Here is a 543,719-nt window from a genome sequence, read left to right as displayed (position 1 = left end):
TCTCTCTGCCCTCAAGGCTTTTATGTGCCCTTGGCACCTCATCAGGCTTCACCAGGGATGAAAACCCCTCACCCCACCCCTGCCTCACCCCCCACCTCACTCCCCACAGCCCGCAGCAGAGGCCCTGTCGGCTGGTTCTGGCACGAGTCCCCAGATGCCCCCTCTTAGCGAAGGCCCGTTCAGAAACCCCTGCCCCTGGCCATCCACCCCTGCTTGTCCCTGCCTTACTCAGGACGGGGTCTCCGTTGCCCTGTTGCAACGTCCAACTCTCAATTCACCTCAGGTCACGATCTCGCGGTCAGTGGTATGGAGCCCCGCGTCGGCCTCTGCGCATCGGCCCCTGTGGAGCCTACTTGGGATTCTCTCTCTCTTTCTGTCTCTCTGCCCCCCCACCCTTCATGCTGTCTCTTGGTCTCCCTCAAAATGAATACATAAACAGTAAAAGTTTTTAAAGAAGACGTTTACGACCACATTATGGGGAAAAGACCCAACAGACCCTCAAGTTTTAACATCCTTTTCATTTTTTTTAATCTTTAAGTAGGCTCCACGCCCAACGTGGGGATCGAACTCAGGCCCCTGAGGTTAAGAGTCGCACCCCCCACCGATTGAGCCAACCGGGGGCCCCGAGATCCTTAATTTTTGAAGGTCTTCTAGCAAACAGCGTCCTTCTGCCGTGTCGGCTCGAGACCCGCACCCGTCTCGTTTCTGGCCTCGCTCGGAATCCCCTGCGCCGCCTGGGGGGGTGTCTCCTCTGGCAGCCCGGTGCCTCTTTGTCAGAGTTCTGGCCTTCTTCTCCTCATTCAGAGATTTTCAGCCAGATGCGTCAACACTTTGTTGTTCACAGTTGGCGCAAGCCGTTTTGTGTGCTTTTTGAAAGGACTGGCCTACGCCGGCCAACTCCATCTTGTTCTGTGTCCTTCACCTTGACCACGCCTCCTCCCCTTGAGTAACCTCCAGCTCACCTGCCTCACAGGACTCGGACCCTTCCCCAGCCAATCGGCTGAGGCCACAGCCATTACCTCACCAGCTGCTCCTAGGCCCCAGTAAAACCTTTGTCCTTTTGAAACTCGCTCTCTCTCCCCGGTATCTCACCGCTGCGTCGGTGCAGGTAGGGGATAGAGCTCGAGCTAGCTCGAATAAAGGCTCTTTGCTTTTACATCGGACTCGGCTCCCTGGCAGTCTTTGGGGATTACGAATTCTGGGCATAACATTTGGGGGCTTGGCCCGGGGTCTCCAAGACCCCCGAGGACCCCTGACCCAGAGAGCCTGACTGGCCACGGTTAGTGTCTGTTCATTCCGTCTTTTCTGTGTGAGCTCATTTCTGGAATTCTGGTAGTGCCCGACGCGGTCTAAGTGGACGCACTGGAGGACCACGGGCCGGGAGTTTTGGAAGACGTTCCGATCCTCCCTTCTGGAGGGACGTGGAATCCCCTCAAAGGTCTAAGCTAGCTTTCAGTTTTGCTTCCATGAAGTTGGAAGACTTTCTAAGGGCCCTCTGTTTGTCTGTTTCTGTGTTTCTCTGTTTTGTTCTGTGGACTTACTGGGCAGACGTTATGGGACAGACTCAGACTACCCCTCTACCCACCCTCTTGGCTTAAGCCCTTCCTGGCCCCACTCCCTCCGCAGCCAAAACCCATTCTTGCTTTGCAGGGGGGGACTGAAGAATTAATTTTCCTCCCCCGTATAACCCCTCTAGGATGCCGGAAGAACACCATCCTTTCCATCCGGGGAGGCAGATGCTGTTCCAAGAGCGGGAGGCGGAAACGCTCCAGTGGGAAGCCCACCCCTTACCAGACAAAGGGCTCAGAGGGAACAATCCGCCTCTGCCGCCGACTCCACTATTCTGCCCCTGCAAGCCACCGGACCCCCAGATGCGGAGGGGAATCGGCCGCATCACTATTGGCCTTTCGCCACTAGTGACCTCTACAATTGGAAAGCTCAGAATCCTAACTTTTCCGAGAAACCGGCAGGGCTTATTGATTTATTAGACTCGATTCTTTTTACCCATCAGCTCACGTGGGACGATTGCCAGCAGCTTTTGCAGGTCCTGTTCATGACTGAAGAAAGAGAAACAATCCTCAATGAGGCCCGAAAAGAAGTTCCGGGCGCAGATGGGAATCCCACCACAAACCAGGCTCAGATATATGCCTCCTTCCCCCCCTTAACTCGGCCCCAGTGGGATTTCAACATGGCAGAAGGTAAGGAGAGGCTCCGGGTCTACTGCCAGACTCTAACGGGGGGTCTCCGAATGGCTGCTAGAAAGCCAACCAATTTGGACAAGGTAGGACTTGTACAACAAGGAAAAGATGAATCTCCGGCTGCCGTTTTAGAACGGATCATGGAGGTATTCCGTGCCTACACCCCCATGGATCCAGAGACTCCGGAAAGCAAGGCAGCTGTTATCATGGCCTTTGTAAACCAATCGGCCATAGACATTAGGAGAAAATTACAGAAAATAGATAGACTAGGAGAAAAAGTCTGCAGGGCTTACTGGTTGTAGCTGAAAAGGTACATAATAACCAGGAGCCTCCTGAGGATAAGCAGGCTCGTGCCACGGCGGCGGCCAGCAGTAAGCAGACTCGAGACCTGGCCAGAATACTACTAGCTACCAATGCTGACTTCCCTGAGGAACGAGACCGCCGTCTCCGGCAGCTGGCAGATGACGCAAGAAAAGGTAAAGGAACCACCAAGGGGGGTGGGGAGAAGCAGATGCTACAGAAGGATCAGTGCGCATACTGCAAGAAGATAGGGCATTAGGCCCAAGATTGTCCGAAAAGGGCCGGCGGGAAGGGAGGCAAGACTGCTCGAGTAAACGTCCTAGAGCTAGATGAACTGAGTGATTAGGGGAGTCGGGGTTCGGACCCTCTCCCCAAACCCAGGGTAAGTCTTAAAAAGGAGGGGACCCCTGCTGACTTCCTTGTCAACACCGGAGCACAACATTCAGTCCTCTGCACCCCACAAGGAAAACTAGCCAGCAAGAAGTCCTGGGTCCAAGGGGCAACTGGTATGAGCCAGTATTCATGGACTACCCAAAGAACGGTAGATTTGGGGCCGGGCCAGGTATCCCACTCCTTTATGGTAATACCAGAATGCCCCTACCCGCTGTTAGGACGGGACTACTGACCAAGATTGGAGCTCAGATAACTTTCAGACAAGGGGGCCTCAGGTCACTGATGGCAAGGACCACCCCATCCAGGTCCTGACCATGACACTGGAGGATGAATACTGCCTCCACCAGGAGGCGCTCCCGAGAGAGGATAATATAGACAGATGGCTTCAAGAATTCCCCTCGGTTTGGGCAGAGACGGGGGAGGGCGGGGCGGGGATAGGACTAGCTGCTCACAGGACCCCGGTCCCGGTAGAGCTCAAGCCAGGAGAGAGTCCGGTAAGGATCAAACAATACCCCATGTCTCAGGAGGCCCAGAAGGGGCTCCAGCCACACATCCGGAGACTATGAAGCCTACGGGTACTAGTTCCTTGCCAGTCTGCCTGGAACACCCCCCTACTGCCGGTCAAAAAGCCTCACACAAATGACTACCGACCGATACAAGACCTCTGGGAAGTAAATAAGAGGGTCAGGGACATACACCCAACTGTTCCCAACCCATATACTCTCTTGAGCTCCTTGGCGCCCTCCAGGGTCTGAAATACGGTACTAGATTTAAAGGACGCCTTCTTCAGTCTGCTGCTGGCACCCCAGAGCCAACCCTTGTTGGCCTTCGAGTGGCATGATCCGGAGGAGGGCCACAGTGGGCGACTCACCTGGACACGGCTACCTCAGGGATTCAAACATTTGCCCACCGTCTTCGACGAGGCACTACACGAGGACCTGGGTGAGTACAGAAGGGAGCACCCTGGCCTCGCCCTCCTACAGTACGTAGATGACATCCTGATTGCTGCCGACATGGCCAAAGACTGTGAGCGAGGGACCCAGGACCTGCTGGCTACCCTGGGGGCCTTAGGGTACCGGGCATCCGCGAAGAAGGCTCACATACGCAGCGAGAGGGTTTTGCTGAGATCGCCAGGCCCCTATATGAAGCTACCAAACAGGGGAAAACATTGAAATGGGATGAAAAAGAAGAAACTGCCTTTAATCAGTTAAAAAAGGCCCTCCTAAGTGCCCCAGCCCTGGGCCTACCAGACATTACGAAGCCCTTCCACCTCTTTGTAGACGAACATCAGGGAATAGCAAAAGGGGTTCTAACTCAAGCCTTAGGCCCTTGGAATCGCCCAGTGGCTTACCTGTCCAAGAAACTCGACCCAGTGGCTGCCGGCTGGCCGCCATGCCTAAGAATTATTGCGGCGACAGCACTCCTAGTCAAGGACGCAGACAAACTGACCCTAGGACACGAGATCTGGATCACGACCCCACACGTCATTGAAGGGGTCCTGAAACAGCCTCCTGATAGATGGATGAGCAACACACGTGTGACTCATTACCAGAGCCTGCTACTCAACCCTCCACGAGTGCGGTTCCACCCCAGTGCAGCCCTCAATCCTGCAACCCTGCTGCCCGACCCTGACCTAGGTGCTCCACTACATGACTGTGCGGGAATCCTGGAACGAGTACATGGATTCCGGACGGACCTGACCGACCGGCCCCTCCCCGAAGCCGAGGCTACTTGGTTCACTGATGGCAGCAGCTTTGTGCGAGACGGACACAGGTATGTGGGTGCAGCGGTGGTCACCGAAACGGACACCGTATGGGCGGAGGCTCTACCCTCCAGAACGTCAGCCCAGCGAGCAGAGCTCGTCGCCCTCACCGAGGTGCTAACGGGAGCTGGACAACGGCTCGACAACTATCGGACTGGGGAGACCCAGTTTTACCAGACCTGCCCAAATACTCCCAGGAGGAGTTACAGCGGATCAAGAAACCCCCCATGGCCCAGGAGATAAAGGGACGGTGGTATACACCTAACAAGGAGCTCGTGCTGCCAGACCGGCTCGGAGTCTCAATATTAGAGCACATGCATCGGTCTACTCACATGGGGGCCCGAAAATTAAAAGACTTAATCCGACATGCCAGAATCAAGATTCACCAACAGGACACCAGAATAGAGCAAGTTGTATCTGCCTGCAAGACCTGCCAACTCACCAACGCGAGGGCCACATCAAATAAAAAAGGAACCAGGCTCAGAGGCACCAGACCAGGAGCCCAATGGGAGTTCGACTTCACTGAAGTCAAACCAGGAAATTACGGTTATAAATATCTTTTCGCATTTACGGACACCTTCTCTGGCTGGGTGGAGGCATACCCAACCAAGCATGAAACGGCTCAGACGGTGGCTAAGAAGTGACTAGAAGACATCTTACCCGGGTCTGGTTTTCCTGCCATGGTAGGATCAGACAGTGGACCAGCTTTTATCTCGCAGGTAACACAGGCAGTAGCCAACGCAGTGGGGGCAAACTGGAAATTACATTGTGCTTATAGGCCCCAGAGCTCAGGACAGGTAGAAAGAATGAATCGAACGCTAAAAGAGACCCTTACCAAATTAACCATGGAGACTGGCAGGGACTGGGTGACTCTCCTACCGTACGCCCTTTACCGGGTTAGGAACACTCCTTACACTGGGTTTTACTCCCTACGAGATCATGTTTAGCAGGCCACCCCCTATTATTCCCAACCTTTAGTTTAAAGATCAAGAACTTTTTCTTTCCTTGAGAGGGCTCCAAAGGGCGCACGAGGACATTTGGCCGCGCCTCCGTGCCATCTACGAAGCTGGCCCGACCCCGACACCTCATCAGTACAGGCCAGGAGACTGGGTCTACATTAAGAGGCACCACCGAGAGACCTCGAGCAGCTCTGGAAAGGACCCTACATCGTGGTGCTGACAACCCCCACCGCTCTCAAAGTAGATGGCATCGTGACCTGGGTCCATCATACCCACGTTCGGCCAGTGGACCCCTCCTCGATCCGGAAGGACTTTGTCACGTGATGAGCCATCAATCAGGACCACCACGACCCGCTAAAGCTCACCCATCGAATATTCGTAACTCTATTAACTCTGCATGTCATTGCTCCTGCTGCCGGGAGTCCCCACGCCCCCAAAACATCACCTGGCAGATCATAGACACCGGCTCGGGGACAGTACTTAATCAGACCTCCCAGAGCCACCCCAGGGACACTTGGTTCCCAGAACTTTGCGTAAACCTCCAAACTCTGTTGCCCTTGTCACCATAAATGCAGCCGGTCCCATGTTTGGGTCCAAAAGCTACATGACAAGGGAGGAATGAAAGGGCCTATGCCGGGCAACTGCATCTTGTTCTGTGTCCTTCACCTTGACCACGCCTCCTCCCCTTGAGTAACCTCCGGCTCACCTGCCTCACAGGACTCGGACCCTTCCCCAGCCAATCGGCTGAGGCCACAGCCATTACCTCACCAACGGCCCCTAGGCCCCAGTAAAATCTTTGTCCTTTTGAAACTCGCTCTCTCTCCCTGGTATCTCACCGCTGCGTCCGTGCAGGTAGGGGATTGAGCTCGAGCTAGCTCGAATAAAGGCTCTTTGCTTTTGCATCGGACTCGGCTCCCTGGTGGTCTTTGGGGATCACGAATTCTGGGCATAACATTTTTGCAGCCGGAGGTGTTTGTGCCTGTAGACTGAAGATTTCTCAGTTGTTCACACACGTGCGCTCTACTCCTTCTAGAACTGACCTCACATCGAGGGGGGCTGTGGAAGAACCGAGGCGGGACCTTCCCCTGGTGAGTGTCGAGCCCTCAGGGAAGGGGCCCAGCGAGGGTAGGGGCCAGAGGGGCATCGGGAGACCGGGCCCCGGTTCTGCCCATCAGACCCCGTTGGCTGCCATGTGACGTGAGACCTCGGCACAGGGGGGCAGGGAGGCCACACCTTCCTCTTAACCTGGAAGTTATTTTCATGACAAGTGTAGTACGCACCCCCTGGAAACTCTTGGCGGATATGGACGTGTCAAGGTAAAAAAAAGAAACAACCACGAAATCCGTCCTCCTTCCACCTTCCCTCATCCCACCCAGGAGCTGTCACTGTCCGTTGTTGGGGTGATGAGTTCTAGAACTTTCTGAGGCCTGAGTAGGCCTCGGGCCGGATGAGGTGTGGAGGGAGGCGCGTCTCGCAAAGAAAGACAAGGAAAGGCTCTGAGGGGACAGGGTGAGGGTGGAAAGATGGGACTAGGCTCCTTCACGCCCAGAGCTTCAGATCAGAGATGAATCGCACCTCGGGCGGCCAGGGGTGGGGGTTCTCGTGTGCCTGGAAACCAAACCCACACAGCCGAGACCAGGAAAGGTCAGGGCCGAGGGCAGCCAGAGATGAGTCAGCGGCTAGTGTGGGCGTGGGGGCAAGGAGGAGGGTTCCCCCTGCGGAGGCCACCACGTGGGCCCACGTGACCCATGTCCCCTGGGCAACCAGAGGCCCCAGCAGGCTGGGAGGGCATCCCTGGGCCAGAGAAGGAAGGAACCTAGGGACAGGACCCCCCTCCCTGTGCCTCAGTTTGCTCTCCTGTCAAATAGGTGGCAGAAACGGCACCGTGTCCAGAGACATTGGGGGGGGCACAGATGACCCTCCGAGTTTCTGTCTCAAGCCGGGGCCGGGTGCAGACAAGTCCAGCCCCCTCCCAGAGCCCCTAATCAGCTCTGTCATCAGGCCCTGGCCACACGGCGGACAGTTAGGAAGCGCCTGCTCTGAGCTGGGCAGCTGGGGGCTGTGCCCATCTGATCTGCGGTGAAGACCACGGGACCCCGAGCGGGCACGGGGGTAGGGACGTGGGCAGCGTGGGCAGGCACAGACGCCTGTCACGAGGGCCTGTCTCCTGGCTCACTCTGGGCCTCGAGCTGGGACCCTCCGGGGCGGCCCCGAAGACCCGACTCCTGGAGGACAGAGGAGACGAGTCAGTGTGCCCCCCGGGAACCGGGGAGGGCTTCCTGGAGGTGGGGGACACCCATCCCGACCCCTGTCCAGGTGACGAGTAAAACAAACGTGGGTTTACAGACAGGCCACCCGGGGCCGCCCTGGTCCTGCTGTGGCCTGTGTGGCCCAGAGCCGGCCACTTAGTCCACGGGACAGGATCCACGGGGCACAAATGGTGGGGACAGCCATAGCTGCAGGTGCCCAGAAGGAGCAGGTGGGGCCTGCCACGGAGCCTGCCCCTCAGCTCCTCCCTCCTCCCACCTCCCTCTTCCCACCTGCACAACAGGTGAATGGGCCCTCCCTGCCCCACCCTGGCCCGGCACATGGGCTCAGGGCACCTCCTAACCCTGCAGCGCACACACATCATGGCCCTGGGGCACCGTGGTCTCCAGCCCCTCACCCGGCTGCCTACCGGGCATTTCTCTCCGCCTGCTGCCCAGCACCTGGAGCTCATACCCAACCAGGAGCTCCCAACCTGGAGCTCATACCCAACTCCCCCTGGGGAGCCAGCGAAGACCCTCACCTGAAGGTACCCAGATGGGCAAGCACGTCCCTAAAGGGGAGGACAAATTGGCATCATATCCAGGTCACTTTTGCGTGGCAACTGGTTAATTCCCAGAAGAGACCTTGCCTTACGAGAGAAGTAGGATGGACAGATGGATGGTTGGAAAGATGGGGCATGGAAGGAGGAATGGATGCAAGGTTGGAACCACGTGGTGGCCTCTGGTGCAGGACAGAGCTGGCGGCTGTGGCCGCAGAGTGGAGCCAACCCTGAGATCCTCACTCTCCCTTGCCAAGCCTGGTAGGACACCAGCCCCAGCGCGGCCCCCTGTACCTCGGGGCTGGCCGACACGCTCCCACGGAGAGCCCACTCCACAGAGACTGACCGCACTCTGGTCATTCCTCAAGCTCTTTAATTTGACAGACAGCACAGCGAGGAACCCTGGGGCCCAGGGACTTCCTGCCCGCCCCCTGGCATCTTCGTACTCCTTCCCCCAGCAGTCAGGGAAGTCCCGGACACTGAGGAGGCCAGAAGGAAGGCGGAGCCCAGGGACGGGGTCGCAGAAGCTAAAGCAGCAGGCTCTGGGGGGAGGAAGGCGTCGCTCCTCCGGGACCAGCCGGGCAGACGGCCAGCAGGCCCTGGTCAGAGGCCCCTCCCGATTTGCTGCGTGATCCAGGGCACGTACGTCTGGACGCGAGCATAGACCCCGGGACGGTTTCTCACGGCACAGCTGTCGCCCCAGCTGACCACTCCCACCAAGTGCCAAGCACCCGTCGTGTTGCAGACCAGAGGGCCTCCGGAGTCGCCCTGAGGAAGGAGAGAGAGCACTGAGCCCCGGCTGGCCTCCAGCGCGGGGTGGGGGCCGGGATGGGCTGGGGCTCACCTGGCAGGAGTCCCGGCCCTCGGTCCCCGCACACAGCATGTCGTCCTGGATGATCTTCCTGCCCGCCAAGCGGTGGCTGGTCGCGGTGTGGTACTGCTGGTCACAGACGGCGTTCTCCACCATGCTCACCGACACCTGCTGCAGACGGTAGGGCGGAGGCAGCAACTCTGGGGGAGAGACATGACCGGAGGCTGGAGCGTGGCCCCCGCTGTCGGCCGCGAGCCTGCGTTCCCGCCCGGATCGCTCCCGTGGGGACCCCAGGGTGCAGGGTTCGCATCTCCCTCTAAATCCCTAAGACCCGGAAGGTGGATTCTGCCTTTAGTTGGAAAGACCGGAAAGAAAATGCGGGGGGAATGGGGAGGGTTTCTGCCCGCCCCCCCAATATCTTCCTATAAGTTGGAAAAATCTAAGAATATGAATTTCCTCGTCACAGTGTTGGGTCCCGAGCTCAGTTGTGCTTCAGGGACCCTCCAGCCTCTGGGGTCGGATCTCCCGATTGGGGCGCACACGGGGTGGGTGGGGGATGGTGTCGGAAGGCGATTCCTTTCCAGAACCTGCAGCCGCCCACCCGCCAGGACTTCTCCGTGTGGCAAGGTCGGGAAATGCCTCACGGGGCCCCGAACCCCTCCCAACCCCACCCCGTACACACGGTGCACCATGACGGTGCCCCAGCCGGTCACCCAGCACTCGTCCTCTGGGGTGACTTCAAGCAGGGTCGACGGGAGCTTGACAGGCCTGACGTTAGCCGTGTATTTCACAGAGTGTGACAGCTGGAGCAGGGCCACGTCCGCACCCAGGTGGGCGTTGATGTAGTCCGGGTGGACGATGACGCGGGTCACATTCAGCAGCGTCCTCCCGCCGTAGAGGTACACGTCCCCGGCATGGATGCGGTAGGCTGCCGGGTCGGCGTCCTTCCTGGGGTCGCAAAGAAGCCATGGAGGCGGGTCCTTCGAGGGTGGCCCCCTCCGCCCCGCCTGGAGCCCGGATTCCCACACCTCCTGATTCACCCAGAGGTGGATGGCAGCGAGCGGGACTCACCAGACAATGCAGTGGGCGGCGGTCAGCACCCACTGGGGGTGGATGAGGGAGCCCCCGCAGATGTGCACCCAGGAGGCCCAGTTATAATTGTAGACTTTCAGGCTGACCTGCCACGGCCACTTCCCCTGGGGGGCACTGTGGCCCCCGACGATGCCCACCAGCTCGTTTCCAGGGAGGGAGGCTGGGAAGCAACATGAGGGGGGAGGGAGGCTGGGAAGCAACATGAGGGGGGAGGGAGGCCAGGCCTTGGGGCCCGGGGCCGAGCCCCGTCCCTACCTAGGCCTCCCCCGAGGGCAGAGACAAGCAGCTCCAAGGCCCCCAAGCGACTGGAACGGGAGACAAGGTTAGAGGAGCCTCTGGGAAGGGAGGACTCCCGTGGGGTCAGGACTCACCTGGGCTCCCCACGACGCAGGTCCCTGAGAAGAAGGGGGTCAGAAGCAACAGCCACAGCATCTGCGAAGAGAGAGGGCACGGAGGGACAGCTCAGGGCCGGAGGGGGCCAGGGGCCTCTGCAGCTGTGTGAGAGGGGATAGCGCCCCTACCTTGCCAGGCTCCACGGGTCTCTGCTCTGGGGGCCCCCGAGGTCCTTTATGTTTTGGCCACTGGAAGTGGGCGGGCGACTTGGGCAATGCTCCATTTGGGGGGGGGGGGGTGGAGGTTGGGGAAGAAAGGCAGCCGGGTGTCAGGCTGAGGCCGGGGGTGGCTGCCACCTGGATACGCCGTCAGGGGCTCGGCCGCCCTCAGCCACGTGGACAGGCCCCCGCCAGTGTCTCCAGCAGAGGAAGATCCCCGCACGCCCCAAGGCAGGTTCCTACACTCCCGGAGTCCGGGGAGGCACCCCTCCTCACCCCCAGCTCAGAGCACGGGTCCCCAGGCCTCAGGCATGTTGCGACACAGCGGGCAGATCTTCTCCCCCAAGGGCGGGCGGACTCCCAGGGCCCAGGACGCCCCTGCCCCGGCCACCGTTCCTACTCGGGCGCTTCCTGAAGGAGGGAGGCCTTTGCTCCTCTGAGAAGGCCGCCGAGCATCAGCAGAGTGTGTTCAGGGGGGTGGGGAGCCGGTTCCCCATCACACACCCTGGAGGCCAGACTCCCACCCTGGCCGCCCACCCCTGGCTGAATGCGCTTCTCACGACACGTCTGAGCAGCAGAGGCCGCAGAGCCCATGGCAGGCCCAGCACTGTGCATGGTCCACCCACCCTGCCCTGCTTCCGGCCAGTGCAGTCACGTCGCTTCCCTCACGTTGGCCTGGCCATCAGGGTCATGGACGGACCCCTGCACGTGGCACAGGGTCCCCATCCCCTGGCCTCCGCCCCATCCTGAGTCGACAAACCCGGCTTCACAGCCCACCTTCCCAGCTGCCACCAATAGCAGCCATCCAGGTGGCCTCCAAGGGGGCAAATGATGCAATTTTTGTGGCGAGTCACATGGGCTCCCCTAAAGCTCCCGCTGATACCGTATTGAGGCATGGGGAGGGCAGAGGTCCATGGTCTGAGATAGGTTCCTTTGACACCACCCAGGAGAGTTGGGTGTAAGCATACGGCTCCTTCTACATCAGCGAATCCAATCTACATCAGGGACCCTGAACCCTGTGAGCCCCTTTTTCCTTCCAGCTTAGGGAAGCAGCCAGCCCTCCAGCAGCTTTGGGGTCCTGGCTGGGCCACCAAGGGTAAATGTCTGGCTGTCCACATGCTGCCAGCCTTGCTTTAGCAAATGTCAATATGAGCAGCTGCTGTATGGGGGATTCTCCTCCATTGTGATCAGGGCCTGGGACAAAACATGACGAGCAAGAGAGAGACAGGAGTGCCCTGTGCTCCTGGACAGGGCTGCATGCACAGAGCAGATAGCCTGAAGCCTGGGGAGAGGTGGACAAAGAGACAGGTAAGGAGAGAGAAACTGGATGAGTGATAGGGGATTGGGGCAAGACCGAGAGAGTGAAAGGAAGAAACACAGAGAGGTGTAGTTAGAGAGAAACAGAGACAAAGAGGAAGTACAAGGTGAAAAGTGGAGACCTGGTCCAGTTATGTGGACGGGGCGAGTTGGGCCAGGGGAGAGGGGATGTGTGAAGTGGCTCTGAGTGTTGGGGCAGGAAGGGCTGGTATCATGGGCATCATAGTTTCATGACTCTAAGACTCCAACATCCCTGGGGCCAAGCTCTGCAGAGGCCATTGCAATTGAAAAGATGGGCATCTGTCAGTTCTCCTGGAATTGCGGGGCTCAGCATTATGTTCTGTCATGGAGAAGGATGACTTCAGGGAGAGTGTGCTGCTCTTTGGCAGGTAAGCTCCAGAGCCCGCCCTGTGGGGAGGTGTCCCGGGGTCATCTGCCTCACTGCCCCAGGCCCTGTGGGATTTCCCCCCTCCCGCCACCAGCTGGCGTTCCTCATGTTCTGAACCCAGGCACGAGGCATCGTGTTGCCCCCAGGTCCGGCAGTCTGGACCTGGCAGAGTTGAACTGCTGATATTGATAAAAAGTGTATGATAAGAATGTCCATATTCTCCCTCTGGAACGAGCGGTGTGCATCCAAATCGTGGGTTGCTAGCCTCCTGTCCACAACCAATCTGAGGATTCTAGAAGGTAGGTGAACCCTTTAAAACACCATAGTCTTCTCTTACGTCCTTCAAAGACAATTCCTTTTCCCAGCTTTCTTTTCATTTTGAAGAGATGGCAATTCCTAATTGAAGGCATGATGGTCCTGTAGAAAATTGACCCACATGACTGATGGACATGATTTCATCCATCCGTATCCCTAAAGCACATTTCATTGGAAATATAAGCCACGGATGCATGTCGTAAATTCACAACAGATGTGAAGCTCCCTGTAAGTTGCATGCTGACCTTGTCACATATGTGTCATCAGATATTATTAGTGACTTTTCAGATAAGCTCTAAACATCAAGATGGTCATGTTAGAGAATCTGGTATAGATGGAATTTCACAGATTCTAAATTAGGAATGACTTTTAATTTTTAATGTTTCTTTTTTTTCCTTTTATGAGAGAGCCCGAGCTGGGGTATGGGGGAGAGAGTGGGAGATACTGAATGTGAGGCAGGCTCCAGGCTCTGAGCTGTCAGGACAGAGCCTGACGCGGGGCTCAAACTGATGGGCTGCAAGATCATGACCTGAGTGGAAGGCGGACGCTTAACCAAGTAAGCCACCCAAGCGCCCCAGGAATGAGAGCTTATTGGCAAAGAAAGAGAAATTAAAGATAGCATAAAGGATGTCGACTTTTAATTGAAATATTCTTCACACATTTGTTGTATTCGTATTAGGCATACATTGTAGTCCTTCCATATGTCTATAAATTATGTTGTACTTAAGCACAAGTGTAGCTATCCTGTGAAAGCTTGCAACAGTATTATTACAGGATTGACTCTCTTCCATTGGCTGTCCCTTGTATCCCTAGGCTCATTCTTTCCATAGCTGGAAGCCGGTATCTCTCTCTCAAAGGTGTCCATTCTTTATCTAACCTAAACACTTAGGTGGTCAACACCATTACCTCTTGTTCAGCATGTATAATTTGGCGGTCTATTTTTCTGGGAACATTGCTTAAAGCATTACAAATGATGTCATTACGTTAATAAATTCGGTTTCATTCTTCACTCACAAGAAAGGAGAAGGAAAAGATTTCTTTGTGTCCCAGGCGCTGTCACTAAGACCCTTCCCAATGTGGAGAACAGGCTGGGTTGCCCAGGGCACCTTCGGTCCCTCAGCTGAGCCCCCAGGGCCTTCAACATTGCAGGAATTCCCATGATGACCAGCAGAGAGAGCTCGAGCACCACAGACCCGGAGGGGCGGGCTCCTCTGCCTGGGCAGTGATGGCCAGCAGAGGGCGCACCATCGGCTTTTCTGACCCAGGACACCTCAGAGCAGGAAGGGTCGCTGTTGCTCCCAGAGGACTCAGGGCCTCTGCCGCTGCCTCAGGACAGAGAGCAGAGCTGCCTTTCCAGCGCGTTCTGTCTCCCACCCCAGGGGAGACCTTGGGAGCTTTGCAGCAACTTGGCATCTCCTGAGTCGCCACAGAGGAGCTGCCTTGTTGTACTGAGTGCTGAGGAGGGGGCGCTGGGTGGCTTCCCTGGGCAAGCTGGTTGCTGGGCAACACAGGCCCTTGCATTTTCTGGGCTGTTCCCGTGTTTCATTCCTCCCCTTCCCGGACAGTATTTGAACAAGACATATTTTACTGAAGGACTCGTGGATTGCGGGGTCCCACGACATCACCTCATCGATGCAGTCGATGGTTTGTTCCAGATTCAGGCTCGTTTCCAGGAAGAAACCCTGACAGAAGTTGAGAAGCACGGGAGCTGCATTCCGTTAGGACGTGAACACATGAAATGCTCGTCTCAGGACCTTCTAGAAGAATGAGCTGGGACCCAGTTTCTGCATCCTGCTGGAACCAGAGACAGAGGTAAGGGCACAACTGTCCCCCACATCATACATGCTTTTTTAAAAATTTCATGGTTATTTTTCCAACCTAGTGAAGTGATTGAAAACTACAGAAAACCTGGTTCGTACCTGTCATTCACCTTAGGTTAACTTTTAATTTAAATTCCAGTGAGTGAAGACCCAGTGGAATAGTTTCAGGTGTGCAATATAGAGTAACCCTTGCACGGGTCACCTGGTGCTCATCCCAGGTGCACTTCTTAATCCCCAGCAGCTGTTTCACCCATTCGCCACCTCGCTGTGGAAGCCCTCAGTTTGTTTCCCAGTGAAGAGTCTGTTTGTTTGTCACAGTGTCCTTAACCCCCCCCCCTTGTTTTGTTTTATTTCCACGTGTTAGTAAAATCACCTGGTATTTGACTTTCTCTGACAGGCATTTTTCACCCAGCATAACATTCTGTCGCTCCTCCACCTCGTGGCAAATGACAAGATTTCCTGTTTTCACGGCTAAATAATATTACATTCCATATACTACATCTCAATTCATTTATCAGTTGATGGATGCTCGGGAAGTTTCCATAATTTGACTGTTGTAGAAAATGCTGCTGTAAACATCAGGGTGCATGTATCCCTTTGAAGGATTATTTTTATATTCTTTGTGGAAATACCTCGTGGTGAAATTGCTGGATCGTAAGGTAGTTCCATTTGCATTTTTTTTTTTTGATGAATCTCCGTGATGTTTTCCAGTGTGGCTGCACCAGTTTGCGTTCCTACCCACAGTGCAAGAGGGTTTCTCTTTCCTCACATCCTTGGCAACACCTGCTGTTTCAACCTTCATTGATTTTAGTCATTCTGACGGATGTGATGTGTTATCTCGTTGTACTTTTGAATTGTATTGTCCTGAAGATCAGTATTGTTGAGCATCTTTTCACATGGCTTTGGCCATGTGTATGTCTTCCTTGGGAAAATGTCCATTCGTGTCTTCTGCCCATTTTTAATCTGATTTCTCCCTTTTTGGGTGCTGTATGACTTTATTTGTTTTGGACACTAACCCTTAATCAGATGTCATTTGCAAATAGTATCCTGTAGGTGTCTTAGTTTTGTTGATTATTTCCTTGGTGACAGAAGCTTTTTATTTTTACGAAGTCCCATTATTTTTGCTTGTGTTTCCCTCCACTCAGGAGATCTATCTACAAAGATGTTTGTACGGCCAATGTCAACTAAGATACTGCCTGTGTTAATCCTCTGGGATTTTTCTGGTTTCAGGTTTCACACATAGGTCTGTATCCATGTTGGATTTACTTTTGTGTATGTTGTAAGAAGGTGGTCCGTTGTTGGTCTTGTTTTGTTTTGCAGGTTGCTGTCTAGTTTTTCCAAAACCATATGTTGAGGAGATTTTCTTTAAGTTTATGTATTTATTTTTGAGAGACAGAGAGAATGCAGAAAAGGGGCCGAGAGAAATGGGACTGAGAATCCCACACATGCTCTGCACTGCCCTGAGATCATGACCTGAGCTGAACCCACAATCACACGCTTTGCAGCCACCCACGTGTCCCCAGACTATCTTTTTTTTTTTCCATTGGATATGCTTTCCTGCTGTGTTGAGAATTAATTGACCAAAAAGGTGTGTGAGTTCATTTCTGCGTTTCCGTTCTATTGATCTCTGTGCCTGTGTTGTTGTTGTTGTTGTTGTTGTTGTTTTTTCCAGGACCATACTCTTCTGTTCAGTACAGCTTTTTAATACAAACTGAAGTCTGGAATTGTGATGCCTCCAGCTTTAGTTTTCTTCTTCAATTTTGTTTTTGCTGTTTGGGGTCTTTGTCGTCCCATACAAATTTTGGGATTATTTGTTGTAGTTCTGTGACAAATGTTTCTGTTAGTGTGATAGGGATTTCATTACATATGCAGATTGTTTTGAGGAGTGTAGACATTCTAACAGTATTTTCTGCTTCCCATCCATGAGGGTGAAATCTTTTTCCTTTTCTTTGTGTCCTCTTCCTTTTCTTTCATCAGTGTTTCACAGCCTTTAGAGTACAGATCTTTCACCTCTTTGGTTAGGTTCATTCTAGGTATCTTGGGGTATTTGGTGCACCTGTCAATGGGATGGATCCCTTACTTTCTCTTTCTGTTAATTCATTATTCGTCTACAGAAATGCAATAGAATTCTGTACATTGATTTCTGTATATTGTGATTTGTCGAATTCGTATATCAATCCCAGCAATTTTCATTGCAGTCTTTCCTGTTTTTTATAGAGAGCATCATGTCAGTTCCAAACAGCGAAAGTTCTGCTTCTTCCTGGCCAATTTGGATGCCTCGTTTCTCTTTTTGTCTGATTGCTGTGGCTAGGACTTCCTGTACTATGTGGAAAAATAGTGGTGAGAGGGGTCATCCCTGTCTTGTCCCTGACCTTGGAGGAAACACTTTCAGTTTTTCCCCATTGAGGATGAGACGAGTTGTGGGTTTTTCCTAGATGACCTTTATGACTTGCAGGTAGGTTGAGTCTCAATGTACTTTGCTGAGGGTTTTGATCATGAATGGAGGTGACATTTTGTCAGATGGTTTTCCTGCGTCTGTTGAAAGCATCATATTGTTCTTATCCTTTCTTCTATTACTGTGGTGCATCATGTGGATTGATCTGTGAATGTGGAACCACCCTTGCAGCCTGGGAATATATCCCACTTGATTATGGTAAACGATTCTATTCATGTATTGTTGTCTTTAATTTGCAGGTATCTTAATGAGAATTTGTGCATACATACTCATCAGGCTGTTGGTCGGCAGTTTTATTTAAAATTTTTTAACATATTTTTAAATGTTTCTTTCTTTCCTTAGATAGAGTACATAAAAGTGGGGGAGGGGCAGAGAGACGGGGAGAGAGAGAATCCTGGCCATGCCCCACACTGTCAATGCACGGTCCAATGTGGGACTCGAACCCACGCACCGCAAGATAATGTCCTAATCCAAAATGAAGAGTTGGACAGTAAACCTACCGAGCCACACAGGAGCCCCGGAAGTTTTCGGTTTTGGTGGAGGCTTTATCTGGTGTTGGTATCAGGGTGATGATGGCCTCATAAGATGAATTTGTAAGTTTTCCTTCTTTTTTACTTTTTGTAATAATTCGAGGAGAATACATATTACCTCTTCCTTAAATGGATGGTAGAATTCATCAGGGAAGCCCTCTGGCCCTGAACTCTTGTGTTGGGGGAGATTTTTTTTTTTCTTACTGCTTTGATTTCTTTCTGTTTTCAGATTTTATGTATCTTCCTGTTTCAGTTTTGGTAGTTTTTGTGTTTCTAGGAATTTGTCCATTTTTCTCAGAGTGTCCAATTTGTTGCATATAGGTCATAATATTATCTTCTAACTGTATTTTTGTAGTGTTGACTGTTGTTTCTCCTTTCTTATTTGTGATTTTATTTATTTGAGTCCTTTCTCTCTTCTTTGTGAAAACTCTGCCTAGGAGGTTTTCATGTTGATTACTGTTTTCAAGGAACCAGCCCCTGGTTTCATTGATTTGGTCTAGTGTCTTTTTGGTGTGTATATCCCTTATTTCTGCCTTAATGTCTATTATTTCCAACCACACTCAGATATCGCCTCGCGCCAGTCAGAGTGGCCAAAATGAACAAATCAGACTATAGATGCTGGCGAGGATGTGGAGAAACGGGAACCCTCTTGCACAGTTGTTGGCAATGCAAACTGGTGCAGCCCCTCTGGAAAACAGTGTGGAGGTTCCTCAAAAAATGAAAAATAGACCTACCCTATGACCCAGCAATAGCACTGCTAGGAATCTACCCAAGGGATACAGGAGTACTGATGCATAGCGGCACTAGTACCCCAATGTTTACAGCAGCACTCTCAACAATAGCCAAATGATGGAAAGAGCCTAAATGTCCATCAACCGATGAATGGATAAAGAAATTGTGGTTTATTTACACAGTGGAGTACCACGTGACAATGAGAAAGAATGAAATATGGCCCTTTGTAGCAACATGGATGGAACTGGAGAGTGTTATGCTAAGTGAAATAAGCCATACAGAGAAAGACAGATACCATATGTTTTCCCTCTTATGTGGATCCTGAGAAACTTAACAGAAACCCATGGGGGAGGGAAAGGGAAAAAAAAAGAGGTTAGACGGGAAGAGAGCCAAAGCATAAGAGACTCTTAAAAACTGAGAACAAACTGAGGGTTGATGGTGGGTGGGAAGGAGAGGAGGGTGGGTGATGGGTATTGAGGAGGGCACCTTTTGGGATGAGTACTGAGTGTTGTATGGAAACCAGTTTGAAAATAAACTTCATATATTGGAGAAAAAAAAAAAAAAACTAACCTCCAGAAAGCGTTATAAAGCATTACCTCTGAGAGTCTGAAACTGAAGGGATGATTAAAAAAAAAAAAAGTAAAAAAAAAAAAAACTCTATTATTTCCTTCCTTCTGCTGTTCTTCTCATTCCTTTAGTTGTAAGTTAGGAGTGTTTGAGATTTTTCTTGCTCTTTAAGGTAGGCTTGTATTGCTATATACTTCCATCTCAGATTGCTTTTTCCGCATTCCAAAGGTTTTTACCAGCGTATTTTCATTTTGATTTGTTTCAGTGTATTTTGTCATTGATTTCCTGTTTGACCCATTCATTTCGTAGCATGTTATTTAACCTCCCTTTTTGTGGCCTTTCCCCCTTTGTGTGTGTGTGTGTGTGTGTGTGTGTGTGTGTGTGTGTGTGTGGTTAACTTCAAGTTTCTTAGCTTTGTGGTCAGAAAAGATGCTTGGTCTGAGCTCTGTCTTTGGGTACATGTTGAGGTCTGATTTGTGACCTAGAATGTGATCATTTCTGGAGAATCCCCCATGGGCGCTTGAAAAGAATATGTACTCTGCCATTTTAGTATGGAGTGTTCTGAATATATCTGTTAAACGTATCTGTTCCAGTGTGTCATTCAAAGCCATTGTTTCCTTGTTGATTTTCTGTTTACAGGTTCTGTCCATTGATGTGACTGATGTGTTAAAGTCCTCTATTTTCGTTATATTATTATACATTCCTTTATGGTTTTGTTAAGTGTTTATATATTGGTGATTGCATAGTGGGCGCATCAAAATTTACAAGCATTGGATCTTCTTGTTTGGCTGTCCCCTTGAGCATGAGATAGTGTCTGTCTTCATCTCTTGTTACAGCTTTAGTTATTTTTTTAATATAAGTCTTAGTTGACATATAGTGTATTCTCGGTTTCGGGAGTCGAATCCAGTGATTCATCCCTTACATACGACACCCAGTACTCATGACAACAAGTGCTCTCCTCAATACTCGTCGGCCATCTAGCCCAGGGCCAACACATCTCCCTCTATCAACCCTCACTCTTCTTCTCTACGGTTAAGAGACTCATGTGGTTTGTCACCACTCTTCTCTTTTCCTGCCCCCTTCCCATGTTTTCATCTGTTTTGTTTGTTAAATTCCACACGATTGAAATCATATATGTGTCTTTCACTGATTGACATATTTCACTTGGCATAATACATTCTAGGTCCATCCACATCGTGGCAAGTGGCAGGATTTCAAACTTTTTGAAGCTTAGTTACATTTCATTGTATATACGTATGTATATATGTATGTATATATGAGCATACACGTGAGTACATATGCGTATACATGCACACACACACACACACACACCCCACAAGTTCCCTATACCTTCATCAGTTGATGGACACTTGGGCTTTCTCCATAGTTTTGCTGCTGTTGATAATACTGCTATAAATATTGGGTGCATGCAATTTTACTACTAGGTATTGACCCAAAGGGTTCCAAACTACACTCTCGGTGTTAAAGTTTATTTTGCCTAATACTAGTCTTGCTACTGGCTTTCTTTTCACACTGTTGTCATGATAAATGTTTTTTCATTCCCTCCTTTTAAATGTGCAGGTGACATATGTCCAAATAAGCTTGGTAGGCAGCATCTAGATAGGCCTTGTGTCTTTTTGTTTTTGTTTCTTTATTTATTTTTTTGTTTGTTTGTCCATTCTGAACCCTATCCTTGTCTTTTGATTGGAGCATGTAGTCGGTTTACATTCAGAGTAATTATTGATAGGTATATATTTACTGACATTCTACTAGTTGTTTTGCCATTGTTTCTTGATGTTTTCTCTGATCCTTTCTTGTCTGTAACACTTTTGGTCTTTCATTTCCACTCCAAGAGTCTGGTTTAAATATTCTTTTCTTTTGACTGGTAGTACATTTCTTTACTTATTTCTATACTTCTTCTTTGTTAAAATTTAAGCCCAAGTTAGTTACCTTGTAGTGGAATACAGTTTCAGGATTAGAATTTAGTGATCCATCCATTACAAAATATATCCAGTACTCATCCCAAGTGCCCCCCCACCCCGAGTGCCCATCACCTATTTAGCCCATACCCCTCTTCAGAAACCTTCCTGGAGTCCTGAGCTTCTTCCCTCTATTTAACAGTCTCTTATCATTTGACTCCCTCCCTGTTTGTATCTTATTTTTGCTCTCCTTTCACTATATTCATCAGTGTATTAAATTCCACACATGAGAGAAATCATATGATGTGTGTCTTTCTCTGACCTATTCTGGTTAGCATAATAAAGTCTGGTTCCATCCACCGTGTTGCAAATAGCAAGATTCCACTCTTTTTGATCGCCGAGTAATAGTCCACTGTATGAATATACCACATCTTCTTTATCCATTCATCTCCCAGTGGTCATTTGGGCTCTTTGCATAATTTAGCTATTGTTGATAATGCTGCTAGAAACATTGGAATGCATGTGCCTCTTCGACTCAGTGTTAGTGTATCCTTTGGATAAATGCCTCTTAGTGCAATTGCTGGGTCGTAGTGTAGTTCTCTTACTGTTTTTTGTAACGAATCTCCATACTCTTTTCCAGAATGGCTACACCACTTTGCATTTCCACCAGCATTGCAAAAGCGTTCCCTTTCTCTGCATCCTTGCCAACACCTGTCATTTCCCGAGATGTTAATTTTAGCCATTCTGATAGGTGTGAGGGGATATCTCATTGTGGTTTTGATTTGTATTTCACTTATGACGAATGAGGTTGAGCATCTTTTCATGTATGACCAATCTGGATGTCATCTTTGTTAAAGTGTCTCTTCATGTCTTTTGCCCATTTCTTCACGGGGTTATTTGGTTTTTGGGTGTTGAGTGTGATATGTTCTTTATAGATTTTGGATAGTAACCCTTTATCTGATAGGTCACCTGCAAATATCTTCTCTCATTCCATTCAGTTTCCTTTTGGTTTTGTTGATTGTGTCCTCTGCTGTGCAGAAGCTTTTTATCTTGAGGTCTCAATAGTTCATTTTTGTTTTTATTGCCCTTGTTTCTGGAGTCTTGACAAGCAGTATGTTGCTGCAGTCAGGATCAAAGAGGTAGGTTGCCCTTTTTCTCCTCTGGGATTTTGATGGTCTCCTGTCTTACACTTAGATCTTTCATCCCTTTTGAGGTGTGTGTGTGAGAGAGACAGAGAGTCAGAGGGAGAGAGAGAAAGACAGAGAGAGACCCCGAGGTTTAAGAACATAGTCCAGGTTCATTGTTCTCACTGTCCATTTTCCCCAGTACCATGTGCTGAAGAGACTCTATTTTTCCTTTGGATATTCTTTCCTGTTTGGTCAAAGATGACTCAGCCATAATTTTGAGGGTCCATTTCTGGGTTCCCTATTCTGTTCCTTTGATCGATGTGTCTGTTTTTGTGCCCATCCCATACTGTCTTGATGATTGTGGCTTTCTGATGCACCGTAAAGTCCAGAATTGTAATGTCTCCAGTTTTGTTTTTTTCTTTTTCAACATTACTTTGGCTCTTTGGGGTCTTTTCAGGTTCCATACAGATTTTAGGATTGTTTGTTCTAGCTCTGGAAGAATGCTGGTGTAATTTTGATAGGAATTACATTGAATTTGTCCATTGCTTTGGGTAGTATTGACATTTTCACCATATTTGTTCTTCTAATATATGAGCATGGGATGTTTTTCTATTTCTTTGTGTCTTCTTCACCTTCTTCCATAGATGTTGTATGGTTTGTTCTTTTAATTTTTTTAATGTTTATTTATTTTCAAGAGAGTGAGCGAGCGAGCAAGAGCCCATGAGCAGGGGAGAGGCAGAGAGAGGGAGACACGGAATCTGAAGCAGGCTCCAGGCTCCGAGCTGTCAGCACAGAGCCCGTCACAGGACTCAAACCCACAAATGCGGGATCATGTCCTGAACCAAAGTCGGCACTTAACCGACTGAGCCACTCAGGCGCCCCTCTATTGTTTTAATGTACTGATCTTTTACCTCTTTGGTTAGATTTATCCCTGGGTATTTTATGCTTTTCAGTGCAGTTGTAAATGAGATCAACTCCTTAATTTTCTTTCTGTTGATTCATTACTGGTGTATAGAAATGCAATCAACTTCTGCATATTGATTTTATATTCTGAGACTTTCCTGAATTCCTGTATCAGTCCTAGAAGTTTTTTGGTGGAGTCGTTTGGATTTTCCACGGAGAGCATCATATCTGTGAGGGGGGAAGCTTGACCCCTCCTTGCCAACTTGGACAGTGTGTATTTCTTTTTGTCGTCTGCTGAGGCTGGGACTTCCAACAGAATGGTGAATAACAGTGCTGAGAATAGACATCCCTGTCGTGTTCCTGACCTTAGGGGGAAAGCTCTCACGTTTTCCCCATTGAAGATGTTATTAGCTGTGGGACTTTCGTATCTGGACATTCTCATATTGAGGCACGAACCTTCTATCCCTCCTTTCATGAGGGTTTTTTTTTTCATCAAGAAAGGATGCTGCTGCATTTTGTCAAATGTTTATTTTGCATCTATGGAGAGACTCGTGTGGTTGTTATCCTTTCTTTTATCAACGTGATATATCACATCAGTTGATTTGTGGATATTGAATCGGTTGTGCATCCCAGGAATAAAATCCACCTCATTGTGCTGAATAATTCTTTTTCTGTATTGTCGGATCCAGTTTGCCAATTTTGTTGAGATTTTTTGTATCCATGGTCATCAGGGAAATTGGTCTGTAGTTTTCCTTTTTAGTGGGTCTTTGTCCAGCTTGGACTCAAGGCCATGCTGGCCTCATAGAATGAGTTTGGAAGTGTTCCCTCCATTTCTCTGCCCATGACCTTATCTTGTTCTTTCATTTGGGGTGCCTTCCTCTTGTCTTGGAATTTTGGTTGAGTGTGTGCCATCTCTGTGTTACCAAAGCTCATTGTGTTACCTGCCTGTGAGTTGAATGGTTTTATGAAGAGGAGGTCATCCAATGTCCAGGGCCTGACACTTCACGGAGTGTCTGTGGCATGTGTTGCGTGCCCTATTTTGTGTTCTGGCTGCACTATCCTTCAGGGCAGTTGTATGAGAAAGGTAGGGTCCTTGGCCACAATGTGGTGAGTCTGATCTAGGTCTGCTCTGATCTGCTTGTTAAATGAGACTTGAAACGGCTGCTCCTAGAAGTGAAGGCCTGCACAACTCTTTGGTCAAGAGAGGTGGTGTGGTCATGGGGTTCACCTGGTCTTCTGGGGAAGGGGCCAGCTCCATTGGGACTGAGGCAACCTTGAATGACCTAGAAGGCCAGTCTCGCCAGAGCACAGGAAGGTGGGGTTGGTGTAAGCAGCTTAGGCAGCCAGTGTGGGAACTGCCTTGTTTCCAGCAGACGGCTCTGTGTTTATGCTGGGGGGCAGGGGGCAGGGGGCAGAGCAGGGAAATGGCACCACGCAGTTCCTCTGTCCTAGCTCTTTGTCCCCTCGTTGTGAACACTGCCTCTCAGGGATGGTCTCCACGATGAGTGTATAATCTCCCCACTGTGTGCACCAGGCTTTGTCCAGATCACTGTTTCCTTGCCATCTGCCTGCAGGTTGATGGCTGCCTTCTCTTCAGGAGTAGGCCAGTGCCCTCAGGGCTGTGTCCCAGCCAAGGCTTCTAAGCTTTGAAACTCCACATTCTCGGGGTGCCTGGATGGCTTGTTAAGTGTCTGACCTTTGATCCTGGATCAGATCATGACCTCTCGGTCGTGGGATTGTCTCTTTCCCTCTTGTCCTGCCCCTCCCTTGTGTGTGCTCTCTTTCTCTCTCTGTCAAAATTAATATACTTAAAAAAATTAGGGGCATGGAATACCTTATTTAGGCAAGACTGCCTCTCTGAGGGGAATGGCAAGGATCTATGAGATGTACTTCCAGCACTGGCTAGGAAATTCTTTGCTGACTGGTTAAAGGTTACATTCCTACAGGAATGAAATTAGGTTTAGTGACATGGGACCTTAGCATAAGTAACTCCATGGTGGGCCTGTGATTTTTCTTAACATTCCAAAGCCAAATTTTATGTATGCATTTTTTATTACATGTGTAGCCCTAAATAATATTTTTGCCATCTACTGCCGGCCCGATGATCGTATCCTGTGACACTGTAACTATCTCCTAATCATAGAGGAAGATCAACTCTGTGGCTCTAAGATCTTTGTGGCTCTAAGTTACTTTGATCTATGTTACTAAGATCTTTGTGAGTCTAGGTTACTGTTGGCCTTTCGAGGTCTTTCACCCAGGGACCGACCCCCAGCGAGGTTGCTGAGCCATCATTTAGGCACAGAAGCACCCTTTCCAAGTCACCTCTCCCTAAAGCGTTGTCTTTCCCTCTGGTACTTCCGGGACCTACCCTTTGGCAGGTCACATACCCTCATGCAAACCTGTCAAAGTGGACCAGAAAAAGCTGCTTGCCTGTGACTGCCACTTCATGGTCACATCTTATCCTTCTGAAACCCCTCGAATTCCCTATTGTTCTTCCAGTCTTTGAATATCTCTTTGATTTGGAAACATTTGATTCTCTTGTATTCCTGATAAAAAATATGTGTGAAAATATTCAACCAAGGATTCCTTACAATCAGTGAGCCAGTCACAATGATTCCTCTGGCCGTGTGTACATTTTTAGTTTTGACAGTGTTCAGGCATGAAGTGAAGTATATCCTGTAAAATCTGAGTATCATTCATTATCCAGGATAACCACCTTTATGGAAAGCCTTTCAATGACATGCTCGTTGAAGATCAGAAAAACACTTAATTTACATACCACATAATAGAGTGGTATATACATACGTTATTATCTTAAACCATGTAAAGTAGATGTTTCTATGAAGTGTTTGTCATGCATTCAGTTTTCTCTACCGTGAATGCTATTATTTCAATTAAACAATAGTAAGAACAACAAGAATAGGTACATGGCCATCACTAGTAACTAATATTAGAACTAGTCATATAATATCATGTGTTGCAAGCATAAAACCATGATTACTAATAATCTTTTCATTCGTGATGGGTTTCTAGCTACCAGAAAAATGGGGAAGATATTATTGAGTCTCTACATACAACAGACTGTTTTCTGACTATGGATGTCATACGAGTTGGTACATGATCGCAATCAGTATCCCGAAGAGATATGGTAGTATTAACTAAAGTTTATATTTGTGTTCAGATTGCTTCGGTTTGAACCTCTTCTGTCCCAGACTCATCCCAGCTGGCACATTAGAGTCATCCTGTCTCCTTAGGCTCCACTTGGCCATGACGATTTTTAGATTTTTCCATATTTTACATAATCTGCAAAGTGTTGAGGGTACGTTTGTAGGATGTATTTTGTAGAATGATCCCTGGTTGGGATATATCTAACGTTTGTTCAAATGCTTAGGCCAGAGTTACCGTGTTGTGGAGCAGAAGATCCAGAGGCATAACGCCATCCATAATTACCACTTCCCATAAAGGTTGTTCACTCTGAAGATTGGGGTCTTTTGTGGTTCCATACACATTTTAGGACTGTTCTAGTTCTGTGAAAACTGTTGTTGGTATTTTGATGGAAATTGCATTAATTGTGTCCATTGCTTTGGGAAGTATAGACATTTTCACTATGTTTGTACTTCCGACGCATGAGTATGGAATGTCCTTCCATGTCTTTGTGTCACCTTGAATTTCATCACTGTTTTATACTTTTCAGAGTATAGGTCACTCACCACTTTGGTTACACTTATTCATAGACATCTTATTATTTGGTGTACAAGTGTAAATAGGACTGTTTTCTTAATTTCTATTTCTATTGCTTCAGTATTGTTTTCTCCATTTACAACAGATTTCTCTACAGTGATTTGTATCCTGTGACATTGCTGAATTCATTTATCAGTTCTAGCAGTTATTGGGTGGACTCTTTAGGGTTTTCTATATACAGTGTCATGTAATCTGCAAAGTGTGAAAGTTTCACTTCCTCCAGATTTGGAGTTGTGTTTGATTTTACTTTATTTTATTTTATTTATTTATTTTATTGGTTTATTTTATTTTATTTATTTTATTTTATTTATTTATTTATTTATTTATTTATTTATTTTTATTTTATTTTATTTTATTTTATTCATTTCTTTATTTTTATTTTATTTTATTTTATTTATTTATTTTATTTTATTTGTTTTATTTAATTTATTTATTTATTTATTTATTTATTTTATTTTATTTTATTTTATTTCAGTTTAGTTCCATTTCGTTTGTCTGCTGGCTGTGTCTAGGACTTCCAGTAATTTATTAAAAGTGGTAAGAGTAAACATCCTTGTCTTCTTCCTGCCTTACAGGAAAACCTCTCAGATTTTCCCCATTGAGGTGGATTATAACTGCAGGGTTTTCATAGATAACCTTTATTAAGTTGATGTATGTTTCCTGTAAACCTAGTTTAGGGGGTTATAATCCTGAGTGGATGTTGTACTTTGTCAAATGCTCCTTTCTGCGTGTATTGAAATGACCGCATGGTTCTTTTCTTTTCAAGTTTATTAATCTTGAGAGAGACAGTGCGTAAGCAGGGGAGGGGCAGCGAGAGAGGGAGACCCAGAATTCGAAGGAGGCTCTTGGCTCTGAGCCTTCAGCACAGAGTCTGACACGCGACTTGAACTCACGAATTATGAAGTCATGACCTGAGCTGTTGTCAGACTGTTAAAGGATTGAGCCACCAAGGTGCCCCGATCTTGTGGTCCTTATCCTTTCTCCTGTTGATGTATTGTGTCACGTTGGTTGATATGCAAATATTGAACCACCTTTGCAGCTTGGGAATAAATCCCACCCAATTGTGGGATGCGTTTACACTTGTTATATCTTCTTTTTGGATTGTACCCTTTACTGTTATATAGTGTCCTCCTCTGTCTCTTGTTACGTACTTTTTTTAAGTGTATTTTTTTCCGATACAAGTGTTGCTACTCCAGGTTTCATTTGACATTAATGTGTGCAATGTTTCTCTATCCTCTCACTATCATTCTTGAGGTGTAAAGTGGGTCACTTATAGGCATACAAATCGGTTTTGTTTTTTCATCCGTTCTTACACCGTACGTCTCTAGATTGGAGCATTCACTCCATTTACCTTCAAAGTAATGATCGATACGTACGTACGTATTGCCATTTTACTGCCTGTTTGGCTGTGGTTTCTAATGATTTTCTCTGATCCTTTCTTGACTTTCTTTCATGTTTTGCTTATTTTCTTTAGTGATATAGTTTGATTTCCTTATCTCTATTCTTAGCATATTTATGATTGGTTTATCATATGGTCACTGTCAGGTGTTTATATAACCTCTTCTGTATTTGGCAGTTCTGATTAAGTTGATGGTCATTTACCTTCACACCCATTATTTTCTCCTCCCTAGGTTTTTGGTAGAGGTTATTACAATTCAAATCCATTTCTCTGAGTTCCTTAACTGATTTTTTTTTTGCAGACATATTCATTTTTTACTTGATTTGTGTCTTCTGTCTCTAAACCGTCACTGTTGGTCTCTCCTTTCCACTCGAAGAATCCCTCTTAACATTTCTTGCAGGACGGGTTTAGTGGTACAAACTCCTTTAGTTTTTGTTTGGGAAAGTCTGTGTCTCCTTCCATTCTGAAGGATAGCCTTGCTGGATAGAATAGTGTTGGCTGCTGATTTTTCCATGCAGCACTTTGAATATGTGATGTCACTAGCTTCTGGCTTGTCGAGTTTCTGTTCAGAAATCGGGTAGCTCGCCTTTTGGGTCTTCCCTTCTGAGTTAAGGTCTTTTGTCTTGCTGCTTGTAAGAGTTTTTCTTTACTGTCACTGTAATTTGCAAGTTTGGTTACAATATGTTTGTGTGTTGGCCTGATTTTGTTGATGTTGATGGGAGTTCTCTAGTCTCCTGGATGTGGATGTTTGTTTCCCTCGCCCAATTGTTGCATCCACACGACTCCTGAAACAGAATGCTACGGGCACCAGTGACAGTTGCAACAAAGTTTATTACAACGAGAGGCAAGGCTGACCGATCGGGACCAACACTCTTCACAAGAGTGTGGCCAACCGATCGGGACCAACACTCTTGTTAAGAGTGTGGCCGACTGATCGGGACCAACACTCTTGTTGAGAGTGTGGCCGACAGATCAGGACCAACACTCTTGTCAAGAGCGTGGCCCCGAACAGCCGGAATACAGAGTTTTTAAAGCCGATCACATCATTTTATCGTTATCTGGGAACAGAACAGAGAAACAGTTCCCAGATGAGTTAGAAACAGTTGCCAGATGAGTCAGAAACAGTTATCGAATGAGTTGATTATTTTAGACTTTCTGCCACTAAGTTTCAACCAGTGGATCTCCTTGACCTTGTCTCTGATGCTCTTTTTGAGGTTTTGTTTCCTTCATTGGTAAAGCCTGATTCACAAGAGTATGAAGTATGATTTACAAGAGTAAAAGCAAGGTTGTTGTCTTTTGACCTTCAGGGTCAGAACAAAGTTGTTATCTTTCAAGCTAAGCGTTAGCCCTACAGTACAATTTAACCCTTACACAATTAGGGACGTTTTCAGCTATTATTTCCTCAAATAAATTGTCGGCCCCAAATTCTCTTCCTTCTGGGAGTCCTACAATATGAATATTATTATCTTTCCTGTAGTCACTGAGTTCCCTTAGGCTCATCTCACGTTGCAGAATCCTGTGCTCTCCTTGGTTCAGTGTGACTCATTTCCAACACTCAGTCTTTGAGGTCACTGGTTTCTTCGGCTGCTTCTTCCATCCCTCTGTTCATTCCAGCTAGCGTGTTTCTCCTCTATCGTGTCCTCGATGTGTACTGTGTTATTTCTTATCTCTATGTCAGGGGTCTCACTCTTCTACTTATTTCACAACTCCAGTGAGTATCCTTATGATCATTGCTTTCAATTCCGTATCAGGTATGTTACTTCATCTCTTTGGCTTAGATCTCTCGCTGTGACGTTGACTAGGTCTTTCCTTGTGGATAAATATCTCTGTGTGTCCATTTTGTGTGTCTCTCTGGGTCTGTTTCTCTGTGTTAAGAAAGTCAGCTGTGCCTTCTGATCTTGAAAGCAAACAAAAGGACCTGAGCACAGTTGCAGACAACCCTGAGCCATATATACAAGTGTTCCAAAACCTAACCCAGGGTGTTTGGGAGACAAAAAGACACAGGCCATCCCTAACAAAGGGGAATCTAACACCCTTTTACTGTTTTTCCTAATACATTCCGGTTACTGTAACTGTATGGGGGAGGTACTCCCTCGTTCGTTTCCTGGGTCAATGATTATGGTGATTAGAGCCGGCGGTCTCTTGTTGGTCTCCCTCAGAATGGAGGCTTTCAGGAATATTCCCAAGCCGCTGCCAAAACTCCTTTTAATCAGTGGAAGTTCTCTGTCTTCTCTGTCCTCACATGGACTGTCTAATTCCACTTGTTGCTGGAAAAAAACCTGGCGTCTGCTCAACTGTTCAAGTTGACAGACTTTAGGACCAGGAGACCTCTCTCTTTCTGCCCTCAAGGCTTTTATGTGCCCTTGACACCTCATCAGCCTCCACCTGGGATGAAAACCCCTCACCCCACCCCCGCCTCACCCCCCACCTCACTCCCCACAGCCCGCAGCAGAGGCCCTGTGGGCTGGTTCCGGCACGAGTCCACAGATACCCCCTCTTAGCGAAGGCCCATTCAGAAACCCCTGCCCCTGGCCATACACCCCTGCTTGTCCCTGCCTTACTCAGGACGGGGTCTCCGTTGCCCTGTTGCAACGTCCAACTCTCGATTCAGCTTGGGTCACGGTCTCGCGGTTAGTGGGACGGAGCCCCGCGTCGTCCTCTGCGCGTCGGCCCCTGCGGAGCCTGCTTGGGATTCTCTCTCTCTTTCTGTCTCTCTGCCCCCCCCCCACCCTTCATGCTGTCTCTTTGTCTCCCTCAAAATGAATACATAAGCAGTAAAAGTTTTTAAAGAAGACGTAATACAACCACGTTATGGGGAAAAGACCCAACAGACCCTCAAGTTTTAACGTCCTTTTCATTTTTTTTTAATCTTTAAGTAGGCTCCACGCCCAACGTGGGGCTCCAACTCAGGCCCCTGAGGTTAAGAGTTGCACCCCCCACCGATTGAGCCAGCCGGGGGCCCCGAGATCCTTAATTTTTGAAGGTCTTCTAGCAAACAGCGTCCTTCTGCCGTGTCGCCTCGAGACCCGCACCAGTCTCCTTTCTGGCTGAGCTCGGAACCCCCTGAGCCGCCCGGGGGCTGTCTCCTCTGGCGGCCCGGTGCCACTTCGTCAGAGTTCTGGCCTTCTTCTCCTCATTGGGAGATTTTCCGCCAGATGCATCAACACTTTGTTGTTCACAGTTGCCGCAAGCGGTTTTGTGTGCTTTTTGAAAGGACGGGCTTACGCCGGCCGACTCCATCTTGTTCTGTGTCCTTGACCACGCCTCCTCCCCTTGAGTAACCACCACCCCCCCTCCCCTGCCTAACAGGACTCGGACCCTTCCCCAGCCAATCGGCTGAGGCCACAGCCATTACCTCACCAACTGCCCCTAGGCCTCAGTAAAACCTTTGTCCTTTTGAAACTCGCTCTCTCTCCCCGGTATCTCACCGCTGTGTCGCGGCAGGTAGGGGATTGACCTCGAGCTAGCTCGAATAAAGGCTCTTTTGCTTTTACATTGGACTCAGCTCCCTGGTGGTCTTTGGGGATCATGAATTCTGGGCATAACATTTGGGGGCTCGTCCGGGATCCCCAAGACCCCCGAGGGACCCCTGACCCAGAGAGCCTGACTGGCCACGGTTAGTGTCTGTTTGTTCCGTCTTTTCTGTGTGAGCTCATTTCTGGAATTCTGGTAGTGCCCGTCACGGTCTAAGTGGATGCACTGGAGGACCATGGGCCAGGAGTTTCAGAAGACGTTCTGATTCTCCCTTCTGGAGGGACGTGGAATCCCCTCATCTGTTTTGGGGGGACGTGCAATCCCCTCAAAGGTCTGAGATGAGGCGGGTCTCTCCCGCTGGTCGGCGTGAGGCCGTCGTCTAGCTCTCGGTTTTGGAGGGACGTGGAGTCCCCTCAAAGGTCTAAGCTAGCTTTCAGTTTTGCTTCCATGGGGTTGGAAGACTTTCTAAGGGCCCTCTGTTTGTCTGCTTCTGTGTTTCTCTGTTTTGTTCTGTGGACATACTGGACGGACCTTATGGGACAGACTCAGACCACCCCTCTACCCACCCTCTTGGCTTAAGCCCTTCCTAGCCCCACATGGGACGATTGCCAGCAGCTTTTGCAGGTCCTGTTCACGACTGAAGAAAGAGAAAGAATCCTCAATGAGGCCCAAAAACTAGTTCCGGACACAGACAGGAATCCCACCACCAACTAGGCTCAGATAGATGCCTCCTTCCCCCCCTTAACTCGGCCCCAGTGGGATTTCAACACGGCAGAAGGTAAGGAGAGACTCCGGGTCTACCGCCAGACTCTAATGGGGGGTCTCCGAATGGCTGCTAGAAAGCCAACCAATTTGGCCAAATTAGGAAATGTGCAACAGGGAAAAGATGAATCTCCGGCTGCCGTTTTAGAACGGATCATGGAGGCATTCCGTACCTATACCCCCATGGATCCAGAGGCTCCGGAAAGCAAGACAGCTGTTATCATGGCCTTTGTAAACCAATCGACCATAGACATTAGGAGAAAATTACAGAAAATAGATAGACTAGGAGAAAAAGTCCGCAGGACTTACTGGTGGTAGCCGAAAAGGTATATAACAACCAGGAGCCTCCTGAGGACAAGCAGGCTTGCGCCATGGCGGCTGCCAGCAGTAAGCAGAGTCAAGACCTGGCCAGAATACTACTAGCTACCACTGCTGACTCCCCCAAGGAACGAGACTGCCGTCTCCGGCAGCTGGCAGACGACGCAAGAAAAGGTAAAGGAACCACCAAGGGGGGTAAGCAGAGGCTGCAGAAGGATCAGTGCGCATACTGCAAGGAGATAGGACATTGGGCCTGAGATTGTCCGAAAACAGCCGGCGGGAAGGGAGGCAAGACTGATCGAGTAAACGTCCTAGAGCTAGATGAACTGAGTGATTAGGGGAGTCGGGGTTCGGACCCTCTCCCCAAACCCAGGGTAACTCTTAAAGTGAAGGGGACCCCTGTTGACCTCCTTATCGACACCGGAGCACACATTCGGTCCTCCGCACCCCACAAGGAAAACTAGCCAGCAAGAAGTCCTGGGTCCAAGGGGCAACTGGTATGAGCCAGTATTCATGGACTACACGAAGAACGGTAGATTTGGGGCCGAGCCGGGTATCCCACTCCTTTATGGTAATACCAGAATGCCCCTACCCGCTGTTAGGATGGGACTACTGACCAAGATTGGAGCTCAGATAACTTTCAGACAAGGGGGGCCTCAGGTCACCGATGGCAAGGGCCACCCCATCCACGTCCTGACCATGAAACTGGAGGATGAATACCGCCTCCACCAGGAGGCGCTCCTGAGAGAGGATAATATAGACAGATGGCTTCAAGAATTCCCCTTGGTTTGGGCAGAGATGGGGGTGGGGGGGATAGGACTAGCCACTCCCAGGACTCCGGTCCTGGTAGAGCTCAAGGCAGGAGAGAGTCCGGTAAGGATCAAACAACACCCCATGTCTCAGGAGGCCCAGAAGGGGCTCCAGCCACACATCCGGAGACTACGAAGCCTAGGGGTACTAGTTCCTTGCCAGTCTGCCTGGAACACCCCCCTACTGCCGGTCAAAAAGCCTCACACAAATGACTACCGACTGGTACAAGACCTCCGGGAAGTAAATAAGAGGGTCAGGGACATACACCCAACTGTTCCCAACCCATATACTCTCTTGAGCTCCTTGGCGCCCTCCAGGGTCTGGTATACGGTACTAGATTTAAAGGACGCCTTCTTCAGTCTGCCTCTGGCACCCCAGAGCCAACCCTTGTTGGCCTTCGAGTGGCATGATCCGGAGGAGGGCCACAGTGGGCGACTCACCTGGACACGGCTACCTCAGGGATTCAAAAATTCGCCCACCGTCTTCGACGAGGCACTACCCGAGGACCTGGGTGAGTACAGAAGGGAGCACCCTGGTGCTACACGAGGACCTGGGTGAATACAGCGAGGGACCCAGGACCTGCTGGCTACCCTGGGGGCCTTAGGGTACCGGGCATCCGCGAAGAAGGCTCACATACGCAGCGAGAGGGTTTTGCTGAGATCGCCAGGCCCCTATATGAAGCTACCAAACAGGGGAAAACATTTAAATGGGCTGAAAAACAAGAAACTGCCTTTAATCAGTTAAAAAAGGCCCTCCTAAGTGCCCCAGCCCTGGGCCTACCAGACATTACGAAGCCCTTCCACCTCTTTGTAGACGAACATCAGAGAATAGCAAAAGGGGTTCTAACTCAAGCCTTAGGCCTTGGAATCGCCCGGTGGCTTACCTGTCCAAGAAACTCGACCCAGTGGCTGCCGGCTAGCCGCCATGCCTAAGAATTATTGCGGCAACAGCACTCCTAGTCAAGGACGCAAACTGACCCTAGGACACGAGATCTGGATCACGACCCCACACGCCATTGAAGGGGTCCTGAAACAGCCTCCTGATAGATGGATGAGCAACACACGTGTGACTCATTACCAGAGCCTCCTACTCAACCCTCCACGAGTGCGATTCCACCCCAGTGCAGCCCTCAATCCTGCAACCCTGCTGCCCGACCCTGACCTAGGTGCTCCACTACATGACTGTGCGGGAATCCTGGAACGAGTACATGGATTCCGGACGGACCTGACCGACCGGCCCCTCCCCGAAGCCGAGGCTACTTGGTTCACTGATGGCAGCAGCTTTGTGCGAGACGGACACAGGTATGCGGGTGCAGCGGTGGTCACCGAAACGGACACCGTATGGGCGGAGGCTCTACCCTCCAGAACGTCAGCCCAGCGAGCAGAGCTCCTCGCCCTCACCGAGGTGCTAACGGGAGCTGGACAACGGCTCAACAACTACCGTACTGGGGAGACCCAGTTTTACCAGACCAGCCCAAATACTCCCAGGAGGAGTTACAGCGGATCAAGAAACCCCCCATGGCCCAGGAGATAAAGGGACGGTGGTATACACCTAACAAGGAGCTCGTGCTGCCAGACCAGTTCAGAGTCTCAATATTAGAGCACATGCATCGGTCTACTCACATGGGGGCCCGAAAATTAAAAGACTTAATCTGACATGCCGGAATCAAGATTCACCAACAGGACACCAGAATAGAGCAAGTTGTATCTGCCTACAAGACCTGCCAACTCACCAACGCGAGAGCCACATCAAATAAAAAAGGAACCAGGCTCAGAGGCACCAGACCGGGAGTCCAATGGGAGGTCGACTTCACTGAAGTCAAACCAGGAAAGTACGGTTATAAATATCTTTTTGTATTTACGGACACCTTCTCTGGCTGGGTGGAGGCATACCCAACCAAGCATGAAACGGCTCAGACGGTGGCTAAGAAGCGACTAGAAGACATCTTACCCGGGTCTGGTTTTCCTGCCATGGTAGGATCAGACAATGGACCAGCTTTTATCTCGCAGGTAACACAGGCAGTAGCCAAAGCGGTGGGGACAAACTGGAAATGACATTCTGCTTATAGGCCCCAGAGCTTGGGACAGGTAGAAAGAATGAATGGAACCCTAAAAGAGACCCTTACCAAATTAACCATGGAGACTGGTGGGGACTGGGTGACTCTCCTACCGTACGCCCTTTACCGGGTTAGGAACACTCCTTACACTTGGTTTTACTCCCTACGAGATCATATTTAGCAGGCCACCCCCTATTATTCCCAACCTTTAGTTTAAAGATCAAGAACTTTTTCTTTCCTTGAGAGGGCTCTAAAGGGCGCACGAGGACATTTGGCCGCGCCTCCGTGCCATCTACGAGGCTGGCCCGACCCCGACAACTCATCAGTACAGGCCAGGAGACTGGGTCTACATTAAGAGGCACCACCGAGAGACCTCGAGCCGCGCTGGAAAGGACCCTACATCGTGGTGCTGACAATCCCCACCGCTCTCAAAGTAGACGGCATCGCGACCTGGGTCCATCACACCCACGTTCGGCCAGTGGACCCCTCCTCGATCCGGAAGGACTTTGTCACGCGATGAGCCGTCAATCGGGACCAACACGACCCGCTCAAGCTCACCCACCAAATATTCGTAACTCTATTAACTCTGCATGTCATTGCTCATGCTGCTGGGAGTCCCCACGCCCCCAAAACATCACCTGGCAGATCATAGACACCGGCTCGGGGACAATACTTAATCAGACCTCCCAGAGCCACCCCAGGGACACTTGGTTCCCAGAACTTTGCATAAACCTCCAAACTCTGTTGCCCTTGTCACCATAAATGCAGCCGGTCCCATGATTGGGTCTGTAAGCTACATGACAAGGGAGGAATGAAAGGGCCTACGGCGACCAACTCCATCTTGTTCTGTGTCCTTCACCTTGACCACGCCTCCTCCCCTTGAGTAACCTCCAGCTCACCTGCCTCACAGGACCCGGACCCTTCCCCAACCAATCGGCTGAGGCCACAGCCATTACCTCACCAACTGCCCCTAGGCCCCAGTAAAACCTTTGTCCTTTTGAAACTCGCTCTCTCTCCCTGGTATCTCACTGCTGCGTCCGTGCAGGTAGGGGACTGAGCTCGAGCTAGCTCGAATAAAGGCTCTTTGCTTTTGCATCGGACTCGGCTCCCTGGTGGTCTTTGGGGATCACGAATTCTGGGCATAACATTTTTGCAGCCGGAGGTGTTTGTGCGTGTAGACTGAAGATTTCTCGGTTGTTCACACACGTGCGCTCTACTCCTTCTAGAACTGACCTCACATCGAGGGGGGCTGTGGAAGAACCGAAGCGGGACCTTCCCCTGGTGCGTGTCGAGCACTCAGGGAAGGGGCCCAGCGAGGGCGAGGGCCAGAGGGGCATCGGGAGACCGGGCCCCGGTTCTGCCCATCAGACCCCCTCGGCCGCCATGTGACATGAGACCTCGGCACAGGGGGGCAGGGAGGCCGCACCTTCTTCTTAACCCGGAAGTTATTTTTATGACAAGTGTAGTACGTGCCCCCTTGAAACTCTTGGCGGATATTGACGTGTTAAGATAAAAAAAAGAAACAACCAAGAAATCCGTCCTCCCTCCACCTTCCCTCATCCCACCCAGGAGTTGTCACTGTCCGTTGTTGGGGTGATGAGTTCTAGAACTTTCTGAGGCCTGAGTAGGCCTCGAGCCAGATGAGGTGTGGAGGGAGGCGCGTCTTGCAAGGAAAGGCAAGGAAAGGCTCCGAGGGGTCAGGGTGAGGGTGGAAAGACGGGACTAGGCTCCTTCATGCCCAGAGCTGCAGATCAGAGATGAATCGCACCTCGGGCGGGGCAGGGGTGAGGGGTTCCCGTGTGCCTGGAAACCAAACCCACACAGCCGAGACCAGGAAAGGTCAGGGCTGAGGGCAGCCAGAGACGAGTCAGTGGTAGTGTGGGTGTGGGGGCAAGGAGGAGGGTTCCCCCTGCGGAGGCCACCACGTGGGCCCACGTGACCCATGTCCCCTGGGCAACCAGAGGCCCCAGCAGGCTGGGAGGGCATCCCCGGGGCCAGAGAAGGAAGGCACCTAGGGACAGGACCCCCCTCCCTGTGCCTCAGTTTGCTCTCCTGTCAAATAGGGGGCAGAAACGGCACCGTGTCCAGAGACATTGGTGGGGGGGCACAGATGGCCCTCCGAGTTTCTGTCTCAAGCCGGGGCCGGGTGCAGACAAGTCCAGCCCCCTCCCAGGGCCCCTAATCAGCTCTGTCATCAGGCCCTGGCCACACGGCAGACACTTAGGAAGTGCCTGCTCTGAGCTGGGCAGCTGGGGGCTGTGCCCATCTGATCTGCGGTGAAGACCACGGGACCCCAAGCGGGCATGGGGGCAGGGACGTGGGCGGCGTGGGCAGGCACAGACGCCTGTCACGAGGGCCTGACTGTCTCCTGGCTCACTCTGGGCCTCGAGCTGGGACCCTCCGGGGCGGCCCCGAAGACCCGACTCCTGGAGGACAGAGGAGACGAGCCAGTGTGCCCCCCGGGAACCGGGGAGGGCTTCCTGGAGGTGGGGGACACCCATCCCCACCCCTGTCGGGTGACGAGGAAAAACAAACGTGGGTTTACAGACAGGCCACCTGGGGCCGCCCTGGTCCTGCTGTGGCCTGTGCGGCCCAGAGCCGGCCACTTAGTCCATGGGGCAGGATCCACGGGGCACAAATGGTGGGGACAGCCATAGCTGCAGGTACCCAGAAGGAGCAGGTGGGGCCTGCCACGGAGCCTGCCCCTCAGCTCCTCCCTCCTCCCACCTCCCTCCTCCCTCCTGCACAGCAGGTGAATGGGCCCTCCCTGCCCCACCCTGGCCAGGCACATGGGCTCAGGGCACCCCTAACCCTGCAGCACACACACATCATGGCCCTGGGGCACCGTGGCCTCTAGCCCCTCACCTGACTGCCTACGGGGCATTTCTCTCTGGGTGCTGCCAAGCACCTGGAGCTCATACCCAACCAGGGACTCCCAACCTGGAGCTCATACCCAATTCCCCCTGGGGAGCCAGCGAAGACCCTCATCTGAAGGTACCCAGATGGGCAAGCACGTCCCTAAAGGGGAGGACAAATTGGCATCATATCCAGGTCACTTTTGTGTGGCAACTGGTTAATTCCCAGAAGAGACCTTGCCTTACAAGAGAAGTGGGATGGACAGATGGATGGTTGGAAGGATGGGGGGATGGAAGGAGGGAAGGATGCAAGGTTGGAACCACGTGGTGGCCTCCGGTGCAGGACAGAGCTGGCGGCTGTGGCCGCAGAGTGGAGCCAACCCTGAGAACCTCACTCTCCCTTGGCAAGCCTGGTAAGACACCAGCCCCAGCACGGCCCCCTGTACCTCGGGGCTGGCCGACAGGCTCCCACGGAGAGCCCACTCCACAGAGACTGACCGCACTCTGGTCATTCCTCAAGCTCTTTAATTTGACAGGCAGCACAGCGAGGCACCCTGGGCCCCAGGGACTTCCCGCCCGCCCCCTGGCATCTTCGTACTCCTTCCCCCAGCAGTCAGGGAAGTCCCGGACACTGAGGAGGCAGAAGCGAAGGCGGAGCCCAGGCCAGGGACGGGGGCGCAGAGGCTGAAGCAGCAGGCTCTGGGGGGAGGAAGGCGTCGCTCCTCCGGGCCCAGCCAGGCAGACGGCCAGCAGGCCCTGGTCAGAGGCCCCTCCCGATTTGCCGCGTGATCCAGGGCACGTACGTCTGGACGCGAGCGTAGACGCCGGGACGGTTTCTCAGGGCACAGCTTTCGCCCCAGCTGACCACTCCCACCAAGTGCCAAGCACCCGTCATCTTGCACACCAGAGGGCCTCCGGAGTCGCCCTGAGGAAGGAGAGAGAGCACTGAGCCCCGGCTGGCCTCCAGCGCGGGGTGGGGGCCGGGATGGGCTGGGACTCACCTGGCAGGAGTCCCGGCCCTCGGTCCCCGCACACAGCATGTCGTCCTGGATGATCTTCCTGCCCGCCAAGCGGTGGCTGGTCGCGGTGTGGTACTGCTGGTCACAGACGGCGTTCTCCACCACGCTCACCGCCACCTGCTGCAGACGGTAGGGCGGAGGCAGCACCTCTGGGGGAGAGACGTGACCGGAGGCTGGAGCGTGGCCCCCGCTGTCGGCCGCGAGCCTGCGTTCCCGCCCGGATCGCTCCCGTGGGGACCCCAGGGTGCAGGGTTCCCATCTCCCTCTAAATCCCTAAGACCCGGAAGGTGGATTCTGCCTTTAGTTGGAAAGACCGGAAAGAAAATGCGGGGGGAATGGGGAGGGTTTCTGCCCGCCCCCCCAATATCTTCCTATAAGTTGGAAAAAAAACTAAGAATATGAATTTCCTCGTCACAGTGTTGGGTCCCGAGCTCAGTTGTGCTTCAGGGACCCTCTAGCCTCTGGGGTCGGATCTCCCGATTGGGGCGCACACGGGGTGGGTGGGGGATGGTGTCGGAAGGCGATTCCTTTCCAGAACCTGCAGACGCCCACCCGCCAGGACTTCTCCGTGTGGCCAGGTCAGGAAATGCCTCGCGCGGCCCTGAACCCCTCCCAACCCCCACCCCATACACACGGTGCACCATGACGGTGCCCCAGCCGGTCACCCAGCACTCGTCCTCTGGGGTGACTTCAAGCAGGGCCGACGGGAGCTTGACAGGCCTGACGTTAGCCGTGCATCTCATAGAGTGTGACAGCTGGAGCAGAGCCACGTCTGCACCCAGTTGGGCGTTGATGTAGTCGGGGTGGACGATGACGCGGGTCACATTCAGCAGCGTCCTCCCCCCGTAGAGGTACACGTCCCCGGCATGGATGCGGTAGGCTGCCGGGTCGGCGTCCTTCCTGGGGTTGCAAAGAAGCCACGGAGGCAGGTCCTTCCAGGGCGGCCCCCTCCGCCCCGCCTGGAGCCCGGATTCCCACACCTCCTGATTCACCCAGAGGTGGATGGCAGCGAGCGGAACTCACCGGTCGATGCAGTGGGCAGCGGTCAGCACCCACTGGGGGTGGATGAGGGAGCCCCCGCAGATGTGCACCCAGGAGGCCCAGTCATAATCGTAGATTTTCAGGCTGACCTGCCACGGCCACTCCCCCTGGGGGGCATTGTGGCCCCCGACGATGCCCACCAGCTCGTTTCCAGGGAAGGAGGCTGGGAAGCAACATGAGGGGGGAGGGAGGCCGGGCCTCGGGGCCCGGGGCCGAGCCCCGTCCCTACCTAGGCCTCCCCCGAGGGCACGGACAGGCAGCCCCAAGACCCCCCAGCGACTGGAACTGGAGACAAGGTTACAGGAGCCTCTGGGAAGGGAGGACCCCCGTGGGGTCAGGACTCACCTGGGCTCCCCACGACGCAGGTCCCCGAGAAGAAGGGGGTCAGAAGCAACAGCCACAGCATCTGCGAAGAGAGAGGGCACGGAGGGACAGCTCAGGGCCAGAGGGGGCCAGGGGCCTCTGCAGCTGTGTGAGTGGGGACAGCGCCCCTACCTTGCCAGGCTCCACGGATCTCTGCTCTGGGGGGCCCCCGAGGTCCTTTATCTTTTGGCCACAGGAAGTGGGCGGGCGACTTGGGCAGTGCTCCATTTGGGGGCGGGGGTGGAGGTTGGGGAAGAAAGGCAGCCGGGTGTCAGGCTGAGGCTGGGGGCGGCTGCCACCTGGATACGCCGTCCCCGGCCCACGCCCCACCTGAGACTCGGCCGCCCTCAGCCACGCAGACTGGCCCCCACCAGTGTCTCCAAAAGAGGAAGATCCCCGCACGCCCCAAGGCAGGCTCCTGCCTCCCCGGAGGCCGGGGAGGCACCCCTCGTCACACCCAGCTCGGAGCACGGGTCCCCAGGCCTCAGGCATGTGGTGACGCAGCGGGCAGACCTTCTCCCCCAGGGCGGGCGGACTCCCAGGGCCCAGGACGCCCCGCCCTGGCCACCGTTCCTACTTTGGGCACTTCCAGAAGGAGGGAGGCCTTTGCTCCTCTGAGAAGGCCGCCGAGCATCAGCAGAGTGTGTTCAGGGGGGTGGGGAGCCGGTTCCCCATCACACACCCGGGAGGCCAGACTCCCACCCTGGCCGCCCACACCCAGCTGACTGTGCTTCTCACGACACGTCTGAGCACCAGAGGCCTCAGAGCCCGTGGCAGGCCTGGCCCGGGGCGCTGTCCACCCACCCTGCCCCGCTTCCGGCCAGTGCAGTCACATCTCTTCCCCCACGTTGGCCCGGCCATCAGGGCCACTGAGGGACCCCTGCACGTGGCGCAGTGCCCCTGTCCCCTGGCTTCCGCCCCATCTTGAGTGGACAAACCCGGCTTCACAGCCCCTGCCCCTCGGCCCCCCTTCCTCATCGGGAGTAAGCCGTGTCTCTCCTTCCTCAGCCCTTGTCAGAGCTCCTGGACCCTGAGCTCCAAGCTCAGAAGAGCCTCTATGGTCGGTGGTGACGGTGATTCGTGCCCCAGGAACCTTGGGGTGGTGACCAGGAAGGTGGCACACCTTGACCTGGAGCCACCTCCAAGTGGGGACAGAAGGTAAGAGGTCCACGATAGCAGCCCTGAGCCGGGGGGCCCAGCCCAGACCTGCTTGTCCAGGGCACGTGGGCACAGGGCAACGGAGTGCACACAGTGAGCCCAGGGGACCCCAGGAGGCATGCTGAGGTGGGGAAGTCTGGGTCCGCCATCCTGGACAGCCCCACACTAAGCACGGCTGGATGTGAGCGAACAGGAGTCCGAGCAGCCCAGCCCCCGAGGCCGGCCACCCAGAGCCCGTCGGAGAAAGCGTGGCCTCTAGCGTCTGGGCAGAGGAGAGGGAGAACATGGGTCCCAGAGGGAAATCGGCCGGCAAGGGAGGCCTGGAAGGAGGGTGCTCTCGAGGGGACAGGACTGCCCCTCCTCACACCCTCCTGCCTCTGGCCCAGTGCCCACCCCGGGGACACCCACCACAGCATGAGGGGTGACCCCCGGGCCGCGAACGAGCGCCAACCGTGTGGCTTTCTGCGCCAGTCGTGAGGACCGGGCCCCTCATCTCCAGGAGACGGGCCTCAGCCCACTGTCCCTTGGCCATCCTGGCTCCGGCAGCTAAGCGACCAGGCCGTGGGGGTGGGACACCTGGTCTCTTTGATACGGTCGGGACCAGACCACCAAGAGAAGGCTCAGCGATGGAAGCAGAGGAAGGATGGGGGGCTGCGCGGCCAGGGGCCGCATAACCATCAACACCGAGGCCACAAGGTCGAGTCCAGGACCGTGGACAAGACGCCTGGTTCAGGGATATCGTGGGGTAAAGGATGTGGCTGCCCAGACTGATTGCAAAAGCCCCTCGTTGGGCAAAAGACCGGGCAGAGGGTCCTGGCATGGGCACCGGCGTCTCAGAGAGAACCTGGAGGGGGAAGGCCCTTCAGCGCCACGTTTCTTCCGCGGCCCCGCTGGCAGGCCGGTGCTTGGGCACAAACTGGTGGAGAGTAGCAATGAACACGAGTGACCCGGCTTTGGTGAGACCTGGAGGCCCTCGCGCCTGTTCCGGGAGCCCTCACTGAGAGTGTCGCTTCGGGGGATCAAATCCGGCCTCACGCAGCGAAGCCCGGCGTCCCTCGTGACGAGGACCCTGCCCTTCCAGGATGGGAAGACGGTTGCCCAGGGCCATTTTGATGGACCCCTCGACATGCCACCAGCTATAGGAGCCTAAAACCCACTTTGACGTGGCTTCTAAAGACAAGGAAGCTTCATTTTCCTCCAACGTGAGAGTACCTTTGTTTTTAATTACGAAAATAATGTAAAAGACGCAGGCTACAAAAAATCATCAGAAAGTAGACAGCCTGGCTGACCTCCTGCTCACAGTGGCCACTGTGGCCGCCCACGCGCCCACGGTCACTCCCACACACGGGCGCGTGTCGGCCAGAGGGGCCACCAGGATCCCGCTGGGCAGGCGTCCCCTTCAGCCCCGCCCATCTGGAGACAAAGACATCATTTTTCATGATCCGCCACCCTTGGCTGTGTGGGTCTAGGGTAACTTACGGAAACAATTCTCCGTGGACAGACATTTAGGTGGCTTCCAATCGTTTGCTGTGACAACAATGACGAGTTGGCGAGTGCCAGCTCTTGTCCGGAGTCTCCAGTGACTGCGGCCCCAACCCTCCCCCCGCGCGTGTGCTGTCGTGTCCCCAAGTCTGTCACCGCCGGGCATCTTTATGTGGCCATGTGGCCCTCCTTGCTGCATTTCAAGTCCTTGCTGCACATCTACCCCCCTCCGGACCCCAAGGTGGAGGAAGGCAAGGTCGGTTCCCCTGTAACCCCGGGCGGTGCCCCCCCCCCCCCCGACATTGCTGGGATGAATGAATGAGATCCCAAGGATGATTCCGCCCTCTGCAGACTCGCAAACACCCTCCTTTAGGACGGAGTGCGCTGCGGACAGGATGGCACAGGGGATGGCCGCCCGGGGTTGGGGGAGAGTCTCGGACCCCCATCCTCCGCCTGCCCGAGCCCCCGCCAGCACTCTGGGATCCCAGACAGGACGGCCGGGCCCCCCAGCTCTACAGCCACACCCACCTCAAAGACCACTCGACCACCAGCCTGTTTACCAAGACGGTTTAATGAGACAAGCACACCAGCCCCGTCGGGGCCTCCACCCTGCCCGTCCCCACTGGTGGGGAAGGATGGGGCCGAGGGAGGGGCAGGAGAGGGGAGGGCTGAAGCCGCAGGGAGGGGAGGGGAGTGGCGCGGAAGGCTCGCTCTGGGGAGGTGATGCGGCGGAAGAAGCGCCGTCCTGCGTCGACCTGCAGCCTGGGCTCACCGGCGCCTCCGCAGCTGCTGTCGGATCCAGTCCACGTGGCTCTGGACGTTTGTGAAGACGGCGGGCAGCTCGTACATGGAGCAGCCGATGCCCCAGCTGACCACGCCCACCTGGACCCACGTGCCTTTCTTCTTGCAGACCAGGGGGCCCCCGGAGTCCCCCTGCGAGGAGAGGGGGCGGTCACGAGGCACGTCGTGGGGGCGGGGGGGAGGTGAGGCCGGGAGGAGACCCGCGGCCTGAGGGCCTCACCATGCAGGGACCGCGGCCCTGAGTGCCGGCACACAGCATGTCCTCCGGGATGACCTTGCCATTGGCTCTGGTGTGCAGGAACCTCCGGTAACCTTGCTCACAGGCCCCCTCCTCTTCCAGTGGGATTTGCACCTGCTGCAGGCGGTAGGGGGGGCTCAGCGGCTCTGGGGTGGAAAGGAGGAGTCGGGAAATGGAGGCGCGGAGGCGGCTGTCCCCTCTTCCCCCACCCCCCACCCTCCCCGTCATTGCCACAGGCCAGTCGGCGCTGCCCACACCGCCAGGGCTGGACGCAGAGAGGAGCCCCAGACTGTGGGCCCGGGCCACTTCTGCCGACTCCTCCCGCTGTCACGAATGGGCTCAGATTCCATAAACACACAGTAGGTTGAAGAGTGTCCCCCAAAAACTCACGCTCACCCCGACCTTCAGAATTTGACCTTACGTGGGAATAGTCTTTGCGGACGTAATCAAGCGGAAATGAGGTCGCACTGGATGCAGGGTGGGCCCTAAGTCCAGTGGCTGGCGTCCCCACGCAAGGACAGGCAGGGGGATTTGAGCCTCAGAGAAGGCGGGTGAAGAGACCAGAGGGGGGTGGGCACAGCTGAGGATGAGCCGGAAGCAGGGGGAGGCAAGGAGGGCTCCCCTGCTAAGGCTTCTGGAAGGAACCATCCCTGCCAACAGTTCCATTTTGGACTCTGGCCCCCAGACTGTGAGAAAATAAATTTCTGTCATTTGAAGTCCCCCTGTGTGCGGTCCTTTATACAGTGGCCCCGGGACACCAATACGCCAGGCACCCGGGTCCTTCGTTATCGCGGACCCACACCTCCAACGTCATTCCGCTGTCTGAAAACCACGGGAGTCTGAGAGGAGCAGGTTTGGGTCCGGGCGCCCTGGGCTCACTGTTGCATCCGGCAGATTCTTTGACCATCAGGCCCGGTTCCTTCACACAAAACCAAAGTCACAGGGCCCACGTGGCCACATGCCCACCCGCACCTGGGAGACAGGTGGCTGGAAAGGGAGTTTCCTTCTTCCCCGTGTATTCCTGACTCCTGAACCTTCCCCCCCACCCGCAGCCCAACCCAGACCCAGACGGCAGGAAAGATCTGGAACTTGCCGGCTCCCCTCCCCCCAGGCATTCTCACCGAAGTAGAAGCCCCTGCCCCAGCCTGTCAGCCAACACTCGTCCTCTGGGCTGAAATCCAGGCTCTGCAGGGGCAGGGTGACCGGCCGAGTCCTGCTGGACATTCTCACGGGGGTGGCCAGCTTCAGCAGGGCCAGGTCAAACCCCAGAAAGGCAGTGATGTAGTCGGGGTGGACGATGACGCGGCTCACGTTCAACAGCGTCCTGCCCCCGTACAGATACACGTTGCCGGCGTGGATCCGGTAGGCTGACGGGTCGGCGTCTTTCCTGGGGCAGGCGGACACCAGGCCCCGCTTGGTCAGGGGCACGACCCCGAGGGAGCCCCAGTCTCTGCGTCGGCCCCCTTCCCCCGCCCCCCATCCAGTGTGGGGGGGTTGGGCCCGCAGCGGGACTCACCGGTCGATGCAGTGGGCCGCGGTCAGCACCCACTGGGGGTGGACGAGGGAGCCCCCGCAGATGTGCACCCAGGAGGCCCAGCGGTAAACATAGACTCTCAGGCTGACCTGCCACGGCCACTTCCCCTGGGGGGCACTGTGACCCCCCACGATGCCCACCAACTCCCTCTCGGGGGCAGGCGCTGGGGGAACAATGGGCAGGGGTCGGGGATGCGGCTGCGCGGTCCCACAGACCCCAGGTGACTTCTGGGCCGTCTTCACATAGGTCAGAGGGTTGGCGGGCTGGGGCGCAGGGCTGGGGGCCGGGGCGGGGAGGGCACTGTGCCGGGTTAGGACTCACCTGGGATTTCGGGCACAGAGGCCCCCAGGCAGGGGAGGGACAGGAACAGCAGCCAGAGCATCTGCAGGGGAAGGAGGGGAGGGCCCGCGTGAGATGACCAGGGCCAGCCCCCAGGGTCTGGAAAGCCAGCCCGGAGTGTCCGACCTCAGCCTCCTCACCTGGATGGATGGTCGCAAAGCCCTCCTCCCCAGCCCTCCCTGGGAGTCCCTTTATCTTCCTTTGGAAGGAAGTGGGTGGGGTCTGGTCAGACACACCCCACCACCTCAGGTGGTAGGCGGGGCCCCATCCCCACCTCTCGCCCCCTGCATCCCCCCCGCTGGGCCTGCGCAGCTCCTGGGAGAGACCAACTGGGCGACTGCCATGCCTGCACGTCTCAACCGGGCCGTTGCACGAGTCTGGTGACATTTTTAGGTGTCAGACTACGGGGCTTTTCCGGCGCGGAGGCCCAGACCCCACGACGCCCCCCGAGGCGCAGGGCCATCAGCCCTCGTGCCCCGTGTCCAGGTGGATGTGGCCGTGGCCCAGGCTCGGCCATGCTGGTGGCCAGTCCCGGAGGCCTGGCACTCAGGTGTCCTCGGCGGGCGCAGAAGCGGCGGCCCAGCGGCCATCACAGCAGCTCAGGGCCCAGCCGGGTCACCCACCGGAAAACAGTCCTACCCCAGGGCCAGGAACCCCTTCTCGCTGTCCACCAAACTGCGGCTTCAGGCAGGGAGAGTGGGAATGGCGGTGGGATCGCAGACAGCTGGGGACTGCATCTCCCGAAGACAGACCCCACCGCCCGTGTCCTCCTTACTGCCCAGCCACACCTGGGGTTCAGGTCGCCGCAGGGAGGGAGGCTAGGACATCTCTCTGGAACAGGAGTCTTACTTTCCATGGGGATTGTAGTGTGTGTGTGTGTGTGTGTGTGTGTGTGTGCGGGCCTGTATGTGTATGTGTGTGAGCATGTGTGTGTGTTAACGTGTGTGAGCACGCGTGCGCGCATGTGTGAGCGTGCGTGCATGTGAGCGCGCGTGCATGTGAGCGCGTGCGCGCGTGCCTGCGCGCTCGCACGGACGTGCGCGCGCGCGTGTGAGCGTGCCTGCGTGCGCGAGCGTGCGTGTGTTTGTGTGCGCGCATGCGTGCAGGAGCGTGTGCTAACATGCGTGTGTGTGAGCCTCTCCCTGAGGAGCGGGTCTCCCTGGGAAGCCCCGGCGGTGCTCCCCGCAGATCCTCCCGCGGGCACAGGGTCCCGTGGGGGAGGAGGCAGGCAGGGAGGCTGGACCCGCGGCTACAGGAGCCCCTGTGCCCCGACGAGAGAAACCTCAGGGGGGCACACGGGGAAAACAGGCCTGGAGGCTTGGTTCTCACAGACCCCTGGGGCCGTGGCCACAGGAGGAGGCGGTGCGGAGCGTGCAGTGTTATCAGGCTGGGGCGCAGAACGTGCCCTGAGACTCCGGACCAGACCTGCTGCCCTCCGGGAAGGCGCGGCAGCAGCCAATCAGGATAAAGGCCACGCGTGTGCAGAGAGCAAGATGCGGGGACACGGTCCACCGGGAGCGGCCATGGGCTATGGTCACCAGACACGGGGCCTGTGGCCTCCTGGATGCCTGGGACTCCCGGACACCTGGGCACCTGGAAGCCCGGAAGCCTGGACGCCTGGGCACCTGGACGCCTGGACGCCTGGGACGGCAGGAGGAGCCCCGGGTGCAGGTGAGTTCCGGGAAGGGGTGGCCTGAGCTGGTCCTGTGCAGAGGCTGTGATATTGGTCCTCACGGGATGGGAGAAGCCTAGATCCGTCTTTTGTCTTTGCTCTGTGCCTACCTGGAGTCGGGGCGAGGTCTGAGGAAATTGGGCATTTTCACCCAGACCGGGCTGGGGAAGTTGGCCAGCTCAGCGTCCTGGCCAGAAGGGCTCCCACAGGAAGTACGACTGGAGGAGAAAGAGAAATAAACCTGGGGCCACGTGGCAGGATGGTGGGTTGAATAGTGTTCACATCCTAACCCTGGGTACCTGTGAACGTGACCTCACTGGAAGCTGAGTCTTTGCAGACGTAACTGAACTGAGGATCTTGAGGTGAGATCATCTTGGATTCAGGGTGGACCCTACATCCTGTGACCGACGGCCGGAAAGGACAAGGGAGGGGGGAGGTTTGGGACAGGGGGCGCGGGAGAGGAGGTGTCCGGCGACAGTGGAGACAGGGCTGGAGGGTGGCGGCCACGAGCCCCAGATGCCCAGGAGGGAGCCTTCCTGCCACGCTCGGGGCAGTTCCACTTCTGGCCCCAGACCTCCAGAGGGTCACCTGCCACGTGAGCGCGCTCTGAGCTGCGGCCCCGGGAAAGTGGCACAGGCTCTGAGGCCAACGCCAGCAACGCTTCCTGTTTGTTCACATTAAGTGTGTGCGGCCAGCAGGTGCGCTCCCCACCGAAAATGAATTTCCAGCCGGAAGGGACCCTGGAACTGGGCGGGGGGCAGGGGGCTGCGGGCGAGGTGAGGCGCCCACACGTCTCCTGCCGGGAGGGACCTCGAGTTAACGGTCGACGGTTGTGGGCGTGCGTCCTGCTGGTGCCCGTGAAAGGGTGGCCACCGCCTGTCTCCCTCATCCTCCCGGACCCATCGCCAGGGCACAGAGGGGCAGAGACGGCGAGGCGGGCGGCGGGCGGCGCGTTCCCCCAGCGAGCCCCTCGGAACCACGGAAGCCAGGGACACGGCTGGATCTGGGCGGCGGGAGGCTCCTCGCCCCCTCCCCTGTCCTCGGAATGTGGGTTCCACTTGCCTCGTCACTCCCAGGGGCTGCTCCGAGGTAGTGATGTGATACTTTAAACACCTGCACAGGGTACACGGCTGAGCCCGACATCAGCCTTTAAGCTCTGGCGGGCGGGTGCCGCAGCCCAGGACACGTCTTGTAGGTAAGGCCCGTTTGCTTGTTGACCCCGCCACCCGCCCAGCTGGAGTGGCCTGCCTCCTCCTTCAGTCTCTCCCTGCCCTCTGCACGTGGGGCCCAGTTGCAGGTGACCCCCGGATGCTCCCAAGGAGCCCACGCACCCGCAGCGATGGTTATTACCGCTGGCGAGATTCCCCCTTATCGGATGGACAGAGTCCCCCTTGGCCCAAGTTTGGTAAGAGTTTTATCACGAAGGGTGGTTGAATTTCTCAACCAAGAGAATCATACGCGTTTTCCTTATCTGTAGCGTTGACAAGGCCGTTCATCTATCTCTACTCGGTTAATGTGGTAAAATTGCGCCGGTAGATTTTTCAGGTGTTAAACCATCCGGGTTCAGATGCTCATCGGTTTTATTGCAGTTTTTAAAATACACCGTTGGCATCAGATGATGATGTTCTATTTTGGATTTTGAATCGATGTTCATAATTGAACTTGGCCCGGAAATCTCCTTTATTCTATGTACCCAGCTCTGTTCTTTCCTCCTTCTTCTGTTCCCTGGAAGGGTGTGTTCAGTGGGGACCATCTGGTCCTACAAGATTTAGTGTAATTCTCTCGAGAAACCATGCAAGGCTGGTGTTTTAATTTGTACTTTGTGTCTGGGTCGATTTTCAACTGCCCACGTGAAATGCTTCAACGATTACAGTTCTGTTCAGGCTCTCTCTCTCTCTCTCTTTTTTTTTTTTTTTTTTTTTTTTTTAGTTTTTATTTATTTTTACGAGAGAGAAAGAGCAGGGGAGGAACAGAGAGAGAGGGAGACACAGAATTCAAAGCAGGCTCCAGGTTCTGAGCTGTTGGCACAGAGCCTGATGCAGGGCTCGAACCCACGAACTGTGAGATCACGAGCGGAGCTGAAGTCAGACGCTTAACAGACTGAGCCCCCCCCCCCAGAAGCCCCTCTTTTACTTATTCTGAATCACTTCTTTTAGTTACATTGTCCTTTATTGTATCGTTTATGTTTTCTTTGGGCTACGTCAGCTGTTGTTTTACTTCCTCACGTGAACGTGGCATTCTGGATTGTCCCGTTTTCCCCAAACTCGGGGCTGGCCCGCTCTTGTCCCGCAGACACGCTCCGAGTCTATCCCCGTGACATCGGCAGGCGGCATTTTCCTCTTGTTGGTCCTGAACAGCTTGTACTCTCCGTTCGGACATTTCTTTGACCCGAGAGCTCTTTGGAAGTGTATTTTTAAATTTCCAATTGTGTCTGTCCCTTGATATAAGGACAAACGCGTCTAAGATGACAACCCGGTCCGTTCCTGTTTTCTAACATAAGGCGAGGGAAATGAGCTCAGAGAGCAGAACCCAAGCTCGGCGTTTCCCGAGGGCGCTGACGGAGGCCTGGGGCCCTCCCCGGCCTGGCACCCCAGGGACACGCACGTGCGGAGGGCGGTCCTGGGAGGCCCCTGGGGCAGGGACACCAGCCTCCTGTCCCCGGCCCTGTCCTGAAGCCAGGGGGAGCACCTGAAGGTTTCTTCTCTGGAAACTGAACGAGACATTGGGAGGTGCCCCCCCGGACAGGCGGCTCGGCCCTCCCACTGCTGGGCAGCCCGTTCCACACGAAGCCCCAGGTGCCCACCAGGCTGATGCCAGCGAGCACAGGCACTTGCCAGTCACGGCTGCGAACCTGGTGGAGGCGCCCGGGGCTCCAGGAAGAGGAACAGTGCAGGCTACGGAGCGGGCAGGGGGGGAGACACGGCCGAGGGGCCCAAAGGCAGCTGGGCTGCGGGCAGTGACGGTCACAGTAGAGCCCCGCACAGGCCCGGGGTCACAGGCCGGCACCTCGATGCCCAGGGCAGAGGGCTGGGTGACAGGACAGTAGTAAGCGGACAGCACTGGTGGCCTTCCCCACGCCCCCGGCAGCCTCTTGGCTCCGCTCCAGGTCCCAGGTGGGCTCAGGCACCCATCCCACGCTGCGGTGCCAAACCCCCCCATGCCCCCTGGCAGGCAGCCCGAGAGGGGTCACACTCCAGGATCGTCCTCACAAGTCAGGGTGGGGACCAGGGAGGCGTAGTCACATGCACCTGACAAGGCTCTCGGGGTCACTTTGAAATGGCGTTCGGGTGAAAATACATCCACAAATAGGCTCCACCAAAATTCCTGGCATTTCTTTCTCAGCACCTACTTTCCCTCAACCCACGTGCCTCACGGATGCTGCCTCAAGCTGACGCCCCAGGTGCGCACCTGCCGGTGACCCGGACCGGTCCCTGCCCTCCTGCGTTTGCCTGAGGGAGCCTTCCTTACCGTGTCCACCAAGGGACACCCTTCCTGTCCTTGGAGAGCCAGTCAAGCATCTCCTCCTTGTTGTTCCACAAGCAACACCTGCGGAAGGCTTGCTCAGGTTCTCCTTAGCATGGCCACCATATCTTCCTCTGGGGTGTCACTTATATGCAGCACCCTGTACTCATTATTTGCTTAAAAGGTGGTCTCCTGCCAGACTCAAAGACTGAGGAAGGTAGATGTCATGTTCTATTCATATCTGGATTTTCCATATCCAGTCCAGGATCTGCCATATAGCATTCCAGGATGGATAAGTGAGTGGGTGGGTGGATGGGCGGATGGATAGATGGATGCATGGATAGATGGATGCATGGATGAGTGGATGGATGGATGGATGGATGGATGGATGAGTGAGTGGGTGGGTAGATGAGTGGGTGGATTGATGAGTGGATGCAAGGATGAGTGGATGGAAGGATGGATGGATGGTTGAATGGATAGATGAGTGGATAGATGAGTGGATGGATAAGAGGATGGAAGGATGGATGAGTGGGTGGATGGATGGATGGATGGATGAGTGGATAGATGAGTGGATGGAAGGATGGTTGGATGAATGGATGAGTGGATAGATGAGTGGATGGATGAGAGGATGGAAGGATGGATGAGTGGGTGGATGGATGGATGGATGGATGAGTGGATGGAAGGATGGTTGGATGAATGGATGAGTGGATAGATGAGTGGATGGATGAGAGGATGGAAGGATGGATGAGTGGGTGGATGGATGGATGGATGGATGGATGGATGAGTGGATAGATGAGTGGATGGAAGGATGGTTGGATGAATGGATGAGTAGATAGATGAGTGGATGGATGAGAGGATGGAAGGATGGATGAGTGGGTAGGTGGATGGATGATAGATGGTTGGAATTTTGAGATGAGGCTGGCCTTCTAGCAGAGGGTGGGCTGAGAACAGCGGCCCAAGAGTGGAGTATCGCTGAGAACATCCTCCCTCCCTCTTGCCAGTCCATCCATCCTTCTACCCTCACTACCCCCACCACCCCACCACTTTTTGGCATGGAGCAACAACCTCTCCAACCCAAGCCCCAGAGCAGATGGAGCCATCAGGAAGTCCCAGGGCCACTGGGCCGCCCCAGCCGTACCCACACCCAAGAAGTCATTGGTCACGTTCTGTCTTGCTTTGCTAACAGTTTAACGAAACAAAACTGAGACTTGGCCCCGGACCCTTCTGTTCCTAACCACACCCTCACTCAGAGAAGTTTCCATTTCTCTTCTTCTTAGTGTAAGGGAGGAAGAAGCAGCACCCACCAGGGTGGAAGCGACTGAGGACCCTGTGGGGGTGGGGGGAGCAGAGGAGTCAGATGTTGGAAGGAGGACAGAGCAGAGAGACTGGGACAGGGAAGGAGCTGCACTGTCAGGAACCGGGCAGGAACCCAGCCAGAGAGGTGAGCTCTCGTCCCGCCTCCACCTATGGATCCTGTTGGCCACAGTCAACTTTCTGAAATTCGAACAGCATTGATCACTGGAACTTTCCACAACAATGGACTGTGTCTCTGTGCCCACTATGACATAGTGAGACTGAGGATGTGAGTTTTCACGTAATTCACTCTTAGTGATGCGTACGTGGCCCCACATGGCCGGCGGGCTCCCGGGCCCCACACTGGCAGACAGGGTGCAATCCCCACTGTTGTAGGGAAGGACAGATGCCGGCGTAGGACCACCTCTCACTTTTCTTGGTGTCTGGCCCCCAGGGGAGGCTGGGTTCGATGGTGCAGTTAGGGAACATGAGGTAATGCAGGGGAAGGAGTGCCGGGAGGGGACATTGGTCTCATCCCTGAGGATTGGGGGGACGAGGCTGGGGAGGGAGGCCGAGCCGCGGGAGGGGTCTAGAATGTGGCCTCCTGGAAACAGACCCCACCCAGGGCACGGCAGTAACCACGGGGCCTCCCCGGCTCAGCCACTTGCCCTGCCAGCAGATACAATTGGTCCAGGTTGTTCCTGAAGCTTTCAGAGCCTTGGAACTTCCACCAGGAAGTACCCCCTCCCCACCACGGTCAAGTACATGCAGAAATCCTGGAGGCTGCTTTGCACACAGTTTAATAGGACAGCAGACAGGGGGGAGGAGGGAGGTCCCTGACGCTTCTTACCCAACATGCCCGCTGTCAAGGAGACACCAGCTTCCCAGCCCCTCCTCTGCCTCTTGGGCCCCAAAGTCAGAGAAGGACAGGGCACCGAGGGGACAGGGCACCTGGGAGACGGTGGTGCCGAATGGGGGAGGTGGCAGGGGTGGCTGGCTCCTCGGCCACACAGGCCCATCAAGGCCACAGGGGGACGTGCTGGTAGATCCAGGATGAGTAGGTCATCACGCGGGTGTAGACCGCAGGATAGTCGATGTGCCCGGAGGCCATGCCCCAGCTCAGCACTCCCACTTGGATCCACATGTCCAGCCAGAAACAGACCAGGGGGCCCCCCGCATCACCCTGTAAGGGGGGCTCACAGGTCAGTCGGCCGCAGGGCGCCCCACTGCAACACCCAGAAGCCCTGAAACGGAGGGCAGGGGCGGGCCCGAGTCTCACCTGGCGGGAACCCCTTCCCCTCCTCCCTGCACACAGCATGTCCTTCTTGATGACACTGCCGTGGCCTCCAGCAGGTGACCCCTGGCGGTAGATCTTCTCGCAGACCTGGTTCTCCACGATGGGGACCTCCGCCTCCTGCAGGCGGTGGGCTGGGGATGGCAGGGCTGCGGGAGGGGCTGGGTGAGAGAGGGCGGCTCCAGGGGCTCACGCCCCCCCCCCGGGGTGCCAGGCCACGCTCCCCTGGGTCCCTCCTCTCGGAGTCACGCGTCACACCATCGCTTTGATGGAAAAAAGGACGGGAATCATGGCCAATTCGTTGTCGTGTATCCAAAAGCCGCTCCATGAAATCAGAGGCCAGGCTTGGGTACATGAGAGAAAGGCCTTGCAGAAACCAACGAGCCACACTGAGGTCCCTGTCCCGACTGGCGGTCACACGGTGGGGGTTTTGAAGACTTTGCTACTTTACTCACAACCAAGAGGCCAAGCCTCGACATTCTGGCGCGTCAACAGAGCGGGGCCACGCCAGGGGCTGGGGGCCCAGAAAGTTCGCTCACACCCAGACCCCAGAAAGAGCTGGGTTTTGAGGGATCTTTGGGGTCCGGGAGCCACGCGGTTCCCTGGCGTGTTTGCTGGTCGCCGAGCGGGGTGGTGCCGGAGGAAGCCACACCCTCACTCTCAGCCTGCGGTTCCCACCCCCCCCCCCCGCAGCAGGCCAGTGACACGAGCCAGGGTGGGGAGGGAGCCCCTCCCAGGACCATCATGTGATCCTGAGCCCGGGGCCTCCTTCACCCCGGCCTCAGTTTCCCCGTCTTAACCTCCCGTGTGCAAACAGCCTGGGGAAACGGGCAGGGAGGGAAGCAAGGGAAGGTGGTCTCCCCGGGAAGCACAGCAGTGAACCCCTCCCAGTAGGACGAGTCCCGAGTCCCTGGGTTCCCAGCTGCAGGAGCAGTGACCCCTCGCCCGTAGGCTGTTGTCCAAGTTTAAACAAGGACGTTCTCAGATGCCTCCTGAGGCCGGGCCGGGGGTGGGTGGCCAGTAGTCCGGCCGGCCCATCTGTGCCGGGCATGTCCCCCCACCGACCAAGGCCGTGGGCCATGCGGTCCCCACCTCACCCCCGTGTCCTCTGCCTTGTCCCTCCTCTGAGCAGCCCCCCCCCCCCGGTCTTACCGTGGGCCCCAAAGGTGCCCCAGCCGGTCACCCAGCACTTTGTTCCGGGGCTGAGCACCAGTGAGTCAGGAGCAAGGCTGACGGGGTTCACGTGCTGGGAAAGCGTCACGGGTGCCTCCAGTCTCAGCAGGGCGATGTCCGCGCCCCCCCAGGCAGACAGGCTCACGTTGAACTTGGGGTGGCAGATGATCTCGGTCACGTTGTGCAGCTGGTCGTGGTCATAGAGTCTCAGCTGCCCCATTTGGACCCTGTATTTCTGTGGCTCCCTGGGAGAGAGACCAGGAGCTTCTCCAGGAAGCCGGGTGGGGGCGGGGACCTGGTCACCCCCCCCCCAGCAGGACTGTCTCCAGGGGCTCAGAGCCTGAAGGCTCCCCCTGACGCCCCCAGAGCCACCCAGACCCAGAGTCTCCTGGCCCAGGACACTGTCCCCTCACACCGCCCCGGCCCTCTGCCTGCTCCCCTCCCGCCCCCTCCCCTGCCAAGGGGGCGGCCAGAGTCACCCACAGTCCAACGCAGTGGGCCGCGGTCAGCACCCACTGGGGGTGGACGAGGGAGCCGCCACATTCGTGCTGCCACCGGTCACACTCTTCGTTGAAGACCCTCAGGCTGACCTGCCATGGCCACTTCCCGGCAGGGATGTCATGGTCCCCGTCGGTGCCCACCAGCTCGGGCCCCAGGCCAGGCCCTGGGGAAGCGCAGTGGGGAGCCGTCAGGGGCCCAGAGGCTGCTGCCGCCTGGGGCTAAGCACAGCCTCCCACACTTAGTGTCTCCCAAAGGTCACCACCCTGTCCCACTCCAGGTCAGTGCAGGCCCGAGGTCACCGATGGGTTCCAGGATGACGGGAGCACTGCATGGGGTAGGCACTCACCAGGGGTCACGGGCACAGAGCCCCCCAGGCAGGGGAGGGTCACGAACAGCAGCCACAGCATCTGTGGGGGGAGAGGGGACGGCTGGAGTCAGGACACCAGGGCCAGGTTCCCCACGTCTGGGATAGAGAGGGCAGGGGTCTGGGCTATGTCCTCACCCTTCTGAGTCCTCTCCCTTCTGCCCCTGGGGCCTCAGAGCCCCTTTATCCTGCAAGCCCAGGAAGTGGGTGGGCCAAGAGCGGGGAACCTGGGGGCAGGGCCCCCCCCCCCCAACTAGTGGTCAGGGTACCAGCACCTGCAGAGAACCCACTGTTGCTGGCCCAGGGCCAGGCGCTGGGAACCCAGCAGCCAGAGTGGACACAGGCCCATCTGGGGGTGAATCGGGCCTCCTGGGGTGATAGTAGGTGCCCAGGGTCAAGAAAGGCCCGTCCTGGGGACACAGATCCGAAGGGTAAGGGTGGAGCCTCGTTCTGCAGGCCCAGGCCCTGGGTCCACACCTGCCCTCCCACCCCTCGCGGGACCACCAGCTCCCCAGGCAGCCCCACAGGAGGTCCTGTAACCTGGCCCCAGCCGGCGAGGGCCATGGGTGCAGCGACCTCCATGGGGACCTGGTACGACCTTCGTGGAGGCCTCCTCCCTCTTCCCAGGACTGGACACACGCTGGGCCAGCACAGGACAAGGCTCCCCAGTCTCAGCACCGGGGTCTGGCGGAGGTTTGCGGGACAAGGGTGCCGTGGCTGGGGGAGGGTCCAGTCATCTGGAGCCTGGTGGGTCCCTGCTGGGCCCTGAAACCTGGGCTTAGGGGGCAGGGTGGGACGCTTGGGCATGAGGGGCTGCCCCCCGACCCTGTCACCGCAGCCGACCTCTCACCCACGCCCTCGTCCACCCTCAGCCTCCCTGCTGCCGACACAGCTGGGTCCCTGCCATGTTTCCACCCGGTCACATGGCCGAACCACGATGAGGGGATGGGGAAGCACCCACCGGGACCCCTAAGAAGGGACCCCCGAACTCAGGAAGGGCTGGACGCTGGGCCCCCATCTGATGGATGATCCCAGAACGGTCCTACTACACACCCGGTGGCTGTCCCTTTTAAGACCCCCGTGTCCCCAGTGCAGGGAAGGGTGCCTGGGAGACCCCAACTCGTTTATGGACACCGATGTCTGGGTGGCTTCTCCAGGCACTCGTGTCCTGGTTTGTCAGCTACGAATTAGTCAGAAAATGAAAGCTCTGAGCTCTTTAAAAATTTTTCAGTTCCATGTTTATTTGGTGTTTTATGTTTGTTTGTTTGTTTGTTTGTTTTTTAAGGCAGCTGGGGTTGGCAGGGAGGGACAGAGCTGAGGTTTCTGGAGCGGAGCAGTGCAGAACAGGACGGGGCACAGCCTGGGGGGCCCCTGATGCGGGACTTCCTTGCTGTAGGTCCGAGCATTCAGGACCCTGACGGGACAGGTGTGTGGGGCGGGGAACAGCTGTCCCATCACCATCACAGCCAGAAAATCCAGAGGCGCCAAAGGAGACCCCCGTTTTCCTGGTGAAGCTGTCCTCGCGGGGCAACCTGGGGGCCTGATGTCATCCCCGCAGGGAGGACCTTAGGGGACCGAGGCTTTCGGGACACATTATCAGAATGAAAGAAAGAGACGTTTTGATTTGTCAGATGGGACATTGAAAATCCAGGAAAGAATCTGGTGCCAGAAAGGGAGGAAATGGTCTGTAGAACGGGCCTGACACCGTCCAGGAGTGCAGGGCGTTCTGAAGGAGCAGAGGGGCGGAGGAGGACCCCCCAGGGCCTCCCGCTGGATCCCGAGCCTCGTGCCAGCGGAGGGAGGGAGGAGGGAGGAAGAGAGATCTAGGACCGAAGCCCCCGGCACCGAAAGCAGCACATCATCCCCTGACATTCTTTCGGGGCCCCCGGGAGCCACCCCTCTCCTCTCTGCCTGGCCTGCAGATGCCAGCGCCAGGGACCCCAACAGGCAGGCCTGGCCATCGCCCCCCCCCCCCCCCCCCCCCCCCCCCGCCGCTCCGAGCCGCAGACGCACCACAGTCAAGCACAGACGCGGCCTTGGGCGGTTCTCCCAGAGCGTTTAATGAGACTCCAATCGCAAGCAGTCCCCTGTGATTCCTGGGCTTGTTCCCACGCTGGACTCCCCTCGAGGAGCCGCTCCCCTGCTCCCCCCAACCCCGCAGGGAAACGTGGTGCCGAGACAAGGGACTTCGGGGGTCTGTCCCTTCTAGGGTGCGGGGGACAGAGGGACGTGCCGGCAGATCCAGGGCACGAAGCTCGTCACTCGCGTGTACACCCCGGGGAAGTCGCGATGGCCGCACTGGTGGTCCCAGCTCACGATCCCCACCTGGAGCCAGGTGCAGTTCCAGCGGCACACCAGGGGGCCCCCGGAGTCCAGCTGCGGGGAGACAAGGCCCTCAGCCCGGGCTCCCCGCGTCCCCACGGCCTAGGGACCGGCGGGGCCCACGGCCCTGGGCGGGAAGGGGACAGAGGAAGAGGCCAGGGCAGCCGGGAGCCTCACCTGGCAGGAGTCCCGGCCCTCACTCCCCGCACATAGCATGTCGGCCTTGATGACCGGATCGCTGCTCTCCGAAGCGTTCTGATAGTGGCGGTTACACTCCTCGTTCCCCACCACGGGGATCTCCACCTCCTGCAGGTGGTAGGGGGGCGGCAGAGGTGCTGCGGGGAGGTGCCGCGTCAGAACCGGGCTCGCCTTCTTCCCTGCCGCGCGCACACCCCGCTGTGTGCTGGGCCGCCCCCCACTGCCAGGCCTGACCCCGGGGCCCAGCACCAGCCCCCGCGGGTACAGCCCACGCCCTCTGTGCCCGGGCATCTGTCCAGATGCCCATGCAGCTCCAGGACGCAGGACTCCCTCGCCGGAGTCTGGGCCCCTGAACCCGAGGACAGGCCCCAGGAGAGCCCTCCAGCGTCCGCGGGACTCACAGCTCCTGCGGGGAAACTCCACCTCAGCGACAGAGGAGCCCCGCACCTCGTGGGTCACCCAAACTCAGCGAGCCTGAGTTCGTCCCCCGTGACGTGACCGCCCCCGCGCGCCCTCCGACTGTGGTGGCCGGAGTCCAGCTCGGATACGGCAGGGGCCGGAGTCAAACACAGTACCGCCTGCCCCGGGGCGAGTGTCCAGTTCCTGACGTCTGTTCCAGAAACTTCCTGCCCAGAACCCTGGCATCCACCTGACCCTGGGGATCCCAAAAGGCCCGTGCAGTGAGCCACTCTCTTTAAAGGCCCAGCCACCCCATCCCCCCATCCTTCCCCAGCTAGTCTCCCCAATACCTACAGTTGTCCGCAATGTCACCCCAGCCGGTCACCCAGCACATCTTCCTTGCGGGGACCCGTAGGGAGGCAGGCGGGAGGGAGACCAGGTTGACATGCTCAGAGAGCATCACGGGCGCCTCCAGTCTCAGCAGGGCGATGTCCGCGCCCCCCCAGGCGGACAGGCTCGCGTTGAACTTGGGGTGGCGGATGATCTCGGCCACCTTGTGCAGCTGGTCGTGGTCATAGAGTCTCAGCTGCCCGACTTGGACCCTGAAGGCACAAGCCTCCAAGTCCTCCCTGGGGGAGAAGGGGCCCAGGGCTTCTCAGGGGGGGCAGAGGGCACGCAGAGCTGGGAGGGGGCCCCAGGAAGCCCGCCCAAAGCAGCAGGACCCTGCACATGGCACACCCCCCACCCAGCTTGCACCCAGCCACGGGGATGGTGACGCACGACTCACGGCTCAACGCAGTGGGCAGCAGTCAGCACCCACTGGGGGTGGATGAGGGAGCCCCCGCATTCGTGCTGCCACAGGCCAAGCCTCATGTCGTAGAACCTCAGGCTGACCTGCCACGGATACCTCCAGCCTGAGACATCGCAGCCCCCCACGATGCCCACCGACTCTCGTCCCGGGCTGGGGGCTGCGGAACAAGTTGAGGGGCTATCAGGGGCCCAGACAATGACCTTCTCAGAGTTCAGGAAGGGACAAGGGAAGCTTTTCCCAAAGGGACAGTCCCCACAACCCCTGGGCTACTTCTGGGAGCCCTGAGCACATTGGAGGGGATCTGAACTCACCAGGGGTCACGGGCACAGAGCCCCCCGGGAAGGGGAGAGTCAGAAACAGTAGCCACAGCATCTGCAGGGGACCCGAGGGGAAGAGCTCAGATGCAGCTTTCTCCACGGCGGCCCCTTCCCTGGGCGTCCCTCCCTGGCCCCCATTTATCCTAACAACACAGGAAGTGACCAGAGTGGGTCAGCCCTCCCCCGGGGGGGGGGGACACTCTGTGGCCAAACAGGGCACAGCCTTGCCACCTTCTGCCAGCCAGGCAGAGCAGGCAGGGGAGGAAACCCCCTGGGCCACACCGTGAGGGCAGGTCCCATCGTGAAGGACACAGTCACAAATGTGGTGTCTGAAGAGAGTGAGACCTTCCGTGAAGAGACGGCCCGTCCCGGCTGCTGTCTCAGAAAGGTGATTTGAGGCTGAGACAGAGATGAACTTGAAGCCATCTGCCCTCAGCCTCGGTGTCACCCCTTAGGCCGCGGTCCTGCTCCCCTGGGCCCCGGTCCTCCAGCCCCCAGGAGGGAGAAAAAACACATAAGGCTGCCCCATGAGTGGGCGTGGGGGGGCTTTGCTCCGAGCTGTGCCGCTGGGCTGGGACATCTCAGGACCAGTTCGGTCGTGCTCCTGTGGGGATCCCTTCGCTCTATCTACGATTCACGGACGGTGCCCCAGCCGGGCTTATACTTCCCAACAACTCGGTCTCTCTTCCGTGGAGCGTCTGGGCCTCCCTGCTCACCCAGGCAAGGGGAAGTGAGGGGCGTCGGGGCCCGGGTCCCCAGGCCACCGGGAAACTTGTGTTGGAGACCCTCCAGGAGGCCCACGCTCCGCTGACCTCAGCCACTCCCCGAGGCCCCCAGAGTCGATGAAGCAGTGACCCCGGGCCCCGGGCCCAGCCCAGGCTGCGTCACAGCTGAGCTACAGAGACGGGGAGGTGCTGAGAGGCCCACGCAGCCCCGAAGAAGGGGTGAGGAACCCCAGTCCCAACCGCAGGGCAGGAGACGGCGGCCTGGTCCTTTTCTGCTCAGGCTGACTGTAGACAGGCAGGGCCGGAGCATGGTGTGGGGCACCGGGGAGCCCCGGGGCAGGTCAGGGAGGGCACGGGGGCGAGGTGCCCACTCTCGTCATCTGTCGGGCCCTGGCTCTCGGCTCCCTTCAGCAGGGCCACCCAGAAGAGGCAGGAGACCCCAGAAAAGGCCTTGGGCCTGGAGCCTGCAGGTGCCCAGGGGGACCAGCCACAGGTGCGGCCGGACACGGAGCCTAGAAACACAAGCAGGGTCTTCCCTGCGGATGAAGGTGTCTTATGAGGAGACCCTCCCGCCTGGATAGTTCCACTTTGAGCCCCAGGGGACACATCTGATGATTTCCGTGTGAAAATGTGACTCAGGCAGCCCTGGAGGAAGCCGTGGGTGATGGTGGGCACCTCTGTGTGCTCCTGCCCACTCCGACCACGAGGCGGGGGCCAGGCCAGAGACACACGCACGCACTCGCCATTCTGCGTGTCATTAAAGGCAAGGAAAAAAAAAATCATTTAGAACCGAGCAAACTGCCCTTCAAGGGCAACCTAAGGATATCCTCGATAACGCAGCATCTCAAACCTTTGATACTCTCTGCGACAGTTGAGATAAGACTCGTAAAGGAAAATGTTGCAAGAGATATATTCAGCGAAAGAAATCAAATATCGTGATAAAGGTTACCGCCATCCTTTTCAAAAAGATAGTGTCGAAGACCGAGAGAAGCCGTATCCACAGTAACCCAGAATCAACAGTTCAGATATCAACACAACGGAATCAGGAAAGTGAGAGCCGGAGATACGAGGTGCAGACGGCGCGGACACGATCTCATCTTCCCGCATACGTCTGTTCTAGAAGACAGGGAAGGGAGGGAGAAGAAGGAACAAACACGGGGCTAGTGGACCAATATAAAATATAATACGTTCACGTGGTAGAAATCAGTCTGAGCACATCAGTGATCGTAATAAACACAGAGGGACAGAACTTAGTGGCCAAAAGTCCAGTTCTGAAGGTGGATTGGCTATCAAAACACACACATCCAGGTGTTACACTGTTTGCAAGACAGAAGCAAAAGTCAACGGGAAAAGGGTGGAAAAAGGTATTACAGGCAGATAAATGCTAGACCACCTGTAGCGTGATTCGTTGAAAAGCGTTTTTGGCAAGTTGGGCCCACTCATCAAAACACACTCAAAGAGGGGTGCCTGGGTGCCTCAGTCGGTTGAGCCTCTGACTCTCCATTTCGGCTCAGGTCACGATCCCAGGGTCTTGGGATCGAGCCCCGTGTCGGGCTCTGGGCCGAGTGTGGAGTCTGCTTGGGATTCGCTCTCTCCCTCTCTGCCCCTCCCCTGCTCGTGTGAGCTCTGTCACTGTAAGTAGATAAGTAGGTAAGTAAATAAATAAAATCTTAAAAAGTAATTCTAAAAAGGTACATCATAGTAAATTATTAGGATTTTTCTCTAAGTGTTTGTCACGATAAAATACACATAACGTAAAATTCACCTTAAACGTTTTGAGCACGCTGTTCCGTGGCACTAAATATATTCACAGCATACACCCGTCCCCACCATCCACGTCCGGAACTTCCTCATCTCACAAAACTGACGCGCTGGCTCCTGCCATCTGCTTCCCGTGCTTGTGATGTGATGGCTCCAGGGACCTGTGTCCCCCGGTGTGTGCCTGGTGCATGTCGATATGGTCCTCGGGGTTTATCTGTGTTGGAGCGAGCGTCACTATCCCCCCTTCTCGAGGCTGAATCACAGTCCCCTGCACAGACCACACGGCGTTTACTCATTCGCTGGGCGCTCCGTTTGGAACACGTGTGAGCTCTTCGGATGTACTTCTGGAAAGCCCCGAACCGGTAGAGACATGAGCCGCGGCCTTGGAGAGAAGGGCGACGTGTCATGGAGGCCTTAACACCTGTAGATTCAACGTGATTCCCGTGTAAATCTCAAATGGGCCTTTTCAGGGCCTCTGATGAGATTTTCCAAAAGTACCCCAGGACAACACAGGGCCAACGGTACCGGGCCCTACCGGGGAGGGAAGGCGGGGAGGGACGCCCTTGCTACAGATCAGGACTGTGGTGGGCCCGTGCGTCCTCCCAAGTGGCTCCGTCAGACTGACTCTGGCCGGTGTCCACACTGGGCTAAGCATCACTGGGGCTAGTTGGGTTCTGAGTCAGCACCGCGGCCCTCGATGCCTCTGCGCGCCGGTTCCCCATCTGCAGCTTGACCACCTCCCGGGGTAAAGCTGGTGGAGGACAGTGCGTGTCTCCCCTTCCCCTTCCTGGGACCAGTGCTAACGATTGGTCTTCCAGTCACTCAACAAACATTTGCTGAGCCCGGCGCCGTGCCAGTCACAGGGCCGTGAGAACACAATGCATAAAACGGGCAGAGGGTCTGCCCTGGTCTGGGCTGCAGAATAGGGTCATTGGAGGTGGCGAGAAACACAGTGAAGAAACAAAGCAGGGACCGACCAGGGACCCGGGGACGTGTGCAGACTAGGCTTCTGTTGGGGGTCATCAGTTGTCCTCAGGACAAAAGGACACCCTTGGGGACGGCAGGCTTGCAGGTGGGGATGAGGACATCTGTCTTCTCCCACCCAAGGCCCCGAGGCGGCCCTGCTGTGCCCAATGAAGGATGGAGGGAACCCGTCCTGGTGGGGGGAGGGGATGGAGAGAAAGGCTCACGGTACTGGTTGGGAACTGGGTGTGTCAGAGCAGGGGGGCGGAGGGCAGGCTCCCTGGGCACCCCCAGTGCTCCACCCTGCCTGGGGCTCCTTCACAGGGCCCTACGTACGCATGACGGCCCCTGAGAACCCTGAGATTGGGTTCTCAGCCATCTCACAGTCCACTTCTATGTGACGTGTAAGACAGTCGTGTGACACGTGTGACCCATCAGAGGGAAGGTAGGTGGGTATTCACAGCCTCCTGTCACCGAGATCCCCCCTGAAGCCTTCAGATGGGAGATCCCCAGACCCGGTGCCGGGTCCCTTGCAGAGACCGCCCTCCCCCGGACACGGCGTTCAAACAGGCTAATCAGACCCGGGGCAGCCCTGAGCCTCACCCAACCTGAGCCTGGCCCCAGGCCCCTGGCATCACAGCCACCAAGGAGCCATATGGGCTCAGGGCAGCCTGAGAGCCCACGAGAGAAGCCAGTGCCCCGCTCAGGACGGGGAGTGACCGTTCGTTCTCCTTGCCGTGGGGTTTGCAGTAGCCTCCCCCAGCCCGAAGGTGGGGGGTCTGGGGTCACAGACCAGGCGGGAACAGCCCGGATGGGGTGCAGACACCACTAGCCCCTCCCCCTGCCCCCACATCCGCCGCAGGCTGGCCGGGCTCGCTGCTTCTCGTCCCCAGGGTCACCCCCCTCCGGTCGAATGCCTGTAAGGGGCCAACAGGACATGTTGTCTGGCCGGCAGTCATGACTCACCCCTGAAATCTTTGCTCAGCGCAGCGCTCTGGGTGACCCGTTTAAGGCCCAGGGACACGCCTGCTGATTTCACTGAGAAAAGGACACAACAGCCACGGAGGTGGAGCCGAGGGCCGAGGAGGCCGCGAGCACCCTGCCGCTGGCCAGGCCGGGTCCCCCCTCTCTGGCCTCAGACCCCCCGGGAAGTTGGGGGGGCGTGGGGGCATCCAGACCCGGTGGCTCATCCCAGCTCACAAACCCCAGTTGTCAGTTTTCAGGAATTTGGTGACTCAGCGGTTATACACAGGCATGAATAAAATTAAATCATACGAATTTATAATTTAGAACATGAGGGTCACCTGGCTGGCTCAGGCAGTGGAGCATATGACCCTTGATCTCGGAGTCGTGAGTTCAATCCCCACGTTGGGTGTAGAGATGACTTAAAAATAAAATCTTGGAGCGCCTGGGTGGCTCAGTCGGTTAAGCGTCCCACTTCGGCTCAGGTCATGATCTCGCGGTCCGTGAGTTCGAGCCCCGCGTCGGGCTCTGTGCTGACAGCTCAGAGCCTGGAGCCTGTTTCAGATTCTGTGTCTCCCTCTCTCTGTGACCCTCCCCCGTTCATGCTCTGTCTCTCTCTGTCTCAAAAATAAACAAACGTTAAAAAAATTTTTTTTTAATAAAATAAAATAAAATCTTAAAAATAAACAAACATGATACTGGAAACAGGTGGAAAATACATCCAAAAATCACAGACAAACCTCACAGCAGAAACCACTGACAAAGGAAAGATTGGGGAAAAGGACAGGAGTCCATTGGAATGAGCTCGTCTGGGGAAGAGAGGTTTATCTTCTAAATGAATGTAGCCTCTGGCCCTTTTACTTAATTGGTTTTTATTTCTCTACTGAGATTTCTTACTTTTTCATTAATTGTGGGTTTTTCTTTACACGGCGGAGCACAGTTTTAACAGCCGCCTTAGATGCTTTGCCCCTGATTCCAGCATCTGCAAGATTGGGCCGCCTCCGTCCAGCCCTTGTACCGCCTGCGACACTGGCCACGGTCCTGGCCAAGTCCCAAACCCAGGTGTCCCAGCTGCAGCCCATGCAGACTCATGCCCCGCAGGAGGGAGGTGCTGGTCCGGCCCACGGGGAGCAAGAAACCCCAGTGGCAGCCTCAGGGGGACCTAGACAGCCTTCTTCATTTCCTCTCAAGCCGGTTCTTCAAATAGCGCCCCAAGGACCCCAGAATTCTGGGCAGGAAGCACCCAAAAAGGTCCTGGGCCCACAGGTGCCCAAAGGGACCTATCACAGGTGCCTAGGTGTGCAAGTAGGGTGTCCCTCAGAACCAAGGAGCGAAGGCGTCATTGGGGAGGAGACCCCACCTGTTCTGGAACTATCCAGGGGACACATTGGATGATTCAGTGCGAAAATGTTTTTAAAAAGTGCAAGCCCTCAAAGAGGCCATGGGTTACACGTGATCACCCACGGGGCCCCTGAGCCCCGCACCCGTGTGGCCCTGCCACCCACCTGCCCCTCTCTTCAAGTTTGACAGAAGTAAGGACGTATATGCCAACAAGCGTGCCCACGCATACACACATGTACGTGCACGTGCACGTACACACGTACGCACGTACAGACCTGTTCATAGGCACAGGCGCACCTTGACGCGCACGCACGTACACACCCGCACACACAGCCTCGCCCAGATGTTTAGAAGGATCCTGAAAGGTCAGCACTCCGGCTGAGCCGCTTGGCCCAGGCTGGAGTCCACGGGGGTGTCCCCGTCCAGCGCTGGCAGGAGGGGGCGGGGCGGGGCCCACGTGGCCCCTGTTCTGCCAGCGACCCGACCCCGCCCCTTTCCCGGGGAGCACGTGGCTGCCCTCGCGTGGGCGCCGGCGGCACTGCAGGTCACGTGACGTCGCGGAAGGCGGCTCCGGGGTCCGCGGCGAGTGCGCTCTGCACTCCCGGAGCGGGAGCGGGCGCGGGCGCTGGGATGGCCGAGGCGGCCCCCGCTGTCCCTTGTCGGCAAGCCGGTCCCACCCGGGCCTCCTCCTCCCCCCAACCCCGCCCGGGAAGACCGCCACGAGGGCTGTGGGGGGTGGGGGCCCGGCCTCAGGGCGCCTCTTCCCTCTGGGCAGCCGCAGGTCTCTGCGGGCCGCAGCCGCCCCACGGTGGAGGTCTGCACCCACCGACCGGGCGCCTCTGGGGTTCAGGTCCTCCACAGTGTAATGGGGTCTTTGCCTGTAATTCCAAGGCGCCCCCGAGGGCCTTCGGGGTCAGCAGGGTCTTCCTCTGTGGCCTGTTTGGGGACTGCTCGGCGAGGCAGGGAATAAGGGCACAGACCGCAGGAACATCACCGTGGCCAGAGCTCACCAACCCCCCACCCCCGCCGCTCACAACCCAGGGCCGTAGATCCCCACCACACGGTGTCTCCTGCCCTGAGCCTCAGGCACCTTGTCCCTGGGGCCAGATTCTGAGGGGGCTTCCTGCTCCCGGGACCCAGGTCCTGGACAGAGGGGTGGGGAAGGGAGGGAGTGGACCTCATCCCCTGGAGCCGGCGCTCTCCCGGAGCCGCAACTTGTAGATAGACGCTCCCGAAGGGGGCGGGGCAAGCGAGGTCCCCAGGCTCCTCCAGGTCCCAGGTGGGACTGGCCTTCCCGGGACTGAGTCCTCAGCCTCAGGGAGGGAGAAATCCAGCAGTTTAAGGGACTGCATTGGGGATGGCCCACCCTGGGTGGGGTTGGAGGCCCCCTCACCCTCCTGCGGTCCACTCGGTTCCCCACGTCCTCTATCCCAGGATCTGGCCATACGACTAAAAGTTCAGGCGCCCATCCAGCTCCAGGACGCAGGACTCCCTTGCTGGAGTCTGGGCCCCCAAGCCTGAGGGTCCGGAGAGCCCCCCAGTGTCCGCGGGAGTCACAGCTCCCGCCTCAGCAACAGAGGAGCCCAGCACCTTGTGGGTCACCCAGACTCAGCGAGCCTGAGTTCTTCCCCCACGATGTGACCACCCCCATGTGCCCTCCGACTGTAGTGGCCAGAGTCCAGCTGGGATGTGGCACGGGTCTGAGTCAAACACAGAACCGCCTGCCTGATGGAAGGATCCAGTTTCTGATGTCTGTTCCAGAAACTTCCCATCCCGCCTGACCCTGGGGATCCCAAAAGGCCGTGAGCTACTCCCTGTAAAGGTCCAGCCACCCCATCCCCCCCATCCTTCCCCAGCTAGTCTCCCCAGTACCTATAATTGTCTGTGATGTCACCCCAGCCGGCGGAGATGGGGTCAGCCCAGCTCAAGACAATGACCAGAGGGGACCACGTCCCGGCCGGTGCACAACCTGGCCTCCCTCCAGCCGCCCCTGTCTCCGGGTACCCGGATCTGTGGCCTTCCACACACGGGGAGACCCCGAGCCCAGCTGACGTCCCACTATATCTGCCCCGTCTCCCCGACTCACTCCTTCTCATCACCTGGAGGGCTACCAAGCGGGGGGGGCCACCGGCTTGAGAAGCGCCAGCTGGGCTCACCTTGTCCTCGCCGTGACAGGTGGGGGTGGCGGCCGAAGTCCTCACCCCTGGCACACGTGAATGGGAGCTTTACTGGAAACACGTGGTGCATGGTGCAGCCGCTCTGGAAAACAGGGTGGAGGTTCCTCAAAAAATGAAAAACAGACCTACCCTATGACCCAGCAGTAGCACTGCTAGGAATTGACCCAAGGGATACAGGAGTGCTGATGCATAGGGGCACTTGTACCCCAATGTTTCTAGCAGCACTTTCAACAATAGCCAAATTATGGAAAGAGCCTAAATGTCCATCAACTGACGAATGGATGAAGAAGTTGTGGTTTATGTATACAATGGAATACTACTTGGCAATGAGAGAGAATGAAATCTGGCCATTTGTAGCAATGTGGATGGAACTGGAGAGTGTTCTGCTAAGTGCAATAAGTCATACAGAGAAAGGCAGATACCGTATGTTTCACTCTTACGTGGATCCTGAGAAACTTAACAGAAGACCATGGGGGAGGGGAAGGGGAAAAAAAAAAAAGGTTAGAGAGGGAGGGAGCCAAAACATAAGAGACTCTTAAAAACTGAGAACAAACTGAGGGTTGATGGGGGGTGGGTGATGGGCATTGAGGAGGGCACCTGTTGGGATGAGCACTGGGTCTTGCATGGACAATAAATTTGACAATAAATGTCAAAAAAAAAAAAAAAAAAAGGAAACACGTGTCGCAGATGTGATCAAGTTTGGATGAGGTCATGGGCGTGGGCCCCGATCCCGTATGACTTTGTCCTCACAGGAAGAGGAGGAAGCCCTGGACGCGGGCACAGGATGACCGTGTGATGGCAGAGCTTGGAATCCAGCTCTGAAAGCCAGACAGAAGCCGGGAGAGGCCTGGAACAGAGTTCCCTCTGAGCCTCCCAGAAGGAGCCAGCCCGCTGACACCTGGCTTCTGCCTTCCGGCCTCCACAACGCCAAGAATAAAGCTCTGTTGCCCTACGCACCCCAGTCTATGGCAGTTTGTGCAGTGGCCACAAGACACTGACACATGCTGCCAGGACGGGCGGATGGGGTCTCTGCTTCTTGCCGGTCGGCGCCTTGGTACAGGAGCCCGAGGAGACGAGGCGCAGCTGTAGCTGCCCAGCAGGACTCTTGACGTGTCCTCTGGGACCAGGCGCGGGGACGGGAAACCCGGGTTCCCGCCTGGATCACGGCAGATCCGGCAGCCTGGGCCGTCCCTGCTCTCAGATCCATTGATCCAGCTTGTGGGCACACGGCCCATAGGAAGGTCATTGATGAGGACATGCCCTGTGTCCTGGAGGGGGCCGTCGTCCTCACACGGAGTGTCCTCTGTGCCACGGACATACTGCCCTCGTTCCCACAGGCCCAGGAACCCACGTGGGTTGGCGCCAAGCGCCGGCTCTGTCTGTTCTCGTTTTGGAGAGCAGCCAAATGACTGTAGGCGGGACCATGGGCCTGGTGCCACCGGCAAGCCTGTCGGGGGACAGCGTCTCTCACCGGCCGCCCGGCAGGCAGAGGAGAGCCCCACGCTGTGTCTCACGATGCCAGGGCCCAGCACAAACCCCAGGGCTTTGGTGAACCGTGTGTCCCCCGAGCCCCCCTGTGGACCACGGGCTCTGCTGAGTTTCTAGCACCGTCTCCTGGGCCCTCGCATCCCGGGGTAGATAACCCCGGGGTCTGAACCCGCAGAGGGTGTGGGCTGGGCGACAGGGGGCCACTCTGCAGTCGGTCACCTGCCCAGATGTCACGTCCCATGTGCAGGACCTGCCTCGGCCAGCGGCTGTGCCCAAGGGGGTGCCCGCTCTGCTGGAGCCCGCTTCCTTCGCCCCCCTGGGCACCGAGCGCCACCTGCCGTCACGGCCAGCCGCGATCGCCGGTTAATCACCCTCAGCTTTTCGTTGTCTTTTCCTAGAGCCTCCACGGGCTTAGTGATGGTGCCACGCACCTTGGCCCCACAGTCCCTGTCCTCCCCGATCTCTCGAACAGCTGACGTCTCGTGGCCACGGCTGCACACCGGCCGGCTCCCCGGGTACCGCTGGGCCACTGCACGTGCCCTTTGTCAGTGCTGGGGGCCCCGGGGCCGCTGCAGGTGCCGCCGGGCTTGGGGAAGCCCGCTCCCAGGGGGAGTCGGCACGCAGGAAGTGCCTGGGAGCCAGTGCCGGATGGGGAGGGTGGGGAGGCAGGATCCAGCAGGGGAGGCCACGGGCGGCCACAGTCACAGGGAAGGGGCTCGGCCAAGGCCAGCTGTCCCTGGAGACTGAAGGAAAGGGCTGGCCAGCGGGCAGAGGACATGTTGGAGGCCTGCCAGCCCCCGCGTGCCCTCCCTCCAGAAGTTGCCGCTGACAGGCTCATCCCGCGGCTGCAGGAAGGTAAGCGGGAGCTGCCTCTGAAAGCTTCCGTTCCCAGGCCACGGGCCTTACTTCCGTTCCTCCCTGTGGCCTGGACAGGCCTTGTGGCCGAGCCTGCTTTCCACAGGGTGGGGGTGCATGACTCGTTTGGGGGGGGACGCCACAGGGGCACGGTGGACTCGCATGTCTCCCCACCCGCCAGCAAAGAAAGGCATTGTGGGCTTGGGGGGAGGACCCCGCGATGGAGAAGGCCCCGCCCTGCGCCCCTGAGCCCACGGTGGCCTCTGGGATGGTGACTAGTCACGACAGGAGGCCTGGGCCAAATGCACACAGCCGGGCCGCTGCTGGTACCTGTCGCCTCCCCCGGGCCCCTGGAGAAGAGAGAGCGAGGAAGGGAAACCAGTCCGCCGGCCCACATTTGTGCCTTCTGTCTGCTGGCCTTCCCCTGGTGGCCAGCCTCCGGATGCCCCAGAGAGGGAGGGGACATGGGTGCATCCCTCCATCTGTGGGGCCGTTAGCATCCCCAGGACCTGTCACTGTCCAGGTGTCCCTGCTGAAATCTGTCCCCGTGTCCCAACACTCCACAGCCCACCTGCAGGCACAGCTCTGGGCTGAGGCCCCAGTGCCCTGGGAGGGGTCCCCACTGGCTCCCTGCTGAGCCCGGCCCAGGGGCAGCTGCACTGCTGTCCCTCCGGGAGCCCTCGGAGGGCACGGCCGCGTCCCCGGTTCGTCTCTGGACCCCCGGGGGCGTGGGCGGAGGCGCCCGGTGCAGAGGGGGCAGTCCTTTGGCGCCCCCAAACCTGAACAGCAGACCAGCCCAAGTGAGGGCGCGGCCCGCAGGGGGCGGCAGAGAGCGGGACAGCTGGTCCTGTAGGGCCTGACCCAGCGCCCCACACCCTCCCCCGCCCCATTCCTGCCTCCACGTGGTCTCTTTCAATCTGATCAGGTGTTTCGTTAAGACCTGGGGTTGTTAACACTTATCTTCCAGAAATGGGAAGCCAGCATCCTGTCTCATAGACAGAAAAGTACAGACAACGGAGACAGTGATGTACCGCGGTTTGGGTGACGCGGGGGCTAGCCCCCCACCCCCAACCAGACCCCTGGCGCTGTGTCCAGAGGGGAGGGGAAGAGGGAAGAGAAGTCCAGGCAGGAAGCCTCTTCCACTCCGGGCCTCCAGCCTCCTGGCCGCACGTGCACTCAGTCGAGGAGGCTGTTAGGGGTGCAGGCAGGCAGGTCCCGGGAGAGGCGCTCGCCCAGCCTCAGAAACTAGTGCCGTGGGACCCGGAGCAAATCTCCAACCTCTCTGAGCCTGGGCTTTCCTCCGTGGTGGGAGATCTAGTGACATGCACAGGTCCTGCCTGGCGGGGACCACGAGGGGGACCCTGGACAGGAAAGGCTTGGGAGCCCTAGAGCAGGTGGAGGTGTTGGGAGAGCCTCACACGGGCCCCAGGGTTCAGCAGGGCGGGGTCCATGGGCTCAAAACAGACAGCCTGATGTTGAACTTGGGGTGCCGGCTGGTGTGGGTCACCTTTGTCAGCTGGCCGTGGTCATAGTCTCAGCCACCTGACACGGACCTCGTATTTTGGAGACCCCGTCCCCCAGGAGGTGATGTGCTACTGGGAGAATAGACAAATAGAGCACACGGATGAGTCCATGACGAGAGGGACAGGAGACAAGCACCGACCTGGTGTCCTCCTCGCCCTGCTTGGGTCTGGAGCCCAGGGCCTGGAATGGGAGGCTGAGGTCCCCCATGGACCGAATTGGCCCCAAGGGCCCTCTCCGCCCACACAGCCCCGAGGCTGGAGGTGAGGAGGGGACAGACGGTCAGGGACACTGGACCCTGAGTGGGGCCCGCACAGGTCTCCCCACCCCCACCCAAGGTTCACACGGACTCGGAAACACCTCACCTTGGGGACGTCTGGTTGGAGTCCCCCAATCCTGACTTCTGCTTTTCTTTATAGTTTTATTCCCCACAGAGCCCCCCGAACAGCACACTTTGCTTTTGGCTTCGTGCAGCTGCATACGCCTTTCTGACTTGCGTCTTTGCATTTGCTGGATATGGGCAAGTCCCCGTCCCTGACACTGAGCAGCCGTGGGTGCCGCCTCCCTGTTCTGCGTCCCCGGTCCGGTCCAGCACTGATGCTCCCCCGCTGCTGCTGGGCCTTGCCCGTCTCCTGGGGGGACCGGGGCGAGAGCGTCTCCACCCAGGGCTGCGCCTCCCCGGGTTTACTGGGTGACGTGTCCCCAGGCGGCCGCCCCACCGCGAGACCCCGCTGAGCCAGCCTCGACTGAACTTGGCACGCTTGGGCTTTTCGTTTTTGCCAGTCTGCTTTCTAGATGATAGGATCTCGGTGTGGCTTTAATCTGCTTTTCTCCCCAGGTACTTTGTTGTTGTTGTTGCTGTTACTTTAATGTTTATTTACTTTTGAGTGAGAGACAGAGACACGGAGTATGGGTGGGGGAGGGGCACAGAGAGAGGGAGACACAGAATCCGAAGCCGGTTCCAGGCTCTGAGCTGTGGGCCCAGAGCCTCACGCGGGGCTCGAACTCACGAGCTGTAAGATCATGACCTGAGCCGAAGTTGGACCCTTAAGTGACTGAGCCGCCCAGGAGCCCCTCCAGCTTTTTGTTCTACTAGAGACAAAAAAACGAAACTGCTGTTGCAAGTTGCAGGTGCCATTGGTATACAAAGTGGGAGGAGGGCCTGGAAGGGGACCTTCTGTACAGGACGGTCTGCGTGCAGCCATCCCTGAGGGCTGCCGGGGCCGGACGGGAGCCCGCGTGCTGGGGAATGTCACTGGAAGGTGGGGTGTGGTGCTAGACGCGTCCCTTCGACGTTGTCAGGGCCCCCGGGTGCACAGCGCTGTGCGCCCGGTAAGATGATCTCCACGGTGTCCACGGGCAGTAATAATCGTAGCACTCTAATGACAGACGTCATTAGAAGTGAGGACATCTGTGCCTGTGGCAACTGGACCTCCCGTGCACAGTATTCCTACGGACCTCACGATGCCCTAAGAAGTAAATCGACGTTAATTTTCAAAAATCTCTTAGAAGAAGAAGGAGGTCTGAGATGGGCTCAAGGCAAGAGGGAGGAGGCCAGGCGGCCGGAGCTGGCGGCGGTGACGCGGTGGCCTCTCGGAGTCGTCACAGGGAGAAGGTGGCAGGAGCGGGCCTCCGCGTCCGGCCCACGTGAGAGCGTGACCGTGCGGGGTCTGCCCTGCCCTCCCCCACCCCGGGGAGTAGAAGGAAGGGGAGGACAGTCTGGCATCCAGGAGGACACCCAGCACGTCCCCGGGACACATCCACGGCTGCGACTAATGCTGCAGGTGTGGGGCACAGGGGAGGAATGGGAGCCTGTGATGCCCTGACCGCACAGCCGGGGGCCCCGGCCCGCAGGAAGAGGCGTGGATGCAGGCGTCCAGGGGTCTCATGGCTCCCACGTGGGTGTTCTGTACCCGCTGGGAGGCGGCACCAATGCCGGACCCTCGGCCATCCCACACCCTGCTTGCTGTGTGCCATCCCACATCACGCCCGTCCCCGTGGGCTCGGCCCGGGCCTGGGTCAGTGACACTCTGGGCCGACTCCAGCCACCTGAAGCAGAAAGGAGACTTCAGGAAAGGATACTGGTGGTGCGGCCTCCTCCTGCTGGGAAACAGGTGCACAGGGGCTCCCCGGTCCCGTTCCCGGACACACAGGGTTTGGAATGGTGTCCTCTCCAAATCATGTCCACTCGGAAGCTCGAAATGCGGTCCTATTCAAAAACCAGGGTCTTTGCAGACGTCACTAGGTCAAGGTCAGACTGGAGGAGGGTGGGCCCTGACTGCATGACTGGTGTCCCTAGGAGAGAGGAGGAGACAGAGGCACAGGAGTGATGTGTCCGCAGGCCAGGGAGCGCGGGGGCCTCCAGAAGGGGGGGGAGCCTGCGAAGGACTCTCCCTGGGAGCGCCAGGACCACGAAAAAGTAAATTTCTGTTGTTCTAGGCCACCCAGCTGTGGTGCTTGGCCACAGCAGTCAGGGAAAGTAAGACAGCCTAACCTGGGGACAGCCCAGGAGCAAGAGAGCCTGTCCTGCGGAGGCTGGGGGGCTCCCTGGTGACAGAGCCACAGGCGGAAGGCAGGAGCCCCGCCCCTCGGACGTTTACACTCGAAAAGACTGAATCACACCTCGCTAAAGTTTGAAAAAGAGAAAAGCTACAAAGTGACTGAAATAAAGGCGGCAGAGCCCTGGGGCCCGTGAGGGCTGCGATCCCTCCATGTGTGTCCCCAGGGCGTGTCTGCGTGTAGGGCCCAGCGCATCATCCAGACCCTTAGTCACGCAGTTTGCTGCGATGTAACTCCCAGAGAGGAGGAAGCAGACGTGCCTTTGTGGGGCACCGTTCAAACCGTGTGCTGGGCACCAGCAGGGGTGGAAAACCACTTAGCCATGCGTGGTGCGGTCAGGCGGACCTGTGCCCCGGCCCCGGTGTTGGCTCCCAGGGGCAGATAACCCAGAGAAGATTCTTGCACAGAGATCAAGAGCCTGGCTCATGGAAACCGGAGAAGAGGAAGCAACGAGGCAGGTGTTCAGAGCAGGTAGCCAGGCCCCAAAGGCGGCGTGTTCCGAGAGAGGAGGAATCTTCGGAAGCCGAATGCCCACGACTGGAGCTCTGCTCGGAGGGCACTTGATCCAAGACGAGGAGTCACAGCAAACACCTAGGTCAGGACAGGTTGGGGGGGGGCAGGCGGAGGGGGGCAGGCCGCAAGACCCCCGGCCCCAGCACCTGTTGTAGCAGAGTCCCACGGGGGGCGCAGCGAAGGAAGGTGGGGATGTCTGGGCGCATTTAACACCACTCAGAAACACGAAGTCGGGACTTAAAACCCAGCGCGAGGAGCAGGGACCTTTGGTGTTTTCCTCTGGGCCCTGATTCACCCCCCTTCCTGGCAGGGGGGAATCCTGCAATGCCAGAGGCCACGTGCGGCTGTCCCAGCAGCAAACCTCGAGACCGCGGGTTTCTGGAGGAACCGGGTGCAAAGGTGGGGCTCTGCAACCTACCTCGTTTCCCACTTCGTGTCCCCGGGTGGTTGACTCCGCCGGCTCGGTGCAGACGTTTCAGCGAATGGGCTGCCGGGCGCTGTCCCCGGCATTGGGAGTATGCAGCGAGCAAACGACAGATGCCCCCGGTCTCCCGAGTGTGGGGACTGAAACCTAACAGACGGAGAGGGCGCGGCCTCCGCCACCCGCACCCCCAAACGCCTCTCTGGGGGTGGGCACACCTGCACACCAACGTGAGCGATTTCTGTAGCGCCTCAGGCTCCACGGGGAAGCTGGAGTTGGCGACGGCAGAATCCAGCCCCTGGGGGCGCAGCGCCCAGGTGTCCGGGGATCGGGTCCCGCCGGCGGCCGCGCTGACCACGCCCCTCCGCCCCGGGGCGCGCGGCCCCTACGCCCCCGTGTGGCCGTAAGGAGGTACTGCAGGCCCGTCATGTTAAGTCGGAACAACTCAGGGAGCCCGGGTCAGGTGCGCAGCTTAGCGCACCAAGGTCACGCAGCGGAGGTCAGGGCGTGGAGGTGAAGGTGCGCAGGTCAGGGAGCAGAGGTCAGGGCGACGAGGTCAGAGCGTGGAGGTCAGGGTATGCAGGTCAGGGAGCAGAGGTCAGGGCGCACAGGTTGGGACACTGCGATCAGGGTGTGGAGGTCAGGATGAAACAGGTCAGGGTGCTGAGGTCAGGGCACGGACGTTAGGCGGTCCTCGCGGAAGCTTGTCGCCGTGTCCCAACACTCCACAGCCCACCTGCAGGCACAGCTCTGGGCTGAGGCCCCGGTGCCCTGGGAGGGGTCCCCACTGGCTCCCCGCTGAGCCCGGCCCAGGGGCAGCTGCACTGCTGTCCCCCCGGGGAGCCCTCGGAGGGCACGGCCGCGTCCCCGGTTCGTCTCTGGACCCCCGGGGGCGTGGGCGGAGGCGCCCGGTGCAGAGGGGGCAGTCCGTTGGCGCCCCCAAACCTGAACAGCAGACCGGCCCAAGTGAGGGCGCGGCCCGCAGGGGGCGGCAGAGAGCGGGACAGCTGGTCCTGTAGGGCCTGACCCAGCGCCCCACACCCTCCCCCGCCCTCCACGCGGTCTCTTTCAATCTGATCAGGTGTTTCGGTAAGACCTGGGCCAGAAACAAAAGCTGTAAATCGGCAGCAGAAACGGAAGCCCAGGGTCACTTGTTGTCAATAGAAACACAACACGGAAATTAACTCGGTGAAGACCAAGTGTTGTTGCCAGGCGCTGACCGTGTACTGCTGTGTATCAGGGTCAGCCGGTGACCGAGGCCGCCTCCATCCAGGACCCGGAAGGAGGAGAGACCCGCGAGCCTCGTTTTCCCAGAGGAAGCTCTCCAGTGCATGCCGGGACCATCACGGTGGGAAAGGCCTAGTAGAAACCCTTAGAAATGCCCTCAGCTCCCCTCCGAGTCTATGAATCAGAGGCAACGGGCTGTCCCAGGGGAATGGCAAAGGCTTCGATGATACGGGGAGGCGGCCCCCTCCTGTCCCCGCTGAACTCACCAGCACAGTCCCTGCAAAAACCACACGGGTCCTGGTGGATATTCGGCAACTTCAACGGCAGATGCTGTGCCGGCATCTTCGCGAGGACAGATCAACAGCCCTGGGCCCCGGGCGCGTGGCTGTCGATCTGGTGAATGTGTTCTTTCCGAGTAGCATCAGGAGCGAAGCAGGCGGCACTCACAGGGAAGGACGTGCACCCGGGGGTCGCCCGTGGTCACCTAGCCATCCTGCACGGCATCCCGCCGGTCCTGCACACTGATGACATCGCGGTCATCGGCCAGAAGGCGCAAGTACCTGGTAAGACACACACGCCTGCCAGGGGCGTGACTCACTGGGGAGGCGTTTAGGGTGTGGTGCTTTGGAGGCGCTGAGACATCCCTTCCAAGATGAAGGACAACTTACACGTTGTGCCTCCTGCCACCAAAAAAGAGGCATGTTTGGAGGCCGTATCCGCCCCACCAGGAGGAGATTCTGCTCCGACCCAGTTATCGAGCAACAGTGCATCTGTCACCGGCCAGTTTCGAGGGGAGCCCAGAGTAAGAAAGGGATCTGCAGCAGACTCCAGCACGAGTGACCTCGGGGCCTCTGCGAAGGTCATGATCATGACCTTCCCAGGGAGTCACAGCCAGTCAAGGGAGCCGAGCCGTGGCTCTAGAACTCTGCCCTATGCCTTGTGGTCTACCCAGACCCCCAGAACGTGAGGCAGCGGCCGGGTTTCCCCCCCCCAACACACACACACACACACACACATCCCCACTCCAACCAGGACATCTGTCCCAAGCCATTCAGGGGTCTCCCACGCCCGGCTCGCAGCCTCAGTCATCTAGCTTTCACAGAACCATCTGCTTCCTGGTTCGTCCCGCCTGGCCCTGGGAGCCTGCTCCACGGGTAACACATCCGCTGGGCTCCCTAAGCTCTGAGCCCCTCAGGTAGCCCCCTCCTTCCTGAAAACCTGTCACTATTCATTCATGCATTCATTCATTCATACGGCAGGCCTGTCCTAAGTCTCTGGCCGTTTACTAAGCACCCAAACTGTGGACCTCAATAAAACTCTGCCCTGCCCCTGCCCCGGGGGGTGGGGGGGAGTCCCCTGCAGGCTCCTCCCCCCCACCCACCCCAGGGCAGGCACCCAGCCCCCTCGCTCTGCCACCACAGGCTGGGCTGGACGCAGGCAGGCGCGCAAACGGAGTCCCAGACGGCCTGGCCTGCCGTCACAACAAAAACCCGCAGCCTGGGGCTTGAGCAATCGCCAGTCATTCCTCACAGTTCCCCGGGGCGAGAAGTCTGAGCTCAGGGTGCGTTTCAGTGTTCGCAGGGAGGAAAGAGACAGTGATCTCTCTCCTCTTATCAGGATCAGGGTCCCACCTCTCTTAACCTTAATTACCTCCTCCAAACACACTCACACGTGGGGGGGGGGGGGGCTCCGGGATTGAACATGGGGACTGGGGGGACACAATTCAGTCCCGCCACAGATGCTGTGAAATCCCAGGGGGGCCACGCGCCCTGACCGATGGCAGAGTCCGAGCACCATCTCCCCCTGGGCAGGAGAGCGCCTCAGGGGCCGCGGGGTTAGGATCTGCTCCCCAAACCCTTGGGTCACACACCCCCGCCCTGCGTGACCCCGATAGGGAAGCGCATCCCCCGCCCCTTGGCCCCTGGGCCCTGCCCTGTCTCCCCACGCCCACACTCTCTATCTTACCCTGGGTGGGCCTCAGTTTCCCCTCTGTTTATCCCTGATCTCAGTCCCTCTTCCGTGAGTCACTGGTCTCTGGCCTTCCTTGGCCAACCAGCTTTACAGGTTTCCGTGTTTTTCTAATTGGTGTTGGTGACTGCTTTATTTACTAAGGTTACTTACCTTTCCTTGAGTCACGCTTACTGATAATATTTTCTTTTCCCATTTAGAAAAAAATGTGTGTTTTTAAAAATTTTTTTTAAGTGTTTATTTATTTTTGAGAGAGAGAGACAGAGACAGAGCATGAGCAGGGGAGGAACAGAGAGAGAGGGAGACCCAGAATCTGAAGCAGGCTCCACGCTCTGAGCTGTCGGCACAGAGCCCGACGCGGGGCTGGTTTACTCAAGTCACAGGTAATGGTTGTGAGCAACCATTCTGGCCAGGCTTTGGGGCTTTTGTACCGTTTTTATTGTCGTAAAAGTACGTGACGTTAAAACCCGCCTTTGTAACCAATTCCGTGGCCTTTGCACGTGTGCCTCACTCTGCTCCTCCATCCCGGGGGCTGCAGATACACCTCCAGCGGCGTCTCGTGGCACCCAGGACCCAACGGGCCCCAAACTGGACCCCCAGCTGCCCCTGACCCCCAGACCCGCCCTGCAGACCCCAGCATCCACAGTGGGCACCCCCAGCTGCCAGCCGCCCAGCCTCAAGGCTGGGGTATCACCCTCGACTCTCTGTTCTTCCTGCTCCTAGATCCAGTCCTAGATCCCCCCGGCCCCCGTCACCCTCCCTCCTCCTTCCTGTCCACACCGCTGAATCCCTCCCCATCCCACCCCGATTTCACCAAGAGTCAGCTGGCTGGTCTCCCTGTTGGTCCTGCCCTCTCCAAACCATTGTGTGCACCCTTTGATCTACCTAGCACGCCAGGCCACCCGTGTCACTAAGATACTTCCCATCCCCCTCTCCCACAGGACACAGGAGGCCTTGCTGGGCCCCTCCCCTGTCCTCCTACCCTGGCCCTTCTGAATCACTCCTGGCCCTGCCCTCTCCGGCCACATCCCTTGCCATCACCTTCCGGACCCTCCCAGCACCTGCTTGGACGTGGCCTCCTCCAGGAAGGCCTCCCTGACCTGTGGGAAAGCACCGAGGCCCTTCCTCCCCCGCCCACTTATGTGAATCTCATTGCGTGCCCCCTTTGCTGAGCCATCTCCCCTCTGGACTGTCAGCTCTGGAGACATGGGGACGGTCCTCGCTTGTGGCCCCTTGTGGCCCATTCCCAGCTGTGCTCCAGCACGGGAAGCGTCTGCTGTGTCAAAGGGGCCAGAGAGTATATGTGGGTGGAGGCACAAAGGGCTTTGGGCTCATTCCTCCAGAGAAGACACAGCAGGGCGTGAGTCAGTGATGTGGCACGCCATGTGGGAGCTGGCGGGCCCCGTGGACGGGGAAGACGGCAATGCTGGCCTGTGGCAGGGAGTCGGGGGCGAGGCTGAGCTGCCCTCTCTGCCTCAGGTCCGGCCTGCGCCTCGTGTCCCTCCTCGGGGATGGGCCACCAGCGACCAGGACCCGGCTCAGCCGTGGGGACACACATCCTTGGTCCGGAGAATCTCTAGGACCTGGAGTCTGGGGTGTGGGGACCAAGCAGCGGGGGGGGGGGGACACGGCCCGCTGGCCGTGGAGCACATGGTGTTCTCCTGTGGCACAGTCGGGGCAGAGCAGTATGTCCACAGACGGTTCTCAGGGGCTCAAGGAGCTTGTGTGAAATACCAGAGACCTAGAGGACGAAGGAGGCATTCTGGTTCCCAGTAAAATCCTGCTGACTGAAACAAGAGAAGGGCCCCCCTTGGGGGCCCTCGTGGTTACGGTCACGGCTCTCCAAGCTCTGACAGCCCCCCACCCGCGCCCCGCTCCCACCCCCAACAAGAAAGAAGCTGTGGACACAGAATCTTGGCAGGTGACTCTATCTGGCTGCAGTCAAGGAGCGTGGCTGGGTCTGTGCCGCGTTTATGGGGGCGCAAGGCCCAGGGGCTGTGATAGAAAGTCCCTGTTTAACACACGCTTATTGACCTGGATCAGTGAGCAAACACAGGAACAGCCAGGTCAGAGGGCTCCTGTGGCTCCGTGTGGGGCAGGGTCAGACCTGCCTTGCCCGCCACGGCCACCAGGGCAGGGACTTGGGGGCGCCTGGGCCACGAGACACGGAGACTCATGGGAGTAGCCCCAGCCAGGTGAGTATGCTGTTCCTGTCTTCCACGCACCCCCCCCCCCCCGCATATTTTGAACTCCTCCCCCACCTGGTGCAGGTGGGGAGGCAGACCCCCACACAGGGTTATAGCGCAATGGGGAGGGCCTTCTGGGATGCTGGGTTCAGAGCAGGGAGGAGGGGAGGTGGGAGCCATCAGGCTGCAGGGTCTGGAGGCAGGAAGCGGTGGGCTGCGGCCAAGGCCTTGGCCCGGGGTCCTAGTGTCCCTGTTTGAGGCAGGGCCGGCTGTACCACAGGACACAGAGGTACAGACCTGACCGGCCCAGCCTAGCGGGGGTGAGGACCCACTCCGGCAGTGGCTCTGGGGTCCTCAGAGCCCCTCCCCACCCCCGTCATTTAGACCGGGGACGGTGGAGTGGGGGAGGCTCAGGCTGAGAGAGGCCTCTGGAAACGTGTGCCTGCAGGGCGTGTGGAGCCCGGTCCCCCCACGGTGTGTCCAGCTCTCTCCCTCGGCATCCTGGGCGGCAAGCATGTCTCCCATCTTAAAATGAACACGAGGCAACCCACTTCTCCTTGGCCCCACGTTCCATACACAGGGAAGAGTTGAACGCCTGCGCGACCAGGCGGGCAGGCCCCGGGGGAGAAGAGGCACCCTCCCCCTGCCCCGTGCACCCCGCTCCACGGCCTCTTCCGTGGGTTGGAAGGCTGGGGACCAAACTCTGCTGGTGACAGGCTCGTGCTGCCCAGTCGTGGGGGACGCCCCAGCCCCACCAACCCACCCTCGTATCCCCTACTCACCACGGCGCTGGAGGCGATCGGGTATTTCCTACACGAGTCGCGGAGCTCGCCGCTGGCCGGGTCAGAGCGGACACTGTGCCCCGTCACGGTCCCCACCACCCAGCGGCTGGGAGGGACACACAGCAGGAGGTCTGCCCACCGCCAAGCCTGGGCTCAGCCTCTCCCCCAGGTGACAGTGGTTTGCAGCGATGGGCATCCAATGACCATCTGCCTTTCTCGTTTGGGGCGGAAAGAAGCAGTCAAACCCACAGGTCACGGCACAGAGAGAAGGTCCCGGACTTGACTCCTTCTAATCTAACATACAAACCATCTGGGGGACAGGGATGAGCAGGCTTGGGGACCACTGACCCGATGGGGAGGGATCATTATGCCTTCACGCGGCCCCAGGATCCCAGATGGGGATGTCTGGAAGGTGCCCTCTGTGTCCTGTGGGGCCAGGCTAAGGGCTGAGGAGCCTGGGGGCAGGGGGTGCGGTTCCGAGGGATGCCCTGGCCCTTTGAGGAACTTGCAAAGGGAGCCCCTGGCCATCTGCATGTGTCCCCCAGAGCTGGAAGAAGGCTCCTTGTCCTCCTGGAATGGCCCCCAGAGCTCGAGAAGGCAGGTCCAGCCCCAGGCCTTGCTCCTTCCAGAGAATATCTTCTCCCGTAGTTTCCTTCGATGGGCAAAAGTTTTCAACATTGATGAAGCCCGATTTATCTATTTTCTCTTTACTGGCCTGTGGTTCTGGTGTTTTCCCCAAGAAATGATGGCCAGACCCAGTGTTGTGAAGGTTTTCTCCTGTGTTTCCTTTTAGTTTTGTATGTGGTGTGAGGTAAGGGGTCCAACCTCACTCTTTTGTGTGTGGATCTGTTTTCTTTTCAACCCAGCCCCTGGAGCAGCGGTCCTCCGTGCCCACAGCGGTCCTGTCCGTGCCCTCCGTGTCTGACAGACACCCAGGGGAGCAGGGATCCTGTCCCCACTGCAGGCAGCTCCCAGCCACACCGCCCCCTCCTCGTGGGGTGGGCGTATGGCCTGGCATGGCCGGCCAGCATTCTTCCCCCTCGGGGTTCTACATTCACTGATTCTGCACAAAGGCCTCCTCCCCTCCAAGACTCAGTTTCTCCTTTGTACCCGGGAGCTGGACCCAACCAAATCCCGTCTCTCCTGCTGGAACTGCTACACGTTGAACACACAGCAAAGTCCCCAGCACCCTGGAAATGTCATGTACAGTCCAGCCCAACTACCTGTTCCATCCTGTCCCCATGCCAGCCTCCCCTGCTGGTGCTGCCCCAGCCACACGGGTCTCTCCCTGCTCAGCCTGCTTCCCATTCCCTCTGCCAGGAAGTATCGTCCCCCAGCGTCCCCACAGCCGAGTCCTGCTCCTCCTTCAGGATTTGGTTTGGATGTCCCCTCCTCAGAGACCCCCGTGACCACCCTATCTAAGCCAGGTGTGTGTCCCTTAGCTGCATGACAGCTCGCTGCATGCTTAGTGGCTTTAAACAAGGCACTCTTCTTACGTCAGTTTCCCACGAGAATGCCCTCATCCGAGGCGCTTTCTTGCTGGCTGTCGCGGGGGCCATTCTCAGGTCCTAGAGGCCGCCCCACTCTTCCCTGCCACGCGGCCAGTCTACACCACGCCAGCGTGCTTCTTCAAGGTCAAAGTCAGTGCTCTGGGTAAGTGTGTGAGCTGACTGATGAAAGGACAGCCGGGGGGGGGGCCGTCACCGAGCATGTGTGTGCCAGAGTGTGAGCTCAAGGAGGCTTTGCGTTGACGATACCCAATCGGAGGGAGCCTTCTGCCCTCCCTCCCCCTGCCCTCCTCCAACCTGTCCTCCAGCTAAATGCCCCTTCCTTCTCCACCAATCTTGACTCTCCTCCCAGCAGGAGAGCCACTCTCCACCAGGGGGACAGTTCTTACTACTGGTTCATAACTTGTCCACCAGGGCCAAGGGGCCACATCTCCCCATCTCCAGGTATCCCCTCAGCACACATAGAGACAGGACCTAGTCTTAACGTTTCCTGCTCCACAACCTTCCATGGCTCCCCGTGGCCCACAGGGTCCGGCCCAGGACACACACCACGTTGGTCACCTCCCCTAACTGCACCCCTCATTACCCCGCTAGGCCACCCCCATGTGGCCAGCCCCGCTCTCCCTGCCCTCATGTGTGCTGAGGGCACAGGAGCCCCTGGTTCTCCTCTCTCCTCCAACAGCCACCACCTTTTAGCGGCTATGCTATTTGTTGGGTGCCTTCCTAGCGCGACCCTGTGTGAACTTCCCGGCAGAGAAAGACAGAACCGAAGCCCGAGCTCCTCCCCAGGAAGACAGTTTATGGAAGTGTAGTGAGTAGCCACGTGCCCAGGCTCAGCTGCGGCTCTAGTTAAAACACACACTCCTAGGACCACTCAGAACTTCCGATCCAGGGTTGGGCCCCAGAGAACAGGTGTCTCCGGGGAGCCCCTGAGGATCCTGGCACCCAAGGTGGAGACCTGCGGCTGCCTGGGTGGAGGGGCAGAGGGGAGCAGCATCCCCAGGCCAGGCCCGTGCTGGGTCACTGAGGGGATCCAGGAGTGGGCAGCCCCTTTGGAATTCAGAGTCTGGGAGAGACCTGGAATTCTCACATTCTGCTTAGGGAGCCAGGCCCTCTGGCCTTTATCACCTGGGACCTGGTCACCGTAGCCAGGCCCTACGGGCCATTACTGATGGGGAGGTAACCTAGGCACAACCCGTCCCCAACCCAGCCATGCCCAGCCACCACACCGAGGGGACACCGCCCTCCCCCTGCCATCTGAAGGCTTGTGAGACGCCCTCATTTTACTCCCCAAGTAACAGGACGTCTGGAACCACATGCACTGAGCATCCGGTGGGCACAGGACCTGTGGTCCCAGGTCCCGGGGGAAGCTGGCAGCCTCGGCACAGGGCCAACTAGGGGGTTCTGAGGGAAGGAGAGGGGAAGGGAGGGAAAGCAGGAGTGAATGAATGCAAGTCGCTTCCGCTGTCCAGCGCCCCCCACCCCATGCCGGGCAGCCTGGCCCAGGTGCCCTCCACCGGCCGCTGTCCAGGGTGGGGACCCGAGACACCTCCGGCTCCCTGACCCCAAAGCGCCCACGGGCGGAGCGGGCTGACCTTGGAAGGCACCCGCTCCCCACCGTGAGCTTGGGGTTTGGGCAGCGAGGCGCGCCCGACGGGGAGGTGCCCGGCGAGACCGGGAGGGGCCGGCGTTCGCTGCGGGCCGCCCGCCCCTCCCCCACCCGCAGGCAGCCCCGGCGCCCCGCCCCCCGCCCCCCCCCCCCCCCCCCAGCCAGTCCCCGGGTTAGGGAGTATCCGCACTACTCCTCCCGTCGGTCGGGCCGGCACTCGGCCTCCTGTACCGGGTCAACTCATTGGGCGGCTTCGACGGACGCCCCGCCCAGGGCCCGGAACTGACCAATTGCAAGGGGTTTCACAGGGCGCCGTGCTTGGGGGACCGTCACCGTGCTGCGACGCTTCAGGGGATCCTTAGGCCTCGGTGATCTTTTCCGCCCGGCCCCTGGTCCCAGCCCCAAGGAGACCTCCGGGACCCGTGCCCGGAGAGCTGCCCGCACGGCATCCGGGGAGCCCTTGGAGATCTCGGCCTCCCCCTGGCCCCGCTGCCCGCCGGCGTGTCCTCGAGTGGACACACGCATCGCGAGGGGGAGTTTGTAGACGCTCCCTCCGTTCGGGGACGCGGCTCCTTTAAGGGCGCAGGTGTCCGCGGCGCCGCCTGACTGGAAAGCCGCACTCGGATCCCGCTCCCGGGCAGGGCCCGGGGCGCGAGCGCGCGACAGCAGGGCGCGGGCGGCGGGCGGCGCGCGGCGGCGCGGGCGACGCGGGGCGCGGGGCGGCGGCGGGGGCGCGTGGGGCAGGCGCGCGGCGGGCAGGCTCCGCAGGCCCCGCCCCGCCCCGCCCGCCGGGGTCCTCGGAGCGCTCGGGCTGCGCGCGGAGCGGGCTCGGGAGGGAAGTCCCGAGACAAAGGGAGCGCCGCCGCCGCCGCCGCCGCCGCTTCCTCCTCCTCCTCGTCCGCCTCGCTCGCCGGGCCGCGGCCGCCCGAGGTGAGCGCGGGGGCGCGGGCGGGCGGCGGGAGGCGCGGGCGGGGGCCGGGCTCTGGGCCTCCGCCGCCGTCGGGCCCGGGCCGAGCGGGCGCCTCTTCACCCCCGGCCCTGCCCCGCGCCCCCGCCCCGGGCAGGCCCCGCTCCCCGGAACCGGTCCTCCTCGGAGCTACGGGCGTGCGGCCTCGGCCCCGGGCCTGGGGTCGCGTCGGGCCGGCCCCTCGGCCCCCCGCCGCGCGCCCCGTTCGGGAGCGGAGAGAACGGCCCCCTGGCGCGTGCTCGGCGGCGTCCCCGAGGTGCTGCTGGCAGCGGCCGCTGTTGACAGGGACGCGAGCCTGGGCCGCCCCGCCGCCGGGGCTCTTCTCCGCCCCAGGGAAATTCGTTTCCGGGGTCACGGTCTGCACACAGACCTGTGGCGCCTGGCAGCTGGGGCGAGCGTGCACGGCAGAAAGAGTTGAAAGTGGGGGATTGCAACATCGCCGGCTCGTTTGGCGGGGGTCGAGAAACCAAAACAGTCTGAGTTTTCTTGTGCCTCTGAAGAGCTCCGCTTGCAGTTGGTGGGATCCCTCCCTGACGTTAGCGCTGCGCTCGAGGGAGAGTTTTCGTACGCGGTTGCTTTGTAGCCATCGAACGGAGGTCGGAACTGGTAGTTAACGTGAGTAGGAGGAAGCGAAGGGGATGGTTAGCCGGGCTCCTGATCGTGGCCTGCAGCTGCCCCGAAATCGGTACCACTTGGTTCGGCTGGTGTAGTTTGAAAATGTACTCGGTTCCTCGGTTTGTGAAGTTGTCCTTTTGTTTGTTTTGGAAGTCTGTAGTCCTAAGTGTTTCTCGCTCTTAAGGAAACACTTAAAAGGTGGCTTTTGGGTAGAGCGTCAGCTTCACCGAAAAGGAAGACGGATCCTGAATTTGTCTCGCTTTGCTCTGGTCTTTGGCAGCGGGGGAGGTTAGGGATGAGTTCTTCTTGCTGTTGGACCTTTGTCCGGTGAGTCCTGGCATTAGGGACCTTGCTTCGGGAACAGCCTGGGGTCCTGGGAGCTGTGTTGGGAGACAGCAGGGAAGCGCAGCCTCCGCAGGCACCTGTGTCAGGTGCGCCGAGTTTCCCGCCCCACCCCACCCCCAGGGCGTGGGAAAAGGTGGTCCACAGCTTCCCATCCGTAATCTGCTTCCTCCTGGGCCAGCCTGTGGGCTCCTAGTGCCTTCCCCCATTTTGTTGGGAAAGTTGAGGATGGAGGTGCTCAGCTCTGTGCCCTCCGGTAGCAGATCGGGATCTGAGAAGAGCACATTCCGGTGCAGCCCACAGTGGGAGCCCTGGAGGCAGGTGGCAGGCTGGCCTCTGGTCCCTCAGGCTGTGACTAGTAGTGCCAGGTTGTGCTTCCCCCCGGCTCCTGCCTGCTGCTCTGAGGCGCTCTCCTGATGCCTAAAGCTGCGGAAAAGGCTCTCTTAGCTTGGCGGGTGGATTTGGGACTCTGAAATGAGCGGATCCGCGCTGCGGTTAAAATGTAACAAACTGGCTGCTTTGTCCTGGCGGCAGGAGGCCAGTGGGAGTGGAAGCACCAGGTCTCTGCCTGGGACAGTGCAGGTGGGCACCTGACGCTCTGCGACCCGATGGCACAAACCGAGTTTGGTGCCCGGTCCGGGTCCACCAGCCACCCCCGAGGAGGGGACTGCAGGGACCTTGGTGGGCCCAGCCCTCTTTACCTTCCACAAACCGGGACAAGCACATGCAGCCGGGCCCTAGGACTAGGTGACTCTGGCTGCTCTTCAGGGCAGAAGAGGTGGCCCGTGGCAGGGTTGTGACCCGCGGTGAGCCAGCAGACGGCACTCAGGGTCGCCCCCCTGGCCCAGCCCCATCGCAGCCCCTCCAGAGTGCCCAGATTGTCGGTGTCCATGGCTCCTCGCTGTGGGGAGCCCTGACCTGTGGTTTCACAGACCTGTTTTGTTGCCTGGCTGAGCTCAGACTCACTGGGGACCTCGCATGCCTTCGGTCACCGAAGCTCTGTGTGGGTTAATTCTGCAGAAGCGTCCTGCCTACTTGTGCTGTCCTCCCGGGGGGGGGGGGGGGGGTGCTGCCACAGTGATCACTCCGAGGACGGTGGGGGGCATGGGGCCGCGGGCACTTGATTGAGAGTCCAGAGTGTCCCGTGCCCTCAGGGCTTCTGCAGAGAAGGGCATTTCCACTGACCCAGCTTGGTGCTGGGTCAGGTTCCATACAAAAGAGCCCGTTGAGGTGAAGGGTTTGAGAAACTTGGGGAAGTGAAGATTTTCAGGTGTCAGGGTCCCTGCCGGCCTCTGGCCAGAGAGCACCTTAAAGACAGACTGGGCTGTGCTCCCCTGTGCCCTGGCTCCCTGAGGGTACTCCGTCCACCTCATGCAAGCCCAGGTCCTCGTCTTCAGGATCATTGCCCCCGCCTTGTCGTGCTCCCTGGGCCTCCGCCTCTGTCCCAAACAAATATTCCAGACAGGTGTGCTGTCCAGTGAAGGAGGTCCCCCAGGTGTTGCCCTTCGAGGTCCCAAACCCCCATAGCACCGTGCTCCTGGCAGTCAGGTCTGCACAGGGACGGGGAAGGAAGAGGGCAGGCCGGAGCCCTGGGACGGAGCGGTGACAGAGAGGAGTTCTGGTTGGGGTCCCAGCATGGTGCTGTCTATTTTGGACTTAATTTTGCAGTCAGGGAAGGTTGGAGCCCATTTACAAGGTGTTCTGGGGTCAGTGCCACAGCCTGAGGTGGTGGCCGGGGTTCAGCCCGTTGGTCACGTCATGCTGACAGTTTCCTGAGTGGAGGACTTTGCTTTTTGACTTTTGCTTTTTCTTACGATAACAGAAATAAACTTTCTTAGTACCGGACCCCATCTGATTGGTCTGGTGGTGTGTCTGTCACACCTCAGCCGGCTTCCTGAGACCCGGGCCCATGGATGACCCCGGAGGCTGCGGTGCTGATGCCCAGGCCCCTCCTGCCCCTTTCCTGGGAACACAGTTGTCCAAGAGCCTCCCGAACCTGTAGTGCTGGGCCCCACCCAGAGTTCCCGGCTCATGGCCACGGGGCCTGGGGACGTTTGTTTCTGACACGCACCCAGGTGACACCACCACCCGGGCCTGCCTCTGCTGAGCTGGTGGCCTAACCGCTCCCGCGCGCCGGCGGGGTGGCGGGGGTGAAGGGTGTGATTTGGATTGGGTTGCTGAGGCGGGTGAGGGTCAGCCTGAGCCGGGCGGGGGGGTTTGCACAGGCGTAGCCGACGGGTGGGTGGCGGCAGCAGCCGAGAGGAGGCCGTCCCCCGGAAGGCAGAGGGGGACGTGAGCCGGGTTCGAGTTGAGGCTCCATGCTTAACAGGCACGTTACCTTCTGGATCTTCACTTCTGGTCGTCCCGAGTCTGTGTCGAGCCCCGGGAGCGGTGGGTGAGCCTGAGCCGGGAGGCAGGGCTGGTTTCACGCGTTGTCATGCATTGTCGTGGCTGGAAGGTGGTTCTGAACCCGGTGGAGGGCGCCCCTGTTGTCCTCAGGAATGTGAGGTGTGGTCCTTTCACCCACAAGAGCAGAGAGGAGACGCTCTCCTTGGAAGGCTGAGGGGCTGAGGGTCGGGACAGGCCAGGGGACTCCCTTTTTGTCTCGTTAAAGCCTTGTTTATGTTTCCGTGGACTTTGAAGACAGACTTAAGGCCAAATTCTCTAGCAAGGTTAGTGACCTCTGAGGGTAGAGGGAAGTTGGGGCTCCGGCCTCTTAGGCTGTGCGGGATGAGCAGCAGCCTGGAGACCCTGAGAGGCAGCTCTCCCCGCAGGGAGCGTGAGCCAAGCGGATGGCAGGGGTAGGGGGGGCTCTGGGCCACTAGTGGGGACCCTGAAGGCACCAGGCCTTGGGGGTCTGTGGTCTGGAGGTGCTGGGGGACCTGACACCCAGAAGCGGGACTCTGAGCAACCCACTCCCACAGCACTCCTGGGACTGGCGGGCCCAGCGGGCAGACTGCCTACCTCTGGGCCTGCCCGGGCGTCTTCTCCCCAGGGGTTCCTGGGTCCTGCTGGCCACCCCCCACCCCCGCTGACTTTCCCGAAGTAAATGGGAGAAGAGCCCTGATCTCTCTGATGTTCGTGGAGTGCCAGTGGATGGGGAGGTGCGGTGGGGTGAGAAAGCAGGGGGGATGGAGGAGGGTCGGGTGCTGTGGGCCAGTTGCAGTCTAGGGACTTGTGCACAACGCGGTGGGCTTGCTGTCTGACCTGGGGCACCTTTCTACTCGGTTGGTTTCAAGAATAAGAGTTACTCTCTTGGCCAGACCTGAATCTAAATTGTGAGCCCCTGATTCTACACCGGGGGCGTGATGCCCCCCACCCCCAATCTCTGCATTGGCAGAGGGGAGTGGTCTGCCACTGCCCTGGCCCCGCCCCCCGGTCCTCAGGCAGTGCTCTGGACATCCCCACCGAGTCCTTGCCTTTCCTGTGGAGACTGACGGTGGGAACCCTGTCGCTGCAGCCCTCTGCAGTGTGACAAGAGGGCAGGACAGGTGTGCGGGCGTCTGCTGGGAATGCTGGTGAACCCTTCCTGCACCGCACATACCTAGGCCTGTGCCGTGGCCCCTGGGGGTGGGATGTTCACAGGGAAGGGGCCCCATGTGGAGGTGTTCTGGGTCTCCGGAGCATCCTGGCTCCCTCTTTCCTGGAGAGCCGCCTGTGGGAGGAGGCCGGGGTCGGCCCTTGGGGACGTGGTGCCCAGGGCAGACTCCAGGCTGGGCGGTTTGCTGGGAGCCCGGTCTGTGTCAAGCTGGGTGAGCGAGGGGAGGGGCGGACGGCTCCTGCACTCTGCCTGTCCTAACCGCGTGCTCTGCCTGGTTTCTTGCAGGGACTTTGAACATGTCGGGGATCGCCCTCAGCAGACTGGCCCAGGAGAGGAAAGCCTGGAGAAAGGACCACCCGTTTGTAAGGAAAGCTTTATTTCTGTGCGTAGCGGGGGGGGGGCGGTTTCCCCCGGTGGAACCCGGGAACCCCATCACGCCTGCTCTGTTACACACTCTGCGCAGGGTGCCCTTGGGAGTCTCAGGACTGTTGTGCAAGCAGGAGGAATGAGATGCCGGGGCGTTGATGTGCCTGTGTGGTTGTTTTCTCTCAGGGCTTTGTGGCTGTCCCAACAAAAAACCCCGATGGCACGATGAACCTCATGAACTGGGAGTGCGCCATTCCCGGGAAGAAAGGGGTAAGGGGCGCCACTCTGCTGACCTGCTTCTCCGGGGGAGGGGACAGGGTTGGGGTGACAGGTGATTCCCCTCCTCCCCCACCAGTCAGCTTTAATTCAGAAAGAAGGAGCTGTGTTGCAGGAGGGGCTGGGTGTGGTACCCCCACCGAGCCCGGGGGCCAGACCCTGCTGCGTGTTCAGGGAAGAGGAGCCTTGGGACACGCTGGAGAAGGGCCCAGACGGAAGGAAGGGCCTTCCCGTTTGTCCTTCAAACCCGCTGCAGCTGAAGTAGCCAGGATATAGTGACGCTCGACCTGGCGGTCTTTGAGCCTGGGGCAGGTAGCGGGGGGTCCAGTCAGGGCTAGCGTATTTGAAGCATTTGGGAGTCAGGGTCTCCAGCAGCCCCACATCCGGCTCTTTCTGGGTGACCCCAAAGCCGAGAGGAGACCTCTGAGGTGTCCTGGTTACGCCCAGGTCTTATCGCCTTATTGCCACCACGTCCCTCCACCCATGGCGTGGCGTTTGCGTGAGCTCAGCCTGGTGCTTCCTGACAGCCTCCTCGCCCGATGCTAAGCTGGCAGGATTAGGACTCGGCTTTGTCCGCGGACGATGTGGTTTGCATTCTCCGTTTGTCACGGCTCCGTGGAGGGCGGGGCCCGCACCTCTGCCTTTGCTAAGCCCGTTCTCGGCCCATCGTCTGAGGCCGAGGCAGGTGCGCCGTGGCCTTGTCCCTCCCAGAGGAGGCTGGGGAGGGCTGTGCTGGTGGAGCTGGCGACAGGGGCCGCTCAGGTGGAGATCCTGACCCCCGATCCTGGGTCACGGGGGGGTGGCCTACCGGCCCCCGCCTGTCTTCCCAGAAGCCTAGCTCCCGCCACGCTCCTCTACGGGGATGGCTCTTTCCGGCCCCCTCAGGGCCCGTGGCAGCCCCCGCGGTCCCGTCGTGGGGACAGCCGGTCGGTTTGTGGGGCGGTGCTGGGGGCATGCGGCAGAGGCCCGTTCCTCCTGGGCTCAGCCCGCGGCGGAGGCCGGCGGCACGCCTGACTGCACGTTCGTTTCCCCGCAGACCCCGTGGGAAGGAGGCTTGTTTAAACTGCGCATGCTTTTCAAGGACGACTACCCATCCTCACCCCCAAAATGTAAGTAGAGCGAAGCCCTCGCGACTCCGTCTGCTTCCCCACGTTCGCCGTGCGGCGGCCCCGGGGGCTCTGACCCCTGGAGGCCACGGACTGGAGCCAGGTGCACGTGGCGGACGTAGTCTCGGGTGCCGGCTGTGATCCACCGGGAGGCTCCTGGCCCTCAGTCCCTGTCGGGGATAAGGTGCCACCACTGTCTGCCCTCGCTAGGGAGGGGCGTCACAAGGACCACAGTCCGGAACCCCACCTCTCGGAGGGTTTCCTTCCCTGACCCGTTGTCACCGTGCCCGTTTGTTAACACTCCACATCCAACTTGTTGGCCGCGTGCCGCCTGGATGGATAAGTCTCCGGAGAAGGCCGTGGGAAGAAAAGGCCAAGGCTGTCTTTAACGTCGTGCTACGGTTATGTCATCGAAGTGCACTTTCGTGAGACTCAGGACGGGAGGAGCACCAAATTCCTCCCCGCTTGCAGCTGGAAACCACCAAAGCTGGTCCGTGGTTGGTTAATTAAGTGAGTTAAGGCGTGCCTCATTGTGTGGAGAAGTGTCCCGCACAGCACGTGGCCACCGGGAACGGCTATACGTAAACATCTACGCTTGGGTTAGTAACTCGAAAAGGTAGAACGTTTTCCGTCATAACGGCATCTAGCAGAAAAGTTTTAAACATGGATAATTAGCAGGGTGACCACTGGGATGGAGACTTTTCATTTGGCTGGTTCTTTGCTGTTTGAATTGTTTCTGCCGCGTGGAGGTATTGCGTTGAATAGTAGCTCTGATTAAGAAACGAGACCGGTCACGGCTGGTTTCGTCACTTGTGTTCAGCTTGATACCTGAATTCCAAGCGGACTTGACAAGGCAAGAACAAAAATCCCAGCCGAAGAGCAGGAAGGGAAGACGGGCTGCAGATGGTCTCGCCTTTCTTTTTAGATCTTTTTGGTAAGGTTGTGCAATAAAGGATTAACCTGCAAAAACCTATTTTCAATGTAATTGCAACAAACGGAAGTGTTTGACCCCGACCGTTTACAATAGTATCAAATCCAAGTGTGGAAGTTTTTGTGGAAATTGTCACACAGATTCTAGAAGTCAGGAGCACGGAGAGTAGCCGCGGCCCTTAGAGTGCCCGGGGGTGGTCGGGGAGGCCGGGGCTGAGGCGCGTCGGTCCATGGGCACCCACACCCGTCAGCGGGATGGGCAAGATGTAAACCGGACAGACCTGCTACGGGGACTCGGTGAGTGGGACGCAGGCCTGCCGGGCAGAGGCCACACGTGCCACGTGTTTGTGACACGGGCGCAAGGCTAGTCCGGCGAATGGACCGGGCCCACAGAGTATCCCTGCGGAGGAGACAGGAATCCCCCCCCCCTCCCGCCAGGTAGCCTTCCAGATGAATCTTGACGTCCAGTGGAAAGAAGGAACAGTGCGGCTTCTAGAAGAAGATTGGTAGATTTCAGCAGCGAGGCACAGACAGTGCTTTGGCCCCGTAGGCAGAACATTGCTAACGGGGCTACGTCACACTGAGCACCACGTGTTCACCAGGAGAAGCCAGTGAGGGAGAGACATGGGAGCACACCCCCCCCCCCCCCCCCCCCCCGCCAGCAGTGACCCTGAAGCGCAAAGGGCGTCGGCACATCAGTAAGGAAACCGCAGGCGCTGTCGGGCCACACGGGAGGCTGTCCCCTCTTGTGCCCGCAGCGTGGGAAGAGGTGCCGACGTCCTCCCCTACAGAGGGGCGGAGCAGCGGGGCCCTCAGACCCCACCGCAGGTGCGGATTTGCACCGCTTCCCCTGGAGAGCTGTCCCCTGAGTCTGCGGAAGCTGAACTTGGGTCTCTCCAGGACCCGGCTGCTCTGCTCAAGTGAGCGTTCAGCAGACGCGCACGCGCATTCACCGCAGGTGGGGACCAGCTTGGTCACGGCAGCCCCATCTGTAGTGGCCAGAAGCTGGAGGCAGCCAAGTGTCCCCGATCCAAAGATGGGCGGGGGCACCCCGGGGACCCAGTCAGTTAAGCTCCGATCTTGATTTCTGCTGGGATTGCATCGACAGCATGGAGTCTGCTTCTCCTCTCTCTGCCCCTCCCTCTGCTCGCTCACTCTGTCAAACTTTAACGCTTATTTTTGACAGAGAGAGATGGAGCACGAGCAGGGGAGGGGCAGAGAGAGGGGGAGACACGGAATCCAAAACAGGCTCCAGGCTCTGAGCTGCCGGCACAGAGCCCGACGCAGGGCTCAAACCCACGAACCACAAGATCGTGACCTGAGCCGAAGTCAGACATTTACCCACCTGAACCACCCAGGCAGCCCTCATTTCTCCGACATTAAAAAAAATCCAAAAAAGAAGAATGGGTAAACATTGGGGGACAGTCTACAGCAGCTGGAGGGGAGGGCCTGCAAGTACCTGACACGGGGCGTCTCCCAACGTGATGCGGAAGAGCAGAGCCGCACAGGAAGTCACCGGCCGGCCCTGCGGCGGAGGGGGTCTCGGCAGGGGCTTCTCTGACTGGAGGAAGCCAGCGGTGAGCAGAAGTCGGGGACAGGGGCTTGGGCGAGGCCGTGCCCGCCACGGCTGTGCTTTCCTAGGTGAGAAAAGAGATTGACCGCCCAGATGAAATTAAAATCAGGGACTTGTGCTGAGGAAGAAGCTGAATTCAAAGAGCAGAAAGGCGTGCTCGGGGCGGGAGCAGGTTCCCGAGAGCCCTTCCTGCGGGGGCTCGAGCCAGAAGGTGTGCAGCACGCCCACAAGTCCGGAGACAGACGGGATTAACGGGCGGGAGACGTGGCCGGGAGTTTCTCCAAGAAGCGGCCGGTGCGTCACAGTGAGTGAAGGTGCTCGCCGTCCGGAGTCCCCGGGGACGGCTGACCTCCGTGAGGCTGCCGGGGGTCTGGGATCGTGAAGCAGTGGGAGCTGGCGGTGGGCAGCACCTCCTCGGGGCCGGATGGACTGGCGGCGTCACGTGGACATCTGCGCGTGTGACCCGCGAGCGCAGGGCCGGGAGGGCGCAGGCTGGACCCTGGTGGCCCGGGGGGAGTCTCTGGGAGACTCCGGGCGGTGGTGGTGGTTCGGGAGTTCCGTCGAGCTGCGTGAGACCCATCGTACTTTTCGGGGCGTAATTAACGTTTTTAAGTGAAGAGAAGAAGAGGGGTCGGTGCCCGGATAAGCAGAGAGGAACGCCCTACCCTGTCAGCTGTGGTGAACGGTCCCCGGGGAGCTTGAGGCAGTTTTCTTGCTCTTCTCTGTTGTAGGATTTCCTACGTGTGTTCGTTTTTTAGAAAGAAGGAACTTTTGTTTTTTAAAAGAAAGAATGTGGGATCCTAAGAGCCTCTCTTTTTGGAGCAGAATGATGTGCTTTGAAAATGGCCAGTTGTTTGGAAGGGCCTCTGAGTTTCTGCCCTTAGCCGTCCCCCCAGGACCGTCCTCACCTGCTGTGCTGACTTGGGGAGGGACGTGAGGGGTGGGGATGCCCAGGACTCGGCTCCATCCGCCCACTGTCGGGAGGCAGGGTCCGGGCGAGCACATGGCTTCGCCTCCCAGTCCGGGAAAGGTGCACGCCTGCCCCCGCCCCCCACCTACTGCCACCTCACGGCCACCGTCCTTCGCCAAATGCCTGGTGGCAGCAGGTCGCCCTGGTGCAGGGAGATTGCATCATCTTGCCAGACGACCGCTGCCGCCAGAAACACGTTTCCTTCTTCCCTGTGGTCCAGGCAAATTTGAACCACCGCTGTTTCACCCGAACGTGTACCCTTCGGGCACAGTGTGCCTGTCCATCCTCGAGGAGGACAAGGACTGGAGGCCGGCCATCACGATCAAGCAGGTACGGCATGCAGGGTGCTGGCCTCAGCCTTCCTGTGGGGCCAGAGGCCTGTGGTCTTTATCTGAGGCCGAGGCCGATGTCCCAGAAAAGCTTGCCTTTCAAACCGCTGACCCCTGTGTTCTCTTGTCTCTCACACAGATCTTGTTAGGAATACAGGAACTTCTAAATGAACCAAATATCCAGGACCCAGCTCAAGCAGAGGCCTACACGATTTACTGGTTAGTAGCGGTCTGGCGCTGCTTGGTGTGGCCACTCGCTGGCCTGCATGCGTTTCCCCGGAAGTCTGGTCCGGGCAGCCCGTAAGAAGGGGGAGCCGCAGGCTGGCTGTGGGTGGGAGAACAGTTCCTGCCACTCCCGGCAACCTTCTCGAAAGGCAGTGAGACACCAGCTGTAACGGGGAGACCGAGTGAGGCCGCCAGGGAAGCGTCTGAGGCCAGGAAGCAACCAGGACAGGCCCTGTAGGCAGCAGGAGCTGCAGGTGCAAAGGGCCTGTGGTGGGCAAGAATGGGTGAGCGAAGGCTGGCGTGGCCACGGTATTGTTGGGCGGGGTGGGGCGTGGCAGGAGGTGAAGGTCAGGTGACATGGGCCTCTGCTGGCCACTTTGTGCCTGAGAAGCTGTGGCTGGGCAGACCATGCGTTTGGTGAATCTCAGTCCGGCGCAGAGGAAAGGGCCCCCAGGTGCGGTTGCCAAAGGAGGCGTTTCCAGTAGCGCAGCTCCCCAGGCCCCAGATCTCGCGTCACGGCTCTCCTGTGGCCCTCCCTGTTTCCCACACCCTCCTGGGCCTGCGTGTGGGCCATCGGGGAGTAGCCCTTCCCTGTGTGGCACTGTGGTGGCCGGTGAGTCCCGTGGGCCAGTGTCTACCACCTGTGCCGAGGGAGAAAGGCCAGGTGTGTCTTAGGGTGGGCGACAAGTTGAAAGCTGGTGCTGTGAGCCTGGCTGGATTGTTAGCAGGGCAGAGGCCTCCTGCTTGTGGGGTCCGGCATCCCCTGGCCCTGCCAGCCAGCTACCCCGCTGGTCTGGGAGGTGGGGCTTAGGCCTGGAGCGGGGCTCTGGGACCTGCAGGGCTAGCATACGGGGTAGAGGTCAGGCAGGGACGTGTTCCTTCCAGGGGACATTTCTGGAAGCCGTGGGTGCAGAGGGTGAAAGCCGAGGGCAGGACCGTTCTCTGGCCGCCCCGAGCAGCAGGCTAGACGTCCGATGCCTGCCTGCGGGCAGGAGCTTGCAGTTGATGGCTCAGGTCCCTAGGCCCAGGCGGGGCGAGGCCCGCATCCCCAGGGGCGTGTTCCTGCCGTGGCTCGGCTGGAGGTCACGTGGTCCCTTGGCAGCTGTGTGCCAGTGGCTCATGAGATGCGTCCCCTTGCTCTCCGCCCCCGGCCGGGCGCTGTGCGAGGTCACCACGACCTCTGTCTGCCTCGGCCCGCTGGCCCAGGCCTCTGTGAGGCCACTCATGACAGTACACGCAGAGTTCTCACGACAGACCAAATGGTCTGCAAAGCCAAGGTCTCTGTGGCCTTCAAAGAACTTGCTGCCGGTCCTGGCGTGCGCCTCGTTGCAGGGGTGATGTTTGCTGTGGCCGGTGGTGGCCACGGGCGCCATGGTGCCACTTGTGAGAGGCGGCCTTTCTGTGCCTGTGTCCATAGCTGCCGGGGCAGCAGCAGGCGCTGCAGGGTGGGCGGCCGCTCGCCTGGGGCCGCTGAGGGTCGTCCCCGCGGGGCCCAGGCTCCTGGCTGCCCGTCACGCCACCCCTCGTCTTCTACGATTTCTCCCGCCAGCGGCGTGCGCTGGAGCACTTCAGAGCTGACTTGACTGCCTTCTAGCTCCTTCCAGAGCCCCCTAGGCAGCTGCCTCCATCCGGGGGGCCCCGGGGCCAGGCCAGGCTATTGGCTGGGGTGGGAGCTCACGTGGCGTGGCCCAGCAACAGAGGCTTGTCCTGTGGCCTCGACTCCTCGGCTCTCATGGCCCTTTGTCCCTCCACCCTGGGAGCCCCCGCACACCCCGGGGCCTGGGCCACAGGCGACCCAGAGCAGCGCCCTGAGAGGCACGCTTGTGGAGAGCACGGCTTGGAGGGACCCCTCTCTTCCGGAGAGCACTGCACACTCCCAGGTGCGTCCCCGCTGGACGCGTGCTGTGCCTCTGCTCCTTGGGGCGGGGGGGGGGGGGGTCCCAGACCAGCCCTGGAGGTCATGGCGGTCCCCTGGAGCCCCGTGGGGAAACTGGCACCAAGTCCTGTCCGCCTGGCCAGCAGAATGGTGCCCGGCAGTCTGGGTTCTCTCTCCAGAACCGTCGCTATGGTTTCAAACCGAGAGGTGCCGGTGGCCGGTCAGACTCGTAAACTTCGCTGCCTCCCCCCACCCCCACCCCGCCCCAGGCCTTCCTGACCGCGAGCCGCCCTCCGAGCCCGCCCGGCCCTGGGCCCCCGAGGGGGCTGCACCTGCTGACGTGTCTCTCTCTTGACCTTCTCAGCCAAAACAGAGTGGAGTATGAGAAGAGGGTTCGAGCACAGGCCAAGAAGTTTGCACCTTCATAAGCGGCGACCGCGTGGCAGCGTAAGAAGGAAGGGATTGGTCTGGCAAGAACTTGTTTACAACATTTTTGCAAACCTAACGTTGCTCTGTTCAATTACTAGTCGCCTGGGGAGGGTTGGGCGGGCGCCACTTTCCATTTCCGCCACCGGTACACAGTCCTCGACTCGCTGAATTGCCCGGTTTTTCATACAGGGTCTCTTCCTTCAGTCTTTTGTATTTTTGATTGTTATGTAAAACTTGCTTTTATTTTAATATTGATGTCAGTATTTCAACTGCTGTAAAATTATAAACTTTTATACTTCGATGAGCCCCGAGGAGCTAGTTTCCTAGTTTCCTTTGCTCGCGGATGCAGGCATGCTTCCCACAGTGTAGAGCTACGCCCGGCCTCAGCTGGCCTCCCTCCCGCCTCGGTCTCCGCGCACCCTGGGTTGTGTTGCTTACGAGCCTCAGATCCAAAGTCAGCCGGCGTCTCGTTCCCGCATCACTTCCTTTGTGTCTATATGGCGTTTTGTCTGTGTTGCTGTTTAGAGTAAATAAACTGTTTATATAAAGGTTTTCGTGGCATTATCGTCATTAAGAGCGTGAGGAGGCGGCCTCGCGGGGCCCGGCCCCCCACGCGGCTGCAGGTCGCCGGCGCCCAGCTCGCTGCCGTGCTCGGCTGCGCCTGGACCCGCGCGGCGCTCGGCCCGGGCCCTGTGAGGAGCGCCGTGTACGAGGAGGTGTGTGCCCGGGGGTTGTCTCCCGACCCCGGGTCTTTGCGCTCCTCAGAGGGCGGGTCTGGTCAGGGCGGAACTGGCGTCCGGAGCCTCCCGGAGCTGGCACTGGCCGGTCCGAGGTCCTCCGGGCCCCAGGGAGGACCGTGCGCGGGCACTGGCCGGAACCCTGCCTGGGGGGGTCCTGGGCGTCAGGATGCCCCGGAGGCAGGTCCGAGGCCACTGTGCGCGGGCGCTTCCTTTTTCCTGAAGGGCTGTTCTCAGAAAGCACCCCAGAAGCTGAGCCTGCCGCGCAGCTTCCAGAGCTGGCCACCTGCTCACTTGGGCCCACCCGGGAGGTGCCGCGGAGCAGAGGGGGACAGGCCCAGTACCCCGGGGCCTGGTGCCAGCAAGGCGGGGCCTTGGCCTCCTGGTCCCAGGGAGCACGGTGCGGAGTAGACGGGAGGCCCGGAGCCTGCCCTGCGCCGGCTGGCCTCGCCTTCCCGGCCGGCTCACCTGTGTGGCTCCGGTGCAGGGACCCGGCCGGGCCAGACGGGTCCCCGAAGGGGCGGGAGCTGGTCGCCAGGGCCCTCGGTCAGGAAGGGCACCTCGACTCGCCAGGCAGCAGGATGGCAGTGGGTTGGGGGGGGGGGCCGCGTGAGGCCCCCGTCCACAGCGCCTGCGTGGCCCCGCGGTCCCAGTGCCTTGCTCGCTTGCTCGGCTGGACATGTAGCTGAGCTCGACGCTTGCTGTTGGCGATGTATTTTTCTAATGCGGAGGGCCCCCCGGGGGACCCAGCCGGGTCGTGTGTGTGCGAAGCCTCTCCCAGAATGTCTTATTTTGTAATGACTCAACTACACTTAGTAATAGCCACACGTGTATATGGTTAATATATATGGAAATTCAATATATTTTCTAGTTAAAGCATTCTGAAGTAATCGATGTTTCTAGCAAATTGTCATGACTTCGACTAATGAAATGTCCTCTTGTGCCACAGTCCTTGGCTTAACGAAGATGTAACTCTTGTAACGGGGGAAGGAGGGACTGTGCCCGTCCTGTTTCTGCTGTGAGGGAAGAGCCTGTTCCCGGCATGAGGCGCCTGATACTTAGTAAGGAATTGTGGGCAATACGTTAACCACTGTATCTGAGAATCCTCTAATTAAAACATTTCCACAAGTGCTGCCTGCAGGCTGTGTCCTTTCCTGCCCTGTGCCACGCGGGCTGCCCCACCGCTGGCCTCGAGTCAGACCCTCGGTGGTTCGCGCGGGGGGGGCGTGGGGGTGGTGGGTGCTGGTCCCCTCTGTCGTCCCCGCTGGGACCAGGCGTGGGCAGCGAAGGCAGGGAACACATCCCGTGCTGACCCTTGGCGCCGGAGGAGGGTGTCCCTCCTGGGGACCCCGGGCCGGGCCTCCACAGGAAAGGGCGTCGAAGTCCTCAGGTGCCCAGACCCTGACCGCGTGTCAGCCCCACCTTGGGGCTCCCGGGACAAGCCGGCCACCGGAAGACGGGCTGTGGGTCCCCGAGAGTCCCCCTGGCCTCCCTGGACTGTCCCGCCCAGGCCACTGCCGCGCGCTCACACCTGTCTACCGAGCAGCGCCACCTCATTCCCTAACTGGGCCGCCCCAAACCCTCCTGGTTCGCATCAGCTCGAGTTGGGCTCTGTGGACGGGCGGCCTCCATTTTGAGGTTGCCATGACGACGAGTTGCCAGGTTGGAGGGCCAGGCTGAGCGCTGACTTGGGCTGGCTCGAACCAGTCTGAGCCTGCTCCAGCAGGGAGGGGCTGGCCCTGGTGCTGAGACAGAAGGGGGGGGGGGGGGGTTCTGCAAGGTGGCCTGTGAGGCTCGTCCAGAGACCTCCGGACCCTGTGACCCCACCTGCAGAGGCCCTGACCCTGGCCCAGGAGGCTGGCTTAGGACCACGGGGTGGACAGGGGCTGGAGCACCTGGCCCCGTCTGCTGTCCGGACCCCAGGAAGTTGGCAGGGCCCGGGCCTAGGTCCTCCCTTCCTGGTCTCTGCCTTCCCAGGTGACCTGCCACCACGCTCCTGAACGCTGCCCCTCCCACTCCTGGAGCCCCAGAACCTGGGCCCCCATCGTGCAGAGTGATGCTGGGTATTCAACTCCCCCAGCTTTGCCTTCTGATGTCACACACGACCTTCGCCCCCTCCGGGGTGGGCCGGCACACCTGCCCCTGGGCCAGAAGCTGACGCTCGGGCTCAGTGGACAGACACTGGACAGTGGGCTGCAGCCAGGTCGCCCTCCCTCACAGAGACCCGCAAAGCCCCGTGTGGGCCTGCTCCCCTTCCACTGCCAGGCCTGGCACCCAGGACCACCCTGGTCCTGCACAGGCGTCGCCTGTGCGGGTGCTGGCAACTGGGCCCCAGGAGCCAGCATTTCAGGTGAGGGGCCAGACCCCCTCCCACCTGGAGCCACCTCTTCTGCTGGCAGAAGCACCCAGGATGGCACGGGTGATGGGACAGGTTCCCGCAGTCAGCGCCGTGGCCAAGTCCCTGGGTGAGCCCCCACAATTCTCCTAGGCTGCCCCACTCCCACCCCCACTCCTGCAGGCCTCTGACAGGTGCCTCAGTGCCAGTGGGAGCGGTGGGAGGAGCCTTACTGCCAGAAGGCTATGCCTGCAATTCCAAGGTCTGCCACCAGAGGGCATCAGGTCAAGCATGTATTTTTTTTTTTTAAGATTTTATTTTACTTGATTTTATTTTTACATTTTTAATGTTTGTATATTTTTGATTGAGAGAGAGAGAGCACGAGCAGGAGAGAGGCAGAGAGAGAGGGAGACACAGAATCCGAAGCAGGCTCCAGGCTCCGAGCTGTCAGCACAGAGCCCAACGTGGGGCTTGAACCCACAAACCGTGAGATCGTGACCTGAGCTGAAGTTGGATGCTTCACCAGCTGAGGCCCCCCAGGCACCCCAAGATTTTGTTTTTTAACTAATATCTACATGCGACGTGAGTCTCCAACCTACAACCTGAGATCACTAGTCGCACGCTCCACTGACCGAGCCAGCCAGGCGCCGCAAGGGTGAGGTGGCCTTACAGAGACACCCCCTCACCTCCTGTGCTGCCTTTCTCCCTGCTCTCCAGCGGCCATCCATCTGGAGCCTGGGGGTTTTCCCCTGGCCCCATGGAGGAAACCACTCCCCTGCCTGCCCAAAGCCCAGAAGGTGTGAGCCCCTGGGTCAGTCCCAGCCGCCTGACCCTCTAGGTGAAGTGTTTTGTGCCCAACTCCTGCTGTGACAAGTGCATGTCCCACATTGCCTGCTCCCGGCCTCTCTCCCCACTGTGGAGTCACCCCCAACCTACGGAGGCGGGAACTGAGTCCCTGGAGGGCCAGCCTGCTGTGACCATGGTCAAGTACTAGCTTCTCACTGAGAACCCCCCTCACTGACAGGTGCATACTATGTCCATTTTACAAAAAAGGGAAACTGAGGCCCAGAGCTGGGCTATGAACCCAGCCGGTTGCTGTGTGGCCCTGAAAAAGCTCTTTCCCTCTCTGGGCTTCAGTTTCCTTATCTGTAAAGGACGGTCGTAAGGTCTCCTCCACCCCAGCAGGCCGCAGTGTTAGGCCTGAAACCTCGGCGGTGCTGGCCTCCAGTCCCTTGCTCCCCAAAGGGCATTGGATGGGGGTGAGGGCAGGGGACCCTCCCCTGGCAGCTGCCCTTCCTAACTTCCTGTTTACAGCAGCCGCAGAATCTCTTCACCCCAAAGCCACGATGATCACCATGGCAACCAGGCCTGTGTTTGTTCCAACAGGTTGGCAGAATCTGACGAAAGACTGCAGGAGGGGAGGGCATCAGCACCGAGATCCTGGCTCAGGACCCGCCAGTCCCCGGGGAAGAATGGTAACTGTCCCCTCCCGGATTCCTGCCTCGGCGTCTCGTGCAGAAGGAAGCCGAGGGGTGGCTGGTCTCTCGCTCCCCTGCACCCTTCTGCCCCCATTTGCCTGGCTGTGCTGGGTCAGGATGGAGGCAGGGCCTGGAGACAGAGCTTCCAGAAGGAGAATCCGCCCTGTGGTGCTGCCCCCGCACCCCCCCCCCCCCCAGCCATAGTTCGGTGTCTCCTCCAGTACAGATGTGCAGAGGGCAGCTTGCACGTGTGTGGGTCTGAACCCAGGAGCTGAGACAGGAGGTGGCCCATCAGAACAGTGTCCACTCCGGCTTGGGGTGATAGAGGAAGCACCTGGTTCCCCCACCCCGGGCTTCCCACACTCCCGCACCCACCCACCCGCACCACGAAATAAAAGGCACAGGTGTTCACAGGCGGACGGGCTGCCTCCCTGTGTGCAGCTGTTGGAAACCTGTTCCTCCAGCCTCTGGCCCTTCCTTCAGCTCGGCTGACCCCTGGCCTCCCCCGAGCAAACTGTCCTCCCCTCTGGGCCTTTCTGTGTCCCACACTGCCTGGGGTCCCACATTAGCGATGAGGTCCTCTGAGTTAAAAACATCTCCAAATCTGTCGATCCTCTAAATACAAGGTACCCTGATGATCCAACAAGATCAGCCAGAGGCAAGGCGGGGATCGGGGGACCCGGCGCCCCTCAGACAGCTCCAGAACCTCCACGTTCCTTCCAGGACCTCTAGCACCAGCGGGAACTTGTTAGAAACGCAGATGAGGGCACCTGGGTGGCTCAGTTTTCACTCAGTTTTCAGCTCAGGTCACGATCTCGCCGTTTGGTGAGTTGGAGGCTGGCGTTGGGCTCTGCACTGACAGGGTGGATCCTGCTTGGGATTCTCGGTTTCCCTCTCGAGCTACCCCACCCTCCCCCCAAATAAATAAACTTAAAAAGAAATGCAGACGGGTCACCCCTACCTAGCCCAGACTTTTGGCATCAGCAGGTCTGGGGCTGGCGCAACAATCTGTTTTAACGAGCTCTGCAGGCCAACACAGTGTGGTGCTGGCTCAAATTTCAGAGGGAGTGCAGGGTGGGCTAGGAAGGGTGCGCGCGGGGCATCCCGCCCAGGCCTGAGGTTGCAGGTGGCGCCAGAGCCCTCACCTGCGCCACCGGGAGGATCACCCAAGTGGTGATCGGGGTGGTTGTGGCGCGTCCCGGGTTGGTGCCTGCAGCACCCCTGCACCCCGCAGGCTGGCGGTGGGGTCAGCGCTTGGGCTGGGAGGGCGACTCGAGATGGCTGCGCAGCCCTTCCAGAAAAGTCCTCGCTGCGGCCCGGGCTTGTCTGATGCGGTTTCGGTGATTCTGGCTTCCCGAGGGTCCCCAGGGGACGGGGTCCTGACACGGCAGAACCTGCTCCCCGCTCTGCGCCTACCGGTGGCTTGGCTGACCGCCCCGCCCCCCCAGGGGAGGGGGCTTCGTGGCCCGACCCGCTGGGCGGCCTGGGTGCGGAGGGGATCGCGCGCGCGGCGGGAGCGGCGGGGGCGTGGCGGGCGGGAGCGGCGGGGGCGGGGCTGGGGCGGGCCCCGCCGCCAGGCCCCGCCCCCGCAGCGCTCAGGGTTCGGCGCGGCTGCTAGCGCGCGCTGTGCCTGGCGTCTCTGGAGCGGGTGCGGAGCGCGGCATCTCCGGAGCCCCCGACCGCGCGCCCCCGGCCCGGCCCACGGTGAGTGCGCGGCCTCTGGACGGCCTTGGGGCGCCCCCTCCTGCGGCCGGCGCCCGGTCCGGCTCCTGCGTTTGCGGACCCCGAGGGGGCGCGGGGAGGCCCCCCGAGGAGGAGGGCGGCAGGAGGTCGCGAAGACGCTCCCTCGGCTCCGGGGAAATTGAAGCCGGCGCGTGCTCGGAGGGACGGTCTCGGGCCCTTCTCTGGGCCCGCGTCCCCAAGAACGCCGGAGCGGGCGGGGATCGAGGAGGCGGGCAGCAGGAGCCCCCCCCCCCCACCACCACCACCCAACGACGCCGTGGCCCCCATCCCCGCCAGGCGCAGGCCGCCGGTGGGTTGCGGCCAGGGACTTCAGAGACCCTCCGCGGGGTTTCCCAGGCAACCCGCCGGGGGCCGGGGCGGGGGGAGATGCCCCCAGTGCCCAGTCCCCGCCACCCTGCCGCCAGTCCCCGTAGGACCCTTAGTCTCCACAAAATCCCTCCACGGGTCGGAATGGTGTAAAACAACACGCACCTACCAGGCTTCTGACCTGCCCGCGACCACCCGCTCATCAGGGAGGGAAGGACCTCGACGGATCTGGGGGCCCCCACCCCCGAGGCTCCCGCGGGGAGCACCGAGAGGAGGGGGACGGGAGGGGAGGGAGGGGGGACATCACGGTGGAGACCGGTGAGTAAAGAGCGGGGGAGGGAGCCTCGGAGGAAGAACGGACAGAGAATTTCATTTTTCATGCGTTCATTCTAGAAGCATCTAGGTAGCCCCTGACAGTTGATCTCAGATTTCCTAGGGCTTCAGGTCCAGCTGCGGAGCTCGCTTAAAATCATTCCCAGGCATCTCCCCAGGGGTTGGGTTGGGATTAGATCTCAGAGAGCAGCATTTGTGATGGACACGGCTGCTGAGCTGTGTGCAGGGGAGCACTGTCTAGGGAGTCACAGGACAGTGAGAAATCCAGTAAAAAAAAAAAAAATGTGAAGGGAGTGGCTGGCTGGGAAGAGAAGGCTGAGAGGGTGACACAGAGACCAGAATGTGGGGCCAGACATCCTGCCACTGCCCGTACACACCCAGGGTAGCATCAACGGACCCCTGCCCTCGCTTCACCAGCGACCAGATTTTGGTAAGAAGGGACCTAGTGTTCTGAGTGTTTATTATCAAGGTGTTTATTCATCGTGAGGGTGGCCAGGTGGCCACGGGGGACACTAACTAGGGAGATACATCCGGCTCTGCTCAGGTGCCCCTAGACTCACCCGCTTTGGTGCCACCTAAGCCCACAGGTGGGCTTACAGGAGACGGGTGTGGCTTACAGCCCTCGCTTTGAGTCCTGGCTCCAGGCGGGTCAGCCCAGCCCCGGGCTGCGAAACGGGACGGTGATACCAACTTTGCAGAATTGTCTTTCCCCATTCACCCTGGGTCTTGAAGACGGCCAGGGGACAAGGTGGTACTTTCGGCTTGGCCCCAGTGCCAGTGTGGCATTCAGCTCCTTGGCCAGCCTCACTTTGTCCGTCGGGCAGTCGCTCTGGCCCTGGTGGCCGGGCACAAGTGGAGGCTACAGACACATTTTGCTGTGTGCTGCTGCCCGGGGCCAGAAGGGACAGAGACAAGGAGAGCTCAAGGAGGGGCTCTGTCGGGGGCTGGCAGAGGGTCCCTGCAGCCAGCAAGTGCTTCCTGGGGGTCAGCCACGCACCCACCGCTGGTGCGGCTCTGAGTGAGGTGCTGGCTGGCTCCCGGGGCCCAGGCCATTTGGTGCAGAAACGTCATCAGTGCCCCAGCAGCCAGGGGTTTCCAGGGCAACTGGAGGAGTGTCTGGGCACCCAGGGATGAGCCATCTCTCCCAGACACCGGTGCCCAGACGCCACTTTTGCCCCCATCCGGCCCGTGGGCTGAGGGAGGGAGCCCCACGGAGGGGGAGCCAGCCTGTCTGGACCCCCAGAAGTCGGGTGTGCCGGGAGCTTAGAGCTTGAGCACCACAGAGTGGAGTTCATCCCCGGCCACTTGCTGGCTCTGTGGCCTTGAGTAAGCACCTAACCCCGGGGCCTCAGCTTGGGGCCTTTTGGGGGCTGTGATTATGAGGTGAGGTGGCTCCCCCTCTACCCTGAACGTTTTATTGCCACAAAGACACCCCGTCTCTGCGGCTCAGGCCGCTTGGTTCCTGCGTCACGTTTGTCTCTGGGACCGTGAGCCCCTGTAGCCCCTGTCACACGCAGACGCAATTGGCGGTTGCCCTGGCAACGGCTCAAGCAGTGGCTGCTCCCTTGCTTTGGGGGGCCGGGGCGGGGGGGTAGCAGCCTCTTCCCCACAGCTAGAGAGGAGGGGGGTGCCCTGATGCCCGTCCCCTTAGGACCTCGTTGCTGGCGGTAGGGGCGACAGCTTCCAGAACCACATGCCCCAGCCGCTGAGCCCCGTCCACACATCCTCCCGATCTTTGAAGGGAGGCTCCCGGGGGAGGCAGTAAGAAGTACGAGGAAGGTGGGGGCCTCGTTTCAGGGCCATGGGCCAGTTGTCCTTTCTGTCCCCAGCTCTCGGGTCTGATCAGATGAGACCCTCTGAGCCCAGCATTCCCCGGGGCTCCGTAGAACCAGGGCTGGGGCACCAGGGGGTAGGAGGATGTGCCATCTGCAGTGGTGGCCTGAGCAGGGACGGCAGCGCAGGGACCAGTGAGAGGCAGACAGACACAGCTGGGAGCAGGCATCCGGTTTGTTCAACAAAATCTGTAGGACTCATGAGGTGCCGTCTGCCCTGGCCCCAGCGCTCCCAACAGGGCACAGGATTCTAAGGAGGAGGGAGCAGACTTTTAAGTAGAGATGTGCAGGAACACGGGCACGATCCGCAAACGGCGGGCACAGCCTGGGGAGCTGGCCTGGGCACACAGGGCACAGTTGGGTCTAACCTGGCTGTCCCACCGCTAACTGCCCATGAGATCGGGGGCAGGTATAGTTGGAGCCGGCTGAGTCCCCATTTCCTGTTTTGTCCAGTGAAAACGACAGTGCTTCTCTGCACGGCTGTGCCTGGGCTGGAGGGGCCCTCAGTGAGTGGACAAGTGGGCACCACCAGGGAAGGGGACCAGGGCAGTGGGTGCAAAGGCCCTGTGGTACCCTGAAGGGAGCATGATATGTCCTGTGCGGAGGCACAGGCTGACATCCTGGGGCAGGGAAGTCCGAAAGGTGGGCACCGAGGGGCAGATTCAGCCTAGCGGGGTGGGGGGTCAGCACTTTCCTCTGCTAGTTTTCAGCAGGGGTGCACGAAGACCACCCTGGGGTTTGGGGAGGCACAGGCGGGTCCCTGGCGGGACCAGGGAAGGGGTCGGGTGCCTGGGCTGGTCAGGGCTGAGCAGGAGCAGGGCTCGAGGGCCCACGGCTGCTTAGTGGTCCTCCTGCCCTTCCTCCGGGGTCTGCAGGGGACACTGTGGCCCCAGGGGGAGGTGTGCAAGTGCGCCCACAGGGAGAGGATGGGGCGCTGTCCCTGGCTGTGCTGGGCGGGTGAGGACTTCGCCAGCGGCCCCTCCTGCGCATGCTGGCCACTCGGGGTGAGGGGGTCTCGAGGAAGGCCCCAGGCACGGTGGCCTCTTCTTGCCCAAGCTCCTCTGCAGGATGAGGACTTTGGGAGTCCTGGGGAGGGGTTGCCTCCTGCAGGACCTTTGCCTGCCCTGGCCCCAGACTGGACCATTACAGGCCACCCCTCCCCGACAACTCCGTCCCGTTCGCAAAGCGCCCAGGAGATACAGGCACTTGCTGCTGAGCGGTCCTAGGACCCCCGGGACACAGCCAGGGGTCCCAGCCCTAGATGGGCGGCGGGAGCGTGGCAGTAGGGGCCCTCTGCGGTGAAGTCCAGCAGCAACCGGTGACAAGCCCGGACCGTGCCAGCCTGACCACCACCTGGCAGCCTCCTCCCGTCCCCGGCGCGGCCCCGCAGGGATGTCTTGCAGATGGGACACGAAGGCTGAGGGAGCCCGAGGGAGCGGCCCCCGGTGGCCCCTGGGTGCCCAGCGCGGTGCAGCACGGGAGCCGAGTCGCAGGGCCTCAGGCTCCCGTTGCCCCGCGGAGGCCAGGAGGCTGCGCCGTCAGGAACGCGGCTCGTGTGCGCTTCTGGCGGATCCGTCCGCCGCTCGATGTGCACCCGGTGCGGTTTCTGGGGCCGGCGCGGCGGTGCTGCTGGGACGTGCAGGGGCCGCAGCCGTGCGCTCTGCCCGCAGACCGCCGGCCATGACGACCCTGCTGGAGATCAAGAGCAGCGTGCTGCGGCAGGTGCAGGCGTGCCCCACCTTCCGCCGGAGGGCCGAGGGAGAGCCGGCCGCCACCAGCGCTGACCCCCCGGAGCCGGCCGCAGGGGCTTGGTGGGTGCTCCGCGCCCAAGCCTGCACCGTCGCGCGTCCCCGGGGGAGCTGGGAGAGCGGGGCGCGCCGTGGACGCCGCGCTGGGTCCCCGGATGTGTGGACACGGGGAATCCCCTCGAGGCGCACGGCCGGCAGCTGGTCCTGGGCAGGGGGCGGGTGTGTGCCGGGGGGCCCGGGTCTCAGGCCTGGCCTCTCCCTGCAGGAAGCCCGGGGACGGCGTGGAGTTCTTCGCGCACATGCGCCTCATTCTGAAGAAGGGGGAGGGCAGACAGGGCCTGCCGTGCCCCGAGGTGAGGATGGCCCAGAGCTGCTGCCCGGTGTGGGCCTCCCCGCCAGCCCCCTCTGCAGCGGGCCCCCACCCCTCAAACCGACTCCCGCCGTCCCTGGGGCCCTCCCCCCTCTAGACCCTCACCCCAGTGCTCCTCACAGGTCCTCTTGCGCAGCGGTTCGCCAGCCCCTGCTGAGCCCGTGGACCCCAGCCGTGGCCTGAGAGCCCTGACCCAGGAGGAGGTAAGGGGGAGGGGGCGTGGCCCCAGGGAGGGTCTGGGAGCACCTAAGATGGGCCTGGCCCAGGATCTGGGGACAGGGTGGACACCAGAGGTGGCAAGGGTGAGTGGGCCGGGACTTCCCATGCAAGCCAGTAGGAAGCAGAGCTCAGGGGGCCAGTGCAGGGCCCAGCAGGTGCAAAGGTCTTGATGCTGGGACTGCGGTCTGCCAGTGGGGGGAGCTCCTGAGGACTGCCCCCCCCCCCCCGCCCCTCCCAGGCATACAGGGGGTGGAACCAAGGAGCCCCGGCCCCCAGTGGCCAGGGCTCAGGGCCTGGGGCTGAAGGATACGGGGATGGGGCGGCTGGGACTCAGGGTGTGCGCCCCGCCCCACCCACAGGTGGAGATGCTCTATGAGGAGGCCTTGTACACAGTCCTCTACCGTGCAGGGACCATGGGCCCTGACCAGGTGGATGACCAGGAGACCCTACTGGGCTACCTTCAGCAGGTGAGCCCCACCGGCCCCACCCTCCCTGCTGGCCTGGCCGTGCCTTGTCAGGGGAGCCCTTTCCTCTGCCTGGAGGCATCATCATCAGCCATGTAACACACACAGATTCGCCCCACGTATGGAACACACACATACCCACACGTGCATGTGCAGACACATGTATGCGCTGGTAGGCGTGCCCGGGAGGATGGAGGGATGGGGACACACACACACACACACACACACACACACAAAGAAGGGTAGAAAGCACAAACCGACAGAGGAACGGACCCAGAGGATGGACCGACAGATAAACAGATCTTTCCTCCTCCTCTGTGTGTGTGTGTGTTTCCTCTGCCCCGGGAGGCCCCCAGGACAATGGCCAGGTTTGCCTCGGGGGTACCTGGGCCCTCACACCGGCCCACCCTCTACAGGTGTTTGGTACCAGCCCTGAGGAGCACGCTGAGGCCATTGAGCGTGTGAAGAAGGCCAAGGTGAGGCTGCCACCCACGTGGGCAGACACTGGCCAGCCGCGGTGCTAGGGCTCGGGGTGGGGAGGACACAGAGCAGGGCCTTGTCGCGGTCACACCGAGCCTTCTGCAAGAGGCCGGTCAGCACCCTCTGCCCACAGGCCCCCACGTATGCCCTGAAAGTCTCTGTCATGCGTGCCAAGAACCTGCTGGCCAAAGACCCCAATGGTGAGTGGGGACCAGCCTGGACCTCGGCTGTGCCCGGGTCTGGTGGCCACGGAGGGACGGAGGGCCCAGGGCTGGCGGCTGAGGCGCCCGATGTGTCTCAGGCTTCAGCGACCCGTACTGCATGCTGGGTATCCTGCCGGCCTCGGGTGCCCCCCGGGAGCCAGGGCCGCGCACGGAGCAGCGCTTCAGCTTCCGCAAAGGCAGCAAGCGTGGGGGTCCGCTCCCGGCCAAGTGCATCCAGGTCACCGAGGTCAAGAGCAGCACCCTGAACCCTGTCTGGAAGGAGAACTTCGTCTTGTAAGGGCCCTGGCCCAGCTGGGCGGCAGGGCGGTCGGGCAAGGGGGGCTGCCTGCTGGGCCAGAGCATGTCCTGAGGACACAGGCCGGTGGCTGCCACACTGTGCCTGCCCCAGGGACCCGAGCGGGGGCTGTTCACGTGACCACTGTCCAGAGGAGGAAATCGCCTCAGAGAGAGGTGCCATGCCCCGGGGGCCTCACAGTCAGGATCCAAATCCGGGCGGCCTGTCCTGAGAGCTCGAGCTCGTGGACCCCTGCCCGCAGCTCCTGAAATTGTCCCTGCCCTAGCCCTGGGCAGGGGATGGTCCTCCACCCTCTGGGCTTCTCTCCGTTTTCCTTACAGTGAGATCGAGGATGTCAGCACAGACCAGCTGCACCTGGATATCTGGTAGATGTCCCTGGTCCCTGCAGGGCAGCCGGTGTGGGTGCACCTGCTCGGGGGGGGGGGGGTGGGGTGGGGGTTGAGAGAGGACACTCAGGGCCCAGCCAGTCTCCAGACAAGCCAGGTTTCCGTGCCCCGCCCCTAGGGACCATGACGATGATGTGTCTCTGGTGGAAGCATGCAGGAAGCTGAATGAAGTCATCGGCCTGAAGGGCATGAGCAGGTATGACAGGTGGGACCCTCGTGCCCCCCAGACACTGGGGCTGCAGCTTGGCCACGTTGGCCAGCAGAGAGTAGCTCCCCAGGGACTAAGGTGGGGCCGCCCCCCCCCCCCCCGGCTTTGCCTAGGTATTTTAAACAGATTGTCAAGTCGGCCCGTGCAAATGGGACAGCAGGGCCCGCGGAGGACCACACAGATGATTTCCTGGGGTGTCTCAACATACCCGTCCGGGTGAGTGGGGGCCGGGGCTTCGCTCACGGACCGCCTGTTTGTGGGGTCTCATCCTCCGGGGATACTGCTGGTGGGTCTGCCCTGCGACTCCCCCAAGCATCTCCTGGCCTTCTTGGGCTGGTGGGGCCTTGAGCTGCAGGGGAGGGGGAAGGAACAGCTTCCTGGGGGTCCGGGCACCCCTGAGGGCTCACTCGGTGCTGACCACCCGTCTCCGGGGCCAGCAGAGCTGTGTGTTCTCCTCTTGGTCCCACAGAGAGTCCGTGGGAGGGAGCTGGAGGGGGGATGGCGGGTGTGAACCCTTTCCTTTCAGGAAGTGCCCGTGGCCGGTGAAGACCGCTGGTTCAAGCTGGAACCACGCTCCAGCGCCTCCCGCGTTCAAGGAGACTGCCAGCTGGTCCTCAAGCTGATCACCACACAGGTGGGGAGCCGTGGGGGTCCCCCGCCCTGCGTCTTGGCCTTGCACCCCTGCCCACGGGCTTGGGCAGGGCATGTGACGGGCGGCTCCTGCATTCCAGAGGGACACGGGCATGAGCCAGCGCGGGCGGGCGGGCTTCCTGTCCTACATGCTGCTGCTCAGTCGTCTCCTGCAGTTCGAGCACCGATCCGAGGAGGTAGCCTCGCCCTCCGGACGGGGCTGACCGGGCGCCTGGGGAGGCAGAGCAGGGGAGCCTGGGCACCGGGGGGAGGAGGGGATGGCGGCCCCTGCCTGCATCCACGCCTGCCCCCAACTCCCCCAGCCCAAGGCGAGCTGCTGGCGGGGAGAGCTCAGCGGGCCCGCGGCCACGATCCTCTGCCTGCACGGCGCGCAAAACAACCTGTCGGCGCTGCAGCTGGCTGTGCTGTGAGTGGGCGGGGCCTCCGGGGGCGGGGCACAGGGAGGCCGGCGGCGGGTGGGCGGGCCTCGGGGCGGGGCGAGCGAGGGAAGGAGTCCTCTGAGTGGGAAGGCATGAAAGGGGGCGGTGCCATGGGGGAGTTGGGGGCGTGTAAGGGGCAAGTAGGAGGGGCACGGGCGCGGTGGTCTCATCGGGGTCTCCGTGCCCATGGGCGGGGCTCCCCCCGACTTGCAGGCACTGGCAGGTCAGCAGCCGCCACCATCAGACCCGGACCCTGGACTACGGCTACCTGCTGGGGCTGCTGGAGGACATGCAGGCGCATTGGGAGGAGGCGTCTTCGCTGCCCCAAGGGCAGGTGAGCTGTTCCTGGGGGGTGTGCTGTGGGGCCGCTGGCGCTGGGGCAGACAGGGCGGAGTGCTACCCACATGGGGTGCTGGGCTCACAGGGCCCTGTGGGGCTGAAAACAAACTTCATGACCCAGGATAGAGCGGGTACTGTGCAATGCGGAGACAGGGGATGTGTCCGAGTCCCAGGGGAGGGAGGTCGTGCCCTCCATCTGGGCGAGGGACGGAGGGAGTGGGTGCTCGAAGCTGGGTAGGGGGAACGGGGGGCGCCAAGGCCCTGAGGCCGTGGGGACTGTGGTGGCTGAGTTTGGAGAAACCAGGCCCACGGATGGCCCGAGGAGGCCCTTGCAGACTGGCTGCCCCTACCCGCCCCGTGGGGAGGGCAGTGGGGGTCAGCTCCGACGGGCCGGTGCCCCCAGGAGGAGAGCCTGGCTGACAGCTTCAATGCCTTCTCGGAGTTTGGGCTGCGGCTGCTGCGTCAGCTTCGGGACTTCTTCCCCGCCACCAACAGCACTGCCGTCTATCGTCTGGAGCTGCTGCTCAAGTGGGTGTAGCCCAGGTCCTGGCCGGGGGTGGGGGCGTGGGGGGTCGGTGGGGGTGGGTAGGGAGCTGGGCGGGGCAGCGCACAGTCAGCGGGCGGCCCCTCCAGGTGTCTCAGCAAGATGCAGATCTTCCAGCCTTCCTTTGAGGTGTGCTCCTTCCGGACAGAACTAAATGCGGACATCTCTGCTGCTCTGAAGGTGTGTCTGGTAGCGAATCTGTGCCCGGTGCCCGCCCCTCGCGGCCCACACGGGGGGTGCCCAGCCGCGCCCACCCCCGGCTCCCGGCCTGCTCCGCCACGCTCCAGGGCCCTTTTAACCTCCCCCCCAACCCACCACCCCGTGTTGGTGGCTTGTCTTGCAGAGAGGCAACCGTGAGTGGTATGACAGGCTCCTGAACACCAAGAGTCCTCGAGAGCAGGTGCCGCGGGGGAGGGGAGCGGAAGGGGGGGGGGGCGGCAAGTAGGTGCGGGCCAGAAGGTCAGTGTGAACCGGGCTTCCTCGCAGTCGGGGCCGCAGCGCCTCGCCGGGCTGGTCGAGCTGGCGGACGCCGTCTACGAGGATCTGCAGTCCTGCTACGGCATCTACGCCAGCCTCTTCCACAGGTGGGGCCCCGGGCTCTGCCCGCCGTCCCCGCCCCCGGCCCCTCAGGGATGCCGCCAGGCCGGTGGCGGGGCAAGCAGGCGTGTGACATTTGTTCCCTGCAGCATCACCGACATCGACTTCTTCACACTCACTTTCCGGCAGCTGGAGCGACTGGTGAGGAAGGGCTGTGGGGAGAAGCCCCCGGGCTGGGAAGGGGCCCGCTTTCCCTGTTGCTGGTGGCCTGAATGCGTCCTCCTGAGTAGGTGGCCGAGGAGGCATGGGTGCTGACGGAGGAGCTGAGCCCCAAGATGACCCTCGAGGTGGCCTCAGGGCTCTTCGAACTGTACGTGACCCTGGCGGACATCCAGCGTTTCTGGAGCAGCATCCCCGGCCGGTGGGTGCCCTGCCCCAACCTATCTCCTTCCCCCCACCTCCCCTGTCTGTCTCCTCCCACTGTTGGCCTCCCAGACCTGCACCCCCTCCCACCTGTCCCGCAGCCTCCTCTAGGAGGCCTCTGGGACAGCCCGAGGGACCTTGGAGGCAGGCTCTCCCGGGTGTCCCCTTGGGCCGGGACCCTGGGACGTGCTGGCTCAAGGTGTCGGAGTCCGGGCGAGCTCCCACTGGCCTCCTGCCACAGCGACAGCCGCTCCCTCGCCCTGGCTGGCATCCATGGCCCGTTCCTGCCCGCTGTGAAGCTTTGGCTGCAGGTGCTGCGGGACCAGGTCAGGTGGAGGCTGCAGGGAGCCGTGGATGTGGACACGGTGAGTAAGCGCCCGGGCCTGAGGGTGCTGGGCTCAGCCAGGGCCCCCCCCCTTGCCACCCAGGCCTCCTCCTGCCTTCCTAGCTGGAGCCCATGGACGCCTCCTCCAAGCACAGCAGTTCTGCGGCCTCGGCTAGTCTCTGCTTCAGTCACATCCAGGAGCTGTGGGCCCGCCTGGCATGGCCTGACCCTGCCCAGGCCGAGGCCCTGGGCACCCAGCTCAGCCAGGTGTGTTGGCTGTGCGTTGGGGAGCGTGGTCTGGGAGGAGACGAGTCTGGGAGGGCCGCGGGCCCAGGGGACACAGCCCGCAGCTCCTGAGCCCTCGTCTCCCACCGTAGGACCTGTGTGCGGCCACCCTCTTCTACACTGAGCTGCTGCGGAAGAAGGTGGACGCTCAGCCGGGGGCCGCGGGCGAGGCAGTGAGCGAGCCAGTGAGCGGCCTGGCGGGCAGGGGGCGGGGCCGGGGGCGGGGCGGGGCCACCACCGGGCTGCCGACCCCTCCCCCCCGACGTGGGCCGCCTCCCCAGCTCTGTGTGGTTCTCAACAACGTGGAGCTCCTGCGCAAGGCTGCCGGGCAGACGCTGCGGGGTCTGGCGTGGCCGGAGGTGACCTCCGGGCCCGAGGGGGTGCTCCCGCGCCCTCTGCTCGGCTGTGCACAGGCCCTGGACGAAGATCTGCAGCAGGAGGTCCACACCGTGACGGCGCACCTGACCTCCAAGGTGGGCGGGCGGGCGGGCGGGCGGAGGACCCGGCCGCCCCCTCACTGCCACTTGGTGCTGAGCTCTGCCGTCCCTCAGATGGTGGCTGACATCAGGAAGTACGTGCAGCACATCAGCCTGTCGCCCGACTCCATCCAGAACGATGAAGTGAGGGCCTGGGCACCGAGGGGAGCGTGCGCGGGGTGGGGCCCGGGCAGTGTGGCACTGAGGATGCTGCCCGCAGGCCGTGGCCCCGCTCATGAAGTACTTGGATGAGAAGCTGGCCCTGCTGAATACCTCCCTGGTGAAGGAGAACCTTAGCAGGTACAGCTTGGGGCGGTTGGGCCGGGGCGGGGCCTGGGGTCCCTTCACGGGCACGGGCACGGGCACGGAGTGTCCCTGCAGGGTGCTGGAGGCCCTCTGGGAGCTGCTCCTGCAGGCCATCCTTCGGGCACTGGGGGCAAACCTCGACGTCTCTGCTGATTTCTACGGCCGCTTCCACTTTACGCTGGAGGTAGGTGGAGGGGCCTCCCTGCTGGGGCTCCCAGGCCCTTGTCCCGGGCACCCGGCCATGTGCCCTCGGCCGGGAGGCCTGGCCTTCCCAGCCCGGACCGCTCCCCTGGGACTCCCACCAGACCAGTGCCTCCTCCCTGCCGGCCGTCTGTGTGAGCAGCACCTGGGCCACCTGCCAAGACCGTTGTCGGGCCCCAGGCACTGGCATTCCCTCCCCCCCCCCCCCCCGTTTGCGCTAGGTGTGACAAGTGGCTCTGCCCCAGGGCTCCCAGGCGCCCTGGTGCTGCTCAGGGCTCCGCCTGGCCCGGCCGCTAGCCCCAGCACGAGCAGTGCCCCACATCCCTCCCACTTCGCCCTGCCCCCAGGCCCTGGTGAGTTTTTTCCACGCAGAGGGCCAGGGTCTGCCCCTGGAGAGCCTGAAAGACGGAAGCTACAAGGTGAGTCTGGCCCCGGGACCTCGGGCGGCGGGAGAGGGGGGCGCGGCGCCGGGGGCGGGGGGGGGGGGGCCCACGATCAGCAGCCCCTCGGCTCCCCAGAGGCTGGAGGAGGAGCTGCGCCTGCATCAGTGCTCCACCCGCGAGTGCATCGAGCAGTACTACCTGGACAAGCTCAAGCAGGTAGCGAGGCCCCGTGTGCGCACGCGCAGTGTGGGCACGCGGCCCCGCCCCCGAACCCCTGCGCCGCGGTCACTGGCGCAAGCCCTTCCGCAGAGGTCCCTGGAGCAGAAGCGGTTCGGACGCCTGAGCGTGCGCTGTCACTACGAGGCAGCCGAGCAGCGGCTGGTGGTGGAGGTGCTGCACGCCGCGGACCTGCCCCCGCTGGACGCCAACGGTGAGGGGCGGGGCCGGGGCCAGCGGAGGGGGGGGGAGGGGGCGGGGCCGCCGCTCAGGGTCCGCACGCGGCTGTGCCCCCCCAGGCCTGAGTGACCCGTTTGTGATCGTGGAGCTGGGCCCGCCACACCTCTTCCCGCTGGTCCGCAGCCAGAGGACCCAGGTGAAGAACCGGACGCTGCACCCCGTGTACGACGAGCTCTTCTACTTGTGAGTGTCCCCCCACCCCCGCGAACCCCGCCCCCTCCCGGACAGGGGGCAGGGCTCCAGGGACTGCCCTTCGCCCGCAGCTCTGTGCCCGCAGAGGCGTGCCGCCGCCGCGGTGCCTGCGTGCTGTTCACCGTCATGGACCACGACTGGCTGTCCACCAACGACTTCGCGGGGGAGGCAGCCCTCGGCCTGGGCAGCGTCGGTGGCATAGCACGACCTCAGGTGGGAGGGAGCGCGAGGGCCAGGCAGCCCGTCACCTTGCATCTGCGCCGGCCCAGGGCCCAGGGTGAGTGAGGGTCCGGGGGTGGCGGGTTCGACGGCCGCCGCGGTCTCATGCCGGCCCCACCCTCCCGCCTGTAGTGAAGTCGGCACTGAGGATGCTGGAGGGCCGCACCAACAAGGAGGCGCAGGAATTTGTCAAGAGACTCAAGGAGCTGGAGAAGTGCATGGAAGCGGACCCCTGAGCCCGGCCCGCCCCCCCCCCCCTCCCCAGTCCTGCCCCGCATCAGCTTTGTGCAGCGGGGCTCATGCTCCCCCGTGTGGCGTGCGTGCTGCCCCGGCCGTGTCTGTGTGGTGTGTACCGTGAACCCCTTGCGTCCAGCGAGCAGCCCCCCACCCTGGATCTGGGGGTAACTCGCGGGGCCTGGCCACCCGGCAAGCTTCTCTATCTGCAACCTTAGCTTGTGCAGCCCGCGCAGGGTTCCCGGAGGGGTGGCTCTGCTCCCCAGGAGACATCAGGCTACGTCTGGAGGCGTTTTCGGTGCTCACGACTACTACTGAAGGAGGTGCCACGGCACCCATGGCGAGACTAAGGACGCTGCTGGAAGTCCTGCGGTAAATGTGACAGCGCCCTCCGCCCAGCAAGGAACAGCCTGCCCCAAACGTTACCAGTGCCACAGCCCTTCTCAGAGGAAGCATGGTCTTCGCTTTGTGGGGTGGGGCGTGTGGCAGGGCCTCGCAGGCCAACAGGAGGGATGGCCCAGGTTTGAGTCTGGACAACTCCAGCTGTGGTGGGAAACCGCTCCCAGGTGTCCTGGTGGAGGGACAAAGTGAGCGTCTGGGACCCTTCACCCTCACCCGAGGGCACACACAGAGGTTTGCTAAGCAGCGCCCGGGTCTCCAATCCCCACCTGGCTCCTAGGCCTGGGGGAGGGTGCCCCCACGTCACTGTGAGGCCGGGACCTCGTGCAAGGTCGATCGGTCAGGGTGAGGGGCCCCATGTCGGCCACTCAGCTGTGCAGTTACTGTCCCTCCGTGTGCGCACACGCGTGCCCACGCAAGATGGGCCCCAAGCCCGGCACCCCACCGTCCAGCGGCCCAGACCCTTCCCGTCCGACCCTTCCCGTCCCACTCGGCCTCACTGGAGACTGAGAGTCCCCTCCCCCCCATCCCCAGGGCAAGTGCAAAGAAACAGGCTCACACCGGGGTCTCCTGGCTTGCAGCTTCACTGGGAGGGCTCGAAGGCCCCAGAGCACAGCTGTGTCAGAACCGTGGGGACACAGTCCAGGGCCACTCGGTGTTGAGAGGGCTGAGGCTGCCAGCCTGTCTGTATCCCCACAGACCCTGCCGCTCTCTCTCGAGTTTCTTATTGCTCCGCCTCAAAAAATATACGTGTCTGCAACCTTTAGTCTCTCTGCCGTTTCTTGATTCCTTTCCAAACCTGGGCGGGGGCCCTGGCCTCTGCCTCCCACTTCTGAGAACCCTCTTCAGGGCAGCCGCCGCTGTCTCCTCCGTCCTCGGCATCAGGCCCACGCTCCACAGGCTCGTCCTCGCTGTCGCTGTCACTGCTGTCTGTAAGCAGCCTGGAAGGGAGAGGTGCGTTCACTAAAGGCACCATTCCCGGCACGCTCACTCACAGAAGCCCAGCTGAGAACGGAGTCTCCTATTCCCCGTGTTCTCGATACCAGCACCTCTCCAATGGGGTGGCCACGGTCCTTGACCACAGTCACAAAATCATCGTGCTGTTGTTTGGGGATCCACCCCCCCCCCCCCCCGCAATCCACAGGAGGGGCCGAGGCCAGAGGACAGCCCTGGGTCTGACCTGTCCCCATACTGGGAAGCCCAAGGACCTACCGGGTGCCAGCCAGCGGCCTGTTGGGGTTTGCAAACTCTCGCCCAGAATCCACATCGAAAGGATCTGAACAGAGGAAGCAAGTAAGAAAAACACCCACACCTGACCTCAGAGCGCACACAAGCCTCCCACAAGCTGGGGCAGGATGCGCCTCCCCCCCCCCCCCCCCCGCCCCCCAGCTTCTCAAAAAGAGGCTGCATGCCTGGAGGAGGATTAGCATTAGCGTCCTGGCACCCAGCCAGGGGGCTTGTGTCCATGCCAGGCCTCACCGATTTCCTCCTCCCCGGGGTGCTCCTTGGCGCAGGCCAGGAACTCCTGCTCCGCCTGCAGCACCTCCTCTGGGCCGCTGCAGGCCGCGTACTTGTCCAGGAGCTGGCGGTTCAGGTCTAGGAAGCCCTTGCCCCATTTGAACTTCCGCAGCAAGATGACAGCAAGGTCGGAGAAGCCTGACAGTGAGGACACAGAAAACGCAAGGATGTTGACCATCCCTCTCCCATCCCGAGTGTGCTCCCAGCACCCTCAAGGCTGTCCCAAGATCTGACACTCCGTCCCGCGGTCCAGACGGCCTGCTCACCCGCCTCCGCCATCCACTAAGGCCCTCTTCCCACGTCTCGTGGGGCCGCCTGTCTGAGCCTCTACCGGGACCATAAATTCTCTGAGGACAAGTGGAGGGGTGACAAAGGTGGGATTGAAATCCTAGCCTGTCCACCTTGACCACCCCACGGGCCCTCCCGTCCCTCCCGGGACGTGCCAGCAGAAAACACACTGCTGGGAGCCTAGCCAGACTTCCAGGCTGGCGGGCTCGGGCGCTCACCGAGGATGCAGAAGGTGGCGGCAAAAGCCTCCACGCAAGACAGTTTGCAGGGTCGGCCGTAGTTCACGGGGTTGGCTGCTACCAGGTGGGGCAGCAGCCGCAAGTGGCCCCCCCGCATCTTCCCAAACGGTGTCTCATCCAGTCGGGCCCAGGAGCAGTCGATGACCGCGACCCCACACCGTGCCACCAGCTGTCTGTCAGAAGCAGAGGAGGGCTAGGTTCTGGGGGCCCGCACCACGGTGGAGTCCTGAAAACTGACTTCACTAGAGATACAAGAACATCATTCCCCGGCCCCCAAACAGCCCCGACGGTGTGTGTTCCCGGGGTAGGCTCCTTTATTCACTCCACAAACGTTTACTGAGGTCCTACTATGTCCTGCGTTAGGGATGGGGGCGGGGGGCACAAACTAGGCAGGTAGAAAAGCTCAGAAAGGAATGATGCGCCAGGGCCGGGGGCTTACTGAGACTCCCGCCCACGCCCCTGACCCCCCCGCTCCTACCTGTCCGCGGGGGACACGTACTGGGAGCCCACGGGGCTGAGCACCAGGCCGCCGAACCTGTGGCCCAGGCGCAGGCAGCGCACCAGGCCCAGGCGGGCCAGCTTGCGGCCCGTGCAGCGCCGGGGGTCGCAGTGGCCCAGCTCCCACATGGCCAGCGGGCACGGCAGCCGCGCCGGCCCCGAAATGCCCTCGTCCTCGGCCGCCTCTGGCTCCACGGACGCTGCACCGGAGCAGAGAAGGGTACCGAGCCTCAGGCGCAGCTCCGAGGGCCCGCCCCGGGCCTGCGACCCCCGGCCCATTCCCCGATCGCGCCCCACTCACCGCGCAGCGCGGCGCCCACCTCCTCCGCGAAGGCCTCCAGGGAGCGGCCAGCGGGGCGCCGAGCGCGGCCGCCTTCGGCCACCGGCCCGCGCGCCGCCCTCCTGCGGCCCATGGCAGGGAGCAGCCTGGGGTCCCCGACACTCGGGGCGCACGCCTCCTCCGCGGCCCACCTGCGCAGGCGCCGGGCGCCACTTCCGGCCCGGCGGCGCCCACGTGACCTAACGGCGCCCACGTGACGGCGCGCGCGGCCGGCGATGGCGGCGAGGCCGGGGGGCTTCCTGCTGCTGCTGCTGCTGGGGCTCGCGGCGCGCGGTTAGTGTCCCTGCGCCCCGGGGCCCCTCCCGTGCGTCCCCCGCCGGCGCCGCCCGGCCGCCTCCTCACCGCCCCGTTCCCCGCAGGGCCCGCTGCCGCCGCTGCCGCCAAGATGAAGGTGGTGGAGGAGCCCAACTCGTTCGGGTGAGCGGCCCCGCGGGGCGCGGCGGGGCGCGGCGGGGCCGCCCGGAGCCCGGTGCCCCCTGACCCTGCCGCTCCCCGTAGGCTCAACAACCCGTTCCTGCCCCAGACCAGTCGCCTGCAGCCCAAGAGGGATCCTTCCCCGCTGTCTGGTGAGTGCCGGACCCTGGATGCGGGGGCGGCGGGGCAGGGAGCCGGGAGCCGGCGTGGGTTCCCGACCCCGGGGCAGAGGGGCAGCCTGGGAGGCCCGTGCCTTGGTTTGTCAGCCTTTCAGAGCTTGAGGGCGCGATGCAATTCCAGAACGTTCTAGGACAAGTTAAGTCGCTACCCCTTTAGTCCTTTTTAATTCCGTCTGTGGAGGTGATCTCCGTGAACAGTTGGGTACAGACGTGTTTCATGCTTACGTTCATGAGCACACAAGTAAAAACGTGCACTAATTTGCTTTCGTGAATTTTTTCTCTTTTTTTAAGATTTATTTTTCTGTCTTTTTCTGTTAAAGTAATAACGACACAGGTTTGCTCATTTGCTGTTGTCGCTCACTGTGTGTCTTGGAACTTTTTAAGAGGGTGAACATAGGTCTTCACCCTTTTCTCTTGATACTTAGTGGTTTATAGGATGGCTCTGCGTGTCTTTGTTGCCAGGTGTTTGGTTTGTTGGCCATTAGAAACTTTCCTCCTGCGGATCGCCTCTTCCTACCCTGTGTGAGTGGTTTCCTAAGGTCCCATACCACAACTGGAGTTGCTGGCTCGTTCAGTGAGAAATACAAGCAGGAAACATCTAGTTTTTTTTGTTGTTTTTTTGTTTTTTAACTGCACAGTACTATGTGTTAGGGTCTGTGCTGGGAACGCAGCAATGAGCAAAAAACACAGCTTGTCCTCCTGGAGTCGACGGTCTAACGGGCTGTGCGCGCGCCAGTAAGCTACGAAGTAGGTGAAGTGTAGAGTGGTTGATGGTGGGAAATGCTCCAGAGGTGTGAAAGCAGGGAAGAGCTTGCAAGCAAGCAAGCAGGCAGGCAGGCAGGCGCGCGTGCGTGCCTGTGTGTGTGTGTGCGCGCGCGCGCGTCTGGGGCAAGGGTGGTCTTGAGGGTCGCCGTTTTAATTGTTGTTATGTAAATTCTACACCCAGCGCGGGGCACAGAGGGGATCCTGAGTTGGAGAGTACTGCTCTATGGACTGAGCCCCCAGCCCGGCGCCCTTGGGGATTCCCCTTTTAAATAGGGGGCCAGGAAAAGGCTGAGAAGCGACATTTGGTCGGAGGCTGAAGGCGAAAAGGAAAGGGTGGGGATATCTGGGGAGGAGGGGGCAGCAAAAGGAGTGGCCAGGTAGAGGCCTTGAGCGCGAGGCCAGAGGGATGGGGGGGATGAGATCCGAGAGGGACAGATGTGAGCTTTCACCCTAAACAAATGTATCCTGTTTGTTATGAAAAGTGTGGAAAAGAGAAACGGGGCGGCGAACACCACGTCTCAGCGTGGCAGTAAGCGTTTGCCTCGCCTTTCCTTGTTTTCCTGTGGCCATTCTGAAGAAAGGGAACTTGCGTTTTGTCGCACCATTTGAAACTATCAGGACACCTTATCCCTGGGTAGTTCCAGTCTGGATCGGACCTCCCACCCCCCACAATTAGCGGTAATTCCATAACTGCTGTGTCCAGTGGTTTCACCGTCTACCTTGAGGGAGGAGGGTGTGCACCCATTTTCTGCCTCTCTCCTGTCCCTGCCTCTGCCAGCCGATGGCACCTGATAAAGAGGGGCGTTCCTTTTCCCCCCTTTGCTTGTTTCTCTTTTCTTTTTGAGTATCATCGTTGGCTCAGATTTAAACCGTATTTCTGGAGCTATAGTTGACACATTCACTTTGATGAAGTGGGACAACTGACCACATCCATGCCATCACAGCCCCAGACGAGGTAGAGAACAGTTCTCTCCAGCAGAAGATTCCTGTGAGTTTCTTTCCAAAATCTCCTCCCCATCGCTTTCTGGTTTCCGTCCCTGTAGAGGAGGGTCATCTGGGCTTGTACTCCAGCTGAGTGGAGTTCTGGAGCACATGCTCGCCTGTCTCGTGTCTTTCCGGACTCATGTTTCTGGGATTCCTCTGGTTGTTGTGCCATCACTGTTTTCTTTTTGGTGAGTATATACAGACACTGAGATTCGGGGCGCCTGGGTGGCTCAGTCCGTTGAGCATCCCACTTTTGGTTCTGGTTCAGGTCATGATCTCACAGGTCTTGAATGTCACGGGGGATTCAAGCCTCACATGGGCTCTGTGCTGACAACACATAGCCCGCTTGGGATTCTCTCTTCCTCCCTCTGCCCCTCCCCTACTTGAGTGCACACACGCGCACTCTTTTTCAAAATAAATAAATGTAAAAAAAAAAAAAAAAACTAATTACTCATAGACTGATTGATAAGGTGTTTGGTTTTTTTTAACTTTTTAAAATCTTATTTTTGAGAGAGAGAGTGAGATGGAGCATGAGTGGGGAGGGACAGAGAGAGGGGGAGACACAGAATCCGAAGCAGGCTCCAGTCTCTGAGCTGTCAGCACGGAGCCTGATGCGGGGCTTGAACGCACAGACTGTGAGCTCATGACCTAAGCCGAAGTCGGATGCTTAGCCGACTGAGCCACCAAGGTGCCCCGCTGAGGGGTCCCTTCTGTTTTGAAATTGTATCTTAAATGGAAGACTTATGGCCTATGGAGCCATATGCTTATATAAAACTCCCAGAGAATATTTGACGCGTTGGGATTATACAGTTCAAATAGTTTGTTAGAAAATATTTTAGAGCCTAGCTTTGTGTAATCAGGACAAAACTCTCCATTTTTACCACTTATCCCCACCGAAATGTGCGTCTTTTACTCTGATGCAAGCAGGCTTCCCAGAATGAGGTGTCCAGAGATGCTGCTTTATGGAAGGGGAGTGAAGGGTTCGGGGCGTCACAGATACGGACACCCGCCCCGAGCAGCATGGGGAGAGCACCCAGCTGTCTCAGCAAGAGCTAATTCTGCTAATTAAGCTTCCTTTTGAAAAACCACTAGTGTTACTACCAAAACCTTTAATGTGAGACCCTTGAATTTTTTTTTTAAAGCTTATTTAGTTATTTTGAGAGAGAGCGCACGTGTGTGAGGGGTGGGGGCAGAGAGCAAGCGGGGGAGACAAAATCCCACGCAGGCTCTGCACTGTCCGCGCAGAGCCCGACACGGGGCTTGAACCCACAGACCGGTGAGATCATGCCCCGAGCCGACATGAAGAGCCGGACGCCCAGCCGACTGAGCCACCCAGGAGCCTCAGTCGGAATGTTTTTTAAATAACGTAGCGCGATGATTTTCCTTAAGCAGATGAAAACCAGAATTCAGGAGGTTAGCGATCTGGAGGAGAGCAAGGGGCCTCCGGTAGAGATGGGCCCTTTCGTCAAGTCTGGCGTGCAGGCTAGAAAGCGAGAGTAAACAGGATCACAGCAGTTACCCCGCACTTTAAGTCGCTCGCTGAGTTGTTAAAAACCAGAGCTCTGAGCACATATGATGTATATAAACGAAAATGGTTCCAGTGAAGCACACGGCAAATAAAGTTGAAAAAATTCAGTGAAAAACTGTCCATTCAGCCTGACAATAGTAAATTTCTTTCAGCACTTAAATATTTTTTTTAAAGTTTATTTATTTTGAGGCAAAAGAGAGTGTGTGAGTGAGGGAGAGAATTCCAAGCAGGTTCCATGCTGTCAGTGAAGAGCCTGATGTGGGGCTTGATCCCATGAACTGTGTGATCCTGACCTGAGCCAAAATCAAGAGTCAGATGCTCAACTGACTGAGCCACCTAGGGCCCTTTAAGTTTCTTTTTTTTTTTAATGTTTATTTATTTTTGAGACAGAGACAAAGCATGAACGGGGGGAGGGCCAGAGAGAGAGGGAGACACAGAATCTGAAACAGGCTCCAGGCTCCGAGCTGTCAGCACAGAGCCCGACATGGGGCTCGAACTCATGGAGCGTGAGATCATGACCTGAGCCGAAGTCGGACGCCCAACTGACTGAGCCACCCAGACGCCCTTTAAGTTTCATTTTTTTTTTTGTAACGTTTGTTTATTTTTGAGACAGAGACAGAGCATGAACAGGGGGAGGGCCAGAGAGAGAGGGAGACACAGAATCCAAAGCAGGCTCCAGGCTCTGAGCCATCAGCCCAGAGCCCGACACGGGGCTTGAACTCAAGAACCACGAGATCGTGGCCCGAGCCGAAGTCGGACGCTCAACCGACTGAGTCACCCAGGCGCCAGTTAAGTTTTGTTTTTAAAACGAAGTAGATGAGAGGACCCCTTAATTTAAGTTTTCCATATAGAGGAATATTCCTAACTTGATTTTTAAAGCCCATGCTGTTATGTTTTGTTGTGTTTTTCCCCCAAAAGCCACGTGTGGGCTTGACTGCTTCCCCGCCACTGACGCCTACAGTCCGGGGAGTTGGAAGGTCAGGGTGGTCTTGTCCACAGTTGTCTAGTTGCAAACCAGAGCAGAGCCTTCACGTTTCCGTGACTTCCCGGCCGTGTTGCGCTCGTCAGCAGCTCAGATGCAGGCTCCGCTCAGGAGAAGATGGCACCAGTGAGCCCCTCCCTGGTTCTTCTCGCTTAGTTTTGTCAAGCGCATGGGTTTTCTTCGGGTGTCGGGAGTTGAAGGGCTGAGCCTAAAGCACTTAGCATAGAGGTCACACCGGCCACCGGCCACCCGTCCTAAGTGGGGGCGCCCGTCCCTGTGGGCACGCGGCCCTCTCGGTGAAGCAGCTCCGGGCTTCTCCTCCGCCTATGGCTGCTGGGTCATCCCCTGCCGTCAGGGAGACTGGGGAGGGCCTGCCCGGGCTCGGCCACCACAGTGGTGCCACTGGGCCCGCCCCGAGGCAGAAGCTGCACGATCACGTGCGCCCCACGCCCGCTTCTGAGTGCTCCCCAAAGCCTTCCGGAGCCACTGAGGGCTCGGTGTCGCCCAGAGTTCCCGCTCTGTCCTATGGCACACCTAGGACGGTGTCAGAAGTGTCACGTGGGGTTATTACTGTGGGCTCAGGAAACCTCATGTTCTTAAACGAGCGGTTCTTCCTGAGCTGGCCCTCCCGGTTGCACACAGTTGGGTTCATCTGGTTTTAGCTGCAGGGACGTAGGTCATCCTTGTAACTTTGCACGTGCAGACGTTCACATGGCTCACGTGCAGCCCGCCTCGTCCTCTTACCTTGTGCTCCCTGGGGGAGGGGGGGCATTCGTTGGTCCTTTTTAAGTGGAGGTGTAATAGGTGTGCAACACGGTAGTAGTTCCGGGCGCACAGGACGGGAGTTGGTATTTGTACCCAGTGCAGAGTGATCGCCGTAGCAAGTGTAATTAACAACCGTCACCTGTCGTAGCTGCGCGTCGCTTTTTCTTGTGATGTGCTCTCTTGGTGTCTACTCTCTCAGCAGTTTTCAGAGAGAAAACGTGGTCGGGTTCCAGTCCCCGAGCCTTGCTTACACTGGAAGTGGGTTCCGTTTGACGCCCTCACCCATTCGGTCCTCTGGCGGCCACCGGTCTGTTCTCTGGATCTTATGTCTGGTGGCTTATTTTTTAGATTCCACGTGTGACATCCAGTATCTGTGTTTCTCTGATGTCACTTAGCATAGTGCTCTCAAGGTCCACGCACGTCGCGGATGGCAGGATTCCCTCGTCCGTGGCTGAGTGCTGTTCGGCTGTGTGTGCACACCGCCTCTTTATTCGTCCACCGGGCACGGTCGCCTAGGTGCTTCCGTGTCTCGGCCGCTGAACTCAGGCTGCAGTGAGCACAGGGCTGCAGGCGTCTCCTTGAGATGGTGAGATGGTTTTCTTTTCGCTGTTGAGTCGCAGGAGCTCTTTGCATTTTGGGTTTTGAAGCCCTCATCAGAGAGGTGGTCTGCAGATACGTTTGCCCGTCCAGGAGCTTGCCTTTTCATCTTGTTGGTCTCTCTGTGCGGAAACTTTCCAGTTTTACGTAGTCCCACTTGTCAGTGTTTGCTTTTGTGGCCAGATCCAAAAGTTCATCGCCAAGGCCGCTGTCGGGAGCTTCCCGCCCGTTCTCCTCCAGGAGCTTCATGGTTTCAGGTCTCACATTCACGTCTTTAATACTTTTTGAGTTAATCTGTGCGTGTGGCCTAAGGTAGTGGTCCGGTGTCCCCCGCCATTTATTGAACAGACTGTCCTGTCCCCACTGTAGATTCTTGGCTCCTTCTCTTGAGTTAATTGCCCGTATGTGCGTGTTTATTTCTGGGCTCTCTGTTCCATTCATCTCCGTGTCTGTTCTTATGTTCTTATGTTACTATACTGGGTTTTTTTCTTTTCAGGTTTATTCATTTATTTTTAAGTTATCTGTACACCCATCATGGGGCTTGAACTTACAACCCTGAGATCAAGAGTCGCCTACTCTTCTGACTCAGCCAGCTGGGCGCCCTTAGACCGTTTGGATTCTGTTTATGATTCTGCATTCTGATACTTCTTTTTCATTGTGGCAAAACATACATAAAATTTCCTATTTTAACCAGTCCCTACAGTGCAGGGACATGAAGCACATTCACGTTGTTGTGCGCACCACCATCTGTCTCCAGAAACGTCTCCTCTTCTGGAACTGAAACTAATTAAAGGCCACGCTCCTGTTCCCCTGCCCCAGCCCCAACACCACCTTCTACGTCTGTCTGAATTTGCTCTAGATAGCTGCTGTGGTCTGGCTGTGTCCCCCCCCCCCACATTTGTACGTTGATGCCTGAACCCCCAAACTGATGGTATTAAGAGGTGCTTGCGTCACAAGGGTGGAGCCCTCGACAGTGGGACCTGCACCCTCTTCCCTTCCCAAGGGAGGCGCCAGACCTTTCCAGCCGCTTCCACCATGTGGGGGACGTAAGAGGTGCCTCCCCCTGTCCCCGTGAACCAGAACTTGACCGTGCTGGTGCCCTATTTGTACTTCCAGCCTCCTGAACTGTGAAAAATTAGTTTAGAACTCACCCCGGGTGTGGCCTTTTGTCAGAGCCAGTCACACAGACTAAGGACCTCACGTAAGTGGAGTCCTGTGTTGGCCTTTTTGTGACCGGCATAGCTCACTTAGCGTAGGTCTCCAAGGTTCATCTCTGTTTTAACAGGTGTCAGGATGAACTTGTAAAGGCTGAATGATACTCCATCGTACGTATAGATTTTATTTTTTTAATTTTCATTTCTTAATGTTTATTTTTGAGAGAGACAGAGACAGAATGCAAGTGGGTTAGGGGGAGAGGGAGACACAGAAGCAGAAGCAGGCTCCAGGCTCCGAGCTGTCAGCACAGAGCCCGACGTGGGGCTCGAACTCACGAGCTGTGAGATCATGACCCGAGCCAAAGTCGGACGCTCAACCGACTGAGCCACCCAGGCGCCCTTTAATGTTTATTTTTAATGTTGGTTTATTTTTGAGATAGAGTACGTGTGCGAGAGGGGCAGAGAGAGAATCCCAGGAAGGGTCCATGCTGTCAGCACAAACCCTGATCGATCCCACAAACCATGAGATTGTGACCTGAGCTGAAATCGAGAGTCAGATGCTCAACAGGCTGCCCCCCCGCCAGGTGCCCCGAGTTATTTTTGCGTACTGTGTAGAGTAAGGGTCCAGCGTCATCCTTGTGTGCATGCAAGTTTCCCAGCACCACTTATGGAGAAGACTGTCTTTTCCCTGCTGAATGGTCTTGGCACCCACGTCATATCATATGGATGTATGTTCAAGACTTTATTTATGAGGTATCTTCTGTCCTCTCGCTGCACCTGTCTGTCTTTAAGCCAGGGTCGCACTGTTCTAATGTGTAGTCTTGCAGTAAGTTTTGAAATAAGGAATTTTTTCAACTGTTCTTTTTCTTTTTTTTTTCAACGTTTTTTTTTTTTTTTTATTTATTTTTGGGACAGAGAGAGACAGAGCATGAACGGGGGAGGGGCAGAGAGAGAGGGAGACACAGAATCAGAAACAGGCTCCAGGCTCCGAGCCATCAGCCCAGAGCCTGACACGGGGCTCGAACTCACGGACCGCGAGATCGTGACCTGGCTGAAGTCGGACGCTTAACCGACTGCGCCACCCAGGCGCCCCTCAACTGTTCTTTTTCAAGATAGTTTTGGCTGTTTGGGGTTCTTTGAGATTCTGTTTTAATTTTAGGAAGGGTTTTACTATTTCTGTAAAAAAAAAAAAAAAAAAAAAGTTCCTGGGATTTTGGTATGGATTGCCCTGAATTAGGTCATTTAGGAGAGTATTCACATTTTAATATTAAATCGTCCTATCCACGAACACAGGGTCTCTCTCCATTTATTTCATTTATTTACATGCTTAATTCTTTAGGTGCTATCTCGTAGTTTTCTCTGTGCAAGTATTTTGCCTCTTCGGTTTATTCCAAAATACATGTATTTTTTGGTACCGTTATAAATGGAATCGTCTTAAATTTCCTTTTTGGGTTGTTGTCAGTGTAGAAAAACACACATCGTTCTTCAGTGTCAACTTTGTATCTTGCCCCTTTGCTCACAGATTTTTGTGGACCCTAGGGTTTGCTTTTCTTTCTTTTCCCTTTTTGTTTATTTTGGGGAGGAAGGAGGCGTGCAGTGTGTCCCAAGCAGGTTCCTTGCTGTCAGCACAAAGCCTGATGCGGGGCTCGGTCCCACAAACCGTGAGATCGTGACCTGAGCTGAAATCAAGGGTCAGACACTGATCCGACTGAGCTGCCCAGGAGTCCCCACTAGGGTTTTCTACATACGCGATCATGTCGTCTGCTAACGTGGCCACGTAGTTCTTTCTTCCTTTCCAGTTTGGATGCCTTTTCTTTCTTGCCTGATCGCTGTGGTAGAACTTGAGTGCGGCGTCGACGGCGAAGAGCGCCCAACGGGAGGAGGGACGCGCTGGGTGTTGCCCACGTTCCGTCTGAGGTCAGCCGTGGGGTCTGCCCATACGGCTTCTGCGTTGGTGGCAGTTTCCTTCGTTTCCTTGGTTGTGGAGGCTTTGTGTCATGAAAGAGGGTTGAATTTTGTCAGGTGCTTTTTCTGCAACAGTCGCGTGGCCGTGGGGTCCCCCCTCGGTCTGGTAGTGGATCGTGTTGTTACCGTGATTGTTGTATTTTGAACCATTCTCACATTCCAGGAATCAACCCCACTTGGTGACGACGTAGGAACCTTTCAATGCGTTGTTGCAATCAGTCTGCTAGTGTTTCGTGGAGGTTTTTTTGCACTCCTGTTCGGAGTGGATATTGGACCGTGGTTTCCTTGTGACTTGTTGACTTTGGGTTCGGGGTGACGCTGGCCCCACACCGTGAAGCAGCATGTGGTCCGCTCTTCCGTGGCTTGGGGACCCTTGAGAAGGAGTGATAAATGGTGCGTTCCTAGGAACTGCCCGTTTCGCATAGGTGACCGATCCGTTGGCAGCCGGCTCGTTCAGTATTCCGGTAGCCGTCTTTGAGCCAAACTGGCAGCGTCCCCACATTCCTGCCTGGTTTTAGGGGTTTCAGCGCTCGTGTGTGTGTTTTAGTCAGTCTAGCGAAACACTTAGGATCTTGGGGAGCTTCTTAAAGAAGCAGTGTTGGGTTTTACTGCTTTTCGTTTTCTTTCTTCTGCTAGCTTTGTGTCTCGTGTGCTCGTTTTAGTGCTGAGAGTGTGAGAGCTAGGTCACGGGCGTGAGCGCGTACTTGAACGTGCCGGAGACGCCCGGCTCCCTCTCAGCACCTGGGCTCTGAGCCTCCTGCTCTCCTTGTCTCGAGTATTTTCTGATTTCCCTTGAGTGTTAGTACTCTGGATCTGTGCATTTCCTGCTCCTGCTGTTGATTTCTGGTTTCCGTTGTGATCAGAAAGTGGCGTTTTAGTCCTTTTAGGTTTATTCAGAACAGAACACCCGTTGTCTCTCCTGACTGTGGCATACGGTCGCTCTGGTGGCGGTGTGGCCGCCCCGGCCGTCTTTCTCCTGACTCTCACAGCCAACGGGAGCCTCTCTGAGGGGTCTCCTTCCCTTGGCTGGCCTGTGGCTTTCGACTGGATGGATAGTTAATCCTTCACTTGGACGTGTTGATAAGGAAGGACTCCCAGGAAACAGAGTGTGTATTTCGTCCCTCGTTTCCTCCCTTGTGACGCTTCTTTCCCTCTGTGTCACTCTGGGGGTTCATAACATCAGGTTATTCAGATCTGATTGCAGTTTCTTGTCAGTTTGAGTCACGAACAAAATCAGTGTGTCGTCCCCCCCCCCCCCCCCCCAGCTCTGCTGTCCGTCTCACGCTCACCTCCTCAGACGCCGGGGACCCACCAGCAAAGACGTGTGATGGTTTTGTGATGCACCTTCCACATTCGGTACACTGACAAGGTCGGGACGGCAAGCATCCCGGCTCTGTGCCGCAGCCGTGACTTCGCCTTCGCCGTTCCAAGGGGAGGGCACCCTGCGGGGACCGGGTCCCCTCCGCCATCCCCCGTCCGCCTGGCGGGTGGGTTGACGGCCGCGTCCTTCACTGCGCCGCCTTCCAGGCTGCAGGCTGGGTCCCTCGACGGGCCTCCGTTCTCGTCGCCCTTGGGTGTCTGCCGAGGGTCTGGGCCTGTCCTCCTTGGAGTTCCCCTCTTCTGTCACATTGGGGACTTTCTGCTGGTCCTCCCAGACGCTCGGCCCATCCGAGCCCTCCCGCGGGGGCCCCCATGCTGCGACCCCGCCCCACGGCCCGGCTCTTCCGTCTGCCGGAGTGGCACCGAGCCCTGGTCTCCGCCGTCTGCTCCAGCCTTCCTTCCCGCTGTCCCCTGTTCTTGTGTCGGCCTGTGTCCCAGTTCTTCTAGCACACCTCAGGTGGTTTAGAAGCCTTTACTCCCAGAGAGGCGTCTGGGCTTCTGCTGGGACCGCTCTGTCACCGCTCCCCTAGATGAGGCCCTGTGTCCCCGGGTAGGGATTTGTTGCGACCCGGGCTCCGTGCCTCCTCGTCGACGACCCGTGAGCGCGCGGCTGCTTTCGCCCGTCTTTCCTTCCCACGCTTCTTGGGGCCCCGTTGTCCCCCGGCCGCCTCCCGCCCCCGGCTCCAGGAAGTCTCAGCGCCCCCCTTTCCGCCCGAGCGCGGAGGCCAGCCCGCCAGCTGCAGGGTGCCCGCTGTCGCCCTCGGAGGTCGCTTCAGTGGGCCCCGGTGCTCCCGTCCCGAGTCCCAGCCGCGGACGCCCCCGCCGGACTCGGCTGTCGCGCTCTCTTCCAGGGCCCGCGCACCTCTTCAGGCTCTCCGGCAAGTGCTTCAGCCTGGTGGAGTCCACGTGAGTGTGGGGCGCTGCCGGCGGGGACGGGCGCCAGGACCCCCCTGACGCCGCTGTGCCCGCAGGTACAAGTACGAGCTGTGCCCCTTCCACAACGTGACGCAGCACGAGCAGACCTTCCGCTGGAACGCTTACAGCGGGATCCTGGGGTGAGAGGGGCCGCCGGCTGCTCGCGGGGACCCCCCCCCGCCCCCCACAGGCACCCCTGGCCCGCCTCACGCGCTCGTTCCCCCCCAGCATCTGGCACGAGTGGGAGATCTCTAACAACACCTTCAGGGGCATGTGGATGAGGGACGGCGACTCCTGCCGCTCCCGGAGCCGGCAGAGCAAGGTGGGCCTGCGTCGGGGGGACCCTGGGGGGAGGGGGCAGGCTCCTCGCCCCCCACCTGCCCACCAAGGCTCTCCCACAGGTGGAGCTTACCTGTGGGAAAAGCAACCGCCTGGCACACGTGTCTGAGCCCAGCACCTGCGTCTACGCGCTGACCTTTGAGACGCCTCTGGTCTGCCACCCGCACTCCCTGTTAGGTGGGCCCCGGGGCGGCTGCCCCGGGGGGGGGGGGGGGGGGGCAGAGGTGCTCAGCTAAGCCCCCGTCTGCTGGGTCGCTTGCAGTGTACCCGGCCCTGCCGGCGGCCCTGCAGCACAGGTGGGACCAGGTGGAACAGGACCTGGCTGACGAGCTGATCACGTCCCAGGTGAGGCGCCAGGCGGGCACCCCCTTGCCCGGGCACAGGGCGGCCAGGAGCTGGGGGTTCCCTCTTCCACGACCCTCAGGGCTACGAGAAGTTGCTCAGGGCGCTCTTTGAGGAGGCCGGCTACTTGAAGACCCCGGAGGACGGTGACTCCTTGAGGGAAGGAGGTGCCAAGGCCCTGGCGTTCCAGACCCTGGAGAACTGCAGTGAGGTACAGACGGGGAAGGGCGCCCCAGCCCTGGGCTGGCCTCCCGCCGCGGGGCCACGGCGCTGCCCTTTTACCTGCTCTGTTCCAGGCACACAGGGAGCTGTGGAAGGAGGTCAGGAGACTCCGGAGCGTGCTGACACAGCATGGCATCCCCTACACGCAGGCCGCGGGTGAGTCGCGGGGGTGTGGGGGCTCAGCCCACCCGCGGGACCTGCGCTGACCTCCTGCCACTCGCTGTTCTGGCAGAAACGCCCCCCTCTGAGCACGGGGGCCCCAGGACACCCACAGACGGGACAGCGGAACAGCTCCGAGGCGACCCGGGACTGCGAGGGAACACCTTGTGACCTGAGACAGGCCTCAGGGGCAGAGCCAGGCTGGTGGGAGGGGAGCAGCATCGGGGGGGGGGGGGGGGGGGCGTCCTCTGCCTTCGGGGCCAGCCAGCCGTCAGCATCGGCTCAAAGAGGCAGACAGAATAAAGATTCAAAGTTTTAATTACTTTCCATACTGATAAAAATAATTCCATGAATTCTGTAAACCATTGCATAAATGCTATAGTGTAAAAAAATTTAAACAAGTGTTACCTTGGAACGGTTCACTACAAGTAAACGATTATGCTTTATAAATACTACCTTCTGGGTTAAGAAAATTCATTCCAGTAACGACCTCCTCTAAATACTCAGAACAAACAGAGATTGAGGCTTCCATAAATTAATCCACATGAAGCGTCCACACTGAGCTGAGGTCTTCTGCTGACCCCAGTTCCAAACAGCCGGAGGCCACAACGTGCCCCGTGATCGCTAACACCGCACCCAGTGCTCCCGTCACCCGTGCGAGGGCGGTGGCCCAGCCCGTGAGGCCTGCGGGGTAGGGACGCCTCCTGCAGGAGAGCAGGGCCGCCACAGCCAAGACCCCGAGCAGAAAGGACCGGCTCAGGCGGGGCCGAGGGGCCCCGCGACGCTGCAGCCCTGCCTGGTCCGCCTGCTGTGCGGAGCCCGCCCGAGCCGCCTACGGGGAGCACGCGGGCTGTTCCCAGTTTGTCATCTGACGATGCCGAGGCTGGGGACCCACAATAAAAACGTTGTTCTGTTTCCCATAAAAGACCAAAGGTCTGAAATGTGAAACAAGTGCATAAATATTAATAAAAATAAAGAATTTTAAACGGTGATAACAGTAGCACAAAATATACGTCATTTCTAAGAGCTAATAAATCATCATCACTGTCATTAAAAACAAAGTCGATTCGCTAAAACCAAGTCGATGGTCGCCTGCAGTAATGGACTCGCTGCAGCCCGCCACGGGCCCCCCTTAAAGGACAGAACTATCGCTTTGTCTTACGTTAAAAATGTTTTAAACCTCTTACTAAATATTTGGTCACTGATAATTGTTACCGAGCCATTCTGCGCTTTAAAAAATGCTATTAAAAGTCTTTGGCAAAGCCACAGTGGGCCGAGAGGCACCGGCGCTCACTTCCAGGCCAGAGGGGCCGTGACCTGCTCCCACCCCAGCGGCAGGTTTGGGAAAGATCTTGCAGCCATCTAGATGTGCCTCGGGGAGAGCAAAGTCTGGGTAGACCACTCACCTCTTTTGCTTCTCCCCAGATTGCTAGGAAAAATGACCCGGTGCAGACCAGAGAAGATTCTGGTCCTCACCAAAACCAGACCGGTTCTCGGGAGTGTTTTTGCCACGGCAGGGCAGCCAGGTTCTCTCTGCAACCCTGGGGTCCCCCGAGTGACCCTGGTAATACCTGGGTTACACCGCGGCCTGTGAGCCTCTCCTTTGCAGGCAGGGGTCCCGGGCAGGCGTCTGTCTGGTCGCAGGGAGGGGCATGAGCGAGTCTCTGGCCTCAGGCTGCCCACGAAGGAGCCGGGACGCCCTCCAGCAGGTTCCAGAGGCTACGGGTGCCGAGGCACAGCTTTGTAAAACTAACGCGGAAGCCTCCACCAACGGGCCCCCCCGCCGTGCTGCTCACTAGAGGAGAGAATGGACCCGCGCAAAGGGCCTCCTTCGCTCCTTTTGCAAGGCTCAGGCACTTAGAAAAAGTGGCCACGGGTCATGGGGCAAATCAGGCGCAACGCCATTTCACGGGCCTGGAATACAAACCTCCAATTAATGTGCGCGTGCATGCCATCGAGAGCGTCCCTTTCACAAAACTAAAACCCTAGATGTGTCTTTCAGTCTCACTGCTATAAATACTATGTCTGCACTTAATTTGGAAACTATTAACAAGTCCTAGGTGTTTCTCACTACTAGATAAACGCTCATCTCAGAAGTACTAATTTCAGAAGAGGAAATCAAAGGTCTTTACCATACCGTGAATTAACAAGAAACTGACAGGAAATGTCCTCAGCTCACAGTACACGTACAAAGCTTCATGTTACCGCGTAGTAAAAAAAATCACGAACCTAGGAAGCAGCTTACAGCGACTTAGAACGTCTAAATCCCCCGGTTTACAAAGTGCTGGTCAGGGTCCCGGTGCGTCAGGTCCGCGAGCCCCCGTCGTTCCAGAGCCCGGGGGCGCCCGAGGGGCCGGTGAGGACGCGGCGGTCACCATGGGAGCGGTGGGCCCTCGCAGCAGGCGCAGGGCTGCAGGGTGCCGCCGCGGGCCCGCTCCCGGCACACGGCGCACTGCTTGGCCCGAAGCTGGAGGATCACCTGCGGGGCGAGACCCAGGTGACCCACCGGCAGGACCGGGGACGCCCCGGAACAAAGTGGGGGGGGGGGGGAGAGATCCTTCACGAGGACCAGGGAGCTGAACTGCCGCACCAACGTGGGAAGGGGTGGCCACCTCGATGGGCTGGGCCCGGATGGAGGCCCACACCTGTGCCTTGTGGCCAGCAGCCGGGCTCACGGGACTGGGCTCATCAGACCCCTGACCCGGGACCAAGCCCACCGGCCAAGAGGGCAGGCAGAGCTGGAGCGGGGGTGGGGAAGCTGCTCTGGAACCTTCAGATGCTCCAGGTTCTAACACAAAGCCCTGGCCTGGAAGGGGTTTGTAGCTGAGTGCAGAGAACAAGCATGGAACAGGCCGAGATGCCACGGTGACTCTGGAGGGTGACTCCGGACCGCGCGGGGCAGGGCCGGAGGGCAGGGCCGGCAGGCGGGGAAGGAAGAGGGTTGTGGCCCCTGGACTCACCCCGTCCACGGCTTCCAGATCCAGGCGCAGCCGAGTCTGCAGCGAGTGCAGCTTGGGGAGGGGGGTGGCTCCGAGGTCGGCACAGCGCGGCAGCCCCGGGAGCGCAGCGCCCGGCCCTCGGCCCTCCAGCTCCTCCCGCAGCCTCCGGAACTGGGCTTCCACCTCCTCCTTCTTCTGCAGCGCCAGCTGCCGCGCGCTGTCGGCCGCCAGCGCCCGCTCCTTGGCCTCCTTGGCCTCCCGCTGCCACGCGTCACAGGCCTGAAACCCAGGGGGCTGCGCTGTAGCGGCCGGTGCAGGGGGAGCCCCCACGCGCCTGCGCCTGTCCCGCCGGCCCTGCGCCCCGGCCCCTCCCGGCTCACCTGCTTCACCTGCTGCCAGGACTCCTCCCACTGCCGGATCTTCCTCTTGGCCTCGTCCAGCTGCCGCCTGACCCGGGCCAGCTCCGCTCCGCTCGGGCTGGCGCTTGAGGCGGGGGCAGGGCCGGCGTTCAGGATGGGGGACGGGCTGGGAGAGAAGCTGCCGGAAACAAAGTCCCAGATGCTCCCGGGGACGCCGTTCAAGCCTGAGTGTGGACGAGACGGGAGAGGTCACCCGCGGGAGCGCCTCCCCGGCAGCCTTTGGGGCTTGGTGGACAAGGACGTGTGCCCCAGATCTTTCTACCCGGCCCCTGTCCGGCTGCCTGTGGGGCTTGAGGCAGAGAAGGGAGTGAATTTGCAAGTGTCGCATCGTGTGCCGCAGCGGCATCAAACTCTGGTCCCTGAAACCCGTTCCGCCTCCAAATCGTGAGGACCCCACAGGGCCTGGGGTGACACCTACTGATCTGTGTTCGTGACATAAGAAATTAAAACGGTACTTAAAAATACTCCTTTAAAACGTAGCAAATCATGTGAAAGAACGTTTTCCAGGGAAGAAGCACCGTCCACGGTTTCTGCCCGTCTGTGCTGCGCTGGGTCTCCAGTGACGTCCCCAGCCTGAGGCCCTGCACCGCACGCGAGTGACAGCGGGGCCACCGTGTGTTGTCACAACAGTGTCTCAGGGTCCTGGCCACACACAGGTCGGGGCTTCGTGCCCTGAGGCACCACCAGCGAACCCGCAGACTGGCCAGGGGACCCCCTGGGACGAGCGCACCCCACCGTCCCCGCCAGCGCCCGGCTCACCTAAGGAGCTGTAGGACGCAGCCGAGGAGCCCAGCGCCCCGGGCTCCGACGTGAGGGCCGGCGGCTGCTGGGGGGGCGTCATGGCCGAAGAGACGAGGGGCCCCGACAGAGACTGGGAGAGCGAGCTGAGTGGGGAGGCAGACACTGAGGGGGACGACAGCAGGGACGGGGAGCGGGGCAGGCGGCCGGGGATGGTGACGGGTGCCGAGCCCCCCGGCGACCGCGGACCTGCAAGGATCGGAGGGGCCGAGTTAGCGGGAGGCGCTGACCACCAGACACGATGCCTGGCCTCCAAGCTGGGGGGTGACCCCGGGGGGGTGGGGCACACGGAGGCCAGGGGGGCAGCCACCGTGTGGGCGCGCCCTCCCGGCGCGGTGAGCTCACGGGCGAGGGGTTCGGCGGGGGCTCCGCGGAGGCCAGACACCTGCCCGGCCCTGCCCAGCTGACCCACCCGCCAGCATGCTGGTCCTGGGACACCCGGGGAACCCAAGAACGGTTCATTTTCACAGCAGATGAGGCACACGTTTGGGGACACAGTGTCCCAGGGTACGTGTGCCCATAGCAGCTGCAAAGACGGTGGGAGGCTGACTGCGCACCGGCGTGCTGGGAGCACCCCCTCCAAGAACCACTGAAGGGCTCTCCAAAGAAAGGGCCCAGCCGCCCAAGCACAGCCCTGAAAAGAGCAGGGGGCCAGCACTCCTACCTGCCGGTCCCAGGTCGCCCAGGTCATGCTCCTCCAGCTCCTTATCTAGGGGTGCGAGGCTGACATCGCCGGGATGAAGATCCACAGCGGGGCCTGTTAACAAAACACGGTGTAACCACGGGACGACCCCAGAGCCTCAGCAGAGAGAGCCCACGGCACTAGGACAGTTTCTGGGGCCCGCGTGTGAAAGAGCAGAGGAATGGAACAACGTGGGGCCCCCTGGAGCCCCCCGACTTCCGAAGATTTCCTCGTAAACCCTCTCCTGCAAGCAGGGTCTTCTCCCTTCACCCCGGCCCCACGTGACATGGCCCCGGCTCCGAGCTGCTGAGGTCAGGCCCACCGGCCCCCAAAGCTTCCAAGTTCCAGCAGCCAAGCGGCCAGAGGACCTGGACAGCGCACAGGCCGTCCAGTGAGGGCCGGGAAGGCCTGCTGATTCCTGCTCCCGGGACACTCGCTGGGTCCACAGAAGACCCGGCGGCGCTAAAGGCACAAGTTCACCTGCACCAGCACCCGTCCCAGAAGTAGGTGGGCCTTTCCTGTGTGGCTGAGCCCTGTCCCCGGACAGCCTGCCTGCTCTGGGTCCGTGAGCCGGGCTCCTGGAGCCTTCTGCCTTTTTCCTGCCCCCAGCCTCCTAGTGCAGTGTCAAAAGCGCCCTGAACCCCGTGTGACAGATGACACCAAGTCAGAACCACCAGAGAGAGACGCCATTGCTCATCTCTGACCACGTCCAGCCCTCGGCTGGGCCCACACTCCTGACCACATCACAGAAGCAGCCGTGCCAGAGACGTGCCAGGAAGCAGCAGGCAGGCCAGGCCTGTTTCAAATGACCACCTTACAACCCGGGAGCGAAGGCTGAACCCGCCAGTGACTTCGGGGAAGCCACCACCTTTCAAATGAGAGGCATTTACCATGATTACCAGAGACACGGGGGAGGGGGGAAGAGAGACAGGACTTGCGGAGAACGTCCCAGGGGCAGGCAGGTTCCCGAGGAGCCGGCTGCGGGACGCGTGCGGACTTCGGGTCCGGCCCCAGTGGGCGACCCCAGCTGCGCCGTCCCTTCCCTGTCTCTAGGGCTGCTGGGCACCACTCAGCCCGAGGGGCCCACTGAGCTGGCCGCAGGGACAGCCCTTCACCCGACACGGGTACTTAGCGGCCCCCTGCTGCCTAAGTTCACAGAGCGCGGCAAGCACATCTGCCGTCCGCGAGCCACTGGCTCTGGCCTCTGCGGCGCATGAAGGGGACACATGGGGACCCAGTGTCTGGGCAGGAGAGCACTGCGCTGCCTGGCGAGGTCTGTCTGTCTCGTCACCACTGCCGCACCCACTCCACAGCCACGGCCAGGAGCACGAACCCCAGCCCGCCTCGGGCCTGCCCACTCCAAAGGAAATACTCTTCCAACAGAGATTTTAAGGACTCGCGAGGGACTCATCCCAAAAGGAGGCGAACGTGAAGGCTGGCGGCTGGTCCGGGCACCCCCATGCGCCGGAACCCCCAAATCCCCCAATCACTCTGAAGAGCAAAGAGGCCAAGGCCGGGAGACCCAGGGAGCCCACTGCGGCACCAAGGCCCCCCCCTCTGCAGCCCTCGCACTCGGGGAGACACCGCCCGCCCACCTGTGGGGCCCGGCCCCCACGGGGGGCTCCCAACGCTCGATCCTCCGGCCTTCCTTTATAGCAGGTGCCTGCAGCCGGCTCGTTCTTCCTGACGCCCAGGAGCACAGGGGCATCTGCGTCCAGGAGCCGCCCCAACCGAGCACCGACTCATGCGTTCTCACGGTTGGGCGCCGGAAGTCCAGACCAACGTGCGCACGGCTGGGCTCCCTCCAATGGCGCAGTCTAGCTGCTTGGGGCTGGCGGATGCACCACCCCACCTTCCGCCTCCCGTGTGGGCTCCAAAGTACCTTCTTATTCAGACCCAAGTCACGCTGGATCAGGGCCCAGCCCGATGACCTCACTCTACCTTGACTGCACCTGGAGAGCCTGCATCCAAGCAGTCGTGTTCACAGATTGGGGGGGGGAGGGGGGTCAGAACAGAGACGTATTTTCTGGGGGCACGTAATTTACCCCACAATAATGGGGGCCATGGACACCCCCGGCAACCATCGTCTCCAGGTACCAGGCACCTTCCGCAGGCCCAGGACCCAGAACTGCTGGGTGCCGCCCCCCACCGCCCCAGGCAGACCCGTCTCCCCTTGCCGTGAACGGCCCGAAGGGCCCACTTGCTCTCAGGCCCACCCCTTGCTGACCAATGCCCACTTTCTTGACCTCCTACTTCCCCCTCACTACAAACCACTGCCAAGCCGTGCCAGCTGGCACCCATGCCCCCGGGGCCCGGGTCAAAGGCAGCCCACCCTCACACCCGGTCCCTCACCCTCCTCCACTAGGGCCGACTTCTCAGCCCTGGAGGCCTGGCCCCGTCCCGTCCCGTCCCTGCTCCATGAGCGTGCACACACACGCATGCATACACACACACACGCCTGGCTTCGGCAGCCCTAACCCTCAGACACCGACATCTCCCAGCAAGGGCACCTCGCCATCTCCTACCAGGGAGAGGGCCTAATGCCTCACCATCAGCTTCTCAAACTCCGGGGACACGAGGGCCCAGACACCGAGCAGAAGCCAGGAGCCCTCAGCCCCTCCATCCTCCCTGAACCCTCGCCGGCGAGGGCCCCAAGCTCCAGCCATCTCTGTAGGCTGCCCCTCGTCCCCCACCTGCACTGTCCCAAGAGTGACCTTTCTAGGAGGCCAGTCCCGCAGGTCGAGTCCTACTGCCCACAAAGAACATGTCCCTGGCGTGCTAGTGGACACTTGTGGCCAGGCTCCTCCCACCCCAGCCTCTCCTCTACCCTTCAGCTGATGCAGGCTGCAGCCAGGTGCAGCCTCCAGGGGCCCCGGGGGTCCTGGGAGACTGCCTGCTGGGCCTCCAAAACTCGCGGGGCTGTCCCCACTCCATGCAGCACCAGCATCAGGTGCAGGGCGCCCTGCCCTCCCCGTCCCCCCAGCACTACACCCCTTGCTCTACCCCCACCTGTCCACCACCTGCTCTGCCCCACCCTGGCCCTGGCCCCTCGTGCCCCCTCGGCCTCCGGCCCGGATTTGCAGGCCGGCCAGGCCTGACGACACGGATCTAGCTTTCAGCACCTGGGGTCTCAGGAGGGGCTGACAGGTGGTGTGCTTTAACGCCAACAAAGTTCCAGAACCACTTTCTGAATAACAAAACCAGAAATGAAGAGACGGACAAGGAAAACAGGCTGAAGCAAGAGCTTTTCCTCACCTTGAAAAGACCCGGCTTATCACACTCCCCGACCCCCGCCCCATGACTCAGCACAAAGAAGCCCCCTGGCCCAGAGCGACACGGAGGAGCCAGCCCCCACCGGACAGCGGCCGCGGCCAGGGTGCCCTGGCTGCTTGGGTGTCTGCGGTGGTCCCGCTCCTACTGCACCTCTCGGCTCTCTGACTCAGACCCAGGTCTTCTGGGATGTCCTCTTCGAGGAAGAGCTGACTTTCAAAGAGGCTTTAACACTCAAGATCCAGATGAACCGAATTACGTAAGCTCTGCCTCTGACCCAAAACCCGCCTTGCCCAACTGCCAGGAACCGCCCAGATGTTAATGAGAAATCGCGGGAGAACTGCTGAGTAACGGCCCTGGCAAAACCCCGACCCTGACATGACACAGCACATCCGAGAGGCGACGCGGTCCTTCGGGGTCAAGGGACGCGCAGGGACAATGCACACAGGACAGAACGGGGAAGCCCCGACGCCGGGCGCGCTCCTAACACGCGCGCCCGCCCCGGCCGGGACGCCCTCACCCCGCAGGCCGACCTGCCCTGACCGCAGGGTGAAGCGCCTGACAGACCCACCCACCCACCCACCGGCCTCAATTTCCGACGGTGCAGCCGACGGTTCTCGGCAGGACAAGGCAGGAACCCGGTCCTCGCCGCGAAGCAAAAGACCCACCTCGGCTAGGTAACGCGGGCCACCCCCCCCCCCAGAAGCCCTGCGGCGCGCCCACGCAGGGGACCAAAGGGCGCCTCTGCCGAGCAGTGCCCAGAAAGGGGACGTTCGCCTTCGCCTCCTCGCAGAGCCTGCGCGGAACCCGGTGCTGACCCCGGCGGTCACTCTCGGCCCCGGGGGCGGGCGACCGGAGCCGGTCCGAGGAGCACCTGGGGAGGAGGGGGGAGGGCGAGGGGTGGCGCGCTTGGGGAGGAGGCCCCCGGGGGAGCGGGAAGGAGCAAGGGGGGGGGTGGGAGACGCACTCCACCTGGGGGGGTTGGCACGTGGGGGAGCGGCGCACCTGGGGAGGGGCGGTTCGCGGGCCTCGCGGGGAGGCGCGTCGAGAGAGGGGGTTGGCTCTCACCTCGCCGGGGGTGCACAGCCAGTTCCGCATAACGACGACCCGCACCCTGGCGGCGCGGGGCTGACGATGCTGACTCACCGTCTACCGCGCCGCCGCCGCCGATTCAAACGCAGCCCGCTCCCCGCCCTCCCTGCGCCGCCCCGCCCCCGGGTGACGTAACCCTCAGGTCCGTCCCGCCCCCGGTGACGTAAGCCTTACACCCGCCCCCGCCGGGCCGCCCCGGGTGACGCAACCCTCCGGCCAACCCGCCCACTCCGCCGGCCCCGCCCCCGCCGCACCTGTCGGGGTGCGCGCCAGCCAGCAGGTGTGCGTGGGCGGCCCCGCCGCTCGGAGTCCTGGGCTGGAGGGGGGGCGGCCCCACCCCCTGGCCCCCCGTGTGGCCCCCGGCCGGGCGCGCAGCCCCCCCCCCCCCCCCCCGCCGTCACCGGCCCCGGCCCCTCCCGGCGCCGAGCCCAAAGCCCGGGTCCAGGTGCTCGCGGGGGGCCTCGCCCGGCAGGGCCGCTTTCCTTCAGGTAAGGAAGCATCTTGGCTCCAGGCGGACCCGCTCAGGTGAAAACGCACACGAGGCAGCGGTCAGGGCGAACAAGCCATGACCTCTGCCCTCGGAGGTCACGGAGAGTCAGCTGCCCACAGCCCCGCGGCCACCCCAGGCCACCAGCTCCGCAGGGGACTATTTTCACCGGCAGCCTGCTCATAGAGACAAAGGAAATGGCCTCTTGTCAAGTGGCCCTGAAATGACTCCACTAAACCACCGAATACACAATTAGTCTGCAAACAGCACCTATTTATTTTAGAATCTACTCGTTCTTTGTAGTCACTGCATTAGTAACGATATAGCCTGAACCAGACTACGAGCAGAAAAGGACCCGGTCTACACCCGCTAGGCCCTAGGTAGGTAGAGCAGGATCTTTGATCCAGGCGCCCCTGAGCCCTGGGGTCCTCGGCAGCAGAAGGACAGCCCGGACGGGCCCTCCGGGGACCAGAGGGCAGCTGTGAGGAGTGTGTTACTTCTCCCAGCTGGGGCCCCTGTTAACTGGCACATGATTTGGGGATCTCAAGAGCGTGTTCAGAGAAAGGAGGCCCCTACTGCGGCAGCAGCTCAGGATTTAGCAGCAGCAGTTTTCTGTGAACAGACCGTGTTGGTCCTGAACAGGAATTAATCTCCTCGCCTCTGGGCACTTGGTTCAGGAAACACTTATGTCAATGAAAGAATGAACTGCAAGATGGTGACGCGTGGAACCAGGCAGAGGCCCCCGTGGGTCACCACACAACCCCAGGGGGCACAGGTGCATCTAGTGCTCTCGCCCGCTCAGGTGAGCAGAGCTGAGGACGGCCTCTCCTGATTGGTGGCAGGGACTTCATTCTCCTAATTACTTTCCCGCGATGCTCACACTTGACTGTTACTACCCTTAAACTGGAGACAATAAGCCTTATTTTTAAAAACCGTGTTTTTTACACATAAAACACAAAACAACAAAATGAAGCATGCCATTTATACCAATGGCTTTCAGGCTCATTTCCAGGGAGTAACCAAGGACTCCTGTGCGCAGGCGCCCCACGCGCCACCAGACGGTCCCCCACCGCGTGTGAGTCAGCCAGGCGCCTCGAGGCTAACGCGCTCTGGAGGAGCCCTTCAGACCCACACAGTTCCGATCTCCGTTCTGTGACAACGAACTGTTCGGCTCCCTCGAGTGGGCAGAGAACCTGCTCAGAGGCCAGGCTGGCTCCGGCTGCCCTCCTGCTGTGTTTTGGCCCCAAGTTCAGACAAGGGCAGAGTGACCTCAAGCCTCCGCCCTGGCCTCTGCTCTCTGCCGGTGCGCATGAGTCTGAGGGCTGAGTTCTCAAGCCCACCGGCCAGGCCCAGTGCACGCAAGCCCAGCACGCAAGCCCAGAGGCCTCTGGGGTTCGGGAAGGACACCTCACTCTACCCCAATTCCACGTCAACATAAAATAACACACACGTGCCTGTTTTTGCTTAAAAGAGAACCCACACGGACGCACCCTATGAAGTATGTGAGGACTTGAACTCCCCTAGTCTAAGGCAGAGCCCGGGCAAGAGTCGGTTTAGTCTTCACTCCTATGTGGACAGGATTTCCACAAAAGACCAGCACAGGGAAGCTGGTGGGGCGGGGTCGGGGGGGGGGGGGAGGCACAAGAGTGTGCAGGGCAAGGAACCGAGGTCAGGGCTCAGAAACACCAGCAGGGGGAGGGGTGGTTTCATCGAGGACACCCTGTCCTCAGAGGGCTGGGCAGGCTGGACTCTAGAGGGTTCTTTGGCAGTCGGACAGCTCCACCGTGGAGCCCGTGCAGGAACACTGGGGCTGTGCAGGAAGACGTGCCTGGCCACACAAGGCCCCGGGGTTCCAGAATAAGGCGGCCCTTTGCAGCTCAGAATGAGCACAGGGGTGGTAGCCTCGAGCGCCACATGGGTAGAAGTGCCCCAGGAGGCAGCCGCGACACGGGTAGCAAGGTCAAGCACGCCTGCCCGGCATCCCTCACATCAGCACAAGGGACACCGGGTGCTCTGATGGCCCGAGCCCAAGATTTGCCATCTAAATGGCCACTGAAAGGACACCTCTCCTCCCTTGCCTTGGCTGCCGTCGTCCCCACCTGCGTCTCAGCCACGACCCCACGGCCAGTGGCGTGACTGGCGTCCACAGGTGCTGAGGCATGGAAAACAACGTGCGTGCCATCCTGGGCTGTAGGCAACGGACAGTTCTCTCCGGGCGGGAAATACCACCCTGGGCCCGACCACGTGGCCAGCTCTGGCATCGACTTGGTGCCCTGACGGGGGAACGTGGGCGGAGCCGGCACCCGCCCTGCACCAGGAAGGAGGTGGACAGGACGCGTGTACCCCAGGGCAGACCGCTCCGCAGCGGCCTCCCCGGCCTGCCCGCGGCCACACCTGCCCAGCCTGCCCTGGCGCAGAGGACATGGAAACGCCACGAGCAGAGCCCTTGCCGGGTCTCCCTTGGCCGGGACAGAAATGCAGGTTTTGGGGAGCTCAGCGACACAAGTGTCCACAGGTGCAGCCAGACGTGGCCTGAGGGGCTGGGGGCCGGGTCTCCCCCCAGCTCCGTGCCCGCCCCTCTTCCCGGCTCTCAGGACAGCCCCTCCCCTCATCGGTCCGCAAACCCTCTAGGACTCCCAGGGGCTAAGGGCCCCTCAGCCGTGCCGCTGCCCTCGGCTGCATCCCAAACCCCTCCCACCCTGGTCTTGGTGACCAGGGGCCACAGCCTTGGCCCAAGGGTCCTGGTCCCCTCTGCAGCCTGTGACTCCCAGGGACGCAGGGGGCGGGGGTTTCTAGGTCATGGGCAGTACAGCCAAGTGACAGGTGACCGAAACACGCGTGCAGCGGGTCCTGAAAAGACACAACGTAAGCGCAAAGAAAAGTCGGGGAGCCGCGAGGGAAGTTTTAGACCTACCTGGGGCGGGCTCAGGCGGGTGGGTGCGGGGAGCCGAGGGCAGGGCGGCCGGGGAGGAGCTGCCAGAGCCGGCGCTGGATGCCACGCTGGAACCCAGGCTGGGGGCGAGCGGATGAGCCCCTGTGGACACCGGCAGGTGGTTCTGTGCAAAGACACACGAGGTGAGCAGGTGTGCACACACAACGGCCGCCGTGAGGGCGCAGTGACGGCGGACCCGGGGGAGAGCAGAAGGGCGCAGGGTCACGGACAGGACGGTTGTCCGACTTCTATCCCCAAAGCAAAATAGAAGTTCGACTCTTCCAAATGCTCTAGGGGGGGCTTTAAAGGCCGAGTTGGTTGCGATCAGCAAGACAGCTGCAATCAAGATTGGCTGGCTAATCAGGGACTGAACACATCCATCTAGAAAGTGTCTGATCCAAGGAGCTTTTCTGCAGAAATGGCTGCCAACAGCTGATCTAGGACAGCAAAACACAATCCACCCAAAGACCTAACCAGAGGGGAGCCTGGGGGGGGGGGCTCAGTGGGTTAAACGTCCAACTCTTGATTTCAGTTCAGGTCACGATCTCCATTCGTGGGATCCAGCCCCGTGTCAGGCTCCCCAAGCTGACAGCGTGGAGCCTGCTTGGGATTTTCTCTCCCCCTCTCTCTCTCTCTCTGCCCCTCCCGGGCTGGCTCGCTCTCTCTCAAAATAAGCAAACATTAAAAAAGAGTTTACTTAAAAAAAAAAAAAAAAGACGTAAGTAGGGAGCCCACACGGCCTCCAAAAGCAAAAACGGCCGTACGATCTCAGGTTTTTACCTCTCGGTACTCAGGCAATAGCCTGGGCGCCGCACGTTATCCGAGTTGCGGAGAGCAGCCCAGAAGAGCCCAGGAGAGCCAGCCGGGTCTGGGCGGCACCTCACCGTCCCAAGCAAACGGCACAGAGCCGCAGGCCGGGGCTGCTCGACACACGGCAGCTGCGTCCGCAGCCCACCCGAGGTCGCTGTGACACCGGGGCCCAGAAGCCACACCAAAGGGAAGCGTGTGGCGTCTGGGTTTCGCTTCAAAATGCGCCAGCAGAAGTTCATTCGGGGGGGCGAGCTCCACCACCACAAGGGGGGAGGATTTCACTAGTTTGTCGGCTTAAGTGAAATTTTACCCACACATGAACATAGGTTTTGCGCGGGGAGCGGCGGGGAGAGAGGAACACACACAGCAAAGCCCCTCTGAGTGTTTCCCGGCCGGCTAGCCTTGCTCACGAGGGGCCCTCGGTGACCGACCCTGCGACGGCCGGTCACCGCGCGTATGAGGCTGTCGTAAAATTAACACGAACTACATCAGTCCGGACGCCAAAGTCCCTGGTGCTCCCGGGGCTCAGGCCCAGGGGCGGGCCGTCTCCTCAGCACGGGGAGGGGTGCCTCCCGCCCGCCCCAGCAGCCCCGGGCGAGGCAGGAAGGGTGGCAGCAACAAGGACGCTCCGAGACACCTCACAGCCAAGCCCAAACGCTGAGCCGGGGGCCCGAGGCGCTGCTGTGACTTCACCCGCCCACAAAGTCATAGTGCAGGAACTGTGTCTCTCAAAGACGTCAGGGGACGCTTTATCCCGAAAACCGAGAATGACGCTCTCAAGGCTGGGGGGGCTGGGGCGTCCCCCCGCCGGGGCAGACTGGGGCCCACAGGCGAGGGAGGGGTCCCCAGAGGGCCGGCCTCTGGCCACGTGGCCTTTCAAATGGAGGGTCCCAGGGAAACGCCAGGAGCCCCTCCGCTGGCCTTCCAGTCCTCCCACCGGGCACTCGAGGTCCCCGGAGCCCGGCTTTGGGTGGGACGGAGGGCGTCTCCGGGCGCAGGTGGGAGGGGACCTGTAGATGAGCCACGCGGGCTCCTCGGGCTGCCAGCATGTGAGGACGCATCAGGCAGTGGCAGCACCACGTCCCGAGGCCCCCGTGTGTTGGCTCCGTGGCCGCTAACGTTTCCTGCTTCGGATTCGCAACGAACATCTTACCCACTTTACTCTCCAAAACGCTGCCAGATAACAAAGTTCCAGTTTACCCTCAACTCCCCCTCTGCGGATCTCAAAGCTCCCGAGGCCACGAAGAATGTCGGGGTCACTCTGGAGAGTCCCGAGGGGGTGGCCTCAGGTGAGCGCCAAGCAAACCGGGGCAGAGAGGGACCGGGCGTGTCGCCCGCATAGGAATAGAGAAGGAAGACGACAGGGGCCAGTGACAAGTAGCAATGTGTTGGGCCTGGGGGGGCCGGGGCCCCTGCTGCCCTCCTGCACCACACCCCAGGCCTCCCAGAGGCTCAGGCCCTCTTGTCTTATGGGGACGGGGACGGACGGCAGTGGTGGCCAGAACGAAAGTGTTGCTTAAAACGGGCAAGCGGGTCCAAAGAGCCTTCGGGAACTGCGCCACCGAACCGAGGTCAGGCTCAGGGAAGCCTCAGGTGAGGCCATGGCAGCCTCACCGGAGGGGACACGTGGAGAACACTCACGGCGGGAGCCTGTGATTACCTCAGGTGTGCACGTGTCCCCGAGCCGTGACACGGGAGCAGGGAGTCTCTACAGCAGCCCCCAGAGACACTGGCCCAGATGCAGCCTGGATGCAGTCATGGGCCGCCCTGTGTCCCCGGAAGCTCATTCGCGGGGTCCTGACCCCCAAAACACCAGAGCGTGACCTGACCCGGAGACGGGGTCTTTACCAGGGAAATCAAGTTCACATGAGGCCGTCCTAATCAATGACCGGGGTCCTTATGAAAAGGGGGAAATCTGGAGACAGACCCAGACCCGGGGCCAGGGGGCTGGGGGGGTGCGAGCAGGACGAGACAGGGAGTCATCGGCTGCGTACGGGCCCAGGGCAGAGGCAGCTCCCGCAAAGCCTCGGAGGTGCCGACCCCACTGGCCCCGACACGAGGACTCCCAGCTCCGGACGGTGAGTGGTTGGGGCTGCCCCGTCCGCGGGGCTTTGTTAGGGCAGCCCCCGGACACACACGGACCACCAGGGGCGGCTGCGAAGGGCGCCCCGTACTCCCCGTGGGGAAAACGTCAGGAGGTTTTGGTTTTGTTGTGTCCAAAGTACAACACAAACACGTTTTGAACGTTGAGACGAAAGACGTGTGGAATAGGCCAGTTTAAGAATTAAGTGAAAACATAATTACGTCCCGAACGGACAAGCACAGGGCTCTGGGTCAAGAGGGAACGTGCGAGAGTCCCAGCACACAGGGCGGCCCCGCTGCGGACAGCGGGAGCCCCCCGGGCGGTACCTGCTTGCTGTCCTGCTCAGCGGCCTTGTGGCTGCCCTCGGCAGGTGACTCTCTCCGCTTCGCCTACAACAGGAAAGCACCAAGGTTGGAAGAGAGCAGCACGGTTTACAAACAGACACCTCCGCTTCACGCACCGGAGAGAAAACGCTGAGCCCGGGGATCTCAGAGAACAGAAAAGGCGTTCCAGTTACCACCCTCTGTCCGTTCTCCCAAGTCTGTCTCTTACACCTGCACGCTGACCTCTAACCTCCGGGCCGGTCCATGTGAAGGAGGGGGTGAGCTCTGTGCCCCCTGCGACCGGAGGTCGTGAGACCCGAGCCCGGAGAGCCGGGCAAGTCTTGGGGAGACCTATCCCGAAGCAAAGGATTATTCTACCGACAATGCTGAAAGCGGGGTGTCAGCTGGCCCTTGAGAAGGCACCCCCTCGCCTCTCCCGCACCGGGAAGAGGACGACCCTCAGCCACCAGACACTCCCAACTACGTCCACGTAACCCTGATCCGACATCGCTTTCCCCCACACATTTACCGTCCCACAATTTACCTCCCCAGAAGCAGAAACTCCTTTTGTCTGGCCCCTTCTCCACGATCTACTGCTCTTTGTTAAAGAGTATATGAGCCGCCAGGTCTGCTTAGACCCAAAGGGGTCTTTACTTCCTCGCCACCAAACCTTCTGTACGGATAAGCAATAAGGCTTCTGTCCTGTTTATCTTTTATCAGTTTAATTTGCAGAGGCCCCGTACCGAACGTGAAAGGGTAGAGGGAAACATTTGTCCCTCTCCGACACATACAGAAATCTTGACTGACGAGCCACCTGCCAGGAAAACCGGGCCCAATGATGGCTTTGCTCACAGAGCTCAGGACCAGGGCTCCCCCAGGTCAAACATCAACACAAAGGCCACAGACCCAGATGTCCTTCAGATCAAAGGACAAAATCAGATTCTGATTTTTATGACTACTTTTACGGTAAGTTAACCTGTAGTGGTATTTCAGGTCCTTCTGGCCTTTCTTCCTTTATTTTTTGGTTTCTGGATTTGTAGAAGGACCCAGAGTGATCACCAGGGGCAGAGGAAGAAAAGGTGTCCACGCAGGCCCTGCCCGGGGCCCCTTCCTTCTACGCAGTACTTGGCCTCGGGCTCAACCCGGAGGTCATGCTGGTATTTCCGAGTTCCCTGAACCTCTGTTGTCCAGAGTGACCCCACCTGCAGGGTGGGGTGAGGGCCTCCGAAGTCACTGACCACAGACCTGAACATACCTCCAGGCCAAGCACGCGTTTCCTGAAGCTGTTCTGTTTGCCTTTGCAACCCAGGGCTCCCTGTGGGGACCTCGCCCCTTCGTCCAGGCCCCTCTCCAGCCACCCCTGCCCCAGGCTCCCTGCTGCTGGGCCACACCCTCTGCCTGGGATCGGCCCCTGAAGATGGCAACCCCCCACCCCACCCTGTCACCTGTGCTTCTGACCGACTGGCTCCGAATCAAGATTCCCACCTCTCTCTCCTCAGGTTTGGCCGATTTCTAGAACCGCTCCCAGGGCTCAGGGAAGCACTTACGTTTACCGGATTATTACATGATATAATAAACACTACGGCAAAGACTACAGACACTCAGATAGAGACATGTCAGGTGTGGTCTGCGAGGGCCCCGAGTGCGGGCACTACTGTCCCTGTGCAGCTGGGGACCTCCACCTGCCAGCATGGAGATGTCGCCAGTGCAGACGCTCTCCACACCCCACACTTCAGCGATTTTCACGGGGCTCACCCCCTTAATTCCACCTGCAGCCCCTTCCTGCCCCGGATCATGTCGGGTGGTGCAGAAAGTCCCAAGCTTCTAACCATGGCTTGGCCTTTCCGGTGACCAGCCCCCATCCAGGAGCTACGAGGAGCCCACCCAGAGTCAGCTCTGCAAAACAAAAGAGGGTTTTGGTGGTTTTTTTTAATCTTTTTTTTTTTTTTAAGTTTATTTATTTTGAGAGAGAGCACGCAAGCAGGGAAGGGCAGAGAAAGGGAGAGGGAGAATCCTAAGCAGGCTCCACGATGTCGGCACAGAGCCCGATGTGGCGCTTGAACCCACCAATCGTGAGATCGTGACCTCAGCCCCCCAGGCACCCTGAAACACAAGGTATTTTTATCCCCTTGGGAAGCTTTAAGGGTTTCAGGAGCTCTGGGTCAGGAACTGGGATCAGAGAGCGATATACGTGTTTTCGGTTGTCTTGCGACGTGACCCCGTTGAGGAACTCGGCATACCACGTGCTCTCCACGCTGCTCTCGTCTCCACCCGCGGGGAACCCCCTGCAGCCTGGCACCCGCCACCCATCGTGTCCTAGCAGGTTGACTTATTCCCCATCCCCCTTTTTTAGGGAGGCCCCCGTGCTGGGCGTGAGCCACGGGGCTTGAACTCACAACCCTGAGATCAAGACCAGAGCTGAGATCAAGAGTCAGATGGTTAAGTGACTGAGCCACCCAGGCGCCCTTAGCAAGTAGGGTTTTTAAACTGCAAAATAATTAAAAGAACATAAAAGACGCCCTCACTAGACCACGCCTGCAGGGGTGGGCACTGTTCTGCTGCCATCCAAGGCACAGGGTCACCCACTGCACCCGGGCTGTGGCCTCCGAGGCACAACCCCCGCCCCCCAAGGCTCCATTCACCCTAGGCCCTCAGGGGGGTCAAGCCGGTGGCCCTGTGCTCACCACCTAAGCCCACGACCAGCATGGTCCCCTGGGAGCCACTAAGATGGGGGGGGGGAAGGGGGGCAGAGCTTCCTGCCACACCCAGAGCCTGGCTATGCTCCTGGGGGTCCAAAGCTCTGCTCTGCTCGGTTCCCCCAGAGGACGCCAGCTGGGCTTGCAGAGGGACAAAGGCCCAGCGTGAGTGTGAAGGGGCAGCCCGGTCCTCCTTGTGGACGGGCCCGTGACAAGGCTGCAGGGTGAGGGGAGCCCAAATGCTGTCAGCACCGGGGGGAGGAGGGGTCACGCCAGACCCTGCAGGGCTGCAGCGGGCGAGCTGTCTGTCTGGTCTTCAGGCTCCATGGACTCGGGATCAGATCGAACCCCCGCGTGCCGGGGCGTGGGGGGACACTGGGTGCTGACCCACTGGGAACGCAGGATGGCCGTGTCACCGCCTGGCACGGAGATGCGGGAGACGCGGAACAGACCGCGAGCTGGCAGATCACTGCCCGGCTCCTTGTAAGTAAATTCCACCCAGGTTTTCCTCACCTTTCCTGTTTTCCTCTTTTCTAAAAAAAGCGCAAAGTGGGGGCAGGAGCGCCTGGGGGGCTCAGTAGGTTGAGCACCTGACCCTTGACGTCGGCTCAGGTCACGATCTCACGGTTTGTGGGTTCGAGCCCCGTGTCCGGCTCTGCACTGACAGCAGGGAGCCCACCTGGGATGGTCTCTCCCTCCGTGCCCTTCCCTGCCCATGCGCACGCTCACTCTTTCTCTCTCTCAATAAATAAGTTAATTAAACAAAAAAATGTACCCAAATAAAAAGTTAAAAAAGCAAAAGCACGAAGTGGGAAGAAAGGCAGCGGGGAAACGCCTGAGGCTCCAGTCTCCTCGCCGAGGGGCCGCTTTCTCAGCAGATCCGACACGCAGATGCAAACACCCTCCCGTCACCCTCTCGAAAGCTCAGAGCGAGAGCAGACGGGGAGCCCGCTACGACGCCAGGGTGAAGGGCAGGGCACGAGGCCTGAGGCCCCCCGTGTCCTCCACGGCACAGACATGAAGTCCAACCGGGTCAGGACCATCCTCTCCCCGAGGTGCCCCCCACATCTCTCAATGCCTGAAGGAGGCCTGCAGGGCCAGACCCAGGACCCAGAGCCCCGGCCACCGTCGGGGGCCTGCCCCGCCCGGACGCCCCCCTTGGCGCCACGGCCACCCACCTGCGAGGAGACCCACCCGGACACAGGGCCCCTTCCCCACGCTCGCTGGAGACCACGTTTCACGTGCTGCCGACATGTCTGGGGGCAGCAGGCCCAGGCCAGAGCTCGGCTGGGCTGTCCCAGGCTTCTAGAAGGAGGCGTCCCCCACCCCCCACAGGCAGACCGTGCAGCCGAGTCACCCAGAGACCACACCCATCCGTGTCCCTAGCCATTCACAAATGGCACCCTCGGCACCCTCCCCAGGACGCCGTCCACTTACGTGCACGGGCTGGCCGCTGCTGGCCGCGGAGCTGCGGGCGGTCGCGGGGCAGCCCCAGCCGTTGGCCGTTCCGAGGCTCTCTGTCAACAGAGGGAGGTGGCGCGCCATGAGCGACTGCTGGCTGCAAACAGAGCTGCGTGCAGGGCGACCTGGGGTCCAGGGGTCCCCAGACCGGGGAGGGGGGCCTGGGGAGGCCACTCGTCCCGCGCGACAGGGGACGGCGGCCACAGCGCCACAGAAAGACGTGCGAGTCCAGCAGGGACTGGCCGCCCTCCCCACAGGAGGGCCAACCGGAGTTGGTGGCTGCCCCCAGGGAAGCGCAGGGCCGGCCACAAGGTAGGGAGGTCTCCGGGGGGGGGGGGGGGGGGCGGCCTGAAGTGACCCCAAAAGGCATGCGGGGTGCTCCCGGCCCCCCTCCGGGTCCAGGCGCGCGGGCAGTCTGGCGTCACACACTTACTTTCCACGTGTGCGAAGGCGCAGAAGGGGCCCCGGGGGCAGTAACCGGTTTGGCGCATGTCGTTGCACTTTGTAGACTTGTAGATCTGGGCGGCAAAGAGAAAATGAAACAAATAAAATCTACAAGTAAAACGAAGGGGCTGGGCTGGGAACGGGTTTCCACGGGAAGCCCAGAGGACCCAGCTCCAAACCACAACGCGTCTCCTGAGAAGGCGGTGTGGATGTGACCCCCGCCCTGTATGCCGTGGCCCCAGAATCCCCCGCTCTCCGCAGAGCAGGCCTGACTGTCCTTGAAATAACACACAGGGGTGCGTGGATGGCCCAGTCCGTTGGGCTCAGGTCAGGATCTAACGGTTTGCGAGATCCAGCCGTGCATGGCTTCCGGCTTTGCAATAAAAGCACACAACCTGCTCGGGATTCTCTCTCAAAATGAGTGAATAAAGTTACAAAAAAAAAAAAAAAAAAGGAAATCTCACACAAAGTCAATTTCACCACTTGGCATTTTCTGAAAGAGACGCTCCATTCAGTGCTCCCAGTATACAGCAGGCACTGCACAAATGCCTGTGTCACGACCACATGCGTGAGCTCCATGGTCAGCCCCGATTCCCTTCACGGGGGTCAAAGATACTCTCACGACGCCAACGACACTCGGTTCTGGCCCTACAGCACACCAAGCGGGGCAGGCCCCAGGGCGCTCCTGCCAGACCCCAAATCCACACCCTCCGGAAGCCTTCCTTTACTACGTTTCTGAGTTTTAGAAACAGAACGAATGAGTCAGTAGCCAATGAGTCAGCAAAGGAAGCAGAAGACAAAAATCCCGAGTCGAGAGGGGCAATCGTAGGGCCTGAGACACAGGCAGGCGGCAGAGGCCAGGCTCGGAGTTCACGACCCAGCCCAGGCGGGCCACGCCCAGCGCCAATCAGGTGGCACCAGGGGCAGCCATGGGCCAGAACAGGGCGCCTCCTGCTCCCGACCGGCCCGCATGGCCCATCCCCTGACCGGGCACTGACCCCTCCCTCATTCCTGCTCTCTGCCTCGACCGCTCCATCCCTGCCCCCTGCAGGCCCCTCGAGGCACCCCTCCTGCAAGCGAGCCGCACACCCCACCCTCCTGGACTGCCCCCCACCCGTCCTGGTCCCCACACTCTCAAAACCCTGAAGAGGGCTGGTTTGCTGTGGTTTTTTTAGTGTTTATTTTTGAGAGAAAGACACAGCACGAGCAGGGGAGGGGCAGAGAGAGAAGCGGGGAGAGAGAGAATCCCAAGCAGGCTCCATGCTGTCAGCACAGAGCCTGATGCGGGGCTCAAACTCACGAAATCATGAGATCCAGACCTGAGCTGAAACCACGACTCAGATACTTAACCAACTGAGCCGCCCAAGCATCCCTGCTGATCAGCAATCTTTTTTTTTTTTAATTTTTTTTTAATGTTTATTCATTTTTTGAGAGACACATAGCACGAGCACGGGAGGGGCAGGGAGAGAGACACACACAAAATCGGAAGCAGGCTCCAGGCTCCGAACTGTCAGCACAGAGCCCAACGCGGGGCTCGAACTCACGAAGCATGAGATCATGACCTGAGCCCAAGTCGGAGGCTCAACCGACTGAGCCGCCCAGGAGCCCCTTGCTGGTCTGTTTTCACCACAAACCGAAGCGTGCTCTGGTTAGCTCTGCGAACTTCAACCGTCCGTGCCCTGCCGGTGCCAAAGGAAGGTCCGGCCTTGACCGGCTCCCGGAGGGCGGGGTGTCCTGCCTGGTAAGTGTCTCTGTTTACCTGCTCCGAGGCTACCCCGGATAGTCACAACGTGATTTCTGGTAGGGGCTCTGGGCCCGGTCGTGTGGGCTCAGCCTCTGGGGGGACTGGAGATGGAGGTCAGCACGTCTATGTGACCCCTAGTGAAAACCCCAGACACCGAGGCCCACACGCCTGTCCACAGACACGGTCCACGTGACTCCCTGCAGGACAGCCCTGGAAGCTCAGGCCCGGTGGGTCGGGGACCCAGCCCCAGGAGGGACCCCCCCGCCCCCGCCCGTGGCTGACCTCAGCCCCTATCCTGTCACCAACGAATCACGGCTGTGGGCACAACAGCGTTGCTGGCATCTGCAAATCCTCCCGGCGAATCACAGGACCAGAGGGTGGTCCCAGGGACCCGGAGTCAAAGGGGGGAGACCTCCCCCTACCCCGGGCTGTGCGCCGACGCGGGTGCCTCGTACCTCGGGGTGGAACTGCTGCTCCGCGCGGGAATGGCAGTACTGACAGCTGTCCCCACTGTCACACCTCGCGGGCTCACCCCACTCGTCACCGTGCTTCACGCTGGGACACGGCGTGGACCTGGGGGGACGAGGGGGGGGGGGTGGTCAGTGTGCCCAGCCGGTATTGGCACGTGGGCGGGCGCACACAACCCCTGGGAGCGTGCCTCAGAGTGAGGGCCGCCTGAAGCCAGACGGGGCTCGGCCGCCTCCGCGGCGGGTGCGGCTCAGAGCCGCCCGGATGGCGTGCCATGCGAGCGTTGGACAGGCAGCGGGCACCCTCCCTCCTTCCCTCCCGAGCTGAGTCCCACACCAAGCCCCCAACAAGTGATCCCACAGCAGGAAAACCCAGCCCTGATGCTCATTTTTCACGTACTGTCGGACAGCCTTATCAAAATCTCTTTGGACTCCCAGAAAAAACGAGCCGCCGTGGGGAGTAAGGTTTTATTATTTTTCGGCACATTTTCCGTCCCTTCCATCTACGTGAATTCATCTTATCCTCTCAGGCTGCGCTCTGGTGACTACCAGTGGCAGGATGCGCAGGGGTGGCTCTCGGCCCCTGGGCCCTGAAACGGCGGAGACGGAGGGAAGGAAGCACGACCGTCGCTGACCCGCTCGGCCCCTGGGCGCGCGCGGCGGCGTCTGGCCTTTTGTGCGCGCGCACGTGCACGCGGCAGAGCGCTGGCTCGCGGGGGGGAGGGGGGAGGCAGGTCCACGCAGGGGCTCACCTGTACTGGAACCTTCGCGGGCTCCGCCGCCGGTCCCTGCTGTTGTGGTAGTGCGGACACGCATAGCCCTGGCGACACAGACGCGGTGGCTTCGGACACGGCTCTGTCTTATAGCTGCCCAGCACGAAACTGGCGTCTGAAAACACAGGGGTCCACATGGGAGCATGTGCACGTGTGCTCAGCGGGCCAAAGGACACGGCGTGTCCACCCCACCGCCACGATCGGGAGCGAGACGCTGACACCCGCCACAACCTGGACGAGCCTGGAGAACGTGACGCTCGGTGAGAGGCCAGACCCGGAAGTCTACCTGTCGCGTGACTCGACTCCAGGAGCCGTGGGATGGGGCAGATCCCGGACGGGAAGGACACGGGTGCTGCCAGGGGTTGACGGCGGGGGCTCTAAACTAGCTCACCTGACGGCCAAACAACCCCTGAAACGCACACTTTAAAACGGTGCATTTTAACCCTGATATCAACAGTGGATTTGGGGTGATAAGGACCTGTGATGTCGGCTGATGGGCAGGGACAAATGTCCTGCTGTGGTGGGGACAGTGCACACACGGAGTCACAGGGCATATGAGAATTCCATCTTTTCCTTTCAGTGGAATCCCAAATTGCTCTAAAAGTAGATTTTCAATTTTATTTAAAAAATTTTTTTAATGTTTATTTTTGAGAGAGAAACAGAGCATGAGCAGGGAAGGGGCAGAGAGAGAGGCAGACACAGAATCCCAAGCAGGCCCCAGGCTCTGAGCTGTCAGCACAGAGCCCCACGCGGGCCTCGAACCCACGAACCATGAGATCATGACCCGAGCTGAAGTCAGACGCTTAAGTGACTGAGCCCAGGTGCCGGAGCCCCTTGTATATCTTTTAAGTAGTTAATTTCATGTTTTCTGAATTTCATCTGAGAGCAAAAACAAACAAAAAGCCACCTGGGGTCATCTGAAAGCAAGAACTGATGAGAGAAAATCCTAAAAATCATATCCACTGGCAGCCTGGTTCGTGATCGACACGGCACCTGTAGACGCTACTGTTCCCGCTGCCGTTCCCAGCAGGGCTGAGCTTCACGCTAAGGGATGGGAGAGCGGCAGGGGGAGGGGAGGGGCGGGCCCCAGCAGCCAAGACAACGCGACCCGGCCCTCAGGAAATGTCTGCAGGTCGAAGTTTAACGTCACTGCGTTGTCCAGCCACACCAAATACAATTTCTAACTCGTTAAATGACACACAGAGGGACACAGAAAGAACAAAAAGGGTCTGAGAAACAAAAAAGCCCATTTTAAGAAAACAAATTAGGGATGCCTGGGTGGCTCAGTCAGTTAAGCAGCCAACTCTTGGTTTCAGCTCGGGTCACGATCTCAGGGTTCGGGAGTTCAAGCCCCACATGGGGCTCTGTGTTGACAGTGCACAGCCGGCTTGGGATTCTCTTTTTCCCTTTCTCTGCCCCTCCCCTGTTCTCTCTTGCTCAAAATAAATCAACTTTATATTAAAAAAGGAAAACAGAACCTAGAACACTTATACACAAGTACGGAGCGAGTGCCTCGTACAGATACAGTCCGACGCAACCGAGAGATGATGACGTGAGCCAAACTCGGATGCGTGACCGACCGAGCCACCCAGGCGCCCCCAACCATGGGACATTCTGAAAAAGGCAAAACCACGGCAACGCAACAGTTGCGTAAAGGATCAGTGGTGGCCAGGGGTCAGGCCGAGAGCAGACCTTGACACGGCTTTGGCCAAGCCCAGAGCGTGAGCCCTAATGGAAACTGTGGACGTTAGTGAACGTGTCCGTGTCGGTTCCTTGCCTGTAACAAAAGTGTCACGTCGGGGCAAGGCGTTCACGAGGGGAAGGTGGGAGGGGGTACACAGGACCCTGTACCACCCGCGACACCTCTGGACATCTAAAAAGCAGCAAATAAAATCTGCTAGTTAAAAGCCGAACCGCCACACAGAGATGGAAAATGAAGGCGCGGAAACACCAGTCTGGAGCAGCGCATCTGACCGCGAGTGTCGGCGCCACAGGCTCCGTCTGAGACGCTCAGTAACCGAAGCCAGAGCGCCTAACTGGACCTTCCTGACTCGGACCCGGGTGCAGGAGCTGAGGGCCGCCCCCAGGGCGAAGCCACAGGCCTCACCGCCACCTCCCTGCTCTCCCTCCTCAGGCCCAGCCTGGCTGGCGGCGTGCCCCCGCCACGAACCGGAGCTCACACAGGCGGAAGCGGGCATCCCAGACGGGGAGACGACAGGCTGGAATGTGGGAGACAGGAGGTTCTCACGGGCGTTTTCCGGAAAGACAGAAACACCGGGCAAAGCACGTGTCCTCAGGTGCTGGAAGCCGGAAGCTGCGGGCACACAGCTCCCGCTGAGGCGGCCCTTCCCCAAGCAGTGACAGCACCACAGGGGGACGAGCGCGCAGCACACGTGGGTGCCCCGAAACCCAGAGGGGACCCTGGGGCATTCTTCACGCGGCCCAGCCAAGAGGCCAGCCGGCAGGTGCCATCGTGGGGTGGGCGCCGGGCACTTGGTCTCAAGGAGGGGTTGGCGGTGGCGGTGGGGGTGGGGGGGATAGTAGACATGGGAGGAGAATCTGGATCAGCCTCGCATGACCTTTGCTGACTGATCCAGTACCCTGGGCCCTGGCGTGGACTTCCCGAGAGCAGGCAAAGACATTTGCGAGGAGAAAATTTGTTGCTCAGTAACAACGGCGTGAAAGCACTGTTTACACGGGTGCTGTCAGCCGAGCAAGTCCAAGGAGCCCCATCAAGACTTAGAGGACTTTTCTTAAAACCGCACCGCCCTTATCAGCTACCCAGAACAGACAAACACACAGAGAGAAGGCAAACTAGTGAGTGCCGGGGCAGGGGGGTGCTGCTTAATGGGGACAGGGTTCCGTGCACGTTACAGAAACGTTCCAAATTAGTGCTGATGCTTGCACAACACCGTGAGTGTACCAAACGACACAAACTGTTCACTTGAAAACAGCTGAAACAGTAAATTAACTACGTTACGGGTACTTACAATAATACCCCCCCAAATTTCACTGCCCACAGCCATCACTTGTGAAGCCTGCGAGGAGCGCGGGTCCCGCAGCTCCGAGGGACGCATCCAGGAGCTGCAGGGACTGAGCCGAGGGCCCCGGGAGACCCGCAGGGCAGGGCCAAGGCGGAAGCACGGACGTCCCAAGAGCAGGTGTGCGGCGAACATCAACCCAGCTCTGGGACGGGGTGCCCGGAAGGAGCCGTGCCTGCCACATACTCCCCTCCCCTCCCCAGGCGGCAGCCGCTGGCTGACCTCGGCAAGAAGACGCCGGGGTAAACATCCAGAGCAACCTTGGGGCCTGGACGCCGGGGCTCAGATCCCACTCAGCCACCACTACCTGAGGCATTGGGGGTGATATACTCCACCGGAGACTCAGTTTCCCCATGTGGTCTACAAACGAAGGCGGCGAGGTCCACCATGTGGTCACTTTACAGATGGAGAGGACCTCCCCCCCCCCCCACCCTCCATGGTGGCCTCAGGGTTACCTTGCCACCGGGGGTCCTCGCCCAGGATCTTCTCGATCATGGCCTGGCTGGCCAAGGCCCCGGGCTGCAAATCAGGGACGCCGTCCCCAGCGCAAAGCTGGCCGCTTTGCAAGGATTCCTGGGCCTGCAGCTCCCTGCGAGCAAATGTCACACTGGTTACAGCGCTGCCTCGCGTCTGTCCCAAGCCCTCCCGCAAGGTGACGGAATCATTCGGTGCCGTCGCTCTGCGGAGCAACCTAGAAGGTTCGGGACGGGCGGCCCTCGGGCCTCGGGCACAGCCCTGTCCTGGGACGGATCCAACACCTTCAGAGCCGAGACGCGTTTAGTGAGGACTCGTCTGTCCCCCCCGGGGGGGTCCCACAGGTGCACGAGCTCAGCCTCGTGAACTCCCATGGGCACACGGGGCAGCGGGACGGAAACCCTCTCGTCAGAGTCAAAGCCAGAGAGAGAGCCGCTCAGGCCAGCATCCCAGAGAGGTGAGCTGGCCGGCCGGCCGCCCCGCGCGGACGCCCCACACACCTGATGTCACACACGGGCGGCCGCAGGTCCAGCGGGCCGTGCGCAAAGGCGCAGTGCAGCCCGTTCTTGACGCAGTGGCCACGGGCGTCCGTCTCGTGGATGCACGTCCCGGTCTTGTAGTAGCGCAGGTGGTACTTGCGCTCCGTGTCCCCGGTCGTCCGGTGCAGGTACGGGCACCTGGGAAGCAGAGGGGCAGACACAGGCCATCTGAGGCCTCGGGGACAGCAGCGCGGACCCGCCCCACTCCTCGTCGGCACCTGGCCAACGCCCTGCTCTCGCGGTCTCCCTCCGCACACTTATCTGTTCTGATCGCAGGCCTGAGGTCCCGGGCGGAGCACCTGTCCCCTGGACCCGTCCCCCAGACACTCAGATGCCCCACAGATCCCGCAACTACATCTGGTGGAAAAACACAGAAGCAAATTTCCCTGGAAATCCTCCTGCATCATCTTCTGATTATGGAAAAATGAAGTTCGTGCCTGGGATGCAGCAGCGCCCCTCATTTTTCCCGACGGGCATTATCAGAGGAGGACTTGCGGTCACTCCCATCCATCCAGGTGCTTCAGGGGGCCCCTCGAGGGAAGGAGCCTGGGGAGAAACCCAGACGCGGCTGGAGGAGGAGGCTGGTGGGAGCCGGCCAGGAGAGCGGGGGATGGGGGGGGGGGGCGTGGGCGGTACCACGTGCCCCAGATGGAGGGGGCGGGCTGTGCCACTTGCAGGTGCCAAGCCACACACTCCCAGGGAGAGTCCCCCTGCGGTCCCCAGGCAGCAGGGGGCTGGCTCCACACGGGAAGCTGGGCACTGAGCCCACATGGAGGTCAGCCCCTCTAGACGAGAGGCACAGAAGGGGGGAGGAATACTGAAAGGAGCCTGAGCCGGGGACACCTGGGTGGCTCAGTCTTAAGTGTCTGACACCTGGCTTCGGCTCAGGTCACAATCTCACCGTTCCTGAGTTCAAGCCCCACCTCGGACTCTGGTGTCAGTGGAGAGTCTGCTTCAGATCCTCTGTCTCCCTCTCTCTCTCCGCCCCTCCCTGCTCTCTCTCAAAAATAAACGTTTAAAAAAAAAAGACTAGTTTTAAAATAAACTTAAAAAAAAAAAAAAAACGCACAGAGCCTGAGCCAGCAACTCCCTGTGAGCCGCCTGAGGGGTGAGGCAGGGGCCTGGTGTCCCCCTCCAGAGGGGACGGTTGAGGACGACCGTGTCAGGGCCCAGTCCCACCTCAGTGCCCAGCAAACCGTGGACCCGGCTGCTGGGAGCACCGGCGGGATGGCTCCCCACACACGAAGCAGGGACAAAACCCGGAAGTAAGGAACTGGGGGGGCCACTCACTCTCAACCCCTCTCTCGGCCTTCAGACAGCGCACCCCAGAGCTTCCTGAGCACCTGGGGTGTGCAGGGCATGAGGGGAGAGGGCGCTGTGGCCGCGAGGCCGGGTCCCTGGGAAGCAACGAAGCAAAAGCCAAAGGAGAAGCCAGCTCGGGGTCCGGCACTTCCGCTGCCAGATGCACGCCCCAGAAACGCTGCGACACCCTGCTGTCGTCCGGGGGAGAGTTCTCTGCACCCGGGTCACAGCACGTGACCCACAAGAGCTGAAAGCTGCGAACGACCCCAGCGCCCATCAGATGACACACGGGGGAGCAACATGGAGCCCGTGCAGACCAGGACGCTCCTCGGCCTCAAAGGGAACAGAACTCGGACACGTTGGACAGCGCGGATAAACCGTGAGGACGCTGCGCTCAGCGAGAGAAGCCACACGCAAAGCCCACGTGCTGTGTGATTCCACTCTACGAGGTCCCACGACTCAGAGTCACGTCCCCGGGAGGTGGGGAGTGGATGCGAGGGGCGTCAGTGCTGAGCGGGGACAGAGCTTCAGGTTGGGACGAAGAAAAGGACTGGGGAACAGGCAGCGGGGACGGTTATATACGACACTACGGGAGTCGTCCGTGTCGCTAAACCGTGCACTGAAAATGGTTACATCTGTTTTCCTACATTACAAATGTTCTATCGTAGTCGTAAACAGAGCCCGCTGGAGACGGAAGAGAGAGATGTTACGTATTTGCACAGACAAGCGTGCGTCACGTCTGGCCCTCTGCGGGATTTTCACAGGCGGACACGCGACGTCACAGCACGCGTGCCGGGAGGACAGAGCGCGGCCATCACCCCGGGGCCCCTCAGACAGGCCCGCGGTGAGGACACGCACTCCCTCAGCGACGGCAGAAACTGGCAACGGGGCAGATGTGCCACAGGGCACGAAGGCCCCGACGAAGCCTTCCACGGAACGCCACCACCCGTCGCAGACAATCCCCGCACACCCCTGAGGCACGGGCGAGGTGGCAAACGGACAAGACGACCTGGTGGCACTTTCTGAAAACAAGCATGGCCACACCACTAGACACACACCTGGAAAAGGAGACAGGACGCACGGCCCACGAGCCAGAGCGAGGACGGCGGGTGGAGCGGCTACAGCGAGGACTGGGCACCCGCCCCGCGCCCCTCTCTATGCAGCCGTGTCCCCCGCCGGCCTGCGAGCACATCGCCCCGGCCCGGGACGGGTCTCTGGGTACCCGAGGCATGGAAGCTGTCACGGGGAGCCCGCGACTACAGAGGAAGGCCGCTCAGCGACAACACGGCCCCAGGGAGGGGGGCGCTGGGCCCGCCTGACTGCCCCGTGTCACATCGTAGCCCTCGCTCATTCCCTAGCGGCCCCTCAGCTCGGCGCTAAGCATCATCTCCTCTCTGGTGCCATCGCCAAGGCAACCAGGGTGCGGCTGAGGCCCCTGCCCGGCCCTGAGCAGCCTCGACTATTTCACTCGGGGCAGGACCCCGAGATACTGGAGGGCTCTTAACGACGCACAGTGGCTCCGCGTGCAGAAGGTCTAGGCGGTCAGGACTTCAGAGACAACATAGTGGCAAAGCCAGAAAACCCTCCTTCGGGCGGGAAAGACCCAGGGCTCCGCCCAACACCGCAGGCAGATTCTTCCCGCAGGAGTCCGCTAATCCACCTGCCCCTCCCCCTGGGCCACTGCCAGCCCACCGCACCGGTGATGTGCCCCACAGTGACCGGATTCAGGTGGGGGCCTTGGTTCTCAAGCTACCTGCCACAGTTAGGGACCCAAACCGTGTAATTAAAACAGGGCTCCAGGCACACCTGGGTGTCTCACAGGTTGAGTGTTCAACTCTTGATCTAGGCTCAGGTCATGATCCCAGGGTGGTGGGTTCGAGCTCTGCACCGAGTGTGGAGCCTGCCTGGTATTCTCCCTCTCTCTCTGCCCCTCTCCCCTGCTCACGTGCACACATGTGCGCACTCTCGCTCACTCTAAAAGAAAATCCAGATCTCCATCGATGCCATGATGGAACAGCACGAGCCGGACAAGGGCACAGTCACGATGCTCTGGAACCCACGCGCCAGGATGCAAGGAGGACGAGACCAGGGGTTCACGGCCGCCCCTCCGTGTCCAGCAGGCTGTCCCCCTCCCTCTGGCAGCCCTTGCCTGAAACAAAAATAGAACCACCAAGGCCAGTCTGCAGTGGGTGACAGAGGTGGCCCACGCAGCTCACATCCACCGTGCGTTAGCACCAGCCAGGAGCACACTGGACCAGGCGTCAGAACCCCTGGAGGGCTTGCCAACCCCAGAAGGTGTGGTCCCCGAGTCGAGTCCAGGTAGGTTCCTTGGGTCCCAACTGCTGGTCCGGGGGCCGCGACAGGGGCTACCGCTGGGCGTTCGGGGACACTCAAGTACAACCTGACTCCCTGCCAGTGCCCAAGGCGCTCAAACAAGGGTGGGGAGACAGAGGTGCAAACCAGAACAAGTCGAGCAACGCCACGCAGTCACGGAACGTGGGGAACAGCAAATGTGGGCAAAGACGTTGCGCTGCAGACAAAGGGGAGCAGGAGGGGCTTCTGGGGAAACCTCGAGGGTCAGCTCACATCCGCCCCCTTCTCTTAGACACCAGGGATGGGGGGCTGACAGCTAACCCCATGTTGGCCACGCCCATCCACTCAGCCCTGCACCCCCTGGTTTCCAAGGGCGGCCCGGACTCCCGAGCCGGGGAAGCGGCCCCTCCTCAGTGCCTAACGTGGGCCATCAGCACCGACAACAGGTCCACACCTTCCTCTGCGCCCCCACAGCTGCCACCCTCCCTGGAAGACAAAAGCCTCCACTGGCCGTCTCTCCACTGGCCTCCGAGGGGGCCTCCCTCCCGGTCACCTCCTGCAACTTCAGTCACTCGGCTGGCTAACATGTAACCGAAAAGCGCGTGTCCTGCAGACGGTCAGCAACTCCCCGGCTCCGGACTGTTAGGCTGTGACCTTCCGGACCTGCCCTGGCTCTCACCCCACCCTACAAGCCCAAGCAGAGTTCCCTTGTAAGGTCAGTTTGGAGCAAGTCCACAGCTACGCGGGGGTGAAGTTCACCCAGGGCTCAGGGCCCCAGACGCTTGGGTTCTTACAACTAAACAGGCGAGCGCCTTTCCCTAGAAAGGGCAGGCTGAAGGCAGTGCGGTGCGGCAGGCATGCCACACCTCGGACACTTAGGACGTCTCTCTGAGCCAACAAGCTCCCACAAGCACGCTCGGATTCACGAGCGGGAAGCCCCTGGTCCACCTGACCCCGGGCCTGTGTCCCAGATACCCCAAGTGCAGTGAGGTGGGGGGGGGGGGGGGTTGTGGGAGAAGAGCCAGGCCAGCCAGGGGAGCCCTGAAAGAATAAGGCCACAGTAACGGGACGGGCCCACTTCCTGGTAAGCAAGAGAATCTACAAGTGGGGGGGTCTGGAGGGTTGACTCCCCAGGAACATCCTGTGTACCACAGGAGGAGGGTTAACCGAGGAAAGAGAGTGGTTACTTTGCACACGAGACAGTTGGGGGCTGCTTGATTTCCCCCAATGAAGATGTCCCCCGAGGGCCGCAGAGGCCGCTGGGAAGGCGCCTAATCATCCCCAGGAGCCCCGCACCTGCTCGTCTCAACAGGAGGCGCCAATCACACCTGGATTCCGGGTGTGATTCCTGTGCGAACACCCAGGCCGGCCCTGACGGCGGAGGGCCTGGCGTGGGGAGCAGGGCCAGCTGGGGGCCTGGGCTGTCCACACCCGATGCCCCTCCGCAGCTTTCAGGATGAGGGTGGGCCAGCGAACACCTCCGACAGGAGTCGCTCTCCTTGAAGCCCAGCCTAAGAAATACCTGAGATGCACCCTCACAAGTGGGAACACAGATTCGATGGAGCTGGGCCAGACCTCAGGCTCGGAAGCGGCGCAGCCAGACCTCAGGCTCGGAAGCGGCTTTCTGCGCCGCCGACTCTCTCGACTCTTACTCGAGGATTGTCAAACGCGCACACCGCCCAGCTGACCCTGGCGTTCCAGCGCGGGCGGGCTTGTAGCCGCCGGGGCGGGGCGGGAACACGTGACCGCACGACCAATCGCAGCCGGCCCCAGGGAAGGGGCGTGTCCGCCAGAGCAGAGGGCCCTGAGAGGGCGAGCAGGGGACGCGAGGGCAGCGGGACCTCCCTGGCTAATGGGGGGGCCCGCCCGCGGAGAAGAGGGGGTGACAGCCGAGGTGCCCATGGGGAGGGGGAGATGACACCGGGAGGTCTATCCAGAGGTGACACTGGAAGCGCCACGGAGGTGTGGGGGGCCCTGGCGGAAGGGGCCATGGGAGGAGGCGTGACAGTGAGGGGAGAAGGTGAGCGCCATCCTAGGGAAGGCCGTGAGAGCAGAGGTGCCAATCCCCCTGGAGTCCCCATCCGGTCCTGCCACACAGCTCGGGCCGCGAGCTGCTGCCAGCCAGCTCCAAGAACAGTCCTGGATGCTTAGGTCACCCGACAAGGGCTTAAGGGTCTTTGCTCTTTGATAGGATCCATGTTCTAAACTAACGGGTTGGGGGGGGCGCCTGGGAGGCTCAGCCGGTTAAGCCTCTGACTTCAGCTCTGGTCACCATCTCACCGTTTGTGGTTTCCAGCTTCATGTCTGACTCTGTGCAGACAGCGTGGAGCCTGCTTGGGATTCTTTCTTTCTTTCTTTTCTTTTTTTTTTTGTTTTCTCCCCCCCCCTCCCCACTCTGCCACTCCCTCTCCCTCTGCCACTCCCCCCCTCAAAAATAAACATTAAAAAAAAATTAACAGGTTGGTAGTACACATGCCCAAAACAGTTTTCGAGAACCCATAAACTGAAATAAAAGGAAGGTTCTGTCCTTACTCTGGAAGGTAGTATCTACTTAGGAATTCCACGGTGATGCTTTGTGAACCAGAATATGTAGTCAAACAGGACAAACGCTGTGCTGTTCCACTCGTGGGGGGTGACAAAGTCCCTCCCCCATGGAACTGAGCAGTAATTACTAAGGAGAGACCCCCAGGGGAGACATCTGCTCTCTGCCAAACACTTCCTGAAGTTCAGGCTGAACCTCGATACAAGTGACACAATCTTTACTAAGATATGTGTGACTTTCTTACTACATGGAGGGTCACAGGATGCACCCCAAACAGAAAATGTCAAACAGGCACCTAACTGCCACTCATCTGGCTCTCAGTGATGACCTCCGTGTCATGTAGATCACACGTTAATATTTCTGTAATAAATGATTGCCTGGGGGGCACCTGGGGGGCTCAGTCGGTTGAGCATCCGACTTCCGCTCGAGTCATGATCCCACAGCTGGTGAGTTCAAGCCCCGCATCGGGCTCTATGCTGAGAGCTCAGAGCCTGCAGCCTGCTTCGGATTCTGTGTCTCCCTCTCTCTCTGCCCCTCCCCCCTCGTGCTTGCGCGCATGCGCTCTCAAAAATAAACATATAAAAATAAAAAGAAACCAACTGCCTGTTATTTAATTACTATTGAGCCCAGCTGAAATGATCGCCCACAGACGCTTCATCCTGGAAGAACTGGACGTCAGGTGATGTCTAACAGTGGGGCCAAATCAATACCAGGACATCCAGACTCTGGAACCCCAAACAGCTGTTCAAACTTGCTTTGTCTACATGTACCAAAAGCATCAGTGAATACTGTCAGTCCTTCATAAAGGGCTCTGGGGTGAGGTCATACACGCCGGGTGACGGGACTGCTGCACCAGGGTCAAGCAGCACTGCCTCCCCCCTTGGGGAACTCAGGACCCAAGGCCAGAGAGGTGACTGACATCACCAAGAGAAATGAGGGACCTGATTCCAGACCTCAGCCAGAGAAACATATTTCTTCTGAAGACACGTGTGCAGGAAAGATCAGTTCAAGAAGCAATTATATAAGGCACTTTTAAAACTTCACAGAAGCGTAACACCATCTTAACCAAGGAAGGGCTGGGCGCGTTATTCCAGCAAGCGTCAAGCTGCCTTAATAACAAACTTATTGAACTCTCTGGTGCTCAACTAAAAATATTTCAGTAAGTATATAAAGCTTATGATATCACCATGAACGGAAAGTTTACTCCCTGGCCTAAACATCTTTGGAAAATGAAGGACACACATCACTCTGATGTCTGAGTGCAGCACAGTGAAAGCTGTCTTCAGAAGGGAGCATTTCACGGGGCTTCTGGGAGGCTCAGTCAGTCACGTGTCTGACTTTAGCTCAGATCATCTCGTGGTTCACGAGTTCGAGCCCCGTGTCGGGCTATATGCTGACAGCTTGGAGCCTGCTTCAGATTCTGTGTCTCCCTTTCTCTGCCCCTCCCCTCACTATCTCTCTCTCTTTCAAAAATAAACATTAAAAGAAAATTTTCTTTCAAAAGGGAGCATTCCTGGAGACGCAACTCCTTTCAAGGGATCAGGGGACTGAGCCCAAAGGACCTCCCCCAGATCAGGCCTGGATCCAAAGAGAAGTTGAACAAGCAGTTCAGAAGTTGAACAAGTTATTCAGAGGGCCCGGAGCTCAGTGATGCTATCTGACCTCCAGGCAAAGGCGGACCAGCCCTCCTCCTTCCTCAAACAGCCCAGGAAAAAAAAGCAAAACCTCCCGTTACTGGGTTCTGTCCGTTACAAGCCTATACGCTCTGCCTGCACGTGCCCTGTTTTCCCATTCTACACATTGCTAAATAAATACATCTGTTCATAACACCATCAAGAAACTTGTAAGAAAAAAGCCAACCCAAACAAAACCTTGGTTTCTTAAACTTTAAAAGTGCTACATAAGCGACAGTCTGCAAATGAAATAACTTCCCTATCATTTTTTTTTTTTAAAAGACGTTAGATATGTATGCTGCAAGGAAGTAAACATTCCAGGTATAACTTGCACAGGGTGAGCAAACATTTTAACACGCTCTCTGAACCAGAAAACATGGGGCAACTACAAAACGGTCCTAAGCCTAACAGGTGCACCTCATAAGGGTGGTCTCTAATACGGAAAATCTGGGGAACTGGGTCCCAGATGGGAAGTGAAGTCAAGTCGGTTGGCAGCGCCCAAAGGGTGTCCCGGAGACACAGTCCTGGAGGTAGAGAAAAGTCCGCCCACCACCACTGGTCACCGTTAACGCCTGAGAACAAAGACCAGACCCCCTCTACAGGTGGCGGGTGCTGGAAAGAGCGGCCAGAGCTGGCCCCGCCCCACACTCACTCGTCGCCGTCGGGGCACACGCCGCTGGCCTCGTCGTACTTGGAGCAGTACACGTCCGGGCTGTAGTTGAAGGTGCCGTCGCGCCTGCGGAGCGGTCTGCGCCGACGCTGATTTAGGAAATGCCAATGGAAACAGGTAAATGGCCTGTGCTGGGCGCACTTGTGCTGCACAAACAGGGCGCACTGCTCTGTCCTAAATTCCTTTAGATACCTAAAAAGACAAACAGCGTTGCGGGTCGCTTCCGCCGCCACCGCCGCCGGCGGGCGGCCTCGAGGACTCGTGAGCGGGGACCGGACCCCGCAAGCCAGGGTGCCCCAACCTCAAGAGCAGCCCCCTCTCTGAAGGCAGGCGGCCCCAAACGGCCGCCCCCCCCCCCCCAATTCCCAGCGCGTTCCTCCGATCCCAGGCACGGTCCCGGACCCCAGGCACAGCCCTCGATTCCCGGCCCCAGGCGCGACCCCCGTCCCCACTCCGAGTCCAGAGGGCCACCCCCCCACCCAGCCCAGGCGCGAGTCCCCAGACCCCGCCCGCAGCGTCGCCCATCCCGGCCACGGACGAGACCCCCCAACTTCAGCCGCGACACAGCGACCCCAGGCACGCCCCGACCCGGGGCAGAGACAGCCCGAGTCCAGATGGCTGCCCATTCCCGACCCTAGGTCCGACCCCGGACTCCAGACGGCCGCCCCCTCACCCAGCCCAGGCGTGACTCCCCAGACCCCGTCCGCAGCATTCCCCATCCCGGCCACGGACGCGACGCCCAACTTCAGGCGCGATACGGCAACCCCAGGCACGCCCGACCCCCCAAGCCGTGGTGCCATCCCTGATCCCAGGCGGGGGCCGCCCGAGCGCAGAGGACCGCCCTCCTCCCCCCCCCCCTCGCCCCCAGGCGCATCCGCCCCGGCCCCCGACCCTCCCCCGCAGAGGCGCGTGGACCCCCCAGCCTCCCGGCGCGCTCCCCAGCCCCCGCCCCCAGGTGCCGCCCCAGACCCTGGGCGCCGCCTTTCGACCTCAGGCGGCGGCAGCCCGCGTCGGACGGCGGTCCACCGCCCCGAGCCCGGACGCGACGCGGAGGCCCGGGCGCGGGGCGGGGGGCGGCGCGGGGCCCCAGGCCGCACCGGAGGCGGCACCCAGGCCCAGGGGCGCGGGGCGCGAGCCGGGGGCGCGCGGGGCCGCCCCCCACCCCGTCCCCCGGCCCCGCCGCGGCCGGCCCTGCCACTGACCTGTAGTGGGTCGGCTTCTCCGTCTGCGGGGGGGACCCGCTCAGCGCCGCCGCCGCCGCTTTCGAAACCGACGGCATTTTCAGTCAAAACAATGCAGCGCGCATGCGCCAGGCGGGCCCGCCCCCGCCCCTCCGGATCTCCCCCCGTGCCGAGCCCCCCGCGCCCCCGCCGGCCGGCCCCGCCCCCGCCCCGCCCCCGCCGGCGCCCCGCGGACCCCAGACCCGCCGGGCGACCTGGCGCCGCGCCCCCATCGGCGGGCACACGCCCCGAGCGCGCCGCCCCGCCCCCGCGGGCTCCCCTCGTCCGCGTCCACCCCAGTCCGCGCTCTGGCGGACCCCGGCCCACCGCGCAGCGCCCTGCGCCACCCGCAGCGGGTCCCCCCGCACGGAGGCCGCGGGCTGGCTGGTCACTCTGGCTCTCCACTCGTCCATCGACTCTGACCCCCCGGGGCTGGGTGCTGAGCTGCAAAGAATGGAGCCGGTTGCTTGGGGCTGGGTGTGTGAGAGATGGGGGGCAATGGGGTGCGACTGCCGTGGCTACCCAGCTTTCTTATAGGGGTTAGGAACGTGTCCCAAAGTTAGATTGTGGCGATGGCTGCCCCAAGTGAATATAGCGAACATTTTCATTGTATGCTTTAAGTGGGTGAAGTGAACACCATGTGAGTTATATACCATTAAAGCTGATTTTCAAGGAAGAATCCAGGACAGTTGGGTGGCTCGGTTATTGAGGGTCGGACTCTTGTTTCTGGCCCAGGTGATGATCTCATGTTTGGGGAGTTCCCCGGGGGCCTCCAGCTCCGGGCTATCAGCGAAGAGCCTGCTTGCGATTCTCTCTCTGCCCCTCCCCCCCAAATAATTTTTTAAAAGTAAACATTTTTTTAAACACCAGGCTAAGGGGCGCCTGGGTTGCTCAGTTGGTTGAGCGGAGTTCAGCTCAGGTCATGATATTGGGGTTCACGAGTTCAGCCCCGCATCCGGCTCTGTGCTGACAGCTCAGAGCTCAGAACCTGCCTCAGATTCCCTTTCCCTCTGCCCCTCCCCCACTCGCGCTCCATGTCTCTCTCTCTCTCTCTCTCTCTCTCTCAAAAATAAATACTTAAAAAAAATTTTTTTTTTAATTTTTTTTTTTTTTCAACGTTTTTTATTTTATTTTTGGGACAGAGAGAGACAGAGCATGAACGGGGGAGGGGCAGAGAGAGAGGGAGACACAGAATCGGAAACAGGCTCCAGGCTCCGAGCCATCAGCCCAGAGCCTGACGCGGGGCTCGAACTCACGGACCGCGAGATCGTGACCTGGCTGAAGCTGGACGCTTAACCGACTGCGCCACCCAGGCGCCCCAACTTAAAAAAAAAAAATTTTAAGCAAATTAAAACAACGAAGAGCCCATGGAGTAAGCAGACATTTTTTTGTTGGGAACAGAGCGCCGCGCCGCTGGTGGCCTGCATCGAAACAAGCCCCTGAAGACGCATGGCCCGGCAAGAGGAGCCCAGGACAGGATGAATAATGAAAGGACTGAAGTCGCGTCTCACCTCTCCACCTGTCTGCTGCCACCCCTCGGCCAAGACCCGGTGTGGGGAGGGCCTGCTCGCACGGTCACTCGCTGGCCTCAGGTCTTCCTTTTGCTCAGGACAAAGCCCACCCGGGTCTGGGGTGCAAAGTCAGGAACCAGAAAACCCGTCACTGTCAGCCACCCAGGAGATACTCAGGATTTATTCCCTTGTGGTATGATGTGCCATCAAAAACCGTAATACCCACCGTCGTGTTTTGAAAAGGTGTGAATTTCTATAGACAGAAAGATACCTCGTTTTCACAGTGGTTGTCCCACCGTGGCATCGTTAGTGTTTCTGATTCTCTTCCTTTTGCTTATGACAGCGTCTAACTTTTCCTGATAGATCACATTGCTTTTGCCATATGAGAGTAACTTTCAATTACAACAAATTCTTTTCATTAGGTTTTTTTATTTCCTACAAAAGGTGGGAAGGGAAGAGTTAAGGGTTCTGGTTTGAATGACTGGGTAGCTCACAATTAAAAGTAACAACCGTGCCAGGATGGAGAAAGGACGGAATCGTTCTTTGTTCCCTCCCAGATACCAATCTTCCCAAACCTTGATCTACCTCCAAAAAATGAACATACTTGGGGGCTCCTGGTGGGCTCGGTCAGTAAAGCATGGGATTTTTGATCCCAGGGTCACGAGTTCCAGCCCACTGGGTACCGAGCTTACTTAAAAAAAATAAAAATAATTAACCTATAAATCCATAAACATCCTTCTATCAATCCCACCTGCCACACAAGCGTAATTTCCCCAGGGCAGGCCCGACATTGAAACCCCTGCAGCAGAGAGCCTTCGGGAAGCTGGTGCACTGCCATGCAGCCACCAGTCTGCAAACACCCGGATGGAAGAGACCTCCAGTTAACTTCAGCACCACAGACATGCCAAAATAAAACCTTCCACTAGAAACGTAGTGAATAAACTTTCTCTTGTTTCCCTCATATTTAATTCAAAATTAAGCAGTTTCTTAGTAAGTAGTGTTTGAAAAGCATATCATTTCGATACCCAAAAATCCTGCCTGTAATTTGTCAAAAGAAATACCTAGCAGGGCGCCTGGGGGGCTCAGTCGGTTAACCCTCCGACTTCAGCTCAGGTCATGATCTTATGGTTCCTGAGCTCCAGCCCCACATGAGAGCTCGCTGCTGTCACCACTGAGCCCTGTCCCCACCACCCCCCTCTGCCCTCCCCCCAGCACAAACACGGGCTTTTTCTCAAAAACAAAACGTTTAAAAAAACGAAAAATGCTGCCCAGTTTTATTTTACTCAGAAAGTTGTTGCCTTGCTAAAAATAAGACTTTGTAAAGCCGAGAAAGTTCATTATTTCCGGTATCTTTTGTAAATCCCACAATTCACATTTAGGTTTCTTTCCTCACTTCCTATTCTGGAAAAACAGAAAAACAAAGGAACTGGAGAGGACTAAAAGGCACCCGCCCCCCCCCCCCCGCCTTTTTTTTTTTTTTTAATGAGATGCAAAAAAGGGAGGGGGTTGGCTTAATTCCACATCACCAAATTAAAATTTATTGTCAGTTTGTCAAACCAACATCTATTTCTACACAGCACGGTACGTTAAAAAACAAAAAGTTTCACTCTTCTCCCAGTTACTCTGTCTCGGAAAGCAAACGACCTGCAGACTGGGTTACGCTGGATTGCCAGTGTCACCAGAATTGCTTTGGAAACATGATCGCGTTGGAGAAAGACACATCCCAAATCCAACGGTACATAGTGCAACCAAAACCCTTTCCACGGGTCGGAAAGAGAAACGTCTCGGGGGCGTATCCGTTGGGCATCAAGTATCAGGCGAAGAGCCGGTTCCGTTCTGTGGACACTCTGCTCTGCCTTCACGCGGGTCGGTGTGGCCAGCTGTGCCAAGTCCTTCACTCTGGGGACGGCATAACCAAGGCAGAAACGGCCCAACGCGATGTCAAAAGCCCAAGGGCGGCTGCCTGTCTCCTCGCTGCTAGCCCCCGCCGGCACCCCGCTACGTTCTCGCCTGGTGGACGGTCGGAGCTCCAGGCTCCTGAGAACGATCGCCGGGCTCCGGCTCCTCTTCTCCGAACACCTGTTTCAACCACCGGTCCGTGCTGGTCTCCTGCCTGAAGAAGCACCAGGCCACCAGAGCCATGAGCGAGAGGCTGAAGGGCAGCACCCTCCACCAGGGCCGTTGCTGCTCCCCTCCCAGGGAGTGCTGCACTTTCCAGCGGGATGGGCTGGCTTTGCTGGAGGAAAACTGAATGGGACGGTCAGGGTCGTCCTCTTCCTCGGCCTCGGCCGCGGGCTGGCCCTGAGCCCGGACACCCGGCGGCGGCTGCAGGTGTCGGGGAGCCCCGCGCACGAACCTCAGCGCCCGGACAGCCCTGGAAAAGAGACAGCCGTGAGCGCGCCCGCCCGCCGCGCCCGCCCTCGGCCCCTCCGAGGCCGCGCGCAGCTCACCCGGGGGCCGGCGCACGCCAGACACGGCTCATCGCGACCCTGACTCTGCGCTCGGCGGGGCGGCGCGGCCCGTTTGCGTCACTTCCGGAGCGCGAAACCGGAAACCGGTAGCCGTTGGAGCCTCCGCTCACGACTACAGAACGTGGGCCCGCTCGCGCAACGGAAGTGACCCGCCTTCTCCGGCGGCCTTTTCCGTCGCAGCCGGCTTACGCAGGCCAGGCCGCAGGGGCATGCCGGGAAATGTAGTTCTCCCCCAGCCAGAAGAGGAAAGAGCTGTCCGGTACCTGGGCGTCGGCGGGGCTGGGGCGAGATCGTCGCTCTCGGCCTCCTGGCGATGGTCCCTCAGCCGCAGGGCACGACCCCGGCGCTCACCGCGCGGCCGGTCTCCGCGCTCCGGGCCAGGGCCGCTGTCGGGGACCGAGGCTTCGGCGGACTCCCGCGGCACCTTCCTGTCCTTCGGGCTGTCCCGGGGCTCCCTGCCCCACGCGGTTCCCCCACCTGGCTTCATAGCGAAGCCACGGTAGCTTTTGTCCTCCAGGCAGACTGGCCTTGGTGTTGTGAGAAGACTACATGGAGTGTCCAGGCATCATCTTGTGGGGACGTGGGGGGGGGGGGGGAGGGGTCTTGGTGACAGTATCAGATCGTGAGGCCACCTTGTGAGCTGTGATGTGCTATCTGCCTCATTCAGCTTCTTCCCCTCTGGAGCGTCCCTCTCCTGCACCTGCTTCCTGGAGAAACACCAGACTCTGGGACCAGTGCCCCCGCTCCCCGCCCCACCAGGCACTCTCCAGACATTAGGGCGAGAGTGGCAGGCTGGAGGTGTTCCCAGCTCAAACATCTGGGAGTCCTCCCCACCCGGGGAAGCTCAGCTCCGATGCCCCGCGGCAGCTCAGGGCCCAGGCTAGACTGTTGAGAGGTGCCTGTGTCAACAGAGGCACCTGTGTGCCCGGGTCCTCCTCGCTGGGCCCCACCCCACCTGTTCCACCCTGCCCATGCGAATTCACCAGAGAGAACACTCTAGTATAAATAGAAAACAGAGAGTTTTATTCCAACCCAAGTTAGGACAGCTGCCCAGGAAATGTGATCTTCACGGGGAAGAGAGTGTTCTGGAGAATGAATTGTTTTTAGACTTTGTTTTTACATCTTGTGAAAGCTCAGAAGATTATAGATCAGCATATAGGCAGCAACATGAATTTTATCATCAAGCGGCGTTGATGGTATCTCAAGGACAAGATGTTTTCCTTTAGGCCGCCGTTCACAAGATGGGTGTAGGATGCACGCATGGGGGACTGTAAATGAGGCTTTTGGTCTAAGCAAAGTGCATCTACGGTCATGCCGATTTAGAAATCTAGCATGGGGGTGCCTGGGGGGCTCAGTCGGTTGAGCATCTGATCCTTGATTTAGGCTCAGGTCATGATCTCATGGTTCGGGAGTTCGAGCCCAGCATCGGGCTCTGTGCTGACAGTGTGGAGCCTGCTTGGGATTCTGTCTCTTCCTCTGTCTCTGCCTTTCTCTCAAGAAAATTTTTTTCTAAATAAATAAATAAATAAATAAATAAATAAATAAATAAATAAAAGAAATCTAAAGTGGCTTCCCTTCTAGATCATGACTTTAGACAGCTTTTCCTCTGGCCAACCACAGGACCCCACCCCAAATCGCTGCCAAACTAACTCACCCCCACGGACCCCCAGGAGTCTGCTGTGGTCCACAGGATGGGCCAGAATCACCCTCGTGTGCCGCCTGGAGGTCTTCCTGGCGGAGGCGGAGATCAAGGAGCTCTTAGGTTAGGGGTGGAGCTGCTGACTGAGGCTGATGCAGCCACCTGTTGGGGACGCCGAGGGCACTGGGCACAAGCTAGCCTGGGACAGCAGAGTGAGCGCAGAGCTGAGAGAGGGGGGTAGGGGCTGCGGCGTCACTCCGGGTCAAGGCAGCCTCCAAGGGGCCACGAATCCCATCTCAGTCTCGGTGACTGCCCTGGATGGGTGACAAAACAAGACAGCTTGGACAGGTGACCTCAGCGCTCGAGCCTCACTTGTAAAACGGGTGTCACGTGCCCTTCTCGGGCCGCTGTGAGGACTGGTCCCGTGCCTGGGGAGTCTGTGGCTGGTCTTGGGACAGCTACGATTGATAAGGGGGTGGCCTGGAAACACCCTTCCATCCTGCGGCCCTGAGGCAGTGGGGTCACCCTTACTGCCACCGGGTTCTGAGGGGCATTCGAGGCTGGGGTCTGGGGGCGGGGGAGTGCCTGCTCACAATGAAGAATGAGCAAATCAGAGTGTCCAGACGACCCCTCCTCTTTCTCCTCTTCCTACTGCCACTCGGTGTCCATTGTAGGTGAAAGCACTATGCAAAAGACATAGTTCCTGTAGAGTCTTTCTTTGTTTTAATGTTTATTTATTTTTGAGAGAGCAAGAGCGTGAGTGGGGGCGGGGCAGAGAGAGAGGGAGACACAGAATCCGAAACAGGCTCCGGGCTCCGAGCTGTCAGCACAGAGCCCGACGCGGGGCTGGAACTCACAGGTCAGGAGCTGAAGTCAAATGCTTAACCGACGGAGCCACCCGGGCGCCCCAAGCCTTAAGAGGACAGAAGCCCCTGATCTCGGGGAGCTGGCCTTGTGCTCACAGGGCGGGTCTCCTGGTGGACATAAGCAATTTCAGGGGATAACACTGGCTCCGGTCACTCCAGAACCACGATGACTCACGACAAAACAGGACCCTTCCGCAATCACATCTGGACACTCAAACACGTCCCCCTGTCCCGGCGGGTGGGTCGGACCCTGTCCTTTTCCGGCTGTGGCTGGGCCTCAGCTGCCTCCTTCTAGGGAAGATGTATTAGGTTGCCCTCCTGGGCTGAACCACGTCCCCCCAAATTCACATCCACCTGATCTCCAGCAAGGATTTTATTTGGAAATGGGGTCTTTGCAGATATAGTTAAGATGACATCATCTTAGGGGGGGCCTACGTCCAAGGACCGGTGTCCCCCTGAGGAAAGGAGAAAAGACACAGAGAAACACGAGGGAGGCCATGCAAAGAGGCAGGCAGAGACTGGAGCGACGCGGCCCCAAGCCAACGAGCACCGAGGGTCGCCAGCAACGCCAGAAGCTGAGAGAGAGGCCTGGGACTGACTCTCCCCGGGGCCCGTCCGAGGGGCCGGCCCTGCCGACACCTTCCCTTCAGACTCTGGCCTCCAGACTGCGAGAGGAGGGGTTTCTGTGTCTTGGGCCACCCCGTTTGTGGCGCTCTGTGGGGCGGCCCCCGGGAGACAGCGCGGTCACTGTCACCCTGCTTCCGGACCCAGAGCAGAGCCCCTCGGCCCACACAGCCCCTGCCAACGTGTTCCTACCGAGACACCACGTCCCGCGGTGGGCCTGACTCCCGCTTACGCCCGCCTTGTTCAACAACCCGTGTGCCCCGGTGGCCTGTGGCTGGAGGGCAGCGACGGCCGCAGATGCTGCGATCTCCTTGACCCTCCGACGCGGTGGAGCCACAACCGGATGGGTCTGGGGGGCCCCTGTGTGTCTGGAGCCCTCTCCTCCACGACCCCGACATGCCAGGCCGGGTGCCGGCGCTGCCTGCTCGGGTTCGAGCCCCCCCTCCCCTGTCAGAGCGTAAACCAACACCTGGGCCTTCATTATCTCAAAGCACACAGAGAAACCTCTCCGGGGCCTAATGTCCCGCTAATGGGCGGGGAGGCCCAGCCCTCGTGGGCCTGAGGACAAGACTGGTTCACCGGAGGCCGCCTGCGAGCTGACATATTGGGGTTATTGATTTTCGCCAGGACGATCTATATGAGGCGCGTGGGGGCAGGCAGACCCACGCCTTAGGAAGAGCGGGGCCTTTCCCCCGGGGACCGAGGCCTGACCACGGGGGCAGCGGGGGCACAGAGGTCCGTAAGGCCTGACGCTGCCCACAGCGGGGCCGGCGGGGAGCAGGTGCTGGGACACGTGCTGGGGTCCAAGCCCGGCAGCCTGAGCGCATCAGTCCCCGGCCCCACTCCAGGGGTCCCAGTGGGCAGCCGGGGGCTTGCGACCCCCCATGCCACTCGGCCTGGCCCTGGCCACCCAACACCAGGGTAGACATGTGTGGGCAGTGATTCTGGGAAAGTGTGTCCACTGACCCAGGCCAGGGTCCCCCCAGACTGTCGCGCCCCAACCCAGCCTTGCCAGTAACAAAAGCTGGAGTTCAGCCTCCACTCGCGGACTCCTGGGTTCATCTTGAACGTGGCTCAGACTCGGGAGCAGCAAGGGTCTGGCTAATTCACGGACACCCCTACTAAGACCTCAGATCTGCTTCTTAAACCCCTCACGCCTGTCCCACACCTTCACCCCCTCAGGCTGTGCTTTGTGGGGCCCTGTCATTGATTGCTGGGACTAGCGCAGCTGCGCCCTCCCTGCACTCCAGCCTCCGGCCCAGATGCCCGCCCCGTGCTGTGCTGCCCAGGTTCCTCGTCCCAAACCTTTAACTGCTCCGGTGTCTCCCCTGCTCTAAAATTCTCCCTCTTAGGCTAGGGGTCCTCCGTGGTCTCTGGTCAGGCAGAAATAGAGCATTGAGATAATGCCAGCAGAGAAAGACAGGGCTGGCTGATTGTGGACTGTCTTCCACGGCTGCCATTAGTGGACATCCCCTCGCCAGGCCCCCTGCAGGACCCGAAGCCTCCGTCAAAGCCCCAGCTCCACTGACCAGGGGCCTGCGCCAGAGGCCAGGATGCAGAAGTAGGCCTGTGGGGTGGAGGGAAACAGGGCCATCAGGAAGGAGTGGGCCCTGGGTGGCGGGGGGGGGGGGGGGGGGTGGCGGTGGTGACCCTCATGGGCCCATCCGCACATTGAGATTTGTTCCGGCCACAGAGGGCATGGCTGAGGGCCCAGGCGGCCTGGGCCTCCTGTGGCCGGGAGGAAGGGCCCAGCTCCCCTGCCCGCCAGGAGGCCCTGCACAACACCCAACCCCACTTTCCAGCCCATGCTTCCGGCCGTGAGCGTCCCGTGGTTGCTGAGCCCAGGCAGAGGGGCTCAGAACAGCGCTGGTGACTAGCGTGCTGTCCTGGGGGCCGCAAGTCCAAAACGGCCCCCGATCCAGGTGCCTGCAGGGGAGAGCCGTTTGCTTGCGTTTCCCGGATTTGAGGCCCCTACGTTCCACCTTCAAAGCCGGCAGTGACCCTGCTTCTGTGGTCACGTCTCCCCTTCCAGCCCTGAGCTTCCTCTCTTATAGGGCCCCCGCGATGACCCTGGACCCACAGGATCATCCACAATCACGTCAGCAGGGTCTCTTTGCCATGTGGAGTGACATGCCCACAGTAGCCCGGGGATGACGGCAGGGCTGTCCGTGGGGCCAGCCAGCCATGGGAGTGCCAGCTCCCTGTGGCCTGGGCCTTTCCAGGCTGTCCTCTCTGCTGGATCCCCTGTGCTTCCCATGGCCGAGTGAGCTGTGGTCCCATCGTTGCCAAGCAATTGGCCTCCTTCGTGAAGCCTGGGCTGGTCACAAGGGCTGGGACTTCCTCGAGGGCAGGGCCCCGCCTCACCTTGCTCAGAGCCTGGGGCAGGGCGCCCATGAGGACTGGAGGCTCCACCCAGACGGCACTCCCCTCGGGTCCCCGCGGCCCACCTTGGTCAACTGAGGGCGGTGGGCGCCGGCACCAGCTGACCCCCTTCCAGGGCCCGGGCCCCAGTCCTTCCCGACGAGCTACAGGGGACACTGCGGCTCCAGTCTGGACACCTGGTGAGCCCCTCCCTGGGGTCCTGGGCTCTCCCAGAGGGCTGCTGCTGGACTGTGCTGGGCCACCCCACAGCAGACTGAGGTCCAAACGTAGACTGGACTCACGACACAGACCGCCCGGGGCCTGGCTTCAACCCCGTCAGTGAACACAGGCCGTAGGGAGGCCTGCGGCCTTCCCCTGGCACGCGTAGGGGCCCTGCCTCCGGTGAACCACCTGCTTGCGGGATGCTGGCAGCTCCGTAGGTCTGCCCCTTACAAGTCACCGGCCTGGCCCGGGGGGATGGCTTCATTTCCCTGAGTCCCCCAGAGCTGGGGGTTCTGACCAGGGGCTCCTGCACTGGGCCCTCCAGGTGCTCTAGAGATGACCGGCAGCAATCACCCACGGCCCCCACTTGCAGGAAAGGCCTGGGTCTGTGCCCACACCCCGTGTGTAACGGGGTGCCACTGGGTGGGACGGGGGCTGTCCCCTGCCTGAAGGGAACGGAGCCAGGAGCGGAGGCCAAGGGCCCGGGGAGGACGGGAGGGCATCGTGACCCTCCCAGGGAGCTGGAAGGGACATCAGGGGCCGGGTGCACGCCGGGGTGGGAGGGGGCCGCTGTCCTGTGCTCAGAACCTGGCTGGCCCACAAGCAGTGGTGGCTTTGAGCCGTGGCGGACGGGACCCTGGAGTCCTCCCAGCAGGCAGTGTGGGGGGTGCTCCAGGGGAGCAAAGCACCCGGCAGAGGCTGCATCTGGCCCACCGGAACCTCGGAAGGGAACCTGACGTGGAAATAGGGTCTTTGCAGATGTTACGAATATGAGGTCAGACTGCAGCCCAGTGGCCCCCGAATCCAACGATGGGCGTCCTTGTGAGAGAGGAACTGGGACGTGGCCCTGTGTGGATGGCGGCAGAGGCTGCCGGGACTCAGTCACCACCAAGGAGCGCCGCAGCAGACGGTGGGGGAGAAGTGTGGCACGGGTTCCCACCTGGACAACACCTGCAGTTTGGGTGACTGACTACGGGGGGGCCCCCGGACACTTGGGGAGCACCACACGCAGTCCCCCTGGGGGCCTGCTGATGGTGTAACCCGAGGGGAGGAGCACGCTCCACGGTGGGGGTGCAGTGGGGTGGGCGCCAAGCCCCCCAGAAAAAAGCTTAGCACCAGGGAAAGAGTGGTCATCTCAGCTTGGACCCTGGGGGTGAAGCCCTGTGTCGGGGGTGGGGCAGGGACACGCCTGCAGCTGTGGGACATAGGAGCCGGGGGAGGGGGCCGGGATGTGGGGCCCCCGGGGGTCCTGCTGGGGGAGGGTTGAGACTGTTCACAGGGCCAGCAAGGCCTGGCGGTTAGAGGGGGCTGAGTGGGGGTTCCAGGGGGCCCCCGCTTGAGGCCACCACGGGGGCTGGTGGTCCCGCAGCTTCCTCTGCTGGCCTGCAGCACCGTTTACCCAGAGAACTGCCCGGGCAGGATGTGCGCTGGAGAAGGGCTACTCCAGAAGTCAAAATAGCATGAAATTTAATTTTCCGCCTATTTGACAAAGCTTGGTCCGGGTCCCAGTCGGTGGCGGAGATAAGGGCCCTCGGCCCGGGTGTGAGCCAGCTGGGCCTGCGGCAAACACTCCACGGTCCCCGGGCAGGTTGAGGCTCCCCCCGCGGGGCCCTGGTTGCCGGGCGCTAAAGCAAACGGGCTCTATTTGCCCAGTCTGCGATGACAATGCAGTCGCCAAATATTTGCCAGCCCGGCCGGCCTCGGAGCGCAGCTATAAATGTTGGAGCCCAGGTGGAGGCGGGCCCGCCCCGCGGGAGCTGCAGGCCTCCAGGTAGGAGCCCCACCGGGTGGCGGGCGGGATGTGGCCTCCCCCCCCTCCCCGGGAAGGCTGCGGGCCCTTCCCGCCAAGTGGGCTGTGGGGACCACCCACCAGGGGCCATGGAGGTCGGTTGGGGGGGGGGGGAGGGCGGCGCTGAGGCACAGGGGTGCGGCTGAAGGAGGAGGAGCCCAAGGAGCCCAAGCTGGGGCCACGGGACCCCTGGCAGGGAGGAGCCACAGCACAGCATGGCCCCTGCCCTCCCCAGGCTGGCCTGACCCTGAGTGACACCCAGCCTCCCTGGGGTGAGGGTTCTGACCACCTGGGGACCCCCTTCTCCCTCTCCCCACGTCACCCTCCCTTTCTGTGCTTTGCCAGGAGGCAAAAGGACTCACCACCTGCCTGCCCGCTGTGAGGGCACCACCCCCCGGGGGGTGACCGCTCCAAAGCTCAGAGTCAACCCCCTTTGGCATCAGGCCAGGGAGGGCCAGCACCTCCCCCCCCCCCACCTCCTCAAACTCCCACCCCACACCTTCCCTGCCTCCTGCTGACCTGCTGACCCTGCCAAACCCCAGGTGCCCGGGCAGGGACCAGACAGATGAAAACCTGGGACCCATCAGACAGCATGGGAGAAACAGCGCCCAGCTCTGAGCCTCCCCTAAGCCCCCGAGGCCCCCCGAAACCATAAGGGCTCTGGGCCCTGGACCCAGCAGGCTGGTCGAGGCCGTCAGGCCCAGCTCCCGGGCTCAGTGTGGGCATCTTGGGGGCCCCCCTGTCAGCACCTGGGTAGATGCCACCTCGGCGGGCCTGTCCCATCAAGAGCCAGGGCGATTCCATGCTGGGACCAGGGCTCTGCTCCCCTGGGCTGGCACTCCCCTCGCCTGCCACCTGCCCCATCTCCACGGTCCCAGCAGAGCCACCTCTACATCCCTTAGCTTCCTGTTCCCCACCCCTGCGATGCCCACCGCCCACAGTGCCCACGGTCCCAGGCTCTCTGTGAACCTCACCAGCTTCTGAGCATGACACCCTCTGTAAGCACCAGTGTGGCTGCAAGGCCTGGGGACCTGATGGTTGACCTGTGCTCTCTCCGCCTCTCTCCCCAGCTGCACCTGCTGCCCCAGAGGCCCCAGAAGCTCGGGCCTTGAGGAGATGGCCGCAGGAGTGATCCGGCCTCTTTGCGACTTCCGGCTGCCCCTGCCCACCCACGGGCCCTTCCTGCCCTCAGACCCGGAGCCCCAAGAGACTTCTGAGGAGGAGGAGGAGGAGGGGGAGGAGGGGGAGGAGGAGCTGGAGGGGGCGGGGCCAGAGGGCCGCAGCCCAGCCCCCCAGGCCTCAGACTGGGCCCCAGAAGCAGCCCCCCGGGGTCCCAGCAGCCCCGAGAACCCCCTGCAGCTGCTGCGCTTCTCCGAGCTCATCAGTGGCGACATCCAGCGGTACTTTGGCCGCAAGGACAGGGGGCAGGACCTGGACACCCGTGACATCCGTGAGGACGACAGCTCAGCCCAGGGCCTCCGCTGTGCTGACCTGGTGAACCGGGCTCCGGGTGGGCCCCCCGGTGGCGAGGAGGCTATGGAGCCCGGTGTCCTCTCCCCGAGGGGTCCCGAGGGGCAGGCACGCGGGCTGGGGCCCCTGGCCGAGCTCTTTGACTACGGGCTGCGGCAGTACTCAGGGCCCGGGGCCCCGGCCGGCCGCCGGCTACGGCTGGAGCGCAAGTACGGCCACATCGTCCCCATGACCCAGAGGAAGCTGCCGGTCTCCTTCTGGGAGGAGCCGGCGCCCGGCCCCCTGGGCCTGCTCCGCCCCGGCACGCCCGACTTCAGCGACCTGCTGGCCAGCTGGTCTGCGGAGACCGGCCCCGAACTGCCCGGCGGAGGCCCCCAGACCCTGGATGGGGTGCAGCTGGCCGAGGCCTAGCGAGTGGGCCGGGGTCGGGGGTGGGGGGCGGGCCGGAGCAGCAGGCGTCTGGACTGTCACTGCTCTCTCGGAGGAGCCCCTGGGGCCCCCCAACCATGGTGGCAGCCAGCAGAACGAGCCAGCTCAGGTCGGGACTTGGCAGGCCCAGGGAGTCGGCCCCCAGCAGAGGCCCCCCGGGCAGGAGCCGCAGCCCCTCAGAGGTCATGTGCTCAGGGGGTCTACACACTGTGCCTGGCTCTGGGCGAGGCTGTTCGCCACCCAGACATCCCTGAGGCCCCAGGTGGGCAACAAAGGGCAGCTGTTCCCACCACCTGCCCACCCACCCGGCCCTGGGGCTGCCCCTCCTTGAGGCCCCGAGGCAGGTGGCAGGGCCAGCCACGTGGGAAGAGCGAGGGCCTCCTTGGAGGCGGGAAGAAAGGGCGCTCCCCGAGCGAGGGAGCAAACGCGACATTCGCTCCCCAGATCGGGGCAGGGGGAGCTGCTTCTTGTGCTGGCCACCGCGCGGGCGTGACCCAGGGGACCCCAGACCCGGGCCAGCTGGCCCTCAAGGAGGCCTGCAGTGAGTGACTGGGGCCCCGGGACGCCACGGCCGTCGGCAGGAAGGCCCAGGAAAGCCCTGGGTGGAGGGCTCACTGGGCTCGCACTCCTGGGGGAGGGGACTCTGGACTCCGACAGCAACAGGAGCTGGCACATTTATTTCCGGGAAAGGGACGCGGAAGTGAGCGTGCAGACGGGCTCCTGGCAGAGGGACCTCTCCGAGACCGCGCTCGCCCTCCGCTGCGCCACCCGGCTCACGAGGACCTCCTTCCACTGCAGCCACCTGCCGGGAGACGCGGCTCACGCCTGCTGACCTCGGGGCCTCCCCGGCACCACCCTGACCTGGAGGGGTCTCCAGAGGGCGGCTTCCCTGCCCACCTCACGGCCTGATACAAGCCCCAGCAGTTCATGGGGACCGCCTCTCCGGGGGCCGCGTCCTTGATGAAAAACCGCTGCCTCACCAGGGACCTGAGGACCCTCCTGCTGCCCAGCGTCAGCGCCCACGGGCCCTCCTCACTCCACAGCCGCACGAAGCTCTCACGCAGGCTGGCCAACTCCTCCGCGCGCTGTGGACAAGGGCACCGTGAGGAGGGGCCAGTGCGGGAATGCAGGAATCTGGCCACAGGGGGCCCGACAGCAGACGGGATTTATCTCCCTCTGGACAAACCAGGGTCTTATCTACCGGGAAACCCCGCTCAGGCCAGACACGCAGATGGACAGACATGGGGAAGGCCACAAAGCCAGAGGTTGTGCCGGGGAGGGGGGAGGGGGGCAGGGTCCACGGAGGGGCCACCTCTCTCACCAGCTTGGTTTCTGTATTAAACTTGAGGTTCTGGATGGTCTTGTTGTCTTGGATGCTGTTCTCCAGTTTCATTATTTGGTTCTGAAACTAAACACGGCCCTCGTCTGTTGGGCGGGGCGAACCCTCGGGCCTGAGGCTGGCCCCTACCCCTGTCCCCCCGTCACTCAGGCAGGAGCTGGCCCGTGACATGTGGGATCTGGGGCGCGTCACTCAGTCCAGGGTTCAGCCGGCGCCTGTCACCGTGATTGCTGGCAGCCCAGCGTCTGGGGACTCTGGACAGGTGTCCCCGCTCAGGGTGTCTTGGTTCTGGGGCCTCCCTGGGGGCCCCTCTGCCGAGTGTGATGGGCACAGGGGCTCAGGGGTACCGTGACCAGTTTGCCCTGGATCTCCGCGATCTTACGCCCGGGGTTGCCCTCCCTGAGCAGCTGAACAGAGGACAGCAGAGAGGCCAGCTCCTGCCGCACGGCCCCGACCTCGAACTCCCTGTAGGAACAGGAGGCTCTGGGCGGGGGTCCCAGGCCCAGGGCGTGAGGGGGCGCCCAGCTTTGCCACCCCTCCAGCGGGAACTGGGGGGACCCCAGTGGGTGACAGAAGGCCCAGTGGAGGATGTGTGTGGGCTGCACCCGGTGGGGCCAAGCGCAGAGCTGGGGAGGTGCGAGGGGCTGTGGGAGTAGGAGACTTGTGGAGGCAGCAGGGCCGTTCTGAGGCCAGGAGCTGGGGCCTCACCTGGCCTTGCCCTCGGCCGAGATCTTGAGGTCTGAGTCGCTCTTGTGGAGGACGCACTTGTCGGACACGGCCTCTATCTGCAGCAGAGGCAAGGTAGGCGGGCAGCCGGGGCGGCACAGCAGGGTGGGGGGAGGGGGGAGGCGGGGCACCCGGTCTTCACCCACCTGCCGTGGCAGGCTGTCCACTCGCTCCCGCACCTCCCTCAGGTGCTCCTCAGCCTCCTTCTGACAGCGGACCAGGCCCTCCAGGGATTTCTGCTCTGAGCCTTCCCACTCTCTCTTTGCCTAGGACACAGCGGGGACAGGGAGGGGGGACAGATGGATGGACGGGGCCCACTGGAGCCAGAGTTGAACCCAGGCAGCAGAGAGCTCCGGAGGGGGCCGACTCTGAGTTCGTCCACCCGGTCTGCACACAGCCACTCTCCAGGGACCCGGGGACCCCGGGCAGGGCCCCCAGGCTGGGCAGAGCCATATCCGGAAGAAGGAGGCCTGGCTTGGCCCCGAGCCCACCAGGAGTCAGTCAGCAAGGGCACAACGGGCAGCCTGCCCACACCTGCAGGGGAGGGGTCTCGGGAGGGCTGGGGGGCCCCGCCCCATAGCAGAAGGGTGGACATGTGGCCTTGGGAGGCTTGGGGGGCCCCGCCCCATAGTGGAAGGGTGGACGTGTATTCACAGCAGCGCCTTCCGTGGCCAGACCAGGGGGCGGTGCGGCGTCCATCAGCGGAAGAAAAGATAAGCCGGTCACACACTGTATGGAAGCATTTATAGGAAACGTCCAGAACAAGCAAATCCGCAGAGGCGGGCGTCAGATCAGCGGTCGCCAGGGGCCTCGGGGTAGGGAGTGACCACTAGCCACACCAGGGCTTCCTCTGTGGTGACAGGAAGGATCTACGAGTTACGTGGTGGTTGTCCAACCCTGAATACGTGAGCAGCCGCGATCCCCACCCTTTCCAAGGGTGGACTCTAGGGCGTGGGAATTAAAGGTCAACGACACTGTGACTAGAAAGAGGAAAAAACCCAAGGGCCAGGCCACCTTGCCGGCCCCTCTGGAATCCGCTTTGTGGTCGGGGCCGCCATGGGCCTCGTGGACAGCAGCTGGGCAGGGGCGGGAGGTTGGGACCGCCTGTCAGGCCTGCTTTCTCAGGCACTGGGGATGGCTGGGGCTGGGGGTGGGGTGCAGGTGACCCCCCACAGCTCCGCGCGCACCTCGCTCAGCCGAAGGCTCAGTGTCTGCTCCTGCAGGTCCAGTCTCCAGCTCAGAGCCAGGAAGTGGTCACTCAGGTCCTTCACCTGCGTCTCCAGCTCGGCCAGCGACACCTCCAGGGCCTGGCTCTTCTCTCGTTGCTGCGGGGCGCTGGGCTGAGTGCGGGCACCTGGGGAGGCGGGGGCCCCACCGGGAGACCGACCCGGGCCCCGCGGCCCTCACCAGCTCCAGCGCGCTGCGCACCTCCCGCTGGGCCAGCTCCCCGGCCAGCTGCACGGCTGTCAGGTTCTCCCGCAGGCAGGTGGCCAGCTCCCCGGCCCGGGTCTCCTCCAGGTGCCCCTTGACGTCCCTGGGGGTCGGTGCCCAGACAGACCGCCCCTCAGCCGAGGCCGCCTGCCCGCCGAGGCGCTGGGTCAAGGCGGGGGCCTGGCGGCGGGCTCCAGAACCATCCGGGAGACCCGGGGAGCAGAGAAGGGTCACAGGGCCCACCAGGACGGGGGCTGTGTACACTGGGGCACGCTGAGTCCTCCGTGGCGGGACGGGAGCCCCCATCAGCGGGGGCGGGGGGGAGGAAGGGGCTGGGACACCCACCGGGCCTTCTGCTCGGCCAGGAGGATGCGGCTCAGGGACACCTGGTTCTGCCGTACGAACTTGGTCAGCTGGACCACGGCCCTGTCCAGGCCCCGGCACTGCTCCAGGAGGCGGCGTGCTTCCTGCTGCTGTGCACAAGTGGCCCTGAGCCCAGGCGCGGCCGGCCCGGCCCGGCCACCCCCAGCCCCTGCCCCCCTACTGCGCACCTCGTGCTGCCCCTGCAGGGCCTGGACGCGCTCCTCGGCCAGCTCCTGCAGCCCCCGCCACCTGCTGTCCAGCTCCTCCCGCAGGCCGCCCTCCGCCTTGAGCCGGGCGCTCTCCGAGACCTTCATCCTCTGTGGGGAGACCCGCCCCCGCCCGCCGTGAGTGGGGCTGTGGGGGGCCCGGCCCGGCCGCAGGCCCGCGGGCTCCCACCTTCTCCAGGGCCAGGAAGCTCTTCTGCAGGAAGCCGCACAGCTTGGCCTCTCTCTTGAGGAAGCGGAGGCTCATCTCCTCCCCGAGCTTGGTCACCTGGGCCTGCGGGGGGTCAGCGCGGCCGCCATGGGGTCGGACCTCCCTCCTCGCCACGTCCGCCCCCGGCCCCCCTGCCATCTCGGACTTCTTGGCTTTCTTGCCCAACCGGGCCCATCACAGAGGGGGGTCTGGGTCCTGTGTCCCCCACTGCCCCCGAGCCTCGCAGAGCTGGGCCTACCGCACCCTCCCGAGGAAGGCCGGTGGGGCGGGTGGGGGCCACGTGTTCCCCCCAGAGCGCCAGGCACCAGGGCTGTGAAGGGTCTACAGGGTCCGGAACACACTTGGTGCTCGTGGTGACCACCAGACGCCACACCCAGGGAATCGCACCCTGAGCCGGGAGCCTCCGTGCGGGAAGCCGAGTAAGTATGACAGCCCTCCACGTTCGCACACATCCACACGCGTGTGCGCACACAGGGACGTGTGTGCATAGACCGCACACGCACTTCGCCCTTGAGCTCCAGGCTCCTGCCCCCTCCTCCCTGCAGGCAGCTGTGCCCTGGGCCCCGCCAGCCTTGCCCCTGCACACGGGGCGCTCTGGAGCAGGTCAGCACACGGTCTCTGTGAGAGGCCAAGGGTCTGTGCCTCAGTCTGTCCGCTCTGTGGTTACAGCGCAAAAGCAGAAGCGAATGACAGTAAATGAGTGGGCTTTGCAGAAGCAGGCGGAGGCCACAGTTTGCTGACCGGGCACCCGAGAGCGCTTGGGGAAGACGCGGGCGCTTGGAGCCCGCCTGGCACGTCAGGAATCCGAGGGCCAGTGAGTGCCTCTCGGAGCTCCCGGCCGCAGCGGTGGGCAGGGTCTCGATGCGGCCAAGACGCCGCCTTCCCGAAGGGCAGAGGAAGGGAGGCCACCGAAGCTGGGCAGCCGAGCTATGTGGGCAGCAGCTGGGAGCACTTGGCCCGCGCAGGCCCCGGTCTCTGTTTGCAGAGCTGAAGAGGCTGGGTCTGGAGACGTGCCTCCCGTGCCCTGCCCTGCCTCCCAGGGTCTCATGCAGCGGGGGCACCTGACCAGCCCAGGGCTGGGACCACGCCGGGAGATGGCCGAGGAAGGGGCTTCAGGGCTACGACGTCCTATGTCCCGATTCGGGTGCTGGTCACAGGAGGGGGGTGAGGGGCGGGGGCGAAGACAGGGCCACTGAGGTGTCATGTGTGCAGAAGGATGAGCTCGGTCTCAGCGCTTCCCATATCGGCAGCCGTGGGCCACGTGCGGCTACTGGGCATCTGGAACGTGGCTCACGTGACCGAGGGACCTAAAGTGTTAGCTCATTTCCACGGAAGAAGCCACCTGTGGCTGGTGGCCACCTACCGGACGGGGCGGGACCGTGGGGGGACCACGTGGGCCCAGTCACGTGGGCGGGGAGGACACGGGCTACAGGTGCAGCGGTCTCTTCTGACGGACCCTCCTGGTGGCGGCCCGCCTGGCTGCCCGGGCCCGGCCTCCCTCCTGGTACCTGCACCTTGGCCACCTCAAGGTCTGCCCTCTGGCTCGCCTCCTCCTGGCTCTTCTGCAGACCGCTGCAGGCCGCTTCCCGGGACAGTTCCTCCTGCTCCAGCCTCCCGGCCAGCTCGGCCAACCTAGGGCAACGGCGAGGGTCACGGCAGCCCGGCCGGCCAGAGGGCCTGGCTGTGGGGCTACCGTGAACTTTTCGGGGCCTCCGGACACTGAGAGTCCCTCTCGAGGCCAGGCCTGCGTCCGGGGGGCCCAGGCTGACCTACAGGCCACCTGGGCAAACACAGACAAGGATAAGCCGCTGACTTCCGCGTACCCATGCGGGGACGTGACAGCGGCTTGGATGAGTGTGACTGATGGGGAAGAGAGCGGTAGGGATTCTGGACCTAACTCTCTTTTCCCCACAGAGGGTCCAGGGGGGCCCGAGCCCCCCACCCCGTCGACCAGCAGCGTGGCACCAAGGGCCAGGGGTCGCCTTCCCTGCCTCGGTGCCTCCTACCCACGTGACCACACGTGGGAAGTTCAGAGCCGGCCCCCAAGGAGGGAGGCAGGCGGGGCCCACCTGAGGCTGGCCTCCTGCTCGGTGTCCTTCCGCTCAGAGTCCTGGAGCGCCTGCTTCCTCCGGACCTGTGTCAGGGCTTCCCGGACCTCCACCAGCCTGGCACGCAAGAGCCACTTCTGCCTGGGGCCTTCCTGGCCCGCCCTCCTGGCCGCCTTTGGGGTTCAGGTCCCGGCCCAGGGGCCCCGGCAACGGGTCTCCCGCCCTTCTCTCTGCAGGTGCCACGGCCCACGCAAACCCAGACTTCTCGGGCTGGGCCGTGGATACACGCTGCTTACCAGAGCGAGGCGACCAGGACCCCAGGTTCCCGCCCCAGCCACCGCTTTCCCAAAGCCCCTGACCTCCCCGCTGGGGCCCAGGCCATCGGTGTGGGGTACCTCCTGTCCAGGGCCTGCATCTGGGTCTGGTTCTGGGGGCTAGGGAACTGGAAGGAGGAAGGGCAGGCTGAGCCTCACAGCACGGCCGGCACCCACAGGGGCCGGGGAGCCCCGCCCGTGGGTGCGGACGGCGGGCAGCTGACCTCGAGGGCCTCCTTCTCGGGGGCCCGGGCCACCCGCCGTAGGTCCTGCTGAAGCTTCTTCAGCTCGGAGTCCTGCAGTTTCACGCAGGCCCGCAGCCGGAGCACTTCCCGGAGCAGGCTCAGCATGGCCGGCTCACAGCGGTCCCTGTGTTCCCGCAGGGACACCACCTCGGCCTGCAGGTCGGCCACCCTGGCCAGGGCGAGGAGCAGGCTGAGTCGGGCCGCGTGTGCCAGGGGGTGGGGGCGGTAGGCAGCGTGGCTCTCCCTCCCCGGCTCCACACGGGCTCACCACTGCTCCAGCTGCTTCCAGGGCTTAGGGGGATCCTGCTCGGGGACAGACGTGGCAGACGCCAGGTGGCTGGACTCATACCTCTCGGAGATCTCCTCCAGACTCAAGAGCCCGGGGCTGGCCAGCTCCTCCTCCAGGGAGAGCCCCAGGTCCCCCAGGGTGATGGTGCTCGCCTGAGAGGGGGGCGAAGCCCCGGATAAGGGGTGGCTAGCGGCCAGCTCTGTAAGAAGGCGACCTCTGGGCCGGCGAAGGCCCCCAGGTGGAGCTCAGGATAACAGGGCCTCAAATCCCTGTCCGCTGAGCTCAGTGTCCACTGCGCTCACCTCCACCCGTCCAGCTGAGTCACCCAGCGCAGCCCCGGCTGGGCTCGGCTCGCGCTGCCCCCGAGAGACCGGAGCCTGAGGACACACGGCACTAGGCAGCGGAAACAACAGGGCAGTGCTCTGCCTGCCCAGTTCCAGAGGGAGCCCCCGGGCAGCGAGCCGACCTGAGGGGTCAAGGAATTGGTGCCGTCCTGGGTGGCCCACACTCCTGCCCTCCTGGCTCGGCCCCGTTGGTACCAGGCTCACCCGACACGGCTTCACCGGCAACCACCGTCCGTGGCCTCAGCCGCTGCCCAGAGGCCCCGGGCCTCGCACCAGGGCGGCTGGACGGAGGCAGGGAAGGCCTCGGGGGGCACCCACCCTCGCGTCTCTCCTTCCGATCCAACAGCAAGGTAGACAAGAGCCACACGGCAGCAGGGCCTCTCCCGGAACCGTCTTTTCGTCACCAGAACCTTCGCACGTCACGGCCCAACTGCCAGTGGAACCCGGGCCCTCGACTCTCCCGGCAAGGCCTTCCCAACTGCCTGTTCCCAGAAAGACCCGAGAGGGCACCATTCAGCCGGCCAGGGCCAGGGCAGGGAGTGGCTGCTGGCCTGTGGGTCAGGAGCAGGGACCCCAGCGGGCCCCGGGTGGGAGGGACAGGCGGGGGCATTCTCCGGCCAGCCGGTCAGAGAAGGGGTTGTCCGGGACAGATAGAACAGGCAGAGGCACGCGGCCGGAGCAGGAGAGGGTGCGGGCCACAGGCGCGGCCTGCGCGCGGGCTCCAGGATGCTCGCGACCACAGTAAGAAAGCAAACAGAGGCGGCTGCAGCGTTTCCATGGTGCATTTTATTTAATCCCACGTGACGAACGTGCGGCCGGTTCATGTCGTCAACGCAAACCACGACATGCACACACTCCCACGCCAGGTGCTCCAAGCCCAGTTCTGTGCTCCCCCTGCCCAGTCGTCCACACTCTCCCACGCCAGGTCCTCCCAGCCCGGCGCGGTGCTCCCCCTGCCCGGTCGTCCACACTCTCCCACGCCAGGTCCTCCCGGCCCGGCGCGGTGCTCCCCCTGCCCGGTCGTCCACACTCTCCCACGCCAGGTCCTCCCGGCCCGGCGCGGTGCTCCCCCTGCCCGGTCGCCCAAGCCCACCCACAGAGGGCACAAAGTGGACACTCCGAAGTCAACCCGTGGTCCGGGGGCCTTTCAAGGCCCTGCCTGTGGCCACATCACCCCCCTCGTGGCCCAGAGCAGCATCCAGACCAAGGGCCCAGGGGCAGCAAACCGCCCAGACTGGCCCTGAAGCTGTCTGGCAGCTGGTGCCAGCACATCCCATGGGCGTGTGTCGGCCATGACTGCTTCCTCACCCGTGGGTTTCTGTGTCTCTTGCCTTCCCCGCCTCCCTGTGGGGTCCCCACATGCGCATCCAAGACGCCCCGTCCCAGACACACCCACCCTCAGCGGTCCTGCAAATCCCCCACTGCTAGACTGTGGCTGGTGCTGAGCAGGAACAAGGGAGCCAAGCTGCAAGTGTGAGGGTACGATTCCTTTATTTCTCCCTTTCAAAGCCCCCGCTCCTCTCACCGCGTCCCCCAGGGGGGGTCCCACCAAGAAGGGACCAGCGTTTTGAGGACCCACTTCCTTTAAGGGGCCAGAACCAAGGCGAACCGTCCCCCACCCCACCCCCAGCTGCTACAATGGCACCCACATCACCTAGTCTCAGAAGTAGGCCAGGGAATCACCTCCAGAAAAGGTTCCCTAGGGCTCTGGGGACACAGGACACCGGATCCAGGCCCATCTAGCCTAACAGAGGCACAGCATTCTTGCTCTGGGCTCACCAGCCCATCCCAGAGCCCACCTGCCCCAGGACTGGAACAGGAGCTGTCCTGGAACACGGCCCCGGACCAAGGGTCCTCAGAGGCCAGTGGGAGCCCCCACGTGCTTAGATAGCAGCTCTCTCGGTGCCGTGCACTCTGGCGACAGCTGTGGGTCTGGTCTGGACCACAGCTCGGGGTGACGGAGGTGTTCACCCCATCGATGTTTTCGGCTTTCTCTCTGGCCAAGACCCCCGAGAGGCCATGTGGTGAGTCTGGCAAAAGAGCCGAACTCCCTACAGAGCTGGCTGCAGAGGCCGCTCCCCAGGGCCCCGCCTCCAGGTGTCCAGCTGGAGCCTTTGCCGGGCAGGGTCCAGTGCCCAGGCCCATCACCTCACGGCCACAGAATGAGCCAAAGGGACAAGGCCACGATCTCTGCAGCAGCTGTGCGTCACCCGGGCCCCAGCTGGTGATGCACAGTCAGTGTGGTCCTTCCAGGCCGGCCCGCGGGGGGACAGACGGCACACAAGCAGCAGAGGGCCCTGCCTGCGGGCTGGCACCACTGGGACCCACGGGGTGCCGCTCGCTCACGGTCTCACAGGCGCACAAACATAGACACACACGTCCCGAGGAGTAGGGGATGCTGGATCCAGTGCTGATCCAGGGAGTAGGGGGGACCCCAGAGAAGGGCTGAGGCCTCACGTCTGGGCCAGGGAGAGCTCTTCAAGGCCCCCTTTCCCGAGCCGGTACCTGGCTAGGTCTTTCCTGGTCACCAGTCCGACCACCTGTGGAGGCAAAGCCAACTCAGTGACGCTGGCAACCCCCTGCCCCTGTGGAAGCCGCTGCCCCACGTGCCAAGGGGCAGCACAGTTTGGGGAACCCCAGGACTGAGCAGGTGGCCAGTCTGGATACCAAACCTTGAGTCCCCCACAGGAGCCGAGAGCGAGTACCCACCAGCGACCAGGGCAGTCAGCTCAGGAGGCAAAGGGCGAGGCTGGCACCCGGGCCCTGCCCCAGGGCTCCCTCGGGCACGTCCTCCCCACCACTCACCTGGTTGCAGTTGTCCACCACCACCAGGTGCCTGAGGCCCAGCGCCCGGAACAGCTTGAACACCCGAGGGAGGGACGCCTCCTGCAAAGGGAGGGGACGGGGCCTCAGCTGACCTGCCGGCCCCGCTAGTGTGGGAAGAGGTTGGCTGGCGGTCCCCCCTGCACCTCCCCCCTCCGCACAAAGATGCGTCCCGGAGACGCCTGGGGGGCTCAGTTGGTTAAACGCCCGACTCCCGATTTCAGCTCAGGCCACAGTCTCACAGTTCGTGGGTTTGAGCCCCGCGTGGGGCTCTGCGATGACAGTGCAGGGCCTGCTTGGGATTCTCGCTCTCTTTCTGCGCCCCTCCCCCACTCTCCCTCCCTCTCTGCCCTTCCCCCACTTGTGTGCGCCCCATCACGCTGTCTCAAATTGAAAACATGTAAAAAAGAGAAAAACAAAGGACGTGTTCGGAGCGGCTCCTGCCCTGGCCACAGCCTCTCGGGCAGGCACCTGGGGCACCGTGTAGGGGGAGGGGTTCATGAACTCTGACAGGTCCATGGTGCACTCCCGCTCATCCTGGGACACATGGATGGACTGGATCGGGGGGAAGCGTGGGTAGGCGTCCCGGAAGTCCTTCAGCCGAAGCCGCCGCCGCACCAGGCCCATGTTGGAGCGCTCCACAAACACCTGCAGGCGGTGGTGTGTCAGGACTCGGGCGCCCGGCTGTGTCTCCTGCCCCCCCCCCCCACCCCCCCAGGCGCCCGGCAGCTACCTTGTGCTTCAGGAGGACGATCAGCTGGGAGCGCAGGATCAAGCCCTGAAGCCGGGCCGGCTGCAGAAAAGAGACCCGTCTGTGGTCTGTGGGTGAAGCCCAAACCCGAGGCCCTTCCTGTCATGCTCAGTGGCCCCGCGGCGACCTTCGAGGCAGACACCGGCCCTGCCGCAGGCATCTCGCGCACTCCCGGCAGCGGCAACGGGACGTGACCGCGGGAACGAGGCCACGAGAAGCCGGGGTGAGACGCACACCGCGGCCCTGACATCCCAGGCAGCTCCCGACGGGTGTCCCCCGCCCCCCCCACAGCTCCTCAGCTGACAGGGCAGGAGCCCAAGACACGTGGATGGCTGGCCACCCCCGGCGGGCCGCCTCTGCCCGGCCTCCTGATTCCGTTCCTTCCCAGCAAGCGGGGCGGAGCCCCAACTGCGCGTGCAGGGTCTCCATATCCGCAGCACGGCCGCACAGGCCACGCGTGCAGCCGGGAACTTGGCCTCCGCCAGCCGTCCCGGGGCCGCGTGGGCGCGGGTGGGCCGCCCCGGGTACCTGGCTGTCATCGGCCAGCTCCACCACAGGGAACCCGTTGTGATTGGAGGCCGTGTTGCTGAGAACGTCCACGATGACGCCCACCTTCTCCCTCCTCCGCAGGCAGACGACCGGCGTGCTCATCACCTCCCTGCGGAAGAGCCCCCGCTGTGGCCTTGCCGTGACCAGCCACGGGACCAAGGGGAGCTTCCCGCTCTGCTCACACGGGAGTGGACGCGCGATACAGGTGCAGCCCCCGTAGGCGGGAAAACCGGGGACGGGGAGCCAGGAGCCCGCAGACCCCCAGGGGCTTCCCCGGCCGGCCGCCCACACGGCGCTTCCCCAGACCCTCAGACACGGGCCCTCCCAAACCGCCGGAAGCCGCCACGGTGCCACCGTACCTGGCGGTGAGCGAATGTGAGGTGACGGGGGCCTCCCAGTGCAGGAAGGGCACGCTCTGCAGCTGGATGTGCATGTCGTACAGGCCCTGAGGACGTGCGGGCTGTTGGCGCGGGGGCTCTGTCGGTCCCTCCCTCCACCTCTGCCGCACACCCCCAGCCCCCAGGCTCAGGCTCCCCCAGGCTCAGGCCAGGGGCATGGAGGGCCCACAAAGCAAGGCACAAGAAGGATTGGCAGGCCTCTTCCCACAAGCCACACCTCGATGAAGATGTCCCCCACGATCTTGGCGGTCATCAGGACCAGCATGATGGGGAAGCCGTAGGTCACGTTGCTGGTGGCCTCCATCATGATGACGGTCAGGCTGAGCGTCATCCTCACGATCCCACCTGTCCAGGGGTGGGGGGGTGGGGGGGTGGAGTCAGGGGTAGCGTCCAGCCTCTGTGGGCCACAAGGACTCTCCTACTTCCCCTGACCATCTGTGTTCTCTGTGCACACCTGCGTGCCCCCCGACCCCACCGTTTAGCCTCGTGGTCTGCCCGGGCAGGCCGCACTGGGTGGGGACAGTGACCCTGAACACTGACACGGGGTCAACTCCTGCCTTCACTCCTCCAAGGGGAAGACGCCCCCACCTAACCTTGGGACCCCACGGGGAGGCCAGGACTCACCCAGCTGGGCGGCCGCTCCCATCAGGGCGTATTTGCCAGGATCCGCCCAGATCTGTGGGGATGACAGAGGAGGGTCAGGGGCTGGCAGCCCCCTACTCAAACCCAAAGAGATGCATGACGCCCCAGGGGCCACTGGGCCCAGCAATTCCAGCCCTAGAAGGACACCCTATGGTTTACACACACGTGAGCAAAGTGGTCTGTGGCAGCATCCAGGGTGACAGAAACCTGGAAGTACCCTAGGTGCGCCCCACTCAGGATGCCCCAAATGACCTATGCCACCTGCACGCACCGGACGACTCAGCAGCTAAGGCAAGAAGCACCTTCTGTGCGCCGAGGAAAGACGGTGGCGCCCACGCGCACGCAGCGGGCACCATCTGTGCAGAAATGACTGCACCGCGAGGGAGCAGGGAACCCAGCACGTGCACAGCACGGACAGCCGCGGGCGACGCCTCACAGCGTGGGGTTCCGCTCAGGAAATGCCCAGAACGGGTGCGTGTGCAGAGACGGGGTGTGGCAGCGGCTGCCAGGGGTGCAGGCTTCCTGGGGTGAGGGATGTCAAGCATGGCGCTCGACAGCGGAGACTCGTACACGAGTCTGCGAACACGCTAAGGAACGCCGAACTACGTGCTTCGGCGGAGGGGGAGGCCTTACGGCGCACAAACCGCTTCCGGATTGAAAGACCACCACCCAGAGACCACGTCTGGAAGGAAACCTGACAAAACACACAACCAGAGCCTGGAAAAGCGAGCAGATGGGGGGACGGGAGACTCTGCCTGTGCCTTCTCACAGGTTTTAAAATCTTGACTAAAATAAGAATAAAAACACAAAAAATGGAAACCAAGTTCCCAGAGGCCGGGCACATGCGCCTCGGTCACATGCTCCCAGGGCCCGTCCTGTAACGAGAAACACCAAGCCTCCCCGACGAGCGTCTGTGGAGCACAGACAGGCGGCTGGGCCAACAGGACGCGTCAAACACCAGCGTCCGGGAAACTCAAGGCCGAGCACAAGCGCCGTCCCCGTGCGCTGGGAGCCCACACTCACCGCGGCCCCGGTGACGTAGGACAGGGAGATCCCAAAGAGCCGGCCCCAGGCAGCCCCGATGAGCAGGGACGGGATGAAGACGCCAGCGGACACCGTGAGCCCGTAGGTCCAGCAGGCCAGGAAGAAGTAGACCAGGGTGAAGAGACCTAGCGTCACGGGGTTGTAGGAGCCTAGGGGAGAGGGGGCTGGCCAGGGCCTGCCGCGTGGACCCACCCGCGTGGACCCAGGCCAGCAGCCGCCCTCCAGGAAGAGAAGGGTCCCGGCCGAACCCCTGCGCACCAGCGTGCCCACCACTGCGGCAAGGGCGGTGACCCCTGCCCTCAGGGCACAGCTGGCCAGAAGGCGACACCCGGGCCCTGGGCCCAGTGACCGCGGGTCGGTCAGAGAGCACGTGGGGACACGCGGCTGGCACCAGAGAGCCTGGGCACTCACCTGGTGGGTCGTGGAAAAGGCTGACCACACTCTTCTCGGGGGTGTTGAAGAAGGCCGCGGCCATGGAGTTGTACTCACCGTCCGCACAGAAAAGCTGCAAGGGTGGAAGAGGGGACAGGCCGCTGGGGCCAGGGGCCAACCACGTGATGGGTGGGGCAGGTCAAGGCCTAGCAGGGGCCAGCAAAGAGCCAGGCCCAGGAACGGCCAGAGCGTCAGAGGTCCAGCCTGCAGGGCCCAGCCCACGGAACAATGGGGCACACGAGGACTCCGGGAGGCACCCCTGAGCCCACCCCCGGGGCTCAACAGGCGGCCACCTGAGCGCTGGTGCGCAGGGGTCCGGCCCTCCCAGGCGAGCACAGCTGTGGTTCCTGGATGCCTAACCCACAGAGGGGGCCGGCTTGGGGGCCAGTCGGCTGGGGGAAGCCCAGACCCACACCCGTGACACCGGTTTCCATCCACCCATCAGTGGTCACTCCCTGGTGCGTCCCCCAGCCCCTGGCCACCACGAATCTGCTCTGCCTCTGTGGACCCGTCTGTTCTGGATGTTTCACATAATGTCACACACCATACGGGACTTTGTGTCTGGCTTCTCTCCACAGTGTTTTCGAGATCCCTCCACGCTGTATTGTGTGTCAGGGCTTCACCCCTTTTCACAACCAAATAAACCCATTTACAGGCAAACCCTGTCATGTTTATCCATGTGCCAACCGCCAGAGCACGTGCGTGCGTGTGGCTGCGCTTCTCAGGCCCACACCCACAACAACCCGCTTTGGAAGTCCTCGTGTGGCCCTGGGCAGGCCAGTGCTCTGGAGGGAGGACGGGGGAGACCCTGTCTGACATAATGCCTCTCCCTGACGCCCGGTGGCCCTGGGAAGCACCTCCATCCCGGAGTTCAGCTGTGCCAGCCTCCTTCCTGCTGGGCGCGGGCTGGCGGACCCTTCCCCCTGACCCTGGACCCCCTACCTGGAGGGGATAGGACACGGAGCTCCCCTGCAGGGGCTGGCAGTCCCGCGATGAGTAAATCAGCACAAAGGCGACCGTGGCCGTGACGGCAGCCACCAGCATAGCCTCAATCACCTGGAGGCAGGGCCGGTGGATGTACCTAGAGCAGACAGCAGGATGGACAAGGCCTTGGGACGGCTGGACGCCTGGGCCACTGCCATGACAATGGAGACCATGGCTCCAAGGAAAGCCCGTCAGAGGACACAATGGGGTGACAGTGCACAGGCACCAGGTCATCTGGATGCTCCCCGGCAGCACTTTCAGTCCGGGCCAGACGACAAGAAGGAAGGTGTGTGTCCTTGAGCCCAGGACCCGCCCGAAGGTTAAGGAAACTCACGAGCTCCCACGCTGATCTGCAGGTCTGCAGGCCCGACTATACCCCGGGTCGAGACGCCCGGATGGACCAGGCCGAGGCTGGACAGAGAAGCTGGGAGGACCCCAACCCCAGGGCCCCTTTCCAGGCCTCCAGCCAAACCCAGCCTCACCCAGCCCCTGGCCAGCGCTGGCCTGTCGCCTCCTGTACAACCCATCACAGAAGGACACACGTTGGCACACAGCCTTCCGCCGTGTGTGGGCACAGGGCCCACAATACATCCGTTTTCAAAGGCCCCAGGAGCCACACTGGTCCGTTTGGTCCACAAAGTGGAGGTTTCTCACCTGATTCGAAACATCGTCAGCCAGTAATTCAAGGCATTGAACACGGCCCCAAGAATACCACCTACGACCGGGAAGGGGGAGCATGTAAGGGACACGGGGGAGGAAGAAGGTGGCCTCCCAGGCAGCAGAGGCGTGGGAAGGGAGCAGTGTATGTCTGCGTCACTGCACCCTGACAGACGCCCTGGCTTGTCTCAGAGGCTTTGCTTTCCTTCCAGGAAAAAAGGTTTCTCACAGTAGAAAGCACCATCCACAGCTCATTCTATTTCTCTGTGGACCCCCTGCCTCCCCCCCCCCCCCCCCCCCCAACAGCAGCTTCTCCGGTGGAGAGGTAAAGCTCTGGTCTTCGGGCTGTGGGCTCCCTCCCGGGGGTGTGTGCACAGGGCAGGACACGGGAGGACGCGGGGTGCGGGGGCTGTTTTCCTCTCCGGCCACCTCACAGCTGGGCCAGGCTGGGCTCTGGCAGGCCCTGACCCCACTGGAAGGGACCCGCGGCCGTCTGGGGGAGTGACAGGAAGCACGGACCGGCCCTTACCCACCACGCCCATGGCGATGAAGATGGGGATCTCGTGGATCGTGTACACCATCGTCTGCACAGGGGAGAGAACGAGCAGCCCGTGAGCTGTCTCCACACAGACCCTGGTACAGACACGGCCCACAGTCTGCCCGTGCACACGGCGCCCCCAGCACTTGCACGCAGAACCGTGGGGGTCCCACGCGACAGAAGTGCCGGGCGTTCTGAGCAGATCACGCTCCCTGTAAGGCTTTCACCTGCTCCTGGTCTGCGTCTCCGTCCAGCTGAAGGCGGGGACGGCCCAAGCTTCTGCCAAATGGCAGTCAGCGGGGCACAAGTGAGGAAGAGCCCCGGGAACACGTCTCGTGACCCTCTGAGCCACTCAGGGCTCCTCTGTGTCCGCATGCGCGGCCCCTCACGGGAGTGGGATCTAAGCACCTTTGTCCAACAGTCAGCGGACTGCCAAGATACCCCCCGGAATGTCCGATGGGTGTCAGACATCCTAACCTGACGGGCAGTTCCGAGGTGTGCTTTCTTCTTATCTCCGGCCCCGGGCACTCAGCTCAATCATGCAGCTAAAACCAACTATTTCTCTACAGTCCACATTCTCAGAATGAACCGGAATCATCCCGGGATGATCTTGGCCCCACACTAAGAAAGAACCGGGAAGAACGCGGGAGCACATTATATTACCTCTGTGTCAAATCTTCCAAAGTTGATCAGTCCTGGGCTCGACAGGTCCCATATGTTTCCATGATAAATGCTCAGGACAAAATTGAGGGTGAACGTGGAAATCATGGAAGCAAAGAACTGTAGGCAGAGAGAACGAGCGCCATCAGAACCAAGCCCATTGGGCCAAAGTCCCAGAGCCAGGAGGCTGGGTGGGGGCCTTCCCCTGTCACTTAGGAGGTGTCTGGAGACCCTCCCGAGGCTGGCCCCTCGCGGCTGGACGAGTGGGTCACTGCCTTGTGTGGATGAGCGTTGGGCCAAGCCAGTGATGGAGCTGAGGGACGAGCTGTGCGGGGTCTGGGGTCCTGATAAGCAGGAGAGCAGGTGGCAAACAAGGCCCGCGGCCGACGGGGGACGGGCAGCGGCTCAGGTCAAGTGATGGGCAGGGCTTGCCATGACAGACCCACAGGGTGCACGGCTCCCAGCACGTCAGGGGACGTCTCCCCAGGGGCAGGGGCCCGCCAGACAGCAGAGGCCAGGGACTGGCAGTGCCTGACTCCAGCGAGGGAGCGGCCCTCCACAGACTTACTATTCTCCACGTCAGGAACTGGTTCCAGAAGGAGGCGCCCTCCTCCAAGCTGAACAGCACCCCACCTAGAACGGCAAGCAGCCCGGCACTGCCGCACTGACCCAGGCCGCGGGGGACCCCGCATCTACCGCAGCCCCTGCCCCACGAGACCCCAGGGCCCCAAGACCGTCAAGGGCGGCCACAGGGCCTCTCGGGGGCACGTGCCCATCCTCACCCCGAGCTCAAAGTCTGCCAACACCAAGAACTCTCCTCCACACAGTGGGCACGGAGACCTCCCCGGCACAGGCCGCCCTCCTCACCCACAGGGGCTCCAAATGCAGCGGACACTCCGGCCGCAGCTCCCGCTGAGACGAAGTCCCGCTTCTCCGTGTCTCTGCGGAAGTACTCGAAGATCTACAACAGGAAGAAACGGGGAGAGTGGGGCTCAGCCAGCCTCCCCGAGGGCACTTCACTGAGAAAGGGCCGAGGTCAGCCAGAGGCCATGGAGACAGGGCCCGAAGGCAGAGGGGGGCAGGGAGGAGGGGACATGAAGGCGTCTCGGGACAGCCATCGACTTGCATTCACAAAGACCAGAGAGCTGACGAGGCGACACACGCTGAACGCACCCTTGCACGCCAACAACCGAGAGAGGGAACCGAAGACACCCATTCACAACAACGAGGACACATCACAGTCTGCCTAAGAGACACGTTAGAAACTCAAAACCCCACCGCCAACTGCGAACAGATGAGCTGAAAACACGTTTTTGATTGAAAAACCTAAGACTCTGCTTATAAAAACAACGAACGTGTGCATTCCCACATCAACTCAGCACACTAGCCATCAAAATGTGGTGGCTTTTAGGGGAAACGTGACAAAACTGCTCTGGAACAGATCCCGAAACTAAGCCTCTTCAATGTGTCCACGAGTCACTCTTGCCTCCTCGTTCTGCGTGCCTTGGGGACGGTCACGGGAGAGGCCAAGGTCCCGGTGGAGCCTCCCAGGGATGCGTGGTCGTCCGTGTCGGCAGGAGAGAACTCACCTTGAAATCTCGCTTCAGCGACGTTGACCTCCCTTGGGAAATCCCGGCGGCGATCACAGAGCCCGAGTGAATCATCGGCCCCTCCTAGAAGCACAGGACAGCCGCCCTCAGACAAGCGTGGCTCCAAGAGAACACAGTGGCCTCGCGTCGCAGGCAGAGTGCGGGGGACTCACGCTAGGACAGCACCACATGCACTCCGTTACCTTTCCCACTGCCAGTCCGCCCACCACAGACAGGATCACTCCAGACACTTTGATCACGAGGGTCTAGAATACAAGGGAAAACACATCGAGTCTCTGATTGAAGGCCACACGGTCTGGGAACCTGTAGCAAAGCTGTAAACGTGAAGCAATCCTGACTGCGTGTCCAGCCCCAGCCCCACGAGACAAGGCAGGGGGGGGAGGGCCCACGCGTCTACCGCAGGTATCCTCGGAGCTGGACTCCCGGCTGATTCTTTCCTGATTTCCTTCATCTTCCCATTTTCTGCCCTGAGTACTCGTGTGTCCCAGGGAGCAGAAAGCAGCAGGAGGTACGGCTCCTCTGGGCCCCCAGCTGCATTTCTCTGCCGACCACCTGCCAGGGTCGCTGCCCACCGCCGCCTGGCTACCAGTGTGGTAGCAACGGGGCAGACGCTGCTCCTGGCGGCTCCGAGGTGAGTCCTGCCCTTTGCAGCAGGGCACGGGGCCTCCCCCGGGCTGTCACCCCCAGTGCACAGCTGCCGGCCCCCAGGAGCACCCCCTCTCCCCAGACGGGGTGAGAAGCCTCTGGCTGAGGCATGCCTACCCAACACCGGAAATGACCATGGAGGGACCACACTCCTGACCCCCCAACCTCCTCAGAAACAGGGTGTCAAAGACAGTAAGTGTAACGAACATCGAGGACAATTTTAAGAGCAAGGAAAGCGTCACGGCAAGCGTACCCACCACTCTAACAGAGCGGTTCTCGTTTGGAAACATTAACCACCACGCAGAACTTAGGTTCCACACCGCCGTGATCCTAACAGATACCCCATTTCAGCATTCGTGCAGGACTTAAAGCGCGTAAGAGAAAACCTCACCACCTTCCAAAGCGAGATTACGCAAAATCCACGCACGTGCTCACGGGCAGCACACAGAGTCCGTCCGGGCTGGTCCCCACGTGCAGGCGGGCAAACCAGGAGCTCCCGACCCCGCGAGAACCCCACGCGGAGCGCCTGCTGCCAGCCACGCGCCCCCTCCGGGCCTCACCTTGAGCCGGACCACATGCGGGATCTTCACCCCGTTGAGGAAGCACTTGATCTGAGGGATCCCGCTGCCGGCAGCGACCGGCTGGAAGGAGGCAGAGGCCAGCACTGAGCCGGGTCAGGTAGCGAGGGGCCACAGCCACCACCCGGCCCAGGAGGACACAGCCACGCGGGGGCCCACACGGGGAACAGCTGCCCACGGAGGGATTCTCGCTTCACCCCACAGGCAGTGACCACCGGGGTCGGCAGACCACGGGAGGGGTGGGGAAAGGAGAGGAAAGGAAGCCCGGTGTCCCCAAGAGGGCACGAGGGGCAGGGGACGCTACAAGACAGACAGGAGGCACATGTCACACACTGGCCGAGGGGCCGGCGGGGAGGGCACCGCACAGCACCCCACACAGAAGCTTCTGGATGCTATACCCACGACAAGAGACAGGCAAAGGGGCAGGCGAAGGAAGACAGGCTTCTGAGAGACACGGGGGGTCCCTTCCACCTGGGCCGGCCCCACAGTCCTCGCTGAGCGGGGCAGGAGCCGGGCGCCCTGGGGTCGGGGGTGACTGGACGTTTAACACCTGCGCCAGAGGCCCCAGCAGTGTAGCCACGCCCACCCGGCCAGCACGGTGTCAGGGCTCCCACCCACGCAGGCGCCCCTGCCTCGACCTCCTGGTGGCCCTACCTCCACAAACGCGACGATGGCGGAGCCGACGAGCACGAATGCGGAATTGAGGGTGGCCCACAGCAGAAGGGAGAAGGACAGCCCGCCCCTCTCCGTGAACTTGTCGATGTCGAGGGCTCGTCAAGGATGAAAACTTTCCTGGTCTCTCCTGCGGCCCGGCCTCCCGAGCCCCAAGCGCCAGGAGCTGCGCACTGACCGGACCGTCACCTCCCGGCCGTGACAGACACGGGCACGCAGCCACACCTCCCCGCCCTTGATAACACACACGCGGGGCTCAGAGGCTTCGCTCCCGGTGGACCCTCCTGTGCTGGGGACCACAAAGGATACTGTCCTTGACGACCTTGTACTTCAGGCCAGCCACGTTCTCCACCACGATGTCGATGAAGCAGGCCACGAGGCCCGTGAGGATCCCGATCATGGCACAGATGACCCAGCGCTTCATCTCCACCGTTCGGAAGGCCTGTTGGCGGGGGGGGGGGGGGGGGGGGGGGTGCCCATCAGAAGCGGGTGCGGGGGGAGGCCCCCACCGGGAACGGCACGCTACACACGGACCCCGCATCACGGAGAGGCGGCCTCTGGTCATCTCAGAGGCAGTGGGCCTTCCCAACCGATTTGCCATCAGAAGCCGCCACCTCGGGCGCCTGGGAGGAGGCGGCCTCCGCCACCCACAGGACACAGCCGCTGTCACACGGGGCCCTACGCTGGTGTCTCTTGCAGAAGGGATGGAGGTGCGAGGACCACGGAGGGGGAGGGAGATGGCGCCAGGGCAGCGCGGGGCAGCGGCGTGGGCGGCCCGCGCAGACTCACCGTGTGGTTGATCCGCCGCTCCTCCTCCAGGAAGAGCTGGTTCTCGCTGTTGTCGTAGTCCAAGCTCTGCGGGCAGCAGACACAACGCCACGCCTGACCCCACGCTCCAGCTTCACGTGGGGCGGGGGCGGGGGACAGGTGCCCAGGGGCTGCTTGGGGTGGGGCCCAGAGGAAGGAGGCCCACCTCGTACTTGAGGGACAGGAGCTTCTCGTTGTGCGGGATCTCCTTGGGGAAAGGGTGAGGGGGTTCCAAGTCCTGTAGGAGAAAGAGTAGAGCCACATACTTGACGAGCCAGCACATTTAAGAAGAAACCACAGGGGGGCACCTGCGGCGCTCAGTCGGGTAAGCACCCGACTTCGACTCAGGTCACGATCTCACGGTTTGTGGGTTTGAGCCCCACGTCGGGCTCTGTCCTGACAGCTCAGAGCCTGGAGCCTGCTTCGAATTCTGTCTCCCTGTCTGCCCCTCCCCTGCTCGTTCTCTCTCAAAAATAAACACGCATTATTTTTAAAAAAATTTTTTTTTAATTTTTTTTAACGTTTTTATTTATTTTTGAGACAGAGAGAGACAGAGCATGAACGGGGGAGGGTCAGAGAAAAAAAGGGAGACACAGAATCCGAAGCAGGCTCCAGGCTCTGAGCCGTCAGCACAGAGCCCGACGCGGGGCTCGAACCCACGAACCGTGAGATCGTGACCTGAGCCGAAGTCTGACGCTTAACCGACTGAGCCACCCAGGCGCCCCCCCAAAAAAAATTTTTTTTAAGAGCAAGCACAAACGAGAAGGGGAGGGGACATGTGTCCATCTGTTCTATGAAGCCAGTAGTCTATGGACCCTAGAGCCAGACGAAGGTGCCACAAGACAGGAGGGCACAGGCACACCCCCTTAGGAATGCAGACACTAAGTCCTGGACGAGGAACCAGCGCATCGGATCCCTCGGCACCATGACCAAGGCAGGTTTATCTCAGGGACGTGAGGCTGGCTTAACGTCCGAAAATCAAGCAATGTCATGTTTATGGAACCATGGGAAATACATTGTTGGTCTGTCCCAGGGGCCGGCACCCGGCTCCGAAATCCCATGGCCTTTCTGCAGGGTGAGTTTTCTGTGCGCTGGAGAGACAGAGAGGCTGCTGCCAGAATGACCAAGGCTGGTAAGAGGGTGGGAGCTCCCAGCTCCACTCCCAGAACTCTGACCTCTGGCGGCGGGTGGGGGGAGGGCGGCTGGAGACGGAGCTGGTCACCCAGGACCTGATCAAGCTCACCTGTGTCACGGGGCCTCCAGAAAAACCCCAAAGGAAGGGGCTGGGGAGCCTCCGGGCAGGTGAACGCACACACAGAGGGGCCGGGAGGGTGCCCCCCCCCCCCCGCAGGGCCGGGAGGCTCCCAGCCCCCTCCCCACCCCTTGCCCTATGTGTCTCTCCCATCCCTGTTCCCGAGAGTTCTATCCTTGACGATGGACCAGTAAACGTGAGTGAGGGTTTCCCTGAGTTCTGTGAGCCGTTCTAGCAAATTATGGAGGCCGAGAAGGGGAGGTGGGCATGAGAACCCCAACTCAGAGCCGGTGGATCAGAAGCACAGGTGACAGCCTGGATTTGTGACTGGCATCGGAAGCGGGGGTGGTCTCGTGGGACTGGGCCCTCAGCCCGGGGGTCTGCATAATGCCGGATAAGAGTGTCAGAATTGAGTTAAGTTGTAGGACACCTGGTCGACGTCTGCAGAGAACTGCTTGGCGAGGAAAACCCACACACTTGGTGTCCGAAGTGTGGTTGAGTAAAAACAGTTCAATACGGTTTCAAAAGAATAAAGGACAAAATCCACACCATCATCTCAGTAAGTTCAGAAAAAGTGTCTGATAAAAATTCGACATTCCTTCATGACAAAAATATGTCACAAAGTAAGAAAAGAACCACGTCAACCTGGTCGAGGCGTCAGTCATCACCCTCGATGGCGAAGGACCGACGCTTCTCCCGGAAGACCAGGAACGAGACGAGGATGGGCACTTCCACTCGACCTCATCCTGGAGGCTCCGCCAGGCCCGTCAGGCGACAAGAGAGAAAAGGCATCCAGGGTGGAAAGGAAGAAACAAAACTCTCTATTTGCAGGTGACATGATCTTGTATACACAAAATCTCAAAAAACATACTAAAAAATTAAAACTATAACACATTCAGTAAGATTGAAGGATATGCGATCAGCGCGCAAATATCAAACACATCTCTAAATGCCTGCAATGAACAACCAAAAATGAAATTAAGAGAACCCTACTTACGTTAGCGCCAAAAGTACAATATATGAAATGATACTTACTCCTAAAATACATTTACCAAAGGAAGCGTAAGACGTGTGTGCTGAAAACCACAACGCACCGCTGAGAGAACCTAGAGATGTGAATATGTGGACAGACACACTGTGCTCACAGGTCAGAGGACTAAGCACTAAGAAGCAGCGGCGAGTCCCGGGCCGCCCCAGCCGGCGTCCCCAAAGAAATTGGCATGCTTAAAAACCACACAGAAACACAAGGGGTCTCCAGCAGCCAATACGAGCTTGAAAAAGGAGAACAAAGTTGGAGGACACTCACTTCCTAGTTTCAAGACTCACATGAAAGCTCCGGTCCCCCGGACAGTGTGGCCCTGGCTCCAGGACAGACACAGGGAACGGTGGAGACAAGGGGGACCCAGAGCCTCACGTGGATGGCTGACTTTTGAACATGGTGCCAACACAACTCAGTGTGGAAAGAAGTGTTTTTCTGAGAAACGGCGCTAGGGAACTGGACATCCACATCCAAAAGAGTGAAGCTCTACCGTCACCTTCCATCAGACAAAATCAGTGACAGATTCAAGACCCAAAATGATAGAACTCTCAAGGCGTCTGGGTGGCTCAGTCGGTTGAGCATAGATCTCGGGTCAGGTCATGATCCCAGGGTTGTGGGATCGCACCCCAAGTCGGGCTCCGTGCGGGCAGCACAGGGCCTGCTTGGGATTCTCTCTCTCTCTGCCCCTCCTCCACTCATATGCCTGTGCATATGGGCATTCTCTCTCTCTCCCCCAAAACAAACAAAATCTTTAAAATCAAAGACGTCTCAGAAGAAAACACAGGAGAAAATCTTCATGACCTTGGACTAGGCAGTGGCTTCTTACATAAGACAGCAAAGGTACAGTGACGACAGAAAGAAATAGTTAACTGGAGTTCATCAAAATTAAAGAGTTCTTGGGAACGCAAGCTGATGCAGCCACTCTGGAAAACAGTATGGAGGCTCCTCAAAAAATTAAAGGTAGAACTACCCTACGACCCAGCAATGGCACTGCTAGGCATTTATCCAAGGGATACAGGTGTGCTGTTTCGAAGAGACACATGCACCCCCATGTTTATAGCAGCATGGCTGCTATACAAGAGCCAAAGTATGGAAAGAGCCCAAATGTCCAGCGATGGATGAATGGAAAAGAAGATGTGGAATATACACACGATGGAGTATTACTCAGCAATCAAAAAGAATGAAATCTTGCCATTTGCAACTACGTGGATGGAACTGGAAGGTATTATGCTAAGTGAAATTAGTCAGTCAGAGAAAGACAGATATCATAGGACTTCACTCCTATGAGGACTTTAAGAGACAGAACAGATGAGGGGCTCCTGGGTGGCTCAGTCGGTTGAGCGTCTGACTTCGGCTCAGGTCACGATCTCACGGCTCGTGGGTTCGAGCCCTGCGTCGGGCCCTGTGCTGACAGCTCGGAGCCTGGAGCCTGCTTCCGATTCTGTGTCTCCCTCTCTCTCTGCCCCTCCCCCACTCAGGCTCTGTCTCTCTCTCTCTCTCTCTCAAAAATAAACATTCAAAAAAAAATTTAAGAGACAAAACATGAACCTAAGGGAAAGGCAACAAAAATAATATCAAAACAGGGAGGGGGACAAAAGAGAAGAGACTCATAAATATGGAGAACAAACGGAGGGTTGCTGCAGGGGGTGTGGGAGGGGGGATGGGCTAAATGGGGAAGGGGCACTAAGGAATCTACTCCCGAAATCATTGTTGCACTACATGCTAATTTGAATATAAATTTAAAAGTAAGTAAATAAAATCTTAAAAAAAGATAAAGAATTCTTACAACCCAGTAACGAAAACACAAATAACCTGATAAAAACGGCACAGAATGGGAACAGACATTTCTGCAAAGAACACGTACGGAGGGCTGCCACCAGCCATCACAGAAATGCAGGTCCGAACCACGAGGCACGGAGGAGGAAATCAAATGCAAGTCAGGGGACCCGGGCGGGCTCAGGAAGCACTCGCCGGCAGCTGCCGGACAGCTCGGCACGGGGCAGGGCAAGAGGGCGTCACGCTGTCCAAAGGTCCCTCACCCCTGAGGTCCTTGTCCCCAGAGTCCCCCTCCGGCCCACTCGAGGCCCCTCTCCCCCGGGTGGTGCCTGTTCCCCTGGCCTTTCCCCAGCTGTCTCGTGCTCCCACATGACGCTCTCGCTCAGTGTTCCCTCCCGGCTCGCGCTGCCCCATCTCTGCTCACGTGGCTCAGCCTCAGGGCAAGCAGACCCTCGGTCGCCCAGGCTCTGGGGTCCCCGCGAGACAGCTGGTCATTTTGTCCCTGAGCTCTGCACGACCCACGGCTGCCCCCCTGCTCTGCCCGGCCCTGCCCGCCGTCCACCACCTTCGTGTCCGGCGCTCCCCGTCCGCCCCCTGCCGGGCGGCACCCCCACAGGAGGAAGGGGTGGGTGGTGAGAGGCGAAGGGTAGGGGATGAGTCTAGCACTCACGGGGTCGAGCAGCTCGTCATCCAGATCCACGTTGCTCATCTGTCCGATCCGGAAAAACGCTGAGCGTGGTGACTGGAAGCGTGAGAGAAATCACAGGGCGCTCAGCCACAGGCGGTGCTGACTCATCTGGGGCCCCCCACCCTACCGCATGGCCGGCGGGGGGCCCGGGACGAGTCGAGCCCCTGAACGGGAAGCCCAGGCCTTCCTGGCCCCAGAGGCCGGGCCCTCCTCCGCTCTACCGAGACTGCAGACAGCTGCCAGCCCCGGGGACAAGGGCTGCAAGACGCCCATGCGAGCGTCCTCCAGGCTCCCCCCACCCCACCCATCCTCCTGTGTCTCCTCGTCGGGAGACCGGGAGGCTCCGGCAGGCGGGGACCTGTCACAGGTCTCCACGCAGCCCCTCCAGACATGTGGTCAGGGCGCCCGCACCTCCAGGGTGCCTCTGAAGCGGGGCCGGGCTCCTGGGCCCGGGGGCGGGTCAGCCACAGAGGACAGACACCCAGGCGCATGGTTCTTCCTACACCCACTGCCCGGTCACGTCGGGGGACTGGCCAACGTTTGCACTTCAGAGAAACATCATGTTGCAGCGTTAAGTATGTCCCAAGTACTGCATGGAACATACTGGCACCGAAACGTGACTCGCGGTTTCTCTGAGGAGGGCACATGCAGCTGGGCGCCTTGCGCTGGGGGTCAGCCCAGACGCAGCCGACAGGACGCAGCACGAGAACAAATCAGACGCCAGCCCCCCGGCCACGGTTCCCGCCGCGTGGTCAGCAGGCAGATGACCCTCCTCCTGATGGGCGGTCACAAGGTCAGCAGCCACCTGGCGCCACATCACAAGGCGCCAGCCGCCTCCCCCCACCTCGTCACGTGGGCATTCTGCCACCTGGCATCCTCAAAGGAGCGAGGGCGCGTGCACGACAACAGTACGACGCCTGGAGAGGGAGACCGCATTCGCGTACCTTCTGGGACGGGACGTCGTCACGACTGTCCTATTTCGTTATCAGTCACTGCTGTCGACCTCTCACTTCGTCCTGTCTGCGGGCTCAGGCATCCATGGGGCCCACGCTCACCCCACAGAGCTGCGTGTTCCCGTGAGGACCCGTGCCCCGTGTGCAGCTGGGCACTTCTGTCCACACACATGCAGCAAGTTCTGGTAAAGCGGGGTTACTGACAGAAACATCTGGTTCTCTTTTAAAAACGATCAGGAACGGCCCCAAACTGCTGAATCTGAGCAGAAAGGCAGGACGGGGCTCCCCGGCTTCACGCCCTGGGCAGGAGGGCCAGCCCCGCTGACGTCTGCACTCGGCCGGCAAGAGGTCCCAGTTCTCGAGGGAACCGCAGCCAGGAGGCCGCCTGGACCTGGAACAGCCTCCGCTCTGCAGACAGGACGCGTGGACCCGGAGGGGTCCTGGGCCACCGCCCCCGGCCGCAAGCCTGAGTGCGGCCAACACCGAGTGCACTTCCTTGGGCGCACATCCACACATGCTGACCGGCCAGCGGACGGGGCGCAAGCGTGGACAACCCAGCTGAACAACACCTGGGCGGAACTGAGCGCTGAAGTGAGGGGCATCTGGAGACGGTGGTCTGTGCTTCGACCCGGCAGACGGAGCCACTTATTCTCCGGTGATCACGAAAGGAGCTCGAGTACACCAGGCAATCACTCCTCCGCAAAAAGGGTGCCCAAAGTCGGGACCCGCAAAGTGCTTCCTCCGACGTCTAAACGGTTTGCAGGGGCCAGGCCGCCGCACATGCATCACCTCCGGAGAGGTGCGGCAAGAAGGGTCCAGTGGGCACGGTCCCCCGTGCTCAGGTGACACAGAGGCTGCCAGGTGTGGAGGGTGGACCGCACCCCAGCAGAGCACGCTGGACCCGGACCGCGTGATGGCAGTGGAGGTAAAGCACCCCCCCCCCCCCCCCCAGCTTCTCCACGTCTTTTCTGGGCTTCGAGGCATCTTCCGGGAAACATCTTTCATGGTGAGAAAAACCATTTACTTGAAGTTCAGTGATTTATTTCATGTCGTGTCTGTTTCTCTCTCTTAAACACGGGTGAGGTGACATAAGAGCTCCTCAAACTACTGATATGCACAACAGCCGGGACGGAATCTCTAGGGTGGGAAGATCCCAGAGATTACACACTGTGCAGCTGCACAGACCTGACTCTCTGGAAATGTCGGGTCTGGGGGACGAGAACGGATCGGGGTGCGGGAGGGGTGACCACAAGAGGCAGGACGAGGGAGCCTCGTGCCGACCCACACGGTCTGCACGTTGACTGCGGTGGCGCTCACACGGAGGCACCTGCGTGACGTAGGACGGAGAACCGCCCGCGTGCCAACATCAGTGTCCCGGTTTCAGCGCTGTGCTGTCACTACGGGGACTGACGCAGTGAAGGAAATGGGGGCAAGGCGCTCGGGCCCGCTCTGTATGGCCTTGTCAACTTCCTGTAAATCCATAGTTATTTTTAAAATTAAAATTAAAAGTACGTGCAAATGGGACCTGCCAAAAACCCCCGTGCATCAGAAGACACAACAGAGGGGAAGGCAGCCTGCAGAGAGGGAGAACGTGCTGTGAATCGCACTTCTGAAAGGAGTCAACCACCTTAACCCTGAAGAACTCCCACAAATCAACCACAAAAAGAAGCCAATCACAAAAGTGGGCAGAGGCCCCGAGTACACGTCTCCGAAGGCGAGATGCATACGGCCGGTGAGCCCAGGACAATGTGCTCGACGTCACCAGAGCCATGCACATCCCAACCACGAGATGCCACCTCACACCTGTCGGAACGGCCACCACCAAAGCCCGGAGTCGTGAATGCGGCAGGGGTGCCCAGGAGCCCGAGCCCTGTGTGCCGGGGTCGGGGGCGTGATGGTGCGGCGGCCGCGGCACACAGCCTGGTGGCTCCTCGGACAATTCAGCACAAGATGACCACGTGACCCAGCAACCCCACCTTGGGGGTGCACTGTAGAGCTGGAAGCAGGGACCTGAAGAGACCCTTGCACACCCCACTCACGAAAGCATGATCGGGCCACGGGGCGGGGGGCTGGGGGGGAACCCAAATGTCTCTTGACGGATGAACGGATAAATCCACTGGGGTCCACATGTGCAAAAGACGACGGTCTGGCCTCGAAAAGGAAGTAGATTCTGCAATCTGCTACGACGCAGAGGAACCTTAGGGATGTTATGCTGAAAGACGGCAGCTGGCCACGGCAAGACAGACGTTGTGACTGCACATACACCACAGCACGGTTCCTACTCGGGTCTACAAAGACGGGAAGTAGCAAAGTGGGCACCAGGCTGGGGAGGGGCTGGGGCGCCAGTGTTTCAGTTGTGCAAGGCGGACGAGTTCCCTGACGGGCAGTGGGGACAATTGCACAACATGAATGCATCTGACACCACTGAACCGTACCCTAAAGACTGGTTAAGGTGCCAAGTTCTGTCGTACGTTTTTACTCAAACGTAAAGCAAAAGTTTAGAAGCAACTTATTGGGGCGCCTGGGTGGCTCAGTCAGTTAAGTGTCCGACTTCGGCCCAGGTCGTGACCTTGCGGTTTGTGAGTTCGAGCCCCGCCATCAGGCTCTGTACTGACAGCTCGGAGCCTGCAGCTGCTTCGGATTCTGTGTCTCCCTCTCTCTCTGCCCCTCCCCCACTCATGCTCTGTCTCCGTCTCTCTCAAAAATATGCAAACATTCAAAAAAATTTTTTTAATTAAAAAAAATAAAAACTTACAAGCTGTCTCTTGTTCTATTCGACCGTGCCGCCGCATTCTGACGGCCGCCAAGGTCCATGCTCCACACTGAGGACAGGGCCACAGCGGCCAGGGGCACACAGGCAAGCAGACAGGCGCCTGTAAACCGAGTGCAAGCCCGAGGGAGCCTGTGAGAACCTGGCACGCTGGGTCAGGTGGGCGAGGAGGCCGGCAGGCTGAGCCCCATCGAGGAGGAGTGAGCCGTGCAGAGGGGGAAAGGGACGGCAGGTGGAATCGTCTGGGCCTCTGCCCGGGAGGCTTCCCCGGACGTTCTGTCTAGGCCTGGGCCTGGTCTTGGTCCTCAGCTCTCAAGCCTGCCTCCTTGCTGACGACAGGGGTCTGTCCCACCCACACGGACCCTGCCTGAGTGGTACTAAAGACAGGAGGGACATCCATCTGGGGAGCCCTCACGGAGGGCAGTGGGGCAACCAGCCTGGACCCTCCAAGGTGGGGCTGGGCAGACAGAAAGGGAGGACAGGACATAGACGCCAAGGCACAGGAACTTCCAGGATGGAATGATGAGGTGCTAGAAACCACCGAGGAGAAAGACGGGGGGCTCGCTTATGTCCAGCACTCAAGGGGCTGGTGAGGACGACGGATGAGCCGCCCGGGCAGGTTCCCCGAACACCCCGCCCTGGCCCTTGGCACTCCCCGACTGTGGTCTGCGGCTCCAAGGTCACCAGGGAAGACACGGAGGTAACCCAGCTTCCAGAGAAGATCCCTGGAATCGTTTCTAAACACTAACCTGACAGTGCTACCCGCCTCCTGACCCTAAGGTGTCCCAGGCAGATCTTCCCAAAGCTGAGGTCCCTGGAAATGTCCTGCATTTACAAACCCTGCAGACACCCCACCCCCCACCGCTGAAGCATCTGCTTCTGCCTCAGATTTCCCCCAGAAGTTCTCCAAATGCTCCGCTCCCCGCTACCCACATATGTGACCATGACTGGCTGACCACACCCTCTTCTTGTCCCAGCAGCACAACGGCAGTGACTCGCTGATAACTCACCATCACCCCACACTCCGGCCCCACGGGCCCAGGGGCCTGCCCAAGGGGACAGCATCCCACAGGTGGCTCAGAGCAGCCTGCTTCCTTCCGGGCAGGCGGCTGAGCTCAGGAGGGTCGCCAGTCCACCCTGCCCACCGTGCTTGTTCCCCACGGGGCACTCAGCAGCCTGGCAGGGAGGGTGCCCGGCAGGCACTGCCCAGAACAGCTTCTTCAGGAGCGGAGCAGGCTATGCCCACGCCGCGGTGGCACCACCACCACCACCACCACGCGACTCTGGACACAATGCAACAAACCCCAGAGGGCCAGTAGGTGGCCAAGACAAGCTCCCGCGTCTGATTCACTAGAACATTCCTGCAGGGGGTTGCTGGCCTGGGATGTCATTTTAGTCCAAACGGCCCCAGGACTGAGAGCAGCACCAGGGCGCCCCCGAGCCTAAAGCTGAGCTCGGCCTGCGGGCCCAGAGCAGACCCTCCCAGCAAAAGGCCAGCGTCGAGGAATCCCGTCAGCCTCCAGCGGAGTCACCCCATGAACGACAACCCAAGGACAGTCACGTTCGTGCTGCCGTTCCCAACGCGAAGACTACAAACAGCGGCTACCGCTGGCCGGCTGGGACGGGCACAGCGCTGAGCGCAGCACGCACACGGACCTTTCTGCGGGCAGGGACGCTGAGGCAGAGGAGGCTGCGGGGCTCACCTCCCGGGGTGCGGAACGATACTTCCAGCTCAAACGCCTATGGTCTCCCGCGTGCCAGTCTGCACACAGCGGGCTACGATGCTTTCAGGCTGCAACGGCCAGCTTCCTGCAGCGCTCTCCGCAAGATACAGCCAAATTCAAAGCCAGCAGCTGTCCCCTGCAGGTCCCACCTGCCTCTCTCCCCACTCCCACCTACTTTCCAAACTTGCACAGGATCCCAAACACACCCTTCATCCTTTCCCAGCCATCGGCCTGCCTGAGGGTCTCGCACTCTTCAAGAATGGAACCAGGGGCGCCTGGGTGGCTCAGTCGGTTGAGCGGCCGACTTCGGCTCAGGTCATGATCTCGCGGTCCGTGAGTTTGAGCCCCACATCAGGCTCTGTGCTGACAGCTCAGAGCCTGGAGCCTGTTTCAGATTCTGTGTCTCCCTCTCTCTAACCCTCTCCCGTTCATGCTCTGTCTCTCCCTGTCTCAAAAATAAATAAATGTCAAAAAAAAATTTTTCAAAAGAATGGAACCAATTGTGACCTCTTCTGTCTCTGGGGCCCCTCACGGTCTTCCTGGAGCAGGAGGCCTGTCTCCGTGAGCCTGCAGCCGGTCGGAAGGAAGCTGCTTCGTGCGCTTCGGTGTCCCAGGCACAATGCACACAGCCGGACACTGAGTACGTGCAGGACAAACTTTTTTCTTAATTGTTTAAGAAAGGCTAGTCTGTTACTACCTAACACAGATGAACAAAGAGCTTTGCATTTTTTAAGGGAATACATTTTTTTTTAAGAAAAGATTTCAAAGAGCTCTTAAAAAAAGAAAATGAAACAAAACAAAAACCATAAGAACCAACTCCTGTGTCTATTTGCAAAGAGAAACGAGGAACCCCAGGGCGCCTGGGTGGCTCAGTCAGTTAAGCATTTGACTTGGGCTCAGGTCATGATCTCACGGTTCCTGGGTTCTAGCCCCACGTCGGGCTCTGGGCTGACAGCTAGGAGCCTGGAGCCTGCTTTGGATTCTGTGTCTCCCTCCCTCTCTGCCCCTCCCCCACCCGTGCTCTGTCTCTCTCTGTCTCTCACTAATAAATAGAAACGTTAAAAAAAAGAGAGAGAGAAGTGGGAAACCCCAGCATGTTCACTCTCGAGATAAACCCAAATTCCACCCCAAAGTTTCCAATTTCTTTAATTAAAGCCAGTTTTACGCTTCCATTTTGTAGGCCTCGGGTTACTTTCTTTTAGAAGAGGAAAAAATAACGTTCCAAGAAGAAAATGACAAAGCACCCTTATGCGTCCCCCCCCCCCCGCCCCCCAAATGAGCCACTTCAGATCACTTCTCATATAGACACAGAAAGCATTTCAACGTTAAGATTTCACTCAAAGAGCAGACGTGGGCTTTGGCTGTCCGATGCCTCTCGGGGGGCGGTACAAAGATAAGCCCTAGAGGCTTGGGTCCTCTCTCATCTTTAAACACTGTCCAAACGTTTAAAGGACAGATCTAGGCCAGGAGAAGAAAAACTGAAAAATAAACGCAAAAACAGTCAGAGCAAGCAATGGATAAAAAGCTTCCAAGCACTCAAAATCAACACCACACGCAATTCATTCAACACCTCCACTGCATCGCCGATGTGCTGACCACCCCGCAACCACCCTGACTCGCTCCCAGCGTCGGTGTGGACGCCCCAGTTTCAATTAATTGCTAAGGGCACCTGGGTGGAAATACTCGTCCTTCCTAAGATCGCCCCGTACTGGTGCCTGCAGAAAAGGGGGGCCGGCAGAGCTCCCCACCGCCAGAGAACACTGTGCAAGCGGAAGCTCGTGGAGCCGGGCCGGCCCCTCGAACCCCACTAGTCACCCGGCCCAGAGCTTCCCCCCCCAAGACTCCAGAACCCAGGGCCCAGGTTCCAGCCAGCGCTGCCATTTGCCAAAGCGGCCCCGGGGCACGTTCCGGAACTAGTCGCGCCTCAGCTGCCTCCTCTTCGGCAGGGGGATGGTCAGAGTACCGATGCGCCCGCCAGCACCCGCCGGGCACGGGGCCACCGCCGACCCGGCGACCCCTCGCCCGCCAGAGCCGCTGAACCGCGAGACGGAGCGGCCGGGAAGGCGTAGCCCAAGGCCGCCCGGGGCGCACCCGCCCGGATCCCGGCTCCCGGCTCCCGGCGGCGGGGGGCCTGAGGCGCGGGCCCGGGGCTCTCCCGGCGGAGGGGACTCACCTGACGGGCGGCCGCGGGCCCGGCCCCGTTCAGCAGCGGCGTGCCCTCGCCGGCTGGCGCCCCGGGCCGCGCCGTCCTCCGCAGCAGGGGCGCCGCCTCGTCGTCGTCCAGGTCGCGGCCGGACCACGACACCTTCTTGGACACGTTGGCCATGGCCAGCAGCGGCCGAACCGGCCCGGAAAGCGCGGCGGCCGAGTGTTTGTTCTCGTGACCCGCGCCGCGGCCACGTGACCGGCGAGGCCAACCCCACGTGACGCGCGACGGCGGCCGCGCAGGGGCGCGCGCGCGGGGCCTTCTGGGAGTTGTAGTCCCGCGCCCGCCACCGTCCTGGGGGGTGGGGGCTCCGCGGCAGCTGGGGTGGGCGAGAGGGGCGCCGCCCGCTCGGGCGCTTGGGTGACCGACCGGAGTCCGGCTTCCGAGAACGGGTCACGGCAGGAATGGAGGCGAGGGCCGGCGTCCGCGCGGACGAGACCGGAGGAAGGGGGAAGAGGGCAGGTGGCCGCCGACCAGTAGCGCGGAAGGACTGGTGGACACGTGGCCGCCGGGTTGCCGGGGAGTGAGCGGTCGCCGGCGCCCGTGAGACACGTGGCCCCTGTGGCATTGCTGCAGAATCACGGTGGGGAATCACGCACACGCAGACTGGGGGACATCTGCTAAACTGCTGGGCAGCTCTGTTCCACAAAGGGCTGGGACCGCCCTGTGTGACACGGGATGGACGCCACTGGGCCGACTGAGGCTCCCGATGGCCCCTGCACTGGGTGGTAGGATAGTCTGGTTCAGCGCTCAAGGCTGAGCATTGTCTTGGAGTCACCGCAGGGAAGGTCCTTGTTCTCGAGACACACGACCTATACAGGTGGATGGCCTGGTCATCATAATGACAGGTGGCCACCGACAGGGAGGACAAAATGTGACAGAATGTTGACTCAGTCAGTCTAGGCCAAGCACTTATGATGGTGCAATGTATTCCTCTTACAACTTTTGTATTTTAGGTTTGAAACTTTTCAAAAGAAAAAGATGTAACAAGTAATTGTGTTAGAGGGGCGCCTGGGTAGCTCAGTCAGTTAAGCGACTGAAGTCGGTTCAGGTCATGATCTCATGGTTCATGAGTTCGAGCCCCATATTGGTTCTGTGCTCGGAGCCTGGAGCCTGCTTAGGATTCTGGGTCTCCCTCTCTCTCTGCCCCTTCCCTGCTCGCGCACTCTCTCTCAAAAATAAATACACATTAAAAAAACAAACAAACAACTTTAAAAAGTGTGTTAGAGGCTCTGAGGCTGAGAAGGTAACAGAGCCCCTCCCCTGAATAACTCAAAATCAAAACTAAAACCAAACTAACAGGAAAGAAATCCCCAACAGGGTTTTAAATTTTCCCCACAGTTACTGTGCAATGCTCTTCTGGAAATTCTAAGAATAACGTTCTTTCGAAAGAGGTGTTTTGTCATTAGTGTCTTAGGGCTTTGCCCTTTCTGGTGGTGGACAAGAGCGGCATGGTGGCCTCCAGTTTGTGGCCCAGCGCACGGAGGCTGGCACACACCGGCCCAGGGGAGCAGGCAGGGTTGGGCTGGGTGCATTTGACCGAGTGGAGTGGATGATGGGGTCCAGGCCAGCAGAAGTGCTGAGCTGAGTGATAGGGAGGTGAGAACCGATGGGGAATGAAGGGATCCTGCTGGAAGTGGGGGGCATCCCTGTCGCCAAGCAGGGCCAGGCTGGTCCTAAAGGCCAACACTGTCAGACGAAGGGCCTGGACTTGTGCTTCTGCGGGACCAGTGGCCCTTGTAGAGGATAGATGGCCAGGTGGGGAAGAGAGAAACCAGCCCCAGCTTCCTATCAGGCCCCGGCCCCCGCAACATAAGGAGGACACCTGGGTCGTCTTGTCCTCTTTACCCAGAAACACGGCAGACTCAGGTCATAGCTGGGATTTGACAGATCATGCTTCAAAATGCACAGGGGACTTTGTCACTGGCCCCATGGGGATGGCCCCATTCAGACTGCCTTGCTCCAAACCCTGGATGGCTTCCCTTGTCTCAAATTCTCACTTACCAGAACCCCCCCCCCCCCCCCCCCCCGCCGCTGAGTCAGCCCTGACTGCAAGCCCTTCCCCAGGTCGCTGCGCCCTCTTGGGATCCCCTCTCCCACGAACTTTCCTGAATGTGGATGTGAGAGCCCACAGCGATGTTGTCTTTGCCAAATCCCTGTGGTCAGGGTTTATGGACTCGTAGGGGTGCCGCTGTGAGCTACCTGGGCCCCTGGGTGTTATAAGCACCCAAAGTGGGGGGGACACTCAGAAGTAACACCCTGAGTGGTCTTTTTATGCAGGGGGCCCAGCTGTCTCTGAAGAAGTACTGCTCAGATTACCAGTCTTCCCTAAAGAAAGATGTTCTCTCTCCTTCCTTAACAGCACAGTGGGACTAAGCAAGAGCTCCAGAAAGAGCCTGAGGCGCCTGGGAAGGAAGAGGAGAAGGCGCAGCTCTCCCTGAAGGTGTCGTGCCCTGGGGAAATTCCAGAGGAAGCAGAGCCCAGTGATTCAGGGGGCATTCACGTGGCCACCCGGTGGGGGGGGGGGTTCAGTTCCAGAACCCCTCCTCAGACCTTGACTCATGGACAGGTGGTGTAGGGGGAGGTGCCTGGCTGAGTCTGAGCGGATTGCTGGGGCCCAGCTGGGCCCAATCTGGGCTGGGGCCCAGATTGCTGGGGCCACAGCTCTGCAGAGAGCGAGGGAGTCACCTGTCCCACGGGGCAGCTGCAGGGCTGAAACCAGGGTCCCTTGAGGCTGGGCTGGTGCGGGCTTGGGGGCCTCTCCAGTTCGCTTTCTCATTTTTATTTAAATTTCGTTAATGTTTATTCATTTTTGAGAAAGAGAGACAGAGACAGAGTGAGAGTGGGGGAGGGGCAGAGAGAGAGAGGGAGACACAATCCGAAGCAGGCTCCAGGCTCTGAGCGGTCAGCACAGAGCCCGATGCCGGGCTCGAACTCACGAACGGATCACAACCTGAGCCGAAGTTGGATGCTTAACCACTGAGCCACCAGGAGCCCCTTCTCACTTTTAAAGTGGGGCAGTTCTCAGGATGCCTGGGTGTGCAACTCTTGACCTCAGGGTTGTGAGTTTGAGCCCCATGTTGGGTGTGGACATTACTTAAAAATAAAATCTTTAGGGGTGCCTGGGTGGCTCAGTCAGTTGAGCGTCCGACTTCGGCTCAGGTTATGATGTCACGCTCCCTGAGTTCGAGCCCCAATGCGGGCTCTGTGCTGACAGCTCAGAGCCTGGAGCTGCTTCGGATTCTGTGTCTCCCTCTCTCTCTGCCCCCCCCCCCCCCCACGCTCTGTCTCTCACTAATAAATAAATGTAAAAGAAAAAATTTTAAAAATAAAATCTTTAAAAAATAAATAAAACTCAATAGGGGGAGTGCTGAGAACCCAGCCCGTTTCCAAACTCCGTGATTCCACACCTCTCCCACGTGGGGCGGGGCGGGGTGGGGGAGGGGGCGACTGCCCTGTTCTGTCTACACTGACTGCTTCCTGATTCTGTGAGCCTGGGTTTGGCTCCTCCTCGGTTTGGGCATCTCCACTCCCGGACGAGTTAATGTCCATCACCCTACAATGTCAACACAGTAAACCCCGCCCCACCATGTGGCCCCAAAAACCTCCTCCCGGGTGCCCACTCGAGGGAACGGGAGCGCGTGTCTGCACAGGGACTCACGTGACAATGCCCGGAGCAGCTTTATTCGCTGAAGCCGAAGCCTGGACACAACCCCAGTGCCCATCAGCTGGTGGGGGCGGGCACAGCAGAGGACGGGTGCCTGACGTGCTGCCTCGTGGGCGAGGCCGGGGGGCTCAGCGGCAGAGGCAGACACGGAGTGGGATTCCATCACGAGAGATGTCCGACGTCCAGGCAGGTCGGCCGAGACGGGGAGCCGCTCTGTGGTCGCGGCGGCTGGGGCGGCAGGAGCGACCACGTACAGGCATGGTTTGCGGGTGAGGGGCCGTGGAAACCCCCTCAAAGTGGAACGCAGTAATGGTTGCCCAGCTCGGTAAACTCGCTGATCATCTTTGAACTGCGCCCGTGACACGGGTGAACTTGGTGACACGCGCTCCGGTGAGGGTCTGGCGAGGCTGCCGTTCGTTCCTGAATAGCCTGCTCCCTTTGTGGGTCCCCTGTCCCAACGGCTCTGGCAGCCTCACCAGCCACCACAGCACCTTAAGGGAACCCCCAGGGTACCCGGCATAGGGCAGTGGAGCCCTGGGGCAGGAAATGGATCCCTGGTCCTCTCCACGAGGGACACGGGAGCAAGGACAGCCCAGAAGGACTCTTTCATAAGCCGCCTTAGAGAGGCCCACGGTAGTTCAAATGCACCCACACTATTTCCAGGAAAACGGGGTTCTCCACTGGCAGCCCCCGCCCAGAGAGTCTCCGCTGGAGTCCTGCGCTCCCTGCTGGCAGGTGGGGCCCGGCTGGCATGGTGTCACAGCCCATTCTGTCCCTGCCTGCCATCCTCCCAGAGCCCCGCTCTGCCCGGTGGTCCGCCCCCCCCTCCCTCCACGCTGCCCTGTCCCCTCCCCAGTCCGGGAGGGGGCCCTCTACGGGGGGGGGAGGGTGCTGGGGCCGGGGGACAAGTGGCTGGTGCTGCTCAGGCTGTCCCCGTCCAGCCCGAGAACAAAGCCTCAGGGGCAGAGCGCCAGGCAGCTGCAGTTCACCCTCTGCACGAATCCGCCCACCCGGTGGGCGTCGTCCAGCGTGAGGATAGCGCCCGGAGGGAGCCCCCGCCCCGTGGCGAGGCTTGCCACCTCCCCGGGGACCAGCGCCCGGTCCCATATGGCCAGGCCCGCCACGCTCCCCACGAAGGCCTCGGAGCTGTCGAACCCACCCCCCACGCTGTCTTGCTCCTGGCCCAGCACAAGGGACCCCCCTGGAGGGATCTCGTAGCCCTCCCTGAAGCGGGAGCCGGTGGCCACTAGCCTGCGGTCTACGTGGAGCCGGTACCTGCCCAGCGTGGACGTCCAGATGACACACACGTGGTGCCACCGGCCGTCCAGCAGTGGCTGCAGGGGCAGCTCCCTGAAGGCCGGGTCTCCGATCACGAAGTGGACAGAGCCAGGGACCAGGGAGTCCCTGCCGTGCAGCACGAGCTTGTTGTCATTCTCCTCGGTGGCGTAGGAGAGCAGGGTGCCCAGGTGGCCCGAGGCCACGCGGACCCAGCTGCAGACAGACAGGGCCCGCAGGCCTGCGGGGAAGCCGGGGCTCAGGAAGGCGACGTTCTGGGTGGAGGCGTTGGGGAAGACGAGCACGGGGCCCACGTTGCAGGCTGGGGACAGAGGGGAGAGTCAGCCCGGGCACCAGGGGGCCGCAGAAGCGCTCACGACCGCGGGCACTGCCCTTGCTGTGGGGCACAGGCCACAGACCCCGTGGCCGACCTGCCTCAAGCAGTAACCGCGAGGGTGGCTGTGCACGGCCCTGTTGGTCCTTGCGGCCGAACCACCAGCCCGTCTCACAGCCGGGGACACCGGGAGCTGGGGCAGTCACACCACTGGGCAGAACTGAGCCCCCCGGGGCTGCTGTAAGGGAGCCCCACAACTTAGAGCCTCAAAACCACACAAATTCAGTGTCTTCCGGGTCTGCGGGTTGGAGGTCAAAAGCCAGACACGGGTCTCTCCCCCGGACTCAACTCACGGCGTGGGCAGCCGTGGTTCCTTTGCTGCCCTTCCAGTCTAGCGATGCCCCCACTCCGTGGCTCACGGCCCCTCCTGTACATCCGTCTAAACTTTGCCCCTGGGGTCACGCCTCCTTCTCCGATCCCGACCTTCCTGCCTCCCCTAGAAGGGACAATCCCGGATCCCCTCCCATCTCAGGATGCGTCATCGCAGACGGAAGTTCCCCTTGCTGTGTGAGGTGACGCATCCACAGGGCCCGGGGATCAGGACTTGAACATCTTTGGGGTCCTTGCCCTTCAGGTCTGCCTGACCAAGGGTCCATGGGTGGGGGGGCAGGCCCACCATGGGTAGGGGGGCAGGGGTGGGCCTGGGGCAGCTGTACCTGCTCCGAGGTCCCGATTGGCAGGCTGCGGACCTACATCTCTAACTCGCTGGCCCACCGGACTCACGGATGAAGGGGCGTTTACCCCGGGCAGCACCCCAGTCCTGTGTGCCCATCTGTCCCTAATGCCCAGGCTGCGGGGGATCCGCAGACAGACCATCCCCTGCGCGGCCCCCTCCTTCTCGCCAGCAGGTGCCACTGTGAGGCCAGTGTCCTCTCCTCACAGCTCTGGGGAGAAGGCTGTTCAGAGGGGACCGGAGGCCCAAGGAGGCACCAGCGGGGGAAGGGCGGGCCATAGTACTTACTCTCTCCTGGTCTCTCGGGCGGCCGTGTCCGCTGGCTGCCTGGGCCTTGTGGCTCCCGCGTCCCCTGGAGACCGCTGGCGAAGTCCTGAGGTGGGTCCCCGGGCTCAGGCAGAGCTCTGAGCGCCTGCCCGCCCCTCTGCAGCTTCGGGGAGCCTGGGCTTGGCAGCCCCAGCTGGGGCAGGGGCAGGGGCGGGGGCAGGGGCGGGGGCAGGGCCGGAGTCGGCCCCGGGGCCACGGCGCCAGGACCGGCCACCTGCAGCCGTCCCTCGAGAGCAGCCAGCCTGGCGCCCTGGCTCTGCACCAGGTGCGTGAGGCCGGCCACCGTGTCCTGTAGGGCCCGCAGGGCCAGGCCAAGGCTGGCGAGGCCATCCCCCTGTGCCTCCCGCTCCTTCCCCGCCTGGGCCAGCTGTCTGTCCCTGTCACTCAGGACGGAGTCCAAGGCCAGCAGCCTGGAGTCTAGCTTCCGGCTCCTGCGCTGTGACTTCTGCATCCAGGTCTTGAGGCGGCTCAGGTCGCCCTGCACGGCGGCCTGTGACCGGTTCACGGCCAGGGCCACGGCCTGGGTCTCCAGGGCCAGGCTCTGGAACCGAGTGTCAATGTCGTAGGACAGGTTGTAGTTGCTGGCAAGGCCCCGCAGGTGTGTGAGGGTCACCTCTTGGAGCCTCCGAAACTAGAGAGAGGACACACAGCCATCACAAGGGCCGAGGGCGGGGGAGGACGCGGCACATGACTTCCCGCTCATGCGTCTGGGCGCCTACCAAGCCCTGGCCGTGCTCCACACTGATGTGATCCCCAGGCCGCTGCTGAGGGGTGGGCCGATTACCGCGGCCCCGGGGTGGCCGAGCTCAGAGATGTGGGTGACCAACCCGAGGGCCCCGGGCTGCACTAGGTGGGGCGAGGGCTTCGGGCTCCCATGCCCCCTCTGCCCCACATCCCCCGGCCCTGTGAACCTCAGGGTCCTGCCCTCCCGTGACCCTGCGCCCCTCCAGCTGCACTCCCCAGGGCTCCCCGTGCCCCCTCCCAGCCCGACGCCCACCCAGTCCCGTGGTCACTTGGCTTATCTTCATAACAGAGCCTAAGAAACCTTCTGTGCTGCTTTCCAACCACAGGTGACAATAGCATCGGCTGAAGGGAAGAACCAAGGACTCCACGTTTGGGTCCCCAGAGCGCCGACAACTTCCCACTCTGTTTCTGGGACACCATCAACTGCCCCGCGTAACTGGGCACCCTTACCTGCTCTTCTAGTCTGCGGAGCCTCTCGAAAAATGGTTTTCTTTGCGCTGCAGGGCCGGCTTCCCGCGACAGAACCCCATGCAGATACACAGGCACAAAAATAAGGAAGACAGACAGGGTCGTCCGCGGGCCACCCATCCCGAGGACGCGCACAGGGCGAGGCCGTCTGCTGTGTGCTCCTTCGCCACCCACAGCCCTGCTCGAGTGCCAGGGGAGCGAGCTTCCTCCCTTCACCACCTTCGTGCAAAGCATCTGTCCGCCAGCCGGCGAGCTCTGGGGACATGGTCACGTGTCCCAAGGACACGAGCTTAAAAACAGAGGCAAACAGTTTCTCCGGAAAGTAATTCTTCTGGGTGAGAGCCCTGGCCTGGCTGGCTCAGAGGCAGACGGAAGTGATGGCTTTAGCAGGGACGCACGGACTCGTGTTCCCGCCAAAGAGAAGTGGAAACAGGACAGGGTCCAGCCAGGGCCAGGGAGCCCCCGGGGCCAGGTCTGCGGTGGGGCCCAGCGTGCTAGTCCCATGAGGCCCATCTCTCTCCTCTGGATAAGGCAGAGGACGGGGTTGGGAGACGTCTTAACTTATTGTGGGGTGTAGGTTGTGTGGTGGGCTGCATGGTGGTGCCCGAAATGGTAGGTCTGAGTCCTAACTCTGTGAATTGCCTTGTGCCTGTGAATGGGAGTCTGTACGGAAAAAAGACCCTTGCGGGTGTCATTAAGGATCCGGCGATGGGCCCGTGCTGAATTAGGGTGTCCTTAGAAGAGACAGAAGAGGGGAATACACGGGGGGGGGGGGGGCATGGGAAGACGGAGGCAGAGACTGGGGTGACGTGGCCACCAGGAGAGCCAGGGGCCGGATGAGGCAGGAAGGGTCCTCCCCCTGGAGCCTTAGGGACCTTGACCTTGGACCTCCATTGGTTACTGGCCATAGGCTGCTGCCCAGGACGCTGCCGCACTTCTGGCCCTCTGGGGCTCCCCCTTCTCCACCCTCCACCTATCACTCTCCCAGGCCACGTTGGATCCTTGCTCCTGCTGCTGTCTCTGTCCCTTGTGTTCTCCTGGCCCTGGGCTCCTTCACCTTTGTCATTTTGCTGCCATCGAAGGGGCACCTGGGGGGCAGAGGACCCATGCATGTCTGTGCACAGCCGCGTGTTGAACTGACCATGCTTTTATCCTGCTTCCTCCCTGCATCTCGGTCCCTACAGCTGGCCCTGGGGTGAGGTCCCCACCTGCCCCATTTACTTAGGCCGATGGCTGTGCTAGTGTAACCAGTGACCGCCACAAGGGAGCTTAAAACAACAGAAGTTTATTCTCTTGTAGTTCTAGAGACCAGCGTCCCAGGGCCCTTCTCCTTCCTCCCCAAGGCTTCAGGGAAGGACCCTCCTGCCTGGTCCAGCCCCTGGCTCCCCTAGTGGCCACGTCACCCCACTCTCTTCCTCTGCCTTCCCACGGCCTTCTCCCCTGTGTCTCTGTCCTTCTGTCTCTTGTAAGTTACGCTGCTCCCTGGATTCGGGCCCACTTGCATAATCCATTACGATCTTGGGGTCTGTAACTTGATTATATCCACCAAGACTCTTTCTCTGAATAAGCTTGCATTCATGAACTTGGATCTACTTTTTGGGAACCACCATGCAGCTTGTGACAGGGAGGTTTGGGAGGCTAGGGGTGTCCAGGGATGGTGGGGAGGCTGGGACACGGCACAGGCTTCAGTGAAGAGACTCGCGTGAATCTGGACACAGAGCTGCCGGGTCCCCAGTGCCTGCTCGACCTCCTGTAGCTGGCGACTCCTCTGCACGTCAGCTCTGCCGCGGGATGTGGTCAGGTGGCTCTCTGGAGCCTAGCCGTCTGACCCCGGAGCAACCCTCCCCCCTTTCCTGCCATGTGACTGGTCGGAATTGCACTGCACCACGGGTGTAATGAAACCCACACTGGATTACGGGACTTCATACGAGAAAAGAACGTGAAAGATCTCACTAAGCATCGTACGTTACATGTGCCATTGAAGTGGTAATATTCTGGATCGACTGGGTTAAACAAAATATGTTCTTGGGGCACTTGGCTGGCTCAGTCAGTAGAACACGCGACTCTTGATCTCAGGGTGATGAGTTCAAGCCCCGTGTTGAGTGTGAAGCCCACTTTAAGACGTATGTATATATATATTCGTATTGTGTATGCAGCGCGTATGTTAAAACTAAAATGATCTTCACCTGACCTTTTTACCGTTTTAGTACAGCTAACAGAAAACTGAGCGTTACATATGGGGCTCACAACCTATTGTGATGGGACAGCATTGCCCGGGGAAAGACTGGATATGCAGCTGTGTGCAGGCATGTAAGCACGTGTAGGTGTGCAAGTCTGCAGTGTGCAAGCGTGTGCGGGCGTGCAAGTGCGTGCAGGTGACTTTCAATCTCCTTCATCGTCAGTTAAAAAAAAAAAACAATCGGGGCGCCTGGGTGGCGCAGTCGGTTAAGCGTCCGACTTCAGCCAGGTCACGATCTCGCGGTCCGTGAGTTCGAGCCCCGCGTCAGGCTCTGGGCTGATGGCTCGGAGCCTGGAGCCTGTTTCCGATTCTGTGTCTCCCTCTCTCTCTGCTCCTCCCCCGTTCATGCTCTGTCTCTCTCTGTCCCAAAAATAAATAAAAAAAAAAAAAAAAAAAAAAAAAAAACGTTGGAAAAAAAAAAAAAAAAACAACAATCGGCTCAGGTCACGATCTCGCGGTCCGTGAGTTCGAGCCCCGCGTCGGGCTCTGTGCTGACAGCTCAGAGCCTGGAGCCTGTTTCAGATTCTGTGTCTTCCTCTCTCTGACCCTCCCCTGTTCGTGCTCTGTCTCTCCCTGTCTCAAAAATAAATAAAACGTTAAAAAAAATTAAAAAAAATAATTTTAATGGAAATTATACACAAAATTCACTTATTGTAAGGCTAATGCTGAAAGCGAGTAATTGAAATAAATGTCTACATATTGGCTTGTGGAACTCTGAGGTTCCGCTAGCTTCCAGAAAGCAGCAACCAAAGCCAGGCACCTGCCCCCAGGTAGGTAGGGGGAGGATGGGAGCTATTTGAAAAAAATTCTCTTAGATTTTTTTTAAGTTTTTATTTCACTCTAGTTAATCAACACACAGGGCAATATTGGTCTCAGGAGTAGAATCCAGCGACAAAAGGGCGGGAGTTTCTCGGGCCTGGGGGAACTTGCATTTACCAACAAAAAGCACCTCCCTTCCCCCATCTATCAAAACGAATTCCCCTCGTCCACACACAGAGCTTTCCGCCCTTCACTGTCTCATGTTTCATGTGACGGCTCAGCTAAGGGTCACTGGACACAGAGCTGCTGACAGAAATCTGCCCGGGCGGAACAATGCCAAGAGCCAAGGAAAAGCTCAAAAACATCTTAATCACTATCGCGGGAGAGGGAAGAAAAGCTTCGTGTCTGCAAGGCCAAAAAAAAAAAAAAAAAAAAAATGGATCTTATGAGAAAAGGAATAATCAAGAGGAAGAAGTTGCTCTTGGAAATGAAAACTAGGATTTTCCAAATAAGTAAGTAAATCCGCAAAGCTGAAAGACAAGGTTTGAGTGATTGCCCAGAAAGTAGGGCAAAAAGATGAAGAGATGGGGAAGAAAAGGGAAAAAAAACAGCCTTTGAGGTCAACCCGATAAAACACGAGTGTAGAGAGTGGGACTCAAGGAAGCGGGGAGATAATCCAGGAAGGTGTCACAGCCAAAAGCATCCACCATCCCCAAGGCCGCACGCCAGAGGGGGCCAGGTCTCTCCTCCAGGGTCAGGACCCCACGGAGGATGCAGAAGATGCTGAAAGTGTCCGCAGAGGAAACACCTGGTCACGTGGGAAAGACTGAGACCTTCCTCCGAGAACTGAATGCTGGCTGGCAAAGGTACACGAGCACACCTTAGCATTTCTGAGTAAAAGTTATTTTCAGTGTTTATTTATTTTTGACAGAAAGTCTGAGTGGGGAAGGGGCAGAGAGAGAGGGAGACCGAGGGTCTCAAGCACTGACAGCAGAGAGCCCCACGTCACCAAGCATGAGATCATGATCTGAGCCGAGGTCGGACGCTTCACCCATGGAGCCACCCAGGCGCCCCCAAATTAGTTTCATTTAAAATTGTTCATCTCGCTCATGGGGCGCCTGGGTGGCTGCGTCGGCGAAGCGTCTGACTTCGGCTCAGGTCATGATCTGGTGGTTTGTGGCTTTGAGCCCCGCATCTGGCTCTGTGCTGACGGCTCGGAGGCTGCAGCCTGCTTCGGATTCTGCGTCTCTCTCTCTCTCTGCCCTTCCCCCACTCGCTCTTTCTCTCTCTCTCTCAAAAATAAATGTTAAAAAATTAAAAAAAAAATTTCATCTCGCTCAAATGTAAACTGGCCCAAAGGCATTTTTCAAATACATATAGGCTTAAGTTTATCTTCTGCGCACCTATGGGCCGCATAGGCTTGGGGAAAACACGGGGATGGAAGTTGAATGAAGTTGCTGTAGGAACCCGAGAGTGAGGCTCTAATCCAGAAGCGGACTGGGAGGAATTCCCCGAGTCCCAGGAAGACCTCGTCCTGGACTCCTCGCACCTGTCACAGCCCACACCCACTCCATCGGCTCCGCTCCTGCGGAAGCATCCCAGGCCAGCCGTCCTCACCGCCAGGCCCATACCTGCGCAGCACGAGCCTCGCACCTGCGACCCTGCGACCACCGCTGCCCCCTACCGGCCGTTCTCCTGCCTGCACCCAGGGCGAACCTTCCAAAAGGAGACTCCTTCTCAGCCTGCTTAAACTTTCTTATCTCTCTTTGCTGAGGGACATTATCGCTCCTGTATCTCACTGGGCTCCCGATTTGTTTTTAACTTAAAAAAAAAAAAGTTTATTTATTTTTGAGGGAGAGAGAGAGAGAGAGAGAGAGCGCGCTCAGGGTGGGGGCAGAGAGAGGAGGACAGAGGATCCAAAAGCGGGCTTTGCATTGACAGGCTGACAGCAGCAAGCCGGACGCGGGGCTCGAACTCACGGACCGGGAGATCATGCCCTGAGCCCAAGTCGACGCTCAACCGACGGAACCACCCAGGCGCCCCAGCTTGTGCCCGTGATTTGTGAGCGGGCACTTTATTTTCTTCATTCTCTGTCCTGGAAGAGTGCTTGCTGTACGCAGTAGGCATTTAATTTGTGCATGCTGAATGAATACACCCTTCCCGGGCTCCCTCGCAAGGGCAGTCGAGGCTGAAGCGGCGCCTCCCCTGTGAGGTCTTTCCAGATCGCCCACGGCACTGCCCACCGCCCGTTCGTCAGGACGGAGAGCCGCCCTTGGAACGTGACCACCGAGGAAGTGGCTTTCGGCCAATTTACAGGGCCACCTGCGGCTGGCGGCCCCCGCGCGGAACCGTGCGGCGCCCACCCCTGTTGGGCCGCCCATCGGGACCCGAAACCACTCGAGCCCTCGCTGCTTTCAGCCGGCGGCCGCGGCTCAGGGACCCGGAGTTGGCCGGGAGCGCGCTCGGCGCTCAGCGGGTGTCTGCGGAGGCGCGCGCGCTCGCCCCCGCCCACCAGGGCCCCGCCCCGCCCGGCGCAGGCGCAGAAGCGGCCGCTCGCCCACGCTTCTTCCGGCTTCCCCAGCCTCGCGGCGGATTCGTCGCGATCGGCCCGCGGGACCGGCCTCGCAGGCTCGAAAAATTCAGCAGCAGCTCTGCCAGCGCGCGGGGAGCTCGTGCTCCGCGCTCTCAGTCTCTAGTCCGCGAACCGCTTGCGGAACTGGGCCTCGGCGACCGTGGGGAATCGGCGCGGGGCGGCAGCGGCGGGGCGGGCCTTGAGCACACCCTGGAGACTCCGAGATCGAGCGGGTGCGCGCTTCCCCGAGACACCCTCCCGCCCCGGAGACCCGTGCGCTCCCCGAGACCCGGGCCCACCCTGAGACCCCCCCCGTCCGTCCCCAGGCCCGTGCGCGCCCCGACAGCCCGTCTACCCTTAAGACCCTCGCCCACCCCGAGATCCCCTCCCGCCCCGGAGACCCATGCGCTCCCCGAGACTCGCCCCCCCACCTCCCCGCTTCGGGGACCCCTGCCCGCCGCGCCGTGACTTGGGCGCCGTGACGTGGGCTCCCGACACAGCTGTGAAGGGGGGTGTGGTACTGGCGGGTCGCTGGCGTGTTAGCTGGCCACCGGAGCCCGCTTAGACCCGGCTGGGTGAGGAGGCCCTAGGCTGTTGGAGACCCTCCTTGGTCCCCTGAGGCAGGCTTATCTAGGGCTGGGTCACTGGTGATGGACAGGTGCCTGCGTAACGGCACTCAATGCTGCAGGGGCGCCTGACCCGAAATACTACCTACAGATGGGATGGTTTCTGGGAAAGAAGGGGGTTTGGCAGACGGACAGTCTGTTAGTCGGACGGTCAGGCAGTTAGAAATGCTGCAACGCAGCTAGCCCCGGGTCTCAAGCTCAGCACTGTTAGCATTTGGGTTTGGATCACCCTCTGTCGTGGGTGCTGTCCTGCACACGTGGGCTGTGTAACCAGCATCCCCGGCCTCTGCCACCCGCTCACGAGATGCCAACAGCACCCCCACTTGTGGCCCTGGGGCACAGTGACCCTACTGTAGAGGGCATCATGGAGGCCCCAGCTATGAAACAGACTCTTGGTAGGAATGGTGACGGTGACGGATGCCGGAGGGGAGGATACTGCTGGGTGACAGCAGGGGTGAGGAGAGATGGGGTCCCCAGAAGCTTAACGAGAGGGGCCAGAGGGTCTGAGCGTATGTGAGATGTGACTGGCGCAGATGCCAGGGGCTCCTCGGCCTTCTCATGTGCTTCTCTGCGCCCCAGGATGGACCCAGCGCTCTCTGCAGTCCGGCTGACCGTGCGGGAAGCGATTCACACCCTTTCCTCTTGTGAGGATGGCGGCCGCGTCCTTTCCACCTTGGGGTCCCTGAGGCGGTATCTCAGCGGAGCGGAGAACCCAGCCCTTCCCGGGGAGCGGGAGGAGTTCGCCAGGGTGCACTTTTCCGCCCTCCTCAGGTGTCTAGTGGGCAGGCTGAGCCCAGGCTGGCTGGGGCTTCTGCCCGACGGCCAGGTGGAGGAGCTGTGGGCCAGCTTCTTCCTGGAGGGCCCGGCCGACCAGGCCTTCCTGGTGCTGATGGAGTCCGTCGAGGGTGCCGCCGGGTGAGTGGGGCAGGGGGGGGGCCCGATTCCGGGGCACTTGTAACGTCTGAGGCAGGGGCATGGCCGGAAGGGTTGCGAACCAGCAGGTTCTGTGAGAATTTGGTGTCCTGAAAGGTGCGGGAGGAGCAGAGCACCTGGACACCGAAAGCCGTTTGTTAACCTCCCTTGCGACGACGAGGCTCTTGCACTAGTAGGTCCCGCCGTGTTGGTGAAGGGAGGGGGCAGGAGCGTCCCCATCCCGGTGGCCTCGCCAGCGTCCGCGGGCCCTTGGCCTCACTTGTGGCTGTCAGCTCTGCAGCGAGGCCCCCGGGTGCTCCGGCAAACTCCGTGGGGAGGGGGGGGGGGGGGGCGGGACTCGCTCAAGGCGGTTCCCAGACTCAGGTGTCCGAGCACGGGACGGGCCTGTGGGGACGCGGCCTTCGTGCGGTGGCGAAGCTGGGTTTGAGCGGTTCCGGAGATAAGCGGCAAGCGCCCTGTGGCGCGGAGCGGGAGAGGAGGTGGCGTCGGTGACTCCATGGGGCCCGGCGGGCGCTCACGCCGCACCACTGGCTGGCTATTTGGCAGTGGGATATAGACCTTTTGTTTTCTTTTAATGTTTATTTAGCTCGAGAGAAAGAGAGCATGAGCAGGGGAGGGGCAGAGAGAGAGAGAATCCCAAGCGGGCCCCAGGCTGTCAGCACGGAGCCTGACGCGAGGCTCGATCCCACAAACCCTGGGATCATGACCTGAACGGAAATCAAGAGCCACCCAGGCGCCCCAGCGGCGGGATTTAAATGCTCGTTTTTTTAAGCGCTGATGACGCCATGGGACTACTGGCTTAGTGACGGCTGTGGCTCCCCCTCCGGGCGGGGGGCGCCGAGGGTGGGGGGCTCGCCGCTCCGCCCGCCCGTCACACCTGCTCTTGCCGCAGCCCGAGCTTCCGTCTGACGAAGGTGGCGCAGCTCCTGGCCAGGTTCCTGCGCGCGGGCAGGATGGCCGCTGTGATGGAGGGCCAGTGTCGCCAGGTGACGGAGCCGGCGTCCCCGCTGCTCCGGGAGACGCTCCTCGCCGAGGTGGTGGGCTTGCCCGAGCGCCTGGGCAACCGTCTGCAGCGGGAGAACCTGGACGCGTTCCTCCCCCAGAATTACTTCCCTCTGCTCGGCGAGGAGATGATGCGGGTGCTGCAGGCAGTGGTGGACTCCCTCCGAGGTGCGGGCCCCTCCGCGCCGTCCTTCCGGCCGGCTTCTCTGGCCACCGTCCCTTCCCTCCCCACCGCCCCCCCCCCCCCCCCCCGCCGTCCTTCCGGCCGGCTTCTCTGGCCACCGTCCCTTCCCTCCCCACCGCCGCCCCCCCCCCCCCCCCCGGCTTCTCACGGCCTCTGGGGACTCGGGATTCTCGGGGTGATGCCGTTGGCAGGTCAGATGTTGCCTCCTGTGTGGGGAGGTAGCGACCTGTACCCTGAGCTTCACCCACTCTTGGCTGTTGACCTCGGAGCTGGAGCTGACCTTGAATCCTTTAGCTCCCGGTTGGCCTGCCGGTGGAGCCGTCCGGATGGGGCTGCTCTCCGCGGGCCCTGGTGTCCACACCACCCTCTGCTCTCCCGCCACGGGGCAGCTCAGGGTCTCACCCCTGCACGTCCAGCATCCCACCGGCCAAGGCCGTGGAGTGGGTGCCACGCTCGGGCGCCACTAGAGGCCCTTCACGCGTGTGCTCACGTGGTCCCTGTGCCCGCCCCACAAGGGAGCCTCCGCCCCTGTAGATCGGGAGGGAGCCCACGGGTTCCATTGGGGCCCCTGCCAGGCCGTCCCTGCTCTGTGCTGGGGGGGAGTCGCCAGCGTGTCCTGAACGTGTGCAGAGCGACTGCGGGCCACGTCCGCTTCTCGGCTGGGTGGCTGCGTCCAGTTCGCCTTTTAGGGTCTCAGCCGCTCCCTTCAGGTGGCAGAGACCGCATTTGCGTCTGAGCGCGTCGTGACCGTCTCAGGGTGGCCACTTCCGGCGGGGCTGGGGCGCCATCCTCCCCTTGTCCCCGAGTCCTGTTTCCTCCCGCCCACCCGCCTCACGTGGCCTTTGGTGCCTCCCCCTCCCCGCGCCACCACACCGGTCCCCGCTCTGTGGGGTCATTGTGGCGATTAGGTGAGCAAGAGCGTGTGAGGCTTTTTGCAATTACTGTTGGCTTCCAGCTGTTGAGGTTCCAGTTGGAATCAGATCGAGAAAAACGGTGCTTTTACAGCACACAGACGCCTGTCTGGAAACGAGGTCTGTCCCCGCCTGGGCAGGTGTTGTCCCGTGGCCCTAACCATCGCCCTTCTTGAAAATCCCGCTTTCCCTCTTGCCGCAGGTGGCTGGGACTGCTCCGTCTCCTTCCTGTCGCAGGTGCTCGGGAAAGCCTGTGTCCGCGGGAGGCAGAGTGAGTGTTTCCTGTCCCGGGGGGGTCCGCAGCGCTGTCTGGGCGTCTCCCCCCGCTTCCCGTCGGCCCTCCCGGGAGGGGGAAGACAGCGGAGTTCCCTCGCCCGGGCCTGGCCCCGGGCGGGCTGATGTCCATCGCCCGGCCCCCCGGCCCCGGGCTCAGGGGCCCCCGTGTGCTTCCCTCAGAGGAGATGCTGGGCGTGCTGGTGCCGCGGCTGACGACGCTCACCCAGGGCAGCTGCCTCTGGCAGCGGGTCTGCTGGCGCCTGGTGGAGCGTGTGCCCGACCGGGCCGTGGAGGTGCTGCTGACGGGACTGGTGGAGGTCGCCGCAGGGTAAGGAGCCAGGAGGGCGGGCGGCGGCGCCCAAGCCTCTGGTTTGTGCGGTGAGGCCGTGGCGGACCAGCCCAGCCCTTCCCTTGGCTGTGGCCGAGGAGACGCCTTTCGCTACTCCCCACCCCCGGGGCTGCGCAGGCATGTGCGTGTGCGATGGCGCCCGCCGTCAGACGGCGTCCCCTGGCGCGAGTGCGTGAGGGTGGGTCCCGCCGGCTGTGTCTTCGGTTCTGAGCGCGGGTGTGTGCGTCCAGGGACCCGTGTTCTCTCTCTGAACCGTCTGAGGTCTCACCCCCCTCTGCTGCCGGCTGCTCAGTCCTTATTTGCAAAATCTTGTGAGGAAGGCATTCATCCCCTGCCATGCGCTTCTGGTCCCTCCCAGCTCGTCCTTGGTTTGTGGCTTTTACGAGGGGTCCACACCGCCCTGTAAGCGCGTCAGGCTGCGAGCCGATGGCTTCTCTGTCTTCCGGGCTGTGTCACGCTCCTGCCCTGAGGCCGTGGGTTGGTTTGCGTGGGTTTGCCTCTTCTGTTTCTGTTTTTTTGGTTCCTGCTGCCGTTCTTTTTTCTTTTTCTTTTCATCTTTACGACTTTGCGTAGAACGTGAAAGGGCCGAGGGAGGAAGGGCTGTATCCTCCCGTCTTTCCACACCGGCTGGAGGGTTTGCTGGGCTCTCACCCACGGAGGGGAGCAGGGATCCCACTGTACACCAGTCGTCTGCAAACTGCGGACTTTGGGCCAAACTCAGCCCACCGTGCGTTTTTACAACCGTTTTGTGGGTCCACAGCCGCGCTCGCTCACGCACACGCCCCTGGCTGCTTCTGGCTGCAGGAGTTCTGCGGAGACCGATGGGCCGTGAACATAGAGCTTTTGTTTTCTGGCCCTTCCCAGATAAGCCTGGCCACCCCTGCTCCTCTTGGGCAGAGCGGGGAAAGGACATCCTCTTGCACGGAGGCGCTGGGCTGTCCCAGGTTTCCACGTTACCGGGAGGAGAGCGAATCAGGACGGAGTCCGAGCTGAAGCGCAGGCCCCGGGCTCCCAGTGGTTAGCGCAGAGCTGGGGAGGGGTGCAGCTCGGACCTGTTGAGATCTGGGGTTCATGCTTTTCCCTCTCCCCCCGACTGTGCCTCACAGGCCTGAAGTCCTCTCACGGCTGCTGGGGAACCTGGTGATGAAAAATAAGAAGGCCCAGTTCGTGATGACCCGGAAACTTCTGTTCCTACAGTACCAGTACTCGGTGAGGGCGTGGGCCGAGGGCCACCCTGGGGGCCCAGGAGAAGTGACCGTAGCAGGTGCAGCTGAGCTCGGTTGTCCGGGAAACTCCGCGGACCCTCAGCCCAGAGCCGTTTGTGCTCTGGGAGCCTGGGCAGACGGGTCTTAGCCCAGCAGGTGGGCAGCTGGCGTCTGCCGACAGACAGTGACAGGATGCCTGGCTTCTGTCACAGACGCCCATGCTGCAGAGCCTGCTGGGGTACCTGGCCACGGACAGCCAACGGCGCCCGCTCCTCGTACAGGTAAGCGCGGTCTGGTCCTCTGTCTTGGGTGTTCTGGGACCACCTTCTGGTGGGAGAGGGAGAACGTTCCCGCCTGGAACAGAGGACGCTGGCAAGCACGGGGGCACCAAGGCCCGTGCGTTCCCGCGCTGTGGTGGGGAGGCCGGTGCGGCTGTGTAACCGGGCCGCGCCACCCGCCAGGCACTGAAGGGGCTCCTGGAGACGTGGGGCAGCTGCAGTGCCGTCCGCCACGCGCCTCTGGCGCAGCAGTGCTACATTAGCAAGGCCGTCCTCATCTGCTTGGCGCTCCTGGGGGAGGCGGAGCTCCAGGACAGCCGAGACGGTGAGTGGGCCACGCGGACACTGTCCCCACCCCGTCCCTGCCCGTCCCCGCCAGCCCCCCGTGCTCACTGTGCAGAGCTGTCCCCTCCTGTCCCCTCCTGTCCCCGCCCGTCCCTACTGGCCCCCCAGTGCTCACTGTGGGCTTGGTGCTTCCAGAGCTGCTGACTAGCCTGATGGCGGGGGTGAAGAGTCGCCTGGACAGCAGCCTGCCCGTTGTGCGCCGTCTGGGCATGATCGTGGCCGAGGTGGCCAGCGCCCGGCTCCACCCTGAGGGGCCACCCCTGAAGTTCCAGGTGAGCAAGGGCCGCGCCCTGTGTTTCCCTCCCTGGTATCCCCTTGCCTTCTGGGGTCCAGGCCCACGAACCTTCTGCGTGTTGACCCCTCAGCGGTGCCTGAACAGATGCCCCGGGTGGATTCCGGAGGTGTTTGGAAGCGATCTCTCTGGCGTCCCCTCCCCTCCGTTGCTGAGCCCCTGGGATGTCCTCCTGGGTGGGGGTGGGGGGGAGAGCAACCCCTCAGGAGGGTGGGCTCCTGAGCCCGTGCACCCAGCGCCGCCCACTGCCACGTGGACACTTGGCAAGTGGGGCAAGTGGGGGGTGGTGGCGGGCGCTCCCCATGACTCGCTTCAGCCCGTGTGCGTTGCAGTACGAGGAAGACGAGCTGAGCCGTGAGATGCTGGCCCTGGCAGCCCCCCGGCCTGCGGCCGACAGCCCCTTGGAGGCGAGGTGAGGGCTTCCTGCCCCCGGTCTCCACCCCAAGCTGGGCAGGCCCGGTTCCTGCTGCTCCCTTACCTCGTCGTCTTGGACTCGTTGCTGAGACAGAAGCCGAGAAGCGCAGGGTGGGGGCCGGGAGAGCATTTCCCTGGGGAAGGTGGGTTCCGGGGCCAGAAGCTTGTGTGGGGCCTCCCCGACGGGTTCCTTCTTTGTTCCCCACAGCCCTGTCGTCACTCCAGAGGCTGCAGAGACCCCCGGCAGAGGGAGCGTGGACGGTGGCGTCCCCCAGGCCCTGCCGGAAGGCTCAGGCTCTGACCTGGACAGGTAGGGGGAGGCCTTGGGTAGAAACTACAGAGGTGGGGGAGCAGTCCCGCGCTGGCCTCAGAGCCGTGCATGAGCGTGGGAGTGGATGGCCCACGCTGTCTGGAGGCCACGGGTCGGCCACGCGGCCGCCCTCTCTCCGAGTGCCCTCCCATAGGAAAGTCTGCTGTTCCTGAGGTGCAAGGACTTGGGGTGAATTCCCGGGACTCAGGAGCACGGCCTGTCTGCCTATTGCCTGCTCCCGGGTGACGGGCAGGCCCCACTGGTCTCTGTTGCTTCCCCAGTGACGATGAGTTTGTCCCCTATGACATGTCGGGGGACCAAGAGCTAAAGAGGAGCAAGGCGCCCACCTACGTTCGGGACTGCGTGGAAGGTGGGTCTCTTCCCTGGCGGGAGGCCCCTCCAAGCGCCTGCCCTGGGGTGGCTGAGCCGTGGGAACCCTGCGTGTCCCGGGACTCGGCTGCCTCTGCCCAGCGTCCAGACCCTGGCTGCCGGCTCTGCCTCTGCAAGGTCAGGGCTGGGGACCAGTGCAGGCCCGTGTGCGTTCTGTGCAGCCCTGACCTCGTCCGAGGATTGGGAGCGCTGGGAGGCGGCCCTGCGGGCCCTCGAGGCATTGGTCATCAGGAACCCGGCTGCTGCACGCGAGGTGAGTGGGGCAGGGACGTCGGGGAGGGGTGTGTGTCTGCCTAGGAGGCCCGTGGCAGGGATGGGGAGGTGGAGGGCTGTGGGGGCCCAGGGCCACGGGGCCTGAGGCACGCCGACCCCTGCGCACAGGTGAGTGTGGAGCTGGCCAAGGTGCTGCTGCACCTGGAGGAGAAGACGAGCGTGGAGGGCTTTGAGGGGCTGCGCCAGAGAGCCCTTGTGGCCGTCGTGGTCACAGACCCGGCCCCGGTGAGTCCCCGTCCCGCCGCCCAGTCAGCGTCTGCGTTGGGGCCCTGCCTCCGGGTGGCGTCCACAGCGGCCTCTCGTGTGCCTGGCTCAGGTAGCAGAGTATCTGACCTCGCAATTCTACGCCCTCAACTTCAGCCTCCGACAGCGCATGGACATTCTGGATGTAAGTGCCCCGGGGCCCTGCGTCCCACCTGTCACGCCCAAGCTGCCCTCACGAGGGCCAGGCCTGGCACAGTGCCCTGCCGAAAGCTCCACGGTCAGGACCAGAGGCCTCCCCAAGTCCCCCGTGGCCGGACCCAGGGGCTGAGACTGGCAGCTGCCTGGTGTTTTCTGGGCAGCGCACAGGATTCAGAAGGGGCTGTGTCCTTCATCTGAGACAGAAGCTTTATTGAGACAGAATTCCCACGCGGTACAGTTCCCCATCTTAAGACAAACAAAATGTGGTCTGTGCACATGTTGGGATGTTACTTGGGCCTCGCAGAGGAGGGACGTGGTAACCTGCCACAACGTGGATGAACCAGAGGACCCTGTAGGATTCCACTTGCGTGAGGTCCCTGGGCCGTCAGAATCAGAGAGACTGAAGTAGATGGCGGGGAGGGCGCGTCGCAGGGGAAAGGGCTGCGTCTGGGAAGACGGAGTCTTGTAACGATGGTGGCGACGGCCATACGATGTGCACGCGCCCGCTGCCGCTGAGCTGCGCGCGCACGGCTGTCAAGACGGCAAGCGTGACGCTGTGTGTCTCATGAGATGGCGCTGAACAGTCACCACCTCCGTGCTTGCGGTTCAGGGGCATCTGGTATGTTGACGGTTCAGTGTCCTGTGCCACCCTCAGAGGAACAGCCCTTAGCACGCACTGCCCGGCCGGGCGCCTGCAGCCACCAGGCTGCTGTCCGTGGCCCCGCCTGTTCCAGGGCTCCAGGCATGTGACGGCGCAGGCCTGTTCCGGGGCCCACCTGTGTGCAGGCGGCTGGGCAGCAGGTTGGCGAGGCTCTGGAACCGCAGGAGCTCCGGGCACAGGAGCGGGGCCGCCTTTCCCTTCTGTCCCCCACAAAGTGAAGCGATCCTGGGGTAGCCGGAACTGACTTTCTGTGCAGTCCCCAGAATGTTCCCCGGCGCAGCCTGTGACGGCCGATGGTGCCGACGGGCACTCGGTTTACCTCGGGTTTGAGAAGATGCCACTCCTCCCTAGAACAAGGACCGCTGCCCTGGGTCTCCCGCTCCTCTAGGTCCTGACTCTGGCCGCCCAGGAGCTGTCTCGGCCTGGCCGCCAGCCCAAGGCCCCCCAGTGTGACCCCCGGGGCCCCGCCCCCCCGCCCGGCAGTGCCGTGGCTCCCGCCTGGCGCGCAGTCGTGGAGGAGCGGATCAGAAACAAGACCCGGCGGTTCTCGCAGGTCAGCCGGCCCGGACTCAGGTCCTGGTGGGGGACGGGGCGGCACCGACGCTGCTGTTGTGTGGAGGGAGGGCGGTGGGTACAAACTGCATGTCGGGACACGTGCCTTAGGGCATCAGAGCCGCGTGGCTTTAATATGCGGGTGCGAAAAAAGCCCCGGAATTCTGCGTCAGCAAGAAACGGCCTGTATGTGCCGTGTCCACGTGGGCCGGGGCTGTGACGGGGGTGCGTACAGGACAGTGAAGGGACGCGGCACCTGTGCGCACCATGTTTGCAGGGCTCTGCCAGGCGGGGACGGGACGCTGGCGCCAACCAGTTCAGCTCGGTGGCTGGCTACTTCTTCTTCCCACTCATTCAGCACTTTGACAGGTGAGCAGGAGGCCTGGACGCCCTCGAGTACCAGAGGCTTCCCAGGATGGGGTCTGTGGTGGGGTTTGGGCAGCAGCAAGGTCACCACCTGGCTTTCGGTCCTTCGTAGCTTAAATGGCAAAGCGAGGGCGTCAGGATCTGCGGTGTCCGTCACGGATGGCGGGTTGCTGGCGGGTTCCCGGTGGGCGGGGCCGGAGCCTCGCCGTGGAGCCTTGATGCTCCACGCGCTGTGTGTCTGTCCGACGCCTTCTCCTCATGGCTGTGGGAGCCACACGGGGACGGGCGGTGAGGGGGCGCCTCCAGGGCGCTGGCTGTCCCTTGGTGGCCCAGGGGTTGGAGAATGAGCCCCGACCACGCGTCCTGTACACACACACCTGATGCTCTTGTAGACCGCTGGTGACCTTCGACCTTTTGGGAGAAGACCAGCTGGTTCTCGGGAGATTGGCCCACACCTTGGGGGCCCTGATGTACCTGGCTGTGAACACTACGGTGAGTGGGAGGCGGAGCCGGTGGCTGTCCTCCCGGTGGGCCTCCCCTTGGCCCTGGGGCTGGGTTGTTGGGACCCACCTTTGGGTGCCAGGACCCCTGCCCACTGGCCTCTGCTGTTTCAGGTGGCTGTGACCATGGGCAAGGCCCTCCTGGAGTTCGTGTGGACCCTTCGCTTCCACAGTGACGCGTGAGTGGCCGTGTGGCTGAGGAAAGTGGTTCCACGTGGACGTGGAGGCGGGGCTCCCAGGACAGCAGGAGGTGTGGGGGGCGACTCCCGTGGGCGTGGCCGAGAGGCGGGGCGGCCTGGTGTTTCCCAAGCACAAAGGGGCGGGGTGGCTGGAGCGTGCGTTGCTTGCCCGTGGGTCTGCTGTAACGCGGAGAGGCGGGGTCTCCCTGGCCTGGGCTCCGTCGGCGCTCAGAGTCCCGGCCTGGCTTGGCAGCTACGTGCGCCGGGGCCTGCTGTCCGCGGTCTCCTCCGTCCTCCTCAGTGTTCCGGCCGAGCGACTGCTGGCAGACCTGCCAGACGAGCTGCTGGAAACCCGATCCTGGCTGGCGGGTGAGTGCCAGGCCCCAGCTGCATGGGCGAGGCGGGTGGTTGGAGGCTGGTGCAGTGGCCATCGGGGCACGGGGCGGCGCAGAGGCCCCAGGACCGTCACATCCCCCCCGTCTGTGCACGAAATGGTCCCTGGTGGGGGGGTGGGGACTCAGCTGCTGTCGAGTCACTTTGGGGAGGTCCTGCAGGAGGACCCAAGAGAAGGTGCCCCAATGTGGGAGACGGTGTGTTTGTTCTGGAAAATTCTGTGTCTTCTGTAAGGTCACAAGAGCCATGCAGGAGGCACATTACCTCACCAGACTCGCCAACTAACTTGGATAAACTTTCCTCCCTGCACCCTCCCCCCCACCCCTCGCCAGTGTTCTCGTTGAAAAGTGTTGGAGCACACGTGACCTCCTGCCCGTAGGCACCTGTGTTGCCCACTCACCGGTGTCCACCCGGGGCTCCAAGCCGGGAGTAGACACTCTGACGTGGCGCCACGCTCGGGGGCCCGGGGTTCAGGCGGGGCCCCTCTTGTCGCGTCAGTTAGTTTGCAGAGCACCCTTGGGCTTTGTCCGATCACGCGTGTGTCCGGTCGGCTCTGGGTCCTCGGGCCCTGTGCCACAGGCGTGTGGCGTCCCGCTTCCCGGGACCGGTGGCCTCCCCACGGAGACGGTGGTGTCCGCTCCATCCTGCTGCCTCCCTGTCGCCGGCCGCTGGCTGGGCGCCCAGCCCCAGGGAGAGTGGGGTGCTGCCCCCGCACACGGCCAGGCCCCACCAGGCCCTGTGGGGGCTTGTATGGGATGACTCCCTAAGAGGAAACAAGGGCTGGCCTGCCCGGCTGTGGGCGCCGCCGATGTCCTGCTCTATTTTCGTCTTTGGCAGATGTGGCTGACCGGGACGCGGACGAGGACTGCAGGATGCTGGCTGTGAAAGCCCTGCTGCTTCTGGAGAAACTCAGAGACCGACTGCTCCCCCTCGCTTCTCCTTAGTCCTCGCTGGAGAGGGAGGCCCGCCCCGCCAGCAGCCCGCGGGAGGGCCTCTGGCCCTGCGTCCATGGACGGGGCCACCTGAACATGGCAGGAGGGGGGTCCCGAAGAGGGAGGGAGCCGCTGGGGCCCCTATGGGCTGATTCTCAGCCTGTCCCCAAGCCCGTTCCTCACCTGAACGCAGAAGACTTTAAACAGCAACAAAGTGGAAGAATAAAAAGGAGCCAGAGGTGTTCAAACCCATTCCTCTTGGCTCTGACTGCTCAGGCAGGGTCCGCGGTGCCTTGATGTCCCTCCGAAGGGGGACACGGTTCTGGCAGCTGGTGACGAGCTGGGGGTGGGAGACCCCAAGGTCCCCCTCCCTGCACGGACATGTCGTGGGGCCAGCCCTTCACGGTGGGGGCTGGTGATGGGACACGCCCACGTGGACAGAGACACCAGGCTGCCTCGTGCAGAGAACTGCACCCCCCCCCCCAACCCGTGCTGGCCACCCCTATGTCTGTTCCAGTGGACACTGGGCCCCATGGTCAGGGATGGCGTGTCCTGCCAGGAGCCGTGAGACGTGCTCTCCTGGAACTCGCCTGGGTGTTGGGACGAGGCGCAGTGAACACGCTAATATCTGCAGTCCATCGAGTTCCACAAGGTTTTTAGGCTTTACAGACTATGCTGGGGAGACGGTCCTGGAGAAGAGGAACCAAGTCCCTGGGCAGGAAAGGGACCTCAAGGCCCCTTCTGAGCAGGACAGCCGGTGCCCTGGGGTGTCAGACACAGCTGTCATTTCAACGAGAAAGTCAGGCTCTTGCCATGAACCCTGGCAGGTTCTGGGGGAGCAGCAGCGGCTGTCAGGGCTCGCTATCCTCTTCCTCCTCCTGCACCTCCTCATCTGCCTCTCTGCGGTCGTCGACGCTGTTGTGGTGGACCCGCCCGGACATGGCGCGCATCACAGGGAGGCCCAGGCCCCGGTGCACGGCGTCCACGGTCTGCTGGCTCACGTAGTACGACATGTTGGCGGAGGGCACTTTCTTCCGCATCTCCTCCAGATACCTGTATGCCTGGGTGGGGACAGCCGTTACCGGGTTAGTCCACAGCGAGAACCAGGGGAGCCACCCCCTCAGTCCGGGGCACGGAGCTTCCTGGGCACCCGCCCCAGGTGGTGAGGGACACCTTCCCAACAGGGCAGTTGTCTGTGACTGCACGGCCTTTCCAAGGTGTCCGACTTTAAGCCTCTGTCAATGCTGTCAGCTGTGATCAGCACTCCCGGCTGAACAGGTCCAGCCAGCTGCCCCGGAGAGTCCCGTGAGCGGCCTGTGCTCAAGGACCCACACTTGTCCACATGTGCCCAGGCCCGCCACTCGCCTGCTGTGCCTGCTTACATCTGCCTACACCTGTCCCCCCTTCCACACGTGCCAACGCCTGCCCCACACCTGCCCTCACCTGCCCATGCCTGCTCACATCTGCCCAGGCCTGCCTGCACCTGCTGACACCTGCTGCACCCACAGGGAGGGCCACACACAAGAATGAGGGGAGGAACAGGGTCCCATGTGGCTTCTAAGGCCCACTCCCAAGGTACACTTCATATCAGCTCAGATGTGATCAAAATTTCTAGGAGCTTTAAAACTGTTTATGGGAAAGATCAGATCTTAATTTTTTTTTTTTAAGTGTATTTTGAGGGGCACCTGGGTGGCTCAGTCAGTTGGGTGTCTGACTTTGGATCAGGTCATGATCAGGCTCATGAGTTCTAGCCCCATGTCGGGCTCTGCGCTGACATCACAGCGCCTGGAGCCTGTTTTGGATTCTGTGTCTCCCTCTCTCTCTGCCCCTCCCTTGCTTGCTCTCTCTCTCTCAAATAAACATTTAAAAAATAAATAAAGTGTATTTTTAGAGAGAGAGAGAGCACACACGTGTGTGAGCGGGGGAAGGGGAGAAAGAGAATCCCAAGCAGGCTCCACACTGTCCACAAAGACCCCGACACTGAGTTTGATCTCATGAACTGTGAGATCATGACCTGAGCTAAAATCAAGGGCCAGACGCTTAACTGACTGAGCCAACCAGGTTCTCTAGATCTTAGTATTCTTTTTTTTTAATGTTTGCTTTGGGCGGGGGGAGGGGCAGAGAGAGGGGGACAGAGGATCTGAAGCGGGCTCTGCACTGAGAGCAGAGAGCCCGACATGGGGCTCAAAGTCACAAACCATGAGATCATGATCTGAGCTGAAGTCAGATGCTCAACTGGTTGGGTCACTCAGGTGCCCTTAATCTTAGCATTTCTTAAAGATGATAAATTTCCTGAGCAATTTTATTTTGAGCAGACAGAACCAAGATATAAAAAGTAAGAGAGAAAGATGAAAGTAGAACGGTGAGCCATGAGTGTTGGAAGGACGGAGGATGGGCAGAATGCAAGCCCTCCGGCATTCTCAAGCGAGGTGGGGGGACACCCGCACAGGAAGAGATTTCCTGAGAATGTGTCCACTGCCTGTGTGACCCAGGCACCATGCAGGGCTCACGGGACACAAGCACAAGGCAGGCCAAGGCCAATGCCAGGGCTCTGAGCTTCGGGAGCGAGGGGAATTGAGGGCGTGCCCCCCCGGGGTGGGGTCTGCCAGAGACCGCAGGGCTGCACTGTGGCCCAGGGGGGTCACCCTCCGTGTGCACAGCTGGTGTCGGCACGGGCAAGGAAGCAGTTTCCAGAAGGCAGGCACGGTCACCAGACACAGCTGAAGGGTGACAAAGACAGAAGTGCTCCTGGATGTCCTGGCCACTAAAGACACTGACCAGGGTCAGGGGCCTTAGGGTTGGGCTCCGACGTGGTGACGAGGTGAGTGCGAGGGAGCATGGGAGACACCAGAGCAGTGACAGGGGCCTTCTTTCCCTGCCCGGAGGAGACCTAGGCCTGTCCACCTCACCACTCATGTTTATTTCTTCTAAGTTAAGGTTGCTAAGTCCCACAGGCTCCAAACAAGGGCCACTGTGGGAAGCTGAATGTCACATAGAAAACCCACCCTCACTGACTCGAAGAACCAGAACCAGAACTGAGGTCAACTGCAGCAGCCAGAAGTGAGGAGACGTCAGAAGACAATCACCGAGGGGAGCCCACACCCTGAGCATGAACGTGGCTCTCTGGTCAACCTAGCTAGCACATGCTGCATGTGGTGGGGACAGGGGCTGACATCAAGCCCAGCCCCAGGTGATGTGCTGAGCATAGAGGCTCTTGTTGCTACCTGCAATGCTGGAAGGAAGGAAGGGAAGGAGAGGGAGGAAGGGAGGGAGGGAGGGAGGGAAGAAGGGAGGGAGGGAGGAAGGAAAGGAAGGAAGGAAAGGAAGGAAGGAAGGAAGGAAGGAAGGAAGGAAGGAAGGAAGGAAAGGAAAGGAAGGATGGAAGGAAAGGAAGGAAGGAAGGAAGGAACCTAAAAAATCCAGAGTCTCTATGGTGGTTTATCCATAACGTCCAGGAACTGCTAGACGTAAGGAACAACAACAAGATGTGACCAAACTCGAGAGAAAAGACAAGGGAACTAACTCGATGTGATCCAGAAGCTACTAGTGGGGAAAATTATAACAGCAGGTGTAATACAGGCCCAGGAGCAACATCAGAGTACTGAACAGGCCTGGTAAACTTGAAGCAACAGTAAAAGCCACCACCAAAAATGAAAACCAGAGAAAATTCTGGAAAAAAAAGAGGACCATCAGTTGAAGCAGGGGATAGTATACACAGATCATTGCAGTTCCGTAAGGAGAGGAGAGAGGGACAGGAGGGAATTTCCCCCAGACAGGGAGAAAACACTAGAGGTCACACGCTGGTAAAGGAAAGGTCCCCAGAATTCATAAGGGCCACAAGCAACGTTGAGAAGACAGACCCCCAACAAACTGACAGGGGAGGATTTGGGCACTTGGAGGAGGAGACGAACCTATGAGCAGCTGCGCGACACCGGTGGTCAGAGAGAGAGGGGCACTGAAACCACCATGAGCTACCGCGACGCACCCACCAGGACGGTGGAAGTGAAAGACGGGTCGTACCGAACGTGCGCGGAGACGAGGCACAGCTTTGGAGGTCGTGAGCAAAAGTGGCCGCTCGCGCATAGAATACCGCCTTTACTTGTAAACGTGACTGCAGGTAAGCGTGGCTACTCAGACTCGGGTTCGTGGCAGACTGTCTCAAAAAGGAACCAAGGGGCCACCACATCAAGGAAAAGAGGAACAGGCAAGAGTTTTGCCAAGGATAAAATCTGAGCTTTCAAACGGAAGGATTTCAGAAACCTTGCGTATCGGCCACCACGAGCCGGACGTCTTCCCGATGCCGTATTTTCTGACGAGGCTGGTGGTGATTTCTGCAAATATGGTGTTCTGATACGTATAATGAAACGTGTCAACATCTTCCAACTCCGCAAACAACATGATGTCATAAAACGATGTGTGTGTAAAAGATCTGAGACAGACCATCGAGTTTTAAACGTGACAGAATACAACAGCATTCCAACATCGCAACTAACTTTTGAGGATTGCCACCTGGGGCGCCTAGGTGGCTCAGCTGACTTCAGGTCAGGTCATGATCTCATAGTTCGTGAGTTCGAGCCCCACATTGGGCTCTCTGCTCTCAGCACAGAGCCTGCTTCAAATCCTCTGTCCTCAAAAATAAATAAACATTAAAAAAAAAAGAATTACCACTTGTTGACTTGTGGCGCAGCATCAAAGGTGGCCTGCACGTGTCTGAAGAGGCCCCTTCGCCTACGTATTGCTGTGAGGCTACATTTTCTTCATATATTTCAGCTAAGAAAAACCCTATTTCACCAAGTTGAGTGCAAAAGCAGAAATTGATCCCATCGGATTTAGCTGGACGAGAGATTTGGAGAAATGTAACATAGTGCTACTTTCCTCACTCAATTTGTTTCGCAAAATATAAAAAATATAAAATTGCTTCAATGAAAATGTTACTTATGTTAACATATCACGGGTTTAAGTGAATTAACAAATATTTTTACATTAGTTTTATTGGGTAATAGTAAATACTGGTAGGTGCGCCCCACACAGACCAATGGTCTTTGGGTCCTCAATAACTTTCCTAGTGCAAAGGGGTCCAGACACCAAAATGTCTGAGAAGTGCTCTGCTAAAATGAATTACCGAAACCCTTCCGCAAAGAAAGCTCCAGGCCAGGTGGGTTCAGGTAGGCATTCTATCAAGGAAGGAAGAAATCACAGCAATCTTACATAAACTCTTCTGGAAAATACGGGAGGTGGGCATGCTCCCCAGTGCATTTTATAAGGCTAGAATAACCTTGAAACCAACCGTGAAAAAGACACTACAAAAAGGAAGAAGTCTGGCAGTTTCTTAAAACGTTAAACACACACTTACCACACAACCCCACCATCCCAGCCCTGGGCATCTACCCGAGTGTCTGCGAACCGAGCGGGGAGGGCAGGGCGCCTGCGATTCTCAGAGCGCTCAGAAAAATACCCATGTTAGGTAGAAAATAGAAATTTGAAAACACACACGTAAAAGGGGTAAGTAAATGTAGCAAAATTTTTAAACCTGCCAAATCTGATGAAGGGTTATGTGTGGGTTCTCTTATTCTTGTAATTCTCAGTTTGAAATTATTCCAAATAAAAAAGGCTGAAAAATCAAACACAGGAGAAACACCTGCGGCTCAGAGGGCGGGGACGGCCGCGAAGCGGAGCCCGCCCCCTTCCCCGGAAGCCCCGCCCCCGCGCCGCCTCACCGCCTGGAACTCCTCCGTCTGCAGGTAGTGCTGCACCAGGAAGCTGTAGACGTCCCCGACGCGGACGCTGCTGTCCAGCTCGGGCTCCTCCAGGAGCAGCTCACACTGCTTGACCGCCTCCTTAGGGTCCTCGGCATATGTCCTGCCCAGAGCAGGAACACGGCCGGGGTCAGGGGACAGGGGTCAGAGCAGCCTCCCCACCTGAATGAGGAGCTCCTGGAGTCGGCGGCGCGAAACTTTTGTGAAGTTAATTCCCATGAATTAAACTGATTCATTACTGAGTTCATTCATAAACTCACCGATTCGTTGAATGGAAACTCGGGCTAGCTCGCACTCCTGCTACCGTGCTACACTCAGCTTGTCACCCCAATCCCTGCCGGCCCACCAGTCTGGAAGGGGACTCTGATGCAGGGGGATGCAGGGCGCCCTGCCCGAGGAGGTCAGGCAGGGGGTGAGCACCAGCGAAGACCAGCGCAGCGGCGCGCTGGACACGACACGCTGGGGTCCGGGGTCCGTCGCGGAACAGGGGTGGTGTAAGCGGCGGGGGGACCAGGAAGGAGCTCCAGGGTGCCCTGCTCCTTGCTTCCCAATGTCCTGCTCTCTCCCTCCCGCAGCCCAGGCGTAGCAGATATTCCAGAACTTACGTATCCAAGCAGGGAGCCCCACTTTGTACAAGGGTTCAAAATATTTTTGCAACTTTTCTTTTAAAAGCCTGTTCCCAGGTGAGGAAAAGGCTTGTACTGGTTCAGGGATAAGCCGAGCCCTGCTGCCCACATAGCAGGCTCCTGGCAAAGCCGGGTGGGTTGCCAGGAGATAAAAACTGGCATCATGTCCGAATTTGCATGGTCTCTCCTAAAAACAGCAACAACCTGCTCCTTGCAAGCGCCCTTCAAACTGTCCCCGCACCCCTGGGTGCTGTGGTGGCCCGCCGGCTCCCAACCATTAAGCTGGAGCCCCGCACACACTTTAGAAGGCCCCGGGCTCCCCTCACACACATGCTCTCCTGACCCACATCTGCCTCACTGCCCCCACCCCAGACTTCTCTGTTTTTTTCTGGAACTGGCCTGGGAATGCACCTAGGTTTGAGAATTCCCCAGGAGGAGCTTAGTGTGAAGGACGCAACATGACGTCCATGCATCCCACCCAGGGCTCACGGGGCTCCCTGCTGAGCGCTGGCTGCATGTGACACCCGGGTCTGGTTCCCAGCTGTGAGGGGGAGCCTGGGGGCTCCATGGGGTCCGAGGTGCAGCCGTCCTGTGAACGCACCTTCGGGCCTGGATGAGCCGCTTCACCAGTGTCATCTTGCTCTGCAGCTGAGCCAGCTTGGTCTCCTGGTCCAGGGGGCTCTTGGCCTTGGCCTTGGCCAGGCACTTGTAGGCCTCGGTCAGCGCCCCGTGGGCTTTGTCGTAGTTTTGGTATTCATCGATCTCCACCTGCAAGGAGGAGACCCGTCAGGGCCCGCAGGGGTCCACGAGCCGCCCCGGGGCGGGGGGGACCGGGGACCGGGCGGAGGGCGTGTACCTGGGCGCAGGCCTCGTAGAAGCTGGCCAGGAGGTCCAGGGCCCGCCCCTTGGTGTAGAAGCTGATGATGGTCTTCATGATCTCCGGCTCCTTCCTCCAGTCCAGGGACTGCAGGTAGTTGGCAGCCATGATGTAGATCTCCTTTTGCCTCGAGACGCCCGCAAAGAACACGATCTTCTCCGTGTCCCCCGACTTCAGCAGCGCTCTCATGGCCTAGACGGGGAAGCGCCAGGCAGGCTCGCGAGGATTTCACCACCAGAGGGAGCTCAGGGCTCCTTGGTCCCCGCAGGACGCAGGCAAGCCCGGGCAGGGAAAGTCGGTCGGGCTTAAACTCGCTTAAACTCGGGGCAAGCGGAGACGCGATTCGCGGGCACGTGGGTGCCACCCCGCCGGCGGGCGTGCTCACCTTGAGCTTGTTCCCCGCCTGCGTGTACTTCTTGGTGGCCAGGTGGTAGCTGCCCTGGCGCATGCAGCAGTTGGCGATCTGCTCCAGCAGCTGGCGCCGAGACTCTTCAGACAGGTCCTTGGAGTCCTTGGGCACGGTCATCTTCTCAGCCATCTCCTCGGTGATGGTCATGTTCTGCTCCAGGCAGAGCTGCAGGGCTTCGTGGTGCTGCAAGGCGCCGGGGGTGGGGGCGGGAGGGGCGGTCACCACGGGGCCCGAGGTGGCGGCTCACCACGCAGAGGCCGACGCTCAGCAGGGTGACTGTGTCATGCTATGCACTATGCAGGGCAAGGGGGGGGGGGCGGGGAGCCCCAGAGCACACTGTCCTGCTTGTGGGAGGAAAGAGAAGCCAGAAATTGATTTTCTTCCACGATTCTTCTCAAATTTTTAAGTTAAGGGTTTGAATTAATTTTCTTAAAAATTTAAGGGAAATTTTGTATCCTTCACTTGAGGGCAGGTCTTGGAGGAGATGCCACCTCTGTGGTTTGGATGGCTGAGCGGTGCTCCACCACAAGAGGACGCTGGCTCCTCGACGCCCCGCCCGCAGGTGCACACCTGCCTCGTCGCTGCCTGCCGGTGCGCTGTTGGGACTGATCCCGGGCCGGGACGGGCAGTGCCTGCCGCGTTCCTGTCCTGCCCGAGCACACCTGTGTCCCACAACAATCCAGGGGGTTTGCTTACCTTTTCACCTTCATGGGTGGAATCCAGGGCAAACGGGATCTCCGTGAGTTTTGATTTGTATTTCTCTTATTACAAACGAGGCTAAGAATCTGATGTTCTGGAACCACCCACATTTCCTTCCTTTTTTTTTTTTTTTAAGTTTACTTATTTATTTTGGGGGGGAGGGGAGAGAGAGAGAATCCGAGCCATCCGCAAGGAGCCTGACATGGGGCTCGAACTCACGACCCTGGGATCATGACCTGAGTTGAAATCAACAGTCAGATGCTTAACTGACAGAGCCACCCAGGCGTTCCCATCTACATTTCCTTCTTAAAAGAAACTGTCCACAATCTTTGTCCTTTCCTTGTGAGTTGCTGGTAAATTTCCTACTGTTTATAGGAACTCCATACATATTAGGAACAGGAGACTTTGGGATAGAGGTAGAACATATCTTTTCTCATTTTATTATTTATCTTTACTCTTTCATGGTGTTTTTTTCCATGTGTTATTTTCAAATTTATATTTGGTTACATCAATGAGTCTTTCCCATTGGGTTTTGAATCCTACTCAGAACACACCTTCTGTGTTTTCAGACCATACGAGACGTCCCGTGGCTTTCGGTGCTGGCTGCCGTTTCACTGGGACACTTAAATCGTAGACACATCTGGAACTTACTGGGACACAGGAGACGAAGAGGGTTTACTTGCGTGTTTTCCCAAGTGGCTGCCTCATTGCATCAACCCCTTTGAGCGGACGGTTCACCTTTTGCCCCCGGTTGTGAAGTGCTCCTCAGCACCTGCTAGATGTGCCTATGTAAATGGTTCTCCTTCTGGGTTTTCTAATATTTTCCACTGACCTGTAGGCCTGCTTGTGGACTCGACCTCAAGTGTTCTATCTCCGATGCATTTTACAATCTTGGGGCCTCGTCACCGCTTGTTAATCTTCTTCCAAATTTTCCCCGGCTGTTCTGGCTTATCTGGGTTTCACTGTGAAACTACAGAATCCACTTATCTGGCTAGAAAAAGCCCTGTGGTGTTTTTGCTGACTCAGATTAGGCCTGGGGCTGCCTTAGGGAGGGTGGACATGTGCATCTATCTGCTGGGTCTGGCCATGAACCCGGCACGTGCCTCTTACTTGGGCGAGAATTCTCGTGTCGCTCACCAGGGAGGCACGAAGCTACAAGCACAATTCTGGCTTCAGGAAGAAATAACTTCCAATTTGGACAGGCTGATTTCACATGGCTAACAGTTTTCTTCGTCTCCATTCAGTGGCTATCAGGGACAAGCCTTCTACTTAGAGTATGGCTGCAACACGCCTGAGAGTGCTCTCTATAAAACGCTACCAACAAGTGACGGTTAGGACGTGGCAGGATGGGAGCCCTGTGCACGGCTGCTGGCAATGAAAACTGGGGCAGCGGCTGTGGAAGACGGTCTGGAGGGTCCTCAAAAAACTAGAACCGAGTTACCAGATAGTCTGGTAATTCCGTTTCTGGGTAAATGCCTGCAGGAATTGAAAGCAGGGTTGAAGAGAGATTTGTACACCCGTGTTCACAGCAGCAGTATTCACAAGAGCCAAGAGGTGGAGGCGAGCCAGTGTCCGAGGGCAGGGAAACACGAGGCACTGCCTATGCGGAACGGAGTACTACTTGGCCTGAAAAAGGAAGGAGGTTTTGACACCTGCTACAGCACCGATGAACCTTGACGGTACGACACTCAGTGAAATAAACCGGACCCACAAGGGCAGATCCTGTATGATTCCACTTACGTGTGGTCTCCGGAGTCGTCAAATTCATAGACACAGGAGGTAGACGGCGGGTGCCGGGGCTAGGGGAGGATGGGCAGCTGGCATTTCAAGGGGACAGAGCTTCGGTTTTGCAAGATGAAAGGAGGTACGTGGAGGTTGCACCACAATGTCAACGCACTCGACACTCAGAAAGAGCAGGGCACCTGGGGGGCTCAGTCGCCTAAGTGTCTGACTCTTAGTTTCGGCTCAGGCCATTATCTCATGATTCGTGAGTTTGAGCCCCATGTTGGGCCCTGACAGCACGGAGCCTGCTTGGGATTCTCTCCTCCCTCTCTCTCTCTCTCTCTCTCTCTCTCTCTCTCTGCCCCTCCTGCGTGTGAATGCTCTCTCTCTCTCTCTCTCTCTCTCCCAAATAAATAAAGCTAAAAAACTTTTTAAACACACTTAGAAAATAGCTAAGATGCTAAATCCGATGTCATGTGTGTTTGCCGCACACACGGAAAGGACGAGCATGCCGCCCTGGTTACGACGTGAAGACTCACGAAGGGGCTGCACGGGTGAGCCCGTTCCCAGGCTCCAACACCCCCAGGACAGGCCAGAGCCACAGCCTCCTTGTGAAACCGTAACCATGAGAGACGGCAGAGCTACATCCACCGTGTCTGGAAAAGGTGGCCCCGGGCGCCTGAGTGGGCGCCACGCGGGGGCCCCAGGCCGTACCTTCTTTGCGGCCAGGAGCAGCTCCACCGCCTTCTCGTACTGATTGTGCTCAAGGAAGAAGTCCGAGCAGCGGGCCAGGAGGGCGGGGTCCGAACTCTCGTCCAGGTCCTCCGCTATGAGCTGCAGGGCCACAAACTGCTGGGTGGCGAAGGCCAGCTCCAGAGCCTTGGAGAAGTGGCCGGCCTGTGGATGGTGGGGCACTCTGAGCGGCCGCCCAGGCCCCAGGTCCCGAGAACGCCCGAGTGGCGCCCCCGGCACGGCGGCAGGCCCCGGGGTACCCGGCGCTGGCTCACCTTGTGGTACAGCATCACCGCCCTGTCCACGTGCTCGCCCTTGTCCTCGTAGTAGAGCGCCGCCTCCGTCATGTCCTCGGGGGAGCTCAGCAGGGCCAGGTTCATGAGCTGGTCGTCCAGGCCGTTCTCCTGCGGGGACGGGGTCGCCAGGGCCTCCTGTGCACTGTGCTGAGGGCGCCCGAGGAGCCCACCGCCCCTGCGCGGCACGCTGTTGGTCTACATGACTGTGGTTTCCAGTGTCGAATGTCTCCCCGGGTCCGCACACAGAATTCTGGGGGGGCTCCCTTCTCTGACACGAGGGCTCTCCAGGGTGGGCGGGGGCACTCTCGCCCACTCAGAATGTCCCTCCTTGCTGTGCACAGGCCCCAAGCGCCAAGCCAGCCCGAGTGCTCGCTTTTGCAAACACCGCCAAGGAGGCTGCGGCAGGCGGATGAGGGGCGGACGCTCCCCGCGCCCAGAGTGAGGCGGGCGTGGTGGAAACAGGCCGGGGTGGGGAATAGGGCCTCGCGATACAACTCTCTCCTCTTTCTGAAGTGACCTGGACGGAGCCTCCCACCTGCCCGGCTTTAGCCACCAGGGGCTGCACGCCGGCCGGCCGCCTACCTTGCACAGGCGGATGGCGTTGTTGAAGGCCTGTGCGCGCGCGTAGAAGTGCACTGCCTGCCTCACCTCCTCCTGACTCTCGTACTGGCGGGCCAGATGATAGGACGCGGCCCAGTTTCCGCTCTCATTTGCGATCTCAGCAGCCTGGAAAGAGAGCAGGGCGCCCTGGGGCCATGTCTCTGCCTCCCCACGCCCGGCAGGCCTGCCCCCTGCCCCCTCCGACCTTCTTTATTATTTTTTTTAATGATTATTTATTTTTGAGAGAGTGAGAGACGCAGAGAGTGAGCAGGGGAGGGGCAGAGAGAGAGAGGGAGACACAGAATCGGAAGCAGGCTCCAGGCTCCGAGCTGTCAGCACAGAGCCCGACGCGAGGCTGGACCCCACGAACCATGAGATCATGACCTGAGCCGAGACAGGAGGCTTGCCCGACTGAGCCCCCAGGCGCCCCAGAGGCATCTACCTTCTGGATGTTGCCCTGGAAGCAGTGGATGCGGACCAGGGAGAAGTAGTCCTGTGCCAGCTCGTAGTAGTGCAGCGCGGCATCCATCTCTGCCTGGCTCTCCAAGTACTGGGCCCACCACCTCCACAGGGTCCTGGGGGGAGCCCACGATCCCCTTCAGGGCCTGCACACCCTGGAAAGGAGCCCCGGGACCCCAGCGCCACCAGCAGCCAGGAGGGCGCAGCTCTGCAGGAGAGCACGGATGCCTCATGCTCCACGCCACCACCCCCCCCCCCCCCCCCCCCCCGCCACCCCGCCCGAGGGAAGCAGCGGCAGGATGCCCCTGGGCACCACGGCCAACCCTGCGTCTGCCCACCACCTGGCGGCGACACTCACTTGTCCTTCATCTTATTGACGTAGAGCTCCAGGGACTGTGGGTCCTCCGAGAGCATCCTGGGCACCTCGAAGCGGTGCGTGTCCGACTTCTCGTAGCTGCAAGGCCAGCGGGGCAGTGGCTCCTCCCGTGGTCTCAGCGCTGCCGGCGACCCCAGGCCCGGAGACCGGAGCCCAGCGCGAGACGCTCGGGGGCCTGAGGTTCTGACGAGACTGAGCTCCAGCTGCCCTGCGGAGCCTCCCACCCAGAAGGCTGCCACCTGCTCTGAGGCGGTGCCTCAGCCTACAAGCTTCTTCTGAGCGCCTCCAAGGCCCTCCCCGGGGCAGAGAATGAAGCAGGGGCATGCGGGCCCCTCCCGGCCCTCCCCGTGGGCCCTCGCTCACTGGCCGAGGGAGCAGGGGAACAGGGGCCCGCCCCGGCCCTCCCCGTGGGCCCTCGCTCACTGGCTGAGGGCCAGGCTGCGGTCGGCGCTGGCCTCCAGGTGCCTGGCGTAGTTGTAGTAGGTGGTGCGCAGGTGGATGCGGTCCCGCAGTTCCGCTGCCTCCACGGCCTTCTGCCACTGGTCGGACGCCTGGTACAGCTTGTTGAGGAGGTCGTAGCGGCCGCACTTCCGGTACAGCTGCTCGGCGTCCTCCTGGAGAGGGGAGAGTGAGCGTGGGCCCTCGGGCTCCAGGAAGCCTGCTGGTGTCCCCTGGGGGCGGCGATGCCCAGGCCAGCGTGGCAGTGTGTCCCGCGGGGAGAAAGCATCAGCCAGGAAGGCTGGGGGGCTGCCCCTGCATGCCGAGGAGGAGACCCCGCCTGCTGCACCATCCTGCGGACCCCAACCCCACCTGGCCTCCCAGGTGCATGACGGCCTGGGAGTTTCACGCACGTGCCTGAGACGGGGAGGACAGCGGCGGAGGACACAGGCCTCGGTGGTGCCTCAGGGGCCTCGCTCTGCTTTCTGGAGGAAGCTAGTGACCCAGACGAGCAGACGCCATGGCCTCCCCAGCGGGGCCAGCCGCAACCCTACCTCTGCCGCAGGGCAGCCCCCCCCACCCCCATCCGCCCGCCCTGGGGCTTTGCCGGACTCACCAGCATGCCCAGCTGTATGGCCAGCACGGCCACCCTGGCCTCCAGCTCTGGCTCCTGCTCGGCCTCGCGCAGCGCTCGGGCTCCGCGGGCGTGGCCCATGTTCCCCAGGCACACCTTGGCGACGTCCAGCCGCTGGGTCTTCACGCACATGCGGGCCATGTTCTCCCAGACTGCCTTGCTGTGCGGGGGACACGGCAGCCATGTCAGCTCGGAGCCCTCACGCCACCAGCCCCACAGAGACGCGTGCCGGATGGGCTTCCTCGGCACAGCGATACGGCAAACCGGGGCCCCGACTCCTCCCGGGGCTGAAGGCCACCTGCGTGTCCTCTGCAGCCGACAGGGCCAGGGACGTGCTCAGGACGTTTTCCTCCCTGCCTTGATGGCCTTCTGCTGTGCAAATGCTCCTCTGAAACACACCTGTCCATGCCCTCAGCTGGGCCGAGGAAGAAGGGAAAAGGCCGGTGGGGGGGGGGGGGGGGCGTAGAGCCTTCACACCCCAGCGGGCCTGGGGAAGGGGGTGCGGGGCCCCAAGCCTGATGGACTGAGGACCAGTGCACAATGCCCAGTGTGGGGTCGGAGGGCCCCTCACCTGGGCTGAATAGAGGCAGGGGTCCCAGCACATCCCCCGGACCCCATCCCTGTCCTCATGTCCACGGGCCCCCGTGACCCCACGCAGCCCCAGGGAGGGGAGGTTCGGAGGCATGGGTCCCACCCCCCACCTTAACCTTCCAGCAACCTCTCTCCTGCCGACAATGACCTGGGGCTCCTGCCCTCCCTGGGTCTAGAAACTTCTGCCTTGAGGTAGCTTCCCCCTCCCACCTTGGGAAACAATAGAATTCAGGGGTCCTGGCGCTGTGCACCCTGCACTCAGATCCTCTCTGCACAGCGCGGGCAAGGAGGGGGCGGCTGGGTCTGCGGCGCCCCTGGGGCCCCCGGCTGTGTGGTCAGTGCATCTAACCGCAGCCTTGCCTGTGAAGAGCGGGACTGCTGAGGAAGGGGGAGGGAGGGCACGCTGTCAGGGCAGAACCTCCCGTCAGCGGAGGCACGTGAGCACGTGGCCGGGGCTCCAGGAGGGCCGGCGGTGACCGGTGAGCCCGGTGGGCGCAGTCAGAGCTCAGGAGCTCTCTTTGGCTCACAGAACCGATGGAGTCGCTGCCCCTCCTCCGCCAGGCGGACGAGCCAGGGCTGCCACGAGGTACTGGATGGAAACAGGCTCCCCCTCCCTTCTGGACGTGTTCCACATCAGAGCCTTCTTTAATGTACTCTCCACCCGAGGCTGAGACCAGCGTGGGGGCGGGCCGGGGCCCGGGGTCCTCGTGTGTCCCCACCCTCTGCCGAGTTGTGAGCACAGATGGCTGCCATCTGCGTATGATGGAGGTGCAAAACCCAGAGAAGCAAAGGAACCCGGCGGCCCATCTCAGCTCTTTCCCGACTCGGTTTCCGGGGCACTCCTAGGCTACAGGGGTCCGGCAGGCCGTACGCACGAGCAGGGGACAAGCATGTGTTGGGAGGACAGCCCGAGCCCTGGCCGCGGGGCTGAGGCTGTGGGCCCGGCAGCCCCGCCACTGGCCTGCACGCAGGACCGGGGGCCCTGGGCTTTGGACAGCCGCCAGCCCGCTGCAGCTCCGCACTTCCTGTCGTCCCCGCCACGACGCGCTCACATCTGCACTTCATCAACATGAGAGATGCTGACGCCAAGGCACACGGGCCGCCTGCCGAGGGGCCTGGCCTCAAGACGGCCTCTCTTGGAAGAGCTGCTGGAACTGGCCCCCGAGGCCCCTCTTCTCGGGCCTGCCCCTCAGGCTTGCTGGGTTCACGGCCTCCCGGTGCACCCAGCAGCCCCGGCTTCGCCGCTCTTAGCTCCCGCCACAGTGCCCGGCGCAAGCAGCTCTGGGGCACAGGGAGGGCCCTTGGGGGTTTGGGTGCCCAGGGTGGGCCCCGCGGTTCCACGGGTGGCTGAGGAGGGTCCTCTGTGGGCAGGGCCAGACGGCCGATGGCCTGACAGGAGGACCCAGTGAGTGGCCTGGGCCTCCCTGCCTCACCTGGTAGAGGGGCTGGAGGGAGCTGACCCAGTAGCCACCAGAGTCCACCCTGGGAGAAGTGACTTAAATAAATGAGGGGGAGGGGACTGATCCCTTCTAAAAGAAGACGGGGGAGAGGTGCGTTGGCGAGGTGACCCCTGTACCATGCGCTCAGGGACTCGGAATTACACGCTCGTCCCAGACCTTGGAGAAGGGGGCCATAGGCGGAGGGCTAGGGGTGCCCCTGGAGGGCAGACAGGACCCTGCCCCCCCCCTCCCCCCCGCAGCCTCCGGGAGGCTGGAGCAGAGGCGCGAGAGAACACAGGCTAAGGAAAGAAGGCAGGTGGGAAGAAGTCAGCCGGCACGTTGGCTACAAAGGACACGTGCTGTGACACGAGCAAAGCCCATCAGGGACCCAAAGCACAGACGTTGTCTTGAGACTTATGATTCTCCAAGGACCTGCCCACCCCCCACCCCCCCCATCGCCTTTCAGGGACATAGGCTTGGTGGCGCGGGGCTCCTCGAGGCAGCAGGCACAGACCCCCCCCCCCCCAAGAATGGGATGCAAAGTCGGGGGGGCTGTGACTGTTCCCGCCATCCTGATGTGACAATCAGCGCAGCCTAAGCACTCGCCACGTTAAGACCATGCACGTGACCCCAGACAGACTTCTCTCCCTGGATCTGCTTTTATCAACGCTGGCGAGAAACTAAGTCTGATTTACATGACGGGTCACGTGGGGAAAGTCTGTGACTCCAGGTACCTGACCGTCCTTGAGACTGACGGCTTGAATGTACTTTCTGAACACAACGGTTACTAATCTCACGATTACCGCTTGCCATTGAATGAATTGTAAAACCGAACCCCCCTCCCCCTGCGCACACACACACAAGGGGCCGAGGCTTCCAGGGCACGAGGCCTGCTCGGTGTCAAAGTCGTTGGAACTCTCCAGAGCTCCAGAAGCGGGAGGCGAGCAGGGCACAGGCGTCCCAGGTGCCGACAGGGCCAAGCCGAGGGGACCGAGCCCGTCCCTTTCCAGGTTGTCGGGGCCCCTCTCGCAGGTATGTGGCCTCCTCTCCATAACGAGGGTGCCCGGTGCTGGCCGGGCAGCTAGTGAAGGCGGCAAGCAGCCAGAGGGGCCGGAGGGCTTTCCCCGCGCGACGTCCAGGGTACGTGTGTTTGTAGAGGGGGGCGCGGGCGCCTCTCTCTCTGTGCACAGCCGCTCCGGGGCCCCGGTCGGGCACGGGGTTCTCCAGTGGGGTGGCACGGCCTCCCCCGAGTGTCTGCACATGCAGAAGGGCTGCAGCCCCCTCGGCAGGGACGTGTCCTCTGCCCTCAGGCCCTGCTGGGCCACCTGCCCTGCACGTCCAGAAGCCCACCTTCTTGCACCTCCAGGACAATGCTCTGGCCCAGCAGGTCTGCAGGTGTGGCCCCGACCTAGGCAAAGGCCTGTGCCAGGAGGCCTCTCTACCACGCCCGGCCATTTCCTCCACCCGGGGAGGGGCACTGTGGGTTGCCGGTACCTACGCGCTGGGGGAACGGCCGGCAAGTCCCTAGAGCCGGTGACTGGCCACCAGAGCCCTGCCCGTCCTGAGCTGGGTGCAGATGTCCCCAGGCCCAGCGCAGGGGCTCATGCTCCGGGCGGTTATCTGCCGCCGTGGCTGCTTCGTGGTGCCCGAGTGCCAGGCTGGCGGGACCGTGGGCCTGCTCCGGGAGGGCAGGGGAGGAGGGCCCCGGGGCAGGGCTTCAGAAGCCCCCCGCTCTCCTCTCAGGAAACGTGTCCTGTCGGCATCTGGTTGCAGCAGCCTTGCCGCTCTTTGTTGCAGTTGGCTACGCCCTCCATCCAGCTCACAAAAAACAGCCTCAAAAACAACCATTTCCTCTCTGCCGAGGGGGGGACACACGCGCGCGCCGCACACACACAGACGCACAGGCACTTCCCCGCAGCAGGCCCTCTGCCTTCCAGGACCGGCTGTTCCGTGGCGGAGGCACAGGGCAGGGGCTCAGGCAGCCAGAGGCTGAAGCGCTCCGGCACAGCTGAACCGGCCCCGCTCGGAGCCCGGCTGCTGGGTTTGCTCCGAGGAGCTGGTTCTAGGGAGCCAGGCGGGACATACCCCCACGTCGCCGCCCGCCTCTCCGGTGGCTCACGGGGAGGAGAGGCCTAGCTTCTCAGGAAGACGGCGCACGCACCACTCTGGACTGTTGCTGGCGCCCCGGATCCCTCCCCGGGATGGGTGGAGAGGCTGGCTGCAGCTGGGGCCTGGCCCTGCTCCAGGTGCAGGAGGGAGGGTAAGGACGGGCCCAGGTGGGCTCACCGGCACCTGTCACATGGGCCTTCCAGACGCCTCTGAGAATGAGCGGTGATGTCCTCTAGCAGCCCCTAGCTGGTCTCGGCTCTCCCTGGCCACAGCGACTGACCGGGGCTGGGACTTTCTCCAGGACAAGCGGACGGCACCGGCAGTCGGCGATGACTGTTCAGAAACTGGTGGCCACGGCGGTGCTGGTGGCCCTGGTCTCTCTTGTCCTCAACAACGCGGCGGCCTTCACCCCCAACTGGGTGTACCAGACGCTGGAGGACGGGCGCAGGCGGAGCGTGGGGCTGTGGAAGTCCTGCTGGCTGGCAGATGGGACCCGGGGAGGGCCGAGCCCCGGGGCCCGGTTGGGGCCGGCAGACGCCAGAGACTGTGAGGCCCTGGGCTGGGGCTCCGAGGCGGCAGGCTTCCAGGAGGCTCGAGGCACCGTCAAACGTAAGTCTGCCGACTTCTCCGTCTCCTTTAGAACGGTCGGGGCACGTCGCGGGCATGGGGCGCACGTCTGGTGATAGGGACCCGGGCAAACCCCGAGCTCTGCGCCCACCCTCCAGGGGAGCCCCGGCCACAGTTCTGCTGAGCCAGACCTGACTCTGGCTCCTTTTGGGTGGAATTCTTGGGTGAGCATGGGGCTTTTCTCTGCCTTTATGCAAAGCTATGGGGCAGATACATTAACCAAATCAAGGAAAATACACTTCCCTTGATGGAAAATACAGATTGTTAGTGAGTGAAATAAGCAAGAAGCTTAAAAACACGGCTGAGTTCTGACTTCATTCTATGGATTGACAGAGTCGTTCAGGCAGCGACTCGGGTCAGATGGCAGACAGGACCTCTGGGAGGGGACCAGCCTGGGGGCAGGGAAGGGGCTCAGGACAGTGGCTCTGGAGAGCAGAGCCGCTCACGGGTTTGTCCCCGCCCCAGCTGGTGGCCCGCGGCCGGTCCGTTCACCACTCTGGAAGGTGGGAACAGGACTTTGACCGTGGGGTCAGGTTTGAGGGTAGGGGAGCAAAGGGCTCACAGGTGTAAGACACTTGTCACCTAATGTGTCACCTATGTGGTCACAGCGGCTGACAGGCAGAGGTCTTCCGGAGTGGACCCTGTGAAGCTGCTGCTGAGGGTCTAATTCCAAGATCAGCAGGAGACCGAACTTGAGCTGGTCCTTTAGAGAACGTGAGGCTTCGGTGGGGGTTTTGTAACTGCTCTCGGAGGGTGTCCCCAGAGTCCTCGTCGGTGACTACCCCCACCTGCCACGTGCTGGGGGCCCTGCCCGGCTCAGGGGCCGGGGTGGGGGTGGGGTCCCATTCCACAGGCAGAGACAGAGGCTGCAAGAGGCACGTGCCCCACCAAGGTCCCTGTGGGGAGGCCACGCCAGTTTTTCCGCTCTGAGCCCCTTCCTCTGGGTCTGGGGGTCTTCTGGCAGGGAGGGGCTGTGCCTGTCAGCCCCTCCCCCTCCATCACAAGCAGGAATTTCAAACTTTTCCGCAAGCTCTCAAAACTCAGTGCAGTTGAACTTGGGTGCCAGGAGACTGGCTGGCGGAGAGCAGGCCTCTTGGGTTCTGAGGTTGTCCTGGCCCACAGAGCACCCCTGGCCCAGAGGCAGCCCACATCACCCAGCCCCGGCCCGGGCCTCAAGCTCCAGCTGGTGCCCGCCCTGGGCGTCCAGACCCTCTGTCCCCTTGCCAAGGCCAGGAGGAGGATTTACGGGTTGGGACGTGCTCTGCCTCCAGACCCCCTTCCCACCCGGCCCAGCCGCCTGGATCCCCCGACAACCTGATCAGCAACTCCTAAGACTTCTAGGACATCCTCCCACGGGTACGGCATCTGTGGAGCTAATCCTTAACTGACACGAGTGTCAAATATTCGCCGCAAACGAGGGAAAGGCCACGGAAGCTTCTCGTGAGGGAGACTGAGCTGCTGACACGCTTCTCACCTGCCCCAGGGCGCGAGCGCAGGGCAGCAGGAGCGGCGACCAGGCAGACTGCGCGCTGCCTTGCGCTCCTGCGGGGGCTCTGGCACCTCATCTCCCGGCCCGCGCCCGCCACCCGTCACACCAGCACCTGGCGTGCGGCTCCGCTGGGCGCAGGGATGGGGTAGGAGGGAGCAGCGGCGCTCCGCCAGCACCTGCCAGCTCAGCCCCGAACACCTGCAGGCTCCGCGGTCGTCTCCGTCCGCGACAGGCAGGCGTGTGTGGTGTCAGGCCGGACTCAATCTGCTCCGAGCTCCTTTCTCGGGGCCCGAGAGACTTCAGACATTGAGGCAGGTGGGGCGATGGCGGACACGCTCGTCCGCTCTGCTCTGGGGGCCCCTGCGCGGCCCGGTAAGAGCCACTCTGCGCTCACGGAGCGAGCACGGCGAGGGACCACCCGCCATGACGGGTCAGGGGACCCCGCTGCAGGGTGTCCCAAGTGTGCCGGGTCGGGGACTCCGGGGCTGGCCCCCCATGCACACGGGGTCCCATCCTCCAGGACCATTGCTCGGGTGGCTTTCGTCCCCGTGAGGCGATGTGGGGACGCAGCGTCCCCGAGGTCCTCCCCTAGCTCCCACGGAGACCTCACAACCCAAGTCCCCGGCAGCGTGGCTCTCTGCGCGCGTTTCACAGCTCTGGATCCCAGGCATTCCGTCCAGCACCCTAGCCTTTTTCTGAAGCGAGGCGCAGCACGGGTAAACGTGTACGGCTCCGGGGCCCCAGGCGCAACTGTGCACATCACACTGCCCGGCCTCAGTCCCTCATGTCACATTTCTGCTGGGTGCCGCTGCCAGGCTATGCACGAGGTCACGTACCCCGGGCGTGGCGGACGCCTGCCGGGCAGGTCCCCCGCGGCTGGTCAGGGGAGTGGGCTCGGGCAGTCGCTGCTGTACCCTCTGGCCTACATCCTCACGTCCACGGGGGCAGAGGCTGAGGGGGTGGGGGCGGCACGGGGGCCGCGGGCAGTGCACTGGGACAGAGAGCTGGGGGCGGGCGAGCGGGAGGGCAGGGCCCTGGCTCCCGGGGCCATGCAGGCCACTCTCTGTGCACCTCCAGCCTTACCTCCCCCGGGTCTGGCTCTAAAACGGAGTGCCCGCTGTCCTGGGCTGTTAGTGCCCACCGTGTTTACCGCCCCTCGTCTCTGAGGTCACCCCCACCTCCCGCGTTCGACCGCCTTTTAGCGTGGAAGAAACTTGTGTGTGGTCACGTATCGGTACAAGTAACAGCAAAGAACACGGAGCGGGAAGACCCCCCCAGAGAGCATACGAAGAGCGGGGCCTCCACGGGAAGGGAGGCCGGCCAATCTTCCAGTGCACGGGAAGGACCCGCCTGGAACCCGTTCCGTCCGCACAGCAGGGCCCGTCTGGTCTCCTGCACGCACGTGTGGCCACTGGTCAGGCTGGCCGCGACTTGGGTTGTGCCCCGAAGACTGTGTGGGCAGCCAGGAAGGTTCGAGCAAATCGGCCTGAAGCCTGGCTCGCAGCCCGCGGGGGGAGGCGAGGAAGCGCGGGTGCCGGTGCCGGTGCCTCCCTCTGTACCAGGAGTTCCCACTCGCCGGGTCGGCCTCTGGCACCCCTGCCGTTTACTGGGTCAGAGGAGCGTCAGGCCTTCTAGCAACCGCAGGGACTTTTTTGAGGCGACTTTGAAACACACGGTGTGTGAGCTGTCAGCCCACAGGGCAAGAGAGCGGTGTCTTCTCTGTGGGAGGGCATAACCGGCCACGCTCACCGTCTACACAGCTCATCTACACGGCAAGCCAGGTCAAAGGCAGCTGCCGGCTCCGGAAGGTGTTCAGCCATGGGGACTGTCATCCTCCTGCGGCCCCTCCCTCCTCCTCTCCTTTCAGAAGCCTCTCTGCCCGCAGGGCCACCCTGACCGCTACAGCCCTGCCCGGGTCTGCGCTCAGGGACAACGGCAAGGAGGAAGCCACTGGACACACAGTGGGCAGGAGCGGCCGGCCCCGTGGCAGAAAGTAGCATAGTCTCTGTTCCCTCTGGGCTCCTCGGCTGCGAAATTTGAAGGCCCCCTGCCCACCCGTGGGCGAGTCACAGATACAACCGTGGGCTGGGGCCCGGTGGGGCCGGTCCTCTGCTCTCGTGGCGGGGGCTCCATGCGGTAGGGGTCCGACTTCACGGCGGGCGCACTCCTGCAGGCCGGCGCTCTGCTGCCCGGCACGTGGGAGGTCTCTCCACGGGCCTCTCGAGGCAGCACCGCAGCCCTGACCCCGTCTGTGGTGCATCCCCCGTGCGTCTGGCTCCCGGGCCTGGGGCGCGAGGGGAGTGGAGAGCTAGGAGCCAGGGAGAGAGGGCCGTGGGGCTCCGGGCACACGTGGAGTCCCGACCTGAGCTGACCACCTGTCTCCCCCTGTCGTTCTCACAGTGCAGTTTGACATGATGCGCGCCTGCAACCTGGTGGCCACAGCGGCACTCGCTGCGGGTCAGCTCACCTTCGTCCTGGGTCTGACGGGCCTGCCCCTGATGTCGCCCGATTCACAGTGCTGGGAGGAGGCCATGGCCGCCGCGTTCCAGCTGGCGAGTAAGTAGCCTCGGGCCCTGGGCAGGCAGAGCGACTGCACCCTCAGCTCGTGGGGGGCTGGTGGGCCCACTGTGGCCTTCTCCTGTCACCACAACCCCTGTGGGTCACCCTCTGGCCCGTCGCTGGGGCGGAAATGACACAAAAACACGCATGGGGAAGTGAAGACGCAGGAAGCATCCGGATGGATATTTCTGTTCATTCCTGAGCTCTTGCCTTTTTCCATTTTAACACCGGCTGCTGAGGCTCTAGAGTGACCTGCTCTGCTTCCCACAGTCTGGGACCACGCAGCCGGTGTGGCTGGTGGTCTGGGCTCACGGTCCTCCCACAACAGTGCAGCAGCCTGGCACGGGCAGGGTGAGAGCCCCCACCCGAGCCCACGCCTCTGCCTTCCCCGCTCACATTGTGCCAGCGGGGAGATCTGGGCAAGCTCGTGGTTCCGGCCTGGCTCAGCTACAGGCCCTTTTTCGTGAGCAGCAAAAAGCAGAGAGGACACCAGTGTCCGAGCACACGCGCCGTGTCCTGGCACCCACGCCCACCGCCCGTGCCGCCACGGGAGCGGGCCGGGAGGCCGCAGAGTGGCGAGGCCTTAGGGGCGGCTGTCGGGGGTAGCAGGACAGGGAGGGTGCGGACGCACCCGTGGTCCTGAAAAGCTGAGAGGGGTGGTGGGAGTCGTAAATGAGGAGTGCGACTCTTCTGGGAGGTTCCACGCAGGTAGCCACGGAAGCTGTCCAGGTGACCCCGGTGAGTAGAGGGGCTTCTCTGCTGGTGTGCCCTCGGCTCTGGCCGCCGGCTCAGTTTTCCTGATCACCGAGACCTGGGGGCAGTTCAGGTCCCCCGTTGCCTGCTGGGGAAAGCACGATCGCGGTCCGAAGCGGGGACGGCGTGGCCAGGGTGTGGGGACGTTATAGCCGACCCGCTTGCCTCTCCTGCCAGCAGAGAACTGCAGCACGCCCCAAAGTTGAAGGTACAGTTCCAACAAACCCGGCGAAAGAAACGGCAGGAAGTCTGAAGTGAATCATTCCGGGAATAATGGCCCCCGGCCCTTATCTTTCTGGAGAGGGAAGCTGACCAACTGGCAGGAATTCACACGCTGCGAGTGACCCGGGTGGGAATCGGGAATTGGAAACAGGCCTTCCTGCGCCTTTTCATAGAAGGCGGGTGGTCCTGGGCCGGTCACTTCCCCACGGCCCCGTCACCCACAGGGCCTGGGAGCACAGAGGGCCGACCAGACGGCTTCCAGGAAGGAGTCGCCTTGGGGCAGGGGTGCCGGACATGCACACCGGCTCTGCCACCCGCAATCCGTGGGGGTCGGGGCAAACCGCCAGCCCACCGGCCCCTCTGTCTGCCCCCAGCAGGCTGGTCTTGAGAATTAAAGAGGCAGGTGGGCTGGGATGTCTGATCACCTCGGCCTCTTTGCCTCGTCCACGGCTGTGGGTAGAAACACAGACATCCCAAAGGACGGTGGCCGTTCAGAAAACTACCCCTCTGCCCTCTGCTGACCTTAGGGCCGTAAGGCAGAAACGGGGTCCTTGGCCTCGTGGAGACTGCCCCCCCCATCACAGGGAGCTTATCTGAAATTCCACCCCTCCCAGAAGGAAGTGGAAGATTAGGAACAGACATTCAGTGACAACCTAGCAAAGAAAGGAACAGATCTGGATCCTGGAAGTAACTCCCTACAGCAGCCCAAACGGACCACGGCATCTTTTATTAGAATTACGGGAGAGAAATGGCAGGTTTGGCGTCGAATGGTCGGCTCACTTCCTGCGAGCCCTCACTTCAGAGCAAGACAGTGTTGTTTCCAGATAACACAGTTTTGAAAAGGCAGCCCGGGGGCCCCGTTAGGTAAACCTGGCTGCCTGGCGGCAGCCCAGGCCGCCCCGCGGCCTGTCCTGCCTGTGGGGCAGGCGCTCTCTCTCCCGGGCGTTTCCAGACCGTGGGGCCGCCGCGCACAGACCATCACACAGGCGGAGGCCGCCGGGAAGAGCCAGGAGCGCCGAGGGGCGCTGGGGCCCCTCCTGCCCCTGCAGGCGTCTCCTGGTGGCGCCCTGCCCTCACCCCCACAGGTCTGTTTTGCCCAAAAAGGAAATGCACTTGGCCGTGTTTAGACTTGTTTCATTGACAAACAGTACAGAATGCAGCCGTGTGCCTTTCTGCCACCACGCTGCTAATTTTAGAGTTAGGTTTTTTCCTGTGCTCTGGTCTGCTTTAAACAGTCAGGGAGAGACTGAAGGGCGCCGGGATATCCTGTCCCAGGAGGGGAAATGCCTGCTGGTACCTGTTATGCAAGCGAACCTTCAGTCCCCAGTGCCGGGGCCAGAGGGTGGGCAGCAGGGAGAGATGGTGCAGGCGAGTCTGCGGGGCGGCGGGGCGAGCTGGACCGCGCAGGGGCCGAACTCCCTTCCCGCCCGCCCCTCTGTCCCTCACACCTGCTCCAGCTGCCACACGGGAGGTTCCCGCCTCCTGGTAGAACTTTCCACGTGTAATTCTAATTTGCTTTAGAGTTGGAAACGCTCCTTTCTGTCCCTTATTCCACCTCCGCCCACAAGTTGAACATCCCCGTGTGGCCTCCACGTGCTTCCTGTGACAACAGCTCCCATGGGGGCTGTGGCAGCCTGGCGGACCCCATCCCAGGGTGAACAGCCGCCATGGGCGGCCCCCTGCTACGGCCACGTGCCCATACAGGCTCCCGGCAGCTGGCTCTGCTGACCCTTCCTTCCCCTGTCCTTTATTCTCTCGCTTGTCCGTGTCTGGTCTCCCTGCTCGTGTGCATGAAACGCACGGTCATCCTGGTCTGATGATCGCAGGCAGGTGGCCGTCGGACCCTGCATCAGACACCTAAGCGACACCCGAAGCAAGACAGTCGAGGGCGACTTCGGCAGGCGGCCTGCCCGGCGGGCGCGTCACGGGGAGGCTCCTTTGCTCTGGAGGGCTCCTGAGCATACCGGGGCTTTTCCTGGGGCGTCGAGGTGCTGCACCAGGCTCCGAGGCCCTGGATGAGCCACCTCACCCTGTGCTCTCGGGCAGCCGGGACCCAAGGTGCAGGCTCAGCCACACCTGCCGCTGTGATTACCCTGACCTCCAACCTCGTGTCCGCTGGGGATGCCACAGGGCAGCATCGTCAGGGCTCCTGGGTCAGCCGAAGACTCCCCCCGGAGCCCGGCGTGCGTGCCAGAGCAGCCAGCACCGGGGAGGGGAGTCTCCTCCTTGCCAGAACACTGGTGGCTCCGAACTTTCCTAAGTTGACCCCACCTATGGCTTGTGAGGTGCCAGTGGCCTCCGGGCTCCAGCTGCCGTGCGGGAACCAACCAAATCTGTCCCCAGGCGGATTATTTCCAGGTGGGACACTCTCACGGCTATTCAGGGCTCTGTTCCTCAGTCGAGCTGCACCTTTGAAGGGCAACTCCCTGGTCGTCGCGGAAGTGGTCTCAGAGCACCGTGGCCGCAGGTGCACATTCAGGCTGGCGTCGGGGTCCCACGCGGCTGGCCTCCCTGCAATAACTGCATTGAGCTCTCCTGGGGGTGAGGCCCCAGTCCCGAGAGCCCTCGGCTAGCAGTCTCTGCTTCTTGTCTTGCCTGATGATGCGGTGGGGGACCCAAGGACTAGGCCGCTCATCTGTTCCCTCCTCCACACCCCTCCCTCACCCCCACTGCTCACCGGAGAGCATGTGCGGCACCTCCCAGCCCCTCCGGAGACCGGGAAGTCCTCCCGCGCTGCAGCAAGGGCCCCGACGGCCGACCCGGGCTGGGCCCACTGTGTCGGGGACGCCCAGGGGCGCTGAGGAAAACTCCAGTCCCTCTGTGATGTCCCGGCATGGGGCCCGTAGTCCAGGCGTCCCACTTCCCTGGCTTTGGGTCCACTGGTGACAAATCGACTGTGGTGTAAGGCTTCTCCTCCGTCTCAAGCGTCCGTGACTTTGTATGCAGTGTTTGATGTGACTCCTGGTTTATGATTTATCAGCTTTGATCCTAAGTGGCCCCTCATCTCCACGTCTGCAGAATCTCAGTCCGGCCTCCTCGTCTGTCATTCGAGAGGCCCTGCAGCTTTTTCAGACCGAGGGCTTTCCGTACAGCACAATCCCACCACGAAACGCTGTAGTTTGAGGACAGATGAACAACCGACTCGCACAGGCCAGTGTTCTGCGTTGTGCTGAACCCCTTCATGACAGCACCAGGCTGTCCTCGGGACCCCTGTCCAGTGACTCCTCACGTCCTCTGGGCCGCTGACGAGCAGCCCCGAGCTCACAGGCTTGTGCTCTGTCCCTTGGCACTGCATAGAGTGCAGGGTCCCTGCACACGTGTCCCGACCAGTGGACGCCAACCTTCACCAGCCCGCTCCTCCTCCAGACGCGAAGCCTCCGCAACTCCAGCGGGACGACCCTGGGAGCAGAATCGTGGCGGAACTTCCTGGGCCCCGCGTCTCTGGCTTCCTCTCTCTGCTTCTGGAAATCAGCATTTTTTTTTTTTCTTGGGATGGCAAAATTTACACGCACACTGAGCACCCCGTGCCCGTGAGAATGCTGATGTCGTCGGTCCTGGCGGCTCGTGAGCTGGTGGGGATTCTGCCATCCGTAGGCTCGGGGATCCTCTCGTAGGAATATATGACTTTTTGTTTTTCACGAAGAACAGGGCTTGGCTGGGTCTGGACAGAGTGCTCTTCTGTCTTTGGCCCCTGCCTCCACAGCGCTGGTCTGCACCCCAACCACATCCTGCGTTTGTCGCTCACTTCCACGTCCTCTGGGGGCCTCGGCGCCCTCAGCCCTGGCATGCCAGGCGTCGCGTGGGAGCTGCAGCTCCGTGGAAGGGTGACCGGACCCGCCGAACCTTCAGCTCTTCCTTTCCCAGAATCCCTCCCTCTAGGAAGGAGCGTGTGGACCCCGTCACTCTGCTGTTCACAGAAGCTGGGACATCCCAGCTGCGGCCGTGCCGAGACGGGCCATGTGCTCTTGGTCCGGGAACGCTCTCCCTGGAAGCCGTCACGACACCTAAGTCGCAGGCACCACGGGGCAGGCGTGCTGTGTGAAGGTTCGGGGTTCAGCTGCACGGTCTCTCCTTACGCCACCTGCGTGTGCTCGACAGTCACTCCAACAGGAAGGCCCTGTGACAGGCACCGCAGCCCTCGGAAGCAGGCAGGAAGGAAGCGAGGGGAAAGGGACGCCGTGCAGGCCGAGCTGTGATTCGCAGCGCCCGCGTGGCCGGCTCACAGGAAGCGGCTGTTTGCTTTGGAAACAGATTCGCGAGAAAGGAACTGACTCCGCATGCAGAATTCAGGCTGTGCTCACACTCGCCCCTTTTGTGTGTTTCTGGACAGACGTGACCGTCGCTGACAAGTCCTGGGAGAGCCGCCTCCAGGACACTCCCAGGGGGTCTCCACACCACGTGCTAGAGCCGGGAAACCCGTGGTTTGAGGCCGGCGGGGCCGGGGCTCCTTCCCACTGCCGGGCCCCTTGCCCCGCAGGAGAACTTCATGAAGGGCCACGTGCCTAATGTGCCCCATCCTTTCCACTGCCGACACAGGGCACACAGGACGTCCCCGTGTCTGTGCTGTTCGCACCGCCCCCGGGGACCCAGACGGGGTCACCTGTCCTCGCGCCACCAGACCGAACATCCCCCCGCGTGGCTCGGGCGCTTCTCGCGGCTCTGTGCTTGCACCGCTGTTCTGGCAGGTTCTTTGCATCTTCCCGCTTGAGGAGAGGCTTTTCTAAAGTCATTTTTTTTTTTTTCAACGTTTTTTTTTTTTTTTTTTTTTTTTTTATTTATTTTTTTGGGACAGAGAGAGACAGAGCATGAACAGGGGAGGGGCAGAGAGAGAGGGAGACACAGAATCGGAAACAGGCTCCAGGCTCCGAGCCATCGGCCCAGAGCCCGACGCGGGGCTCGAACTCACGGACCGCGAGATCGTGACCTGGCTGAAGTCGGAGGCTTAACCGACTGCGCCACCCAGGCGCCCCTCTAAAGTCATTTTTTAATGTTGGGGAGTCAAGCTCTTCTCTGACCACACGTGTTCTGAGTTGAACTTTACATAGGATGAGTCATGTCAACGCAGATTTTTAAACTGGTTTTCACGATAGATTCCCCCCCCTTCTCCTAGAAAAAAGAGCGAAGTAAGGTGCAGCCTCTGAACCAAGCCAGACAGGGGAGACGCACCGCAGACTGTGCTCGAAACCCGCCCGGTGCCGCCTACCGCCGGCCGGACTCTAAGATTCCGTCCGGCAGGCTCCACGTTGACACGGAGCCGCCACCTCTGTCACCCACGACTGCGGGACGTGGGCGCCACGCGCGGCTCGTTGGTGCACCTGTGAACTCTTGTTCTTTACTCTGTCCTCCCCCGCCCGTTCCTTCATCTCCAACATGACAAACGGTACTCGTCACTGGAGGCGGCTCCACACCGTGACGCCAGAATCTGAGCATCGTGTGGGCCGCACGGCCCCAGGGAGGGGGGGCAAGAAACAGACTCGGACGGCAACGGGAGACAGCGACCCTGCTTTCAGAAATACCCGACGCTCGTCTTGAGAAAATAAGCAACAATACATTTCAGTAACCCCGTGAGGCCGGCCAGTGTGGGCCCGAGGGACACCCGCCACTCGGGGCTCCGATGGCGCGTGGGTGCCGGGTGGGGGTCGGAAGCCGGCGGCCGCTCCGCCCACACGCATCGGGGACGGGTCCCATGAGTCAGGGTCTTCAGTGCCTGGAGGTGCCCCGTCCACAGGTGGCCACCCTCCGGGAGGGTCTGTGCCGGCTCGTGCCTGCTTCCCCGGCGCAGTGTTCCCCGACCTGCACTCACCGTGCTGGGCCAGGGCGCACCTCCCTGGTTAGCCCGACAAGAGCGCCGCTTCGGCTCCGCGAGGACGCATCAAGCCTCCGCACGGCACACACGTGTGGAAACCGGCACAGGGGGCAGAGTGGGAACTGGCACGTCCCGCCGTGGCTCCAACGCTGAGAGACGCCATCGCGGCTAAAGGGCCCTGTCCCTCCGACGGGCTTGGGTGCTATAAAGTCGCTCTTTGTCACGCCTCCTTCCCAGAGGCCCACGCTGCATTTAATTCCGCACCACGGGATCTAGTTGGTTTGTCTCAAATAATTCACTCCGTAAGTGATTCCTGGAAGGCCCTCCAGGAGGCCTCCCGCCAGCCCAGGGGTGACAGTGGGGGACAGGCCGGGCGTCCAGGCTGAGCTCTGAGCACAGTCTTCCTCCCCAGGGCTGGGCCGGCACGGGCCGGCTGAGCCAGCAAAGGCCCGGAGAGGCTGGAACCCGGGTTCCCGGAGGAGTGAAAAGAGGCCAGCGTGGCTGCAGCCTGACAGAGGGTGGAGGGAGAGACCCGAGGCCTGGCAAAGGCGGGCGGCCCAGGCACCCGCATCTGAGTGACAGGCGCCTTCTCCCTTCCGGCGCCGGTGAGCTAGGGGGCCTGGATCCTTCCGGCTCAGGGCCAGCTCTGCACCGGTCTGTCCCGAAATGTCTCACAACGGACTTCACAGACCCGTCCTTACTCTTCAGTGCTGTCGGCTGACCCCAGTCAGCCGCGGAGCTGGGGAGGGGCTGTCCACCCCCACAAATGATGCTGCAGAACCGGGGCTCAGGCCGCAGAGCAGAGGTTTACAGACATTCCTATAAGCAGCACAAGGATGCCGGACGCCGGCAACGGGCGGGCACAGACTTGGACCGCGGCGGCCATTCGGGTGAACCCCTTCCCACCCGCTGGGGTGCCCTCTGCTCGGCCTGGCTCCCTACAGAAGGCTCCCGCCTGCCCTGTGGGAGCACCCGTCCCGGTGCCTCCTGGGTGACCTCAGGCACGACCCTGTGCGTTCGCCTGCTCTCCCGGTGCTCCCTGCTTGCCCCATCCTGCCGGGCCTTGTGGAGAATGGTGCACAAGGAGCTCCCTTCGCCGGCAGAAAATGCCCGAAGACACAGAGAACTGAGGGGCACACACCAAGTGTTTTCATTGTCATGGCACAAAACACAGACTCGAACTCCTTTCCCCGACAACACAAAACTTGGGGCCACAGAACGACGAGCAAGGGATACACTCTTCACCGGGAGAGAGAAACACCAGAAGATTCTTTCTGTCAGTGTGCATGACAAAGAGAAATAGTTATTTTTAACAGAAAGGAAGTATCCAGAAGCTTTCTGTGTATAAAAAGCTCTCCTAAGTACTGCAGAGAATTAACAGAGATTAGTCACCGCCGCTATTGTTTAGCACATGACTGGGGTGGATCAATGTTTAATTCATGCTTTCTGGAAGGTGCAGCGATAATGACACCGTGCTGCTTGTGAAAGCTGGCTCCCCGCTACCCCTGCCCCCGTCCTGCACTAATTTATAAGTTTCCAGAACCATGAGCTGGCACCACTGCGGCTCAGCTCCGGGGCCACGGGGGTCGTGCAGGGTCTGGTTTCCTGAGGAAAGCAGGGGAGGCTGTGGGGGACGGAGGGACCACAGGAACAGACGGACGGATGTCACAGCACAGGGCGGGGGAGGGACCGCAGCGGGAGGCTGGCCTGGCCAGAGCTCAGGGCGGGGGACACGGGCGAGTCCGGCAGGCGCCCAGGGTTCCGTCCGGATCACTGTTAAGAAGCTCTGTCCTCGTCAGGTGCTTTGGGTTCCAAGACACGGCTTCCCCTAGGTCGCCACAGCAGAGGTGTGGTGAGAGCCACCCAGGCCCCTGCTTCTGCCCAGCCCTCCCTGCCCTCTCCAGCCACGCCAGCCACTCCGGCCACGGCTCCGGCTCGGCATCACGCCTCCTTGTGGCCGCATCCGGCGCCTCCTGAGGGGTCGGAGACCCATACAAGGAGTGGCGGGGCCTCTCCTTCGTGCCCGTAGGGGCTCCCGGCCCGGACTCAGCCCTGAACTCTATCGAACACCAGTGTCCTGTTATCCTAGGCGGCAGGCCCCAGGCACGAAACCCGCGTTTCCCTGAGGCAAGCGCCGATAAACTGGGAGAGTAAGGGACGCCTTACTTTCGAATGGAGCATTTCTGCAAGCCGGGAGCAGCTCACGCAGAGGAAATGGCTCGGCCCTGCTGGACCAAAGGGAGAGTGTGCCGGGACCAGGCAGCTTTCTCGCGGGGCCCCCGGAAACTGTTCCGTGCCAGGATTAGACGGCCCCCCAAAGGTCATAAAGGCCCACAGAGGCCAATGAAAAGCGGCTCCACGCTGAAGCGTGGCACACAAAGGGGCGACGGCCCACAGGGGGAGCAGGGGCTGCGTGTCCGCAGGGCTCTACAGACCGAGCGGCCGGTCCTGCCCCGGCTCCACACAGGCCTTTCTGAACTCTCCTCTCTCGCTTGCAGGTTTCGTCCTGGTCATCGGGCTGGTGACGTTCTACAGAATCGGCCCGTACACCAGCCTGTCCTGGTCTTGCTACCTGGACATTGGTGCCTGCCTCCTGGCCACCCTGGCAGCCGCCATGCTCATCTGGAACATCCTTCACCGGAGAGAGGACTGCATCGCGCCCCGGGTGATCGTCATCAGCCGCTCCCTGACCGCGCGGCTCCGCCGCGGGCTGGACAACGAGTACGTGGAGTCACCGTGCTGAGGGCCGCCGGGGGACACCTGCTCAGGACCTTCTCCACTATAACCAAACAGCGTAGACGCCGCAGGGCTGTCCGTGCGGGCCATCCGTAGGGTTTCCCATATATACACGTACGACCCACAGCTACGTTTACTACGTTACACATAAGCATATTACGTGGTTATATACCGCCTGCGCCACGCTCCTGACGCGCCCACCGCTGGGCTTCACTGTCTGCACGTTCCGGGAGGAGAGCAGCTCCTCAGGGGCAAGGACGGCAGCCAGCTCACTCTGCGCCTCAGTCTAGGATTAATTTATTCTCTATCTGCTGAGGGGTGGGTCCTCAGTCACATTTACTTTGGTAAAGCAGACTACCCGGGAAGATTCTCCAGAACGGTCCGTGATCTTCCTCGAGTGACTTAGAATTTACAACCAGATGGCTACGGTTTTATGATAGGACTGTGTCAGTAATGTCCGTTTTGCTCCTGATTATTTTTCTAAGTTAAAATAAAATGCAAACTTCCCACCACTGCCTAAAACTCGTGTTTTATCCATCACGCTGCCACGCGGGTGAAAAGAATTTGGTCTGGCCTTGTGGCATTTTGTGGGCCGGCAGGAAGAGAAGGCTTGAAACATTTTTAAAGGCCCGGTGGGAAGACACCCGTGGGTCGCTCAGGCCCTTACACTCCTGCTCCACCAAGGGCCTGCAGACGAACACTGTGGTAAGACAGATCCACTGGCAGGGTAAGAGGGGGAAACGTTTATTTGTTTAAGAAAATTCAGAGAGACCGCTTTACTCTTTTCCCCTATAAAAATCTTCAACCTAGCTTCAGCCAAATTCTGGGTGCTCTACAGATGCCTTCGTGACACGACACTGATTCCAAATGACACTGGTCCTGAATCGGGAGGAGGTGAGTCAGCTGTTACTTCCCAGGCCAAACGGAAAACACTGAAGAGTTGCACTTGAGGGGTTCAACACCAGCCCTCACCCTCCAGAACCCCGGATGCCTGTCCACATCTGTCAGGACAGAGTGCCCACCGCACCCACCTGGACGCTTCCTGTGCACTGAAATGCTTGGCCCTGCGCCACCTGGCCGCAGTGATCCCCAGGAAGCTGACACTGGGGCCCGCGGGTAGCACACCAAGCCAGGGTCAGATCAGAGGCCCGCTGGCCGCCTCCCCCAACATGAGGCCGCCTCCCCCCAAGCCAGGCCGCCTCCCACTAAAAAACGTTAAGCCTCGCTCTTTCCACCTTCTGGTGAGCATGAGGTAGCTGTGTGGAGCCCGTCTTAAGTGAGACAAACAGTGCAGTGCGGCTCGTGCTTTAAAAATCATAATGCAATCGAGAACGACTGAAAAGCATCTAAAGCTTGATCATTTACAATAAACTCATCACATGCTGTAGAAACAACTAGATTTGTGTCCCACCCCAGCACACTCATGGGAACGTTTAAGTCTGACCTTCCTCCCTCCGAGCTTCCTTCCACAATGGACCCTTCCGCACCCCCCAAGCACATGCTAAAAATAATAGATTTTTAAAAGAATAATGAAACAGTTAAGATGTACAATTTCAGGGGCGCCTGGGGGGCTCAGCCAGTTGAGCGTCCAACTTCAGCTCAGGTCATGATCTCACGGTCCGTGAGTTCGAGCCCCGCATCGGGCTCTGCGCTCACAGCTCAGACCCTGGAGCCTGCTTCGAATTCTGTGTCTCCCTCTCTCTCTGTCCCCCGCACCCCTTCACTGACTCTGTCTCTCTCAAAAATAAATAACGTAAAAAAAAGATGTACGATTTCATAATATTTCACATACGACTATACTAAGGTACATTAAAGTATTATACCTAACCACATAGTTGTGATTGTGTTTACGGTAAATGAAAGGAGGCCAGAGAAAGACTGGGCTGTGCCATCAGCCACTCTGGTTCACCTGTCAAGTGAAGAGCCCTCTCGTGGAGAGGTCAGTGTGGACACGGCCTGCTCCAGAAACAAGGTTTGGCCACAGTTTTAGAAATAAGACAAGGGACTGGGAGTCATGCGCTCGTTTGAAAAGTACCATCACTGCAAACGAGGGGCTGTTCTAGGTGACAGGTTCAGTTTTCATCTCTGTGTTCCCGCTTCACTTTCACCATGTAATAATTTTCCTGCCCTTCGGATGTGAACGCCTGTAAGTGCTCTTGAGAAGAGTTGCTGAATTCTCTCAGGAATGGAGACGCGGCTGCTTGGAGACAGGCTTTGATTAAACATTTTAGAGCATGGGCGCCTGGGGCGGCTCAGTCGGTTAAGCGTCCGACTTTGGCTCAGGTCATGATCTCGGGGTTCATGGGTTCGAGCCCCGCATCAGGCTCTGCACTGACAGCTCGAGGTCTGGAGCCTGCTTGGGATTCATATTCTCTCTCTCTCTCTCTCTGCCCCTCCCCTGCTCATGCTCTCTCTCAAAAATAAACATTAAAAAAAAATTTTGTTTTAATTTAGAGCGATTTTAACTGTGTTTTCCTGTACTGTTTCGGGTGTTTGTTACCGAAGCCTTCCTGTTTAGTAGCAATTATTCCCAGAGGAACAGGTACTGCGAATATCTAGCGACTGCAGCACTTCTGACTAGGAGGTACCTGGAACACTTAAAAATCAATCAAATACACAGCAGCCCAAGAGACCCTGAGCCCAGCAGAGGGGAGCTGGGCTTGCCCACGCCCTGCTGTGCTGCCTAATACACCTGCCTGCGTGGGTGACAAACCAGGAGATCCTCTGTGACACAGTCACAGAAGAGTTACTGCTTCTCAGAACCTCGAGAAGGGACAGAGGCCTACAGAGAGGCTCCCGGAGGTGCACACGTGCCCTCCTACCTCAGCGAGCAGAGTCCTCACCTTTTGATGAGCTTGATACATTTCAAAGCTTCATCCATGTCTCCGATGGTGACGAAGAAGCTGAAGTCGAGCATGGCATCCTGAGTGGGCTTATCGCAGCCCTCCAGTCCGACGAAGTCTCGCAGGGGTCTCCTGCCCACCAGGTGGGGGACGCGGTGGCGCCCCGGATCCCCCTGGTCTTCCCCGTCTGCTTCTCCTGGCTGAATGACAAAGGACACCGTTAGCTGTCGGGTGGGGGAAGCGGATACGCACACTGAGCCTCTGCTCGAGACGCGTGTCCGTGCGGGTCTCTCCGCAGGCGGGCGCGGAGGTGGCCGCCGTCCCTGCCGGGCACCGGGCAAGCTGTGGGCGCTGGTTTTGGGCAGCGGAAAGCACAGGCTGTCCCGCGTAGGGACCTGTCCCTCAGCCTCTAGCTCATGAATGCCGACCCCTCGGTTACTCCACAGCCTCAAGAGGTCTCGCTGCCAAGCCAGGCGCTCTCGCACGGGCACGGGGCCCTAGAATCAAGTAACGCCAACAAGATTTCCGGCAGAACTTTCCAAAGCCGTAACCCAGATTAGTCGTGTGCCCTCACTGATGTTTTTCAGAAGAACCACTGACCATGCGCAGCGCTTCCCAGACGGGCCTGGGGAGACAATGTGCTGACGGCGCCTGGGCCCTCCCCCTCCCCACCCTGCTCCCTTCCGCCCTGCCAGGTGCTGCTCTGCTCCATCTCGCCTGGGGCCCACACGCACCCCGCCTCCCGCATCATACGCTTTTCTCTCTGCGAAGGCCCCAGTTCTCTGCCTCTCTAAAGGTGGTCACGGCCCACGCTCCTTGGACCCGGCTCCCCTGGCTAGTCCCTGGTCTCCTGGGACGTTGTCATTGATAACAAGTATGTACTCAGTCACTCAAACGACCATGCATTTCCTCACCACAGATTCACAGCTCACACCTGCTAAAACCCCTGGAATTTCCCTATGATAAGGCCTCAAAATGAAGGCGACTTTGGGTCTCTGCCCAGGGGCGGGGTGGCTGCCGGGAGGACCCGCCACTGGTCAGAGGGCTCCAGCGAGGCCTCCATAACCGCCCAGGACTGCGATCGCAGGCCTCCGGGCAGGGAGGGGTGGGGGGAGTGGCACCTGGCGAGGACTCGAGGACTCGGGAGCTCTGCGCCCTCCCCGGACGTGCCCTGTGCCTCTCTTCATCTGGCTGCTGCCTCGTGTCCTTTATCGCATCCTTCCACACACCGCTAAGCACGAGTACGTGGTTCCCTGGCCTCTGGGAGCCGCTCTAACCGGCTGCAAGAGCCCGAGGAGGACCCTCCACTCTGTGGCCTGTGGCGGGAGCACGGGTGGGGGTGGGGGTGCGGGACGGAGGCCGTGACCCGTGGGACCTGGCGCTGTCTCTGGGTGCACGGTGTCAGAACCGACTGGATTGTGTTGAGCATAGAGCTGTGTACAGAAGGGTCAGGTCACTATGTTGTACACCTGCGGCCAGTGTAACTTTGGATATTAACTATGTTTCTTTAAAAATATCTTTTTAAGAAAAAAAAACGGGGGTGCCTGGGTGGCTCGGTCGGTTGAGCGGTTGAGCGTCCAACTTCAGCTGAGGTCATGATCTCACGGTTTGTGAGTTCGAGCCCCACGTTGGGCTCTGTGCTGACAGCTCAGAGCCTGGAGCCTGCTTCAGATTCTGTGTTTCTTCTCTCTCTGTCGTTCCCCCGCTCGCTCTCGGTCTCCCCAAAATGAATAAATGTTAAATAAAAAAGAAAAAAACGGAGTTGAATTCTCAGGCCCCCAGGTGGTATCAGACTTTCTTCGTGTTGTGGGGTACTCCCTCGCCACGGCAGAATTGAGTCTAGGAACCCTAACAGATCTCATCGCCGTGGCTGCTGCTGCGTGACCCCTGCCCCCACTCGGTTCTCAGCAGCCCCCCATCTTGCTGCTCCCTGACGTTCACCTAAAGTCTCTAACTTTGGGGGGCACTGGAAACACTGGTAGGATTTGTCACACCCAGGTGTGGATGGCAAGGCCTTTCCAGGCACAGAGCAGAGCATGAGCAAAGGGCCTGGGGCAGCCCCCAGTCTGGGTGGATGAGCGCAGGCTGGGTCACGTCAGGAGGAGGCTGAAAGCTGCAGAGTCGGCCCTGAGCGGGAACTTTCAGAAAACGTGTGCACAAACTGTGAGGCAGAGGCCGGACTTCCAGCCGGTCAGTCTGCTGTGCACCCGGTGCCCCATTCTGATCAGAACCGGGCCCACTGTGGTTGCACCGGGGAATTCTCACAGAAACAAGAGTGCCGTGGCTCACCCGCCACAGGCAATGGCTGCTGCCCTCGTTTCGGAGCCTCAGCTCTGTTCCAAGAGGGGGCACTGAGCTGGGGACCCTGGGTTGTCACGTTCTCATCCATACCCTCAAGTGTGCAGACAGGGGACCTCCGGACGCAATGCTGACGGCCTCGGATACAGTCAGTAATCCAGAAGAAGGGCAGCTTTTAAAGAAACACGATGCTTCACAGCTTCCTCTTACTAGCACTTTAGAGATCAAGTTAATAAGATTCCTTTTCTTGCTAATCTAGTTCATAAACTATTTCCTGCATTACAACATGGTGACGGACTGTTCAAGCCACAGTCTGCGCCAGGACAGGGGCCACGCGGAGCGACGTAGGTGTGTGGCTCCCACACCGGGGCTGCTGTGGCATCAGACTCCCCGACAAGCCGGGGGACAGAGGGACAGAGGAACGCAAGCAGAAGGGGCCACGTACGAGTAAGGCAAAGTCTAGGGGCCGGATGGTGAGGGGAACACGGAAGGCTCACGCGAACGGGAGAAACCAAAGTCCACGCTGGGAATAACGGGCAGAACAAGAGAAATGCGGATAAGATTGACTTTCCTTCTAACCTGCAGCCCGTGGAGAAATACTTGAGGCCGGCAGAGCAGACGTTTCCCCCAGGAACCCCACTGTCTTCACGGTCGGTAATGCTTTGCTAGCGGGAAAACCCCCTCAGCCGGACGACAGCCAGGCCTCCGGGATCCTGGAGTCTCCAGCGTACGGACGGTCCGTTTGGAAACCTTGTCATTACCATCCTCCGCCCGCCCAACTCCCAAGGATAACAGCTGCCTCTCATGACCCCGGTGTGGCTCTTTCTGCCCACGGGTCCTGTCCCCCTGCCGTAATAAAACCACCCCTTTATACCAGAACATCTCAAGAACTTTCTTGACTGTTCGCTCTTGAACCCCACTTCAAACCAAATCAGGGAAATTGGGAGGAAAACTCGATAGGAGGAACCATAAATGCGCTCTCATGATGTTTTGAGTCCTCGGGTCAAAGGAAAGATGAACGTTCCTGAGGAACGCGAAATGAGAATGAAATCCAGAAAAATGCCGGCGTGAGGGCAGAGATGGTTTAAAATAAGGGAATGAAGAAAAGCTGTGGGCGGAGCCGCGAGACACTCATGGGTCAGGAGACCCTGGCGACAAGGAGGCCAAGCCCCAGGGGAGGCAGACAACCCTTTGCAAGACAAGCTAGCTGGGAGCGTGCACGTGTGTGAAAACAACCCCGTTCCGTCGAAAATAAACAAGCAGACGTGTGAGTGAGACACGCTTCCTGAAAAGCCACAGGCTGGCCTGTCCCCGGGGGCCACCTCTGCGCCCGCATCACCGTTAGTCCCCTACCCGAGGACCGCGGACACGTCACGTCCGTGCTACCTTGTCTTGACGGCACAGCCAAGGCTTGTCACTTTCCTGACCCGGGGGCCTCCCAGCTGCTGGAGTTTTGGGGCACAAATTAGAGCACGTGCTGCGCGGTGCGTAACGAGGGGTGAGCCGCGGCCGCCAGAGACCCCCCGCCCCGCTGGGACCCGGGAACGCGGCCCCACGCTCGCAGGGCTCCCACCTTCCTCGTGAAGTAGTAGTGAGGCACTTGAATTCCCAGAAGGGTCTGGTAGGCGGGAGGCCGGGAGAAGCTGTCCTGGAGCAAGAAGCCATGCTCTTCGGTGACGAAGAAGGACAGGACCAGCACGTCAGCCTGAGGGAGAGGGAGACGCCGTCGGCTCTGGTGTGACCACGTCACCTTCCATCGTGCATCTGATCCCCACGTTCACGGCCAGGATGTTGACACACAGAGAAGAAAGGACGAACGTGGGCACACAGCCTCATGCGGATAATCCACTAGCCCCCTTCTGGAAGATGTGCCACATCCTGCGTGGAGAGCCGCTAGACCCTCTTAGGGACGGGTTTTCTTGTAGCAAAAACAAATCTTTCCCCACCCAGCTGGTAAATGACACCAAAGAACTCTCGGGTGTCAGTTTTTCTGTTCAGCTCCTCGACTCTCATTTCACAGACAGCAGCAGAAAGATTCTCTCATCCGCTCTTGGCGGGGAGGGGAGTGGAGGGACCGGGACGGCAGTGCCGTCCAGTCCCCTGTGGACAGGAGCAGCAAGAGGTCCAGGGGGCGAAGCCCTCCCGGGCCTCACCCTCCTCGAGAAGCCCGGACGCGGCACCCGGTCAGCGTGCCGGCAAGGGCCCCAGAGTGGCGATCAGCGCGCACCCTCACCGCCCGCCCGGGGCCGTCTCCTGTTCCAGTCACAGAGTCACGGAGATGCCACCTGTTTACCACTCAGCGTTTCAGAACCAAGGATCGGCCGTGCGTCTGAATGTCTGGGGGCACAGACACCCACCGCTGATAATCCTGGGCCCTGTGCTCACCACCCTGGGGAGAGGGGCCTTCCTTTGGCAGGGACACAAGGCCACCAGCATCAGCAGGCTGGCTGCCCTTGCCGACTTACTGGGACCTGCTACAGACCCCTCTCGGAACAAGGTCATCACAGGGAGGCACAGCTGGCCGCTGGCCTCTCCCAGGGAGCTCCAGACGTTCTGACAACGTACGTAAGGGAAGCATCAGAGTCCTGGATGCTACGGGGGGGTGGGTGGGGGGTGCCTGGTAGGGTGGAGGTCAGGGGCCAGGGCCAGGAGGTCAGTGGGAGCCGGCCTTGCTGACCCAGCCCCAGGACACACGCCCGCCATGGGTTAGCTCTGTTAACTGTTAGGGTGGCAGGCTCGGTCCCAGGGAGAAAGTAATACGCAGCACTCGACGTCATGGGAGAACTAAAACAGGACAGCCCGAGTGGGAGCAGACAGAGAGGGTGGGGCCCGCCGCCACGCAAACCCAGAGGCCACGCAGGCCGCGTGTCGAGGAGGCAGTCTGCTCCACGGGCACCAACCTCCCTCCAGCTTTCCCATAAACCACGTCAGGACCGTGAACCCGCCCAGACCCCTGCACCAAGAGACAACCACGACGCAGTCAGGGTACCGTGGGGTCCGGGCCGTCCTCGGCGGGGGGCTTCTTGTCCCCGGGCTGCAGCGGGGTCCCCGGCGCCTCCCGGACGGCCTCACACACGAACAGCCTGGGCTCGCTCTGGTCCCAGAAGTGGCTCACGGGAACAAGATCCCTCAGTCTTTCGTCCACAAAGGCGGGGCTCCTGGAAGAGAAGGCCCATCCTGAGTCCCGAGGGCTGAGATGCGCTCTGGAAACGCGTGCCCAGGGTCGGCGTCCGCGTCCGCAGGCTGCTGTGCGCTCCACAGACTGCCTGCTCCGGGGCCCCTTCCCACAGCATGCTGCAGCCAGCCTGCCGGGGGCACGCTCACATCAAACAAAGCCAGTCAAAGAGGCCCAGGGCAGCCTCGTCGGAGGGCGTGTGACGCTTTGGCTCTGGAGACTCCACATAGGGCGCCTGCCAGGACCGGTGTGGACCTCGCGTCCTGTAGGGCGTACACGTGCCGAGGGGCAGGTGAGCTGCCCATAGACAAGGTGGGTCTGGAGGCAAAGGAAGGTCAGATCTCAGAAGTGGAGGGGAGTCTGCGGGGAGGCCATGCACTGTCCCTGCTGCCACCAGAGGAGTGACAGGCTGGGCCGGGGAGGACGTGGCTTGAAGGTGGAGGGCAGAGGGAAAGCGTGAGTCTGAGACATGATTCAAACAAGGGAAATGGGACGAGTCACAGCCGAGGCGACTAAGGGAGAGGTGAGCTGTGAGGTTTCGGAGCACACGGCCGAGACAAGAGTGATCTCTGGAAATGAGGTGCAGGTGATGACAAGAGATTCCAGCGGACATTTGGGGCCGAGAAAGCAGAGCGAGGCTGGGGAGAGGTGAGGGTGGGCCTGTTCGGGCAGGGCCACCAGTGGCAACCAGTTTAAGCCCCCAGGAGAAAGAAGGTTCTGGAAAAGGGTTTCAGCAGTGGAGTGGGAGGGGACCGTAACAGAGAAAAGGAGCAGGTGCCCGGCAAGGCCGGCCTCGGGCTCTGCTGTCGGGCACGTGGTGTGGGTGCCGGCCGCAGTGTGCACCCCGGGTCCTGAGCCGTGCACTGGGTCCTCAGGTGTCACTTTCCAGAGTCAGAGGTGAGCCCTCAGTGGGGCAGGGCGAGCGTGTCCCTGGCAGCAGCAGGAACTCAAACACAGGTTATATGAACTCCCTGAAGAGCAGTGATTACTTTTCTAGAAAGACACCACCACCCAGACAGACGTGCTCCCTTTCCAGGTGCAGACAAGGCTGAGTGACCGCCACTCCCCCCAACATCCGGGCCACCGTGTGCCCATGGCTGCCACTGCCCTTCCAGAAGCCCGTTTCTGCCGGGTAATTCCAGGACCCCAGGGGCTCGCATCCATCCCAACTGTCGGGGCTGTTGGCTTCACTGTTTCCTCCACCACCACCTGCTAAGGGCCTTCAAGTCTGGAGCGTCACACTCAGCCACCTGCTCGGGAGCTGTGTATCATCTTCACTAGCTTTACACTGAAGTCCCGCCGAATCATAGCCTTACTTCTTGGTCTCTTGCCCGTTGAAGGACAGCGTCTCCCTCCGATCAACCTGCCCCGTCTTGAGGTCCAGGAGACTCACGGTATCCATTTCCACGTCATAGAAGCAGATTTTGGAATCGGGGATGCCGTCAGCCTAGGGGAAGACAAAACGGGGCTCACGGAACTGCGTGGCTGGCGCCCCGTGGGTTTGAGAACAAGCGTGTGGCGTCCACGACCCGCCGGCCACTCCAGCACTCCTAACGTGGGTGTCGGTGCACCGTCGTCCCACTGAGACAGCTGTCCGGTGGGTACTTTGTAATTTCAGGGGGCCGAGAAACTCTAGAACATTGTGGAGGTCCAACGCCAGCTGTCCGGCTGAGGTGGATGAACCACAGGGACACGGAGGAGTGGATCCCCACGCACCAGTTCTCACACAGGCGAATGAAGACGAGAGAAGGGGAGCAGCTCGGCTGGTGGGGGAACGAATGCCTACGACTCGGGGAGACTGTGCGAGGCTTTGTCTTACCAGGCGGCAGGACGCTAAATGGGGCCTGAGGACTCAAGAAAAACAAGAAGATCAGCCCGTCAAAACTTCAGACAGAGAACACCGTAAGCCCGATGGCATCAGCGGTTTCTCATCACAAACACCGTCCGCGAGAGGAGAGACCAACAACGAACTGGGAAACGCGTCAGCGACACTGAAGGTGCCCAGCCTCCTGCCCCCCCCCCGCCCCCCGCCCAGGGGAAAGGTGGACCATTGCCCACGCCAGCCCCTCCTTTCCAAAGTGCACCCTCCCGCGGGGAGCGCCAGCGGGGCTGGGGACAGCTGGTTTTCACCACAAGCTCGCTTGTGCTGCCTGAACTTTATTTCTTTGCCATGTTTTCTTTCACCGCGGACAAGAATTCCTGGTGCAAGAAGAGATGTTTTTGTCCCGGAGTGTCACCACACTGTCCCCGCCCGCGCCATGCATTCACCCCAGCAGCAGGGAGATGGTGTCGTGTCCTGGGATGCCCACCCTGCTTCTGCTTCCGTGCCCCTGGGCTCCGGCACCGCCCTCCTGCTGCCCGAGGACCCCCATCTCCAGCCAGACTTAGCCTCTGAGACTCAGGCTTGTCTTCGCTGGCCCACGTGCCGCCCCGAGGAGCCTCGAACTCAGCACTGAGACAGGATGCCCCACCGTCCCCCTTTCGACCTCCACGTGGCTGCCCGGGGTGGAATCAGTCCCCGCCCATCCGTGCCCCCCGCCCCAGATGATCCCCAACCCCCAGAAGACTTCTGCACACCCCCCCACCACTGAGAAGCAACCTGTAGAAAGGTGCTACGTGACGGTCCTGCCTTGCCCCTGCACCAAGGCCGGCGCCCGTGTGATGGCCCACTGACCGTGCCGGCCTCAGCCTCGACCCTCTGCCAGGGATGGCACACCCTCAGGTCACGCTGCACCACCTGCTTATACTCGGGGCGCGTCTCCCTGTGCCTCCCCTGCCCCTGCCACATGCTCGTCTGGAAGCCTCCCGCCCAGCATGGCCCGCAGTCGGACCGTCTCTGATGGACGTCTGTTTGTCCACAGGAAGGGGCCACACTCTCCTAATTAGGCATCGGCTTGTGTCCGCGGTGCCCAACACAGTGCCTGGTTCCCGGAAGGCAACTGGTAAGTAGGTGGTGAACGAATGGATTCGCAAGCGAACACTCGTGGGCAGCAAGGCTCACTGCCTGCAGGGCAGGACAGACGTGTCCGCGTCCCTTCTGTCAGACTCTGCTCCCTGGCTGTCCTTGCCTTCTCTAAGCCAGAGGCTCAGAGGGCCTTGCTGCCCCCTCATGCCAAGAGAACGCAGCCGGCTGGTGAAAAGGTACAGAAAAGAGAAGAGGTGCAGAGGGGGACCCTGCACAGGGGGACCCACCGTCTCAGAGGAACTAGGGACCGGGGACAGGTGGGGGCTCAGGTCTCGTGGCAGGAAGGGAGCACAGCGGGCACGGCCGGAGGAGGCCGCGGTCCGGAGGAGGGGGGCACAATGGGCACAGCCAGAGGAGGCCACGGTCCGGGGAGCAGCTGCTGTCGCGCACCCACCTTGCTGAGGAGGATGCTGATCTTGCCGCCGCTGGCGTTACACCTGAGCGAGGCCATGCCCGCTGCGCCCGGGATCAGATCGGCCAGCTTCCGGTCACCACAGTGCTCTTTGGCCTCTCTGTAGGGGGACACAGGGGCTCAGGGGAGGCACAGGCCTGTGGCCGGGCAGGTCACAGGGCCAGAGCCCGCTCTCTGAGAGAACAGAAACCTTCCTTCAAAGAACTCGGGGCTCCTCGAAGGCGTGGCTGCTCGCACGCCGGGGGTCTTGCGCCGCGGCAGAGGGCCCAGATCAGGGTACAGGGCGAGCGTCAGCAGTTTAAGTTGCTAAACTGAGGTACGACGACAATAACGTCATATTACTTCCAGGCATAAGCATACTGATTCAACGTCTGGGTCAGTCTGTAAAGTTCCCAGGTTTAACGAACAGAAGTGAATACGTATCCCTCCCCCTACTCCTCTGTGCTCAGCCTCTGTCCCTGCGACACGTTTTGGCCGTTCGTCCTGCCAGAACGGGCTGCTGTCCCACGTGCCATGTACAAACACGCGTGTCTCTAGCCCGTTTACTGGGTTCTGGCGTGACGCTGTTACAAACGGCACTGGGTCGGCAGCGGTGGCTCCTCCCGACTGTTTCCACTTAATTCTCATTTCCTCCGTGTTTCCCTGCTGTCCTCCGTGTCCCAGGATCCCTTCCAGGCCCCGTGTCCTTAGGCACCCCAGGCTGGGACAGTTTGTCTGACTCCAGGCTCCTGTGACATTTCCTGCCTCCGTCCTAGAATTTCTCCAAGGAGGCTCGTGGTCCTGTTGGAGAGCGCTGTGGAAACCCACAACTGGGCCCTGGGCGTGCTGGCAGAGCAAGGCCCCGCACGCGGACTCACTGGTGCCCGGACGTGTATCCGGAGAGGTCTCGACGCGCACCCGACGTCTGTGTCCGTATGAAGCCAAACGTGACTTGTGCTCAACCCTTCGCCATGAGGCTCATTCTCGCCTCCTCCCCTCGCTTATGTCACCTCCTCCCAGCACTGAAGCCCCGGCTCCCAAAACCTGCACCTTCACTCTGTGCAGCTGAGCGGCAGCGCGGGACGCTTGCCCTGTGCCCTGTGCGGGGAGCTCTGTGGACGGCAGTGCGGTCCTGTGTCTGGTCTCTCAGCCCCCAGCATCAACACCACCACCACCACTACCCAAAGGGCCGGGGTCAGCACCGCCTCTCCAAGGGCTGGTTCACACATTTCTACCATACTTAGGTGACTGTCACGTTCCGTACTCTATCCTGGGATCCCCTGAAAGATTTTTAAAATTGACGCCCATTAAGACTCATTTTCTGCTGTAAAGTGCCATAGGCTCTGACAACCGTGGTGCCTTGTATTTACCACAGAGAAACATTTTTCATGTTTATTTTTGAGAGAGAGACAGATTGGAAGTGGGGGAGGGTGAGAGAGAGAGGGAGACACAGAATCCGAAGCAGGCTCCAGGCTCTGAGCTGTCGGCACAGAGCCCGACGTGGGACTCAAACCCACAGACCGTGAGATCATGACCGGAGCCAAAGGCGGATGCTTAACCGACTGAACCACCCAGGTGCCCCTACCACGTAGAAAATTTTACTGCCTAAAAACTCCCCTGGGCTCTACCTGCTCAACCCTCGTCCCGTATGTGCCCTTCCCCACTATGCAAGTATTAAGAATTTAAGCCAAGGGGTTCCTGGGTGGTTCATCTGGTTGAGGGTCTGACTCTTGATTTCTGCTCAGGTCATGATCCCAGGGTCGTGGGATCAAGCCCCGCACCAGGCTCTGCGCTGAGCATAGAGCCTGCCTGGGACTCTCACTCTCTGTCTGCCCCTGTCCCCTGCTCACGTGAATGTGTGCTCTCTCTCTCTCTCAAAAACAAAAACAACCAAAAAGGAATGGAAAGAGATCCTTCTTTTTTCCAAACACTGCACCAAGGTAAAGCAAAGCTCTACCCGCCACGGGTGTTGTTTAGGCGTTAGCAATATTGCCCTCACGCCATGCTCACCGGACAGCGGCACAACCCCAAGAACGGAATGGGCCCAAAACAAATTTTCAAAGCCAAGACATAGAGCATTTCAAAAAATTCAGCGGCACGTTAACGTTGAAATGACTCTTGTCCATTTCTACCCACCACGCTGTCTCCTGGTTAGTTTTTACAAAGTGTGCGAACATACCTCACTTTACTGCCCGTCCCACACACTGTGTTTTTTACAAACGGAAGGTCTGCGGCAACCCCGTGGTCAAAAAGTCAGTCGGTGCCGTTTTGCCAACGTTATTTGCTGCTCACTTTGTGTCTTCAGGTTCCATTCTGGTAATTCTTGCCTTATCTCAAACCTTTTCATCGTTGTCATATTTATTACGGTGACCTGTGCTCACAGGTGCTGCACGTTCAGGTGATGGTCGGCAGTTTTTAGCAATAAACCGCTTTCTTATTTAAGGCACGAACTTTTTTTTGACATAATGCTACTGCACACTTGACTAGAGAACAGACCTATCTTTTGCATGTACCGAGAAAATAAAAAATTAATCTGATTTGCTTTATTGAGAAATTCACTCTATTGCAATGGCCTCAATTTGAACCCGCAATATCTCCCGATATACGTTTATACTTTTATTCGGACAAAGACCGTACCTTCGGGAAAGATCAAAGCTTTTAAAGTGAGCCAAGTCTGTCCCCACAACCAGGAAATTTCCACAGATGTCAAGGAAGCATGGGCTCCCCTCCACCTCTGAGAACAGTAGGAGCTGTTTCACGGTCCCCTGAGGAAAAGGAAAGGAGAATGATTAAGGGAAGCAGCGTGCACGTAGCATCTTACTTTTGTTACTGAACATTACTCACAGGTAATCGTGTTCACACTAAGCAGGCTCTCTGGTAAGACGTGCAGCACCTAGCAGGTTCTAACACTACACAGGGAAGGCTCAGGGGTGTGTGGTGCTCACGGCCGCCAAAACCTGTGGAATTTCCAGTGAAAAGGGCCACAGATGTGTCTCCGCTCACGTTAACGAAGGTGACTTTGGGTCTCTGCCCAGGGGCGGGGTGGCTGCCGGGAGGACCTGCCACTGGTCAGAGGGCTCCAGCGAGGCCTCCATAACCGCCCAGGACTGCGATCGCAGGCCTCCGGGCAGGGAGGGGTGGGGGAGTGGCACCCGGCGAGGACTCGAGGACTCGGGAGCTCTGCGCCCTCCCCGGACGTGCCCTGTGCCTCTCTTCATCTGGCTGCTGCCTCGTGTCCTTTATCGTATCCTTCCACACACGGCTAAGCGCGAGTATGTGGTTCCTTCGCCTCTGGGAGCTGCTCTAACCGGCTGCAAGAGCCCGAGGAGGACCCTCCACTCTGTGGCCTGTGGCGGGAGCACGGGTGGGGGTGGGGGTGCGGGACGGAGGCTGTGACCCGTGGGACCTGGCGCTGTCTCTGGGTGCACGGTGTCAGAACCGAGCTGAATTCTGGGCACCCTGTGCATGAGGACTACTTAGTGTTCGGTGGTGGGGAACCCTGTTCCTCCGGGAACCTGCAAGGCTTCCCACGTTGCTACCTGTCACCACCTGCCACCACCCCCAAGCACTGCTTGGCCCCTTCCCCGGCTGTGGCCTCAGTTCCCAGCTGCCTGGCTCCAGGTCCTCGGACCGCACCATGGCCCCGCCCACCTGACCTCACTGCGGGCAGCTCCCCCCCCCCCCCCCCCCCACGCCGCTTACACACAAAACCCATCTTCCAGGAGAAAGTAACAAAACTAAAGCCGGAATGCTTGTCCCCATCCCTCTGGGCTTCACACCCCCCGCTGGCTTCGGGTGAGGGCCTTGAGTCAGGCCAGCGGTCCTCCTGCCTCCTCTCCCACTGCTTCCGCCCCCACCAGCCCCTTCTTTGGAAGCTCGGGCCCCCGTAATCGGGGTGCCCTCACTGACACCAAAAGGCAGAAAGCACCGGGGGCGAGTGGAGCGCCACCTCCCGGCCCGGAAAGCAGTCCCCCTAGAGAAGTGGACAGTGCATGGCAGCCGGCGTCGTCTCAAAGAGGCAACGGCAACCGCGGTGTGCGTGTGTACGTCCTCAAGAGTGGGGAGCACGGTGTGCAGAGACGCCCCCAGGCTTTCCAAACCCGAGAGCTACTGCACGTTGATTACGAGTTTCCACAGGCACATATGCCTTTTAGTTAGAAAATTCACACCCAACTCCAGCCCGTCTGTTGTTGGAGGACCCTAAGGCCATCAGCGGGCTTGTCAGTCGTCTCCACGTTTCACAGAAGGCCTTTCACCCTTTTTCCCAGCAGGCCACGGTCCCGTTCCCAGTATGCCTTTCACCCTTCCCCAGCTGGCCACGCTCCTGTTCCCAGTGTGCCTTTCACCCTTTCCCAGCATGTTGACCACCCTGTGAAAATCAACATGAGGAGAAGACTCCCAGTGACTCCAGGCTGTTGAGCAAACAGGTGCCGGTACCCACAGAGCCCACTGGGCTCCCCGAAGTGTGCCACCCACCTTGGGGTTGGAGGGTAGGTTTGCTCCTGGATTTTGAGCCTTGCTCTGTGTTTTGAGCTCTCCGGGCTTACTTGAGATGTTTTAAGGCTTTGTCCTTTTTGAGAGTTGTTTGTCCTTTGGTCCAACTTCTTTTTGCAACTGTTTAGGTCTTCTTTTTTTTTTTTTTTTTTTTTTTTTTTAAGAAAAAAAGCTTGTAAGATATAGGATCCTAGGCACCAAAATGCTCTTGAGGTCATGCCATGCCCCTCCTTTCTGGGATCCTGACTGGACCCACGTTTAAAAACTATGCCCCCTCCTAATGGGATTTCTAACCAAATGGACAGACTTAACGAAAAATAATTTCTAACTTCAAAGCCATTATGGGGAACGTTTGATCTTCCTCAAATTGTTTTGCTCAAAATTAAATCACAAAGCTCCAACTCGAAAAAATAAAAAACAACCTCGAAACACACAAGCCTGAACGGGATGCCCATCTTAATCGGTGCCTTGACACTTTCAGACGTTTTCAGGATTCTCAGTTTGCCTCTTTACAAAAATACCATTTCTGAATTAACTGAGGCAGACAAACAACTGAAATAAGTCAAAATGGCCTCTGAGGACTCTTATTTCCTCTCCCCCGGTGGTCCTTATCCCCAGGCTGACAGCCACCTTGTGCTTGGGCCCCAGCTCTGGAGCCACTTTCTCTTCCTCACTCTGCACCTGCCCCCACTCCCACACAGTGCTGCTGCCTCACTCCAATCCTTTTGTCAAACTTCCCTTTTCCTCTGAGTCTCCCTCCACTCCTGAACTATTCACACCTGCCTCCTTAAAGTTAAGGCTTCCGAAGATCCAAATAAACCTTGAATTTTTTATGTTCCGTGGCCCAAGGCTGAATCGTGAGCCTTAGTTGCAGAGTTTCCTAAAGTGACTGGGACCCACCTCCCCCCATAGGTTTGTTGAAAAATTTAACATTTATTCGAACTTACGAACCTGGTTTCTTATTTTTATCATTTAGTGCATGAGCCCAGGCCAAATACTGGATGAACCTAGCCCAATGGGAACATTCCGAAAGGGATTTAGAAAAACTAAACTCTGTGATTTTGCAAGGTGCTAGAAAACACTCACTGGAAATCACCAAGCAATTACAGTAGCTCTTCCCAAGGCTGTTGATTGGAATAAAATTCATATTTGCAAAAAGAAAACATTAAAAGGGCTGATGAACCTGTTCATTAACTATCACAATTGACTTCAGGGGCGCCTGGGCGGCTCAGGCGGTTAAGCATCCAACTGACTCAGGTCGTGATCTCACAGTTCGTGAGTTCAAGCCCCACATCGGGCTCTGTGTTGACAGCTCAGAGCCTGGAGCCTGTTTCAGATTCTGTGTCTCCCCCTCTCTCTGCCCCTCCCCCGCTCATGCTCTGTCTGTCAAAAATAAACATTAAAAAAAATTTTAAAAAACTATTATAGACTTCAGATCGCTTTCAAAGTAAATACCGGTCTTCTTTAAAAAACGTTTTTAAGTGTTTTTTATTTTAAGAGAGAGGAGAGAGGGAATCCCAGGCAGACTCCATGCTGTCAGCACAGAGCCCGATGCAGGGCTTGAACTCACGAAACCATGAGATCATGGCCAGAGCCGAGATCAAGAGTCGGACGCTTAACCGACTGTGCCACCACGCAGGTGCCCCTCTGGTCTTTAGATGTCAAGCCCACCTGGGTCGCATTTAACTGTTTATTTCACAGACTGAACCCGGGTCTTAGTTAAAACCAGGATGGAATGGGAAATGACATCCACTCCACATGGAGTTAACCTGGCAAACCAGCCAGGGTGCATCCTGGATGAATCGCCTAAAAGAAAAACTGCTAAAATTCTTCATTTTCAACTCTGGCAAACGAAGGCCTCTAGACAGAACCAAATATGCCTGTTTTCTGGTATTACTGCAAAGGGCCGGGACACTGGAAAAGACTGTTACTACTTACGGGCTGAAGCACACCAGGCACCTTCAGCCTTCTAGCCAGCCTTTCCAGGCCCTCCTAATTGCCAGTAATGGGGCTCCAAAGAGGTACAGGGGCTCTTCCCAATCTTCCCTCTTAACTGGCTCAAACTACTCTCCAAATTGGGAACGACCCTCGGTCCTTACTGACACCGGGGCCACACTCCCGTTCAACCTCACTGCTGTGAAGCTGCCCCGGCCTTAGAATACTGGAATACCAAAACAGTGCAAATAGTGGGTGGCCCCAATAGAGCCCAACAGTTTCCTGTCCCTGAACCCCTTTCCTTTTGTCTAGGGCCTTTGAGAGACACACACCCTTTCTCCTTACTTCCTCTGACTAGTCATCTGTTGGGTCAAGCTTTCTCAGGAAAGTATCAGGCTAGAATTTTTTTCTCCCAAAAGGGGGAATTAACTCTCAATTTGACAGCAGTACTCAAAGTAAAAGACCCTTTGGCGTCTTGTATTGGCTCCTTCTCTGATGGCACCGGGGCCGAGTCTGGGGACACTGGTTACTTGTCCCTATTGGAGGAGCTACTATCCTCTTTATAAGCAACATCCTCAACCAATACTGGCGGAATCCATACTGCACGTGCCATCAAGATTCAAACGGATTCCTCACAACCTGTCCCTGGGACAGGACCCTCAACTATAGATGTCCTTCAAGGCACGAGACCCATGATGACTTACAAGGCTCAGGGCCTTGTTATCCCCTGGACGAGACCCTGTAACAGCCCCGTTTTACCTGTGAGAAAAACCAGTGGCTGAGCGTGGAGGTCTGTTGAGCTGGAAACAATAAATGAGTTGCCCCCGGGCACCCCCTTGTTCCCAACCCTCCTACGCCAACATCCATTGCAAGCAACAGTTTCACCGCAATTGATGTGCGCGTTTTTAGTATTCTAGTTGACGAGGATAGCCAGCAATGCCCCAGTGTTTCTCAGAGTGTCCTTCCTCCTTTTCGCAAACCTTTAAAGCAGATTTGGATGATGCAGTTTTCTGGAGACTCTGGGCTGTTACAGTATGTAGAGGATTTGCTTGGCTTCTGCTTCTCCTCATGGGAAACAGCGTTCACCTGTTAAAACTTCTGGCCTTAAAGACACAAAGTCTCCAGGGCGCCCGGGTGGCTCAGGTGGCTAAATGTCCGACTGTTGATTCCAGCTCAGGTCACGATCTCACCGATCATAAATCCAAGCCCCGCGTTGGGCTCTGGGCGGACAGCACGGAGCCTGCTTGGGATTCTCCCGCTCTGACCCTCCCCTGCTCACACGCAGTCTCTCTCTCTCCTCTCTCAAAATTAATAAACTTAAAAAAAAAAGAGAGACAAAGTCTCCAAAGAAAGGTTGCAGTTTGCTCAAACTCAGGCTCGACGCTTTGGGCATCCAATCTCAGAACGAGGACTCCACCTGGACGCACATGAAACCCCTCATGACCGCTTGACGCGGACAGATCACCTTGCCCATCACAAGTGACAGGAAACTCGTCCAACCAACGCGCACTTTCGTGGTTTGCGGACGGAAGCGGCGGGCACTGTGCCAGCTTTGCTACCGCAACTCCCGTGGCAGCCATCGAGGCAGCTGCTTTACCGCCTGCTGCTTCAGCCCAACAGGCTGCCACAGGCCCATCCCGGAGCTCAGACCTCAGCCGGGGTAAAACCGCACACATTTACGCCAACACTCGGTGTGCCTTCGGGGCCGCCCGGGATCCGGAGACGTTCCGGGAGCAACAAGATTTCCTTAGCTCCAATGGGGATGAAATTTCAGATGGCTCCTACGTCTGACATGTATCAGAAGCCTCACTTCGGCCAGCAGCTCTGACTGTCGTTAAGGGCATTCAAGACTTGGCTCCCTGGAGGCCAAAGGAAACCACTAGGCTGCTATTTCCACCAACAATGCCGCTGTCAGGGAGGCCGGTAGCTAGACCTCAGTCATTTTCCAAAGGGATGTTCTTCCAAATGACGATCTGGGACAATTGACCAGAGATGCCCAACGATTGGCCCCAGGAGAGAAAGACAATGTTGGAAACATTGGTAATTGTCAGTTTGATAAAAGTTCAACCAAGTAACACCCCGGCCCTGCCAGAAATTCCAAAGTCCCACTTGTTACCACCAGACACGTATTAAACCACTGGTTTACTCACAGAATGATAGGGTTCATGAACAAATGTGGAGAAGTATTAAGAGAAGTGCCACAAGTGGCCGCCTCGCTCGTCCTGCCAAACGTATAATCTGGAGAAGCCTGCTCGTTTCATAAAACGTGCTCGTCTCACGGACGTAAATATGTTTTGGTCACGGTCCGTATCTTTTCTCACTGGGCCGAAGTTTTCCCTTGCACACAGGCCCCTGCCATTTCTGTGGCTAAAATCCTGTCAGAAAACATTACCCCTACGGAACCGCTCTCCAGCTATGCAGTGACCAGGGGACCCATTTCCCAGGCGGGCGCTGCAGTGAGTCTGTCCTGTCTGGCTGGTCGTGCAGCGTCGTCACCGTGGGGGAGTCACATTCACCTAACGGCACCACTAAGACTCAGCTGACAAATGTGTAGAGGCCCTCCAACCATCGTGGCCTAAAGCACTGTGGTTGGTCCTATGTCTGAGATCCCCCGCCGTGGGGACTCCTAGGCTCTCACCCTGTGAGGTCGTCACAGGGTGTCAGTGCCCTTGGCCCCTGCCACCTCTGACCCACAGCTGATAACAGGAGATGCACTTCAACGTTGTAAAGGCCTAAATGCTTCTATTAAAAATAACCATGCTTTGACAGAGCGATCTTTTCACTGTGCGCTCCTGGGAGACGGTGAGCTTAGATCAGCCTCGCCACCTGGAGGCTGTCAGAAAAGAAGCCTCCAGAAAGATTCTCTTCCCCACTGGAAATGTTCTCATCAGCCACGGGTAACCAGCCTTTGTGCTGCCGAACTACAGGAAATAGACTCTGGATTCATGTGACGCATCTAAAATTTTTTTTTTTTTTCAATGTTTTTTATTTATTTTTGGGACAGAGAGAGACAGAGCATGAACGGGGGAGGGGCAGAGAGAGAGGGAGACACAGAATCGGAAACAGGCTCCAGGCTCCGAGCCATCAGCCCAGAGCCATCAGCCCAGAGCCATCAGCCCAGAGCCATCAGCCCAGAGCCCGACGCGGGGCTCGAACTCACGGACCGCGAGATCGTGACCTGGCTGAAGTCGGAGGCTTAACCGACTGCGCCACCCAGGCGCCCCTCATGTGACGCATCTAAATGAAGCAGCGAACCCCGAGTGGCCCTGCGTGCCGTCCGGTGACCTGAAAGCACAGATTTCCTGGAACTGAGGCGGACGAGACCGCTTTGCCAAGACGTGCAGCCCAGGCCCGTGCTCCTTCTCCTCGCTGCTGCAGCTGCTGTCTTTCATGACAGGGACGCTTTCGTCTGCATTTCCCACACCCTCGAGAAAGGGCAAACCTCGTTTATGGCCTTTCGCTAAAGCCTCGTCATGATCCAATGACACACGAATCTTTCATTTTCACAAATGTTTTCTGAAGAGCGAGAAGGTTCAGAATTCGCAGAAGTCTTTCCTTCGTCAAAACTATCACCCAGATTCACGGTGTCTGAATTTACAAGCGTACGTGTTGTATCCGTGAGAACACCTCTGGTTCCACACAGCGCGTTTGAGATGACAGTACTGATTTAAGACGTCTTTGAAGTTTTGCCGTTTTGCAAGAAGTTCATCTATTGCTTTCTTTCTCTGCTTGCACTGTATCCTCCCAGATGCACAGCTCATTCTTTCAGGGTGCCCCTGCGGGCCCGCTGTGCTGCCCTCGTGGCTGTCGTCGAGGGAGATTTCAGGAGGAAGACACGGCCTCAGTTTGCTTCCGCAGGGAGAACCCTTCCCCCTACGTCAGAGTAAGTGCTGGTAAGTATTTCAGTCGGTTCCCTCCACACCTGGTCGTGGCTCGTCATATGATTTGGCCTTATCGGGTTACTTCCTCTTTTGTATGTTATCTTAAGGTCTGTATTTTGTTACTTCTTCAAACTTTTAAAACACGGACGTACCCAACAAGGAGATGATCTCCAAGGCTTATGGCACTGGAACCGTACAAACTTTAGGCTTGTGTACCTTCAGGCTGCCTTTCTCCGCCTCCCGACCTTCCGTGTTACTGAAATGTGGCCCTAAGTGGTTTGCAGCAAGCTATGCACTTGACCTGTGATGTGGGACAGGACGACCAGACAAGGGCCTTCCTGGCACGGAGGAACAGGACCACTAAATATGGAAAACGTGACTTGATCAGTGATGCTTTCAAAGAAAGATCTTGATCAAAAAGGGGAAATGTGAGAATAAAGGGAAACCTCGTTTAGAAAATGGAGTCGGGGGGCGCCTGGGTGGCTCAGTTAGTTGAGCATCGTACTTCGGCTCAGGTCGTGATCTCACGGTTTGTGAGTTCAAGCCCCACATCGGGCTCTGTGCTGACAGCTCACAGCCTGAAGCCTGCCTCAGATTCTGTGTCTTCCTCTCTCTCTCTCTCTCTCAAAAATAAATGTTAGGAAAAAAAAAAAGAGTCAGGAGGCCGGCAGGGGGCGCTCTCAGCCCCACCTGCCAGATCGGTTGCAGACTCCACAGGAAGAGACCAAGGGGGCAAGTGGATACACAGCTGGCCCTTGGACAACAGGGCTCTGAGCCGCGCTGTCCACTTACACACTGCCCTGCACATTTCTTTGTAAATATGGTACAGACTAAAGATATTTTCCTTGTGATTTTCTTCTCTTTTCCCTAGCTTGCTTTATTGTCAAAATACAGTATGTAACACAGATGATTGCTTCTTGGCCTTTTGGCTAAGATCAAGCGTAGTACAACACGTATTACAAAATATGCGTTAACCAACTGTGCTACTGGTAAGGCTTCCGGTCACCAGAGTTTTGGGGAGTCTAGTTACATGTGGATTTTGACTGCTTGGGGGCTTGGCCCCCTTGCCTGTAAGTTGTCCAAGGGTAGACTGCTACCCCAGCAGGAGGGAGGTCCCCTCCCACAACAGCCCAGCCCCCAGCTCACCCCAGGGGACGTTTTGTCTACAACAGCCTCCCCGCACCCGCAGAAGAGCCTCCTCTCCCGGTTCTGCAGACTTGCTGTGGTTTTGCTGTAACTTGCTCAATTCTCTGCTACTCCCCGATGAGCCCAGTTCTGCTGGCTGTCCACCCCCCAACCCCACAGCGGGGCCCGCGGGCCACCTGTGCTCACATAGCTGCGCCATGCATGGGCTGTTAACACGGCCCCTCCTGGCCTCAACAGGTGTCCCTGACCAATGCCAGCGGCAGCGGGCTCTGGCCTCCTTCCCTGCAGCTCTCTCTCTGCCTCCCCTCCCACCTCAAACAGGTTGAGGACCTCACGGCGGAGGTGGGGCGGGGGGCGGCATCCCCACGTGAGGCTCTACTCCAGGGCCTCCCCGAGGGGCACTTCCCACCCGCCCTGAGCCCCACCAGGAAGAACTTGGAAATCTGCGGCACGCAGGGTGAGCAGTGGATGACACGGCGCAGGCGAACCGCAGCCCACAGAAACCGAACACGGATCCCAGCAAAGGACTCAGAGACAGAAGACGCAGTCCCACTAAGAGCTGAGACCAGGGCCGTGCAAGTTTTCCCGACCTTGACACAACGCTGCTGCGTGTCCTGGGCTGAGTGCTGGCCCCTAAATCTGTCCACCTGGAACTTGTGACCATGACCTTATTTTGGAAAAAAGGTCTTTGCAGATGGAATTAAGGATCTCAAGAGAAGACTGCTCTGGATTAGGGTGACCCTAAATCCGAGGACAAGCACCGTTATAAGACACAGAAAACAAGACACAGACACAAGAGGGCCAAGTGAACAGAGGCAGAGACGGAGCGATGCATCTGCACAGCAAGGCACGCCGGGGCCACCAGAAGCAGGGGATGCGTGGGATGGACGCTCCCTCAGAACCTCAGAAAGAGCCAGCCCTGCCCACCCCTGGGTTGTGGCCTCCTGAACTGTGAGAAAATAAATTTCTATTGCCTTAAGCCGCTCGATTTATGGTGCTTTGGGATGGCAGGCTCAGGAAACTAACGCACCAGGTCAGCCCCGGGCTCCTGCGCGTGTCTGGGATACGGACACAACATGCAGGGCAGGGCCTGTCCAGAGCCTTCAGGATGGACATTAACTGCAGCAAACGTTTCCTCCCGCTTCCAGCCCGTGGACTCGGGGTCCAGCGATCCAGTCCTTATCACTGTGCGGGGCCGTTGCCCTGCCCCCCGATATCACAAATCCCGGCAGCCACGGGTGGAGCAGCCAGCCCGGAGTCCAGTTTACAACCAAGCACCGGGCCGGGGGACTACGGTCTGGCCGCGTGCAGTCAGTAAGTGGCTGTGGCTGGACTTACAGATGGCCTTTTACACTGTTCTAGTTGCTTTACCATCAAACCCTCTCGCTCCAGAGCAATGATTTACCTGCCAGGTTCGAACTTGAACTCGGTTTGGCTCCACGGTGTAAACGTTTTCCTCGTGCATGGCTAACACTGGAGATTCACACAGGAAGGTTCCTAGGACGAGAGACGAACAGGATACGACGGCAGCCCACCTTTGCACATGTGCTCAGACTTCAGCTCCTCACGCACGTTTCCTTCTCGCCCCGGCCCTCACCACAGCGCAGTGAGGGGTACGTTCTTCCAGGAAAGCGAGGCCCGAGGCACGGGGACAGCGCGTGCAGGCCCGGGGCTGGTGCGGGGCTGCGGCACTAGGGACCCCGCCCTGCCCCACTCACTAGCCGTCTCCTCTCTCCTCCAACTAGTAGCTGGTGCGGCTGTTCAAGCAGGTGTCCGTCCACTCTAGGTGGACCTTTGGAGGCCACCAGCCCTAGTCTCTGGGTCTAGACCGGTTCTTATCTAGCCAGGGAGGTGATGACACACACGAGACAGAAAATACGTCAGCACCTGCCGTGCTGTCTTCCCGTGAGGCAAGAAGTTCATCCCTGCCCCGAGGGGGTCTGCCCTGGAAGAGAGGACGTTAAGTAAGGCGAGAACACGAGGCAGGGCAGGAAAAGTCTTCTAGGAAAATTTAGGCAATGAAGTGTTAGAGGAGAAAAGGAGGGAGGGGTTGGGAAGCGGGGAAAGCCTCCTCTGGGGTGAGGGAGCAACACCCCCAGGGACGTGAGAGCGGCTCAGACAAGCCCACAGGGAGAGCCTGCCAGAGCACGCGATGACCGGACCCGTGGGGTCAGCACGGGTGGACATGACAACCGTATAGGAGAGCCGGCCGAGAAGCGCATCCCGAGGGTCGTTCGGGTATGCTGGACACGACCCCCAGAGCTGTCAGGTCCTCATCCCTGGAGCCGTGAATGTTAGGATAAGGGCAAAGCTGGAGGGTTGTGAGATGGGGAGATTGTCCCGGATGACTCAGGTGGGCCCTAAAGGCAACCACAAGCGTCCCCGTAAGAGGGAGCCGATTTGCAACAGGAACGAGGTGACGGTGCGGGTAGGCCCTGGAACGATGGGGCCCAAGCCAAGGATGGCCAGCAGCCGCCAAACGCTGGAAGAAGCGAGGGACAGACTCCCCAAGTGCTCAGGGGGTAGCGCGGCCTGTCGGCACCTCGATTTGGCCCCGGGGAAAGTGAGTCTGGACTCCTGACCTCTATGGCTGTGAGAGAGAAAATTTCTGCCTAGGTTGCGGTCCAGTGACCGCAGTGACAGTTCACAGCAGCCCCAGGACACTCCCGCAGGCCTGTGCTGAAGAATGAGGGAAAGGCACCCGTGAGAAGGAGGCGGAGGCTGACAGAGCATCTCTGACGGCCCATCTCACGTTTCCAGACACAGGCTGGCTTTGGTCAAGGTGCCACGGGGCTCCTGCTCTGAGCGGGTCGGGAACCAGTTCAGAAGCCGGGTTATCGTAGCAACCCCCTTCCCCAGAAAGCACTGCGGCTGTTCGCTGTCCCGGCGCCCAGGAGGGCTTCCCGGCCACCCCCGCTGGCTTCGGGAGGGTGCCGCCCATCAGTGAAGGGCCGGAGCCCTGGGCCAGGGCCCACACCACGGGCACCGGCACCCCCGTTAGATGGCGAGAAGATAAAAGCAGGGTGCTGTGAGCCCCCCATGGGGGGACAAGGCTCTCACCTGCATTCCGTAACGTGGCTCCGGAAGGCTCGAAGATCGCCACCTGTTTCCCGTTCCAGACGGCAACGGCATCCTATAGAGAGTCACGGAGATCATAAAGCAACCTGCCACCGGCACCCTTACCGCCCCGAGTGACCCAGACAGCTGGCCGGGTCCTTTGTCCACACCGAAGAGCCCGGCCGAGCCCAGCGTCCCCCGCGCAGTCACCTTGGTGGCGAACACCCCGCGGACGCGCATGTCTGTGCGCAGGCTGTGCGTCATGCCCGTGGACAGGAAGGACACGCTGAGCAGGCTTGGGGAGGTCTGCACCGCGGCCACTTGCTGGTGGAGGTGTGAGCACATGGCCTGCTCACTGAGGATCGCCACGGAGCTGATGCTGTTGACCGCCAGCAGGCTCTTCCGTGAGCCCCACTGGGTTCCGCGCCACAGACGAGACGAGGGCGGGGCAAAGAGGAGGGAGGCGCGGTCAGGAGAGCGGCACTACCCGGCACTACCTCCCGGCACTACCTCCCCTCGTTATGGAAACCGATCTACAGATTTTTAAGCGTAAAGCACGCGCTGTACAGAAAACCGTAAAACGCGGGCGCTCGAGGTGTGACGCGACAGGGAGACACTGACGTGGCTGTTCCGTCTCGGGTCTGTTCTGACCCGTTAATTGTCAACTTAGGGATGTTTATTCTTTGTAAACGGACAGCAGGCTGACACGGTGTCTTAAATCGCATGGCTCTCCTCCGGTGACAAGAACTGCTGCTTTGATAACTTCACATCACCTTCCAAAACTACCTCAGTCTGGCTTTGGCTGCGCTATCCCGTTCCACAGCTACGTTTACCCGTTCGCGACCAGCGTGCACTGTTTTAATTGCTCTGGTTTTGAGATATATTCTAGTCGGGGATATGGAAATGTTCTGATTCTGTACGTGTTTTCCTCAGCCATGTGCCACGTGCTCTCCCAGAGGAGTTAACTTTGTTGAATTCCTCCCGAAGGGGGAAAAAAAAAAGGTCATGATTTGCACAGACGTACATGTGATGGGTAAATTTACTTGGGAAGAAATGACACTTTTATAAGATCGAGGCTTCTCTTTAAGGAATGTCCCAGCGCTTACGTGGTTTCTCTTTAAGTTCTTCAGGAAAATTAGCAGGGCTCTTCCTATCTCTTCAAATCTGAGAAAGTCGTACGTTCTCTGCCGACCTGATAATAATCTATGCTCTTTGCAGCCATTCGTTTTGGCCTCAGTAAGATATTTAACTCCCTACTTCACCGAGAAGCGACTTTTACCTCCGGCTGTGCCACAAGGGTCTAAGGGTAGCCCCCAAAGTGCCATATGGCGCCCCTGACCGCTTAGCACGTGTGTCCTCCTGTCCTGACCCGGCTGCGCTTAGGTAGATCTGGTCTCAGAGGACCGCACACCGCAGGTCTGAGGACCAGGTCTGAGGCAGCAGGTCAGGAGCCCTGAGGCGGGGGCGGGCACAACCGGAGCAAAGTGTGAGGCAACGGCCACCTAACGCTCTGGAAGTTGGGCAAGAGGCAAATGAAGAAGGCCTCAGGAAAGTCCGCTGGACCCGGCAGGAACAGCAGCGTCTGTGGCGCCCTCCCTCCCCCCCCAGGCAGGTGTGGCCGGGAGGTCGGCTCCCTGTCTCATCGCGGCCACACCATCTCCCAGGTGGTGTTTCTCACTCCCCCGGCTCCACGTTGTCAGGGTGGGGTCCCTGCGGCTCAAGGGGTGCCCGAGAATGCCGGGCCCCCACGCCCGCGCCCCGGCTCGCTCATGGTGCGTGGGCTCCACTCTGGGAGAGGCGGCCTGAGAAGACCACAGGCCGCGGAGCCCGGCTCCCTGCTCGCGGGGCAGGCAGGGTATCACTGCACGGAAGTGGCCACCGTCCCCATTCTGAGCTCTGGAGGGGTGACTCAGACTTTCTTCCCCCAGGAGGAGAGGCAGCCCAGCCCACGGGAACAGAGCTCCGAAGCGCTCCCCAGAGGAGGTGACCTCGCTGGAAACAGAACATGGGCAAGTCCGAATCTCAGGGTGCTCTCGGAGAGAGCGGGGGTTTGGGTGTGAGCATGGGGAGGCGGCTGGGAGCTTCACGAGAGCTACAAGCTCCCCACAAGCCAGACCGATGCCCAGAGGGAATGGGGGACAGACACACCTAGAGCGGCCTTACTGGGTCACAACAAAGCACCGACCCTGAGCTCAAACACCACACCTGCCCAAATCGGATGGGACTGGACCGTGGGGCAATTGATGCCCAGAGCCACTGGCCAGCGGCTGAGGGCGGCTGAGGCACGAAGTTCGGCAGATCAGGGAGAGGACGGTCAGAGAGCCTCACGGTCCCTGCTGCGCCAGGGGACAGAGACGTCACTGCGGTGGTCCAGCCACCAAACAAATAAACAAGTGGCAGCAAGAAACCCTAGAGGCGGGGGGGCGGCTGGAGGAACGGTTTGCAACCAAAAATCGAGAGCCACGTAAAACAGGAGAGTATGACAGACACCCTGGAAAGTAAAAGCAAACAGAAACTGCCAGAAGGCCCAGACGTCACATTTAACAGGCCTTCACAGCAGCCACTACAAACATATTCAAACAATATAGGAAACGGCACCTAGAGAAGCGAAGGAAAGTGTGACACTGCATCTCCCCAAATACGGGCCATCGACAGGGAGACAATTCATAATAAAAGAGCAGAAAAGGCATACGCCCAAGAGAAATGAAATCATATGTCCACACAGAAACTTGTACACAAACGTTCACGGCCACGTGAGTCACAAAAAGTCCAGACGTGGAAACAACCCATGCGTCCATCGATGGAACGGACGGAAGGAGAACGGAAACGAAACGTGGTCCATGCCCGCACTGGGCGCCCCTCAGCTGTGGGAAGGGACGAACCGCCCACATGCACCGTAACGGGCATGGACAGGGGACACGTGACGCTCGGTGACGGAGGCCGGACACGGAAAGCGGCGGATTGTACGGTTCCGTCTCTATGACACGCCAAGTGCGGGCAAACCCAGAGACAGAAAGCGCGCGCGTGTGCGCACAGAGGACAGGGGATGGGGGGTTGGAGGGGGAGGACTGCACACTCTGAATACACTGAAAGGAAAACCGGGGTGTTACCCATCTCGACAAAGCTGCTGTCAGCGTGGAGAGAGGTGACGGAGAACACGGGTACCGAGGACTACACACCCACAGTCCCGTATCCACAGTTCCGAAACCCCAAAGGCCTTCAGAGTCATTCTGTTGTTTTTATAGGGCCCTAGGCTGAGGAACTGGCAGGTGCAAAGCCAACCACGTCCTCCGCCGTCGCAGGGCGGAGAGAGTGCCCAGCGCCCCGGTGCCGCGTACCTTGATCTGTGTGATGTTGCCTTCGAGCTCAGTGGGGGTCTGAACGGCCCACCTGTCCTTGCCCTCGGCCGCTCGGCCGCTCTGCGGGCCCGGCAGTTTTCTCCACATGGCAACTCGCCCCTTATCGGTGCCCGCTGCCAGGAGACCTGCGGGTAAAAACGAAGCTCTCTGAGGTGAAAGGGTCAAAGGCAGGGGCAAAGGCTCTCAAACATCCGAGCCAGCCCTCTGCCCGGTGAGCTCCGGCACCGGCCCCGCCCCCACCCGCGTGCGCCGGGGGTGCTGGCGCTGCTCCTCCGGATTTTCCACGAGAGCAGGGGTCTGGGTGCTCGTTCAGTGCTGCTTGCGGGGCTAGCCTGGCACCCAGTGCCCAGTAGGCACAAAATAAACGATGGCCTGGCTCGTCGCCCGTCTTCCTGTCCTCCGTGTGTGTACACACGTGCACACATGCGTACAGGCACATGCATGCGTATTGTTACCTTCCCCTGCTTTTCCTCGCGGTTTCAGGAGGGAACACAGGTCACCTGCCTGTACCCACGGTGGCCACACTGTCGAGCAAACCCGCCGACCTTCACGTGCTGTCATTTTCCCGCTCCCCAGTGACTTTGCTCAGGCGACTGACAGTTACAACCAATCTACCACTCTCTGAGTCGCCACCAGCCATTTTGCAGCCCACAGAGTGAGGACTGAGGCCGCCTCTCTCTCCGGCACCCGACAAGGCTCACCTTTGACTTTACAGTAAGAAACACAGTTTATATTCTCTCCTTTCTCGAAACCAAACTTCTCTTCTGGACTCAGCACGTAATTCTCTCCTCCTTCCAAATCCCAGAATCTGCAACGAAAGGCAGATGGCGCCATTCAGGGGACCATGTCGTGCCCTTCCCCGCCTCCCAGGGTCTTGCTCAATGTGCACAGCGATCGGGAAGCAGACGGAGCCCGAGGGACTCTGACATACAAGGCCCGCTGTCATTATGCTTAGATCTATTTGATGCCTTGTTCATATTCAAAGGGAGCAGGGTTCGTGTGACACCAGGTCACAACGAGAAAGAAGGGACCCCAACCACAGCCATTAACATGGGAGAAACCCAAGTATCACATGGAGGAGAGGCAGGTAGATAAGCCAAGACGTGATTCCACATACGCCAGGCTCGAGAAAACCACGCGTCGGAATCGGGACGGGCCTGCCCGGTGAGGGCCGAGAGGGGACGCCTGGGTCGGTGCTGTGCTCTACCCTCTGACCTCAGAGCTGGTTGTATGGATGTGACTCCAAAGGGACTGACCCTCAATGGCGATGTCTGCCGAGCATCCGGGCTCTTACCTGAGGATGGGCTCCCCTACGGCGGTCACGAGCACGCTGTCCTCAATCAACGCGATGTCTGCCCGGTGACCCGTCTTCCCACTCAACTTGACCTGATGACGAGAAACAACCTGAAGGAAGCACGTTGCTCTTTGGAGCCCAGAGCGTCCAGTATGTGGTGGCCTGGTGGGGATGTGCCAGCCGGGCGGGTGGAGACACATGGAAAGGCGACCCCCACTCAGCCACACGACTCTCTGTGGTATGTTAAATGGCTAACGACTGTGGCTTCCGCACATGGTGCACGGTGAGCGCGTTTCTAGAGCAACTACCAAGGCGAGCCCCGTTCAGACATGGCCACACGCTCTCGGGCAGGTGTCGTGACCCCGTTCTGCCCGGGCCCCCCGGCCAGTGAGAGGCTCACGGGGATCTGGACCCGGGTCCACATGACTCAGGACCCTATTTTCCACTGCTGTGCCAGGGGCACCTAAGTAATTGTGTAAACACCTATTCACAAGAAATCAATCAGCTCGGTAACCTACAGGATCATCTTCAGGAGAAGTTCAGAATTCTCTCAGGAACATGGACTCAGCTGGTACAAACCAGGGGACTGGCCAGAGGCAGGGTGGACCAGCCCTCGCTGAGCGGCAGGCCGAGAGCAGTGGCCAACATGGGGCTGAGACACCTACTCCAGGCCTCGCTGGATCTCGGCAGCCCCACAGCTGGACGTGTGCTGCCCAGGAGGGCGACTGACACACCTTCGGGCAAAACAGGGCACGTGTAGGGGAGGGGGGGCAGTGGCGGCTGTGACGGAGGGAAGTGAGGGCCCCATCTGCACAAGGGTGGGAAGCAGGACGTTGTCCCCCATCCCGTTCCCACCGTGAAGGTCAACTGAGCTGCTGCTGCAGGGTGAGCAGTTGTCCCTAGTCAGAGCCGGGTGTCCAGGCTGCGAGCTGGCCGCCCTCTCCCACCCCCTGCCCGTCGGCGGATTCCCGCAAAGCTCCTGGGAACGGAGTCACCTTCGTGACGGTCCTGGACGGCGGCGCTTAGGTCGGGTGAAGCCCGGCCCGGCTGCCCTGCTGTCCGCCTACCTTCATCACTTCCTCCGCTTCGCCCGCGGGCCTCACCATGAACAGGGACAGCAGCAGGCTCCGCGTGACCACCACCAGGGCCTCCCTCCTCTCCAGGTAGAAGAGCGCCTGCACCGAGCTGTCCGTGGACGCTGCCTCGGTGGTCTTGCCTTTCTCGTCCACATAGTGCACCGTCCCTAAGGGCAAAGGGGTCAGTCCAGGTGGGGGGCACTCGCCAGCGGTCCCTGTAGCTACTTAGGTACGTTTGCAAAGCATAAACACGTCCATTATAAAACTTTACAAACCAAACGTTGAAAAACCGTCTGCACATAGACTCCCCGGCCATCTCTGAAATAAGCTTCACTTCTCAGCCCTGCCCATCTGCCGGGCGGCCTTGAAACTCTCTGTTCCCCCTGATGTGCTGACATTAGGTGCACATCCCTCACCCAGACGCCGAGACCTGGAGCCACGGCCCTCCCGTAGCCGCACGCGTTCTCCCGACCCAGAGGCCCTCCCTCCCCTGCTCTGCCCGGCCTGCCAGCCCCTCCTCAGCCTTCTGAGTCGGTGGGGAGCCTCCGGTGAGTGCCCGCCAAGCAGCCCTGTCTGCTGCCCTCAGGAGCCTCCTCGCCCTCGCCGTCTGCTCTCATCTGCTTCCAAGGATAACGTGACTTCCCGTTCAACCTACAAGTTCAAGGTTGTGCCGAGGCCCGCAGTCAGCATGACATCACCGTGCCGGCACCGCCTCAGCGAGCATCTGTGGCAGGCTTGGTGACACCCACACGTGTTCACTCAGCTGACGTGTCCCGCGAGCTCGCAGGCAGGGGTCTGACTGCACAGGGTGACCCTCCCGAGGCCCACAGCTCCTGTGGGAGGGGCAGGCCTGACCCTTCCAGAGCCAGGCTTGTCCTCACCGCACACCCCTGCCCACTGGGCCTTCTTCCCACATCATCTCCTCGACTCCCTGCTAAAGGGGCCTTGGCGCTGGCCTCTTCCTCCCGGCACTGCCCACGGCTCTGTACCCACGCCCGGCCCTCTGGACCTCCTCCAAGTCCCCTCCATCAGCTGTCTCTTTTTACCTCCAGAAACAAGCAGTATCTCTACCTTAACAAGGGCAAAGCCCAGCCCTGGCAGCTGCCCTCTGCTCTCTTCTTCCCGTCAAGGCTGAGCTGCGCGGGGGCCCGCCCTGTGGAAGCCGTCGTGAGCCCCCCTTCCCTGCTCTCGCTCCTGCGGCATGCACACTCGTGTGTCCCCTGACTGTAACCCCTCTTCTTTGCCTGCACCCATACCACACTCATCTGCTGCCGCGGGTGCCTGTGTCCCTGCTCACACTGAGGAGTCAGGACCCAGACAGACGGTGCCCCCGCCCGTCCTGCCCTGTCACACTCCCTCCCCAGAGCTCAGGTCAGGGCGCTTCCGGGCCACACAGACTGGACAACAAGAGGGCAGCACCGTCCCCCTGCCTGGAGCTGCACACAGGAGCAGCTGGGGCGGGCGGAGGTACCAACGGGGCCTTGTCCTGAGAGCCCTCCAAACACAAGCCGAGCCCATCCGCCTCCATCAGGACCAGGTGAGGGCCTTCTCTGAACGCTGGGTCAGTGATGGCCGAGAGCTGCTGACGCGTCACTCTAAGGCTGGCACACACACAGGCTACTGCTTTTTTATGCACAGACATCACCTCTTTGTTCACAGTCCCTACCAGACGCCCCTAAACGCTTCAATGTCCTAGAATCCCCACCTAATATTCTCACCATCCATCAGGCTGACAAAGAACGACAGTCCCTCTTGAGAGCCCATCTTCAGGAGACTCCCAAAGCTGCTTTTCCTCCAGTTAAACATGTCCAGGGCTCGCTCATCGCCACTCACAGCCGCCTTCGCCAGCTGAATGAGGTCCCTTTGGAAGGCAGACACGACAGGAAGTCAGAGTCCCAGAGGTTCCTTACTGGAAGGCGTGGTCACTGCAGATGTGCCCGCAGCCCACCCCGCACCAGCCCCACGCTCTTACTCACTCGCCAGGAGGGGGGAGCCGGAAGATGCAGTGGGTTAGGTGTTTTCCGTAGTCGTGCTTCAGCAGAGGAGGCCCTTGTACCCGACCCCTTTGGTCCAACCTCCACAAGAGCAGGACGCCAAGCTGGAAAACCCAACACCGTGTGAAGGAGACACAATCTTACGGTGACCGGTGGGAGTGTTACGTGGTGCGAGAGAATAAACGCCGATTCCTTTTACGACAAATCACAAAACCGTTATGTGTGCGCCGTGAACGTGGGAGGAACAGGAGCCTTCCGTGTGCCCTCTGCCACCCTCACTCCCCCAGATAACACCTGCCACACAGCCAGCTTTCAAAACTCAATTTTTGAGTAGACTCAGATTTACGAAAAGCGGTAGAGGTCATTCAGAGAAGTCCCGTTCTCCACCCCTCACTTCTCCTGTGAGCAGACCTTACTTAGCATAGTGCGTTTCCCAGATTTAACAAGCCGACACTGACGTACTGTATTGACTAGGGTCGTGCTTTATTCACACTTACTTTCTCCCTGGGTCCCCCCCTCCCCCACCAGGAGCCACAGGACATTTGGGCGTCACGTCCCCTTAGGCTCCTCTGGGCCGGGACAGTGTCTCTGACCCCCCCAGCTTGCAGGACTGGTCAGGGATGATGTGGGGCATCCCTCCGTCGGGACCCGTCTGACGCTTTTCTCGCGACTGGGCTGGGTTGTAGGTTCGGGGAGAAGGCCACGGAGATCGCGCGCCCTTCTCGTCACGTCACGTCACACGGGTGATTGGTGCCACTGACGAGCCTCATCTGTGCCACTGCTGACCCTCCCCGCCCGGTGAGGTCCCTTGGGTGACCTTGTCCACGGTGAAGTCTTTGCTTCTCCCCCCTCTCCGTCCCGTACTATTTGGAACGAAGTCACCCGCTTGAGTGTGGACCATCTACATAATCGCTTGGGTTCTTCAGGACGAGAGATTTGTCTCTTCTCCACCACTCACTAATTACTACATCACGGGTTCACACCCCTGTTTATGTCACAGACGGTGACTTTCCGCTTTGGGTTACAATCCAGCACCACTTGGTTCACTTTCGAGCTCCAGCTTCGGCCACCGGGAGGTCTTTCGTTAGCTCCTGCGTCCCTCTGACCCACCCTGGACCGCGGGATCTGCGAGCACTTCCCTTACTTGCTGGCTCTCCAGATCCTCTGGGCTCAGGGCCCGGCCCCAGTCCTGGGATCAGCCATCTTCCCAGGAAACCACCACCTGGGGACAGGCGTACTACATGTGCAATTTTTAAGTCATCGAGCTCTCAAGCTTAGGGTGCTCACGAGCGCGAGAGGTCGGGTGGGGAAACGGTGCCATTGGGCCCGGGCCAGGAGGCCTCTGTGGCTGCGGAGGCATGCTGAGCTTTGCCAAACGGCACCACTTCCGTAGAATGCGTCAGCAAGGAGGCCCACGCAGCTGTCAGGGCACATCTCCCGCTCGAGGAGGCTGCCACACACTCTTCTTCCCATCCTTTGTTCTCTCAGCGTGCCCCCGATCGTCCCGCAGGCCCGAGAGCACTAGATCATCGTAAACGGGAAAGTGCTTTCCAGATACAGATGGCCCTCGAACAACCCGGGTCTCGACGTGGGTCCTTTATAGGTGGACTTTCAGGGTATGGTGCGGTAAACGTATCTTCTCTTCCGTGTGAGTTTTTTGCAGTTTTCTTTATTCCAGCCTACTTTATGGTAAGCACGCAGTATGTGATACACCCGGCGCGTAAAACGTTGTTATTCGACTGTTATGTTACTGGCCAGGCTTTGGGTCAACAAAGGCTGTTAGCAGGTAAGCTTCTGGGGAGTCAAAGTTATACTCAGATCTCTGACTGGGAGAGGCTTGATGCCCCTAACTCCCAGGTGGTTCCAGGATCAGCTGTAGTGTCGGCCTTAAAAGGCAACTTACACACAAAGTCTCTCAGCAAAGCCCCTTCAGGTTTCTGGGTAACCGGCTACCAGACCGGAGGCAACAGCTGAGCTGCTTGGTCTCCCTTGTGGCGACAACATTCAACACAGTTTTATATACTCTAGACACAAGTCACCTCGGAAGACAAGAAAATCAGCCCCACGCACGAGCAAGAGTCTAATGTCGTACGAGACGAAAGTGCAGTCGGTGTGTTGACATGTGAATGTCGGGACATACCATCACTTCACTTGACCAGTGACACATTAGGACCCACGACACCCTGACTGATAACAAATATGTCCTCGCTCATTCAGAGGACCAAACGTTCCCTCACCACTGGTTCACGGAACCTCCCGTGAGAAGGGCCACAGATATGTCTCCGCTCACGTTAACGAAGATGACTTTGGGTCTCTGCCCAGGGGCGGGGTGGCCTGGTCTCTGGGAGCCACTCTAACCGGCTGCAAGAGCCCGAGGAGGACCCTCCACTCTGTGGCCTGTAGCAGGAGCACGGGTGGGGGTGGGGGTGCGGGATGGACGCCGTGACCCGTGGGACCTGGCACTGTCTCTAGGTGCACGGTGTCAGAACGGAGTTGAATTCTGGGCACCCCGTGCACGAGGACTACTTAGTGTTCAGTGTTGGGGAACCCTGTTCCCCACCCCTGCTGGCACTGGCTCAGGGAACCTGCAAGGCTCCCCACATTGCTACCTGTCACCTAACTGCCACCCCCCGCCAAGCACAAGTCTATACTGAGGGACAGTCTACAAAATAACCTGTCTGGACTCCTCTGTTTGGTGATGTCACCAAAGACCAAAAACAAGAGAAGAAAGGAAAGAGGAGACCAGGGAACCGTTTGTGATTCAGGGAAACCAAAGAGAAGGGACAGCCAAACGCAGTGCGTGGTCCCTGGCCACATTCTGGGTTAGGACAACACCCGCCGTGGACGGGACAGGACGGGACAGCCCGAGAGGGCGCCGCCTCAGCGCTCGCCTTCCTCAGCGCGAGTGCCACACACATGGCAGCTGTGTACAAGTCCTTGTCCTCAAGACATCACCGCCAGAGGACCTGGGGTGAAGTGTGATCTCTGCGACAAATTCTCAAGTATTCAGGGGAAAAGATAGAGAGAGAAAGCAGACGTGTCAAAATGGAACAACTAGAGAATTTACGTGAAGGGTACACGGTGCTCCTCGGGCTAGTCTTTCAACTCCTTTAATAGCTTGAAATTTTTCAGAAGTGGCAACGGGACAGAATGCATCGGTATGTGCTGCTGTGAATCGGAAGAAACGGGAGAAGCTTCGGGAAGCTGTGGGCGCTGGATGGCGGGGTGGAGGGGAGCGGAGTGCATGGGGTTGCAGAGTCTTGTCACGGTAGAGACCTTTTCATAGTCTGTGGACTTTGACATACGTGAACGTATTACCTTGCCCCAGGGAAATGAATGACCTCAGTGTAAAATTTCTGCCACGCGTCTGTGAATCGAATTAGGTATAGATGCTGGTTCTCAGCCTGGGAACACTTACTTAGCATTTTCGGCTGATAACTCTGTGTTGTGGGAAGTTTCTCGGGTCTTCACCCACTAGATGCCAGTAGACGGCTCCCTCCAGCCACTCTGACAGCAAAAACATTCTGCCAAGTGTCCCCCGGGGGCAAAGTGAGCTCCATGAGGAAGCCCTGAGCTAGACAATTAGGACCAGGGCCTCCCAGGCAACGAAGGAGTGTGCTCAGGGAACCTGCTGATTCGGGGGTGGGAGGTGGGGGGAGCATAAAAGTGACAGTACCTGTAACAGTCACCTCACCTTGATGAACATAAGTTTCCTAGAAAAGTTCACTTAAAAAATTACAGACACACTTCTGCCAGAGTATGACGGTAGGACGAAATTTTCAAACCTTACTTTCAGTATAAAACAGATTCTGCCATGACATCCAACAAGGTCAAGTGAATTCAGCAACCACTATGTCTCAAATTCTGACCTTTAACACTCTTCCCCACTTGCACTCTAACAGCACCGACGGGGATGCAGCGATCCGAAATCAGTGACAACCACGTCTGCTTACCCTGTCCCCCGACACGAGGCAGTTCCCGTTGGGGCTCCACTTGAGGACGGTGATGTCGCTGGTGTGGGTCGGGGGGACCGCATGCTGCTCCTTGTCCTGCTTATTAAACACTGTCACTTCTCCGGTCTCCCAGCCAACAGCCAGGATCATTCGCGTCGGATGCCAGCACAAGGAAGTGACCCGGAACGACCTCTCGATATGCGTATCGGGCGCATGCTCACCCTACAACGGACAAGAGGTAAATCCCACGTGGTGAAGGGAGACAGCTACTCTGGAACTTCTGGCTGATCAATGAAATCGGTATCAGCTAGAGGATATAAGGAGCTGTTTATAAAGGAAATGTTCTACTTAATTTTCATAGAAACACCAATCTTACCCTTGGCTATGAAGGCATAGAATTAAGACTCAACTGACCACGCTGACCAGGTTATCAAGGCATATGATCTCATACCTCATACTCACAACGGCTTGGTTGCTAGCTAGCATTTCAATGGGTTCCAATAAAACTTTATTTACAAAAATAAGCACTAGGCCCGGAGGTCAAGTCCGTTGACCCCAAGGTTCTATAAGTGCGGGCTCTTTTTTTTTTTTTTTTAAGTTTTTTAATGTTTATTTATTATTTTGAGAGAGACAGAGACAGAGTGCAAGCGGGGGAGTGTCACCAACCCTGACACGGGGCTTGAACTCATGGACAGCGAGATCATGACCTGAGCTGAAGTCGGACGCTCAACCGACTGAGCCACCCAGGCACCCCTGAGTGCAGGCTCTTGGGTGACCCCAGGAGCCTTTCCAGGGTCTGCAATGCCAAAGTTATTTGCGGCCCCTCTCACCTCCAGGCTGTTTTCCAGGAGCGGGGGACCTCAGATAGGACCCAGAAGCACGCAGACATCACTGATGACCTTCGCCGCTCCAGTGAAGGTGCGGTGGGACTTCAGAGGGTTGTAGCGGGAAGGGAAACGTGATTGTCTTTGTGACACGTGAGGGGTGTTGTGCACGGAGAGCGGTGGGGAGCAGGGGGTGGGGGGGGCTTCTACAAAGCTCTCAAAGAGCCATCCCAGAAAGAGATGTGCTGAAGTCCTGACCCGGTACCTGTGCCACGACCTTATTTGGAAATAGAGTCTCTGCACATGATCAGGTTAAGAAAAGGTCATTAGAATGAGCCCGAAGCCAATGGCTGGTGTCCTTACAAGTAGGGGAAAGAGACACAGACACACATGATGGCAGTGGAGCGATGTGGGTACAAGCAGAGGCGGCCGCCGGAAGCCAGGATGAGGGCTGGCACGGTCCTCCTCTCCCAGAGTCTTCGGGGACAGCGTGGCCCTGAGGAGCCCTCATTTCAGACTGTGGCCTCCGGACTGTGAGAGGACAGATTTGTTTTAAGCCACTCAGCTCACGGGGATTCGTTATGGCGGCCACAGGACACCAGCAGAGTTTCCGATGGCCAACGTGGCCAACAGGAGACTGGACCGGGACGCACAGATGCACGGAGGGGTTGGCTCTGGTCAGAGGCCACAGGCTGACTGTGGAATCTGCTAGACACTCCTAACCATGTCCCCAACCTAAGTGCCGGGACTGAGAGAACTGTCCACACTGAAGGGCTTTTATAATATTGGGAGTTTGAACCCCAGGAAAACGTGATACACACACACACACACACACACACACACACACACACACGCACACCCCACATTCCACACACTCCCCCACACCCGTGTGCACACATATACGTGAGAACGAAGAGGAGACAACAGCCAGAGCTCTGGGAGTCAGCATTGTGGCTTCTTACTACTCACTTGTTCCAGGTATACATCCACGCTGCCTCCTGAGGTCGGGCTGACGGAGGCAACTGCCAGGAACGGATGCACAGGGTGCCAGTGGATGTGGGAAGGAGACCCAACGGAGTCCGGGGCTTCCACTCGGTGGTCAAAATAGAGGGCCATGATGACACTCAGACCAAGTCAGGGCTCAAACCTGCGTGGGAAAGATGGCCAAGTCCTGTTGGTTTTGAACAAAACAAAGACAGTGACCATACAAGGAACCGGGAAGGACAAGCATCATGAAGCCAACATCGGAACATGATGCAACTGACAAAGGCCCCTTAAGACCATGCAGGCAACTTTATGTGGAAGAGAACTCTAACAGGGGGAAAGCGTACAATAAGCAAGAAATTGGACCCGGAATGATCCAGGCACGACGGAAAAAATAAAACACTGCCATCAAAACAATAAAGTAAAGCCCAGCAGGCTAGACGACATCTTTATTCCAATCATAAGGAGGACAATTTGCATTTCCATAGCTGCCCTTTGAGCAAAAATCCCCAGCCAAATAGAAGTGAAACTGCTTCACAGAAATATATAGAAAAACCTAGTATTCGACTTGCTATAAAGCCTGAAGACCACGGCTGTCTTCAACATCAGACTCTCAGGTAGTAGAAAGCAAGAGGGTTCCTTTGTTAGAGAATCGAGAAAACGAAGCCACGACAACAGCAGGGACGGTGAACTTGATTCATTCTCCGGACTTAACGTCTTTCTTTCCCGGAAAAGATTTGCGTACTGCCCTGCACAGGAGGGTGGGACGGTGCGTGACTGGCCAGTCCCGCTGCCCACTTCTCACACCCTCGAGTCAGTTTGGGGCAGCTAACTGGCAGATAAGACAATATTTGCAGGTTCGTGTGCTATCATTTAAAAGTATTCAACGTCATGCCCGTTAGAATGGCCGTTATCAGATAAAGAAGATGTGGTTTACATAGAAGACGTACTGCTTGGCAATGAGAAAGAATGAAATGCTGCCATTTGCAACAACGTGGATGGAATGGAGGGTATTAAGCTGAGTGAAATAAGTCAGTCAAAGATATCACAGGCTCTCCCTCATATGTGGAACTTGAGAAACTTAAGATCATGGGGGAAGGGAAGGGGAAAAAACAGTTTCAAACAGACAGGGAGACGAACCATAAGAGACTCTTAAATACAGAGAACAAGCTGAGTGTTGATGGGGGAGCGGGGGGAAGGGGAACATGGGTGATAGGCAGCGAGGAGGGCACTCGTTGGGATGAGCGCTGAGTGTTGTACGTAAGCGACGAATCACGGGAATCTACCCCCAAAACCAAGAGCGCCCCGTATACACTGTATGTCAGCTAACGCAGCAATAAATTGTATTTTTAAAAAAATGGCTGTTAACCAGAAAGATAGAAAATAACTCTTGGCACTGCCGGTGGGGGTGCGAACTGGTGCAGACGCTGTGGAAGACGGTATGGTGGTTCCTGAAAACTCAAACACAGAAGGACCATGTGGTTCAGCGGCTCCACCTCTGGGTGTACACCCGGAAGACTGAAAGCAGGGGGTCGGGTACATCCTTGTACACGCACGTTCACAGCAGCACTATTCACAGTAGTCAGAAAGACGGAACAACCACTGTCTCTTGGCAGATGAGTGGAGAGACACAATATGGTGCACATACAGAACACAGAATGAACCAGCCTTGAGATTCTGACATGTCACGATATCGATGAACATAGGAGACGTTACGTTCCGCTCAGCGAAATAAGCCAATCACAGAAGATCGAATGCGGTGTGTTTCTACCTCTGGGAGGGACCTAGCATAGTCACCAAGAGACAGAAAGTGAAAGGGTGGGTACCGGGGCCTGTAGCGCTGGGGGATGGGGAGCTAGTGTTTAATGGAGAGAGGATTCCTGTTTGGGAAGATGAAGAATACTGAAGAGGGTTGGTGGGGATGGTTACACCACACGGCAATGTGCTTAATGTCACCGGTTGTATACACGCAAATAATTAAAATGATAGATTTTATATTACGTATATTTAGCCACAACAAAAAAAATGGTGTTAAAAAAAAAATGAATGCTGCGACGTTCTATCATCGGAGTGGAGAACGGACTACGTCATTTGCTTTAGCAGCAACAATAATTCTATCAGAGGAAGCCTCGAAGTCTCAAGCTTGGATTTGGAGAAGGAAACCCATTTCAGGAAGAAGCTAAATGCACGAAGGTACAAATGAACAGTCACATATCAAACGTTCCCCTTTTTCTTCTGAGTATATACTGAGTCCGAAACACACGCACTTTCTGAGGTGGTGTTCTCACTGCCATGGAGTAAGGAACACATGCTGGGGGCTGCTGGTGGAGCAGGGAGGCAGGGGCGGGAGGTGTGGGGGGCCGGAGTCAGGGGAAGGGGCAGGATCCAGAGACCTCTCCCCCCCCCCCCCCCATCACAAAGGGGACATCCACTTTGGACGGGGCTGGGGCTACGACTGTCCTTATGCACTTTCAAATGAAGTCAGTACAACGGAAAAAAACCGCATAAAAATCTGGGCGTTTAAACGAAAGGAAACGTTTGCGTTAAAACAAAGGAAAGCTTTTGAGTTTTCATGTGTCGCAGCCAACCAAGGGTGGAAATTTGGGGCTATGACAAATTTGTACTTGTGTTTAACAATTTTACTTGGTGAAAATATTGCTCTGAAAAATAAGTCATGTTAATTTTGTTAGACTGAAGGAAGAGTTACCACAGCACTTGAGGTAAAACCTGGTTTCCCCTGTATTTTTTGTCTCAAACATCGCTGTGGAATAAGCATGGGTGCTCACAGGTTTTATTTTTTTAACGTTTTGTTTATTTTTGACCCAGAGAAAGAGACAGCATGAGCGGGGTAGGGGCAGACAGAGAGGGAGACACAGAATCCCAAGCAGGCCCCAGGCTCTGAGCTGTCAGCACAGAGCCCGATGCGGGGCTGGAACCCAGGAACCGTGAGATCATGACCCGAGCCCAAGTCGGCTTAAGCCACCCAGGCGGCCCACTCTCAGGTCTTTAAACTACTTTTTCCTGCCTGGGACTTCCTGGGAGACTCCCTCCCCCACACTCCACCTTTGGATATTCAGAAGCCCCAGCCCTCTCTGACTTCACTACCAGGTTGTTCTAGGCTTCTCTCCAGCGTCCCCACACAGGCTGGTCCTTCATTGCAAAGTCCTTCAGACTTCATTGCAAATGTGTGCTTGACTGACTTCTCTACCTGCTGCAGGTGGGGGTCCCTGGCTGCACCCCCAGCCCTGAGAACAGCACCCCCTCCAGGCGAATACGATGAAGATATTGATTAGTAAGGGAAGATGCTCTTGCTGGTTTATTGCAAACAGCGGCCAAGGTGGGTGAGTCCGTTTTTACCCAGTGTGATGGATTGCTCACCATTCCTTGTACCTGCGTTTCAACGTTTTTCCACCACGAAGAAGTATTATCTGCATAATCATAAACAAAAGCTACCAGAGTAAACACAAGAAGAGGTGACTAACGACATTATCCTTACCTAACGACACCGATCAGTGGCATCAGTTCGCAAACAAGCGCACTTCCTTTCCTTAAACTCAGGGCCTCTAGAACAACAAAAAAGTGGCAAATGTACAAACTTTGAGGAAAAGAAGCAAATTCCGTTAGTTCTAACCGATTTGCTCCTGTCCGACGCCAGTCCCTGCCGCGGACCACCGCCTCGGGGCGCCCGGCTCAGCTGAGGGTTCGGGGTGCGCAGGCGGACTGAGCAGCGAGGGGGGACGGGGGGAGGCTCTGGGGGGCGGCGGCAGAATACAGGGGCGCGGGCACTCGCGGCCACCCAGCCGGCGCCCCCTCACCGCAGACGGTTCAGGGTCACAGCCGCAGGCCTTGCACGCGAGGGCCGACCGGCCGCGCATAGGGGCGGTTTTCTAACTCCCACCCCGTCCCGCGGGGGGTCCCGGGAGCCCTGCCGGCGCCGCCCGCCTCCCCTCCCGAGCCCCGCCGGGGGCTCGTCCCGCCCCGCGGCCCTCGGTGGAGCCCGGACTGCGCCCGCTGTGGCCATCATCGCGTGCTGACCTCGGACGCCGCGCCCAGCTCCCGCCGACCCCGACCCGACCCGCTCGGCCGAGGCCCGGTTTCCGGAGGAAAATGGCCCGGGGGTCCGCGGGACCGGGGTCTGGCCCGGCTCGTCATCGCTCCGCTCCCCCGCCCCAGACCACCACGGAGCCCCTACCCAGCGGCTCGCAGCCCTCGCCCTTCGACCCCACTCACCTCCGCCGAGCCGCAGCGCGTTGCCCGGACAACGGCTGCGCGCGGAACGCGGAAACTGCCGAACTTGAGAGCGGCGGAAGCCGAGGCCACCCGAAGCGCCTCGAGAGGCCGGAAAGAGCCGAATACGGTCGAGAGTGTTCGTGAGGCGCCAAGGGCAAGAGTCCCTGGCGGGTCCCCGCCGGCGGCCAGCTCCGCGGTCCTGCGGGGCATTTTGTCCCCGTCGCAGTTTACAACCAACAACGCCAGCTCAGAAAGGGGAGCTAGGAGGCCAGCATTTGCCTGTGCTGCGCAGAGAAGGGAAGCGGGTGACATTTTTATAGGTGTGATGAGGATGCAAAGCCTGTTGGGACCGGCTCCTGCAGTTACACCTTAATAAACGGGTTGGTCAGCTGACAGTGTGGAGGAGAAACGGAACGCCATCTTCCTTAAGATTCTCTTCGGTTCATCTTCTTCGGTCTTTGGGACCGCACACCGTTTGCTGGGCTCTACTTTGTCTCATCTCAAGGAGGAGGGTGTGGTTCAAGAGGATTTCTGAGCAAAGCCGATTGATTCGACGTAATACTTGATGTGCATGCAACGCTTTGGGGGCCGTATGGACTCCTTTGGCGAGAAAATGGTAGCCAAGGGTACCCATGGCTTCATCCCATTAGAAACCAATGTGACTCGTGGCGGCAGATTGCAATCCCAAAGGCACTAGAACGTGCGCCCTGGCCTTTTCGGTCAGGCGTGTTTAAACTTGGAAATTAACTTTGAACAACACAGCAAAGTCATGTCGTTAAAGGGAAAAAAATGTTGCTACAGCAAAGAAGTCCACATTAAGTGAAAAAAATAAAAGGAAAATGCAGATACTACTGGATCCCACAGGATAGGTGCTGGATCACATAGGTACAAGGAATATGCCGTTTTTAAAGACCTCATTTTCAGAAACAAAAACCCTGACATGAGACACTTTCGGTTTAAGGTGTACTGCGTGTTACTTTGATGCATTCATGTTATGTGGCGGCTGTAGCGACATCGGTCATATGACGTAACTAAGTACAATATTATCGTCTGCATCCGTCTTATTGTGCATTAGAGCTCTATGACTCATACGCTGCTCCTTCCAGGTTTGTACCCTCGAACACCACCCCGCTTTATCCTCTCTTCCGTAAGAAACGCGAGAATTTAGAACACACTCCTTTATCGCCATGACGAAGAAATATGACCCACGTGCCCAGCGCCATCCACTGCACTAAGAATCTTCAAAAGCACACACTCGATCTAATAAAGGGCATCTTTATCTCACTCAGTTGCATTTGTATACTTTGTCGTCAAAACCCCGGTTCGCGCCGGATTCAAGACTCTGAGCTGAGGCGGCGTTTACTTCTCACGCATCCGTCAACACAGCTCCGGCCAATCACAGCCAGGGCGCTGGCCCTATTGGCTGTCTATCCGCCAATCCGGAGAGACGCATTGGCCCGCACGGCCGCGAGGCCGGCGTCACAACACTACCAGCGTCGCAGGCCCGCCCCGCGCCCCCTCCCAGCGTCCGTACGTGCAAGCGCGCGCGCCCGCTGCTGGCCAATGGCAGCGCCCCTAGGGGGGCGCGCCCGCTGGAAACTCGGGCGTGCTCGTCCCCGCGCGCGTCGCCCCGCCCTGCCCCGCCCCGCGCGCCGTCCGTCCCGCCCCGCCCCGCGCGCAGTGCCCGCCGTCTCCGCCGGCTGCCGTAGCCGGAACTGCTGCTGAGCGCGGCGGGCCGGGCCTCCGGGAGCTGAGAGGCGGCAGCACCCGCGCCCGCAGCCTCGTCAGCCGCTCGCCTGCCGCGGAGGGGACGTGCCGGGGCGAGGGTCCCCGGGCAACTGCTTCCGAGGCGGGAGGACCACATCGACGTCGCGGCTTCTGTGCAGCGGGCTCTCGGGGGCCGGGGCTGCCCGGCCCGGCCGGTTCTGCGGGCGCCCGGGAGGCCCCCGGGGAGCCCGCGAAGCCAGGCCGCTGCGAGGCGTTGATGAAGAAGGTGACCGGGGGCCGGGGTTCGGGAGGGGTGGGCCGCCCCGACCGCCTGTCATGGCGAGGCCCGGGCCCCAGGTGGAGCGGGGCTGCGGGAGAAGCGGCCTGTGCCCTCGCGTCGGTGCTTACGCACGCGGTACTCCGTCGGGGTGGCCCGGCAGAGTCCGGACCGAGGAGTGGCGCGGTGACAGCGCTCTTTGTGTGCAGCCAGAAGTCGGCCCGGGAGGGAGGGTTTTGCTTTTTCCTTCCCGAAGCCTGACAAAACGGTGTCGAGTCGGGATTTTTCGCTTGAGGTGATTCCACCTCTGCGAACGGTCAGGAAGTAGCGTTGGAGGTTTTCGGTCAAAGGATTCCATCCCCGTGGTTTCCTTTTCCTGTAGGGGAAAACTCTGAAATGTGTCAATATCCTTTTGGTTGCGAGAAGCCGTGTCCTTCTGCGTTCAGGTCTTCCCTGTATTCAGCCAGGCACACAGGCAAGTCTGTTGTGTTGTGGCCGGTGTATGCCCTGCGTGGGTCCTGCCTGGCTTGACTGTGGGTAGTTTTGGGGATAAAAGGTCCCTGGGAGTAGGTTTCTCCGCATTATAACCCAGAGAAAGGCCCTTTGGGGTATTCCTAGGTTTCTTAAGTACCAACGATAGGTTGAGAAATAGGTCGCCTTAAGTGCTGTGCAGTGAAGTCCTCTAAAAAGTTTGGGTGTTTGCCCTGTATGGTTTTATTCTTTGGCAGAGGTTTTTTTTTTTTTTTTTTTTTTTTGTATTTGTTTTCTTAACTGTCATTCCTTAAATTCGAATAATTTGTAAGACCAATTCCAGCAGATGAAAACTGGCACAGATCATTTTGTGACAATACATCGGAGCAGTGGGAGGTGTTACTATGATTTTTTGCTATGATTTTTACTCTTTTCTAAATGTTTCAGTGAGAGACCATTGTCCCTATTCCTGTATTTCACCCATAGCCTGGGTGCCTTGCTGTCTTTTCCCTTTTGAATGAAGCGTTTCCATTCTCAGCAGCTTTGTTGAGGATGTCAAACAGTTTGGACATAGCATCATCACCTGTTGAGGAATCTAATTTTCATCTTTCTTGCTTTATCACAGGTACACATTACTGACCCTTTTGGGGCTTATAATGTGATGCTACCTGATCCTGACTCAGTTTTTGAGCGGATCTGCTTCTCGGGATTGCGCAGATTTTTAGGGTCCTCAGTTCTGTGGTTGACATTTCGCACTGCAGCCGGTAACAAAGTTAATGCAAGGGTTTTATCAACGGTTGTCGAGAATTTTTACACGACCCCGTCTTCTGCCCATTCTTGCATTTGGATCTGGACGTGTCTGCGGATGTCACGTTCACTGGTGGCTCCAACCTGTTCCATGCCCCAGGCTCCTTTGTTGTAGAAGCATTTTTAATTCGTAAATCTCGGCAGCAGCACACACCTCCCACCCTAGGAAGCAAGATTCCCAGAAACCCCGAGCTTATTATTCTTTACGTGTGTTTTAAAATAAGCAGGCGGACCGGCAGCCGCGGGCCACCATGGAGTCCCCTGTGCACGCAGGCGAGCCCGCGCCTCTCCCGTGGCGGGGTGGATCCGGGCCCCTCGCCCCCGCTCCGGGGCCAACTTTGGGGAGCGGCGTGTGGGGCAGGTGCGCGGGCCCGGAGCCCCGCGCGTTTTGGGGGCGGGGAGGGGTGGGGTCGGGGGCGCGGGCGCCGAGGCTGGGGCGGCTCTGGGAGACGCCGGCGCGCGAGCCGCCCGCCGCGCAGGCCATGAGTCGCGGCCCCACGGGGTAGGTGGCGCGGGGCTCGGCCCCGGGACCCCGGGACCTCCTCCGGGGCCCGCCGTCCCCGGCCCTCCCCGCCCCCACCCCACGACCCCGCCGGCCGGGGCGCCGCGCGGGCAGGGCGGTCCGGCCGCGGCCCCCCGGACCGCCAGCCCCGCCGCCTCCGCGCCTGCCGGCCGCCGTTCGCCGGGGTCGGCGTCGGGGGCCGGGGGCCGGGGGCCGGGCCGGGCCGGGCCGGGCGGCGGCGGCGGCGGCGGCGGCGGCGGCGGCGGCGGGCGGCCGGGAGGGGATCGGGAACAAACAACGGCGGCCATGTTGAGAGGGCATCGGTGCGCTAAACTTCTCGGGCAGGCTGCCGGGCGCGCGCCTCACCGGGGTCCCCTCCCCTGCCCCGCCAGGATGACAGTGAAGTTGGGAGACGGCGGCGGCGGCGGCGGGGAGGACGGGCTCAAGCGGCTGGGCAAGCGGTCGGCCGAGGAGGACTCGCTGGAGGGCGAGGGGCCCGGCGGCGGGGACGCGGCCGAGGAGAGCGGCGGCACAAAGAGGGACGCCAGGACCCCCCGGGACGGCGGCGACGGCCCCCCTGCGCCCGCGGGCGGCCCGCAGGCCCCGTCCCCGCCGCCCGCCTGCCCGCAGGACCAGCACCACTTCCTCCGGTCCAGCGTCAGGCCGCAGAGCAAGAGGCTCAGGAAGGACTCGTCGTGCGCCGGGGGGAGCGGCGGCGCCGGCGGCTCGGGGCCGCGAGGAAAAGGTACGGGACCCCCCGCTCCTCCAGGGTGTGCCCCGGACCCCGGGGGGGTGGCTCAGAGGGACCCCCGCCCGCGTCCCCGCGCGCGCTGCCGCTCACTTCAGGTGGCACTGGGCAGGGGACGTGTCCCCTTTCTCCTCCCAAGAGGCTGTTGCTCTCCGTGCTGAAACTCCGGGAAGAGGCAGTGAGTATGCGTTCTGGGCAAGTACAATGGGTTCCTGAGTCTGGGGGGGGTTTCCTGGTAAAGCAGCCTCGGTGACCTACACGGTGGGCTCTTTAAACCTCAGACAATAGTTGGGAGAGGGAAGGCGAAATACCTACCACGTCTCTTTCCTGGACACGAGCTGGTGGACGTACAACAAAGGAGTGGGCTTTTGAAACTCATTTGATAAGAAGCCAAAAGTGACGGATCACAGAGTCTGACTCGGGCCCATCGCTCCCTGCCTCCTGTAGTCTAGGCTCAAAAGTGCTGAGGACACGGGGGTGCAGCCCTTAGACTTTCCACCGGGCGCCACGAAAGGCTGTCCCCTGGGGCAGGAGGTAGTGAGAACATCTGTGGCCTGGGACGTACCTACCGTCTGCGGCGTTGGCCCTGCGTTCTGACCCGATGGACGGTAGTGCAGCTTCGCTAGGGTCCCTTCCAGAACCGGGAGGGGAGCCGCGCCGTGGTGCTGCCGCTGCTGTGTTCGTTCTCCGTCGTGTACCGCTTTTCTCTGTAAGAGAGCTGCTCTTAACGTCCTTTTCCTTTGAGGCCGAGTCTGCAGCACTTTTACAGGTAGCAAATGGAACAAAGTTCCAATGAGTTTTTCAGGAAAAAAAGCCTTATGTTTAGTTCCTTGGGAAAAGGTAAGTGAAATTTGTTAGGCGGCCCTGATCATCTTAAGAAGGAAAGATTTCAGAAACCAACGGAGAAAGAACCCAGTTTGGAGACTTGTGCCAAATGTGTACGATTCAGCGGAGTTCTGCCTTGTCCTCATCTGAGGAGGCCGGCCTCTGAAATCATCCTGGCCTTACCAAATTTTTGTTTTTGGTAGATTGGATGTAAGCAAAGTTGTAAGTGTGCGGTAATTTGGCACGTTTCAGAAATTAAACCTTGGGTCACATACATTTACGTTGGTGTGAGAGTTGTCAGTTAATTAGGAAAACGTTAATTTGCTTTATTTGTTGTGTGAACCAAATAGCTTTTCCGCTCCTGGTTACAGGTGTGTAAGTCAGCTCAGCCCCTGGGATGCCGTCAATGGTTTGTGGCTTCAGAAGCCCTGGCGGAGCTCAGGGCCTTGCCACCTTGGCCCTCTGACCTTTCGTCTGCTTGTTTGGCTCCTTGAATCTGCCAGAGAGAGGCGCCTACTCCCCTGAGAAACCAGGCACGGCGGTGGCTGCTCACGTGGGACGGGCCGAGTGAAAGCCCTTGCTCACCTGTAAATGGCCAGCTGTGCGTCAGGTGCTGCGGCGCTCTGGCTTCGGTGTGTGGTTAGACTCACAGCCGTCAGGTGATGAGGGGAGGTTTGCATTCGTTTGCCCAGAAGAGCGTGGCTCCGATGGAGAAGGGCCCCTGGAGGAGCCTCACATCACATCATCGGTTCTTGTCCCAGAGTGGCTCTGAGTGGCGATCGACTTTCCGTTAGGAAAATGGAAGCTTGTCAGGATATGTGCTTCTTGGGAGCTACGTACTTTCTTATTTTAGCAAGCTGATATTTCCCGGAGTGAGAGTAAAGTCAAACCGTAATGGTGGCTTTTAGGAGAGGAGTAGAAAACACGTCTGCTTTGCTTCACAGGGAAGGTTGAGCCTGGAGTTTCCTGGTGGGGTCTGATGTTGGCTCCACGCTTCAAGGTGCCCCCCACATGTCTCGGGAACCTCTGCTTGCTTATCTCCATTAGCAGCCAGCAAAGGTCAGATTCTGACTGAGTGCCCCGTAACCTTTGCAGACACTTCTTAGAGGGGCATCTGTCTTACAGATTGTGGAAATCTCCACCTGGGGTGTGGAGCGCAGATCCAGGGGGAAATGAACAGTCCTAGCGTTTTTTAGTTTTTTCAAAAAATGAGATTTCCATTTGTCTGGTTGTTGGCGGTTCTTTGGCCGATAGCTTGCAGACAGGCGTGCGAAGCTTGCGGTGAGTGTGGGGGGGACGGTCTTGTGGAGGGAAGGAAGTCCCCCTGGATTGCTGTCCACAGTGCTGTTTTGCTCTCCAAGAGGACTGTGTTTTGTCAACTTCAACAAACAGTGACTTTTTTCTAGCACGATCCTGCATTAAATTCTTTTTGAATTCTAAAGGTCAGGATTTAGCACCTAGGTGCCGGGCATCTCATATCTGTTACTTCAGTGTCAAGTGGGCACAGAAACAAGTTTGTCGTTTGAATGACGTGCTCCACCTAAGCGGAAGGTAAGCCGCAAACCAAGGATGTGTTTGAGCCTGAAACCCAGAATTCACATATCTGTAAGAACCAGGTCGAGGACACAGAGTTCTCGAGGCTCTTCCACCTTTGGCCAGTTCGCGATGTGGGTGACTGAGCAAACCTGTCTCTCTCGGAGGCTCGGTTTCTTTGTGAACGGGGATAACGCCAGCGTCTGCCTCGGTGCAGTAAATATCACCGCTAAGCCCTGGTGTAAGTCGTTAAGAATCTCCCGACGCCTCTGTTACGGGAAACGTGGATAGTTTTGAGGTTAGGGAGCTAGAGAGGCTGGGCAGGTGGACACGGGCAGGTGTCACCTGTGGGGAGGGGGAGAGAGAGGTCCCAGGAACGCCCCTGAGCTGCTACCCGCCCTGTTGGGCCAGTTGAGGCGGGTGCAGAGTAGACTCTCGCTTTCCATCGCTGCCCTCCCTCTCCCCTGCTCCCTGCCCGAGACCCTTCCTTCCACCCACCTGCGGGCAGGCTGGTCATGAAAGTGCGGGCTCCACAGTTGGGCTGTGTCACCTGGTTTCTCTGTGCTCGTTCTGGGGGAATCAGCAAATCCCTGTGCAGAACTTACATATGTTTTGCACAAACCGTGGGCTACTCATAGCTTGTAGGTGTTTTTAGAAGACATCACGTGAGCTCTGCCACCCCGATGGGGTCAGCCTTTGGGAGACGAATACCATACTGGAAAGAGAGGTGAGCCGGCAGTCGGGAGACCCAGGTTCTACTCCCGGAGCTGCTGTGGGGCCCGTTCGGCGGTGGGACAAACGGAGGTCCCTTCAGCGGCCCAAACGTTAGGTTCTTTACTTTCCGAATGGGTCGGCTGAGATAGTGGCGAAAGCCACCTTAAGGTAACGTTGAGGAATGAAGGGGTCAGCTTGCAGTCTGGACGTGGGTCCTCTGTGTTTCAAGAGAGCATTCTGGAAGGTAGGTTCTGTGAAGTCGGTGGAGCTCTGTGTGTGTGGGCCTCTGGGAGAGCCCTGCGCAGGGCGTGGTCAGAGTGCGCCCCTCCCCCCGGGGCCTTTCTGTCCGTGGCACCGGTGCTTTGCTCCTCATCTGCTCCGGTCGCTCGTGTTGTCGCTTCTCGGGCTCTTGGGCCAGGCCCCAGGCCTGGGATTCTTGTGCCCAGTGTCAGTCGGTAAGTGACGTTGAATAAAACCAGGTGCGGCGTTGGGGCGCCTGGGTGGCTCAGTAGTTTAAGTGTCGACTTTGACTCAGGTCGCGATCTCGTGGTTTGTGAGTTCTGGCCCCGCCTCAGGCTGTCAGCTGACAGCTCAGAGCCTGCTTCGGATCCTCTGTCTCCCTCTCTCTACTCCTCCCCTGCTGGTTCTCTGTGTCTCTCAAACAGATAAATTAAAAAAAAAAAAAAATTTCAGCGATGACCGTACGGAGCCCACCGCGGCCGCCTGGGCAGGGATACCAGGCTTTGCCAAGAGCTCTCAGACCTCTTGGGGAGAAGAGGAGGAGGAAGGCGGGGTGGTCCCCCCCGCGCCCCATGTGGTGGGGCACACGGTAGAAGACACGGTAGCCCTGACACACGGTGCTGCCTTGTGACCCCCGACTGCACGTCGGGTCAGGAGACCTGCGTCCCTGGCCACCTCAAATCTGGGCCCTGAGGAAGCTGTGCGGGATAGAGAGGAAAACACCCGTGGCCCAGGGGCTCTCAGTGAAAGACTGAATTCAGGGTCATACAGACTGCACTGGCTTCACGTTAAAGAGCCGGACAGAGAGCATAGGCGAGTAGATAAGGCAACATCCGAGCGTTGGCTCGAAGGTGGAGCTAATTTTCAAACACCTCGCTGGCTGTTAACATCAGAACTACCGTTTCTACGGCACCCGCTTGTGGAATTGCCCTTGGCCCACCGAGGATTCCGTAGGATTTTCGTTTTACACTGTACACCGTGTCTCGTTTTGGGTTACACGGAGTGGTAAAGAGAACAGAGGAAACGCGACAACGAGCTTTGTCGTGGGCGGTGGCGTGTGCAAGCATCTTACGTCGCGTGACCGCAGCGTTAGCGCCGAAGACCGACGTGCGAAAGGCCGAAGAGATTCTCAGGTGTCGTGTTTGCCTGGGGTCTCGAGAGTTACCTGCAGAAAATCTCGTCATTCGCTGAAGAAGGCGTATGGTTCGTGTGCCTTGGAGGGAGACCAGCCCCGGGCGCGTTGAGGTCGAGGCTGGGTGTCGTGTGGAGGCTGGAGACGCGGCAGACGCTGCGGGCGGGGCCCGGGACACGCGCCGGGACCGTGCGGGTCCAGGTCACCTTCGGCTCGTGGAAGAGGATGTCGGAGGCGGGGACCCCACGCAGGGGCTCCGACGGCACGGCTGCGGTGTCCCTTGTGCTCTGTGGAGACCCGGCAAAGGCCGAGCAGGGGGGAGGCGTCCTGGTGGAGGCGAGCAGCTTGGAGAAGACCGGCGTGCTCCACGTCTGCTGACGCAACGCCCTGCCCGGGAATGGCCTTGTTCCATGTCATCCTTCTGGCCTTGGTGGCGAGGGCATCCCCTCAGTCACGGCTGGGCTCTAAGAGTGAGCCTGGCCGCTGTGGCGTCGGACGTGGAGGGCGTGTGCTACGAAGGGCACAGAAGCAGCCCCTGTCTCGACCGTGGCATGTTGTGACCGGAGGCGGCCAGGTGAACGGACCGGCATGTGTCATGCTCGGCCTCTGAAAGGTCCCCATCCCTTCTCACCGCAGACCCGGGCCACGGGGAAGCGTTCCGGCGCCTGGAGATGCGCTTCCGTCCGCGGACATTGGAACGTCTTTCTAGCTGAGGGCGGACGAAGTGCGGGGTGGCCCGCCTGAGTCCCCCTCGAGGGACGTCACGCAGCACCTCGCGGTGCGGGTCTTCTGTCAGTCTCCGCGTTCATACCTTTGGAAGGAGGCTCCCCAGACTCGAAAGGAAACGTCCAGGATAGCGAGTTAGTGCGTCTTCTGTGTCTTACCTGGTCACGTCCCACGGTTTTGTTTTCAGCGGTACACGTGCTCCCCAGTCCTAACTCTTGCCGCTGACTGCCACGTGAGCTTGGGCATGTCATTGAACCTGTCCGTTCCTTTTTGCGTCGCAGGCTGAGGGAAGGATGTCGAGGTCAAGTTCCCTCCGTCCTGAAATCCGTGGATTTTTCAGCTCGGTGTGTAGTAAAAATACAGAAGCAGCTGTGTGTGACGCGGGTGTCAGCCACCATTGTGTTGTGTGGCTCGAGGGGAGGATGCCGGGGTTTGGAATAAGAGGCTTGGTTCTAGCTGCCCGGAGGCCTCGGGGCTTTCGTGCCTTTGGAGTCTAGGTCTCCCCGTTTCTGAAATGTGGATAATAACCGCACACTGTGAAGAGAGAAAGGAGTAAAGCATTTGAACGCGCTGTAAAGGTGCCGTAGAAATTCACGCTCCTTTCTTGGTCCAAGCAGCTGCGTGGTGTGCCCGCCAGGCCACTGTCCCTGTGCCTCAGTGTTCCCATTCGGAAGGCGGGCATCGTCTTCTGTTCCGGTGACGTGAGGGGCGTGAGTGATGGTGCCCCAGGCTCCTGCAGAGGCGTGGGGGGTGGGGGGCGCGCATGCAGGAGGCAGACGGCCTAGCTCGTCCCGGCGGGGAGTGGGCCGCCACAGCCGGCAGGCCCCGGCCGCACGTGTGCATTTGTCAGGTGCACGCTCTGGAGGGCAGGCTGTGGCCAGGCTTGATGATTTGGAGACGGGGGAGGAGGCCGTTAAAGTTGTCTCACTCAGGGGTGGTACAGGGCTGGCCAGGGAATGGGGAGAAGCTGGGCGGCCCCTGGGCAGCTGGAGGACTGGGGCACAGAAGCAGGTTGAGAGGGAGGGTGAGCTCTGTTCTGGAGGCACTGGGCTTCGGGGCCTGGCGGGGGGCCTCTGACCTGCTCTCCTGCGGTGCCCCGGGTCTCGTCAAGCATCCGCTGTGAGGCCCGGTGCCAGGCCTGGGCACAGAAAGGTCAGAGCCTGTTCTTGCCGTCTGCGACCTCGCCGTTGGGATCCATTTTTTTTCTAGGTTTGTTTGTTTGAGTTTTAAGTGTTTTTATTCATTTCTGAGAGGGAAAGCGTGAGTAGGAGAGGGCGATGAGAGAGGGAGAGAGAGCGAATCCCGAACTGGCTCCACATCATCAGCACAGAGCCCGGTGCGGGGCTTGAACCCACGAACCGTGAGATCCTGACCTGAGCCGAAGTCGGAGGCTCAAACCGGCTAAGCCACCCGGGCGCCCCTCCCTCCAGGTTTCTTGGACGCTGACTTCTCATCACGCAGGCTCTCGCTCGCTCTCTCTGTGGCCTCGCTGGGGGCGTGGGCCTTGGTCCTCTGCGCGCATCCACTCCCAGCCCTGAGAAAGCCCCCATACCCGACCCGGTCTTGCTCACGGCGGTCTTCTCTTCCCCCTGCGGCAGCTCCCCTCTGTCCTCGCTGGCTTCCCTCTCCCCCTTCACGCGTCGCTCTTGGCATCTGAATGTTTCTGCACTGGTGGTGGCGTCTCCCGGGGGCCCAGCGTCACGGTCTGCCACAGTGTCTCTGCTCCTGCGTCTTGTTTCTGCCTGCGGCTGAGGGCTTGAATGAGCCGGGATGAGGCGCCTTCCGTCCTCAGCCGGAATTTGGGGGATGGGCCGGACAGCATGTCCTCTCCCGATGAAGCTGTGCGATTCTACTTGACTTTCACGAAGCAGTCGAGGTCTCGAGTGATGGTCGCCAAACGTTAGAAATGGTTACTTGGCGTGATTTGCTTTGTTTGTTGAACAGGAATGTTCAGACATTCGCTTTACTCTGCGCTCTGTCCCTGAGGTTCCTTTCTGCTTGGAAGCGCTTCGGTCCTGTTGGCCTTCAGGGTTCGCTCCCCTGGTCTGGAGTCTCCCCAGCGCCGTGATCGGGGACCTGTCGCGAGAGCTGGCGGGCTGCCTGCGTCGTAGACCGCAGAGACGCGCGTGTGACTTCCGAGCACATGCAGCCCCAGGCGTGGGCTGGCGGAGCCGGCGGCCCGGGTGCACCAATAGGCCTGCCGGGCGGGTCGCTCTTGTTTTGGAAAAAGAGCTAAGCGAACGTTTCGTCACAGGTTGAAAAGGACTCTGAAATCCTTTGTTGTGGGTGGCGCAGGGGCGATCAGCCAGCCCTTCCTCGGATCGCTACACCTCAGGAATTACAGGCTCCAGAATCAGCCACGAGTGCCTGGGTTTCAGGGTGTCGGTGCCCTGGCGGGAGAAGCACCTCTGGCTCTACAGGGCATGGTGTGAAGCCAGGTGTCCCGGCAGGTGTGCTCGGAGGTCGCCGCCTGTCGGAGACGTCCTGGGGGGTGTTGGGTTTGTTCGCTAGGTCACATCTTGGGTTTGGTTTGGTGAGGAATGGATGAAGTCAGATGTTTGTGGAGCACACCCTCAGCCCCCTGGGAGGAGGGAGGACGCGGGTGGCGCAATGAGTGGCAGGCACACGGGGCGCGCTGGGAAACCCTGACTGCGTCTTCCCCTCCGACAGCGTGCTTGGGACCTTGGGCATCAAGCTCCCGGACACCACGCTGGCACTTCCTGCCAAGGTAGAAGTAGTCTGTGCTGTCTCGCACAGGGGCCACTAGCCACTTGGGGACACTGACCGCTAGAAACGTGGCTGGTGTGACCGAGGGTATGGGTTTTGTGTTTTATTGAGTTTTAATTAGTGTGTGTATAGGGTCTCTCGTGGTAGCAGCAGTGACTTGGACAGGGCAGCGGTGACAAACGGCGGTTTCTGGGCCCTAGTCTTGTTGGCTTCTGAAGTCCCTGAACTTTTGCACGCTTTTCCACGTGAGAGAATCCCACCCATTCTGCGTAGCCGCGTGATCTTTCTGCATGTGTGACAATGCATTCTGCTTTCTGGGGGCTGACTCGTGGGGAAAATGCTCCTTATTTCGGCACAGCGACACGGAGCCGTCGTCCGGCAGACCTCTCGGTTCGCGGTGACCCTGCCTCCCCCCGTCCCTCAGGCCACCCCCGCTCCACGCCTCGTGTTTCTCCAGGGTGGTCTTGGCCAGCGGAGATGGATCAGTGGGCTTAAAGTTTTGCACGTCCTGTGCTTTGCTGCGATCTCCCCGTCTTTGCCCCGGATCTGGAGGCGCACGCCTGTCGAGGGGGTGAGGCGGGCGTAGCCTCGCCGGGAGGCCCTGCCTGAGTGAGCGGGGAGGCGGCCTCCCTGGACAAGCCTACGATCATCTCACCGGGAAAGCATTTCACGATATTCAGCGTTGGTTTCGCTTTTGCTTTCCCAAGTGCTTTTATCTTTATGGTCTTACTTTACCCCCGTCCCCAGCCGTTGAGAGTTTGCATTGCTCCCCACCGATGGTCCTGCAGGTTCCTGAGGGAGAGTCCGGCTATCGTGGGTGTGTGCGGGGGCTTCCCTTCTCTCTGAGGAAGGAGCCAGATGGGTGGGAGGAGTGGGCTAGGTCGTAAACGTGTTCTATCGGTGACCCTTGCCCCTCGCGGATTGCCTGCGTTCCCCCGGGAGTGCCGAGCCGTCACACTTCGCCGTGCCCTTCCCGTTCAGCGTGCGTTCCCGGGACTCGTCACTGTTGCTGGCAGAGCACCTGCGGGCTTGTCCGGTCACTGTGGAATGTCAGATTTTGTCGGTGGAAGTTGTTCAACAAAGAGGACCTTTGAGATCTTTTAAAGGTTCTTTTAAAGGCATCGAGTGATTTGCATTCTGAAGTATGGGTTGTTTCTAAGAGAAGGTGGTATTTCACACATGCTTAAATGTTTTCTTGAGTTTGAATTTCACTGCGTTCGTTTGGAAAAACCAGAATTACTTCACCCCAGACACATCTGAGAAAGAGAGACGCTGTGACACGTGACGTGTGTTTTCAGGTCACGGGGCAAAGGGCGGTCTGCCTCCGGTGGGGACGTTGTGCTCTCTCAGTGGGTCCACGGAAACCTCTTTCTGCTTTTGCTCTCTGTAAAAAGATCGGAAGGAGTCAGGTCAGGTCAGCATGAGGTCATCGGTGAACAGCCCCACCGGGCAAGTGGTGGGTCCCAGGTGCCGTCCCGTGTGGCGCCACCCTTGACGCGGGTGCTGCGGGGCATCCCCGAGCCCTGCAGCCTTCAGGACAGATCACTGTATAGTTCTTTCTCTCCAAGGAGCCGACGGTGGCGGATCGTCGTCTGGAAATGGGTCTGGGGCCGCCCCTGCTGCCTCTGCCGCCCCTGCCGGGGGCTCCCGCTCCTCTTCCCGGAACTTGGGGTCATCAGGCGGTGAGAAGGAAGAAGGCAAGAAGGCCCGGCGGCAGTGGGAGTCGTGGAGCACAGAGGACAAGAACACCTTCTTCGAGGGGCTGTACGAGGTGAGCTCTGGGGCCAGGACAGGCGGCACGGCCAGCCTCTCGCCTCTGTCCGCGTTTCCCTGTTTGCCTTTGCCTTGCTAGCCACGTGGCTACCAGATCTCCTAGCTCAGCAGCTCGGTGGGGAGCCCCTGATGGGCTGCAGGCGTGGGTCCCCGAGACCCATGCCTCGCCATGGACCTCGCCCTTTGTCCTCACCGTGTGACTTTAAAAGCCGGTTAAGAGTGAGGTGGTTGTTAGGAAGCGTCTCTGTTGGATTCCTTTCCTTCTCTTCCAAGAGTCTCTCTGTTGTCTCAGGAACATTCTCTCCTGAAGAGCACTGTCCTGTCCCTGTGCCTTCCCTGTGCAGTTGAGTGGGCTGACTCGGGAGGCTTGGTCGGTCCCTGACAGGGAGGGACAAGGGGACACTTGGCACATCAGTCAGAGCAGGCAGCTCAACCCTGAGAGATGTCACAGCTGACCTGGGACAGAATGGAAAGTCCTAAAAATAGAAGCTGCCCCCCCCCCCCCCCGCCCCTGCCCCGATCCCAATCCCAATGTCCCTTTAAAGAGAGGCTGCCGTGCTCCCTGACATGCTCCCCGCTGTGCTCCCTGCCAACCTTTCTCACTTCTCTGTTTTGCACTCCCAAATATTTGCAACCATAGTGGACATACTTTTTTTACTTTTATTAAAATTTTTTTTTCAACATTTACTTTATTTTTGAGAGAGAGAAAGAGAGAGAGAGCATGAGCCGGGGAGGGGCAGAGGGAGAGGGAGACACAGAATCCAAGGCAGGCTCCAGGCTCTGAGCTGTCAGCACAGAGCCCGATGCGGGACTCAAACCCAGGAACCGTGAGATCATGACCTGAGTCAGCATGGCTCGAACTCATGAACCATGAGATGGTGACCTGAGCCGAAGTTGGACGCTCCGCCGACTGAGCCACCAGGCGCCCCAGACATACCCTTTTTACTAATCTCAAGTACCTTTTCGTGGTATGTTATAGTTCTTTTGCTTGGTATACTGTTAACGCCTAAAAACATTCTACTTCACGTGAGAACAAACCGGCTTGTGTGCTCACTGTTTTTATAAACGAAGTTTGACTGGGACGCAGCCACACCCATTCACTTGTACGTGGTTTCTGGCTGCTTTTGACTACAGTGACCAAATCGAGCAGTGACAGCAGACACTAGTGGCCTGCAGCACCTCAGTGCTTACCCTGCATCCAACCCTTGCTCTGTTTAACCGTCCTCGTGTTGTTGATTGGGGTGGTTCCTTCCGGATTCTGTGATAAGTAGCGCTGGAGTGAACGTCCGTGTACGTGCGGTATTGTAGGTTGCCTCATTGGGGTGCGGTGTCATGAGTGGGTTGCTCAGTCAGCGAGCCTGATGCCTTTGTTTTATTTTTTTTAACTTTTTCCGTGTTTATTTATTTTTGAGACAGAGAGAGAGACAGAGTGTGAGCAGGGGAGGGGCAGAGAGAGAGAGAGACACAGAATGTGAAGCAGGCTTCAGGCTCCGAGCTGTCAGCACAGAGCCCAACGCGGTGCTCAAAGCCCCGAACCTTGAGATCATGACCTGAGCTGAAGTCGGAGGCTTAACCCCCTGAGCCACCCAGGTGCCCCGAGCCTGATTTCTTTAATAGCGAAGTAATGGGAGTGATGGAAAAGTCTTCCCAAGCCTGGCAAACAGGGCTCATGGCAGAAAGGGGCTTTGGAGCTGATACGCCCAAGTGTCCTTGGAGAGATTAGAGCCGCGCGGAGGGAAGACTCCGTGCCGATGGCAGAATATTCCCCTGGCTGCCCTTCTCCCTCCGGGGAGTGCTTCGGTTCTGCTGTCCCTGTTGGAGGAGGCCACTGTGTCCATGCCGAGGGACTCAGTCGTCCAGGGAGATCACGGAGTGTGTATTTGAGGCTCGTTCTGCCAGGTGCAGAGTCCCTCACGCAGGTCAAGTGTGTTCTTTCCCTCCCCATGACGGTTTCAGAGCACAGCACGGGCTGGTTTTGTATACTCACGTCCCCGGACTAGGCCTCCCTGAAGTTGTGTGTTAGGCGTAGAAGACCAGAGGGCCGAGGACTGTCCTTGAGTGTGTAGCTGACCCTCACCTGAAACCTTAGCTGCTTTGGTGTGGCCCCTCCTTCCCAGGGGGTGGCGGGGGGTGCAGCTCTGTGGGGGTCTGGCTGCCAGGGTGCAGAACGAGGGCAGAAGATATGCTCGTCTGTTAAAAAGTGCGCCTGGGTGGCGCAGTCGGTTAAGCATCCGACTTCAGCCAGGTCACGATCTCGCGGTCTGTGAGTTCGAGCCCCGCGTCAGGCTCTGGGCTGATGGCTTGGAGCCTGGAGCCTGTTTCCGATTCTGTGTCTCCCTCTCTCTCTGCCCCTCCCCCGTTCATGCTCTGTCTCTCTCTGTCCCAAAAATAAATTAAAAAAAAAAAAAAAAAAACGTTGAAAAAAAAAAAAAAAGTGCGGGGAGGGTTCCCTGGCAGTGACCCGCCCCGCCTGTCTTTGGGTAAATTAGTTCAGTCCCTTGTCGCTGGGCCGGCTTTCTGGTTGTACTTTTTCCGCCAGCGAGGTGTTTGAGATCTCCTGAAATCCTGGATTAACCATAATAGTTGACGCTTCTGGTCACTTCATGCTTTCCCCAGCTGGGACTGGGTGTCCCACGTATCGTGTGTGTGTGTGTGTGTGCATGAGAGAGAGAGGACGAGTGTGTGCTTTACCGCTGAGCTGTGTGTCTGACGTGGGCTCGGTGGGACCCTGGCGAGGCCTTGATGTAGGGCTGACGAGCTGGGGTTGGGGGGGTGACAGAACAGCTTGGACTGAGGGGCGCAGGGGCCCCTGCGGTGTGTGTCAGTCATTCCTGCCTTTTCCACGCACACGTGGGACTCAGCTGTGCTTCCAGCGACACAGACCCAGCTCGGCACAGAGAGGCACAAGGGACTGAGCAGCTGTCATGACCGAGAGGGACGGGGAGGGGCAGTCTCAAGCCCGACCCGTGCAGGACTCTAGTGATGGCACGGAGCCTCTGTCACCCTGTTTGTGTGGGGGGATGACATTTCTGTGCTGTCTCCTGTTTCAGACACTTCCCAGAGGCAGGAGTGCCACCCTTGCCACCCACTAAACTTGGGACGGTTCCGGGAGGGACGCAGACGGGCCAGGCCTGTCCCAGACTCTTCCTGTGGCAACCGGTGTGGGCCGTGGTTCCTGTCAGGGAGCTGACATCACTGTTGTCATCCTTGACATCATTACCCGCTCGGTGTTGGTTGGTTCTTCACAAAGCCTGTCGCCGACTTCCCATTTTCCCTTTTCATGTTTGTGACTTCCGCCTCAGTGGCCAGGCTCCCGTCCTTAGTTCTCCCCGGGTAGCTTGTGGGTGCAGGCCCCTGCGGGACAGAGTGTGGGAGCGGTGCCAGGGTGCGAAAAAGCCGCCCCAAAGGGCCGATCTGATTAGGGAAGTGTAACAGGAGCTTGAAAAGTTGGAAGTCCATGCTGACAGGCACCCCAGGAACTCGGAAGGCAGCGTCGTCTTAGAACACGGGATGGGGAATCACCAAACCCAGATTCTGGTTCCAGCCCACTGAGAGCGTGTGCCTCGTGGGTTTGGTTCCCGCCATGCAGCGAAGCCAAGAGATGGAGAGGCCGTCTGCATGCGTTCCATTGTGGTTCTGATCAAGGGCTGTGGGGAGGGGGGGGGGCCTGTGGGGAGCGGGGCGCCCAGAGGAGGGCATCGAAGACGCCTTTTTGTGTTTTACCTGCCGTTGTGTGTGTGTGTGTTTTCAAATTTTTCAATGTTTAGTTTTGAGAGAGTGAGAGAGAGACAGAGCATGAGCAGGGGAGGGTCAGAGAGAGGGAGACACAGAATTCAAAGCCGGCTCCAGGCTCTGAGCTGTCAGCACAGAGCCTGACGCAGGGCTCGAACTCAAACTGTGAGATCATGACCTGAGCCAAAGTGGGTCACTGAACTAACTTAGCCACACAGGTGCCCAAGCTGTTTTTTTAAACAGTGAACGAGTTCTTTTTCAAACTTTCATTTTTCATTACAAAAAAAAAATGCTTATTACTTAGAGTGAGAGAGGAAAGCAAGCAGGGGATGGGCAGAGGGCAGAGGGAGAGAGAGAGAATCCCAAGCAGGCTCCATGCTGTCAGCACAGAGCCCAACACGGGGCCCCATCCCACGAACTGTGAGATCATGACCTGAGCCAAAATCACGAGTAAGATTCTTAACCAGCTAAGCTACCCCGATGCCTCTTAACTTTACATTAAAAAAAATTTTTTTTCCATGTTTATATCTGAGAGAGACAGAGTGCGAGTGGGGGAGGTGCAGAGAGAGAGACACACAGAATTCGAAGCAGGCTCCGGGCTCTGAGCTGTCAGCACAGAGCCTGACGCAGGGCTTGAACTCATGGACTGCGAGATCAGATGCTTAACCAGACTGAGCCACCCAGGCGCCCTTTAACTTTGAATTTCAGACTTGGAGGGAAAACTTGCAGAAAGAGTACAGAGAATTCCATATACCTTTCCCGATGTGCACGTAACCTCAGTGGGGCCAGCATGATGAGATTCGACGTGGGACCGTAGCATTTACTGACCCGCAGGTGTTACTAGGTTTAGCTGGTGTTCCCACTGATGTCCGTTCTGGATCAGGATCTCACGTTGCATTTAGTGGACATGACTCTTGAGCACTCCATTGGGGACCTCCTTCCAGCTCTCAAGACCTGGACCCTTTGAAGACTTGTGGTCTGTTAGGTTGTGGAATGCCCCTAGCTCTGGGCTTCTCTGAGCTTTCCTTATGATTAAACACACTTTGCACTTTTGTCAAGGAAGCCACGGGAGTGTGGGCTGTCCTGGGTGCATCCTGTCCCGTCCTCGTGGTGTGACCCCTGGTGACTGCGTTCAGGTGGCACCTGCCAGGTCCTGTGCTGCCTAGTCTTTTTTTTTTTTTTTTTTACTTTGAGGCTACATAAATAAATACCCGTTTTTCATTTTTTCCCCACTAACTTTAGCCACTAATGCCACTTCTTATCTGAAATAACCATTGTTACAGCGTTTGTCCTTCACGATTTTCTGACTTCGTTATTCCTACACTTATTAGTTGGAAATCTCATTCAAGGAAAAGCTCTTTCGTCTCCCCTATTTAGGTGTGAATTCAGTAATTCCTTTACATGTGGATTCAGGGATATGTAGGCTAGTCTTTGGGTCACAGTCTATTCACGCCATTGTTGGTCTTGTTGCCCATATTGCGGCAGATTTGGCCACTGGGAGCCTCTTCAGGTTGCCTCCTGTGTTCTTCCCCCAGGCTCCTGTGGTGCCGTCGGCACTTGGATCCGTGCACAGCAAGATATTCCAGCCTCACTGGTACTTTCCCTGCTCCCATCTCTCCAAGAGGCCCCGGTTCCTCTCGGGAAGTGGGATTTAGAAACCAAGATATGGGTGCCGGGGGTGCACAGTGCTGCTGGCATGCTGTCATCTCTGGGCTCTCCCCAGGACTCCTCACTGCCTCAGCTTCGATGGCATCTGCAGCTCTGGCACAGTGCTGGTGGTGTCGGTGTTCTCTGGAGCGTCAGTTCCAATCTGAAATTCTCAGACATTCTCAGCTTTTGCACGAAGATGTTGAAGGATGGATGGCTCGTAGATGTATTCAGAGCATATTCTGTGGTTCTCTGAGTGTTTATATTTGCGTCCCGTATTTGAGTATAGGATGCAGTTTGTTTGACCAGAGCAGCGAGGATGTTTCTGGATGGTTGTATTGTTTTAAGAGGTCAGGTATACAACACTCTGAGCTCCTTCGTCTTTCTGTTCTGTGTTCGCACACTTGTCTTCATGGTGCTGTCTTCTCTCATGGTCTCTAGGGGACTCTGGGCATTAACCTTTTCATCTGAGCCATGAGCATTGTGTCCTCCTGCTCTGGGGTCCTACTCTTTGGTCTCCTGTGCTATGACAGTTTTATCCCTGAGTTTCTATTGCTGCCTCATCCATTATTCCACTTAAAACCTCAGTCTTCACGCACGTCTTTGGGGTTTCAGAAAAACGAAAAACAAAACAAAAAAACCCCTGAGGTTCTGGAGAGGCGAGGTTGAAGCCGATGCCGTGAAGGACACGTGCTTGACCGCTGCACGGTCCGTTCGGCTTTCTCCTTTCCCGGGAAGCGTCTGTGCGGTACGGAAGCCTGCCTTGTTGTAAGCTCTGTGCCTTTAACGTGCGCTTGATTTTCCAGCACGGGAAAGACTTTGAAGCCATCCAGAACAACATCGCCCTCAAGTACAAGAAGAAAGGGAAGCCCGCGAGCATGGTGAAGAACAAAGAGCAGGTCCGCCATTTCTACTACCGCACGTGGCACAAGATCACCAAGTACATTGACTTCGATAACGGTGAGTGTGCTGAGGCTCGGCTCCTGGGCAGGTGGGAGGCGCGGCCGGCTCCCGGTCGGAGCTGGTTTCCAGCAAAACCATCAGACACACTGCGGCGTGGCTCTCACCCGGCCCTGCTGCCAGGGCTCCGGTGCCTCACGGTGCTCCGGCTGCTGGTACCTCTGGTGACCGCCGGCCGTTTAGCTGAATGCATTCCTCGTGCTCTGGGCCTGCGTCCCCCACTGGGAGGGGAGGTCACCACAGTGGATGAGGAGAGGCGGCCACAGGTGCGCAGGCCAGAATCGGACCCCCCCCCCCCCCCCCGCCAACCACGCGCACACACAGCCAACGCCCACCCTTCTCTCCCCGATGGTGGCTCCTCGGGGCGGGGGTTGGGCAGGGCCAGGGTGGAGGGCTGGCTCTCCCGAGGCTCACCTCTGGGTTTGAGGCCAGGCTTGGGTAGCCCTGTCTTCAGTTCACCCACCCGGGTCATCCTCCAGTGCGGGTGTGACGTCCCTCTCGGAGCAGCCATTCTGACCACCCCTCTGTCCCCACGGGTCGCGCCAGCACTTGATCATTGATTCCACCTTTCTCGACACTGGTCTTCATTTCCACAGCCACTCTCGTAGCTCTGTCCTTCCAGACGTTTGCTTCTACCGACTCCATTCATTTCTGACCCTTCTGTGTAAACAATACGAATCCTCACGTAGGACGACCTAGATGGCGGTGGTCATCCCCACTTTGAGCCTTTGCCGTGAGCCCTTTGTGTCAGCCCTTGGGGACTCCCGTGTTGCCGCCTGGGCCCCGCCTGTGGGCCGTTCCCTCGGCACTTTGGGGTGTATTTTAGTCACGCGGGAGCCAGCACCACCCAGGGTGACCCATCCGCCCCTCTTCCCTGGCCTCCCCCGGCACCTGGGGTTCCTCCTCTGACCTTAGAAAGGCCCAGAGAGCACGATTCAAGGGGTGTGCCTTTGTGTCAAGGGCCGGATGGTAAATATTTGGGGCTTCGGGGTTTACCGTCTTTAACAAAACTGCCACGTTCTGCTGCCTTAGCTCATTTGTAGACCAGATGTACGCACGTGTGTATTGCCGTGTTCCCCAAATACTTCCTTCACGAAAAGAGGTCGTGGGCTGCATTTGGCCTGCATTTGGCGACCGCTATCCTAGAGGAATCCTTTCTCACTGCCACTGGCCTGTCTGGGAGCCCTTGGGGAGGGGGCGCCTAAGCTCCAGATGGTCACGGTTATCACCTGACACCGTCCCTTGAAGTTTCTTCCCTTTGAATCTTTGTGGACATCTGTCACCCGCCAGTCAGAGTCCTGCTGGTCATACCTCAGAGCTTCTGGGGTCTGTCCCCACCGCCTGGTCCCCTTTGGTCCTGTTCTAGAGCATCGCTCTTCTCCCCGTCTGGTCCTGCCCTTCCTAGTCTGCCCCTCATGTCGCCAGATCCACAGCGGGGCCGCGTCTGCCGGGCCCGGATCCTTCCCTGCCCCCTGTGGTCTGCGGGCTGGCCCGCTCTGTGCTCGCTGAGCACGCCACCCCGAGGGCACACGAGAAAACCCGGGTTCGGACACGGAGATCCTTTCCCGACGGTAAGCGGGGGAGCCGAGCCCCACGGCCGAGCCAGCGCCCTCTCCCCAGACACCCCTGCCGTGTTCTCAGCACAGTGGCTCACCCTCCCTCCTTTGTGTGTCGACTTGCAGGCCACCTTCTCCCGCCACTGTGGGATTTCTCCGTGTGCTTTCTGTTCAGCCTTGTTTCCTTGAGTCGGCGTTACTGCAAATGTTTCCTTTCAGACCGGCACCTCACTTCTCGTGTTTTTAAGTAATGCGTCGTCCCTGTCCACGTGGCAGTCTCCTCCAGAAATCCTTTCTTCGGGTAAATTCACACGACAGGTGAAACGAGCTGCGTCTCATCTTGAGCGTCTCGTCCCCCTCGCGGCACGTCTGCCTTCCCACCAAGGCCCCGTGTGCGGTGCCCGATTGTGCCCAGGGGGTGGCCATGCTGAGCTGCTGTCCGGCCAGCAAGCGCCGTCATTTCTCACTGCTGGAGCGCCTTCCGCTGGCGCCTCTGGGCGGAGCAGATCACGGAGCGATGGGTGGGTCCAGCACCTTCTAGCAGCCTGCCCATTCTGTGGATGGGGACCACCCGGTCAGAGTTGGCAGCCCTCTTGACGATACTGTTTTGTTCATTTGCTTTCGGTGTCCACGTGACCAGTCACGGAAGATCGTCTGCTGGCCTGGGTGCGTGGTGGCCAGTCAGCCACGTGTCCTCATTGACCAGGTTGTCCCCACGGCGTCCATGTGTTTGCTGGCTGTGCTTACCCCTGCCTGAGAGCGCTGCTCGGATCTCTAATTGATTTGAAAACATCACCACCGGTCCAGGTCCTGTCGAGTCCAAGACTCGACAACATCCATCATCTTCACAGATGTTTTTGTGCCGGCGGCCGCAGGCACAGTCGTAGTTCTTTGGCTCTTTGTGTTTTTTTTTTTAATACTTTTTTTTGTTGCACATCCTGTTCTCTAGCGGCTTTCATCCACGAGAGGGGGCTCTGCCCCGGGGGCTGGTCCCGGAAAGCTCTCTTCACGTGAGAAAGCTGCGGGGCGAGAGGGAGGAGGTGACTCTGGGACCGCTGGCGGGCACGCTGTCTTTCATGCCGACCACACTGTGGGCAGAGTGGCCACTGTTTTGGGGACACTCGGGTCCCCAGGGCAGATGCAGTACCACGCACAGGGGTTTTTTCTTGGTCGGATTTGAGAGGCACTTAGGGTCGATTTTCTGTGTTTTTGTCGCCTCCTCCTCCTGGATGGCCTCCTGAAACCCCCTGGTCCCGGCAGGTGCGACTCCTCTTCGGTTCTTTCCCTGACTGGGCTGAGTGGTGGACGAGCCGCTGCTCTCGGGTCCCACCCCTGCACCTCATGTTGGTTCCACAGCAGGCCCTGCGGGCTCAGACCCAGCCTTCTGTACGATGTGGCCCACGTCCCCGCTGTCCTTTACCTGACCTGTGTGCTTCTTGGCGTCTCAGAATAGTGGCCCACGAGAAGAGCCTTCTTCCGTTGAGCTGGCGGCTCCGCCTGGGTTTCTGGCCGATCCCAGCGAGCACGTTGGTGCACGTTGGTGGCAGCCGGCCGCCCCTTCGTGGCGCACGGGCATTAGTTCAGGGCTCGGCGCTGCCCAGCCGCCCACCGGTCCTCAGCTGCTGCAGCCGTAGATTCGCTGCTCTGGACGCTTCACACAGACGGTACCAAACAGCGTGTGGCCTTCTGCGTGTGACCTCTGACGTCACTGCGGGCGTTAGAGCCTCGTTCCCTTGTATGGCTGTCACCGTTCTGTTGTCGGTACGACCCGTGCTTGTTCGTCCTCTGCCCAGCGGACCCTAAATCATCTTTAGTAGCGATCTCCTGTGGGAATCCAGTGAGACCTTGTGTCTTTGTCAGGAGAACCTTGAGGAGCAGTTGACCGGTGGTGTTAGCAGTCCCCGGCTCCTCGCAGCCTGTGCGAGGTTTGGAGCTTTTGTTTTAGATTGTTTATTCGAGGTCTTATTTTTTAGCTGTTGATATATCGTAGCTTTCCTTGCCTGGTGGTTTAATTACACGTGGGTGAACGTTGCGACTTTGGAAAGGCGGAGAGAGCAGTCGTGAGGACAGTGGAGGCTCAGGTGCACCGGTCACGGCTCTGTGAGGCGACATAAGAGCCACCAGACTGCTGGGGCTGGGCTGATAACTTGTATCCAAGTTTGCTTGCAGCTGCCGTGGAACTTGGGTAGTATGGAAGGGTTCTCTCGCATCTCAGACCTTAGCGCATAGGCGGTCCAGGCGGGTGCCAGGGACCTAGGGCCTGCCCTCCTTCTGCGTTGCCGTCCCTGCATGCTGTCTGTGTCCAGGACGGCTCCAGGCAACAGCTCAGCAGGAAAGAGAGGTGTGTGAAAGGGACACATTCTGTCCCGAGTCTGTCCTGAGTCATTTCAGGAGCTTCTGGAAGCCTTCTGCTCACACCAGAGGCCAGGACCTAGGGTGCGGGCGGGGATGTGTGGCGTCTGACCCGGATGCATTGCTTCCCCATGAAGGGGGTCTGTTGCTGAGGAGTTGGGTGTCAAGACTTGTAATCGTAGGGGCCGTGGCTCCTCTTCCGTGTGGCCCGGGACCCGGGGCGGGCTGGTCAGCGGTCAGAGATGGTCCGACACCCCACCTCCCCGGTCCTGGGACTGCCAGCCTCACATGGAGCTCGGGCGGATTCTGTGTGTGCGCAGAGAGATACGTGACAGATTGAGTGATCACGCCCCCCCCCCTTCCCCGAAGCTGGCCACACCCCCCCCCCGGTTTCTCCTCCTGGGGGCCATCGCGCTGCCTGGACATCACTCATCTTCTAGCCCCTCCCCAGGTTTCTTGTTTAACTTCTCACTTTGCAGATTTGAAAAGCAGCCCTGTGTTCCTGTGGGCTCGCCACTCCGTGTCCCCGGAGTCAACGTCCCGCACACCCCTCCCGTGCCACGAGCTGGCCGACCCAGGCGTGTGTGTCTTCCCCCCTAATGCTGTCCGTCCTTCGTCTTTCAGTGTTCTCCCGTGGGCTGAAGAAGTCGTCCCAGGAGCTGTATGGTCTGATCTGCTATGGCGAGCTGCGGAAGAAGGTTGGGGGCTGTGAGTATGGGGCTCCAGGGGGTCCCCGCACGTGTGGCTGCTCCTCACGGGGCCTGCCGTACCGTCGCCGTTGGGTCTTTACTGCCACAGCTCTTCTTTCCCTGACTTGACTCTTGAAAACGTCTTACGTGTGGTGCACTGGTGAGCACCACGGCCCCACAGACCCTCACTTTCCCTCAGGCCGGCGTGTCGTCGACATTGGCCACGTCCGTGCACCCCTCCCCACACGTGCGCGCCCTCTCGCTCAGGCGTCCTAGACCCAGGCATGTTGTCATGCGTGCCCGCCTTCCTGTCACCACTCGACGTGTTGCCGTCTTCCCTAGTACCCGTCCGCGTTCAGTTTTCCCGGAAAACCCAACGCACCTGTCCGGGCGCCAGTTGGGGACGTGGTCCCACTTGAGCCTGTGGCACCCCTTGGGCCCGTAGACGAGAACAGCCTCACGTTTGGTCTCCCGAGACACTGGTACTTGGGAGGGTCCAGGTCCCTCCGCGGGTGTCTCGCTGCTCGTCTCCTTGCACCCAGATTTCCGATAGACGTCGGCTGCTCTGGCCTTCCTGGGGCGCCGAGCAGCTCGTGGCCGACCTTGCCTCCCCGTGTGACCTCCGAGGAGAGGGGCGCGCTGGTCTCTGCAGGTGCCCCTGGCCACCGTCGCACGGGGGAAGAGCGCTCACCCACAGGGCTGCTCCCGAGGCCCCATGAGACCGTGCGAGGGGGCCGCTCAGAGGGGGCAGCGGGGCAGGGGCGTGGAAGCAGCAGAGGAGGGGGGGACGGGCGTTTATGGATTGCTCCGCATAGGCCAGCCTGGCTCCCCGCCCGTGTCTTCTGGTGGGTGGTGTGCGGGGCCCCTTCTTTGTCCCTGCCGTGCCCGTGTCTCAGCCAGTCTGACTTTGCGTGACTCTGGCCTTGATCTGTCAGCGCCTTGCTCCCTAACTTTAGACGGCTTACCGTCACCCTCCCTGGCTATCGCAGGATCCCCTGCACTTGGACCTCAGCACCTCTTCCTGCCGCCCCGCAGCTCAGCTGACCCAGTCCTGCCGGTGGTGCCTCGTCGGTTCCTCCCAGCCCAGTTGCACGTCATACTCGCACATTCTCTCGCACACGCACCCCATGAGGCCCTGCCTGAGCGCCCCACCCCCCACAACACTCCCCCGACGGGTCCATTTGCGGGGACACTGTTGTGTCGTTTTGTGAGTCTGCAGGGAAGGGCAGGCTTCGGGGTACTGCCTCGTGCAGGGCACCGCCAGGCCACAGCCTCTCGTGACTGCTCGTTGGGAGCCGCTTCCGGGCTGTGCACGAAGCGTGCTCAGGGCATGCCAGCGGTGGACACGCCTGTTTCTCCCTGAGGTCTCCAGACTCACGAATCCTGAAGCAGCGGACGTGGTGTCCCTGCTGTGTTCCTGGGATTCGGACACGCGCTGCTCGTGTCTAGCATCGTGGCAGCTCCTGTCCTGGGCGTTGTCCCTGGGGCTCAGGACGCTCCAGTTGGATGAAAACGAGTGACCGTAGGCTCCTGGGCCGTTAAGTGACAGGTTTTCTTGCCCCCGGGACTGAGTCTCACACGGGGGCTCTTCTGCGATAGGGGCTGGTGTTGGGGGGCCGGGGAGACACCGTGTGTCTGGGCAGCTTTTCTTTGCAGGGCGGCTGCTTGGCTGCGCACCTGCTTCCCCCCTGCCGCGCCTCTTTCCCAGCGGCTGCTCCCTCTGCACCATTTCCCTTCGGTCTGCAGGGCTCGCGTTGGTCTTTCTCACCACGCGCTTGTTGTGCGTGGCTGTGAATTCTTTCAGCAGTGAGTCATCCGTAAAGCTTTATGTTGTTTTCTTTTTCTTTTTCTTAACCTTTTTTTAACATTTATTTTTGAGAGCGAGAGCGAGGGAGAGAGCAAGCGAGAATCCCAAGCGGGCTCCACACTGTCAGCTCACAGCCCAGCGTGGGGCTCGAGCCCATGAACCGTGAGATCATGACCTGAGCCGAAATCAGGAGACGGACGCTTAACCGACTGAGCCACCCAGGAGCCCTTAGGTTGTGTTCGTTCTCGAAAGGTGTTTTTGCCGGATGTGGAGCTCCGGTTTGATAGTTTTCCCTGTCTTCACTTTGAAGCTATTATTCCCCCGTCTCTGGCCTGCGCTTTTTCTGGTGAGAGGCTGCTGACCGTTGTGTCCTCGCGCCTCCGGAGGGGATGCGCCACTTTCCTCTGGCCGCTCTAAGGATTTTGTTCTTGTCTTGGTTTTCCGCCTGGATGTGTGTTTATGGCCTGTTAATTTCGTTTCCCCAAAACGTACGGAAGAGCCCAAAGAATTTTGCGATGACCCTCAAACCCCCACCACCTCTGTGTGCTCTCTGTCCCTGTGTCTTCTGTTGAGGACGGCAGTAACCCTGGGAGGGCAGAGGAACGTGGCGTCTGCTCTAGTGAACGCACAGGGTCTCGGTTTGTCATTCGTCCACCCCGGGCACCTAGGCATCCACGACCGACGATACCGTGCCCAGAGGGAGAAGTGTGCCTGCCGGGCGCCCTGAGAAGCGAGTCTCTGAGCTCGGAGGCCAGGGATGAGGAGAGGTGCAGCGTGCCGGGGGTCTGGGCAGGAGGCAGGCAGCGCTTGCTTCCCCTGAGAAAGTCCCAAGGGAAGGAGGGCCGTGCAGGTGCGGATGGCCCCTTCAGCACTGGCTTTGCCGGAGGAGCCACGGCTGCCGGAGGGATTGTGTTCTGGAAATCTCTGAATGTTCTGTAAAGGAACAGAACATTTGTGTTTGCTTTCTACTTGAAGATAACAACCTGGGACCGTTGACCCAGTTTGCTCCGAACTACTCCGTGCTCACGTTTATTTATTTTGCGTTTAGGTATGGACGACAAGAATGCCACGAAGCTGAACGAGCTCATCCAGGCAGGGTGAGTAGGCCCGTCTCGGGGAGCATCGCTGTTGTGTGGACGCGTGCGCCCTTCTCTGAGATGCAGAGCTGAAGATGCGTGGGGTTTTCTTCCCTTTGCTCACCGAGGTCCCTGAAGTGCTGACCTCCCCAGGGTTCAAGCTGATAGCCTCTCAGAGCCCGGGGAGAGCAGGGAGACTTGGCCTGGGCTGCTCCCTGTCTCGTTCTTCCCACGGGTCCCCCACGGGGGTGGCAGCGTCCACGCGGCCCTCCCCGCCTCACGTTCCCTTTCCCACCTCGTGTTGGGGAGTGCCTTCTCCTCTCACCAGAGCAAGCCCTCTCCCACTTTCCTGTCGCCCTCCCGGTCCCTCTCCTGTGCTGCCCCTTCCCGCACCTGCCGGGGCTCTGTGCCCCACGAGGCGAAGCCAGGTCTGATGCTGCTGCGTTCTGCCCTCACCCTCATGGCGCCCGGGAGCTTGGGGTTCTCCTGTTTGCTTAGCCCAACTGCAGAGGCCGTTCCTGCCATGGAGGTGGCACTAGGCCCCTGCCACGTGCCCCATCTCCCGTCGTCCCAGTGGCACCATGTGCTTTGCCCCCTGGCCCCGACTCCGGTGTTGGCCTTGGAGCCCTCCTGCACTGTCAGCCTTGCTAGGTGATCCCAGCCCCCAGCCAAGTGTCTGACTCGCGGCTCTCCAGCCCTGTAACTGCCCGGTCTTCTCTCCTCCTTCGCCCCTCCTGGGACCATCCCAAGGGCGTACTGAGCTCTGTGCCCCTGCGTGCTCTTCGTGGGCCGTGTTAGTGCTCCCGGGGCCTCTGTCCCCGTTTGTGGGTGAGGGATTCCAAATCTAACGTGTCCCCAATTCTGTGCCTCGATTTATAAATCCCGTCATGTCCTAGACGTCTCCTGGGCCCCAGCTGGAAGTCTCTGGGAGTTCTTTCTGGGAAAGGCCCCGACCCCACACTCTCAGGTCTCCCCTGGCCACCGCTTGCTTTTTTCCCCAGTCAGGTGGAGGCAGTGTGGCCCCTCGGCCTCTCATAGCTGCTCCAGCCGGTGCCCTGACCACCCCCGTTCGGCGGTCTGCAGCTTCTGTGTGCGTGCATTTCTCCCTCGGCCTGGCCCCTGTCGCCGGCTGCCGTGTCTGTCCCCCCGCCCCGAGCTCATGTACTCTCCCCAGATCCCTGCTCCTCGTCTCCGCTGGACTCACCTGCCGTCCCCGGCCCCCTGCTGGTGGAGGGCTGGTCGGCCCTGCCACCTCTGCAGTCACGGCCTTCCCGCACCCAGGTCCCTTTCCTCCCTGATTGTGTTGTCGGGTGGTCTGCAGGCCCGTCCCTCAGGTGTGAGCCCCCGACGGGTGGGGCCAGCCGTGTGACTTCTGCTCTGGCTCTAGCCCGGTGGCTTCCCTTACAGATGCCCCTGTTCAGTTCCGGGGGCTTATTTCTGTGAACAGGCCCGATGGTAACTGGGCTGTGCGTATCACCGCTGCTCCGGCGAGCCCCAATTCACCCCCTGCCCCCCCCCCCCCCCCCCCCCGCCGGGGAGTGCGGGTCACCTTAAAAATTCGTCTTTGGGCAGAGGGAGCCTCCTGGAGGCCACCAGCTGTGGCCTTGTGGGTCATTTGGCTCCCCTCCCCCCCCAGCCGCCTGCTACAGTTTTTGAGTTTGTGGCCTCTTTGAACGAACGGCTTGTGTGCACCCAAGGAGCCTTGGACGGCAGGCAAAGTCCTTGGTCGAGGTGGTTTCTGACGCTACCGTCTGCCCAGCGGGCGAGAGCTGCCCTGAGGCGGAGTGCTCTCCCCGGATGCGATTTTGGGGGAGCTCTCACTCGACCTTGTACCTGAGTCGCCCGAGTCGTTGGCTGAGACTCTTCCTGGTTCTTTCTGCTCAGGGCGTGTGTGGCCAGCTTGATGGCAAAGCCAGTTCGTTTGGCTCTGTCTTAGGCTCTGTCTTGGTCTTGTTGGGAGGGCCCGCACAGGGAGAGGGTGGGCTCCTGGGCTTCTGGAAAGGCACGCGGGCCTGATGCCTCATGGTTGATCTGATGTGAGGAAGGCGTGTTTTGATAAGTTTGAAAGTGTCCAGAGGATCAGTTTTAGGGGCTGCCAGAGATTGGAGAGCCCCGGGCCCTGAGCTGGGGGTCCGAAGGTCCGGGTAACCTCAGACACGGCACCGGGCGCCCTCGGTCTCAGTGAGGAACCATCACAGTATAGCCCAGATGTAACGTGATGGTCAGGATTATTCTGGACAAGCAAGGATTCCTGTTTAATATGAATGTTTACAGTTGGGTTATGAGCCGTAAATATTAAACACGCATGCGTTTGGACCAATGCCATCGGTGATTGGGTGACTCTGTGGGGGACAAGGGATGAACTTCCTTGCAAGGTTCCACGTAATTTGTGTAGAACCTCCGCCTGCTGGGAGGGGAGCGCGGCTCCTTCCCCCTCGGGTGTGGGCTGTGCGCGGGGAGGCGGGAAGGAGCCAGATGGGACACGACCTCACCCGGAGAACAAGGTCAAGGCTGACAGTAGCAGGTCACATTGAGGGTGTGAGAGGGTGTCTACCTTCCAGCGTGAACTCTCTGAATCCGCAGGTGTGGGGCTGCAGCCGGAGTCCCCCGGCAGCAACTTCCCTCCCTGAGCCGTGCTGCCAGGGGACCGCTGCAGGGATGCCCTCAGAGCCTCCTTCCTGCACAGCCCTGTGAGTGCGTGATGACCCCACCCAGATCCAGAAGGGGGATTGATGTTTAACGCCCGCCTCCCTAGATGCCTTGTACCACCCCCCTCGGCTCAGGAGAAGAAGGAAGGCAGACAGACAGTCACAGTGGTAGGCGCGAGTGGAGAGGCGTTAGCTTCGGCCGTCCACAGTGGGTGTTTGCAAACAGCGGGAGCTCGGTGCGTATGCCCTCTGACCCCACCCCACTTCTAGAGAGCGGTCAGATCAATGGGCAAGCCACGCTTGTAACATCTCAGATTGGCTCTCGCTAGCAAAGGGGCGTCACAGAGAAGACCAGTTCCTGGGTGGGACATAGGGGCCTCTGTTCTTTTTCTGTAAGAGAGGCGGGGTATGTGCGTGGCTGCGTGGCCACAGTGAGGTGGCTTGATGCGGGGCTCCCACCTCACACTGGAGTTCTCTTTGTGCCCCCGTTCTTTTTTTTTTTTCAAGGTTTTTTTTTTTTTTTTTTTTAACATTTATTTATTTTTGAGACAGAGAGAGAGTGCATGAACAGGGGAGGGTCAGAGAAAGAGGGAGACATAGAATCTGAAACAGGTTCCAGGCTCTGAGCCGTCAGCCCAGAGCCCAACACGGGGCTCGAACCCATGGACCGCGAGATCATGACCTGAGCCGAAGTCGGACGCTTAACCGACTGAGCCACCCAGGCTCCCCTCAGGGTTTGTTTTTGAGAGAGAGAGCGTGAGCATAGGAGGGGCGCAGAGAGAGGGAGACACAGAATCCGAAACAGGCTCCAGGCTCTGAACTGTCAGCACAGAGCCCATCCTGGGGCTTGAAGTCAGGAGCTGTGAGATCATGACCTGAGCCAAAGTTGGACACTTAACCAGCTGGGCCACCCACACAGTGGGGCGTCCCCGTTCTTGACTTGACACGTGTCTTTTGTTATTTGAGTCTTTAACAATAGTGTCTTTGTGTATTTAGGAGAGAAAAGTTCCATGTTGGGGAAAGGTGTTCTTTTTTATTAGCTTTAAATTGCTATAATCACATTTGCTCTGTGGAGCTATGTTTATAAAACGTACTTGTCTGTGTTTCTGGCAGCGAAAACGTAACATCTGTGGCTTCAGCCTTGACTGGGCCTCAGCGTGCATGGGTGCTGTCACTGCCTGGTGGTAGGACCGTCTAGGAGCCCCTGGAGGGCTGTGGGGTGAGGGAGACCCCCCAGTGCTGGTCTCCCTCCGGGACGGGTAGGAGCCAGCTCTGGCGCAGAGCTCGTGAGGCCCTGGGCTGCGGCAGGTTCAGCACAGGGCGTGGTACCCTGGCTCCTGCTTCCTTCTTCCTTCTTCCTCCTTCCTCCTGGCCCCATCACCGCGGCTGTGGCTGGGGGTGGGGTGGTGCTCGGGAGAGTCGCCGGAACGCAGCTGTGGGTGGCAGGCGGCACGCCTCACTGGGATTCGGGTTTCTGACTGCCGTTTCCTCCTGCTGCCCCATCTGGGACGCTCCCTCCGTGCCCTCGGTGACGGGCTCTTGCTCGTCCCTCAGCTGCGAACTGGGACGCCCCTCCCTAGCCCTGGGATTCCGTGAAGTCTGGATGTGACGCGCCTTTCGCGTGTGACATCCAGCGCTGCGGGTGTTCACCTGTCAGGCCCTTTACCGGTCCGTCGGGGTTCCCCGGGCGCCCCTCCCTGCCCCCCCGCCCCCCGGCAGATCCCAGGCAGAGAAGTACATCGCCGCCAGGTGCTGCCAGCTGCTTTGTTTGCTTGGACAGACGAGTGTTGCACACCAAACTCGCCTGTGTCTAAGAAGCAAGACGGTCACTCTGTTCGCCTTCCAGGCAGTTTATCGTGAAAAAGTTTAAACATCGGAAAGGTTGGAACAGAGGTATGGCAGACCGCTCCGTACCCTTCACCTGGATTTACCAGCGCAAGAGTGCATCCAGAGTGTGCATGCGCGCGGGGGCGTGTGTTACTTGTCCTGTCGTGTTTTAATGTGTCTTTTTCCCCTGCTGGACTGTGGACTCGTCTGTGGTCCGTGGCGCGTGCCGCGTGTCGCCGTCAATAAGTGGGTTTTGAGCTGACGTCTTCAGTATGTGTGCCTGTGTCTCACAATGGCCCATAAACAACAGCGAAGCGTGCAGTGTCCTGCTTCGCCGTTCCGGGATCCTGCAGGGTAGTGTCACTGCCCCGGGAGTCCCCCGTGCTCCCCGGTCGTTTCCCTCCTCCCTGCCCCCGGTGACCTCCCACCTTTACTGTCTGCACAGCTGCCTTTTCCAGAATGTCGCCGAGTTGGTGTCGTACAGCAGACGTCCTTTTCGGACTGGCTCCTTTCACTTGCTCTTCTGAGTTCCAAGAAGTGCGCAGAGTTGGGTACCACCCCGATCCAGATACGGGTGGCTCCGTCACCCCCGCACCCCCTCGTGGCCGCCTCCCACACCCAGCCCCGGCAGCCCCTCAGCTGCTCTCTGACCCCCGTGGTCCCGCCTTTCCCGGAACGCCATCCAAATGGGGTGATGCCACGTGTGGCCTTCAGAGGTTGGCATCTTCCCCTCAGCGCTACTCTCTTGAGATCTGTCCCTGTGGGTCCGTAGTTCATGCCTTTTCCTGCAGAGCAGTGTCCCCGCTGCGCCGTCCCCTGGTCTGTCCCCTGGTGAGGAACGCGGACTGTTGCACAGAAGGAACTGCTCTAAACCTTCGCCTGCGGGTGTGTGTTCCGTGTCGCCTGGGCAAGTCCACAGGTGAGCGTGTGCCGCTCCGTGGGGAGATGGCGTGCCGCTCTCCAGGGACCGTCCCGGGCGCTGCCCACGCCCTGCATGCTTGGCGTGGCGGCTGTCCTGAGCTGTCCTGAGCCGTCCTTGGGGACGGGCAGCAGCATCTCCCGGTGGTGTTGGTGCGCGTATCCCTGGCGACGGACCGCGTTGAATGTCTTGTGCTTGTCCTTCTGTCTCTGGTGATGGGCCTGCTCAAATCTCATGTCCGTTTCCTTATTACTGAGTTTAGAAAGTTCTCCAGGTGTCGTCTGATGGGGTTCGTGAGCAAACAGCTAGGAAAGAATTCTCGAGACGTCTTTGGTGCAAAAAGGTGATTTTATTAAAGCAGGGGGCCAGGACCCGTGGGCAGAAAAAGCCGCACTGGGGTTGTGAGGAGTGGCTGAGTATGTGCTTTTAAGTTAGTGGGGGTTAGGGACAGGGTGAGTCTCTAAGGAATTTGGAAGCAGGCTTTCAGGACCTGGAGGGGCTAGCTCCTGTTAGGCTAAGGTAACTTTTAGCCCTTAATCAAACAGAAACGTTAAGGCAGGAAGGCTGCCATTAGTTCCTCGCGGAAGGTCACGGGCGTGCTCCAGGTGTTGGGGGGCTGCGGGCCGTCAAGAGGCTTACCTGAAACTGCATTTTTCTTGCCTCTGTTTCCCTCCTCGCAGACACGAGCCTCGTGTCGGATAGGCGACGGGCAGTGTTTTCCCCTGGTCCGCAGCTTGTCCCGCTTCCGTGGTGCCCACGGCAGGGCGAGGTGCCCGGTCCCGCCAGGGTGCCGTCCGCCATCTCTCTGTGCAGGCCGTGACCTCTGGGTCTCGTCCGAGAACTTCGTGTGCCCGAAGGTCACGCGCTGCTGCGTGTCTTTGTGTGCGCGTCTTATGGTGGGAAATTTTGGTCCGTGATCCGTGACGTGCCCTTTATGCCGGGGTGGGTTTTTGTGGGCTGTGTGACCGCTGACTCCAGCTCCATCTGTTGCAAGCACTGTCCTTCCTCCCTTGGCTCTTTGCGCCCTTGTGTGAAGCCAGGGTCCTTGCTGTGTGGGTCTGTCTCTAGGTTTCCCTTGTGTCCCCCTGCCTGATGTGTCCATTCTTCCAGCAGCAGACCCTGGTTCCCACAAACAGAGCAAATGGCCCGTAAGGGTGAAGCAGGTGCCGCAGCTCGTGGGGCATTTATTTAAGTGCCTTCCCGTCCTTGCTTCTCATGCAGGCTTTGTTCGGTGCACTGTGGGTGTCCTTTCATTACAGGTCTGTGGGACTCGGGAGCAGACGGGCCGAGGAGAGCTCTGAGGTCCCCTCTCCCTAGGATGGTTGCAGGCGGGCAGCATAGACTTAGCACGCGCTTTCTGGGTTCATCACGTGATTTTGCAGACGGGAAAGCCAGGCTCCTGTGCATGTACGTGTAGAGGAATTAGCTTGTTGCCTGTTGTGTCAAAGTGACGACAGGGGGGCGGTTTGCATGGAGCCCTCTGTGTGAACCTCTGTCGGAGGGCAACCTGTGAGTCTCGTGCAGACACCGAGCCCTGGGGTGCTGCCGCCTGGCCTCCCAGAGCCGAGCTCAAGTACGGCTTTGCCCCCGCAGGCTCTGGCCTCAGGCCACTCATAGAACTTCCATTTGAGAGAATAGGGAAGGGATTGTAATCTCAGAATGTTCTGGTCGTACCAAAGGCTGCTCAATTTCACTTTAAAAAAAAAAAAAAAAAAAAGGAAGTCTCAAAAGAGCAGTTTAACGGAAAATGTGATTATCGCAAGCGCAGGTGCCCCCTGGCACGGCCCCTCCCGCCCTGTGTTGTTGGTTTGGCACAGACGGAATGAGAAGTGACGGGCAGAGAGGCCCGCCAGCCCCAGAGCTGTCGCTGGGGACGGGCCGGGACTGAGGCCATCTGTGGCACGCCCCCGGCCACACGTGGCCACCTCCGTTTCCCGGACTGAGATGATTATACTGCACGTGTTTGGTCTCAGGGGAGCGAGGGGCACGTTCCGCGTAGACGCCATTCTCTGAATCGTGCCACCTGACACAGTGAGGGGAGGAGGCCACCTGGTGTCCCCTGGTCTCTGGGCAGCCTGCCCGTCCTCAGTGCCGCTCGTGGCATCCCGCATCGGATTCCCGGCACAGGGGGCCCAGCGGTACGCTGGGGACGGCGGGGGGCGGGTACAGAGGCAGAGGCCACGAGCGTGTCGCTGCTGGAATCCTTGAGCTTTCTGTGCGAGCAGGCCGTCTCCAGCCGTCAGCCCTCCCCCACGTCGCACCTCCCTCTTGGCCCTAGAAACGCTCAACGGGGGGCAGTGGTGAAGTCTGCCCTTTAGGGGACCCGTGTTGGAAATTTGAGCGGCTTCCTTTCCAAGGAGGAGGGGCGTGCGGCCTTGTTTCCTCAGAGGCAGAGGTTGGGACGCGCTGTGGCGTGTGCGATGTGTGCGCCCCCCAGCCGCGCCCCACTGCAGGGTGCCCTTGGCCTTCGAAGCTCCCATTTCAGGGCGATACTGTGTAAAGCTACGTGAGTGGTGTGCCAGTATGACCTTGTAAAAACGTCAGTGGTGCACACCCTCGGTGTAAAACAAGTGGACCCCAGCCCCCCACCCCCTTCCCTCTCCAGAAGTAACTGTGTGCACAGATTCCACGCGTGTCCTTCTGAGGTCAGTGCGTACAGATAGAAATCCGTCACTTTTTTCACATCCTTGGAAGCACACCGCGTGCGTTCTGTAACTTTTTCACTGAGGTTTTCTCAGAAATGGCAAGGACATGGGGCGCCTGGGTGGCTCAGTCGGTTAAGCGGCCGACTTCGGCTCAGGTCATGATCTCACGGTCCGTGGGTTCGAGCCCCGCGTCGGGCTCTGTGCTGACAGCTCGGGGCCTGGAGCCTGCTTCCAATTCTGTGTCTCCCTCTCTCTGACCCTCCCCCGTTCATGCTCTGTCTCTCTCTGTCTCAAAAATAAATAAACGTTAAAAAAAAAAAATTAAAAAAAAAAAAAAAAGAAATGGCAAGGACAGAGCAGCTCTCCTGGAGGGGGTCCCAGCTGGCCAGCATTCGAAGAACTGGTTAACGCACAGTCGGTATACAGACCTTGACCATTTTTCCAAAATGAAAACCGCTTTTGCTCACTGGCATCGGGTAGCTCGTTCCGGAGGTCCGTGTTTTGTATGGCAGCTGCAGCCAACATGCATCCTCTGTGACTTTCCGGAGGCAGAGCGAGAGAGCAGCAGGGCCCAGGGCAGTGGCGCTGCAGCGTCTTTTGGACTTGTCCTGCCCGTGCGTGACTTCACTGCCGCTTTGCAGAGCAGCCGGCCGTTATTATCTCTGGAGCATTCTGAGTGTGCTTTTTGGAAGGAGCTACCGTTGTGGTTTTCCTATTTGCCGGTTACATGGAATTACTTTAGTTTGTGTACTGTATACATTTTGGTCATAGCAGCATCCAGACAGAGTGTCACCCACAGCTGTGACAGTCTGGATGTGCCCACAGGTCGGTTCTGGAGAGCACGAACAAGTGGCACCGTGCCTGCCGGCTGAGAGTGTCCCGTACTCCCCGGGCACCACTGCCGTGGTTTACAGTGGCGTTCATCGCGAGGGCGGCTCAGACTTTCTCTCGCGGGACCTGAGGCGGAAGGGAAGGAGAGAAGGGCACGCGTTTGATGTCTGATGGGGGTTTCTGCGAGGTGGGTTTTCCAGGGGATGGACAGCAGCTGGTGCCACACCGGTCGCCAGGCCAGAGGGCGCGCAGATGTCCTCTACAGTGTGAGGCTCGGGCAGGAAAATAGTGGGACCGCCCGGGTCCTGATGAGGTCTCGCCGTGCACAGCTGTGACCCTAGCAGCTTCCTGGGGACCCTCATCTGCCCAGGCTCTGTGTGTTCTGGGCACGCTGGCCCTTGTGTGTGTGCCGGGTGGGGAGCGGCCGGTCAGTTGGAGGCTTCACTGTCTCCTTGAAACTCTGTTCCCAGGGCCACCACCGTGCGCTACAAAGGGAGAAACCTGCGGATCAAAGCGCCCATGTGCCGAGCTCTGAAGAAGCTGTGTGACCCGGACGGTACGTGAACATGGACTTGGGGCAGGGGCTCACGCGGGCTCTCGTTGGACGGTTCGGAGTCTCGCGCTGGTTCAGAGTCTACTGAACGTGGTCCTGCCGGTTGGCGGCACCTGCAGTTGAAACCCCTTGTCACGGCAGCGCATCCGCATAGGAGATCGGGGTGCCCTCAGAGGCCCTGGGCCGTTCACACCAAGCGGCAGCCGGCATCGCAGGTGACTCTCTCCTGGCCCGTCGCAGCCTGGTCCGTGGCTCGGGCTCCCAGGTGCACAAGCGGCCACGTCGCAGTTCTCCTTCAGAACGTGGAGCCTCGCAGGCTCCCTTGCCAGTCTCACTCTCGAGACCTCTTGAGGCCGCCTGCCCGGAGCACCTTTTCACATTTTGCACTGGCGTCCGTGTGCCCGGCTCTCACAGCCCCTTCTTGTCATAGGCTTGAGTGACGACGAGGACCAGAAGCCGGTGCGCCTGCCCCTGAAAGTCCCTGTGGAGCTGCAGCCGAGGAACAACCACGCCTGGGCCCGCGTGCAGAGCCTGGCTCAGAATCCGAGGCTCAGGTAACGTGGCTTTTGCCATCCGTGGGGAGCAGTGGGGCTCCCCCAGTGCTCTGAACGGGCCTTCGCGCTCTCTGACCCCGCGTGCGCTCACTGTGGCCCTCAGACCCGGTGTCCCACCTGGGCAGGTGCTCGTGGGCCGAGCACAGGGTGCAGGATGTGGTTCCCAGGTTGATGGCTCCAGAATCTTTCCCTTGTGTTTACCCTCAAAACCCCTTTCCGCTCCTCTCTCGTCATCTTCCTGGGCGTGTAGGTCTGATTCGTGTAGGTCTGATTCATGTACGGTGCCCCATGTTGGGTGTGCCCCTATACCTCCTCTTTTTTGGTTGAGTCAAATTCTATAACGTACAACTAACCGTTAGTCACTTCAAGGCATCTGACTCGGGGGCCTTGAGGACCTTCGCACAGCGTTGTATGAGTATCTCCTCCGTCTGGCTCCAGAACATTTCGGTTCCCCGAAAGGAAACGTTTCACTAAATTGCACACCCCCCCCCCCACCCCAGCCTCCAGCCGTCACCCATCTGCTGTCTGTCTCTAGATTTGCCTGACAGGGACAGTTCACTAAAGACAATGGTGCCCATGTGGTCTTAGGTCTGGCTTCTCTCAGGGAGCAGGACTTTTTTTTTTTAGAGAGAGACAGACATGGGGTTGGGGGACAGGGGAGAATGGGCAGACAGAGAGGGAGACACAGAATCCCAAGCAGGCTCCAGGCTCTGAGCTGTCAGCACAGGGCCCGACACGGGACTTGAACTCAAGAACCACGAGATCATGACCCGAGCCGAAGTCGGATGCTCAACTGACTGAGCCACCCAGGCACTCCATGGGAGCAGGACTTTTTTGAGGTTTGTTTGTGTCAGGACCTCATTGTTTCCTTGTTTTAAGTTTTTTTGGTATTGATTAAGTCTGGTCAGGCCACGCTTTCTGGACCCGAAAGGTGCTAACAGAATAGGACGGTGGGTCATATCACGGCCTGTGTCCTGAGGGAGATCTCGTACTGTGTGCAGTGGGCACAAGGGATTGCTCTTGTTTTCTTACGGTTTCGTGTGAGTTTCTAGTTATTTCAATTTAAAGGGTTCACTTTTAAGACAAGGAGTGTGTGGCCTGCCGGGGTACTGTGGGTTCGGCCCCTCTGATGCCCCTTCCTCGATCCCATGGCCTCGCCTCATGGCCTCGCACTGCCCTTCAGAAGGTCCCCTCCCTGTGTAATGGCCGCCTTGTCCTGCCTGTGATTTCTCGGCAGGATGATCGTGGAGCTCCATCGGAAGGTCTCCAGCCTCATCGAATTCTTAAAACAGAAGTGGGCGCTCCACGAAGTGCGGATTGTATCCTTTTCCTACTAAAACAAACTCACCCAAACTCCGCGGCCCCTGCGCCTGAGGGTGGGGTCTCGCTTCTCTGCCTGAGAGTACAGCGGGCCCACGGGGTTGCGTAGAACCAGAACTAAACCTGTAGCCCCTTGTCCCGGGGCTCGGGTGTGAGCTCCTTCCTGTTGTCCACACTGCCGGTGGCGGCATCTGGTCCACGTGGCTCGGGGTAGGGGGCGTGCACGGCGTCCCCGCTGGCAGGCTGAGCGGCACGGCCGAGGACAGCCCCAGACTTCCTGTGTCCCGGGCTGCCCCCAGCCGGGAGCGGCTCGTTGGGTGTGACATCGGTGAGGGAGGAGGTGCCTGGCCGGTGGTCTGCGCGAGGCCCGGCACTGCCCGGTGGGGCCCACTGCTGCGGCTGCTCCTTGACCTCTGTGGCAGCGGAAGACGCTGGAGGACCGGCAGCTGCAGCACTCGCTTGCGGCGCCCGCGCAGGAGAAGGTGGCCCTGCACCTGTTCCCCGGAGAGAGCTGCACGCTGACGCCGCTCCCGGGCGTGGCCCGCGTGGTGCACTCCAAAGCCTTCTGCACGGTGCACTGGCAGGAGGGCGGCCGGTGCAGGCAGAGCGCCAGGGACACCCACACATTGCCTCCCGCGCAGATCCTGGGCATCCAGAGCGGCCAGGGCACGGCCAGGGGCCAGGTGAAGTGTCCACGGGGTGGCGCCGAGGGCAAGGGCCCCGGACGTCCCCCTCCGTCCACCGACGCCTCGCAGAGCTCCGGAGAGAGTTCGCCTGAAAGTGCCCCCGGGGAGGGGGCCGCCCCAAGCCTCGGTGGTCTAGACACTCCTGACAGGCTCCAGGATGCGGGGGCGCGGCTCGAGAAGACCCCCACGGCTGCTCCTGCAGATGGCCCCGCCCGAGAGCCCGGGGACGTGCCGTGCACCTGCGGCCAGCTCCCAGAGCTGGAGGAGGAGCTCTCCCTCCTTGACCCCTTCCCCCGCTACATGAAGTCCTGTCAGGACCTCATCATCCCCGAGCAGTGCCGATGCGCGGACTCGCGGCCCCCGGGGTGCCCCTCCCCAGAGACTCGTGGTCCTGGCAGCGTGGAGGCGGCTGACCTTGCCCGGGCCGGGGCCCCATCCCCTGTCCGGGCCCCACAGGGTCCAGAGCTTCAGTCCAGTCCCGGGCTCCAGCCAGATGTTTGCACTAAAGACTTGGCAGACGCACCCGCGGAGGAGCCCCAGGACAAGGGGAGCCCCCTGGAACCCCTGCCTCAGGGACAGCCTGCCGCCAAGCCTCCGAAGGACGTCCCTGCCAGCCGGCTCGCCCAGCAGCTCCGTGAGGAGGGCTGGAACCTGCAGACCTCCGAAAGCCTTACGCTGGCCGAAGTCTACCTCATGATGGGCAAGCCGAACAAGCTGCAGCTGGAGTACGACTGGCTGGCCGTGCTGGGCCCCGAGGGCCAGGCCCCCGGAGGGCAGGCGCAGGGCCCCCGCGGCGGCTCCCCGCCCCCCACCTTCCACAAGCAGCGCCTGCTCAGCTGCCTCCTGAAGCTCATCTCCACCGAGGTCAACCCCAGGCTGGTGAGTGCGCCCCGGGGCTCTCGGCGGGAGGGGAGGAGGGGGGGTCGGGGTGACCCTGCGCCCCCAGGGCTCTCAGCGGGAGGGGAGGCAGGGCCCAGGGTGACCATGTGCCCCAGGGCTCTCAGATGGAGGGGGTACTGGGGGGACCATGCACCCCAGGGCTCTCAGAGGGAGGGGAGAAGGGGGGACCATGTGCCCCAGGGCTTTCAGCGGGAGGGGAGGAGGGACCCGGGTGACCATGTGCCCCGGGGCTCTCAGCAGGAGGGGAGGAGGGCCCAGGGGGACCATGCACCCCAGGGCTCTCAGCTGGAAGGGCAGCAGGAGGGACTGGGGTGACCAGGGAGGCCGTGCTTCACAGAGTAGGGCTCCTGTTTGCTGCCAGGCTTGGGCACTGTCCTTCGTGGCTCACACGAGGCTCCAAAGATGATAGTGACCAGTAAGACGTGCCTTGCTAGGCATCAGTAATCACGCTGAGCCCTCACGTGCTGGCCGAGGGGACGACGATGCAGCAGCCACTTCCAGGAGCCCAGTGGGGGTTGGGCTTCGGCTAACGTCAGAAACGTCGCGGAGTTTCAGCGGAGAGAACGACAGGGCGGTTTGTGCTTTAGTGTGGCCGTCCTGGAGGACGGTGGCACAGGCTCAGAGGAGGGGGGGGGTGAGGACGGACAGGTGCCGGCTCTGCCCCACGGGGTGAGGGCTCTGGGGCTCCTCAGGAGGCTCCGTGGTGGGGTGGCCCCTAAGCCAGGGGAGTGGCTGTGACCCCCTCCTGGGGCGCCCAGTCAGCAGAGACGGGGTGGGAAGGTGCCACCGATGAGAAAGTCCGGTGGGCTTTCCTGGGCACAAGAAACAGAGTCTGCGGCAGGGGGTTCCTAAGTTGCTGTGTGGGCTCAGCAGTAGCGTGAGGGTTCGTGAGTTCCGGGCAGAACATGGTGGCCAGGAGGGAGTGGAGCTTGGGGGACAGAACGGGACTGTGGGGTCCCTGTGGACCCTTCGGCGCCAAGTCCCATCTACACAGCACACCCGCTTCTCCTGGGCGGACGGCTCTCGGTGAGCCTCCTCCCCCCTCTCCCACCCTTCTCCCTCAGGCTCCCCATCCCCTTCCTGGCTGCGTCCCCGCGTGGCTTTTGCCTCTGAGAGGTGCTCCATTAGTACGTGGAGGGTGCGAGTGGTGCCGTGGGGGAGGTGGCGCTCTCGGGTGGGTGGGAACGGGCCGGATGCTGCAGAGGCCGCATGGGTGCAGCCCGAGGGTGAGCAGCGGCCTTTAGATTTAGTGGTGTGGAGGCCGGCGATCTGCGCGCAGACAGGGGCCGTATTTGGGTGACCGGACAGAGATGAGGAATTTAGGAAGCAATCTCAAGTTAGGGTTTTGGAGGCCTCAGGGGAGGATCCTGGTGAGACAGAAGCATGTCCGGCACCCTGGGGAAGGAGGCCAAGTGAGGCCAGCTCCTGAGAAGCCTGGGGCGGCAGGGGACATGGGTCCTGGCCTTGGCCTTGCCTGGGAGAGGAGGGAGGAGCAGCTTGGAAACACTGCAGAGAACTCAAAGCAGGGTGCTCAGACCCATGGCCCCAGGGTGGGGCCCAGCAGCCTCCACGTCTCCTGGGACTTGTGGGAGATGCAGGCTCTTGTGGCCCGGAGACCCCGTCTGGACCTCCGGACCCAGGCAATTCTGATACGGCTCAGGTGTGAGAACCAGAGGGCAGAGGCCTAAGCTGAGCGCAGAGACCTTGAGTGAAAGGCGGGCCGGCTGAGCCCGCGAGCAAGTGCAGCGGACGCCCGGGCCCCAGACAGCCGGGACCTCGACGGGAGGCTGCTGGGCGCGCTGTTGGCTGGTTGGATGGGGACGCTGGATAAGCCACGTGGGAGGGGACAGAGAGGGAGGGTCCCACAGAATGGGAAAGGTGGGCAGGGGCTGTGGGGGCACAGGAAGACGCAGGGTCACTGAGCAAGCAGAGCAGGCCAGGTTGTGCTGACAGCAGGGGACGGGGCTCCCTAATTCACAGAAAGCTCGGCCCGGTGGGCCCTGGGGCCGGTCGGGAGGAGGTCACCAGAGTGAGACCTGAGGTGGGCCTGAGGGCGTGTCTCCCCCCGGGGCCCCTGCGGGTCAGTAGCCCGCGCTGGGGCCTGCAGAGCCCCGAGGTTGGCATTCCGACTCCACAGAGGGCGTTTGGACTGTGAGCGTGGTTAATTGTAGAGACTCTCCGGCTCAGGATCAGGACAGGCCGGTGCATCCCCCTCGGGCGGGACTTTGAAACGTGGTTGGTGTCACCGGCCATCCAGCGGCTCCCTCCAGCAGCGCGAGCACTTCGTAGGCTGGTGGGAGACCCGCTACCTTCACACATCTCTGCCTCCTGTCACCGCACGAGGGGGTGGCCTGTCTGTGTCACCTACGGGCAGCAAAGCCAGGGGCGGAGAATGGTTGTGCCCCTGAGGGCCTCCCCGACCGGGGGCTTTTACAAGTGGCCTTCTGCCAAGTGATTTGGGGACGCTCCCCTTTGCCGTTGTAGAAGTGTGGTCTCTGAGCCCGTTGGTGTGCCCTAAGCTTGAGGGCATTCTGCCTTCCATTCGGGGGCACTCGTCCCAGAACCATTGTTCACGGGCTGAGTTGGGCTCCTGTGGTGGCCCTTTCTGTCCCAGGCTCCAGAAGGGAACGTCAGCTCCACGGCTTCGGCGAGGCCCGCCCAAGAGGAGCAGTCCGCGACCCCGCCAGGGAAGGTGGTGACCGTCAGCTCCCGGAGCCCGCGCTGCCCGCGTAGCCAGTCCGCCCTGCGCAACAGCAAGGCCTTCTCTCCGAGCTCCGCGTCCTGCTCCTCAGGTGAGACCCGTCCGTCCCGGTGCCTTCCTGGACACGTGGGCCGTGTCAGCCGAGGGCACGGGGATGCCTGACGCCCGGCCCCGCTGGCCCGGGTGTTAGAGCAGAAATCCCCACCCCTCACGGGGAGGTGAGCACGCGCCTGGCACATAAGGCTTTGAGGTCCTGGGGCGCTCCCGGTGGGAAACAAGGGGTGGCCCGTGACAGTTGGGTCGCTTCGGGGGATCCTTGTGAGGTCAGCGGAAGCCTCTCTAACATGCTGAATCGGCGGCTGCGAGTCGGAGAAGGGAGTGTTTCCCTTCACATTACAAGTCAGCCCTCGGGTTAAGGGATTCCCGAGAAGTTAACTCTGGCCTGCCCGTCTGCGCTGTTCCTCTGTCCCAGCTGTAACTGGGGAGCAGCTTAAGTTCGGGGTCATGACTTGGGTTACCTGGTGCACGGGGCAACAGGTGTTGAGGACGGGCACATGCTGTGCGTCCTCGCCAGGTGTGAAGGGTGTCATAACGGTCCCTGTAGGTGGGTGCTCTCGCTGCAGGACCTCGGCCGTCCTGGACGTCTTGAACGCCCCTCACCAGCTGGGGTCTCTGCGTGATGACCACCAGCCCCACGCCTTGTTCTTAATCTGACCGAACAGACTTAGCGTCCTGTTAGTGGTTCTCCAGGGTTGTTTTCTGAGGCGTTCTGAGCACGTCACTGGCTTCCTGTTTTCTGTGTGTTGGGAATAGCCTGCCTGTTGAACGAGAGCACCGTGTGGTGTCCTCTGGGGTGACCGAGACTGGGTCTGGTGTCCTTGCAGATGGAGGCTCAAGTGTCGATGGTGGGGCTGGCTGGTGGGTGGTGTGGTCTTTTCCTGCCTTCCGTTCTGTTCTTAAAATTACAAATTCTGTACGTTCTTGGACACCCATCTCTTTCTTTCTTTCTTTTTTTTTTTTAAACGTTTATTTTTGAGACAGAGAGCATGAAGCGGGGGGAGGGGGGTGGGTGGTTAGAGAGAGGGAGACAGACTCCGAAGCAGGCTCCAGGCTCCAAGGTGCCAGCACAGAGCACGACGTGGGGCTTGAACCCAGGAACCCTGAGATCATGACCTGAGCCGAAGTCGGATGCCTAACTGACTGAGCCACCCAGGCACCCTGACACCCATCTCTTTCTGAATTGGGGATCCTTCTAGACCAATACATTTGTGGTGCCAGAGTCCAACTGGTGCCTAGAGGGCCTGTCTCTGGACTGCACCAGTAGGAGCTGAATTCCACAGATTTGTAAATGAGCTAAGCAGAGGGGACCCGTGTCCACCACAAAGTGAGGGTGCATGCAGGAAGGAGCAGAGTCCCAAAGTCGTGGTTCCTAAGTAAATGTTTTCTGTCCTTTTATCTCCGGGCTGTTTCTGGTGTAACAGAGATTGAGAGCCGGAACCGGTAGACCGTGGCGCGTGGCCTCGCGAAGGCGCACAGGCTGCTGGGGGCCGGCCGCCTACGCCACAGCTGCAGAACCGTATGGCCCAGCAAGCTAGCAGTTACTCTCTGACTCTTTATAGAGAAAGCTTGCCGACCTCTGGTCTACGCAAGATGGTCTGGAAGGTTCTTCCAGCTCTGAAATGTCTTTGAAGGCCTGTCTGCACTTCCTGCTGTCGATGAAAGCGGCAGAGTGCCTTTATCGGCGAGGGCCAAGGTTTTACTCACAGTGGGAGCTAGAGTTCCAGGGAGAAGATAGGAAGCAGGTTTGGGGACTGAAATCGGAATAGTTGTCCCGAATTCCTTCTCTTCCTGAGACCGCTCTGTTTGCGCTGGGGTGCTGCTGGGTGAGTGGTTGTTTTGGCTCTCCTTTGGTCTCTAGGTCTGAGAAACCCGCCGAGACCCCTGTTGGTGGCTGGCCCCTCCAGCACAGGCAGCAGTGACTCAGACGGTGGCCTTTTCGCCGTCCCCACTACTTTGCCGCCCAACAGCCGACATGGGAAGCTCTACTCTCCCAGTAAGGAGACAGAACTGACTTTCCGTCAGCACCTGAACTCCATCAGCGTAAGTGGGGGCGGCGCCCTGCCGGCGGAGTGGGGGGCCCTGCGTCCGGGGGCTCTGGGGGCTCGCTCTCAGGCCCGCGCTGTCTCCTCACAGATGCAGTCGGATTTCTTCCTGCCGAAGCCCAGGAAGTTGCGGAACCGGCACCTGCGGAAGCCATTGGTGGTCCAGGTGAGGGTGCCCTCGGGAATCTGGGTGCTCCCACCCCTCGGCCTTCCTGCGGCTCCTCCTGTGAGACCGAGGCCTCCGCCCCTCCTTCCTTCTTATGCCTGGGACGGAGTAGTAACGGGGGCTCTGACTGTGCCCCGAAGTAATGATAATCTTTGCACAGCTTAGAAAGCCCTTGCAAAACAGCCAGGAAGTTGTGGGGATTTGAGTCCCAAGAGTGTCGCGGGCGGGGATACGTTCGAGGACTGTCGGAGCCTCTGTTTATGTGTACGTAGTCAGCAGAAGCAGTTGGCAAGGTGGGCGGAATGGCTCTCCTGAGCTCCTAACAGTGAGTGCCGGAGACCCCATAGGAGCCACATGCGGCCCCGAGGGCACAGCCCGGGAGCGACAGGCCTGCGACTGCAGGGGCATTTGTACTTACAGGTAAAAAGATAAAAGGGGTGACGCTCGGATTCTGACAGGACCATCAGCTTAGACGTTGACCAACGTGTTACGTGAGAATAAACGCGTAGGTCTCTTTTAGTGCTGTCGTCTTCCTGTCTCGAGACGAACTTCCTTAGAAATGAGCTGACACGACAGGGCTGACGCAGAATGGTGTAGAGCGGCCCCCCCTTAGCCGCAGATGGTACCCGAGGTCAGCGGGGAGCAGACGTGGTCCTGACAGCTCGTCACAAAGGCAGCAGTAGGCTCGCTCCGTCACGTGCCTGTGCCGCTCACGTGGGCGACGAGCTGAGGGACAGGAGTCCGTGCGGCGCTGAGATCTTTCGAGACCACGCTCACACGTTCCCATTCCAGTATATCGTCATCGTGTTACCGCATCGTTACTCGGCGTTGTTGATTTGTTACCGTGCCTAACTTACAAACTTGATCGCAGGTGTGTCCACACAGAAAAAGCCCACGCAGGGTTTGATGCCACGTGCACTTGGAGGCCTCCGGGGGGGTCTTGGAACACGTCCCCTGTGGATGTGGGAGACGGTTGTATTCCAGGTCCCGTGTGCGCCGCGCGTGGGAGCTGCGTGTCGGGTGAAGTTCGCGAGTCCTGCCCGGGGAAGCGGGAGGATGCTGGCTGGCTCGTGGGAGTCCATCCAGGACTACAGACTTGCGTGGCCTTCCGTGGCGGCCTTCTGTTTAGTTTTGTGACGACTCTTACCGGTTCACGATTCGCGCGGCGTAAAGGTCTGACGTGTACTGTTCAGTGGCGTTAGTACATTCCCAGGGCTGTGCGCCTGCCACCGCCGTCTGATCCCGGAACACCTTCACGTTACCTGAATTGCCCCTCCCCCCCCCAGACATTGGCAGCCACGACCACCACCAGCCCACTTTCTGTCTCTGTGGATTTGCTTCCTCTGAGCGTTTCACGTAAACGGAACCGCGCGTAGTATGTGCTCTTTTGCATTTACGGTTTTATAGAAAGTGTCATTGGCACACGGCCCTGGTCTTTCGTTCCCCTGCCATCCAGGCTGCTGTCACACGCCCAGGGCAGGGCGGCGGGGCTGCTGCAGCCCCGGCATTTCCTGTCTTCCTCCGACGGCGCGCGTCGGAAGCGAGGCCAACACACAACCTGCACGGCTCCTTGCCGTGGAAGCGGGCTGCCCGGCTGCCTCCTGGTAGCTGAGCAGACCTGTCGGCCCTCTGTGTCGTTAGCGGCCCTGGTAGCAGCCACCTTCTCTCTGTGATGACGCCTCGGGGAGCCTCTGCGGGATAGGGAGACCACACCTGTGCACCCAGAGCCGGCAGCGTCTCGTGACGCTTTGTGGTGTCAGACCGCGTTCACGTTTTACTTCAGTGACTAACGGTTTCGGCAATTCCCATAATTCCCTACTAGGCGGTGGTCCGGTTGGCACTTAATTATTCACACCCAGGAGACCTAGGCCAGGAGCAGGGACGGGTGGGCAGAGTGGCGAAGGCCCTTTGCCCGTCTGCATCGCAAGGAGCCGCTTTATTTTCTTCACCGCAAACGTGAGGAGTCCCAGATCTAGGGTGTGTCTCGTAACCGTCCCCGTCCAGCGCTCGTGAGCAGTTGTGCAGGACTGGGGGGGCGTTCTGGGTTAGCCTGGCATCGCTCCCCAGGGCTCTCCCCGGAGAGGCTCCAGTATTCAGGGACTTGGGGTCCATGGACACAGCTGTCCTCAGGGTGCCCTGGGGGCCCTCGTATCATCAGCTCTAGTGCCGGAGCCCCCCTCGGGCCCCTCTTACCTGGAATGTCCCCTCCAGCCCGTCACTCATCCCTTGAGTGATTCTTGGTGCCAGGGTCTCTCCATCACCTGATGACAGGTGACACCTGATGACAGGTCCTCTTCCTCCACAGAGAACACTGCTTCCTCGGCCATCTGAAAACCAGTCCCACAACGTCTGTTCCTTTTCCATCCTGTCCAATTCTTCCATAACTGGTAAGTGCCCAGCTTCGCTCCTCCGCTACACCCGGCCTCGTCTTTGGGCACGCTAGACGTTTGTGCCGTTGGCTCTCGGCATGACCTCCCCAGCATTCCTCTGTGCGTCCCGTCCACAAACACCGGGTGTGCCCCCGTGTGGGCCGGGGCCGTGGAGCGGCGGGCCTGGACCCCTGGCAGGTGGGGTGCGGGCAGCTTCCTTCACAGGTGGGCTCGGGGGCCCTGGCTTGGAGGCTCTGCTCGCTAGTGTCTGGGGAGCACCTGTCGTCCGCCCCCGGCAGGCCTGACGTCGGCGTGTGCATGGCACGCTGCCGCGGGTCTGGAAGCGCAGCAGGAGCCCTGGCTCTTTGAGGGACACTTTGTTACGTAGTAGGGGTGGCGAGCGGAGCTTGCACTCTGCGACGCACCTTCTAAGCCAGCCTCGATCTGCACCTGTCGGGCACACGCGCCAGAGCGTCGATGGCTCCTCGTGCCCACTCTCAGCTGCCCCGTCCAGCGGGGGTGCCCACCTGCCGAGGCAGAGTCAGGCTGTGCGGGCGCACGTCCCCCTTTGGGCCCACGCCGGCGGCAGTACAACTGCACCCTTCCAGCGGCCTGGGGAGCGTGGCGGCGCTGAGTCCCGGGAGCCGGGGCTTTCTCCCCGTCTGACCCCGTCTGACCCCTGTCAAACGTCAGCAAGGGTTTGGGAGGCTCACTGCTTCCCGAAATGGTTCAGCTTCTGTCTGCGGCCTCAAAGGAAACCGTGCGCGGCCCCCTTTGTGCGGTCAGAGGGTGCAGGCCGACGCGTCTGTCTCTGTTCTTGTCCTCACAGGCAGAGGCTCGTTCCGGCCCATCCAGTCCTCCCTGACCAAAGCGGCCCTGTCTCGGCCGATTGTGCCCAAGGCCCTTCCACCCCAGGCCCCGGGTCATCTGGCCAGTAAGTTTCTGTCGTTAGCACGACAGCCTCCAAGTGAGGTTTCTGTTCTCCTCTACTGCAGTCCTTGTGTGTGGTTACCCTTCGGGGCCTTTGGTCTTCTTGGAAATGAGGTGTGAGGGAGCCCCCTGGGGCACGTGTCAGGGTGTCCCTGGAGACGAGGTTCGAAATGTCCTTTCTGCTGCTAGGTGCTATCGACTTGGCAGCTAAAAGTGCCGGCATCATCCCCGGGAGCCCCCTGCCTGTCTTGGACACTGAGGGCTTGTCTGGCATCTCCCCGCTCTCTTCAGACGAGGTGACCGCTACCGTCCCGGGTCAGGACTCCACCGGCACCCACCAGAACGGAGACCCCATCCCTGCCGTGGGGGTGAGTGTGTTTATAGAAAGGCTTCTTCGCATCCCTACCAGCTTCTGGGATAGGTCGGTCACTTTCCAGATATGTGGGCACCAAGGCCACGGGGCTGAGGTCACGCTGGGCTCCCAGTTCTGCCTGAGGAGTGGACGGGCCCCAGTAGGCCGGAGGAGAGTGCCTGAACCAGGGAGGCCATGGCGTGGGTGAGCATCGTGTGGTCCCGAGGGGAGAGCCACCAAGAAAGGCAGTGGGGACAGGCTTGCTGTGATGCGGCAAGATCCAGAGCTAAGACAGGCATGGAGCTCTGTCTGTCTGCAGAAGTCGCTCGCCCTGTCTCCCCACCTGGCCTCCGACTCCCCCCACCACCCGTGCCCTCGGGCTTTGCTGGGACTTGGCTTGCCCTCTGAACTGGCAGACGACCCCAGGTGTGGGCGGAGGGTCACGGGCTGTCCTGGTGGTGTTGTAGGGCGCCAGCGGCCCATTCGTCAGCGTTCCCTCGAGGCCTGAGCAGGAGCCAGTGACGGACAGTTTCCAGGTAGGATGTGCTGTCAGTTGCTGAGCACAGTGCCTGCCCCGGGACCCCTAGGCCAGGCCCCCACCCTCGGGGTCTTCCTGTGACCCTTGCTTCTCCGGAGGTTGTGGCAAGGGCATACAGACAGCCGTTGCCGCCCGGTGGCTTTGTCCGTCCACCTGCCTCGCCCAAATAGGTGAACATGTGTCCTCCGCCTCAGGTCCTTCCTCCTTCCCCTCCGCAAGGCGGCCTGTTTCAGATGCACCCCTGGAAAGACTAAGTGTCCTGGGCCAAGGCGGAGGAGGGTGGCAGTGGGTAGCGCCCCTCCCCCCCCCCCCCCCCCCCCCCCCGGCACTACCCCTCTGCCTGGTTTACCAGCTGTCCTGCCGGCCGCCTCCGCCAGGCCCTCCCGCGCTGCCCGCCCTGGAGTGGTTTCAGAAGTGAATCCCCTGTGCGTGTTCCTCGCTGGGGAGGAAGAAGCGACCGCTCAGGTCCTTGCATGCGGCAGTCCGCCTGTCACGTGTCACTGCTCGTGAAGCTGAGGCTGATTTTGCATTCTATGCTCCTGATTGACCCGCTGTGTCTCCGCCCAGGGCTCACCTGTTCTCTCCTTATCTGAGCTGGCCAAGGCTCCCCTCCACAACGGGCTCCCCACACCCGTGCCCGCGCCGGAGGGCTCCAGCAGCCGCCTGTCCCCTCCCAACGTCTCCGCGCTGCTGGACATCTCCCTGCCCGGCCCGCCTGAGGACGTGCTCTCGCAGGGCGAGCCCGCCACGCACATCAGCGACTCCATCATCGAGATCGCCATCAGCTCTGGCCAGTATGGTGAGGGTCGGGGCGCCCGTGTGCCCTCCTCTCCAGGTCCCCCGGGGGCCTGACCTCCTGCCAGGTGTCTGCACACTTGCTGGGCACGCTCCCGTCCTGAGTCCCCTCTGGGGTGTGGAGCGTCTGCCGCCTGTGGGGGCGGCCCCAGTGGAGGGCCCGCAAGGCCTCTGCAGCCCAAGGCTCAGAGAGGGCCTCTTTCTGGCTAGCTGTAAATCCTGGTTGTGCAGGCCCTTGGAGGGTGTTGGCCTGGGGCCTTTGGGGCCCTGGCCTCCCTGGCTCCCCGGACAGCTGGTCTGCTTCCGGCTGTGGATTCACACAGAACTCAGCTCGCACCGTCGTGCGTTTTCCTGGTGAAGTTGGGAAGCGTGTGCCTCAGAGGGCTGGTGTCGGCACCAGTGACAGGTTGGGGTGGCCCTCAACATGGGGTCTGGCCTTGTCAGTCACAACCATAGCTACTGGGGTTGCCACCACGGGTCTCCCCTGCAGGCCAATATTGTTCATCCTCCACGGGGCCCCACGTGGCCCCGGGTCTAGATGCTCAGTGGTGCCTGACTGTGCCATGCTGCTGTTTGTTGATGGCAGGTTGGGGAAGTGGGGTGCTCTCCTCCCCCTCCCTCCCACTGCCATCTCTGATCCGCGGTGTCCGTTGACAGGTGAGGGAGTCCCTCTTTCTCCAGCGAAACTGAATGGCAGTGACAGTTCCAAGAGCCTTCCGTCCCCATCCAGCAGCCCCCAGCCGGACTGGATCGCCTCCCCCACCCACGACCCCCAGTGGTGCCCCAGCGACCCCACAGACTCGTCGCTCAGCAGCTTGTTTGGTGAGTGTAGACGCCTGGGTCGTCGTCGCAGGCCAGCAGGGCGCCAACGGGCTCCCTGTGGCTCAGGCGGGGACTGGAGTCTAACGTCTCCGCACTGCAGCAGAAGTCCTAGAACTCCTATCCTGTTTCGGGGTTCATCCCGCGGCACTTACGCAGGGGAAATGCACGTCACCGTGCTATGGCGAACGTGGACACGTGTGACCTTCAGCCCAGCTGAGATGGGTGCCTCGCCCCTCAGTCTCCTGTGCCTCTCTCCGGGCCGCCCCCTATTTTGGCTCCTGCCTGCGCGGGCCTTCTGCCCTTGTTGTTGTCGGCAGGGTAGGATGCGGCTCGGGAGGTTTTCAGTTTCCTCCCCCATCCTCAGCGTGTTCTGAAGATCAGAGCATCGTGGGATGGGTCCCCTCCCCAGGAGCCAGGTGTTCGTATGGTGGGAGGAGCTGCTAAGGACAGCCACACCGGCCTCTGTGGCCTACGCAGGAGGAGCTCCTGTGGCACGTCGGGGTCAGCGCACCTGGTGTTCAGGGCAGCCGGGCGTGAGCGTGGTCAGGGGACTGGTGGCCCCTGAAAGGGGCTGTTGTACACACGATGAGCCGGGTCGGCGCACGTGTGGGCACCAGGCCTGGTGGCCCCGAACGGTGGGGGCTCCATCGATGGCGGTATGGGCAGGCAGCGTCGATGATGAAATCGCATAGGACAGTGCGGGTGTTTGCAAGGTCAAATATAAATTATGAAAAGTTAGAGACTACCTTACACGAAGGAGAGGGTGACGACCAGACGCTGCACGGAGAGCTCTGCCAGCCTCCCCGTGTGGGAAGGGCCACGCACCGCGCAACGGCTGCACCCACACGAGCATGGGGCTGATGCCGGCCCCGTGCGGCCCGCGGGATCCTCCCCTTGGACGGGTCCGGGCTAGCCAGCCTCAGCATGCGTTCTCCTTCTCTCGGCAGCGAGCTTCATCTCCCCGGAGAAGAGCCGGAAGATGCTGCCGACCCCCACGGGGCCCCCCAGCGGCACCTCCCTGCTGGGCCCCAGCTTGCTAGATGGCAACTCGAGAGACTCCTTCGTGTCCAGGTCCCTGGCTGACGTCGCTGAGGTGAGTGCGCGGCCTTCGCCCAACTTCCACCGCCAGCCCGCCTCCCGGAGCTGGCATTCCCCTCCAGCCGGCCCGTGTGGTGCCTGAGAGCTGCGAGTTCTCCTGACTAGGGAGGCGGCATCCATTCCTGCGGGGCGGCACGTGACATACCCTGACAGCTGGGCCCCGGAGGCTGGGAGCCTGGGACGCCCTGGTGTCGGGCCAACCGCTGGGCCTCTGCGGGCAGCCCGGCCAGGGTTTGGATCTCGTTCTGTCCTACAGCAGCTGCATGACCCGAGGCGGGAGTGCCACTCCTCGCCGCCTTGCTTCTGGTTTTAGCCGAGTGGGCGGCAGTGGTAGGGAACCTGTCATCGGTGCTGCCCCTCCCTGATAGACAGGGACAGTGCAGTCAGTGGTAGAGGCCCGTCATCGACGCTGCCCCCAACGGGCAGAGACAGCACGGGCAGCATTCCCCTGCGTCGTGGCAGGAGGCTGCTGGCCAGCGAAGCTGGAGAGTGGGCTCTGCTCCCCCGGGCTCCTGCCCGCGTCAGGTGATGGCAGACCCTCGACGTGGAGCTGAGACTCGGTCTGAGAGGCCCGTTTCTTTGTCTGCTCACGAGGCTCCCCGGGTCCCCACCCCACAAGGAGCGAATGGTGTCAGCAAGCAGGTGAGGCCAGCGAGGACAGGTGCCCATCGACGGAGTGGACACAGGTGCACTGAGCTAGTGTGGGGCATGCAGCCCCGGCACTCAGACCGAGGCAGAGGATGTGCCTAAGAGGGAGAGAACGCCACATCTAGGTCCCCCGACCCCGAAGGGTCAAGTCAATTGTTAGGTTCTCAAGCAACACTTCTTAGATACTTTTCCTGTGGGACGTCCAGGTGTCAGTGGTATCTCCTGGGGATTTTATAGTCAGGTTCTGGAGGGAAGGGCGCTCACGGCTGTCTCCCAGGGATCCTCAGCTTCTGTGAGTCCTCACCTGTGCCTGGAGATGCCTCGCAGGGAGGCTTTGCAGAGTTTCGAGCCGACGCGGGATGTGAACAGACCTTCTGCCCCGACAGAGACACAGACAGAAGAATGCCGTACCCACCCTCCCTGCGCGTTTCTTAAACCCCATGGCTCTGCGGTCACGTGCACAGCCCATCTGTCCCCTTCCTGTTTGTGCGCGGACGCTTACGAGCGCTCAGCGTCCATGCAGACAAGTGCGGCACACGTACCCGTAGACGGCACGCCAGGACCTCGCGGTTCATAGGCGGTCCCCAGAGCAGCTCGGCAGTGCCTGGGGCTGTTAGAAGTGTAGACTCTTGGGCCCACCCCAGACCCACCCCAGGATCACCTCAGGCCCTGCCAGACCCACCCCAGGTTCATCCTGGGCACGTGCTAGACTGACCCCCGGTTCATCCCAGGATCAGCCCGGGTTCATCCTAGGCCCTCTCCAGGCCCTTCTGATAAGATGTGAACAGAGGTGATGGGTGTGAGTTGTAGGTGGGAAATGTGGAGCCAGGCTGGCCCAGATTGACAATGATGAAGCTGATGGGGAACGTATATGGAGAAGAGAGACACTATTTGCTTTACTTTTTGAAAACGAAGTTTAGTTTCTATGATACTTCTCATAAAAAGTTTAAAGTTTACTTATTTAAGTAATGTCTCCATCACATTGTGGGGCTTAAACTCATGACCCCAAGATCAGGAGTCACATAGTCTTCCAACTGAGTTGGCCGGGCGCCTCTCTCATAAAAAATTTAAAATTCGGGTTCCTACCATAGCCGTACCCAGAGTTTTCCAAAGCCTTCTCATTCATTCACTGTGTTATGCAATTCATTGACAAATACTTACCCGGGGCCTGCTCCATGCCAGGCACTGCTCTGGGCCCTGAGTGCACAAAAGCAACGCCCCTTGCAAAGGAGGCAGACGACACACACTGACGACCGAGTCTCCTGTGTTTGTGCCCGGGGCTCTGCTCTGCACACACTGGTCTTTGTCCCTGTTTTCCTTCCTTTGCCCTGTCCGCCAGCTTGCTCGTTTCTTCAAGAGCCAAAGCCTGTCTTCCCTCACGGTCTTTGCACTTCTTATTTCTTTCCTGGCCATGTGTTCCCCACCCCCGTGGCCACCCGCTATCTCAGCTTCCGTCTCATTTGCCTCATTGCTTATTGATCGTCTCCCGTAAGTGTTGTGTGCTGGGAACTACCACTCTGATCCTGGCCGCCGGATAGCCTGGTTAGCTGTTGTGCACACCTGTCAAGAGAGGCAGTGCTCAAAGTGACAGAATAGCCGTTGTGACATGGTTAGTTGCTGGGGGATTCTAATCTTCACTATACACACACCAGGTTCATTGACCATCCACCGAAGTCATGGTGGCCATTCGCTTCCAGTCCAGCAGCCAGCCAGTCACCGGCTGACATGGTCTTCCCTTGTGTCCTCTGCCCCACAGGTTGTGGATTCCCAGCTGGTGTGCATGATGAATGAAAACAGCATCGATTACATATCTCGATTCAATGATTTGGCCCAAGAGCTAGCCATTGCCGACCCCAGCCGCCGAGAGGTCCTGTTTGATGGCAGTGGAGGTGGGCCCCCCGTCGGTGACCTGTCCCAGTGACCACACCTCGTCACTGGCAGGGCATCCTGGAGCCTGCAGAGGAGGGCTCACATGGCTGGTGGTCCTCAACTGTGGTAGGTGTAGCCCTCTTCAGGCTAGAGAAAACACAAATCAAGCCCAGGCCCTCCAGAGGACGGTCCGAACAGAGGAACTTCTGCACCCCAGAACGCACAACACGCAGCAAGTCGTGTCCCAACGGGCAGAGGCCAGTGGTGGCGCGGGACACGAGGACGAATTCTCTGGAAGGGCCTATGTCAGCCGTGGCCATGGGGCTGGAGCAATTCCCTGCCAGCCATGGGGTCTCCTGTTAGGGTCGGCATAGTGACCACATTTCTGCCCACGCTTCTGCCTCAGTTGTTGTGTTCGATGTTCCAGTGGGCTTTCTTTCTGAGGGAAAGGAATGGGTGTGCCTTGGCGTAGTCGCTGGTCCCAGGGAGTTGCGGCCTCCCCATTCTCTGCAGGGATGCTTCCAGCCACCGCTGCTTTCTTTCTGCCAAACCTATGCACTCTTGGGTTGCTTTCTCTGCAGAGTGATGACAGGGAGGGACAGCAGGGCATGGCCTAGGCTCTGCCTCATGGGGTCTCTACCCTTAGCAGACCCCTCAGAGGACCCTCGGATCACAGGGCGGCCTAACGGGTGCCATCACCGCAGAAACCTAGAGGTTTGTTCTGACTCAATGGGAAGGAGGAAAGAATCCTGTTTTACGCAGGTTGTGTGGACTTTTAGGAAAAAGTTCTGCTAAACTGGTTGGAAAAAATTTTCCTCGTGTTTTGAGAATTAGGAGATGTCAGAGAAGAGCAGAGTTTAATGGTTTCCTTCCTGTGTTCAAGTTTCTTCCTGGTGATCTGAGTCTCTTCTTGGTCAACTAAGATGTTCTCTCTCTGTTGGGACCACACTTGAGCCTTTGCCAACGAGCTCCTGATCTGCCGGCGTGCTGCTGTCCGGCACCTGACGGCACGGGCCCTGTGGGGAGGGGTTTCTCTGCCTCGGCATCTCCTGTCCCTTCCGTGGGCTTTCGCGCAGAGCCTCCCGGGCACACAGATTTCATCCTTCACGTTATTTCCACCCCGTGGCTTTCTGTCTCTCCTCTTCCCGGCGCGGGGAACGCAAGCAGAGGTCAGAACGCCTGGGTGTAGTCGGAGCACACAAAAACCACATCCCTCTGGTGTGTTCCCCGGCCCCGGTGACCGTTTGGCATCGCTGCAGATGGTTCCATGCCCGGTCTTCCCGCAGAGCAGAGCCAACAAGCTCCTTTGCTTCTCGGCCTAGGGAGGCTCCACAGACAAAGCACCATGCGGCCGCATCCGTGGCGGCCGGGAGCCAGTGCTGTGGTGTTGCTCAGGTGAAACCTGCGTCCCGCCGTCCCACCTGCTGCTTCACCCTCCGCCCCGCAGCCAGGCTCTTTGGCTTCTGAAACCCGCCAGAACTGACCACCGTTTCTCTTTCCTCTTCCCGACTGGCAGCAGAATGGAGCGGCAGCCTCCCGGGACAGCCCCGGCCCTCTACACGGGCTTCTCTCCCTGTCCGCTGTGAAGAGTTGAGGCAGCGTGAAAAGGGAGAAAAGGTCTTATACGAGCAGAGGGGATCCTCCTGATCTCATCATCTCAGCAGACGGATGTGGCCGCTACAGGCTGCGGGCAGGGTCGTTCCCCCCGAGCAGTGGAGGAGGGCAGGCTTCCGGGCAGTAGCTTTCCCTCGTCTTAAGTGTCTCTCAGAGCTCTTGCCTATAAGGAGGTTTCCCTCTTTCTGGTCTGGGTCTGGGTCCAAATAGCACCAATAAAAGCACTCTTCTGGACTCTTACAGAAAGTCCTAAAGCTCTGGAGATGTGTCAGAGAGGGACATGGCGCCCCTTTAATAAGAGATACAGATGGCATCACTTGAACCACAGCGTCTTTAAACTAGCTTATGTGGTTTTGTGATCCATCCATCCGTTTCCTGGAATTAGCGCCCTGTTGAGGTGATAAGATCAGCAGATCTGTCCCTGGGCATCTGACTTTGTTAGGTCTTTAGTAGGTTAGGACACCAGACCAAGTTCAGGCCACTCATAACTTGCTTCTACTCCCACTGTCTGGGACCAGAGACGCCAAGTAACATTATAGCACCGCTGCTGGGAGCAGTGCCTGGTGGCAGTGTGCACGTTGCCAGAGATGGTAGAAGGTCTTAAGCTGCTTTCCTTAGGGGACGCCCCGAGGCAGTCTGGTGGGTAGGGTGGCCCAGGTTACTCAATGACACCTAAAAGGAGGACAAGTAGGGATCTGGATCAGCTTTTGTAGGCCATTTAGTGTCTCCTCCCCTTGGGGGCTGGACCACAGACTCTCTGGAGTGTCATCCAGCTGGGAGGTGGGTTAATGAGGACAGTGGATGGATTCTTCTCACCTGTAATAAAGCTGACACGATTCCAGAAAATTCTGCCACTTCTGCAGCAACCAGACAGGTATAAATAAGCATTTGCTCGCCATGCTAAGGGGAAGTGGCGTCGTTAGCATTAAAAGGATGAGTGTGTTTTCTCCCAGCCTAAATGTATGTGTATAAAAATAAGCAGCTAATGTTAAGGGCTGGAATTTTCAAAAGACCCAAGCAGAGAAACTTCCCTCTTCCTTTATCTTCCTCTGCCTTCCCAACGAAAGTTGTCATCTCCGTGTGAACCTCTGGCTTTCTTCGTTGCCTTCGAGCACATTGTGAGACCAGGGCGGTTCCTCAGAAAATCCCTCCCGAGTCAGTCTACTGCTGTCTGGGATCTTTTTGCTGATTCATCTTCTTTAAAGATTGAGACGGGAGATAGCTGGTCTCCAGGGAGTTGGTGTGTTTGGGCCTTGATTCCTATGGTGACTATCCAGTGATGAGCATTACACTCTAGAAAATAGAGACAGAAGTCGAAGCTGGAGGCCCCACATAGGATTGTTGGTGACATTTTCCTCATCTTTCCGTATCTCCTAGGTGTAGAGTACTTGCTCAGGGAGTGGGGATCTTTGAAAACATTTCATCCATTGATCTACTTGCTTTCTCGCATATCCAACTTAGCATCAGAATCCTGGAAAGGGTGTCCTTTTCAGTTTGATAGCATCTTTTAACTTGATCGCAGCATGGGATCCAAACTTGTGCAAAGAAAAGTTATGGAATAAAAGATTTTGGAGACCAGTAGAGGAGGAAAGCAGCAGTTGTTTTTTTTTGTTTTTTTTGTTTTTTTTTTTTTTTTTGAGACATTGAGATCTATCAAATGCATTTGTGAGAAAATAGGGCACCTTGTCTTATGAAAAAAAAGGAAGAAACCCACCGCAAACCTTTCCTGTCAGACCTCTCTGGACCCCGCAGTAATTTGTAACTCACGTTAAGTCTTGGAAGCACTACAGCAACCTGGACCCTTTGTTTTGTAACAGGATAGCTGGCGCTAGAGCTATGGTCTGGGCCGCAGAACTTACCGCTGTTTCTTTTGATAATCGTTAAGCCATATCATCTAAGGTTTCGGCTTGTTTGAGATGTGAATTTGTTTTATAGATTATAAATATACATATACAGTGTATGTATAAAGCAGAATGCCTGTCCTTCCTGATTATTTTTTGTACCATATTGTAAATTATATTATTTATTCTTTACCAATTTTGGGAATAAAAGGTGTTTTGGTTATTTAATATAATAAACAAAAGCTGTTAAACTTCTTATGTTTAAATTTCCAGTTCAACTTGTAAATCTGTTTTTATTATTGTGCATAAATACATACTAATACTTGATCTAATACTTCCCGAGTGAGCCTCTCCTTCGCGCGGTCTCCGAGTGACATCTTTGCAGCCCGGCTAGTGGGCGCTTGCCGCACGCCGGGCAGTCCCGCGCGCCTCCGGGGCGGGCGGCGGTCCCCGGCCCTGAGGCGCTTCCGGGGTGCGCGGCCCGCGCCTGCGCAAGGGGATCGGGCGGCCCTGGCGTCCGCTTCGGGTGGGGCTACGTTCCGCCCCTGCCGCCCTGCTGCCCGATGTCGGCGCCCGAGGCCTGAGCGGCATCTGTTCTCACCAATCGGCTGCGAGCGCGGCGCGGGCCTCGTCCAGGGCCCGTCCGGTGGGGCGGGGGCGGGGCCAGGCGTCGCTATTGGCTGCGGCGGCGTGACTGGCATTGGCGATATCTAATGGACTCCGGCGGGCGGACCTCGCGCTGCGTGGGGCCGGGCGGGAACGGCGGCACAGCGGGCCAGGAGGCGCCGGGCAGCGGGCGACATGTTCCAGGGCCTGGAGAGCGAGGGCAGCCGGGCCGGCTCCAGGTGCGTGGCGGGCGCGGCCACGTGGCGGGGCGCGGGTGACGGGTGACCTCACAGAGCCGAGGCCCCCTCTTCCCCGTCCGAGAGGCGGGCGCTCAGGCGGGACGCGTTCTCCGCGCCCGCTAGGGTCTCGGCGGAAGGCCCGAGGCGCGCCGCCCCTCGCGTCTCACCACGGGCCCGCGTTCCCTTCCGTGTCCGGCGCGCCCGGGGACGCTGGCCGAGCGGTGTGCTGCCTCGGGGCCATGCCGGTGCGTACGGGGACCCGCCCTCCCGGACCCCGTGCTAGCGCCGGTGTGCGGTGGACGGGGCCAAGAGGTGGGGGGTCACCGTGGGTGTCCTTCTGGATCCTGCATCCTGTGGGGCCGGGCGCTACTCTCCCCTAATCCCGCAGCCCCGTGGGGCCAGCCCACGCCCTCCCCTAATCCCGAGGGGCCGGGCTCTGCTTTCCCCTAATCCTACAGCCCCATGTGGCGGGGCCCTGCCTTCCCCTAATCCTGCAGTTCCGAGGAGCCAGCTCCTGCCCTCCCCTGGTCCCGTAGCCCCCTCGGGCGGGGCCCCGCCCTCCCCTGGTCCCGCAGCCCCGTGGGGCCAGGCGCTGCCCTCCCCTCGTCCCATAGCCCTGTGAGTCCGGGAGCTGCCCTCCCCCGGTCCCGCAGCCCCATGGGGCTGGGCGCTGCCCTCCCTTGGTCCCATAGCCCTGTGAGGCCGGACGCTGCCCTCCCCTAATCCCGCAGCCCCGTGGGGCCAGACCCTGCCCTCCCCTGGTCCCATAGCCCTGTGAGGCTGGGTGCTGCCCTCCCCTGATCCTGCAGCCCCTGCCCTTTCCTAATCCCACAGACCCATGTGGTGGGGCCTTGCTCTCCCCTGGTCCCACAGTCTTGTGGGGCCAGCCCCTGTCCTCTAATCCAGCAGACCCATGTGGCAGGGTCCTGCCCTCCCCTGGTCCTGCAGCCCTGTGAGGCCGGGCGCTGCCCTCCCCTGATCCTGCAGCCCCGTGGGGCCAACCCCTGTGCCTTCCCCTAATCCCACAGACCCATGTGGTGGGCCCCTGTCCTCCCCTGATCTTGCAGCCCCTGCCCTTTCCTAATCCCGCAGACCCATGTGGTGGGGCCCTGCCCTCCCCTGGTCCTGCAGCCTTGTGGGGCCAGCCCCTGTCCTCCCCTAATCCAGCAGACCCGTGTGGTGGGGTCCTGCCCTCCCCTGATCCTGCAGCTCCGTGGGGCCAACCCCTGTGCCTTCCCGTAATCCCGCAGACCCATGTGGTGGGGTCCTGCCCTTCCCTGGTCCTGCAGCCCTCTGAGGCCGGGCGCTGCCCTCCCCTGATCCCGCAGCCCCGTGGGGCCAACCCCTGTGCCTTCCCCTAATCCCGCAGACCCATGTGGCGGGATTCTGCCCTCCCCTGGTCCCGCAGCCCCGTTGGGCCAGGCGCTGCCCTCCCCTCAGGCGCTGCCCTCCCCTGATCCCAGGGCCTTGTGGGGCCAGGCGCTGCCCTCCCCTCAGGCGCTGCCCTCCCCTGATCCCAGGGCCTTGTGGGGCCAGGCGCTGCCCTCCCCTGATTCCGGGGCCTTGTGGGACCAGGCGCTGCCCTCCCCTAACCCTATAGCTTGGGAGCCAGGCAGTGTCTTCCCTGCCTTGCTGACGGAGAACCAGGCTTACTGCAAGTGGTAGAAGCAAATGACCAATTGTTGGGTTTCTGCCTGGGCTTCAACATTCAGGAACACATGGCAAGCTTTCTTTTTAACTTGTAAACGCTGTGTGGGTATTAGAAGTCACATAGATTACAGTTGCCAGAGCTAGGGAGAAGGTCTGTCTTGGCACTGGAGCAGCCAGCTTGTACTGTAGAGTCGTGGGGGGGGGGGGGGGGGGTTGTAGATGCTGACAAGTTCCCATTACCGTGAGCCTCTTCTGTGCCCCAGCCTTGACCTAAAAGTAGAAGGGAATATGTGTGTGTAGCAGCTGTTGAGATCGATACAGTATAAATACTCCTTCAAAGAACCGCTTTGATTTGCTGAAACCCTGTACATCCCGGGGGAGTTAGGGCAGTCGTCACTTCTACACCTGACCAGGTAATTAGCTATCAATCCAGTCACATACGTCTAGATATGTACTGGCGGGGGCCAGAGGTTCATCCCGCAGTGCCCAGAATGCACCCATATTCTGGTGCTCAGGAACCACTGGGGAGCATCACTTGTGCCCGCTGGGTGGAGGCCCCTTCTAGCACTTTCTCATTTATGTCCTTGGGTCTGTCCCCTGTCATGCACGTGGCCTGGCACTGGATGCCCGATAAACGTTGGCGTTAACGAATAAACACCCTAACGCTGATGTCCTATGGACTTCTCGAGCTGCAGAGCCTCTGCTCTAAAGTATCAGTTCACGCTTCCTTTGGAGAGGGTATTATGGACAGGAGACAATTTCTTGGAGAACGTTGAAGAAGGAAAAGCAGTCTTCTTGGTTGAATGATTCAATGTGATTGGAAGCTGCTGCTGGGATCAGTCACAAGCTTTGGGTTTCCGCAGCCGTGTTAAAGGGACTGATCAGCCGGATGGGCCTTGTAAGGCTCACGTTTCTTTGGCTGTTGAGGGAGGGAGTCAAGTTGTGGCTGCAAGACCACCTGGCCGGGATTTCCTCTTTGAAGAGCCTACATCTTCTCTCTTGCCAAGGGGTTATCTTGTGTTAAAGAGATTTTGAGCCGTACAGGCGTCACACTCCAGCCAGCATTAGTCTGAGGTCATCCACCTAAGGCTGTAAACTGTGCGTTTGTAAAGTCTTGTTACCGCTTCTCTCCAAGTCTGAGCAGTCCCCAGAAAGCTTTTCTGAAACCCGGACACGAGCTCTCGGAGGGAGGGTCAGGGGCACGGGTACCTGCCTCTGCTGGTACCGCCGTCCCCTTGAGCTTTATCTGTGGCTTTTCTTTGTCACGTGCCCTCTCGCTCCTCTTGTGTACTTGAATGCTTTTATTGGAATATATTGAGGGGTAAGACGAGAGAAAAAGGTCATTGGATCGTGCCCCTCCTTTAGGAGTTTTGAACTCACCAGTATTCCCATCTGCCTCCCTGCAGTTAGTGTCCTAGCGATAACTGCACTTGGTAGCAAGCCTCCTGGAGGCCACTCGGAGCCTTTGCCATGGGTTCTGTTTTTATCAGAATAGCCTCTTTCACTCTCAGTCCCCTTATTTGAGATCCTGTTGGGCAGCCTGTGTGGTCTGCAGATCTGCTCCAAGGGTGGGAAGCCCTAGTGCCCACGCCTTGTGATGAAGATGTCACCACCCAGGTAGCTTGGTCAGTAGGCACAGCGATCTCTTGACTGCAGCATTCTGGGCTTCCTGTGCTCCCTTTGTTTTCAAAGTGAAGTAAAATTCAGGAAAGTATATAGCATAATGTAGTAAACACTATATTTCCACCACCCCAAATTAATATTTGGTCACTTCCAGTAACTCTGGCTTCCCTCCTTTGCCCCCGGGAGTACCCCTCCCACACAGAGATCACAGACTCAATTTGGGCCTTGCTTCCCCCACAGAGATCTTAAGTTCCAGTAAGACCCAGCGCTCAGTGGCATCACTGATTGGAACAGTAGAGCCCCCTGCGCACGGCGCTGGCTTTCCCCACAAACAAAGCTGCTCCAGGCTCAGGACCTGCTCTTGCCATCTTTCTGTGCACAGGGTATGGTGCACGTGCCCAGGGACAGGCACTTGGGCCCCCGGATGAGCGAAGCAAGGGTGCAGGGCACAGGGGACCGGGAAATTACAAGGTTGTGGAGAGAGTCCTAAAGAGCTCTGAATCAGAAGGAATCCGCTTCAGATTAGAGCAGGACCTGGGAGGTTGAAGGAAGAGCCATGTTTCAAGTAAACTCGTAAAATAGGAATTTGAACTCAGAAGGAGGCTTGATGATAAATTCAGTTCAGTTCTGAAGATTGCAGATCCCCATCCCATTTGTCAGCGAGATGGTTGTAGAGACCCGAGAATGTCTGGCCTGCTGTAGCCAGCCAGGAGTATGAGACTGGGCCGTGTGATCTATAAATGGTGTAGAAGTCAGATGGCCTTAGTATGGTCGCCAACAAAGTAGGTGACCTGAGGTCTTATTAAGACCTTTTTTTTTTTTTTTTTTTTTTTTTTTAGTTTATTTTGAGAGAGCACAGGTGCAAGGGGTGTGGGCACAAGAGGGGGAGAGGTGGAGACAGAGGGAATCCCAAGCAGGTTCTGCCCTGTCACTGCAGAACCTGACCTTATTAAGACCTTTCTGGGGTGCTTGGGTAGCTCAGTTGGTTAAGCATCCAACTTCGGCTCAGGTCATGATCTCACAGTTGGTGGGTTCAAGCCCTGCATCAGTCTCTGTGCTGACAGCTCAGAGCCTGGAGCCTGCTTCAGATTCTGTGTCTCCTTCTCTCTCTGCTATTCCCCCACTCATGCTCTATCTTGCTCTGTCTCTCAAAAATAAATAAATGTTAGAAAAAAAATTTTTTTTTAATTTCCTAATTTAAATCTGGTTACTGGTTTTCTTTTTTTCTTTTTTTTTTCTCTCAAATGAAAGTAATTTTTTTTCCTTCACCAAATCGTTAAGGAAATACTAACTGCTGAGTAGGTATCCACCTTCCCCACCCTCCCAGGCAGCCAGGGATTCGGCACCAGCACCGTGTGGAAGGCCTGCTGGCGTGTGGTATAGCAAGGCTTGCCCGTGGAGTGTGTCTGGGTCCCAGCTGGCACGTCATCTGCCCTGTATAAAGCAGAGGGGTACTTTTCTGCAGTCGTGCTTTACAGCCAGAGAGAGTCTGAGAACTCCCTTCGCTTTATAGTCCATGGTCAGCTCCCTTTCTAGCTCTTTATTTTTTTTTTAATTTTTTTAATGTTTATTTATTTTAGAGACAGATTGCGAGTGGAGGAGGGGCAGAGAGAGAGGGAGACACAGCCATCAGCACAGAGCCCGACGTGGGGCTTGAACCCACAAACCGCAAGATCATGACCTGAGCCAGTCAGATGCTTAACCGACTGGCACCCCTCCCTTTCTAGCTCTTTTAAGGAAACAAAAAGCCTTTTAAATGTCTTTTTTTTTTTTTTTTTTTTTTTTTTGTGACCTAAGTCATGCGCAGTGCCTGCAAAGCCTCATGCATTTCACATGGTTTCGAGCTCTGAGTTTCCTTCAGTTTCCCCCTGTCTGCAGCATGGTCCGGTTGCCCAGGACTAGTGAAGGCACACGGGCCACTCCCCGGTTTCAAAGTCCGTTTCAATAGTGCCTTCTCACCTTTAAAATGCATTTTTAAGATCTTTGTACGTGTTCTGCAAAGATGCACACGAACTGGGCGCGCCACTGCTCTACTGACGTGGTTTGAAGCTCTGGGGGAGTCCAGGCGGAGCTTTGTGAAAGTTGCTTAACTCTTCAGTTACCGCAATACAAAGTGACTCGAGGTCCCGGTCTTCCCCTTCATAAATGTTTCCTGAAAGCCTCCAAATGATGCAGGCTGTTTTCTCACCGGTGGAGACTCGGGGTAGATGCTGCGGGTGGTGCCCGAGTGGTCACGTGGTGCCTGTGTGCTGAGGTGAAGCCAGCAGTTGTGCTGGCAGGTGTGTCCTCCGGTCTTTCTGATCGGCTTCCTATTGGTTTTACCGGACTTCAGGACCCGAGATGATGACTCCAGTGTGGACTGCGCAGATCAGTCCTGACCCTCATTTCTTCTGGAGGCCTTTAACAGAGGCCTGAGGCTGTAGTCTGCACTCTAGACCCAGACTGCTTGGGCCTGCCTTCTGGTTCTGCTCCTTCCCACATGACCTTTCTTGTGGCTTTTCTCTGTCTCTGATGCACCGTCTGTGAAAATACTGCCTGCCTTAGAGGGTTGTTGCGTGCGCTCCTTGGAACGGTTGACGGAAATAGTAAGTACTTAACAAATGTCAGCTACGATATTAAACACTACTGAATGCGTTTGTGGCATTAAATTTTTAATTTTTTTAATTTAATTCTTTAAGGAATTTCTACAATCTCTACACCCCACATGGGGCTTGAACTAACGACCCTAAGAGCAAGAGTCACACGCTCCACCGACTGAGCCAGCCAGGCGCCCCGATTGTGTTTGTAGTATTGTGTGCTCTTGTGTACTCATTAAAATTAGCATTAGACTCTACTGAATGTGGCTGTCACTTTGTGTTAGGGAAATTAATTTTACTTACCACAGGGTCACAATCATTTGCAAGTGTACCATTTCTAGAGGGGCTAGTGTTAAATAATTGTAATTTTTCCTTAGACATCAGGAGGTGTATCTGGCCTGTGTGGTTACGCCGTACTGCCTGAATGGTGATGTCCAGGGCCATCAGTGACTCACACTCCCTCTGTGCTTGTAGGGCCATGAAGCCCCCGGGAGGAGAGGCCAGCAATCTCTTTGGAAGTCCAGAAGAAGCTGCTCCTTCAAGCAGGCCCAATAGGATGGCGTCTAATATTTTTGGACCAACTGAAGAGCCTCAGAACATACCTAAGAGGACCAATCCCCCAGGTAGGGCCTTTGTGAGCCATTAATCCTTCTGCCTCTGTCTGTTCTGTTCTATGCTGCTCTTTTGATAACATTTTTTATTTCTTTGTGCTGACCCCCCCCCTTTTTTTTTAAATGTTTTTAATGTTTGTTTATTTTTGAAGGAGAGAGAGAGACAGAGTGTGAGTGGGGGAGAGGCAGAGAGAGAGGGAGACACAGAATCCGAAGCAGGCTCTGGGCTCTGAGCTGTCCGCATAGAGCCCGATGTGGGGCTCTAACCCACGAACGTGGGATCATGACCTGAGCCAAAGTCAGATGCTTAACCGACTGGGCCCCCTGGGCCCCCTGGAATGTATGGACAGATTTATCCTGACTTCTGCTTTTTGTCTGAAGGTGGCTCAGTCATTCTTGAATCCTCCTTCCTCTGACCACAGACCCTGGCAGAATCCAGGCCCTGAGGATACAGAGGAGACGAAGGGGTTCGGTTCCCACCAAGGGAGGCTCTCCCAGTCGTTTGAAGGGCCCCTTGTGATTTCAGAAATTATGTGCAGGTTACGCATGTAAACATTTTTCTTAGGGAGAATATTTAAAAAATAGATATTTTATGTTTATTTTTGAGGGAGAGAGCATGAGCGCGTGCACAAGTAGGGGAGGGGCAGAGAGAATCCCAAGCAGGCTCCGTGCTGTCCGTGCAAAGCCTGATGTGGGGCTCGAGCTCAGGAACCGTGAGATCGTGACCTGAGCCACCAGGCGCCCCTAGGGAGAGCATTTTAATCCGATTGTCAATGGGATAGAAGCTCTCAAAAGGACGACTCGGTCCATATAACGCTTTACCGTTTGGCCCACCTTCCAGTAGTCACAGTGAGACAGTCTCAGAAAAATGTTTTTTGGCCGATGGACTATCCAGTTGAGTGACCACGGTGGTAGTTACCTGTATCCTGGGGAGAATAGCATTTGTTCGTCGGTGAAGATCTGAGAGGCCGGACCCAGATGGCAGACGCCGCGGAAGCGAGGCTCGAGAACGGCTCCCTACGCGGCTGCAGCCCTGCTGCAGAATTGGTGTTTCTTTACCAAACCCTAGAGGAATGGCTAGTTCTGTGTTTGGTTGGTGGTTTTCTTATGGCGAGGGAGGGCGGAGGGTTAAAGTTCTGGGTGTAGCAGAAGCAGCAGGAGTTCTTCAAAGTGAGCAACATTCTCCTCGTGTCTGGCGTACAGGTGTGGGCCGGAGCGGTCGGCCCTGCACTTCCTGTGTGTCAGCGATAGCCGTGTAGGTTACCGTATGTGCCTCTTGCACCTACGAGTGGCTGCTGGCTCGGCAGGGTGTCTGGGGCTGCCCCTGGGGTGGCGAGTTCCCTGGGAAGTATGGCGGTGCTGCTTTGCACACCCTCCAGTGATTCCCCGGTGGGCAGCCTGGGCCCCTCCTGGCTGGAGAGAGGGAGAGAGAGGGAGAGCAGGAGAGCCTCTGTGTGGTGTGTGGTCCCAAGATGTGGCCACAGCTGCCGGAACTCACTCCCTGGGCTGGCTTCCTGCATGGACCTCGTGGTCCTGTCGTTTGGGGCCTGTTTTCGGTCCTGCCAGGTGCTCTTTGGAAACCATCTGTGTGGAACTCTCAAGGGAAGCCTGAAAGGGAAGCATGCCAGCGTGCCCCGCCCCGCAGACCTAAGCCCCTGCCCACGTGTCCGGGGCGGAGGGTGTGACTTAGCTCGCGATCATCGCTGAGGACTCACCGGCGTGGTCGGGCCCAGTGCTCACCGACCCTTCACGCGTGGGCTCTGCTGGCCGCCCGGCTCACATCTCCCACGGCTTGTCCTCCAGTTCTAACAACAGGGACCAGATATTTTTCAGGGATTGTGCTCGGTGCTTTGTCTCTACACCCCTAGGAGGTTTGGGGGGGGGGGGGTGGTCCTTTACAGAGAGGGAAACAGGCTCAGGGGGCTCCCTGCAGCACCTGGACCTCACACCTCACCAGGGGCGGAACTAGCCCTCGGATGGCACTTTTCTGGACTCCAGTGCTCGTGTTCTGAACTTACCACCTGGAAAACCAGTTGTGGTAAGTGTCTAGAAATGGAATTGCGGGATCATTTAAAATTGCCCCCCATGTCGGCCACCCCGTGTGCCGCACGTGCTCCCCACCCTGCCGACACCATGTCTGTCTTACGCACTTTGATTTTTCAAAGAGCGCACCTTGACTTTATCTTCCTTCGGTTATGAGCGCATCGAGCACCTTTCCTTCCTCAGAGCTGAATTCATTGCCCAGGTAAATGTCGACCAGCAGACACGCAGGCTGACCCCTCATAAAGGGCAGGAACAGAGCTGTACTGTGTAGGGCTGGACCCACACACAGGAGCAGCACACCGACAATGCCACGTTTGTGGTCTCCACAAAACTCAGGCGTGTGGTGACCTGGGGTGGGGGAGACACGCAGGCTTCTGGGAGCTGGTCGTGCTCTGTACGCTCCGGCCGGCGGTGACCTGGGTGTTGGCTGTGTGGTTATTTGAGACAATTATGTCTTAGGAGACTTTCAGTTACATTTTATAATTAGAAAAAATTTTGGAGGCACCTGGGTGGCTCGGTTGAGCGTCCGGCTTCAGTTCAGGTCCTGATCTAGAGGTGTGTGAGTTCGAGCCCTGTGTCGGGCTCTGTGCCGTCAGCGTGAAGCCTGCTTCAGAACCTGCTTCGTATCCTCTGTCTCCCTCTCTCTGCCCCTCTGCCAGTCGTGTGCTCTTAAAAAAATAAAACATTAAAAAAAGGTTTTTTTCCTTAATGATCAGTGTCTTTAGCCAAAAACTTCAACTTGAGTTACTTTTGTTTTTCTGAGAGGGAGAGCCAGCACATGCGTGCACGTGGGGGGAGGGCAGGGAGAGGGAGACAGAGAATCGATCCTAAGAGAGCTCCACGCCCAGCGCAGAGCCCAAAGCAAGGGCTCAGTCTCAGAACCGTGCGTGAGATCGTGACCTGAGCCCAACGCTTAACCGACTGAGCCATTCAGGTGCCCCCAAATTGAGTTACTTTTATGTTCCATTTTTTTTAAAAGCTGAGTGCACATTTTTAAAAGAATTTAAGGCTTTGTAGCACAACCAGAAACAACACAGTATGGGACGACCTTCAGCAGTGCTTTTCTCCACTTTGTGGTGGAGACGCTTTTGCTGACCGTAGCTCAGCAGCATCACTGGGGATCACTGAGGGCTCATCTGCCCGGTCCCGCTCTGCCCCCTCGACTTGCTGCCCCCTCACCAGCCGCCCTAGGTCGGCCCTCTTGTTACGTATCGCCTCCTGACAGTTGACACACAAGGCCAGAGGGTTGGAGCCACTTGTCCAGGCTCGGTTGGCATGTGGCTGTTCAGGAGCTCCCCCCGCAGTCCAGTGCTGTGCCATGCTGTGCTGGCTTCCCCAGCCCGGTGTAAGGGGCCTGGGAGGGCAAGGTGTGTGGACGCCCCAAGGTGACATGAGCACGCGCCCGCTTCCTGCACAGGCGGCCCCGGGACACTGGCATCCCAGCAGCCGCTCTGGGTCACCATCCACTCTGGCGGTGGAGCCCATCCCCTGGGAGCCCACGCGCCTGCGTGCTCGTGTTTCTCCGTGTCAGCCGTGCGTGTTACTAGAGCCAAGCAGGGACTGCTCGCCACGTGGTTTCTTAAACAGTAGGCAAAGCTCAGCGCTGTGAAAAATGACATGATAAGCAGTCGTGAGTCCTGCACGCCGTCCATCCCGTGTCCTGTGTGCACATGGCCCCCGGGACGGGGTGGGGGGACGTGGAGTAACCACTTTGTTGATTCAGATACAAGTGAATATACGCTGTGCAGAATGTTGTGTGCCTTTTGTCGCTGAGCGGTATATACATCCAGGAGATGTTTTGTTATCGGTACGTAGACAACACAGCAAACGCTCTGGAGCATTTGTTTCCCTGGCATCCTTCTAAGCATGTGATGTCTGAGCTACAGTGAGACATTGAGCTACAGTGAGGCTGTGAGCAAGGTCCTTTCATTCTGCAGTTGAGGATTTGCGGGCACAGAAAGGCCAAGTAATTTGTGTGTGGTCACCTAGCTAGTTAGTGGAATGCATCTTTTTTTCCTCTTGTGAGATTTTAAGGTACATCCTTGGTACATGAGGGCCGTGACTGTGACAGCCCTCCCCCCCACCCCCCCGCCCCTGCGTGCCGAGAGGAGCTGGCATCTGTGGAGTGAAGAGACGGCCAGCTGGCATTGTGTGACAGCCATCTCTGCTTCACGGAGGCTTTTGGGCGTTGACTTTGGTGTCTGGCCAGAGTCATCAGCTGTGAAAAGTTAGGCATTAGATGCATATCTTCATTATGGCTCATCAAGTCACTTACCTGTACTGCAAGGCATTACGTGTCTGAAATTTGCTGACACCTGTAGTTGTCACTGGGCGTTCTGGCCAGAATGAGGTCAGAAGAATGACTGATCTGTGTTATCTTCCAGATTACAGGTCTGCCTTGAATATGACATGTTGTTAAATTCATTTATGTCTGTCTGACCTAAAAGTGCAACAGCTATTTGCTTTTAACATAAAGGACTTTTCACGGGTTTAGTAAAGAAGACTTTTCAACAGACAACACACCAAGTTCAAAGTTAAAGAAATTTTAGATGGGAAGTGGTGTTTTATGCCACCTTACCGTCTTGTCTCTAGGGGCCAGCCCGGTTCAGCTTCCAGAAATGAAGGTCCCAGAAGGCCCCCAAAAAAGCAGGTCTGACATAGGGCTTTAGGGACCCTCATCAACCCGATCACCCCACCCTTGTTGGCCTAAACCAGGGACTGGCATTGGGGTGTCCCCAGGAGGAGAGGTCTCTGAAGTAATGAACGTCGAGGATGGGACCAGATGGATGTTGTGGGTTTGCTCACTGTTGTGTAATTGTTTCTACAGGGGGGAAAGGAAGCGGTATCTTTGACGAATCCACGCCTGTGCAGACGCGACAACGTCTCAACCCACCCGGTGGGAAGACCAGTGATATCTTTGGGTCCCCAGTTGCTGCTACGTCGCCTTCAGCACACCCAAACAAACCCAAGGTATGGGCTACGTCAGGTAGCACACGTGAAAGTAGGAAAAACAAAAAGGCTCTGAGGCAGGTGTGGTGTGTGAGGGGGAGGAGGCAAGGTGGCTGATGTTGGTCTTCCTGAGTGCGGTCGCTAGTCACAGGGTTTCCCGTCTCCCCTGAATCACGGGAGACTACACGCCAGCCTCGTGATGACTGTAGCCTGGGAAGCTGGTCTCGTGTGCCGATGGGCGACCTGGGCGACCGTCCTTCCCTGCAGGTGCTAGTGGTCACCGGGAGCACAGCAGCCCCATTAGATTAAACTTGCTCCGGCGTTTCGAATTCACGGGCTCATAATCATACTTGGAAAAGTCTAATTGTTGCCGGGAGAGTGCCGGAGGACAGAATGTACCATGGGCCAGCGTTCCCGCGTGAGCCGCACCTCAGGGTGGCTGCTGTGGAGGGAGTTTTCCTTTTACAGGAGTACTCAGCCAAAAATGAGGAAGGAATAACAGAATTCAAATATCACCATTTTGCCAACTTGTAATGAAACTGTGGATCTCGGCGATGAGCATCTGTGGCTGACATCATGTGGGGGATAAGCTTAGGAATCCCCCGGGCTTACACCACAGCATCACAAGACGGGACCACCAGAAATTACAGGCTGTTCCTTTTGATAGAACATCATAGACCACCTTTGAATTCTTGTCAAAAAATCGAGGCAGATTCAGACCGAACTTCACGTTAATTGATACCACAGGGATTCAGGCAGAGTAATGCAAAATAGAGGGCTCTACATAGCAGTCACGGGAGGCCAGTCAGTAATCCCGACGGTTAAGAAGAAATTGAACATTACACTTCTGGGGCACCTGGGTGGCTCAGCGGGTTGAGCATCCAACTCTTGATTCCGGTTCACGTCACGATCTCATGGTTCCGGAGTTCAAGCCCCGCGTCGGGCGCCTCGCTGACAGTGTGGATCCCGCTTGGGATTCTCTCTCACTCCCTCTCTCTCTGTGCCCCCCCCCCCCCAAATAAATAAATAAACGTTAAAAAAATTTTAAAAGAATACAATTCCTAGCAAAGTCCCAACCACCTTGTTTGGTTTGGTTTTACTTTTTGTTTGTAAAAAAGGGAAAGACCCATCCTAAAATTCATAGGGAATCTCAAGGAACGCCGAGTAGCTGGACAGCTTGACAAAGAACAAAGTTGGATGGCTCTCACTTCCCAGTCTCAGAACTCAGTACAAAGTTCCATTCGTCCAAACAGTGTGGTGCTGGCCTAAGGACATAGAGACCGTGGAGTAGCACGGAGAGCTGAGAAATAGACCCTCACATGCGGGTTTAATTGGTACTTGCACAAGGACGCCTGGATCATTTCGATGGGGGAGGACAGTCACTTCTGCCAGGACAACTGGATACGCGCGTGCCAGAGAGTGGAGGCAGACTCCTAGCTTGCACTGTGTATAGATATGAACTAAAAATGGATCAAAGATCGAAATTTAAGGGTTAAAGCAGTAAGATTCTTAGAAGAAAACATAGGGACAGTTCTTCACAATCTTTTTGTGCTTTGTTTTGTTGTGTTTGTTAAGATTTCATTTTAAAATAATGTGCACCCAACGTGCGGCTCGAATTCATGACCATGACCCCCAAGAGCTCTTCTGACGGAGCTGGCCGGGTGCCTGATCAGTCTTTGCGTGGTTTTGGCAGTGGTTTCATAAACGTGACACTAAACACTGGGAACAACATTTTAAGTAAGTATATTGGATTTCATTAAAATTGAAAACTTTAGGGGCGCCTGGCTGGCTCCGTCAGTAGGAGTGTGTGACTCTTGATCTCAGGGTCATGAGTTCAAGCCCCACGTTGGATGTAGAGATTACTTAAAAATCTTTAAAAGAAACTTTTTAGACTTAAGTGCATCAAAAGACACTGTTAGGAGAATGAAAAAACCCATAGAGCAGGAGAGATCGTTTGCATTGCAAATCCTATCATCGGATAGCAGTTTATTCTTGGGAATAAAGAACTTCCGAAACTCAGCAACAGAAAGACAGTCTGATTCAAAACTGGGCAAAGGACTTGACTGGACATTTCCCCCAAAGAAGATCTACAAGTAAGCACATAAAAACATGCTCAGCAGGGGCGCCCTGGGGGCCCAGTCGGTTAAGCGTCCGACTCTTCATTTTGGCTCAGGTCAGGATCTCACAGTTTGTGATATGAAGGCCCACGTTAGGCTCTATGCTAGTGCAGAGCCTGCTTGGGATTCTCTCTCTACCCCTCTCTCCTGTCCCTTCCCTGCTTGCGCTCACATGCGCATGTGGTCTCTCTCAGAATAAATTAGAGGGAAAAAAAGGCGCTCAACATCGCAGTTGGAAGTGTGGCTGAGCCCCAGACGGCAGAGAGCTCACGTCTCTGTCGCTGCAGTACGTTACCTGGGGGTTTGTGTCACCGTCCGTGGGTAAAATTCTCCACAGTGAAAACATTTTTAAAAGTTAAAAGTAAATAAACCCGTCTGTGCTCCGATTTTTATCATACATTTGAAGGTGGGTAAAATGTTTCTGAATCATGTGTTGACCTGCGTTTTGCCTTGTTGCAGGACCACGTGTTCTTGTGTGAAGGAGAAGACCCAAAGTCGGCCCCTAAAGGTGAGCTGCTGTTTTCTGTCCCTCCCCTGAGTGTGCTCGCTCTGGGAGAGTTGCTGGTGTGTCCCCAGGGGATGAGGGAATATTCCATGCCCCTTCCGGCCTGCTGACAAAAACAGGCAAGGTCGTGTTTGTTGCCGAGAGGATGTGTAGTATTTGAAGAAAGCCAGGGACGTGGGCTCAGTTGGGTGGGTGAAAACTTCCCAGTGGGCCGCCATGGGCCTTTCTTCACTTCTTGTCATTGGTGGTCAGCCTACGTCTAAGACTGGGGGTCCCCTTCTAGAAGCTGATGTCATGTAGTAAAGGGCAGGGATCTGAAGCCTTGAATGGACGTATGACCGAGGGTAGCGCAGGCAGCACTGATGCAGAAGAGAAGCGCACGGGGGACAGCAAGACCGGTGGAGTGGGGGGGGGGGGGGGGGGTACCGTGAGGCCTGTGTGTGACAGGGAGAGCTGCCCCGCTGGCAGGTGTGTGCCAGCCTGTGCCTCGCCCTCCCAGCTGGCTGTGCTGAGAGTCACCACTCCCCCAATGGGGAACCAAGATAAACGGGAGTCCCTTCATCTAGAAAGGTTGAGTGACTGTCCACAAGCCTTGCCTCACCTTGCTGGATCCCTCTCTTCCTCGTCATGCTCAAGTTGAGAAAGTTTGTTATTTGTTCTTGACGACGTGGAAGAAAGGGGAATGGGGTCCAAAAAGCAGTGTAAAGGAATAATTAAGGAATTTTCCAAAGAGTTTATGGTAGGAAGCCCTGGTTCAAGAATGCCCTCTGCTAATCGGTATGTGTTCTTGGGACAAGACGGAAGCCTTGCTCTGTGCTCCTTATGGTGTGCCCTTGGCGGCTGGTCTGTGCCAGCCTTTATGTGGAGCTCGCCTGTCTGGTTGCTGGGCCGCCTCTAACGGGATGGCATGCTGACTTTGTCCCACAGCCGCAGCCAGCACCTCGCCAGGAGAAGAGCTGGGGCAGAAGGGCGGCCCTGGAGACGCAGGCCGCACCCAGCAGCCCGTGCCCGTGCCCACAGCTGACAGCCACGAGCCCAGGTTGGGCCCCCGCCCTCGTTCTCACAACAAAGTCCTGAACCCGCCTGGAGGCAAATCCAGTATCTCCTTCTACTGAGAGGGGCTGCCGCTTCCCCTGTAGCCAGACAAAACACCGGAGAGATAGGATTTCAAATTCTGTAGTCTTGTAGCCCACAGGAGCCGGGTGGGGAGAGGGTCTGTTGTGTATCTGAAGCCGCAGCTCGGGCACGTGGCCATCCCAGAGCCGTGGAGGACCTCGCCTTCCAGACTGCCAGGAGGCCTGTCTTGGTGGGTAGAAGACGGGACTCGCTTGTAACTGCAGACGTGATGGGGCTCTGCGAGGGGCGCGGGGGCCAGTGGGGCCGGGCCACGGTGAGTCCTGGTGGCATGGGGTTGCCCTCGGCCTTGCCGCACTGGCACTCTGCTGGCCGGCCGGGGGTCCAGAAATCACTAACACGGCAGCAGAGTTTAAATTTGAAGCCTTGGCAAGAAAATCAAAAACAACACGTGTGTTGCCGTGGGATACAGGAGCAAGGTGTTGGCCAGAACACTACGGGCGGGGACTGGTGGGGGTGGGGTCTTTGGGTGGCTGGCCCCTCAGATCCTCACCCCGTTGACCGCAGGACGGTTCCCGTGCCTGCCGCCGTGGCCCCCCGGTGCCTCCTTTGCCATCAGCCCCAACGTGTGGCTCCGCACATTTCCTGACACGTCAGTTGCTTGTGTTCGGCAGCTGTCAGCAGAAACCAAAAAGTCGTTCTCAGTCTCACGCCCTGTGGCAGCATTTTGAGGTGCTCCGTGTCTGCCATCCAGACGCTTGGCCATGCGCAGGCTGGTTTCACTGTGATCTGTCCCCTCTTTTCCTCAGCGGCCTCCGTGCTAGGTCCGTGCCCATCACCAGCCAGGTGGACAGACCCCTTCTCAAGTCAGATCTTCCTGTTGGCCAGCCCCCCCTGACTTCTGCAGCTTTAAAACTGTCCACATGCATCCAGACAGCGGGTTACTTAAATCCTTCCTACATCTTTAGTCCTGTTGACGGTGGGAGGAAGCAGTGCTCCTGAACCTTGGGTTCTTAGGTTTGAATCTTTAATAATATCTAAAGAGCTATTATAAAATCCCAGCTTTACATAAGTGATTGTGGACGCTGATCTGTTTCTGACACCTTTCTAGGAAAAAGTCACTTGCTCAGGTAGAGTAAAGAGGAAGCAAAGTTTGCTTAGCTGTTCTTCATAAAGCTTTGCAGAACCTCCGGACCATGTTCAGTTTCCAGAGGAAACCTGGAGACCTTGGGCCAGAAGATGAAATGGTTCGATAGCGAAGTCTCAACTGGCCAATTCCGTGCTACTCGCCAGCTGAGGTAACGGGCTGGCCAGAGTCCTGCCGCTCTGATCTGTCGGGCGAAGGCTTCTCCCGCCTGCCCCTACAGGGCTACGTTCTCTGTTCTTATGCTCACTCACATTGGACCAACGGCTCACAGGGGACGGGGTTTGGGTGGGGGTACCTGTCAGTACGAGTGCCTACGAAGCCAGTGCCGTGTGCTAAAAACACCTGCATCCTTATCACAGTGTAGAAAAGCAACAACGCTGGGTTCAGTCACACCCACCGTGGCCTAGACACCGAAGTGCCTGCGGGAGCCACCTGCCAGCTCCACTCTTACACCTGGTGCACGTGGCTTTGTCAACCAAAGACCGTTTTCCCCCTTTCAACTGCCCTGTGCTCTCTGGAGCCAAGAAACTCATTCCACGCAACTCTTCCTGTCTCGTGCAAGTACTTCCTGTTTCCACCTTTCAGATGGCCATTTATAGGAAAGTTGGTTGGAACTCAGAGCCTCTTCCCCCCATTAAAAAATGTCATAAATGGTGGTTAGGGCTTAAGCCCAAACACACGTTAACGTGCTTAACGCAGTGTTCTCGTGGTAGAATGAAGTACCATTTATGACTCTGTCTTGTGGTTTTCAGTGTGCAAGAAACTGATTTGTGAATTCCAAATTGGATTGCCAGGAACCCTGATACCGTAGTGCTGGCCCCTGTGGCTTCACCCCTGCCCTCGCTGCCCACCCAGCGAGAGGAAACAAGGAGGAGCTCTCTACTTCTGTCCACCGGCAGGGATCTCAGGCACAGATGGGGGGGTAGAGGTGGGAATGGAGGGAAACCAGAACTGTAGCCAGAGCCTCTGTGCAGTGGAGACAGACGCGCTGCCTTTGATCTCCATCCTTCCCTCCCTGGGGCCGCAGAAACAAGTTTAGGGTGCCTGGTGGTCTGGTCACTGGGAGGAGCAGGAGAGGCCTTGCTGCTCCTGTGAGCCAGTGGGGTGGCCATTCCTATGTGGAAAATGCTCTGTAACTGGGGACTGCCTGTATTTGGAAGATTCATTAACTCAGCATCCTGTTTTCAGTCTCTAAGCTGCATTGAGAAGTTATGTCTGTATTTTTATTAAGCCTTAAAATTTTTTTTATGTGCATTTGGTGCCAACTTTTTTCTAGAGCTGTATCAAAAACGAGAAGTCTGTACTCACAGCACAATGTAGTTTTGATAGGGGCATCTTGTTACAAAGCAGGACTGGGTATACACGTTGAATTAAACTTCGCAATCACGTACTCGAAGTCTGGGTCAGTCTTTTGTGTGCATGTTCACATGTGCTTCTCAGCATCCGTTTCCCGAAGTGCCTGGACCCTGCTCCTTCCCTCACAGGTGTTCTTTGCTGAAGGGGTTTGCCTTCACCCCCTCCCCGCCCCACCCCTGCACCATTTAGCCAGAGGATGCCCAAGTTAATCTTCTCAGAGGTTATGGATTTACAGGGGTTGTTTTATTATTTAAAAAAATTGTTCTAAGGTTTATTTTTGAGAAAGGGAGACAGAGCATGCGTGGGGGAGGGGCAGAGAGAGAGGGAGACACAGAATCTGAAGAAGGCCCCAGGCTCCAAGCTGTCAGCACAGAGCCCAACACGGGGCTCGAACCCACAAACTGCAACATCATGACCTGAACTGAAGTGAGACACTTAACCGCCACCCGGGCGCCCCATGGGTTTACAGTTTTAAATTTGGAAACCAAAGACCTAACTGAATAGAATGAACAGGAATTTGCCAGTGTTCTTTTGGGTTTCTGTAGGTAAGTTAAAGGTAATCATTTTTTTTTCCTCCTAACCACTTGTTTTCCTAAAGAATTGACAGCATTGAACTTGCCTCTTGAGTGGGCTTTCCAACTCCAGTAACAAGCTTGGTAATAAGTAGATGTGGTGCTGAGCTTTTAGTCTGCCATTAGATTAAAGTCCTGCAAAGGAAGCACAGATTGAATGTCTTTCCCTCTTACATGATAGCTATTTTCCTATGTCGTAAAAGCAAACAATATGCATTACATGGACCTAGGGTGATGAAACCACTCAGACCACCTGCTGGGAGGCCCCCCTCACAGCCCCACCCCACAGGAGGCTGCACACCATTCTCCCTGCTGGACCAGAGCCAGCACCAGAATAGCGTATCAGAAAGAAACCGGACATACACCACGGACACCGTGTTCGTTTGTTCATCTGAAAACGTGTTCGAGTGCAGAGCATGTCCCAAGACGTGCGCTAGGCACTGGTAACGTTAAAGCGGCCCCAGCCACAGGGCAGCTCAGTGCTGGAGAGTCACAACCCATTTGTCTCCAGCAGCTGGGCAGTGGCCACGTCTGAAAGGACCAAGGTAACTCTACGAATGTTATGGTGAGGGAGCGATCGACAAACACGAAAGGGTTGCCATTTCACGTCCTGTGCTTTTTCCAGAACGTACTGGCTCTGTTAGCGGAACGGAACTTGTTCTATTTTCAAGCGTGGCAAGAATGTATATTCCTCCTGTGTTACCCAGTCATTTCTTATTATCTCCTTAATCCTTAGCATTCTTGAAGATCATGAGTGAAATATTCCTGTTGTATGTTTGACGACGAAGTGCCATCAAAATTCAGCATAGGAAGAATTAAGGGAGACATTACAGGGTCCTAGGTGACTTTCTAGCAAATTAAAGTATAACCTTTTTAAAGTTTTTATTTAAATTCCAGTTAGTCAACAAACAGTGTACTATTTCAAGCGTATAGTACAGCGATTCAACACTCTGATACATCGCCCTTCGCTCATCATGACGAGCGCACTCCTGGAAGTCCAGTATGCCATCCATTGTGCCACAGAGCCAGGCCAAAGCAGCACTTGTGAAACCCAAGTACTCACCTTACATTTTAGGGTCATGTGCAGAGGGAAAAAAAATTGTGCCCCAATTTAGCTTACAAATCTGAATGGAAGTCTGTTAAAGCAAGTTCTAGCTTATGTCGCCCGAGTACACGACTGGCGTCCTCAAGTACGTATCAGGAATTGCCCAGCGGCTCATCTTGTTAAAACTTCGTTCCGTTTTAGCCAGTTTCAAGTAAATCTGCCCAGTTATGTTAGTAATAAAAACCAATAAAGTTGGTGGCCAATTGGCCTCACAGCGGGGGCTACCCTACTGTATATTTGGTACTAAGGGGGTTCAAAGGGGTCATGTTTCTGAAAAAAGGCCTAAGGCAGAAGTCTTGAACATTCCCCAAAACACTCACAAGCTTTTTTTGTAATTGGCTCAAAAAGAAAAATTACACATACCTGTTTGTCCTGACTCTTCATCTTGAGAATAAACCTAACAATTCTATATTGCGCCCTTACTATATTGCTAGAAATGTATGAAGCCCCTTTAATGGATTAGCTTATTAATGTTCATAACTTTCCTAGGAGGTTGGTAGTATTTTTAGGCTCAGTTTGGAAATGAAATGGGATGACTGAGTCACTTAGCTAGCATCAAAATCCAGATAATCTGGGGGCGCCTGGGTGGCTCGGTCGGTTAAGCGTCCAACTTTGGATTCTGTGTCTCCCTCTCTGTTCCTGCCCCACTCATGTTGTCTCTCAAAAATAAAAATTTTTTTTTTTAATCCAGATAATCTGGATCTGAGACAGAAACCTTAGTTTATCTCTAATGGGGTGGGTGAGCATCCATACAGCAAATTAGGTTGCAAGGGGAAAATTTGTGCAATAGTATTCAGGACATCATTATCTGCAGGAGAGTTCATTGATTTGGTGCAGTCAGGTTAGGATGAACTGACCTTGAAGCATTTCATTAGGTAAAAGGGATGAGAGCATTTCTGTTCGTATTAAGCTCTGACAAGTTTAGTGGCTGTTGTTTTTAATCAACTACTCCTACCTGTGTGACCCTCAAGATGCAAGTGTAACTTGTGCGTTGGTGTCCTGATACCGGTGAAAGCAAATGCAGATCCCTGTGGAGCAACTCTAAACTCACACTTCAAAGTGTTTCCACAAAGATCCAAGGGATCCTAGTTCAGAAGGGAAAGGAGGAGCAGCCTAAGCAAGAATCAACCCAAACAACAGACCGCATAATCAGATTCGCAAAGGCTGCAGATACTGTAATTATGATTTAAAAAACAAACAAAAAAAAAAAAAACCTTGCTAAAGAGATTTCATTCAAGTGGATGCAAATGGAGGAAATAAGAGCCTATCAAGACATAGAATGTAGGATCAAGAAGGACAAATTCAAAGGACAACCCCTGAAATTCAGAACCCAGTGGGGTGATTACAGCTATCGCGAAGCCGGGGAGTCCGAGGAAGTTACCCACAACGCAGGACAGCGCAGCAGCCCGGGTGAAAGAGCTTATTCGGGGACTTGGGGACAAGATGGGCAGCGTCACTTCGCTGGTACCCGGGCACAAGCGCGGGGACGCGCGCACGCGCGCGGAGCTCAGGGGCAGGCAGCCCTGCGCCGCGGCAGGCGCGGGATGGCTGCTGCGGCCGCAGCCTCTACGGCGCAACGACCGTGTCCATATGCTCCTGGGACAGGGCGAGGTGACGTTTAAAGTCGGACCAGTGTCGTGGGAGCTGCGGGAACCCGCTCAGGGTGACGTGCGCTGGCGAGCAGCGGCCGTGACAAGCCAGACCGGAAGTGCTCCCTGCCCCGCTCGGCCGAGCTTCCGCCCCAGGGGCGGGCTACCTCTACGTCACGGGCCCCGCGACCCTTAAGTGGTGCCGCGCCGCGGGGCTCGGGCGGGACTTCCGGGCAGCAGAACTTCCGGCCGCTGACTGACGGGCGCAGCCTAGGCAGCGGCAGCAGCAGCAGCATCAGCAGCGGCGGCGGCGGCGGCGCCCGAGCCCTGAGGCGGCGGCGGCGGCGGCGGCGGCGGAGGAGGAGGAGGAGGCGACGGGCCGCGGCCTGCGGACTACGGGCAGCCGGGGCGGGCGGGCGCGCCGGCGGACAGCGGGCCGCGCTGGCGGCGGCGGTGGCCGCGATGATGGAGATCCAGATGGACGAGGGCGGCGGCGTGGTGGTGTACCAGGACGACTACTGCTCCGGCTCGGTGATGTCGGAGCGGGTGTCGGGCCTGGCCGGCTCCATCTACCGCGAGTTCGAGCGCCTCATCCACTGCTACGACGAGGAGGTGGTCAAGGAGCTCATGCCGCTCGTGGTCAACGTGCTGGAGAACCTGGACTCGGTGCTCAGCGAGAACCAGGAGCACGAGGTGGAGCTGGAGCTGCTGCGCGAGGACAACGAGCAGCTGCTCACCCAGTACGAGCGGGAGAAGGCGCTGCGCAAGCAGGCCGAGGAGGTGCGTGGGCCGGGCCGCGGCGCCCGGGGGACCCGCCCCGCCCCGGGGACCCCTTCCCGCCCGGGGGACCCCGCCCCGCGCCGCCGGGGGGACCTGCCCCGCCCGGGCCCCTCCCCCCACCCCCCGCGCCCCTCGGCCGCTCCCCGGGTCCTGACCCCGCTGCTCCAGCCAGCGGCACCAGGCGGCCTGAGCGGCCTGAGCCTCTGGCCAGGCCATTCTGCCCGCTCCACACCCACCTCTCACTCCAGGCGTCCGTTCTCTTGGCCCGTGTGTGTGTGTTTGCGAAGCCGTTTCCTAGACCCCCACCCCACCCCCCACCCCCACCCCCCGTTACTGCCTTTGGCTGCTGCCATTCTAAATCCTCCCCGAAACGGGACATCTGGCCCTGGGGTTCTGCGCCCCGAAGCAGGGTGTTGTCCCAACACCTTTCCCTTAGGCCCCAGTGCAGCGACATGGATGAATTTGGTGATTGATGTAAACAGCTAACTGAAGCGGCACCTGGGCTGCTCCTCTGGCACCAGGGGAAAGACCCCAGGTTTCTGGAGGTGACGTCTTTGCCTTGTGGTTCCCTCAGTTGGGAATGTTATTAGCTTAGGTGGAAAAGGCTGAGAAATTTCACCCTGGCTTCTGGGAAATTAAGAGTGGAATTTTGAAATATTTGATTACGTTCTAGGAAACCTCCGTAACCTGGAAATCACTTATTTACGAACAGTTAGAAGAACCATGCGTTGTGGGGAACACCGCTTGACTTACTCATTCGCTCTCAAATGCTTAGTGCCAACTGTGTGCCAGCCCCGGGCGGGTGCAGGGGGTGTGGGTCCCCAGCCCTGCTTTGCCTCTGTGACCTTGTCCACATCGCCTTCCCACTCTGGATTTTGATTTTCCATCAAATGAATCAGGTGCTCTAGACAATCTCTAAGCCTCTCTGAGGGTCTTTCATTCTAGGCATTAGGTGATGGTCTTTGATGTATGAATGAGAAGCTGTTTGTTACATGAGCCACATTTCTTTTCAGTTAGTTTGGCTTAGCGCAATTTTTGATGTTAGTATTGAAGTAGAAGATTGTTTGGGTGTTCAGGCTTTTTCTTGAATCGGAGTGGTTTACATTCTAGTTTGGTTCTGAAGTCATTCCTACTCAGGGTAGTTATTTTGCCTTTGGGGTCATACATCTGTCAAGAGGCTGTTGTGTATTGGTTGGGGTATCAGTCTGGCCACTGGTTTAAACTTCTCAACTGGAGGGGGTGCAAGAGCTCATGGGATTTTAGTGCTCAGAGTGGCCCTAACTGGGGAAGGAAGTGGGCCCAAGACGTGGGGGGGCTGGACCAAGGTCACAAGCCCTACAAGAGCCAGGCTGGACCCAGTCTACCCGGACTCCTGGCCTGGTCTCTTCTGTATCATGCTATTGCGAGAGGTCAGAGAGCTGCACCCCCAGAAAAGTGGAGTGCGGGGGCTTACCCTTGCCCGGCCGCGGTGGTGGGGAGTGGCTGCGGCCTCCCCTTCTCTGATTCCTCTCTGCAGCCACGTGATGTCTAACTGATGTTTCCCATAGATGTGTTTTCTTTCTTCCTGTGCCTGTCTGGTCCCCACGGTGGGTGAGAAGAGATGAAAGGGGAAGATCAAGATTGACCACCTTAAGGCTAACAATGATAACCTTCCGGCTTAAAAAATTAGCGAGGTGTGGATTTGGCCTCTGCTCTGCTCTGTGCAGTTCGAGTCCAGCCATGAGTGACTGTGCTTCCTGCCTCCCACTTGCACTCGCCTGGATTACAAGCTGGGGGGTGTGCGTGTGGTTTGCAGGACACTGCCTTTGAGGCCGAGACCCGGCATCGCCCGGCTCTTAAGAGAAGCTGCCTAGAGCTTCCTGAGCAGAAAGCCATGAAGCAGACAAATGCTCGGCTAGCCGGCCCAGGGCTGTGGTTAGCTGCTAATAGGACGCCCTTGGAAAGACCTCAGGCCATGTTACAAGTAAAGAAAAAGGCCAAATACTGTAACCATTTTGGCATTCTATCTCATTCCTTAAATCTGCCAGACATTTATTTCCAGTTTTGTGGAAAAGACCACTTCTCTTCTAGGCAGGGAATTGAGATCACAGATGTGTGTCTCCTAACACAGGAGCTGGAACGTCACAGGCTGAGGCACGTTCGTGGCGCAGAGTAGCTCCTGCGTCCCTGGCCACTCTGCTCAAGAAGGCTTAGTCACAGCTGGGTAACCTGAGCCACTGTAGCCTTCCAAGCAGACAGAATCTGCAGGTTTTGTGTAAAAAGCCTTGAGCAGAGCAACTACCCATGTCCCCCTACTGCTGCCCGTAATCACTGCAGCCAGGGATTGCGAGCATGCTCTGGTTCTGGCATGGCTCATTTGGTGGGAGCGAGGGCGGCTAGAGACGGTGGGGGCCAAGCAGCGGGGCCAAGCCCTGGAGTCCACATGGGCTTGAGCACCAGCCCTGCGCTTGGGAGCTGCGCTCGCATCGCCTGGTGTGCCCCTTTCCGGCCGCAGTGGCCACCTCTGTAGGGCAAGCGGCTTGCCAGCTGCGAAGTTCTTTTCCTACCAAGCGCCAAGTCTCCTCGTTGGCTGTCATTTGCCTGGAGAACTGCGGCGAGGCAGATTTAGTTGAGTCAGGGGAGAGCGCCTGGGTGGATTTGCAGACGGCAAGCGCTGGGCATCTCGGTCTCTGATTGTGTGGGGTTTGCCCTTGGAATTGAGATCTCGGAGTCCTGCTCAAGCTTGTGCAGCTAAGCGGACCTATTGCTGGCTCTAAAATTTCTGCAGAGACCTTAAAAATGCTGAATCTTTATCTGATTGACAGGAAGTTGTTTTTTAAGTCCACCAAGTTCCTTCCTGTTAGGAAGGGTGGCGGTGGGCAGTTGGGTGAGAGCACCACAGAGCGAGTAGTTGCCCACCCAGTGTGACTTGAGGGAGGAACAGGCAGAGGGCTCCCCGGGGCAGGGCAGGGCTCGGCTCAGGCACGCAGTTCATAGGAGGAAAAACAGTCGTTTTTCGGCCAGATGTGAGTTTGATAGCCGTTACTTGCATCAAAATCATCTTCGCCCTAAAGAGACTACTCGTTGTGCCCCCAACTCATTCAAGGCAACCAACGTGTGCCGATGCCTGGGCATTTGGTGCTACCAAAGGAAGGCATCCGACAGGAAGAAAGTTTTGCCCCAAACTGTTTCTGGTTCTATAAGAGTAATTTATTTCTCGGGAGAACATTTGGATAGGATTAAGCTGGATCCACTCTGTAGAGACGATCATTTTGCCTCTTCTCATAAGTGAATTAATGCACTGAATCAGAAGCTTTTCTTCTTGTTTCCCAGATGACAAATAGTAAATTCGCTGCTGCTTGGACAAGGCATGTCATCTTCTGATTTTGCCACGTTGTAATGTTAAAAGCAGTTTTTAAAAGCCTGTAAGTTTTTTTTTAGATAAAGCCATTAAGATTTAGTGGCCAGTACTGCCTCTCCCGGTTACTTCTAAAGGCTGGCCCGCTGTAGCTGTCCTGAGTCTCCCAGAGAACCACCGAATCGCCCTTAAACATGCAGACAGGTTGGGGCGTTCCCCGGCCAGAGCAAACGTGTGGAAAGTGCCCACTTCGGTCTGCTGGCCTCTGGGCCCACAGCCCTGCCACCTGCCTGTCCTGCCGTGTCAGGAACCCTCCGGGCCCGGTGGCGGCAGCTAGACAGCGGGGTCAAGGACTGGTACAAGTTAGTGTGAGTTCTTCCCAAGCGAGGGCTTCTTTTTTAATGTATGTTTGTTTGTTTGTTTGTTTGTTTGTTTATAATGTTTTCAGTTTGTTTTTGAGAGGGACAAAGCATGGGAGGGACAGAGAGAGAGAGAGACACAGAATCTGCAGCAGATTCCAGGCTTTGAGCTGTGAGCAAAAACCCCGACACGGGGCTCGAACTCCCAGAACTGGGGGATCATGACCTGAGGCGAAGTCGGATGCTAAATTAAAATTAATACCTGGGTTTTTTTTTAAGGGTATTAATTTAATTTTTTTTAATGAGCTCTGCCCCTCCCCCCCACACGGGGCTGAAACTCACAACCCCTGAAATCAAGAGTCACATTCTCTACCAGCTGAGCCAGCCAGGCACCCCGCTGGGTTTTTTATTTTTAAGTTTTCTAAAACTTGCTGTTTTGGAACCATTTATAGAGGGTGTGCAAATAATACTCTGCGTACATTCCCAAATAGGAGCACTTTTCTACCTTGTTCTTTTTATTTGCAAACTTTTTAATGTTTGTTTATTTTTGAGAGAGAGGGCACACGTACGCGGTAGCAGGGCGCGGGGAGGGAAAGAGAGAATCCCAAACGCGGGGCTGGGTCTCACCAACTATGACTGCGAGATCATGACCTGAGCCACGAGTCAGAGGCTTAATGACTGAGCCCCCCACGCGCCCCCTGCACTGCTTTTCTCTCTCTCCATCCCTCCTCCTCACTCTGCCAACAACTCCGGGGTCCCGCTGGTCCTCTCTCCTGGATCGGTTCCTCGCTTTCTACTTTTTGAGACTGTCACAGGCCCCTGGTTTTGCAGGACGCTCCTCGGTTTGGCTTTCACGTGACCGCGTGACCGGGTTCAGGACAGCAGAGAGCCCCCAGAGGTGACGTCACGCACTTCCCGGGGTCCCTGAAATCCTTGCTGTGTACAAGATGGGTGTCGGGCAGAGGCACACGAGTGCAGGACAGGGCCCTCTCTCAGGTCCCATTCATTGTGAGGGTGGAGCTGCAGCGGACAGCCAGGGGCGCCATCAGCGGCAGGGCCAATGTGCCTTTTCGGGCACGGGTTTCCTGTGCTCTGGGAAAGGTCAGGACGTTACCTCCCAAGCCCCACACTCACTGAGTCCTGGCCATTCTTGTGGCCTGACTTTAGGTTTCCCGTGCTTTTTTGGTCTCCTTTGCCACGGTCCTGGTTCCAGTCGGCATCATCACGCTGGCCTGCCAGCCTCTCTCCCTGTCCCAACCCCTCCTCCACCACAGGGGACTTTTCCAAAGGCACGTCCCATCCGGGCCTGCACCCACCCGTGTCCTCGTTCACCAGAGCCTCCTGAGTGCCAGGCTCGGCTGCAGGCTCTGGGGATTAGGTCTGGGAGGGGGAAGGTAGGGGGGGAGATGCTGCTCTATGTTCCCGTGCAGTGGGGGCACGGGATGCGGGGTGAAAAGTGGGGACGGGACTACTCTGGGTAGAGGGACAGAGACGACACCCCATCCCCGTGCTTGAACCGGCCAGGCCCACCTCACTCTGGCCGGCTCCCTGCACCACGCTCTGCTCCCCCCACGCTGCCCCTCTGCATGGTCTTCCAGTCCCCGTGCACCCCTGCCTCCCCAGCGTCTGGCGCAGGGGCTTTGTGGACACATCCAGATGCTGGGTGCTTGGATGGATGAGTGCCCGACCAGAGGGAGGGGCCCTGTCGCCCCAGTCGGCCCACGCCACACCTCCCACCCTACCCGGGAGTGGGCCCCGCCCTTGCGCATGAGGATGAGGGAAGCGGCCTTCCTCTGCCTCAGTGCACACCACACCCAACCGTCCTTCTAGTTCCCGGAGGGCAAGGCCTCCACCACTGAGTCTACGGGGCAGCTGTCCGGTTCAATAGCCAGTGACCACATGGGATCACTGACACTGCACAGGTGGCTCAGGCCGCAGGGGAAGTGAGTTCTTACTTTAGGTCACTTTAATTCCCGTAAACAGCCACAGCATCAGCGGCCCCGCCCCGGGCAGGCAGAGCAGGCAGGGCAGGCAGGAGGCATCCCCTTACACAGCCTCGGGCCAGAAAGGGAGCCGCTGGCAGTGATTGTGGTCTGAAAGAGGAGAGCACCCAGAGCAGGAGGATTGGACACAGGAGACCAGACAGAAGCAAAACATTGTGACATAAGCAACAACAGAGGAATGCCAGCTGTTCGGGAAAGAGCAGGAGACGAGGGAATTCTCGAAAGGCTGGGAAGAACCTGTCGAGAAATCACCAGCGCCTACAAAATGGCTGGCGTCACGGCCCAGGTGGAGATCTGGGACCCCGGCCGCGTCTTCCCTTCTCTGCTTTTCTTTCTAACAGCTTCACCAAGGTGAACGCGCTACACTGTATGCGTTTGTGCAGTGTGGCGAGTGTTGACCTGTTCACACCCAGAAACCGTCCCCGCGGTCAGGGTGACGATGGTCGCCACCATCCCTGAAGTTTCCTTCTGCCCCTCAGTGGCCTCTCCCTGCGTCCCCCGCCCCCAGGGAACCACTGATCCGCTTTCCGTCACAGTAGATTAGTTTGCGTTTTCTAGAACTTTATATAAATAGAATCGTGCAGCGTTTTGGTCTTTTTTTGGTCCGGCGTCTTTCTGTGTAATGACTTTGAGACTCATCCGGGTTCTTGCAGGTGTTGTCCGTACCCTCCCCTTACTGCTGAGCTGGCCCCGTTGTCCGTCCTGCCCGTGCCGGTGAAGTGGGGAGGTGCATTTGTCCGCGGCCCAAGGCCCTGCTGCTGTAGCTTGGGACAGGCCAGCCCGGGAGCCCCTGCCTGCGGGAGTCCTGGGGAGACACCCCGAACCCAGGAGAGGCCACGAGCAGTGGGTGGCTGACAGCAGATACTTGGAGCCCGCGTAGTCATCACCTCTTATGGCCAGGAGATTTGGGGAATGCCAGGTTAGGTGGGGACAGGTCCTTGTCCCCGAGGACTACCCCTTGTTCGGGAGGCCTTGTGGGGCAAAGGCTGGCAAGTTTAGATTCCGATTGTCAATAGCGACAGGTTCAGAGCGACACGTCTCATGAGAGTCTCTGGGCTCCCGTCCCCAGGAACTCTGCCCGCTGTCCAGATGCCCTGCTGCTTCATGGGTCCTTCCCCGGCCTTCCCAGCCCCTCCTCAGCACTGTGGAAGCCCGTGGGTGCCTGCTCACGCGTGTGGCTCAGGGTCTCTGTCACACCTGCCGTGTTCATTTCTAGACAGCAGCCCCCTGTGCCCACGGAACGGCCAGACAGAGTGCCCCTGGCACGCGTGCTCTCAGCCTCGCAGGAGCAGGGGCCAGGGACGAACGGGGCGGGCAAACACGTGCAAGGAGCCGGGCACACCCCTGAAAGAGACTCAGCCATCTGTCCCAGGCTGGGACAGTCAGGCTCTTAGTTTTGTCTTCCCTTCCTTCGGTCCCACGTTACCACCCACGTCAGGTATTTTATGTATCTGGTGTGTGTGTTTTATAGCATATACTTAACATATAAAGTATATGTTAATACTTAGTATGTAAACACATCCATAAAAATCTTTTTTGAGACATAAAAATAAAGATATTTTTCCTGTCTTGCCAATCCTTAGAAGTCAGTGTGAATTAAACCATCGCCATTTGTTGGGATTCGGTTCAGGCGGATGCTAAACCAGTGGTCCCTGTGACATGAATGTGAGAAACTTCTGCTTTTTCTGTGAATTCAGCCTGATTCTTGGATTCCTGCACGGCCTGGCCCCCCACAGGTGTGCGTCCTACCAGAATACAAAAGTGCACTTTCCTCTCTCACCCTGTGGGCCACCCCCTGGGCTCGGCGGGCCGGTACCTGGGGGTAACTTCCCGGCTGCTCCGCCCCGCTGCCCGCACTGCGTTTCATGGTCTACGTGGTGACACCGTTGGAAAGCAAGCTGTAAAAGAACATCTGTGGTGTGAGGTCTTAGGGATTCATCGCCCCAGGGAGAGCCCGGTAAACATTTCATGAATGCCATCACCGTACAGGGGGTCAGCCTCCAGGAGAAGGGCGCCTCCCCCTGTGCATGAAGTCTGTGCCCAGCACCCCAACTGTTTACTGCCCTGCCTGCCTGAAAGTCCAAAAAAGAGGACTTTTTTTGGAAATCTACTCTATTCCTGCACCACCCCAGAAGGAATTAAATGATGACTGATGCAAAAAAACAAGGTCTTTGATTTCTGTTGGGTTCATTTTTTTTTTTCTTTTAATGTTTATTTATTTTTGAGAGGGAGAGAGAGACTTTGAGCAGGGGAGGGGTAAAGAGCAAGGGAGACACAGAATCAGAAGCAAGCTCAAGGCTCTGAGCTGTCAGCACAGAGCCTGACTCAGGGCTCCAACCCACGAACTGTGAGAACCGTGACCAGAGCTGGAGTCGGATGCTTAATTGACTGAGTCACCCAGGCGCCCCTGGATTCTCTTCTAACAAACCAGCCAGAGTTGAATTATTTCCTGTGTATGACCCTGCCCTAAAGGACACATATGAGGGAAGGATTAGATTGAATATGTTAACTTACTTTGCCATTAAAATAACCTTGTGTTATGGAAGTTGCCAGAATTAATGATTACGTTATAAAAAGTGTTTACCTGATAATCTCTCTTGCGTTCTGGGAATTAGGGATACTGATTTCTGCTGTGTTTTTAATTTTATATTTGACACAAAAGGTCGTTTTACTTCTTACCTTTGCTTTTATGGATACACTGGGATGAATGACCTCATTCCATGGAACACTGAGGAAATTCTCTGGCTCTGAGTTAGAAAGAGGCCGCGCTCAGGTTATTTCAGTGTGTGTCTTGAAATTCACCTGAAAGCAAATTCGAAAACCAAAGTTGAGTTTAACTTTTTTTTAATGTTTATTTCTTTTTGAGAGACAGAGACAGAGACAGAGACAGAGACAGCGCAAGCAGGGGAGGGAGAGTGACAGAGGGAGACCCAGAGTCCAAAGCAGGCTCCAGACTCTGAGCTGTCAGCCCAAAGCCCAACACAGGGCTCAAACTCACAGACCATGCGATCATGACCTGAGCTGAAGTTGGATGCTTAACCGACTGACCCCCCAGGCACCCCTAGTTCCACTTTAAAACAGAGCACTTTGTTCACGGGAGAGAGGGGGCAGACTCCTTAAAACAAATCGAACAAGAGAATTGTGTGGTCTCTTGGTATTTAGAAGTGCGCATTCAGTGTTTGATGTCTAGATGCTGAGAATAGGACGCGTTTTCCTCAACTGTGTGTTGGCCAGTCCTTGCTCTTTGGGGCGCTCAAAAGACTTGTCACAAGAGTGACCGTAAACACTGTGCGTTATCCTGTGCGTCGTCATATTTTGAGGAGACTTGGTTAGACAGATGGTTAACTTCAAATGCCCTCAAACCCGTGGTACGTATAGTCAGCACGTGCACCGAGTTTTCACTCTGCTGCAGTCACGCCTTCCGGACATCTTTGGGCCTGAGATACTACTATGTGTAGAGTGGGTTCAGGTGGGAGATTTTTGTTTTTGTGTCTTCGGTACCATGCAGACCCACACAGCCCAAATGCTGACGGCCAAATTTTTATTCATGTCAGTTGTAGTCATATTTTGTAACAGATTCTTTTTTTCTTTTTTCATTTTTTTTTTTTTAACATTTATCTTTATTTTTGAGACAGAGACAGAGCATGAGCGGGGGAGAGGCAGAGAGAGAGGGAGACACAGAATGAGAAGCAGGCTCCAGGCTCTGAGCTGTCAGCACAGAGCCCGACGCGGGACTCGAACTCGTCAACTGCGAGATCATGACACGAGCCAAAGTCGGGTGTTCAACTGACTGAGCCACCCAGGCGCCCCACAGATTCTTTTTTTTTTAATGTTTGCTGATTTATTTTGAGAGAGAAAGCCTGCATATGAGCTCCTGTGAGTGGGGGAGGGGCACAGAGAGAGGGAGAGAGAGCATCCCAAGCGGGCTCCACCCTGTCAGCCCAGAGCCCAAAGCAGGGCTCGAACTCACAGACCATTAGATCATGACCTGAGCTGAGATCAAGAGTCAGATTCTTAACTGCCTGAGCCACCCAGGCACCCCTCGTCAGATCCTACTTTTAAAATTTTGGAAGATTTTCTTTACAGACTTTACTTATTCTCTACCCTACCCTGTCTGCCAGCACTGAAAAATCTTGATTCCCTTAAATCTAAACTAAGTGGTATCTGATTAAAAATATTTTCTGCTTTTTCGAAGCCATCTATTGAATTTGGGGTGACTTTGCTCACCCAGATGATACAGTGTCCTGCTACCACCCCTCCCCCACGTGGCCCACCCCTGTGCCCGGGGAGCTGGGGTTGGCAGCCTCCTTGCTTCTCTCCTGAGCTCGCTGCCAGCCAGGGCGCCCCTGCCTTCTCCCTCACTTGTCCAGATGACGTGCGCTTCTTCCCGAGTCTAGCTCTGAGCGTGTCCTGCTGAAGCGCAAAGATTCAGTGTGGCGTCTCGGCCAGGCACTGTTCCTCCACGTTATTTGTTCCCTCTAGTATTTGGTGAAGATTCCATTGCGTGTTCTATTTCGGGTGAATGGCGGGCTTGTGCTGTTGTTGACCAGAGTTACTTTAATGACACTGAAATAATTCCTTCAAGAGGGGAAGAGAGGAGGATTTCTTGCAAGCTGTCCGTGCCACGTCGTGTCTGTAATGCTGTCACGGACCCAGAGGCCTTGCGGGGCCCCCAGTCGGTCCTGGCTGGTAGGGTGCCGACGTCGGGGAGCCCAGGAACAGGGGCTCCCCGCCGCACACGCCGTGGTCCAGAAGCCAGCGTGGAGAGCGTGGGCCCGAGGCCGGGGTCCTCACATCTGCTGGTGGTCACTTGGGCTCACCCGAGGAGCTGCTCCACGTGAGCACCCACATGCCTTTGAGCAGGGGTGCGAGAGGGTGGAAGACACCCATCCCTAAGGATGGAGCGGTTCCCGCCCCGTAGGGCCATTCCTTGCGCACAGGGCTCCACGCAGCCCGAGAACCACGGATGCCCTGCTTACCCACCGTGGGCTCTGTGTCCCTGCCCCTGCGTGCCCTTTGCCTTTTTCCTTAAGGATGCCCGTGTTCATAGCTTCGCTTGGTGCTTGCTCCTGGTCAGTGTCTCCATCCTTCCCGACGCTGAAAACATGCCAAGGTCAGAGGACTTCTGCTGTGGTCTGGTTTGGGGCTGGCTTCATCGGGAATCTGCAGACACGTCAGTGGTTGTGTTCCACGGCAAAGCTTTCTGGCACTGGCACTTAGGTTGATTTTAATGATCACCTATCGGGGGTGGGGGCTCCTGGGCGGATCAGTCAGTTAAGTGTCCGACTTCGGCTCAGGTCATGATCTCGTGGTTCGTGGGTTCGAGCCACACATCAGACTCTGTGCTGACACCTTAGAGCCTAGAGCCTGCTTTGGATTCTGTTGTCTCCCTCTCTCTCTGCCCCTCCCCTGCTTGCTCTCTGTCTGTCTCTCAAAAATAGACGTTAAAAAATTTTAAACATCACCTATCAGGATACACTTAAGAAAGTCTGTCTTGAGCTTCATAAGAACCTGGGAAGGACAGCTTTCTGACATGGTCTTTAGTTTGGAAATCCCTTAGCTGGTTTCCACATGTCAAGTGCAAGTAACACGTGACGAAATAGAGACGGGGCGGTTGTCACGAAGTGGCCCCTTCTTTGTGTGAAACCACAGTGGTGCCGCTGGCCCCGGGTGGGGTCGGTGTAAAGGAAAGGAGAATTTTCCGTCTTCTGTCAAACAGCCCTTGACGGGCTCGCGATGACTTTTCTCTTCATCCCAGCCCTGAGGACTTGGTCACCGAAAACCGGGACCCCTTCCCGAGGTGCAGAGAGCTGGTGCTTACAGACAGGGAAACTGCTTCTTCAAAAATAAATACAGAAGTGACTCCAGACGGTGCTCCATCACGGAGGACGTGGTAGAGTGTTTCTGGATGTAGAAAGGAGCTCCACTCTAGAAGGATGAGCAAGTGGGAATAACCAAGAAAACGTTGAAAGGGGACTTGAGAGGATGAGTGTGGAACAGGTATTGAAGGGTAACGTAACAGTCCACGTTCAGAAAGCCCCCTGGTACTGGCTCACAGACAGACTGAAATCTCTACTAGGGTTTTGCCTGTGATAAAGCTGGCATTTCAAAGCAACGGGACAGGAGAGACCATTACATCAACTGGCTCAGTGTGCACACCCAGCCGCATCCTGGGGCGCATCTGTAGCCTGTGAGACAGACTCGAGCAGGCACGGTAGAAGTCCTTGCAGATCACGGAGAGCAGCGGGGACACGGTCGTAGGACGCTGGGCCAGGACGTAGCGAGCTGCTCGGGGAAGAGGTGCAGTATGTACCCGGTCGGTTTGCGGGAAGTGTTCACTAGCAGAGTCAGCGGGGAACTGAAAGCTGGGACGATCGTGGCTGGTCGCTTTCCCACGCGTGCAGCTGGCAGCGTTCTGGTTAAGCTCTGTGCCGAGGCAGCGGGGGGCTCTGGGAAGGGCTGCTGCCCTAGCCCCGGGGGAGCCGGAGCTGGGCGACCCTGCCGAAGGGTCGTCAGCCGAGTGCGACCCCAGGACCACAGCCTTTGAGAGCAGGTAGCCATCGTGCCTTTGCGCAGGCGGTGACCCCAATCACGGGCGTGTGCGAGCAGCCCGGAAGCCCCGACAGCGGGTAATCAACGGGACGGAGTCTGCTCTGCACTCACCGTTTCTCACGGCGGAGGTGGTAGAGTGTTTCTGGATGTAGAAAGAAGCTCCGCCCGAAGCCACCGAGTAAATCAGGCCACGCGACCCTGCGTACAAGAGATTGCGCGTCTGCCCTGTGCACCCACACCCACACACATCTGGAAGAACACCTCCTAATCTTAAACCGACTCCAGAGGGTAGAATTGTGGTTTCTTGAAAACAGCCTTCTTTTTACTTCACGCTCTCACCTGATTTTCCTACAAAAGCACATGTTGTTTACATTTCATTCTTCTCTTTTTTTTTTTTTTTTTAAATTGAGAGAGGGATACAGAGCATGAGCAGGGAGGGACGGAGGGAAAGAAAGATCCCAAGCAGGCTCCACACTCAGCATGGAGCCCAGCGTGGGGCTCGATCCCACGACCCTGGGCTCATAACCTGAGCCGAAATCAGGAGTTGCCCACTCAACCGACTGAGCCACCCAGGCGCCCCTACGTTTCATTCTTTTCATAATTTAAAAAAAAAATTTTTTTAATGTTTATTTATTATTTAGAGACAGAGACAGAGCATGAGCATGGGAGAGGCAGAGAGAGGAGGAGACACAGAATACGAAGCAGGCTCCAGGCTCTGCGCTGTCAGCACAGAGCACGACGTGGGGCTCGGACCCACAAACCATGAGATCGTGACCCGAGTCGAAGTCGGATGCTTAACCGACTGAGCCGCCCAGGTGCCCCAACATAATTTTTTTTTAAGTAATGGGAATTAAAATTACCCAGTTTAAAAAATACCCTTATCAGTCTGTTAACAACAGTTTATTCTTCACACACTGGTTCAGTCCCAAGCACACAGAACAACTGACTTGTATTTTGTGCGCAGCCGCACCATCAGCGTGCATTTTCCTGCTCCTGGGGCACTTGTCTGCCCCTCCCCCGGGGTTCCCGCCCTCTCCCGCTGGGCACAGACAAGTCGGCTTGGGGCACAAAGGCCTTGAGCCGCTGGGTCCTGGGTGCAGTTATTCCGGCACTCTTCCAGATGCCCGAAACCCAAAACCAGCCATCAGTTTTATATTCCCATCTCTTTAAAAAAAAAATTTTTTTTTAACGTTTGTATATTTTTGAGAGAGAGAGACCATGTGAGCTGGGGAGGGACAGAAAGAGAGGGAGACACAGAGTCTAAAGCAGGCTCCAGGCTCTGAGCTGCCAACACACAGTCCGACGCGGGGCTCGAACCCAGGAACCATGAGATCGTGACCTGAGCTGAAGCTGGGCGCCTAACCGGTGAAGCCACCCAGGCGCCCTGTATTCCCATCTTCTGAGAAACTCTTCATGTGTTAACGTAGCTGATGCTCCTGCTTCCTACAAACGAAATCGCTTTTTGTTTTTCAAATGAATTGTAATTTATTTATTTTTACTAGGCTTGTTATGTTTTGTTTTTTTAATACGAAATTTATTGTCAAATTGGTTTCCATACAACACAAAAATAGGGAACGCTTCACGAATTTGCGTGTCATGTAATTGTTGGTAGCAATCATTTGCTTTTGATGTTTGTTTGAGAGACAGAGTGTGAGCAGGGGAGGGGGGGAGAGAGAGAGGGAGACAGAATCCCAAGCAGGCTCCACACTGTCAGCGCAGAGCCTGATGCGGGGCTCAATCCCGTGAACCCTGAGATCCTGCCCTGAACTGAAATCAAGAGTCAGACGCTTAACCCACTGAGCCACCCGGGAGTCCCAAGAATTGTCCTTTTTTTTTTTTTTTTTTTTTCAAAGTGCTTTCTTTTCACTTGATTTGATGATAATTTTGCTTAGCTACTTAGCATGTAAAGGAAAGATTCCAAAGACCGATGTCCATTGCCGGTTATTCCAGTAGTGATGGCTTCCTGAACTGAGTGGCAATTGGAATACAGATGAAGAGCCAAGTAGACTTGACCTCGTTTAGGTGTGTTGTGGTATCGAGAGGCGTAACGTCACTCTGTTGCAAAAGGACCAGGTACCCGACTTGTGGGGCCCAGTGTGGAAATGGAACTGTGCGGTCCCTTGTTCAAATACTAGTAGGAATTGCAGGATGGCCACAGCAGAACATTAAACCAGGCGTGAGCTCCCCTCCCCTTTTTTTAATAAGGGTATTTATTATTTTGAGAGAGGGAGAAAGAGCACAAGCGGGGTAGGGACAGAGACGAGAGGGAGAACCCCAAGCAGCCTCTGTCATCAGTGCAGAGCGGGACACGGGGCTCAGACTCATCAACCGTGAGACCATGACCTGAGTGGAGATCAAGAGTCTGATGCTTAACCGACGGAGCCCCCCACGCACACCGAAGGTTTCTTGGGAAACTCTGGCCCCTCCTCAGGGGCCCCCGTGTGTCGGGGTTTGCTGCCTGAGGGTGACGGGCCGTGTGGCCTCGGGAGCCTGTGAATGTCGGTCCCGGAAGCCTTTGACCCCTCTGTGAGAGGCTGCTGTCACCTGGCATCCCGCGTTCACGACGCCTGCTCTGTTTCTCCTCCCGCGTGTAGAAATTCATCGAGTTTGAAGATGCCCTGGAACAGGAGAAGAAGGAGCTGCAAATCCAGGTGGAACATTATGAGTTTCAGACCCGCCAGCTGGAACTGAAGGCCAAGAACTACGCGGATCAGAGTAAGTGGCCCGCCAGAGGGGGACCGGCATTTGAATGTGTCTGTTGTTCCCAGGCTGACCCCAGCTGGGAAGGATGTTGAGAGCCTTTGATGAAAGGAGAGCGAGGGAGCCCGGGACAGCCATATTCTACCCGCACTGTCACTCGCCCTACCCTTTGTCTTACCTCTTTACGCTGCCACGCATTTCCCGTAATCGGCCTCCTATTCCTTGTGGAAATAAGTAAACGAGGCTCCTTTGATGACAAAGCATTTTGGCTTCAGGCTGCAGTCCGAGCCAGACTAGGCCAGCGTGCCATCCCGTGTGACCCCTTGGGTTACAGCTCCCGTGCGGTGCGGGACCCTGTCTGCGTGGCACCGAGGGGACGCCACTGTTGGGTGGTCGGGAGGCCAGGCCTGCTGAGGGAGCCCGCCGGCGTGGCCCTGCCTGGGGGTGCCGGGCTGGCCGGGGGCCTGCAGGATCACCGTGTCCCCTGCATGCAGGGGCAATGGAGTGCTTTTGGATGAGGGTTGTTATAAGAAGTGTTGTTTCGGTTTTCACAAGTCTTTGTTTAAAAGTCGACGTTATGGTGACCCATGAGTAGAAGTTTTCGTGATGGAGAAAGGACACAGCTGAAGTTTGAACAAAGGGCCACAGGCGGAAGGTGTCCTGGCCGCACGCTTGCTCGGGTGGTGGGGCACAGGTGCAGGGTGCCTGGCTGCCTCGTGAGCTCTCCAGCAGGCCTGTGGGGCACTCGGGTGACTTCCCTGCATTTCGTGGCCAGAGTAGGCCCTTGCTGAGGGACAGGGATTGTCAACTTAGGGGGAACCCCCGTGCCCAGAGGTGGCAGGTCACGGCGTGGTCTTTGCAGCCTTTGGTACGTGTAAGGGACACTTGTGTGTCCCGTCCCACATTTCAGATGTCTTCTGCTCTTTGCCTCGGCACGGAGGCTACTCACGTATGAATTCTGCCCCCTTGTACAAGCCATTTGCTGGAGTCCTGTCTGCACCTGACTCCGTCTCGGGGGCCGCCGGCCAGCTCAGGCGCAGCCAGTCGCCCGTGGCCGAGCTTCAGGCACCCTGGTTCTCCTCGTGGCAGGACTGAGCACACCAGGTGCCGCCCAGACCAGCCAGGACCTGCCTTCTGGCGGCCCCGGCGTTCTCTCCTGAGGGTGGCCCTCTGCACCAGGTGTCAGTTTGTCCTGGGACCCTCTGCCCACGTGCCGAGCCTGGAGGGGAAGTGAGGGGGCGTGGAGATGTGGGTTGTGCCGTTGACACGGGGCGGCTGTGTTTTCTAGTTTCCCGCTTGGAGGAGAGAGAGTCCGAGATGAAGAAGGAGTACAACGCCCTGCACCAGCGACACACCGAGGTGGGTGCCCGCCCACGGCCCAGCAGCCGTGCGAGGCTTCTGGCCTTTACCTCCGGTTTCTCCTGCCCCAGCCGGAAAGCGGTTAGCCACGTGCTGGCCAGACTCCCTTTCGCGAGCGTCGTTTTTACTGCTGTCGGAGCACAGCGGGCCTGGAAAGTACCACAGTTAGAGGAGGGGACAGGGGCCGGGGTCAGTGGGAATGACTCACATGGCATCCTCCTCCTCCACAGATGATCCAGACCTACGTAGAACATATCGAGAGGTCCAAGATGCAGCAGGTTGGGGGAAACAGCCAAACCGAGGGCAGCCTGCCTGGGAGGAGGTAAGGCGGGAAGATGGAGGTGGCAGCCTCTCTGGTTCCCTCATCCCCGAGGTGCCTGGGCCGGGAGGGCAGGGGGCGCTCTGGAGAGCTGCTTCTCCCTGACTCGGGTTCCTGGCGGGGGTGCGTGGCTGGAGCAGGAACCTGCCCCGCCCGTGCCCCGGGCGCCCGAGCCGGTCCGGGGGAACGGGGTGGCCCTCCTGCTGGCCATGTGCGGTTACAAAGGCCCTGGGATAATGGGGTGGCCGTTCCTGATCATCTCAGGGCCTTGTTTCTGGACCCACCTACTCACTAAAACTTGCCTGTGGCCTCCCATCGACACTCGTGGGGCTTCTGGGGTCACGCACAGACAGGTGCAGAGACGCCCAGAGCGTGGAGGCGGGTGGGGCGGTGCAGTGTTGTGCGGGACGCCCGGACCAGGGCCGCTCGGGGACGTTGGAAGCCCAGCCCTGGCCCCTGTCCTGGAGCAGCCTCTTCCACACCCCATTTTCTCCTTTGTAAAACATAGCAAGTGGAATCTCCCAGGAGGAGTCAGGAACGAAGGTTCTGATCTCTGTGAGGCGTGTGTGTCTCATTCGCTAATCCAGGTCTCCGTGACTGTGGGCCTTAACTACCTCGAATCACGAGCACTGATGCGTGGGTGGGGAAGAGGCCTAGACAGCCTGGTGACCGCCGCGTGGAGCCACATTCTTACTGCAGGCCAGGGTGGCACCAGCAGATCCAGAGGCCCTTGCTGGTCTGAGTCCAGGAGCTCTGCTGGTTTTATTTGAGGGGTGGAGAGAGGCCTGCCGAGGCCAGCTGCTTTCTCCCCCCTCTGTGCCCTTCAGTCGGGATAAGGCCCAAAGGAGCGGACTGTCCGCGAACTTCTCGAGGGTGTCGGCAACTTGAGGGAGTTGGCCTGGGGAGACCCAGGTTATGGACCTGGGCCGGGTGGGCCGGGACAGAAGTCCCAAGTCTCTAGTAGGTTGGAGGAGGGGCCGGAGGTTGGAATCCCAGGTCCCCCGGATCGAGCTTGGTGATGGGTCCATTTCCAGCGGTGGCCCGTCATTCCTGCAGGCCAAGGCCTCAAGTCATGGTCACGTCGCATGAAGCCCTTGCTGGCTGCGAAAGCTTTCTCTGTGCCCGCCTCTTCGATGGGTCACGCCGCAGACGGGAGGGCTCAGGCCCTGCCGCTGTGACCGTTGCCGACCACGGTCTTTACCAGCGGGCAGAGCTGTTGTATCCTGTGCTAGAGGCGTCTGACTTGAAAACAGAAACACTGAGCACGCGTGTGAAGAAGGCCTAGCAGGACCTAGGAAAGGAGGTGCAGGGACGGTCAGCCTGTTTTTCACAGCCCCCCTGCTTCTCGCGGGGAGCGGGGGCGCCGGCCCTTGAGGATGCTTCCCTGCAGTGAATTCTCACTCCCTAGGGAGGTGTCACACGCTGTGCTGTTCGTTAGCTGAGTCAGCACCAGGTAGTGAGGGCATACGGACCGAACGGTTTGAGTGACAGAACTCTGTAGGTATCGTTTCTGGGTCACAGATGTCTGAAGGTGGGATATAGCGATCTCGCAAGCTACTGGTTCACGGCTGAGATTTTCTCTTGAGTGCACCGTGAGGTCCTCACTCCTGCACTCAGAGGTGCCGGGAAGATTTCTGAGCAGCTGCACTTGAATGCTAACCTGGGGCAGGGGTCTTTGTGTTGTTTTCTGCGGGGAGTTGGTCAGGGCAGTCTGGGCTGGGGCTGAAGCAGCTGGGCGGTTTGGGCATCTCTGATGAGCACTGGGCTCGTGGCCAGTTCCTGAGAGCTGCAGCATTCCAGAACCTTCAGGCTGTTTCCCTGCCAGCCTCCTTTAGGACAAGAGCACCTCAAAGGTCACAAAGGAGAGAGCCCAGGGAGAAGGGCCCAGTTTTCCCAGAAACCGGGAAGGTGTGACTTCTGAATTCAGGACTCGGAGGCCATGAGCGTGCAGGGTTCTACGAGGGGTCAGCACGCTGGGCCCCAGGGATGCGCAGAACCTCGGGATGACGCAGGCTCAGCAAAAAGCAGAAGCTTCGCAAGTTACAAAGCCGGGCACCGAACATCCTGGCCGTCACCGGGGGCCGGGTCAGGCCTCAGTTTCTTCCCGGATGTGGAAGAGGCCCCACGGTTGCAGGATGGGGTTGCTTTCCGTGGATGTCTCCGTGTGCGCCGGACGCAGGACCTGGTCTGGGAACCTGCTCTCCCGCGTGTCTTGTGGCTCCCTCGACCCTGAGCCAGTCTGGACGGAGCACGACACCAGGCCCTCCGGTCTCCCTGGTGTCGGAGCTGGGCTCCAGCCCGTTGCGGGTGCCACCCTTCTGCTGGTCAAGACTCAAACTCGAGAGGGGCCGGCTCACAGGGTCCCGTCTAGGGTCCCCTCCGAGGCCCCACGGCCGTTCGTGGAAGCTCTGTGCGCTCTCCTCCCTCCAGGCCCCAGGATGGTCATAAGCAGCCCCACAACCTGTTCACAAGGAACGGGTGTCTTCCGTTCAGCCGACAGTCCACCTCCTGTTGGTGTAGACCGTACCGCCCTCGGTGGGGGGGAGGGGGGACTCTGGCAAGAGCCCACAGGAGCCCCTTCTTTTGTAACACGGACCTGGCCGCTGTCCAGGAGAGGGAGGGGCTCTGGTGCGGATATCCGCCGAGCCTCTTCTCCCTGATTTGATCCTACTAGAAGGGAACCCCACGGTCGAGGGGTATGTAGTCACCATGGTCTCTAGGCCGTCAGCAGTCCGTTAACAGACCTTCCTGAGCCAGAGCCCCTCCCGTGTGAGAGAGTCCTACTCGCAGGAAGAAGGCGCCTGAGCTGTCAGCCGACACCTCCTTGGATATGGTCGGCCTCTGCTGGCTCCCTCTGGCCACAAAGAGGAAGGTGCTCCTGCCTGGTGATGGCCGGAGCGGCACTTGTCTGGGTGGGGGGTGGAGGGGGTTGCTGTGGGTCTGCACGGCCGCCATCGCCCTGCTAGCCGGCCCCTCGGCGTTGAACTTCCTCAGCAGCCCGCGAAACCGGCCACCTCTCCTGCATCGCGTGCCCGCAGCCCACACTCTCTGAGGGTGCACTGTGCGTGTCTGACTGCCCAGGACTGTTTCCGGGTGAACAGCCTCTACCCCACGTTCCCAGAGGGACTGCAGGGGGAAACAGGAAGCATGAGCCTTCTCTTGCCGCGCTACTGCACCTGGGGGCCCGGGGAGGCCCCTCCCCCCCACCATCCTGACCTGCTTCTCCAGGGTGTCCCCCTCCTGGCGCAGCTCTTTGGGGACAGATGTACGTCTGCCCCAGCTTCCGAGTTCAGACTCTCTGGCCCCTCCTGGAGGCCACCGGTGCCGGGAGCCACCGATCGCTGCAAAACCTTCACCGGCGTTTTCTTCACTCTTGGCTTGGTCTTCTTGGTCTGTGTGTCTTTAGAGACGCGGGTTAGCGTACGTGTGACGCGTGCTCCGTCCCCACGTGCCCACATGTGCCGGACGGCACTCGCCCTCCGCCCTGTGCAGAGTATGTGTGCAACCTGTTCGCCTGCACAGGCCCCGCTTGGGGGCCTCTCGGTGAAGCGGAGAGGGTCACGTGTCTGTGTTGTGTGTCTGTCGCGTGCAGATGTCTGCATGTTTCCACGTGTCTGTTCCTGTGGAGGGAAGTCCAGAGTGGGGTGCCTGGCCGTTGGCCCGCACCACACACTCACCCTCCATGTGAGCACGTGTGACCTGAGCTCCTGACCTCTGCCCTCTAATACTGTCTTCTCGTCTCGCCCTCTGTGCTGTTGCCGCTGGGTGCTGGCCCTTGTCTGTCGCTGCCCTGCAGTCCTCGCCAGTCGTGGAGGAAAAGGTAAAGCCTGGGGCAGCGTCCGCGCTGTTGCGCGGAGCGCTCGGGGTGCCCTGGGGTTCGGGAGAGTCAGTCCGGCCAGTGGTTCTTAATTACAGGTGCAGGGCTGGTCCTCGCCCTGCTCTTCGCAGCGGTGTTACCGATCATGGAGTCTGGATGTGGCGCTCGGAGGCCATGGAGAGGCGGCAGTGGGCTGGGCCCGGGTTCCCGAGCCAGCCCCAGACTAGGTGGTGGTGCAGGGGCCCTGCCCAGCAAGCATCCACCTTGTTGTCAGATCAGACCTTGGGTCTGCCGCGCTGGACCCGGCCGGGCAGGGCTAGAGACGTGTGCTCTGGTGTCACACGGTCCTGGACTCACAGTCGCTCCCAGTACTGGGCCCAGAGCCCACTGTGTGACCGTGACCCTTGCGGGCAGCTTGACCTCTGCAGGCGGTGTGACTCCCTAGGGCTGCGGCTTCTGAAGTGGCCAAGCTTTGGACGGGTCTGGGCCGCAGGTGGGCAGTGCCCAGCAAGTGCCCAGGGGACTGTGGACCCGGCTGCCCGTGGCTATGTGAGGAGCAGAGAGAGGAGATGATGTTGGGTCCCCGGGGAGGACTCCATTGCAAGAGAGCAGCCTGACTGCTCACGAGGCACGTCTGTGCACAGAGCCATGGAAGTGGGGGACACGTGTCCTCCGAGGCGGGATGCTTACACGCGGCCCTCCACCTGGGGCCCAGGGACCCACTCTGCATCTCTCTAGAGGTGGAGCCAGGCCTGAGGAGAGGGATCCCCGCGTTGGCCCCGGGGGCCCGAGGGGGAAGAGCAGGCGATGGGCATTCCTCGGAGCCTGGCCACTGTGGCCTGAGACCAGGCCCCTCCTCTGGGGATGTGCTGACCGTGTGGCGGCCACTGCCTTCCCAGACACCTGGGCGTGGCAGGGGGGTGTGACGGGCTGCTGGCAGGAGGCAGCCTGAGCACTGGCTGAGCCTCAGGCTTACTGAGGTTTTGATGGACCTGCAGTCTCAGAGCTTGCTAACCTGATGTCTTTCTTAAGATCTGAGTCTCTAGCTCTCACGTGAGCAGCTGAGACACGCCTGAGAACGCATCCTCTGTCACGGGTGATGAGGGCTGCGTGAGGCCCCTAAGGTCATCCACGGGAAACCAGCTTCCTGAGAGGCCCTGAAGGGTGCAGCCCCCGGGAGCACACCACTCCTCTGGTTCTGTCCCTGCCGCAGACTGACTCTGGGACGGCACAGCCAGGTCTCAGCGGGTCCAGGGGAGGCAGCGTCTTGCTGAATAGGACACACGAGCCGGCCTCAAAGGGGACGAAGCAGGACTCCAACTCAGACCCCGTGTTTTTCTCCTTCATCCTGGCCGCGGCCAGAGAGCCCTCCCCCTTCCCAGGGCCAGGCCTCACGAAGCCCCTGCCCGGCTGCAGCAAGTTCACATCAGGGATGACGGCCTCACGTCTCCTCTCTGTCACCTGCACCCTCCAAGCACCGCAGGAAGCTGCCGGTCTTCTCTCTCCAGAACAGTCCAGCCTCTGGACCTGGCCATTGGGGAACTCTGCAGAAGCCCCCCGCCACTCCTCCCACCACACTCTCTGGGGGTCAGGCTCCAAGCGTGAGATGCTGTGGTGCGGGGGCTTTAATTCTTGGCCCGAACAGTTCTGGGCAGCACGGGCTATCGAGTGGACCACCTTCTCCCGGGTGTGGTGTGTCCGCCCCGGGGCAGGGCATGCATGGGCCGGCCTGGGCTATGTGCCACCCAGGATCCAATCAGAAGCCCCTGATGGAACGTCCCCTGGGGACTGAACTTGGCAGGCAGCTTTGGGCTTCATCCTGGCTTCATCCCTGTCTCCTGGCACACCTTTAAAAGAACTCCCCCCTGGGGTCTTTGCTCCATGATGACCAGGAAGAACTGCGTGGAGTGGGAGAAAGGGGCCCCCTCGGGCTGTCAAGGACACCGACACCCAACAGGAGGACGGAGCCCCTCTTCACTCTGCACACGTCGGTTCTGACGTTTTGCAGTGAGATCTCGTGAAGGAACAGTGGAGCAGGGTGGGGGACAGGGAGCAAAGTACAGAGCGAAGAGGTCGATCCCTTCTGTCTGGCCCCAGGACACAGACGCAGGGCCGACAGCAACAAGCAGGCACGCTGCGCCACCTATAGGAAAGGCCGCCATCGTAAAGTCTCCCCCCGGGAGCGCTCTGTGCGGCCACGTTGCCAGGGGGCCTGCTGCTGGCTCCCCCGTGGGACTTCTTGGTGCACATAGTGGGTGTAAGACCAAAATCACCAAACGTGAGTCACGGTGAAACAAGGAAGTATCACACAGGCCCGCAGGACACCCCGGGTTCCCCTGAACATGGAACCGCGTTTGGTTCCAGAGGAGCTCAGGGGGCAGGCGGCCCCTGTGCCCCCACCCAGGACCCCGCTCCCTCAGAGCAGGCCCCTGCGTGTCCAGAGCGAGTCCCGTTCTCAAGTGGTGAGCCACCTCTAACGTGCGCTTCCTTCCTTTCTCCCTCACGTTTCAGCAGGAAGGAGCGCCCCACCTCTCTGAACGTCTTCCCCCTGGCCGACGGCATGGTACGTGCACAGATGGGGGGCAAGCTCGTGCCTGCGGGGGACCACTGGCACCTGAGTGACCTCGGCCAGCTGCAGTTGAGCTCCAGCTACCAGGTTTTGTAGCCGTGCCGTGGAGTGAGGGTCCCCCCGCCTCCTCTCCCCCGTCCCGTCCCCCCATCGTCCCATGCTCATTCAGGAAGCTGTCTTTGCGGCCAACCCTTTGCAGCTGCCCCTGGGTTCGCAGGGCCTCTCGCGGAGGGGCGTCCGAGCTGGAGAGAAGGACTGCTCTGGGGGTGTGGGCCTCAGGCCAGGGCTGAGCTGAGCCTTTGTTTGGGGGCACAAGCACGTCTGTTCCTCAACTCGCCCCAAAGTATGAGCCCCGTGGCCAGACTGGACGCCGGCCCAGAACGTGCCGTCCTCCTAGCATCTGAGGTTTGCACGCCAGTTGCGGGGAAGTCCAGGGTGAGGGGTCGGCGTCGTCTCCTCTAGACTGTCCTTACTGTGCTCCTGACTTCTGGGTCTCCGAGTCTGGGGAGATGGCTGTCCTGGGTGTGTGCAGTTATCTGGGGAGTGCACGCCTCAGCGGGGTCCCCGAGAAAGCCAGGGGCAGGGACTCATTCAGGGCCCCTGGTCACGTGCTGCCGGTTTCGGTCTGTGAGCTCAGCCTGCCCTCACCAGACAGGCTGTGGCCCCATCGCCAGGTAAGGATGCCACCCCCAGGGCTGGAGGAGGCGACCCAGGCCTGGTGCCCTTCCTGCAGAGGCTGTTGGAGGTGCCTGTGGAAGGCCAAGCCCCTGGGCCTCTGGACTGGGGCGGGCTGGCGGTTGTGGGACCTGAACTTGTGGAGCTTCTCCCTGCCGCAGCTTGTGGCTGACTGTCCATTCGTCCCTGGGTGTCCAGCTTGACTGCCGGAGGTGGCTGCAAGCTGCCCGTTCTGTCACCAAGTGACCCCACTCGCTTTCGCTTTTGCTGCAGACACTGAGCATGTCTCTGCGACCTTTGACCTGGGTGCCGGCCCACCTGTTAATGGACCTGCCCGTGTGGGGGGTGGGGCAGAAGGGCAGGGGCCTGGGGGGCCAGGTGCGCCCCCCCCCCCCCCCCGGCAGAGCCTGGCTATACCACTGGAGGTGACGGCTCATGCGGGGTGGCCGGGGGAGGTGGCCGCGGGGGTTGCGGGGCCGCTGAGCCCCGCCTCTTGCCCGCACCCCCACCAGCTTTCTTCCTGTGTCTCTTTCTGCCGCTGCGACGTCCAAAATAGCTTTACTCTTCATCACCGTGTTTTCTGTTTCAGTTCGTATATGTGTTTTATTTGCCTTTTTTTAATTACATTTAAGTTCTTTTTATTTTGTGTTCTAGGTTTTAAGGTCTTTCTAATTTCTTAATTTTTTTTGTTGTTTTTTTGTTCTGTTTTTTGTTTTTATGTGCTGTATTTTCAGTGTTTTAACCAAACAGTTGTGGCTACTCATGGTGAGGAATGACCGCTAAGAGTTTGGGTTCTTTGCATTTGGAGGTCACTGCCACACGTTGATGGTTTAGGAGGTTGAGAGGTTTGCCGTTAGGTAAGTGGTGGCCAGGGGAGCGTCCTGCGGGTAGGCGGCGGCCTGTAGGCTCAGGGAGAGCCAGGGGCTGGGGGAGGCCTGGCTGCGCCGCACGGTTCCCCTCGGTGACTTTGGGGGGCGAGGAGGCCCGCTGCAGACCCGCAGACACCGGCTGGTGGGGCACAGACAGGCCACCGGATGTGGCCGTTGAGGAGGCGGCCCAGAAAACGTGTGGTCCAGAGAGGTGTGGACTTGAATGCCGGCCTCCCTCCGCCCTCTCAGACTTCCCCGTGCCTCGGGTCCCCTGCGGCCGTCTCTCGAGTGCTGGCCCGGGGCTCCGTGCAGCAGAGGGCCCCTGCCCGCAGGAGGCCTGGGAGCCTGTGTCGTGTGGGGCGGACAGACCACTGGGGCAGCTCCATCACAGAGGCTGTCAGTGTGCCTCGTGTCACAAAGAGGATTTTTCCTTCTCACACCGGCCTTAGGCGGTAGAACCCAAATAGAAAATACTTGGATGGGGTGCCCCCAGGGAGACAGGACCTGTCACGAGGGGCCTGTGGCCTCAGCACATTAATAATCCGGGCCCGTTGTTCTTGGCTGTGGGGGTCGTCCTGTGGCCTGCAGGATAGTGAGCGGACCCCCGCCTCCACCCACTGGACCCCAGGAGCGCCTACCCGTCCCCAGTTGTGAGAGCCACGGGTGTTCCCACACATCGGCACACATCCCCGCGGACCTGGCCGCCGGGTCGAGGAGGGTGTCGATTTGGATTCCAGGCAGATGCGTCCCCGCAGCCTGTTAGATGAAGCCGGAGGTCACCACCCCAGGCCCTGGCCTGACACTGACCACGCGGGTCAGGAAAAGGCGGGTCTCAGAGGTCCCCAACCAGCTCTGCCTCCCGGTCACCTAGAGGCAGCCACGGGAGCCTGGTCAGGCCTTCCTAGTTGCAGGCGGGTGTGGGTGGGTCCCAGCGTGTGTCCAGCTTTGTGGAGAAGGCCACGCACCCCTGCCGTCAGCTCCTTCCCCTCAGCGCCCCCAGAAGCACCCCTTCTGGAGACACCGTGTGAGCCACTGCCGCTGGCGACTGGGGTGTGCACCGGGAGCTGGGCCCCGCAAGAGGGTGGTGATAGGGCCTGGGGGTGCTGCCGGCAGGTTCTGGCGCGCCCACCGAGGACCGGGTTGGGGGTGAGTCACGGTTGTCGGTGTGCGTAGCCGCGTGGGGCCAGGTTATGGATCTTGTCAGGAGCTTCAGGAGGAAAGACCGGGAGAGGAGCGGGCTGGTTTCCTGCGTCATACTTCCTCAAGTAGAGCGTGTTCGCGGCAGGAGGCTCTCACGGTCAGCGGCTGAGGGCGCATTTTAATGGTCGGTCTCTGTCCGCTCCGGGAATGTTTTGAGGGTGACCCGTTCCGTGGAAGGAGAGTCACAGTTTGTTGGCATTTGTGTAGACGTGTAGGTGCTTGAGCCGTGGGGGCCGAGAATTCCACATTCCCTCTAGTCTCTGCGTTCGTTCGGGAGGTCTGTGCCCCTCCCAGCCCCTGGCTGCGGCCAGCACTGGGAGCGGGAGATGGAGTGGGGGGCGGGAGGCGGGAGGCGGGGCCGGCCGGCCGCAGCACCCGTAGCTTGATCCGAAGGCATGCTCAGCCTCCTCCCAGGCCCCGGAGAGCCCTCCGCCCCGCCCTGAGGCACACCTTGTTTCCGACCACCCCCCCCCCCCCCCCCCCGCTGGCTGCAAAGGGTTGCTTGTCATGTTCACGTAGCTTCATGTCCATCACACGCGGCATCGGCGGGCTGTTCCCGGGAGCGTGCAGGCTAAAAGCCCCGATGTGCAGCATTTAAATAAGGTGGCAGCAGCCTCTGCAAAGTGGGAGGAGTGGCTGGGTGAACCAAGGGACCGGGCCCGAGGAGCTGGCCCGACAGGAGAGCAGGGGTCCTCCTGTCCCTCCCGGTCCCGGCACAGAGCGCCGTGTGACCGTGGCCGAGGGAGCCCAGCACGGGGGCCCCGTGGAGGTGGCCAAGGCCCCTGCTGGCCCTGCACGGCGTGCCCGGCCGTACCCAGAGCCTGGGGGCGTGGTGGCCCACATGACGAGCTTCTCCCTTCCCTGTGTTCGGCCCTAGTGTCCGCAGGACGAGATGTCCGAGTCGGGCCAGTCTTCCGCGGCTGCCACGCCCAGCACCACGGGCACCAAGTCCAACACGCCCACGTCCTCCGTGCCCTCGGCGGCGGTGACGCCGCTCAACGAGAGCCTGCAGCCGCTGGGGGACTACGGCGCCAGCACAAAGAGCAGCAAGCGGGCTCGGGAGAAGCGCAACAGCCGCAACATGGAGGTCCAGGTCACACAGGAGATGCGGAACGTCAGCATAGGTGCCTCGGCCGCCCGCGTGCTCCCGGGCGGCGCCCCCACCCCCCCCCCCCCCCATCCTGCCGTCCCTTCTGGCTACCGCTTTTAGCTCGGGTGCCAGCACAGACAGCGCAGACATTCGTGGGCTCCCCGGCCACGGAGCCAGAAGTGAGCGATCAGGGTGGCGGGCTGGCTCCCCGCGAGGCCTCTGCCGGGCGTGCAGGCAGCCGTCGCCTCCCAGTGTCCTCGTGGGGTCGTCCCTTCCTCTTAGGACACGGTCAGATGAGACCAGGGCCTGCCCATGTGGCCTTCACCTCTTCAGAGTCCCCATCTGCAGATGCAGTCACATGCAGGGGTTCTGGGGGCTGTGGCTTCAGCGTGTGGACTCAGGGGGCAACCCGGCTTCTGACGGTACACTGCCATCACCCAGCAGACGCACTCACTAGAGGAGGGACAGGAGGAGAGACAGGGCTTTGGGTCTGGTCGTTGGAGGTCATGAAAAGGAGACCCGGTTCTGATGAAGGGGCCCCACGTGGCCGCCGGCGAGGAGGAAGCCCTTTCCTGACGGTCCCTGCCTGGCGGGGGTCTAGTGTGGGGTCTCCAGATACGGGGCCAGAGGGCAGGCGCCCCCCCTAACCCTGGGGTTCCTGTGTGTCCCCCCCACCCCTCAGGCATGGGCAGCAGTGACGAGTGGTCTGATGTTCAAGACATTATCGACTCCACCCCGGAGCTGGACATGAGTCGGGAGCCCCGTCTCGATCGCACGGGCAACAGGTACTCACTGAGCCCTGGGGCCGGGTGGGCTCAGCGTTCACTGTGGAGGTGGGGCCTTTGGCGAAGGTGCCCCCTGCAGCCTCTTGCACAGGCAGCGCTGGCATTGAGCGGCCCCTCGGGCGGTGTTGGAGAGCCCCCTCCCCCAGCCCAGAACGCTGCCCACTCACCCTGCCCTCCCCCGGCTGCATGTCCTCACAGCCCAACCCAGGGGATCGTGAACAAGGCTTTTGGCATCAACACTGACTCCCTGTACCACGAACTGTCGACCGCGGGGTCGGAGGTCATCGGGGACGTGGATGAAGGAGCGGACCTGCTAGGTAAACTCAGGCCACCCCCGTGACCCCAGGGCCTCGGGCTTGCTGCCGTTGCTTTTGTTCATAATGAAAGCAAAGTCTTTGTCAGCTGCAACCTAGGGGTTTCTTTTCACAGTTTTGTCGAGATACATTTCACATTCCATAAAAGGTATCCCCTTAAAGGATAAAGTTCAGTGGGTTTCAGGGTGCTCACAGAGCTGTGTTACTGCCTAATTTTAGAGCGTTCCATCACCCTGAAAACTGTGCCCGTGCCTAGGCAGTGCACTTTTTAGCAATTGTGCTCCTCGCAGAAAATGCCCAGACAGGGTCGCTGCCCATCTGCAAGCCCTCGGCACCGTGGTCGCCTCCAGAGCTCCCTGCACCTGGGTCAGAAATGGGTGCAGAGACACTTCCCCGTGTGGACTCCCTCCGGGGCCTGCTTCCTGTCCTGGGGTGGGCGTGAGGCATGTAGACGCCGTGTATGCAGCCGAGCACTGCCCTCGGGGTCCGGGGCCAGGTGGGAAATCGGATCCTTGCAGTGGCACGCCTCATCCCCCCCCCCCCCCCCCCGCCAGCTCCTGCCCCCGCTGACCTCGTCCCCTGAAGGCCTGCTGCAGGACCAGAGCTCTCGGTCCCTTCCTCCCAGCAAGGCAACCTCCGGGGCAGAGGGTGACCGTGTTGTGGGGGATCAGTGGCTCTGGCTTGTCCTCTCCTCCCCACGCCGGCTTCTGTGGAGGGATGGTACCCCCAGCTCTCGTGGCTTAGGAGGGGGCAGCCAGTCGGCGGTGCCACTTCAGCCCAGAAATCCGTGAGGCCGCCTGCAGGCCCTGTGGCCCGGGTTTGGTCACGTGCTGCCCAAGGAGGTGGAGCTGCCTCACGTGGATGAGGTTGGTTTTGTTTTTTAATGTTTATTTATTTTGAGAGAGAGAGAGCGGGAGAGGGGCAGAGAGAGAGGCAGAGACAGAGAATCCTAAGCAGCCTCTGCACTGTCAGCCAAGAGTCTGACAAAGGGGCTCGAACCCACGAGATCATGACCTGAGCTGAAAACAGGAGCCGGACACTCAACCGACTGAGCCGCCCAGGCGCCCCTTGCGTCGAAGAGTTCTACTTCCCACCAGTGTCCCTCTGCACTGGTGACCTTTGGCCATCAGGGACTTGAGGACATTTGTAGAGTGTGTCTGCCTCGGGCTCAGCTCCCCTGTGTGGACGGCAGTGTCTTCGGTGGATGGCCGGGCTTCCGGCTGCAGACGTGGCCCGGCTGGAGCCCATGAGGGAGGGCCACCAGCCGGTGGTTTCCATCTGCACAGCCTCACTCTCTTAGCTCCAGCCTTGCTGGTTGTCTCGCTCGGGCCGCGGAGGCCTCCCGGGAGCACAGCCGCCTGCGGTGAAGCCTACTTAAAAAAATAACAGAAACTGTTAACATAGAGAAAAAAGGTACTTCGAGGAAATCATTTGCAATATTCTGACACCTTTCCCTTCTCCTTTATAGAGTTCAGGTAATCCTATATACGTTCCAATTTTTATTTTTGGAAAAGTAGTACGCGTTTATAACAATATTCGCATAATACCAGAAATTGCCAATAAGAGAGTAAAAACCAGACGATCGTGACGAGTGCACCTTCCCAGGTGCCGTAGCACACACACGTACGTGGCACGTGGGGGGTTTCGGGTCATGTCTGTCCTCCCCTTTGTGGGCGATGTTACCATTTCTCTGACCTGCTACTACCCCCAGTGCGCGTCACCTCGTGGCATGAGACTGTAAATTACTCAACCCATTCTGCCAGGGTTCTGATTTTTGCTGTTTGGATACTGCAGTCACAGATACCTATGGGCGTAAATCAGCTCGCCCCCCTGGAGACTTCTTTAAGGCGGGTTTCTAGAGGTGGGAACCTCAGCGTAGAGATGTGGGCTCCTGACACTGGCTCCACGTTGCTTTCCCAGACGTGGCTTCCGTTGGGCTCGTGCCTGTCTGTCCTTCAGACGTTGGACCTGCCAGGCCGGGAGCGGCATGGGAAGGAACTCCCGCCCCTAGAGTTTGTGCCCGGGAGCAAGGCTGTAGTGGGTGACCGGGCACACGTGTGTGTCCGCGAAGGAGCACCTTTCTGCCAGGCCCACCTTGGAGGCTGTGAGCGCGCGAGGGCCTCGTGTGTGCCGCACTCCTGAGTCTCTGATGAAAGAGGTGGCGGCCTTCTCCCTGGAAGAGCGCATAGGCACACGGCGTTCGCGTGTCCGCGACCCGGCTCCACGTTCGAGTTCCTGGCCGTGGGCAGCTCAGCTGCCCCGCGCCGTGTTTAGGGGCCGGCCGCAGGTTGGGGAGGGGACCGTAGGGGAGGCGCCCAGCCGGAGTCCCAGACCTTGTGCTTTTCAGTCTCGTCTCACGACACGGTTCCAGTCATCGACACGGTCACGAGAAGAGTCACACCAGCGTTAGATGTGCGTGTCTGCCTTTAATCTGGGGTGCTGCCGCCGCCCCCATTTCATAGATGAAGAAGCTGAGCCCGGGGAAGGTGAAGTGAAGCAGCACAATGGGGACTTGAACCCAGGTCCAGCCAGAGCAGCAGGCATGACTGACCGCCCTCTGTGCTTTTCTAGGGATGGAATGTGATGGGTTTGCCCAGAGTGCACAGTCCAGTGTCTCTGAGTGAGCTCAGGGCCGTGAGGTCAGCACCCCACAGCTCTAGAGCACTGTCCCCCCCGAAGGAAGCCTGTGCCCACACACAGTGACCCATCCGTGTCTGTGCGCTCGCCCTCCTGGGCGCTTCCTGTCACCTGGCCCTCCTCTTCCACCTGGCCTCTTTCTGTGCACAAGTGCCCGTGAGGTTTGTACGTGTTGTAGCAGGGGTCAGCGTTCCATCCTTCCCTGGCAGAGCGGTGCTCCGTGGCACAGACGGGCCCCCACCTCACGTGGCCCTTCATCCACTGCTGGCCATCGTGGCTGATGCTTCTGCTCCACATTTGGTCCCTCGTGTGGTCGTGGAGGATGACTGGAGTTGGCCGGCCTCGTCGCCGCCCGTGACGCTGGGTGGCCTGCCCGCCAGCGCGTCCCGTCACTGGCCGGTGGCCATCCTGGGCACCGCTCTGATCTGGCTGGCGTAGGCCCCGTTCTTGGGCGTGCCCTTCCGGAGCCTTAGGCACGACGGGCATCTGAAAGGCAGGCTGCCCTGGGGAGTTGAGAAGGAATCAGGTGCTGTCACTGTGTCAGTGGGGCGCCAGGCAGAGGAGCCCTCCCTTTGCCCAGCAAGGTGGAGGAATGGGCTGGGGTCGGCTCCAGTCCCCTCGCCGAGGGGCCCCAGCCCCATTGTCTGGCTCGGCTAGAGTCTTTCTGAAGAGCCTCGTGCCTGTCCCCTGCATTCCCTGTGTGGCTGCTAAACAGCAAAAAGCCTGCGGCCAGTGGGCGGCAGTCCTCACAGTGGCAAGGTCCTGCAATAGCAGAAACACGGTGATGTTGTCGGCGTGGCCGAGGACGGCGTCCTTCAAAGCTCTGCATGTCTGGATCGGGCATTTGGATCGTGTCTGCTCGCCATGGCATTTGGACTGTGAATTCCTTCAGCAAAGAAGGAAGGACCCTGGATGGGCCTGTCTTGTTATGTTTCACTGAGCTGACCGCACCGCTTGTAAGATACACCGTTAGTTTAGAAATCTCCAGGAAAGGAAGCCCTTGCTTCAAGTTGAAGGGGGACACGCCTTCGATCGTGAGAGCACGCCCAGTCTCAGAGGTGCCGTGCTTCGAGAGTGCGCCTCTCAGAGCTGACGTAGCTGTGGAGCCGAGGAGTTAGCACCTAGTGACCACATAGCACGTGCTGGGCGTCTACCAGGGAGTTTCCAGGGAGCCCGAGCTACGGAGGTCACGTCTCTCCTTCACGGACGAGGAAACTGAGGCTCAGACGAGCCAGGCAGTGCACCCTGCGTCACTGAGTTGGAGTCTGAAGGCCGCACAGGCCGACCGGACGTGCTTTCTACCCAGTGCGCTGTGCCCAGGTAGCGGGGTCCCACCCCGTGGCAACCAGACCCAGACGCCGTCTAGATGTTAACCTTGAGAGAGAGACCAGCCCATGTGCACAGAACTCGGGAATGTGACGGAAGAACGTAGAAAGGGGCGCCCGGGTCGCTTAGTCGGTTAAGCATTCGACTTCAACTCAGGTCATGATTTTGCAGTTCGTTGAGTTCAGGCCCTGCATCAGGCTCTGTGCTGACAGCCTGGAGCCTGCTTCGGATTCTGTGTCTCCCTCTCTCTCTGCCCTTCCCTCCCCTCAGAAAAAAATAAACATTTAAAAAAAGAACATGAAAGGCCTCATGCATCGAGAACTTCTGCACGCTCCGGGTCTGCAGGCTGAGCTCTGTAAAGCTGCCGGGTGGCCTCACGGCTCAGCCCATTGTCCGTACCCAGCCCCGGCCAAAGAGCTTTGTGAGCAGACTCCAGACTCTGTCCAGGAGAACATGTGAGAAGAGCCCGGAAAGGGCTAAGAAAGAACAGACTGCAGGGCTGCCTGACGCTCCAGGCACCAAAGGGTTTACAAGCTGTGACGCGGAGGGCGGCGGACCCAGGGTGGCAACAAACCGGTGACCCCTTCGGTTCGTGTGAGGAGAGCTGGCCCCGCGTGGGAATTCACCGACGCTGAATGTGGTGCTTCACATCACCGGAAAACGGGTGGATTAGTTGAATAGCCATTTGGTGAAGAATGAAGTCTGGTCCCAACCTCCCGCCGTACACAGAAGACTTTGTAGGGGGACTTCGGACCTAAACGTAAACACGCAAGGACAGCGGGACTGGAAGAACGCCGGAGAGTGTTCTCTGCATGTCCACAACCGTAGAGGAAAGTGCTGCCAGGTGTGGCTGCGCACAAGTTAACATATACGCGATCTCCCTCGCTGACAGAGGTCAAGTACAGTGGAACCTGAGCAGAGGATGAAATCAGGAAGTTCCCAGAAGATGCCCACCAACCACAAAAAGATGTTCAACTTCAAGAATGAGGCAGGACAGAAAAGAGAAAACACAGATGAGTTTTCGTTTTTGTTTTTTTCTCACAAGAGCAACAAACACGAAGCAGGTGCTAGGGCGCCCACGGCCGGGAGGTGGTCGTGCGGCCCGCGGAGCCGTGCTGGCGGGGTGAGGTGAGCGGTCACTCCTACCCGCCCCCGCCTGGAAGTCCGGGGTGCTGGGCGGTGAGTGCACGCCCATGTGCGCTGAGCGCTCATCCCAGGCGAGCGCAGATCTCCAGTGCACAGTCCCGTGACACGGGGTCAGGTGGGACAGAGCAAATGGCCCACAAGGCTGGGTATTTGCCCTTGGTTTGTGCGTATGTGCCTATGTATGTATGTATTTATTGGGAGAGAGAAAGACACAGCGTGGGGAGGGAGGGGCAGAGGGAGAGAGTGAACCCCACGCAGGTTCTGCACTGCCGGTGTAGGGCCCATCGTGGGCCTGGAACCCACGAAGCCGCAAGACCGTGACCTGAGCTAAAACCAAGAGTCAGACGCTTAACCGACTGAGCCACCCAGGTGCCCCTTTGGTTTTGTGTTTTATTTTTTTTTTTTAATTTTTTTTTTTAACGTTTTTTATTTATTTTGGGGACAGAGAGAGACAGAGCATGAACAGGGGAGGGGCAGAGAGGGAGGGAGACACAGAATCGGAAGCAGGCTCCAGGCTCTGAGCCATCAGCCCAGAGCCCGACGCGGGGCTCGAACTCACGGACCGCGAGATCGTGACCTGAGCCGAAGTCGGACGCTTAACCGACTGAGCCACCCAGGCGCCCCGGTTTTGTGTTTTAAAAGCTGGTGTTCTTCAGGGCGCCTGGGTGGCTCAATCACTTAAGCGTTCCACTTCAACTCAGGTCGGGACCTCACAGTTCGTGAGTTCAAGCCCCGCATCAGGCTCTGTGCTGATAGCTGGGAGCCCGGAGCTGCCTCGGATTCTGTGTCTCCCTCTCTCTCTCTGCCCCTCCCCTGCTCGTGCTTTGTCTCTGTCTCTCAAAAATAAAAATATTAAAAAGAAAAGCTGGTGTTTATCTGGAAAGACTTCTGAGAGACAGAAGATCAGCTCTCGAGCACGGTTGCCCTGGGGGGTCGAGACGAGCGGTCACGTCCACTGTTGAGCTGGCACATTCCTTTATCATTTCAGTTCCTGCGGCACGTTGTGTGTTGTGTCGTTTACGTCAAGTGACGAAGTGACCACGTACACAGTACTGTTGCACCCAGTCTTCAGCTGGGAAAAGTTTGGAGCCCAGGAGGAAGGCACTGCCGGCCCCACACGCCTCCACCCCTGTCCCCAGCGCCCCTGCTTTCTGCCTGCCTTTCCCTCCCTGCCAGCCGGGCCCTTGCTTCTTTCTCTTTTTCTGGCCGTCCTTTCCCTGAGGTCGCGCCCTTCCTGAAAGGCCTGGGCTGGCGGGAGAGGCGGGGGGCCACGAGGCCAAGCTCACACGCTCTGGGGGCACCTGGGGCCTGGACGCCCCGGGCCCCTGGCACAGCCCCCGCGCCCACACCCTCTCACCTTCCCCGGCCGTCGCTGCTGCGTCTTCGGGGGCCTCGCCCTCCTGAGGGCTGAGCAGGCGTGGGGCCCGGCGCTCGGGGTCTCTGTTTTCCTTCAGGGTCGCCATCCCCGGTGGGATTTGTCGCCCACAGGCCTGGTGACATCTGCTTGTATTCTTTCACGCGTTGTTGCTTTCTCTGTAATAAGAATTTCTTTATTTTGTTGGTTCCAGTCACCAACTGACCTTTGTCACTTCCTTCCCCCGTCTCTCTGTGCTTTGCTGGACACGGCCCCAGGGGAGTTCTCAGGTGCGTATCTCCGCCCGTCTGCCACCCCTCCTCACGGCGCTGTCCGGCTGCAGTGGGGGGCATCCTGGGGACACTCCCCACTGCCGTCCAGTCACCGCAGGCTGTGCGGCCTGTCCCTTCCTGGGTCCCCTCCAGGCCACTAAGGCACACGTGCTTCTGCTTACCAGCCCACTGCCGCTCGGAAGCTTCTCTTGGTTTGCTCTACTAGCCCACTGACAATGGCCCTGACCCGTGAGGGAGAATGGCTGTGCCCTGGACCCTGTCCCTCAAAGGCAGAGAGTGCCCCAGTGACATTTCTCAGGGTTCTCCCCTGTCAGGCACGCCCCAGAAGTCAGGGGTCCCATGCCCACGTGGCAGATGGCCCAGCCCCGGGCTTCTCCGATTGTTCGCAGCAGGAGACTCTGAGGCCCCGGCCCGTCCACACGCGGCCTCCCCCGTGTGCTCGAAGGCATGCCGGGTCCCCGGGCACAGCTTTCCCTCATTTGCAGACTTGTGCCCTTAACCCCCACCCTCACGGCCCAGGACTCTGGTGCACGGGGTCAAGTACACTTCCCGGCCCCTCATCTCATCACCCGCTGCCCTTGGCCTGGTGACCTGTGCAGCCAAGGATGCAATGTCCAGAAGGAGCAGCTGGCTCCGTGCCACCCCCGGCCCTCCCAACCCACCACTGTGTCCATCCCACCTGCCCGCCGGCCCTCCCCTGTGTCCACCACCCCGGCCCTCCTAGCCCTCTCCTATGTCCACCCCCCCGCCTCCCACCCTCCCCTGTGTCCACCCACCAGCCCTACCGGCCTCTCTTGTATCCACCCCCCCGCCTCCCACCCTCCCCTGTGTCCACCCTCTGGCCCTCCTAGCCCTCCCCTGCATCCACCTCCCGGCACCCCTGGCCTCTTCTGTGCCCACCCTTAACCCAGCAAGAAGAAGGCTCCGTGCCACCCCCCCCCCCGGCCTGCCCACCCTCCCCTGTGTCCACCCCCCCCCAGCCCTCCCTCCCCCTGTCTCCTGTGTCCAACCCCCGGCCCTCCCTCCCGCCCTCTCCTGTGTCCACCCCCCCAGCCCTCCCAGCCCTCCCCTGTGTGCACCCCTAACCCAGCGAGAAGCGGGCTCCGTGCCACCCCCCTGGCCCTGCTGCCCTCCCCCGTGTCCACCCCTAACACAGCAAGAAGCAGCCACACGGCACCGCCGCCCTGCTGTTCACTGAGGCTTAATGCGCTTCTTTCTCTCCCTCCCTCCCTCCCCTGCCCCCCCCTCCCCCCGCCACCCGGCTCCCGCACTGGGCTCCCGCACTGGGACGACTCTCGCAGTGCGCCATGATTTCTTTGGTAAGCCCAAGGCCCTGTTTCAGTTTGCGTTCCTCCCTTTCTTGGCTTCCTCTGTCTGCCTCACACCTTCTCGTGCTTCCTGAGCCTTTTGCTTTGCTCTGCATGGTGGGATTGGCGGTGGGGTCAGCAGGGGCCACAGGCACTCCTGGCTCCAGGGTGGGGTTGGGGCTCGAGTAGGGAGCTGCAGTGCTGAGCCCCCCAGCCGCCTCCCTCCGAGCACACCCTGGACAGGTGGAGGGGGGCGGGCCACATCCGAGGCCAGGGGGTGCAGATGGGGACAGTCGTCAGAACCCACTCTGCGCACACCGTGTGTGTCGGGGGTCTCGTCTCACGATCGCCTCATACCGGGGGTGGGGGGGGCTGGTGAATGGGAGGAACAGACCCTGGGTCTCTGGGGCTTTCTGTCCCAACAGATGAGGTTCAGTCCTTTGGAGTTGCTGTGGCGCGCCTGCAAAGCTCAGACGGCGGGGTCCACTTTGGGGCTGGCTTACAGGGGCCGGGTCGGCCCCTCTGGGCACCAACCCCAGGGAGCGTGTCCTCCCTGCTCTCCCTTACCCCTGCCTCCTGCTGTCCCCACCGCGGCGGGCCAGGTTCCCCCAGCCCTGCTCCTGGCCCCGGTGGAGGGCCGCGCCTACCATGGGGCCATCCCATCTTCTTGGCCGGGGGCTCTCTGCCGTCCTGAGCTGCCTTCTCTGTCCCCATCACCACAGCACCAACCGCTGTTCTCCCGGGGACGGCCCTGCAAAGGGTCTGCCTCCTGAAGAGCGAGGGGAGACAGGAGGATGCTGGCAGAGAGGACAGATTGAGGTGGTCCTTGGGGCCAGCTCACGCTGGTGCCGGCTGGGCCCTGCAGCACACTGGCCTCACGTGGATAGCCACGGGAGCTCAACCCGGGCTATCCGTGCCCATTGAGGCAGCAGGCCCTCCTCAGTACCCTCCAGGGGCTGTTCTGGGCTTGCATCCCTGACCGCGTTGTTGGGTTGAGAGCCCGCCTGAGGAGCCGCAGAGATCCCTCTGCAGGGATTGTCTGGCTTCCCGGAGACCAGACTGCTGGCCTCGCGCCCTCGCCTCTGCCCTCCCAGGGCTGAGCCACCCCCCAGGGAGGATTTTTGGTACTCTGGGGCAGGTACAGTAGTGTCAGGGTCTGGCCTCGCCAGGCACAGGTAATCTCTCTGTGCCTTTTGTTGCAGGAATGGGCAAGGAAGTGGGGAACCTGCTGCTGGAGAACTCACAGCTTCTAGAAACCAAGTAAGGACTCCTGTCTGGCACAGGGCTTGCTGAGATGGCCCTCCCCCAGGGCCGGGCCTCCCTGTAGCCAACCCAGAGCTGTGACCTCGCAGCCCCTTGGAGGCCCCCATCATAGCGAGCAGGCTGGCTCACGCAGAGCCCTCGTCTTTCTGCCTTTCCAAAGAAACGCTCTGAACGTGGTGAAGAATGACCTCATCGCCAAGGTGGACCAGCTGTCCGGGGAGCAGGAGGTGCTGAAAGGGGACCTGGAAGCTGCCAGACAGGCCAAAGCCCGGCTGGAGGGCCGCATCAAGGACCTGGAGGAGGAGTTGAGGAGGTGAGCGTAGGCCTGGAGGCTCCTGGGAGGAGGAGGGGCCAGGCCCGCCCCCCACCCCAGTCCTCTCCTCCCCCGGGCGGCAGCCTCACCTCCTCTCTGTTCCAGCTCACTTGTGGGTGGGCCTCCTCTCCCCATCCTCCCGGGAGTCCCCCAGGAGGCATGGATGTCGCGCCTTGGGTGTCCTGCCACTCTCATGCCTTATGTTTATTGAGGAGGAGGGAGTTCAGGCACCCAGGAAGCTCTGGGGTCCCCTCCCCAGCACTCTGCACCTCCCTGTGGCTTCTCTTCCAGCCTGATGCTCATCCGAGGGGTGCCTGTAGCTCCAGACCGGAGTGGGGGTGTGACAGGAGGGGGGGGCAGGCGGCACTTGTCGGGCCTGCAGGTGCCGCACACCTGTCTGGGGCCGGCCTGCGACCCTGCCGCCTGTGCACGTGGCCCTGCCTGCCCGTTAGCCAGGCCCCACGGCCCTGCTGGGCAGCCAGGAGAGACATCTGGGCTTCCGGGTGTGAGCTAGCAGGGCTGTGGGCTTCCGCCCCCCCCTCCCCACAGTCACATTTCCCTCCTCGTCCTGCAGAGTGAAGTCAGAAGCCATCATCGCCCGCCGCGAACCCAAAGAAGAGGTGGAGGATGTAAGCAGCTATCTCTGTACAGAATTGGTATATTCCACTATTAACATGCGGGGCAGGGGGGGCGGGTGGTGCTGGGTGGGCTCCCGGGGCGCGCTAATTCTCTGGGTCTCTGGGCCCTCCTCATCCTTCCTCTGTCAGCTCCTCTGCCCCTTCTTAGTGGGAACCCCTGTTCAGCCTGTGGGCCCCCCCTGAGGTGCAAGGAATGTTCTCAGGAGCCCTCTGCTCCTTGGGGGTTCGTACCTGACATACAGGGAATGTTTGTAGGGGCCTTTGCCCGTAATTCGCGGACCCCTTCTGGCCTCCTTTCCGGAATAGAGCCCAGGTCCGGTGACTGGGCCGCTTTCCTGCAGGAGAGGGTGGGGCCCAGCTCCTCGTCCCAAAGTGAGTGGTGCGTCCTGGCCGCACCTCTTGTCAGCTCCTAGCTTCGGGGGTGTCAGGGTGCTGCTCACGTAGCAGCCATCCGAGACGCAGTAGGTGCTCCTTCAGCCCGGCGAACCCCACCCCCGGGAGCAGAAACAAAGGTGCGGGTGAATCGTGGAGCCACGGGAGGCATCGATCGGGGCCCTTGCCTCCTTGCGTGGGGCCGGGGTCTCATGCTCTCTGGCCCAGCAGCTCCCCCTGGCCCCTCACCCCTGTGCCAGCCTGTAGCATCCCAGGACACAGCTCCTCGGAGCGGACTTGGTCCTGCCACAGCACCCACAGACGGCAGACCCCACACATCTGCCAGAACCTCCCACGTCCTACTCGGACGTGTGACCCCGGGTCCTGCTCACTGCACCTTCCCTAGAACCTGTCTTCCCATGGTTCCACCTGGGACCGGCCTCACCTGTTAGCGTTGACGGACGGTTCCACCTGGGATCGCCAGGGTGTCCAGGGGCCGTGTCGTAGCCCTCAAGTGTATCGTGTGACCTTTTGGGGGCGGGCAGGCCCCCGGCATCTCCTGCCCCCTGCCCACACCCTCCCCGCCACGTTTCCTGAGGCTCCGTGGGAACCCGCCCTGGGATTCGCCCACACCTGGGCCGGCCCGGTGAGGAAGCGCAGTGTGAGTCGGCCCGCAGGCCCCTCGCTGGCTGACCGGCAGCGCCCCCCCCCCCCCAGGACAAGATCCCCATGGCGCAGCGCCGCCGCTTCACGCGGGTGGAGATGGCGCGTGTGCTCATGGAGCGGAACCAGTACAAAGAAAGGCTGATGGAGCTTCAGGAGGCCGTGCGGTGGACCGAGATGATCAGGTGGGTCCCCCAGGCTGCCCTTGGGGTTCTGGAAGGCACCCCCATCTCCTTTTGTGATCTGTGACCCCCAGAGGAGGCCCTGACGGTGGGATTGAGTTTGGTCTGCACCCCAGCCCCGTGTCTCATAGGAGGACTGGAGGGGCCTCACGGGAGCCTGTTTGGGGGCCCCGACCCGGCCAGGGGCTAGAGCTGGGCTGGGGCCTGTTGGGCCTGGTGTGCTGGAACCCCTCGGGGGATTTGAACCGACCCACGCAGGGACCCCTCTTCCCCGAGGCTCCATTCCTGGCCACGGGGAGGGCCCCCCCCGCCCCACCCCCTGAGAAGGTCCTGGGCAAGCGAAGCCAGAAGAGTCCCGCAACAGCGATGCAGGGTTTGACTGGGTAGGGCCCAGAGCGGGTGTGGTGTGTGGGCAAGTCCACTGGACGCTGGCCGAGCGGGGCTCCTTCCCGGCCCCTCCCCGCAGAGCGTCCCGAGAGCATCCGTCTGTCCAGGAGAAGAAGAAGTCCACCATCTGGCAGTTGTGAGTTGGGGCGCCGGGGTGGGGTGGGGGCAGGGACGGCTCCCCACTGGCCGCCCCTCACTTCCCATGCCTCCGCTGGCAGCTTCAGCCGCCTCTTCAGCTCCTCCTCCAGCCCCCCTCCGGCCAAGCGCTCCTATCCCTCGGTGAACATTCACTACAAATCACCCACCACGGCCGGCTTCAGCCAGCGCCGCAGCCATGCCATGTGCCAGATCTCGGCTGGTAGCCGGCCTCTGGAGTTCTTCCCCGATGAGTGAGTGTCTCCCACTGGCCTGCGTGGGGGCGGGGGGCGTGGAGGACACGGTGTGTCCCGGGGCCTCTCCCCTCTGGGCTCCGAGGCCCGAGCGGGAGGCCTGTGCTGGGGGCGGGGTCCCTGGTGGGAAGGAGGCTAACCTCTCTGTGCCCACACCCTGACGGGGCGCCCCAGGTGTCCCTCCCCTCAGTCCCTGCACAAAGTCTCTCAGCTGTGCTCCCCTGCCCTGGGTGACCCCCCCAACCCCTCCTGGCCTGCGCACCTGCGCCCCACAGGGATGCTTGGAGCTGATGGGAAGTTTACCAGCAAGGTTAGCTTTCTTCCGGGGAATAGGCATCCTTTGGAATTTTATGTTTTCCTTAGTTTTGATACCAAGAATCTGGCTCCAGGGCAGAAGTGGGGAATTCTGTGTCTTGCATCAGAAGACTGACGTTGCCCTGGAAAGGGTTGGGGGCGGTGGGGGGGGGGGGGGGGGAGGGCACCTCACTGCAGGGCACTGCCAGCCAGCCCTCGGTGGCAGCAACGGCCGAACGGGCACCGGGGTATGGGGCGCACGCCCCACAGGGCAGACCCGCACGGCTGAGGAGTAACCTGCCGCGTCTCCTGCCCAGTGACTGCACTTCGTCCGCCCGCCGGGAGCAGAAGCGCGAGCAGTACCGGCAGGTGCGCGAGCACGTGCGCAATGACGACGGGCGGCTGCAGGCCTGCGGCTGGAGCCTGCCGGCCAAGTACAAGCAGGTGCTGCAGGGGGCGCGGGGCACGGGGTGGGGTGGGGAGGGTGCTGGGGCAGCCCTGCAGTGCCCCCGCGGCCCTTCCTGCCCGGGGCCGGCCCTCTGCCCCGCGCCTCGCGCCCACGTGGCCGCTCGGCCTTGTGGTTGCAGCTGAGTCCCAATGGGGGCCAGGAGGACACGCGGATGAAGAACGTGCCTGTCCCCGTGTACTGCCGCCCTCTGGTGGAGAAGGACCCAACCATGAAGGTGAGCCGGCCCAGTCGGCCTGGCACGTGGGGGTGGGCGGGAGCACCTGTCTCGGGCCCCGCCGCCCCCAGGGGCCAGCGGAGGGGACTGGGCTCCTGACCACACGACCCTTCTCCCAGCTGTGGTGTGCTGCGGGCGTCAACCTGAGTGGGTGGAAACCGAGTGAGGACGACTCCGCGAATGGAGTCAAGCCCCCGCCAGGCCGTGACCCTCTGACCTGCGACCGGGAAGTGGAAGGAGAGACCAAGAGCAATCACACGTCCCCCGAGAAGAAGGTCAGAGTGGAAGGCAGGGCCAGGGACACCTGCTTTGCTGCCGTGTGTGTACTCGGGCTGTGCCCGGCACTGGAGTCTTGTTGGGGGTGACAGAGACAGGATGACTAGGGCCAGGGCTGGAGACTGGGCTCATCTGAGGACCCACCCCCTGTCCAGGGCACACGGGGCCTGTGCTTTGTCCTCGGCGGGTGGGGAAGTGTGGAGGCCCAGACGCTCTGCAGGCGGTAGGGCTGGAGGGGTCGGGCCACCGGGCGCATCTCTTGTCCTTGCGAGCTGTGCACAGGAGGGTGGCAGAAAATGATTCATCCACGGGTCCTTGTTCTGTGGCCTAGGCTGACTTGGGGGGCAGGGAGTTAGACTCAGGAGCTCAGTTCTCCACGGGAGTGAGGCCACACATGCCAGCAGTCTTGGTAGAAAGTCCAGTCCTGAGTTTTTGTCGCCCTGCTACAAGGGAGGACAGCCGTCTCCCCTAAGGCCACAGGCAAGGTTATCTCCCGATAGAGTCCAGGTGGCCCCACCGCCCCGTGCGGCTGCTGGTGTGGCCCGCACCCGGCACCAGCCCCCGTCTCCTGTGCCCCAAAACAGGCAAGAGAGCTCCCCGAGGTGGATGCCACCTCCAGCCGCGTGTGGATCCTCACCAGCACCCTGACCACCAGCAAGGTGGTCATCATCGATGCCAACCAGCCGGGCACCGTGGTGGACCAGTTCACCGTCTGCAATGCCCACGTCCTGTGCATCTCCAGCATTCCAGGTGAGGGCCAGCCCCGCGCGGACGCCCACACCCACAGCGCCGGGGTCTGTGCCGCTCCGCACGTGGCTGGGACATAGAGGCGGCCCCGGCCTTGCTTGGGACACGATGTGGACACTCGGGAGCCTGTGGGGGTGTCCCCATTAGTGTTGTGAACAACTGGCGAGACCCAAGGTGAGGCCCACTCACCCAACTGGAAGGAGATGCGTTGGGCCCCGGGACAGACGGAAACGTCAGTCGGGTGCTCAACGTGGACCTACTGGGGGGCCCAGCTCCCACTGCCCGGCTGCAGCAGGGAGAGCTGGGGCCCCCCCCCCCAGGCTCGGCTCTGCCGCACGCCAGCACCTGGGGGTGGCCAGGGCCCTGCCGGGGTCCATTTGCTGAGATGACTCCAACTCCTCAGACTTCTTAAGGTTCCGTCACGTGACCACAGCCCTTTGTTCAGAGACCAGAGTCTCACTACTCCACTCTCGCAGGCTTCCCAGGCCTCCAGGCAGCGGTGGCCTGCAGGCCCCCGTGCTGAGGCTGGGCTGGCCTGAGAGGAGAGCCTGGGGCCCACCTCCTCCCCCAGCACCCGCACCGGGACAGGAGCCCTGGGTGTGGTCTTGTAGTAGGAGCTTCTTGGTGAGGAGTGACGGGGCCGTGACTCTCTCCCCACAGCGGCCAGTGACAGCGACTACCCTCCGGGGGAGATCTTCCTGGATGGCGACGTAAACCCAGAAGACTCCAGTGCAGACGGTGTGCTGGCGGGTATCACCCTGGTGGGCTGTGCCACCCGCTGCAATGTGCCACGCAGCAACTGCTCCTCCCGAGGGGACACCCCGGTGCTGGACAAGGGCCAAGGTGAGCCTGGGCCCGAGCCCGGGCGGCTAGCTTCTCTGCGCCCCGTGTTCCTCCCCACTGCCCAGCCGGCCAGGCTCACCTTCTCCTCACGCAGGGGAGGTGGCTGCCGTCGCCAACGGGAAGGTCAACCCAGCTCAGTCCACGGAAGAGGCCACAGAAGCCACGGAGGTGCCAGACTCTGGGCCCAGCGAGGCAGAGGCAGCTGCGGTGCGGCCCGGGCCCCTCACGGAGCACGTCTTCACTGACCTGGCCCCCACCCCGGCCCCCAGCACCCAGCCTGGCAGGTGGGCGATCTCGGGACGGGGCAGACAGAGGGGAGGGAGACTGGCAGAGGCGGGCGGGGACGGGCTTCCACAGGCCACCCTGGAGCCGCAATCCTTCCTGCAGCGAGAACGGGCAGGAGGCCGACACGGGGGGTGTGCAGCCGGAGCCAGAGCCCAGCGCAGACCCTGCGGGGGCCAGCACCAGCGCTGCCCCCACTATGTGGCTGGGAGCCCAGAACGGCTGGTAGGTGGGGCCCTGGGGCCGCGGTGGGGCAGGGTCCCCGGGCAAGCACCCCTGCCCACCACGGCCTCCTCCCACAGGCTCTACGTGCACTCGGCTGTGGCCAACTGGAAGAAGTGTCTGCACTCCATCAAGCTGAAGGACTCCGTCCTGAGCCTGGTGTATGTGACCGCCAGCAGAGGCCAGGGCACGGGAGGGGCCCGGGGTGGCCTGGCCTCCACCCGCTCACCACCATTCCGTTGCAGGCACGTGAAAGGGCGAGTGCTGGTGGCCCTGGCGGACGGAACGCTGGCCATCTTCCACCGAGGCGAAGGTGAGGCCCGGGCCGAGCAGCCACCCCTGTGTGAGCGGAGGTGGGCCCCGGCCAGGTGTGAGCAGGTGTCTTGGGCTCTCTGCAGATGGCCAGTGGGACCTGAGCAACTACCACCTGATGGACCTGGGCCACCCACACCACTCCATCCGCTGCATGGCCGTCGTGTACGACCGCGTCTGGTGCGGCTACAAGAACAAGGTGCACGTCATCCAGCCCAAGACGATGCAGATCGAGGTGAGTGCTGGCGGCAGGAGGGTCTCCGTGCAGGGGCGGTCAGCTGGTGTCCCTCCCAACGTGCCTTCTAACAGGCACTGGGGGCTTCGTGGGGTCGCGGGAGACGTGCTCGGGGAGACGACGTCACCGGCTAGGCTGCGAGTGCGTCTGTCCGGATCCCACCTGCTGCTGTACTCTGTGACAAGTCAGAGTGACACCACGTGGGCCCCACATGCCTCCCCTCGGCCACCTGGCCGTGCACGGAGGGGGCCGGTGGGTGGCGACAGCTCCTCCTAGGAGCCTGGACCTTGAGGAGCAAAGCAGGCAGTAGAGGGGAAGTTGCAGTGACCCGGTGGCCGTGGCGGGGTCAGAGTACCCCCCCCCCCCCCGCCCCCACTGACACAAGCTGCTGTGACTGCACAGAAATCATTTGACGCCCACCCACGGCGGGAGAGCCAGGTCCGGCAGCTGGCGTGGATCGGCGACGGGGTGTGGGTGTCCATCCGCCTGGACTCCACGCTGAGGCTCTACCACGCCCACACCCACCAGCACCTGCAGGACGTGGACATCGAACCCTATGTCAGCAAGATGCTGGGTGAGGGGCTGCGACGGCTCGGGGGGCGGGCAGGGAGGGCCCCTGGCCCCACCATGCTGACTCCCCCCCCTCCCCCCACCCCAGGCACAGGCAAGCTGGGCTTCTCCTTCGTGCGCATCACAGCCCTGCTCATCGCGGGGAACCGCCTCTGGGTGGGCACCGGCAACGGCGTCGTCATCTCCATCCCGCTGACCGAGAGTGAGTCACCCCCCACCGACGGCTGCTGCCAAAGGGCAAGAGTCAGGGCCGGGGTTGCGGGGTTGCGGGGCGGGCTCTGCCGGGCCGTACTGGGGGGATGGGGCGCCTCCCGGGCTGCGGCCTTCCCCCACGCCTCCCCCCCCCCCCCCCGCCCCTCCCGTGACTCCTCTCCTGTCTCTTCCATGTTCCGTCCCCCCCATCTCCCCCAGCCGTGGTTCTGCACCGAGGCCAGCTCCTGGGGCTCCGGGGTAAGTCAGAGCACCTGTCTCCCGCCCCTAGAGGGAAGCCCCCACCTGAGAGGCCCTGTGGGTCAAGGCCTGCCTGGCCCCTCGGCGAGGGCGCACTCCCACCCTCTGCCCCTCGCCCGCTAGAGATCTGGTCTCCTACTCAGGCTCGGGTCCTGGGGCCCCGCTCTCTCTCCAGCCAACAAGACCTCCCCCACCTCCGGAGAGGGGGCCCGTCCGGGGGGTGTCATCCACGTGTACGGTGACGACAGCAGTGACAAATCAGCCAGCAGCTTCATCCCCTACTGCTCCATGGCCCAGGCCCAGCTCTGCTTCCACGGGCACCGCGACGCCGTCAAGTTTTTCGTCTCCGTGCCAGGTGAGGAGGGGCCGGGCCCACCCCCGCTGCAGGGCCGTGCGTGGCCTCCCTTCGGCTGCCCCGCTGAGGTCCCTGTGCCCCGACAGGGAATGTGTTGGCCACTCTCAACGGCAGCGTGCTCGACAGCCCGTCCGAGAGCCCCGGGCCGGCCGCCCCTGCCTCTGAAGCCGAGGGCCAGCAGCTGAAGAACGTGCTGGTGCTGAGTGGTGGGGAGGGCTACATCGACTTCCGCATCGGTGAGTGGGCGCTGCCCGGGTCAGCGCGTCCCGACCAGCAGGGCCGTCTCATCACCGCGGCTGCTGTCTCCCTAGGCGACGGAGAGGACGACGACACGGAGGAGAGCGTGGGGGACGTGAACCAGGTGAAGCCCTTGCTGTCCAAGGCCGAGCGCAGCCACATCATCGTGTGGCAGGTGTCCTACAGCCCCGAGTGAGGCTTCGGCTTCCAGCGCCCCTCCTGCCCGACGCCAATGTGTACATACGACCCCGCCCGCCTGCCCACTGCCCGCCCTGCAGGCAGCCCGGCGCCAGCCCCTCTTCTAACCTCTCAACCTGCAGCTTTCACCTTACGGCCGGGCGTCCCCGACAGCGGGCGGCAACGTGGGTCAGGGAGGCAGGGAATCCGGGTGGCGCTCTCACCAGGGAGGGGAAGAACCTTTCCAGACAGACGTGCTTTCCCCGGCAGCTTGTGGCCGGCCCCCCATCCCAAGTTCCCACGTCCCAGGGGCCCTTTGGGGCCAGAGCGAGGCAGGATCCCGTGGTAGGTCAGGCTGGGAGGAGGCCCTACAGGCAGCTCCCAGCTCCCCCCGGGGCCCTCCCACTTCCCGTGCTCCTGGAGCAGGAGGCAGGGATTTCCGCCCGCCAAGTCTTCCCAGCCGGAGCCCACTCGCCTTTGCCTGCTGCCTGAAGGGGGGGCCTGACCCTAGGGGGGCCGGCCCAGCCACTAGCCTTCCCTGGACGCTCCCCACCCCGCTCCCTGCCACCCCGGGAACTGGCATGAAAGCGCGTGACCAGCCTGCCTAAGGCAGCTGCCCTCTTTCTGCTCGCTCTGTCGGGCAGGAGACCCCCCCTGGCAGGAGCAGGCTCTGGAGTCCTACCCATCCCAGAAACCCCTAGGGTGGAATTTCTCAGGCTGCCAGGGCAAGCCCAGGCCTCAGGAAGAAGGGGGAGGCCCCTGGCCTCTCCTGGGGTCGGTCCTAAGATACAGGCTCAGCCTCAGGGTGACAGGGGAACTTGTCTGGGGACTGCCTCCCACAGTTTCCAAGGAGCCCAGCTCCCGAGACACACTCTAAGTGCCTAGGGCTGGCAGTGTGGCCGGCTCTGGGTGTGGATGGCCACTTGCTTTGAGGGGTGCCGCCCTGGACTGCTGCTCCCTGAACCTACCGGAGAGGGGCGCTGGTTGGGGCAGCCCCCGGCCCTGCTGCCCACCCACCTCCCACCAGAGAAGCACACATCTCCGGCAGCCTCCCCAGGAGCCCAGCCGGCCTGGCCACAGCCCCGTGCAGCTGCAGGCTTCCCCCCACCACCCTGCCACCCTCCACTGTGATGTACGTTCAGTCCCTTGTCTGTTCCCACAGGCCGTGCAGTGACTCGGGGGCTAGCTGGGTGGGTGCGGCTGGGGGGAGGGGCTGGGCGGACATTCTCCTCAGGCTTTGGCCCTGCAAGCAAACCCACGTATCTGCTCTGTATGTAATAAATGTCTTAACACGTAGCTCTGTGTCCCTGGGCCCAGACCCACGTGAGCATAAGCACTTCACTTTATTGTAAACAGAAGTGCCGGCCAGCCTCAGCGCTGGCCCGAGTGCGTTTCCAGGCGGGTCGCAAACCGGACGGCCCCTGGGGCCCGCCGGCAGGGCTACTCGTACAGCCAGTGCCCGGCGCTGTCCTCCCAGCACAGCAGCTCCTCGCCGCGGAACCAGAGGGCGATCTCGCGGCGGGCGCTCTCCACCGAGTCGCTGCCGTGGATCACGTTCCTGCGGGAGAGCCGCGTGAGCGCCGGCGGCCGCCGGGGCGTCGCGACGGGCTGGGCGCAAGCTCTGGCGGCCTTACTTGCCAACCTCGACGCAGAAGTCCCCGCGGATGGTGCCGGGCAACGCGTCGGCCGGGTCCGTGGCCCCGATGAGGGCCCGCGAGGCGCGCACCACGTCCAGCCCCTGCCACACCTGTGAGCGGGTCGGCGGGGTGCTCGGCGCGAGGCCAGGGACGGACCGCCCGCCCTCCCTCCCGTCCGCGGCCGGCACTCACCATGGCCACCACCGGCCCCGAGCCCATGTAGTCCACCAGGCGGCCGTAGAAGGGGCGCTCGCGCAGTTCGGCGTAGTGCTCACGCAGCAGTTCCTCCGAGGCCTGCGGCGGGCCGGGGTGGGGTGGGGTCGGGCCGCGCGCGCCGGGACCCCCGCCCGCTCCCCCCTGCGCCCCGCCCCCGCCCTCGCCCTCCCTCACCTGCACCAGCTTCAGCGCCACCAGCTTGAAGCCTTTCCTCTCGAAGCGCCGCACGATCTCGCCCACGAGCCGCCGCTGCACGCCGTCGGGCTTCACGGCCAGGAAGGTGCGCTCGTGCACGCCGGCGCAGGCTGCGGGGACCCGCGGGGCGCGGCGCGTCAGGCCCGTCCGCCCCCCGCCTCTGCCCCGGCGGCCCGCCCCGGCCCGCGCCGCTCACCCGCCGGGAAGAGGTGGGCCAGCACCGTCAGCACCAGGCAGATCATGATGGCGGCGGCGGTGGTGGCAGCGGCTCGGACCGGGCGGGGCCTGCGCTTAAAGGGGCCGGGCCGCGGCCGGGAGGGCGGGCGCTGCGGCTCACGCCCACCTCAGGACCCCCGCGACACCCGCCGGGCACTCCCCAAGCCCCAGACTCCTCCAACCCAGCCCCAAACTCAAATAAACCACACCCCGAGGCTATGGCTTCTGCCTTTATTCGCGTGCAGTCTGCCCGAGTCCCGGCAGGGGCCGCACGCGACGGGGACGGGGAAAGAGCCTGGAAGGTACAGGCGCCAGCGCGAGGGCTGCACACGGCCAGCCCCGCGGCCCGCGGCTTCCCCCCAGCAGTCATCACAGAGCTGGGAGACAAAGGAAAGACACAGGGGCAACGGCCCGTCCGTTTCGGCACAAGTCGCGGGGGGCGGGTCGGATGCAAGCTCCCGGGGGTTCATTCTCGCTCTCACACCGGGGCCCAGCGCCGTACGCTTCCCCGACAGCCTGCCCGCTCTGGCGTTTTACACCGCGGCGGCCTTGGCCCTTTTCTTCGCCTCCTGTTTCGCAGGGTAGTCCCAGGGATGCTCTCGCGTCCTCTCGAGATTCAGCATGGGCTCCTCGGTGCTGGTGTCCCCGCTCTTCCGTCGCTCCGCTAGAATCATGGCCCGGAGGAGCGGCGGGTAGGGCACGCGGCACTGAGCGTCCTCGGGCGGTGCCGGCGTGACAGCCGTGAAGGCCGCCTCCTCGTGCTTGGGCACCAGCCGCCAGTCGTGGTGCATGACCTGCGCGATCTCCCGGGCCTCGCTCTCCGTGTGTCCTGGGAAAGAGGGCCGGCGCGCATCGCACACACGCTCGCGGGGCAGGCTGCGGCCGACGGCCACCCCACCCGGGGCCCCAACGCCTCACCTTTGAAGGTCAGGATGCCCCAGGCCTTGCCGTGCTCCAAGTTCTGCAAAGCAAGGGCAGAGGGAGGCGGTCGGCTCAAAGGGCGCGCGCGGCCCCGGAGGCGGTGGCGGGGGACGGGGCGCGCGCTCGCACCTGCGCCGTGTAGTCGGGCCGCACGCGCGTGAGGCGCCAGTAGCACGGCTCGTCGTGCTGCCACAGCCAGGACTTGCGCGTCACGAGGCGGCCCAGGCCGAAGAGCGGCAGGCGACTGAGCAGCTGCAGCAGGCTGCTCTCGCGGCGCACGTCGGCCCAGGCGCGCGCGGGCAGCCGGCGGCCCGAGTGCGGCCGCGTCAGCGTCCCGTAGTCCAGCGCATAGCGCTGCGAGTCGCGCGGCCGCTCCCGTTGCTCCCGCAGGGCCCGCACGCGACGGGCCAGCTCGGCGATGAGCCGCGGCCGCAACTTCTTCCGCGCCATGGCCCGCGCCCCGCCGACCGGAAGCCGCTCCACCGCCGCCGCCGGAAGCGGCCGGTGTCCCGCGCAAAGGCGTCCGGGCTCGGCCGGAAGCCAGTTGGAGGCCGGGCCGGCCATGTCGCGGACGGATGCGGGGAGGGCGGGGAGCTCGCGCCGGGGCGGGTGTCTGCGGCGTCCCCCGACATGGGAGGTCTCGGACTCGGACGCCGAGGGCCCCGCGGGCGCGGAGGAGGGTGCGAGGGTGCCCGGCTCGGCGGAGGAGCGCAGGGCGGCGGCCAAGGCGCTGCGGCCCGAGCAGGCCCTGCGGCGCGTGGCGGTGCGCGTGGACCCAGGTGCGGGCGGGCGCGGGGAGTGGCCGCGGGACCCAGAACCTCCCCCTGCGGGCGCCCCAGGGGCAGCCGCATCCCCAAGGCCGCCTCCCGTCCAGGAACTGGCGTGGGTTTCCTGGCGGGGACGCGTGTGGCCTGGGGGCGACCAGATGGTGGCCTCGCCCGTGGGGCAGGGAAGTAGTGACCGCTGTGTTCTTGCGGCCTTTCGCAGCCGTTCTGGAAGATGCTGGTGCTGGCATCCTGCTGGAGGCCCTGAGCACTCTGGGCTGTGAGTACCAAGTGGAAACCCAGCGCCTGGCCCGGAGCCTCAGGTGGACCAGAGCAAAGCCGGATTCTTGCCCCCGCACCGTGAGTGTCCTGGTTTGTATAGAGTACGGTTCTGGCCAGAGTGTTTTATGTGCGAGGCTTCACACACCCTGCACATTTTACAGATGGGTAAACTGGGAAGGAAGAACACTGAGTGGGTGGGGCCCGAGCTACTGTGCTGGGAAGTTGCAGGGCTCCTGTCCTTAGAACCCGACTGGCCTTGCACCTGGCAGGGGATGGGACATGGGTTTTTTAGTAGAGTAGTTTTGGTGGAGCCTGGGGTTGACTGTGGCCGGGAGCCTCAGAGCCACCTGGGTGCCCCACAGGTGCCTTCTGAGGTGTGGGACGCAGGTGAACAGGATTTCCTACTGCTCCTGGAGCCCGAGGAGTTTCTGCAGGGCGTCAACCAGCTGACCCAGGTGCGCTGGTGGGGGCGGTAGTCGTCCACAAATCTCCAGGGGCTGGGTTTCTTAGCATGGGGGAGCTGTTCTGCCTGTCTCCCTTCCCTGCTTAAGGAGAGAGGGTCAGACAGGGCATGCATGCGGCAGTCTGGAGTTCTCCTCAGCAACTGTGGAGCTGTTGTGGGCGAGATGGAGAAGCCAAGTGGGTTCTTGGCCTGGAAGTGGATGGGAGCCACAGCCATTTCCACAGGATGAGAGTCAGGATGAGGAAGGTTTCCCAGAGAAACTAGAGAGAAGTCAGAGGCGTTCAATCAGACTCTTTGCAGGTTTTGCTGTCTGTTGTTAGGTACTTATCAAACGTGTCATATGCCAGCCACAGGGCAGGCTAGGGTGCAGGGAGAGAGCAGAAATGGGGGATGGGGACTCAGACTTGCTCTTTTCAGTACCTGGGACGTGCCCGGGGCTTTCACATATTCTTTGCTTTTGCTAGAGACATAAAGCCAGTTTCCAACCGGGTGACCAGAGAAAGACTGTGTCTGTTTTTCCCAGGACCCCTCAGTTACTTCCAAGCTCACTTTTTTCCTGTCTAAAAACTGGCTGTGGCCTGGTAGCCCGTGGGTCCTGCCTGCCACAGCCTCCAAAACCGGTGTGTTCATCCTTGGCTTGCAGACCTGTGGCCCACCCTGCTCGGTACCGTGGATCTCTCCTGAGGGCTCCGCCAGCCCCCACGTAGCCGTCATTGGGCTGGATGCCTACCTGTGGTACCGGTCGCCCTAATGCCTTCAATAGTCCCAGCTGGGATGGGAGGGTTCGGGGGAAAGGTGGTGGCTTTGGGGGTGGCTGTGACACAGCTGCCCCCCTTCCTTGGGCGGATCGGGGAAACAGAACTGGAGAGTGGGAATGGCAGGGTGGCGGGAGCCGGAGGGACAGGCAACCTCTGCTCAGGTCTCACCAGCCCAGCAACATCCACCAGACGAGGCAGCCGGAGACTGCAGCAGTGGCCCGTACGGCAGTGGCACTCAGCTGGCCCAGGGTGGAGGAGGTGAGGGCTGGTTGGGTGGGGTGAGGTGTTTGTTTGGCCTTGGTCCTGGAGCTTGGACTGCTCTCCAAGGCCCCACGGCCCCGATTTTGGTCCCAGGCGGCATGTGGGGTTGGTCTCAGCTGGGTGTCCCCAAGGGTGACCTCCGCTGACCCACTCTGGGCTCACATCCTCAGGCCCTGGTGCTCCTGCAGCTCTGGGCACACCTGGATGTGCTGCTGGTGGCCTCCTGGCAGGAGCTGAGTCGGCACGTGTGCGCGTTCACCAAGGCCTTCGCGCAGCGCCCCCTCAAGTGCGTGACCACCACCCTGACTGGTGGCTGCAGCTGGGAGGGGGGACAGGAGTGCCTGGAGAGGTGGTACCTTTCTGATAGCTTTGGGAGCGGGGAAGACTGAGAGCTTTGTTGAGCTTGGAGAGTGGGACGTTCAGAAGGTGAGAAGTTTCTAGAAGTTCCCCTGCATCCTTCTCTGTCTGCAGGCAGTACCGGGAGTCCCGTGCCTTTTCCTTCTGTGTGGCTGGACGCTGGGCAGGGGGTGAGCGAGTGGCAAGAGATGGCACAGGGCTTCGGGGGGTCTGGTGGCGGCAGATCAGGCAGTTCAACCGGGTCAGCCCGGCCGTGGCCGATGCTCTTGTCACCGCCTTCCCCTCCCCCCGCCTTCTGCAGCAGGTGGGTCCCCCTGCATTGCCCCCCCCTCCCACGTTTGGAGCCAGGTCCCCAGGACCTGCCCTGCTCATCCCCGTGCCTGCCCTAGGCCTACAGGACCTGCAACACAGAGCAGGAGCGCACGGCCCTCCTGGCTGACCTCCCCGTGAAGACGGGCGATGGTGCGCGGCCCCGCAGGGTGGGCCCTGACCTTGCCCGCCGCATCTTCCTCTTCTTGACCACGACCAGTCCTGAGCTCCTGCTGGACCTGGGCTCCTGACCACGTGCGCAGGACCAGAAGGGGGTACGCCGCCTGCACTGCCTAGCAGGTTAACTGGAAACTACCACAGGCCGAGGGAAGGGAACAGCGCTGCATGTGGGGGATGGGAGGGTGGAGTGCTCAGTCAGGTCTGGCCCCCTGGCCCCGAGGGGGTGGTGCCGGGAGGAGCAGGAGATGACGCTCTTGCCAGGAGCTGCCACGCTGGCTGGAGAGGGTGGCGGCGAGGTTCCCCTGCCCCGGGTCCTGTCCACGGCGGCTACGGGCCTGGTGCCCCAGCGGAATGGTCAGGAAGGGGAAGAAGCGGTAAGACGGGGTCTTGCGGGAGGAAAGACAGCCAGGTTGTCTCCTGGAAAGCACCGTAATGCAGCTGGACCTGATAAGGAAAGAGCCCCAGGCCTCGTCCCACCACCACTGCGAGGCGTTGCCCAAACGCCGAGTTTATTAGGGTCATTTCAGCCTGGGACGGGAGAAACAGCAGCTGACGACATGCAAAAGGCAAGTTAAGAAAGAGCCCCGGCTGGCGGCAGCCGCGGTGCCGCCTCTGACGTGTGTCCTCCGCAGCCCACAACAGCCGCCCGGGCCCGCGGTCAGTCCCGAAGAGCCAGGACGGCTGCCCCCACACCCAACGCAGGAAGCAGGCGCCCTCGGACGGCTCTGCTTTCAGGAGCGCAGGGCCTGTCCCAGCCTCGGGCGGCAGAGGGACGGACCTCAGCTCCGTCCTGTCTGCTGCCCCGGAGCGTGACCCAAAAGGGAGGGACGGAGAACGCGCCGCCTCGGCCCGGAAAAGCAGTTTTCGTTGGGAAACAAGTTAGGTCCGTCGGCAGCGCTTCCTCTGGCAGCGCCGGGTCTCAGGGCCGCTGGGATCGGCCTTGGGCGAGGGCGCGGGGGGCTTGTGGCGGCCACAGCTCATGCTCAGGACCCAGCCCAGCTTGTGGCGCAGCACCTGCTTCAGGCCGGGCGGCAGGGGCAGACCCTCCAGCGTGTCCCCGGAGTCGGGCCGCAGCTGGCGCAGGCGGTAGCAGCACAGGAACTGCAGGGACGTGACGCTGGCGCACGAGCGGATCACCTTCATGCTGCTCTTGGCCGCGGTGGAGCACACCATCGGGTAGAACTTCTTGTTCTGCAGCTTGGTGGCCGCCACGCCTGCGGGAGCAGGGAGCACAGCCTGAGCTCTGGCCCGCTGCGGGGGCTGCGTGTGCCCCGACGGCATCCGAGGACACGGACCTCCCTGACGACTCTCGCGCCGGGGATCCCGGCGCCTCAGGCTTCTGTGAGGACAGCCCTTTGGGGAGCCTGGGGTGCTTGGCCTGGGGCTCTAGCTGCCGGCCCCAGGGGCCCGGGCCCAGCCACCCTCACCTATGCACTTCCTGTTCTTGAAGAAGGTCAACGTGCCGTGCCAGGTGTCCAGGTGCACACCAATGATGGAGCCCTGGCCGAATCTCGACGAGAAGCTCATCTTGTCGCCCTTGTGGTGGAGGAGCCCTGGGGGGGGGGCGGCAGAGGGGTGAGCGGTGCCGCCCTGGCCTCCCGCCCACCCCACCGGCCGCAGTGCCCTGCGCACCCGTATAGGAGAGGCCCCAGCTGTCCTCGTCCCTGCCGAGCAGGCTGCAGAATGTGTGGTGATACTTGTCCAGATCCACGTCTGATGTCCCGATGCCCACCATCTGGGGAGAGCGGGGCGGGCACAGGGGGTCAAGGGCCTGCCAAGGCCCGCCAGCTGGGGAGGTTGGGGGGGCGGGCCTGGGCCCTGGAGGCGCTCCTGCCTCCCCCACCCCCCGGCCCACTGGCTGCTTACCATGTCGGTGCCATAGACGGGAGAGGTCATCTTGATCTCCCAGAAATGCTGGCCCTCCCCCAGCTCCTTGGTGCCCCGGATGGCTGCCGTGCCGCAGCTGTACTCCGTGTGGAAGTTGACCTTGCGGTTGTCACAGCTCAGCAGGGTGGCCGAAGACTTATTCAGGTCATCCCACACCCAGTCAAAATCTGTGAAGGGGGAGGCCGGAGGCCAGGGCTGGAGGGCAGGCTGGCCCCGGGCTCCTCCCCGCCCCCCGCCCCAGGGGCCCCCAGGCACTCACGCTCATCTTCCTCGCCGCAGCGACAATCCTTGCCCCGGTGTGCCACGTGCAGGCTGTTGCAGAAGGAGGCCTCGCTTGGACTGTCACAGTCACAGAAGGACTCCCCGGTCACGGGCACGGCGCTGGGGATGGGTGGCGGCAGGGCGGAGGACTCAGGGTCCGAGTCAGAGTCACTGTGCTGGGAGGGAAAGACTGGTTGCTCGGGTGTGGGGCACCGCCGCCCACCGTCCCTAGGCCCGCGGGTCAGCCGCTCTAATGGCCCAGGAAGGGACCTGGGGATTTGGCCTCGGAGGGCTTCCCGGGTCTCCCACGCACGCACTGCCCACCCTTGCCAGTGCCACCCACGGTGACCTTGGACAGCTCCGGCCTCCTGGCAGTGGCTTCAAGGGCTCCACCCCGTTTGCGCACAGCCAGGGGCACTGGGCTTCCAGCTGATGTTGAGCCACCGGGGGCCGCCAGCCCGCTCCACCGCTCCTTGTTCTCTAGGCAGCTTCCAGGCTGAGGATACGCCGCAGCCCCACCCGAGGGCAGCCGGAAGCAAGGGAGCCTCAGGGCGAGGGCGGTGCCAACCCAACGAAGGCCGTGCCCTCGGGCAACAGCCGGACTCCAGCAGGTGCCCCTCGCCGTGGCAGTGCCCGTGCACCCTATCCATGTGGTGGGGCACCCTGGAGCCCCGTGGCCCCATGCCACTTCTACAGTAGGAAAACACTGAGTGGAGACTTGGTCTTCTGCCTGAGGGGCCCAGTCGTCAGGGCACGTGTTCCAAGTCTTGAAGGCCTAATGGTGACCCAGAGCCAGATCCTTCTTGCAGGCCAGTTAGGGATGCTTTCTGTGCACAGGAGCTGTTCCTGTTCTAAAGACACAGGCCTTTCTGGACACCTGCCTTAGCTATGGACTCCAGGCCAAACAGCAAGGGGCTGGGGTCCTGGTCCGGCCCCACCTTCCAACTCCCTCTCCTGGCCTCTGGGTCCTCCTCTCGCTCCCTGAAATGCCCTCCGCGCAGCAGGCCGGCAGCCCCTGCTCAGACCCGGGCTGGGCCTGCCACACCTCAGCAAGCCACTGCTCTGAGCGAAGGCCCACAGCCTCCATCGGAGCCCACCAGGCAGCCTCCCAACCCCCCACAGGCCTGTCCACTTTCTCCCACAGGGTGAGGGTGGTCCGCCTTTAGACCGCAGCTTCCGCGTCACTTCAGAGAGGCTCTTCCAGCTCCTCCATCCCCTGCTGTGCTCCCTGTCCTGCAGATCTCTCTCCTCCCTTCTCCCATCGGAGTGGAAGCCCCTCGAGAGAACACGGTCCTTGTTTCTTTTCTGTTACAATTGGGGCCACGGGGTTGTCACCCAGAAGCCATGTGGCAGAGACCAAACGAAGAGAATGGGAAGTTTCAGTTACAGACCGATGCCAAAGGGATACAGGAAGGAGACCCCAAGCACCCCACTACCATGGAATGCTGATCCCCAAAAGCCAAGGCAGACTGGCTCTACTGGCCAGGGGTGGACCCTAACCCTTCCCACTCGGTCAGCAGCCAGGGTCACAGACCAGAGCAGAACGAGGAAGGGAGAGGTGTGTTCATCCAGAGGTTCTCAGGGTGACCGGCCCACCCACACAATCCAGTACTCCAGGTCCAGCAGGTGACAGATGAGCAGCAAATGTGTGTCAGATGCTGTGCCCCGGCCCCTGAACACCTCCCGCATCTCCCAGTGATGAGCTGGTAAAGGCAGGGACTGGCAGAACAGACTGCTCTGGGTCACGTGGTCCAGGGGAGCCAGAGGCAGGACAGGAATGCAGGCCTCTGGCCTCTTGCTGGCTGGGGCAGGGAGGCCCTAGGAAGGGGCTGCCGCCCCAACTCAGAACTGCAGCCTCCAGGTCTGGAGGTTCCGCGGGGCTCGGCCACACTCACTCTAGAAGAGATGCAACCCCTTCCTCCCATAACACCTGGCTGCACAGGGGCAAAAGGGTGGGTGGCTGTGACATGGCAGACGTGAGTCGCCCAAGGATCCTCCCTGCAGGAAGCCAGAGGGGACTCGGGGCAAAGCCAAACCCCTGCCCGGGTCGAGGAGACTCAGGAAGCCCTCCACAGTGCCCACCCAGCCAACAGGCACAACGGCCAAGCAGCCCTGCCGCCCCATCCTGGCCCGGCTGCGGCTGGCGTGGTGAGACTCGGGTGCATCAGGCACCCTGCACCCCAGTCAGGCCACTCTGTGGACAGCTCCTGGCCTTCCCAGAGCTCTGGAGTTGCCAACGGAGGAAAGCTGCTGCAACTTTGGCCTCCAAGAATCGGAAGTCTTCCTACACACACGTGTGCACATGCATAAACGTCAAATGCACGTCTGTCCAGGCAAGAGCACGCGCGTTAGGTTAACGATAGCTACCTTTGGAAAACGGTCAGGTGAGTGGAACAGAGAAGCTTTTGTTGAACAAACTGACAGAAAATTGAAAGAACAGAGAAGGATACAGCATCTGCCCTGGGTCCTGTCACCCCGGGACCGGTGGGTCCTCAACCGAGATAAACTGCCTGGGTGAGCACAGAGCACCCAAGAGGCAGGAGGGCCCGTCCTCTGCCCTCGGGCGCATCTTCATCTTTCAGTCTGGGCTCAGGCAGTGCCCGTCCTGAGCGTCTCAACCCTTCGGTCCAGCCATGTTCACCTCCCCCGCTAGGACCTACCTGCCCATCTGAGTCGTAGCCCCAGTTAGCGCTCCCCGCCAGAGCCACGGCCCGGGCATCCGCATCTCGGCGGGCTGCACTCAGGACGAAATGCCAAGCTGTGCTGCTGCGAGGACGCCTGGCCATGGTGGACAGGATCTGGAAGAAAACCCAGGTTCTGAGCCAAGAAGATCTGTGGCACCAACTCCCACGCTCCGTCCTCAGCCAGCGGTGCCAGGCCCATCTCAAGGTGGCCGCTCTTAGGAGCCACGTGTGTGCCCAGCCAGGGCTCTGGAACTCTTCCTGACCTCACACCTCCCTCCAGCGTGCAAGCACCTTGATAAAAGCCAGACAGAGAGCGTAGAACACCATCCAGACACCCATGACTCCCGAGCGTGGGTATCAGCCCCTCTCTGAGCTCAGCCTACTGAGCCCAGCTGTCCTGCCTGCCTGTCCCTCAGGCATCTCGAACCTTGTCTGGCTCCTCCTCTGTTGCCCAGTTTGACAAATGGCATCTCCAACCGCCCAGTTCCTCATGCCAGACCCACCGCAGTCATCCTGAACACCCCTTTCCTTCCTTGGGCGGTAGCCTAACAGCCTCACAGCACCTCCAAGGCGTGGCCTGAACACCTCTCCATCCCCGCGGTCGCCCGACTTCCCAACCACAGCTCACCTTCCTTCTGGCTCCTCCCACTCCACCCATTACAACCAAGGTTGTGTTCGGAAACACAAATCTTAAAAATTAACCCTTAAAAAGCCCTGAAACCCCTCCGGCCTTGCATCATTAACAGAGAATGCATATTTCTGCAACACCTTCAAGTTCGCCTGTGCTTCCCCAGGCCGCAAGGGCCCCGTTGCAGTTGCTAGCCCTGCCCTGCCCTTTGCCCGGAATGCCCTCCCCTCCCGTGCTGGGCTCGCAGGTTCCTTGCCGGCTTCTGTAACCGTCCCGGCGGTCCCCTGCACCGAGAGCTTCCGGAGCCCAGGCGCCCCCGCCGCAGCGCACAGCAGGCGACGCGCTCCCGACCCGGTCCCCGCGGGTGTCCGCTGCCGCGCGGTGGCGGGAATTACGACGGGGACGTTTGGCACCGCCGCCCGCACGAACAAAGGCGCACCGGGGCCTCCCGTCGCCAGCGGAACCGCCAGGCCGGCGGGCGCGGGTGCCGCCGGCCGCCGCTCACCTGTCGCCGCCGCCGCGTTCCGCCGGGCGGCCGTGACCTACTTTCAGCTCCCGAACGAGACGTAAACAATCCCCGCCCCGCAGCCCGCCCCCCGCGCCGCATTGGCCCTGCTGCCGCGGCCGGGTGTTGGCGGGCGCTGGCGGCCCGGAGCAGGGGGCGGGCCGCGCGGCACATGTTTCCTGCCGACAGGATGCTGGACCTGTCAATCCTGACTCGACATCCCTATTGGTCACATCTCAAGCCGTCGGGGAGAGGGCCCGTGCGCCCATTCGGCATAGAGCGAGAAAGGGCCCAACACGGAAGTGAGTCCATCTCCGGTTCGTCGGACGCACCGCAACGTGCGTGCACCTTACGTGAGACGTGATTGGCTGAGTGCCGCGCGAGTGGCCCTATCAGGACGGCCAGGGGGCGGGCGCTGCGCGCTGGAAGCGGAAAGCGGCCGCGGGGCGCGGCGGGATGGAGGCGGCGGCGGGTGAGCGCCGGGGTCCTCGGGAGTGGGAGGGTCCGGCGCGCAGCTGCGGGGCGCGGCCCTGGGTTTTCAGTCCGCGGGCAGGCAGGTGACGGGCGCGGGGTCGCCGTACTGCGCCCCGTGCGTCCGATTCGGGGGCCTGCTGGTGCCGGAAGGTCGGAGGCTCAGGTTGTAACCGACGTACTGGTGGAGTTCTGGGTTAAGCGGGGGTCCTAACGCGAACCCGGACGTCTCTTCTGGTTCTGCGCGAAATACTAGGGTGACTCTCTAAAGGTCCCTGCTGAGGAAGAGAAGTGGGGCGGGGCGTGCAGAGGAGACTTTCCGTAGCGGCGCTTTGCCGCGCGCGGCTCGAAGTCGTGCTCGGTCCGGTCCGAGTCCTCGGGGCAGACCTGGGGCAGGCACCGTGTGCTTTTGTGACAGAGACCCGCCAGAAGCCGGGCCAGTTGTCCCGCTCGGTTTTTCTTGTGGAGGCTTTGCAGGTGGGGGCCTTTGAACCTACCCATGGAGCGTTGGGCAGGGGGGTGGTATCAGTGCGTTGTTCGTGGAGCCCGCCTGAGGACCCGGGCTCGCAGCGACGGTGGTGGGAAAGGTCGCTTGTCGGACACCGGGCAGGAGTCTGGATGGCGAGATCCAGAGGGCGCTGAGGTAACAAGAGGGTGTCGCACAGGGGTTGCGTGGATGCAGATGGCAGCTCCTGGGGGTGGCAGGGGTGGGGATGGTGAATATTCAGTGACATTTCAGGCTCCCTGAAAGGAGAGGGAGGCTGAGGCAGAGCGGCCAACGGCCAGCAGGGATCCACGGTTGTTGGACCCGGGCCCTCATGGGGAACAGCCAAGGCTACAGGTGCAAACTGTGGCCACCCTAATGCACGGGGGGTTTAAGGACCGGTCTGAGAGAGGCGGTTCCGGTCCCCGGAGCCAGAAGCGTCCTTCCCGAGAAGAGGACGCTGGGCACCCACAGGTCCGTCCTAGGAGCGGGGGTGGGGGCCGCCCCAGCACAGAGGCACCTGCCATCTGTCACGACGAGCCGATTCCCCCATCGTCTTCCATGTTTGCCTGTTTTCCCCTGGAGTCAGCTGGGAGCCAGCAGCGCCTCGGCTCATCGACCACGTGCGGGCCGCGTGTGAGCGAGCTCACAGGTGTGCAGTGTAAAGGGGCGACTCGAGGCCGGTCAGTCCCGCCCCAGCAGCCTGGCTGCAGGCGGGGGCTGCGGTGGCAGCATTCCGAAAACCCGAGGGTCAAATCTGGGGCTGGGCGACTGGAAGACCTTCCGCCTGGGGTGTTTGCTGATGTCAGGGTGAGGGGGCAGGTCTCAGAATCTGGGCCGTGGGAGGTGCTTGGCGACCCCTCGGTGAGTGAGCCTTGAAGAGCGCCTGGCGCTGAGGTCCTCTGCCCTCCTCCCTTCCGGCTAGAGGCTGGAAACCTGGCAGGCGTCCAGCACATCATCCTCGTCCTCTCAGGAAAGGGAGGGGTCGGGAAAAGCACCATCTCCACGGAGCTGGCCTTGGCCCTGCGCCACGCAGGCAAGAAGGTGAGCACCCCCCAACCCGGCCACTGCGCGGGCGTCCCTTCTGCCCCTGCCTCGGGAGCCCCCTGCGCAGTGTGGACGTCCCGCTTCCTTGCAGGTGGGGATCCTCGACGTGGACCTGTGTGGTCCCAGCATCCCCCGCATGCTTCGGGCACAGGGCAGGGCCGTGCACCAGTGTGACGGCGGCTGGGTGCCCGTCTACGTGGACCAGGAGCAGAGCATCTGCCTCATGTCCGTGGGCTTTCTGCTGGAGAACCCCGACGAGGCCGTGGTGTGGAGGGGGCCCAAGAAGAATGGTAATGGCAGGTGGTAATGGAGGGCGGGGGGCGGCCAGCCTTCTTACTCGCCTCAGCTGTTCCCATTAGAAAGCGCAGGAACCGCGGGCCCTCCCCACGTTGTTGGGTAAAGCAGAGACTCCCACGGCAGGCTCCCTGTTTCCACGACGGTCCTGCTGCCCACCTGAGCCATCAGGCCGGTGCGGGGGATGAGGGCAGGAGGCCCCGGCGAGGCTGGGCTCTGGGGTTTCTGCCCCAGCAGGCTGAGCGCGGGGGCTGCTTCGGGGCGTGCCTGTGCGGGCCGTCGCTGCAGGCCGCCTCCCCTCCAGCTGCCAAGGCTTGAGGTGCACCCGGGTCCGGGCACCGACACCCCCAGGAGGGTCCCGGGTCCCGGCTAAGGCCGGAGCAGGAGTGTCGGGGGCCCGGGAAGGAGCCTCCCTGCCGCACGGTGCACTTCCGTCTCCCAGAGGAACGGCTTGCTGTGCTGCCCTCGGGCGGCCCCTCTGCTGGAGGCTGGCTGCTGGCTGCTGGCGAGGGACTTGGAGAGGCCCCCGTGAGACCCTGGCCTCACCTGCCCCCGGGCCTCCCTGGGTCGCTACAGCGCTGATAAAGCAGTTCGTGTCGGACGTGGCCTGGGGGCAGCTGGACTACCTGGTTGTAGACACGCCACCGGGGACGTCTGATGAGCACATGGCCACCGTGGACGCCCTGCGTCCCTACGGTCCCCTGGGGGCCCTCGTGGTCACCACACCCCAGGTACCCCGTGAGCTCCTCTGGTCTCCTGGAGGTCTGGGACCCTACACCCAGGGCCAGGCAGAGTGACCCGCTGGCCACGGTCCTCTCTTCCTCGGTCTCAGGCGGTGTCCGTGGGGGACGTGAGGCGGGAGCTGACCTTCTGTAGGAAAACGGGGCTGCGGGTGCTCGGGGTGGTGGAGAACATGAGCGGTTTCGTCTGCCCACACTGCACGGTGAGTCGCGGGGACTTGGCGGGGGGCAGCAGCCCTTGAGGGGGTCGGGCCGGCTGGGGCAGCCCGGGACCTGCCCCTCGGCGTGGGGGAGCCGACGGAGGGAGCAGCACGTGTCTGTTGTAGGAGTGCACCAGCGTCTTCTCCCGGGGAGGCGGGGAGGAGCTGGCCAGTCACGCCGGAGTCCCCTTCCTGGGTGAGTGCGTCGCGGCCCCCGTTGGCCCTTGGGCTGGCTCTGGGATCCCCTCTGTGGGGCCCTCCCCGCCACCCTCACGGCCCCTTCCCTGCCGTCTCCCTTCACAGGCTCTGTGCCCCTGGACCCAGAGCTCACTAAGAGCCTAGAGGAGGGTCGAGACTTCATCCGGGAATTTCCTGAGAGCCCAGCCTTCCCTGCGCTCCTGTCTATAGCCCAGAAAGTTCTGACCGAGGCGCCTGCTCGCGTCCCCTGATCGAACCACCCCCCCCCCCCCCGGCCCAGCCCCCCCACCACGGGCCTCCTGGCCGAGTATATGCAGACCCAAGCAGAAGGGTGTGGGGCCAGCATTCCCTCCCTCAGCCCTGCCCCTGGAGCCAGTCCAGTGCTCCCGTAGCATCTGGACAGCAGAGCGGCTGACAGTGAGTGGTTCCCCCAGGTTGGCCCGTGGCAGGGCCCAGGGGGACGTGTGGGGTCCCGGTGGCCTGAGCTCTCCCTGGCTGGCACATTCCCACTTGGTCTCACGGTGCTCAAACGGCAGCCATCTCCCCCTGGGCCCCAAAGCCCATGTGCCTGGAAAATCGTTGGGGCCTCTGCTGTCCTCGGGACTCCTGTGACAGAAGGGGGGTGGTGACAGAAGAGAGCGTGTCGTGAGGTGTTAAGCTTGTCACTTCAAAGGAACCCACAATTAAATGTTCTCTCCCCCACCCCTCACCGTGGTGACGGGTCTGATGCTTCCAGACTCTCCTGTCCCGGTCCCGGCTCTGTGTCTGCATGTCGCGCACTTCTCAGCAGGCACCCCGGCCCCGAGCCCCCTGGAGACATTTGGGTCAAGTGTGGTGGCAGCACGAGGAGGGCTTGGTGATGGCGGAGAGGCATGTGCATTGGGGGAGGCTCAGCCGATCCCGCCTCCTCCCGCCTCCTCCCGCCGCAGGGCCCGGGGCAGAGCTGAGAGCAGGAGAGAGGAGCGAGGTGGAGGGCAACCTCCGGTCCCACTTCCTGAGGGACAGGGGCGGGCGCGCCACGGACAGATGCTTCCGGGTGTGGAAAGGACGGCAAAGGGGGCACTGCCGAGAGCTTTGGCCGGGAGCTGGGGGCACGGACCGGTGTCCCAGCTGGCAACAGAGGCCGCCCCGGCTGAACCTCGGCTTCCCAGGACCAGGGCCTCCAGGGACACTGCACGAAGAGGACAGCTGAGGTTCCGGGGCCCCGGAGTGGGTGCTGACGCCCCTCAGGTGTGGGCGGGCGTCCTAGGAGGGGTGTGGTGGTGGGGCGACACAGGATGGGGACCCGGGATGGAACCCTTCTTCCCCACCCCCGCCCCCCAGGCTACACCCCTGCGGTCACACGCATGTGTTAGATTGCTTTTAATTACCGACTGGGGGGGTGCTATGTGATGGCGGTGCCCCCACCAGCAGAACCCCCCCCCCCCCCCCGGCTGCCCCGGGTCCTCCCAGGGACGGGACCCCGGCAAGCGAGCAGGTGACGCCTGGCCCCCGAGGCGGACATCGTGTCCCCGCCGGGCTCTGGGCCGGCGAGCCCGCGGTCAGCAGTGAGCAAAGTGGGCCTCGGCCACGTCCCGCAGGTCGAGGCCGGCGACGGCTGCGGGGCCGGTGCAGGTGATGTTGTTGTAGGCATACGCGGGCGGCTGGCCGTCGTCGCCGTCCAGCGCCGCCCGCACGAAGCGGGGGACCACGTCGGGCTGCTGCAGGGCCAGGGCCCTGAGGGCCCGGAGGGGGCAGCCGCAGTCCCAGGGGTTGCCCTCAAGCCACAGGCGCTCCAGGCCGGGGGCCCGCGGCACGAAGGTCCGCAGGGAGTTGTTCCTGAGGTTCAGGTAGCGCAGCTGCCCCAGCGGCGCCAGCACGTCCTCGGGCAGGGCCTCCAGGCGGTTGTGCGACACGTCCAGCCAGAAGACGCGCCGCAGGGGCCTCAGGGCGTCCGCGGACAGCGCCGCCAGCCGGTTGCCGGCGAGGAGCAGGTACTCCAGCTTGCCGAGCCCCTGGAAGAGCTGGCCGGGCAGGTGTGCGAGCCGGTTGGCGGTGAGGTCCAGCTCCAGGAGCTCCGCGAGCCCCTGCAGGCCCTGGTCCTCCACGGCCACGATGCCGTTGTCGCGGAGGAAGAGCCGGCGCAGCCCCGAGAGGCCGGCGAAGGCGTGCGGGCGGATGCGGCCCAGGCAGCTGCGCTCCAGGTGCAGGCTGTGCAGCCGGCCCAGGCCCTGGAACGCCTGCTCCGGGAGCGCCCGCAGGCAGTTCCCGGACAGGTTCATGACCGCCACGCTCAGGAGGCCGAGGAAGGCGCCCGCCTCGATCTCCTGGATCTGGTTGTCGTTGAGCGTGAGCACCTCCAGCTGGCCCAGGCCCTCGAAGGCCTGGCCGGGCAGCTGCCGGACGCGGTTGTGGTCCAGCCGCAGCTCCTCCAGGAAGTGCAGGTCCTTGAAGGTACGGGGCCGCAGGCCCGCGATGGCGTTGTGCGAGAGGCGTAGGACGTGCAGGCCCAGCAGGCCGGGGAAGGTATCCTCCAGGAGGCCGCCCAGCCGGTTGTGCGACAGGTCCAGCCAGCGCAGCGCCCTCAGGCCCAGGAAGGCGCCGGGGGCCACGGCGGCGATGAGGTTGTGGTCCAGGTAGAGCTTCTGGAGCTTGGGCAGCTTGACGAAGACGTTGGCCTTGACGCTGCGCAGGGCGTTCCTGCTCAGGTCCAACTCCCGCAGCTCGCCGAGGCCACAGAAGAGCGCGGGCTGCAGGTAGGCCAGCTTGTTGCCCGCCAGCACCAGCTCGCGGAGGCCGGCCAGGCCCTGGAAGGCGGCGTCCGGGAGCACGGCCAGGCTGTTCCAGCCGAGGTTGAGGTCCCAGAGGCCGGACAGCCCCCGGAAGAGGCCCTCGTCCACCCTGCCCAGCAGGTTGTTGCCGAGGCCGAGCGAGGCGAGGCCTGGGGTGTGCAGGAACGTGTGGGCCGCCAGCCCCCGCAGCTGGTTCCGCTCCAGGTGCAGGTGGTGGAGGTTGTGCAGGCCGAGCAGTGCCCGCGGCTCCAGGCCGGCCAGCCCACTGCCCTGTAGGTTGAGGAAGCCCAGACCGGAAAGGTTCTGGAAGGCCGCCGCGGGGATGGAGGAGAAGTTGTTGCCGTCCAGCCACAGGGCCCTGGCGCCGTCCGGGATGCCGTCGGGCAGCCGCGTGAGGTTCCTGGAGCTGCAGAAGACGCTGAGCTCGTCCGAATAGTCCTCGTGGCCGCAGGTGCAGACGGCTGGGCATTGCGGGCTCTCCGCCTTCCCCAGAGCCCCGGGCTCCGCTCCCTCTAGGCCGCAGGGGCCCAGCACTGCCCAGGAGACCAGGAGCACGGCCAGGGCCGGGCCTCCTGCAAGGAGAGGAGCCGGAGGACGTGAGTCCCGGGGCGAGCGAGACCCGGGACGTTCCAGGCCTCGGCCTGCGCCCGCAGCCCAGTATGGGACTCGGCACCGAGACCGCAGCACGTGACCGTAAAGACAGGCGCTGCCAGTCAGGCGGCAGAAAGGTGGGAGCCGAGTCGTACTCACCCTGCCGGGACCAGAAGCGGAGCCAGACAGGACAGCTGTCGTCCGGCTCCAGACCAACTGTCCTCTCCACCCGGCCGGGCAGCGATGCCCCTTCCCAGGGGAAACCTGCCCGTAGAGCCGGGCGGCCGTCTGCGTCCCGAACACGGGCACCGGCCAGGCTGCCAGGTGGGCCCAGGGGGAATGCGGGAGGGCTTTCCGGCACAGGCCCGGGTCACGTGTGCTCGCTGCCCTCGAGCGCCGGCCGTTGCCCCCAGATTGGAGGGCCCTCACACGGGTGTTTCCTGGCATATGCAGCCCGCTGCCGGCATGGGGACAGAAGCAGGGTGGACAGAACGCCATCCCCTCACCAGGGGCCAGGGGTGTGTTAGGACAAAGGGCGCTGGGCCTCACAGCAGTGCCACCCCAAAACCTGCATTGAACGCTGGGCTACCCACAGAACTGGGCCTGTCCCGGCCCTTGGAAGGGCTCAGGGACTCAGCGTGAGGTCAGAGCATGCCCCATCCCCTGTGGACGGGACGAGGCCCCGCGGGGCTGGAAGGGGAGCAGTCCCCAGGGGAGGGTCTCTGGGGGTTGAGAGGGGACTCCTACCCTTCCCCTGCACCACTGTCCTGGTCCCTGGGACCAGAGTGGAGGTGGACAGAGGGAACTGAGGCGTTCTGGGACCCCAGCAGGGACACTTCCCGCATCGGCCCACCCAGGAGGGCCCGCCCCTGGCCGGGCGGCTGCCCCCAGAGCGAGGGGCCGGGGCACTTGGGGGCGCCTCACCTCTCTTCAGGGCCATCCCGTGTGCAGAGCAGACCACAGACGGGCAGTGAGCAGGGGTGCGTCTGCTGGGGCCGGCTGCTCCTGCCCTCTGACTTCCCCACTGCTGGGGCAGCCAGCACCCTGCCTCAGGCCAGCCCAGCCCTGCTGACCCGGGTTCCATTAACCCCCTCATGCCCGGCTGCCAGCATCGGCCCCGAGCACCCAGGGTGCAGATAGCACGGGAGAGTCGGGGGGTGCCGCGTTCACCCCGAAGCCACCTTTGGGGATCAAGGTGGGCGGTGGTGCAGCTCTGGGGGACGGGTGTGTCCCCCCACCTTCGCCCTGCAGGGCTGAGCGGGGCAGAGCTGGGGCAGCAGGCGTGTGGGGGCAGGGGTCTCCCCGGCAGCAGCCTGTGGTTGGGACAGCTTTGGGGAAGCCGGGAGAGGAGGCCCCTCTGCTTGGCCAGCCCCTGGAGCCAAGGTGGGGGCCCCTCGGGCCGCTGTGGGGGACCTCCCCGCTCAGCAGATGGCCACGTGGGAGTTAAGTAGGAGCTGGGTCTGGCGTGCTGGCCACACCTTCCCTCCCCCTGCCCGTTTCCTAACAGCCTGGGTGGGGTCCTCATTAGGACTCCCCGGGGCTTCTGCGACCTCAGGGTCAGCTAGTGTCTGGCAGCTCCTCCTCCCCCAGCCTCTTCTAGGAACACCAGCCGGGCTCCCGGCCACCTCGTGTTTGCTTTCCTAGCACTGCCCTCCCGGGAAGAGCGGAGGGAGGCCCAGCCTTGGGGGCCAGGTCTTGCACCGCAAGACCAGCCTCCACCTGCTTTGGGACTCCTGCTGTCCCCAGAGCTGTTGGGGCGGGGCGGGGGGGGGGGGCGGCACGGCCACCCCGCTCCGCACAGGATGGCGGCCCAGCGCCTGGCCTGCGGGCAGCCCCGGGTCAGGCCAGGAAGTAGGGGGGTGGCAAGGTGCTGGTTGCTCGAGCGAGGGGAGCCCTGCTGTGCCTTCATCCACCAGCCTCTGCTCTGGCTGCCCAGACCCCCTCTTCCCTGGGGCTGGCGGGGTGCAGTCGGCCCTCCAGCCCCGCCTCCCGGCCTCTGCCCACGGGGCCCTCCTCTGGCTGCGCAGGCGGGGCTGGAGGCAGGGCTTGCCGACGTTCAGACTCCAACGTGACGCCCCCACCGCGAGGCGACGCGGAGGGTGGCGGTTGCTTCACAGCCCCGTGGAGGGGACAGTGGGCAGCTGCGGCGCCCCTCCCCAGCCCCCCACCCTGCCTCGCCCTTGCCCTGCCTTAGCTGCTCATGCTTGGGGGTGAGGGCAGCTTTATCTCTCCCTTTATTGAGCTTTGATTGATTTCCAGGCCGTTCTGAGAAATTATAGATCTGCCGGGAGAAAGTCCACGCCCAGAAATTTACACGGTAAACACGCACTGACACAGCGCAAAGTGCGGACTCAGCACGTTCGTGGCCGAGGACCCTCGTCGGGAAGGGAGGGTGAGCATGGGGAGGGGACCGTGCTGTCTATAGATCCCGAGTGGGGCGCTGGAGAACTCGGGGGGCTGGGGGTTGCCGCAATGCCAGCCCATCCCCGGCGCCCCAGGCCTCCCAGAGCGGCCTGTCCTGGCTGCCGGGTCCCTTGATGCGCCTGCCACGCACGGTTGACCGCCCGAGGGTCTGCCCGAGGCGCGCGGCATCCTTTGCTTCCAAGCTTCTGTGTACGGGGTTCGCGCACTGGCTTTGGCCGCTGCTGTCATGGAGGCTGAGCGGTCCTGGCGTCCAGCTCAGATCTCGGGGCGCGACACTTGGATTGCTCTGGGCGGTCGAGTCGCACACGGCACCCCCGCCCCGGCTGTCCCCGGCCCCAAAGGGGAGTGAACATCAGCTGTCGTTTGTTTCTCAAATGTCGGTGACGCACCAGCACCTCAGGCTTGTCCCCGGGGGAATGTCCCATTTTGTGATGTGCATGTAATTTTGTTCGATTGTCGGATAGTCTGATGTGTGTGTTTAAAAACTTCTTTTCGGGCTACAAGTCCCCCATCGGGCACATGTGGGCCATGGCGTCCTGCCTGCTGTCCCTAGACCCTGCAGGGTCACTGAGCTGGGTTCCTCGGGTGCCAGCCTGAGGGACAGCAAACCCAGAGTCCTGACCGTGCAGACCCTCGTGTGGTCACATCCCATGTGCCACAGGGACCAGAGTGCACCGTGGATGTGCGTGTGGACACGATGTCGGGGCCCCCGGCCCTGGGGGGCTGCCCCCGAGGCCAGAGGGTGTGGGGAAGTGTCCGTGGCTTGTGGAGCAGATCCCCGCCGGAGCAGTCCAGCCACCTACGGGTGGCCCCTTTTGGTTCCTCACACGTCGCGGGAGCAGCTTGCCGGGTGTGTGAGCCGAAACCGGAGGCTGTCGGGGTGAGGGTCGTGCTCAGGTTCGTGGCGGACGGGTGTTCTCACCATGCTGTCTTCCCGCCCCTGCACGCGGTGCTCTCGGTGCTCCTGGGATCTCGGGTCGCGTGTAGGTTTTCTACTAGGTGGTTGTTGCTTCTTGATATTATTTGATCCCTTTTTTTCCCTTGGGTTCCGTCTCCCATCAGTCCGGGCCGGACGCGCCTGTCGCTTGTGGGGTGGCACAGTGAGCGTTGGCTGGCGCAACGCCTTCACCGACGGCTCTCTTCCGCGCCAACAGCCTTGTGACGCGTAGAAAGCGCACAGCCCTGTGGTTTGGACGGTGTGCCCCCCCCCTCCCCCCGCCGCTACAGGACCCTGTGTGCGCTCTGTGGTCTTGTGCGTCCCCCACACAACAGCGTGTGAGTCCTTCGTGCCTTGTTGGCTGAATGGCTGTTCGCCCTAGGGATCTGCACCACGCGTGGGTCCACTCGCCGGCTGATGGGCGTTTGCTTTGTTTCTGTTTTGGGGGCTGCTACAGCGTTGGCGTGAACGCTTAGATACAAGTCTTGGTGTGGACGTGTGTCTCGTCCTTCCAGTAGGTTCTCAGGAGTGGAATTGCTGCTTCACAGGATATTTATGTATAACTTTTTAAGGATTTCTTTAAGTAGCCTTTATGCCCGACGTGGGGCTCAAACTCACCACCCCAAGATCAACTCTCGTGCTCTCCTGACAGCCAGGCACCCCTTATGTCTGACTTTTTAAAAAACCATTCTCAAAAGCATAACGTTGTGAGAAGTGGGAGCGTTCCGGCTGGGTCTCGTCCTCACCTGCACGCGGGGTGTGCTGTCTGCAGGTCAGCTGCTCCCATCCCGCGACCCTGCGTGTCGTGGACGGTTAGGGCCGAGTGCCTTCTCATGTGCACGTTGGTCCTCGTCTTCACGGGCAGGGTGTTGATCGGAGTCTTGCACGTTTTTAAATTGTTTGCTGAGTTGTCAGACTTTAATTGTAGGTTATCAGACACGATACTTGCAGATACTTTTCCTTGCCTGTGGCTTACCAATTAAAAAAAAAAAACCTCGGGGCGCCTGGGTGGCTCAGTCGGTTAAGCGGCCGACTTCGGCTCAGGTCATGATCTCGCGGTCCTTGAGTTCGAGCCCCGCGTCGGGCTCTGTGCTGACACCTCGGAGCCTGGAGCCTGTTTCCGATTCTGTGTCTCCCTCTCTCTCTGCCCCTCCCCTGTTCACGCTCTGTCTCTCCCTGTCTCAAAAATAAATAAAAAACGTTAAAAAAAAAAAAATTCAAAAAAAAAAAAAACTTTGTCCTTTGAAATGTGAAAGTTTAGTGAAGTCCAGCTTCCTGAGGTTTTTTTTTTGTTTCATGCTTTTTGTGTGCCTAACCCAAGATCACAAAGTTCTTCTAATCAAGAGACACGGAGTACCTTCCCATTTACTTACATCTTCCTTAATTTTTCTAAACTTGACACTATTTTTTTAACTTTAACGTTTATTTATTATTTTCAGACAGAGCAAGAGAGCGAGCGTGAGCAGACAGAGAGAGACAGAGAAGCCCAAGCAGGATACTTGCTCATCACACAGCCTGATGTGGGGCTTGAACTCACAACCTTGAGATCACGACCTGAGCCGAAAGCAAGAGTTGGACACTTAACCGACTGAGCCACCCAGGTGCCCCTTGTGTTTTTGATAAAATAGTTTCTACTTATGTTATTAGTCTTGGTGCTGTTGTGAATGAAGTCGTCTGAATTTCATTTCCAGGTGGTCATTAGCTGGTAGAAAGATCCTGTATTTCTCTTACCGATCTTGTGTCCGGGACCGTCAAACTCACCGGCCAGGTGTGTGCGTGTATCTGGATTCCGTAGGACCCTATCAGCTGTGACTAAGAACGTGTTCGCTTGTTCTCTCCAGTCTGTGTACTACCCCTTTTCTGTTCCTTTCCTTGCCTCCCTGCACGCCCAGTACGATGTTGAGTACGGAGGCGAGAGCACACCTCCCTCACCTGCTCCTGGTGTTGGAGGTGAGCATTCGGCCCGTCACCATGACTTCTGATGCTCTGACAGGCAGAATGATGCTCTCGAAGATGCCCTGTCCTTCCGCCGGAATCCGGACTGTGTCGGGTTACACGGGCAAAGGGAGTGGAGGTGCTGATCAGCCTGGAGAGTGAGACTAACCTGGGTTTTCCAGATGGACCCAGTGTCACCACAAGGGTCCTTGACGGTGGAAGCGGGGGGGTCAGGAAGGGCGGGCGTAGGCAGTGAGAGGACCCCAACCACGGGTGGGGAGTAGACAGGGAGGAGGCCAGGAGCCGAGGAACGTGGGCGCCTCCGGCAGTAGGACGCCTCCGGGAGGACGCAGCCCCGCAGACACTGTGGTCCAGCGTGGCCCGGGTCCGACTCGAGGCTGCCGGCACGAGGTCCGCGAGGAAACTTCGCACAGGTGTCTTTTATCCTGAGGCCAAGGAAGCTGCCTTCCCGCGGTTGGACACTTCTCACCACGAACGTGCCGGGTTTCGTTCCTTGTTTCGCTGCGCCCGTTGAGTTGATCCCGTGGATTTTGACCTTCGTTCCCCTAGGATGGGCCGCGACGTCTGTCGGTTTTCAGATGTGCGGCTGATGGTGCAAGTGCTGCCATACTTGGGTTACTGATGCTGTGTTACAAAGTTAACATCTAGGTTCACCAGGGACACTGACGTCTAGTCTTCTGTCAGGCCCAGGCTTGCGTCGCAAAGGAGCTGGGAAGCGTCCCTCTGTCTCCTGAAAGAGTTTGTGAGTGATGGGTGTTATTGACCGAATGCTCCGTGAAGTCACCAGGCTCTTCCTTTGTGTGAACTTTAGACTTTCCGTGTTAATTCAGTTTCTTACTACAGGTCTGTGGTGTTTTTCTGGTTTTTTCTGAGTCCATTTAAGTGATTTGTGTCTGTAGGAATTCGTCGGTGTCGTTCACTCGCATTCCTGGAGAGGCCTTGACGTTTATTTCTGCAGGGTGGGTGGTCCTGTCCCGTCTCCCGCGTGAATTCGGGAACCTGGGTGTTGTATCACTGTGGGTCTGTCAACTTGATGATCTTTTCAGAGCGTTTTGGGTTTACTGTCCGGCTGATTTCCTGTCTTCTTCTACTTCCTTTGTGTTTCTCTTGCTCTTCTCTAGTTTCCTAACGTAGAAGCCTTTTCTGTGCAGGTGGAGGAGGCCCTGGGCTTGTCTATGTCTGACAGATACTGGTGTCCGCTTTTGCTTCTTTTGACCCACATGCTTAGGGATCTGTTACTTCACTTCTAAACGGGGGGAGGTTTTCCTCACTTCATTCTGCCACAGGTAACTAATTCCGCTGGGGTCAGAGGACGTACTTTGTATGCGTTGGCTTCTGGAAACTTAGGACGACTTGTTCCGTGGCCGGAGTTGTGGTCTGTGCCTGAGGACGCCGCTGCGTGGGCCGTTCTGAACCCAGGCGGGTTCCGTCGAGCAGTCGTGCGCTGTGCTCCTTCCGCGTCCTCGGCGATGGCATCGACGCGGTCTGGCTCTTGCAGAGAATTAAGACCTCTAATCCTTACTGCTACGTTACTTATTTTCCTTGCGATTTCTCGGTTGTACTCTTGCTTACGCTGTACATACGAAGTGTTCTTTGTCCCCAGTGGCTGCCACGCCCACTCAGCGGACAGGAGCCATTTGCTGCTTCATCAGAGGACTCTTAGAAAGTCAGGGTTCCAGGTGACACATGATTATGACACCTGTCTGAGCTGGCAGCCGGGGAAGGAAGACACAGGATGTGGTGTCCTGCCTCCTCGCCCCCCTCTCCCCGTCTACACACACCCACCTGGCCACGGTGGGACCCCGGATGGGCTTGACCCCCTCCTCTGCTAAGGGCTGACCTTTGATGCAGACAGAGCCCCGGCGGCACATGGGCACAGGGTGTCTCGCCGTCTGGATCTGTGGGCCCCACACCAGACCACGTCCCAGGCCTCCCTGCTGCCCCGGCCCAGGATCGACATCCTGGGGAGATGGACCAAGAGAAGCCTCTGCTTTTATGGTTTCACTGACACGTTAATGATGAAAAGTTCAGGGGGCTACACCACGATGAACTTCCTCAAAGGCCCTGAAACACACACTCGGGTCACTGCTGTGAACCTCATGTCGTACAAAGAGACGTGGTAGGTTCTGATTAGTAAGGCCCGGTCACTGCTAAGACCCCAGCGCCTTCCTAGCTGGAGAGCAGCACCACAGCAGGGCAGACAGACCCCAGCCAGGAAAGCAGGCGCACGGCCCTAGGGAGAGACTTCGGCACTCCTCCCCGGGCCGTGGGGGCCCTGGGCTCGTGCCCGATGGGAGGAGGCCGGGCTGCCTCAGAGCCCCTACGTGTCAGGGAAGAGGTGAAGGAGAGAAGCCACACCAGGCCCCAGCCACACCGCCGTGCCCCGCGCTGCACGCTTCGGACAGGCTCCCAGCTTCGCATCCGTGCTCAGAAAGGCGACACCTAGGAGCCCAGGAGGCGGGAGCCGCAGCAAGGGATCAGCAAGCAGGAGGGCACCCCTGACCCCTTCAGGAAATGTTGGAAGGAGGGTGCCTGGCTGGCTCAGTGGGGTGTGGGTTCAAGCCCCGCACTGGGTATGGAGATTTAATTCTTGAAAAGAGAAGAGAGAAAATGTTGCAAAGAAAGACGTCTCCCCAAGTGGCTGAAGCCCACAGAGGGACAGCCCATAACCGTTTACGAAGGGAGCCGGTGGTGTGAAAAAGTGCACAGAGCAAGCACCAGGCTCCCAGCAGAATCACCTTCTTCGAGCTCCCCACTAGTGAAGAGACCTCCCCCTGCCCCCGCACCGTGTTGCCATCATTTACAGGAAGCAGACCGGGCTTGCACAAGGAAGGCCAGAGTGCGGCCGCCGACACACTCACGTAGAGTCGGTCAGACCAGAGGAAGGCATGTGACGAAGCCCGGTTCCCCTGGGGGTGACTTTTGGCCACACTTCTGCGTGTCCTGCCACCTGCCGGCGCCCCAGCGTCCCCACCTCACTGCCCCGCTAGCGCACCCAGCCTCCCGGGTGCTGGCGACTCCCGAGGGCGCGCTTTGGCCTGGACCTGCCCCCCGCCCCAGTGGACGCAGCTGGACCCCCCCACAACCGCGTGCTCACTGCTTGGCTCGCGCTGCGAACCCCTTGGCCTCCCCTGCGGCCCCACACGCACTCGAGAGCCCGTGGAGACCTGCCCGCCCCCACCTCTGCACGGCTGCGAGTGGCCCCCAGGGTCCCCCCGCACCCTGTCCGCCGACCCGCCTGCCACCGCTCCCCAATCGCCTCCCCTCACGGCTCAGCCACACTGGGCTCCTGTCGCACACTTCTGCCCCAGGGCCTCGGCACTCTCTGTTTTCTCCCAGAGATCAGCAAGGCCCTCTCCCTGAACCTTTGGTTTTTGCTCATGTCACCTCCCTGGCCACAAGGCTTCCCGCTTGCTCCTTCCCACTTTATTTTCCTTAGTGCTTCCTCAGTCCGAGCTGCCCAGGATGTCCATCTTGTCACTCCGTCCCTGTACCGGGACAGAAATTCGACAAGGGAAGGGCTTTCTGTGTTCACTCAACCCCGAGGGTAGCTCGGCCTCGGCCCCCAGGTGTTTGTCAAACCGGTCACTGGGGTTCAGGACGAGGAGCAGTGCCCCTCTCCCCTTCCCCCACCTCAACACGGGAGACCCACAGGACAAGGCCGAGCAGCAATACCGCAGAAAGTTCACAAAGGAAACGGAGCCCACGTGGGGATAAGCAGGTTCCCTAAACAAAGCTCACTGCGCTCCTTTACATTCCTGAGCACTGACGTGATCTGAAAAAGACGCCATTTACGACAAGAACAAAGACTGGGACTGACGTTCCCGGAGAACTGACATCTGGGAAGGAAGCCGTGACACCCGACGTCACCCAGGCAGGTGCTGCGTGGCGCTCTGCCTTCCCCTGGGTCGGGCAGGGAGTCTCTACTTCCTTGGAGTTTCCCACATGGTCACAGCAGCCTCGACACACCTGAATTCACCCTAATGCGGTCACTCGAGGGGGACAGTCCTACCAGAAGGACCCACCCGGTGGCAAGAGTTCACTCGCAGGGCCAGGGATGACGCAGTGACCCCAGAGCACCTCAACGACAGGCTCACGTGTGCCACAGCGGGCACAGCCCACGTTCCGGGCCCTGTTTGCTTGGCTGTGCCCATTATAATCATACTGCAAAATCATCACAGTGGCACTTCTCTGAGTTCTAGGAGCCATGCTGGTGACCTACGGAAGGTGAGGGGTCAGTGGGAATGCGTGGAAGTCGCAGCCAGGTGGGCAGGAGGCCTGTGGGGGCCCAAGCTTACAGCCATCTGAGGGGACAGTCTCCTTGGGGACCGCGAGCCTCAGTCACAGGGCCACGCGGACATTGGCACTACACGAGTTTTAGCAGCAGGAAGAGCAGCAGAGACCTTAATGCCAGACGGGGGGGGCATGTCTATGGCCTGACACTTGTCACAAGTCCAGAAATCCAGTCAACCCTATTCCAGCCCAAACCACAGCTGTCAATACTCTAACGTTCGTACATACGGGCAAAGGGCCAGGTGGGGCCGTGTCCCTTCCTAGAAACGAAGACTTATTCTAAAGCTGTAGTAACGGGGAATGTGGGGCCTCAGAACGGGTCTGCACCCCCAGATGCGGGCCCTCGGGCTGGCGGTGCAGACGAGCAGGGGGGACGTAAAGTGCCTCCAGGGAGGCAAACCACCGACCGCCGGCATAAACAGCATCTTCACGTGAATTACAAACACAAGTGTCAGAAGCAAGCACGTAACCAGGAGGGCAGCAGAGGACGGAAAGTAGGAGATGAACTTGACCCCATCAAAGATTTCTTCAATAAGACGACAGAGTGCGGAGCAACCAACTCAAACACGTGTGACCGGAGCGCGGCTGACCCTCAACGGGGAAGGTCGGCGAGGAGCAAAGCCAGCAGAACACTGGCCAGAAGCCGGAGGAGAGGCAGCCCGGGGTCGGAAACGCACACGGCCAGCCTCCCCCATCCCCGCCGGTTCTCGTGCAGCCTCCACGGAGCGCCCCGCTCGCTTCCCGGGGGGCCGCAGACGCCAGCACACGCGAGGCCCGCGGAGCAGCCCCAGGGCGGTCCACACCCTCGTGCGGCGGACAAGACTCCTCCACCGGATGGACCAACACGTTCTCCCGCGTGGAAGTGCCCGTCCTCCACGGCCGGCTGGGGCCCACGTGAGAGCGTTTGAGCCGCGCCACAGCCCAAGAGCCAGTGGGGGTGGCCCAGCGGGTCCCACCACCAAGGACAACACGTGCAAAGGGAGTTGCTATCTGGGGCTCCCGGGGTGGGGAGAGGCCGGGTGCAGGGGCGCGCTTCTGTGTTCGTACGTTTCAGAGACGTTCATTTCTCTTCTTTGGCATCTGAATGTGCAGTCGGTAACACGCGAACTAAGGAAACACATCCCCGTGGGGTGGGGGGGAGGTGGGTTGGGGAGGCGGTGGCCGTGGGGTCCCTGGCTTCACGAGAACTCACGCACAGGGCCCGGCCGGAGGGAGCACAGCAGAGGGCCACACCGGATACCCGCGCTCTCCGGTACCGACAGGCCTCGCAAAGCACCACGACGCATGCTGAGACGCCCACGCCACTACGCCCAGTTGGCGGTACAGAGCTACAAAACGAAGCATCTAGAAGGACCCACCGAAACCCCATTCCCTGACACACCTGGGGGCGCAGAGGGGCTGAGGCTCCACCTAAGGCATCCTCCTCTTTGGACAAGGGTGACTGCTCCCCGGCCGCACGGCACCGTGGCCACACGGGCAGCTGCGGAGCCAGGACCCGGACCGGTCCTTGGCGACCGGAGGCCGTCTGAGGAGAGTGGCGGGAGACAACCTCAGCTGGACGAGAAGCGCTAGCCGTGGGCCGTCCAGCAGGAGAGGGTGGGGCAGGCAGGGCCTCGGGCGCCGTGCGTCACAGGGCAGAGCCGAGCGGAGGAGGTCGGGTAGGAACCGGAAAGACCTCCGGGTGCACACGTGAGCAGCCCGTCCTGCCCCCGGCTGGGCCCCAAGCCTCGTCCCTCCCCGTCCCACCTCTGGGTCCTCCCGCTACCCCCACCTGGGCTGAGGCTCGGTGCAGCCAGAGCCCGCCCCGCTCCCCCAGCCCGGGTCTGGCCTGCGGCGGCTGGCTAAGGAGATGGCCGCTGCCTGGGACAGCGGCTTTCGGGGTTTCCTCCGGCAAAAGCAGAGGGAACTCAGGGCAAGGACACGCAGGTCAGGGACCCGGCCTCCCCGCACTTCGGCCAGGGGGAAGGTGACAGGGGCCTCTCCCTGCAGGGGGGCCAGATGGATCAAACCTCAGCGGGGGCGGCAAGGTGCCGGCGGTCGCGTTGGAGAGCTCCTTCATCCACACGAGGCACGGTGTCCACGCCTGTCCCTGCGGGCGGCCCAGGACCAGGCACCCAGGGATCGGGGCCCCGCGGGGCAGAGGCCCCAAGCACAGAAACGCTGTGTCAACGAACCCTTCGCTGCCCCGGCCCAGGCCGGTGCCCCAGGTGGGGCTGGGGTTCTACTCCACGTCCACACGGAAACGGCTCTGTGAAGAGGACGCCACAGGACCCACCAGAGAAGGAGGTGAGGGCGACGCCGTCCCCCAGGCGTCCTGCTCTGGGGGGCACGGGGCAGGGAGGGGGCCGGCTCTCACAGGGTACCATGTGGGGCTCACACGGCGAGGACCAGGGCCCCCACCGAAGGCCAGAGAGAGAGTCTGCAAGCAGAGCATCGGGGAATAATACACTTTCTAGACTTCTCTTATAAATATGCATTAGAACATCTGATAACACGGGCAGAGGGCTCTGAAATTAATTTAAAATTAAGCCAAGATTGAATTTCCTGCACTCCTGGCGGGAAATTCACCTAAAACATCTGAACACCCAAAATGTGCTTGAAGGCGGCAGCAGCCACGGGCGCCCCAGGCCCTACGGCCACCTCAGTCCCGGGGCACCTTGAAATGGTCCTTCTCTTTGCGGATGGCCCTCATGGTGGTCACCGGGTCCGTCTCGCCGGCATGCTGCTGCACCGTCTTCTCCCTGTGGAAGCCGAAGGCCAGGCTGCAGGCCGCACGTGGTGCCCCCCGGCCCACCGCCCGCCCCAGGGTCCCAGGGCCCCAGGGCCCCAGGAAAGAAAAGAGCAGGCAGAAGTCGGGACATTCTTCGAAACGAAAGGCCGGCGCTAACGGCCAACTCGCGTGTTCCTAACGGTAGAAGGCCTGCTGGCCAAGCCGTCCTGCCGGCGACCCAGAGACCGGGGACACGGACTCCACACCGGCCCCCGGCAGCGCCCCGGTGACAGAGCTCCACAAGATTCCCGGGGACCGTGCCTGCCCACGCGTGGATCCTGACTGCGGTGTCAGAAAGGACCCCACACCCTGGCCACGTGTAAGGAGAGCACCCCTGACAAAGCCGCCTGCTTCCTAGGCTCAGGGCACTTGCTAAGACCCCGTGGCGTCGCCTGAGCCACCCGGGAGCTGCAGGGACTGGTGAGCGGGCCCCCGCCAGCGGCACGAGGGCGACCCAGAGGTGCCCACGCCCCTCACCTCACTCTCATGAACGGGTTGTAGGTGAACTCCTCCGCGATGGTGGACGGCACTGTGGGCTCCCCGATACCGTACTTCTCCTGCAGAGGACAGAGGTCACGTGAACACGGAAACATCTAAAGGAACATTTCAGAGTACTTTCTAATCTTAAAATATTGTCCAACTCAGAAGGCAAAGTGAACGGGGTCAGGTCAGTGCAAGGACGAGCCCCTTCCCGCTGTGGAGACGCGAGTGTCCCGGCCACCACCGACAAGTTGTCCCTTCTCCCCTTGCTGTCCTGGAAGTGGAGGGGGACGCGAAAACTTTTACACTGATATGAAGTGTGTGTTTTACATGATAAAATAACCAGCAAAAATGCAGAAAACGCAGAAGAAAACACCATCAGCCCTGCACCAAGACCAGTCATGGGCCATGCACAGCTCACTGCTTGCAAGAGTGAGGTGACAGGTGCCCGTGGTCTCTGCCCTGGGCTCACAGCCCCTCTAGAAGGCGGCAAGCTCTCGTCACAGGCTCCCCAGGAGAAAAACCCAGGACGAGCCCTCCGGTCGGGATGGTTTCACTCCTGATCCGCACCGTCTGGCCCACTGGTCACTCCTGTACGGACCTGTGCGGGACGTCAGCTGGCAGCTGGGGGTCTCCGCCCTCCCTGCGGCCCCTGCCCTTCTTCTGCCGGGCTGATCTCGAGGGCCACAGGGTCAGAGCTTGGACAGCACCTGTCAGCATCCACACGCAGGGCCCTCAGACCCGAGGGTCCCGGTGCCACCCCCAAACGTGACCAGTGGTGGCAAGAGGTGATCCTTCAACTGCTGGTGGGATGCCAAGTAGGGGTCTGGCGGGAGGTCAAGATGAAGGCTTGTCGCTAATCTCTGATCCTCCCCTTCTGGTGAAAACAAGCTGGGTGTTTTAGAACATTCCCTGCTTCCTCCAGTATTCACTCCTCCTGAGAATTCCTTCTCCACCTCCTATGAGGGAAGGAAACAAGTTAACACTTCTAAGGATAATTCTAAAACATGTCTTGACACGTATAGTCAGAGGACGATACACGGTCATCACCTTGTAGATTATCTATTAAAATGAGTGCCGGGGCGCCTGGTTAAATGTCCGACTTCAGCTCGGGTCATGATCTCACGGTTCATGAGTTCGAGCCCCACATCAGGCTCTGTACTGACAGCTGAGAGCCTGGAGCCTGCTTCGGATGCTGTGTCTCCCTCTCTCTCTCTGCCCCTCTCTCAAAAATAAGTAAGTGTCAAAAAAAAATTTTTTTAATGTTTTTTAAACTTGGGTAAAGCAAATATTTCTTAGATAAGAGACAAAAAGTATGAACCATAAAAAATATGCCGGACTTGATTATCAAAATTAAAAATGTCTGCTCTTCAAAAAACATTGTCAAAAAAATAAAAGGCAATCCACAGAACGAGGGAAACCAGCCGACAGAGGACTTGCATCCGGCATATACTTACAAAATTCTCTTGTGATCGAAAATTAGTTCAAATTTTTAAATGGCCAAAAGATTTGAACACACAGTTCACAAAATGGCCATAGACGCTCAACGTTTTGAGACACTAGGGAAATGCAAGTTAAGACCACAACGCGACTGCGCTACGTACCCATTAGAATGACTAAAACCACAACGAGTGACGATGCCGAGGGCTGGCGAGCTTGTGGAACGAGTGGAACTCTCACACTCGGCCGACGCGAGTGTAAAGTGACAGCCACTTAGGAAGCCAACTCGGCACTTTCTCTACAAGTCAAACGGACACCGCTACCACCTACCCGTTTGACTCCTAGGTATTTACTCGAGAGAAACGAAAGGGTGTGTCACACACGGATTTGTGCGCAGAGGTTCACAGCAGCCAACGCCCGGAAACGGCACAAACGTCTACGGCCGGGGGAACGGATAAACCCAACAATGGAATACTGCTCGGCGGTGAAAGGAATCAACTCCTGACACGCAGCAGCAGGGGCGCACCTCCGAATCCTGCTGCTGAGTGAACAGGAGACCGTGCATAAGGTACCTTCCGTTTACGCGAAATTCTAAAAACCGCAACGGCTCTAGGGCGCCCAGCAGATCGGTAGGTGTCCGGAGCCGCGAAGACAGCGAGGCGTGAAGAAGCCTTTCGGGGGTGGTGGAACGTTCCGTGTCTTCATTGTAATGGTCGTCGTTTCAGTGGCGTCAGTTTATCTGTCAGAATTCACTCGGCCCTGCACTTGAAACTGATGCGGTTTATCACATGTGAACTGTACCACCACAAAGTTGACACTCGAGAAAGCGTGAAAACCGTCAACAAACTTGAAAACCTTGACAAAATGTACACAGTTCCTTGAAAGACAGAAGTTGCTAACAAAATGGACTCGAGAAGACACAAACATCTAAGAGCCCCACACAAAAGACAGACGTCACTTCTAACAATGACGATGACATCTTTCCACAAAGAGAATTCAACGTCCAGATGGTTCCAATGGTGAATTCTAACATTAAAGGAAAAAACAGTATCACAGAAAGATTCTTTCAGAAAATACGAGGAAACATCTTCCGAGTCACTTAATGAGGCCAGCTCTGCCCCAGTACTAAGACCAAACACGTTACAAGAAAATAAAAGTACAGGCCAATATCCCTTGTGTACACAGACACAGAGGAACTGTGGCAGCATAATACAGCACGACAAAGTCTGTCTAGAAAGCAAGGTGGGTTTAACATTTGAAACCAACTGAGGGGGCACCCGGGGGCTCAGCCGGTTAAGCACCCGACTCTCGGTTTCAGGTCAGGTCATGGTCTCACAGCTCGTGGGATCAGGCCCCGCGTCAGCACGGAGCCTCTCTCTGCCTCTCTCTCAAAAGAAATTAAAAAAAAATGAAACCAATCGATGTACCCCGCCATATTAACAGTAAAAACAAAATATGGTTACACACTAGAGAAAAAGTCGGTTTGCAAAATTCAACACCCACTCGTGATTAAAACTCTCAGAAAACCAGGAATGGAAGGGAACGCCCTCAACCTAAGAAAGATTACAAAAACTTGCAGCTAACGTACTGGTGACACACCGAATGCTTCCCCGCCGAGACTGGGAACAAAGCAAAGGTGTCCGCTCCCACCGTCTCTATTCGGCATTGTACCGGAGACCGCAGCCGGTGTGATTAGGCCAACAAAGTAAATAAAAGGCACATCAATCGGAAAAGAAGGACGAAAAGTGTCTCTTTAGCCGATGACGGGATTGTGTGCTAAGGAATCTATGAAAAAGATGCTAGACTAAGGGAGCTTAGCAAGGTCACGATACAAAATCAAACAAGTATCATTTGTATTGCTGAAGACTTCAACAATAATCATTTTCAGGGGCGCCTGGGTGGCGCAGTCGGTTAAGCGTCCGACTTCAGCCAGGTCACGATCTCACGGTCTTTGAGTTCGAGCCCCGCATCAGGTTCTGGGCTGATGGCTCGGAGCCTGGAGCCTGTTTCCGATTCTGTGTCTCCCTCTCTCTCTGCCCCTCCCCCGTTCATGCTCTGTCTCTCTCTGTCCCAAAAATAAATAAAAAACGTTGAAAAAAAAATTTTTTTAAAACAATAATCATTTTCAGCCAAATACAAAAATGTGAAGTACTTAAGGATACATTTAACAACCTGCACAGCTTCTTTAGCAACGAGGATTATAAAATACTGCCGAGAGGAACCGATGACCTCAATAAATGGAAAGCGACGGTATATTCATGAAAAGACTCCATACTGTGAAGACCTCAGTTCTCCAAATCTTTTGTTGCATCACAGTCCCAATCAAAAGCCAAGCTGACTTTTTTGTAAAAATTAACAAGATCCTAAAATTTCTATGGAAATGCAAAGCACTTCAAAGAGCCAAAACCAATTTAAAAAAAAGACCACAGTTGGAGGACTCATACAGCCTGATTCCCAGACTTCCCACAAGCTACGGTAACTGCGACCATCTGCTATTGATGGAGGAGAAGCCCAGAGACCCACGGAACAGCGAGGAGGGTCCAGAAGTGACTCACGCCTGCACTGTCCGTTTTATTTAGCAAAGACACCAAGGTAATCCAACAAGGAAAGGACGATCTTTCCAACAAATGGTGCTGTGCGGTAGGATGTCAACTTGCAAAAGCAAAGGCACTCGCACCCCGACCTCACACGGACACCGACGTCGATACGAGCAGGATCATGGGCCTCAGTATAAATCTGAATGACCATAAGAGGTAAGACCATACAACTTTCAGGAGAAAACACAGCACAGAGTCTTGGCGGCAAGGGGTGTGCAAAGATTTCTTAGGACACAAAGGGTGTAAAGAGAAAATATCAACAAACCGAACTTCATCCAAAGTGTAAACTTTTATTCCAGAAAAGACACTGTTAAGAAAATAAAAGGGCAAGCCACAGACCGGGAGAAAATACTTGAGCTGTGTATCTGGTAAAGACGTGTTTCCAGAATACATAAGGAATTCTTGCAACTGAGTTCAGTTTTTCAAATGGACCAAAGATTTGAACAGACATTTCACAAAAGAGGACCTGTAAGAGGCCGACAGCCACCAGAGCAACGGAAACTTTAAAACCACAGGGAGACACGGCCACACGCCTATTAGAACGGCTGAAACTTAAAACGTCGGCGATACCTATGCACGGGGAGCCCCTGGGGCTTACACGTACGTCCCCAGAGGGCGGGCCAAGAGGCTCGGGAGCTTCTTCAAAGTTAAACGTACACTTCAGGCGGCCGGGCCCCGCTGCCCCAGGTCTGTACCCACACACCGGGAAACCTGTGTTCACACAAAGACGTGTGCACAGAGGTTCACGGCCACTTTGTTTACAATAGCAAAACGCTGGAAACGACCCAAGATTCCATCCACCGCGGATAAACAAATTGCAGTACAGCGCACCGCTCAGAAATCAAGAACGGGAATGAATCTCCAGTTACGTTGAGCTGAAGAGCCAGATACGGCCAGTGTTCTACGGCTCTGTTTCTGAGACTCCAGAACAGAGTGACCTACGTGACAGCCGATCTGCAGCTGGGGGGTGAAAGCAGAGTGACAAGGGAAACTCTGAATCTCGACTGGGGGTGGGGGGCTCACACAGGGGCACATACTGTCAAAAGTCATCAAACCGTGTACTGCTCGCTCAAAACGGGTATGTTTTATCAAATGGAAAGTATCCTCAACTGAGATTAGTTTTTTAAAAGTAGATAACTATGAAGCAAATTAGTGCAATGTGCACGGGGGCGCCTGGGGGGCTCAGTCAGTGAAGCTCAGGTCATGACCTGAGCCCCACGTAGGTTAGAGGCCCGCATCGGGCTCCATGCTGACCGCTCAGTGCCTGGAGCTGCTTCAGATTCTGTCTCCCTCTCTCTCTGCCCCTCCCCCACTCGCACTCTGTCTCTCTCACTCTCAAAAATAAACACTTAAAAATTTTTTAAATAAAAGTAGGTAACTACGAAGCGAATTAGTTCAGTATGAATAGATTGCTATGGAAAAAGCAGCAGGACCCATTACTAAATGAAAAGGAACAGTACGTGTGGTACATACACAGGGTGAGTTCCTGGAGATCACTAAAATACTCGCCTACATGCACTGCGAAAAAAGAGGGATAATGTTGACCAAGTGATAAAGGTGGTGTCTGAAGTCTTACAGGTTTTATTTTGTGAGCCCGTGCCCAAAACCTGATAAAGATGCTCAAAAAAAACAGGTGATTTAAGAAACAAAACTCCAAAGTAGCACTGGTCACGAACGGAGCAGAAGGCCCAGCGGCACCCGAGGCCTCCAGATGTGGCTCACTGACACCCGTCAGCCACCGGATGGGGAAGGGCCCCCAAGTCCAGGGGCACCTCCCTCAGCCCACCCACCTGCAGCAGCATTTGCAGACGCCCCACTGAAGACGCCTCCGGGACAGTAGGCCACCCCTGCAGCCACCCCTCTGAGCACCCCTAGGGGTCGCCACTGAAATAAATGCCTTCGGGACTAGCAGCCTCTGGGGCAAATCCCGCCGCTGGCCGGCAGGTGCGCTTTCCCCAAACGGGAGGCGGAGGTGCTCACTCACGGTCCCCCCTACCCTGTGCTCAGGACGTGGGGCACAGATCAGGGACCCGCAGCCCCGACCTCACCCGGGCACCTGCTGGAAATGCGGACTCCCAGGCCCAACCCGGCCCCACTGTGTCAGAAAGGACGTTAACCAGAGAACTGGGCCTTCCTCGTGGAGTTCCAGGCGGGCCGCTCCAAGAGCCGACTGGGTTGCCGGCCAGGAGGAGCGCCCTCTGCCCACACTGGACACCGCGCCCTGACAGTGCTGCTCCCAGAGAGGCACTTCGGGGTCACGGACCCGCGGACGCACCCCCGCCCGGGGCGCCCCACTCACCTTGGCCCAGGCCAGTTTCTCCTGAATGGCAGTATTGTTGGGCTCCACGTGGCGCGCGAACTTGAGGTTGTTGATGGTATATTCGTGGCCGCAGTACACTCTCTGAGGAGAACACCAAACTGTGAGTTCAGAGTCTCCGTGATCTGTCCTCAAAGCCCTCGCAGACAGGCATGCGGGGCTCTGGGCCAGGTCCTTTTAGTGACACGCACCGAGGTGTCCCTGAGGACAACGGGCATTTCTCACTTGTACGTTAAACAGCAATAAATGGTACAAGAAAAGCCACGCTTCCACAGGAAATGCCTCTGCCCTCCCATTCTTCCCAACACGGGGGACAGGACGGGCGGGAGGTAAGGACCTCGCTCCGCGGGGCCCCACCTACCGTGTCTGGAGGGAGCCGGCCCAGGATCTCAAGCAGGGCTTTGTACATCTCGTCCGCTGTCCCTTCGTAGAACTTCCCACAGCCAGCCACGAACAAGGTGTCGCCTGCAAAACGGGACAGCCACGGAGCAGTGGGGGGCTGGTGGCCAGCTCCTGAGCGACACTGGACACCAAGCGTTCATGGCTGTACCCACAGCCGGCCTCTACCAGACCCCCGACGGGCCACCCCCAACCTGGCAGGACCCAGAGAGACGCCCAGCTCTCGGCTCCCGTGCCCCAACCTCTCCCGTCAAGTCTCGCTAACTGGCACCACCGGTCCCGCCAACAGCGGCTCAAACCCACCCCTTAGGGTCTCCCAACTCCTCCCTTCACTGTCCTACCCTGTCCCCATAGCGCCGAGAGCCCCCACCAGCCCTTGTCCCCACCCACCCAGCAGCCCTCCCAGGCCCACCTCCCTAAGGCGCCTCTTTTTTCTTTTTACTTCTTTATAATTGTGTTGGGGTTTGTTTTTTCTTTTCTTAAGTAATCTCTGCACCCAACGTAGAGCTCGACTCACAACCCCAAGACTGAGAGTCACGTGCTCCACTGACTGAGCCAGCCGGGGCCCGTCCCCAAGTCTCCTCTCATCCTGGGCGGCAGTGCCAGCCCATAGAACCCCCGGGATCCCACCGGCCACCACCCGGGCCCTCAAGACCCGAGCCTGCCGCCTCACAGACCCCCTTCCTGCCTCAGCCCTTTAGAGGGGCGTCCCCTCCTCCTGACATCCCTGTTCCTGACCTGCCTCCACCCTCTTCCTGACTCCCCTCCTGGCCCTCCTCCAGATACCCCTGCTCCTGACCCTCCTCCTTCTGACCCTTCTCCAGACACCCCTGCTCCTGACCCTCCTCCTGACACCCCTCCTCCAGATACCCCTCCTCCTGGCCCTCCTTCTGATACCTCTCCTCCTGACTCCCCTCCTCCTGGCCCCCACTGAGGCTCTGTGGGCTGCTGCTTCCCGCCCTGGGTCCTCCCTGAGAAGGGCTCCGTGCCAAGCGGGGGCTCAGGCACCGTTGTTCTCCAGGCCCCGGTGGCGGGGAGTCCTCCTCCATCAGTGCAGGCCAGACTCTTCCCCGAGGTGCCGGGGGGGGGGGGGGGCCCACTGGGACCACAACCCAGGACCAGGGTGCCACCGTGGGGCCATCACAGTGTGGTGCAGCACTGTCCCCACAAGACGACAGGACGTCCTAGTGGGGTCAGGACTGGGCTGTGCCCCTGAACAGCCCCACCAGGTAGGGTGAGTCAGAACCAGCTAGAAGCCAGAGAGACCACAGAGGAGGCCGGGCTGCACACAGGAACAGGAGACTCGGGGGCCCGGCCTTCCCCTATTTACACACCGGGACCTGCCGGACGTCCCGGTTCCCACACGTTGAGTCCTCACCGTCCGTGCCTCGGACACCTGAGCTGCGCCGCGAGGACACACGCGACTTGGCACGTACAACACGCCCCCGCCGGCCGTGGTCTCACGGAGGACACGCACACCGCACGGGCCTGGGCTCAGACCGGGGTCTCTGCGCAGGCAGACCCGCCTTCCAAGGCGGGGACACGGCTTCTCCCCCCTGTGCCGTCCCGAGGGACCCGCCTCACTCCAACCCCCAAGAGCCCACCCGGCAGATACACAGACTGAAGTCCGAGGACCCAGCCGACGCAGCAATGACAGGGGCGCAGACTCTCCCGGGCCCGGTGCCCACCTGCCCCCCCACAGGCGGACGAGGCCCAGAGCGAGCTCAGGGCCGCACAGCCCGAACTCGGGTCGCCCCAGGGACCACACCTCCTGCTGCTGCACCACCGAAGACACTGAGAACGGCTGCAGTCTTTAAAGTCGGCTTCGACGGGGGAAGAGGGGCTCACGAGCGCCGTGGAGGTCCCAGAGGCCCCGTGCACCCCACGCTCCGTCTGTGGTTTCCCTGAGTTAACATCTCATGTCACCCGCGCCGCACTTGGCTGTCGACTGAGCCCTGCCGCAGAGCCGACGTGGGTCCCCACCCGGATCCCCACACGCACCCGCCCGGCTGCAGAGCCGCTCTGGGCCCCCATGCTGCCTCTGGCCGCCGCAGGGCCTGCTCGAGGCTGGGGCTGATTCGCTCTGCCGCTCCGGTCCTCACCGGCTCCCCCATCAGCAGCAACATTCTCTCACTTTCCCTCCGAAGGGAAAATCCCCTTCGACTGCTGGAAAGGCCTACCTGCCGGCCACTCACGCAGGCCGAGGCCGGGGGTGCATCCAAACAGCGGCCTTCCCACGCTCTGCCCCCAGGGCTGCAGGCCCCCTGAGGCCCCCTGCCAAGCCCTGCTCGGGAAGCCTGGCCGCAAACGCTCCGCTTCTCCGCCCCGAGCTCTCAGACAACCCTAAGTCACGGGGGTCTTTTAAAGTGCACCCGCCCCAGCACGCACATCAGAACACTCCTCACCTGTGAACACAGCAGGAGGCTCAGAGCTCCCGGGCTTGCTCACGAAGTAGCAGATGTGGCCAGAAGTGTGGCACGGTGTCGACAGGCACTTGACGTTGAGAGACCCCACCTTAAACGAAGCACGCACTGGCGTGGGCTCCCTGCACGCTGGGGACTCGCCCACGGGCTCCCAGGAGGCGGACCACCGATCCCACGGACTCCCCCTCAGACCCTCAACGCCCCGAGGAGAGCACGGCTTCCATCACCACTGCTCCACCGAGCAGGACCCCGACCTCGAGGGCGCCCCAGAGGCGAGGCGCACTGCAGCCTGGTATTGCTGGTGTGCAAAAGCAGAGGGGCTTCTCTTGCTTTCTTCCTCGACATCGGGCCAAATTTGAACCAGGTGTCGTGCTAGAAAAGCGAGCTTTCCTTCTTAAGTACTTGACCTTCCGTTTGGTTTTCCTTCTCTGTCTCCCACTGCCCCCCTGCCAACTTTAAAACAAAACTTTCAAACCTACCAAAAAACTGAAAAAAAGAGGAACTTCTGTGACCTTTACCCGGGTCACCAAATGCTAACGGTGCGCACGTCCGCAGCGTGTCCTGTGCACACACGCCTGGAGTCGCGCACGCACTGACACAGCGCCCCTAAAGGCTCCAGCCGAGTCTCCCAGGAGAGGGACGTCCCCTCGCTTAACCGCACATCGTCATCACTTCCAAGAGACGTGACGCTGATGTGAGAACCTGACGCGTGCGTGCTCTGTTTTTCCACTTCCCCAACGGTCTCAAAACCCTGCCTGGCAGCCTCTCCCCGCAGCCGGGACCATCGGCCTACTGACGTGCCTGTGATGCTCTGACACTGGGGACCGTGCAGGCCTAGGCGGCCCCGAGAGGCCCTCCACCCATTCGCAGGTTATGCAGGTTATCCGATCCCAAGCCCTCAAGGTCCCCTCTGGGCCCCTGGGTAGGGGAGGGAACTGCCAGGAGCAGGGCAAGTGTCCCTGCCACACCCCGCCCCTTTAAGGCCCAGAGGCCAACCCCGTTCGAGTGCTTTCCATTCGTTCGCTGCTCACCTGCAGTGTGGACAGATGCGTGACCTTGTGAGTCAGCGCCCCGATCCGGTCATCGCCCCCACACACCTTCAACCCAGGCTCCAACTTGACCAGCTTCTCGTTCCCACCAGCGTGGTCCCTGGAAGTTGGAAAGGAGACCTGGGCTCCTGCTCATGGGAGGGGCCCGCTTGCTCTTAAACCCCGACCAGATGTTCTTTCCTGGTTACCTTCTCAGAAGCGGGAACGCATCTCCCAACACAGGAAACTGGCCTCAGTGTCATTTGGCTCCACTGAAAAGAACGCTCTCAGATACGCCATTCCCAAATGAGGCACTTCTGTGCCCCTGCCCTGTTGCGGGAGAAGCTTCTGGAGCGACCGACCCAAATCACAAACACCTGGATAATCCCTAAGCCCCCAGCTCCCAAGCTTTGGGCACATAAGAGTCGCCAGAGGATCCGTAAGAAGCACCAAGTCCTGGCTCCTGCCCCGCTCCTGACGCCGTTGGCCGGGGGGCGGCCGGCACAGCGGGAGTTTCAAAGGCCCCCTCGTCCCAGTTTGGGACCCGCTGCTCTGAGCACACAGGCCCATCTACAGTTACACCCAAAAGAATAAGATATCCAGGAATAAACCTAGCCAAGGAGATGAAAGGCTTGTACTCTGAAAACTATAATACACTGAACAAAAGCGTTTGCAAGAAGTGGAGTAGAAAAACAAAATCGCTAAAATTTCGATACTACCCAAAGCAATCTACAGGTTTAATTCAATCCCTGTCAAAATAACACCAGCATCCTTCACAGAGCTAGAACAAACGATCCTAAAATCTGTATGGATCCACAAAAGACCCCGAATAACCAAAGCAACCCTGAAGAGGAAAGCCAAAACTTCAAGCTGTATCACAAAGCTGTCCTCATCGAGACAGTATGGTACTGGCACGAGAACAGACACTCAGGTCAATGGAACAGGATAGAGAACCCAGAAGTGGACCCACAAACAGATGGCCGACTCCTCTTGGACCAAGCAGGAAAGAATACCCAATGGAATAAAGACAGTCTCTTCAACAAGTGATGCTGGAAAAACTGGACAGCAAACATGAAGAAAAATGAATCCGGACCAATTTCTTACACCAGACACAAAAATAAACTCAAAATGGATGAAAGGCCTAAATGAAGACAGGAAGCCATCAAAATCCTCGAGGAGAACAGAGGCGGTAACTTCTTTGACCTCAATCAGAGCAACTTCTTACTACACACACCTCTGGAGGCAAGGCAAACGAAAGCAAAAATTGGGACCTCATCAAGATAAAAAGCTTCTGCACAGCGAAGGAAACAATCAACAAAACTAAAAGGCAACTGACAGAATGGGAGAAGATACTTGCAAATGACATAGGAGATAAAGGGTTGGTCTCCAAAATCTATAAAGAACTTATCAAACTGATGTGCCTGTGATGCTCCTGACATAGGGGACCATCCAGGCCAAAACACAAATAATCCAGTGAAGAAATGGGCAAAAGACACAAATAGACACTTCCCCAAAGAGGACATCCAGATAGCCAACCCACACATGAAAAAATACTCGACATCACTCATCATCAGGGAAATACAAATCAAAACCACAATGACATACCGCCTCACACCTGTCAGAATGGCTCACGTGAACAACTCAGGCAACAAGAGACGTTGGCGAGGATGCGGAGAAAGGGGAACCCTTTCTGGTGGGAATGCAAACCGGTGCAGCCATTCTGAAGAAAAGTATGGAGGTCCCTCAAAAAATTAAAAACAGAACTACCCTACGGCCCAGCAGTTGCACTGCTAGGTATCTATCCAAGGGATACAAGAACACCCCAGGGGCGCCTGGGTGGCGCAGTCGGTTAAGCCTCCGACTTCAGCCAGGTCACGATCTCGCGGTCCGTGAGTTCGAGCCCCGCGTCGGGCTCTGGGCTGATGGCTCAGAGCCTGGAGCCTGTTTCCGATTCTGTGTCTCCCTCTCTCTCTGCCCCTCCCCCTTTCATGCTCTGTCTCTCTCTGTCCCAAAAATAAATAAAAAACATTGAAAAAAATTAAAAAAAAAAAAAAGAACACCCCAATGTTTATAGCAGCATTATCTACAACAGCCAAGGTAAGGAAGCAGCCCAAGTGTCCTCTGACTGATAAATGAATAAAGAAAATGCGATATATTTATGTGCGTACACACACACACAACGGAACATTAGTCGTAAAAAAGTATGAACTCTTGCCGTTGGCAACGACACAGATAGGTCTAGAAAGTACAATGCTAAGCAAAATAAGTCAGAGAAAGACAAATACCGTGTGATCTCACTCATACGTGGAATTTAAGAAACAAACGAGCAAAGGGAAAAACAAATCGGGGGGGCGGGGGGCAGGCCAAGAGACAGACTCTGAACTACAGAGAACACGCTGATGGTCACCAGAGGGGGCGGGGGAAACAGGATGGGGATTAAGAGTGCGCTTGTCGTGGCGACCTCCAGGTGACGTAGGAACTGCTGAATCACTGTACCGTACACGTGAAGCTAACGTAACAATGCACGTTAACTAGCGTCAAAATTAACACTTCAGGGGTGCCTGGGGGGCTCAGCCAGTTAAGCATCCGACTCAGGCTCATCAGGTCATGGTCTCACGGTCATGGGATTGAACCCCTTGTGGGGCTCTGCATAGGATTCTCTCTCTCTCCTCTCTCTCTCCCTCTACCCTCTCCCTCGCTCATGCTCTCTCTAAAATAAAATGTTAAAAATTAAAATATTAAAAACTTTAAAACATAAAAACACTTGTATCTAAACAAACAAACAGATAGACACACACACACAAACGGGCAGAGGCAGAGGGCGAGCTGGGGCCAGGCCAGCCCTGGACACACTCCCCCCCACCCACCCCCACCCTGCAAGGGATTCTAACCTCAGCCAGGACACTCCTCCAGGGCTCCCAGCGCTCAACAGGGGCAGCCTGACCTGCGCTTCAGAAACGGGAAAAGAGTTCCACCCCTGGCCTTGGGCTGGAACCACACCAGCGTGAGCCCAGGGCCCTGACCTCGGAGCAGGGCTAGCGTCCCAACACCAGATCAGCCTTCCGAGGACAAGGCGAGGGCTGCGGATGGCCAGAGAGCGCCTGCTCCTCACCACACATTTATCTACGGAGTCCTCCGGGGGCCCAGACACGGCAGAGCCCAGAGATAACGGGGGCGGGCCCTTCCCCCACCCCCAGGTCAGCTCCACACAGGCCAGCGTCCCAGCACTGTCCCCCACTGACCTGCAGAAACACCTCCGCCTCCACCGAGGAGAGCGAGGACAGTGAGAGAGGGAGGCGCCTACGCCCTGGGGCTCAGCCTGGGACCCAGTTTGGGATCTTGTGTTCCAACACAAACGCGTGAAAAACCTCAGAGCATCGCAACATCAGAAAAGTGACGTGGTGGTTACTTGGCGCAGGAGAGAGGCCGCAGCCCGCAGGGCACCTTCCAGAAAGAGCAGCTGGCTGGGCGGCGGCCAAGGGCACGGCAGTAAACCCATCCATCAGCACCAGGAATTAACACCTGACGCCCCCATAGACTCTCAGCGGCTTAGTTACATCGACCGAGAAGGTGCCACCACGGAGCAAACTCTGGCCGACCCACGTGCCCAGGACACTCCCACAGGGAAGACGCCCCACGTAGACTCAAGCACAGCAACGGTCTCGGGGACGGGCTGTCAGGGGCTGGCTGCCCTCAGACACTTAATTAGAACAGAAAATGAGCCAAATAAAGATTTTTTTCCAGCTGAGAAGAGACTCAAAAGTTTCAAAAACCCCACAGGAGGGTCTAAAACCCAAACACAAGTGCTCCTTTCATCCTTTTCCCTTCAAATTTCAAAAACCACAACCTCTCCAAATACACCTGCTTGATTTTTAAAAACACTAACATCTAGACTAGTTTCTTCCCCGACATCAAAGCCGGTCTCCCATCTCACAAGCCCAAGAGCCTTCAAAGATGCGGCTGGAGGTCCTCCCCACAGAGCCCCGGAGTTAGCAGAGCCCGTGGCCGGGGCCAAGGTCGAGGGGCAGCAGCCCGGAGGCTGGCGCCCTCGAGTCCTCTCACGGTCCCACCGGGGCCAGCCCTCGGCTGCGCAGAGGATACAGCTGGGAGGGGACGGCTTCCGGGGACCCCGACGCCCCAGGCCTCCGCCTGTGGGAGGGTCCAGGGAGCCTGCAGGTGCCGACCCCCACGGACACCAGCCTGGGGCGTACAGGCCCAGGCAGCTCGACTGACGTGGAGGTAGCTCGGGCTCCAGAGCTTACCAGTGGTGGTGGGTGGTGAGCACTGTGGTCAGCTTCACGCCGTGCTTTCTCACCGTTTCTACGACCTGCAGCCAAACGTGAGACAAGAAATGGGCCATGGCCACGCTCCCAGCACTGGCTCCAAAGCCTGCGGGGGTGCCCAGCGGGACCCAGGGTTTGCCAGGAGGGGCTGGGCCCTGACCTGACCCTGCCGACCTGTGCCCCCCCGTCCCCCAACACCCCTCCAGCAGCGCAGGGCAAAGGTGGCCTTTTTCTCTCATGCAGCAAGTGGCAGCTCCATGCCGGCCACAACCTGAGCCCCTCCAGACGATGTCGCCGCCCCCAGAGGCAGTGCGGAGGGACAGCAAGCCTCGTGGAAGGGCAGGCAGGCTGAGGGGGGCTCCTGCTCCCTCCCCCCCCCACCAGGGACCTTACAGACAGAAACCCACTTCTCTCCACGCCCCAGCCTTTGCCGGCCCCACCCCTCCCTGGCCTTCCGCCCCACAGCAGAGTGGCCGGACACTAGTTCAGTTGTTTTTCAAAACCAAATGGATTAATTTCGGTTTAGCTTCGGCCAAGCCGCGAGGACACTGCAGATAGGAACCCCGGCGGGGGACAAACACGCGGCGCTGGGGCCTCCCACCTTCTGAGGCTGCACCGGGTCCACGATGGCGGCCTCCTTGGTCTCGCCGTCGATGATCAGGTACATGTAGTTGTCGGTCAGCGCGGGCAGCAACTCGACCCTCAGGGTTCCCTGGTCCATGGTGGAGCTCTTCCTACAGTCCGTGTGATGGAGAAGGACGCCCAGCAGGGCCGGACCTGAAGACAAAGGGCAGCCCCGGTCAGCGTCCACAGGAGGCCGCGCCAGGCTGACACGGCACAGGAGCCCTGGCGTCCTGATGCCACGACCTGGGGAAGTGACAGCGAGCAACAGAGCGTGAGGCTGGCCGTGTCTGCTTCTCTGAGTTCCTTTGGTAAAGAAGAAAATACCCTCACTTTACCATATCCGCAAGGAAAATACAGAAAATTATTCATGTGCATATTCACAAATCATTTCTCTCAGACCATGATCCTTATTTTCTTTCTCGCGGGTTCCAAGAGGACAGAAGGACCAGCTTGTGGCTGTGATCAAATCACCGTCAGCTGTGACCGCCGCTCGTTCTGGGTGCTCACACCTGACTCAGACCAGGAAGAGAGGAAGCCAGAGGGCACATGCCCAGCGGGACTACGTTTCAGTGCCCCGCGGCCCAGCTAACAGAGCCTCAGTCACACGGGCTCACCGCCCCTCCCAGGCCTCCAGCCAGAGAAGAGAACAATATTCACTTTCAAAGGGCAGAACTGGAAGTCTGGATAACCCCCAAAACCCACCAGGGGCCACCAGGGTTCCAGATTCAAGTGTGCAGGAGACGGAATCACCATCTGTTGAGCCACAGGACCCCGCCAGGGCAAGAGCCAAAAGCAGCCTCCGCCAAGGAGTCAGGTGCCAAAATATTTTCAACAAACTTATTCAACCTAAAAATTCACAGAGGCGCCAACAATACTCTAAGTCTTAACGCAAAAAAAGATCAACACCACTAACGGTGACAGGACCCGGCCATGAAATTCTGGGGTCGGTACTGGGATCGGGGGGCCTCCCCCTGAAGGGATCCAAAACGCAGGCAGCACCAGCTGACTGACGGACCGCGGCCCCAGGGGCGGTGGCGTGCTCATGGGGAAACTGGCCGAATCGCAGCTTTAAAGAGGACACCAAGTATCCAATTCCCCTTTCCTCTGACCAGCGGCTGGCATTTCCCCGGCCCTTCTCGCCCGCGGCAAAACAAACATTTCTGTATCATCCAGTTTCTGTGATATTCCACCGCTGCTAAAGTCCAGTGCTATCAGGGCCCAGGAAGGACTGCAGAGCAGAGTGGGGTGGGGGTGGGGGGGGGTGACAGGATTAAAGGATTAAAGCAAGACTCTGCAGGCTGGGAGAGGAGCGCTACCAGTGAAGGAACACTACTTACAACCTGTGCCGAGGCTTCTCCTGGGGAGCCTGGGGAACTCACAATTATTTCTGCAGGCACCAGCAGAAACATTAGTCCTTTTCCAAAAATTATATGCCTGAGAAATGCTTCCAGCTCACTGGTTTGCAACCAGTTTGCTTGTGTATAAGCAGAGGGCACAGGACTGCAGCCTATAGTCGGGGCCAAGTCCTGAGACCTGTTTTGAGTGGCTTCTCTCTCTCTCTCTTTTTAACATACGGATTTTTTTTTTTCAGTTTATTTATTTTGAGGGAAAAAGAAAGCACGAACAGGGGGAGGGGCAGAGAGAGGGAGGGAGAGAAGCCCAAGCAGGCTGCACCCTGTCAGCACTGAGGCTGCCCGGGGCTTGAACTCACAAACCATGAGATCATGACCTGAGCCGAAACCAAGCCCCAGACAGGCGATCTGCCAGAGGCCCTGACAGTCCGGTGAGGGTCTCCGGGGGCCCTTCCCTTAGCAAGGGCAACAGCTCACCCACTCCAGACCCCTGAGAGCGCTCGCTGAGATTTGCAGGGGCTGGCTTCCTGTCCCTAACAGCTGTGTGCTCATTCGGGTAACGACTAACCATCTCCAAAGGCTCAGGTTAACCTACTGCCCCTGCCGCTACGCCAGCCACAAGAGACGTCAGGAATAAGGAAAAAGATTTCAAGATCAAGGTCAAAACATTCCCTCAAGGCGGGAGGGAACACGGTGACTGTGACAGCTGCAGGAGCAGGCCCCTGGGCCGGCGCGTCCCACGCCTCTCAGTCTGGAGGGCTGGGTGGTGAGGAAGAGAGGCTGGGGGGGAGGGGGGCGGGGGGGGGGGGCCAAGGTTCCCACAGCTCCCGGGACCCGCGCCGGGTCTGTGCCCTTTGTCTACACCTCGGAATCGTGTGGCCCGGGTTTCTCCTGTAGGAGAAGACGGGAACGCGCTCCCCGGGGCTATGGGCCCGCCGGGGCGGGGAGGCGGCGCGAGGCTCCTTACCGGGCACAGTTCCTGCAGCAACCCCCAGCTGACCAGTGACCCCGCTGTCTTTAGCCCCCGCCAAGCCTGACTCAAGCGCCGCGGCGCCTTTTCCCGACCCCAGGCGGCCTGCCTGCGCGGGGGTTACGAGCCTGTGTCGACAGAAAACAGCGTCAGCCCGCGGCGGACCGGCGCCTCCCGGCCGTCCCCGGCGCCCCGGCCCCCCTCGGGCGGGCGCGGCGGCCTAACCGCCGTTACCCGGCTCGACGCCGGCGGAATCCCCTCCGCGGGCCGGTCCCCGCGCCCCCGACCCCTGTCAGGCGCGCGCCTCGTCAGACCCCGGCCAGCCCCGGCCCACGTACCCAGGCCGCGGCGGGCGCAGGCGGCTCCCAGTGCGGAGACGCTCCGGAGGCCGAGCAGCCCGCGGCCCAGCACCATGACCCGGGGCGGCGGCAGCGGCGGCGGCGGCGGCGGCGGCGCGAGGGGCGGACGGGCTGCACACGCCGGCAACGCGCCGCGGCCAATCGGCGCCCGCTGCCCCGCCCCCCAGCCAATCGGCGCACGTCTCGCGCCCCCGCCCCAGACCCCGACCAATCGGCGCTCGCGTCCAAACCCGTGCCCGCTCGCGGCCCGGCAGCGGCGGACCTGATCTCCGGCCGGGAGGCGGCAGGAGGCGGCTGAGGCGGCGACCGGAGAGCAGCGTCAGGGCCTCCGCCTCTCTCCAGGGACCAGACCGGTGGCCGAGGGAGCTGCTGGACAGCGGCTCCCAGGAGTTCGAGCGCTGCGACTCCCGAGCGCCCGGTAGAGCGCAGAGCGGAACTGGCCGTCGCCGACGGGACGGCGCTCAGAGGTAGTTGGTTCTCTCCCGGGCGCCGTAGGCATCAGGTGACCGCGTTCCGGCGGAGTCACGTGACTCCGGGGTCGCGCGACCGAGACATGGCAGCCCCCAGGCCGTTGTCCCGCTTCTGGGAGTGGGGGAAGAACATCGTGTGCGTGGGCAGGAACTACGCGGAGCACGCCAGGGAGATGCAGAGCGCCGTGCCGAGCGAGCCGGTGCTCTTCCTGAAGCCGTCCACCGCCTACGCCCCCGAGGGCTCGGCCATCCTCATGCCGGCCTACAGCCGCAACCTGCACCACGAGCTCGAGCTGGGCGTGGTAATGGGCAGGCGCGGCCGCGCGGTGCCCGAGGCCGCGGCCATGGACTACGTGGCCGGCTATGCCCTGTGCCTGGACATGACCGCCAGAGACGTGCAGGACGAGTGCAAGAAGAAGGGGCTGCCCTGGACCCTCGCCAAGAGCTTCACGGCCTCCTGCCCCGTCAGCGCGTTCGTGCCCAAAGAGAAGATCCCCGACCCTCACAACCTGAAGCTCTGGCTCAAGGTCAACGGCGAACTAAGGCAGGAGGGTGACACGTCCTCCATGATCTTTTCCATCCCCTACATCATCAGCTACGTTTCTAAGATCATGACCTTGGAAGAAGGAGACATTATCTTGACCGGGACGCCAAAGGGAGTCGGACCCGTTAAAGAAAACGATGAGATCCAGGCTGGCATACACGGGGTCGTCAGTATGAGATTTAAGGTCGAAAGGCCAGAGTACTGAGTCTGTACAAAGCACCCGGACTTCTTAAGTTTCAGGAGAGAAGGGAGGTGGACAGAAGAAGCAAGCAAAATTGTTAAATGCAACGATGCTTTAATAAGAAATAATTTTTAAATATGACTTAATTGGGTTGTTATGACTTAAGGAAGACGGACTCTTCCAGAAAACGTGATCGAAAAGCTGGGCCAGAAATGGAAAGAACGATTGTGTTTTAGGAAAAAAACAAAAACAAAAAACAAAGTTTTCGTGAAGCTTCCAAAGAGGAGAATTTATCAAACTAAATGTTCAGAGGCCTTACTTTCCTTTCCTAAAACCAGACTGGATAAGACTTTTCCGTGAGTCATTCTGGGATCAGGAATTCAACACTGAAAATCTGCAAAGGAAGTTGAAAATCATGTTTTCTAAAATTCCTTGATCAATCACGATAACCATCTGGAGGTAATTGTAAAAATAAAAAATTTCCACCTTACTGACACATACCAGGCCCACCATATTAATTGGCAGAATTAATCTCCAGCATTCCGAGTGATTCTTATCACGGAACTGGGGAAAACCACTACTCCACGTAATCAGTTAATTTAAGATTGTAATAAGTGACCAATTAATGATGACCTCACTCATCTGTGCCATGGCCCGTAGATTCTGAATTTGGGAGATAATTTTGAAACGATTATTTTCCAAATAAATACGCTATCTTTTGTTTGGCCTTAAAGTGTACTTTTTCTCCTCCGGTAGTGGCTAGGAAGGACGCTTTCGCATGAAGGGGCTTCAAACCTTGATCATTGCTCTTTGGCCTCTGGAGCACTGCGCTCTACTAACAGAGTTAATCAGCAGCTCCACCTCCAGCCAGACACAGGAGGCTTCGGGGAAGTTGAATGGCCTGGGAGAGCTACTCTTGTTCTTGCCTGCCCTCCTCGGACGGAGAGTCTCGGCAAGACGCACAGTGCCAGCGTCCGCTGGCCCCTCCCAGAAAGCTGAGGACATCTCATTTAATAATAGCTCACATTTATTGAACCCTTAGTACTGCTAGGCACCGTGCCAAGAGCTTTCCGCGTATTACTGAACCCTCAGCAAAGCTGTGAGATTGCCCTGCCTACCGTCCCTATCGCACGGGAAGATATGGATTTAGAGGCTAGCCGGCCTGGCTCCACAGTCACTCAGCTGAGGGAGAGCGCCGTGCTCTAACCCAGCTTTCCTAAGACCAGAACTTGAAGTCTTGACCACAAGGCAGGCTGCATCTTGTAAGCAGATCTACGGGAAGACTCAGACGTTTAGGTATTAGGCAACCCCCACATTTAATTCCACACTTACTGTGAGGTGCCGGGATTGGACTTGTTTACTAAATGTCACACTATCCTAACTTCTTTTCTAATCAGGTTTCTTATTGTAACTGCTCAAGCAGTATACGCTTATTACAGAAGAGGTGGGGAACATGAATAAGCGAAACACGCAAAATTTCTTTCACCCAGAGCCAGCTACAGTGAAGCATGCAGTCTGCCTTCTTCCAAACCTGTGGATGACATTGTAATTTTTAATTTTTTTAAACATTTCTTTATTTTTAAGAGACAGGGCGAGACAGAGCACAAGCAGGGGAGGGGCGGACACAATCCAAAAGCAGGCTCCAGGCTCCGAGCTGTCAGCACAGAGCCCAACATGGGGCTCGAACTCCCAGACCGCTAGATCATGACCTGAGCCAAAGTCAACCGACTGCGCCACCCAGGCGCCCCTGTGATTTTTTAAAGGAAGATCTGCTCATAACACAATTTTCTAACCTGTTTTTCTCACCGTACATTGTGACTGTGCTATGTCGGTTGGCACATTTCTGCAGTCCTGATTTCAGTGACCACGTAAGACTCTGAAGTCCGTCCCCCCATTGTTGGCGATTGAAATCGTTTCTCATTACTTGCTAGTAGAGTGAGCACGTTTGCAGTTATTTCATCCGGCTGGTTCTCCTAAGGGGAAGAGCTGACTCAAGGGCCCGCTGGTATTGAAAGTGTGTCAGTCTAACTAGGTTAGGATACAAGGTTCAACTGAGACGAGTCCATCGAGCTGACAGACCTTCAAAGCCAAAAGGTAGGAGGCAGGAGCAGTGCTCACATGCAGCGCCCAGTGGCACAAGCCAGCTCCCAGGGAGCGCAGGGTGCCCCTGAGGTCAGCGTCCACCACAGTGGTGGCATGGGCTTTGTCACAAACGGCTGACAACAGCATTGCACGTATAGCACAGAAAGTCCTTGGCTGGGAGAATAAAACACGGAGAGACACCAATTCCCACAATTCCTGCTCTTGCTAAAGTCACTGTCAGCCCAGGAGGCATATTCCCCCCAACTTTTTATTTTGAATAAACTAAACCTACCAAAAAGTTGAAAGACTAATACAATGAGCTCCGTACACCCTTCGTTAGATTCGGTAATTGTCAATATTGGCTGTGGTTGCTCTCCCCCTCTCCCTCCACACAGACATATGCCTAAGCGCACTTGCGTTGGAAAACTGCAAACTGCAGAAACCCTCTACCCTTCCAGTGCGCATCTCCTTCGGACAGGGACCTTCTACACACAATACCGTTAGCACCCTGAAGGAAACAATCCCATGCGATAGTAGTTCCTGTAGAACCTATGGTTCACATTTGTTCTTTTGCACTTTTTCTTTAATGTTTCTTGAGCTTTTATAAAAAATGAATACATCCACTTGATAGACTATGAAACATCATTCCAGGTCAGTGAATACAGATTTCGTAATCCCTTTCTATGGCTGTGTCATAATCCCTTTCTATGGCTGGTACTATGATTGAGTACCCCAGAGGCAGAGCTGAGTGGGGTTCTTGTTCAGGTGACTTACTGAAGGACCACCCTCAGGAGAAAACTCAAGAGGAACCACAAAAGGCAGAGAGCAAACTAAGAAAGAACGTGGTGGGCTCAGAGCTAGAGGCGAGCTTCAGTGCACTGGCCGTCCCAAGGGGAAGTCACTGCTGGGACCTGCCCCCACCCTTCCCATGACTTCCCCAGGTGGTTCTCCGCCTCCCAGGGAAGCTGAGGGTTGGAGATGTCTACCTGAACGTGAAGGGACCTGGCTGAGGCCCGACAGCCCCGGCAGGCTGCACACGTTTCAAATGTTTTGTTATGGGAAACACAGTACTTGAGTAAATCAGATACTATAGGTAAAGTGTTTGTTACACTACACGTCACGTAGAAAGCACTCGATAATGTCAGCTATTGGTATTATCGTAGCAATTTAATGTCCGGAAACTCATCCCAAGGAAATAAGAATGTGGACAAACACTTAGCTATAGCTGGTGTTTACAACAGCAAAAGCTGGGGAGCACCTAACATGTCTAGCAGTACTGGGGAGATGACACTCAGTACCCTACACTCCTGTGATGAGAGGATATGCGGCCATTGAAGTTGTGTCCAGTAGTAAGTGATCACAAAGTTCCCAGTGTGGAAGCAGATTGTAATGTAACCTGCGTTTGCAAATTGTATGTTTTCACAAAGAAAGACGGATACGTGACAGGAAAGACTACAGGAAAATGAGAAGTGCTTGTACACGCACGTCTGTGACAGTGCTGACTGGCTGACGACAAGAGCCAACGGTGGGAACAGCCCAAGCGTCCGTCGACAGATGAGCAGATTAGCCTCCCTTCCATCCACACGGCGGAAACTACTCAACCATAAAAAGGAATGAGACTGACACATGCTGTAACATAGGTGAACCGTGAAAACAATGCTCGGAGAAAAAGCCAGACACACAAGGTCACATAGTGTATGAAGCCCCTGGAAGAGGCAAGCTCACAGAGATGAGGTAGATTAGAGGTGCCCAGGGGCTGGGGGTGCAGAAATGGGAGTTCTAGTCTAATGGGGGCAGAGTTTCCGTTCGGGATGGTGACCACCATCTGGAAATGAATGGTGGTGACAGCAGCACAACGTTGTGAATGTATTTGATGCCACTGAACTGTAAGCCTAAAAATGGCTAAAATGGTGAATGTTATGTGATGTATATTTTACCACAAAAAACAACAGCAAAAACACACACACAAGAAAAGAATGCATCACACACCAGGGAAAGACTTCGCGGGTGGGAGGTTAGGGCTTTCCCCGTTTGTTATCTAGTATTTTCTAATTTTTCTACAATAAACACGTCAAACTTTATAACAAAATATAGTTAAAAAGCAGAAACCACCCCAGGGTTCCTCAAGATGAGTGACAGACGGACACACGGACACCGTGTTTCTGCCACGTGCACAGTATCAGGCAAATAAACTCACCAGCGCAGCATTAGGAGAGGAGGATCTTCCCGAAATGAACCGCTAGTGGATCAGGAAGAATCGTACAGCTGCCATGCGACTGTGGACAGCAAGAGCAAAGCTGCAGGTCCGAGGACGCAGAGACCAGGCAAAGCAGCTCCTGGAGAGCAGCGGGGGAGTGCAGGTCCCGGACAAGGGCCTGTGTATTTTGTGGGACGGAGTAGCTTCTTTACCTGTTAGTGTGTGAATTCTGGCCAATATACAACCAAACTTAGGTATCAACCAATTTGTCATCTTCATTTCATAAATGTGTGAGTTACAGTGTGTGGCGCCCCTATGATTCGGTGTGGCCTGACCCCTGGCCCTATAGACTTCCTGTGTCATCAGATGAAATAAAATGTCAATACTACCCAAAGCTATCTACGCATTCAATGCAATCCCCATCAAAATTGCACCAGCATTCTTCTCGAAGCTAGAACAAGCAGTCCTAAAATTTGTATTTTAGGCAGGAAACCATCAAAACCCTAGAGGAGAAAGCAGGAAAAAACCTCTCTGACTTCAGCCGCAGCAATTTCTTACTTGACACATCTCCAAAGGCAAAGGAATTAAAAGCAAAATGAACTACTGGGACCTCATGAAGATAAGAAGCTTCTGCACAGCAAAGGAAACAATCAACAAAACCAATAACCAAAAGGCAACCAACAGAGTGGGAAAAGATATTTGCAAATGACATATCAAAGGGCTAGCATCCAAAATCTATAAAGACCTCACCAAACTCCACACCCGAAAAACAAATAATCCAGTGAAGAAGTGGGCAGAAAACATGAATAGACACTTACTTCTCTAAAGAAGATATCCAGATGGCCAACAGGCACATGAAAAGATGCTCAACATTACTCCTCATCAGGGAAATACAAATCAAAACCACACTGAGATATCACCTCACGCCAGTCAGAGTGGCTAAAAGGAACAAATCGGGAGACTACAGATGCTGGAGAGGATGTGGAGAAATGGGAACCCTCTTGCACTGTTGGTGGGAATTCAAACTGGTGCAGCGGCTCTGGAAAACAGCGTGGAGGTTCCTCAAAAAATTAAAGACAGACCTACCCTATGACCCAGCAATAGCACTGCTAGGAATTGACCCAAGGGATACAGGAGTGCTGATGCATAGGGGCACTTGTACCCCAATGTTTCTAGCAGCACTTTCAACAATAGCCAAATTATGGAAAGAGCCTAAATGTCCATCAACTGATGAATGGATGAAGAAGTTGTGGTTTATGTATACAATGGAATACTACTTGGCAATGAGAGAGAATGAAATCTGGCCATTTGTAGCAATGTGGATGGAACTGGAGAGTGTTCTGCTAAGTGCAATAAGTCATACAGAGAAAGGCAGATACCGTATGTTTCACTCTTATGTGGATCCTGAGAAACTTAACAGAAGACCATGAGGGAGGGGAAGGAAAAAAAAAGTTAGAGAGGGAGGGAGCCAAAACATAAGAGACTCTTAAAAACTGAGAACAAACTGAGGATTGATGGGAGGTGGGTGATGGGTATTGAGGAGGGCACCTGTTGGGATGAGTACTGGGTGTTGCACGGAAACCAATTTGACAATAAATTTCATATTAAAATAAATACATAAATAAAAATTTAAAAAAGAAATGCACAATCAGGGCATCCCTCCAGTGACAGGTACGGGGTCTTCTTAAGTAAATGCTGATGGACTCACAGGTCACCAAGGCAGCTGCGCGGAGGCCATTCAGAGCCCTCTGCCACCTTGCTAGGGTCCTCAGGCTGTGGCTAGAGAACACGGAGTGTGAAACACAGCCCAATTTCAGAATGCCTGTATTAGGCGTCTGTATTAGGCTGCTGAAGCCAGTGGCAAAACAGCCAGAGCAGCTGAGGCCCATGGACCGTAAGAGCCCACACCTGGTCCTGGCACCTGTGGTCTAGGCCTTGGTCTTGGGGACCCGCTGCTAGAGGTCAGGGCACCAGGGGGCCGGGCACGGCAGTTCGTGACACACCATCAGGGCCCGGTGTCCTGCCTCGTCTCCTGGGCTCCTGGACACCCACTCTTGCTTAACCAACAGAGAGTGTGAATGTGGACACCAGGCGGGCACCCTCAACTTCCCTCTCCTCCCCACCCTGAACCTGCCCGCTCCAATGGGAAGGGCATGACCACCGCCCCCCCCCCCCCCACCACCCTCCTCCTTCCTTCCCTGCCTGTCGTCTGGATGGACACCTGTACCCTGCTTCATCGGGCACACTCCCTGCCTGCCCAACTCGGGCAAGTCTTCCATCATCTTGTTTCTTACCACGGTCTGGACACACCAGGTCCACCCACGGCTGCCCATGGTAAAAGCAAACACCACGCTGCTGACAAGTTTATGTCCCAACACCTGCTTTCTAAGAGTTTCATATACTTACCTTTTGTTTTTCACTCCAGGCGTGGGGGACGGAAAGGCCAAACCTCCCAGACTGCGGGCCAGTGTTGACTGCGCTGGTGGGTCTATGCAGCAAGTGTGGAACGGCCGGGGCTGAGCAGGATGCCCCGGGGCTTTGAGCAGGACAGCCGGGGTGGGGGCGGCGTCCTGCCGGGACACCCTCATCCTTCCAGGCCCCAGGCTGGCGCCGCTCCTAAGAACTTCTGAGGCTGGTCTCCTCCCAGCTGAGTCGGGCTCACACCTGTCAGCCCTGAGTCAGCCAGCCTCCATAAGCGTTGAGCGGCTTCATGTGTCATCACAGGAGAGGATCAGAGAAGCTCTTGAGCGTTCAAAGCCGCTGCCCAGCACTGACCCCGGTTTCTACTGTTCCCGCCCCTCCCCAGCTCCTGGAGAGCAGTCAGCCCCTGCCAAGCTCCAGGGACATCATTTTCAGAAGTTTTGATCCTTCTCCATGGAAACAAGACAAACAGGAAAGGGGCTTAAAGAAATTATTCATATATACCAACAACGAGGCAACAGAGAAATCAAGGAATCGATCCCATTTACAACTGCACCAAAACCCATAAAACACCTAGGAATAAATCTAACCAAAGAGGTGAGAAATCTATACACCTAAAACTATAGAAAGCTTATGAAAGAAATTGAAGAAGGCACAAAAAAAAAAAAAAAAAAAAGGGAAAAGATTCCATGCTCCTGGATAGGAAGAATAAATATTGTTAAAATGTCAATACTACCCAAAGCAATCTACAGATTCAATGCGATCCCTATCTAAATAATACCAGCATTCTTCACAGAGCTAGAACAAATGATCCTAAAATTTGTATGGAACCAGAAAAGACCCAGAATAGCCAAAGCAATCTTGAAAAAGAAAACCAAAGCAGGAGGCATCAAAATCCCAGACTTCAAGCTACACTGCAAAGCTGTAATTATCAAGACAGTATTGTACTGGCACAAGAACAGACACTCAGATCAATGGAACGGAATAGAGAACCCAGAAATGAACCCACAAATGTATGGCCAACTCATCTTTGACCAAGCAGGAAAGAATATCCAATGGAATAAAGACAGTCTCTTTAGTAAGTGGTGCTGGGAAAACTGGACAGCGACATGCAGAAGAATGAACCTGGACCACGTTCTTACACCAGACACAAAAATAACCTCAAAATGGATGAGAGACCTAAATGTAAGACAGGAAGCCATCAAAATCTTCGAGGAGAAAGCAGGCAAAAACCTCTTTGATCTCGGCTGCAGCAACTTCTTATGCAACACATCTCCAGAGGCAAGGGAAACAAAAGCAAAAATGAACTACTGGGACCTCATCAAAATAAAAAGCTTCGGCACAGTGAAGGAATCAGTCAGCAAAACTAAAAGGCAACTGACAGAATGGGAGAAGATACTTGCAAATGACATATCAGATAAAGGGGTTAGTATCCAAAATCTATAAAGAACTTATTAAACCCAACACCCAAAAAACAAATAATCCAGTGAAGAAATGAGCAAAAGACACAAATAGACACTTCTCCAAAGAAGACATCCAGATGGCCAACCGGCACATGAAAAAATGTGCAACATCAGTCATCAGAGAAATACAAATCAAAACCACAGTGAGATACTACCTCACACCTGTCAGAGTGGCTAAAATGAACAACTCAGACAACAACAGATGTTGGCTAGGATGCGGAGAAAGAGGATCTCTTTTGCACTGCTGGTGGGAATGCAAACTGGTGCAGCCACTCTGGAAAACAGTATGGAGGTTCCTCAAAAAACTAAAAATAGAACTACCGTACGACTTAGCAGTTGCACTACGAGGCATTTATCCACGGGATACAGGTGTGCTGTTTCGAAGAGACACATGCACCCCTACGTTTACAGCAGCACTATCAACAACAGCCAAAGTATGGAAAGAGCCCAAATGTCCATCGATGCAGATGAATGGATAAAGAAGATGGGGTATATTTATACGATGGAGTATTATCGATACTCGTATATCGATACACTCGTATATTGGCAATGAAAAAGAATGATATCTTGCCATTTTCAACTACGTGGATGGATCGGGAGGTTATTATGCTAAGTGAATTAGTCAGAGAAAGACAGAGAGCATAGGACTTCACTCATGTGAGGACTTTAAGACACAAAACAGGGGCACCTGGGTGGCTCAGTCGGTTAAGCGGCCGACTTTGGCTCAGGTCATGATCTCACAGTCCGTGAGTTCGAGCCCCGTGCCAGGCTCTGTGCTGACAGCTCAGAGCCTGGAGCCTGTTTCAGATTCTGTGTCTCCCTCTCTCTGACCCTCCCCCGTTCATGCTCTGTCTCTCTCTGTCTCAAAAATAAATAAACGTTAAAAAAAATTTTTTTAAAAAGACACAAAACAGATGAACATAAGAGAAGGGAAGCAAAAATAATATCAAAACAGGGAGGGGACAAAAGAGAAGAGACTCTTAAATATGGAGAACAAACAGAGGGTTACTGGAGGGGTTGGGGGGGAATGGGCTAAATGGGGAAGGGGCATCAAGGAATCTACTCCTGAAATCATTGTTGCACTATATGCTAACTAATTTGGATGTAAATTAAAAAAAAAAAAAAGAAATCATTCATATCTGTGGGGAAGATTAAACTTGTTTATTAATTCATGCAAACGTTTTCCAACTTGGGCAAAGCTGGAAGAAAAGGACTTCTGACAAAGGAGCTGGGTTGTATGAGAGATTTTAAGATTCACCCCACTCAACCAACTCCAGAAGGTAACATAATAACAATTTATAGAAACATTTTTACCACATTTGAACAAAATACAATTTCATCCATAATCTTCAAACTCGTTTTCCACTTTCCAGGGAGTCGAAGCTCATATCCTTGTTCAGAGTTTAAAATACCCTGTTTTAAGTATTTCCTTGTCCAGACAAGTTCTTGCTTGCCTCAGTAGGGTCTGCAAGCTTACACGAGAGCACGCTAACTCTCAGTCCACCCCTTGCTCTATGTGATAAAAAGAACTGCAGGGAGAAAAGAGAGAGAGGGGGGGGAGTTAACTTTAAAAACCACCACGTATATAAAGTTGAAAACCAGTGAGCACAAGAGAACCACGATGAGCTGTTCTGCAGGTGTGAGCATACACCTGAGAGAGTCCCAGTCTCAGGGCCAGTTTGGAGAGAAATTACAGATGTGGCTCCTGATGCTGATTTTGTAAAAATCTATGTTATTTGTTTCATGGCATTTCTCTTTGGTAGGAAAATTGGAGTTTCAAATCCAATACTTAACAAAAAGAAGGGTTTAAAGTGTCTTCAAGGAGCACCCGGCTGGCTCAGTCAGTGGAGCACGTACCTCTTGATCTCAGTGTCATGAGTTCAAGCCCCACGTTGGGTGCAGAGGTTACATGTGTACAATCGTGCATAAAATAAAGTGTGTCAAGCCAGCAGCTGTGACAGATGTTAACCCGTGGTGGCGACCTAATCTGCCAGGCTATGGGGACGTGGTGATGTGCTTTATTGATAACGTCTCCCTTCTGACAATAAAGCACCTTCACCAACATTTTATTTAACGCAGGGCAGAAGGGCACATCAGCTAGCTCGTTTACTTTCAAAGACTACTAGGAAAAGACTCCTGGCAGGAAACACTGCAAGACTGAACTGGGCAACGAAGCTCCGTGGGCACCTTCCCACAGAGCGTCCCCACCCCCTCCCCCAGTCGGGGTGCGGCTGGCCCGAGCGCTGGAGCTGCCTCATTCGGCAGCACTTTTCAGGGCCTTGATGGAGCGGTTTTGAAGTTGCAGGAAACAGATAGTGAAGCAAATAGTGGTCCCGCTCGGAGAAATCCAGATAAACTCCATCTGGATGAGGACTCGACCACTCTGCCCTGCAGAAGGACCACTCTGCAGGTGCACAGAAGCCCACTTCAGCACTGCTGGTAGCCTGCCTTTATGCCTCTTCTCCCGGTTCTCCTCTGAATTCATTCAGGGAGGACACATTCCTGGTTTCTTCACTAACTAATGAATTGAATTAAATCTTTGATGTGTTCATTTTATTTTTGTATGACAGTCATGGCTTTACCCTTTTTGGAAATCATTTGACACTAACATCAGACTTAAAAGGACCTGTAGTAATACACCATGTGTTTTAAAACATTAAAATACCTTCTTTTGAAATCCCTCCAACTAAACCATTTGAAGTAGCCATAGTTTTGTTTGTTTGTTTTGAAGGAGAGAGAGAGAGAGAGAGAGGGAGAGAGAGAGAGGGAGAGAGAGAGAGAGAGAGAGAGAGAGGCAGGGGCAGAGGGACAGAGAGAATCCCAAGCAGGCTCCACACTCAGCGCGGAAGCCAGTGTGTGGGGCTCGATCTCACGAACCATGAGCTCATGACCTGAGCCAAAATCAAGAGTTGGACACTCAACCGACTAAGCCCCCGCAGGCACCCCTATTTTTAATTGAAATATGCATATACAAAATATCCCATCTGTACAACAATACTTTTTGTCATTTTTTAACTGATTTAAAATAATTGATAAATTGTATTTGATTCTCAAGATCTTTATTACATTTTTTAATTTTTTTAATGTTTATTTATTTTTGAGACAGAGAGAGACAGAGCATGAACAAGGGAGGGTCACAGAGAGAGGGAGACACAGAATCTGAAGCAGGCTCCAGGCTCTGAGCTGTCAGCACAGAGCCCGACGCGGGGCTCGAACTCACGGGCTGTGAGATCATGACCTGAGCCGAAGTCGGCCGCTTAACCGACTGAGCCATCCAGGCACCCCAAAATCTTTATTACATTTTGTATTATGATCATTTTAAATTTTTAGCTTATTTCTGAGAGACAGACAGAGAGTGAGCAGGGAAGGGGCAGACAGAGGGGGAGACACAGAATGCCAAGCAGGCTCCAGGTTCTGAGCTGTCAGCACAGAGACCAACACGGGACTTGAACTCACAGACCATGAGATCACGACCTGAGCCAAAATGGGCCACCTAACTGACTGAACCACCCAGGTGGCCCTGTGACATGACCATTTTATATCTGCTTAAAATCTTTGTTCAATCTGACTTAAATACTTTTTAAAAATATTCTTTGGGAAGGTACAATATTTACTTGAGAGCAATTTATTGGTATGTTTGAATTGAGTTAGGGAAACTGCAAGTAACTTGCCATGAATTTAAACTGATCAAATTCATTAGCAACTTGCACCTCCTACTTGGAGGGAAAACAAAGTCGGTCATAGATCTGAGTATATTCTGAGTTGGGAACGGACAGTATTCACATGGACCCATGCTAATGGTGGAAGAGACACAGCATATCCTTGCAATTTCCCCCTTAGGCCTAGCAATGAAGAAGTCTCAAAGCAAGGTCCTAGAAATATCAGTGAGACCATAAGTAACTCCATGTCAGTAACCCACTCGGATATGCTTGAGGCCACAAGGAAAGAAGCCACTGGAAAATGGGAACACCTGCTTCTGAGGCTGGGCTGGTGGAGATGCAGTGTTCTCAAAGACTATTTTAGAGTCTCTGTGAGATCACAACTACTTCCGTGATTATACTAAGACGCGGTTGGCCTTTTTACTCTCATTCTTCCACAGAACACACGGTGGTTTTCCAGAGGCTATGGAACATGAGATGACGACATTGCAGACTGTTAAAGGAATGTGTGCTCATGAACATGTTTTAGGTTGTTCTCGATGTTACGTCCTCGTGCAGTAAATACAGACAGATATAATTCTCTGAAAGAGGAGCTTGAAAACTTTGAAGAGTGTGAAGGAGAAAACTTTTCAGACTGGCAGAAGGAGAGGAGTCACGTAGGCTGCAGCCCTATCTCACCTGTGACCTGGCACAAGTAGCAGTATTTCTTGGTCCCATTTTCCGCATTTGCAAAAACAACAGGAGTTTGTCTCAGTCCCCTTTCCCCTTTAATACTAAGATTCTGTGACACCACCCCCTCCCCCCAATGCTGTGGCCCTGCTCTGGTTAGAGCAGCAGGATCACAGCGTTTTAGAGGGTCACAGAGGCTGAGTGGCGGGATTAGAGTTCAAACCCGGAGACTGTGTAGCCCCCCGCACCCACGCATGTGACCGTGCCATCCAATTCTGCTTACTGAATTGAGGGGCACCGCCACACAGGTGGGGCAGGACGAGGACCAGCTTTGACAGCCCAGTGCACTGCCTTGGAGTTAACATAACAGATAGTGTCTTTGTTGGTCTATTTCTTTCTTTCTTTTAAAGATCCTCTTTTTAAGTAATCTCTACACCCAATGTGGGCCTTGAACTCACAACCCTGAGATGAAGAATCCCACCCTCCACCGACTGGGCCAGCCAGGCACCCCTTGCTGGTCTATTTCTTTGGTGTCCTGTGGAGTCCCTTTATACTTTACGGAAAAAAAAAAAAAACCAAACAGATGACTTGCATTGTTTCCACAGTAGCCAAGTCCTTCTGCACATGTGGAATTGGGCATTAAAAATAACAAATTCCCGAACTTTCTAGGTCTTACCCTAGGATTTTCTTATTACTTGAATATAGAGAGTAACATAGTACTGTAAAATATACTAACTTTTAAGTAAAGTTTGCTTCTCTCCAGGAGAAATTGCCACTTCAGCGCTGTTTTCTGTTCATCCGTCATTGTAAGAAACTCATTCACCTGGTTAAAACGATCAAACACACATTTCCGAAGTCTGTATAAATAACTCATCTTGACAGCAATGTGGAGCTTCACTTTGCTCCCTTGACTGGGATTTTATTCACACAAGTGACAGCTCAATTCTCTAAATGGAGGAGAGGTCAAAAAGGCTCTGAAGGAAACCCCTGAAGGGAGTCAGGTGGCTCAGTCCAGAAAACTCCCCTTCACAAACTAGAAACCGCTTGGGACCGAGGTTTAATGGTAAACTTCAGGAGCGGGTTCTCACCATAAAAAACACATGCCTGTCATCAAGCCCACACGCCCCTAAGTCTCTGCTGCCGTCCCGATGGAGGCCACCGTGTGCGCTGACTGCATCGGGCTCACTTTGCGCAGCTGGTCGTGGCGCGTCGCCAAACCCTCCTGTCTCACCACCGATCAGCACCCCCCAATGCGCTGTTCTGCCCCCTGTGACTACAGAGAAGGTCTTTCTCCACTGCAGCCAACAGCCTCCAACACCATTCCCAGCAGCGAGATCAGCAGTGATTGGCAAACGTGCAATTATTTCTTCACTAAAGCAATGCGTGTTTCCATCACGACTGATTTTTTCCCCCAGACCTCTTTATTAATGACTTAATTTCTATCAAATGTCCACTGAAATAACCTATGTTTGGGGGAAGAGAATTCAATCTGGAATTATTTCTAAACAATGTTCCTTTCTGCTACTTACCGTGCAGCCTAAAGTCTCCTCTGCAACACCTCCCGTGAGGCTGCAGGCATGGAGGGTGCCTGTGTGGTCAGTGACATCAATTAGCAAGTGGAAGCTGCGAAAAGCAGATTTAAGTTCCAAAGAATCTCGGTGGCAAGCAGTGCAGGGGCCGGATGCTTCCTTCATAACGTATCCACAGCCCGAGCTGAAAAGAAACAAAGACAGTGATAACAGGTGAGGGCGTAAATGACCAACCTGATCTCTAGCTGAAGAACCACGTTCCCTTAAAAGTCTAAACCAGAGGAAGGACTTCCGGAGCCCTTAGAGCAACGCGATGCCAGACGGACGGGAGAAGCAGGCAACACCACAATTTGCGGTCAATCCCATTTTCCACTGCCCTGCATCCCCCTGCTGGGGCTCCTTCACCCCTTCCCTTCTGCAGACAGCGGCAGGACAGGCTCTCAGCCCTGGAAATCTGTCGCGGCCTATTCCTTGACACTGCAGGTACGTCCGTCTAGTCTCCCTGGCTCAGGGCGCTGAGGGCAAGGATCATATCCTGTCCCTGGAAAGCCCGGGTTCGACAAATGCTCACATGATGCTTCTGTACTAGGCCTCCACATGTTGACAGAAAAATCCCAGGGGTGGTCAAGTTCACACCCTGAATGCTGTTAGTACTGCCAGGAGCCCACTCTTCTCTCTTTAGGGGAATTACATGCTGTTCCATATGTTTGGAGCAGTCTGCTTTAGCCACTTGGAACAGAAAGACCGACTCAAGTTTCTCAAGTAGAGGGGCGATCTGAAGACGGTGCTTTCTTGTCTGGGCACGTATCACTTTTAAGCTAAATTTCAGATGCTTTTCCTCACGTATCAATATTAAAGATGTAGGAAAAAATGAGAAAGACATTAAAATTTTCAAAAAGTTTTTGAAAAATATTTTTCAAAAAGTAAACACCTGACATACATCGCCACCTCCACACTGGTTTTTTTTTCAACTTTAATACCAAATCATAAAATGTTTTTAAAATCCATAGATCAGTATCCTGACTGTGGTGGTAGATACACAAAGCTACACATGTAATAAAACTACATAGAACTTCACACACACACACACAAATGACTGCATGTCAGTCTGGTGAAATTTGAATAAAAATCATCAGATTGAATTAATATCAATACCCTGGCTATGATGTAATACTATAGTTTCATAAAATGTTACCATCGGAGGGAAGTGGAGAAAGTGTCCATGGATTCTCTTTATTAGTTCTTACAACTCCATGTGAGTCTACAACTATCTCAATAAAATTTTCAATTACAAAAATTCATAGTAACGTCCTAGATGTTTCTTGCTAAGCATCTTTTGGCTAAGATTATTAAATCTACTGGCGTTTGCTTTTGTACAATAACTTTGACCTAGGAGAGGCTAGAAATCATATTTACCATGTGGCTGAAAATAATTTTTTTTAAGAGAGAGAGACGAGGGAGGGCAGAAAGGAGGGAGGGAGGGAGGGAGGGAGGGAGGGAGGGAGAGAGAGAGAGAGAGAGAGAGAGAGAGAGAGAGAGAGAGAAACAGAGAGAAATACCACACGGAGCAGAGACAAAGAGAAGTAGGGCTCGAGCTCATGAACCATGAGATCATGACCTGAGCTGAAGTCAGATGCTTAACCGACTGAGCCACCCAGGCGCCCACAGCTGAAAAGAATTTTTTTTTAAATGCTAAGGGCGTCTGAGTGGCACAGTCTGTTGAGTGTCTGACTCTTGATCTAGACTCAAGTTGTGACCTCACGGTTTGTGAGTTTGAGTCCCAAGTCGGGCTCTGTGCTGAGGGTGTAGAGCCAGCTTGGGATTCGGTCTCTCCTTTGCCCTGCCCCTCCCCCATTTGTGGGTATGCACATGTGCTCTCTCTCTCTCAAAAATAAACAAGGAAAATTTTTAAATGCTGTCACTTGTCATCTCAGTTCGAAGTTTCTGGCAGTATTATATCTTTTTATTTTGTGACTACAGAAACACAGCAAATCAAATTTTACCTTAAAAGACAATTATAGGGGCACCTGAGTGGCTCAGTCGGTTAAGCAGCTGACTCTTGATTTTGGTTCGGTCATGATCTCATGGTCATGAATGGAGCCCCACATCATGCTGAGCATGGAGCCTGCTGGATTCTCTCTCCCTCTCTCCCTGCCTCTCTCCCTTGCTCTCTCTCTCTCTCAAAATAAATAAACATTAAAAAAGAGAGAGAGAGAGAGAAAAAGCTTGGGCACCTGGGTGGCTGGGTTGGTTGAGCGGTCTGACTTCAGCTCAGGTCATGATCTCACGGTTTGTGGGTCTGAGCCCCATGTTGGGCTGAGCTCTCAGCACAGAGCCCGCTTTGGATCCTCTGCCCTCCCCTCTCTGCCCCGCCTCCATTTTTGCATGCTCTACCTCTCTCTCAAAAATAAATATTTAAAAAAAAGGAACTTTTTCCCAGCTAGCTCAGTCGGTAGAGCATGAGACTCTTAAAAAAAGGAACTTGTTGTTTAAAGGCAGTAATAGGGGCACCTGGCTGGCTCAGTTAGTGGAGTGTGCGACTCTTGACCTCAGGATTATGGGTTTGAGCCCCACACTGGGTATAGGGATTACTTAAAATCTTTTTTTAAAGGCAATTATTGGGGCACGTGGGTGGCTCAGTTGGTTAAGCATCTGACTTCAGTTGAGGTCATGATCTCGCGGCTTGTGAGTTCGAGCCCCACGTCAGGCACTGTGCTCAGAGCCTGGAGCCTGCTTGGGATTCTGTGTCTCCCTCTCTCTCTGCCCCCCACTCATTCTCTCTCTCTCTCTCTCTCTCTCTCTCTCTCTCCAAAGTAAATAAACATTAAAAAAAATTTTAAGACAATTATAATCTTTCTATCTAAGTAGTCTGTCTTGGAAACTTAAGTATGGGTTATTCATTTATACCTTTCGTTCAAATATATACCCACTGTTATTTCAAAGAATATCTTTAACTTTTGTAGGGCTTAAAATTTATTAACATTAGTTGGTCTTTATTTCTTACAAGAATGACTTTGCTGACAGTAATATGTCTGCTTACCATCGGCATCGAACAACAGTTGTGGTTGCACCATCAATGTTCAGCGTAGAGATATGAGCATAAAGAATCCCGTAGAAAGGGTCAGCTTTCCCTTCATTCTTCAAAGCTTTTACCTTTAATTGTTCAACTGTATAGACATCAACTATTGCATTTACTAAAAATAAAAAGTAATTAACAGCTCTCTATGTATTCAAAGAACTCCAAAGGATTGTATCCAAATAGAAAAACTATAAAGTTCAAATGAGAACGTGTAGCAGGTTCAGTTAAGTAACAGAAAAATTATTATATCTGCTATATTTAAACCTGATTATATAAATGGACATAACAACAAAAAAATAAGCAAAAAAAAAAGGAAAAGAATGGGAATTTTAATTCATTTTATTTCATTGAAGACTTTCTGGTCATAAGACACCAGTAAAAGCGTGGGAAGGCAAGCCTCAGAGTGGGGCATGCCAGCAATCTGAGAGGATAAAAAGGACTCCTATCTACATACATAAATAATTCTTAAAAGTGAGTAAGAAAAAGACAGTCAACTCAAGTTTGTAGCTCCCATGAGATTAAAAAGTGGAAATATAGCAGTTACAGAATAAGAATATGGTATCTTTTACTGTGTAAAACAAAGTACTTCCTTTTAAAAATCCAAATAACATTTAAAGGTCGCTTACAATTTATGGAATCTTTCAGATAACTGTCGATTTCACCATCCAGAGGATTTGTTTCTTTATTCTCTCTTATAAAATTCAACAGGATGTTAGCTTCTGGTGTATCTTAAATCAAAAATGCACAATAAGTGAAAAACAATGAATCACTTTTTATTTTTATTTTTTTTTTTTTTTAATTTTTTTTTTTCAACGTTTTTTATTTATTTTTGGACAGAGAGAGACAGAGCATGAACGGGGGAGGGGCAGAGAGAGAGGGAGACACAGAATTGGAAACAGGCTCCAGGCTCCGAGCCATCAGCCCAGAGCCTGACGCGGGGCTCGAACTCACGGACCGCGAGATCGTGACCTGGCTGAAGTCGGACGCTTAACCGACTGCGCCACCCAGGCGCCCCGAATCACTTTTTAGATAACTGCAAGTGATCCAAAATGATTTTCAATAAGTAAAGGCATATGAAAACACAAATAGGATATTGTGCAGCCATCAGCAATCTATTCAGTGAAGAGATGTAGACCAGACAGTTAAAGGGCAGCTTACAAAACTATGTGGAACAATTTCCTTTAAATTAAATACACACACACACACACACACACACACACACACACACACACACAAATATGCAAGGTTATCTGGAAGAGTATGTATCAAAGAAATGATTCTCTTGTAAAATAGAAGGAGTATAGGTGTTGTTTTCCCTTTTTGCTTTTAGTATTTTCTGAATTTTATATGCATTTCTTTTCTGATCAGAAAAAAATTTTTAGGGGCACCTGGGTGGCTCAGTCGTTTAAGTGGCCGACCTCAGGTCATGATCTCGCGGTCCGTGAGTTCAAGCCCCGCATAGGGCTCTGTGCTGACAGCTCAGAGCCTGGAGCCTGTTTCAGATTCTGTGTCTCCCTCTCTCTGACCCTCCCCTGTTCATGCTCTGTCTCTCCCTGTCTCAAAAATAAATAAAACGTTTAGGGGCGCCTGGGTGGCTCAGTCGGTTAAGCGTCCGACTTCAGCTCAGGTCATGATCTCACAGTTCGTGAGTTCGAGCCCCGCGTCGGGCTCTGTGCTGACAGCTCAGAGCCTGGAGCCTGCTTCGGATTCTGTGTCTCCCTCTCTCTCTGCCCCTCCCCTGCTCATGCTCTGTCTCTCTCTGTCTCAAAAATAAAAATAAAAACATTAAAAAAAAAAAAAATTAAAAAAAAAAAAAAAACGTTTAAAAAATTTTTTTAAATAAATTAAAAAAAAAAGGAAAAGAAAAGAAAAAAATTTCATTTGAAAGCCTTGCTCCTCGACTTGGATTACAAGTATTCTCAGGAATAGTCAGAATATGTACCAGAAGGTTTCCGTGTGACCCCGACACCTTCAGCCCAAGCCCCCAACCTCCAACACCTGCCGACCTTTCAGCCCTCCCTGACCCACTCCAACACTCTGTAGACCTGCCATTGCAGGGGGCCCCTCCCCACTGAGCCCCGGGGCAGAGGCAGGCACTTATCCCTCGCTCCTGTTCAACCAGGAGTCCTATCACTGAGCTTTCACAGAACCATCCTGAAATTCCTTGTGAGCGGCGCTTCTGCCTTTCTAGCCCTGAGGCTCTCATACCCAGTACAGTGACTGTCCTTTCACTCATCTGACCATCCATCCATCGTGTCCGGCCTTGTTCCAGAAAGGACTCACATCATCTCAGTGCTTGGCAAATAAAAGGCATTCAACAGATATTTGTAAGTGAGTGAGTGAATGAATGCGTGTTTCAGAACCACGGACGGAACTGCGGCACTGGAGACAGGGGCAGGGGCTGGACCGAGGTCACAGAAATCCAACCACGGCCCCCACCCCCACCCCCTACCCCCCTGCAGGCGCGGCTATGAAGATCCCTGCCGACGACAAGGTTCTCAGGCCTGTGTGGTGGACACTCACAGGGCAGAGAAAGCCATAAGCAAAGCTAGGATGACAGTTTAAGCCAGTAGAGGTTTTTGATTTCTACTTGGCTGGAATAGCCCAGGAAATTAGAAATAAGGGTGATTAAATATGCACATGAGGCACGCCTGGGTGGCTGAGTTGGTTAAGCGACCGGCTTCACCCCAGGTCATGATCTTGTGGTTCGTGGGTTCGGGCCCCACGTCAGGCTCTGTGCTGACCGCTCAGAGCCTGGAGCCTGCTTCGGATTCTGTGTCTCCCTCTCTCTCTGCCCCTCCCCTGCTCACGTTCTATCTGTCTCAAAACAAACATTGAAATTTTTTTTGAAATATGCACATGAAAATTCACACACCCTCCTGAGTACTCTCCTTTTCTCTTTGAGAAACAGGTGTCTATTCTAGTGATGCTGGCATTGCTCAAACACTTTGACATTTCACCTTTGCATCTGTTTTCAGAACCAAATAGACAACATCCATTGAATATGTGTCTCATTAACTTAGCCTTGAGTTTTGTCCTAGTGAGCTTGATATCCTTTTCCAACAGACAAACCCAAATGTCTTTTAGAAATTTTCCCAGGCCTAATTTACCCTTAAAGGATGGAGATTTTTTAATCATTGACATTACTCTATATAATACTATTAAAACTATTAATATTGATAAATTATTAAAAATAATAAACCATAGTATTCCCCTCAAGGAAAGAAATGGAAAGAAAAGGAACCGAAGAGTGCAGTCTTGTCCTAAATGTTGAGAATAGATCACGGTTGTGCCACCATCGATTTATGAAAAGCAGCTAGAGCGATCCTTTTAGTTCATAGAAAATGCCACCTTCTGCTCCAAATCCTGACCTGGTTCCCCTTCCCTATGACCTCTCATTAGCCTATAAAGCCTTCTTGAGACCCACCCTCCCCTCCGACCTTGACACCTCCTTCTGCCTGTGCTCCATCAGCTGCAGCCACACTGGCCTCCTTGCTGTTCTGCCCACAAGCAGGCTCCCTCCAGCCTCTGGGCCTTTGCACTGGCTGCTCCTCTGCCTGGCGCTCTTTCCTGTGGTTAACCCTCTCACTGCCTCACCACGTCTCTGCTCAAATATCACCTTCCCAAGGAGGCCAACCTGCCCTATACCCACCATGTCATTCTGGCCCCTCCTAACCCCATTCCTCTTTTTCTTCTTAAATACTTCATAATCCACAGATGTGTCATCTTTGTTGTTTCTTATCTCTCTCTCCTGCTAGAACGTGAGCATCACGCGGGCAGAGACATTTGTGTTTTGTCACTGGACCCCAGGAGAATTCCTGGCACACAGCATGTGCACAGCAGACGAGATCTCAACGAAGGCAAGCCAGGGCACATCACATCACCTTCCACAACACCACTTTCAGGGACACGGCGTCCCTGGGCAGATGTGCAAGGTCCAGTGCACTTACGGAGACAACAGAGTCTTGTCGCTTTAGGTCATACTTTAAAAAATTCTGATAATGGTTTGCTCAAAGACAGAAAATTGCTTTATAATTCCCGGTCAGTGTCGATGCTCTGTTAGTGGCCGGCAGAGTGAGCTGCTGTTCGAGAGGGAACGCTGTCGTATTTACATCTTCCTGAGATTGTGAAGGGTCATTCCGGCTCTGGTGCCAGGCTAAGCATTCTATCTGCAGTACAAAGTGCTCTGAGGGTCCTTAAAGGCACCAACCCCTCACGTCTCCCCAGATCCCGCTCCCCAGACTGCATGCTGGACTAAACTGTGACTGCTTTCAACATCCACGCCCGTGGGCCTTAGGGGTATTTCATTCATGCTATGAACTAATGATACTATGTATATGTTCTCAGTACTCCAGTATGAAATTATTTGAATATAGTAAAACTGAATTTATTTTTAAAACAGAAATTTAGGTAATCCAATCAATAGCATTGATCTCTCAGAAATCATTACAAGAGATGATAGTCTAAAAATGAATCTAGTTTTTCACATTTCTTTAGTAAAGACAGCAAAGAGATAGCTTGCTGCAAATTTAAGAAATATAAATGTAAAGCAGATAAAGCAGTTTTCACTTTTAATTCAAATGAAATCCAAGCATTGTTTTCATTCTTAAATATACTGCACAAATACTGAAATGTGTCAGACAGACATTTCCAAAGGGATAAGAAATTTCAGAGAGCCTTTTACCTGGATTAGTTGTAATAATGGTTTTTGAGATTACTGTTGCTGTCATGCAGTTCCGAAATTTGTCAAAACTTATTCTTACATCTGAGGCAAATATTACTGTTTAGGGGGAAAAAGCCATTTTAAAATTATTATGTGTGGGGGGGGGGGTATAAAAAATGACAAACAGTGAACACAATCATCACAGTATCATACCTGTTTCTCGTGGCATCCAGCTCTGTGCAACTAGAATAGATTCATTATCCCAACTGCATATTTTTAAAAAGAAGCAAAAGTCAGATACATCAGGGAAAACTGGCAGTGACCACTTTATTTACCAAAAAAAGAATGTCCTAATGGCTGGAGTTAACGATTCCCCAAGTTATCAAGGCACAAGTTAAGGATGCTGGCTTCTCCTGCATTTTGCAGGATACACGGTCTATTTCACAAAGCATTTAACAACCGCGTGATAAATCATTCCTTTGATACTATTCATCTTTAACAACTTCTGCCCCATCAATTCCATCTTTGCCCACTACTTAGGTCACTCCAGGCGAGTTAGAACTGAGTGACTACAAATTGAAAGCCTTTAAAGTCTGTCAGACCATTAAGAGAGGGCTCCCACATTGGATAAACTGTTCAGGGGACCTGATGGGTTGAAGACCTGTTTCACATTAATGGTTTTTTTTTTTTTGTTTGTTTGTTTGTTTGTTTTTTTGGTGCCCTGGCTTCTGGAGTCTAGATAATGCCACGTCCTACCCTACGGTGCCCCAGGTGCAGCCTGGGACCACACTTGCTTTTCTACCATCTTCCCACAGCCTGACTCCAGGCCGCTACCCAGGCAATCAGGGAAAATCTGGCTGGTTTATTACCAATGGGACCAAATAAATCATTGTTTGTTATAAAGCAGAGAACAAGAATGAACCAGTCACAGTGGAGTCCATCTAAACAATCCCGTGCTGTCTAAAGATCTCATTTTAAGTTAATCTTACAGCACAGAGTGTAACAAGTCAATGTACAAGAGCAAAGTCTCCAATAATTATTTCTCTCCAATCATTACCCCTCTCCTACTATGAAATCCATCATCTTTTTGGTGAAACAAAAGCATTCTGTCTTGGTGATAACAGCAGGGATTTCAGTTTGGAACAGATGTGGGAGGTTACCATATCATTGTAAAAGAAGACTCCGTCTCATCATAGAGTTTCACCTCACACCTCTGGCCTTTTCTTCGGTCTGAAGTTGTAAAGCATTTTGGTTCTCCAACCTTAGGAATGGAAGGAAATAATTATTCTTCACCTATAGTTGTAGAGGTACTTAAATGTTTGTTAATGGAAGTACTCAAATCTTTACCTTTTAAATATCAAATTAAAATATCAAAATAGAAAGAATCACTACTATATATTTGGTGATTTTAAAAGAATCTTCTATCTAGGGGTCATCTGAATGGCTCAGTGCAGCCTGCTTGGGATTCTCTCTCTCTCTGTCTCTGTCTCTCTGTCTCTCTGTCTCTCTCTCTCTCTCTCTCACACACACACACACACACACACACACACACACACACACACACAAACATTTTTAGAAAGCATCTTCTGGGGTGCCTGGGTGGCTCAGTCAGTTAAACGTCCAGCTTCGGTTCAGGTCATGATCTCACCGTTTGGGAGTTTGAGCCCCACATCAGGCTCTGTGCTGACAGCTCAGAGCCTGGAGCCTGCTTCGGATTCTGAGTCTCCCGCTCTCTGCCCCTCCCTCTCCTCCCATTCTCAAAAATAAGCAAACATTAAAAAAAAAAAACAACTTTTTTTAACATCTTTTATCTAAACTAGTTATATTTAGCTGAAGTTATAAGTTACACACTTTGATTGAAGAGAGGTACAGAAATATGTGCTTTAAGACTATGGGATGTTTTCAACATGTCAAAAACAATGCTCCAAGACAAGCCCCTGGGTGGCATCTAGGTGGACTCACTGAGGATAGAAAGTATATTTTCAACACCCTGTGATCCCCGTGGCTTGGCTCAGAGCCTGGCATGGAGTATATGTGACTGAATGAGCTCAGTCTTCCAAGGCCTCAGCAACCTCTTCTTGCTAGCACAGGTATGGTATCAATGCCTTCTTTGCCGCCTCCATAGAGATAAGGTGGTGAGGACCAAATGAGGGACGTAGGGGAGGGCACTTTGACCCCCATCTCGTTTGACCCACATTGCGGATAAGAAGATCACGGAAGTGGAGGTAAGCTCAGGGGCCCTGCTGTCCCCCCAGGGAGTTCTCAAATTTAAGAGCCGGCCCCTCTGACAGCCGCATAGCAGTGGCCCAAGCATGGGCAGTCAGCCGGCTGCTCCTTAAGCTACTGTCACCACTGCATCTCCTGGCAGGGCTGAGCTCCAGGGGAAGGAGCTGAGGAAAGACACAGCTGCCAGCAATAGAGCAGGATCTAGAAGGAAAGTCGGAGGAAAGGACAGCCCGAGGAGGACAGAGGTCTGCCATACCACAGCACACAAGAGAATTACAGGAAAAGGCCTCTAAAGTGAAGAGAAAGACGTAAGAAAGAAGAGAGAAAGGGTTAAAATGTGAAGAAAAGGAAATGAAAGAGGGACGGAAGCAAAATGGCAGAAGAAAGAATGGGAAAACAAAGAGGTAACATCATCCTAGAAAAGAGAGTACCAGACCCACGGCGGTTAAGCAGGAAAAGCTGTTACAGGCTTCTGTTTATACTCGATACTGAGTTTTAGAGAATTCTTACTACATTGTAATATAATGGCATTATATGGAATTGCAGGGAAATTGAGATCATATTTCGCCTTTACCTAAGAAGCTAAAATTGCCCAGGGCGCCTGGGTGGCTCAATTGGTTAAAGGTCTGACTTAGGCTCGGGTCATGATCTCAGGGTTCATAAGTTCAAGCCCTGTGTTGGGCTCTGTGCTGACAGCTCGGAGCCTGGAGCCTGCTTCAGATTCTGTGTCTCCCTCTCTGTCTCTCTGTCTCAAAAATAAGTAAACATTGAAAAAAATTTTTTTAACAAGATAAATTGCCCAGAAGGAGATCTCTCCTATTTTTAAAAAAATTTTTAAATGTTTATTTGTTTTTGAGAGAGAGAGACAGAGCATGAGTGGGGCAGGGGCAGGGGCAGAGAGAGGGAGACAGAATCGAAAGCAGGCTCCAGGCTCTGAGCTGTCAGCACAGAGCCTGACGTGGGGCTTGAACTCAGGAGCTGTGAGATCATGACCTGAGCCAAAGTCAGATGCTTAAGTGACTGAGCCACCAAGGCACCGCTTCTGTTTTTCAGTATTTTCATATAGGGTATTTATTCCTCTGATCTGAATTATATTGAGGACTCACTATGTGGCAGGCACTGTGCTAGGCTGGGGCTAAGGTGGACAGCAAAGCAGACGTGGCTTCACCATCACAGGTCTGTCAACAGGGAGAATCAACCCTGTCATTTAATACAGAAAAGCAATGAGCAATTACTTACAACATTATCTACATTATCTTCAATACCCAAGGCTATTTCATATATATACATATATATATATACATATATATACGTATATATATATATATATATATATATATATATACGTATATATATGGTCTTTGACTATCATCACTATATATACTGAGGAATTGGTCTTGCTCCTTTCATCTTCTTCATGAGCTTTTTTTAGTGAAACTTTTTTTTTTTTTTTGGTAGGCTTCACACCCAGCAGAGTAGCTTAAACTCATGACCCTGAGATTATGACCTGAGCTGAGATCAAGAGTCAGATGCTTAACTCACTGAGCCACCCAGGGGCCCTGAAACCTTACTTTTGAGATCTGTCTCTAAATGCTTGCCAAGTGACTAGTCTGACCAACAGTTTGAAACTCACTGCAGCAACTGTGAGAGAGAGACGATGATGTGCCATTGGTGAGGGGCTCCGCAGCACCCCACGACGCCTGCATTAGGTCACAGACCGGCCACACAGTGGATATTCTCACCCCCATCTCAGGATATCACGAGCACACACATGAATGGACGACATGAGTTTTCCAACTTCCACTCCTTCAGGAGACTTCCTGCAGATCTTCAAGTCAATGAATTTACCCTTTCCATTCGTGTCTTTATTTAACCCAAGTATGAAAAGCTCTCGTACAGATAGATCATTTATGAGTGTGCTGCATTTCACACTCAAATATGATTTTCTTTTGCTACTCACTCACAGATAAAATGCTACTTTGATGTTGATGAGAACTGGTACCATTTTCTGAATTCAAGTGACTATGGATCAAGAAAATTTACTCCAACTGGTTAATACTTTCCAAACAGAAATGCAGTGATAGGACTCCCTGCCAAAGAGAGGTTGGCTTTGTTGAGGCTTTAACTCACCGACCTCACAGCTGCAAGCACGTTAATAATCTTTCCATCCAGACTGTGTCCATTTGCAACAATATCACCCAGTGAATAGTAATCACGAGACTCTTTAATAGGTAAGTATATCAGAGCAAGGAGCTTGGTGTCCACTTCATAACTGGAACAAACTTTTACGGTGGAGTGATTCTCACTGAGCAATAGTTTACAGTTGCTAAATTGTAAACACACACAGAAATAGTTAATATCAAGTGACTTTCTAGTAGAAAAATATTTCCAGGTTCACATTAAATTATCTTTTTGCTTGTGACTTAGACTATATCAACACAATTTGTACCCTCAGAAACAGTGAAAAATGTTGTACAATATTTTTTGTCTAAAATGTATTTTCATTAAGAAAATGTTCTGATGACCAATCCGTGCCTGAGTTGTAAGCATACGAGTTTCTGACCTTGCCCAAAACTCTGAGCTTCTGGTTTGTTCTCTGTGAAACAGGGGCATAAAAGTACTCTGAAATGTCAGGGTGGGGGTGTCCCATCATTGCCATCTCTTGACACCCCCTGCCCTGCCTGCATCAGGACCGTGCATAGCTTCTTCCTATGATGCTCTCTGTGGAGTAGATGCCCAACATCTACATACTGAACTTGAATCGAGGTGCTCTCCCCGTGCAGCCAATCAACTCCCAAGTCCCCTCCAGGAGCCTCTGTCCAGCCCTCTAACCCAGGCCCTCTTCCCACACCACCCCCCCTACTTCTGTAGGGTTTTATCTTATCACTTCTCACCCCAACTACTGCCTTGTCTCATAAGCTTCCTTCCCCGCTCAGGTAGCTGAAGTGATGTTCCTCGACCACAAATATGAACATATTCTTTCCCAGCTCAAAGACCTTCTGGGCTAGCCATCGCCAGAGAATGAAGTTGGTAGGCAGGCAGGCAGGCAGAGCTGCCTGTGAGGTTTCTCTGCTCTTCTCTCCAGCTTTCCCTCCCACTGCTCCCTGCCCTTGCCCTGTATTCCAGCCACATCAGATACTAGATGATGAGAGTGACACGTACACCTGCACCCGCACTAGTTTTTAGACCAAATATAGTCAAATAGCAACAGTTTCCTATGCTTCAACCTACTATTAATTGTTCTGGAAAATGCCAGGAGGTTTCATGCTTGTTCCCTCTACCAAAAATGCTCTTCATCCTGACCCTCCCTCCATCCATTCATACGTTCATTCCATAAATATCTGCCGAGAGCTATTATGTGCCAAACCCTAGTCTAGGCAGAGGGAATACAGTGGTAAGAAGACGGACAAAACCTTTGATCTCATGGAGCTCACAGGTATGAGTGGGGGACAGACAGCAATGAAACCATTTCAGATCGCAGGTTATGATGATAAGGGCAAAGGGCGAGGTCCCAGCGAGGGACTGGCAGGGCCGCTAACACAAAGTAAATGGAGAAGGCCTAAGGAGGTGGCGTTCAAGTGGACACTTCACTGAGGAGAAGGAGCAAACGTCCAAAGCAGATGAGAGGAGACTGCTCTGTGCAGAGGGAAGTGAAATGCATGTGGTGTCGGTGCACGGAGCCCAGTGTGTTCAGAAAGTGGAAAGAGATCTGTGTGGCTGCACAGAAACGAGAACTGGGGTCTGGTATATGACGAGGACAGAATGGAAGGGAGGAGGGTATGTGTGTAGTGGGACTCTGTCCCACTGACAGCCCTGTACCAGCCTCACCTTTCTCTGGAGAACCGTCCTCCATCAGAAATGCCAGCAGCGGGGAATGGAACGCCGCCAGTGGCCTGCGAACACGGGGCCCGAAGCCCACTACCCTTCCTTCAGGGGTGCCACTCACGTTCCAGAGCTCCCTCCTGGCTCCGGTCGAGCCGCCTCTCTGCTCTACCCTGACCCTATTGTTACAGGCGGCCCCTGACAGCCACCACCTGCACACAAAAGCTCCTCCTGGCTCTGCTTCCAGACAACACGAACTAAGAGAGTAAGGCATGTAGCCAGAGTCGTACCTTTTTGCTATGACACATATACAGGACTTACAAGATTTAGCTCTCCTTCCTGTTGCTCAGCTTTAATGTGACTAGAGTCAAATTTGTCTAAATCTAAGCACGAGAATAAAAGTAACAAAGCCAGTTTTCGTGTACTCCTGTATCAACGTCCATTACTTCACAATCAAAGGTAAATACTGTGAGGAAGAACTAAACTTCTAATTTTCAGGCTGAAGCCTCTACCCTCAGTAAGCCCTCTGCTAACCTGACGCACAGGCACTTAACAGCGACGGTCACTCTCGCACAAAGGCGTTGACTCTGTGCTGGAATATTTACCCAGGAGTTGCCGGGCTGAATTTTTCTTCTCTTTCTAATTCCTTTCGTTGGATGAGAGGATTTTCAATGATCACTACAAGAGGAGGAAAAGATACTATTACAGAAGAGTAACTAGATAAATAAAGAACAGGTATTCCTAACAATGAACATTACAATGTTATTTCTAACTTCTGAGTCAGCGTTACCCATCCTTCATGGTCCTTTTCTTATGGCACCGTGAGGCACAGAAGCCCAGGGTTTGACCATCAATTTGATCCCAGATGACATTTCTTATGTTTTGGGTTTCAATCCCAACTGATGACCTGCATTAACGTTGCTTTGTTGACTAGTCACACTCAGCATGTGATCTGGTCATGACTTGCCCTTCCATAAATCGTATACTTTAAGTGAACTTCACCCCATTCACTGTCGCCTTGGGAAACGAGAGCCTTGGGGCAGAAAGAGCGATACAAAATCCACCTCCTGATTTCAGTTCCATGACTCATCAGCTTTATGACTTAACATTTTAGGGCTTCTGTTTCCTCATTATGGGCTACATGAGACCTCTCTGTGCTGTTTTGCGAATTCCTCACGCAACCACTCCATGATGATCCCTTTTTACAAATAAAGAAATCACAGAGGTTAAATAACTTCCTTAGGTTTTATATCTAGAAAGTAGTAGAGCTAGACTTACACTTGTTGATCCAAAATTTGTAATCTTTTCACTCCACCACACTGAGATCCTACTTAGCTTTATCATTATCGTCAACCTTAATGCTTTCAGAATCCCTTATCTCATTCACCCTCACACCCATCCACATACGGTTTAAAACCAAAATATATCTTGAGCTCCACATAACTAACGTACTGGCATTCATCCAAGAAATGTGTCTCACTGTCCTGGGCCCTGTGAAGTCTGCACAGTTTTCTGCCTTCAGAGTCCACATGTTATCACTCAGTTACAGAGACACTACAAACAATGCTGCCAGCTCACAAGACAAGGGAATAAATGTACGAGTAGGTGCTAAGCCACAGGAACACGTAGTACCCTGCTGGATGCCGCAGCGCTGGAGAGGAATAGTTCAATTATGTGCACTACTCTTCCCCTTTTTTTCCTACCACGAAAGAGGGCTGGTGTACGTGTTGTCTCCCGCACAAGGCTGGAGCTGCCACCCACCGGATGACAAAGTTCTGCACTGACACCAGGCGCACAACCTCATTTAACACTCACGAGAATCTACAGGGCACTAATGCATAGTTGAGGCTCAACAAGGTTAAGAAATTTCCTCAAAGCCATGATGTAAATGAGTGTTGGAACCAGGATTTGAACCCAGATCTGTTTCCAGAGTCCTTGTTTTTTATTACAGTACACTGTCCCATCAGAGGGATCCTGGGATGGGCAAAGGATACCAAAGACTTGGTATTTGAATCCGAAAGCAAAGCTTCTTAAAGTGCCATTAAAATTCAAACATTATGTTTTATCAAAAGCTACTTGGCAGCCTTATCATGTTTGTGGAAAGACACATGGCTATTGCCACAACAGGTATTGATGCAAACTCAAAAAGGAAAGAAACCAAAGATCGTAAAGCTACCTGGTAAAAATACAGGAGTATCACATTAATGGATTTCAAGCAATGAAAAGCTGCACGCCTTCCTTCTGATAAGGTTCTTGAGAATTAGGAACCGTGTTTTATTTTGACTCCCTCAAATACATCACAGGAATAATAGTCTAACAGAAACAGTTTAAGAACCAATGCCCACTTACCACACTCTCCAATCCTAAAGCTGTCAGAAAGAGATCTGATGTAGGCTTCGCTGCCCCAGGACGCTGCATTTACAAAATGGGCTGGTGAGTCCCGGATGGTAAAACTGAAAGTGTACCTCTCTGATCCAACATCTAAGGGAAACCAATGCTTTCATGTTTCAAATGAAAACTCTTAAGTTTGAATAAACAGGATCATTATGATAACAAACATACTCAAACACATGGTAAAAATATTATTTCAGATACAAATTCTACGATGTTATGCCTGTATGAATCTCAAAGCTGCCAGTCGGTAACTCCCCTCACGACTGGCCCCTCTGTTCTCTTTCCCCAGTTACCTGTGGATTTCGAGGGAAATGACACATAGGCTTGAACCATACAGATAGTAGCTTAGGTTCTGCATTTCTCTCTTACTGGTATTATTTTAAACTAAGTCGTAATTCAGATCTAAATTACTTCAAATAAATAAATGTGTGCTACCAAATGCGCCACTAGGGGTCAGCAGGAACATCTTTTCCCCCTGAAATAAAATTTCTTCCCTGCTTTTTTGCTGATTAAAAAAGCAATACAACCATGGGATGCCTGGGTGGCTCCGGACGGTAGAGTAACCAATTCTTGATTTTGGCTCAGGTCAAGATCCCAGGGTTGTGGGATAGAGCCCCGCGTCAGGCTGTAGAACCTGCCTGGGATTTTCTCTCTGTCCCTCTCCTAAACTCACTCTCACTAAAACAATTATTTTTTTAATTTTTTTAAAAAAGTGGGGCACCTGGGTGGCTCAGTCAGTTAAGCAACTGACTTTGGCTCAGGTCACGGTCTCATGGTTGGTTCATTGAGTTCCAGCCCCATGTCAAGCCGTGTGCTGACAATTTGGAGCCTGGAATCTGCTTCAGATTCTGTCTCCCTCTCTCTCTGCCCAACACCCACCCCCCCCCCAAAAAAATAAACATTAAAAAAAATGTTTTTAAATACAACCTAACATACATGTATAAATTACAGGTATCTACCAAACTGTTATTAGCGTTTACCTTCGGGAAGGAGACTAGGTTCAGAAGAGCTGGGGGCTGAATTAAAAAGTTCATTTTTCAACTATATAACTTTCTGTAACTGCATGAATTTTTAGTGAAAACATATTAATACATGTGTAATGTTTCCTTAAAGTCAGTAAGCACGCCTTGTCTCCAAAAGGAGTTTTGTGCATATACGCATAAAAAGTAGTCAAACACCACAGGAACAGCCCTCTACCCTCACAGTCTGATAGGTAAAAATTGTATTTCACTGTTGTGATTTTAGCAAATGTTTAAATACTGACATTTTTCTAATTCATGTATTTTAAGTTATTCCTTTTAGAGCTTTGAAAACAGATATATGGACTTGCTCAAACTATTCAAATGATAATGCTATCTAATTAATCATGATGAAATAAGTGAAGGTGTAAACAAGCATGGGTGCAAGACGACATCTTCATTATTTACATCAAACGTAAGAATACCACATGAAATACGGGTGCCTGAGTGGCTCAGTCGGTTGAGCGTCTGACTTCGGCTCAGGTCATGATCTCACAGTCTGGGTGTTCGAGCCCTGCCTCGGGCTCTGAGCTGAGTGCTGGGAGCCTGGAGCCTGCTTCCGATCCTGTGTCTCCCTCTTTCTCTGTCCCTCCCCCGATCCTGTGTCTCCCTCTTTCTCTGTCCCTCCCCCACTCACGCTCTCTCTCCCTGACTCCAAAATAAATAAACGTTAAAAAAAAATTTTTTTTTTAATTCCATGAAATAAAAGAAAGCTACCATGAGTCAAAAAAAGATAGGCATAATTACTCAGGTGATTCAAACAAAATTTCTGTCTAATGAGAGCTCTGACCTCCCTCCAGCTGTCCAGAAGCACTCAGACTGCAACCTTTAACACGCAGCACTAATGTTTGAAAAGCTAACAGTAATGCGTCGCTAGTTTTGGCATTTTATATGGTGTTGTTCTGTGTCACCTACAATAGTTTGAAAACGAGTTGATTTTGAAAATCTAATTTTAGTCTTGGATTATGTTTTCACAGTCCTAAAAGCTTTACACAGGTCAAACAACTCAGTGAGAACCACTAAAACCAAAGGTAACTGTATTTTCCACATACAAAAAATGGATTTTTTCCACTGGGTGGTCTGGTTGAATAAATATGCAGATGTGCTGCTGGACTTCTCTCCCTCAACACGACTCTATCATGACACATCTGTGCTCAAAACCCCTGTCCTTTGTCATGTTCTGTCTTAGCTGTACCTGTGTATGTGCACCTCTGAGGCTGAGAGTGATCATTAAGGTAGAGTCCTTACTATGGCCACACAGCTGTACATGTCATTAAAAATGATTTTAACGTCCTTCCACATATGGCCTTAAATCAAGTACTTTACCATACAATAGAGAGCATGGCCATTGCCCTCAAGTTCAATGGGCATGAGAGGTTCAATAACTTAAATATACTTTGTTGCAGTCATAAGCCACACTTGATGAAAAATGAAGCAAAGAGTCAACCAGAACTCAGCTTTTTCTGTCCGGAAAGCCTTTGACATCTGTTTTCCCAATAACTATACCAATTATTTTCTGAAAAACAAAAGGGTTATAGAAGACAAATATTAAACACAGATGTAGCTGGTAAATTTAATTTCATGGACTTGTTATATTTTACTGGCTCTAACAAACATCTTTGACTAGGAGCCATTTAAATATATTTACTCCAGACAAACATCTAAAAGAACTTCATAAATGTTCAATTCCACCAGGAATAGTACGAAGCAATAAGACAGTTAACTGCCACTGCAAATATAATCATTTAATACTTAGCAAGTTTCTACTTTACTTTCAATCACTAGGTGGAGTGCAGTCACTGCCCATTGCTATCCATTCTTACTGAATTCATTCAAAACACATGTATATACAGTTTTATTTGCCACGGTCTTCAAAGCTTTCCTTAATATAGGACTTTCTAACAAGCCACATAAAATTGCTTAGCTTTGTAATCCAAACATGCTAAACGGTAATATAAATTTGATTGTAACAAAACTTGTATATTAATGCTAATAAATCTATGCTCTGCAGTCCTAGATCTTAACCTTAAAGATATTAACATCTCCTTAAACATTTTAACGTTCTCTTTAGTGACTACCAAAGAAAAATTGAAAAAGTACTTTAAGAAATAAAAATGTTTTCCTGAAAAGATAAACCTAAACTTACATTACTAATTCTAGCAGCTGATTTTAACCCTGCAATAATCTGTTACATTTAAAATATGTTCATACTTTCAAGACTACCACATTCTAGCTGAGCTATTAACTAGTCTCACTACATTTAGACACACTGCTATTTCTTAAATTCCATATGCATGCAGATCTCACCAAATTTTGTTGTAAAAATACACCTAATGGAAATATCGAGTACAACTTTCTAACCGATGAGGAAATTAACAAATAGCTTACCTTTCAAGAAACACTATAATAGCAACAATTATTTTTTAACATTAACAAACTTCTCATTACACATTATTACAGTTACAAGTAAATTTAATCCCATTTTAAGAAACCGGGTTTGTAAATGCCAGATATAAACAACAGATTTGCTAGGGCAGGGAAGGTAAGGGGGTGTGACTACCTTACGATAATAGGATTCCATCTAGATTTTGTTTGACTAAATAAGTCTTCGTATATTTGAAATGATGGACTCCCCCTGCAGCCCTTCAGTAAAAAATGAATTTTCACATAATATTTCACAACTATATCTGTCGTGTACCTTTAGGTCATAAAAGGAGCCTATTGATAAGTATTTAAATGTATAACTTAAGTACAGTTTGGTCAGAGAATAGATCTTGCTGAGTAAAAATGTTTTAATTTTATTATGCTAAATTGGAGCTGTTAGTAAATATTTAATTAAAACAATACAACTCAACTTGATTATTTTGAACAATTGCTAATCAGACCTACAATGCCCTACCCTCTAACCAAAAGAGAGACTAATTTTCATGTCGCTGACATAATTCAAAGCGGTTTAGGGGTACCTACTATCTAATAATGGTACTGATGCAGTGAGTATCTTATCAATTATATAAGCACGTGTCAAGTCAATAATGTGGATGGAATATAATGTTACCAAATAGTTTCATTAGAGACCCAGACCGCTAGATCTTGAAACCTACCAGGTTAGCCATATTTGGATACAGATCTGCAAGTGCCGTGAAGGTCTTTGATGCAAAGGAATTGGCCATTCTTTTACCTACATTTCAGAAAACATAACTTGAATGCATAAATTAAATAACCGAAAAAACCATGAAAAGTGCCAAGATTTTAAAAAATCGTCTAGGAAAGCCTCAGATTTTTTATTCAGTCTTTGGGTAAAGTTTCTATTTTAACAGTGATACATAAGTCAGTACAGATCAAACCTGTAAAAAACATGTTTCCAAAAGTCCTTTTACAGTTTTGAATGATATAGTTAGGTTGTAATTTTTAACTTTCACTTCCCCAAAACATGTAAATTTAGCAATTTTTGAGCACCCTGCAAGTTGAGAGTTTCAGGTAAAGATGATTCAGTGGGACACTTGCAGACTTAAATATTTATTAGCATAAATCCTACTTTTGGAAATACAGCAAACTCTGTTGGTAAATACCTCAAATCTGGTTACACTGTGTGTGGGAGAGGTAGTGTTTTACCCACATCTCTAGATGGGAAGCTCCATGAGGGAAGGATGGCACCTCGGAGATTTTCATGAGTGTATTTCAAGGCTACCTTGCACATAAAAAGCACTCAATATCTAATGAATGATATCAAAATATCGGATGTAGCTCCTCCCTCAGGGTCATCACTCACTGTACTGTAAGAGGTTTCAGTGTAGCGACCTTTGTCAGCTGCATCGAACTGGTAATTTATTCAATTTCACTTATTTACGTCTGATCTGCCACAGGCCCTGCATCAGGATGGGCAGGGCTGGGAGCTGGTCCCTCACCCAGGAGCCTCAGAGCAGCAGTGAAAACAGAGGGTCAGAGGTAGGACTGGATGTGTACAGCCTCAGGGCCACGGGTCCAGATCCTTAGCAAGGGTAGAGGGAACACGGTGGCAATGCCACGGGGCACAGCTGGGGAGTGCCTGCTCCGAGCTGGCTCTACGCTACAGACATCAGACACAGCAACACAATCTCGGGCTGCCCTACCCCCCATCTCCCAAATTCCCCTTCCTGAGCTCAGGGCCCTCCTCCCACTTTCAAAGGGCAACCTTCTGGGGCGCCTGGCTGGTTCAGGCAGTAGAACATGCGAATCCTGGTCTTGGCGTTGTGAGTTCAAGCCCCATGTTGGGTATAGAGATTAGTTTTAAAAAATAAAAAGGCAAACTTGGTCAATGAAAGATGATTTCTAAAAACAAAATCATTGGGGTGCCTGGGGGGCTCAGTCGGTTGAGCCTCTGACTTCGGCTGGGGTCATGATCTCGCAGTTCGTGAGTTCGAGCCCCGCGTCGGGCTCTGTGCTGACCGCTGGGAGCCTGGGGCCTGCTTGCGAGTCTGTCTCCCTCTCTCTCTGCCCCTCCCCCACTCATGCTCTGTCTGTGTCTCCCTCAAAAATAAACATTTAAAAATTAACAATAAATAAACAAAAGCAACTAAGAAAAATAAAAGGCAACCTCCCTCCGGCCCCTTGTTTCAGGCCTCGTGAGGGCATGGCTGGGCCCTGGGCCCCGCTGCGGGCTCTAAGGCGTCTGGCTCACAGCCGGACCCTCAGGACAAACCCTACCAACCCTCTGAATTTGAGGCCATCGTCCCCAATTCTGAGCAGGCTTGGATGACAGTCAGGAGCAGAGGGGGGGACGCGGGCCCTTGCCACACACCCCGCTGACTTTTTTCTCCGGAGCCCAGAAGGGGTGTGTTACTCGGGAAGCCTGGGTGCCAGGGGCGGTGCGGTGGAGCCGGCCTCAGACTCAGCCGCCACCAAATCCTGTCCTTGGAGGCACTGATCCCAAACCGCCCGGCCGGCCCTGCGCATTCTCCCAACTGCCTCCTGAATCCGCTGGCTTCCGCCACCCCCCTGACCTCCTTACCCCTCTCTGCCTCCCCCTCCCTCCCCTGACCTCCTTACTCCTCCCTCCCTCCACCTTTGCCTCCCCCTGACCTCCTTACCCCTCTCTGCCTCCCCCATCCCTCCCACGCCCTGCCCTGCGCCACGACCCTGACCTCCCTGACCTCCGTACCCCTCTCTGCCTCCCCCTCCCTCCTCCGCCCTCCTCCATCCCCCTGACCTCCTTACTCCTCCCTACCTCCACCTTTGCCTCCCCCTCCCTCCCCTCTCCACACCACAGAGAACTCCTTCAACACTTCGCTCGGTCGCACGCTCGGAGCTCCGTCCCAACGCGGAGGTGCAGCCCTGGAACGTCCAGCTCATCGGGCCTCTGCCAGACCACGCCCCCCAAAACCGCTCAGTCCCCCCGACGCGACCCCGGCACCCTGAGGAGCCCCCCAGCCCTCCCCGGTTCTTCCCGAGACAGGCTCCGCACATCCTGCCGGTCTCCAGAGAACACCGCTCCCGCCGCCCTGCCCGCGTCCCCGCCCGCCCTCGGCGTCCCTCGTCGGCTCCGCGACGCCCGGCCGCGTCCCCACAGCGCCTCTCGGCTCGGCTGCGGGGCACAGGTGCTCGGCGCCGACCAGCGAGCCCCGGGGCCAACTTAAGTGGTGGTGCCGCCGCCGCGGTCCGCCGCACCCCCGCCCCTCCGCCGGCCACCCTCCGTGACACGCGGCCGCCGAGTCCCCTCGCCGCGACGACAGCGCTTCCCGCCAGCTGGCTTCGCGAACCCCGCTTCGGAAGGCCGCGCCCCGCACGCAGGGGGAAGCAAAGGCAATGAGAGCCGCGCGACTCGAACCCCGACTCGCCCCGCGCGACGCGTCGCCGCAGGCCCCTCGCGCGCGCCGCCCCTCCCAGACCGCGCCGGTCCGCGCGCTCGGGGTCCCAAGGAGTGCCCTGCGTCCCCGGCCCCACGCGCCCGGGCCAGGCCGGCCGGGGCGCGACCGCGGCTTTCACCTCAGCCGCCGCGCCCCCGCGGCTCTTCGCGCCCGCCCTGCCCTCGCTCCGCCGCCTCTCCACAGCGCGCGGCGCCGGCCGCCCGCCGCGAGACCGTCAGCGCAGGCCCCGCCCCTAACGGCCTTCGCCCCGCCCTACGCCCCGCCCTCCCTCGCTCCGCGCCTCGCCGCGCCCTCCACCCTGGCGCGTGCTCCGCCCAGCCCTTCGCTCTGGCCCCGCCCCGCTCCCTCCGCCGCTCGGAGGGCCCTGAGGTCCCGCTCCGACCGCGTCTGGTGAGGGGCGGGGCTCCGGGAGACTAGAGCGTGCGCGGCCCCCCGGCTCTTCCGTCCCCGCTGGCCCGGACAGCAGGCAGGGGCGGCGGGGCTGCGGAAGGTCGGGCGCCTGCGCACGCGCGTCGGGAGCCCAGCAGAAGTCCCAGGGTCCCAGGACCCGGCTGGACGAGGCTCTGCAGGTGCGCGTGCCTGTGCCTGAGGGTGCGGCCGCGGGAGGAAGCCCCCCCCGGGGAGGAGGGCGCGGGCGGCCCCGGGGCGCTGTCTCCGGCGTGTCGGGTGGGGGAAGGGCACAGGTGCCGACCGGGTGGGCCATTACGGGTGCCGGCTGTTGGGCTCAGGTGAGCCGGACAAAAATTGCCGGCTCTTCGTGATTTTCATTACCACCATTTGGAAATCCCTTTAGTCTAATGACTCATAAACGAATTATTGTTACTAGAGTACAAACCAGGGGCAAACGAGTCAAGATCCGGCAACTAGAGCTATTAAGTTTGTCCACGTGTACCATTATTGAAGTTGTTGAGTTTCTCCCTTTAAAAGGAGAAACAACTTTGGTACTTACTGTACAACCGTGGCTCAGTCGGTCGGTCGTCGGACTTTGGCTCAGGTCGTGATCTCACAGTTTGTGGGTTTGAGCCCCGTGTCGGGGCTCTGTGCTGACAGCTCAGAGCCTGGAGCCTGCTTCAGATTGTCTCTCCCCGTCTCTCTCTCTTTGCCCCTCCCCTGCTCATTCTCTGTCTCTCTCAAAAATAAATAAACATTTAAAAATTAAAAGAAAAAGAAAAATACAACATCAGAGGCAAGTCTATGTTACCATCCCAACATAGCTTTCACCTTTCCTCATTTGTTAGTTTTTAATTTCCCAAATAACAATCAAAAGCCAAATAAAGTACCTACATGCCCAACATATCAAATTTAATAGAGAAAGCTTTTTAAAATTGTCCGTATTCCTCTCCAGTCTTTGTCTTTAAAAGAACATATCGTGATCTTTCCAAAAGAATGAACTGACATTTTAAGTCAATTTTAAAGGGAAAAAAAGATGGGGCGCCTGGGTGGCGCAGTCGGTTAAGCGTCCGACTTCAGCCAGGTCACGATCTCGCGGTCCGTGAGTTCGAGCCCCGCGTCAGGCTCTGGGCTGATGGCTCGGAGCCTGGAGCCTGTTTCAGATTCTGTGTCTCCCTCTCTCTCTGCCCCTCCCCCGTTCATGCTCTGTCTCTCTCTGTCCCAAAAATAAATAAAAAAAAAAAAACGTTGAAAAAAAAAAATAAATTAAAAAAAAAAATAAATAAAATAATTAAGGGAAAAAAAGAAAGTATAAAAACAGTTTGCAAGCATTTTTCACTTGAGCCTCAGTAGGGGAGTCATATTTTTTTTAAACTTTTGTTTGTATATTTCATATCTCAGTAAATTAATTTTCGCTGAAAGCTATCTGAGATTAAGCAAGCATAGTCAGCCTAGGACACAAAAGGCTTTTCATAAGACACGCTGCTTGGAAACACGAGCCTAAAACAGTCGGGTTGTTTGATGTTAATAATCAGATTGGGACCCTCTTGTTGCAAAAAGAATTCGTTTCATCCGTTTTTTATAGCAATTCTGTCAACTTGGTTTGTTCTTAACAATAGAATTGACTTGTCAATGCGTTTTGGATGGATGTGAACAGAAGCAAGGACAAGGAATGCCTAGGCTTGCCACTTGATGGAGAAGTCAAGGGTGAGCGAACAAAGGTCAGAGGTAAGATAGCTTGCATGTCTGGCTAAAGAAATGGTATGAGGCTGTGCCCGTCGCCTCCCCAGAGCATGCCAGCTGTCAAACCATCTTAGGAGTATGTCACAAAGGAGTGACAGGAAAAATATATAGTAATCAACTTTACACTTACGAATCGGGAGGAAAAGCTTGGCAATTATTTTAATGAATTGCAACACCACCTTTAATATACTTAACAAAATAACTTTTCTGAAGTTGATCCTGTGATTACAGCATCCGTCCCGGGCGCAGAAATACTGAGTGATCAATCATTAGTGTCACTCCCCACTCTTCTGTCCATCCAGAGACCAGCCAACATTTAAGTAGATTGTAGATGTGCTAACGCTTACAGATATTTGTGTACATTTTTGCACACGTTTGTCTGGAGAAGAGGAGCAAGGTAGCCCATGAGTGGGACGGTAAGAACTAGATAGGGTTCAAGGGCAATGCAAAGTGATTAGGGGCTGCTGGGGCAAACGAGAGGAGAGTGAAAGCACATTTGGGGGGAGCAGGACTCGGGAAGGTTTGAAGAAGCATCAGAAGGCAGAGAATTCATGAAAAAACAAAGCACTAGCAACTCCAGAGTAGTAGCCCAAGCACCAAGAGCCCAAGAACGTTCTGGAAAGTTCTGGGGAAGATCCATACAAACTGCTGAGTCAGAATCCAGGGGGCTATGGGAAGAACAGATCCCTTCTCAAGTCTGGGTGGCCCAAGCCAGAAAGAACTTGACTTGTTCCACCAGCAGAGAGGAGAAACAGAACAGTGACATCTGACCGGAAGCAGCCGGAATCCAGGTGGAACTCGGAAGGGACTGGAGAACCTATGAGGGCCCCAGGTGCACAATGCTCTGTGGTAAAGTGAGCAGTGAGCGGGCTGGGCACCCCGTAGTGCCTGTAGTCCACGCATGGGGACTGCTGCGCCTGGCAGCGTGTCCCTTCTGTGCTCCCCGTGCCTGATGTCCACATGCGCTGAGGGAGGGGCCACCAGGGGAGAACCGACACATTTGGTCCTTGGAGCCCACTCTGGCTGCCCCTCAGTCGATCCCACCAGGAAGTTACTGCTGTGACATTACGAAGGGCGCACCTCTCTGGAGGGCTGTCACGGGCCACTTTACATCACAGCGTACATCAGACACACACAACTTGTTAAAACCGTCCTAGCTTATGGCAACATACCTTTACCAGTGGCATTGCCGTGAACTGTATCACAGACCTCTCACGTTCCAGCCGCACATCAGCAACGTCCCAGGCGCTTGCCCCACCCGAGGGACCAGGGATATAGAGCTAAAACCAAAGTCAGACGCTCACCCCGGGCCAGCCGCTGGTCTTCCAGTTCTGTGGCAGATGTGCAGCTAGTAACCGGAGCTCAGAGCCTCAAAGGTAGCCTTGAATCCCGTCTTCTGCGCTGCTTTTCTCTAACCGGTGGCAGGTTCCGCTTTTCCTGGAATGTCTCTTGAACCTGTCCTTGTCGCCCCATGTTTATGGCAACCACTCTCACTTGGGCTCCAGTGGCATCCTGTCTCATGACTCGGACCTCTCGCTGTTCCAGCCCGTCCTACACCCCCATGCCAGACTGAGCACAGCACTTCTCTGTTCTGGAACCTTCAATACTGTCCATCATCGGGTGAATCCATATTTTTCTGGAAAGGAGCATATATATATAAAGGGCTCGGTGGACCATATGGTCTCTGTTGAAATGACTCCGCTCTACCCTTATAGTGAAAAAAACAAAACAAAACAAAACAAATCTACCCACAGACAATACCTGAACAAATGGGGATGTCTGTGTCCTGGTAAAACTCCATTTACCAAACAGGCAGTGGGCTACGTCCGGTCTGTGAGCCATCATTTGCAGACCTCTGGATTCGAGTCACAGTTCCCTAGTTTGGCATTCATCACTTTCTCGAATTTGGACTCAGTTTAAAACGCTACCCCTCTTTCCCACCATTTCTCTAAAACATGCCCATTTCCCCAAGACTTGCACGTAGGTAATGAATTTATGTTTAGAAATGAATTTCATGGGGCACCTGGGTGGCTCAGTCGGTTGAATATCTGATGCTTGATTTCGGCTCAGATCATGATCTCACAGTTCATGGGATCGAGCCCTGCGTCAGGTTCTGCACTGACAGCGTAGAGCCTGCTTGGGATTCTCTCTCTCCTTCCCTTTTTCTACCCCTCCCCCACTTGTGCTCATGCTCTCTCTCTCTCAAAATAAACAAATAAAAAAAAGATTTGGGGCGCCTGGGTGGCGCAGTCGGTTAAGCGTCCGACTTCAGCCAGGTCACGATCTCGCGGTCCGTGAGTTCGAGCCCCGCGTCAGGCTCTGGGCTGATGGCTCGGAGCCTGGAGCCTGTTTCCGATTCTGTGTCTCCCTCTCTCTCTGCCCCTCCCCCGTTCATGCTCTGTCTCTCTCTGTCCCAAAAATAAATAAAAAACGTTGGGAAAAAATTTAAAAAAAAAAAAAAAAAAAAAAAAAAAAAAAAAAAAAAAAGATTTAAAGATATATGACACCTGGTGACCCCGTGAGCACAATGTCTTTACTTCCATTGCCTTCACTTCATTGTCCATCACGTTCGTCATCGCATTATTACTTCTAGAAAACATTTTCATAAGAGCTCCCTCGAGGGGCACCTGGGTGGCTCAGTCGGTTGAACGTCCGACTTCAGCCCAGGTCATGATCTCATGGTCCGTGTGTTCAAGCCCCGTGTCGGGCTCTGTGCTGACAGCTCAGAGCCTGGAGCCTGCTTCGGATTCTGCGTCTCCCCCTCTCTCTGCCCCTGCCCCACTCACACCCTGTCCCTCTCTCTCTCAAAAAAAAAAAAAAAAAAAAAAAAAAAAAATTGAAGAGCTCCCTGGAATGAAGCCACCCCGCCGCTTTGAATGATAACTCCTGCTCAGTCTGCCCGTCCCAGAGTCCAAAAGTCCTCCAAGGTAAGAATACAGGTGCTTGGGAAAAGCTGTGCGCAACACCACCCTTTTCTCATTCTGGGTCCAAATCCCAGGCTTCGCCTTTGTTAGGTTTGTTTACACGTTCAGTAATTTGCTCAGAGCACGATCGTTTATCTGTGTTGTTCGATATTTTGGCACGGGCCAAAGGAAGCACGAGAAAACCCCAATTACGAAAGACGTTTCAAAATTTAAAATCATCACTCTGAGAAAAGGACGACAGATAGGTCTCGTTGTGCTTAATTTCCATATACACTCATCAGAGCTCTCTTATCGTAGCGGATTCTTTGCACACCCACATATCTAAAACGAGGAAACACCTGGGATTTAGGAGGGGCTAGCAGGAATCGCAGGAACTAAAAGTCAAGCTGTCTGGTCACATTTCAGCTTTGCCACTAATGAGCGGTGTCGGTCAAGACTCTGCGAGTTTCGTTTTCCTTATCTGTCAAATAAAAGGTTTGGACAGGTCCGGCGGGACACAGATGAGCACAAAAGTACAAACCATGCGGGGAAACACAGTGTGTTTATTTGTGTACGTGTCACGATCTCCTGGACCGAAGCTTTTTGTTTTTGTTTTTAATTTTTTTAATGTTTATTTATTTTTGAGAGAGAGGCAGAGAGAGAGACACAGAATCTGAAGCAGGCTCCAGGCTCCCAACTGTCAGCACAGAGCCCAACATGGGGCTCGAACTCACAAACTGTGAGATCATGACCTGAGCCGCATCAGCCTTTACGTTCTGGTGGTTCTGGTGATGACAGGGAGACCAGCAGATTCACATTGTAGGGCTGCTTCTAGCTGTAGCCCGCAGCTGAATTGGGGGCATGATCTACTTTGTGTAAAACGTAAATAAACATGACCCTCCCCGGCTTCTTTTTTACACACCTCAGGGCCGTAGTTGGGGTAGTCATCCCTGGGAAATGATGGATGGGAAAATGTGGAAGGAAATCCCGTAACTGGTATTCTTACTGTGTTTATCCCTAAGTGAAACGTTATTCGAGTTGTACAAGATAAGATGATGTTCTCCATGTCAACTCCCTATTACAAGATCTTTTGATGTTTTGAAGAAAATCACCAACGTTTTTTCTCTCACACCGGTTGACGTTAGCTTCAAAAGGCTAATTAATGGTCAAATTCCAAGACCCCTTGGGAATGCAAGCTGGTACAGCCACTCTGGAAAACAGTATGGAGGTTCCTCAAAAAACTAAAAATAGAACTACCCTATGACCCAGCAATGGCACTGCTAGGCATTTATCCAAGGGATACAGGTGTGCTGTTTCGAAGGGACACGTGCACCCCCATGTTTATGGCAGCACTATCGACAAGAGCCAAAGTATGGAAAGAGCCCAAATGTCCACCGATGGATGAATGGATAAAGAAGATGTGGTATAATGTATAACGGAGTATTAGTCGGCAATCAAAAAGAATGAAATCTGGCCATTTGCAGCTACACGGATGGAAGTGGAGGGTATTATGCTAAGTGAAATTAGTCAGAGAAAGACAAATATCCTAGACTTCCCTCCTATGAGGACTTTAAGACACAAAACAGATGAACACAAGGGAAGGGAAACAAAAATAATATAAAAACAGGGGGACAAAACACAAGAGACTCATCAATATGGAGAACTAACTGAGGGTTACGGGAGGGGTGGTGGGAGGGGGGATGGGCTAAATGGGGGAGGGACACTAAGAAATCTACTCCTGAAATCATTGTTGCACTAGATGCTCACTAATCTGGATGTAAATTTCAAAAACAAAATTTTTTTTAAAAAATTCCAGGACCCTTCACTCTTTCGGGGTCAGTATGCTTAAAAATAAAAGTTGCCTGTGTTTTATTACTTAACGGTAGCTCATGACTTCAGACAGTATTTGTATTGATTTTCCCGCTCGGGTTTAGAAAAGTAGCAGCGGGAAGCAGTTCCCTCCATTTTGGCATTCCAGCGAAGAGTAAAATAAGTCAATGGAATCGCTCCTAGATCATAAAAATTTTTTCCTCCTGATCAGTCTTTCTATGACCCCAAGGTCAGAGCTGTTGCAAAATTTTATTGTGGCTTGACAAATTCTCCATGTCAAGTCTATATTACAAGATCTTTATTTCTTCAATTAGACAACTGGAAACAGATACCACCTGTGCTCCCATATTTATTGTGTCAATAAAGTCCATTATAATTACACCATGCTGTTGAAAAATGGCACGCAGGGAACTGACTGCTCTGGGGTCACCATTTCACGCGATACCAACCACTGATCGAATTATTTCAGAGGCTTTAAGCTATGGATTAATAGGGGGGAAAAAGACTTTGTATATCACATCCTTTCATGTATATTTTGCTGGGCTCTCTTTTTTTTCAATTTTTTAAAATTTAATGTTTATTTATTTTTGAGAGAAGGAGACAGAGCCTGAGTGGAGGAGGGGCAGAGAGAGGGGGAGACCAGAATCTGAAGCAGACCCCGGGCTCTGAGCTGTCAGCACAGAGCCCGGCACGGGGCTCGAACCCATGAACCTTGAGATCATGACCGGAGCTGAAGTCGGACGCTTAACCGACTGAGCCACCCAGACACCCCTGGATAAAGACTTTTTATGTTGTTCATTGCCTTTCCCTTTCCCCCTGTGTATCTGAGCGTACTTCTTCAAGACCTAAATGCGTACTATAGCTAAACAGATTCTTTCTGACCCTGTGATACAGAAGTTGCCCAGCCCCTATGAGATATCTTGGTCACTTTGCCAGATATGATCTGCTGTGTCACAGGAGCCCCCAAAACAACAGCAACAACAACACATCAGAATCCTGTGAGTAGGATAGTCCTTAATAGTTTCATTAAGATAGCACTGTGAAGGTAGCTCTTTGAGAAAATGTTATGGGTTCATTTTATGGGTTAATTAGGGCCTTTGTCATTGCAAGTGACAAAATACCATCCAACTGGCTTTCAAGGAAACGGATCGTGGTGCTGGTGGTGGATTTTACTGGTTCTAGTAAAAGTCGGGATAGTTGAGACAAAACTCTTGGGGTGGCTGGGTGGCTTGGTCAGTTGAGTGGCCGACTTGGCTCAGGTCATGATCTCACAGTTTCTGGGTTTGAGCCCCATGTCAGCTGGCTGCTGTCCTCACAGAGCCCACTTCAGTTACTCTGTCTCCCTCTTTCTCTGTCCCTCCTCCTCTCCCACTCGTGCTCTCTCCCTCTCACTCTTTTTCTCTCAAAAACAAACAAACAAACAAACAACCCAATCCGGAGGCTTAAACCCAAGTCTCAGCTTCTCTGCGTCCCCTATGGAGCTCATTGTCCCTACGGATGAAATACAGATTCTGGGTCTGACTGTCACTATCTGGAAATGGGTCACTGTCCCCACCCTGAATCAATCCCTATGACCAGGGAATGGAAAGCATTGATGAGCCTACTTCAAATGCCCAACCCTGGAGCTAGGGTGGGCCCCCCTCCCTCCCCCCTCCCTCCCCCCTCCTCCCCCCACCCCCTACCTCCCCCCTCCTCCCCCCCACCCCTCCCTCCCACCCCCCCCAAACTTTTGAATTTAAAGGAAATTTGCTGTCCTTCTAACAGAAAGGTGAATGGACACCAAGGAGCAAAAACAACCCACATCCCTGACGCTCCGGGCACAAACGATTGATGTTGGAACTTGATCACTAAAAGAATGGCTGTCCAGGAAGTAGAAAGAGGGCAGGCTTCAGAGTCAGACTGTATTATTGGGGATCAGACCCAGTGGCAAACAGAATCACCTCCACGACTTTCAGGGCCCAGTGCACGATGAAAACACAGAGCCCTTTGTTCAAATATTAATCAGAATTTCAAGATGGCGACAGCAGATGGTAAACCATGTACAGGGCCCTTCCAGGTGGGGAACCCTGGGCCACCACGCAAGAAGCACACCCATGAAGTTGATTCTGACTGCAGATAACAGTAAACAAATACCAGAGACGTACAAGCAAGATAGACGTTTCTGTCTCATGTGTACGTCCAAAGGCAAACCCTCCAGGGTTACTTGGCAAAACTGTCAGGGACCCAGGCTTTTTCCAGCTCACCCATGTGGCCCCATCCTTATGGTCCAAGCTGTCCCGTCTGTGTTCAAGGAACTGAGGAATGGCCAGGGTGTCGGCGTGCAGGAAGGAGATGGGGCAAGGAGCCCTGTGCAGGCTCCAGGGAAGGATCCACCTTGCTCCTTCCAACTTTTTGTGTTTTTCCACCATCTTGGGTACTTCTGGGCTTGTAGACTTCTTGGATCTTATCCCTGTATCTTTTTTTTTTTTAATTTTTTTTTTTAACGTTTATTTATTTTTGAGACAGAGAGAGAGCATGAACGGGGAAGGGGCAGAGAGAGAGGGAGACACAGAATCGGAAGTAGGCTCCAGGCTCTGAGCTGTCAGCCCAGAGCCCGACGCGGGGCTCGAACTCACGGTCCGCGAGATCGTGACCTGAGCTGAAGTCGGACGCTTAACCGACTGAGCCACCCAGGCGCCCCTATCCCTGTATCTTAACATCAACTTCCCTTTGTGCCCAAATTTCCCTTCCTATAAGGACACCAATCATATTGGATTGGGGGTCACCCCAATGGCCTCATCTTAAGCTGGTTAAATCTGCAAAGATCCTATTTCTAAATAAGGTCACATTCTGAGGTCCTCGGGGTTAGGACTGAAACATAGTTTGGAGACACAATATAACCCATAAGAAGAAGAGATGGTAAAGATCTGATGTGAGGGGGTGTTTAATGGGTGTAGAGTTGAGAACGGTTTCCTCCATTGACATGGAAAAGCCCAGAATGGGCAAATCCCTAGAGACAGAAATCAGAGCAGAGGTTGTCCGA

General features: G+C 58.4%; 29 protein-coding genes, 2 long non-coding RNA genes and 1 other non-coding gene across 97 annotated transcripts; 15 read left to right on the top strand and 17 right to left on the bottom strand.

The window, feature by feature from the left end:
- Positions 1 to 8,925: 8,925 nt before the first annotated feature.
- Positions 8,926 to 10,881, bottom strand: LOC144614796 (serine protease 29-like). The gene is made up of 6 exons (XM_078440337.2): positions 10,843 to 10,881; positions 10,693 to 10,753; positions 10,301 to 10,481; positions 9,912 to 10,177; positions 9,263 to 9,429; positions 8,926 to 9,186 (listed from the first exon to the last, which is right to left on the bottom strand). The coding sequence occupies exons 2-6, from the start codon at positions 10,751 to 10,753 to the stop codon at positions 9,022 to 9,024; spliced, it is 840 nt and encodes a 279-aa protein (XP_078296463.2). The 5' UTR covers positions 10,843 to 10,881; the 3' UTR covers positions 8,926 to 9,021.
- A 27,984-nt stretch (positions 10,882 to 38,865) lies between these two features.
- On the bottom strand, positions 38,866 to 40,848 carry LOC144614792 (serine protease 29-like). Its single transcript, XM_078440305.2, has 5 exons — positions 40,766 to 40,848; positions 40,403 to 40,583; positions 40,014 to 40,279; positions 39,362 to 39,528; positions 38,866 to 39,285 (listed from the first exon to the last, which is right to left on the bottom strand). The coding sequence occupies exons 1-5, from the start codon at positions 40,824 to 40,826 to the stop codon at positions 39,121 to 39,123; spliced, it is 840 nt and encodes a 279-aa protein (XP_078296431.2). The 5' UTR covers positions 40,827 to 40,848; the 3' UTR covers positions 38,866 to 39,120.
- A 3,140-nt stretch (positions 40,849 to 43,988) lies between these two features.
- On the bottom strand, positions 43,989 to 46,380 carry LOC132688870 (putative serine protease 29). The gene is made up of 5 exons (XM_060648018.3): positions 46,318 to 46,380; positions 45,979 to 46,159; positions 45,584 to 45,849; positions 44,445 to 44,608; positions 43,989 to 44,356 (listed from the first exon to the last, which is right to left on the bottom strand). The coding sequence occupies exons 1-5, from the start codon at positions 46,376 to 46,378 to the stop codon at positions 44,192 to 44,194; spliced, it is 837 nt and encodes a 278-aa protein (XP_060504001.2). The 5' UTR covers positions 46,379 to 46,380; the 3' UTR covers positions 43,989 to 44,191.
- Positions 46,381 to 53,553: 7,173 nt separating this feature from the next.
- LOC132688869 (tryptase-like) lies at positions 53,554 to 60,233 on the bottom strand. Of its 2 annotated transcripts, XM_060648017.3 has the most exons (9): positions 60,136 to 60,233; positions 59,801 to 59,981; positions 59,368 to 59,642; positions 58,594 to 58,751; positions 56,077 to 56,137; positions 55,713 to 55,893; positions 55,209 to 55,474; positions 54,042 to 54,205; positions 53,554 to 53,945 (listed from the first exon to the last, which is right to left on the bottom strand). In XM_060648017.3, the coding sequence occupies exons 1-9, from the start codon at positions 60,194 to 60,196 to the stop codon at positions 53,781 to 53,783; spliced, it is 1,512 nt and encodes a 503-aa protein (XP_060504000.3). In that variant the 5' UTR covers positions 60,197 to 60,233; the 3' UTR covers positions 53,554 to 53,780. The 2 variants fall into 2 exon arrangements, with proteins under 2 accessions (XP_060504000.3, XP_078296430.2); XM_078440304.2 differs by having other exon boundaries at positions 53,554 to 54,205.
- A 25,257-nt stretch (positions 60,234 to 85,490) lies between these two features.
- On the top strand, positions 85,491 to 98,805 carry UBE2I (ubiquitin conjugating enzyme E2 I). Of its 2 annotated transcripts, none has more exons than XM_060648020.2 (7): positions 85,491 to 85,638; positions 90,459 to 90,535; positions 90,726 to 90,809; positions 91,852 to 91,924; positions 95,615 to 95,724; positions 95,863 to 95,942; positions 98,189 to 98,805. In XM_060648020.2, exons 2-7 carry the CDS (start codon positions 90,470 to 90,472, stop codon positions 98,250 to 98,252), a joined length of 477 nt encoding a protein of 158 aa, XP_060504003.1. In that variant the 5' UTR covers positions 85,491 to 85,638; positions 90,459 to 90,469; the 3' UTR covers positions 98,253 to 98,805. The 2 variants fall into 2 exon arrangements, with proteins under 2 accessions (XP_060504003.1, XP_060504002.1); XM_060648019.2 differs by lacking the exon at positions 85,491 to 85,638 and adding an exon at positions 86,085 to 86,290.
- Positions 98,806 to 104,412: 5,607 nt separating this feature from the next.
- Positions 104,413 to 118,566, top strand: BAIAP3 (BAI1 associated protein 3). Of its 7 annotated transcripts, XM_078440290.2 has the most exons (34): positions 104,413 to 104,507; positions 108,688 to 108,828; positions 109,031 to 109,118; positions 109,258 to 109,338; positions 109,714 to 109,821; positions 110,235 to 110,294; positions 110,432 to 110,498; positions 110,600 to 110,795; positions 111,138 to 111,182; positions 111,322 to 111,399; positions 111,525 to 111,627; positions 111,938 to 112,045; positions 112,143 to 112,238; positions 112,365 to 112,468; positions 112,695 to 112,815; positions 113,224 to 113,348; positions 113,454 to 113,544; positions 113,708 to 113,764; positions 113,851 to 113,948; positions 114,051 to 114,102; positions 114,192 to 114,322; positions 114,566 to 114,689; positions 114,773 to 114,916; positions 115,027 to 115,119; positions 115,216 to 115,407; positions 115,486 to 115,554; positions 115,631 to 115,710; positions 115,792 to 115,900; positions 116,265 to 116,336; positions 116,436 to 116,516; positions 116,610 to 116,730; positions 116,816 to 116,939; positions 117,020 to 117,225; positions 117,300 to 118,566. In XM_078440290.2, exons 2-34 carry the CDS (start codon positions 108,698 to 108,700, stop codon positions 117,401 to 117,403), a joined length of 3,459 nt encoding a protein of 1,152 aa, XP_078296416.2. In that variant the 5' UTR covers positions 104,413 to 104,507; positions 108,688 to 108,697; the 3' UTR covers positions 117,404 to 118,566. The 7 variants fall into 7 exon arrangements, with proteins under 7 accessions (XP_078296416.2, XP_081647898.1, XP_078296412.2 ...); XM_081791772.1 differs by having other exon boundaries at positions 115,631 to 115,900; positions 116,436 to 116,730; XM_078440286.2 differs by having other exon boundaries at positions 114,192 to 114,689; positions 116,436 to 116,730.
- Positions 118,367 to 120,847, bottom strand: TSR3 (TSR3 ribosome maturation factor). Of its 2 annotated transcripts, none has more exons than XM_078440302.1 (6): positions 120,645 to 120,847; positions 120,345 to 120,543; positions 119,825 to 120,018; positions 119,280 to 119,456; positions 119,013 to 119,076; positions 118,367 to 118,741 (listed from the first exon to the last, which is right to left on the bottom strand). In XM_078440302.1, the coding sequence occupies exons 1-6, from the start codon at positions 120,754 to 120,756 to the stop codon at positions 118,564 to 118,566; spliced, it is 924 nt and encodes a 307-aa protein (XP_078296428.1). In that variant the 5' UTR covers positions 120,757 to 120,847; the 3' UTR covers positions 118,367 to 118,563. The 2 variants fall into 2 exon arrangements, with proteins under 2 accessions (XP_078296428.1, XP_078296427.1); XM_078440301.1 differs by having other exon boundaries at positions 120,324 to 120,543; positions 120,645 to 120,846.
- GNPTG (N-acetylglucosamine-1-phosphate transferase subunit gamma) lies at positions 120,843 to 133,828 on the top strand. The gene is made up of 11 exons (XM_078440303.2): positions 120,843 to 120,956; positions 121,043 to 121,100; positions 121,182 to 121,249; positions 132,248 to 132,302; positions 132,368 to 132,451; positions 132,540 to 132,633; positions 132,713 to 132,827; positions 132,913 to 132,995; positions 133,075 to 133,203; positions 133,289 to 133,370; positions 133,447 to 133,828. Exons 1-11 carry the CDS (start codon positions 120,899 to 120,901, stop codon positions 133,542 to 133,544), a joined length of 924 nt encoding a protein of 307 aa, XP_078296429.1. The 5' UTR covers positions 120,843 to 120,898; the 3' UTR covers positions 133,545 to 133,828.
- Positions 133,674 to 170,681, bottom strand: UNKL (unk like zinc finger). 8 transcript variants are annotated; one of them, XM_078440300.2, is made up of 15 exons: positions 170,550 to 170,658; positions 169,330 to 169,539; positions 160,809 to 160,985; positions 160,290 to 160,423; positions 156,773 to 156,908; positions 156,009 to 156,126; positions 153,799 to 153,883; positions 153,342 to 153,421; positions 149,212 to 149,274; positions 145,975 to 146,116; positions 138,194 to 138,286; positions 137,491 to 137,718; positions 136,693 to 136,895; positions 136,330 to 136,591; positions 133,674 to 135,852 (listed from the first exon to the last, which is right to left on the bottom strand). In XM_078440300.2, exons 1-15 carry the CDS (start codon positions 170,624 to 170,626, stop codon positions 135,662 to 135,664), a joined length of 2,199 nt encoding a protein of 732 aa, XP_078296426.2. In that variant the 5' UTR covers positions 170,627 to 170,658; the 3' UTR covers positions 133,674 to 135,661. The 8 variants fall into 8 exon arrangements, with proteins under 8 accessions (XP_078296426.2, XP_078296419.2, XP_078296418.2 ...); XM_078440293.2 differs by having other exon boundaries at positions 136,334 to 136,591; positions 136,702 to 136,895; XM_078440292.2 differs by having other exon boundaries at positions 136,334 to 136,591; positions 170,550 to 170,657.
- A 2,642-nt stretch (positions 170,682 to 173,323) lies between these two features.
- UQCC4 (ubiquinol-cytochrome c reductase complex assembly factor 4) lies at positions 173,324 to 174,655 on the bottom strand. Its single transcript, XM_060648029.3, has 2 exons — positions 174,529 to 174,655; positions 173,324 to 174,452 (listed from the first exon to the last, which is right to left on the bottom strand). Exons 1-2 carry the CDS (start codon positions 174,558 to 174,560, stop codon positions 174,077 to 174,079), a joined length of 408 nt encoding a protein of 135 aa, XP_060504012.1. The 5' UTR covers positions 174,561 to 174,655; the 3' UTR covers positions 173,324 to 174,076.
- A 6,544-nt stretch (positions 174,656 to 181,199) lies between these two features.
- PERCC1 (proline and glutamate rich with coiled coil 1) lies at positions 181,200 to 184,149 on the top strand. The gene is made up of 2 exons (XM_060648027.3): positions 181,200 to 182,032; positions 183,121 to 184,149. The coding sequence occupies exon 2, from the start codon at positions 183,167 to 183,169 to the stop codon at positions 183,929 to 183,931; it is 765 nt and encodes a 254-aa protein (XP_060504010.3). The 5' UTR covers positions 181,200 to 182,032; positions 183,121 to 183,166; the 3' UTR covers positions 183,932 to 184,149.
- A 458-nt stretch (positions 184,150 to 184,607) lies between these two features.
- CCDC154 (coiled-coil domain containing 154) lies at positions 184,608 to 192,093 on the bottom strand. The gene is made up of 19 exons (XM_081791587.1): positions 191,894 to 192,093; positions 191,688 to 191,764; positions 191,119 to 191,383; positions 190,830 to 191,019; positions 190,687 to 190,733; positions 190,313 to 190,408; positions 189,752 to 189,875; positions 188,205 to 188,306; positions 187,997 to 188,125; positions 187,791 to 187,918; positions 187,422 to 187,548; positions 187,202 to 187,339; positions 186,669 to 186,743; positions 186,161 to 186,280; positions 185,997 to 186,073; positions 185,636 to 185,753; positions 185,271 to 185,357; positions 184,847 to 185,034; positions 184,608 to 184,751 (listed from the first exon to the last, which is right to left on the bottom strand). Exons 1-19 carry the CDS (start codon positions 192,091 to 192,093, stop codon positions 184,625 to 184,627), a joined length of 2,415 nt encoding a protein of 804 aa, XP_081647713.1. The 3' UTR covers positions 184,608 to 184,624.
- Positions 192,094 to 192,955: 862 nt separating this feature from the next.
- Positions 192,956 to 217,879, bottom strand: CLCN7 (Cl-/H+ antiporter 7). Of its 2 annotated transcripts, XM_060648024.3 has the most exons (25): positions 217,649 to 217,879; positions 210,011 to 210,082; positions 205,440 to 205,511; positions 205,256 to 205,321; positions 204,776 to 204,908; positions 204,449 to 204,558; positions 203,777 to 203,857; positions 202,754 to 202,816; positions 202,551 to 202,634; positions 201,829 to 201,922; positions 201,530 to 201,594; positions 200,965 to 201,081; positions 200,293 to 200,347; positions 199,761 to 199,821; positions 199,065 to 199,203; positions 198,102 to 198,195; positions 197,670 to 197,839; positions 196,629 to 196,680; positions 196,222 to 196,349; positions 195,966 to 196,051; positions 195,586 to 195,715; positions 195,040 to 195,099; positions 194,778 to 194,954; positions 194,289 to 194,369; positions 192,956 to 194,023 (listed from the first exon to the last, which is right to left on the bottom strand). In XM_060648024.3, exons 1-25 carry the CDS (start codon positions 217,799 to 217,801, stop codon positions 193,937 to 193,939), a joined length of 2,430 nt encoding a protein of 809 aa, XP_060504007.1. In that variant the 5' UTR covers positions 217,802 to 217,879; the 3' UTR covers positions 192,956 to 193,936. The 2 variants fall into 2 exon arrangements, with proteins under 2 accessions (XP_060504007.1, XP_060504008.1); XM_060648025.3 differs by lacking the exon at positions 210,011 to 210,082.
- Positions 217,880 to 222,269: 4,390 nt separating this feature from the next.
- Positions 222,270 to 227,406, bottom strand: PTX4 (pentraxin 4). The gene is made up of 3 exons (XM_060648026.3): positions 225,212 to 227,406; positions 223,979 to 224,648; positions 222,270 to 222,945 (listed from the first exon to the last, which is right to left on the bottom strand). The coding sequence occupies exons 1-3, from the start codon at positions 225,461 to 225,463 to the stop codon at positions 222,305 to 222,307; spliced, it is 1,563 nt and encodes a 520-aa protein (XP_060504009.3). The 5' UTR covers positions 225,464 to 227,406; the 3' UTR covers positions 222,270 to 222,304.
- Positions 227,407 to 230,760: 3,354 nt separating this feature from the next.
- Positions 230,761 to 242,824, top strand: TELO2 (telomere maintenance 2). Its single transcript, XM_060648023.3, has 21 exons — positions 230,761 to 231,032; positions 232,005 to 232,340; positions 233,251 to 233,528; positions 234,658 to 234,726; positions 234,912 to 235,059; positions 236,187 to 236,289; positions 236,498 to 236,566; positions 236,747 to 236,888; positions 237,044 to 237,180; positions 237,533 to 237,612; positions 237,823 to 237,924; positions 238,206 to 238,294; positions 238,476 to 238,567; positions 238,696 to 238,812; positions 238,904 to 238,975; positions 240,039 to 240,203; positions 240,480 to 240,571; positions 240,961 to 241,060; positions 241,183 to 241,247; positions 241,501 to 241,616; positions 242,478 to 242,824. The coding sequence occupies exons 2-21, from the start codon at positions 232,006 to 232,008 to the stop codon at positions 242,582 to 242,584; spliced, it is 2,478 nt and encodes an 825-aa protein (XP_060504006.2). The 5' UTR covers positions 230,761 to 231,032; position 232,005; the 3' UTR covers positions 242,585 to 242,824.
- Positions 242,825 to 243,210: 386 nt separating this feature from the next.
- IFT140 (intraflagellar transport 140) lies at positions 243,211 to 318,532 on the bottom strand. Of its 9 annotated transcripts, none has more exons than XM_081791763.1 (32): positions 318,427 to 318,532; positions 317,693 to 317,759; positions 315,774 to 315,980; positions 314,182 to 314,359; positions 312,389 to 312,610; positions 308,418 to 308,539; positions 308,160 to 308,302; positions 306,433 to 306,608; positions 305,366 to 305,457; positions 304,773 to 304,879; positions 304,051 to 304,196; positions 300,923 to 301,126; positions 300,716 to 300,788; positions 299,061 to 299,152; positions 288,837 to 288,964; positions 286,203 to 286,320; positions 284,160 to 284,290; positions 282,658 to 282,826; positions 281,242 to 281,373; positions 277,371 to 277,570; positions 256,179 to 256,356; positions 255,548 to 255,738; positions 255,107 to 255,202; positions 254,732 to 254,864; positions 254,272 to 254,415; positions 253,669 to 253,797; positions 253,376 to 253,558; positions 250,217 to 250,423; positions 249,811 to 250,023; positions 249,556 to 249,722; positions 248,290 to 248,431; positions 243,211 to 243,633 (listed from the first exon to the last, which is right to left on the bottom strand). In XM_081791763.1, exons 4-32 carry the CDS (start codon positions 314,326 to 314,328, stop codon positions 243,424 to 243,426), a joined length of 4,395 nt encoding a protein of 1,464 aa, XP_081647889.1. In that variant the 5' UTR covers positions 314,329 to 314,359; positions 315,774 to 315,980; positions 317,693 to 317,759; positions 318,427 to 318,532; the 3' UTR covers positions 243,211 to 243,423. The 9 variants fall into 9 exon arrangements, 8 of the variants coding, with proteins under 8 accessions (XP_081647889.1, XP_081647890.1, XP_078296407.2 ...); XM_081791764.1 differs by lacking the exon at positions 318,427 to 318,532 and adding an exon at positions 318,389 to 318,407; XM_078440281.2 differs by lacking the exon at positions 318,427 to 318,532 and adding an exon at positions 318,232 to 318,397.
- On the top strand, positions 258,779 to 258,907 carry LOC132689826 (small nucleolar RNA SNORA72). Its single transcript, XR_009615172.1, has one exon. It is a non-coding gene; the product is annotated as a small nucleolar RNA SNORA72 (small nucleolar RNA).
- Positions 259,763 to 275,036, top strand: TMEM204 (transmembrane protein 204). Its single transcript, XM_060648028.3, has 3 exons — positions 259,763 to 260,944; positions 264,852 to 265,007; positions 274,290 to 275,036. Exons 1-3 carry the CDS (start codon positions 260,665 to 260,667, stop codon positions 274,532 to 274,534), a joined length of 681 nt encoding a protein of 226 aa, XP_060504011.1. The 5' UTR covers positions 259,763 to 260,664; the 3' UTR covers positions 274,535 to 275,036.
- Positions 318,533 to 320,103: 1,571 nt separating the features above from the next.
- On the top strand, positions 320,104 to 377,487 carry CRAMP1 (cramped chromatin regulator 1). 3 transcript variants are annotated; one of them, XM_078440274.2, is made up of 21 exons: positions 320,104 to 320,419; positions 322,583 to 322,935; positions 332,404 to 332,606; positions 338,794 to 338,947; positions 343,480 to 343,563; positions 346,400 to 346,448; positions 355,768 to 355,853; positions 356,281 to 356,404; positions 357,642 to 357,723; positions 358,147 to 359,289; positions 361,925 to 362,102; positions 363,930 to 364,111; positions 364,205 to 364,279; positions 366,585 to 366,666; positions 367,478 to 367,582; positions 367,768 to 367,946; positions 368,398 to 368,466; positions 369,036 to 369,267; positions 369,921 to 370,085; positions 371,033 to 371,178; positions 373,588 to 377,487. In XM_078440274.2, the coding sequence occupies exons 2-21, from the start codon at positions 322,584 to 322,586 to the stop codon at positions 373,750 to 373,752; spliced, it is 3,855 nt and encodes a 1,284-aa protein (XP_078296400.2). In that variant the 5' UTR covers positions 320,104 to 320,419; position 322,583; the 3' UTR covers positions 373,753 to 377,487. The 3 variants fall into 3 exon arrangements, with proteins under 3 accessions (XP_078296400.2, XP_078296399.2, XP_078296402.2); XM_078440273.2 differs by lacking the exon at positions 320,104 to 320,419 and adding an exon at positions 322,119 to 322,190; XM_078440276.2 differs by lacking the exons at positions 320,104 to 320,419; positions 322,583 to 322,935; positions 332,404 to 332,606; ... (1 more) ...; positions 343,480 to 343,563; positions 346,400 to 346,448 and adding an exon at positions 347,964 to 349,117.
- A 386-nt stretch (positions 377,488 to 377,873) lies between these two features.
- JPT2 (Jupiter microtubule associated homolog 2) lies at positions 377,874 to 395,685 on the top strand. Of its 5 annotated transcripts, none has more exons than XR_013552962.2 (6): positions 377,874 to 378,000; positions 384,324 to 384,472; positions 389,331 to 389,473; positions 392,029 to 392,077; positions 393,002 to 394,446; positions 394,655 to 395,685. XR_013552962.2 is itself a non-coding variant. In XM_078440277.2 (6 exons), the coding sequence occupies exons 1-6, from the start codon at positions 377,957 to 377,959 to the stop codon at positions 394,285 to 394,287; spliced, it is 525 nt and encodes a 174-aa protein (XP_078296403.1). In that variant the 5' UTR covers positions 377,874 to 377,956; the 3' UTR covers positions 394,288 to 395,685. The 5 variants fall into 5 exon arrangements, 4 of the variants coding, with proteins under 4 accessions (XP_078296403.1, XP_060504062.1, XP_060504063.1 ...); XM_078440277.2 differs by having other exon boundaries at positions 393,002 to 393,113; positions 394,260 to 395,685; XM_060648079.3 differs by having other exon boundaries at positions 393,002 to 395,685.
- A 3,477-nt stretch (positions 395,686 to 399,162) lies between these two features.
- Positions 399,163 to 446,800, top strand: MAPK8IP3 (mitogen-activated protein kinase 8 interacting protein 3). 16 transcript variants are annotated; one of them, XM_060648035.3, is made up of 33 exons: positions 399,163 to 399,697; positions 414,543 to 414,663; positions 415,937 to 416,007; positions 416,238 to 416,329; positions 420,123 to 420,146; positions 422,655 to 422,799; positions 426,334 to 426,580; positions 427,229 to 427,331; positions 427,530 to 427,648; positions 434,387 to 434,398; positions 435,703 to 435,720; positions 436,911 to 436,968; positions 437,132 to 437,284; positions 437,859 to 437,913; positions 439,012 to 439,142; positions 439,606 to 439,662; positions 439,745 to 439,915; positions 440,527 to 440,653; positions 440,797 to 440,892; positions 441,012 to 441,167; positions 441,753 to 441,918; positions 442,576 to 442,758; positions 442,853 to 443,042; positions 443,146 to 443,265; positions 443,343 to 443,423; positions 443,508 to 443,575; positions 443,661 to 443,809; positions 444,212 to 444,383; positions 444,468 to 444,581; positions 444,791 to 444,829; positions 445,005 to 445,184; positions 445,271 to 445,420; positions 445,496 to 446,800. In XM_060648035.3, exons 1-33 carry the CDS (start codon positions 399,380 to 399,382, stop codon positions 445,615 to 445,617), a joined length of 4,008 nt encoding a protein of 1,335 aa, XP_060504018.2. In that variant the 5' UTR covers positions 399,163 to 399,379; the 3' UTR covers positions 445,618 to 446,800. The 16 variants fall into 16 exon arrangements, with proteins under 16 accessions (XP_060504018.2, XP_060504027.2, XP_060504015.2 ...); XM_060648044.3 differs by having other exon boundaries at positions 422,658 to 422,706; positions 437,859 to 437,940; positions 445,496 to 446,799; XM_060648032.3 differs by having other exon boundaries at positions 422,658 to 422,799; positions 437,859 to 437,940; positions 445,496 to 446,799.
- Positions 446,737 to 447,990, bottom strand: NME3 (NME/NM23 nucleoside diphosphate kinase 3). 2 transcript variants are annotated; one of them, XM_078440272.2, is made up of 5 exons: positions 447,843 to 447,972; positions 447,626 to 447,756; positions 447,428 to 447,529; positions 447,241 to 447,345; positions 446,737 to 447,156 (listed from the first exon to the last, which is right to left on the bottom strand). In XM_078440272.2, exons 1-5 carry the CDS (start codon positions 447,886 to 447,888, stop codon positions 446,737 to 446,739), a joined length of 804 nt encoding a protein of 267 aa, XP_078296398.1. In that variant the 5' UTR covers positions 447,889 to 447,972. The 2 variants fall into 2 exon arrangements, with proteins under 2 accessions (XP_078296398.1, XP_060504066.1); XM_060648083.3 differs by having other exon boundaries at positions 446,923 to 447,156; positions 447,233 to 447,345; positions 447,843 to 447,990.
- An 89-nt stretch (positions 447,991 to 448,079) lies between these two features.
- On the bottom strand, positions 448,080 to 449,282 carry MRPS34 (mitochondrial ribosomal protein S34). The gene is made up of 3 exons (XM_060648078.3): positions 448,913 to 449,282; positions 448,781 to 448,823; positions 448,080 to 448,691 (listed from the first exon to the last, which is right to left on the bottom strand). Exons 1-3 carry the CDS (start codon positions 449,231 to 449,233, stop codon positions 448,396 to 448,398), a joined length of 660 nt encoding a protein of 219 aa, XP_060504061.1. The 5' UTR covers positions 449,234 to 449,282; the 3' UTR covers positions 448,080 to 448,395.
- On the top strand, positions 449,193 to 457,709 carry EME2 (essential meiotic structure-specific endonuclease subunit 2). 4 transcript variants are annotated; one of them, XM_060648056.3, is made up of 8 exons: positions 449,193 to 449,562; positions 449,771 to 449,907; positions 450,192 to 450,284; positions 450,936 to 451,027; positions 451,212 to 451,308; positions 451,482 to 451,597; positions 451,783 to 451,972; positions 452,058 to 457,709. In XM_060648056.3, exons 1-8 carry the CDS (start codon positions 449,202 to 449,204, stop codon positions 452,226 to 452,228), a joined length of 1,257 nt encoding a protein of 418 aa, XP_060504039.3. In that variant the 5' UTR covers positions 449,193 to 449,201; the 3' UTR covers positions 452,229 to 457,709. The 4 variants fall into 4 exon arrangements, with proteins under 4 accessions (XP_060504039.3, XP_081647877.1, XP_078296393.2 ...); XM_081791751.1 differs by having other exon boundaries at positions 449,991 to 450,284; XM_081791752.1 differs by having other exon boundaries at positions 449,316 to 449,546; positions 449,991 to 450,284.
- On the bottom strand, positions 452,650 to 459,327 carry SPSB3 (splA/ryanodine receptor domain and SOCS box containing 3). 2 transcript variants are annotated; one of them, XM_060648050.3, is made up of 7 exons: positions 459,091 to 459,327; positions 456,966 to 457,103; positions 454,304 to 454,481; positions 454,024 to 454,211; positions 453,790 to 453,892; positions 453,585 to 453,710; positions 452,650 to 453,371 (listed from the first exon to the last, which is right to left on the bottom strand). In XM_060648050.3, exons 1-7 carry the CDS (start codon positions 459,325 to 459,327, stop codon positions 453,037 to 453,039), a joined length of 1,305 nt encoding a protein of 434 aa, XP_060504033.2. In that variant the 3' UTR covers positions 452,650 to 453,036. The 2 variants fall into 2 exon arrangements, with proteins under 2 accessions (XP_060504033.2, XP_060504034.1); XM_060648051.2 differs by lacking the exon at positions 459,091 to 459,327 and adding an exon at positions 458,123 to 458,408.
- NUBP2 (NUBP iron-sulfur cluster assembly factor 2, cytosolic) lies at positions 458,486 to 462,265 on the top strand. 5 transcript variants are annotated; one of them, XM_060648073.3, is made up of 8 exons: positions 458,543 to 458,594; positions 459,667 to 459,729; positions 460,003 to 460,121; positions 460,216 to 460,414; positions 460,995 to 461,149; positions 461,251 to 461,361; positions 461,485 to 461,554; positions 461,662 to 462,265. In XM_060648073.3, the coding sequence occupies exons 1-8, from the start codon at positions 458,579 to 458,581 to the stop codon at positions 461,805 to 461,807; spliced, it is 879 nt and encodes a 292-aa protein (XP_060504056.3). In that variant the 5' UTR covers positions 458,543 to 458,578; the 3' UTR covers positions 461,808 to 462,265. The 5 variants fall into 5 exon arrangements, with proteins under 5 accessions (XP_060504058.3, XP_060504059.3, XP_060504056.3 ...); XM_060648075.3 differs by lacking the exon at positions 459,667 to 459,729 and having other exon boundaries at positions 458,486 to 458,594; XM_060648074.3 differs by lacking the exon at positions 458,543 to 458,594 and having other exon boundaries at positions 459,416 to 459,729; positions 461,055 to 461,149.
- A 774-nt stretch (positions 462,266 to 463,039) lies between these two features.
- Positions 463,040 to 467,058, bottom strand: IGFALS (insulin like growth factor binding protein acid labile subunit). The gene is made up of 2 exons (XM_060648049.3): positions 465,843 to 467,058; positions 463,040 to 464,899 (listed from the first exon to the last, which is right to left on the bottom strand). The coding sequence occupies exons 1-2, from the start codon at positions 466,441 to 466,443 to the stop codon at positions 463,098 to 463,100; spliced, it is 2,403 nt and encodes an 800-aa protein (XP_060504032.3). The 5' UTR covers positions 466,444 to 467,058; the 3' UTR covers positions 463,040 to 463,097.
- A 163-nt stretch (positions 467,059 to 467,221) lies between these two features.
- LOC144614790 (uncharacterized) lies at positions 467,222 to 471,098 on the top strand. Of its 2 annotated transcripts, XR_013552960.2 has the most exons (4): positions 468,247 to 468,325; positions 468,497 to 468,621; positions 469,731 to 469,880; positions 469,971 to 471,098. It is a non-coding gene; the product is annotated as an uncharacterized LOC144614790 (long non-coding RNA). The 2 variants fall into 2 exon arrangements; XR_014136371.1 differs by lacking the exons at positions 468,247 to 468,325; positions 468,497 to 468,621 and adding an exon at positions 467,222 to 467,310 and having other exon boundaries at positions 469,719 to 469,880.
- A 5,474-nt stretch (positions 471,099 to 476,572) lies between these two features.
- On the top strand, positions 476,573 to 481,628 carry LOC132688886 (uncharacterized). The gene is made up of 2 exons (XR_013552961.2): positions 476,573 to 476,814; positions 477,444 to 481,628. It is a non-coding gene; the product is annotated as an uncharacterized LOC132688886 (long non-coding RNA).
- Positions 476,962 to 495,939, bottom strand: HAGH (hydroxyacylglutathione hydrolase). 9 transcript variants are annotated; one of them, XM_060648066.3, is made up of 9 exons: positions 495,550 to 495,680; positions 492,867 to 493,042; positions 492,245 to 492,309; positions 487,986 to 488,103; positions 486,937 to 487,045; positions 484,494 to 484,597; positions 484,115 to 484,216; positions 477,776 to 477,855; positions 476,962 to 477,290 (listed from the first exon to the last, which is right to left on the bottom strand). In XM_060648066.3, exons 1-9 carry the CDS (start codon positions 495,623 to 495,625, stop codon positions 477,170 to 477,172), a joined length of 951 nt encoding a protein of 316 aa, XP_060504049.1. In that variant the 5' UTR covers positions 495,626 to 495,680; the 3' UTR covers positions 476,962 to 477,169. The 9 variants fall into 9 exon arrangements, with proteins under 9 accessions (XP_060504049.1, XP_060504050.1, XP_081647881.1 ...); XM_060648067.3 differs by having other exon boundaries at positions 476,962 to 477,269; XM_081791755.1 differs by having other exon boundaries at positions 492,867 to 493,132; positions 495,550 to 495,670.
- FAHD1 (fumarylacetoacetate hydrolase domain containing 1) lies at positions 495,915 to 497,492 on the top strand. The gene has a single exon (XM_060648077.3). It carries the CDS (start codon positions 496,124 to 496,126, stop codon positions 496,787 to 496,789), a length of 666 nt encoding a protein of 221 aa, XP_060504060.3. The 5' UTR covers positions 495,915 to 496,123; the 3' UTR covers positions 496,790 to 497,492.
- An 8,582-nt stretch (positions 497,493 to 506,074) lies between these two features.
- MEIOB (meiosis specific with OB-fold) lies at positions 506,075 to 534,060 on the bottom strand. 2 transcript variants are annotated; one of them, XM_060648053.3, is made up of 14 exons: positions 533,950 to 534,060; positions 531,090 to 531,166; positions 529,447 to 529,504; positions 526,925 to 527,056; positions 525,181 to 525,253; positions 522,884 to 523,079; positions 519,688 to 519,788; positions 518,741 to 518,793; positions 518,549 to 518,644; positions 514,491 to 514,592; positions 513,826 to 513,979; positions 510,786 to 510,969; positions 509,993 to 510,079; positions 506,075 to 506,457 (listed from the first exon to the last, which is right to left on the bottom strand). In XM_060648053.3, exons 2-14 carry the CDS (start codon positions 531,156 to 531,158, stop codon positions 506,347 to 506,349), a joined length of 1,416 nt encoding a protein of 471 aa, XP_060504036.2. In that variant the 5' UTR covers positions 531,159 to 531,166; positions 533,950 to 534,060; the 3' UTR covers positions 506,075 to 506,346. The 2 variants fall into 2 exon arrangements, with proteins under 2 accessions (XP_060504036.2, XP_060504037.2); XM_060648054.3 differs by having other exon boundaries at positions 513,826 to 513,952.
- Positions 534,061 to 543,719: the final 9,659 nt, after the last annotated feature.

This window comes from Panthera onca, chromosome E3 (assembly GCF_046562875.1).
Source record: "Panthera onca isolate mPanOnc1 chromosome E3, mPanOnc1 haplotype 2, whole genome shotgun sequence".
NCBI classification, from domain to species: Eukaryota; Metazoa; Chordata; class Mammalia; order Carnivora; family Felidae; genus Panthera; species Panthera onca.
The sequence above is the reverse complement of the archived record's forward strand: the minus strand, read 5'-3'. Positions and strand labels throughout refer to the sequence as shown.

Excerpts from the sequence above, each read along its gene's own strand:
- LOC144614796 (XM_078440337.2), bottom strand. The coding sequence starts at position 10,753 with ATGCTGTGGCTGTTGCTTCTGACCCCCTTCTTCTCAGGGACCTGCGTC. Across the intron at positions 10,178-10,300 it reads GCCGCCCACTGCATTGTCTG|GAAGGACGCCGACCCGGCAG; the intron begins GTGAGTCCCGCT and ends TTGCGACCCCAG. Across the intron at positions 9,430-9,911 it reads GGGCACCGTCATGGTGCACC|AGTTGCTGCCTCCGCCCTAC; the intron begins GTGTGTACGGGG and ends TCTCTCCCCCAG.
- LOC144614792 (XM_078440305.2), bottom strand. The coding sequence starts at position 40,826 with ATGCTGTGGCTGTTGCTTCTGACCCCCTTCTTCTCGGGGACCTGCGTC. Across the intron at positions 40,584-40,765 it reads CTGCGTCGTGGGGAGCCCAG|CCTCCTTCCCTGGAAACGAG; the intron begins GTGAGTCCTGAC and ends GTTGCTTCCCAG. Across the intron at positions 39,529-40,013 it reads GGGCACCGTCATGGTGCACC|AGGTGCTGCCTCCGCCCTAC; the intron begins GTGTGTATGGGG and ends TCTCTCCCCCAG.
- LOC132688870 (XM_060648018.3), bottom strand. The coding sequence starts at position 46,378 with ATGCTCTGGCTGCTGTTCCTGTCCCTCCCCTGCCTGGGGGCCTCTGTG. Across the intron at positions 45,850-45,978 it reads GCGGCCCACTGCATCGACCG|GAAAGACGCCGACCCGTCAG; the intron begins GTGAGTCCCGCT and ends CGCCTGCCCCAG. Across the intron at positions 44,609-45,583 it reads GGGCAGGGGCTTCTACTTCG|AGCCGCTGAGCCCCCCCTAC; the intron begins GTGAGAATGCCT and ends TTTCCACCCCAG.
- LOC132688869 (XM_078440304.2), bottom strand. The coding sequence starts at position 60,196 with ATGCTGTGGCTACTGTTTCTGACTCTCCCCTTCCCGGGGGGCTCTGTG. Across the intron at positions 55,475-55,712 it reads GCGGCCCACTGCGTTGGACT|GGAGCCACAGAAATACAGGG; the intron begins GTGGGTGACTCT and ends TCTCTCTCCCAG. Across the intron at positions 54,206-55,208 it reads GGGCACCTTTGGGGCCCACG|CCCTGCCATCCCCAGCCCAC; the intron begins GTAAGACCGGGG and ends CCCCTCCCGCAG.
- UBE2I (XM_060648020.2), top strand. The coding sequence starts at position 90,470 with ATGTCGGGGATCGCCCTCAGCAGACTGGCCCAGGAGAGGAAAGCCTGG. Across the intron at positions 91,925-95,614 it reads CCCATCCTCACCCCCAAAAT|GCAAATTTGAACCACCGCTG; the intron begins GTAAGTAGAGCG and ends CCTGTGGTCCAG. Across the intron at positions 95,943-98,188 it reads GAGGCCTACACGATTTACTG|CCAAAACAGAGTGGAGTATG; the intron begins GTTAGTAGCGGT and ends TGACCTTCTCAG.
- BAIAP3 (XM_081791767.1), top strand. The coding sequence starts at position 108,698 with ATGACGACCCTGCTGGAGATCAAGAGCAGCGTGCTGCGGCAGGTGCAG. Across the intron at positions 114,103-114,191 it reads TCCGGCAGCTGGAGCGACTG|GTGGCCGAGGAGGCATGGGT; the intron begins GTGAGGAAGGGC and ends CCTCCTGAGTAG. Across the intron at positions 115,120-115,215 it reads GCGAGGCAGTGAGCGAGCCA|CTCTGTGTGGTTCTCAACAA; the intron begins GTGAGCGGCCTG and ends CCGCCTCCCCAG.
- TSR3 (XM_078440301.1), bottom strand. The coding sequence starts at position 120,756 with ATGGGCCGCAGGAGGGCGGCGCGCGGGCCGGTGGCCGAAGGCGGCCGC. Across the intron at positions 120,544-120,644 it reads GGTGGGCGCCGCGCTGCGCG|CGTCCGTGGAGCCAGAGGCG; the intron begins GTGAGTGGGGCG and ends GCTCCGGTGCAG. Across the intron at positions 120,019-120,323 it reads TACGTGTCCCCCGCGGACAG|ACAGCTGGTGGCACGGTGTG; the intron begins GTAGGAGCGGGG and ends TGCTTCTGACAG.
- GNPTG (XM_078440303.2), top strand. The coding sequence starts at position 120,899 with ATGGCGGCGAGGCCGGGGGGCTTCCTGCTGCTGCTGCTGCTGGGGCTC. Across the intron at positions 120,957-121,042 it reads GCTGGGGCTCGCGGCGCGCG|GGCCCGCTGCCGCCGCTGCC; the intron begins GTTAGTGTCCCT and ends CGTTCCCCGCAG. Across the intron at positions 132,452-132,539 it reads GCTTACAGCGGGATCCTGGG|CATCTGGCACGAGTGGGAGA; the intron begins GTGAGAGGGGCC and ends GTTCCCCCCCAG.
- UNKL (XM_078440300.2), bottom strand. The coding sequence starts at position 170,626 with ATGCCGTCGGTTTCGAAAGCGGCGGCGGCGGCGCTGAGCGGGTCCCCC. Across the intron at positions 160,424-160,808 it reads CCGCCCGTGTGTGACATCAG|GGAGCTGCAGGCCCAGGAAT; the intron begins GTGTGTGGGGCG and ends ATTTGCTCGCAG. Across the intron at positions 156,127-156,772 it reads CCGCGAAGGTTCCAGTACAG|GTCCACGCCGTGTCCCAGCG; the intron begins GTGAGCCCCTGC and ends TCGTCCCCCCAG.
- UQCC4 (XM_060648029.3), bottom strand. The coding sequence starts at position 174,560 with ATGAGCCGTGTCTGGCGTGCGCCGGCCCCCGG. Across the intron at positions 174,453-174,528 it reads TGGCGTGCGCCGGCCCCCGG|GGCTGTCCGGGCGCTGAGGT; the intron begins GTGAGCTGCGCG and ends TCTCTTTTCCAG.
- PERCC1 (XM_060648027.3), top strand. The coding sequence starts at position 183,167 with ATGGCCGCAGGAGTGATCCGGCCTCTTTGCGACTTCCGGCTGCCCCTG.
- CCDC154 (XM_081791587.1), bottom strand. The coding sequence starts at position 192,093 with ATGCCCCCGCCTGTCCCTCCCACCCGGGGCCCGCTGGGGTCCCTGCTC. Across the intron at positions 189,876-190,312 it reads GAGCAGGAGGCCAGCCTCAG|GTTGGCCGAGCTGGCCGGGA; the intron begins GTGGGCCCCGCC and ends CCGTTGCCCTAG. Across the intron at positions 185,035-185,270 it reads TTAATACAGAAACCAAGCTG|CGCGCGGAGGAGTTGGCCAG; the intron begins GTGAGAGAGGTG and ends CCTTGTCCACAG.
- CLCN7 (XM_060648024.3), bottom strand. The coding sequence starts at position 217,801 with ATGGCCAACGTGTCCAAGAAGGTGTCGTGGTCCGGCCGCGACCTGGAC. Across the intron at positions 199,204-199,760 it reads CTGACGATGTTTCGAATCAG|GTACATCCACCGGCCCTGCC; the intron begins GTGAGAAACCTC and ends TGTCTGCTCTAG. Across the intron at positions 197,840-198,101 it reads CCTTTTCCACGACCCACCAG|GCTCCTACAACCCCGTGACG; the intron begins GTGAGTGCCCAG and ends CCTCTCCCCTAG.
- PTX4 (XM_060648026.3), bottom strand. The coding sequence starts at position 225,463 with ATGCTTTGCACGAAGGTGGTGAAGGGAGGAAGCTCGCTCCCCTGGCAC. Across the intron at positions 224,649-225,211 it reads TCCGCAGACTAGAAGAGCAG|TTTCGGAGGCTCCAAGAGGT; the intron begins GTAAGGGTGCCC and ends TCCTCTCTCTAG. Across the intron at positions 222,946-223,978 it reads GCCCGAGAGACCAGGAGAGA|CCTGCAACGTGGGCCCCGTG; the intron begins GTAAGTACTATG and ends CTCTGTCCCCAG.
- TELO2 (XM_060648023.3), top strand. The coding sequence starts at position 232,006 with ATGGACCCAGCGCTCTCTGCAGTCCGGCTGACCGTGCGGGAAGCGATT. Across the intron at positions 237,181-237,532 it reads GGCCACCCCTGAAGTTCCAG|TACGAGGAAGACGAGCTGAG; the intron begins GTGAGCAAGGGC and ends TGTGCGTTGCAG. Across the intron at positions 238,295-238,475 it reads CGTTCGGGACTGCGTGGAAG|CCCTGACCTCGTCCGAGGAT; the intron begins GTGGGTCTCTTC and ends CGTTCTGTGCAG.
- TMEM204 (XM_060648028.3), top strand. The coding sequence starts at position 260,665 with ATGACTGTTCAGAAACTGGTGGCCACGGCGGTGCTGGTGGCCCTGGTC. Across the intron at positions 260,945-264,851 it reads GGCTCGAGGCACCGTCAAAC|TGCAGTTTGACATGATGCGC; the intron begins GTAAGTCTGCCG and ends TCGTTCTCACAG. Across the intron at positions 265,008-274,289 it reads CGCCGCGTTCCAGCTGGCGA|GTTTCGTCCTGGTCATCGGG; the intron begins GTAAGTAGCCTC and ends TCTCGCTTGCAG.
- IFT140 (XM_081791763.1), bottom strand. The coding sequence starts at position 314,328 with ATGGCCCTCTATTTTGACCACCGAGTGGAAGCCCCGGACTCCGTTGGG. Across the intron at positions 284,291-286,202 it reads TCAGCATCCTCCTCAGCAAG|GCTGACGGCATCCCCGATTC; the intron begins GTGGGTGCGCGA and ends GTCTTCCCCTAG. Across the intron at positions 254,416-254,731 it reads TCCAGGGCAACATCCAGAAG|GCTGCTGAGATCGCAAATGA; the intron begins GTAGATGCCTCT and ends CTCTCTTTCCAG.
- CRAMP1 (XM_078440273.2), top strand. The coding sequence starts at position 322,171 with ATGAGTCGCGGCCCCACGGG. Across the intron at positions 367,947-368,397 it reads ACCCCATCCCTGCCGTGGGG|GGCGCCAGCGGCCCATTCGT; the intron begins GTGAGTGTGTTT and ends GTGGTGTTGTAG. Across the intron at positions 371,179-373,587 it reads CCCTGGCTGACGTCGCTGAG|GTTGTGGATTCCCAGCTGGT; the intron begins GTGAGTGCGCGG and ends TCTGCCCCACAG.
- JPT2 (XM_060648079.3), top strand. The coding sequence starts at position 377,957 with ATGTTCCAGGGCCTGGAGAGCGAGGGCAGCCGGGCCGGCTCCAG. Across the intron at positions 378,001-384,323 it reads GGCAGCCGGGCCGGCTCCAG|GGCCATGAAGCCCCCGGGAG; the intron begins GTGCGTGGCGGG and ends CTGTGCTTGTAG. Across the intron at positions 389,474-392,028 it reads CACACCCAAACAAACCCAAG|GACCACGTGTTCTTGTGTGA; the intron begins GTATGGGCTACG and ends GCCTTGTTGCAG.
- MAPK8IP3 (XM_060648031.3), top strand. The coding sequence starts at position 399,380 with ATGATGGAGATCCAGATGGACGAGGGCGGCGGCGTGGTGGTGTACCAG. Across the intron at positions 416,008-416,237 it reads TGCACCAGCGACACACCGAG|ATGATCCAGACCTACGTAGA; the intron begins GTGGGTGCCCGC and ends CCTCCTCCACAG. Across the intron at positions 444,384-444,467 it reads CTATGTCAGCAAGATGCTGG|GCACAGGCAAGCTGGGCTTC; the intron begins GTGAGGGGCTGC and ends CCCCCACCCCAG.
- NME3 (XM_078440272.2), bottom strand. The coding sequence starts at position 447,888 with ATGATCTGCCTGGTGCTGACGGTGCTGGCCCACCTCTTCCCGGCGG. Across the intron at positions 447,530-447,625 it reads TGGCGCTGAAGCTGGTGCAG|GCCTCGGAGGAACTGCTGCG; the intron begins GTGAGGGAGGGC and ends GGCCCGCCGCAG. Across the intron at positions 447,157-447,240 it reads GCGGGGACTTCTGCGTCGAG|GAACGTGATCCACGGCAGCG; the intron begins GTTGGCAAGTAA and ends GCTCTCCCGCAG.
- EME2 (XM_081791751.1), top strand. The coding sequence starts at position 449,202 with ATGAGCCGCGGCCGCAACTTCTTCCGCGCCATGGCCCGCGCCCCGCCG. Across the intron at positions 449,908-449,990 it reads CGGATTCTTGCCCCCGCACC|ATGGGTAAACTGGGAAGGAA; the intron begins GTGAGTGTCCTG and ends CACATTTTACAG. Across the intron at positions 451,598-451,782 it reads TTCGCGCAGCGCCCCCTCAA|GCAGTACCGGGAGTCCCGTG; the intron begins GTGCGTGACCAC and ends CTCTGTCTGCAG.
- MRPS34 (XM_060648078.3), bottom strand. The coding sequence starts at position 449,233 with ATGGCGCGGAAGAAGTTGCGGCCGCGGCTCATCGCCGAGCTGGCCCGT. Across the intron at positions 448,824-448,912 it reads GGCCCGACTACACGGCGCAG|AACTTGGAGCACGGCAAGGC; the intron begins GTGCGAGCGCGC and ends CTTGCTTTGCAG. Across the intron at positions 448,692-448,780 it reads GGGCATCCTGACCTTCAAAG|GACACACGGAGAGCGAGGCC; the intron begins GTGAGGCGTTGG and ends CCTCTTTCCCAG.
- SPSB3 (XM_060648050.3), bottom strand. The coding sequence starts at position 459,327 with ATGTCACTGAATATTCACCATCCCCACCCCTGCCACCCCCAGGAGCTG. Across the intron at positions 454,482-456,965 it reads GCTACGACTCAGATGGGCAG|CACAGTGACTCTGACTCGGA; the intron begins GTAGGTCCTAGC and ends TTTCCCTCCCAG. Across the intron at positions 454,212-454,303 it reads CTGCGGCGAGGAAGATGAGC|ATTTTGACTGGGTGTGGGAT; the intron begins GTGAGTGCCTGG and ends CCCCCTTCACAG.
- NUBP2 (XM_060648074.3), top strand. The coding sequence starts at position 459,456 with ATGCACGGGGGGTTTAAGGACCGGTCTGAGAGAGGCGGTTCCGGTCCC. Across the intron at positions 459,730-460,002 it reads GCGTGTGAGCGAGCTCACAG|AGGCTGGAAACCTGGCAGGC; the intron begins GTGTGCAGTGTA and ends CCTTCCGGCTAG. Across the intron at positions 460,415-461,054 it reads GAGGGGGCCCAAGAAGAATG|ACACGCCACCGGGGACGTCT; the intron begins GTAATGGCAGGT and ends ACCTGGTTGTAG.
- IGFALS (XM_060648049.3), bottom strand. The coding sequence starts at position 466,443 with ATGAGGACCCCACCCAGGCTGTTAGGAAACGGGCAGGGGGAGGGAAGG. Across the intron at positions 464,900-465,842 it reads CGGGATGGCCCTGAAGAGAG|GAGGCCCGGCCCTGGCCGTG; the intron begins GTGAGGCGCCCC and ends CTCTCCTTGCAG.
- HAGH (XM_081791754.1), bottom strand. The coding sequence starts at position 495,625 with ATGGTGCTGGGCCGCGGGCTGCTCGGCCTCCGGAGCGTCTCCGCACTG. Across the intron at positions 493,133-495,549 it reads CTGCGCCCGCCGCGGCCTGG|GTCGTGGCATCAGGACGCCA; the intron begins GTACGTGGGCCG and ends TCACTTCCCCAG. Across the intron at positions 478,738-484,114 it reads AGAAACTGGCCTGGGCCAAG|GAGGTGGAGAAGGAATTCTC; the intron begins GTGAGTGGGGCG and ends CTTCCCTCATAG.
- FAHD1 (XM_060648077.3), top strand. The coding sequence starts at position 496,124 with ATGGCAGCCCCCAGGCCGTTGTCCCGCTTCTGGGAGTGGGGGAAGAAC.
- MEIOB (XM_060648053.3), bottom strand. The coding sequence starts at position 531,158 with ATGGCCAATTCCTTTGCATCAAAGACCTTCACGGCACTTGCAGATCTG. Across the intron at positions 527,057-529,446 it reads AGGCTTTCCGGACAGAAAAA|ATGTTGGATCAGAGAGGTAC; the intron begins GCTGAGTTCTGG and ends GGTTTCCCTTAG. Across the intron at positions 506,458-509,992 it reads GAAGCAAACTTTACTTAAAA|TTCTTTTTATCACATAGAGC; the intron begins GTTAGTATATTT and ends TTCTCCCTGCAG.